Source organism: Bacillus rossius, chromosome 17 (assembly GCF_032445375.1).
Source record: "Bacillus rossius redtenbacheri isolate Brsri chromosome 17, Brsri_v3, whole genome shotgun sequence".
NCBI classification, from domain to species: Eukaryota; Metazoa; Arthropoda; class Insecta; order Phasmatodea; family Bacillidae; genus Bacillus; species Bacillus rossius.
The window spans coordinates 12066480-12643195 of NC_086344.1; the positions used below are offsets into that span (position 1 = coordinate 12066480).

The 576716-nt window shown below is 40.0% G+C and overlaps 6 protein-coding genes across 8 annotated transcripts; 1 reads left to right on the plus strand and 5 right to left on the minus strand.

Annotated features, from left to right (window-relative positions):
• Positions 1–4623: 4623 nt before the first annotated feature.
• Positions 4624–82600, plus strand: LOC134540843 (GRB2-associated-binding protein 2). Its single transcript, XM_063383830.1, has 6 exons — positions 4624–4907; positions 22626–22754; positions 25151–25322; positions 29592–30353; positions 35998–36119; positions 68464–82600. The coding sequence occupies exons 1-6, from the start codon at positions 4830–4832 to the stop codon at positions 68692–68694; spliced, it is 1494 nt and encodes a 497-aa protein (XP_063239900.1). The 5' UTR covers positions 4624–4829; the 3' UTR covers positions 68695–82600.
• Positions 82601–85772: 3172 nt separating this feature from the next.
• On the minus strand, positions 85773–233531 carry LOC134540938 (cell adhesion molecule Dscam2-like). The gene is made up of 37 exons (XM_063384019.1): positions 233438–233531; positions 193004–193188; positions 192464–192912; positions 185377–185519; positions 180022–180190; positions 173890–174029; positions 172142–172259; positions 168634–169040; positions 167556–167654; positions 167402–167500; positions 167248–167346; positions 166899–167192; positions 165984–166238; positions 165090–165105; positions 159415–159512; positions 155900–156036; positions 147094–147238; positions 144820–144939; positions 143258–143431; positions 141771–142058; positions 136412–136702; positions 134056–134126; positions 130163–130385; positions 126743–126892; positions 122752–122910; positions 121260–121393; positions 112316–112472; positions 110258–110623; positions 107943–108128; positions 101643–101945; positions 100581–100725; positions 97711–97883; positions 96794–96979; positions 92166–92309; positions 90801–90932; positions 88722–88832; positions 85773–85951 (listed from the first exon to the last, which is right to left on the minus strand). The coding sequence occupies exons 1-35, from the start codon at positions 233529–233531 to the stop codon at positions 90826–90828; spliced, it is 6324 nt and encodes a 2107-aa protein (XP_063240089.1). The 3' UTR covers positions 85773–85951; positions 88722–88832; positions 90801–90825.
• Positions 233532–233540: 9 nt separating this feature from the next.
• On the minus strand, positions 233541–342756 carry LOC134540939 (histidine-rich glycoprotein-like). The gene is made up of 5 exons (XM_063384020.1): positions 342716–342756; positions 337412–337449; positions 325983–326064; positions 319789–320267; positions 233541–233566 (listed from the first exon to the last, which is right to left on the minus strand). Exons 1-5 carry the CDS (start codon positions 342754–342756, stop codon positions 233541–233543), a joined length of 666 nt encoding a protein of 221 aa, XP_063240090.1.
• Positions 342757–415434: 72678 nt separating this feature from the next.
• On the minus strand, positions 415435–499980 carry LOC134540693 (attractin-like protein 1). 3 transcript variants are annotated; one of them, XM_063383569.1, is made up of 20 exons: positions 499852–499980; positions 477179–477370; positions 475209–475337; positions 472860–473056; positions 460881–461060; positions 456180–456253; positions 454308–454443; positions 452581–452697; positions 448856–449030; positions 447712–448005; positions 443557–443736; positions 442602–442749; positions 440854–441006; positions 437109–437289; positions 434952–435128; positions 430891–431028; positions 427066–427215; positions 425676–425837; positions 423772–423982; positions 415435–415550 (listed from the first exon to the last, which is right to left on the minus strand). In XM_063383569.1, exons 1-20 carry the CDS (start codon positions 499968–499970, stop codon positions 415499–415501), a joined length of 3165 nt encoding a protein of 1054 aa, XP_063239639.1. In that variant the 5' UTR covers positions 499971–499980; the 3' UTR covers positions 415435–415498. The 3 variants fall into 3 exon arrangements, with proteins under 3 accessions (XP_063239639.1, XP_063239640.1, XP_063239641.1); XM_063383570.1 differs by lacking the exon at positions 460881–461060 and having other exon boundaries at positions 499852–499978; XM_063383571.1 differs by lacking the exon at positions 415435–415550 and having other exon boundaries at positions 423847–423999; positions 499852–499978.
• A 3501-nt stretch (positions 499981–503481) lies between these two features.
• Positions 503482–539633, minus strand: LOC134540985 (neuroguidin). The gene is made up of 8 exons (XM_063384095.1): positions 539348–539633; positions 538973–539113; positions 531350–531464; positions 529655–529815; positions 525226–525337; positions 521922–522099; positions 518441–518634; positions 503482–516860 (listed from the first exon to the last, which is right to left on the minus strand). Exons 1-8 carry the CDS (start codon positions 539354–539356, stop codon positions 516835–516837), a joined length of 936 nt encoding a protein of 311 aa, XP_063240165.1. The 5' UTR covers positions 539357–539633; the 3' UTR covers positions 503482–516834.
• Positions 539634–553341: 13708 nt separating this feature from the next.
• On the minus strand, positions 553342–562811 carry LOC134540698 (26S proteasome non-ATPase regulatory subunit 6-like). Its single transcript, XM_063383577.1, has 2 exons — positions 562700–562811; positions 553342–555240 (listed from the first exon to the last, which is right to left on the minus strand). The coding sequence occupies exon 2, from the start codon at positions 555231–555233 to the stop codon at positions 554019–554021; it is 1215 nt and encodes a 404-aa protein (XP_063239647.1). The 5' UTR covers positions 555234–555240; positions 562700–562811; the 3' UTR covers positions 553342–554018.
• Between the last annotated feature and the right edge of the window lie 13905 nt (positions 562812–576716).

Sequence of the window (576716 nt, forward strand, 5' to 3'; positions counted from 1 at the left end):
TGGCAAACAACCATCCCATCATCAACAAAGAGACCAGGCTACATCTGCCACATCTCTACCTCTCTGACGGAGACGGGCCTGCCTCATTTGGTGCCCGACAGTGTGATCGACATCAATCGCTAGCTGGAGAAGTTACTGCGGCAATGGAACAGTGCAGTAATTGTTGGAAAGCATGAGTACGCAGGCCGGGTCAAGTGAGTTAACTAACCTCCTAAGCCGCTTTTGCTTTGACGTCGTCCGACCGACGACCATCCCTAAGCCCGACCTGCAACCGCCAGTATACTCTCCCGCTAACGGAACGCACCCCTGGCCGTGGCCCACCCGAGTCGAGCGAGCCACCGAGCCGAACGGCCAAACCAGACATTATTATTATAAAGCACACTAAATCCGAGTGGACTAGAGACGAACCACACCCATTCCCCCTCAAACAATTAATTACGAATTTTGCGACCTTAAAGTCTCTTCCAGACGCAGTCATTTAGTTGTTAACGTAATGAGGTCAAGCTTGGCGCGGCAGGGGCCGACGCGCCACCGGACGCCATGCCAGTTCCGCAGTTAAACTCGACTCGCGGACCGGGACGGACCTACGTCCCACGGAGAGACCACAACCATTGTCTTCATCGCAAGTAACGTCCGGTAAATATAGTCATTTAGCATAAACCAAACCTTTTTCTATTCACCTCTCCGTGCGTGCCCGGTCCGTTTTTTACGGTTCAGGACCTAATCCGACCGCGTAAACGTAAAGACGCCCCGCACCACACCTGGTGCGCAGGGTCGTTCTTCAGCATACGGCACGGGCCGTCTCCCGCAAACCACAGAACTTTCTTAAGGCCACGTGCCTTCGCGCTGACCACAAACCCGCAAGGGAAACTTCGCCAAGTTTAGTGGCGGTGCGTGTACCACCCCAGTGGGCACGGCACCCGCGTAGAAACAATCGCTTACGGGACTGGCCGACTCCAGTCACCCACAAACTCTGTGTGCCACGTCAATTGTGCGCGCCTAATTTTCATTAAGTGTACTTTGTTAACGTAACTTTGCACCACGTCATTTGTGCGCGCCTAATTTTCATTAAGTGTACTTTGTTAACGTAACTTTGCGCCACGTCATTTGTGCGCGCCTAATTTTCATTAAGTGTACTTTGTTAATGTAACTTTGCACCACGTCATCTGTGCGCGCCTCTCTTGCATCAAGTGTACTTGGCCTGCATACTGTTACCCGAGAAACCAGTGCCACGAAACATTGAACATGTACCGGCCTGCACCCCGCAACGGACAAGTAGCCCTCAGGGGCATGTCTGTGCTCAGTAATTGTATGGTGTGACGTCAATCCCTTGAATAAAGGCACGTCGCTACTACGGCAATCCCACGCATTCTTCTTTAACGTAAATTCCCAAGCAATACCGCCGACGGTTCTAGCGGACCACGCTGGGGCAACGAACCACGAACCCCCATTGGTTAGACACCGAGCTAGCCTGGCGCCCTCCCGGAACATAAAACGTTAACCAGACCAGCCAACCCGCTAGAACTCGCGCCCGGACTCGAACACGAGACCGCAGCCGACGGCAGCTTCTTGTCAAGTGACAACACCAAGCCACCTTCCCTTCCACCTACTAACCCTTCTCCAGGATCCTATCACTGCAAAACCATATTTATTTACTGATAATGTTAGCTGCTGTTGTGTCCAATCACATACATCGAAAATTTCATGCTGTCATGGGCTTCCCCTCCCCCCATCGCTACATCTCATCAGTACTTCCCCCTCATGTCAAGCCTTCCCCTCCTCAAGATGGCAAAGAGCACCACAAGGTCTCACGGCCGAACTTCCCCCTCCAACTTTCTACATCGAAGTGTCGCGTCGGTCACACTTGGCCCTTTGTTGATGAACAATGTGCCACGTGTCTCGATGTTGATGTGCATGTGATGTGACACAAATAAACACGGGTGGCCTTCTTCATCGGCGCACGAGAGATGTGTTGTGTGATAGTCTGTAGATGGTGCGGCTACGTGAGTCCCATAGTTCTGAACCAGCAAGATGTGATCTAGAGATTGACAAGACGGTACACCAGCCACAAGTCATGACATCATCCCGAGGGATCTGGTGGTAGTGTTGCGAGGAGTGGTCTCTATGACCTGGACTGAGCAACGGCATAAAATTTACGTTTCCCTGGAAAGAAAACCAATGACCGACAGATTTTCGACCATATTAATGTGGTCATTGTTACTACAATGATGTTTACGGCATTACAGTGTGTGGCACAGGGTCGCTATGTCCCAGCGAAGTGCGGACAGAGCCCCATGCGAGGGGTGCACCAAGTTCTGGCCTCCCGACTGAATGGACTGGTGCACACAGTAAGAATGAGCAACGAGTATGGCATTAAATGTATGGTGTGGCACAACGGAGGTGTCGTTGACAACCGCAGCCAGTCACTGCTGCCTTGCAAACCTCCGCTCTCCTGGACGCTGCTTCCAATCCATGGACCATCTATTATACTCAGTGCTCCCAGTCAGTTCCTATCCACATCTTCTGCCACTTATAAAGACGTATCACCTACAGTCCCGATACAGCCATCATCCTCTCTTATTGTATAGGATGCCACCATCACCAACACCCGTCCAAATACAGCAGTTGCCCTCCTTACTTTTGTTCTTCGATCGGAAAACAGTGTCACCGATGCACATCCAACAATTCACCCAACTGTACAACATATTGAAGCCAGAGATCCCAGTGTCATCATCTGTACAGAAACCCATATCGCCAGTATGGCACACTACATCACCACGACTCATCTTGGATGCTCGCCGTGAGACACTGATGTCCTTGAAGGTAGTCACACTGCCAGCTGCTGATAAACAAACTTGGGACATCATGCCACCACCTTTGTTGGTGATAATGTATATCTGGTGTCATCACAACGACACAGTCCATAGAAACCACCCAGCAACCTTCGAGTCCTGCGATGTCACCCCAGATCCTTGTGCTTCTGCCTCCACCAAGGTTTGCTTCGCCGCCAGTGTGCAACCTAGAGGTGCTGAAGAGAAATAGCAGTCAGGTGACAGATGATGCAGTACAAGTCCTGTCACCAGGCATCGCGACACCACTTTCGGGCCTCATGATGAAAACTCCACTAGTACTTTTCCTGTAACTGACTGTGCAAAGGAAAACACAGCAGACATGTGTGTGGTGTAAGCATTCTAAAAGCTGGCATCAATACACCCTGTAAGCGATGCTTCAACCCAGCAAACCACAGACTGAATTGCGGAACATTACCAAGACCAGATAATCGATGCAGATTATTGTGATAAAGTGTGCTACAACATCCAAAACATCCCTGACCTGGTTCAACATGTGGCATCGATCAAGAATGGCAATGAAATCAACACGAGCGAAGCAAACCAAAGCCACGAACGAAAGACCATCCAGGAATGCCAAACTACATCAACTACCACTGCGATGAAGGATGCATGTGCCACTGCGATGAAGGATGCTGCCATGCTGGGTATCGTGATGCCCATCGCCACCTTATTGCCCATATTGTTCACTCCTGCAGGCTGAGCTTGACCGAAGTGACCACGGCCAGATGTCACGCTCCAGAGGCCGGCTACCTGGCGAGCTACACGCCCATCGCTCCCGACGACTACCAAAGCGCCAAGATGACAATAGCCAGGACAACCACCCATCAGACAGGTCAGTATTTAGAAGGGTAGATGTGAACAGTGCCAATGGAATGTGTAATTTTTCCTCCAACAAATTAATTGTGGGTAGCAATGCTAGATAGCGCACCACATTCATGGCAATGCCTAAACTGCGCATTTACTGTACTGCATCAAGCATCCTGCAAAGCAAAGATTTGATGTCAGTGCTCATCGCTAGATGCCTTGCCAGGGTGTCAATGTGTGCTTCCTTTACCCCTACCCTGTTGTTTTAGTGGTAAATTTCTAGCGACCCTTGACCTGTCATATAAGTACTTCGATGTGTGGACAGTGTTTGTATTGTACATACATAAGCCTATCCTACTAACTGTCTAGTATTATAATGAATAAGCTGGTTGTCGGAGTGTCATGTCCACGATCCCACAACACTGGGACCAAATAAAAGTCCAGTAAGTTTCTGCCACAGAGTTTACCGATACTAGTGCACACGCGGTCTTCCACTCTGGGCCAAACAGTCAACTCCCACCTCTGAGCGGAGGCTGCTCTTTCACAGTTCTGGTGCCAGCAAACAACCAGCATGTCATTAGCAAAGTGACCGAATGACGCCCGCCATTTCTCTACCACTCTGTCGGAAAGACCCCTGCGTCAATATAAAACATGACTACTTCATAATAATATTTTTTTTTGGAAGAAAAGCATTCCAAAATAAAATAAAAAGTTTGGCTATCATAAAAGCAGATATGTATTAATACATTTGTACCGGAAACTAACAGTGTAGGTAGATATTAAAAAGTAGTACTAATCAAAGTTTAATTAATTAAATTTGTGGAGGGGTTTAGTTTGAGTTTTGATTATTAGACATCTTTCTATATATTAAGATATTATTTATATTTCGATGAAGGCTACCACTGTATAGTTCATAACAATTCGTGGAACCAATGGAAAGCGAGTGTTGTCTACTGCACAGCTGCTGTTCTGTGGTTGTTAGAAGCAGTGAGTTTGGATTTGTTTCTGCTCGCAATGTTGTGATACGAGTTACGTGAAAATGAGAAGTTGTGCACATGATGGCTGTCAGACGTAACAATTAGTTTCGATAATGTGCGACTCTATTTGTTAACACTCGACTGCTATGTAGTGTTAAAAATAGTTGTATTTGTTACTGCGTTAGTAGAAGTGACAATGTCGAACAATAGTCTAGAAATTGTTCACGCTGGTTGGCTGACGAAGTCACCCCCCTCAAAGCCAATCTGGAGAGCTGTGAGTATTTTTCCAAACTGAAATTTTTCACTTTAAATGTATTTGATTTTCAGTGTGTACATACACTTAACCTACCATTCGTTAAATTAATTATTTACATAAATGCTGCAAGTAGATGGGTGTGCTCTGGAAGGCATAGTTGTGTAGATTAAGCCAGAGGCAAAATCAACATAGTACTAACACATGAATGGTTATAGCGATAAGTACTTAAACGACATGAAACTATAGATCACCAGCCTTGCTACAAATGACATAAACTTAACCCCATTCATTTGTTTATTTAGTTTGGTTTTAGCCTCCTAAAAAATTAATAGTGCTGTAATTGTTAGTGTAATTATAAGGAAAATAACTGTTGGTTATAAAAAATTCATAATAGTACAGGAATGCAAAATTAAATGCAGAAATAATGTATTCTGCCTTTTAAAATGGAAACATGGTGCTTATAGCTTAATGCCATCGTACAATTGTAAAAATAAAATAAAAATTAAAGTAAAGTTTTTGTATGACTTATCCAAGAATATCCTGAGAGCCTGAGTCCTGATCCTGTACACAATGTGGTTCTGTAGTACATGACGTGTGATGATTTAGTACGTCGAAAGATCATGGACATGATGAAAACTTGATGTAACAAAGAATTATGATTTTAGGGTTCATACAAATGAAAACAATTTCCACAAGACTTGATATCATTTTGTTGGAGTGTAATATTCCAGTTTCTGTTTGGCCAGGATATTTTGATGTACTGCATTAAAACAGCGAGCATCATGTACCACACAGGATGAATGTTTACAGTGATCATGCCATCAGGATCAAGGGATAAACTTGGATACATGATGGTATCACAATGTTATCTTATGCTTGTATCACACGATGGGTGGTTTCGTATGGGCTGCGCTAGAAGCTTCTAACATAGCTGCCAGCCAGGCTTCCATGGCAGCTAGCATGGATGTTTCTATGGAATAACCTAACACATCATACACATACACACCTAAGTATCACATAGCATTCACAATAAACAAGTAAACTTCGTTTATCGTGCAAATAAGTACTTTTGTTTGTACGAAAACATAAATATTTACAAAAAAATAGTACGATTTACTTTTTTTTACATATTTATTAACAATAAGATCATTTAAAAGACAGTTTTTTTTCTATTTTTTAGCTTATAGTTTCTGCTTGTTAAGTTCAATCTCTATTTACATTTATTATGTTCTAAATGTAGAAATAAATTTTATGTAATGTTTTTTAGTCATAAAGTCTGTTATGAAGTTGAACATTAATTAGAGTAGTGGCTTCTGGTAAATAATGTAGATATTTGTCAATAACATGGCTGTTCTGTTCTGTGTGCTGACTGGAAATGCTCTTTTATCTTCGGTAACAGCCTTTTCTAGAGATTGTGGGCATTTAAATGATCCAATCTCTGGAATATTAGTGTTGCCAGTTGGCCTGGATTCTTTTTCGTTTATCGTTTGTCTGTACTTTTTTTTCCACTCAGTTTCTTTACATCTGTATTCCAAAAGTGATTTTGCAGACAAATTCTTTACCAACTTCATCTTTTCTCGCCTCTTCCTATCTTTGGCCCCCTTCTTTTCTTTGAAGCTTTCACTTTTGTTTTTATCTTTATTTCTTCACACAGGTTTCTCATACGTTCTGCAGATGCAGTCTCCCCCATTAATGAAAAAAAATCTGTTTAATTATAATAAATAAGTAAATGAAAGTTAGGCCTAATACTAGTCTATCTTGATGATATATTGAAATGAACATATGCGTAACCTAGAACTCATAAGAACACTTTAGGTTAGTAACCTAATAAATTAAGTGGAAAACTGTCATGGGTGGGACAGACAAAGAATTATAAAAATTTAATGGTTTTTAATTTAACTAACTGCATGTTTTTTATTGATAGGTGTATTATACTCTGATACATACTCCCACAATAAAACAAACATAACTTATATAATTATATATTTTTTATCACAAAATAAACTTTTCTACCTTTTGCTGTCTCAGGTGGGGCACTTAAACAGCACCCCATTCAATAATAAAAATAAAATTGAAATTACTTACCTATTTAATATTTTACAAGCCCAACGTGTAGACTAAGTTTTTCACTTTAATAATATACCAACAAAAATAACCACAATTTTTGTTTATCTTTAAAAAGTAATGCAAACCTAAATGAACAAAATTAAGGTACATAATCAGGAAATTGATACCCACTGAAACTTCAAGTATAATTTTTCTCATGAATTTTTTTTTTAATATTGAACTTTAATATGTTTTGGTAATGAAATTATATATAAAATAAATATATTTTAAAAATAATTTTTTTCTTATCAGGCTCATTTTTAATGGAATGGTCCAATTCCAGCAACTCAAAAATGCTCTCTTCATAATTTTATTTATTGTTTTACAGCAAATCTGCATAAGTCTCAAATTACAGCAATTCGTTAATACAGAGATATCATTTAATTTCTCATTGCAACTAGACTTTCAAATACTGTTGAAGAAAACTGTAAGTTTTCATTTAAAAATTGTAGGTAGGTAATTTATTTCATTTTTCCAAGCATACAACTATTTAACATGGTTCTATGGCAAAATTACTTGTTCTTTAAGTGGGTGCGAAATATCAGTTATGATCAGGCATATTAACCTGTAGTTACTGCTTAAGGATATATTTTATGTCTTTTCCATTTTGTAAATGAGTCTCTGCTCTATTTTTTTTACATTAAATTCATAATTTTTTTTAAATTTTTTGGGATAAACATTTTAACTACCCCCTGCATGTTAAATATTCCCAGAAAAGCATACACATGAAAATAAAATGGAGTAATTATATAGGAGAGGAGTGCACCAAAAAAAAAAAAAAAAGCAAAAAAAAATAATCAGATTTTTTTAAAAATATTTTGTATACCATGACGTATAAAGAATAATTAAATAACTTATCTTCACAGTGACTTACTACATATAAGTAAACGTGTGTTATGTATTCAACATATCCTTCCATGATCATGCCACAGAAAAATAATTCTGCCTTATATTTCATCAAATGTAATTTTCCAAAAGAAAGTTTTTCTCTGAGAGTCATTTGCCAATAATTTTGAAATAAGTGAGGGATAATCATGCTGAACTAAGGTTATTAGTTTTTTTTTTCTTATTTCAGACTGTGTAAACATAAAATGTTTTCTCACTGGATGAGTTAGTTATTTCTTTTCATCTTTTCATTACTTTTATTTTAAGTGATTTTCCTGTAGGTAATTCAAATGTTTATCTTGCATATTGTAGTTGTAGCACACAAAAGAGGAAGGCAAGTATTCCTGGTGAGGACGGGAAGGGAGTGGAATAGGATTGAAGGAACGATACTGGATGTGAGAAGAGGAAAGGACTAAAGGAAGAGGCTTCAGAAATTGGTTGTGTAAAAAGGGCGAGGGGGGGGGGGGGGGGTTACTCCTTGCCGCAGGGCGAAAGCCCAATCACAAATGTAACAATTAATCAATCGTTTCTTGACTGATATTTACTAAACATTATGTCCAAACTGTGAAAGGTACGCAAGTTCCCGTAACTAGGAATGTTTGCGTGTAGTTTTACAGCTGTTAGATGATATTTAGATCTGTTTAGAAGATTTGAGACTGAACATAGATTGGAAGATAGATAATCTGAATAATTTGAAATGAAAAGTCCTCACACAATAGTAATGACAAAAAATTAAATACTAATCAACACAATCTTTTATATTGGGCCGTATAGCAAGTAAATTATGTGTCATGATCAGAATAAAAATAATTTGGTTATTTGTAGCACAAGACTTAGTTATTTTTTACAACAATTTTGACGAAAACCATTTAGGTGTAAAATCATATCTTTTTATTTCTAGGATAGATAGGATAGGATATTTATTGTCATAAGACAGGGTGCAATAGACATTGTCATTGGAAATACATAATAATAATATATAAATACACATTTTTAAGTTTAAAGGAAAACATCTTAACAATAATATAACTTTACACAAACTTAATTCATTAAAATTTAAATTGTTCCATTCGTCTAGTGAGTATAAAGGATTGGATATGAGCCATTGTTCTAAGATTTGTTTATACTTATCAAAAGATACTGTCCTTGCACACAAGGGTAATCTATTAAAAAAACTTACACTTACATTTTCAAAACTCATATATGATTTACATAGTAGTTTATAACTGACATCAATTAAATATCTATTTCTGGTTTTATAGTTATGTACATTATTTCTTAAAATTAAAGTTTGTAGATTACTTTTAACATACAATAAACAGTATAATATAAAAATTCAAGGTAATGTGAGTATTTTCAGATCTGAGGTGCATTCAATACAGGCTATGAATAATGATTTTAGTGATAAAATAGAGTTTTTATTGCTATGAGTTGTTATTCAGATAACTGACATGGTCACACATTTGATAAAAACTGGCTTATTTCTCACTTGAGTTAAACAAGGAAAAATCTGTTAAGAGAATTATCTGCAGTCTGAATGCATGAAGTGCCACATGAGGAAAAGTTATGTTTCCTTATGCTATCATAGGTAATTTCTGTGAAACTGTATGTCAGAGTTATTCATGAAGTTCCATCACGGTATTTTACACTAGATACTGCAAGCATTGTTGATACAGCTGCCAGCTTTACAGTTCTGCTGTTCAACACGCCTGAATGTCTCCACTTGGAAGGAGACTAAGGGCGCGGTTACACAGGAGTCTGAACTACTTCAGGTGAACATGTTCAGCTGTTGAGTGCGGTTACACACAGTCTGAACATGTTTCGTTCGAGGCCATTTCCCATTTAACTTAAACAGGTTGGCAAAGTAGTTCAGATCGACATATCTTCTACATTAGCCTCTGATTGGCTGTTTAGAATATAAACAGTCCTTTGCAGAAATTCAAGATGGAAAGTGTTCCTGGCACAAGTTTGAGTAATATTTTACCGAATGCAACAAAAAAAATCAACAGGTAATTATATATATAATTTTTTTAATAGATCCTGACCTTAATTTTCTTAAAACTGAGATACGTACTCTCGCTCAAAAAATAATAAAAAATAAGTTTAAGAATTTTTACTGTGCATGTTGTTTGAATTCCCGATTTATAAAAAAAATATTGAGCAATATGAAAACACATTCCATTTCTGCTTATAATACTGTGTAAACAAGTGAGAAAATCCCGCGTTTTCTGGATACAAAATAGAGAAGATCAACAACAGTCATTCGTTGACAGTAGACAATCGGTTTTAGAGCTGAACACACTTTTCAGCAACTACCGTGTAACCGTACACTTTCGCGTTTGTAAACGTGTTTACTTAAACATGTTCACCTGAAGTAGTTCAGGGTCCCGTGTAACCGCGCCCTAAGGCAGTATTACAGTGATGTGATCACTTGTTCGACAACTGAAGGAGGGCAAGTCTCAGCGGTGACGAGGGTTGGAAGATAATGAATAATCCACAGTATTCTACAGAGTTTAGACAGGTCTTCTTAAACCATGATTAAAAAAATAAATCATAAATCTATATTTTCATATTTTTTTTTCTGACTTATAATGGCTTAAGCTCCTAAAATTTTATGGTCTTGGTTGTTTTGTTTGGTGTCTGATGGTAGACGTTAGGTCGTCTTGGATTGGAGGTCGTCTTGGATTGGAGGTCGGTCGTCTTGGATTGGAGGTCGGTCGTCTTGGATTGGAGGTCGTCTAGGATTGGAGGTCGTCTTGGATTGGAGGTCGGTCGTCTTGGATTGGAGGTCGGTCGTCTTGGATTGGAGGTCGGTCGTCTTGGATTGGAGGTCGGTCGTCTTGGATTGGAGGTCGGTTGTCTTGGATTGGAGGTCGGTCGTCTTGGATTGGAGGTCGGTCGTCTTGGATTGGAGGTCGGTCGTCTTGGATTGGAGGTCGGTCGTCTTGGATTGCAGGTCGTCTAGGATTGGAGGTCGCCTAGGATTGGAGGTCGTCTTGGATTGGAGGTCGGTCGTCTTGGATTGGAGGTCGTCTAGGATTGGAGGTCGTCTTGGATTGGAGGGAGGTCGTCTTGGATTGGAGGGAGGTCGTCTTGGATTGGAGGGAGGTCGTCTTGGATTGGAGGGAGGTCGTCTTGGATTGGAGGTCGTCTAGGATTGGAGGTCGTCTTGGATTGGAGGGAGGTCGTCTTGGATTGGAGGGAGGTCGTCTTGGATTGGAGGGAGGTCGTCTTGGATTGGAGGTCGTCTTGGATTGGAGGTCGGTCGTCTTGGATTGGAGGTCGGTCGTCTTGGATTGGAGGTCGGTCGTCTTGGATTGGAGGTCGGTCGTCTTGGATTGGAGGTCGGTCGTCTTGGATTGGAGGTCGGTCGTCTTGGATTGGAGGTCGGTCGTCTTGGATTGGAGGTCGGTCGTCTTGGATTGGAGGTCGGTCGTCTTGGATTGGAGGTCGGTCGTCTTGGATTGGAGGTCGGTCGTCTTGGATTGGAGGTCGGTCGTCTTGGATTGGAGGTCGGTCGTCTTGGATTGGAGGTCGGTCGTCTTGGATTGGAGGTCGGTCGTCTTGGATTGGAGGTCGGTCGTCTTGGATTGGAGGTCGGTCGTCTTGGATTGGAGGTCGGTCGTCTTGGATTGGAGGTCGGTCGTCTTGGATTGCAGGTCGGTCGTCTTGGATTGGAGGTCGGTCGTCTTGGATTGGAGGTCGGTCGTCTTGGATTGCAGGTCGTCTAGGATTGGAGGTCGTCTAGGATTGGAGGTCGTCTAGGATTGGAGGTCGTCTAGGATTGGAGGTCGTCTTGGATTGGAGGTCGTCTTGGATTGGAGGTCGGTCGTCTTGGATTGGAGGTCGGTCGTCTTGGATTGGAGGTCGGTCGTCTTGGATTGGAGGTCGGTCGTCTTGGATTGGAGGTCGGTCGTCTTGGATTGGAGGTCGTCTAGGATTGGAGGTCGTCTAGGATTGGAGGTCGTCTAGGATTGGAGGTCGTCTTGGATTGGAGGGAGGTCGTCTTGGATTGGAGGGAGGTCGTCTTGGATTGGAGGGAGGTCGTCTTGGATTGGAGGGAGGTCGTCTTGGATTGGAGGGAGGTCGTCTTGGATTGGAGGTCGTCTAGGATTGGAGGTCGTCTAGGATTGGAGGTCGTCTTTGATTGGAGGTCGGTCGTCTTGGATTGGAGGTCGGTCGTCTTGGATTGGAGGTCGGTCGTCTTGGATTGGAGGTCGGTCGTCTTGGATTGGAGGTCGGTCGTCTTGGATTGGAGGTCGGTCGTCTTGGATTGGAGGTCGGTCGTCTTGGATTGGAGGTCGGTCGTCTTGGATTGGAGGTCGTCTAGGATTGGAGGTCGTCTTGGATTGGAGGGAGGTCGTCTTGGATTGGAGGGAGGTCGTCTTGGATTGGAGGTCGTCTAGGATTGGAGGTCGTCTTGGATTGGAGGTCGTCTTGGATTGGAGGTCGGTCGTCTTGGATTGGAGGTCGGTCGTCTTGGATTGGAGGTCGGTCGTCTTGGATTGAAGGTCGGTCGTCTTGGATTGGAGGTCGGTCGTCTTGGATTGGAGGTCGGTCGTCTTGGATTGGAGGTCGGTCGTCTTGGATTGGAGGTCGGTCGTCTTGGATTGGAGGTCGGTCGTCTTGGATTGGAGGTCGGTCGTCTTGGATTGGAGGTCGGTCGTCTTGGATTGGAGGTCGGTCGTCTTGGATTGGAGGTCGGTCGTCTTGGATTGGAGGTCGGTCGTCTTGGATTGGAGGTCGTCTAGGATTCGAGGTCGTCACTCGTGGGTGCTAAAGGTCGCCGCGACACGCAGGCTGTAGCTCTCGCAGGACTGAGCTCCGTGTGCTCCACCTCGGGGCAGGAAACAATTAGTCTGGACTCTGTCGGACATTAGTCGATACAATGTCATGTCTCCTGGCTGCCCTTCAAACACCTGTAGCTCTCCTCCTTTGGCATGATCTCATCATTGTTGTTTCTGACACCCCTCAGAAGACCTCGAATCATTTGTTAACATTTATCATATGGGTATAGTCAGGGAGCGGAAATGCTTCGTACACAAGCGGCCAGTCAATAAGCAGTTTGCCATTCTTGAGTGTAGGCATGTGTATGACAATTGAGGTATCCTTGTAGTTAAATGTACTGGGAAATAACGAATCTCTACCAATCTTTCAAGGGGGGAAAAAATACACACAGATGTTTGAAGAGCAGTCGGTTAGTAAAATATGCCTCGAATTGTGTGGTCTCTAGGCATTATTCATGGATTAATTTAAGTGTGTAAGATAGTACAGCAAGTTAACATCTCAACTGTATTATTAAGTGAAATTTTTTTAAAAACATTCCTGAGTTATTTGCTGAATGTGGGTATAAGTAGGCTGTATTATTACCTCAGTTCCTCACACAGAAATTTAATTTGATTCCATTTTCCCCTATTACAATCATTAAAGATAATTAATAATTTCCTTGGTTCTCTTCTTATTGATCCCACGTCTTCCAGTGATAAAACTACTCAAACTCAGCGCTTATTGCGTAGTAGTTATTGATGCCCAACTAGCATACTCTATTAGTCGATGTCATACATATAGGCTACCTTCCTTCCTAGTTCCTACCTTCTTTTCTCAAGTAATTTCTGAGTAGAAAAAATTTTGTTTAATGCCTGAATGACACACAACTATTTCACAGCCACCAGCGTAGAAGCAAGGTTGCTGGTCGGACCAAGAAATACAGAAAAATACGCAAATATAACCACACCAATATTTACACAATTAGTTGGCTTTGCTTGACTTCGATAGCGGAGATATTGACGATGTCGATGCAGTCGTAAACAAGGTACAGTCCAATCGAGGAATGAATCGATCTCTTCCAGGGTCCGAACCAGCGTTCATGTCATATGGCCGTTTTCACCAACTTCTCCTGAACACGCCTTCAGCGAGGGATTGCTCAAGTTTGGGCGATCCTTAACGTCGGTAGTCACAAAATAGGTTCTCATCATCGTAACATCCACTTAACGTAGGGATTGCTTGAGTAGGGAACGTCTTATCGTAGCATTTTCCTTCGTACAGATTTAAAGCACTAATAATTTCCATGGTGTTACGTGTTGTCACTTGATATATATTAGCCAATAAAAATATGTGAATAAAAAAAAATTGGAACGTTGATTTTGTACGCGGTATTTGGGCGTTGTTAAGAGTTTTCACACTATTTATTGTAATTGTTAGGAATGTTCAGTTTTATGTAAGCGCTTTGACTCCAGGTTGTTTTCGATATGTCACTAACCGTAATGTCTCGGACGACTATCAGGGTTGGAAAAAAAAGTCTTTTTTAAATCAAACAACTGTTTTTTTTTAGTTTGAACCAGGTTTTTTTATTATGTTGTTTAAGTTCTCGCCATGTTCAAATGAAAGCCATACAACATCCCGTTTTCTGCCACTCATGTTGAACCAGGAAATTTATATCATAAAAAGAACTGAAGTCCAGCAAATCTACACATCTGACTGGGACTTAACCACAGAAAGGGTATTTCCCCCAAAGGAAAAGGATTCTCAGTGGAATGGGTGTTCCCCGCGGATTTCCTACAGAATATTAACTTTAACTTTTTAGTATTTTTTAAAAAAGATTTTGAGGAGTATTTAGCTGGCATCATATACAATTCATCCAGATAATTTAAATGATGAGATTTGGATTAGTATATAATTTTATTGTTCCTGTGAATCACAGGAAACATTAATGAACAAACTTTTGCTGTTATTACAGTGGAATTAAACCTTTCGTTGAAAAAAAAAATCAAGATATTTTATTTGAAAATACATTATTAAATACACATATGTAAAAAAAAAGCACTTGTTGAAACCGTGTTTGAAGGCACTGTGGTAGACGCGAGCCGAGCCTGGCTAGTGCGGCAGCAGTGGAGGCCTGTGGGGTCGGCTAGATGGTCCCGGCGGGAGTTCCCGGGAGAAGGGCGCAGAAATAACCCGCCTCCCGCGGCACTGCCCCCTGCCGGAGTCCCGAGGCCCGCCAGCCCGCTGTTGCCGGCCGGGTCGTCACCATAACGCCGAATGTCAAAATTGACCACAACGCCGACAGCTAGAAAACTGCTGTGTACCACAACGCCGAAATAACAACTGAACGAATTTGTGTGTGTTTCTTAAATGTACCTTAACGCCGAAATACCACAATCAAACCTCCCTAACCTAATTTAACCTAGCCTATCATTGCCTAACCTAACCTAGTCTAACCTAACCTTTGTGGCAGTCCTGTAATGACATTTTTCGGCGTTAGTGTATTTCAACGTTGTGGCACACAGCAGTTTTCTAGCTGTGGGCGTTGTGGTCAATTTGGCATTTCGGAGTTGTGGTGCGTCCCCTTGGTGGCTCTAGCATCCCCCCCCCCTCCCTTTACCTTCTGGATGTAAGAAGCGACTGTGAAACTGGTTCCATGTCGCAAACATGTCTCACGGAGGACTGCTTACTGCACGCATGCATGCCGAAGTATGGGCAGTGCACAATTTTTTTCCTTTTTTTTTCACCCTAACCCAACTCAAAGCTATGAGTGTGCGGGAGAGATCTGGGTAGGGAGAGACTCTAAGTGCGTCTCAAGCAGAAGGCCATACGCTTTAAACATGCAGGGTGTTAGCCATGCAGGAGAGGTAGCATGCATCATGTGCTAGGAGGGGATTAGCCAGCCATGACTAATTCCCCTCGCTGACTATCCTAGACTAAAAAACTATATACGTTGGGCCCAGGTAAAACCTGCGTAGACACAGGGGAATACCCTGGGCTCATCAAGCGCGGCTCCAGAAGGGGGGAGGTGGGGGGGGGGTGATAGCCCCTCCCGAGACCAATTTCATTGCTTAGTGTATGTTTATGTTTACTTAAATATGTATTTAATTTCACATGTTAAACTTTTATCTCATCGAAAGTTGCATGGAGCTACCAAGGTTCTGTATTTGAAACCTGTAATTTGTAAATAATATTCCAAGGCCAATATCTGACCACTTTCACTTTTTTTTTTTGCAACTACGACCTTTCTTCGTGCGGTAGCCCCCTCCCGAAAAGTCATCCTGAAGCCGCCATTGGGGCTCATTCGTGCGGGGTGCAAAGGTCGTGCATTGCGCTTGCAGGTCGGTTTGCGGGAAACAGAAGGATGGATCTGTAGACAGAGTTGAAAAGAGTCTACCATGCGGGGGTCGAGAAACAAGCACCGTACCAGTAGATGACGTATCGGTGAGCCCCCGAACTCCGGTTGGGAAGCCTTCTTTTCACAGACGAGAGAGCCAAATGTCCCATCTTGCATCTTCGGTTTTTTTTTTGTTCATTGTAAAAGGTTAGGTTAGCTACATTATAAATACTTTAAAAACATCGTGGACGGTTGATTTGAGTTAGGATAGCTACATTAAAGATACTGTGAAATCGTGTAAACGGTTTCCTAGCGCTGGATAGCTACATATTAAAAAGTTATTTGCTAAGCAACCATGAAATGATTTTACAGTATTTTTAATGTAGCTATACTTACCTAACATAACCAACCGTCCACAATGTTTTAAAGTATTTATAATGTAGCTAACCTATCCTAATCGACCGCAAAATTTAATGCCACGCCGGTTTATACAATGAGATAGAACGGGGGGGGGGGGGGGTAAAAAAGCGAGCATGAACTTCGGGCGTGGCTCTCTCGTCTGTGAGATGAAGGCTTCCCCCGCGCAGGTGTATGCGGGAAGCTCATACAGGACCTCGGCTGGGGTGGATCTTCGGGCAACAGCAGGTGCGGTTGGAACCTTGTCTGGAGGGTTCCGACCACGGGGGGAGAAACTCCAATTACCGAGACTGAGACCTAGTTTTTTTTGAAGTAGTTATGGGCCCGTCCGCTAGATGGTAGTTTCCATAATACATTGCTGACATAACTACATTAATTTATTAGGAGAAGTAATGTACAAGCTATTGCCAGGCAAACACAACCGGCGAAAATTCACCCTACTTAGGTAGCCACTAATTTTGCGGTGTGTAATAAAATGAGTTTTTGCACCTCCTACTCCTTTATTTATTACATGACGGTTTATTACAAAACAGCATTAAGTATTTTCGCATCGATTAAATTAGTTTGGCGCCGCCAAGGAGATAACTTAATACAAAAAAAAAAAAAAAAAACGCATGTTTTACATTATGACAATTTTTTCCCCCTCTGTTCCCATGAGGCCATTGTGGTAGTATCCCGCGCCCCCGTAGAGGTACAGACCTCCCGAGTGCCTGGCAGCGGCGCTGACGGTTGGTTTCAGCCGGAGCGAGCAGTTGAGACCTGCCGGTGTCACTGGAGTGTTTCCCCGCCGAGGTACCGTCTGTCGGCCCTGTACTAGGCTGTGGCGCTCCTCTCTCCCGGAGCAAGCCTGGAGGGTTCCCTGTACGCAGGCAGTGGCGGAGCCAGGGGGGGGGGAGGTTTAGGGGTTCAAACTCCCTCCCTCCCCCTTAGCAACAAATATTTAATTAATTTCTTATTCATCAATCAAACAAAATTTAATATTAAAATTAATAAAAAAAAATTACCATTACAATATTTAAATTTAAGTACCGAAAAGTGCTAAAATAGCACTATTTTACACATTAAAATCCAAATTTTCCCCGGGGGAGGACCCCCGGACCCCCCGCTTTAATACGGGGGGGGGTGGCCATGCTTCTTAACACCCCCCCATACACAAATCCTGGCTACGCCACGGTACGCAGGGACTGGGAAAATTCGCGTTTTGTATTACCTCTAGGATAGACTCCGCGACCCTGTGGAAACTCGGACAAACGTCACTCTGGTTCATTGGCTGCTTGACTTGTGAGCAGTCTCAACTGGGTATCTCATGATTGGATGCATCTTTGATCGAGGGGTCTCTTAATTGGCGCACAGACTCTCCAGTTAAATAGTGAACCAATAGCAGAAGCATGACGAAGGTATAATTGTATGAATTTTAGCTTAACACGAAAAGAATGCGCGAATTTATCCGGTCTCTGCCTGTACGCAGTGAGCGGCGATACAGCTCTTGTTCACTAGCCTGGACAGCTGGGAGAGGTTACGGAGGGGACGCACCACAACGCCGAAAACCATAACGCCGAATGCCAAATTGACCACAACGCCGACAGCTAGAAAACTGCTGTGTACCACAACGCCGAAATACAGTAACGCCGTAAAATGTCATTGCAGGACTGCCACAAAGGTTAGGTTAGGCTAGGTTAGGCTAGCCTAGGTTAGGTTAGGTTGTGGTATTTCGGCGTTAAGATACATTTAAGAAACACGCACAAATTCATTCAGTTGTTTTTCATTTTGCTCCTGTGGCCCCCTCACCGCACCTAAATTTTTCGGCGTTGTGGTACACAGCAGTTTTCTAGCTGTCGGCGTTGTGGTCAATTTGGCATTTCGGCGTTGTGGTGCGTCCCCCATGTGCACTTCTTAACTATGAATTTACATACCACTGACTCAGTCATCGTTATCACATTGTTTGCTGCAAATTGTATCCGAAGGTATTTTATCGTGTCCCTCCAGTTGTATCTTATCTCATCTCATCCTTCCGACTTTTGCCTTTTGCCCTGTTTGGCCGAACCAGTCAGAACGTGTTTGTTGTTGTGATTGGCGTGCCGGCAGCTAATACACGAAACACGGACGAGGCTACAAGAGTTATGACACGCGTCTGGACCTTAAATGCATGAACCTACTCCGTTCGTCGTTACTTCATGATACGGTTTGCATTTCCATCACAAGAACTCGTTTCATGTTTCTTGGCTGTCAAAATCGTAACAAATTTGAGAATTTTGAAATGCCAGGTGAAATTAATTAATATTTTCTGAAAGAAATCCAAACGATTTCTTGAAGTAGCCAGTGGCACTGCAATTAAACCTAAAAAAGTTTCAGTTTTGCAATAAATTAAATTCTCCTTATTTGTACAACCCAAAAACGTTATAAATGTAACTTTGACTGTTAATTGTGCAAAAAGTATGCGCTGTATATATTTTTCCTCTCGTGAAAGTTAACAATTGAAAAAGTCTACAAGTTTATCTGTAATTACATACTTAAAATATCAAATCTTGACCTGAAGTGGGAGGCACCCCCTTAATGATCTCGATGCCAGCAGGACTCTGAACCCTGATTCAGTCACTATCTCTCGGGTGTTCTGTTGTCAGTTTGCCTCACATGCATAGTTGCCAAACTATTAGTGAGTTGGCTCCATTGTCGACCGGCAGTTTGCTCGGTCGGAAGTCAACTATAAATTATTTTGTTACATGTCAGTTGGTTTAAATAGACGTGTTGGAAATATAGGCCACGTTAAAACTGCTCGATAATCAATTTGTGCGCCTCAGTACTCGAAGACGGTTTTTTTTTTGCGGCCGGGGGGGGGGGGGGAGCAGTATAAACCTAATTTTTATTAACTTCATTTTATAAAAAAAAGTACTTTATTATTTTACCTATTAATAAACTTTATTTAATTATTGAAAACATTTCGTCACTTATCTTCAGTTTTTGTAGCCTTACAGTTTTGTTGGTTCAAAGTCACGAGGGCGTCCGTAAGTTACATGAGGCGTTTAGAGTGGGGAGGGGTTCGAGACTAATCTCACCCAGTCTAATGGTGGGGGGGGGGGAGGGGTCCCTTGGCAAATATCACTTTATTTCCCCCCCCTCCCCCCGCAAGAAACAAGTGTAAAATTGCGAGAGAAAAAATGGATTTAATTAAGTGAAGCATGTTTCTCCATTGAAGTATGGCTGAATCCTACACAATATTACTTATCGCGGTTATGCGAACGCCACAAAGTCGCTCTTGAGCCCACACGGGAGTCCCCGTGGACTGAACCAGAATGAATGTTCTTTTACAGTGATTCCAGACTACGTTCTTTTTTTTTTTTTTTTTTAGAAAATTGGTTGTCTGTAAAGTCGGTTTACGGAAGATAGTTTAACGTGACGACGTCATAACAAAACATTGGTGAAATGATTGCATACTTTTATGAATAAAATTGAATCATTTTTATTGAATTATCACTATTTTGTATGGATACAAAGAAGGAGTGAAATGAAATCTACAATTTAATTGATAAATTTACTTTTATTTGCACTCATTAATTCAAATATGTTTATTACTTTAACGAACAGATTATTTTAACTATAACTTTTATACATGTTTGCTATTTAACTTGTTCCAATCTGTGTTATTCTGTTAAGGATAGGACGATGATAGGAAAAGTAGGAAACGAATGGGAGTGTTTCAAGTTTAATGTGCCTCGAAAAAGTCAAATCGATGGTTGGTCCAATCGAGTGGAAGAGAGATAGATGCGGCGCAAGCGTACAATGAGCGTAACGCGACAATGAGTCATCCTTTTTCGTGCGTGCAGCCGGCGTTCATCGATTTATTAGACGTTATCACGTCAAAAAAAAAAGTTCCCGATATCACGTTGCGTCCGTGATTCATAGCTCTTGTTCAGAAGATTGTTACGAATGCTGCCCGCTAGATAACAGGAAATAAAACCGGAGACAAACCCTGATCGGACATTGTCCCCCGCCTTTCCCGCAACGTACAATCGGTGTGCAAAGCTTTGGGGGGGGGGGGGTGCGTTTAAATCACTGAAGATTATCCGGGTCGGGTCTGTTTGCGGAAAGATTTTAAGACTAGGCTGAGGGTGGATGAGTGGATATGTTTCCGTATTCCGATTTTCAAACTGTACTCTTAAGAAGAGTGGAAAAAATGACCATAAAACGTGTGTTTTCAGGATAATCTGTAGGCATGAAAACATCTGGTAGAGATTGTTGAAAGCACTCGAGAGACTTATCGCAGTTTCATCTTCGTTCCCCCCGCAGTGCAGTGATACGGTCACCACTCGGGAAGCCATCATTTCACAGACGAGAGAGCCACACCCGACGTTCCCCGAAGTTCATGCTCGCTTGTTCTATCTCATTGTATAAACCGGTGTGGGATTAAATTTTGCGGTCGATTAGGATAGGTTAGCTACATTATAAATACTTTAAAACATTGTGTATGGTTGGTTATATTAGGTAAGTATAGCTACATTAAAAATACTGTAAAATCATTTTATGGTTCCTTAGCAAATAACTTTTTATTATTTAGCTATCCAGGGCTAGGGAACCTTTTACGTGATTTCACAGTATCTTTAATGTAGCTATCCTAACCAAATCAACCGTCCACAATGTTTTAAAGTATTTATAATGTAGCTAACCTAACCTAATTGACCATTAGTTATCAGGAGTTACAATGAACAAAAAAAAATAACCCCGAAGATGCACGATCGGGCGTTTGGCCGTCTCGTCTGTGAAAATAAGTCTTTCCGTCACCACTCTAGCCTCATGGTTGTCCAGAAACGACACCAGAGCATCCCGCCTCACTGTCGCAGATACGCCCCATGTGCGAACCGTCGGTATCCGCCCTGAAGCAAGCAACCATCAGCGGGTTTCTGATTTTTGCCGGATTTCAGGATGACGCACCATGGAACGCTTGGTTGAAAACCTTTTACTGTAGTTTCAGCAGTGGCGGACCTGGACTCTTGTGGGCCTGCGCTGTTGGCAATGCTTCTGAGAAGGGTCTTATCAGCCGGGAGAGGGGAGACAGATATGAAAGTAACCCCTGAGATAAACGGGGTGTGTGTTCGGGGGCCCTCACTAGGACAAGTTTTTTAAGCCAATTTTAAACTTAAAATTTCGACGACGATATTCTAGTATATCAAAAAAAATATTCAATATCCTCATCCTGTTTAATTAATCACACACTGGTTTAGTTTATGGATTCTGACGATCGAATTCCGGTGAAATTACGTCATCAGGGCCATAACTAGACTCATCTTGACGCCCCCATATTTTTATTTTTTTTCAAACCAACCGAACGTAAACCTTTCCCGACAATACCTCGTATTGCCACCACATATTAATGCCTCTATTCCAAATTTTTTTTTTGATTCAGCTTAGATAGTAAATAAATAGATTTATTTGCATTTAATTTTTTAATACATCGCAAGTACGTGAAAAATACCAATTTTTAAATATTTCACGATATGTATGTTTGTATATTTAAATATCAGTATTATATGTCCCAACATTTTTTTGTGCTTTTACACTATGTTATTCAAGTATATTTATGGTAGTAAAAATTACTCTGTCAATTTAGCGACCCCCCCCCCCCCTCCAATGGCGGCTTCAGGATGACTTTTCGGGAGGGGCTATCGCACAAAGAAAGGTCGTAGTTGCAAAAAATTAAAGTGGTCAGACATTGGCCTTGGAATATTATTTACAAATTACAGGTTTCAAATATAGAACCTTAGTAGCTCCATGCCAGTTTCGATGAGATAAAAGTTTAACATATGAAATTAAATATTTAAGTAAACATAAATGTACACTAATCAATAAAATTGGTTTGGGGAGGGGCTATCGCCCCCACCGCCCCCCTTCTGGAGCCAAGCTTGCCTCCGCTTGGCACAAGCCTGGTCTGTCCCCACTCTAGTTACGTCCCTGTACGTCATTATATAAGGAAATATAACTTTTTATAGTGTGAAATCATTGAAACTCAATTAAAATGGAAGGGTATGTATTGGTTGGCACCTTAATTAATTTGCTATTAACAATTTAATTCTTCCTTCTACCATGTCCATAATTTTTTTTACATTAAAAAAAGAGGGAAAAGAATGAAACCCTGCTGTGGGTTGCCCGGGTTGCCCCGGCCTGGAGCCCCCTGGAGAGGAGTGGACGTGAGGGCAGTCGGGACTGCCCGGTGACAGGGCTCCGGCGTGTGGTTTCAGCGCTGGCGCAAGCGGTGGTTCGTGCTGCGCCACTCGGGCGAGCTGCCGGGGCAGTACTGCCTGGAGTACTACACCGACCACAACTGCCGCAAGCTCAAGGGCAAGATAGACCTGGACCAGTGCGAGCAGGTGGGCATTCACTCTTCACTCTTCACTCGTTGCCTCCCGCTTCACGTCAACATCTCATATTATAAACTTGTAGACTTTTTCAATTGTTTAACTTCCACCAGGGGCGTAGCCATGAGGGGGGGGGGTTAGGGGTTCAACCCCCCCCCCCTCCCTCAGCACCAAATCTTTAATTAAATTTATTATTCATCACTCAAACAAATTTCATATTAAAAATTAATAAAATTTTTACCATTACAATATTTAAATTTAAGTACCGAAAACTGCTAAAATAGCACCATTTTACACCTCAAAATCCAAATTTTCCCGGGGGAGGACCCCCGGACACCCCGCTTTAATACGGGGGGGGGGGCATGCTTCCTAACACCTCCCCATACACAAATACTGGCTACGCCACTGGTCAACATGTCATATTTACAGTAATCTAAATCTAATATATATAAAAAATGCTTTGTTAGTATGTAAATACACAGTTTTCTCAATCACCACCAACCCCCAATCAACTTCCCGTTGGTCTCCATGTGGGTAGTAAGGGAGTTTGGTCGCGGTGGGTGGCGAAAATGTTAAAACGTATATTTCTGTCATTTTCTAACGCATGAGGACTTCTGAAAAAATCTCAAAAATTTCTTGAATGGTCTAGAAAGTTCCAAAATGTGTAAAACGGTTATAATTGATCTGGAATGTTCTAGAAAGTTCTAGAAATATCTGGAACGATCTAGAAAATTCTAGAATGAGTGCAAACTATTATAATCGATATAGAATGTTTGAGTAAGTTCTACAAATTTCTGGCTTCATCTAGAAAGTTCCAAAATGTCCAAAACTCTTATTATCTAGTTAGAATGTTCGAGAACGTTCTAGAAACTTTTCTTTAAGGGGTGCCTCCCATTTCACATTTACAAATAAACTTGTAGACTTTTCCAATTGTTTAACTTCCATGAAATGAAAAATATATAAAACCCCATCCTTTATGCATGATTAGCTGCCAAAGTTACATTTCTAACGTTTTTGGGTTAGTACAAATAAAAGAGAATTTAATTTTGTTGCAGAACTGAAATTTTTTTCAGGTTTAACTGCAATGCCACTGGCAACTTCAAGAAATGGTTTTGAATTTCGTTCAGAAAATATTAATTCATTTTTACCTGGCATTTCGAAATTCTCAAATTTGTTTCGATTTTGACGGCCAAGAAACATGAAATGAGTTTTTGTGATAGAAGTGCAAACCGTATCATGAAGTAGCCAGTGGCATTGCAGCTAAACCTAAAAAGTTAAAATTCTGCAATAAATTAAATTATCCTTATTTTTACAACCCAAAAATGTTAAAAATGTAACTTTGGCAGCTAATTATGCAAAAAGTATGTGCGGTTTATATTTTTCATTTTGTGAAAGTTAAACAATTGGAAAAGTCTAAAAGTTGATCAGTGGTTAATATAAATATAAAATCATGACCTGAAATGGGAGGCACCCCCTTAAACTAACTGAAAATGCTTGGCTGCGAGAGGAATTAAAGTCATCACACACTTCAGAATAGAGAGAAATGATTATAAACTAGTGTGAAGGTTTTACAGTTTCTGATTGCTAAGTCAGTTCTTAAAGGACTGTTATCTGCTCTCTCAGAAGTCATCTGCATGTTGAGTGGTGGTTCTTATCATCCCCTGTCATCAAAAGATTAAATAACTACAATGGTTACACTTTCAGTACAGTGATTTTTTTTTACGTAGCTTACACTGGCTTTTTAAGTGCTTCTGAAAGATAAGCACATAACACAATATTGTTAAATTTTTTATACATTTTTTTATGTTGTTTACTGTTCGTAGGTTTGCATCTGGAATTTCTTTTTTATGACAATATTTCGGTACCGTACAGTCATAAACCAATAATTATCCTACATCTACTTTTTCTAAAGAAGTAATTTCTTGTAAAATCAAATGCATGTGTTTTAATGCAAATTCTGTAGCCATTTACATACAAGTATGTGTGTTTATGTGTGCTGTACTTCAATTGCTATATTAGTAGTTAACATGGATGGTTTCATGGTCACTTTGTGAGAGCTGGTGTTCTGTGTTCTCGGAGCTGGGTAAGGCATACAGTGTGTGCTATGTTAGTCACGTCTGCAGACAACTTGAAACTCCGGTTGTGTGGTCACGTCTGCAGACAACTTGAAACTCCGGTTGTGCGGTCACGTCTGCAGACAACTTGGAACTCCGGTTGTGCGGTCACGTCTGCAGACAACTTGAAACTCCGGTTGTGCGGTCACGTCTGCAGACAACTTGGAACTCCGGTTGTGCGGTCACGTCTGCAGACAACTTGGAACTCCGGTTGTGTGGTCACGTCTGCAGACAACTCGACAGGGCAGATCGCTGGTGGCTCACGGCCGACGGCTCGGTGCTGGCTGGTTGCAGGTGGACGCCGGCCTCAGGTTCGAGAACAACAAGCAGAAGTACCAGCACATGTTCGACGTGAAGACGCCCAAGAGGATATACTACCTGGCGGCGGAGTCCGAGGACGACATGAACAAGTGGGTGGAGTACGTGTGCCATGTGTGCGGTCTGAAGGCCTACAAGGAGGATGAAGGTACGTTCCTGCAGTGACTTCTCAGGTGATGTTGGGTTGGGGCCGAGATGGTCGGACACAGCCGGTGGGTTTTATAGGAGTGTTCCCGGTACCACCACCCATGGGCGTCGCATGGATATATTTTTTTGGGGGGGGGGGGGGACTGCAATTGATTTAGTTGTTGAGGAATATCCATCCCCTGGGAAAAAAGCGGGGAGTCCGGGGGTGCTCCCCCGCGAAAATTTAAGGTTTGAAGGTTCCAAAAGGTGGTTTTTAGGCATTTTTCTTTCCTAAATATTCTAATTATAGTTGGTTGCAATATATAATATATTTTTTTATAATAAATATTTACAGAGAACAAATTTGTAAAAACACAGTGCTCACATTACCACGATTGGACTAAATGCACCATGCGCAACATATGGGTTGTATCACAGAAATCATATTAATAATATAACCACGAAACTAAATATATTGTTGGAGGGGATGAAATTGAAGACTTTTATTATTGGGGGACGGACGGACGTGTGTCCCCCCCCCCCTCCCGGTTGCGACGCCCATGCCACCACCCATTCATTACATCTCATTAACCCTCATCGTATCCACCCCGGTGTCTTTAAGTCGTTAAGATGTAAATTTATTTATTCATTAATTCACATTTTAATATTGCATGTATTGAGATTACTCCTCATGTTTAGCTATATTCATATTTCTTAAAAATATATTTTCATTACAATGTATATCTTCCAATGTTTAGCTGCCATTTGTTTAAAATGAAGGTGTTATTCATAACTAGGATTCTAATTGAGGTTTTTATTCTGTGTAACTTATATGTATTCATCAAAGTCGTAATGTTGCTAATATTTCGGTGAAGTAATGTTGCCAGTTGTGTAGTATTTTAAGATGTCCTTCAAGTGAACAGTAGGCCTGTATGAAGCTTTGACTAAGTGATTTTATTGAAGCTCTTTTTAATATTATATTTGATTTCGCCAGGAAATTTGCTATTCGTTTAAATTAAAGTTTTGGTTGATACAGAGCTTCACATTTGTTGCAAGGCTTTAAAACATTCGCTTATGAAAATATTTAGGTTTTTATTCTCTTTTTTTTTGTATATGTTTTGCTTGAATAATGTTGGTTATTCAAAACTTTGAAAAATGGGCACTTCAGTAACTTTTATGAATGCTTAATGTTAATATCATGCAAATTTATTTTGTAATTTTTATTGAATGGTGTTATACATAAAGCCCACTTAGTTAATCACTTAATCAGTTCAGACATTCCAAACATTAATTTTTTTTACTTGAATCATATATTTTACAAAATAAGTGTAATACAGCTTTGTCGATTTGATATTGGCTTCGCATAATAAAACTAGTAATTGAACAATCTAGTGAAAAGTCTTACAGTTGTGTCTGTCACCAAAGTGAGGTCATTAGGGGTCAATAAATAATTTATATACACACATACATTTTACAAAAAGTACAACTGTTGTACTTGAGGTTACTTCACCTAATGCGAGAAAACTCCATTTCACGAGATCAAAATACTTGTTAAAGTCTTCCTAATCTAATCCTGTGAGACACAGTAGATTGCTTGCAAATCTATCTGGCACTCACATCTGATAAGAACATTGTCATGTTATTTATATTCACCTCCAAGGTCAGATGTCTCTATCTCATCTTAGTTACTAAGAATTACTCATTGAAGCATGCCTTTCCTTTATATTTTCACATGGTTTTTTTTTCCTCAAAATATTTTACTTAAACACCATTAAAATTTATGCAGAATTTTCCTCTTTAATAACTTTGCTTATTCTCTTGAATAGTGTAATAATTTAAATGAAGATATACTTCCTTTTACCATCAGAGATCACAAAACCAGCTCGTTTGTCATTGAAAAGAAAATGTTCAACAGTCGAATGATTTATTACATCAAAGTTTTGATGAATTCCATAGCTGTTATTGTGTCGCCAGTTCTCACTCATTCTTATATTACATAAAACAAAAATACGCTCTGAAACATGACTTTCTTAAATCGCCATTTCTATAACTTTGAATTTTCTCTCTGCCAAGTTCGAGGCAGTCGTTGATTGCCGTTCCATGTTTTTGGAAAGTTATTCTCAGTTTATTCTTTTCAACTGCTTAATCTTAGAACTGCTGAGTCACAGAGTCACAGAATTTAACTGTAATGAGCATTGTAGCTGTCTGTCCAGTGCAACTCTGGATTTGCTGTAACTTGAACAAATTGGTGTAGTGCCCCTTGCGTAGGTCCACTTCCCATGCAAGACTGGAACCAGTTTTGCCAACAAAAATGCAAGTTTTGCACCAATGATAGGAAACTAACGCGAAGGAGGAACTTCTTTTTCTAACCCACTGCTGGCTACTGGGTGCCTATCATTATTGCATACTACAAGTCCATGCTCTTAGCTTCTCACCAGAAAAACAGTTTGGCTCTGAGTGGCTCTCTGACATAACTGCCTCATGTTGTGTGTGCCGTAAGACATAGAACTTTCCGGCACATACTAGCTAATAATCTAATAACTACTGTACCATTGTTCTCTTAGTAAACTTTTCAAGTCACCTTTTTTTTTTTGACAGAATAACAATATCTGCATATTATAAGCAACATGGGGTTTTAAAAAAAATAAATATATGTAGTGAAAAAGTATTAACTCCTTATTTGGTTTGTAGGGGAGGGGGTAGAGGTTCTAATTGGGTTCTGGTAGAGCAACTCAGTGCAGCAAGAGGAAATTCTATTACTCACTGGGTCGTGTGATTTCATTCCCATACAGCAATTTTGTGGGTATGACTTCATACTTGAATACTTATCCTAAGGATTTAAAAATTAATTAAAAAATAACTTAAGACTAAGTTCTATAAAAATATTTACACTGACAATTTAGGAACTCACTTTACATAAGAGAAAGTAATCGTTCAGTCAACAAGGTACGAAGAAACGTAAGACAGTCGCTTCGCACAGACCTTGAGCGTCGGGGGGAGTGTCGGAAATTTCAATTTGATTTAAAGAGACTCCTCTAAACGACAGAAATAATTTGCCCTATCTGCACGTCAGGAGCGCACCCGTGTGGCGAATAAAAGAGAAGCCTGCACGGAGTCCCCACTGTGAAGTCATAGAATTAGATTTCGAAAACCCTGGACAATTTTAATACATTACAATATAAAGGAATCACTTGAGTTGCCCTAAATGAATTGCACAGCTGAAATTTCGGAAGTAATAAGTCAATATTAATGACTACGTCATTACGTAATTCTGATTTCTTTAATACAAATTTATTTACGTGAGTGTTTTTAACTTTTTTGACTTGTAATTAAATTTAAATAAATTTATTCCATATAAATATTAGTTAACTTATGAAGTAGGATTAGCATTAACCTTTAACCTAAATATTTTCAGTTGTTTTAGTAATTTATAAGTGTTCTCCTCTAAAATGTAATCAGCGGTACCCAAACAGCTAACCATGAAAGTAAAAATATGCAACATAAGTTTGGTTTTAATGATTTTTAATGTCATGAAATTCAAATCACTTGAAATGTCGAGAATTTGAACATGTCGCGTTAATATTAAATAATAATCTAGATTATGCACAGCAGACTTACTAAGAACAAGATACTGAGACTCAAACAATCACGCTTTGTCTATTACTATTGCAAATCAGTCATTTCTGATCTGACAGTAAAAGAATTTAAAAATGGAGTAAATGTCCCCAATGATTAAAAAAAATTACTGCTTTTAAACAACAATAAATGTGGAATTTTTTACGTAAGTCTATGAAAACAATAACTATATGTCAAAAGGGACATAGTGTTGCTATTACAAGAAACTTGGTCACTTTTTTTCTCATGGTCACAACAAGGAGTTTGGAGTAGTGGTTTTAACACCAATACACTTGCATGTATTTCTGGCACGTGATACAAGGGAGACAGTTGTATCGAAAGGAAAGGGTACATTGATTAAACTTGAATGCCTGTGTGGGAATAAGGCGAGCGAACCGACGGCCGCTGTGGAGCAAACACCTTAAATGAACTGTTCCCGGGACCTCTGCCTGGCCCTCACCCGGGAAACTGCCCTTTCGCGATACGATTGCCAGCTTTCTTGCCATCCACCACCTCCTCAAGTCAAGTACAGAGGTTTGTTTATAGAGTCAAGTTCTGTATATTTAGCTACTGAACAGATGTAAAGATGAACTAATGTTGTGTGCATAAAGTGTCGAACGTGTACGCAGTGAAGCGATGTAGCAGTGAGCGGCGGGCTTGTGCTTGTTGCGAGCAGACAACGGGGCGGAGAACGGGGAGGCGGAGGCCCCGGCGCCCCGGGAGGACTCCCCGCCCACGTCGCCCGCCAGCTCCGTGTCGGGGCCCTACATCCCCATCAGCGAGTGCATCTCGGGCATGCCGCTGTCCAGCCCCGGCGGCCTCAGCGACTTCAACAAGCACGTGGCCAACGGCACGGGGCCGCCCGCGGCGCGCCCCGAGTTCTACGACGCCCCGCGCAAACTGCTGCCGCCCGCGGCGCCCTCGCCCTCGCCCGTGCCGGCCGTCAACTGGGACACCTTCCCCGCGGGCTGCGAGGACCTGGGCTCGTGGAGCGTGATGCGTCGCTTCGGCCGGCTCACCATCGTGGACTCGGCGGCGCCCCCCCGGCCCCCCAAGCCCCAGCGCCCGGGCAGCGAGCCCCCCTCCCCCTCGCCCGGCGCCGCGGACGGGACCTACGACTGCCCGCGAAGCCACCCGGCGCCCCACTGCTACAGCAACGCCGCCCCCGGCGCCGGCCGCGTCTTCTGCTACGAGTTCGCCGACGGGGAGCCGCCCCCCTCGCCCCTGTCGGAGACGTCGAGCGCGGGCGGCGCGGTGTACTCGAACCTGCCCAGCCCGCACGCCCCCGCGGTGGACCGCGGCCTGAAGCCGGGCCGCCGCACCTCGGACTCTGCCTCCGTCACCTCGGAGCCGTCGCCCTCGCCGGTGCCCGGACCGCCCAGCGTCGACCGCAAGCTCAAGCCGCTCCGCAGGCTGGGCCACGCCTCCGTCGCCCCAGGTACAGCACGCTCCCGGTCACCGCGGATGATCCGCAAAAGAGCCGTAAATGGGGGCATGTGTCGTTTTGCCTAAAGGCGTTTTGCCTAATTTTAGGCAAATTGCCGTCAGGCAAATCACTGTTAGGCAAATCACCGTTAGGCAAAACGCTATTAGGCAAATCAGAGTTAGGCAAAACACCGTTAGGCAAAACACCTTTAGGCGAAATGACTTTAGGCAAATCGCCGTAACGAATTCATGTTTAGGCAAACCGCCATTAGGAAAATCGCCTGTTACTCGAAAATGGGAAACATTAATTTCAACTTAAAAACCTAAAAATTTATGTGCAGTAAAAGATACAACTAACACTAAAAAATTTTTTAAATGATGCTAAATTTTTTTGTATTTTAATGAATATTTAACATAAAATACATTTCAGTAAAGTAAACATAAAAGTGGTCAACCATACGATTAGAAACAAAGCGGAACAGAGACAAAAATAGCAACGCATGCCAGCCTACTGCATGAGTTCCTAGAAGGCCTGTGGCGTTTTGCTGTACACTGCACACAATACACTCGTCAGTAGAGTTCAAATTTGCTCGCTTGTGATAAAATACAGTTTTACATATGTGCTGTATTTTTTCGTAGCATGCGCGGGATAATAGGGAGTTTACTGTATACCTAAATCAAATTTTTGTCAAAAACTAAAGAATAATTTATTGTCTTTATGTTCACTTCTTATATCATCTGTGTTTGTAGCTCTTTTGCTGAGGGAGGGGTTCATCCTGTTGCCCAAGAAATTTTACAGATTCACCTTCTACTGATTGGGGAAAGAGCCGTTGTCTCAACATATCCCGACAAGCCACCCCTGTTTCGGTAGCTTCAGAAAAACAAAATGGTCCGTTCACTTGACTTCGGGACAGTGTGCAGGAAACGTTTAATTATGGTCTACAAGTTCATGAGGCTGTTCTGGCCCCCAGGTACGAGCATCATGGGTATTTACCTTCCCACTTAGATGAAAATTTGACTCATCGCTTAACGCCACATGATCAAGAAAGACATCTTCCCGCTCAAACACTTGAAGTGCAAAAGTTACCACGTGCACCATAGCTTTGAAGCATGTAGCAAATGTAACCAGTATGGACACATGTGTAAACGTGTTCTTAAAACCTTCCACGCTGTCGACTTTGGCAACTGAAGTTCAAGACTTGCTTTCCAAACAGATTTCTCGGCACTACGCACGTGAGTTATTTTGACACTGTCAACATTCTGTACAGACACTTTTAGTGGTCCCTGCTTTACCCTTTACAAAATAATTGTCAATTCGAATCGCCTATACATTTGGCGTGTGTTTTTGCCACTTAGGGACTAGAATTAAACTTCCAACGAAATGCACATTGAACTGAAATTACAGATTCACTCTTAGTAAATTGCAGTACTCGTAAATGTGCTTATCTAAAACTATTTGAGTTACTGTTTAATTGTGACCTTCAACCAGAACTCTAACGCTTACAGTTAATACTATTAAAATTTATTACTGGGACATTCTTTATAGACATACTACGTATATTGTTCTGATTAACCTTTTTTCTGTGGAAAATGGTAGTTTGCAAAAAAAACAGTCACAGCTCTATAGTCAGATAATTTTTGACTTATTTTCCCGTAATGTATGCATTCTTTGATGTGCTTTAACTCTTTTATGTGTGGTATATATTTATAAGGCATGTGATTACAAAATATAAATAGTATCTGTTTAATATTGGTGTTCCTCTGATTTTATTTGTAATGTTTTTATGACACTGGTACAAATTTTTTTATAAATAATAAGTTATCCAAAAAACTAGTTAGCCGATAAGCCTATTTGCAGGTTCGACTAAGTGAATCAAACAGATGCTCTTTTTAATATTCAATTTTACTTTGCCAGGAAATTTGCTATTTGTTTTATTTGAAGCTGCTTTCAGAAGTGCAGATAATCATAACTAAATTAAAGAGTTGTTTAAGTTGGTGATATTAGTCATGTTAATACAAGGAAACCTCTTTCCTCCCCCCCCCCCCTCCCCACAGCAATTTTCGCAAGGTGCTTTTGACATTCCAATCACTGTTAAACATTTCCTAATGTATACTTCACACAAAACACTTCCTACATTTGTTAACATTCGAAGTAACAACACCAATTTAGAATACATGTCGCACAATAAGTAATAGAGTTGTAAAACAGCTAGGAAATTTCAAAAAGAAATTATTTGGATGTCAATTTCTTTCTTTTAGAGTGCTAGTAGATAATATCCATATATGTCTGAGGCCTACGTACTAATGTGCTGTCTGTAGCAACAAGAAAGTGTTTGTAGATTATTTTTTTTATATTTTATTGCTTTTTTTTTTTTTTTTTCAATAATGGAGTAGCCCATTTTTATCACAAATTTTAATGTGAATTTTACAAAAATTATTGTAATAATTTTTTTAGTACATACTTTGTGACATATTAAGATGCCTTAGCATTCTTGTTTTTGAAATGTGGAAAATCTTCGTTTCACATATTATGCATTTTGTGTGTGTGTTTTTTTGTGTGAATAAAGTTGGTTATTTAAAGAAATGTAAAGGTGGTACTCAGGTCGTCTTTTAGAATGCTTAAAATTAATTCTATGCATGTTTATTTTATCATTTCCATTGAATAGTGTTTAACATAGTGCCCAAATGATTTTGTGATCATTACAAAAGTTAAAATATAAATTTTTTTACATCATTCTAGTATTTTATAAAAATAGGTGTAATACAGCCTTACTGAGAAAAATATATGCAATCTGATTTGGATTTGCGAATATTTTAAAAATTTGATTTGATGTTTGCTTTGCATAATATAAACTGATATTCGCGCAGGTGTGTTATTTGAACACTCCTAGTAGTCCCAAATCGTTTTGGATAATCGATAGTCCACTGTACATCCAGGCTTACAATTATTATTAAAGAATATGCTTAGTTTGGATTTGTGATTCTTTTTACATACAGTGGACTCTCCCTATAACGATATCCAAGGGACCAGCGATTTTCATCGTTATAGAGAAAGATTGTTATACAGAGAGAAACCTATTTTTAAATCTTGGATGGAGTAGTGTGCTGAAATAAAACACCATATTAAACAGTATAAATACAATATACAGTACTATATTTACATTGTCCACAAACACACATATGTACATATGTAGTAGTAAATTACATATGTATATGAAATGATACAATGATACAGTGTATACAATCATTAGTACATATGTAGTACTCTGTATTTAGAATGTCAAAATACGTACATAGTACATAACACAACAAGACATACAGTTCATACAGTTTATTGGAAGAAGTCTTTTAGCGTCGTTTGCCTTTTTTTAGTTTTCCACAGCAATGACCTCACTTTATCTTCTAAACGACCGACATCTTCCGTAGCCACAGGATCATCTTGGTGAGTAAAGAATCTTCTCAGTACTTTAGCAGCCTCCAATGCCTCTTTTGGAGTTGGGACCGGTTCTGGTTCAGGCTCCTCCTCTGGATCAATGTTTTCCTGATCACTATCTTCATCAACACGAACAGAATTCAGGATGTCTTCGTCTGTAACACCCGCTGCTGTAGCCACTTGCCCATCGATGTTTTCAAAATCCAGAAGCTCCTCTTCTGAAAATGTTGTAGGAAGCTCCAGCTGCTGAACCCAAACGGCCAAAGGCAAGTCATCTTCATCATCTGCTGGCTCGGGATCTTTCAGCCATCCTGCATGCTTGAAGGAATGTCTTATGGTCTTATCCGTTACCTCTGCCCATGCCCTACTGACCATTTGTATGGCGTCTAGGATCATAGGTTTGAAATTCCCATTAGACTCGACGAGTTCCATTAAAAGCCTGCGCCTATAATGACTTTTCAAACTTTTGATAACACTTTGGTCCATGGGCTGAAGGACACTTGTGGTGTTGGCAGGTAAGAAGCAGAGTTCTATGTTTTCGAGGTTTTCAATCATTGGATGTGCAGGGCAGTTGTCCACCAAAAGCAAGATTTTGTTCCCCTTCAACTCAGAATCCCATTTTCTCAACTCCTCTTCAAAAATTTGAGACGTCATCCAAGCACTTTTGTTTGACTTGTAGGTGACAGGCAGACGCTTGATGTTTTTTAAACAACGCGGGTTTCTAGATTTGCCAATCACCAAAAGTTTTCTCTTTACCGATCCTGTCATATTGGCCGCTACCAAAACTGTAATTCTTTCTTTTGACAACTTTCCTCCAATACACTTTTCTGATTTGAATTTTAAAGTTTTGTTTGGTGTCAACTTGTAAAATAGACCCGTCTCATCAGCATTAAAAATGTTTTCGGCTGAATAACGAGCCTTAAGATCAGGCCATACCTTTTCTAGCCAGCCATCTGTAGTGTTCCTATCGACGTCACGAGCCTCCCCGTTGATCTGTCCATAATTAATGTTGTGGCGCTGCTTCCACTTGCTCAGCCAACCTTCAGAAGCCTTAAAATCAGGAATGCCAAGCTCTGTTGCATAAAACTCAGCTTTCATTTTTATCAAAGGTCCAGAGAGCGGTATGTTATTTATGCGTTGCTGTTGAAACCACTGCAGAATAGCACGATCTAAGTCTTCATACTGAGGTTTTCGCATTTTCTTTTTATCCCCATGCACATCTGCGTCAAGCCACTTGCGCCTATCCTTCCAAATGGTAGCCACAGTCGATTGGGAAAGCCCCGTTCGCCGCACAACATCAGTTTGTTTTTCACCATTTTCAATTGCTTTAACTAATGACACTTTTTCATCCACGGTGAGCACTTTCCGCTTTCTTGGTAGCATAATGGTTAGAATAAAACTGATAAAACACTCATTAACTTACACGGTGCAGTAAGGTGTACAAAAACAGCTCCGATATGAACAGCCAGGCGTGACGTGGCTAACTGAGTAAACTGACTGAGCTGCTTGGCGCGCGCTCAACTTCCCCACCACTGAACTGCCACCCCCGTGCCGATTAGTGGACTCGACCACCCCCTCGCCCGCCACTGACCTCCCACCCCCGCGCCGACTAATGGACTCGACCACCCCCTCGCCTAAACACTGGAAATAACCGGTTACGGGCATTGACCTTGAGTCCAACTGGCGATCGCTCGTCAAGTGGTACGACTGGAAATTTGGTTTTATCGTAATGTTTTACTGTATTTTGATTAGTGTTCTAAGTAAATACATCGTTATAGAGAGTGAACGATATCGTTATTTAGAGAGAAAAAATATGTTGTTCTTATGGTAGACCAAACGTTAATGTCAATATAAATCGTTATAGAGAAAGTATCGTTATAGGGAGAATCGCTAAATGGAGAGTTCACTGTATTTAGTTTTCTTAATTTTTAGACATGAAACATATCCTGTAGAGGTTCTTGAAAGCACTCGAGATTACTTGCGTTTGCCTTTATCTGCATTTTCCCCCCATCATGTGAAGTTATGGGTTTCTGCTCGGATCTCGTGCACATGTGAAGACTGCGAATCAGTGAGCGCTTAGAGGCGATACCGCGCTAGAAGCACCAGACTGACACGAATGCAGGCCCCTGACGATGCAGGCCCCTGAAGTAGCTTGCAGTGCTAGCTAGTCCCCGTGGCCGGGAGGGCGGCGAGGCGAGGGGCGTGACGGGGTGCCGTGTTGCAGACCCCATCCAGCTGTGCCGGCCGCCCGAGGGCCCGCGCAGCCTGCGTCGCCACCGGGCCGCGCCCAGCCCCACGCCGCTCGGCCGCCACTCCAGCTCCGACGACTGCAGCAACGACGATAACGTGAGTTCTCCCTGAGCTCGCACGCCATCTCCATCATCATCATCCATCAATCATCATCATCCATCATCATTCAATCATCATCCATCATCCATCATCATCCATCAATCATCCATCATTCATCATCATCCATCAGTCATCATTTATCATCCATCATCATTCATCATACATCATCATACATCATTCATCATCCATCAGTCATCATCATTCATCATCCATCATCATCCATCATCCATCATCCGTCATCATCCATCATCATCATCCATCAATCATCCATCATCATTCATCATCAATCATCATCCATCATTCATCATCCATCATCATCCATCATCATTCATCATCCATCATCATCCATCATCATCCATCATCCATCATCATCCATAATAATCCATCATCATTCATCATCCATCATCATCCATAATAATCCATCATCATCCAAAATCATTCATCATCCATCAATCATCATTCATCAACCATCATCCATCAATCATCATCATCCATCATCATCCATCATCATCCATCATCCATCAATCATCATCAATCATCATCATCAATCATCATCATAATATTTTGAATTGAAACATCTTTGCTAAGGGGGCTACAATTTTCCAGCGTTATGAAAATCCGGATCGCATGAAGGGAATAGTTAGGTACGTGGTGGAGAAACCGGTGGAGGAGGAGACAGCAGGGAAGAGGAAGAAATGATGCAGCAGACTTGCATACTTGCATACTTTTATATATATATATATAAATATATTTTTTGTGGTCTGCAACCTCAGCCAAAGATAATTGTGTTTCCTATATAATATAAAAGCAAGAAGTTTCACTTCTGTCATGCATGGACTCCAATCATTTTTTAAATGTTATTTTGGTCAATTTTATCTCTATATTTCCTGTGTTTTTCTTGTTGTATAAATATTTTCAACTGAAGTTTAATAAGTATAATGAAATGGGTGTTAATTAGTGATGGGTCGATTCCGATTCCGGAATTGGTCGGTTCCATTGATTTCACTATAATCGTAGGATTCAGAATACAATGGTTTTAGATCAACCGTGACCGATTCTAACATTGCTTTTGTAAGTTTACAAAATACATTTCCTTCCTAATGTAAGAAAATATTGAAATTCGATGTACCTATTAGGGGTGAGCCAATGCCGATTGTCGATTATTAAGATCTGCCAATTTTGGTCATTTTTGTCATTTGCATGATCGGCTTCATGCATGCTGATCCTTTTTGCCGATTACCGCTTTCTGAAGACAATAATAATCTCTACGTAACACAAAAGCGCCGACATATTTTTTGCTTCAGAACTGTTGCTTGACGTTTTTAAGTAACAATTACGTTACCTACGTGTTTTAATCTTTTCTGCAGAAAAAAAAATTAAGTAAAGTTATTGTTAAAAAATTAACATATTCATGAAAAGTACGTTTGTTAAAAAAGAGTAAACAAAAGCACACCAAACCATTTAATAAGTCATGCATAGGGGCCTGTTCTTTTCGCGATCGCGATTAAACGACGATAAACGCGAAATCACCGTAAAATACAGTTTTTTCAAGAAATCGCCATAACACAGCATTTTTACACGAAATTTAGTATTAAAACGCGAAATTGCAGTGTTTTTAAGTGAAATTTAAATACTGGGTAAAATACTTGTCTCGTCACTGGTAAACAAACACCGCAACATGGCCGCCACAGAACATTAGTCATAAATGCACTAAAGCAAACAAAAGCTTACACATGCTCACGTTATAATGTTAAACTCAAAAATATACTGTAAAAATACGTAAAACTACGGCGTTTATTTTCCTTTCCGGCATAATGTTTGGATAGATAAGACAAACAGGCGAAGTTTTAAAGCCTACGCACACCGCTCAGGGCACTGACGTCAGCTTAGAACAGCGACACCTGATAAATACAAAAGCAAGCAGATGATTGGGCGAACGGTGGCGAACGTGTTTGGAACAGCCTTACGTGAGTGGCCATACCACGTCAGCCGGGGGCGCTGGCATATAGTTGGAACAGCGTCTTAATATCAAGCAGAAGGCATTTTAAATCGCGCCAAAAAGCGGAAAAATGTAAACAAACATTCATTTTCGAATGGTGTGACGATGATGATTAGTTGGTCAACAGTGTGTTATAGATTTTGTTAAAGGGATTAATAGATTTCCAGATTAGTTAATGGGAACAACTAATAATCAGTGTATAAATCAAAAGTTTGTGACATAAATATATGTAACCTATTTGTTTAGGGTATTCAGTAATGAGTAGGTTCAAGTAAAATTATTTAACTTAAGTAATTTGGAGCATATTTTACAACCAACTTAAAAAAAGCACTAATCGGTCAAACAATCGGCATGATCGGTACCACATTTCTGGCATCGGCATGATCGGCAAATGTGGTGATCGGCTCACCCCTAGTACCTATATATAATTCTTATGCTGGAATCACAATGCCCCGACACGACAGGCCCGACAAGTTCAATAGCCAATGAAATACAAGCTCGCCGTGACATCAGCCCGACAAAATACGCACCCCGACGGCCCGCAAGGAATAGATTATATTTCTCATTTCGTCGTGTCGGGCTGCCCGACAGAAAAAAAATGGCAACGGAAAGGAAACAGTACAGAACTAAATTTAAAAAATATTTACCTACTTGGTAAATTGTTTTGCTGAAAAGTGAAATTTCATCTTCAAAAATATGTCTTTCAGCAAAAATTGGCCTTGCCCACCATCTTTTAACATTTCGTTTCTTTTTAATTCTTCGCACAGCTAACATCAGGAGTATTTTTCTGTCCCCCACTGACATATCTTTATCTTGTTTCCTTGTATCTATAATAAACTACTCTTTGTTTTACGAATCAACTTAACCTTACTTCATAGCGCAGACGACTAAATGTTTTTTTGCACTTCAACTGTCAATAATAAATAAAAGAGCCTACTTTGTTTTAAGCGCATTCTATAATGCATTTTAATTGAAGTATTTAGCTTGGCACGATTTGCCGAAGGCCAAATTGTAAATCGTTGTGTTATTTTTGTCGTGGTATTGTGACCCTACGCTTTTAAATCTGTCGTGCTGAGATGCTGCACGACAGTTTGTCGGGCCTGTCGTATCGAAACCGTTGGGGCATTGTGATTCCAGCTTTAAGGCGATTGGTGCATGGAAAATATTACGACAAAACTAATTCAACTGTACATATTTATTTTTGATGCTTCTTTTTAAGACATAATATACCTAGAATCTTTTTTAATAAACTTTTTTTACTGAGTTATGTCATTTTAAATGCATTTATTTTTATTCCAAGCCAGAATTATTTAGAAAACACATAATTATGTTAAACTTAAGTATAGTTCAAGAAACGAGTGTACGAATAAGTTTCTGCACCTATAAAAGTAAGAAGAAAAAATTTTCATCGTCAAAATTACAGTTTAGAGTTTAATATTGACAATTTCCATTGATCACTGCTGGACTACTTCAGGAGCGATTTAAAGAATAAATTTAAATGAAAATAAAAACATATTTGGCAGAACACTATTGAGTTATGTATATATTGTCATATCCTTTTTTTTTTTTTGATACTCCGACTGAAAACACGCCCTCTGGAGTGACAGTTCTAGTGCTGCGTGTAAAACTCTCGCCGCCGGGAAGAATGTCCCCGCGACGTGGCGCTGAGGGGCGGTGCTTGTCGGAACCAGGTAGTCCGGCGGAGCTCCGGCCGGCTGGCCCTGCCTGCGGGAGGGGAGGGGGAAGAATGGGGTGTAGAGGGAGGACGAGAGAGGAGGCTCTGTCAAGGTCGCGCTTCATAGTGGAGTATCTTCGCTCAAGCAAGGAAATTGTCTCCGTAGAGAAAAATTCGTACAGCGAAATTCTTTTTAGCGGTTATGTTTTGATTTGAAGTTGAATACTGACAGGGTGATTATTCTTTTTGGTGGTTGTTTACACATATGAATAAATTTTTACCCTCCAGATTAATATGTTTTGACAGCATAGAATATCAGTTGTGTATTCCGGTTAGTTAGGGTATGCTATATGCACACTAGAATGACAGATCTAAATTTAATTAAAAAAATAGATTTTATATTTATTAAAATTCATTTAGAACATCAAATCAACACTAGGCTATTCTCGTTATATGAAATAAATAAAAATTGAAAATGTTAGCTAGCGATGCCAGAATGCCGGGCACACTAATTACAAATGTCCTTTTGTAATATTACATTGCACAGAACACTGAAACCTTAATATTATTATTATTCTGTGCTACGTTATTTAAATTTATATGTTTAATTTATTTTGGGTTTTGAACTATATTTCTGACATTGTTACAGACGTTTGGGCTTTTCTGTATGTAATTATTAAGTGATTGCGGCTTTTTGAATTACGTTTTTCACGACCTGAAATTGCCCGAGGTTTCGGCGGAACTTTCAAAAAGTGCCTCGAGCCTATTGTTGTAAAAGTTGCTACTAAAAAGAAGCTTGGTTTTGGCCGTTTTGGTGCGTGCAGCTCCGCGCCAGGACGTTCCTGACGCGGGCCTACCATAAGTTATGTTACGTGTGCGGTAATAATAGTATGTATAAAAAGGTTATCATGAGACTGCTGATGGTATGTTAAGTTGCGAACGGGAATACGCGATTTTAAAGTTATTAACATCAGAAGATATCATTAGTCTAGGTATGGCCATTTTGTTATTACTCTATCACTAACGTTGTACTGACGCCCTGCAACTTTTTAACATTGCTGATTGATATTATGACCTTGTTGATGTTGTTGGGATAAACTAAAACCAGCCGCTATTAAATATTATATTTAGTAAATTATTTAGCCTCTTAGTATTATTAATGGCACAATCATATGAACATACAATTCACAACTATCTTAGTGGTCTTGAGTCTATAGGTCTTATGTTTTATCGGACAATTGATTTAATTTATGAGTTAGTGAATTTTTCGAACCGTAAATCCATTTTAGAACTCTACGTGAAACATTGACATTTGCGAAGTCGTGCCCATGTACCTGGCAACGATAGTTAAAAAAAATCGGAGTGATATTTTGGTCAAAAGGAATTACTGTATTGAGGGATACGTGGTATTTGTTTATTCGTGTGCAAGTAATAAATCAGTCTTAAAATCAGTTAATTATTTTGTCTTCCTCTTTCGTATTCTAATTTAGATAAATATCGGATAAGCATGTGTTACTTGTATCACGACATCTAGGTATTGTTTATCAGTAATTAATATTTTATTTTATTTTTTTGTTAATTAATGTGCATAGGGCAGTGCACTAGACATCACTACCTGTGTGTAGTGTTGCTTTACACTTTTTAACGCATTAGAGTTCACATAAAATGATAAATCCAAAATTTTCTTTAAAAGTATACATATCAGCGATCAATTTAATTAATATCCAGTATAACTCAGTCAGAAAAACACTCGAAAATATGTATAAGACCTGTTAACCTAAATATTTGTTAACAGTTAAACTGAACCAAGATGTGTTAGTGTTTTTTTTTCTTCCGTATATTAGAGGTATGGGACATCAAAATACGCATCTGTCGCCCATTGACTTTAAATACAGAATTATAAACTACATATTGTGAAAACATTCTGCAACAGTTTTTGCTGAACGGAAAAACACGGATGAGAAGACAGACGAAATGTGTTTGGTAAGTGATTTTTCGTCAAATGAAATGGAACAGGGTAGTGCTTATCAGAATGAAAGTACAGAACTACTTTTGTGCAAGGAAATGCATTTTACAAAGACATTTCAAGAGAAATCACCTTTAAATGAAATAGATCTTGCTGACATGGAAGAAATAGACTTAGATTTAGAGGCCAGGCCCCTTTCAAGTGATGAAATTTATCTTGAAGGGCTGAAATATGTTTCTGGCTATATAGCTCACCGTTTCAGAAATAAATATCCTGACCTTGGCTCTACGGATTTCAATTCGGAGGACGATAGCTGGATACATGTACAATCAAAGGGTAACTTAAAATGTCCCACTAATAAATTTTTTGAATTAATAAAGATCGCTGAAATGTGTTTTGATAATGTTCATGGCAACAATTTGTGCAAAAAAGATCGGATTTTTGAATCACTGACTAAAATTATGTGCGGAACTACTGAAAATAAATATCCAGAAGAAGTTATATACTGTTTTGTCAGGACAAGAACGTATATGCGTATCAAGTATTTGAACATGAAATATTTTAACGAACAAGACCAAAAATGCAAAGAAAGAAATAAGATGAGGAAAACTACCCTCTAAGATTTTTCAGTGTGATAGTGTCCACTTTCCTTCACCATAATATGTATGTTCATAATTTATTTACGATGTTTTTTAATTACTATATTTAAGAAAAGCATTTATTGTGAATATCGCAGCAATTATTTATTTATTTATTTATTTATTTATTGGATTTGTGACATGCACACCAACAGCCAAAGCTATGGAGGTGTGCTCAGAACAAGTAATAGAAACACGACACATACAAGCGAATAAATACAACATAAACAGGATAATAAAAGACGACACATACAAGTGAATAAATACAACATACACAGGATAATAAAAGACGACACAATAACAAACAAAACAAAACAGCAACTGAGATAATCTTAACTAAATGATCTAGAATAGGAAGAATAAACAGGATTATAAAATTACTCAAGATATTAGGGTAATCAAAAAAAATTAAAATTTAAAGTTTTTAATAAAATTTTCATATTTATTGAAATTTGAGATAAGTCTGTAAATTAAATCATTATTATTGTGTAAGGAACATAATAGGGATCAAAGGCGGCTTTTGAACTGCGGGACTCGAATACCAGAGTTATCAAGTAAGTATAAGCAATTAATTTTTGAACTATAGCACTTAAACACAAACAGGGCATCCAGATGGATGCGACGATTTGAAAGAGATTCTAATTTGGGTAATTGATGGTGTCTAGAACTAATTATTTTGAAAAATTTATTTTGTATGGATTCAATTTTGTCACTATCGGTGGTGTTAATACTGTTCCAGATAACTGAGCAATATTCGAGTTTACTTCTAACTAAGGACAAATAAAGAGTAAGAATGGATTCAATATTAGATGCATAGTAAGTTATATAATTTATTAAATATAAGGTTCTACGGGAAAAGGATACTAAAGAATTAACATGTTGATGAAAGAATAGTTTGGAGTCAAGAATAACACCAAGATCTTTTATACTAAGAGATTTGGAAATTTTTGAGTTGTCAAGAAAATAATCATATTTAACTGGATGAATTTTCCTTGTGAAAGAAATAATTTTTGTTTTATCTTTGTTAAGTGAAACTAAATTCATTTTACACCAATTATCAATTTCAGTAATATCAGATTGAAGAAGCAGACAGTCATTTAAGGAGGAAATTTCTCTGGATATTTTAAGATCATCAGCAAACAGAAAACCAGTAGTATGATGAAGAGCTTTAAAAATATCATTGATATAAATATTGAATAATAAGGGAGATAAAGTACCCCCTTGAGGCACACCAGAAGTAGCATGATATAAAGTAGAAGTGTTTTTATTAAGTGAAACAAAGAAACATCTATCTTTAAGGTAACTAGTAAACCAGGTTATATAATTATTACAGAGACCGAAGTTAGAAAGTTTAGCTAGTAAAATGGAGTGATTGACAGTATCAAAGGCTTTAGCCAGATCAAAATAACATGCATCAACCTGCCCCCTTGTTGTAACTTTATTGTATATAGGATTAATAAATGAGAGGAGATTAGTAGAAGTTGTCATACTATTTCTAAAGCCATGCTGATTAGGAGCTAATCTGTTGTTTATTGGGAAGTTAATATGTTTAAATATTATTTTTTCAAAGATTTTAGTAAAGCCATTTAATAATGATATAGGCCTATAATTAAATACACTGAGTTTACTACCCTTTTTATATATGGGAATAACCTTAGCTATTTTCCATTTAGTGGGAAATACTTGTGATTTTAGACTTGTATTAAATAGATGCAACAATAGAGGCATTAGAATAAAAGAGCAGCCTTTAATAATGAAATTTGGTATACCGTCAGGACCAGTAGACATAGTTGGTTTTAATGATTTAATTCCCCATAAGACCTGGCTTTCTGATAAGAATGATACAGGAATTGAATCGTGAATAATATCGGGATCAATGATACGAGGGTGGTTGGTGGATGGTACATATACACTAGCAAAGTACTTAGCAAAGACATTAGATAGAATACCTGGATCATTACAGATATCACCATTGACATTAAGAGAATGAGATTCACTATAACCATTTTTCATAACATTGACATATCTCCAGAATTTTTTAGGGTTATTCTTAACCTTATTATTGATACTACGATTCCAATTAGTTTTATCACGCTTAATAAGATTTTTAACTAGTGCTCTATATTTAGAGAAAAGAAGGTAATACTGAGTATTATTGTTTCTTTTATAGAGTTTATGAAAGTGTTTTTTAGATTTTAAGGCATGAATTAAATCACCAGAGAACCAATAAGGATGTTTAGAGGCCTTACGTGTGGATAATGGAATGTGAGTATTGATTTTATCACTGATACAAGATGTAAGTTGGTCTACAAGAGCATCTACATCAGTGGTGTTATAATATTCATCCCAATTGTGGGTTTTTAGAGAGTTATATAGGCTTAAGTAATCACCAGCTTTGTAGTTTCTGAAAATAGAATCTGGAGTAAAATTGTGTGAGGTCGCCTCAATAAGTAGTTTAATAAGTAGGGTAGGATGATAGATATCCTCTTTGACCAGAGATTCAACAGCTTTTTCAACCACACAATGGGATAGATTAGAAAGACAAAGATCTAGAAGGTTATTGGAAGATTGTATTAGGTTGTGCTGAATTAAATCCAAATTAGATATGAAATCAAGTAGGCACTGAGCCTTGGATCTGACATGTGCACGAGCAATATTGAAATAGTGATTACCTTTCCAATCTATCCCAGGTACATTGAAGTCACCTAAGATAATCACATTATCGTGAGAATTAACGAGTTTTTGTTCAAGAGCTTCAAAATACAATGTGAATAGATTAGGTGATGTAGTTGGAGGAAGATAAATATTACCCAATGTTAAGTACTTATTAAAAGCAATTTTAATATTAATCCATACGGCTTCTACTCCACGATAGTCATATAATTGAATTAGCTGAACAGAAGGGAATTTATGTTTATTCACTGCGATCAACACTCCGCCACCACGTTCCATTGATGAGAGTAGCGGATCCCTATCAGTTCTAAAAATGGAATAATTATCGGTGAAATAATGAGCGTTGATACATCTTTCGTTGAACCAAGTTTCTGTTAGACAGATTATGTCATACTGAGTATTAATAAGATTATCAAAGAATTCAACGGATTTTGTTCTAAGTCCTCTAACATTCTGATATGCAATTTCCCATTCATTAAGATTGGGCATTCACTGGAAAGTGAGTAGGAAGCACTCCTCCAGGCCCTGGCATAGAAGTTGCTGGCATAAAAGGTGACGATGTACTGCAAGAACTTGGAGGTAATTGGGTAGAATTACCGAGAGCTTCAGGAGATGAATTAGTACTAACAATTTGGTCTTGATGCAGTTTTCCAAAGAAAGGACTGATTAAACAGCCACTGGGCCAAAAAACAATATTATTAATTCTACTAAAATCTTCTTCCAGAACAGATACATGGAAGGAGGCGTAAGAATTATGCTTTGTCCGGAGCTTGGCCACTTTGACTTGCTTGAGATTTAGTTCGTTGGAAATATAATCTACGACTTCTTGTTCCGTGACAGACGGCTCAAAACGCGTGACAAAGAGAGCTTTTGTTTTTTTGTAAATAGGTTTAGCAATTGTTTTTAATGTTGAAACATTCCTGATGCCAATTTGCAAGGGATTTTTCTTACGATCCGTGTTAGATGATTTTCTATCGGAGTTTTCATTATTCGTGGACTTGCGTGAATGTTGTACTACGGTGAAGCCGTCTTCGTCGACGAGATGTTTACTGTTTTTTCTGATGACGTCATTGGAGACACGCTGAGTTGTAAGTGGGTCACTGGTGGGCGCACTGTTGCCAGATACACCGGATGATTCGACACAAGCAGGTTTCTTGTTTGAGGAGACTTTTTTTACTACTTGACTGTATGAATTAACAGAATCAGTCTTAGAAGATAAGATCTGTTTTGATCTGTTGCAGTTCATTTTTTATCTCTGCAGTTTCACTACGAGAGTCGATAAGAAGGGTTTTTAACACCATATTCTCACTTTTTAACTCGTCAAATTTCATACTGAGAGATTTCACGGCCGAGATTAAGTCTTCCATGGTGGGATCAAGAAGTTTTACCGTCCAAGCTTCACTAGATGATTTTTGCTTCGATGAACTTTCACTTGCTTTTTCAGATATTCCCGGCGAATTAGAAATCACTTTTTTAGTAGGCGATCTGAACATTTTAGAAACCGTGTCAGGAACTAATTCAATGATCGTATCATTATTATCGGGTAATGAAAACCCATGAAAGTCGGAAAGATTAAGCAGCGATGAATCAATTATGAGTGGAACTCGAACTTAACGATAGTGAAGAAATAATAACACATTAAAGCCGGGGAGCGCGCGCGCGCACATCCGTCGGCTATGAACGCTCAGCCGTCACTGTAGGGCTTAAGGTATTTATTGTATTCCAAATATTGAGTATGTCATTTTTATTGCCTTTATTAAAAATAATATATATGTTAACAATGTAACAAAATTGCTATATTTTTGTATTGCTATTGCAATTTCGTTTCTTGTAAACATTATTGTAGACTTTTTCATATTGAAATTAAATTTGCTATAGGGTTGTTTGTATTTTAATTTTACAGTTATAAGATTTTTTATATGTTGTTTACTGTTTACAAACATTTGAAAAATATTTCCTTAACCATATTTCCATTTCCATGGCAATAGTCTTGTTAGCTTTTCGGGTAACTCTTCTACATGGATGATAAGATGGTGCGACATCTAAAACATATCACACCACCTTTACATAACTATAAAACTAAGAGGTGTTTTCTTTACATAATATTAAAGCATAATGTTTCCTTGTGGCGTAGGTGATTTAGAATTTCCATTTATCTAGAAAAATGGGCTTTCAGAATGTTTTTTAACACACAGTATTTCGGAAGGTTTTTGAAGAAAAAAAATTGACTACCCGTTTTATTTTTTTGCAGCTGAATTCGGGCACGTGCATGCAATATAATTAATCCGTAGGAAGCGCAATGGTTTAAAGTATTGATGTTGAAGATTTGAAAGATTTATTGAAATAGTGTGAGAGAACGAGCGAGTTGAGTGAGAAGATGTGCGCTTTCAGCCACATGACGTGCCCAGTTGCGAACAAATAAATAATCCATTCTGCCTCCCCATGGCGAAGGATGAGTGAAAGAGAAACCTGCTAAACCTTCCCCTCCTCCGGGCACGATAGAACCGTATCGGCTGTGTGTTAGAGGGAGAGGGAGATAAAACCTTCGAGGTTCTGTTAGTTACCGCTAGATGGCAGGTCGCAGAGCGACCGCCAGCGACACCCTTCCCGTATGAAGGCCATCTCGCCACTGACGAGCTGGAACTAAGCTCCTGACCTCCCTACATAGTAACGGTCACCCACATAGGTATCTAGACTCTTTAATGATCATATGATACAAAATTAATTGTTTTCGGGCCTGTGACCGTTTTTTACCGTGCACCAATCGTCTTAAGCTACAGGAGAACCTCAATTTTATTTAACCGGGATTTGCGAATTTCTGTAATAACATATTTATTTATTTGCACCACCATTTTCCCATCAGTATAAATGCTTGGCCTACTTTCCTGCTCTAAGAGAAAGCATTCCCCGCAACTTATGTTACAACAGCAATGCATTTGAAACCATTGAGATGAAGTTAGCTATATCCGCCGGCTCTATCCTGCCGAACGGAACATAGAGCTTAGGACAACAACAGCCTTAAATTCATTCCACGCAACTACTGCAATTTACACCAGAGTTTTAATTTTTTTTTTTAAATCCACTTTGCGAACTTTCTCCAATATAGCAGTTGTATAGCATCCTTCATACATTTGTGTACTATCAATAAAAAATTAATTTAGAGTGAGAACAATCGTGCAGTTCAAACCAGAGGCTCTAAGGGCCGGTATATGACTTCTGGCTAAATCTTCAGGTTAGCTAGCCCTCAGGTTAGGCTAGCCTCCGGTTAACGAACAAGGGGTGTATTATGACCCATACTCAGCCTGCGGTTGGCTAAACGGAACCTGACGAAGCGTGTGGTGTAATAATGGGTGTGTTGGTAATGAAATAAACCAGAATTTGGTAACTTTTGTTGCAAGACAGTTTGTTTTTCTGGTAGAATGTTAGTCAGCTGTTTGTTTGTGTTGTGATTCGGAATGTTTACAGCTGCAGTAAAGAAATATGCCGCGAACTTTATCTTGCAAAAAATATAATTAAATTAACCAAAAACTACTTCGACGTCAAACCTGCCTTGTATTAAACCATAAAATTACAATTTACTATTCAAAACCGTGTGTTTTCAACTTTACTCTTGTATTGAAACTCATGATTTTGTTAGGTTACATATTAAGCCAAAACTAACGAAGTAATTCTATACAAACAAATAAATAAGGATGACATTTTTGCTAGAGAACACTTATTTCTTTCATAAATTTATTTCATAATCAAATAATATAGACCCTGTTTCGGGAAAATACTTGTCGATTTTCATTTCACTGGTGTAGGTTTCATTTTTGTACTAATAGTTTCGTATCACGTATCCAAATTAATCCGATCCTCATGGAATTAGTTTGTGGTATAGGATGCTTGCTGTTTTAATTTAGTAGGTCGAGAGATATTAGACATATTCACTGGGGAAATAATTATGATTTTAAAATGTATACGAAAGAAATACATTTTTACAAGACCTGACATAATTTGTTTGTATCATGATATGTTAGGTATTTTGAGTTATGTACAGGATTTTTCAACATTCTAAATAAAACAGAAAGTCTAATGTAAAACAAGACCAACATATACATAAATGGTCATGCCGATAGGATCAAGGGATAAACTTGGATACGGGAAACAGAATAATTCCAGTGCTGTTTTTGTTTTGCACTTGCGTGGCAGGAAGATAATAAGTACCTAAATGTTTGTAAGATAAGGAAGGGTTAATTGGGTAACATTTATTTTCACATTCAATTGTATTCATTGAATTAGAACCACGTCTGAAGTCGTATGAAGTGCATTTCATTCCCGGCATATGTCCACTGTATTACGAATAAAAATTCACAGATACAACTTCCAGGAAAACACACATTTTATAGGTAATAATAACACTCGTTTTGCAATTTTAAAATTCACTTATTTACAAATATTCTCAAGCAGGAACATTTAAGTTTATATACATTGCATACGTTTATTTACTTTGTGATCAATTAAAGTCAAATAATAATACACGACTCGACGAGAATAGAAAAGCGTGACTACACTTTCATGCCATGTAATTTTTAATAAAACTTTTTTATTTTTATTTATTTTCATATCCTTTGACCCCATTTCTGGGGTATGATACAAGTCAAATACATATAGGAAAAAAAATTATGTATATATATACATATAAACAGGGTGTCTACTGACCCTGGAAAACCTGGAAAACCTGGAAAAATCAGGGAATATTGTAATCAGGGAATAATCAGGGAAAAATCAGGGAATTTTTTCAAAAATCAGGGAATTTTTGTTTGGTAGGTTGTAGTTAGCAATACTTTTTTGTTTATTGATCAGCTTGCATTGACGTAGTATCAAGTGTATCCCCTCCCATTTTTATTTTTGAATGGCAAATAACTAACAGTTCCCACGTCCATTTTCTTTTATTTACCATTGGATTCGGAAGTGGCATTAAATCACGTGATACAAACTGGTTCAAGCTGGTCTGTTATCCTGCTGACGTACGTGCTGCGGCATGTGCTTGTCGCGTTCGGATTATACCGACCGGTGCATTTAATTTTAAGCAATTATGGATGCCCCCAACGTAAACTGGGCATTTTTGTTAGCTTTGAAAATACATATCACAGACACTTTTGGTGAAGATTCGCCATCGTTGCTAGAAATTGATAGTTGTGGGCTTCATACGGTCCATGATGCTTAAAAACTGGAATTTCTGCTACTCAATGGGACGTTGTTAGTTTTTTGAGGCACAGTTACTTTTTGTTTAAGCATGTACCTGCAAGGAGGGCAGATTACATTAGAATAACTAGATCAGAGCTTTTTCCCAAGAAATTTTGTGCAATCAGATGGTTAGAAAATACTGCAGTTGCTGAGCGTGCCATGAAAACGTTACCCCACCTAAAGAAATTTGTTAGTGAAGTTTCTATTTCATCTATCTTTCAAAGTAGTGAAAAGTGCTCTTGAAGATAATATTCTGGAAGTAAAATTTACATTCTTCCACTCTTTGGCATCAGAGCTGGAATTGTTTCTTACAATGTTCCAAAGTGAAGCACCCATGGCACCTTTTCTGTATGTTATCTTTAAAAGATTTGTGCAATGGGAGTGCATGACTTGATGTAAGTTTTTGGACATACGCCATTGCTAAGAACTTTTTCTGTTGAAGAAAAACTAATAAATAAAATAAATAAATAAAAATAAAAATACTCAAAAAAATATACAAAAAACACACAAAATTAAGCAAACAATTGCTGTTGTCAACAAGGATATGAACACCACAAAATATTCCGAAACAGGAATATGGTCAGCAAACAAAGAAAAAACAAAGAAAAATGTACTAAGAGAACGAAAAAATCCCCACAAATGATGACAACACAAAAATATTGAAACCCAAAATAATTCAGCACAACAGTTGAAGCGAGACAAAAAACATGACAAAACGAAAAAACAAACAAATACAATAGTTTTACCTAAACAGAAACAAGCGACGTTTCGGGAACTGCTATCTGCTCCCGTCCTCAGGCAGAGACGCACATGGCACGGAAACACAGTACATTTTTCTTTGTTTTTTCTTTGTTTGCTGACCATATTCCTGTTTCGGAATATTTTGTGGTGTTCATATCCTTGTTGACAACAGCAATTGTTTGCTTAATTTTGTGTGTTTTTTGTATATTTTTTTGAGTATTTTTATTTTTATTTATTTATTTTATTTATTAGTTTTTCTTCAACAGAAAAAGTTCTTAGCAATGGCGTATGTCCAAAAACTTACATCAAGTCACCTTTTCTGTATGATTCACTGGTAGACATTTTATTAGCTTTGGCAGGAAAGTTTGTGAAACCAGAGGTACTGAAGAGCTTTAGGGAAAAACACAATGTATCTCGATTGGATGTAGATAACCAGGAAAATCTATTTACTGCTAACAATATCAAGTTGGGTTATGCAGTACGCCATGCCATCAAGAAAGAAAAAGTACCAAAAAAGTCTGTCCTGTTACTGAAAAATGATGTTAGGACTTGTCCAAAGGTTATGGTAAAAAAACTTCAAGACAAAAGTCCCGTGAAGTACAAACTTACCAAAGGAATTTCGTGCTTATGTCCGTCTATGGCTTTAAATTCGGGTGTGAGGAAACAGCGTGTAAAGTACAGCTTAGAATGTTGTCTTCGAAACAGGTGGCTATCAGGACAAGAAGCTGATAACATTGAGTGATCATATCAGTTGGTATGTTCCTCGCAAGATTCTGAAGCACTGTTCTCGTCTTTTTCTCGAGAAGATTGGCGCCTTGATCACTTGTGGATGCTCATTCTTAAGGCACATACAGTAGTTGTCAAAACAGGCCTTCTAAAGTTTGTGAGGATGATGATGGAAATGCATCATTAGAAAGAGGATTTTCAGTGAATTCTAATCTGCTGACTGAAAACTTGCAGGAAGGAACACTGATTGCACAAAGACAAGTGTATGACTTTGTTCAACGTTCTGGAGGTGTAGAGCATGTTGATATCATCAAGTCCATGTTACAGTATGTAAGAAATGCTAGTTGTAGGCGTAAGGAAGCCCTGCAAACAAAACAAAAAGAAAAGGAAGCTACAGACAAGAAGAAGGCAGAAAAAAGAAGAGTTGAAAAGGAGATCAAGGCATTGCAGTTTAAGAAGGCTCGAGTGTTGGATTTGGCTTGTTCTGAAGCAAGTGCTATAGACGCAAAAGTTGAGTCACTGCAAAATTGACGGGAGCTTACTTTTACTAATGTTTTTTATGTGTGAAATATTTGTAGCAGCATGTTTTATTTGCCATCAATTGAGTCACTTTGGCCACGTCTAGAAGAAGGTAATATTTTTACTAATTTAAGTAAGTTGAAATACTTTGAAACCCATAAATGTATTGTTATGCAGTTTTTTCAGTTTCGTGGAATGTCGTAATTGTGTTAAAGAAAACCTGGAAAAATTCAGTTTTATACCTGGTAAACCTGGAAAAATCAGGGAATTTCATTTACTAGATCTGGTAGACACCCTGTATAAAGTTTCACAAAAAACAAAATATACAATTTCACAAAAACAAAAACACAAAATATACAATATCACAAAAAAAAATACAAAATATACAATTACATTGTACTTATAAGTTATTAATTAAAGCATATAAAACTACTTTGACGAATACGGCGAAGCATTTTATATTTAGTAATAAATTATTCCATCGCATCCTGCAAATATTCAATAGAATTCCTCAAATAGTCATCATCACTATCAACAACTAACCTCGCCTGATACATCGCCATTTAATTTGCTGTTGCTTAGCCTCCGGTTAAGCAGCTAGCGGCCGGTTCATCCACCCGCTAGGTTAGCCGGGACTTTAACTGGAAGGTAGACGTTAACAGGTAGTCATAAAACCGAAATAAGAGCTAGCCTGCGGTTAAATTTTAGCCAGAACTTTAGCCGGGGGTCATAAAACCGGCCCTAATAGCCTCGAATGTGTAATTTTCATTGTCTGTCACAAAACTTATTTTTTTAAACCCACTTTGAGGCTATTAGAGACCCTGGTTAAACCTGTACGATGGTTCGGAATCTAAATCAAATTTTTATTGATAGTACACACATGTATGAAGGACCCTATTTAACTGCTATATAGGAAAAAATTGTGCAAAGTGGGTTTAAAAATAAAATCTCGGGTGGAAATTACAGTAGTTTCGTGGAATGACTTAGGCTGTTGTTGTCCTAAGCTCTGTTCCGGGCGGCCGGATAGAGCCGGCTGATAGAGCTAACTTCAGCTCCAGTTGGAAACCTTAAGAAATTTTTAGACAGAACAATAAAAGTGAAAAGAAATTATTGTAAAGTTTATTTATTAAATGTTATTTATGTGGTCACGGCAGCTGTGTTTGCTATTTTAAACAAACTACTTTTTGTGCCACCTGCCACGGTAAACCATACGGCCATGAACCAAAACTGAGTGACGTGAACGTTAAAATTATGTTGTTTCTCAACTCATTCCTTAAAATTTTAAAGAATTATTAATGAAAAAGTTTTATGATTTTAACGAAAATAAACAACGGATTACTGAGCTTATATTAAAATAAGTTTAAAAGCAACATAACCAAATTGCTGTAAATACGGCGTCCTTGTGCATGTTCAGCGATGCTCATTTAAATTAGAAATATTTTGGAAAAGGCAGTTGGCAGCACTGAATTTTCAAACGTTGCTGCTGTTACATTTGGAACTTTTTCAATTACTAAACTTAAACAATCGTTTTGAAGGTAGTTGTGTTTAATTGAATTGTTTTCCGATAAAAATTTAAAATTACGTAATTAAATGTTAGCACACCTTTTTTTTTTGAAAAGTCTAATTAAAATTGTGTAAGAAAATCTCATCATAAATAGTGGACATTTTGAGATGCTTCAACATGCACATAATCCTTACTCAGAACCGAAAATTTCTTTTAACGATTGTGAAGAACTGCAAGACTGGATTAGAGGTGGGTCGCAAAGTATCAACCTGATACCTTGTTACTGATACACGCCTGTATCAGGGACGGCAAACGATTACACTATTCAAGTATCAAGTACTTTAGTATCAGTTCATAATTCGCCTGGAACAACACCACGGCCTTTGTGCGCAGAACCCGATCGCAGATGACGGTCACTTGGGCGGAGCTTGTGAAAGGGGAGGGAGCAGGAACGACGAATAAGGGATACAGAAGGGAAAGAATGTAGGGGAGGAAGCGCAGGGGAAGGCGTTGAAGGAGAGGCGCAGAGCGAAATTGTTACGAGTCGTTTTGTTTATTGTCCCACATCAAAGTACGCTCAGTGCGCAGTGCGTGCACCGTCTCGTTCAATAATAAAACTAATGAAATTTTAATATTAAAAAGTACATTAATACAAGATATAATATTTATATTTGTGCACCTAACAGCTATGAAAATGCAAATAAATTCTCAGTTGACACTAATAACAGATGTAATCAACATATGGACTTTCTTTTTTCGAAAACAATTAGTAACTAGTGTTTTCATACATTAAAAGATTACGATTTTATCAAAAATTAAAAATAAAAAAAACATATAGGTACATTAGTGAGCATACTATATCAATGTTTACGTTTCAAATGTTTCTTCAGATAAGTCGATGATGATTTATAACTCAGTTTTTGTTTACACAAATTACAGTTAGCAAACTCATTTTCCGTGAAAAAATTCCACACAAATGAAGTCTTTTTCCTGCACTTATCCATTCCTTATTTCACTATAAAGATACTAACTACAGAGCATGACAGCCCGCAACAATGTACATGGTGGTAATTCATACACGGCCAGGACGAACTGCAGTGAATGTTGAACTGATTGATACTGGCTGTATCAGGCGGGCATGAGAGTAACAGAGGTAGAGAATTACCGGGCGTGATAAATAATGTATCAGAAACACCGATACCTTTTTACGCTGGTGATGACGGCACGGAGGATGTGTAACCTTTAACGAGAATGCTGATACCTTTTTGACTCCTGGGACCGCTATTTCTCTAACTGATACAGAAGTATCAGATACTTGTAACTAGTACATTACTGTATCAGTTTCAGGTTGCAACAGATACCAAAAATTGCTGTAACAACCCACCTCTAGACTGGATAGATTTATTGTTTTCACCATGTGAAATAATTACGTTCTGGTTACATGGTTCGTACATCTCCCTAAAATCCTTAAAAGCCGTTAATTTTTTGTTTATGGAATAAGGGCCCTTAAAATTCCTTAAATTTCATCAAGAGTCCTTAAGAACTTCTTAAAAAACATCGTGTGAACGTAATGGCTATTAGTATTTTATTTTCGTTTCTTTTCCGTTGGCGCATGAGTCGTTCATGTTTACGGGAAGGCTTTTTTCACAGACGAGAGAGCCAAAACCAGAAGTTCCCCTAAGTGCGTTTTTTCCCGTATCTTTAATGTAGCTATCCTAACCAAATCAACCGTCTACAATGTTCTAAGTATTTATAATGTTGCTAACCTAACCTAACCTAATTGACCATTAGTATCCTTTCATCAGCACTGCCATATTTATTTACAATGAATATAAAAAACCAAAGATGCACGATTGGGCGTTTGGCTCTCTCGTCTGTGAAAATAAGGCTTCCCCATGTTTTACAGCGCTGGGTGTGTGACGTATGAACTAATACTATCCAGAATTCAGTGTGGCTTGTCTGCAGTGTTGCCAGACGTACGAGAATTCTCGTATTTGTACGAGCATTTAGAACCTGTGTACGTTGTACGAGGTAAAGTTGGATCTCGTACGCTTTTGTACGAGAATTTTGAAGATCACTATCACTGTTGGTTTTTTTACCCGGGTTCTAGTAAGATATATTAGTTTTATTGTATCGTTTTGTCAAAACAAGTGTATAACATTTCTTTTGTAACAATACCATTAAGTGAAGTTCCTGCCCGACAGCGTTGACTTTTTTTTTGGCTGGAAACACAGGCGATGCTGACTAAAAAATAGTGTGTGTTTTTTATTAGCAGGTGCCAACCGCTATTTGTCTAGCACAGGAAATGATGACCCAGAGTCAGAATAATGTTAAATGCACAACCCCTAACTCACAATTTAGAGTATTTTTGTATTTTAAATTAACGAAAATAAAAAAAAACGATATTTTTTACGAAAAAAATAATGCAAAAAGAGTGAATGGCAGGAATAATTGTATTGTTGTGAAAATTGTTGTTAATAATGTTTTGCTTATGTAATCATAGGATTGTGAAAATTGTTTAGTTTAGATTTGTTAGGCTTGTAGCTCAAATGTCAAGTATATAAAAATATTGTAGAAACACATTTAACTTTTGCTTTTACAGTACCATTGTGTACGAGATGTTTTGTGTCTCATACGAGAATTTTCGTTCCTTGGTACGAGACATTGACATTTACAATCTGGCAACACTGCTTGTCTGTGTTAGTTTTGATAATGGCGGACCATTCGAAGTTCAGCATGGCATGGCGTAGTTTGTGATCCGATTTCTTTAAAATGCCTGGAGGAAAGTGTTTTATTTAAAGCCACATGGCATTTAGAAAAAAAGAGTACAAGGAGTGGTTACGTGAATATAAAAAGTGTAAACACAAAGCCATGTGTGTACGGTGTAATAAATTGTTGAATGTTGGTGTAATGGTTGAATGCGCCTTGAAAGTACATGTGCAAGGTATGTAATTTTTTTTGTAGTTAGCTTGTAATTGACTTTATATTTGCTTTATGACTGAGAAATGCTATATTTAAATTTGCGTTGTGATCTTTTTAGTTTAGTCAACTAGTGCATTTAAATGATTCTATGTTTTCCATTATTTTATTGTGTTCACACGAACACACGTGGTTTTTAAAATTTCTGTGGACTGCCTACATGTGTATTTTCCACCAAGGTATACGACTTTGATAAGCTTGCTAGGCCCGTTTATGTATTTATATATTGGCCACGAAACACTTCATTTTTACTGTACCATGTACGAACTGACTAATTTCGAGCCACGTGACCAAATTTGGTTTGAAAAAGCGTATTTAATATTTTTCATACTTTGCATATCACATTTAAACTTAAAATGTTTGTTTCACCGTTTTAGCTCAATCCGCCGGCTCTATTACATCTCAAGCTCTTACACTAACCGTATTAGTGTGTTGTATATTTTATTCTTATAATTTCCATCATATTTAATAAAGTTTATTTAATTACATTTCCCTCTTTTAATATTTTTTTGTCCTAGTCCCTTGAAATAAATATTAATGAGGTTGGTTCTACTGTGATTATATTTGGAACATTATTTAGCTACGTTTGATGATAAAATTCTGAATCTAACCATACAAACACCCCCCTCCCCTTTTTTTTTAAAAAAAAAATAATACATTGATGTGATAATGTAAGGTTTATAAAGTTTGTAAGTCATAACATTAATTTACAATTTATGTCTTAGCTTAAGACATCTATGAAATGTTGACAAGAGTTTGAGTACATGTTGCAAGGTTAAAAGGCCAGATTTGTAGTATAAGTTCAAGGTTGTAGTAACTGAGGGTAATGAGCATGCTTTTTAAAATTAATGTAAGCTGTATATAATGTTAATTTGTGTACATAAAATGAAACACAATGCAACTTTTTTTTAGTATTATCGGTAAATATGTAGAGTAGCGGTTGTGGCCAACTCCCCTTATACCGGGGTAGCTGCACACGCCCGCACTCGCCACGCCAGTCCCGTGTACGCGTCACCACTGACATACTGATACTGAGAGTGTAAAGAAATTAAGTTTAAGAGACGCGCATCGACTGGTCTAACATTTGGCAAGTGCGCAAAAAAAAAATATTAGCATACTAAATTTACCAACAGTCCAGGAAACTCTATCGTGATAGGTATAATAATGAATTACCAAATCAAAGATGCTCAAACTTAAATACTGTAAAAAGGCAAAGGGACTTAAAAGGTAAATTCTAGGTATCATTTAAATTGGTATAATTACATTCACGACATTGGTTTATGACACTCTTGCACTATAATTAATTCTAATCCAAAGTCCCAAAAAAGTCTTATTACGGAGGAGGGGGGGAGGAACCGAAATTATGACGTTCTTCAACCTAGATAATCCAACCACTAAATCCCGTCGCCGCACTCTGTTTTCAATACACATCTTCTGTAAATCGTACCAGCCCGGGAAAAAAGTACAAAAATCCAGTTCTCACACTTACTTGTTACTGAAGCATACCTCTGAAGCCGGTGACTCCCGGGGTCGGGTGTAAACCCCATTCACTTTTTGAGCCTCTTGCATCGCAATGCTTCTGTGGCCCGTGCACTAGGCCCCCACCATCGCGCGCTCGTGTACCACCACTTTTTTTTCCCCTTCGCCAAATGTGCCATGGCATTACCGTCATATTGCCGTTAATTCTTGTTCACGTAACGTAACACAACTTCCCCATTGCTGGGATGCGATTTCTACTGTGCACGAGCAGTTCCGCGGCCGGCGGTCTCAAACACACTCCTCCAAACAGCTGGCAGCCGCCTCCCACTCGTCACGTCAGCTGACATCACCCCCTCCTCTGCTACCACCCCTCACTCCGCTAGATCGTTCTCGTTACTTCTCGTATGTCCCACTACATAGTAAGAGTATTTAAGGGGGCGGTTCAGAGACTAAAAATCGCTACTCTTCTAAATCGTGATAATTTTGGTAAAATCTGAATAAAACCTTCGAAATCAACTACCAGAGTACTCCGCCCGGTCAGTATAAGGGTCATTCCATGGTTGCGTGTGTGACATTTTGACAGTGGATTTAATAATATAAAAATTATATAATGAATACGTCATAATAAATATCACTTTTTTTCTTATAATATATTAACCTACAACTAGATAAGTATGTCATAAATTTTTCAATTGGTTAAGGAGAATAACACTTGCAAAAAAAAATTGTTAATCTTTGTTGCGTGCGTGACAAAAGCATACACCCCTCTTTGATGGAAATGAAATCAATGTTAAAATTCTGTTTTATTAAAAGATAAAAATGATCAATACTTGCTGGTAGCACAAATAAAATGTGCACCTTTAAGATGATCTAGTCAATGTTCCTCAAAACCAATATTTTCACATGCAAACTTAACTTTGCAAATGTTGCGTGTGTGACTGTTGCGTGTGTGACACTTTGAGACATGTATTTAAGCTGGTATAATAATCAGCTGCAAATTGACAAAGATATGTTCGGTTGCAAAATAAAATAAATATTTACCAAGATAGCAATAAAAGTAATATTATATTACACATAGAAAAAATATATACTGATTACATAAATGAAAATTGAACCCTATCATTTTTCTTTGCATCCTTAAAATGTTTAGACTGTTTTCTTTTTATATATGATGTAGCTTGATTGCTATCATCTGCATCTGTATTTTCTTCACACAGTCAGATACTGTTCCAGTTTCTGAAACAATTTGGGGATGTCCTTCCACATTTTTCCACTGTTTCCATTTCATTTCATTAGTCAAAGTTTCTTCATCATATTGACTTATAATATCTCTGACAGAATTGCATGCCAACGTACATTTCTCACATATATCTAACATGCAATCAAATCTTTCAACATCACAGACAAGAATTGCTAGTAAATCATTTGTACTATGTGGGAAAACATTTACTTCCTTTGCCAAACTTTCCACCAAAAAATGCATGTTCGCGTGGTAATGACATACACATGTGTTATGACTCATAGTAGAAACGGGATATACAAATTGCGGTCGAAGCTCAATCAGGATATTCCTTCACAAACTCTTCTTAGGCCTCCGCAATGGTCATCGTCATATTACATTTCTGTACAACATCTTTCTTGCCAGACTGAACATTCTTAACAGTGCATTTGTCCTTTCTTCCTGGTTCAGTTCTGCTTATATCATCACGGAGATAATACTGCGTCACTTTAGCTTTGGTTTCTTCATTTAGTCTCTGGCCATGTTCTTTTTTCATTTTATTTAGCAGGTTCAATCTTTTCCCATATTCTGGTAATTCATCAACTAACAATTTCGCTACTACTGCTTTACGCTTTCCTGGGCTATGTGGTAAAATTCGCATCAATTAACAAACTGCTTTCCCTAGGGATCTGTTACTTCTATACAAACTCTTTTCAGGCAACACATTACTATTACTCTTAACAGTTTGTGACTTTTTATTTTCTCTGTGCTTCCTCTGCCTTATTCTGTCTTGCTTTCGCTTGAACTTTAACTCCTTATCAGTTTGAATACGTTTTTGTTGGTCCCTTCGTAATTTAAATCTTTCACGTTCTTTTCTTAAGTATGCTTCATACTTCGCTGGGTATTGTTTAAGCCTTTCTCTAAAAGCCTGTGACCTATTCGTAGATGTCATAGTTCTTCTGCAACAATACCAGTTATAGATTTAACATTAACCTCAAATAAATTTTAACCAATAACAGCATGTAACACACAAAGGCATTTGCAAAAATGGTCATTTAAATTTAATGTTGGTGTTCAAATAGAAACTGTGTTACATGCAATCCTCTTGGTTACAAGTTTTTTTTTTAGGTTAGTTCATAGTTGAAATCAAACCAGAATGCATCTCTTTTGTGTTGTTGGAGTTGCAAGCTTATAAAGCTTGTATTTGACGGTGTCACACACGCAACACTACTTCCAGTTAAAAATATAAAAGTTGCCAGAAAACTTTGTTATAGTAAAATGTAGGCCATGTGGCACACCTCACTTCTAGAATTTCACATTGATATGTCAATTAGTTGTTTGTAAAAACTAATTTAACCATGTTTTGTGTTGCGTGTGTGACACAAAATCATTACATATTTTCATTTTATGCTGTGCAATATATGCTCACCTGATTTGGTCCAAAATGGTATTAAAAATACTTCCACATCTGTACAGTATGGTCTACATAAAACAATGGACATAACTCAAACAGGAAGATAATCAGGGTAGTCAATATGGAGATGTACTTTTCCCTTTTTGGCAACAGTACTGTTAGCACTAAAGTCTAACATTGGAAAATAAAGTTTTAACTGTGCAAATAATTTTTTAATTTTGCATATATAGTAAAAGGATTATTAAGTAATACAAAAATGCACTGTACAATTAATTTTAAATATTTTAATTTTTTTTATACTTGGGTCATCTTTCATGGAATGACCCATAAGTACCTGCGTAGCTGGGAGCAACGGTCATTCGAGTCAGGCTCTTCAAACGGGGAGGTTGTATTTCTCCTCTCTCCTGGCCGGCTCTAGACACGCGAAGACGGTTGGTCACCCCCCTCCCTGAAGAATGTGTGGGTTTCACCCGCGCATGCGCAGACCGTGCTGATAGTTGCAGTGTTGCCAGTTGTACTCCACCCGACCAGGGCCACAACCCTCCGCGACTGATCGAGGTTGACAATCCGCCGCGCTGGTGAGGGAAGTTTGACGGCCCGTCGGAAAATACCTTCACGCGCACTTTAGACATCAACACATTTACGTGCTGTACATATTATTCCATGTTAACATTTGGTTCAAGATGAAATAATAATACACATTTCAAATATATTTTTATTATCATTTTCACTAACATTTCAAACATATACCTATGTATCTAGAATTGAGACGTTAAAAACATGCTCTACCAACATATCATAATTTAAAATTTTCTTACGGTTAACTCAATTTGGGAAGGCCTGAAGTTATGAGACGTAATTTATACTTGATATTTAAAAAGTAAAATAAGTAGGAATCATAATGACAGAACAAATTTATAAATAATGATTAGCACAAGTGTAAAATAAAATCTTTACTGATTAATTTAGATCAATTATTGCAACAGTAAATTGTCTAATTAGTGGTGTTACTATTAAAAATCCCCGCACACTTTATAGATAAAGTACGGAACAATTCGCAGTTTGATTCCGCGATAAGCTTGAATTTTTATATTATTTTAATTAAAAAAAAAAATCTGTATCAAAGGGATTAAAATAACAGTATATTATATTTACATTGCATTAGCAATCAAACGACTTTGATTACAATGATACCTAGTTTCATTTATTTGTAACATTTATTTCCAAGTTATCATAACTACAGTTACATCATTATACGTTGCATTATGTTTAACGAATATCATATATGAGTTTCTATTATTCTCTATCGTATTTATAACGTACTAGATAATATTTTTGTTGTAAATTACAAACGAAAAAACAGCAAATTTACTAAGCATACATTTCTAAGCATCAACATATTTAAAAATATTAAGTTTTCACGATGAACAGAATAAAACTGTATTCATATTAACTTCATATGTTTTGAAAGATTCGTAGAGAAGATTTCTGGACTTTCTTGCATCCATTTCCTCTTTTGCCTTTGAAATATACCTACTCTGGCTCTCTCGCTTGTTCTCCTCTAATTATTCGTAATTCAACAATTTCGGGAAGTAAACACTCTTTATAGAATCGCGTGAGTTTGTGCAGCATTTCAGTTTTCCAAAAATCTTCATTTCGCTTAACTTTTTCAACAAACAAATCTTGTTTAGTATCAGTCATGACAATTAAATAACAGAAATATTTTTTGTTATATTTAAAATTCCCTGGATCTGATAGATATGTTGCTCTTTTTTAAATTTATTTCTAGATTTTATATTTAAACTACAAAACTTTATACTTTCTGGTATTTGGTTTATTTTTCCTCTAAATGTAAAAGTTATTGCCATATGCCTAGAAAATTAGTAATAATGCACCAAACATAGTACACTTTAAAAATATCAAAAACATATTAAATATGTAATCTGTGAAACATGTACCAACCATAAAAAATATTTACAATTTACAAAAAAAAAAAAAATTCAAAATGTGCAAAGTTACAAAACTGAAAAACTGTATCTTTCACTGCCTAGTTAATTATGACAACTCATAGAATAACATAAATGAACAAATAAATCACAAATGTTTAAAATCATACAACATTTCAGATAAGATAGGCTACTTGCAATAATGATAATACATTTAATTTACTTCAATCATAGTATGATTGTGTACAATAAGTTGTAAAAACAAAGAAGAGAATATACTGTGCAGATGTAATGAACTGAAATTATTTAATTGTGCATGCCATATGTGCAATAAAGCTGCCAACATTATTTACCTTATTAAATTGAATAGGATTTTTTTTTGACGTGACGTCTAATAAATCGATGAACGCCGACTGCACGCACGAAAGTGTCCCGTTACGCATATTGTCCCGTTACGCTCATTGTACACTTGCGCCGCATCTATCTCTCTTCCACTCGATTAGAACAACCATCGATTTGACTTTTTCGAGACACATTAAACTTGAAACACTCCCATTCGTTTCCTACTTTTCCTATCATCGTCCTGTCAACAGAATAACACAGATTGGAAGAAGTTAAATAGCAAACATGTATTAAAGTTATAGTTAAAATAACTCTTCGTTAAAGTAATAAACATATTTTTGGAATTAATGAGTGCAAATAAAAGTAAATTTATCAATGAAATTGTATATTTCATTTCACTCCTTTTTATCCCTACAAAATAGTGATAATTCAATAAAAATTATTCAATTTTATTCATAAAAGTATGCAATCATTTCATTAATGTTTTGTTATGACGTTGTCACGTTAAACTATCGTCCGTAAACCGACTGTACAGACAACCAATTTATTAATACAATTGATTTATGTTTCGAGGCTAGGTAGGTAGTTAAATATCATAAACATTCCAAAAATAATATTTTGTAGCTGTTTTTGAAAAAACCGTAAAAATTGCACACTAAGAATGGTCTTAAAAGTAACAGTTAGTACATACACGTTTAGAACATGGTTTGCCTGTCTGATTTGCTTATCTAGTTCGACGACGTTAAAATTAACAAGCAATATACAAATAAGTAAAATCTTAATTTCCAGTTTATTGTTGTACCGGCACTTTAATACCAAACTAAAATTATCTTCCTGTTGGAAGCTATCTTGTGGTGCGAGATTTGCGTGCGAGTTCCGCGCTGTCGACAAGACCTTATGAACAATTTAAAAATTATGTATTTTCGTCTGAAAGAATTGTCATTAATATACAACTATAAACATATTAATTTTTTTCTTGAAAACTGCAACAAAAGTCATGCAAAACTTCTAGCTATTTTCACTCCAATTTCCTATTATTTCCTGGTTTTCTTCTTAACTTTTCATTTACATTTGTAATATGTAGGCCATTTAATTTTTTATTTGTTATTATAAGGGTTTAATACATAAAGGACTCTATTATATGTATAATTTAAACTTTCATTAAATATTTAGTAATCAAAACTATGTGCTACAGCTTGACCGCACGGCACTCTTCTTCAAAAGAAACAGTGGCAGGATAGGCATCCACTGTGAAGGGACATCCTACTGGGCTGCATTTCGAGGCCAGACGTGTATTAAATTTAAAACTACTCTCCAAGAAAACAAACAAATAATAATTCTTATTTAAGAAATTCGTATATTAACTAGTGTATCAATGTAAAAAATACAAAAATTAGAGGAGATCCCAATAAAACTCTGCCCACAAACATGAAATTTGACTGCGTGTCCGGGGCGTAGGTGTTTCCGATGATGCTACAGTGGTTTGCCATTGCCTTCCATGGTGTTATGGTGAATGGGAGATTACAAAAACTTAGTCCTGATCCCAGGGAGAAGATTTTAAAGATCCACTCGCCGGCCTAAAATATAACTTGAGCCTCTTGGTGCTAGCCTTTTTATACATTTGTAGCTCAACATTTTCCTGTTTGAAAATTAATTTTCTCAAAAATGTTTCAAAATCTTGAGGTACACCAGTAAACACACTTTCTGACTAATATCATTCAATATTTTTTTATTTGGCCATACTTTGAATGTCATAGAAATTGGTAGACTATAGGTATACTTAGGTAATATCCACTCACAAAGAGGATAATGCCTAATATTTTTAACTCGGTCAGTCAGGAATTTTTGTCTTTGATAAAATAAAGTCTAAGCATCAAGCATTTTCCTGAAACTTATTTTTTATCTTTAATATACCTACTAAATACAAATTGTCAAGACGATGAGAGGCATGAAAAATGCACAGGTCCCAGGACCGATGGAATTTAATGTATACTAATCACTGATGTGTATTATCTTAATCAAACAATTTTTGTTATCTATTCATTGGTTACTTGTTAACACATTTGAAGTATACGATTGTTTCTACATTCTCTTGCTAGTTTTATTATTAACTCCGATTTCTCCAGGCCTTCTCAGGTAAAGTCAATATTAGTTATATTGTAGTTACATAAAGAAAGACATTAAATATATTTTTCGTATTTTTAGTGAAAACGTTAAGTTTATTTATTTATTTGTCAATCACTGATCCTTCTGGGTAAACCTTCTGACGGTATTGTTTTGATATAAACGACGCTACGTGCGCTTGTGTTACTCTTGTTACTGAGGTTTACGACACTAGAAAAAAATTATGTGTCACTGATTTACTTCAAGAAGAATTGCATACTGTTATATAATTGTGCGTCTGCGTTGCATCAATGGATTATATGCATACTCAAGACTTAAGTAAATAATAATATAACTAAAAAATGTGGGTTCAATCACATGTTCACTGGATTAGGACAAAGATAATGTAGCACTACTGAAGTGACATCACCATCTGTCACTGCCCTCGCGAATTTTTTATACTCTAATTATCACTATAGTTTAAACGGTATAAAACCGAGCCCAAATATAAAGAATTTCTCAATAACAGCTAAGAAACAATGAGGTTTATAGAGTTTATACTGCAGCAAGATAAAAAAAAATACGCAGTTCGCGAATGTCTAGTAAAGCAACAAGAACATATCCCGGCAGAACATTGTGATATTTAAGGATTACATATTTAAAATTAATAAAAAAAAAAATTAAATTGACTTACTGTAGGGCATCCTGGAATTGGTTTACTTCAGTAACTTGCTTATTATCTTTGAAAGATTTGTGCAACGGGAGTGCATGACTTGATGTAAGTTTTTGGACATACGCCACGACGGGAGCAGATATCAGTTCCCGAAACGTCGCTTGTTTCTGTTTTGGTAAAACTATTGTGTTTGTTTCGTCTTTTCGTTTTGTCGTGTTTTTGTCTCGTTTCAACTGTTGTGCTGATTTTTTTTAGGGGGGTTCAATATTTTTGTGTCATCATCATTTGTGTTTTTTTTTTTCGTTCTCTTAGAACATTATTCTTGTTTTTCTTTGCTTGTTGACCATATTCCTATTACGGAATATTTTGTGGTGTTTATATCCTGTTAACAGCAATTGTTTTGCTTAATTTGTGTTTTTTTTTTGTCTTTTGGGTATTTTTATTTATTTATTTTTTAGTTTTCTTCTACAGAAAAAGTGCTTAGCAATGGCGTATGTCCAAAACTTACATCAAGTCAGTAACTTGCTTGGATTCATCTTTCTTTTGTGTCAGGTCATTTTCTTTTCTTTTTTGCCAGGTCGAACAAACTGCTAAAGCTTTTTTACCCTTTTTTTTTTAACACGATAGGGTATTTTTCTTTTACCCATTATTTATTTTTCACAAGAAAACGTTTTTGCTAGTAACACCGGAACATGAATTCACATGAATATCTATGGCAACACTGTCCACGCACCGTCAGTGCTGCTTCGCGGCGGAAGGACGAGAAGGCTGGAAATGGTCACTGACAGCGCAGTAGCTGCTCTCTGTTGGCAGTTTATCAACTAGTCAAACCGCTTTCTCATGCATACAAGGAATATTTCGCGCATGTTGTCTAAGTTGATGTTCGAACAACAATTATCGAGCTATAGAATTGAAGAAGAAACTTCTTAACAAGTATATCATGTATTTATAGGGAAATAAATTTATTAATTACTATGTACGGCTTTCTTCAACATGGTGCAATGCACTTGGAAAAATTAAAAACTGATTTAAAAACAGTCTCGTTTAGTAAAATACCCACTATTTATGCATAATGAAATATTATAAGAATAAAATATTTGTAAAAAAAATATTTTCTAAACATTGCATCATAATTACGCATAATATGCAAGAAACAAGACGTGTTTGTGTCTCATAAAGATCCATATTTAAAATTTTTTTATTAACTTTTTGGACTGTTCCAGTGTTTGCCATAAAGTAAATATTAAAGTAATACCTTTCTTTTATGTAAATATCTAGTTACAATCGCATTAGCATAACACAAAAGATTTATATCACCAATGAAGTATACTACGAATTCTGTGTTCAACGTGAACCGCCCCCTTAACGTAAAATAAACCAAGTATACTATTAAAAAGTTACAATAAATAAATATTAAAATACACCATTAAATAATATAAGGACATAAATAGTGTTATAAAAAATTAAATCATCTTAGAATAAACTTTACGCAAAATAAAAATAATAATATCCAATACGACTGAGGCCGCCACAAGTGGCCTCACGGTATATGCGGAAAAAAAATGTTAAAATTCCAAAAATTCTTTTATTTTATGCTCTTTCACTTCCTCTTTTCATTAAACCCGGCGGAGATAAGAAATTCCAAATACTTTAGTAGATATCACCGTTTTTATTTTGCAATACAAGACATGTGCTATCATTCGGCTGTCACGATTTTTTTATTTTGCCGTGTGTTCGTGAATGCCTAATTAATTAAAATGATTGATTAGGTCAGGTCAGTTACATTATAAATACTTTCAAACTAAGCGGACATTAAAATTAATATGAATTAATTTTAATGGTTGTTTAGTTTTAAAGTATTTATAATGTAACTGACCTGACCTAACAAACCGGGACAAAGGATGAACAGTAGGAACTCATGTTATTTTTTTTTTTACTTATTACTTGCACAACAATATCCAAATAACAAATAAAACATTAACATTTGAAACGTTAAAAACTCACCTCAGTTAGAGGCGGGTAAACAATGGTGAACGCCACAAGAAAAAAAATTCCATATTCGTAAGCAAGAAACAATTGTCTATGCCGCATGCATGCACAGGTATTGTGATGAAAATTAAAAAATTCGATATCTCCTAAAGTATTTGGAATTTCTTATCTCCGCCGGTTTTAATGAAAATAGGAAGTGAAATAGCATATGATAAAAGTATTTCTGGATTTTTAACACTTTTTTTTCCCGCAAATACCGCCACTCTACATATTTACCGTATTATCTTCTGTTGATCGTCGTCCGTTAAAAAATGAAGGAATCTGAATCAGATTCGAAGAATCGGCCCTTTTATCTTAAGAATGTGAAATGTGATCGGAATGGTCGTGTGTTGGGAACTGGCCCAGCACTAGTGTTACAAGTGAAGCGAGTGTTAGTAGGTGATGTTCGAACGCTGCTTGCTTGTTCCAGATGTACTTGAACCCGGTGTACGGCAACACGGGTAATGTTCGAACGCTGTTTGTTCCAGATGTACTTGAACCCGGTGTACGGCAACACCTTCCAGGGGGGAGTCCAGTACCTGGACCTGGACCTGGGCGGGGCGGAGCGGAGCCCCACGGCGTCCGCCCACAGCCCCCGCACGCCCACGCCCGCCGCCACCGTCTACAAGACCGTGGACTTCGTCAAGACGGAGGCCTTCAAGCGCACCAAGCGGGAGGTGGAGGAGGGACGCAAGCAGTGCGCGGCCGCCGAGCTGTGACGCCCCTAGGTCGCTCCCTCCGTGAGCTCTCTGCCGGCCCCCTTCGAGTGCGGGCGGGCGTCAGAGGTAACACGTGGACAGCGTGGATATTTGCCAGAACGAGTAGGTGCGTACGAAAGGGACACGTACAAGTCGTTTTAGTTACTCTCATTTGCAACTAGCGTCGACGAACGTTGTTTCTTTGCTGGCGTGGGCTCAACTCCTGCACCCTGGAGTGTTGGCGGGCGTCGCGGTAACGTGTAGACGTCGCGTATGTACAAAGAAACGTAGGTATTTGCCAGAAACGAGTAGGTGCGTACGTAAGGGATTATTATTATTATGTTAATACACGAGTCATTTTTAATTACTCTCATTTGTAATTTTTAAACTCAATTGTGCGTGAAGAGAACAAGTTAAATTACAAATTATTTATTTATCTGTAAATTATATTCACAGAACAGGAAGTTTCTTTGAAATAATGAAGTACATATACAGTGAAACCTCTATCCATCGTTTTTCAAAGGACCAGCAGAAAAAAACAATGCATGCAGGAAAACAATAGATGTGGGATTTGTTTACAGACCTCGGTAAATGTATGCAAACTGCAAAGCAATGGTTTCCAAGCTTATTATACATAAAATCATTATAATAAATTTAAATAATAGTAATCATTTGTTAAAACAGTTTTACTTTAAATTACTTTTTTTACTTGAGGGCCGTATTTGCTGATCTGCACACGTATTTCTTCACGTTTGTTGAAGACCGAATTTAGTGTAGGTGGAATTCCGAGACGTTTAGCAACATCCACTCTCTTCTCGCCAGGATTCTTCTCCACTTCTTCGACGATCTTTAACCTCTCGTCTAGTGTTTTTACTTTTTTCGGTCGGGCCATCACCAGGGTCACAATAAAAACGTTAAAATATATTTAATGTAGCTGCTGAATACTTTCAAATGCACCGTATTTTCACGTGACTGCGTGCCAAAAAATGTTTACATGTAGATGCACAAAACAAAACAGAAATGAATTAGACCAAAGATGACGAGATACATAAAAAAGACGTGCGTAGTGTTGCCAACAAGACAAAAAGACCGTCTGAGCGATGAGATAAAAGCGCAACTATCGATTATAGAAGTACATTAGCCGCCATCTTGCGTTGTTCAACGATCGATACAAGAAAAACAAAGGGCGCATTCCAACATTTTGAGCGATCAATACGGGAAAAACGAACATTCAAAAACGACACAAACGGGATTATTTAACGTTGTTTATATGGGCTTATTGAAGGGACCAGAATAAACAAACGATTGATACGGAAAAATGTTAGATGCGGGATCCATGCATCGAGGTTCCACTGTATTCAGGTTGTTATTCTTTAAAAATTTCAGCTTCTGCTAATTATTTTTTTGGCTATGGCTTGTGACAAGCATACTAACCTCATTAAAAATTTTAATTTAAAATTTCTAATTCTTCCTTCTCCGTGTATTTGTTTTTTAATATTGCATGTTGCATCCTTTCTAAAATTGACTTTTAGCTATGCTCTATACTTCACTCATGTGGATGGATGAATGACTAAAAATGTTTTTTAAATTTTGTTTTGAACTGCTTTTAAAGGACCATGGGTGTAGCCTAGCTGCCTTTCCAGCATGTCAATGTTTATGTCAAAGCCAATTATTTATTATATACATATAGCCTATATGGCATTTATTACTGTAAAAAATTTGTTAACACTAAAAGTTGTCTTTGTTTCTATATTTGCTGGACAAATTGTTTATACAATATAATCTCATTTTTACACATATCAAGGGACCAGGACAAAAATTGTGTAAAAAGCAGGAAAACATAAAAAAGAGGGGAAAGTTTGTATTTTTTTTATTATATTTCTCTACGATAAAAAATAAGTAAGTACAGTAAACTCCCTATTATCCGCGCCTGCTACGAAAAAGTACACATATTTTATTACAAGTGAGCAAATTTGAACTCTACCGACGAGTGTATTGTGTGCAGTATACAGTAAAACGCTACAGGCCTTCTCGGAACTCACACAGTAGGCTGGCATGCGTTGCTATTTTTGTCTCTGTCACATTTTGTTTATAGTCTTATGGTTGCTTTTTTAGTGTCTAATGAAGTCTCAGCGTACGTACAGTACTGTATCCTTGTTACGAAGCAAGTACAGAGCACTTTTATGTTTACATTACTGAAATGTATTGTATGTAAATTATTCAGTAAAATAATAACATTTTAGCATCATTAAAAATATTTTTACTATTAATTGTAACTTACTGAACATAAATTTTTAGATATTTAAGTAGATATTAATGTTCTTTTTTTTGTTTCCCATTTTCGGCTCTTTTGCGGATTATCCGCAATTTTCACTATCCGCGGTGGCCCTGCCACTTAATTTCGCGGATAATCGGGAGTGTACTGTATACATAATGGCAGAGATGCATACGTTTCTATACAATAACTAGACCTTCATTATTTAACATGTGTGAACAATAAATCCATCCATTCTTGAGGCTCTTCACAATTGTGTTCAGAGTTGAATATGACATATTCAGTTGGTGGGCAAGAGATGTGCATGTTTATGCATCTCAAAATGTCCTTTTTTTTATGGTGAGATTTCCTTACACAATTCTTATTTTGGACTTGGGAGAGCATAATTGTGTGTTAACGTTGAATTAATTTAAGATATTTGTGGGAAAAAATTCTATTAAACGATCACAACTACTTTCCAACGTTTGTTTACGTCCAGGAACAGAAAAAGTTACAAACGTGACTGTTGCAGTGTTTGGAAATTCAGTGCTGCCAACTGCCTTTCCAAAAAATTTCTATTGTAGTAATTGTGCATCGGCGAACATGCACTTAAACTACATGTTTACAGGAATTTGGTTTTGTGGGTTTATAAACTTTTTTTAAAACAAGGGCCCAGCAGTCTACTGTTTCTTTATGTAACAGCTGCATTTACAATGAATTTCATGGATAATACAATAGAGTTTAAACGGGAAAGATATAAAATCAAAAGGTACCATCGTCTTTCAACTTAATTTTCGTGCTCTAATCACTAAAGGTTTGGTGTATGAACGAATGGTTTACTTTGGCTCATGGCACAAAAAAGAAATGGAAATGAAGGTTGCTTACAATTGCAAACAAGCTGCAGTGGCCACATTCAATAACGTAGGATGAATAGACTTAACAACATTCACTTTCAAATTTTAGTGATCCGTCTAAACTTTTTTTTGAACGTTTGATATGAAAAGCAGCTCTGCTAAATCGTAAATGGGGGAGAAATGCAGTAGTATAAAGCGGGAAAGTAATGCATTAATATTATAGGGAAAATGGTGCAGCAAGTAAAAAAAATAATTAAATGCAGGAATTTGTAAATTACTTAAAAGTGAGGTTAGAAATAAGTTTTATTGCGTTCATCCAAATTTACATCTCAAGCTCTTACACTATCCGTATTACAAGTAAAATTACAGTAAAGTATTGTTCATCAGACCTTTGCTTATCCGACATTCTGTATTATCCAACATATGACCACAAAAAAAAAAACTAACACAGCAATTGGCTACAAGAACTGTAAGTTGCGTGAGCTTAGGCAGAGAAGAAATGGCACTCTTCAGGAAAGCAGATTGTTATGAAATAAAAATTTTGAATCATTTTAATTAATTTTTTAGTTATATATTTAACTTCAGACAATTTTGAATCTGGTAGTTGGTTTTTCTGGTGTGTTATAAAACATGATTATGTTCGTACTTTGATTTTAAATGGGCCTTTTCTGAACACCACCTTATTATTCAACAATTTTGTTAGTCCAATGTTTTACTGGCGTGTTTGTGTTGGATAAGTAAGAGACTTGTGTATTTCATAATGCATTTTAAATTAATAATGATGTAAGTTTTCAAGTTCATCAAGGAGGTGAGCACGTGAACTGTGATCTAAGTCGTCTGTGTCCATTTGTTCTCTCACCACCGCGATAGTTTAGCTCTGACATTCCTGCTTTATCCCCATTTTTGCTGTCAGTCGGCTCTTAAACAATTCTTAGTGGTTCTTGTGATTTGTTGCCTAGTTTTCTACGGCTAAGCAAACTGCAATTAAAAGTGCTGAAATATATTTGAAAACACCCTAATTTTTTTCTTCTTAGTAATGAAAAAAAACTTTATACCGAATTTTTACCAAACGTAAAAACATCTTGTAGAAAGTTTAAATATATTCTTTAAAATGATAAATCCTTTAATGTGAGTTTTTTTTAAAATTGCATTGTATGTATTTTAATTTTTTTATTCTGTAAGAAGCATAATGAATTGTTGGTACGTACATCCAAAATAATGTATATTTCTGACTTCTGTTAGCTCACGCACCTCAGTTTGTTCCAGAGATAATGAACTGCATATGTTAAGCGGTGTCCCAATTCAAGAGGGTGCTCTTTATGTTTCTTTCTCTTTCTCTTGCTCACACTGGCTCGTTTCTGAGCTTACCTTTGATTGTGCTCTCTCGAAACTACGTGTGTGAAAACTACCTATCTTTTACTATTATCTGTGACTATCTATTACAAGCTGACCAGTTTCAAATTGTTTCTCAAGTTCATAAAGTATACTTGCACTATGTGTTTTCTTGCTTAATCAGTTTTTAAAATTTTACTGTATGGTACTTACATTTTTTTTAAATTTTTTAATTGAGAAAAATACTAGAGGCTCGTCATCTATGCATTTCACCTTTAAATGGTGATTTTTTTTTTGTTTTGTTTTAAAATGTTTGTTATTTTATACTTTTTATCTACATCTTAAGATATTTTTATATCCTGAAAGTTGGTTTATGCTTGGAAACTAATATGATTGAGCATGGTAACGAGAGAAATCTCATGTCCTTTCTTGCTTTTGGCTTCTGTTCTTTGAGTTGGAACAGTGAGATAGCTCACTCTTGCGACGTGGCAAGTGTGTGCTCTCTCGCAGAGTTGGGGCACTGAGTAGGTTAGGTACCTAAGATTCTCTGTCGTTTTAGCCAGTTACTAACACAACGTTTATTTAGTATTAATGTGACTCTGTATTTTTTTTTTTTTTAGTTCTTGCTGTGTTCATGTTATAATTGCCGTAAATCTGACACATTTCCAAACACTCCACCTGTGAGAAGGTGGGGGGTTTTCTTTCATTCTTCCTTCGTTTGTTAGTGTTGACCGAGCAAAGAACTTCTGACAAGTGGTTGAGCGTGAAGTAATGCGGGAACGAGACAAAGCGTCGGGGACTTTTGTGGGAAGTCGGGGGAATATCTTTCGTGATTTTGGATCAGATTTATGAAGTCGTGCTTCATCCAGTTGGATTTAAGAATCGTGCTTACTCTTGTCACTGAAGCAATAATGCATCTATAGAATTCAGCTGTTCTAAGGGCAGGCTGAGTTGTAGCGTGAAAAAAAGTTTTTAATGAGCTTTGTATTTGTAACTTTTTTTTTTTTTTTTGTGGATTGGTTTTGAAACCTCTTGCAAGTATCCAGTACACACAGCATCTTCCGTGCATGAGGTGGGATTTATCTTTCAGTGGTAACATGAGTTGACTCTGGCAATAAACCAATTGTAGATGGATCTGTAGTAGGACATCTCTTTAGAGATCCATCAGTACCTATTTGCCTTCACAAATGTACATTCATGTCTTGTGCTTTGCCTTTTATGTAACATTACTAACATTGTAACTAACTTCTTTCCTTAGCACTTTACGTAACTGCATATTCTAACTGATATAATAATAATTTATTGATCGAAAATTAAATTTCACCAAGTTTTTGTCACCGTTTCAACAATTGCTGGTTTGAATTGCAAAAATAAAAATTGTAATGTGTTTCACTTTCAGTACTTGAAAGTTTTATGTCATATGAAGGTTACTACTGCTAGCATCTTGTGTTTCTGATTTCTCAAACTCAAATCACGTGATGCAAAATGCACAGAGTCCACGTTGTGCTATTCAAGTGAATGTCAGTTTCTTCCCATGCAAGACAAGTTCACGCGCAGATATTCGGCAATAGCGATTTGCGATTTGTAGGGGTGGACTCTGCAAAACATAACACCTATAAGTGTGGTTTTAAAACTTTTTTCCAAAGTTTTTTTATAAATGTTTATTTATTATCATAATTATCTAATGAAAAATGAAAGTGGTTAGGAAATTTTTGATACATTTAAAAAATTTTCATAATGCTGCAGAAACTTAATTTTATTTTGTAACTCGTGAGTGGATCACTAGGCCAGATTTTTCTTTATGCAGCTAATAGGCTTCTGCGAATACTGTTTTTTTTTCTGAATAGAATATAAATTTATTAATGAGTAACGAATACTTTTAGAATCAAATCCAATTCAGTAAAAAAATTCATATACTTCACTGGAGTCCAAGGAAAATTCAAATAAAATTTTTAATTTTGTAAAAATATGTAGCAATAATGGAATTAACATTAAGTCATAGTTTGAGGTTAAGTTAAGTCTACTAACCTGTAGGTGTTTATAGTTTCTGTGGACAATAGAAGCATTCTACCAAAAAACTAAAATTTCGTACTGTTAAGTCGTTAAGACAGATGGTAGGAACTAAAAGAAGTGATACACAAATCCCAAAATTTGGCATTAGCTACACAATGTGTACATTTATAGATGTTGTATAGACAAATTAAGTAAATGCAAGCAAAGGAAAAAGGGCCAAATGTACGTCAAACACATTATAACATATTTTATCATTCTGTTAATATTATTTTTTGGCCTAAAATATAAAATTACGAAAATGTAAAACGTAAAGAAACGTGAGGATATGTTACTTCCATATAATTATTCGCATTTCTTCTGAATTTTTAATGTAACAAAGGTTTTCTCCACTTGAAAAAAACAATTTTTGTGCTGCATAAAGTAAATAAAGAAAAGTAACATAAAACCCAGTACAATATAAAATGTGTAGTAGCTTATCTTGTAAAAAAATATATCACTACAACTTTTACACCAAATAACCAAATATCTAATAAACAAGATGTATGAGACTGACTGCGTTGTACGTACAACACAAAGAATATGGATGAAGTATCGTGTTTAGGCATTCATAAATAATATGGACATACTCTGTTGTAATTTGTTTCATGTGCGACATATCTATGACCACGGCCTGACGTTTTCAGAAACGGCGTTGAGCATGTCGTGAAAATAACAGTATTTTGCACCAAACTTCGTGTTTCATCAAAAATGTTTCAATTTCGGACAAAACTTTGATGAATTGGTTAAATTTTGGTTTTTTGAGAATTTTGCGGTTCACAAAATTTTTAGGCTTCCTTGTGATGCGATTGTAATTGACAGTTGTGACAGCTAATGCAACTAAACTTTTATAGGTTATTGTAAGTATCTATTGGTGACGAATAAATACAAAAATTATTCGAAACGTTGAATCGAATATACAATATACAAATTCAAAATTTTTGAGTACTCGCAGACCCCTAGCAGCTAAACACTTAGTACTTCCTGCCTCTACGATTTATGTACTTCATCTTTAGAGGCAGTCGCGTGGCATTGATGAAAATATCGATAGAATAACTTGTTCACTGTAAGATTTATGATCCTACATGACAATGGATAGCTTATGTTCTGTGACCATTACTTCATGAGATCTAGCAGACCAGTATGGAAATTCTGAAAAATACTTTTGAGATATGGCGTGAGACTTCTTTATTTTTCATTGTTGTGGCATGAGTATTGCCTAATGTGATTCCTGCTCCAGGGTCACTCTTATATGAATAATTTGTAATTTATACTTTAATAAATAAGTCTGTGTAAATAAGTTTGTCGTAATTGTGTTGCGATACTTTAATTGTAATTTTTTTTAAGAAGGGTTATTGTTTTTTGTGCCAAAAAAAGGATATTCACTATATCAGTCTTTCATTTTTATAATTTTTGTACATAACCATTAAAGTGTGTGTTTTTTTTTTGTTTAGTGACTATTATGTTCAGTTAATAGGCCATTTAAAAATGCCATTGTTTTGAAATGTGTACAGCTGCTATGGATTTGATTATTGCAGAGGAGTGTGTTTGCAACAGTTAGCTAAGAGTTATTACTACAGTTTTTGTTTTCCATACAGTTACTAAGTACTGTTGGTATTTGCCAAACTGTATTAGTTATGATTCTGAATATTTTCTTATTGTTTGAAATCTGAAAATATGGTCACACTTAACTCCATGATCCCCAAAATCAAGCACTGGTAGGTGTCATTTTTTTTATTTGGTACTATTCAGCCCCAATTTTAAGTTTTTAATTTTTCTTTAATTCTGTAGTAAAATTTTTTGAAGGTTTTGGTGCTACCTGGTTTTGTTTTCACATAAAGATAAGTAATACAACCACATTATAGTGACAGTAATGAACAAGCATTTTTTTTATTGTATGTAGCCTTACTATCTGTAGTCAAAAGGCAAATAAAACTGCATTTTAACAGTTTTACTTTTTTTTCATCAGTGTGATTTATCGCATAATAGTCAACACTTTTTTTTTTTATTAAAAATTATGTTTCAATAGTAAGGGGTGCGATTTTTATGCGAAAAAAGCATGTTGTGGTAAAGTTATTCATAAAAACAAAACCTTTTCATGGAAAGTATTTTTAATTAAAAAGTAGAGTTTACAAAAGCATGTCAAACAATTAAAATTAATAAGTCATTTAGCAAGAACATATTTTTTTCAGCTTTAAATAGAAAAAGAAAGAAAACTGGCCCAATCGTGAGCCAGAACTAACATATAACTGTCATACCATTAAGCCTTAAAGTTGACCAAAATTATTTTATTCTTAAAGAAAAGGTTTCTTGGGATTTGTAGTGTATGTATGTATTTTTGTATAGCTCACAGACTCCTTTTTCATTGTATAAGTTTGTATGTTAAAATGTTAAGTGTGCCATTGTGATACCGAATTGGAACATCATTAATGTTATATACCTCCATTTGGGGAATACCTATATTATAAGATATTATAACAATTACATGATAATATTTTTGGAATCATTTGCATGCCTGGAGGGATAGTGGTTGTACGTAACCTAATTACTAAATAATCTGTGTTCATGTTGGGACCACAGTTGCTAACTTCAAACATACTCATCTGTTTTCTATTGCTGTAGTTATTTTTGTTTTATTTTCATAATTTTCATCTTCATTTTTATTTTACATTATACCAAGCATAAACATAGCTTTGTTTCAAACTTTTCGTTCAGCACAGTTATTTTCCAGTATATGATAACTGTGTGATTAATCTTGTAAGTTAATCCTTTTTAGTGTGTACTACTGTAGCAGTGAAAGTTTTGGTAGATCTCATCAATTATTCATAGGAAATGTTTTTTGCAACTGTTGGTTGTCTTTGTCGCTGGAGTCAACTGTAAGACCGAACTTACTATTTTGTAGTGACATCTTGGTGTCACAAAAGATAAAAACGTAGGTTGTATTTTTAAGAGCCATGCTAATAAAGGCTTGAGGCAGTGTGCCCTGTTATTTGTGCATTCAGTGCATGAACTCCACAAAGAAGTTTATCTTTCCTTGCTTTGATTGAGAGTTACAGAGTATTAGAGTATTGGTATGTATCATCACAGAAGATTGTTTGGTTTGCTTTGCTTGTTTTTACTAGGGTTGATGCGAACATGTCTTTAAGGATAACTGCATGTGCAAATTATTTTTCTGGCCGAAAGACTGAAAATGAAAAGTACTTGAAAGTGGCATTTGTAATTATATCTTTTGGACATGCAATTAATTAATGTTCATTTAACTCTGCTATGTTATTAGAGGCAAGAATCAAGATTGTTATTCAATTTGTTTGTGCTATACATATAATATATTGTATTTACCAGCGTATGGGTCGCAGATTTTATGCAGAATTTTTGTTTGATAAAATGTACTGTGATCCGTGTGCAAAAATTTCCATTTTGGGTTAAAAAAAAATTAACATTGCACTGTTGTGGTTGACTATGTACGTAAATAACTAGCCTGTGTTGGTTTTTATCTAATATGTCACTAGTAAATATAAATTTTTTAGTTAAAATATCTCCGCAGTGAGTGTAAAGCATCATGAACTGCGTCGTTAAGGGCCCCGCCTCGTCAGGAGCGTATCTGTGTCGGCGAGGTGGTGTGATAAGAGCGACGCTCGCTGGTGCTTCTAGCGCGGTGTCTCCTCTGGACTGGCGCGCAGTCTTCTCCCAGTGCATATGAGCGGTGACCGTAACATTATATGGCGGGGAAATGAAGATAAGGTGTATTGAAAGTCCCTTAAGTGCTTTAAAGAATGTATACCGGTTTTTTACTCTTAAAATTTACTCTGAAAACATGCGTTTTAGCCATTTTAACTCCTCTAAAAATACAGTATAAAAACTTGATACGAAATCAAAAGTACTTTTCGGCCCTTGACGAACTCTTAAATGTTTTTTGTAAGCAGACCCCACTCAGATATCTTGAGTAGTTTTGAAATTGTGTTGTTTTCCCTGAAGCTCTGCGCACCGCGTGTGTGCCCGGGTGGGCGGGGCCCTTAAGCTGTTCTGCCGCCGGGCTGTGTCACTTAGCAAGAGGAATCTAAAAATAAACCAGCCAGAGAGTGAAAAGGGGAGGAAATGCGTGCGTGTATGTTTGAGTGCGTGCGGCCACGCAGCAGTGTTTACAGTTCTCCCTCCCTCTTCGACGTCGTGAATTGGCATCATACACAATTATCACGTCTTATCTCGACAGGTTTTTTTGTGACGGCAACTGTGTCCAAACATTGTTTTTGCGTGAGATTGCCTACGCTTTCTACTGCAACATTTCATTCATGACCAAACTGCTGTAAAGGGCGTGATTGTTTTTATTGAAGAAACTGACAAAAAAATCGACAAGGGAAATAGCGTGTGGTATTTTCTCTCTTTGGGAAGACGGGGAAAGGGAATATGGGTACAAAAATAGCATTCTTTTCCTTTGTATTTTTTGTTAGATAGTGGTAGGGTGAAGGTGGAGGGGTGAGGACGGGCCATAAAGGATGAGAAGGGAAATATGAAGGACATCAGTGCCTAAGTGGCAATATACTAGACACTAGAGACAGTTATATGGTGCGACCCATACTTTACTGTGAAAATGTTAGATTTTTTTGGGCCCAAAATTAAGTGTGCGATTCACTGCTGGTAAATGTGGTATATAAATACCTTATAAAAAATTTTACTTTTTCCTAAGTAGTAGCCATAATTTTTTCATTGCTAAATATGTCTTTATATTTTTACATGGATACTTGGAAAACTTATTTGAATTGTGTAAATTTTAAGGTGGTTTTGTATTTTTGATAACTTGTATTTTTTAGAAAAAAACATAAGCTTTTACCCTGACAGCCAAAATAGTTTCAACAGACACATTATTCTGCAGCTTTATTTTTATATATAAATTGCTCTGGCTCCTTTCTTTCATTTGACCTCATATTGAAAAATACTTATTTTTGCTAGCAATTATTATTAATTTTTTGTAAAAATTGCTAAAATAAAATTTAGTGGGCTAAGAAATTTTTGAGTAAAGAATCATCTAATTGGAGATTTAAGTAAATTTCACTGTGTTATTTGTTTACATGAATTTCAATATTTGTTATCTTTCCATTGTATTTTATCTTTGTAATATGATTGCTGTTCACTACATAATCTTGCCTCTAGTTTTTATTTTACTGAAAGAATTATTTTTGATGTGTTCCTGTATGGTAGAGGTCAGTGTCCTGTAATTGTCGAATGGGAAATAAGCCAGTTTTACGGACTTGCGTCAGGTTTTAGCTTGTGGCGATCACACAAGTTGCATATTTGAGTACTTAATTTTGTATTTGAAATTAAAAGCTGCAGGGAAAAGTTATTGCAAGTTTGGTTTAGATTTGTTGTAAAAAATGTAGTTATTACTCAACTGCGAGATCTATGTGGCCGTAAAATAATGTGAACTTCAAGGTCATGCCCACTTTGTTTTTGCACTCTCTTCCTCTTGCCCTTCCTTCTCCGTTCTTCCACCCTTATCTTGGTCCTTCCTTCTCCATTCTTCCACCCTTATCTTGGTCCTTCCTTCTCCGGTCTTCCACTCTCTTTCCTTTGGTCCTTCCTTCTCTGTTCTTCCACCCTCTTCATCTCGATCCTTCCTTCTCTGTTTATCCACCCTCATGCTTGGTTCTCTCATTTGAGCTCCGCAGGGAGATAGTGCTGAGTGGAAGGCAGATATAGCTTGTTGCAGTGTTGCCTGAACCTTGTAGGTTCGAAGTGGTGTCGCTTGAGTAAGTGCCTGTATGTATTGACACATGAGGCATTAATGAACGTTTTTTATAGTGTGCACGCTTCAGTGAGTTTCATCACTTTTTATGGGTAAAAAAAAAGGTTAAATGTATACTTCTAACTTTCCTGCACCCAAAATGACAACATTTACTTCAAAAAAACTTCTAAACATAAAAATCCAACAGTGGCACATATAAATGCCAGTAGACGGAAGCACATTACACCACCGTCTATCACACTAATCAGTTCAACCTATTTGCCAAATACACTCCCTCTGTGGCCTTCAGCAACCTGGGAACAGTAAATTAGGCTCATCCTTGATCTCAGCTGCTGACATTAGAAAAAAGGAGTGCGACCCTCTCGCATTGAGTGCGAAAACAAGACTCAACGTCTTGCCTACGCCATAATCTCCTTGGTTGTTGCTTACTTTGATTCTTTTCATCTTCAGAACGGGAAATGTTGTGTTGGTGTATCCAAAGCTTGTGACAGGGCTGAGTTAAAGTGATTTTTTTTATTGCTGTGTTTGGGTCGGACTTCAGTGTTCGGAAGGCTGGCCCAAGAGATCTGGGCATCACCAAAGTACATTCGCTCCTCTCTCGAAACGTTTGTCTCAAAACCGGATGATAAAAATAAAGGGTATCCATAAAAGAATGTCCCAGTGTTAGTTGTGTCTCGACTCTGGTAAATAATTGGGTAGCTGCAGAATGTAGACGCGACCTTTTATGAAGTCCCTAAGGGGGAAAAAAATGCATGTCGTTATGTCAGGTGAATGTGGAGGCCAGTGGAAAAAATCTCTGTCGACCCGACCATTACGATCAATCCAACGGTCAGGGACTTCGACTTTCAACCACTCTCGTACAAAGATATTCCTGTTGCCAAATAAAGTTTACAGGTTCGCCCTCTTATTAATTGGAGAAAGAGCCATTCTTTTGCCCTGCAAGCAAGAAAACAACAAAGCAGTATTTTGCGCATATGCCTATCTATAACAGTTTGAGTTACTCTTTAATTGTGGCCCTGGACCAACACACTACAATACTTATAGTTGATGCTATTAAATTTTATTACTGGGAGATTATTTTATGGTTATATGAGCAGAGCTAATGTGGGGAAACTTATTGATAAATTATTTGTCCATAAAACGGAGCAACAGTTTCACCAAACGCTTACCACAAGTGGTTTATTATATGTAGAAAATAGATTTTACTGTGAGTTAACAGATAACAATTTTTTTTTTTTAGAATTTTAATGCCACTTTCTATCAGTTATTGTTGGCATCCCTGCTTTAAGTTGTTTCCTTACTCACACTGTTTCACTTTCTATCATGTCGCTATGGTAGCATTCAAGTCTTCCCCACCCTGAATGCATAGATGTCGTGGTCGAGTGATAGCGTGATAGGTGAGTTGTACTAAGCTAGACATTTTCATAGTTGTTATTGCATATGTATAACTAGGAATGCAAATAGAATGTTTTATTAGTTATTAAGAGTGCAAAATATTGTGTCATGCAAGCAAACATGTTAACATCTTAGAGTACCTACCGTTAAGTGCTACCATGTTGTTATGTCTTTGTTTGTTTTTTTTAAAAGCACAAAGTTTGTAGGCATTTAACGTGCATTGTGTAAAAATCATCTATAATAAATTTGTTACAAATTTTGTGATATTTATATAATAAAGTTATGTTTTATTGGTGTGTTGAATTCTCCTGTCATTTCATTGTATGCCAAATATGTGTTTGTATGATTCCAGGCATATTTTAATTATGCCATTCTTAATTGTACTTGGCCATTTCAGGTTATCTTTTACCTGTCTGTTGGTGAGATTGAATAAGATGGGAAGTCATCTAAAAATCCTCCATAATGGTTAGTATGGTTCAAAATTGTAAGTTGAATTTTCAAGTGTCTGTTTCAAGTTAAGCTTTGATTATAAAATACTCCAGCTGAAACATTCAGTGAGTCTAGATAATGTGGTTTTCTTTTTATTGATTTAAATGTTGCTTGGCACGATTATTATTTTTTTAAGCTCCCTTTTTGTGGAAAAACATTGAATGGAGATAAAATTCGCTAAGACTCTTACTTGTGAAAGTGTGCTGTCTTTGGTCCAGTTAGGCGGCTTCTGAAAAAAAATTACATAAAATTTGCTGACCTAAACTGTTTCTACGCAACAAGAGAAACACATCTTGTTTGTTGACAAAAACATGTTTTTTTTTAAATGGTCAGAAAAAAAAATACTATACAAATACAAAAAAATTGTTGGGAAAATACGTATAGTTTACCGATTGTCAGCAAAACGAATCACATCCTTGGATTGCAGTGTGCATCTACTCGCTCGTTCATGGGAACTATTTCTGCCTCAAGTGCTGGGCTTGTTTCAGGGTATCCTGGTGCCGGGCCAGGCGTACCTTCTGCAGACCTTGGTTCCGCAACTCGCTCACCATACCATCGCCCTGGCCCAGGTACTTTTTTTTTATTTTAATAATTAATTAATCTTGTTTTATCAGTAGAGCTCTACTATTGACTGCCATATTTTATTTTTACAATTACGTGTTTTTTTCCCCCCCCCCCCCCCCTCAGTAGCCTTTGTTTTTGAGACTATATGTTGCATTTGTGAAGAATTTTTTTTTATACATATGTATATTTTTTTAATTGTCTTAAAATTGCATGTAGGTACCGATAAAATACATGTTGTGGCTCTCTAAAAACTTGGAGAATCTGTTTACTTAATGTGTTTACATCTCACTTGTAAGAATGCCGACCCCTGCCCTAGTATCTGTTACGTGACATTTAGGTCATTCAATTTTAGCCCTTACATCTATCTATAAGTAAAGAGAAAGTTTGTGTATGTCGTGGGCGTAACGCAGGGACGGAAAGACCTAGAGACATAAAATATAATCTCCAATGGGGTCCGTTTGTTAATCAAAATTTAATTATTTTATTTAATTTTTTAAATATCTTAATCACTTAATTTTCTTCCAAAAATCTCTGCTTTTGAACATGTTCAAATGATGATATTTGTGTACTCATCTATACCGCGAGGGAATGAGTAAAATGAAGTCTCTTCCATATCTCCAACTTGATATTGAGTATTTTTGATGAACACACTCACCGTTTTTTTCTCTCCTGAATGAAAGCGCATCAGCAAATCTTGTAATCAAAAGTCTTGAAACTTTTGCAGAAAATATAATCAACATCTGGCGTTAGTTTGAAACTATAATTGTTGAATTAAAAACTGGCATTTGAAATACGGTTAAAGTACATTCAGTTCTATGGATAAAGCTTTTTTTTTCCTCCACAGGAATTATATTAATAAAACCTTTTTTCTCTTATTTGTGGTTTCAAAGGGACTTAAAAAACCTAAAATTAGGTGAATAGGTTTATCTTCTTAGGATCTAGTGTTCCAATAAGAATCATTTTTAAAATCTTATCTCTGAAATTGTTTAAATCAGGTAGGCCTAATTTTTTTGGTAAACTGATGAATGGAACATGTCATAAGTATGGTTTGAAATAATTTGACACATTCCTATTGAGAAAATGATCTCAATTATAATAATATAGGCTATTTGTGAAAACTAAAATCCACCCATTCACTGATTGAGCACTGTATATCTATATACAAAAATTTCTTAATATGAGTACATAGGTTTATAGTGGGTCATAGATCAACACTAAGAAAAGGAAATTTTGGTCACCCTTTATCTATATAAACCATCACTATTCTTTGTTAATAATGTGGTGTGTGTACTCTGATGAAAGAATAAAGTAGAGAATCTGTAAAATCAGAAATATTCTTTGCAAAAATTTTGTCGCAGAGTTTGTTAAAATTGTGAGAATTTATTTTCAGCATATTTCACTTTTAAAATTTTATTCCTTTCTTTAAAGCAGTCATGTAAGACAGTTAATATTTCAGTTTCAATTAAAGTTCATAATATATTAATTGGAATTTTAATAATTCCTTGCGGCTGTAAACGGGTAAATCTGTAATAAAGAAGAGTTGGTCTCTGTCAGCCTGCCCGTCTCTACGATGAACTCTCTCTTTCTCTGTGGTTTTTTTTTTGCCTGTAGACTTCCGTCACGAAGCAAGGGTATGTCAGCTAATTCATTATGTAACGTGAATGTTATTTGAGTGTTGTTATGGACATTGACTTTTTTTAAAATAAATTAGCAAAATTATCTAAATTAAATATCAGGCTGTCTGAATAAGTTTTAGAGTTAATTTATCAAATTAATTTTTTCTCTGGAAGACATTCTAAAATCATCAAGCTCCCCCGGCAATTTTACATGTTTCCAAAAATTACGATCCCGCAAAAGTAAATAGCCCAAGGGCCTGGCCACTGCATTTTGGGCACAAATTTATAATGAAACTTTAATTATCTAAAATGTATCTGAAAATTTTGGAATGAGAATTCGGGAAATACATTTTCTTTTATTTCCTCCTAAAGAGATGCGGTTGAAAGATGCCATCTTGGATTCCAACTTTTATATAATTTTATATAATTTTATATTTATAAATTTTGGCTCTTATTAGCATAATTTTGTAGTACACCTTGTTAAACCTGACCGACTGCTACAAATCATTTCTCTTGTGAAGTAATAATTGGTGTTTAGCTTTAAATTATTTTTCTTTCAGAGTGAGTACAACAGACTAATTTATGGTCTCGGAAAAATCAACATAAAGTAATACTAAAAACATTAAAACTGTTTACAGAATGAGATGTTTACGTTGACAAGTCGGGTGATGTTCACCATGGTCTACTCTGTACTGCGATCTGAACATGAGATAGTAACAATGGTATTGCAGTTACAAAAAAAATTTACCAAGCTATAAGATTCACATAGGGGTATTAAGGATAAAACTATAAATAATACACCATAATTATACAGCAAAATAACAATTTATTAAGTTTTATGAGATGACAACATTTAAGAGATGCCACATATTTCCTTTCTTGTTTAGTTAAACGATGCTTCTATAACAGTGAAGTTTACACTTACTGTTTAAGGATGCCATACAGAGCAATTAAAAGTTTGTTGAAGTTCGCTGTTTGTGGGCACCTGAAAAATCAATCATAAATGATATAGTCATTATACCATAGAACTTCAAACATTGCCTGATATAAAAGCAATTAAAGCCAGTTCATCTGTGTGGTTATTACAGGTACTTAGGTTATTGCTGTATAAAGTATAAAAAAAAAAAAACTAGATTATGGATTTATTAGACCTTATACTATGTCCTAGATTAAGGGATGTGACAAATCCAATATTTCCCTGATGAGAACCCATATTACAAAAAAAAAAAACCACTAGGCAAGCTTTTTCTTACATAAGATGGTTGCTAAATTTAAAAATTAAAACATTTATAACACAAATTAATAAATCAAAATTCCTACACCTTAAATTACATTTATGATGCCAAAAGTTGTTTAGATATGCATTAATTCACTGCAGAATCAAAGGCTGGATTTTTTCAGCCGGGATACCTTATCACTATCACCTAGTTCATTAAGCATTTTGTTTTACTACTAGCTGAGCCTCCAGCTTTGTATGTTTGGTATTTACTTTTGACTGGCAAAACTTCTTTGTACACAATGTTTGAAGTATTATTGGGGAAATGAACCAAGAACTAACACTGTTTATGTAGCTATCACCTGTGTTAGTAAAGCTGGCAACAAACACACTCCCCCCACCCACCACCACCCCACCCTAACACCATCACCACCGTGCATTGTAGAGCCAATATTTTTGCAATTGTGCTTTGTAGAGTCAATCTATTTTAAAAACATTTCATTGTAAAGTCATTTTATAACTTGATTGCATTGTAGAGACAATATTTTTTTAAATTATACATTTTAGAGACATTTTATAATTTTTTTGCATGGTAGAGCCAATATATTATTAAATTATGCATTGTAGAGGCATTTTATAAAATTTTGCATTGTAGAGCCAATGCATTATATAAAATTTTGCATTGTAGAGGCATTTTATAATTTTTTGCATTGTAGAGGCATTTTAATAAAAATTTTGCATTGTAGAGCCGATACATTTATAAAATTTTGCAATGTAGAGGCATTTTATAAAATTTTGCATTGTAGAGCCAATGCATTATATAAAATTTTGCATTGTAGAGGCATTTTATAATTTTTTGCATTGTAGAGGCATTTTAATAAAATTTTTGCATTGTAGAACCAATGCATTTATAAACTTTTGCATTGTAGAGGCATTTTATAATTTTTTGCATTGTAGAGGCATTTTAATAAAATTTTTGCATTGTAGAGCCAATGCATTTATAAAATTTTGCATTGTAGAGGCATTTTAATAAAATTTTGCATTGCAGAGGCAATAATATTATTAAATTATGCATTGTAGAGGGATTTTTTTTACAAACTTTCCATTGTAGATCCAATATTTTTTTTAAATTTTTGCATTGTAGAGGCATTTTTATAAAATTTTCCTCTCCATTAAAAAAAATTGGTTCTAATATGCATAATTTTTATAAATAATGTTGCATTGCTGGCATTTTTAAAATTTTGCATTGTAGAAACCTCTTGATCTCACTGTGTTAAAAGAAAAACTTTCATTACTCATAATTTTTAAATATTTTGTGTTACAGAAAGGAAGAGAATGAATGGTAATGTGTTACTAAGGTTAAGTACCCATAAACATGTATAGGCATTCTTGTAAACACATTGGTTAACCAAAATAGTTACAGTAATAAGTTGTGCTACGGTGCACAGAGGCTGGAACAAGTGTAGAAGGCCAAATTTTCTACACAGTTCAAACCTCTTCATTGGGAATATTTTTCATACTCAATTCAATAAATAATTATAAAACTAGTTGTATATGACAATGTTGAATCAGCTTCATACAATTAAGATTGGTATTTAGGAAACGTTTAAATACTGTTTTGACCATTTCCACTATATTCTCTAGTATTATAGTATGCATTTTAAAAAGGTTTATGTTAATATTTTAAATTATTGCAAATATTAATAGTATTCACTGCTAAATGAATTTTTGAAAGATGTGTAATATTTTAATAAAATTCATCAAAAAAACAGGCCCAAAGCCAGGTTTTTGGATTTTTTTTTTCTATTTTTCTCTTTTATTTATTTTATTTTATTGTTTGTGCTGCTTGCAAGCAACATTTACTATTTATGCAGCAAATCCTAATGGCAACCACAGAAAGTACAAGTGCGTACTTTGCATCCAGCAATTTTATTTCTTGAAAAGCAAATATAATAAAAGTTTATTTGCAACATGAAAATACACAAGTTTACTTGTTACCAAGGTTAGATGTTTACACATCATTAACTAGTACTAAAAGACTGGCCCCAATTTTTTTTTGTTATTTAATCAAGTATTGTATTATGTCTGTCTATATATCTTGTAAAGCTTATCTTTTATCGTAACATTAAATTTGTCATGTTATATTACCTTTTTTTTTAAACGAGAAATAAATTGTCTGGACTTTAACTTTTTTTTCTTGCCAATATTAAGAATTAAAATACTTTCGCCTTGCATTTCGATCATTCTGTCTTAGCAAAGATCAGAAGCTGTTCAAAACACTGTACGTTCCCAAGAATTTTCATAAAACTTATTTCCTTGTAATAAAAAAAAGTGTTAGGAAATTGCTGAGCATAAATTTAATGTGTCACACAAAACCTAAATCCAGAAGAAAAAAAAAATCCTAAAAAGTTAACAAGTGTGCAATATTTGAATGCAAAGTGCACTTGGGCAGTCCCGCCAGTGAATGAGAATAATCACAATCATTTAATTCAAACTGAAGGGTTAAGTGTGCTACACGAGCTACAGCTGCTGTCCAGACCTGTTGCAAGCGCAGACAGCCGACGGCTGTTCCAGCGAGGGCAGCCGACAGATCGCCAGGACCTGCCGGACTGTCGTCCTGTCGCGCTGCGGTGTCAGCAAGGCACTGTTACTGCAAGCACGACACGCCAGTCGCAACATCACACATGATATGTTATACCTGACCGACACACACATACATCATCATTGTATTTTGTGGAATGAATAAAGGATTATTAATAAATACATAACTCAGGTCATTTTGTACATACATACAATTGGTGTAAAAGCAGTTTTCAAATACCTGCATGATAAATTAGTAAGTAGATATTTATGTTTTGTACACAACTTGATGGATCTCAGCTGACCTTGAGCATGAATACGTTGCAGGTCAGAGAATTTATCTTTATTAATAAAGATATTTTCCTCTGGTAAAAGAATGTGAAAAAACTTTTAGTGTAACCTGGCTGGTGCATCTTAAAATATTATGGAACTTATTCTAACAGAGGCATTTATTAACACTAGAAGAAAGAGAATAGTTTTTAATTTTTAATAAAATGTAACATAAATCATTTTGAAGCATGAATATAGTTTCAAACAATGTAGCAATTATAATGTTCATAATTAATTAGATTGCAATGAGTGACAAATTGTGCACATACGTACACAAATTATAGTCTATCGTAACTGCACCGAAACACTCGTACAGATAGTTATGACCCAATTTATTTGTTTTACAGTGTTTAGTAATTTTGGTAGTTTGCCTCTAGTAAGCTACTGATGTAGTGTTTTGCTTTAAGGTGAACTTGTGTACATTTTAATAACGCCTATTGCCTGAGAAGCACCTAGGTCCCTCCCCTAACCCGGAACCCTCCCAGCCCCTGAATTCCTCTGACTTAACGACCCCTCGGGGAACACCCCAACTTCCTCTCCTAGTGACCCCCACCCAAATAGGGACAAGGAAAATGTTATTATGGAATTAAGGCCAGTGCTCAAAGACACAAAAATAAGTGTTTAGGTGATGAATGTAACACACCTGTACCCTAACTACATTCCAACATTCCTAGTGCAAGACAGGACATTTATTTAGGCAACCGATTTTACATGCATGCGCAGAGCTAACTTTTTCGTTAATTTCGTCCAGATGGCTGAATCTCATCTGGTGCCAGTAACTTGTACATAATCATTTTTATGATAGCGAAACTATTCTGGAATACATTAAAAATACACTTTAATGGTCATAAAAACAAATCATTGCAACTTTAAAAGTTCTTGAAAAAATTAAAACTACACAATTTAATTCACGTGAAAGTGTTGCTATCTGTAGGATATTTGGTTTAGCAAATATATCAATGGTTGCCAAACATCTGCTAGAATACATTGAAATCAGTTTGCAAGTTAGATTACAGTTGTATCACAAGGTAGTGCTTAATTGCCACCTTACCGGAATGTCTTGAAATGCCGCCCGTAGACTTATTATTTTGTGTCCAACATAGACGCATAACTAGAGTAGTCAGTTAAAGTATAAGTTCTTCTTTGCATTAAAAAAGGAACAGTTTGCACATAATGCCTAATGAATACTGAATTTATAGTTTTGTATTATAATTACAAAGTTACTTTCTCTATTATTGAATTAGGATTGCATCGGATTTATATGTTTAGTGGTGTTTAATTATTTACTTTTAAACTGCATGGTTTTTAGTGTTAAAATAATTTTGATAATATAAAGGAAAATTGCATTTAAAGTTCTTTTTGCAGTACCTGCACAAACAGTGTGTCGTACAAAAATTAAAGTGTGATCTTTCAGCAAAGTACCTAATATATACCATGAATTTTGCACTCAAGAGTGGAGAATTTTTATTGTACTAATACATTTTGAGAAGAAAAAAAAACACAATTTTAAAATATTTTTCTTTAAAAAGATTTAGTATGAAACACTCAAATAGCAGTGACTAAAATAAAAGGTTCAAGAAAAATCAACTACCCAACCCAAAAAAATAAAAAATTACTATGTCCCCATGGAAAAGCAATTTGCCAGGTTTTCGACCCGGGCCGTGACAGCAGCTGGTCACAACTGGTCACAACTGGTGAGCGAACGTACCAAAGGCTTCCCACGAGGCAAGAAGTCACATGTCGGACAGCCTCTCCAGAGTGTGGTCCAGACGAGACAAGTGACGGCCGTGGTGCTGCCTGGGGGGAGCGTCCCGCAGCGTACTGTCGCGATCACAGTGCCCTGAAACACACACCGGGCACCGTTGGCAACACTGCGCTGCTCTGCTTGCCGTTCGGTTACTGCCGATAGTTGACAGAGCCGGCAAAAACTGGACCTCAGCACCACACAGTACTTCAGGTACTTATTATCTTTGAAAGATTTGTGTAAGTTTTTGGACATACGCCATTGCTAAGAACTTTTTCTGTTGAAAAAAACTAAAAAATAAAGAAATAAATAAATAAAAATACCCCAAAAAAAAAACAACACAAAATTAAGCAAAAAATTGCTGTTGTCAACAAGGATATAAACACCACAAAATATCAGGTACTTGCGTTTGAAAGGTCATTCTGTCACTCAGAAGTGCTGGCCATCAGAAGCGTGGGTGTTTTTACAAATATTAGGGACGCTCTTTTACAGCGAAACTGAGCTGGAGGTGCTATGGGCAATTGGCACTGATGGGACGATATTTGACCCTCCTTCAACCCAGGTGGTTCATGCTATCAGCACAATATGAGGTGTTTCAAAATACAACTCAATCTACAGTGATTGGCTGTGTAATTATGGTACTGAATGGAGCCAGATGTAGCTAAATCATAAATATTTTCATTATTTTTTTTTTCCTACCACTATTAAATATATAAGGACCTATTTACTTATTTAAAAAAATTGGTTGTCTGTAAAGTTGGTTTACGGACGATAGTTTAGCGTGACAATGTCATAACAAAACATTGATTAAATTATTTTATACTTTTATTAATAAAATTGAATCATTTTTATTTTAATAATAAAAGAATAAATACTTGAAATTATACTAGTAATCATATTTTTAAAACGCAAGAAAAATTAAACTTTATTGCCGAAATTGTTGTAATAAGCAATGAAAACCACATTAACTTTTCACTTCACTTTATAAACAGTCGACGAAACAGTTCACGTGTTGATGACTTGTAATTAATTATAAAAAACTGGTGTTTAGCTTTAAAGTTTAAATATAATTATGAACAAGTTTTCATATAAATAAATTGTAATCAATTTATCTATCATCAATTATATGAATCACCATAATTTTTTAGTCAATTGTAACATAACATCATATTACTGCACTCGCCGACGGCATAACAGAACAATGTGCGTAACGGGACACAGCGAAACAGGACAATGTGCATAACGGGACACAAGCAGCCTGCATTCATCTATTTATTAGACATTGTCACGTCAAGAATGCGACGTGTGTTCCGAGATGTTGGTGCTCACCCTCGCGGCGCGGGGTCCTGCGAGCGCTGACGGGCGGGAGGCTGCGCTGGTCTGGACCGCTGCTGTCAGAGTCGCTGGCGTCGGGCCGGCCGGCCGAGCGCGCTCCCAGCTGCAGCGTCTGCTGGCTGGAGATGCACGAGATCTCTGCGAACAATCCCGCGCGCCGCACGCCCGTCAGCTGTGCAGTTCCTCACGTCATCAATAGAGCCACGGAATTTTCGCGCATTCATTTAGTCGCAAGCCAGAATGCAAACCTCCACACTGCCGGCACTGTGTTCGTGATAGGACCGCAGTTAATCTGGACACGCCCCTCCTACGACCGTGAGCCAACGATGTCCAGCTAGGAAAGAAGTAAACGAATCAGGTAGTGCCAAATAACAAGGATAAAAATGTTCTCGCTGAGAAATCAACCAATGGGAAAGTAAACACGGGTCGAGCACACCTATAACTTTGTATTCTATCCTGAGGCCTGAGGAATCCGCTAAATTTCCGGGACTCTAGTCATTAGTTTATTCAACACTTGCTATACAAATACGTATTAAGTTTCGAAACCTTCTGCTGCAGAGATCTCGTCTCCCCCCCCCCCCCCCCCCCCCCAATAATAAGTCTTCAATTTCATCCCCTCTAACAATGTATTTAGTTTCGTAGTTATATTAAAAATATGATTTCTGTGATATAACCCATATGTTGCGCATGGTGCATTTATTCCAATCGTGGTAATGTGAGCACTTGTGTTTTTACAAATTTGTTCTCTGAAAATATTTTTTTATAAAAAATAATTTATATATTGCAACCAACTAGTATAATTAGAATATCTAGGAAAGAAAAATGCCTAAAAACCACACGCCCGTTATGTTCCTTACGTCATTAGTTAATACAAAACTTGCTATATGAATAAGTATTAAGTTTCGAAACCTCCTGCTGCAAATGTGCATCGCTCTGTTTATACTGAGGACTACCATGTGTCGCAACCAGCATACCAGCTCTGGACTCTACCGCCTCATACTGCACGTGCCATACTGTGGTCATTTAATATTTGATCAGAACTGACCTGGTTCTATAAAGACTTACACCAAAACATTCACAGGGTCTAACACCAGAGGATCATGTTTCACTGTGATGAGGTGGGCCTTTCTTACAAGCATTCATTCCACCCAATCCTTAAATTTCATTACCGGATCAGAATATGCTCTCAATGTAACAAATAAGAAGTGGGAGTTACCATCACCCTACAAGTCACCTTCTCTAATGAGTAAAATCTACACAACTCGCGAACTTTGCGAATAGTATCACATTCAAATTATAAATAAAATATGTATTATAAAATTATCTGAATTTTATTTATTAATGCAAAAACAGTGAAATTCCGTTACTACGTACTTCAGAATAACGTATCTTTCAGTTCAACGTATGATTTTAAATTCCCGCTCAAAACACCAATGTAAATAGGTATTGTAAAAATATTTCATTTTAACATTAAAAACGTATCCTACCTTTCAATACAATGACCATTCTTTTCCAGTTATCAGGAAAATTTTAAATAGTAGTTACTGTGTTTGCGCAGGGGTTCTTTAATATAAATGTACATTATGATTAATTTTTATCACTTTCAAGAATCGTTGATTACTCTCTCGCCCCTCTTTAAGAGAATTGTTTTTAGCTGCACCATCTTTTGGTTATTTATAGAGCACGTTTTAAAAGTTTCAATTACCGCAAATACAAACGTTAAATAAAAATTATATTTTAACTTATATACAAAATAGAAAATCCAATGTTAATTTATGCAGGTTAATTTTTGAACTGTTTGGTGTCACAACATGGCCGACATGCTTTAATTGTTTTGCCATGAAGGTCGGAATGTTGCCTGGCACAGCCATGCTCGCGACGCGCGCTACTAGTGCGGAGCTATGGTTATCTATGGATGAGAGGTTTGTTTACGTTTGATGTGGCACGAGGCAAACAATATTGTTGATTGAATATTTTAATCAGGATGGATGGCCAAAAAGATAAAAAGAAACGCAAGCAGTTTACTTCGAAGGAAAAAGTGGAAATTTTAGAAGAAGTTGACAAAGGCAGGAAAAATGCAGATGTGGCACGATCGTTTGGTTTGGTGCCCACTACACTGTCAACAATAATAAACAGTCATCTTTATCTGGTGGTCGCAAGAGACTTCGCGGTAAATATGTATTGTACGGATTAGCGCCAAAAAAAATCGTACAAATATGAAATAACTTTCATTATATGCTATCTTACCTCCTCTTTTCAAAACTGCCTGCGGAGATTAAAAATTCCAATTACTTTTGAAGATATAGAATTTTTTAATATTCATTTTTTGCCGAATTTTTTAAAAAAAATTTTAAAAATACGAAAATACCTTCATTCTGTGCTCTATAACTTCCTCTTTTCAATAAACCCGGCGGAGATAAGAAATTCCAAATACTTTAGGAGATATGAATTTTTTAATTTCAATAACTATATCTGTACATCCACACGGCGTCGACCATTGTTTTATTTATTTACGAGTGTAAATTGTGTTTTATTGGATAAGGTTGTCACGTGATAGGTCGTGATAGGCCAATATTCAAATGAACCAATAGGTGATGATTAATTTCTTATTGTTCAAAACGATGTGTAATTACAACGGTCACTTCGCTATTTGGATTAGATGTTGTAGGCATTCTTGGAATTCGTCTATCATTATCGTGTTACATTCTGTCTTTGAAATGGCCTGTGTTTCTGGGAATAGTCAGCTATGCGGCGGGTGTACCCTGCATGTATTCGATTTTGTGCATTTGTGTGATGATTGGAAATTTTTGTTTGAATTTTTAGTTGATCATGGAGTTTTGAGTAGTGAGGTAAAGTGCGACCAATGTGGGACGGTAATTGAGTTGGCCGAGGACAGCGAATATTTTCAATGTCACCGGACAACGGTAACTCGTGCCAGTAAAAGAATTAAAAGGGTAACTTGTTGTTTCAAAAAATCTTTCAGGACCGGCACGTGGTTTTCCAAAAGTAGACTTTCGATTGAAACGATTATGAAGATGACTTATTTTTTTTTAACGATTCATCACCCAAATACTGTTTTCATTCAGAAGAATTGTAATGTCAGTTTGAAAACCGTCGTAGATTGGTCGTCATTTTGCAGGGAAGTATTAATTAAGTGGAGTTTGGACTTAAATGTAGGGAAGTTGGGTGGGCCGGGGAAAGTTGTCGAAATTGATGAGGCAAAAATTGGTAAGCGTAAAAATAATAAGGGGCGAGTCATCCAGGGTCAGTGGGTTTTTGGCGGAATCGAGAGAAATGGTGATAACATTTTTCTCGTTCCTGTCAAAGATCGTACTAGCAGAACGCTCCTGCGCGTGATCAAGAAGTACATTTCGCCTGGAACAACAATTATAAGCGACTGTTGGCGTGCTTATAATTGTCTTTCTAAGCATGATTATCTTCACCTGAAGGTTAATCATAATATGAACTTTGTTGATCCCGACACAGGGGCGAACACCCAAAGAATAGAGAGACTTTGGCGGGAAGTGAGGCAGAATGTACCTCGATATGGTCGACGAGTTGACCACTACGTCGGGTACCTTGCGGAATTCATGTTCCGTCGGAGGTATCGCGACGTAGGTGAACGTCTACATCATTTCTTATTAAGTGCGAAGGAAATGTACCCGCCTCCAACTTAGGTGAGTTTTTAACGTTTCAAATTTTGTTGTGTTATTTTTTATTATATTGTTGCGCGAAAAAAAAAAATTACGTTCGTTCCTACTGTTAATCATTTGTTCCGGGTTTGTTAGGTTAGGTCAGCTACATTAAAAATGCTCTAAAACTAAACAACAATTGAAATAAATTTATATAATTTTCATGTCCGCTCAGTTTTCAATTATTTATAATGTAGCTGACCTGACCTAATCTACCTTTGTCCCGTTTTGCACACACGGCAAAATATAAAATGGCGCGGCTCGAATGATTACATAGGGCTTGTATTGCAAAATATGAACGGCGATATCTCCAAAAGTAATTGGAATTTTTAATCTCCGCAGGCAGTTTTGAAAAGAGGAGGTAAGATAGCATATAATGAAAGTTATTTCATATTTGTACGATTTTTTTTGGCGCTAATCCGTACAATACATATTTACCGACTTCGCCTAGAAGATGACTAGGGAATTCTATCCCAATAAAGGTACATATCTGCAAAATAGTTTAAAGTTTAAACCATTTGTAATTTTGTGTTCAACAGATATAAATTTTGTATATGTATGCCTAGGCTATTGACTTAAGTTCAGTATTTTTTTTTTTTTTTAAATTCTTGTTTTACAAATATTTGCTTCCAAGCTACTACTACTTTATTTTTAAAAATTCAAAGATACTACGTTTTAAAGGTAACTATCAGAATAAAGTACTTTCATTACTAAGTATAAAAGTTGAGGCTTTATTGATGTACTTTATAACGAGATTCTACTGTATAAGTAAGGAAGTGCTTAGCGATTATATTAGTCTCCAAACCTACTTAGAAGTTATAAAGTAACCTTACAACCCTTGTCATGTGACCGTGATGCCTCAGCACACATGCACACGTAGTTACTGAAACTGTCGGAAGAGCCGACGGCAGAGGTGGGCGGGGAGGTTACCCAGGCTGTCGGAGGAGCGCGCGGCGCGGCCGGCGCGGGAGCGAGAGCCGTGGCAGCCGGCGGCGCACTCCTGCTGGCTGAAGGTCTGGAACTGCACGCAGTAGTCCATGGTCTGTGCGCCCGGGGAGCTGGGCAGCTTGCCCGGCATGCTGAACATCTCGTAGGGGCCTATCTCGTAGTCCTGGCCTGCAGCCAGCACAAGACACCAACACCCTGCCTGCTTTCAAACACTCTCTCATATCACGACCTACGGTTCTTTAACCTTCGTTGGCGTTATTATCACTGCTAGTGTATTTACTAATGTCATCTATCCCAAGTCAAAATAAAATTGCTGTATGGTTAAAAAAAAAAATATTCATTATTTATTGAAGATAAATTTTTTTCAAAACAATATCCTATACGGTAAAAGAAAATAAGGCGTGCAGCTATTGGTGTTTTGGGAGCATTCAAAGTTTAGTGAAAGAGGCCTTGTCATAAGAGCTATCGCTAGAGACCTGAAAAAAGTAGGGTTATTTTTTCCTCAAAAGTGGTGTTATTTTCCCCAAAATTCGTTTGCTGGCCACCTGTAGATGTTTTCCTCTTATAGCACCGACGGAGGTGGGAGTCCATGCACTGTTAGTGATAACTATGTTCCTGTTATCGCAGGGTGTGATTTTACAACCAATCTCTAGTTCAGGCTTCTGTTTATAAATGAAAGTCACCTGTATCAACATTTTTAGAAAGTCAACAAAAATGAGGATGGTAAATCCCATCAGGTGCACATTTAGTTATTTAATATTAAAAATTATAAAAAATGAAATAGATCTTTTTTCTTGAAATACAATTTGGTGCAGAATATTAAACTGCTAAGATATAAAACCTTTTGCTTTTAATGCAAAATATTCTTTGGGCAGACATTTCTCAACCCCAGAGCTGACCTGTGTTGCTGCCGTCTTTGTGAAAGTTCTTCCGTAGCGGCGACGGTAGGTACATCTGCTCAGGAGTGCAGCCGCCTTCCCCTAGCTGTTTGGAATTCCTTTGGTTCTGCAACTCTGCCAGAGACTTGGTTTCACTGGCTGGTTGACTTTGAGTGTAGCAGGTTTCTGTTCTGCTGGCAGATATCCACACACATCATCCACATGTTTTACGTTATAAGTGATAATTTTTGTTTTATAAATACACCACAGATCCCTGAAATAGTTTTTACTTGAAAATGCAATGATTCAAAAAAAAATTTGACAAATTTTTTTATTACTACTATTAATGTTCTGGAAGGTACTGTCTTCCTTGAAACAATATACTTTGAATTTTAATTTTTTTTCCAAACATTTATATTTACAATAGTTTTAGCTTAACTAAAGTAACTTTGTATAGGGGAATGCATGTACAGAATTGCAGGACTGTCTTTAAGAAAAATGGCCGGTAAGTATTTTCTGTGGAAAAAAAGTACCATACACTTAAAACACATTATTTATTCTAGTTTTATTTTTGGTATGGGAAACTGTGTATTTTTATATAGGATAAATTACTTTAATGAAAAAAAAAGTTACACATTAATTTTTTTGTTCTTACCAATTGATCGGAACTTTATAACATTTGTTGGAGAACAGTAATTTAAGTTTTATCAATTGTTTTAGAGTTTTTTACACCTACAATTAAAGATTGATTTGTATTTTAGCGTGGCAGCGTTTTCATAAGTTTGCATATTTATAACTTTAGCTGGAGCTACAAAAAGTTTGGAGAGAACCAAAAAATGAAAATGCAGTCAAGGGGACTGTCGACAGAAGTGAAAACTTGAAACTTTGTTTTTAAATGTGTAATATGACATCATTTCTGCATCAAATGTACGTAAGAAAATGATTTTGGTATTATATCAGTATAATGTCAACATGATATCATCTATTCTCACATAATTTTTTTATTCACAACAGATGACAGTGGTATGTCAAAATTACATAAAAATTCATTACCTAGCTATGACTTACCAGTGATGTCAGACCTAGGTAATGTATTCACGTGGTCAAATTAACTTCACTCACTGTTACTACAGCATGTCGGTGACGCGAACTCACAAGATTTTACCCATCCAAAAAAGAGTCCAACACGCACATGATACAGTCGAGTGTACACAATGTACCGTATTTACTCGCACAATGTCCCCAGTAATTTGGCTACATTTTTGACCAAAAAAATGGGGTGCGGACATTATGAGGTGAAGTCCGTAAAAAAATTTTTTCCTCAAAATTTTACGTTTTGTGTAGAGTAAAAAAAAATTGTTCTCTCATAATTAGTTTACTAGCAGAGCGCTGGTGACTGGCGACCCTCCGCAGCGGACGTGAGAAATGTGACCGGTGTCGAGATAATTGGGTGCCGGTGATTAGTGGATGACGCCACTCATTTTTTTTTCTTCTCTCACTCGCGTGTGCGCTCCTACGTTCAGAAGCCGCAGCCAGCCTACACAAAATAAACACTTTGCGTGAAAAGATATTTTTTAATCTTTCATTGAGATGACCACTGACGGCACGGGGCAGATGTCTAATGTCTGCATTAGCCGGCGCCGGCGAGCCTCCCTCCCTGTCCCTTGCACACTGTGTGTGTACAAAAACAGTGCGCATGTACCCCCACCACTTCTCCGCTACCTCCCCTACTTTGTGACGCAGTGTGAGTTGACGTGTACTGGCTTGTGCTATATATTGCCCATCCCCTTGCAACTCGCGTGACGTCGAAGGCAGCTGCGCAGTGGAGTGCGAATTTCTGAGTCCGGACGGTTTCACCACGCTACAAAACCCTCTCAGCGACCGCTTCGGAGAAATGAACAACTCAAGGTCAAAGCATTGTTGACAGCGTCTGTAATTTTCCATCCCGTTACTGTGCCTTTCAGGGGTGGCCAAGGTTGCTTTGTCTGGTGCGGACTTTATGCAGTTTTTAAAAAATTCAATTTCAAGTATTTAAAAAGAAATGTACGGACATTATGCGATTAAATATGGTATTAGTGTACATATGCGTGTACATGTACACAGGCAGCTGCGATTCGCCAGTCTGACGCAACACGTCACTAGCATGTCGGTGACGTGAACCCTTAAGTTTTGCTCCTACCAAAAATCGCTCAATGCGGCCAAGATGTTTTCACTTCAAAAAAAAATGTTTTGGTACCCATCTCAATGGTCTATGTATCTTCTTGATGTAAGCTTTTGGACATACGCCATTGCTAAGCACAAGTATGTCTGTAGAACAAAAATACAAAAAAAAAAAAAACACAAATGACAAAAACACAAATTAAGCAAAATATTTCTGTTGTCAGGATATAAACACCACACAATACTCCGCAACAGGAATATGGTCAACAAACAAAGAAAAACAAAGAAAAATAGACTAACAGAATGAAAAAACCCCCTACAAATGATGACAGCACAAAAATACCGAACCCAAAATAATTCAGCACAACAGTCGAAACGAGACAAAAACATGACAAAATGAAAGACGAAACAAACACAACAGTTTTCAAAAAAAAAAAAAAAAAAAAAAAAAAAAACAGAAGAGAATCGGAAAAAATAAAACCCCACAAATGATGACAGCACAAAAATATTGAATACAAAAAAAAAAAAAAATTCAGCAAAACTGTCGAAACGAGACAAAAAACACGACAAAACGAAAAAGACGAAACAAACAAACAAAAGTTTTCCTTAAACAGAAACGAGCGGGACGTTTCGTGAACTGCTACCTGCTCCCGTCCCCAGGCAGAGACGCACATGGTAGGGAAACACAGGTGCGACTCTATGGTCCGTGTGTCTGTACCAGCGGAACTGACCTCCTGTGGACGAGCAGGCAGGCGCACACGCACAGCGCGACGGCGCAGACGGCCCCAGCCACTGCCGGCACGACGAGGCCCAGGGGCGTGTCGGCGGCGCTCTCCGGCTCCGTCACGGCGGGGATGGTGTGAGACGCCAGCACCTCTGGCAAACAGTCGCCCCACACAACGTTCACATCGCCGCCAGGTCAGCGAGAACACTGGTTACCACACCGGCGAGCTGGGCACAGGGAAAATTTCTGCCTCTAGGTTCGCTGGCACAGCAACGCAGGAACTTACTACCTTGTTGAAGGGGATGCCTCCCATTTCAGGTCATGATTTTATATTTTTATTAATCACTGATACTCGTTTAGACTTTTTCAATTGTTTAACTTTCACATTGCAGTTAAAACTAAAAAGTTTCAGTTCTGAAATAAATTAAGTTCTCCTTATTTGTACAACCCAAAAACGTTAAAAATGTAACTTTGGCAGCTAATTATGCAAAAAAGTATGAGCTGTATATATATATTTCATTTCGTAAAAGTTAAACAAATGAAAAAGTCTAAGCCAGTATCAGTGATCAATATAAATATAAAATCATGACATGAAATGAGAGGCACCCCCTTAAGGGCTCCGCCTACCCGGACACACACACGGTGTGCAGAGTTTCAGGAAAAACAATGAGATTTCAAAACTATTCAAGATATCCGAGTGTGGTCTGCTTACGAAAAGCATTTACGAATACGCTGAGGGCCAAAAAGTGCTTTCGATTTCGGATAAAGTTTTTAAACTGTATTTTTAAAAAGTGTTAAAATGGCTAAAAAGTGTGTTTTCAGATTAATTGAAAGCACTTACGGGCCTTGCATTACACGTTTTATCTTCATTTCACAGCCATATACATAATGTTACTGTCACCGCTCAAATATCACAGTTTTCCTGTGACGACGAGAAGACTGTGCCCCAGTCCAGAGGCGACAACGCGTTAGAAGCCAGGGCTTGTACGTGTCACATGAGTTGCTGGCGACCAGAACCAGACGGACCGCGGATCGGGAGGGAGGAGGGAGGAGCGAGGGCCTAACTCACCGCCGGCACGGGTGCGCGTGGTGAACACGAACTGGTGGCGGCAGGAGCCCGCGTCGTTGTGCACGGCGACGCGCAGCGCGTACCAGGTGCCGGGGGCGAGGCCCGCCAGCACCACGGCCCGCCCGGGGTCCCCTCGGGGGGCGGGCGGAGGCGGGAGACTCGCCCAGCCGCCCCCGGCCCAGGCGCGGTGCTCCGCCTCCCAGCGCAGCAGCGGGCAGCCGCCGTCCGGCCACGCCTCCAGGTCCAGCACGGCCGCCGTGGCGTTCACCTCCAGCACGTCCTCCTGGGCGGGCGTCGCCGGCGCTGCGAGCACACCGGGACCGTGCCTCACGCACTGCCTGGTCCGTGCCATCGTTCAACAAGTGCTTCCTATCTCGCAAAGACACGCTTGGTTCCAGCTCCGAACGACTTCCTGGACAGTACCACTGTTCAAATAGTGCTACCTATCTTCCTACCGGACCAAGCTTCGAAGCCCCGCAAAGACACGCTTGGTTCCAGCTCCGAACGACTTCCTGGACAGTACCACTGTTCAAATAGTGCTACCTATCTTCCTACCGGACCAAGCTTCGAAGCCCCGCAAAGACACGCGTGGTTCCAGCTCTGAACGACTTTCCTGGCCAGTGCCATTGTTGGATTTGTAAATGGTGCTTACCCTAGATTTATTATTAGGAACCCCAGAAAATGGTAAATAAAACTGGCTCATTTCGGTGTAAAAAAATTACAAAAGCAGTGCAAAAAATAGGTGTAAAAATAAGCAAGCGGTGCTAAAAATCGGTGTAAAAATTTGGTGAGATACATTAAATTGAAATTGGCAAACGAGGATTGTTTTGCTTCAAATTTTTTTAAATTTTAATACTAAACATAAAATGCACTCAGTTGGCAAACACTAAAAAGTTTTTAATGTTTCTAGTTTTCTTCTTGGTCTTGTCTCCTTTACAGCAACCCTGTGTTCCCCTAGCCTGTTCTATTCCATCTGTTTCTAACAAAATAATAAAAAAAAAATTAAAAAATGCAATAAAAATACTGAACCACAGTACCTTGAACATATTTATTTAACCAGGTCCTCATGTTTGGGTCATCTGCTTTTTCCAAAGGTATGTTTGCCGCCACCATCATTTCAACAAAATCAATTATAAATTGTTGTTTGTTTACAACTATGTTTTTAGAAGTTTGAAAAGCAGCTCCTATATACGTCTGTTTTGCAGTACCGGTAGTCGACGTTGATGCCGCACATAATTTTTTTTTTATGAGTTGCGTTAGAAACGTGTTTTAGGCATGTGTCTCGACGCATCCAGTCCACACGAACGTTGCAAAACTTACACATTATTATCTTATCCTTAACATCAAATATATAAAATCCTTCCTGCTTCATCTCTCGTTCTCGATCGAAAACCGTAACTATTTTCGGCATCTTAACACAAAAATAAGCACTACTAACTAGATGCTTGGAAATTAATACCGAGTAACCGAGACGTCATAAAAAAACACTACTGCAAGCTGCACCGTAAAAACATATATGCCGTAGTGTCACGCACACGAAAAAATATTGTGTTCGGCCAGAATGAAACTATTATGTAAGCGTAAATATTGTGTTTGCTTCTGTGCGCTAGAATTTTTGAGAACTGATACCAACTACACGAAAATTGTGTTCGTAACGCTGCTACATAGCGGCAACGTAAATATACACGTTTGCCGCCATGTTGGAACTACAATCGATTTCGTTACGCGATATCAATACAATCGATAGTAAGATTATTTACTGTATCCGACCAATGTAAACATTCTTGGTAACGGAAATTACGTGGATTTTGCGCAAAGTTTCGTGTTTTGTGAAAAAAATAGCAGATTTCGTGAAAACGGTGAAATAGTGCCCAATTTCGCGGTATTTCGTGTATTTCGCGGTTCACCATTTTCTGGGGTCCCTATTTATTATATTAACTAATCCAAGTGTTGGACGCATCAAAATTCAAATATGTCGCCATTTTGCTGCCATGGTATTTATTTACTTGGGCGGTATTTCCGAAAAAAAATGTTAAAAATCCGAAAATACCTTTATTTTATGCTCTTCAACTTCCTCTTTTCATTAAAAGTGGCGGAGGTAAGAAATTCCAAATACTTTAGGAGATATCGAATTTTTAAATTTCATCATATGTAGTTGAGCGGTATTTGCAAAAAAAAATGTTAAAAATCCGAAAATACCTTTATCATATGCTCTTCAACTTCCTCTTTTCATTAAAAGCGGCGGAGATAAGAAATTCCAAATACTTTAGGAGATATCGAATTTTTTATTTTTGCAATACAAGACCTGTGGAACCATTCGAGCGGCGCCATTTTTGTTATTTTTCCGTGTTCGTGAATACGTGAATCGTGAATGCGTAATTAATAAAATGGTTGATTAGGTCAGGTCAGTTACATTATTAATACTTTCAAACTAAGCCGACATTAAAAATTATTTTGTGAATTAATTTTAATGGCTGTTTAGTTTTAAAATATTTATAATGTAAACTGACCTGACCAAACAAACCCGGACAGAGGGTGAACAGTAAACTAAAATGGTCGATTAGGTCAGGTCAGTTACATTATAAATACTTTCAAACTAAGGTGATATTAAAAATAATGTGAATTAATTTTAATTATTCTTTAGTTTTAAATTATTTATAATGTAACTGACCTTACATAACAAACCCGTAACAAAGGATGTACAGTAACAACTCACGTAATTTTTTTCTTATTACTTGCGCAACAATATCAAAATAACAAATAAGACTTTAAAATTAGAAACGTTAAAAACTCACCTAAGTTGGAGGCGGTAATTAAACACCGTTTTAAACAATAATTGAACTAAATAATCACGTATTAGTTCATTTGAATTCTGGCCTATCACGAACAATCACGTGACATCATTATCCAATAAAAAAAAATAAAAAAAACAGATACTCGTACGTAAACAAGAAACAATTGTGCACGCACGCCACAGGAATGCGCTGGTTTTGTGCTGAAATTTAAAAATTCGATATCTCCTAAAGTATTTGGAATTTCTAATCTCCGCCGCTTTTAATGAAAAGAGGAAGTTGAAGAGCATATAATAAAGGTATTTTCGGATTTTTAACATTTTTTTTCGCAAATACCGCTCAACTACATATGAAGAAATTTAAAAATTCGATATCTCCTAAAGTATTTGGAATTTCTAATCTCCGCCGCTTTTAATGAAAAGAGGAAGTTGAAGAGCATAAAATAAAGGTATTTTCGGATTTTTAACATTTTTTTTCGGAAATACCGCCCAAGTAAATAAATACCGCTGCCATTAACTCAAGTGATCCTGGTGGCCAACAGGAAAGACTCAGTGGTTGTTCTGGTACCGGCGTCATCGGACGTCCGGCTATCATTTTTGACTTTCTGTTATCTGGTAACAGTTTCAGTACGAAACATTTGGCCAGTACCATTCTTCAAATAGTGCTTCCTATCGGACAAAGCTTCCTAAAAGCCCGCAGAGAGATTGTGTGTATGGGCTCCTGGGCAGTTAGGGTTGTTGAGATCTAGTGGTGCACCGATGCGGATACCGATGAATCGTAATCGGCGATTATGGGTACTTACCGATTAATCGTAATCGGCGATTATCTTAACGATTACTTTGCCGATTATCTACGTCCCTGTGTAAGACTCTACACCATTGAGCACTGGCTCATTCATGGTCGACGGAACGTAACTATAAATAAAATAAAAATAAAATAAATAAATTAAGTAGGTTTTTACCGTGTAATATTTTGTCACACATTTTAGGACGAAATACGGTAAAATTTGTATATATTACAAAATTCATCTAACTCCGTCATATCAAGATTAGAGATATTTCGTTAAGTTTAATAAATCTCTTTGCCTCGAACAATAAAAAATGAATTTTTCCTACACGTTTATTTACGTTTCGTCTTTTGTTCTGTCTTTTGTTTAGTGGCCTTGTACATTACCTATAGCCAGAGACGTAAAATAGATGGCACGCAATCAAAATACAAGCAGTTGCAGTGTATTCTATGAGAATCGATCTTTTCGAGTCGATAGTAGCGGTTCAAAATCGTGGTCCCGATACCTTTCACAGTTTATCACTGCGTTTTACAAACTCGTTATGGTCGTCTTCTTTGTCTTCGTCGTCTTTGGTAACATTATCCGTTGTTGTGTTATTTGTATGTGACGTGAAAAATGAAAAAGTATTTATAATTTTATACATTCAGTCAACATTAATAAAATCACATGTGCTACAATTGGTTTTGAGTCATTTTTATATAATTATAGTGAGATGGCGACTAGGGAGAAAAAAAAGGGAAGTGTGGAAACATTTTTCTATAAACTCAAGTGAACAAAATATAGCAACATGTTTACATTGTTAAACGGTAATTTCTCGATGCAACCTTATGTGATAGTCGATAATAATGCTAGTTTTCCGCAACAAAAACTTACCCACTGTAAATTACAATTATTAGACTGTAGTTCAAGTTGTTTACAATAACAAATATAAATAGAAGTTAATTTAATTTACACTTTGCAATGACTTAATAGTGTATTTTATATATTTTTATACTGCTATTATAACTGTATTCTCGATTTTACCTAACTTTGTTATTAAATTCACATGGGAATAAAAAAATTTGTGTGCATTATTACACTTAAAAAAATTTGTTCATTATAATCGGTAACTGAATCGGTATCTACCGATTATTGCTCTCATAATCGGTAATCGAATCGGTAATCGGTAAAGTCATATCGGTGCACCACTATTGAGATCCCTCTTTCAGATACATAAACATCTTAGCACTTGGTATACGGCATTCAGTAGGAGTAATTCCGTGAAAATGAAACAGATGTCGATGAATGGAAATGTGACGCAAAGATGGCGAACCCACGTGCAGTAAAATAAACCCATGTATAGTCACCATCGTAAACATTAAGGTCCATGTGAAACGCATTGGTGTGCCAAATGAAACTTTATGATAGTGACATTAACCTGGAACATATTTATAACTAGCTAATACCCAACATGTGTTGCAATTCGTTTGTAATTTAAAAAAACATCTCTCTCTTTATCTCCAAATCTCTTATATTCATCACTCCATATTTCTCAATTTCCCCATCTCTAACTATATACCTGTCTATCTCTAAATTAATACTATAGCTACATAACTCTCTATATCCATAATCCTTTATTTATATCTTTTTATAAATCTATCTTATTTTATTTTATTTTCTTAATCTATAAAACTATATACATATATATCTCTCTCTATACATCTCTTGAGCCCAATGGTCACTTTAGCGTGTTTTATCGTCATTCATTTATATGTCACTCTGATGTTATGAAATTTGTACACAGTAGTAAAGAAGGAAATAAAATTTTTTTTAAATATTTATTTACTATTATATAGTAGCACAGTACCTGTATTATTTTTTATTAAGCTATGTCAAATCAACACAGTTAGATCTCTAGGGAGAGGAAAAACAAAAAAGACCACGAATATTGTCGAAGGAATCGCCCAGTGTTTAGCAAGAGATACAGTAAACTCCCTATTATCCGCGCCAGCTACAAAAAAATACAGCACATATGTAAATCTGTATTTTATTACAAGTGAGCAAATTTGAACTCTACTGACGAGAGTATTGTGTGCAGTATACAGGCGAGCCCAGTGCGAAGGCGCAAATGACTCACGAAGCGGCTTTGCAACACATCGTCAGACTGCTTCACTATTTAGAGGAACAAGACGACGATGCGCACGCAGTTGGCTGAAAAACTTATGTTGCGGAAATTCAATCAAGAATTAAGAAAAGATGTTTCCAAAGCAAGAAACAAAAACAAGAGACTGAGTTCTTCTTCATAAGGTTGTAAATTTAAAGAGTTGTGCTTTTTTAGTGTCTAATGAAGTCCCTACAGTACTGTATCCTTGCTAGGAAGTAATTACCGAGCGTTTTTATGTTTGCATCACTGAAATGTATTGTATGTTAAATATTCGGTAAAATAATAAAATTTTAGCATCATTTAATAATCTTTACTGTTAATCGTAACTTTTATTGTACATAAATCTTTGGATTATTAAGTTTAAATTAATGTTTCCTTTTTTTGTTTCGCATTTTCGGCTCTTTTGCGGATTATTCGCGATTTTTACTATCCGTGGTGGCCCTGCCACTTAATTTCGCGGATAATCTGGAGTGTACTGTAAATGATCCCAGCATTTCACAGCAGCAGTCGTAGGAGAGCGTGGAACACGGGATCACGACAGCGATTCAAGCCAGACAGAATGAGGAGCGGGTTCTCACGGCTGCCCTTGGTGGACGCCATCACGACGGCGCTGGGCCTCCCCAGGCCCACCGCGTTGGCGGCCGTCAGCGACAGCTGGTAGCTGCAGCCGCACTTGAGCCCCCGCACCGGGAACAAGGAGTAGTCGGGGTCCACGACCTGCGTCTGCCAGTCCTCCGACTCCCGTCGGTACCTCAGCGTGTATCCTGGAACAACGTCACCCTTCCAGCACGGCGTCCTGTTCACCCGTCATACGAGTTGCGTAGCGTTTCAAATACCTATATATTTTACAGCAAAACCTGTCAAGAATATTCAAGAAGTAGAGACCCGTGAATTTCGCGGATTCAATGACCTCCAGGATAGACTCCAATATCCTCTACACACTCTGGCAAATGCCAATTGTTCATTGGCTGCTGACTTGTGAGTCGTCTCGACTGGGTGGCCTGTGATTCGACACTTCTATGAGTGAGGGTCTCTAATTGGCCCTCAGTCCTCCGGACTAACAGAGAACCAATGACAGAAGCAGCACTAAGGTATAATTATTTGAATTTTAGCATAACACGAAATGAATCCGCGAAATTCACGGGTCTCTATCAATAAGTTTAACCACCTCAAAATTTAAAAAAAAAGTTCAAAAATCGCATGCCACCTTTTGAAACATTTCGTACAGTGTAAAAACCACACTAAATCATATGAAGTATGAACCTTACAGAAATGAAACAGATTTTTACACCATAGGCTGTCTTGGCAGCGAATGCAGATGTTGTTTATTATCCTTTAGCTCTCATAGAGTTGCGTAGTGTTTCAAACACATATTTTACAGCAAAACCTGTCAAGAATATTCAATAAGTTTAACCACCTCAAAAACAAAAAGTTTCAGCCATATCCAAATGGTAAAGAGTACGTAAGTTCCGCTCTGCACTGGAACAGATGTCAACAGCTGGATTCTGCTTTTTGGTGGACTTCTGGATGGCAATGGACTCTACTTTCGAGATCCTTTGCTACTGAATTATACTGAATTATATACTAACCCCGTTGAGTAAAATCACATTAAAAGCAGACGAGATATCAAATCCATACCTATCGGGTTTGACATGTAAAATCAGAAATAAATTGTGTGCATGGTTGTTGATCACAGAGAGTTCTCTTTAAGAGGTAACAATATTATGTATACAATATCAAACAAACAAGTTGGATATTGCATGTTGTTAAGTAGACCACTTATCATGTCAAAATTTACTATCCCAAAAAGTTTATGAAATGAAGGGCCATTTTTTTAATAGTACTAATTATATATAGGTAGTCCAGTGAGTTAAGAACTTAGCGAAACATAAGACAGCTGCATTGTGATGTAGGTGGTTGCCACATATTAGTGTAAAAAAATTTTTCTTTTCCTGCTGTTAATGATTTGTAAACAATGAAGTAATTATAAATGGTAACACAAAACTTAATGACACAATGAAGAAATATCAGCAAATGAATTAGCCAGTGTCTCCTTACTTTATCAGAATTGAGTCAAGGAAACCATAGAAAACAAAAATTGTGATAGCCCACACAAGATATAAATCTGACACTGTATCATCTCTCTCCATAAGTGTAAACTTTCTATGCTTATTTGCCAGAGCAGTGGTCAATGGCAGAGTCTCAGCCCATGTCACGAATCAATTCACGAACAATTAATCAGTACCCTAGTTGTTCAGAGTGGACTGCACTCCTAAAGGTCGTATCTTTTTGCGCCTTTTGCGAGACACCACGTGGATAGTAAAATCACAGCTCATTCAGGCTAACCAGCTCACTTTTTATAATCAACACTTAAAAAGAAAGAAAAAAAAAGTGTCAATGAACAGGAATAATTAAAACTTCCAACTCTGGCTAACACCATATCAGAAAAAATTCACTTCCTGAAACCAAATTCTATTTTTAAAAATTTTTTTTGCTCAAATTTAATGATAAAAGTCGGTAGTTTAAATATTATGTTACTTTCATCTGAGTATTTTAATAAATACAGTAGAATCCCCCGCTGACGCGACCCCTCGCTGTTTCCGGGAAAAAACGGACTTGTAAACGGAATGGGTCGCAACAGAGAATTCCGGCCAATTTTTAACGGCACAGCTCTCGCCAAGATAAACGTGAACACACAGCGCCCAACAAAGTGTAGCAGACATGTTTTTCAGCCGATTTTACCCAAATTTTCGACTTTCACCGCTCAAATTTTTCACAGTTTCTCAAAAAACGGTCATATAAACGGAATGGACGGCGGGATCCTACTGTACATATAGAAGTATACAGGAAACGGTGACCACTACTACAGCGCTACAGTGGCGTGTGGACTGACCCGTGATGGGTCCCCCGCCGCTGCCCGAGTCCCGCCACGTGACGGACAGGCCGTCGTGCGAGCCGGCGACCACGCTGAGCGCGGGGGGCCCGGGGGGAACCACCACCGCCACCGCGTGAGACACCTCGTCCCGCCCGAACACGTTCTCCACGGAGCAGCTGTAGTTGCCGGCGTCCGCCGGGCGGAGCGGGCCCAGCGCGAGGTCGCCCCCCGGCACGGCCTGGTGGGGCGCCGGGACTCCCGCGCCGCCCGGCCCGCGCCAGGCCCGGCCCGGCGTCGGCAGCCCCACCGCGCGGCAGGGCAGCGTCGCCCCGCGCCCCGCCCCCACCCACAGCCGCCGCGGGAACGAGGCTATCCTCGCCGGCACTGCACACAGCGACGACACGCCCTTGCTTACTGGCTTCACACTCGTCTACAGTACCACTGCACCATTCTCAAACCACCGATGAGAGACAGTGAGTGGACAGTTTCACTTGTCGGCATTGTTTGGACTTGTAAAGACGACACGCCCTTGCCTACGGCAGCAGGAGAGGGAACATGCTTACTGGCTTCACACTCATCTACAGTACCACTGCACCAGGGGCGTAACCGGGGGGAGGGGAGTTTAGGGGTTCAAACACCCCCCCCCCCCCCTTTAGCACCAAATCTTTAATTAATTTCTTATTCATCACTCAAACAAATTTCATATTAAAAATTATAATAAAATTTTTACCACAACGATATTTAAATTTAAGTACCGAAAACTGCTATAAAATAGCAACTATTTTCACACCTTAAAGTCCAAAATTTTCCCAATACAGGGGGGGGGGGGGGAAGGGCATGCTTTTCTTAACACACCCTCCCCCATACACAAATTCCTGGCTACGCCACTGCACTGCACCGTTCTCGAACCACTGATGAGAGACGGTGAGTGGGCAGTTTCACTTATCCGCATTGCTTGGACTTGCAAATATTGTGTTAATTTAGTGTATAGTGTTAGAAACGTTTGAATTTTGAACTTGCTAGCAGCGCCAAGTTTTTCAAGTCGGCTGCCTGCCGAGGTGGGCGGCCCTGCAGAGTCCGGCAACGAACCAACAGTTGTTGTTCCAACCATCATGGCAGTAAGTTGTACGCTACCATGCACGCTTGCCGCCAATCGAGTTGTTTGCGAGCGAATCAGTATTAATTGTGTCGTTTTATCTGGATTGTACAGTCTTTTACGTCTCTGGAAAAAAACAGGCATATCAGCAACACACACTGCAGTGCAGTGGGAAAGGAGGCTATCTTCACTGGCACTGTGTACACAACAACATTCATTTGCAGCACTATTATACCACTTCTAAGTCCGTTCATGAAAATAGCGAGTTGCAATTTCAACAAACTTGCAGATTGGCAACGTGTTATGGCAGAACTACACCCATATGCGCCTTAATGTTTTGGGTATATATTTTTAAATTGCCATTTTTTTTACCATAGCTAATGCGCTGTTTTTGTATCTCGAGAAGAAAATGTATTCTATTCATTATCATTACCACGTATTCAAGCATTTATTGACGAAATAAAGTTCAGTAATTTCCGGACGCAGCGATTTAAACAGCTTGATGACACCCGTCGGTGCTTCCTTCGCTCGCACATGCCTCTGTGCTGCATCGACGCCTCACTAGGGCACGTCTTCGCGTGGGGCAGTGCGCACGGGGAGGGAACGCAACCAGTGCTAAGGAACGGAAAGTGCGGCTCAGCAAACAGACGCCACCGCCGGTGGATCGACTGTGGCACGCGCGACGAATCGACCAGTGTTCGCCAATTTAAATAATGCTCGATTAAGGGAAACAGTAATAAAACTAATTGTGCCGTTCCTCAGAGTTTTACGTGAGTACGTTTATAAATTTGCGCACCTCTCTGCAAGCATGGCTCTGTCCGGGCGAACACCTATCACACGTTCCGAGTGGAAATGAACCGGCTAGAAGCTGAATAGCATGTTACTTCTTTGACATAATTATATTTTTAACTGCAGACGCATCATGGTGGTGGCTTGTGTTTGACAGTAAATAAGGATGATGATAACTGCGCCGTGCTGACCTCGGGAGGTGGGCGTCTGCGACACTCTGGCGCTGCTGGGGCCCTCGCCCACCGCGGTGACCGCAGTCACCCAGAACTCGTAGCGGTGCAGCTCCTTCAGCTGGCGAGCCTCGTACAGCAGCTCCCCGCTGCCGGGCACCGTCTCCTGCTGCACGCTCTGGCGACAAGCACCCCGCTCGATATCACTCGCGATCACCCGCTCGCCAGACTACCAGCTCTACGCTCTTACACCACACCACTGAACGTACACTCTGACAAATACTCTCTCGCTCGCCAGACTGCCAGCTCTACGCTCTTGCACCACACCACTAAAAGTACACTCTGACAATTACTCTCTCTCGCTCGCCAGACTAACAGCTCTACGCTCTTGCACCACACCACTGAACGTACACTCTGACAATTACTCTCTCGCTCACCAGACTACCAGCACTACGCTCTTGCACCACACTAATTAACGTACACTCTGACAATTACTCTCTCGCTCACCAGACTACCAGCTCTACGCTTTTACACCACACCACTGAACGTACACTCTGACAATTACTCTCTCTCTCGCCAGACTACCAGCTCTACGCTCTTACACCACACCACTGAACGTACACTCTGACAATTACTCTCTCGCTCACCAGACTACCAGCTCTACGCTCTTGCACCAAACCAGTGAACGTACACTCTGACAATTACTTTCTCGCTCACCAGACTACCAGCTCTACGCTTTTACACCACACCACTGAACGTACACTCTGACAATTACTCTCTCGCTCACCAGACTACCAGCTCTACGCTCTTACACCACACCACTGAACGTACACTCTGACAATTACTCTCTCGCTCACCAGACTACCAGCTCTACGCTCTTGCACCAAACCAGTGAACGTACACTCTGACAATTACTCTCTCGCTCACCAGCACTACCATCGTTACGCTCTTACACCACACTACTGAACGTACACTCTGACAATTACTCTCTCGCTCACCAGCACTACCATCGTTACGCTCTTACACCACACTACTGAACGTACACTCTGACAATTACTCGCTCTCTCACCAGACTACCAGCTCTACGCACTTACACCACACCACTGAACGTACACTCTGCAAATTACTCTCTCTCTCGCCAGACTACCAGCTCTACGCTCTTACACCACACCACTGAACGTACACTCAGACAATTACTTTCTCGCTCACCAGACTACCAGCTCTATGCTCCTATACCACACCACTGAACGTACACTCTGACAATTACTCTCTCGCTCACCAGACTACCTGCACTACGCTCCTGAACCACACCACTGATCGTACACTCTGACAATTACTCTCTCTCTCGCCAGACTACCAGCTCTACGCTCTTACACCACACCACTGAACGTACACTCTGACAATTACTCTCTCGCTCACCAGACTACCAGCTCTACGCTCTTACACCACACCACTGAACGTACACTCTGACAATTACTCTCTCGCTCACCAGACTACCAGCTCTACGCTCCTACACCACACCACTGTACGTACACTCTGACAATTACTAATTCGCTCACCAGACTACCAGCCCTATGCTCTTACATCACTACAGTAAATATGCACTCTGACAAGAACCCACTCTCTCACCATTACTCTCTCACCAGACTATCAGCACTACGCTCTTACACCACACCACTGAATGTACACTCTGACAATTTCTCTCTCTCTGTCTCTCACCATTACTCGCTCACCAAGACTACCAGCACTACGCTCTTACACCACACCACTGAACGTACTCACTGACAATTACTCTGTCGCTTACCAGACTACCAGCACTACGCTCTTACACCACACCACTAAACGTACACTCTGAAATTTACTCTCTCGCTCACCAGACTACCAGCTCTACGCACCTACACCACACCACTGTACGTACACTCTGACAATTATTCTCTCGCTCACCAGACTACCAGTTCTACGCTCCTACACCACACCACTATAAGTACACTCTGAAAATTACTTTCTCGCTCACCAGACTACCAGCACTACGCTCTTACACCACACTACTGAACGTACACTCTGACAATTACTCTCTCTCGCTCACCAGACTACCAGCACTACGCTCTTGCACCACACTACTGAACGAACACTCTGAAATATACTCTCTCGCTCACCAGACTACCAGCTCTACGCACCTACACCACACCACTGTACGTACACTCTGACAATTACTTTCTTGCTCACCAGACTACCAGCTCTACGCTCTTACATCACTCCAGTAAATGTACACACTGACAATTACTCTCTCGCTCACCAGACTACCAGCTCTACGCTCTTACACCACACCACTGAACATACGCTCTGACAATTACTCTCTCGCTCACCAGACTACCAGCACTACGCTCTTACACCACACCACTGAACGTACACTCTGACAATTACTCTCTCGTTCACCAGACTACCAGCTTTACGCTCTTGCACCACACCAGTGAACGTACACTCTGACAATTACTCTCTCGCTCACCAGACTACCAACTCTACGCTCCTACACCACACCACTGTAGGTACACTCTGACAATTACTTTCTCGCTCACCAGACTACCAGCTCTACGCTCTTACATCACTCCAGTGAACGTACACTCTGACAATTACTAATTCGCTCACCAGACTACCAGCTCTACGCTCTTACATCACTCCAGTGAAGGTACACACTGACAATTACTCTCTCGCTCACCAGACTACCAGCTCTGCGCTCTTACACCACACCACTGGACATACGATCTGACAATTACTCTCTCACTCACCAGACTACCAGCACTACGCTCTTACACCACACCACTGAACGTACACTGACAATTACTCCCTCGCTCACCAGCACTACCATCGTTACGCTCTTACACCACACCACTGAACGTACACTCTGACAATTACTCTCTCGCTCACCAGACTACCAGCTCTACGCTCTTATACCACACCAGTGAACGTACACTCTGACAATTACTCTCTTGCTCAGCAGACTACCAGCACTACGCTCTTACACCACACCACTGAACACACACTCTGACAATTACTCTCTCGCTCACCAGCACTACCATCGTTACGCTCTTACACCACACCACTGAACGTACACTCTGACAATTACTCTCTCGCTCACCAGCACTACCATCGTTACGCTCTTACACCACACCACTGAACGTACACTCTGACAATTACTCTCTCGCTTACCAGCACTACCATCGTTACGCTCTTACACCACACCACTGAACGTACACTCTGACAATTACTCTCTCGCTCACCAGCACTACCATCGTTACGCTCTTACACCACACCACTGAACGTACACTCTGACAATTACTCTCTCGCTCACCAGCACTACCATCGTTACGCTCTTACACCACACCACTGAACGTACACTCTGACAATTACTCTCTCGCTCACCAGAATACTAGCTCTACGCTCTTATACCACACCAGTGAACGTACACTCTGACAATTACTCTCTTGCTCAGCAGACTTCCAGCACTACGCTCTTACACCACACCACTGAACACACACTCTGACAATTACTCTCTCGCTCACCAGCACTACCATCGTTACGCTCTTACACCACACCACTGAACACACACTCTGACAATTACTCTCTCGCTCACCAGCACTACCATCGTTACGCTCTTACACCACACCACTGAACGTACACTCTGACAATTACTCTCTCCCTCACCAGACAACCAGCTCTATGCTCCTACACAACACCACTGTACGTACACTCTGACAATTACTAATTCGCTCACCAGACTACCAGCCCTATGCCCTTACATCACTACAGTAAATATGCACTCTGACAAGAACCCACTCTCTCACTATTACTCTCTCACCAGACTATCAGCACTACGCTCTTACACCACACCACTGAACGTACACTCTGACAATTACTCTCTCGCTCACCAGCACTACCATCGTTACGCTCTTACACCACACCACTGAACGTACACTCTGACAATTACTCTCTCGCTCACCAGCACTACCATCGTTACGCTCTTACACCACACCACTGTACGTACGCTCTGACAATTACTCTCTCGCTCACCAGACTACCAGCTGTATGCTCTTACACCACACCACAGAACATACACTCTGACAATTACTCTCTCGCTCACCAGACTACCAGCACTACGCTCTTGCACCACACCAGTGAACGTACACTCTGACAATTACTAATTCGCTCACCAGACTACCAGCTCTACGCTCTTACACCACACCACTGAACGTACACTCTGACAATTACTCTCTCGCACACCAGACTACCAGCTCTACGCTCTTACACCACACCACTGAACGTACACTCTGACAATTACTCTCTCGCTCATTAGACTACCAGCTCTACGCTCTTGCACCACACCACTGAACGTACACTCTGACAATTACTTTCTCGCTCACCAGACTATCAGCACTACGCTCTTACACCACACCACTGAACGTACACTCTGACAATTGAGGCGGTCTATGTAAAACGGGCGTATGGGTCCATACGCCCTTTTTACGCAGATCGCTTTATTTGATCCGCCATTTCGTGTAGAATTCAGTGGTGCAAGTTTCATCGCAATATCTTGAAAATTGAAGTTGGTACACCTGTTTTTGTGAGGTGATGTCAGCTGGTTTTCACAGTCAGTTTTCTTGTTTTGTGGTTATGTTATGTTTTGATAGTCCTGTGTGATGCTGCTTATTTATATTATTAATAGTTAAAACTCATTGACTGTGTTTTCATATAGATCTAGTATCTATATTAAATTTAAATTACAGGAATAATGATTACTATGACAACAGGAGAAAGCAATGAAATATTCTTTTTGTGTTTTCTCAAAACATCATTTTTCTTATACGCCCGTTTTACGTAGACTGCCTTTATTACTCTCTCGCTTACCAGACTACCAGCTCTACGCTCTTACACCACTCCACTGAACGTACACTCTGACAATTACTCTCTCGCTCACCAGGCTACCAGCAATACACTCTTTACACCACACCACTGAACGTACACACTGACAATTACTCACTCGCTCACCAGACTACCAGCACTACGCTCTTTACACCACACCACTGAACGTACACTCTGACAATTACTCTCTCGCTCTCCAGACTACCAGCTCTACGCTCTTACACCACACCACTGAACACACACTCTGACAATTACTCTCTCGCTCACCAGCACTACCATCGTTACGCTCTTACACCACACCACTGTACGTACACTCTGACAATTACTAATTCGCTCACCAGACTACCAGCCCTATGCTCTTACATCACTACAGTAAATATGCACTCTGACAAGAACCCACTCTCTCACCATTACTCTCTCACCAGACTACCAGCACTACGCTCTTACACCACACCACTGAACGTACACTCTGACAATTACTCTCTCGCTCACCAGACTACCAGCTCTACGCTCTTTACACCACACCACTGAACGTACACTCTGACAATTACTCTCTCGCTCACCAGACTACCAGCACTACGCTCTTTACACCACACCACTGAACGTACACTCTGACAATTACTCTCTCGCTCACCAGACTACCAGCACTACGCTCTAACACCACTCCACTGAATATACACTCAGACAATTATTACTCTCAAACCAACCACCACTAATTTACACTCTGAAAACAGGCTACTGCTTAGTTATTATTCATATAGTTTATTTATTTAGTAACACATCCTTTTGGTATTTGGGTGAAATCAGATTTTTATACACATGAATTTTAACATGTGGTCTATTTATCTCCTGGATATTATAGTGAAAGTAGGCACCTGTATGTTTAAATAACGTATGGTCCGTGTCCTTAAATATTTTTTAGTTTTAAAGTTCAAATCACCTCTATGTACAATAATTGATAATAGATTTTTTGGATGGAGATTTGTAAATGGTGTTTCTTGTGAGTGTTGACCAACAAGGTTGGTAGTAATGGAAGCATAAAGGTGAGTCATGTGGGCGAGATAGGTTGATGGTATGTCGAGAGACAGGGTGGTGTAAACAAAGAAGGAATTGCCCAAAATCACGACATGTTGCAATGCGGAGGACTAATTTAAGAAATGACATGGCATCACTAAATAACGGACATATAAGTTAATTGGGGGTTAGTGAAATAGTGTACAGACGCGAATATATGTGATGAAGATGGAGTCTTTATCAGCTCTGGATGGCAATCTATGTGAAAATTTTCGGAAAATTAAAAAAAGTTTTGAAATTTTCCTGCTAGCTACATCTAAAGTTAAATAATCAATGTAGTTAAATGTTATAGGCAACCAAGAAGTAGAATTTCCAATTACAAAACACTTTTGGCTAATTGCAAAAGGGCAAAAAGGACTTTGATAAAGTTTAGCAGGCATTCTCACCAGGTTGGGACCTATTAAGAATATTGTTGTCAGTGGTATCTATGTGCAAAATACTGTGTTTTCTCGCAAAATCGTCGCAATTTTATTCTAAAAACAAGTTTGAAAAGTAGGGGTGCGACAATTATGCGTAAAAATTTTTTTTGTTAGATAAAGTTATTCATAAAAACAAAACTCATTCATGGAAAGTATGTTTATTTAAAAAGGGAAGTATAAAAGAGCACGCCAAACAATTTAAATTAATAAGTCATACAACAAAAACCTTTCTTCAACTTTAAATGGAAAAAACATCTGTGATCCAAATGCAAGCCGAACGAACACGTAACTACTGTAGTACACAACATGAAAGAATGCGGGCAATCAAATGTAGTTAACTCAGCACCTGGTACAGAGAGCGCGTTGTATGCAATCGGCAAGATATCAATATTCAGCTACGTGTGCGCGCTCTATACAGGAAGCGCACAACCAAAAAATTATTGCAATGAGCGCTGGCTATAGTTTTGTACGCGGTACACCAAGGCAACGTTGACGAACAGATGAAGGTTATATAGTTTAAAAAGTCTTTAAAAGATAATTTACACGTCAGACAACTTCGTATTTCCATTAATTAAATAAGTAAGTGGTAACGTCTGAATAAATATTGGATTTCTATTTTAAAAAACATTGTTTTATATGGAAAAAATACATACACAAAGCGCTCCGAGTCTAATAGCGGGACCAAAAACATTATGCAACATTTATGCGAGAGTTTTTTTTATCCTAATTTTGACGCCCTAAAATATGGGTGCAACGATTACGCGAGTGCGACCATTATGTGATAAAAGAGGGTAAGACAAACCATTATATTTTATGACATACAATATTTCTATGTACAATAGAGCTTCCTTGAAAACAAAATTGATAAAATTTAAGTTACTTTTGGAAGATGTTAGAGTAAGTACCGTATTTACTCGTGTATAGCGCGCACCACAATTTTTGCAACAAGAAAAAAAAAATTAAATTTTTTTTCCCATAAATAAATTTTACTAACATTTTGTGGTACCTGTTAAGTAATTACTTATGAAACAAATGATAATTTAAATTGATGTGTGGTGATGCGTCAGGAAAATACTTAAACTCTGCTGTGTAGATGGAAGATAATGAAGCGCTGTATCGTCACAGCTGGTTCGAGGGCAGGAGGGAGGGAGGCAGGCAGGAAAGGGACTATGACCATCAAGTAACCTTGACAGTTGACAGGACTAAACACCACCACTCCCGTCACGTAGCTTCTACATAGATATTTCAACTGATAGTTAACACATTTTTAGGGACACGCGAAATGAAGCGTGCCACGCTACGTTGCTAAGCTGGCGCGGAGGACTGGATGACTCACCGGTAGCTGCTAGGACGAGGAAGCGAAGGAAGTGGGAGGGGGACTGGTGACAACATTCTCTCTCTCTCTCTCTCTTTTTTTTTTTTACTTTACTAGCTGCCCTGGCTATCTGTAGAGGGGAGGTCTAAAAATAAACAAGAGACGTGGGAGCTTGCGCGCGCACGTGTGTGTGTGTGTGCTGTGAGCGTGTGTGTGCAAGAGACCAGGTCGTGTGTGTGTGTGTGTGTGTGTGTGAAAGAGAGGCCTTGTTGCTTGTGCGTATGTGTGGGGGCTGGCCAGAAACGTCACCCGTCACCCGGCAGTTAACAACTTCCACTCCTCCTCCCCACCTCACTTTTTTTCCCGTGTATAGCGCGCTACCTTATTTTTTTCCTTTACTTGAGGGGAAAAAAGGGCGCGCTATACACGAGTATATATGGTAATATACAAACTGATGACACAGTGCTCACTCACAGAAAAAAAAAACTCACTAATACTGATTAACTAACTGCACAAATCCCAGTCTGGCATCTATTGACGTGTAATAAAAATCTATGCAAACACTTTGGAGTTTAATCATATAATCTAGTGGGTTATTAGTTAATGTTTCGGCCTAAGTCCATGACTGTAATCCGGCTTCAATCTACTATGCTCCTCACAAAACACAAAAATTACCACTGAACAACCAAGCCAGCCTGTATGCCAAATATTGTGAACAAATAGGTGAAATGAGTTTTTTTGCAAAGAAATAAAGCCTTTTATGAACTCAACTGCACATAATACATTAATACATACGTCTATACACTTAGACGTAAAACAAGATTCTGTGTGTTTCAGTATTCTAAATAAGAACACATTTATTTCCAGCCTTCAACATGAACTTTCTGAAACTTTGTTACATTTCTGCTGCATTTCAGAAAATTGACAGAAAATTTTGTGATATGGTTATCACTATTAATACCATTATTATTTTATGAATTTTTTGCCAGCTGAAAATTTAAACTAAGAGATAAATTTTTTATTTATGAGATGCCATAGAGCACATGGCAAAATATTGAAAAATGTATGGATTAAAAAGTGATTGAATTTTTTTTTTTTACATAATGAAGAACAATATGTATAGTTAAATAAAAGAGAAAGTACGTAGTGTGAAAAGCAAACATGATAACCACTGACGAATGAAAAAATATATATATATAATATATAACTACAATAAAAAGAATGTTGTTGTGCAACACACCTGGCTGCCGCTCTCCACGGAATAGACGTAGTACTTGACTATGTTCCCGTTGGGCTCCGCCGGGGCGTTCCACGACACCAGGACGCTGTCCGACGTCATCGCCAGTGCCTTGATCAGCTCGGGGGGCCCGGGAACTGCACCAGGGACACCGCGTGAGTGCCAGCACCGCTTCCCGCCCTCACTCGCGCACTCTAGCACTCTAGCGCCCACTACGAGTGCCTCCGTGCCTTTCTGGGAACACTGCCCGCTCGTTTGGCAAAATTACTTTCACTGAATTATGCCACAGTTCACCCATTTTTCTATGCCTGGTTTATATATATTTATATATATATATACACACACACACATATATATATATACACATACTTATATACATATACACATATACACACACACACATATATATATATATATATATATAATATCAACACCTTTAATCCTTACTTCGTTTAATGTTTCACTAACTGCGTACACAAGGGGAAAAAAATGACTGTTCTGTAGTATATTTGGAACACTGCTTAAACTGTTTCCATTTTCTGCATTTTTGAAACAGCCACATATTTCACTCCAGTCTGACCACTCTCGAACTTTTATTACGCAATTACTAATTTTCTTCTTTAATGTACTCATTATTTTATTTTCCTGACAAAAATAAAGACTAAATACTAAAAGTAAATCGGTTCCTGCACATTTACAGAAATTATTATTATTTTTTAAGCATATAAAACAATGACATTTAAACTATTTCAAACTCTAGCAACATAACTGCAGATAAGGTTTCAAGGCTACAATAAGCTGTCTCCGTGATAAAAATGTGTATCTCAGTAAACATGAAGGGTAGAACAGTCCAGATTTTACTTACACAGATCCTGATTTGAGTTTCAGCATGCAAGATTTTAAGTAAAGTTGCAGCACTGCAAATTTTACTTACCGTCGTTTTATGTGGATTGCTATAAAGTACCAGACCTTCTGAACAAAGTACATTTAAAGAATAAATGCAAGTGTCTCAGAATGAAACCACAGAAACCGATTGAAACTATGTGTGCATTGCGAACAGCAAGTCTACATGAGTACGATTCTATGATCTTACTTACCATCTCCAAAGGTTTGATATGGAACATTTTGGCCACACTAGTGATCATTTTAATAATCACGAGACTATTAAGGTGTAGGCAGGGGCGTAGCCAGAGGGGGGTTTTAGGGGTTCAAACCTCCCCCTTAGCACCAAATCTTTAGTTAATTTCTTATTAATCACTGAAACAAATTTCATATTAAAAATTAATATTAATACGGGAGGGGGGGGGGGCATGCTTCTTAACACCCCCCATACACAAATCCTGGCTACGCCACTGGGTGTAGGTATTGTCATTTGTCGAGGATTTACGTTAAAACTACCCTTGCAACCCTGCCGTGGTACGTGAAAACGTTGCTCGACTCTCACGACACTGTCCGCCCGTCAGCGCGTGGAAGGAATCCGCGCGACTGCACCCACCGTCGTCGTCCGTGAGGCAGGCGATGGCGGGGGAACGCACGCCCTCCCCTGCGCCCGTGACGGCCGCCACGCGGAGGCTGTAGCTCGTGAACTTGGCCAGCCCGTGGAGCGTCGTCTCCAGGTTCGTCGTCCGCTTCACCTCCACGTTCACCGTGCGCTCTGGAACACCAGTTACCATACATCTCTAACAGTCATCCTAATGGCAAGGGAGCATCCAACTTGCTGGTGAGCTGAGTGGGGTAGGGGGCCGGAGGTGGTGCATAAGCTGGGATGGGTAGCCTCAGCCCCTTTGCATAGCCAAAAGCTCTAACGCTCTTCCCGGTTGCGTATGCGGCGTGATCCACATCCAAGCCCATGGGGGCCCCAGGGCGGTAGGGCCTAACGTCTAAGAGCGCTGGGTCAACAAAGAAAAGGGGGGGAAACCCCTGTGACTGTCTAATTTGTCATCCTAATGGCGTAGCCAGTATATTTGTGTATGGGGGGGGTATTAAGAAGCATGCCCCCCACCCCCTGCCCCATATTAAAGTGGGGGGGGTGGGAGTGTCCTCCACCAGGAAAATTTGGATTTTAAGGTGTAAAATAGTGCTATTTTAGCAGTTTTCGGTACTTAAATTTAAATATTGTAATGGTAAAAAAATTTATTAATTTTAATATGAAATTTGTTTGAGTGATGAATAAGAAATTAATTAAATATTTGGTGCTAAAGGGGGGGGGGTGTTTGAACCCCTAAACCTCCCCCCCCTGGCTACGCCCCTGATGGCGTTATAAGTTTGATGGTAATTTGTATCCGAATGTGAAAATCCACCTGGTGCTGCTGCACCCGATGGCAAAGAGACGGTGAAGACTGCACGCGTTGCGCATACAGAGCTTGCCTATGAAGTTTTATATTGTTAATTTTACCAGTCAACCCGGTTGGGGATCATTTTAAGTTTTATCAGTAATTCCAGCCGGTTTCTCTTTGGACTGATGTGCAAAGCTACATTCGTAGTCGGTAATATGTTGAATTTAAAATGTCCAACCTTGGCCAAAATTTTGGTTTGCCGTCGACCAGGGCTAGGCCCTCCCTGAGCTCGACGTGCCTCACGCCGCTGTCACACCCCTCTCGAACCTCCCGCCAACGAGAGAGAGGAAGAGAAAAAGAGAAAAGAGAAAAAGAGAAAAGAGAAAAAGAGAAAAGGCAAAAGAGAAAAGAGTGAAATAGAGAGAGAGAAAGAGGAAAAGAGAGAAATAGAGAAAGAGAGAGAAAGAAAAAAGAGAGAAAGAGAAAAGAGGGAAAGAGAAAAGAGGGAAAGAGAAAAGAGAGAAAGAGAAAAAGAGAGAGAAAGAGAGAGAAAGAGAAAAAGAGAGAGAAAGAGAAAAAGAGAGAGAAAGAGAGAGAGAAAGAGAAAAAGAGAGAGAAAGAGAGAGAGAAAGAGAAAAAGAGAGAGAGGAGAGAGAGAAAGAGAAAAAGAGAAAGAGAAAAAGAGAGAGAATGCGTGTGTGCGTTTTTTCGACCACCCGGCAAGATGCGCTGTGTTAGAGCATGCGTTACGGCCTCATACCAGTTGTAACTTAGTCAAATTAACTAAGTATTGTTTATTTTACTATTCCTATTTTTTTCCCCCCAGGGTAGTTGTTTTCAGCTTATTATGAGGATGGAGTTTTGTGACTTTTAACGAGTTCTGGAACGTGGCTCGTAATAGTTGTAAACTAATTTTCTTTTAATACTTTGATGAGACATTATAGTAAGGTCTAAGACAAGTGCCTGATAGTTCACACATACCTATCTTGTATCTTCATAAACAATATTGTGAGCTTAAGCGTTACTAGGATAAATTATTTATAGACTTTGCATAATTAGGTAGTGTAATATTCTTAGTTGTATTTGGTAACGATAAACTTGTAAATAATTATTGTTGTTTGTTTTGATAACTTCATGTGTGGTCAGTTATAAATTTTTTAGGTGTATTCTACTTATAAATATATATTTGGAGGGAAAAAAAAGGAGGGGGGGGGGGGGCTGTATAGTAATGTAATTGCTGGGCAGATATCTTTGAAAATTATAAGTTGTTACTGCATAGTATCGAAACTAAGTTTGCAAATGATTTTGGTGCATACCAAGAAGGTAAAGTTTCGGGATATAATGTTTCATTATACTGTATGTATTGTTACAGTATAACATATATGTTGATGGTGTAATCTATGTTGCAGTATCGCTTTGGACATATGCTGGTGCCCAAGCAAATGGAAACCGTCAGAAACTATAAGAAATTTGTGAAGCAGGAGTTTACTGATAAATAAATTTGTGCCTGTACATAGGGCCTGCTCTATTAATTTGAGATTTTGGAAACTCTGTCAGTTACTGAGCTCGGCAACAGTAATTAATGTTCCTGGAGAAATCGGTACAGTAGAACCTCGACGATAAGTACCCGTTTCATACATTTTCCAGTGTCATGCAACGATTAATTTTTGTCCCGACGAAAGTACTATATATTTACAATGGTTTACTTTCCAGGAACATACACTAATAAAAACATTAATTTCCCGTTTCATACGTTTTTACGAAGCGGAAAAGTCCCAAAATTAACATTTTTTTTATATTATTCCTTATAAAACTACGCTTTAATGCTTTCATTTTGAAAAACCTCCATCGTTTACCTTTGCAAACGTAAGAAAATAACTATCGCACCTTAGATATGAATAGTATCAGGAAGACTGTGCACTTCGCTAGCAGCATCTATGGCCAGCACCAAGCGAGACTAGTGGCGCAAACTAGCAATGATTATGAAAATGGTGCACGCGCTTTACCAAGGCATGGATCTAAAATTTTGTGCATTCATTAATCTTTGAAATAAATTTACCCGTTTGTAATTGTTTTCTTACGATCGGATTGTTTTGTTTTCTATGTTTCTAAAGTTAAAATTTTATCAAAAATTGTTCTGGAGCATAAATTTGTTTCTAAAAACAAACAAACAAACATAAATTTTTGATTTTTTTTTCTCTCTCCAAGAAATAACCTAATTTTTTTTTTATTTCTAGTTTAGGCTTGGTGACACTTCCCCCCACCCTCCATACAAGAAATGACTTCATAAATTTTGTAGGCCACTGTTTCTCATGTCAGCTTTCTTGATTATGTACTGTATTTTACATTTCTGGTTGTTTTATTTTATGTATATATAATGATTGATTCATACCTTTCATTAATATAATGCAATTATTTACACATATGTATTAATGTTTAATCTGACATTGCGCTGGTATGCTAGATTGGAAAAAAAAATTTATTATTGCCCTTCGCTTTTTGTACGCTTTCCCACATCATACACCATTTTTTGTCCCCTTCGTTGAAAAGTGTATGACAAGGGTTCTACTGTATTTGGAAATGTACCTACTCCTGTGGGCTGTGCCCAAATGAATTTTTGACGTGACGTCTAATAAATCGATGAACGCCGGCTGCACACACAAAAAAGTGTCACGTTACGCACTTTGTCTCATTACGCTCATTGTACGCTTGTGCCGCATCTATCTCTCTTCCACTCGATTGGAACAACCATCGATTTGACTTTTTCGAGGCACATTAAACTTGAAACACTCCCATTCGTTTCCTACTTTTCCTATCCTCGTCCCATCCTTAACAAAATAATACGGATTGGAAGAAGTTAAATAGCAAAACATGTATAAAAGCTATAGTTAAAATAATCTCTTCGTTAAAGTATAATAAACAAATTTGAATTAATGAGTGCAAATGAAAGTAAATTTATCAATTAAATTGTAGATTTCATTTCACTCCTTCTTTGTATCCAATCAAAATAGTGATAATTCAATAAAAATGATTCAATTTTATGCATAAAAGTATGCAATCATTTCATCAATGTTTTGTTATGTAGTCACGTTAAACTATTGTCCGTAAACCGACTTTACAGGCAACCAATTTTTCATTTTAATTTCGGTTGTGCGGCGTGCACGGAAACGCTCCCCCGACGAGCAGTGCTCGGGGAAGCGTGGCAGGTACCTGAGGGAGCGGGGTCGGCGCGCCGGTAGAACACCTTGTAGGCCTCGACCACGCCGTGGCGGAGCTCGGCCGGAGGGGGCTCCCAGCGGGCCCGCAGGCTGGTGGAGGAGAGGGCCGCGCACTGCAGCTCCCGGGGCGGTGCGTCTGGAACTGCGAGGCCCTCCCTCGCTCACTGCCCCACGACCCTGCTCTCCGGGACGACCGCCGCGTCCCAGCCCGCACACAGTCCCCGTACAGGGGCGCAACAACAGTGCCGCCCCCTGCCCCTTCTGAAACCTTCAAGTGGGGGCAAAGAAAGTGCCGTGTAATCAATTTTTAGATAATAAAACTGCCAAATTATAGTTATAGCATTTTTTTTTTCTATAGGCAACAGCCCAGCCCCTCCACGCTGAAGTCAGTCTCGCACAACCGAAGTGATTGCGAGCCCTCCTACAAAAATGGGAGTGATTTTAAGGGAGGTTCTTAATGCGTGCCAGGCGGAAGGCCTATATGCTTTTCGTAGTACCGTAGAAATTTTGTCAGTGGCCTCCCCCACTGACCAAATTTCTACGGTACTAATAAAACTGCTTAAATAGCACCATTTTCCACCTTCCTTTAAATACAAATTTTCCCCGGGGGACGACCCCCCAGACCCCCCCCCACCCCCCGCTTCAATAGGAGGGGATTGATGATTCTTTATAAAAAAGGTATATTGCCCCCTCCCCCCCCCCCTTTTGGAAATTTAGTTGTTGCACCCCTGGTCCCCCGAATCTGCAAGCGAAGCCACGTCATCGACAAGCAGCGGACATCCCGACACGCACCCGAGTACCGTTCCAAATAGATGCTTCGCTCCTGGGTTGTAGCGGCGTCCTTGGCGAATAATACTACACGCAGTAAACTGCTCTCGAATGATGGCGACTGCAATGTAGACCCGAAAACGTCGGTGAATCGTTCGCCAAGGACAGCGGGCTACAACCCGGAAGCCGAGCTACTTCGGACAATGGGCCGTGGAAGCCTGCGAACATTATCAACTGTTTAAAATAAGACTCCATAGATAGTGCTACACTATAGTTAACTAGTTCTTCTGTAAATTCATAGAGCACGTTAATTCTTATAATATAAATAACTAACATTTTATCAAAGCTCCCCCACTGTACTGCCGGCCACACGAGCCCACAAGTGAAGAAACTTCGACAGCAACTCAAGATATCCCAATACGTACCCAAGTACTGTTTGAAATGGACCGTGTTTTATCTCATAAATTGTTTGGTGTGCTTTTGTAATAACCTCATTTTTAAATAAATGTACTTTCCATGAATAACTTTGTTTTTATGAATAACTTTACCTAACAAAAAATGCTTTTTTCGCATAAAAATCGCACCCTTACCTTTCAAACATGATTTTAGTATAAAATGTGCAACTATTATGCGATAAAACGTGGTAGTTCTTTTGTAAATTCATAGAGCTTTAATTGTTATAGTTAAATAATAATGAAAATTTTATCACTGTTTCAATACATTAATTAAATAATAAATAGTAGTAATAATTAAATAATTATGATTTAATATTATTGTTTTTTAAATTTTTTTTTTTTTTTTTACCAAAATTTGTTACCACTTGATCACTTTTATAATAACTGTACAAAATAAAATTAGCAGGTATAATATAGAGCATAATGTAAAGAAGAACTGTTTTTATAATAATAAAAACCCTTGCGGCATTCTGAAATTGTAATGAGGTGTTCATTATGATGCATTTAATACAGTCTATCATAACACACTTTCGATCAACGACCATACACCTGAAAAGACTGGAAACTCTACGTTTTTTTCTGTGGTTGCATGCAATCACCGAATACACTGCCACCTACATATATAAAAATTCAGTAACGTGATCAAAAATGTGTGACTCCCATAAATAATTACCAGTTTACGTGTAAATTCCTTGTTGCTGGAAATGTAGGCCATTTAGACAAAAGTATAATTGGCAAACTTAAGTTTATAATATTCATTTTCCAAATTAAAGTACAAGTTTCAAAAGTAAATTAATTGTCTTAACAAGTGAATGAGGAAGCTTGTTTACAATATTTATGAATTGATAAAATTAATATAATATGTGATATCCTGCCAATTTACCCAACCGTTTATTTTGTGTTGAGATTTAATGAAAAATTGTCCAGTCTTTGGTCTGGTAACACCAAAATTAAATTGACCATTTTTTATAAAATAATTTCTTTCTACAGTTATATTTGTTAGATAAACTTAAAAAAACATCACAACAGTGTTCTTACAAACTAAATTTTTTTCGCATTCATATTTTATTAAAATTTGTGAACATTTTGATATTGTATGAATAAATTTTATTTAATAAAATAAAAATAACATTTTTATGTTAAGAAACCTAAAAGTAAACTAAAATTGATATTTACTCTTGTTTATGACTCTTGTAACGAACACTTGTAAAGAAAAACTCCTAGAATAAAACATATTGGTAATGATGATTTAACTATTTTTTTATTCCAAATTTTCGCAAAACAAATTTTCGTGATGTAATGCATTTTTTTATATTTTCTTACAGGACTGAACACTGTGTAATAAAAATTCGAAGTGTTAATAAAAATTCAAGGGGAGACTGAAACTTGTATAAATTTGGAGCCGAAGATAACCCCAGAGGAGCCACTTTTACCTACGACTCTTGAAAATAGTCAGGAGCAGTTGTGCCTATGGGGAAGAGAGAACGGTACAGCAAAGAACACGTGCATACCTACTGTCCCCGAAATTGGTGACGACGGGCAGTGGCGCTACAGTGAAAGAGAGAAAGGTACAATGGAGGAGCTGAAATTTACCTACCACCTTAGAAGTGGTGCCATTGTGGAAGTAAGTAGAAATACATTCGGAGAAGCTGTATTTGCCTTCCGCCCACAAGCATGGTGACCCGAAGTGGTGTCTTAGTGAAGAAAAAGAAAGGCACAATTAAGGAGCTGTATTTGCCTCCCACCCACAAGAATGGTTACCAGAAGTGGTGTCGTGGCAGAGGGCAAAGAAAGGCACGATGGAGGAGCCGTATTAACCTACTACCCTCAAGAGCAGGCCATCGTGGAAGTAGAAATATATTCGGAGAAGCTGTATTTGCCTTCCGACTACAAGAATGATGACCAGAAGTGGTAGAGGAAAAAGAAAAATGCACGATGGAGGAGCCGTGTTTACCTACCACCCTCGATTGTGGTGACCAGAAGTGGTGTTATGGCGGAGGGAATAGAAAAAGACACGATGGAGGAGCTGTACTTACCTAACACCTATAGAATGGTGACGGGCAGTGGTGCTACTGTTAAAGAGAGGCACAATGGTGGGGAGGTGTATTTGCCTTCCACCCATACAAATGGAGACCAGAAGTGGTGTCGCGGCGGAGGGACACGGAGAGGCGGGAGCCGTATTTACCTACCACCCTCGAGAGTGGTGACGAGCAGCGGCGGCGACGGGGGGCCGGCGCCCACCTGGTTGAAGGCCCGCACGGCGACCTCGTAGCGCGCGAACTGGCGCAGGTGGCCCAGCGCCGCCTCCAGCCGCCCCGCTCCCCGCAGCGTGCGGGTCCTGGTCTGGTCCGTGGCCACGTCGCGACACGACACCACGTAGCCCAGCACCTGGGGGCGGGCCGCTGGCGGGGGCTGCGGGCACGGCAACACGGCAACCCTCACTAGCGCTCGCACCGCGGGATCCCTGCTCTCAAGCGCACCGCGCACGGCACAATATTTCCTACTAGTTTTCTTACTGGTTTCCGTACTGTGTACAGGGCCGGCGCGTCCGTACAGGCGAACTAGGCAACCGCCCAGGGCGCCAAGTAGCTGGGGGCGGCGCATCACGATACACAACAGCTGATACAATATGTTTAACTATTACTGAAACTAGATGAAAGTGGAATTTTGTAACAGTTTGGAATGTTTATACTGATATAAGTAATTAAGTCCATGGTGACCTGTTTACGATTTGTAATAAGAAAGAAAAAAAAAAGAAAAAAACACAAGCCTGCTTACATTTAATTGTTGACAAAATATTAGGCTTAAGTGATGTATTTTGAGGCAAGGACAATTTTTTTTTGGTGGTGTCCGGCCTTTTATTGGGGGGGGGGGGGGGGGGGGGGGCATTAAGGTTTTTCGCCTAGGGCGCCAATTTACCTTGCACCGGCCCTGACTGTGTAGGCTACAAGCTGAAACACTAGGCGCGCCACAAGTTTCTGCTGCACACGATTCCAGCCGCCTTACTAGTTTTGTTAAAGAGAATATTCTCCACAACAAATTTTTATTATGATAATTCACATTTCTCTACTGCATACAAACAAGGCTCTTCTTTGTATGCGTTTATTAAAACGAGGATTTCGTCACCAGTCCACTTATTTCTGTCCATGTTTATCACGACATGCGCTCTTAAAAGTGTAAACAACCCCCCGTGCTGTTTTCGTGAGTTCCGATTGGCCACTCCTTAAATATTGTAACACAGCAAGCAACGGAAATAGGACGCAGTCTATTACGCAAAACCAGTAGCCCAGCTAGTACAGCTACTAGTATCCAGTTTGAATTCGAGTGAAGAAACAAGTAGTAGAGCCAGTACGACTCCTAGCATACAATATTGTAAGGAATATTGTACCGTGTGCGGAGGGCTTAACAGTAGCATCTAGGCTCTGTCGTCTGGAACTCAACTGCAACTGACTCAAACGGACTTTAAAACATACTGACGACAGCTGTCGTGTCTCTCCTGGTCCCTAGGCCCGCTGTTGCCCATAGCCGTCTGGTCCGGGCATGAGTGTAAAAAAATTGCATTTGAGTGGTGCTTCGAGCGGTGAGCGCACCCGAGCGCGGCGGCTGGTGTGACGAACAACAGTGCAATCTGACCCGGACGGCGTACTGTCTACCACGCATCTCGTGCGTCCCCCTCCCCTGCTTCCCGCTCGCCGTGCGCCGGTGCGTGGGAGGCAGTCCTAGCTCGCCTCTCATCCGCGACAGACACGTCTGAGCACTGCTCCGCGCTTCGCCACTAGCGACTCGTGAGTGGTTCCCCATTTAGCAGCCAGTGCCTGAACGACACAGATCGAACTACGGACATACATAGACCCAACTAAATAAGCGGCCGACAGCTCGAGGGGTCGTTATTGTCCTGGCCCCCTGTTGTAAGCCACAAGGTGAGAACCCATTCACTCCCTGAGTTCTAGGCTGGCCGGCGCTCTCGTCACAACAGGGGTCAGAGAGCCAGGTGTCGTCAGTACAAAAGACAACATTGAAACATATATTGTAACAAATATTTAGTTAATCCAGAGCAATTTACCAATGGCCTAACCCTAGAAATCTTAAAACACGCACACACACTGCAGATCAGGAGAAAAGTGGCAGATACGAATTGCTTCACAAATCTTTCTCACAGCAGTAAAATACTAAATAAAAATGTACTTGGATTTCCTTATTAAAAAAAAAAAAAAAAAAAGAACATCACACATTTTTCTAAAATTTTCATAGCAAAATGAGCTGTCCAAACTTTGCACTAAAAATTGCAATCGTTGTTTAAAATGAGATCTCTCGTAGTCATGAAGTTGACGTCAGCCGGGGCTTCGCCCCACAAGCCTGATCATCCTTCGTTCCCTTTCCCACCACCTTTCCTACCCGGCATTTGTGTCGTGACGTTCGTAGCCGTGTGAGATTCAAACTGCGCGCCACGAACTACAGCAAGAGGGCGCTTAGCTGCAGTGCGCCGCACCCCTAATATATATTAATTAATATTGTAATCCTTTTTCTTTCCGCCCCAAAACAGTGTAACGATGGCTATGCATGTGAGTGTCTTTTAATTAATAACTTCATGATCTTTTGTTATTTAATAAGTCCAAGCACGAACAAGGACGCTCCCTAGCGGGCGACGGAGGAACTAGCATGCAACTCATTTGAACCCTGTTTTATGTTTATAAGTAATTATTACAGACGGTCTGGACATGGAAGTAATTTAATAATTATTGTAAAAGGATTTATGTATTTTCTAATAGTAACCAGGGGCACGCTACAGCAAAGTTGTAACGGTAATTGTGTTCGGCACGAAGGGCGCCATGTTGCCACCCGCAAGCCATGAGCTCAGCCCAGTCTCCTTCTACAGCCGGCCGAGAGCGGACGTCTCTGCAGACACCCCGAGGACATCACCGTTGGTTCACCGAGTAGTCATTCTGTAAATTAATTTATTCAAATCGCTTTCTTTTTTCATCCTCGGGGCCTCTCTCGGTCGAAGAGACTGCTTAAGTAATAATTATTCACTCTTCGGAGTTTTTATCTGATCGGTGTATTAAGTAACGGCTTGAGGCGGCCACGTGCGTGGTTCTCCTCCTCACCTAATCTAATTCGTGCCTCGGGCGTTTAAAGCTGTATCAACGGAGGATCGTGTAAGGACGTGTACCGTGAGTAAAATAAAAACCAATTAACTGAGTTGTATGTTTTGTGTTCGGGGGGCCACGTGGGTCCTTAACCTGGTCAGCGGCGTGTGGGACGCCCTAAGAGCCCACTGCGATAATTAGGAGCGTGCCCGACGCTGAGAGCGGGCCTAGTTAGGGACAGGTGATACGTAAAAAGTCAGGAGGGCTAATATCTCGCCGCACACGGGCCACGTAACGCCCTGAGTTAAGAGTTTTCCAGCCGGGTCCACGTGCCCACTCACGTGGTGGCGCCCATTAATCTCGACCGATATTCCCATCACAACACCGGTACACCCTCAAAGTAATATTCCTAAAAAGGCAGATATTTCTATAAATAAAATTGTGGAATCCAAGATGGCGGCTGTTATGTCATAATCCAAAATGGCAGAAAGTTCAAGAATCCAAGATGGTGGCTGTGGCATCATAACCTAAGATGGCAGAAAGTTCTAGAAAACCAGATGGTTGCTCACATCATAATCCAAGATGGTGGAAAGTACTAGATAACAAATAAGTAGAAAATTGAGATGGTGGCCAAAGTGAACGTCATCCAAGATGGCGACCAGGGTAAAGTTCAAGGCTATCCAAAATGGCCACCATGTCAAAATCCAATATGGCGAGCATGACCCTATCCATAATCCATGCCCAAGTACATGTGCCAGACTTCCAATATATTTACTACTGCTATCAAAAGACTAATCATACATTAGTGATAGTAAGAATATGTACCCTAAATAAATTCTTATGAATTTCAAACGATTTTAATTTAGCTTCTGATTTTAATTTAGCTTCTCTTCATAGTTTAATAAATTCAAATTTTTGATATTAAAATGATTACTTTGCTAGGCTATGCCATGTTAATTTACTACATGTGTAAAACATTATCTATTTATAATCACCTTCCATTGGATGATTATCGATTTCGAACTTGTAGCTTTAGCGTAGACCTCTATCGGGGATCCACTTGGTGCTGCAAAACAGTAATAAACAGTTTTCTAACAAATGCACAATACATTTAGTATTTTATTGAACATAAAATAATAAATAAATTTAATTTTCCCAAGGCAATACACAATGGGATGCATTGTAAATACCATTATTACGTTATTTCAGCAATCATTTTTAGAGTGAATTAATACATCAGTTCCCCAAAAATTCAATGTGATTGATGTGTCATATATGGTTAAAATAAACACATTTCCATTAATTTGGATCGCTTTTATAGCAGCACACATGGGCTTATATCCGGGGGGGAGAGCGGGGGGGGGGGGGGGCTCGGCCCCTCTCGAATCAAAAATCCCCTCTCTGATGGGGCCCACATATGCTTGTAAAATCATAACTGTGAAACAGGAATAATAAACTTCTTCATACATGAAGTTCTATGGGAATCCTGCATATTTTCATCCATGGCAGCACATTTCATGCAACAGTGCTAAAGTGTCATGTGACTACACATAGAAAATGTTTTGATTAACAAACTGCACTACACATGAATGAGTTGGTATAATGAGTTGGTATAGGTATCAACACCAGATTACATTCTTGTAAGTTGATGGTCGTACTGAAAGTATGCCAAACGTTTTGCCGGGGGCAACACGACTACAATCAAGACCGTTCGGAACAGTGAGGCAACGCAGGTTCTTCGTGTTTCCTGTTTATTCCGGAAGAGTGTGGGCGCACAACAATGAAGTGTGAAAAAGTGAGATTTCAAGACTATGAACTCGTTTCCAGACGACAGGAAGTGTTTGCAGAAGCCACGCTCAAGGTCATCCAAAAGCAACATCAGTGAGGGAGGACCGCTATCTTTAAAGCCTAGTTGACACGATGATAGTCGCTGTCACGACAGCAGCTGTCACGACAGTGTGCGATAGTTGCTGTCACGACAGTGTCTGTTTACACTGGCATTAAGATATTATGAGATAGTTGGGAAAATATCAGACCTGGTGCGTTGTGTGGCCCAGGTTTTAGTGGTTGCGATAGCTATTTCCGTTAAAAAAAAGACGAAAAAACAGTGGATAAGACATTGGTTGGCACGAAGAAACGAGTTGAGCGTTTCAAACACGCTTATAAAAGAATTAGCATTTGAAGACCCCAAAAGTTATGGATGTTTTTTATCCCACAAACAAGGGTGTTGATGGTATTTCTCGAGGAAACTAGCAATCTCAAATCGAGACATTGTCCAAATCAAAATAACCTATAATAAATTTGACTATTGCTTGAAGTACTAGGAACACATGCACTCACACTATCACGATATTGATTTCAGTCCGTTTACACTACGAAAGTGCTGCGACAGTTGCAAGTACTGTCATGACAGTTACTACCAACTATCTAGCTCGACTTGATATCGCGATAGTGCTATGGCGACAGCGCGAGAGTAACTATCGTGCAGTTTACACGGTGAAAGTAGTGTGAAATTACGGCGATAGTAGCTGTCGCGGTAGTAACTATCGGGATTTACTATCATCGTGTCAACTAGGCTTTACTGACAGCAAATCAACATGCCTTGCAAACAGCAAACAGGACACAAGGTGTCGTTTCAAACTGTCTGTAATCGTCTTCACGCAGGTGCTCTCTATACACCTAGGGTTAGCATGTCCCAATAAGGAGAGAAAACTGTACAGCCCTTAAAACGTCGTGGACAGGACATGCCAAATGGAGTTCCTTTCTGTTCTTCGATGACGATGAGTAATGATTAACTGTGTAACCTGTATGCCATCATGGCTTCCACAAGGGTCTGAATGTCATGCTGGAAGGACGATGTACATTCACACTCCTACAAGGTTTGTGGTGGCCAGTCACCTATAGTTGCATCCTACCATCGCTTCCAACGAAGCTGAAATCACACTCCTGCAAGGTTGCCACGACCAGTAGCTGTATCCTAACACAGCTTCCAGAGGGGCTGAATGTCATGCCAGAAGGACAAAGTCCAGCCACGCTCCTGCAAGGTGATGCCATCAGTCACCATGGTTTTCAAACAGCTGAAGATCATGAAAGAAGTACGAGGTCCACTCACGCTTCTGCAAGGTGATGTGACCAGTTTCATGGTTTCCAAAGGGACTGAAGGACATGAAAGAAGTACGAGGTGCACTCACGCTCCTGCAAGGTGATGTGACCAGTTTCCATGGTTTCCAAAGGGACTGAAGGACATGAAAGAAGTACGAGGTGCACTCACGTTCCTGCAAGGTGATGCGACCAGTTGCCATGGTTTCCAAAAGGGCTGAAGGTCATGAAAGAACTACGAGGTGCACTCACGCTCCTGCAAGGTGGCGGCGGCCACGGTGTCGCTGGGGGCGCTCTCGCCCACCTCGTTGACGGCCAGCAGGCGGACGGAGTAGGTGGTGGCGGGCTGCAGGCCGGCGACACGCGCGGCGGTCGCCGTGCCGTCCACGGTCAGGTTGGCCCAGGGGCCGCCCTCGCCGGGCCGGTGCTGGGCCACGTAGCGCAGCACGGGCGGGAGCGCAGGGTCCCGCGGCGCCCAGGCCAGGCTCAGCCAGCGGCTGCCCACCTCAGCCAGGTGCAGCCGGCGGGGCGCCTCGGGCGGCTCTGTGGGCACGCCGTACCAGCTCCGACTTCATCCATCCATTGTCACTGCGACCTATACCCCAATTTTCGGGAACCTTAGGGACTATATCCTGTGGGATCCGTTGCAGAGGATATATAATCATAGGAGGGCATACTTTTCCTGAAGCCGAGAATGTACACTTGATAGTGTTGCTTTTGCCTGAATGTGTTCCACTTCATAAACATTTTTGCTACCTTTCGGAGCAAGAACTATGTTTTGTTAGGACACAACATAAAGTTGGTTTCATCACCATTAAACACCCTTTCAGAATCTGATAGAATCTCAAATACTATTCCATCCTTGAGGACTTCGTCCACAGCCTGAAACCACCCTCGTAGATCTTCCTTGCTAACAGAAGCACTAGCTGCAGTGTCACCTTCGGGAATTCTGTTTGTTACGTCAGGATGTCGGCGTAGGAAACTACTGTACCATTTATTTCCTGGCATGTTGTTTTTAAATGGGTCACCAAGCATTGACCTCGCGAACTTACCTCGCGAACAATGTTCATTTAATGTGTAAACATCTCTGCTCTCGGAATACAGCATTCGGTAGCAGTCATTTTGCGAACGTGAAATCGAAATTGTGCTGCGTCTGCTTGAAAGTCTCAGCAAATTTGATAAAATGACAGACTTGAATGATTTTAGGTAGTAGTTAATAAATCTTTATACGTAGTTCTATAATGAACATGGTCACCCATCAACCCAGCTCGATGGTGCTTTAGTCATAACTAAAGCATATGCCTTTAGAACACACTCACCATGACACCATGAAGTACATTAAGTCTTATAAATGTATAGATATGAAATAAAAATATATTTAAAAAAAAAAAAATTAAATTTTCACGTGTTATTTAACTTTATTTTTGTTTTTTTAAGATACCCTGCCTACACCAGCAATCACACTGCATTATAACTGTTCCAAAACTATCCAAAGTGTATCAAATGCACTGACTGAGAAAAATTGAAGGGAAAAAAAATTAAGTTAACCTAACCTAGAGTGGGTTGGGTTCGGTTAGTTTATTAACATCTTGCCAAACAAAAATATAATTATTGTTATGAGTGGGTTAACAGGTTCATAAAAACAGCCCAAATAATTTTTTTAAAGTTTTATTTACTAATATATTCATTACTAATTAAATCACCCCACTTAACGTCTGTTCACAAGTCACGTAGTGTCTGTCCAGTTCCGCAGTCCGCACTCCTCACTGGAGCTAGGCTCAACAGTGGTTCGTCCCTTACCTCGTGCCTGTCCACACACAGTCTCGCGCCACTCAGTCGCACTCTCGCGGTTCTGTCACTCCGCGTCGCGCCACTCACGAAGGGGGGGGGACTCTCGCCCTTGCAAATTTGCACTTCAATCCGCTTGCCTGTTGGAAATCCCTGAACTCCCGCGAAGGCCGGTGCCAACGCATTCATACCCTCTGCAGCCCATTTGCAACAGACTAGAGTGGTTTATGACGTGTCACGTCATCCTGGGCCGACCGGATGCTCGAAGCAGCCAAGAAAACTGTGCTTATTTACGACACTTGATGCGGAGTTCAATGGCCACTAAGGGATAGATAATATTAATAGCGCAGAGGAAGACTGGTGCAGGGGAAGGGGGGAAGGTGAGGCCAGGCTGCTATATGCATGCGTGACGACAGTAGCAGTGTGAGGCTGTCAGGCCCTTGGCGTGCGTCGCGCCCTTGTCTCCCACGTTCATAGTATTACGTTTTAGAAAGAGAAAATTGTTTACCCTTTTCCCTTAACAGGATAGTTTTCATAAATTTACTATGCTCAGCATTATTTTTAAGAATTTTATGTTCAATTTTGCATCCAAATTTTATATTATAAGTTTATTTGCAAAATAAGAACATTAATCTTCTTGTTACAGATTTTAGAATGTAAATCACATTTTTTTAAAAATATAATTTACAAATGTTCCTAATATTTTAATCATGACTCATAATTAAGTATTAGAATAAATGCAATAATATCATTTATTATTAATTTCACAATATTAATGTTAAATTTTACCGTCACCTGAATTTATGTGGCATTCAATGTTAATGTAAAATTTGCGTATTGGAATTGAACTGTTAGAAGGGTTTTGAATTTTCATGGTTAAGTTATTCATCCTTTGTTTTTTTATTACTTCGGTTACACTTATTTACAATACAGCTATGCAGCTTATGCTAGGTGCAGCTTTGTTCAAATTACAATGATATATAATATTCACTTTGGGCCATTCATTAACTTTGAACATATGAAATTAAGTTATAATCCGAATAATATATTCTGAAGATTTTTTCCTGCTACAATGATTACGCCATAAAAATAATTTGGCAGTGCTATTCACAAAATCTATAAATATGTATTACTTAATGAAATTTAAAGTTATGTTGAAATACCAAGTAATTTTTTTTTGAAGTAAACAAAAATTAGCTTCTGGTTTTTTATCCTCTTGAAGGATGAAGTGAACCACAGCAAAAAACATCAAAGATCCCTCTGCTACAACAATATTGAAAAAATATGCTCTATCTGATGCTAAATCTTCGAAATTGCTTTAAAGGAAATAAACATTTGAACATCATACACTGTACAGCTACATGCACCAAGTACCAAAACACTTACAAATAAATATTAAGTTTGAATATACTATACATATAATTAAATAATCTTTCTTAAAGCTATAAATTTAAAAACCTGGCAGCTAAACTTGGCAACAATTAAATAGTGACCGTTTGGAAAATGCTGAAATTATAACTTGGAGACAGTAAAACAAACCACAAAAATAAGGTGAATGACAGAAATGTTGTAGTATAAAGCTTCAATAAATTGTGAAGACCAATTTACAGCAAGAAGAATGACCACCAGAGCAAAGCTTGAAATCACTTACAGCAGCATTTTATTTCCAATGCAATATTGACGACCCCATTTCTAAAAAAGCCTACAATTTCGCAAACACTGATAGCAGCAACAGTTTTAACGGTTGTGTGGTTGAGTATATACCCTCTTTTATTGCATAATCGTTGCACCCATATTTTAGGGCGTCAAAATTTGGATAAATAGACTTCTCACATAAACGTCGCATAATGTTTTTGGTCTCGCTATTAGATTCCGAGCACTTTGTGTAGGTATCTTTTCTGTATAAAACGGTGTATTTTAAAGTAGAAATCTAATATTTATTCGGAAATGAACTATTTTACTTAATTAATTAACAGAAATACGCAGCTATCTGATGTGTAAATATTCTTTAAAAGACTTTTAAAAGTTATAAAATTTATCTGTTCGTCTGCGTCGCTGCGGTGTCCCGATTATAAAAATGAAGCCAGCGCTAGTTGGCATCATTCATGTTTGGTTGTTGCTTACCGTACAGAGCACAAACACGTAATCGAATATCGATATCTCGCCAGTTGGATGCAACGCGCGCTGTCGAATGCCGAGTTAACTACAGTTGATGGCCAGCACTCTTTCGTGGTGAATGTGTACTACGACGATAGTTACGCGTTAGTTCACGTCACATATTCAAGTGGCTTGCGTTCGGGTCACAGATTTTTTACATTTAAAGTCAAAGAAAGGTTTTTGTTGCAGGAATTATTAATATAAATTGTTTGGCGTGCTCTTGTACACTCCACCTTTTATTAAATAAACGTAATTTTCCATGAAAGGGTTTTGCTTTTATGAATAACTTTACTAGAGCTGTGCGAATCCTCCATTTTCAGTTCGATTCGATTCCGAGTCGAATCCCTAACAACTATTTGAAATTCAATTCCAATTTTGAATCTTTTCCCTAATTTTTAAGTTTTACTATCATAATAATTTGCATTTAGTTTATATACTCATATTACTGAAGGATAAATAGTTTCACAAACAAAAGAGTTGACAATATTATTTTATTAAATACAATTACCAGTTGGAAGTTGTAGAAATAATAATTAACTTGAATGTACGAGCTTCTTTAACTGCTATTTGTTACTTTTATATACAACATTCACAGATTTATATAGGCTACACTGCTACAGTTTACATACGAAATAAAACACTTTGAGATAAAATTATGGTAGGCTGTATATACATACATTGAAACAAATGATTTTGCAAAAAATAAGAATTACGTAGACCTACATGTTAAAGCTACTTATTTCTTTTGCAAAAAGCTAAAAATATAGGCCTTTTTTTTTTTTTTTTTTTTGGACTACGAAGCATTTCGAATGCATTAAAATTAATCGGGGGCGAGTTCGGAAATTCATGGAACCGAAACCGAAAATTTCGGGTTCCCGCACACCCCTAAACTTCACCTGACAAAATTTTTTTATTCCGCATAATTGTGCTCCAATTTTCGCAAGAAATACTCAGTACTATCTCGAAAAAAAAAAGTATTTAATGTAGGTGTGCAAAAATAAGCACAGCTATAAATTTTAGTACAAAGTTACAAAATCCTTTCTTGTACTATTTCAAAACTGTTTCTCGGCTACTGGTTTTCCAAGAGGAATCTTTTGCATGAGTACAGAACATTATTCTTCTGTGCAGTATATATATGTAATCAGGGCCGGTGCAAAGTAAATTGGCGCCCTAGGCGAAAAACCTTAATGACCCCCCCCCCACCCCCCCGGACAACCCTAAAAAAATTTTCATTGCCCCAAAATACATCACGTAAGCCTAAGATTTTGTCAACAATCAAATGTAAGCAGGCGTGATTTTTTTTTACTTTTTTACATATTACAAATCATAAACAGGTCACCGTGGACTTCTAATAATTATTTATATCAATATAAACATTCCAAACTGTTACAAAAATCCATTTTCATCTAGTTTCAATAATCGTTAAACATATTGTATCAGCTGTTATGTGTCGTGCTGCGCTGCCCCCAGCTACTTGGCGCCCTGGGCGGTTGCCTAGTTCGCCTGTATGGACGCGCCGGCCCTGTATGTAATGGTTCTTTCGATGGGAAAACTCCGACTCTCGTTCCGGCGACAAGGCGCCCGCGACGCGACAAACTTGATTTCGGTATGAAACGTGCGACGATCAATCGAGTACTTCGAGACAAAGCTCGACAGCCGCACGCACCTCTGACGGAGAGGTGCACGACCATCTGGTCGCTGCCGAAGTTGTTGGCGGCGCTGCAGCGGTAGTCGCCGGCGTGGTGGCGCGCCAGGCGCGGCAGGCGCAGCTCTGCGGAGACCCCGCGCGGGGAGTGGCGCTCGGAGGGCATGCCGGCGGCGGCGGGGGGGGAGCCGCGCGGCTGGGACCACGACACCCGCAGGGGCAGGTCTCCCTCCGCCTCGCACGCCAGCACGGCCGGCTGGCCCAGCACGCCGCTCTGGCTCAGCTCGCGCGTCCGGAAGTGGGCCGGCACTGCGCAGTCGTGACGCGTCAGCCTCTCCTCCTCCTCGGTCAACAAACACTCGCGTGCTCCTCCCCGAAAACCAACCACCGTTTCCCTCACGGATTACCTTTGAATACATATACCGTATAGAAGTCGCAAGTGGGTATGATTTACTCCACGTTTTTCAGGAGCGTATGATGAGCAGCTCGGGAAGTTCACCGCTGCAGGGCGCTGCCGTTAACGCCCTGTATCGTCTTAAAGTTGTTATTTACCATGTTAGAGCGCAGCACTGTGGCCCGCTGTCATTCCCCGCACCCCCCACCAATCATTCACTGCAGCTCAAGGTCATTAAATGGGAGGGTGGGGAAGTGGTGTTTTGAAGAGTTCGACACTTGTCCGCTAGGGACCACCACAAGTCGATGCCCTAGAGATGGTGGCGATTGCGGCGGTGAATTAACCAACTACCTCAAACCGTATTAGAAATTTTAACCTGGGCTGGCAACTTCTATACAGTATATATATATATATATTCAAAGGAATTACGTTCACACTATCACTCATCATTTTTGCTTCCCCTAGCAACTCTCTACCTACTACCTGCACACCAAAGCATTTGTTGGTGCATTGTCATCTTCACCAGCACTGGACACTTGTCGAGTCTCTTCCCTCCACCGGTCGGGGGGGGGGGGAGTGATGTCACTGGCAGTCTTCAAATGCTAACAGAGAAAGCGTATAGAACCTCGGTATTGCACATAAAAGTCCTCCTTAATTCATCTCCCTTTTGAACCAATACGAGTGTCCGCAACCACTCCGGTTATGTGGGACTGACTTCCATGCGGAGAGGCAGTAGTCTAAAAGAAAAAAAAAATAGAACCTCAGTAAAATAAAAATGCTAACCTGACATTAGCGACAGCCAGGTCAACCAAGACAACAGAGAAATCTTCGCGTTCGATGGGGGCATGGAGTTTGGAAGTCAAAACCGCTTTATTTAAAACTTCAATGCACCGTGTATTAGTTTTACTTTGCTATTCACGTTAAAACAGTATCGGCAAACCATGGTGTGGCCAAATGCTAATCCGGCACGGGTGTCGTTCGGAACATACTTGATTAAAAGGACCATTGGCGTGGTTCTTCGAAGACGACTTGTGCTGTCGCAGGACCGGGCGACGACGGATATGAAGGCCGGCGGCGGCGGCGGCAGTAGACCGCGAGAGAGGGGGAGACTCACCGTTGACGCGCAGGAAGACGGTCTTGGCCAGGCCCGCGCCGATGCCGTTGTCGGCGCGGCAGGTGTAGTGGCCCTCGTGGGCCGAGTCGACGGCGCGCAGCAGCGCCGTGCCGTTGCCGAGAAGCACCGTGCCGTGGTCGGGCTGCAGGCGGGTCTGCTCCCCGGGCCGGTCCCCTGGGACCACACGGGGGGGGGGCACACTGGCGAGACCACGGAGCTACTGGGGCGTGCGTTACCGCACAAGACACCGAGCGCTGCAGCTGACGGACAGCGCTGTGTTCGCAGGACACCGCTCGAGGAACCAGCCAGGGTGTCCACAAAGGGAAAAAAATATTTCGTACCAACTTAGGCGAGAAAAAAAGTACTGAATTATAGTTTGTCACGAGTTTAAACAATTTAGGAAGTTATAATGAAATCGCAATGCATAACTTAAACATCACACGACACACACACATACATTCCCTAGTTTTCAAAAATAATTACGCTTTATAATAAAAAACTTATCGGAGTTACTGTAACATTATTATATTAAAGAAAAAAGTACTAGATCCGAGCATAAATGTACTAGACACACTAAAAAAACCTTATAGAAGTACTAGATCTAGTACGAAAGTACTAACTGTGGACACCCTGGGAACCAGGTTCAAAAGACTCGTGTTCTGTGGCAGTCTTCTGTGTTCAACGGACAAAATTAAAAACGGAGCTACGTCATATTTGTTCCAATAGTGTTTAGGTTATAGCAATTATCTGTTTTTTGATATTCCATATTTGGTCTTCTTAAAGAAAAGTTTAATTTTTTTTAAATTGTCTGAAGATGTGACATTTTTTTTAAAGATAATGGCTTGCACCATTTTGTTTGTATTCCCAAACCATTTGCTAAAGTTTTTTTTTTTTTTTTTTTTGCGGGGAGGAAGCAGAAAAAATTTTGATAGCGAGACAGAAGTTAACTTCTTGAACTACTATACAAACATGCTATCGCCAGACAATTCCTTACTCCACGTTTTCAGCTACGCAAAACTATTTTTTTTTATTTGCTTTCCGGTTCAGAAATGTTTCAGTCATAACATTATTTCAGCCTATTAGCTTTCGTTTTCTTCAAAGGGCTGAAAACATTGTTTTTTAAAAAAAAAATACTCCGGTACATATACTATTACTAGAGACAGGAACAATTCGCGGGTTCAATGACCTCCAGGATAGACTCCAAAATCCTCTACACACTCGGGAAAATGCCAACTGTGCATTGGCTGCAGACTTGCGAGTCGTCTCGACTGGGTGGCCTTGTGATTCGACACTTCTACGAGTGAGGGGGGTCTCTAATTGGCCCTCAGTCCTCCAGATTTAACAGTGAACCAATGGCAGAAGCCGCACCGAGGTACAATTATTTGCATTTTAGCACAGCACGAAATGAACCCCGCGAATTTTTCAGGTCTCTTAACTATTACAGATATCAGGTACATCTTCTATGTTCTTACTTTAATCACTGTTGTTTGCCATGACTTGTGAGGTTATTTCTTTAAAGAATCGTCTCTAATGAGAGCTGGTGCGAGTGTGCTGGGACGTACCTGGGCCGCGCAGCCACGTGACTGTGGGAGGGGGGAAGCCGCCCGCGCGGCAGTGCAGGCTGGCCGACTGCTGGTAGAGCGCGGACACGTCCTGTGGCTCCTCCAGCCACGACGGCGGCACTGCAACACGGCGTCCATTCCTCGCGACAACCCTCCAAGCACTTTACTCATCAGTCGAGATCCTGTAATGTCAACATTGGTTGGATTGCTGCAGGGTGCCGAAATATCTGTACTAAAGTCAAATTCTGTTAGGACATCTTTCAGTGTGAGTGAGTTTTTTTTTTTTGACGTGACAATGTCCAATAAATCGATGTACGCCGGCTGCACGCACGAAAAAGTGTACCCGTTATGCACACTGTTCCGTTACGCTGCGTCCCGTTACGCTCATTGTACGCTTGCGCCGCATCTATCTCTCTTCCACTCGACTGTTTATAAAGTGAATTGCAAAGTTAATGTGGTTTTCATTTTTCATTGCTTATTACAACAGTTTCGGCAATAAAGGTTAATTATTCTTGCATTTTAAAAATCTGATTTCTAGTATAATTACAAGTATTTATTATTTTATTGTTAAAATAATAATGATTCAATTTTATTCATAAAGTATGCAATCATTTCATCAATGTTTTGTTATGAAGTTGTCACGTTAAACTATCGTCCGTAAACCGACTTTTCCAGACAACCAATTTTTTTAAATATGTGTAACATCTTAGCTCTCAGTACTCTGGTGGGAGTAATTCCACGAATGAAGTAACCAATGGTGCTGTCATCTGTGGGGGATGGTGTGAACCAAAGTTCACAGAGGCAAAGGAAAATTTTTACAGTATTTACTGTTCAGTGAATTTAAACAACATGTACAGTTTTTTAAAATAAAATTACTTGTTGAAATTCTGGTACTAATCTGGGGTGTAAAATCTTTTCAAAATTTTTCGCTATCAGAGCTGTTTCATTGTATAGATTAAATTTTTGGCCTGCAAATGGAATGATTCAATAGTCGAAGTAGCTGCTCCAGCAGAGAATTCTAGCTGCAGTAACGGAAACTAAGTGTGTTTCGCATTCTGAAATGTAATTGAAAAAAAAAAACTTGCGTGTACATTTATCACGCTCAGCATTATTTTAAAGAATTCTACGTTAAGTTTAGTGTCCCGAGTTTTACATTATAAGCGTGATTGAAACACGAGAACACACGAATTTGCTAGTCACCGAGGTTAGATGTTTCACAACTCTGGCTAGTACCGAAAGTCTCACTCACTTTTTTTTACGAAACGTAGGTTCCCGTCATTCTACGTGGGATGCTTACTGTCGATACAGTTAGCGTTTGGTAAAAATGCTATTCGAAGCCCTTTAACGCGACTATAATGAGAATTTAAAACTGCTGTATTAAAAAACACCAAAGGATGTTTGCAAACTTTGTTACTGGGATTTGGTAAATATGTAGTTTTGACGTTATTTGCGAAAAAAAATGTTAAAAATCCGAAAATACTTTTATTCTATGCTCTTTAACTTCCTCTTTTCACTAAACCCGGCGGAGATAAGAAATTCCAAATACTTTAGGATATATTGCCGTTCTTATTTTGCAATACAAGACCTGTGTAATCATTTGACCGTAGCCATTTTTGTATTTTGCTGTGTGTTCGTGAATGCCTAATTAATTAAAATGTTCGATTAGGTCAGGTTAGTTACATTATAAATACTTTCAAACTAAGCGGACATTAAAAATAATGTGAATTAATTTTAATGGTTTTTTTAGTTTTAAAGTATTTATAATGTAACTGACATGACCTAACAAACCGGGACAAAGGATGAACAGTAGGAACTCACGTAATTTTTTTTTTACTTATTACTTGCGCAACAATATCTAAATAACAAATAAAACATTAAAATTTGAAACGTTAAAAACTCACCTAAGTTAGAGGCGGGTACAATTCCTTTGCCATTAGTTGAAAATAATGTGGTCGTTCACCTACGTCGTGAAAAAAATAAATAAATAAGAATTCATACTCGTAAACAAGAAACAATTCGATGAAAGCCGCATGAATGCACAAGTATTGTGATGAAAATTAATTTTTTTTTTGATATCTCCTAAAGTATTTGGAATTTCTTATCTCCGCCAGGTTTAATGAAAAGAGGACGTTAAAGAGCATAGAATAAAAGTATTTTCGTATTTTTAACATTTTTTTTTTTTCGCAAATACCGAACTACATATTTACCCGGGATTCGACTACTGTGTCACCGCTGCGAGGAGACCGCCCGCACGCACGCGCGGGGGGCACCCACCTCGGATGGAAAGCGACGCGGTGTAGTTGGCGCTGGCGGCCGCGTTGCTGGCGGTGCAGGTGTAGTGGCCCGAGTGGCGCGCGTCAAGGTCGCGGAACACCAGGGTGCTGGCGAACTCCTCCCGCTTCTCCTGCAGCCCGTGGTCCTGCAACCCGCACGGCAGCTCTCTCCCAGTCGCTCGTCAGGCGAACCACGTTCGGAAACCAGCAACTACGCTGGCTCTCGGATTGGTAAATTTGTAGTGTACAGATTATCGTCAAAAAATTTTTTAAAAATCTGAAATAACTTTCATTATATGCTCTTTTACGTCCTCTTTTCATTACAGCCTGCGGAGATAATAATTCCAATTACTTTTGGAGATATTGAATTTTTAAATTTTAATCACTATACCTGTACATTCACCATTGTTTTTTGTTTACGCGTATCAATTGTTTTTTATTAGATAATGTTGTCACATGATAGTTTGTGATAGGCCAATATTCAAATGAACCAATAGGTGGTGATTTATTTATGTTTCAAATTTTTATGCTTGATTTGTTATTTCGATATTGTTGCGTGTAAAAAAAAATTACGTTCGTTCCTAGTGTTAATCCTTTGTTCCGGTTTGTTAGGTTAGGTCAGCTACATTATAAATACTTTAAAACTAAACAACCATTAAAATTAATTTTATTATTTTTAATGTCCGTTCAGTTTCAAAGTATTTATAATGTAGCTGATCTGACCTAATCTACCTTTGTACCGTTTTGTTAGGTCAGGTCAGTTACATTATAAATACTTAAAACTATACAAGTAAAATTAATTGATATTATTTTTAATTTCCGTTTATTTTGAAGTATTTATAATGTAACTAACCTTACCTAATGGAAAATTTCTGTTATTTAGGCATTCACGCACACACAGCAAAATATAAAATGCAACGGTTGAATGATTACATAGGTCTTGTATTGCAAGATAAGAACGGTGATATCTCCAAAAGTAATTGGAATTTCTTATCTCCGCAGGCTGTAATGAAAAGAGGACGTAAAAGAGCATATAATAAAAGTTATTTCAGATTTTTAAAAAAATTTTTGACGATAATCCGTATACTACATATTTACCCTCGGATTTTGTTTGTTTGTTGTGTATTAGGTATCCAATTCATTTCGGTACATGTGGATGTATTTCATTTCCATTCGTATTGTTTCAGATTATTTAGGTTATTTCACATTAATATGTACAGTTACTTAACATTTCCACACATTTCAGTTTTTCCCTTCGATGTATTTCGTTACAACTCAAGCATTTAATCATTGAAATTCGATTTTATTAAAGAACTTTTATTTCATAACAAATGGGATCTTTTGATGCTTTTTCAAGTAATTTTACTTCAATTTATTTAATTACATATGAGTACTTGTGAATTGTCTGGGAATTTTACCTTTAATAGAATTATCGGGATGCTATTGATTCAATAATTCTATCTCCACAATTACTGACACCCTCAGAGCTTGACTGCAAGTAGAGAACAAAAAAATTGTAACACTGACACAAAAAAGAAATTATTATTAGTGTCCAATTGATAAAGTAACATTAATTAATACTATATTAAAATTAAATGTAAAGGGAAACAGATATTTAAGATATGTGAGATGAACAAATAAAAAATACATTGCATATTTAAACACAATTTTGTTTTTCCTTATCATAGCAAATACAGGAGCTTACATTGCTGTGTTTCAATATTTGTTTCTTAAAAATGCACAAACCCTAAGACAAGCACGTATTTAGGCCTTGCAAAAATGTCTCCACAAATAAATCGCAAGAATTGTATTTATATACCCATAGCTGTACGCAGCATTACATAGGTAATCATGCGCCAAGTGAATACATTTTTCAGGGAAGCGATACACTGCCGGTAGGCAGAATCAATTAAAAAATATATTTAAGGGGTAAATGTGTTTAAATGTGGGTGCGCCATCTTTGTGTCGGATTTACGTTTTTACGTTCAGTGACTTCTGTTCCATTTTCACAAAATCACTCCTACCAAATGCGGTATACCGAGAGTTAAAGAGGTTTACGCTGACGTCGTCCGGGCCTGCGGCCCCTTTGAGCCCGATATGACACCGCCCAACCACCGTCTCTATTCAAACCTCCCGCTCGTGCGTGCGTGTGTGCGTGTGTTTCCAGCCCAGCAAGAGGGCGCTTAGATGCAGTGCGCCACACCCCTAAATGTGTAATTAATATTGTAACCCTTTTTCTTTCATTCTTTTGCCCCAGTGTTTTGTAATCATGTGTTTCTTCAATTTAAATATTATGTTAATGATAAAACTATAGACGTTGCCCGGGCGGACCCGAATAGGCACGGACTTGGACGAGGGTAGAAATGTTTTATAATAATTCTCAATAACTACGTAAACATTAATGTATTTTAAATTGCCAGTAATTTTTATATATTTATTAATGTAATCTATTATTTACTTAACTTTCGCCGGGGCACGGAATCGCAGGATGTTGTAACGGTAATTGTGTTCGGCGCGAAGGGCGCCATGTTGCCACCTGCAAACCATGATCTCACCCCAGTCGTTCTCTCCCGCCAGCCGAGGGCGGTCGTGTCGCTGCCTTGAGGCGACCACGTGCGTGGTCAGCCTCCTCTAATCTGATTCGTGCCTCGGGCGTTTTCTCAGTTGTACCAGTCAAGGAACGTGTACGGAAATAAAACCGTGAGTAAAATAAATCAATTAACTGTGTTACGTGTCTTTGTGTTCGGGGGACCACGTGGGACCCCAACCTGGTTGGCGGCGTGTGGGACGCCCTGAGAACCCACTGCGTGTTAGAAGCGTGCCCGACGCTGAGAGTGGGCTTAGGTAGGGTCGAGAGCAGCACGTTTCATATCTAGAGGGCCAAATATCTCGCCACACACGGGCCACGTAACGCCCTGGGTTAGAGTCTCCAGCCGGGTCCACGTGCCCACTCACGTGGTGGCGCTCACTATTTAGTACCGATAATTTCTCCATAACACCGCATGCCCTCAAATGGCGCCCAAGAGCGTGTGGCGAGATATTCGTGTCGTGAATACCAGGTCCACACGAGTTAGCGCGAGTTAGGCGGTTGTGCACCGGAGCGCGAGAGATAACGGGACCGAGCGGCCACGTGACCAGCCGAGCGCGCGCGCTACCGAGAATTCGCAGCGAGCAGCCAGGTGGCTGCATTCCTGGCAACAACAACACTCCGAGCGCAGTGAGTTACCGCAGTACTGATGTGGATTCGTGAGTAGTTCGTGAGAACGTGGACGTGAGGACTGTTCGTGTGAAGAGTACCACGTGCGTAGATATGTATCCGGACGAGTGTATCGGTTGTTACTTCCCCTGCCCGAGTTGGGACTTGCATGGCAGGACCGCCGCCGGATACGAGTGTGGCTACTGTACGGAGTACCGCATACACGGCGTGACGAAATGTGGTGCTAGGTCGTGTCCCGGAGGTAGTAGCGAGGGATACCGCTGCCAGGAATGTGCCGGCCTGTGGCATCGTGGCTGTATCGGCGAACGTGAATGGACAATACTGCGCAAGTTTTTTACCTTCACGTGCGCACGATGCATTGCCTACCTAGCCACCCAGGCGCGGTACGAGGCAGAGACGCCGAAAAAGACGCCGCTCACGCCGACGCCAACCATGCCGAAAAAGACGCCGCTCATGCCGACGCCTACAACGCCGAAAAAGACGCCGCTCACGCCGACGCCAACGATGCCGATCACGCCGACGCCGCTCACGCCGAAGCCAACCACGCCGAAAACGCCGACGCAGCACGTGTCAAGGACGCCGCCCGTTGCCGGAACGTCACCGCCGCACCAAGCCGACTCCTCACGCACGACGCCGACACCAGCACCACGAAGGTACATCCTGACGTCACCCGCACCGCCACGTGTTAAGCTACCGACACCTACCGCCCTGACAAAGACGCCCGTTGTCCTGACGCCCACGCCCGACGTCCCGACGCCGACGCCTGTCATCCCGACGCCGACGCCCGCCGTGCCGATGCCGACGCTCATTGACTTGACGTCTCCCGACACAAGTCCGATCCCGCCGCCGCCTGCCACACTGCGTTTCGTCGACCCGACGCCACTTATCCCGACTCCGACGCTCGCCGTCCCGACGCCGACAATTCCGCTCCCGCCACCTCCTGTCCTGGAGCCGCCAACCCCGGCACTTCTCGTCGACCTGACGTCTCCCGACGCTGGTCCAAACGCAACATCGCCAGCAAGACCTCGTTTCGCCGACCTGACGCCACTCATCCCGACTATGATGATGCTCGACTCGCCGAAGCCAACTGAGCGACGCCCGACGACGACCGTCCCGCCGAGTCTGCCACGCCGTCCAGCACCCGCCTCATGTCGGAGACACCTCCCGACGCCGGAATGACCTCACCACCGCACCGAACCGCCGTCCCGACGCCACCAAGGTCATTTCCGGCGAAACCCGCATCGTCTCCGCCACACGACTCGCCACGGACGCCACCAGACTGGACGCCGACGCTTCGTGTCACCATGTCGCCACCACCTGGATTCGACGTCATCCTGCCGTCGTCACCGCCACCCGAGTGCGCAGTCGCAAACAGGACACTTTGCGACACGATGTCCAGGGCCATGACGCCGAGACGCCTGAGCGCCGCCCCGCTGCCTGGGTTCGCTTCTCTGTGCCCGCCCGGATTTACCCCTCTGTGCCCGCCTGGCTTCGAAGCACAGCCGGTTGTACCTGCCCGAGTGAGACAGACGCGCGCGACGCCGACGCTGACGCCGCCTACATGCCCACCTGACGCGACGCCAGGAACGACCGAGACGCCACGACGCCCGATTCCGACGCCGATCGTCGCAGTACCGGAACACCGGTCAAGTGCCCTGCCGCCCCAGACGCCACCCAAATGTCGCAAGTTGGCAACATTGGGACGCTGCACCGTGAAGAGTCGCCCGAGCTCCCTGCATCCGCCTGTCGCGATGCAGGTCGACGCCACGACGCCTGGACGCCCGACTGCCCACCACCGAACGTGACCACCACCTGGACTTTGACACCTGTCACCCGTCCGTCACGACGGGCCGCGAAGCGCCCACATGTCGGCGAGGCTGAGCCGGGCCGTGCCGAGCGCCGCCCGCGTTTGCTAACCCGCCTGCCACGAGCCGCCTGACCTTGGACGCCGCCGCCCCTGCCGGCCGGCGCCCTGGCCACCGCCGCGCCGTCACACGCAGCAGCCGCAGCTGACGCAGATTTGGGGCTCGGGACAACTGGTGGGTCACCACCCACAAGGTTAGTCAGCCAGCACCCATTCTGCCCGTGTGTATTGTCCTTCATCGTGTAAATATTGCTCACCGCCATCATGTAAACATTGCTCGCCCTTCCATCGTGTAAACATTGCTTGTCCGTCCGTCATGTCAACATTGCCACCTACCCGCACAAACGTAAACATCAACATTGCCACGTGGGAGTGTGCGACCTAAACAGCACAGGCAACGCCCCCCAACCATGTGTCAAACGGCGCTGTCATATCGGCCTACTTTCGGAGGGGGCAATTGACGTCGTCCGGGCCTGCGGCCCCTTTGAGCCCGATATGACACCGCCCAACCACCGTCTCTATTCAAACCTCCCGCTCGTGCGTGCGTGTGTGCGTGTGTTTCCAGCCCAGCAAGAGGGCGCTTAGATGCAGTGCGCCACACCCCTAAATGTGTAATTAATATTGTAACCCTTTTTCTTTCATTCTTTTGCCCCAGTGTTTTGTAATCATGTGTTTCTTCAATTTAAATATTATGTTAATGATAAAACTATAGACGTTGCCCGGGCGGACCCGAATAGGCACGGACTTGGACGAGGGTAGAAATGTTTTATAATAATTCTCAATAACTACGTAAACATTAATGTATTTTAAATTGCCAGTAATTTTTATATATTTATTAATGTAATCTATTATTTACTTAACTTTCGCCGGGGCACGGAATCGCAGGATGTTGTAACGGTAATTGTGTTCGGCGCGAAGGGCGCCATGTTGCCACCTGCAAACCATGATCTCACCCCAGTCGTTCTCTCCCGCCAGCCGAGGGCGGTCGTGTCGCTGCCTTGAGGCGACCACGTGCGTGGTCAGCCTCCTCTAATCTGATTCGTGCCTCGTGCGTTTTTTCAGTTGTACCAGTGAAGGAACGTGTACGGAAATAAATCGTGAGTAAAATAAATCAATTAACTGTGTTACGTGTCTTTGTGTTCGGGGGACCACGTGGGACCCCAACCTGGTCGGCGGCGTGTGGGACGCCCTGAGAACCCACTGCGTGTTAGAAGCGTGCCCGACGCTGAGAGAGGGCTTAGGTAGGGTCGAGAGCAGCGCGTTTCATATCTAGAGGGCCAAATATCTCGCCACACACGGGCCACGTAACGCCCTGGGTTAGAGTCTCCAGCCGGGTCCACGTGCCCACTATTTAGTACCGATAATTTCTCCATAACACCGTACGCCCTCAACGCATTAAAAAAAAAAATGTTTGTACAGACATGCCTTAAAGAAATTTGGATGGTGATAGTGGGTTTTCGAGTGCACCATACAATTTCTCTGCAGTGAGAAACGAATTTCAATGATTAAATGCATGAATTGTAACAAAATAAATCAAAGGAAAGAACTGAAATGTGTGGTAATGTTATCTACTTGAACATATTAATGTGAAATAACAGAAATAATCCGAAACGATGCAAATGGAAATGAAAAAAATCCACATGTACGGAAATGAGTCGTAAACCTAATACATCAAACAAAATCACTCGATACAAAATAAATAAAATGATATGTACCCAAATGTAATGAAATAAATAAAATGAATTAAAGAACATCAAAAAGCATCAAAAGAACATTTATAACGAAATAAGTGTACTTTAATAGAAATGAATTTCAATGATTAAATGCATGAATTGTAACAAAAAAAGGTAAATATGTAGTGTAGCGCTATTTGCGAGAAAAAAAAATGTTAAAAATCCGAAAATACTTTTATTATATGCTCTTTCACTTTCTCTATTCATTAAACCCGGCGGAGATAAGAAATTCCAAATACTTTAGGAGATATCGCCGTTCTTATTTCGCAATACAAGACCTGTGCATTCATGCGGCGTTAAACTTTGTTTCTTGTTTGCGAGTATGAATTTTTTTTTTTGCGACGTAGGTGAACGACTACATCATTTGGTAAATCTGTATTGTACGGATTAGCGCCAAAAAAAATCGTATAAATATGAAATAACTTTCATTATATGCTATCTTACGTCCTCTTTTCAGAACCGCCTGCGGAGATAAAAAATTCCAATTACTTTTGGAGATATCGAATTTTTTAATATTAATTTTTTGGTGATATTTAAAAAAAAAAATTAAAAATCCGAAAATACCTTTATTCTGTGCTCTTTAACTTCCTCATTTCATTAAACCCGACGGAGATCAGAAATTCCAAATACTTTAGGAGATATGTAATTTTTTAATTTTCATGTTGTGCACTGATGCGGCATTTCAGCGGGAAGCCTACGATTCACACATCTTTCTGGACATACCCGAATACTCACGTTGGCAAGCCTTCTTTTCTTAAAATTAGCAAGAAGTAATTAAAAATACTTTAAAACATTGTGGATGGTTGGTTATATTAGGTTAGTATAGCTACATTAAAAAAAACTGTAAAATCATTTTATGGTTGCTTAGCAAATAACTTTTTAATATGTAGCTATCCAGCGCTAGGAAACCGTTTTCATGATTTCACAGTATTTTTAATGTAGCTATCCTAACCAAATCAACCATCCACAATGTTTTCAAGTATTTATAATGTAGCTAACATAACCTAATTGACCATTAGTTTTCATTAGTTGCATATTTATTTACAATAAACAAAAAAAAACCGAAGATGCACGATCGGGCGTTTGCCTCTCGTCTGTTGAAAGAAGGCTTGCCAACGTGAGTATTCGGGTATGTCCAGAAGGATGAGTGAATCGTAGGCTTCCCGCGTTCACCATTGTTGCTTGTTTAAAAGTATGATTTTTTTTTTTCGCGACGTAGTTGAACGACTACATCACGTAAAAAGAAAATTACGTGAGTTCCTACTGTTCATCCTTTTTCCCGGTTTGTTAGGTCAGGTCAGCTACATTATAAATACTTTAAAACTAAACAACCATTAAAATTAATTTTTATTATTTTTAATGTCCGTTCAGTTTCAAAGTATTTATACTGTAGCTGACCTGACCTAATCTACCTTTGTCCCGTTTTGTTAGGTCAGGTCAGTTACATTATAAATACTTAGAACTATACAAGTAAAATTAATTGATATTATTTTTAATTTCCATTTATTTTGAAGTATTTATCATGTAACTAACCTTACCTAATGGAAAATTTCTGTTATTTAGGCATTCACGCACACACGGCAAAATATAAAATGGCGTCTGTTAAATGATTACATAGGGCTTGTATTGCAAAATAAGAACGGCGATATCTCCAAAAGTAATTGGAATTTTTAATCTCCGCGGGCGGTTCTGAAAAGAGGACGTAAAAGAGCATATTATGAAAGTTATTTCATATTTGTACGATTTCTTTGGCGCTAATCCGTACAATACAGATTTACCCATCATTTTCTACTAACGGCAAAGGAATTGTACCGGCCTCTAACTTAGGTGAGGTAGCGAGGAAGTGAAAGAGCATATAACGAAAGTATTTTCGAAATTTCTAACATTTTTTTTTTTTTCGCAAATACCGCTAGCTTACAGTACATAATTTACCCAAAACGAATCAAAGGAGAGAGCTGAGACGTGCTCTGGGAAGAGCGCGGAGATGACGCACCTGGGGCAAGGGCGCACCGTCCTTCCTCCAGGCGATGGAGATGGGCAGGTCGCCCGACATGATGCTGCAGGACAGCAGCGCCCGCATGCCCTTCTCCAGGTTGGGGGCGAACTGGAAAGGCGCTATCCGGGGCGGGTCTGCACACACATGTTCCCTCTCTCTCGCGATCTCTCCCGCACCTACCCTCTCTCTTCCTGTGCTAGGGGAACCAAGATGACCAGGGGCGTAGCCAGGAGGGGGGGGGGGGGGGTTTAGGGGTTCAAACCCCCCCCCCCCCACCACGTAGCACCAAATCTTTAATTAAATTTCTTATTCATCACTCAAACTAATTTCATATTAAAAATTAATAAAATTTTTTACCATTACAATATTTAAATTTAAGTACCGAAAACTGATAAAATAGCACTATTTTACACCTTAAAATCCAAATTTTCCCGGGGGGGGGCAGGACCCCTGGAGCCCCTCCCCCTCCGCTTTAATACGGGAAGGAGGGGGGCGGCATGCGTCTTAACAACACCCCCGCATACACAAATCCTGGCTACGCCACTGAAGACGACAGGAGTAGGGGGAGCTTTGTATTTTCCGGGGTACAAAAGGGTAAGTAAATATGTAGTTGGGTGATATTTGTTAAAAAAAATTTTAAAATTCCAAAAATACTTTTATTCTATGCTTTTTAGGTTCCTCTTTTCATAAAACCTGGCGGAGATAAGAAATTAGGCCTACAAATACTTTAGGAGATATCGCCGTTCTTTTTTTGCTATACAAGACCTGTCGCCATTTTTAATTTGCTGTGTGTTCGTGAATGCCTAATTAAATAAAATGGTTGATTAGGTCAGGTCAGTTACATTATAAATACTTTCAAACTAAGCGGACATTAAAAATAATAATAGTTAATTTTAATGGTTGTTTAGTTTTAAAGTATTTATAATGTAACTGACCTGACCTAATAAACTGGGACAAAGGATGAACAGTAGGAACTCACGTAATTTTTTTTTACGTATTACTTGCGCAACAACAATATTCAAATATCAAATAAAACATTAAAATTTGTAATGTTAAAAACTCAAATACTTGATACTTGTAAACAAGAAACAATGGTGAACGCTGCAAGAAAAAAAAAAATTTCATACTCTTAAAAAAGAAACTATGTTGAACGCCGCATGAATGAACAGGTATTGTAATGAAAATTAAAAAATCTATATCTCCTAAAGTATTAGGAATGTATTATCTCCACCGGGTTTAATGAAAAGAGAAAGTTAAAGAGCATAGAATAAAAGTAGTTTCTGATAAAAAAAAAATTTTTTAACACATGTGGTCCAACTACAGATTTACTTACAAAAGCATATGCAAATTTGGCAATAAATCACTGTTGCACCCAACCCTTCATCCGCCCCTTCCCAAACCACCTTCTCAGTCAAATATCATTTGTTTTATAGAACAAGAGATGGGAGGAGGGGTGACAGTGAAAAATTACCTAATTTGCATATTCTGTGTGCTCCAGAACATACATGCTCCCCCTACTGACAAACAAACCTTTCATTGACAAAATTTTGGATTTTTTTTATAAACCTCCATCATTAATCATTAGTAAAGACTTGAGTTTTTAGCTACTGCCATCCAGTACGCTACTACCCATGATAAAACACATAACAAATAAACTATAGGTACAGAATGTTTGATAACAGTATGACATCTGAGGGATGACGTTTTAACCGAACAATAGTAAATATCTGCAAGTGCTTGTCAGATAGTATTTTAATTTCTGTTATTACACATTAACGTTTCAAAATTTTTTAATGAGCTCCATTTAGTGATAACTAACGTCACTTCAAAAAATTGGATACTTAATATTTTTGCTTAAAAAAAAATTTTTATGCCACAAATTAAGTTATAGGATATATAAAAGAAAATTCAAAGTTCCCTTTTGTATATGTTTATATAGTGAATATTTATTTTGCTATACTCTGACTTACTAATTTTAAGAGCTGTAAAATTATGAGACAAGTTTGGTTATAAGCCAAATTAATTCAAAACACACATAATATTTTTGGACTTTATACAACTTAGAAACCACAATAAGCATGTTTAATATTTTTGTTAAGGCAATAAGAAATGAATAAATATTTTAAAAATGTTGAGTAAGCAAAATGAAATAAAAAATATATATAAATATAAATTAAATAATTTAAAAATTTAGTTATTAAAAACAAACTGTTTTTATATAATGATTTTTTAATAAAAATGATTGATTTTTTTAGTTTTGCAATTAATGCGGATACTATTTTATAAGTGCATTTTTAAATAATGTTACAGAAGTGGTATTTTTCTGTAAAAGTTAGTGTCACTACCCCTCCTGTGGTTATAAAGGGCAGTTACAGTACCCACAACTTGCTAGGAGCAATCAGGTTTAATCGCGGCAACGAAAGTTACGCAATATTATTGATTTAAAAAACTAACCTTAGCGTTGCGGCATTTATCATAGCTGTTAATAATAATCAAGCTCGTGAGCCAAAAACAAACAATAGCAAAGAAACGTCAACAAAATTAAGGAGAACCAAGTAGTAAGTGTTAGCTGGAATTAATAAAATGAAATTATTGTTAAATTGATGGCACTTTTAATGTGAACCAAATTAGAAATAAAATATATATAAAGTCGGTCATGGCAGCATAACTCTTAGTTTGGATCAGTTTTCATTGTTACAACTTGAATAAACTAAATTATACACTACACTTAAATGCCTAAAAAGATTTTTTTTATGTTTAACAAAAAAAACATAGAATTTCAAATGACCGTGCACAACCGTTCAAGAAATAGGGGAGCATGCTATATATTATCAAACAAACCTGTTAAACTAAACACTGAAGAAATTAACATGAAATGGCAAACTTATTTAAAAATATAAAATAGATTTAAAAAAGTTACATCATTCAAATTTGAATAGTTAAAAAAGAATCCTAATTTCACAATTATTGGTGTAGGCTTCGTTACAATTTCGTTGTTAGCTGGCTCAATATAAAAAGAAAAGATAAAAAAAATGGTTGTTCGTTCTTCACAGTTAAATGGGGCCGATAACAGAGTTACTTACTTGCGAAACAAATTGCTGCAAGGCAAAAATACGTCGTCTTCCAATTCACACTAACTTTAGGCAGTGGCGTAGCCAGGATTTGTGTATGGGGGGTGCTAAGAAGCATGCCCCCCCCCCCCCCCGTATTAGAGGGGGGGGGGGGGGGTCCGGGGGTCCTCCCCCGGGAAAATTTGGATTTTAAGGTGTAAAATAGTGCTATTTTAGCAGTTTTCGGTACTTAAATTTAAATATTGTAATGGTAAAAATTTTATTAATTTTAATATGAAATTTGTTTGAGTGATGAATAAGAAATTAATTAAAGATTTGGTGCTAAGGGGGGGGTTTGAACCCCTAAAACCCCCCCCTGGCTACGCCCCTGACTTTAGGACGTATATGCAATATTGCAAGGGTTCTTGCCAAATAATTTTTAGGAAGTGGACCGAGGCTTACTTGCGTGTCTGAAGCGCAGGGCTGAGATGATCCATCCAGCAGGGCCATAAAATAGCTCCACGTAACTTAAACTGCAAATGCGCCCGGCAATGCCTTGCCTGGCACACAAGGACGTATCTCAAGAGCATGGCTTAGCACCAGGTCACGTGCGACGAAAACAGCAGCCGTTACAAAGCAATCTTGCAATTAATTATTATCTCGCCGATTCGTTTCGTACCATTACCGTTCAAATAATGATTCATGCGCGCGGAAATTTGTCGTTTCATTTTATGTCATAAGCACTTAAAGGCACTGCCGAAATTGATAGTTGCATTACACTCCCAGTACGTTGCTTGTACATTGTTCTTATTGTCTTATTAACGTCATTTTAGTCATTTTCGTCACACGAGCTGCTAAACGCGAGAATTTACGTCACCTGAGTTTCCGTCGGCAACTGTCTCCTGCAGCTTCGTGGCACGACCACCCGGCGCGCTGATCGCGCACAAAAGACGTTACTCGATTTTTTTGTTTCTCAACCACACATCAATAATTATTATGCACAAGAAGTCTGTTTTAAGAACCTGAAATAAACGACAAAAATACCTTTAACTTATACAGTAAATAATACTTGAAATTAAAATAAAATTATAAATTAAAGTCTTCAAGTTTTTGGTTCTGAAAATATCCACAAGTGAAGCCAACCTAACAGGTTCCAACGCAAAATATACCATATTCGTATACTACGTATCCAACTTAATAAATTAAAAAAATACTATTAAATGAAATTACAACCTGCATTAAATAATCAGTAAAAAAACTTATCTATTCTACAGAAGATTAAAAAATAGGAAATAAAAAGTTAACCTATCAGTGACATGCGCCACAATAGCCTTAAAAAAATTTCCGTACTTAATATTATTTTTTCCTTTGAATAAATACATAAACCATAGGAAGTCAACAAAATAAACAATCATAACTGCATTGATGTACATAATATACAAACTAAAACTTAATTTCTTAGAAACAAAATTGTTTGGAAATTGAATAAAATGTTTAAATAAAATGCAAAAATTATTTTAAACAAATACATTATAAATGATCCGAATAAAAATTGTTTATTTATAACAGTAAATAATACATATGAAAGATTGACCATAATAAACATAATTTGTAAAATAATTGCTCTATATCATTACCATTTATACTATAAAGCACTGGAAATTTGAAATGAATTAAAGTTGGAGAACTTCCTACCTGATGATGAATCTTTTACAGTGTAGTCTTGTTTCATTCTCCCCATTGTGTTATTCGCGACCACATCTCAGGATATCAATAAATATTATTATATTCCAGGTTTAGAATGAACAATAGGTACCACCTGCTCATTATTTTTGTATGAATAAGTTACATTTAAATAACTATTTATTTATAAAAAAAATACTGGTCTAATGCATCACCAAAATTGCAAAGATAAAAAAAATTCGTTTTTCTTGCAAAAAAAGTCACTCATTATTGTGGTTTCAATATTGCACTGTACATATTATTCGAGAGAAAATACGGAAATGCTCTTCAAATAACACTTTTAACTTGTTGACATGTAAAAGCTTTTTGCATTACGATTTTGAACTAAATGGGCTCCTCTAGCTAGTTGATAATCATCAGCATTTTTAAAGTAGCCAATATATATTTTTTGGATTAGGGAAGATCTGGCTCCTCAGAAAAAATTTTACTATCAGCATGTTTCAAACACTATCACTACGAGTCATTTCTTAGTTTAGATAGAGCTTTCTAAGGGTAACTTTGTCGAACACTACATATATACTGGAGTCAGAGAAATCCAGGGCTTAGAGGGTGTTTGTCAAAGTCTAATGACCTTCTGAAGGCACTTCCCAAGACTTTAATGGCTATACGAGCTTTTGCCAGCCCGGCAGGGGAGTATAAGAGCTTTAAGCACTGGTCCAAACTAGTCAACCATTGACACAAAATATAAGGCCAATCGATGTCTCTCTTTACATTCGAGCCTGGGTGCTCCTAATTGTGTCTGGATTTACCTAGAATTATTCTCGGTTGTGAGTACATTAAAGTTGTAGCCATCTTTAATTGATTCACACGAGTCTGCAGGAATATACAATTGCACCTGTTGAGTAGGATGATCAGAAGCATTATTTTCTAAGGATTTTAAACTTTCCAGACTACACCCCGCCCAAGCAGTCATATCCCATTTACATTTGGGATTTTTCATCGGTCCAACCCCATTTAATAGCAATTGTATTTGTTTGTTTTATTTATATTAAATGATGCTTCTTAATGTCATTACTATTCAGTGGTTTTAGCCAGTGCCCCTCAGTGTCATGGAGTACATCACCAATGCCCTATTTTCTCTCTAAATTGACTTGTAGTGGTACACATACTATGGCTCATTACTTTAGGTATATTTGAGTATACTAGCAATGGCATCAGTTCCGACATCGCAAAAAGGCTATTTTCATGTTAATTCTGATACAGCTACTGTACCAAGATCATAATTGGATACAATATATAAATATAGTCAGGGGCGCAACAACTAAATTTCCAAAGGGGGGGCAATATACCTTTTTATAAAGAATCATCGAGCCCCCCTATTGAAGCGGGGTCCGGGGGTCCTCCCCCGGGAAAATTTGTATTTCAAGGTGGAAAATGGTGGTATTTAAGCAGTTTTATTATCTAAAAATTGATTTCACAGCACTTTCTTTGCCCCCATTTGCCCCCACTTCAAGGTTTCAGAGGGGGGGGGGGGCAAAATACCCTTGCCCCCCTGTTATTGAGCCCCTGAATATAGTCATTGTACCAGTGCCCCACTCCATCTTGTTTGGTCTTTTTAATACATCTGCTTTCAGAAGTTCTCAACCAGAGCTTACCCCAAGGAAACAACAAATAAATTTTGTGGGTGCAATTCAAAGACTTTCAGGATTCCAAGGCCCAGAATTCACCTAAAAAAAAAATATCAAGTTACGAAATTACTTCTGTTTAAATTAGCTTTCAGCCATTTCATATCAGCAACACCCTTCCCCAGAGATACCACCAGCACCGCGCTCTGAAGATGACTATATAAATACAGAGAAATGGACATATGCTTTTTCTCATTTTTATGGTTTTTCGTAGAAACTGACGTGACCCTGGTTGCGGGACAAGGCAGTGGGGAGTTTCAGGTGGGGGGTGAAACACCCCCTGGGTGCTGCGCTCACACATCTCGCCGCACAGCTGCTTGTCTCTCCTGGGGTGCCTCTTGCTGGGCATAAAAGGGGGGGGGGGGGGATAGGAGGGGTCGGGTAAAGTGTGTGGAAGAAGGGGGGGGGGGGGTCAGCCGGAACCCTAGAGCGAGCTCCCGAAGGCCACTCCAGAGGAAGGAAGAAGAGGGAGAGAGAAAGGATGAGAGCGAAATAATTTTTCCCCTGCAGTTTTGGTTTTGCAATGATTACTGATACAAGAGGGACACATTACAAAAACAGACCATCATCTGTCATCCAACAACCAGCAATCAAGGTCATTATTTAACAATTTGGACCACATAGTACTGTTGAGGCGTTTGCCACGCCTCCATTAACTTCACTTTTATTATTTGTTTGTTTTAACGTCCTTTTGTAACAGTAACGTCGTTTTAATTTGATTTGGTATTAATTATGATAGATTGTTTGGCACTTGGTTCATTCTTGCCCTGAAGCTTGATTAAAACAAAAGCATTACGGACATTCGCGGCGCTGCGCGTGTGTGTGTTTCCGCGAGCCAACACCGCGCGGCGCGCTGAGCCTTATGACGTCATGGTGAGGCGTTAACCTGCGACGGTCTGCGGCTGGCGAGCGGGGAGACGGTGGTGGCGGCTGGTGGAGTCGACTTCGCCTCACGGGTGCAGGCGTGTTGCGTCGCTGCTAAAATGGAAAGGCTGTTCCATTCACCTACGCATCGACCAGTGGCCAGCCCGGGTTATCGTCCAACATGCTGCGCGACTACAAGTAAGCCTCGACGCAACCGTTATTAACAACCAGAGACCGGGTTGGTTTTTCAAGGAAACAATAAGCAGAGAGACTTGAGTGATCATAAACTCAAATTCATATCTTGCTAGCATCTTGAATCGTAAGGTGGCGAATTAAACTCTACTCCTTTTTTCTTTTACGCTACGTGAGAAATTACGTAAACTGCAAGCCAGACCTAACAAGTTACTGTGGTGCGGGATGTTGGACTCGCATAATAACGTCATAACTAGAGACCGGTTTGACCAAAATATTGGGAATGTGCCTAAACAAACTTTATAGACAATAAGTTACGTCATCCAAGATTGTAATCAACGGACCTGTTAGGGAAAACTAATGCTTTCTTAATGATGGTAAAATTAACCGTAATATGGTGGTTGTAATGAGTAATTACATTAGATGTATTTTTTTTTAATGCGAGATCTAGATCTGCAGATGTGTGTAAATGGTTCTGTATTCAATGTACCAAGCCAATCCCAAGCGGGAAAATTAAATAGTAAACAGGCAGTGATGCTTTCAATTATTATTCAGTTCATTTTTTTTTTTGCCTAGGGACCGTACATCTCACTGCATTTAGTTGGTACTGCCTTCTGCGATCTCCGACTTCAAACTCGAGCGCCTTAAGTAAGGCCTCACTGTCAAGCATTTAACATCGTACATCAACTATACAATACATACACACTGTAACAAATGTCAATAGCCTGTGGGATACTGCTTGCTTTAGAGAGGTGGCCATGTTGGTATCAAAATTGTTTCTCTGCCTTGAATATCGGCCGAGGCCATAATGGTGGACATGACAAAACAGTTCAAGAATAGATAACAGTAATGAATACAATAAACACATGGACAGCAAGGCAATATCAGCTGATGTCAAATGATACATGCCTAGAGGCACTGATGTTTCTGTCAGCCTACACTTGTTTGTTTCCCATATGTTGCACTCATCTTTGTTGTCCATTCTTTAGATATTTATATGGCATGGAATTATTGTACGAAAATCTTCCCCACTGCAAGTATCATTCAAAGAACATTACCCCACATTACCATAATAGTGCTTGACGTCGTCCGACCGAAGGCCACCCTAAAGCCCGACCTGCAACTGCCAGTATCCGACCCCACTAATGGAACGCACCCCTAGCCATAGCCCACCCAAGTCAGGCGAACACCGGAACAAAAGGTATAATTAAAGACCATGCCCCAATCAAACATACACCGTGGTTCCTGGATGTTATAAATTAAACATAAATTAATGATAACCTTACTTTTCATTGAAAACCCCATACAAGGGAAGTGCGATGTAGGAGTGGCCGGTTCGCTCACGTGTGGATTTTTATTAATACATTTGTGAGTGCTCCCCCTGCAGCCTTCAGCCTAAATTAATTAAAGTAGTGAGTGACTAAATTTATAACCTCTCAAATTTTTGTGTATCATTCGCCACTGGAGCAGTCAACAAGTGACGAACAGTCTCCAGTGTGACTCACATTATTTAAACGTAATTAATGTAAACTTGTTGAATCCAATTCCTAAAACATATCTGTGTATTAGATTATTTCTTATTATTTAATGTGTGAATTTAGAGCCACTTTCAATATCTTGTTAATTTAATAATTTACGAATAACGGAACTTTAGAAACCTTGGCGCGAGAGCACGCGGAGCCCTCCCCTCTCGCCAGGGCCAGACGCCAGTACCGAGCGACTCGCGGACCTGGACGGACGTGGGTCCCACAGGGAGCCTTCAACCATTGTCTTCACCGATTTCTTTCCTGGTAATTATAGTCACTCTCCAAAACCTTTTGTAATTAACTCCCCGTGTGCGCCCGGTCCTTTTACGGTGTAAGGCCTATCCCAGCCACTTAAATGTAAACTCCCCGCACAATGCATTACGTGGGGCAGTACAGCATACGGCGCGGGCCGACTCCCGCCATCACAGACGTTTGGTTAATCGCCGAAGTGCACAGGCACCAGCCACAGCGTCTAAAGGACTCTTAACTAATTTCATAGCGAGCCGCGGTCCAAACAGGTGGACCCGGCCATCGCTGTTCGCAATTTACAGGATTGGTCGACTCCAATTGATATCTCCCCTCTCAACCTCGACTGGCGTGAGGACTTAATATTAGTGACGGCGCGTCAGAGCGCCCAGTGTCAACATAGTGTAATTGGTGTAGGGAAAAATAGTGTAACCATAACTGCAAGTGTAACTACCAATTCCAATTAAACGTCCACTGCGCACACTCCGTGCGCGACGTGTTATGACAGTGTAAACCAGACTCATGTACATTAATTTGTGAACTTCCCCAATCTAGTTAGAGATCAGCGTGCTATGCTGTGTGGGGCCAGTAGTGTAACAATAACAAGGGACCCCTCACACCACAATCACGGCCGCCATTCCTAGTGGGCCATGCAGGGGAATTCGCATCCAACGACCCACCTCGTGGATAGCCATAGAGCTAGCCTGGCGCCCTCCCAGTCACATTTTCAGCAGAAAACCAGCCTTCTCGCTAGGAACTATGCCGGATCTCGAACACGAGAACCCGGACGACGGCATGCTTGTCTAGTGAAGTGATGCACAAGGGAGGGACTCACTCATGATGCTGAGGCGAACGAGCCCCTGGGCTCTGTGACCCTGGGGGCCGGTCACGCTGCAGTGGTACTCTCCGCCGTCCCGCCCCGCCTCCGCTCGCCGCAGCACCAGGGCACCGCCGCCCGCCGCCCCCGGCTGGTCCCGGCCCCGCCCCCACCTCACGCGGCTCACCGGGAACCCCGCCACCGGGCAGCGGAGCAGCGCATCCGCCCCCGCCGCCACCGTCATGTTGAGCGGGGCGCGCGCCGTCGGCGGTCCTGCACATCCACCTGTTCACTGACAAGGTCATCTCCACAGATAAGCGATAGCTAGAGACCGGAAAAATTCACGGGTTCAATGGCCTCCAGGATAGTCTCCAATATCCTCTACACACTCGGGCAAATGCCACCTGTTCATTGGCTGCTGACTTGTCAGGCGTCTCGACTGAGTGGCCTGTGATTCGACACTTCTATGAGTGATGGGTCTCTAATTGGCCCTCAGTCCTCCAGATTAACAGTGAAACAATGACAGAAGCAGCACTAAGGTATAATTATTAGAATTTTAGCATAACACGAAATGAATCTGCGAATTTTTCAGGTCTCCCGTGATAGCAATCGTATGTTACCTGACATTATTCATGGTACTTGATTATCAGGCCTGCAATAATGATGAAACATAAACATTTATTGTTATAGTTTGATTATATATTTGATTACATCAATGGTTATGGGTTCGGACCAAATCTGTACAAATGATGGTATTCACCTGAAATAAAGAATTAGTTAGTTGTCGCTGGCAATGAGTTATTTAGTATTAAAAACATTAAGCAGGAAATGTCTGAATTATTCTATACCGTATCTTCATGAAACTGCCACAAGCTAGACCCTGAAGCAGAGGTAAAGAACGACAGCAGAAGCGTGAGAAAATGCTGGAGTTACCGTAGATGTTGAGCGCGGCAGAGTGGCTGGCGGCGCCCACGTGGTTGCGTGCCAGGCACGTGTACGTCCCGCCGTGCAGCACGCGCGCCGACGACACGTTGAGGTGCGCCACCACGTCGCCGGAGGCGTGCACGAAGCTGCCGACGACGTAGCCCAGAGGCGGCAAGGGCGCGCCGTCCAGCAGCCAGGACACCTGGGGGGGCGGGTCGCCCGAGACCAGACAGCTCAGCGACACGGAGGGTCCTGGCCGCATGGTCTGCTCGCTGAACGTGGACAGCAGCTTGGGGGCCATCGCTGCAACAACCTCCTCTGGCTTGCAACCTCGCCTCGTCACTGCAGCTGAAGTCACGACACTTGGGGGCGGCAGAGGCCAGACAGCTCAGCGACACGGGAGGTCCAGGCCGCATGGTCTGCTCGCTGAACGTGGACAGCAAATTGGGGGCCATCGCTGTAACAACCCCCTCTATCTTGCAACCTCGCCTCGTCACTGCAGCTGAAGTCACGACACTTGGGGGCGGCAGAGGCCAGACAGCTCAGCGACAAGGAGGGTCCAGGCCGCATGGTCTGCTCGCTGAACGTGGACAGCAGCTTGGGGGCCATCGCTGCAACAACCCCCTCTATCTTGCAACCTCGTCTCGTCACTGCAGCTGAAGTCACGACACTTGGGGGCGGCAGAGGCCAGACAGCTCAGCGACAAGGAGGGTCCAGGCCGCATGGTCTGCTCGCTGAACGTGGACAGCAGCTTGGGGGCCATCGCTGTAACAACCCCCTCTATCTTGCAACCTCGCCTCGTCACTGCAGCTGAAGTCACGACACTTGGGGGCGGCAGAGGCCAGACAGCTCAGCGACAAGGAGGGTCCCGGCCGCATGGTCTGCTCGCTGAACATGGACAGCAGCTTGGGGGCCATCGCTGCAACAACCCCCTCTATCTTGCAACCTCGCCTCGTCACTGCAGCTGAAGTCACGACACCTGGGGCGGCAGAGGCCAGACAGCTCAGCGACACCGAGGGACCAGGCTGCATGGTCTGCTAGCTGAACGTGCATTAGGTAATTTACTTTTGTATAAAATGTTTGTCAATTCATATTGCTAACACTTTGTAAATTTTTGTAGCTAGAGATTTCAATATTATATTCTGTTGTACCTAACTATTAAATATGAATATGGTAAAACCTGTAACATTTCTGGATACTGTTTTTTTGGTTTTGGTAATGATTATGAGCATACTAAAATATATTTATGGAGATTAGAATAATGGACGTTTTGTTAAAAATCTATGTTCCCATCATGGATGAGATGATTCAATTTGTGACATTAATTAATTAGAAGTGAAGTCCTAATTATGGTTATGGCACTTTCAGAAGCAAACAATAAGAGATTATGTCACTTTGGATATTTCATTTTTTATTACAAATGTGCAGCAAAAATGTGAAAATAGGTAATCATAGCTCACTAAGAAGAATGATTATGTAGTTAATTATGTTTGTTTGATAATATACAACAAGCAACAACACAAATTATCCAATTAAGAATACAAGAATAAAACTAAAATAAGTTCCGGCCGAGAATCTAACTCAGGACTTCCATGCAGACTCAGCACCATCATTGCAATACTGAAGTTACTCCTACCAGATGCCGTATACCGAGAGCTGAGATGTTTACTCATCACAAAGTGTTGACTTATTAGAGCCCTGAGATGTGGAGGAGCCGACGGCTGATGGCCGGAAGAGCACGCACCTCCGAGCACGAGCTGGGCGCTGGCCTGCGCGCTCTCCTCCCCGTCCCGGGCCACGCACTGGTACATGCCCTGGTCCTCGCGGCCCACGGCGGGCAGCGTGAGCGCCAGGTCCACCTCGGCCAGGCGGCGGCCGTCGTGCAGCCACGCCACACGCGGCGCGGCGCCCGTCACGGTGCAGCGGAACGTGGCCGGGGACCCCCAGTCGGCCACCAGGCGCTGTGGCCTCACCTGGGCCGACAGCGGCGAGGTCACCCGCAGCAGGGACTCCCGCCGGTCCTCGCCCAGGGCGCTGGACGCCGAGCACAGGTAGCGGCCCGCGTCCCCCGCCTGGGCGCGCGCCAGGTGCAGTACCGTGGGGGCGGCGGGCTGCACGTCCCGCAGCGTGCCGGACACCTCCCGGTACCACCTGCGCCACAGCCACCACTGCCTCATCTACTACAGCCGGTGGTCTGTCTACACCCTCCACAGCATGCCAAACACCTCCCGGTACCACCTGTACCACTGCCTCAATGTTTGTACCACAGCCAAGTCAATCACAGACATTAGTATCTTCATATGTATGACAGCAGTACAGATACCTCATGGTACCACTTGCAGCACAGATACATATGTACCAGAGCCACATCAATCACAGACAGTATGTACCACATACTTACTTACACCTCCTGGTACCACTTAGTACAACTACCACTTATGTACCACAGTCACATACATCAAAGCCAGTAAATCCTCCAATCCTTCACATCATGACCGGTATCTCTCGGTAATACCTGCAGAACAGCTACCACTTATGTACTACAGCCACATCCACCATGGCCAGAAGTATCTCTATGTGTATCCAAGCAGTCGGACACGACTTGGTATCACAAGCAACACAGATACTGCTTCTGTACCACATGTACGTCAATCACAGCCCGTAATTCACAACATGCAACACGGTGCACCAGACCGACCCTTGCCTGTACCAACCGTAGCACAAATACCACTAATGACTTAGCCAGGATAGAGGACACACTTTGATGCACTGACATGTCGCTTACATATACAGCCCTTAACAGTTGTTCATCAACTTCGGGGGTCAGACACAGCCAGGGCAGCGCAGAGATTATTTACAACAGCAAGCCCTATCCAGTAACGTTCCTACAGATTACGAAAAATTACCTCAGAGACAGTCAAGGAAGTGGACATAGATGTCCTATTTTATTGATGATGGTTAAAGAGAAGTTATGAGTCAAAAAAACTCTGTGATATTTTGGGGCTGAATAACCTGCAATTTTAATTGAAATATGTTAACAAGATAGAATTTTAAGTATGATGTTTGCAGCTTTTCGGATGTGATTTGGGACTTAAAAAGGCCCACGATAAGAAAGTTTAGGTAAACTTCTGGGATTTTCACTGATTGCATAAGACTTATGCAACGTTCGTTGAGATAATTATCTCACCATGCCTTGTTCCATTAACAGTATGTTATTAAAGAGGTGCTAGCGAAATACTTAGTGAAGTCTAGGATTCAAGTAATAAATTATGTTGACATCCAGTAACTCTTCAGGTAAGCATAGTTGTCGGCCATAATCTTAGTAATCTGCAGAAAGACCAGGATGATCTTAATGCCAAGCTCAACTGATGCCAAGAAGAACAAATGATAATTAGTTATATCATAAAGCAATGTATGGGAAACTTAAGTTGCCTGCACATTTACTTCATTGGCAAGGTGAAATGAAGTGTTTTTTTTAAACAAGTCATTATAATAAGGTGGCTGAGGTCCCTGCAAAATGAGAAATACTTGAACTCTCTTACTTTTCCGGCAATGATCTGTTGAGAATGGCCAAAACTTGCTACCAAATTGGTGTAGAATACTTTGGCTATAGTTGAAGCTATAATATTCTCTTTTGGATCTACTTTAGACAACCATGTGAATCAGTCGAAGATTGCTATAAAGTACTGATAGCCTTGGGAGATAAGCAAATGTCCCAACATGTTTATATGAACATGTTTAAACAGGATATAGTTGACACAGAAGAAACTTTAGGTGCAGAAATGGCAATAATTTTTATGCTGTCGTAATATGAAGGCACAAAACTTTTTCGGCAGTCAGACTTGATAGATATCTACACAAATATTTGAGTTACTATCCTAGTAGATGCAATTATGTATGTTTGAGCCCGTAGACATATTCGTTTGAAGGTTTTTGGTGATGAAGAGTCTGCCTTTGGATGAAAACCGTTGTAGGAAGACTATAATAATGGCGTTATTTCTAAATAATCCCAAAATAATCATGCATGCACCAAATTGATGAATTATCCTCAGGCTATGAAGCAGCTAGGGGCATGGCAATCTTGGGTCTAGGTCTAAGTCATGACATACACTCTAAACGAGGTCGTGTGTCCAATTACGTGACGAACATCTTTTGTGCACAAAGTCCACGAAACGGAATCGATAATGCGAGAAAATACATTGGTTTTACAAAAAAAAAAAAAAAAGGAAATAAAAAGGTCCTGTGATCTGTGATGACAGCAAAGCCTCGTTCTCCTGGCACAATTGTTGGATGTCCAAATAAATGGCCAACAGCTTTCGATCGTGGGCGCCAGACTTTATCTTGAGCTGTGGTTTGTTTTCTTAGAACAAAAATAATATTTAGCCAGAATTTTATATTTACTTTTATATTTACATCATTTTTTTCACATAGTTGCCATTCGATTCCAAGCACATTTCGCAAATCTCTACCAGTTTATTTAACTCCTCAGCGTAGAAGCTCGCCGTCTGGGAATGGAATGAACTCCTCAGCCATAGGCATCACGGACTACGAATACGCAATGCGTGTAGCTGTAGCCTAATTACAAGCGCTAAGTAAGCATCTCCGGAAAATCATAAAAGCAATCTCAGTACTCAAGTCGAAAAATGATGTCTACAATTTTTTTTTTCATTTTGGTTGATTTAATAAAATGTGAGTCAACAATTACAAAAAAATGTACCAAATTAAAATCGTCAACTGGTTTAATTTCCAGGCGGCCTAACTTCTATGCAATTGAGGTTAAATAAACTGGTAGAGCATTGCAAAATGTGGTGTAGATATATAGTAAACTAAAACTTTCAAAAAACCTTTTTTTCACGATTTTATTTATTTTATTTTTACTGACCAAACGGTACTTTATTTCCGGAAACGCCTCGTACTAATGATTAGGTTTTTATTCTTGTATGTTGCTGGACTACACTAAAATTGCTTAAGTAGTTTTGAAAAATTATTATACAAGGATTGATTGTAATGCAAAAGCTAGTAAGCCAACTCGGAATAAGGTCATGCACTGGAAACAAATATAACTTTTAAAATGTTTCCACAAAATTATAGTATAACGACCAGGTACAAAAAATTTTGTGCTCAAAAATATTATACCTCCATGACAAAAACAATCTAAACCATTTGTACGTCTATTTCAAAACCATTGTTCTAGCAAACAAGTCGTTGCTGATCTGACTGCTTCGCTAACGGATGTAGCTGAGGAAGCGTACCTGTATGAAGGAGGGGGGTTGCCTTTCCCGACACAGACCAGTTCTGCAGTGTTGCCAACCTTCACGTGCAAGCTGGACGTTATGTGCTCAATGACTGGGGCCATGTCCTCTTCAGATTCTGCACAGGGAGATCAACAACAGCTCTTCAGCAGTACATCATTTGCTCTTGTGCTTGCATTTACACCTTTTTTGACGTGACAACGTCTAATAAATCGATGAACGCCGGCTGCACGCACGAAAAAGTGTCCGGTAACGCACATTGTCCCGTTACGCTCATTGTACGCTTGCGCCGCATTTATCTCTCTTCCACTTGATTGGAACAACCATCGATTTGACTTTTTCCAGGCACATTAAACTTGAAACACTCCCATTCGTTTCCTACTTTTCCTATCATCGTCCTATCCTTAACAGAATAACACAGATTGGAAGAAGTTAAATAGCAAACATGTATAAAAGTTATAGTTAAAATAATCTCTTCGTTAGAGTAATAAACATATTTGAATTAATGAGTGCAAATAAAAGTAAATTTATCAATTAAATTGTAGATTTCATTTCACTCCTTCATACAAAATAGTGATAATTCAATAGAAATTATTCAATTTTATTCATAAAAGTATGCAATCATTTCATCAATGTTTTGTTATGATGTCACGTTAAACTATCGTCCGTAAACCGACTTTATAAACAACCAATTTTTTTCTCTAATCCCACTATCCTTATAGCTGCTTGCTCTGACTATTCATTATAATTTAATTAGAAAAACTTAAAATACATATTTTTATGTGTACACTTACTGTAACTTTCAATGGCTTCTTATTGGAAAGGCCAACTAACGCGTGAGATATTAATTGCATTAGGCAATAGCAAACATTTGCTCGGAAAATAAATTTTCTTTGAGAATGGTTTAATTGACGTGATAACGTCTTATAAATCGACGAACGCCGGCTGCACGCACGGAAAAAAGCACGACTCATTGTCACGTTCCACCTGAGCCCGAGCGTGCGAAAAATCCGGCCAACCACCACGCGAGAAAAATCTTCTATAATAATTACAAACAGGTTAAGGCCGGGCTTTTTAAAATCCAGCCAATTTAAATCTCATGACGTTATCAAGTAAAATTTATCGTCCGTAAAAACCGACTTTAACAAGACAAAAAAAACCTGCTTTTTTTTTTTTTAATTCTAAAACGTGCACATTACAAATATTATCTTTGGAAAATTTGTGCAATGGGAGTGCATGACTTGGTGTAAGCTTTTGGACATACTCCATTGCCAAGCACATCGCACCCTGAGCACAAGACTATGGTAACTCAAAAAATTGAGTTTTTTTTAGATATTTTTACCATAAGCAGGAAAATAACATTATCTGGGCACTGCTAGACTATCGCAATATTATATTTACTTTTACGGGAATTATGGCAAATAATGTAGTGTTGCACTCTGGAAAACATCATAAAAGAATATGTGCAAGACTATGGTATCTGAGTTGTGATAGTATTGCACTGAATTTTTTGAGTTACGATAGTCTTGTACTCAGGGTGCGACATGTATGTCTGTAGAAGAAAAAAAAACAACCCAAAAGACAAAAACACAAAATTAATTTTTTTTTAAATTTGTGTTTTTGTCTTTTGGGTATTTTTTTTGTTTTGTTTTCTTCTACAGACATACATGTGCTTAGCAATGGCGTATGTCCGAAAGCTTACATCAAGTCACATCACAAATGTGACGCATGTTCCGCGAGACACGCACCTGAGACGATGATCTGCCCCGGAGCGCTGAGGCGTCTAGTCCCGGTCAGCCTGTCGACTGCCCAGCAGTAGTACCTGCCGTAGCTGTCCCCTGGGGCGGTGTCCCTCACGTGCAGGTCCCCTTGCTGCGTCACCCAGTACCTGCACACGGCGCGGGTACCCTTGGTACCCTCGTACCGCGCTGCGCCATCCCACCTTTGAATATATATACTGTATAGAAGTCGCCAGCCCAGGTTACAATTTCCAATACGGTTTTGAGCTAGTTGGTTAATTCACCGCCGCAATCGCCACCATCTCTAGGGCATCGACTCGTGGTGGTCCCTAGCGGACAAGTGTCGAACTCTTCAAACACCCCTTCCCCCTCCCGTTGAACGACCTTGAGCTGAAGTGAATGATGGGTGGGTGCTGCGGGGGGGGGGGGGGGGAATGACAGCGGGCGACAGTGCTGCGCTCTAACGTGTAAATAACAACTAAGACGATACAGGGCGTAACGGCAGCGCACTGCAGCGGTGAAGTTCCCAAGCTGCTCATCATTCGCTTCTGAAAAACGTAGAGTAAATCCTATCCACTCGCGACTTCTATACAGTATATATATTCAAAGATCCCACCCTGGGCTGGCTGGCAGCCCGGCGGGGAACGACTAAAGTCGCCCCCCAAACAACCAGTGCCACCCACAGCAATGTCCAAGCCCCCAACCCCCGCGCATGGTAGACTCTTTTCAACTCTGTCCAACTCTTCTTCCGGAACCATCCTTCTGTTTTCCCGTATTCAACCTGCTTGCCAATAATGCATGAATTTTCGCATCCCGCATGTAAGTGCCCACGGGTTTTCCCCTGTGTCTATGCAGGTTTTTACCTGGGCCCAACTTATCTAGTTTTATAGTCTAGAACAGTCAGTGAGGGGAGTTAGTCATTGCGCCAATCGCTGCCATGGGTGGCCAATCCCCCTCCTATAGAGCACCCCCCCTCTTAGATTGCAGTGTGGAAGTAAATGGGCGCATTCTCTCTCTCTCTCTCTCCCTAACACACGCCGATTGCCGTTAGCACTGTCCTTGTTTCTTCGTGCGTTGTTGCCAAATATTAAACGAAATTAAAATTTTAATTTTTGGACCAAGCTTTTTTTATATTGTAAAGCATCGAAATACGCATCAGGCAATTCTTATTTTGAATACTTAACAATATTTTAAGTGTCCGAAAAAATTAAAAAAACATAACTTATTCGCTGCGAACTGTTTTGAAGTATTCCGATATGTTTCACATAACAAAAACCTACATGTGTATTTCATTCAGATTTTTTTATTAATAAATTAATGCCTTAGGACGCCACCGAACAAATGTTAAGACAAAAACTGTACAGATTTCACTTAAATATTTTTTTTAATATATTGAAATGCATTTTCTCACAAACTGACACATCAAAAAGTTGACCAGCGGGAAAAAATTTTTCTATTAAAGATAGATGGGGGACGAAAGCGTGAAAAATGTTCAGAATGAATTGAGTTAGTTTTAAAAAGCATCTCAATCTTAATTTCTTCTACAGTTTCCGTGGAAATAGCTGTTAAAGATGTGTCTAATCAGTACAAGAGCGCGCGCTGCCGTCGTAAGAGGAAACAGGGTCGTGTGTTTAGATAAGTGGGGTTCTGTCCTAAAAGCAATTTCAATTACATGGCTTCCTTAGTCAACAAAAATATTTTAATCGATTCTTGAACATAATATGTAAAATGTATGAAATAAATACGAAGGAATTTAATAGCGATCATGGTACAAAATTTTGAATTATTTTTCTATCCTGCTCAACACCAAGCATCTAATCAAACATTGTTTTAGACAAAGTTTTGGAAAATAATTATGATATTTACAAACAATTTAAACAGATTTGATAAGGTGTCTACTAAGGCAGTTACGTTTTTTTTTGTCCGGTGAATTTTTTTTTCGAACCCATGCAGTTATAACTGGTCGTATCAAAAATTTATTTAGAAAACATTTTTCGGCATTAGGTACTCCGAGTTATCATACGTTAAAACAAATTCGATATTATTCATATTATGGGAGTTGTTGCGATTTTTCTGTTTTTAAAAAAATCTTCCCCATTTCGAACCAATTGTTCGGATATTTCCCATAACTTACTCCACCGAGAATTTCCATTACCGTATTTTATTTATCATTTTGGACATGACTTATCCAAAAATACGGCATTTATCGGGCCCATGAAAATGTGATATATATATATGGGATTTTTAGAACATAAAAGAAAACTATAAGAAATTTTCGTCTACAATAGGTAATTTTTATTTGAAATTTGCATAAAAGTGGCATTATTACAATTTTATATGTGTAATAGTATAAAATATTATAAATTACGATATGATTTCTTAAAATGCTTCTTGTTCGATCCGAATTACAAAGACACGCATCTCCTGAAATTCGTAATGTGTTAGAGATTTAGCAACAGCGCGCGACATAAGCCGTGTACTGCAATCTAAGAGTGGGGCTATAGCACATGATGCATGCTCCCTCTCCCGCATGGCTTAAACTCTGCATGATTAGAGCGTATAGGCTTCGGCCTGAGACGCACTTAGAGTCTATCCCTAACCCAGACCCCTCCCAAACACACTTAGTTTTAATTTAGGTTAGAAAAAAAAATGTCATCAAACCACCACTCCCTCCCTGCCTCATTACCATCACGTTGTCTCCACCCTTCCGTGTCATCCTGTACCCGTGCAAACCAAACATCATTATCCTCACCCGCTGATCTCTTTGAAGTCATCGATCTGTAGCCTGGTGGACAGGACCATCCATGCATTTATTTGCATCTGTTGTCTGTCGAATTATTCCACGGCAAGAACATCCCTTCAAACGCTTCCACTTGCTGTTTTTGCATTAATGTTTGTAACTCCTTTATTAGAACGAGCAAATCCTTCACTTCATTCTGCAACTGCATATAATCTATTTTATGAGCGCTGGCATATTTGTTTACTTCCACACTGGATCACCCTGTGTTTACCAGAAATGGTTTGCCCCCTTCTCCATTGTCTTGGCTCTATTAAGTGTCGCCATCACAATGCTATCGATAAAAAAATACTACTTATAACTATCAGGAGTTTCACATTCGATATAAATTGATTGCTTGTGCTGAGAGTTAGATTTAGTAATTAAATTTAAAAAAAACTCTACAAAACAAGTTTATATGTGCCCTCATTATAAATGAGAATTCAGATCAGTCATATTGCTTCAGGGAAGTCTTAAATCACATTTAAATTTTACTTATGCCAATGATAGAACCACAGATATTTTGAAACATGCTCTGCGTTCATGATTTAGTAACAAACAGAGGGATGAACAAATACGAAATTAGTGTAAACTAAATCGAAGAATCAAAATATGTAATCTGGCTGCAGCCAATTGTCACAATACAATAACCTGATAATTTATAGAACTTCGTATTTCAAACTGAACCGAAAGTGGGACATAGGCTGCAGTAATGTTGATCCTGAAGCTACAAATAATGACTCCATTTAAATCAAAATATTAAAAATAAGAAAAATAATCGATAATGAAACAATATTTGTATAGTTAATAACCACTGAAATAAATAGTTCAGTCATGGATACAGATTAATTAATGAAACATGGAAAACTTAGATAATGTAGCTCCAACTAAACATTTTCTCACTATTAGTGACAAATGTCCAACATGCTATGTGTGACACGAAATAAGAAGACTATGAGGCAAGGGGTGAAAGGGTAAAATTTGTAACAATAAATAATGTACTGACTCATGGAACAAAATACAATTTACAATATGTATGTAAAATTTTAGAGTTCAGGTTTAGTTAAAACGCCACAGATCATCATATATGATAAGGCTGGAAGAGAAGGAAAGAAGTAAAGTGAAACATATTCTCTACCATTTTAAGATAGTGGCCCAGTGGTATGTTTCTTTCATCTGGGCACTTGGCCATTCATTACTTAAGAGGGATAGAATAAGTGCTACTGGTCTCTAGCATAAAATGGATCCTGATATTGCAATTTTATTTCCTACTAAGAAAATCTCTCAAAGCTAGTCATGGTGTGCGAGAGAAAATTCATCATTACCCCATGTGTAGGTCAGTGCTCCTTATTGCAACTTGCAAGATATTTGAAAACATACATAGGTTGAGAGAAACCAAAACATAACTCCTTCAACGTGAAAGGCAATCAAGAAATTTTGCTCTTTGTGCAGTGCCCAGTTTAAACGTGCAACGGGGCGTGTGTCTATTACATCTAAGCCCATGTCAGAAGCGAATTAACAGACTGTAGGTCAGTGAAATATCCCGCGAGCTCGTGTGACACGGGAAGCCTATGATGTACATTCCATATTGCACAGATCCGAACAAGCCCGAATATCTACCTTCGGCCAACGTCGGCATTAAAATGATTTGACAGTATTTTTAACGTAGCTATACTAAACCTAACACGACCAACCATCCACAATTTTGTAAAGTAATAAACAAAAAAACTGACGAAGTTGGCCGAAGGTAGATATTCGGGCTTGTTCGGGTCTGTGCAATACAGAATGTACATCATAGGCTCTTCCGTGTGACACAACGAAAATGGACTCGGGATCAGTGCATAATGTAGTTTTATGGACTGTACTAGAAGGTTCTCGGTCTTCGCTACCGTTGGTTCCAGCAAGTACACAAGGTTCTTAAGCGAGAGCTCAGACACGTAGTTCAACGGAAGTCACTGGGAGATGCTCATCGAGTACCAACGATGCCAGAACTCAGCCAAGACCGGCCAGACACCAGTACAGAAGAGGGAATAAAGACGCTGGTTGATATGACTGTGATATGTGGGAACGACAGGAGTATGGAATATCGAGAGAAAAGACCGTGGGTCACATGTTATTGTCCTTCACCAACATGTATCAACTTGCTGGGTGAGTTGATGGCCGGAATTGAGTGGAATGACGGCAACAGTCTTTGCCACGGCGAGAGTAACGGGTTAGAGTCCGCCAGCGACGAGCAGACACTCGCTGAGCGAGTTGGAGACCGCGAGGCGAGTGACCTGAAACGTTCCCCTGGGAGGGGGCAAGCAACGCGACGATGGGGGAGTACAGGAACCCGGGAACTTTCCATCGATGTGATCCCAAAGGGGATCAACACGAGGACTGGGGGTTGCTGGTTGGAGTCCAGTAACAAAGTCCGCCCTTCCACTGGGCGAGTACCACCCGGCCGCAAATCAGGAAGCAGATGTACCCAATCCACCACTTCAAGCCAACCACATGTTGTATAGTGAAAATGGAAGATCCGAAGTACCTCCCTGCCGACAGCATGAAGCGTGGTACCGCCGTGTGTTTATTCTTCTCGCACCCAACCCATCTCTTGTGGCCAGTAATGTGTTTAGTAGTAAAAAGTAAAGAGCCAGAGCTCTGCCTGCAACAGCATGAAGTGTGGTCCAGCCATGTGGCTATTTTCCCCAGACCCAACCAACGTCTTGAAGCCAAAAATCTGTTCATATTGTTACGAACGCAGACAGGACCGCGACACGCGCCAGGTTCGGAGCTAGCTGGCGGCCCAGCACGGCCACTGACGTCACGCGCCGTGCCAACGGCCGTCCACTGACGGAAGGCATGCCGTGCGTGTCTGGATGGAATACAAGGGTCGTCGCTACCCCCTCCCCCCTCCGTTCCCCGCGCATCGTCACGCCTCGGGCTATTATCGCTGAGCGGCCTTGGGGATTCCGCGGTCCCACCGCGCGCGGAGTGGCGCGAACGAACACCGCCTTTCTCGATGTTTCGGGCGTCGGGTCGCGGCCCAGGATGTCGCGACTCTTCACAAGCTGCTCTCGTCGGTTTCGAGAAGGGGCGCCTCAGGTACTCGAGCAGCCACGCTGACCTCCGTGGCAGTTCCGAGTGACGGGATCGAGAGAGTGCGACTGAGTGGCGCGAGACTGTGTGAGTGTGGACAGGCGCGAGGTAAGGGGCGAACCACTGTCGAGCCCAGCTCCAGTGAGGAGTGCGAACTGCGGAACTTGCACAGACACGGAGTGACTTGCGAATAAAACATTTTTTGGTGTCAGTGATTGGTGGTCGGACGTTTCTAAGTACAATTATTTATTATGAATGTAAGTATCAGGTGGTGACGTGAAGCCCACCTGCCCCCGGCGTGCAGCGTGGTGCGGCCGTGCGGCTCTTCCTCCCTCAGCCAGCCCGCCACCTGCAGCCAGTCGCGCGCCAGGCCGGCGGCGCGGCAGTGCAGCACCGCCACGTTGCCCTTCACCACGAACACGCTGTCCACCTGCGCCTCGAAGGCCTGCCACACCACTGCGGCAGCCAACACCAGTCCCACGTCCCAAAGTGCCGCAGTACCACAGTACCACAGTACCACAAGGCCACAGTGCCCTAGTGCCCGAGTACCCCAGTACTACAGTGCCCCAGTACCCCAGTACCACAGTGCCCCAGTACCCCAGTGCCCCAGTGCCCCAGTACCTTAGTGCCCCAGTGCCCCAGTGCCCCAGTACCCCAGTGCCCCAGGTCCCCAGTGCCCCAGTACCTTAGTGCCCCAGTGCCCCAGTGCCCCAGTGCCCAAGTACCCCAGTGCCCCAGTACCCCAGTACCCCAGTACCCCAGTACCCTAGTACCCCAGTGCCCCAGTACCCCAGTACCCCAGTAACACAGTGCCCCAGTAACACAGTGCCCCAGTAACACAGTGCCCCAGTACCACAGTACCCCAGTACCCCAGTACCCCAGTGCCCCAGTACCCCAGTGCCCCAGGTCCCCAGTGCCCCAGTGCCCCAGTGCCCCAGTACCTTAGTGCCCCAGTGCCCAAGTACCCCAGTGCCCCAGTACCCCAGTACCCCAGTACCCTAGTACCCCAGTGCCACAGTGCCACAGTGCCACAGTGCCACAGTACCAGAGTACCATAGTACCCCAGTGCCCCAGTGCCCCAGTCCCCCAGTACAACAGTACCACAGTACCACAGTACCACAGTACCACAGTACAACAGTGCCACAGTACAACAGTACCACAGTACCCCAGTGCCCCAGTACCCCAGTGCCCCAGTGCCCCAGTGCCCCAGTACCCCAGTGCCCCAGTACCACAGTGCCACAGTGCCACAGTACCAGAGTACCATAGTACCCCAGTGCCCCAGTGCCCCAGTCCCCCAGTACAACAGTACCACAGTACCACAGTACCACAGTACCACAGTACAACAGTGCCACAGTACAACAGTACCACAGTACCACAGTGCCACAGTACTATAGTATCCCAGTACTATAGTACCACAGTAACAAAGTACCACAGTACCACAGTACAACAGTACCACAGTACCACAGTGCCACAGTACTATAGTACCCCAGTACTATAGTACCACAGTACCAAAGTGCCACAGTGCCACAGTACCACAGTGACACAGTACCATAGTGCCACGTCCCATAGTACCGCAGTACTGCAGTACCACCACAACTGTCTCAATTGATAAAATTGTATCATGTGGTGCCGTAACGATACACAATTTCTGAAACCAAGCACATGAGAGTTTTCCGAATGTTGTCGAATAGGTAACTAAAATAAAATAAAAACATTTTTATTTTTTATTTTTTGCTGAATGTTCTTTCACCGCATGTCAAGCTTGAAATCAGCATCAGCGTATAAACTTGTGTCAAAAAGAGTGAGCCTTTAGAAACCTCAGGCAATGTACCTAGGCATTCTAACACTATTTCACACTATTGCTGAATATGTTGATTGCAAAAATATGTAATTTAATTTCTAATAAGTTATTCCAAATAAATATAAAATTTCTGTGCACATTTATAATCAATCCATGCTATTTATGATAAGTATATATTATTGAACACTTTGGGGTAAAATAGTAAAATCCCGAAAAATTTTGATCACGGGAAATGTAGAATTTTTTAAAATTCTCTTTTAGGCTAACAGTATTTTTTGGAAATATAAAGAGGCATTTGTTTTATGAATAAAATTTCCTCTCTCCGATTTCTTGAACACAATTAAAGATTTTTTTTACTTAAGGAACTAAAGTTATGTATTAATAAATATATGCTAGGTTAAGTGCTTTAATTAAAATGGTAGTTAGTGATCCATATTATGTTATGACACATAATGTAAATATACCACTGTTTAATACAAGATTTAAGTTTCCATATATTTTATTTTTAAATAACAAAATAATAATGTGTGTATGATTAGACAGTCGCTAATGACGAAGCAGTGTTAGCTCTATAACGTGTCTCGTCCTTTGTTTGCAGTATGCATTTAAATGGGCATATAGGGCGCGGTTACATGGGAGTCTGAACTACTTCAGGTGAACATGTTCAGCTGTTGAGTGCGGTTACACACAGTCTGAACATGTTTCGTTCGAGGCCCTTTCCCATTTAACTTAAACAGGTTGGCAAAGTAGTTCAGATCGGCATATCTTCTACATTAGCCTCTGATTGGCTGTTTAGAATATAAACAGTCCTTTGCAGAAATTCAAGATGGAAAGTGTTCCTGGCACAAGTTTGAGTAATATTTTACCGAATGCAACAAAAAAATCAACAGGTAATTATATATATAATTTTTTTAATTGATCCTGACCTTAATTTTCTTAAAACTGAGATAGATACTCTCGCTCAAAAAATAATAAAACATAAGCTTAAGAAATTTTACTGTGCATGTTGTTTGAATTCCCGATTTGTAAAAAAAATATTGAGCAATATGAAAACACATTCCATTTCTGCTAATAATTCTGTATAAACAAGTGAGAAAATACCGCGTTTTCTGGATACAAAATAGAGAAGATCAACAACAGTCATTCGTTGACAGTAGACAATCGGTTTTAGAGCTGAACACACTTTTCAGCAACTACCGTCTAACCGTACACTTTCGCGTTTGTAAACGTGTTTACTTAAACATGTTCACCTGAAGTAGTTCAGGGTCCCGTGTAACCGCGCCCTTACTCTCTCTTTCTAACTCAATATAGCTGCTATTAGCGATGTCCTTTTTCAGTGAGCTCTGTTGCCAGATATACCCAAAGAGCACATATAAGGTTTATAACTTAATCAAAAATTTTAAAAATGTACAACTAAAAAAAATAAAGAGAAAATTTCGGATGTGAATTTAGGAAATAAAATTTTGTGTTCAAATTTCATTCAGAGCATAATCTGATTAAATTAAATAAAAAAAATGACGAAAGACACCATTTTGATTTCAAACTTTTTTGCCATCAATTTTTTTCTTCATATATATATATTTTTAATTTTTAAAATGTGGGCCGTTTGAACAAAGTACGTAATGTCGTTATGAACTCTAACCAACTACTACAAATCGTTTCTCCTGGGATATAATTATTTGTGTTTATTATTTTATTTTATTTTAAGAATGTATATGTTACAAATAATGCTAGAAAAATTAAAAGTAGGTTTACCCGGATTAACTTTGTATTATCAAAGTTTGTTGGGCAAAGTTCAAATAGTAACGGTAATAAGTTTAAATTCGGCATTTACACATGTACACCTAGGTGTACCCATCTCTGACTAGGTAATGTTAGTAAAATCAAATGATTGATAAATTTGCTTTATTGATACATTAACTAACTTAACGAGCTCAAAAATGACGCAACACCTATTATTACCCAGCCAGAACTGGGTAGACCTAGGTGTACACGGGTAATCTCTCAAATTGAAATTTATTTGAGTGATTATTTGGACTTAACCGTACAACATTGGATCTTGTTAGGTTAACCCAGGTAAACCTACGTTTACTTCTTCTTTTAGCATTACCCTTGATATATACTGTAAATATACTCTCAAAAGACACTATATTTTTGGTCTTACAGAAATCAGGAAATAGTTTAATGGGTAAATATTAAAATTTATTATAACTTTCAATAATATACGAAATAACAGTTTCAGCGCTGAAAAGTGTTGAGCAAAGAACGCTACAACAATGGGTGGCGTACCGGAGATTAGGTGAGGATTCAGATGGGGCATTAGCCGTCAGTCGTGAGGCCATATAAAACCCTCCCCACCTCATCCCCCCCCCTGATTATCAAGTACCACTATGGTGGGTGTTGGTTTATATTTGCATAAGCTTTTCTAGCCTGCTCTTATTAACGACTGTAATTAAGCTGTTCAGAAGAAAATTGGACACAAATATTACTGGTTGGTATGTTCATATACCTATGTGAAAACTCCAAAACTAATCTTTATATAATTCAAATGTAATTATATGAGTTGACATTTTTCTCCGTTTTAACCTCCAACACAGGCACAGCTGGTAGATTTGTAAACAAACACCGCCATATTGGTACGTCTAGTACACTGTAACCTTTTTGGCTTCACCTCCTCTAACCTCCTAACACAGGCACAGCCGATGCGCTTGTAAACAAAATGCCGCCATATTGGTACGTGCAGTACACTAACATTTTTGGCTTCACCTCCTCTAACCTCCAAACACAGGTACAGTTGATGCGTTTGTATACAAACGGCCGCCATATTGCTACGTGCGGTACATTGTTAACCCTTCCTTTAACCTCCAAACACAGGCACAGCTGATGCATTTATAAACAAACGGCCACCATGTTGCTACGTGCAGTACATTGTTAACCCTTCTTTTAACCTCCAACAAGGACACAGCTGATGCATTTGTAAACAAACGGCCGCCATATTGCTACGTGCAGTACATTGTTAACCCTTCCTTTTAACCTCCAAACACAGGCACAGCTGATGCATTTATAAACAAACGGCCACCATGTTGCTACGTGCAGTACATTGTTAACCCTTCTTTTAACCTCCAACAAGGACACAGCTGATGCGTTTGTATACAAACGGCCGCCATGTTGCTACGTGTAGTACATTGTTAACCTTTCCTTTAACCTCCAACACGGACACAGCTGATGCATTTGTAAACAAACGGCCGCCATTTTGCTACGTGCACTACATTGTTAACCCTTCCTTTAACCTCCAAACACAGGCACAGCTGCTAGATTTGTAAATAAACGGCCGCCATGTTGCTACGTGCAGTACATTGTTAACCCTTCCTTTTAACCACCAAACACAGGCACAGCTGGTAGCAATATTTGTAAACAACATGGCCGCCATGTTGGCACATATGGTACACCGTGTCCCAGCTGTACGTGTGGTGTGCAGAGATTAGAGAAAGTTACAGATGGAGCATAAACACAGTTTGTAGGTATCTATGCTGAAGCCAGGGGACGTAAGGGGGAAGCAGGTCGCCGCCATATTGTGACAAGAAGAAAATCGCATTTTCTCATAAGTGATGTATGTATGGTGGTGGAAAAGTGCATGAATATTAAAAACAAATAAAGACTGTTGACACGAGAAAAATGATTGTGTACAAGAGTTATGTAGTAAACTACATTTCTATATACTATGTAAACAAATGGCCGCCATCTTCTTGCGTGAACAAACTGGCCACAGTGCTCAGAGCTTATGCTCCATCTGTAACTTTCTCTGATCTCTGGTGGTGTGTGGCGTGTGTGGTTGGCGCACCTGCCTGCACCCGGGCCTCGGTGCTGAGCACTGCGCCCGCGGCGTTCGAGGCGCGGCAGACGTAGCTAGCGGCGTGCACGCGCGGGTCGAACAGCTCCGCCGCGAACGGCGGGAAGTGCAGGCTGCCGTTGGCCAGCTGCTCCCTGCGGACACCAATCAGAGCGTGCCACGTCACGTCTGGCGCTCCGCGCCACCACATTTTAAACTATCGCCAAACAGTCGCTCTTCAACTCTCTCTATACGCTCTCGAGTCCATACGCGCGCCGCTAGAGTGCGCAGCCTGGATCGTAAACGTCTCTCGCCACCATCAAACTGAATTTTTAAATACAGTATCTTAATTTTTTTAAATGAAAGGTCTAATTCCACTCTAATAACAACAATTAGTTCATTAATGTTTCTTGTGGTTTACAGAAACAAAAAAAAATACTAATCAAGATTTTATCATTTAAATTATCTGAAGAATTTGTAATTTATACCCAGCTAAATACTCATCTAAAATTAAATTAATTATTTTATTTTAGTCAAAGTGTAACCAAAAGAGGAAATAAATAAATTTATTATCATCAAAAATTCCCTATTCTGTGGGAAACACCCATTATACGGAGAATTCTCCTCCTGTGGGGAAATACCCTTTCTGTGTTTAAGTCCCAGTCAGATGAGCAGATTTGCTGGGCTTCAGTTCTTTCATGTTAGAACTATTCTGGTTCAACATGAGTGGCAGAAAGCGGGATGTTTGAAGGCTTTCATTTCAGCATGCTGAGAAACAAAATAACTAACGTAATAAAAGAAGGCTGATTAAAAACTAACCACCCCCCTGGTATAAACAAAACAAAATGGGGTGTGGCTGTGTCATGGACACGGCCGTGTGTTGTACGTGAATACGTGTACGTAACAGGTAATATTTTCTATACAAAATATGAAATACGCTATTTTATTTATGTTATAATTTTTTTTTTTTTTTAACACCATATATATTCACTGTAACAATTTTACACTAATGTTTCATATGTGCAATCGATAGATTTTGACGAGAGCTGACAATCGAAACTTAAAACAAACGTCGTAGCTTCTCCGAGTCAAAAGTTACACTATATGGAAATCTCGAAAACGTCAGCAAAATGACCTCAAAATGGTGGCGCTATCCCCCTCCACCGCGCGCGAATGCGTCACAGTCCTCACTTAGCGTGACGAATTCTTTGATCCTTTAGCTCTCCGGTGGTGTAATTAAATTTTGGATGGAGACGATACATATGTAGCTGCAACACCAAACTGTATCCCCCGATTTTGTTATCATTGGTTTTTTTTATTGCCTCCCACTATGGAAGCCATTTTAAAGACGTGTTTACGTCAAAAAAAATTGGTTGTCTGTAAAGTCCGTTTAAGGACGATAGTTTAACGTGACAACGTCATAACAAAACATTGATGAAATGATTGCATAATTTTATGAATAAAATTGAATCATTTTTATTGAATTATCACTATTTTGTATGGATACAAAGAAGGAGTGAAATGAAATCTACAATTTAATTGATAAATTTACTTTTATTTCCACTCATTAATTCAAATATGTTTATTACTTTAACGAAGAGATTATTTTAACTAAAATTTTTATACATATTTGCTATTTAACTTCTTCCAATCTGTGTTATTCTGTTAAGGATAGGGCGATGATAGGAAAAGTAGAAAACGAACGGGAGTGTTTCAAGTTTAATGTGCCTCGAAAAAGTCAAATCGATGGTTGTTCCAATCGAGTGGAAGAGAGATAGATGCGGCGCAAGCTTACAATGAGCGTAACGGGACACAACGTAACGGAACCATGAGCGTAACGGGACATTTTTTCGTGCGTGCAGCCGGCGTTCATCGATTTATTAGACGTTGTCACGTCAAAAAAAAAGTTGTTTGGTTTGAAAAAAAAATTGTTCCCCCCCCCCGCCCCTCAGCCCAGGCTCCGATGTAAAGCTCAAGTCAAGGTCATAATCTCCAATGAAGTCCACTCGCAAGAGAACAATGATGGTTCCACAGGCGTAGGCGGATGACTCGCTAAGCGGTGCCGTGTTCATCTGGCGCAGAGCTGCCGAGGTCGTGGTCCGAGAGGGAGAGAGAGAGAGAGAAAGAGAGAGAAAGAGAGAGAAAGAGAGAGAAAGAGAGAGAAAGACAGAGAAAAACAGAGAAAGAGAGAGAAAGAGAGAGAAAGAGAAAGAGAGAGAAAGACAGAGAAAAACAGAGAAAGAGAGAGAAAGAGAGAAAAAGACAGAGAAAGACAGAGAAAGAGAGAGAGAAAAAGAGAGAAAAAGAGAGAGAAAGAGAAAGACAAAAAGAGAAAGAGAGAGAGAGAAAGAGAATGACTTAAAGAAAGAGTGAAAGAGAGAGAAATAGAGAGAAATACAGAGAAAGACAGAGAAAGAGAGAGAGAGAAAGACAGAGAAAGAGAGAGAAAGAGAGAGAAAGAGAGAGAAGGACAGAGAAAAGAGAGAGAGAGAAAGAGAGAGAGAAAGAGAAAGACAGAAAGAGAAAGAGAGAGAGAAATACAGTGAAAGATAGAGAGAAAGAGAAAGAGAGAGAAAAAGAGAGAAAGAGAGAGAGAAAGGATAAGACAAAGAGAGAGAAAGAGTAAAACAGAAAGAGAGAAAGAGAGAGAATGACTCCGCGCGTGAACAGACGGCCGTAGCTTCATCCGTCAGGGCAGCGAGTGGCCTCGCCGAGAGACAACCCCCTCCCCCCCCCCCCACTCCATATACCCAGGTCCTAACCTCTCACGGGTCACAAGCAAACAGCGGCCGTAATGACGTGTAATTCCCCCTCCCCTCCACCAGTCTAAATATTTGAAGAGCATTAGAGCGGCGTGTGAGGCGGTCCGGTGGAATTGTCATGCAAATGAACGCCAAGCCGCCGACTCGACGCCTTGGACACCCCTGTATGCTAAGCCTTCCCCCCTCTCCTACCCCCCCCCCTTACCAACCTTTCCACTCGTCTCCCAGCTAGTAATGGGTATTTAATGCCCCGGATGAGAGCGAAACACTACAGCCGACGGAAAAAAAAGAAATGAGTTCACCATTTGCTGAAACCGAATTTTTTTTTTTTTTGGTGGTTCAAAATCCCATTTATCCCTCTACTTACAGTAAGAAAATAAACATTCGTTTCTACGTCCTAGAAAAAATTTTCATCCATCAAGGACATAATTTATTTTTACAGGAAAAAAACAACTAAAACCCCGGAAGGAAAAAAAAAAACAACGCGGCAGTGATTTCGTTAAAAATTAATTATATTATGTTCTGTAAAAAAAAAAAAACTAGTACACGAGTCTTCCAGAGCTGGCTCGCCGGTTATGTGTGACTACCAGCCTCGGCAGCGAACACAGACTCGGTTACGTCGAGTCGAGATACGAGCAAATATATATATTTTTTTGACGTGACAACGTCTAATAAATCGACGAACGCCGGCTGCACGCACGAAAAAGTGTCCCGTTACGCACATTGTTCCATTACGCTGTGTTCCTTTACGCTGTCGGCGAATGCAGTAATAATAGGTTATGTTACAATTGACTAAAAAATTATGGTGATTCATATAATTGATGATAGATATTTGATTACATTTTATTTATATGAAAACTTGTTCATAATTATATTTAAACTTTATAGATAAACGCCAGTTTTTAAAATTAATTACAAGTCATATGGACGTGAACTGTTTCGTCGACTGTTTACAAAGTGAAGTGAAAAGTTAATGTGGTTTTCATTGCTTATTACAACAATTTCGGCAATAAAGGTTAATTATTCTTGCATTTTAAAAATCTGATTACTTGTATAATTTGAAGTATGTATTCTTTTATTATTAAAATAAAAATGATTCAATTTTATTCATAAAAGTAAGCAATCATTTAATCAATGTTTTGTTATGACGTTGTCACGTTTAACTATCGTCCGTAAACCGACTTTACTGACAACCATTATTTTTTTTGTTCAAACTCCTCAACTTTTCTTCCTAACGACTACGATGTCTTTAACCTCGCGTGTGCCTGGCTCTTGAATGGCATATTAATGTGCATTTTAAAAAAATCGAATAAAATCTTATCGATTCAGGAAAATATTGTTACTAAGGAAAATTTTTGTTTTATAATTAATTCGTTAGTTACTAACCTGCTAGTTTTAAAAAAATATATTAACACTGCATTTAAAAAAGTACTAAAACTTTAAAACTACGTTGTTATATTAATTACAGAACATATTTACTAATACTCAATTAAATTACTTCAAGGAATCAATTAGCACAACACGTGTGTATTGAAACGACACGTAAGTAGTATGTTTTGGTTCCTCCGGGGACAGGCGCTCGTAGGAGGAGCCAGAGGAGCCGACCGCCATCTTGGATTGTGACGTCACGGCGGCCATCTTGGATGACCGTGACCTTGACGACCTTTTACCTTTGACCTTGAACTTTGACCTTTGACTTTGAGCTTGATTTTTACCTTTAAAAATTTGGCAAAATTAGCCACAATTTACCCAAAAATCCTCAAAATTCGCCAAAATTTCCAGTTTTTTGGGGAAAAAAAATTACGTCGATGATTCTCAAAAAATTTGAAAAATTAAATATTCTTTTTTCGAGGAAAACTGTCTCGTTTTCTTTCTCAAAAATTCAAAAATTTGGATTTCGATAAACCTCTAAATACTTTTGCCTTAGAAAGAACACAAATTCCTAAAAGCGGCTTAAAAGTCCTAAGAGCTAGCCGCTCTAAGCCGCATACGTCATATAGGAGTATGACGTCACCGTTGCAAATTCTGTTACGCCCATTATCTTGAAAATCTTTATTTATTATCCAATTTTAATGAAAAAAATTGTTAAATTCATAAAAAATTCAATTAATACAATTTTAATATAAATATTAAAAAAATACATACATTTACGACATGGAACTCGGAGTCCTCGGTTCGAAACTGGTGAGGGCAAAAAAATAATAAAAGTTGTGACTAATGCTTCCCTCATGGTGGCTGCTGGCACATTGACCACCACCACTTTTCTCATAGCATATATCATCAGTTAGTATGACATCATGTCCGCGAATTTAGAGGATTTTTGGGTAAATTTTGGCTAATTTTGGCTAATTTTACCAAATTTTGAAGGTAAAATTCAAGCTCAAGTTCAAAGATCAAGGTCACGGTCATCCAAGATGGCCGCCGTGAGGTCACAATCCAAGATGGCGGTCGGCTCCTCTGGCTCCTCCTATGAGTGCCTGTCCCCGGAGGAACCAAAACATACTACTACACACATATTTAAATACAACACTTAAACAATTATTTATGTTTTATATTCGACATTATTATTCCACAAGGTATTTACAACGTGTTAGAAAAGCAACATGGAAATGCGTTGTTCTGTCCAGGACTGATGTTAGCGGAACGAACGGTGAACAGCCCTGTTCTATCTGTTTTTCCAAGTGCCGTGTTAGTGTCTGCGCTCACCACCAGGTCTCAGCACTAGTGCCAACTGTACCCGCACCGCGCGCTTATCTCTACTTCCTGTCACACCTTTCCGTTCCACGACTTCCGTTGCATTGAAAGAAAAAAAACTGCCACCAGATGCCTTATTCCGAGAGCCAAGACGTTACACATCAAACACTTGTCTCTGTTTGTTTCCTCGTTAAGTTACTTTAAAACGAGAACAGAAAAAATCAGAATACAATCCCATTACTGTTACACACAATTACCACTTACGGCAAAAAAGTGTTTTACGAGATTTTTAAATTTATCTTATTGAAAAAAAATATTTATTTACATTACTAAAATTAAAGAAGCTATTCCTATTTGCTTGTGAATGTGATACAAATAGCTGGATACATAATCAAAACATATTTTTATGTAAACAATATTTTTAAATTTATAAAAATTTAGTTATCAAGTTAAGAAATTGTAATTAGTGTTTATAAAGTTATTTTATAAAATAAAGAAACTTTTATCAAATGATATTTAATTTTATTATTAAAACACGTAAACTAATAGGGCTATAGCCATGTCATTGCTTGGAACACAAGATAATTATTTACAATCTCACGTAACGGTTTGTAATGTTTTACGCAGAAAAATTGTGTTCGTGGAACTCACGTGTGACTGAAGTGCTTATTAGGAATAGATAGAGATAAATGATTATTTTTTTTAAATAGCCAGAAATAATAATTGGGAATAGTAAGGATGCGGGTATGACATCAAATGAAATATCTCTTTTACACACGAATAAAAAATGATTCTATATTCTTCAAATTAAAAATGTACTAAAAAATTGTCTCGTATATTTACAACAAACAGAACAAAGTAAAAAGAGTAACTTGGATTTTAAATAATTCTTAAACTTGAAACTTGCCGATTATTTGGATATATTAGCTGAGGTGGGGCACTTGGCCAAAGATAAGGAAATTGGCTGAGGTGGGGAGCTTGGCTAAGGTGGGGAGCTTGGCTGAGGTGGGGAACTTGGCTAATGTGGGGAGCTTAGCTAAGGTGGGGGACTTGGCTAAGGTGGGGATCTTGGCTAAGGTGGGGAACTTGGCTAAGGTGGGGATCTTGGCTAAGGTGGGGAACTTGGCTAATGTGGGGAGCTTGGCTGAGATGGGGAGCTTGGCTGAGGTGGGGAGCTTGGCTAAGGTGGGGAGCTTGGCTGAGGTGGGGAACTTGGCTAAGGTGGGGAGCTTGGCTGAGATGGGGAGCTTGGCTGAGGTGGGGAGCTTGGCTAAGGTGGGGAGCTTGGCTGAGATGGGGAGCTTGGCTGAGGTGGGGAGCTTGGCTGAGGTGGGGAGCTTGGCTGAGGTGGGGAACTTGGCTAAGGTGGGGAGCTTGGCTGAGGTGGGGAACTTGGCTAAGGTGGGGAACTTGGCTAAGGTGGGGATCTTGGCTAAGGTGGGGATCTTGGCTAAGGTGGGGAACTTGGCTAATGTGGGGAGCTTAGCTAAGGTGTGGGACTTGGCTAAGGTGGGGATCTTGGCTAAGGTGGGGAACTTGGCTAATGTGGGGAGCTTAGCTAAGGTGGGGGACTTTGCTGAGGTGGGGAACTTGGCTAAGGTGGGGAACTTAGCTAAGGTGGGGAACTTGGCTAAGGTGGGGACTTGGCTAAGGTGAGGAACTTGGCTAAGGTGGGGAACTTGGCTAAGGTGAGGAACTTGGCTAAGTTGGGGAACTTGGCTAAGTTGGGGAACTTGGCTAAGTTGAGGAACTTGGCTAAGTTGGGGAACTTGGCTAAGTTGGGGAACTCGGCTAAGTTGGGGAACTCGGCTAAGTTGGGGAACTCGGCTAAGGTGGGGAACTCGGCTAAGGTGGGGAACTTGGCTAATGTGGGGAGCTTAGCTAAGGTGGGGGACTTTGCTGAGGTGGGGGAATTGGCTAAGGTGGGGAGCTTGGCTAAGGTGGGGAGCTTGGCTAAGGTGGGGAACTTGACGAAGGTGGGGAACTCGGCTAAGGTGGGGAGCTTGGCTAAGTTGGGGAACTTGGCTAAGTTGGGGAACTCGGCTAAGGTGGGGAACTTGGCTAATGTGGGGAGCTTAGCTAAGGTGGGGGACTTTGCTGAGGTGGGGGACTTTGCTGAGGTGGGGGACTTGGCTAAGGTGGGGAGCTTGGCTAAGGTGGGGAGCTTGGCTAAGGTGGGGAACTTGCCTGATGTGCGGTATGTGCGACACCTCGTTGAAGGCGGCGTCGAGCCAGGAGATGCGAGGCGGCGGACTGCCCTGGGCGACGCAGCTCAGCGCTGCGCCGGTGGAGTTGGAGAAGTGCAGCAGCGGCGGCGGCTGCTGCAGCAGCAGAGGCCCCTGCGCGTGCTGCCGCAGGCTGGCCACCACTGCAACACGCCGCGCCCCACTGCCGCCAACCGCGCCATCGCTTCGGGCCGCACAGCCGCCGAGTTGGCAGTCAAACATTTTATTGTAGGAATTACAATATTGTTAACTCGAGTCGTAAACAACAAAAACTATTTATTTTCCGTTTTTTTTTTCATGTAGTTTATTGTATAGAATCTATACGACCACTAAAATTATTACACATTAATAAAAAATTTAAACAATTACGTATTTTCGCACTTATTATATTATTAAGCTATGGTGGTGGAAATAAATATAGAGGAACTTTGGGTATTGTGGAATATGGGGGTTATATGGAATACCCCTTTGTTTCGTAGTACAAGTGTCTTCATCTAGCGGTAACCGCCTGAACTACTTCCCCATACAGCCAGTAAGCGCCGGCAGACGCGCCAACAGTCAGTGGTAATGTATAGTTGTTCTATTGCAGTTTGTCTGTTTTTCATGTTTCGAAAACTTTATTAGGTATGTATTTTGAGTAATTTTTACACTACATACACTACATGCATGTATTTTATTATGCTTTTATATAGGGTTAAATAGTTAAAAGATCAATGTAGAATATGATATAATAACAAATATGTAGGAGTGTGCTGTAATTTGTAAATAATGCTGCAAATGGCAAAATGACGAGAAGGGCAATATGGAATACTATTCCATATTACCCGCAGGTATTCCATAATAGCCACTACTTTAAACAGGTATTTCGAATTACCCGAATATATGAAAACATTACATTCAATCAAACACTTAGTACTCATGAAATACAAAATTGAATGAATTAGGCGGAATGCAATATTACTTTAGTTTAGCTGAGAGATTTTAGTTGGTTTGATTAACATCATTCAGAGTGGCTTCCGAGCTACAGGTATCTGCCCTATTGACAGGAATGTTATTAAAGAAGCAGATTTCTTTCCTTCTAGTCTCATCGAGGACACAAATGAAGGTGCATCTACTGTGAATGATAAGTCTACAGTTCCAGTCTAACCTTCAAGCATTAGCACCATAGCATCAACACCATCCACCAGCTCCTTTGAACAAAGGTTAGAAACTCCAAAAAGTGCGTGTCTTGTCCTTCCACATGACATCACGCCTGCACCTAGGAAAAAGAAGGGATCAAACAGAGGTAGAAGACCCGGAACATCAGCAGTCATCACTGGTTCTCCATTTAAAACAAGACTTGTAGAGTCCCTGGCGAAGGTATCACAGAAGAAGCACCCTAGACAAGAAGCAAGCAGAACATCTAAGGAAGACGATAAAAAGAAGAAATGCCTGAAAGCACGCCCAATGAGCAGCAGTCACAACGATTCCATCCTTTCAGATGCCTCCTCAGTGCCTGACAGTGACAACCCCAACAGGAATGAAGACGACGACGATGCACAATGCATGTTTTGTTGTGGACATTTTTCTGAAGACACAAGAGGGGAAACATGGGTCCAGTGCATTATGTGCAGTCAGTGGGCTCATTTGGACTGTACATCCGAAGAGGAAAGCAACAAAGCATACCTTTGCGATTTTTGCAATGACAAATATGATAAGTAATTGAAGACTGTTTTTCCAGACATGCACTTTGTATAATTGAATAAATATAGTGATAAAAACCATTTTTTTGCTAATAGAAATGTTAGTATTCCATATTACCCGCAGTATTCCATGTTAGCCTCCATTTAACTTTTTCGGTATAAATAGTTTTTTCTTTAAAGTAAAGACTGTTGAAATCATTGTATGGTCATTAACAGCTTCACACTTTCTTATTTGTTACTGCTCTGCAACGAAACTGAGTTAAAGTAAATATAAACCAACAATATTTTGAAAAAGGTAATTGGTATTTCATAATACCCCAAGTTCCTCTAAAACATTTAAAAGAACATTATTAAAAAAACTGTAATATAATTACTTAAAAACGTTATCTATAAACAACTTAATCAAATACGCAAATAAAATCATTAATTAATATTACTTACAAATAACTTATATTCTTAAAAATATATATTAAGATAGTGAACACCACATGAATCTTACATAAATATTATCGGATGGTTAAATATACGCGTAAATGTTAAGGAAGAACAAACATTTTTATTTTAATTTTCGTATAGCTACACCCGCAAGAAACACAGCTTCCAAAATTAATATTATCATATTGGTAAAAAAAAAAAACTTTATGGTGGGTGCAAGTGATGGAGATTGAAATAAATCAGGACACTGTAATGGAGCAGTGACGAGGCAAGGAGACACTGCTTGTTACTCGCAAAAATGACCTGACAACTGGGGTTTGAACCCTGACCCTTCTGTTGAGACACAGGAGTGGTGTGTCAATAGTTTGTGGTGAACAAAAGAAAAAAAATCATTTTCTACACAACCTCCGGTAAACTATCATGAAGTTAAAATAAATGAAATATTTTCTAGAATTTGTATACCCGTTCCGAGGAATATCGGCTAGAAATCCTCTTACTCAATAAATACGATTGTAATCTGTATTTGTTTTAACTTGTTATAGAAAATTAAGGGTTTCAGTTACGGTAATACTAGATGGATCACATTCTTGTTCTAGGAGTCGAATGCGTGATCCTAACAGCCGGTATTGCCCTAGTGGTTCAGAGACACTACAATCGCAAAGGCCCCATCGCAACGAGTTTCTGTGTAGAATCATCTGGCATAAAGATTTCTCTCACTAAAAGACAAATGCCAGTTCAGTGACATAAATGATTGCATAGTTAGTAGTAAAGAGACATTAGTTTGTGGGTCTCTGTCCAAATTTACTTTATATATACAAACACTAATAACAATACCAAATTTTAAAACGCAGAGGAATGTAACTGAACGACACTTATGATTTCAGAACACAAATATTGAAAGCTTATTAAAATACTTGATCCAAAACAATTGAAAGTAATGTTTATGTGAACAGCAAAATAACCGTACTTCAATAAATAATTTAAACGAAAGAAAAACATCTAAAATTATACCTTCTTAAATATCAGATTAAAGTTAAGTCCAGACTCTACGAATAATATCACTATTTATAAACTAACATACGTAAAGTTAGTTATTGGAGCAAATAAAAAAATTAATATGATGCTATCACTGGCACAGTGCTTTATCTTAAAAGCAAACGATCCTCTTATAACTGAAAGGTTTTGTGCGATGTACTAAACTTTGAAAAAAAAAAAATAGCCTTTGGGGAAAATTTTCTATACTTTCAGTACAAACATAAGAAAGTATTACACAAAAAATTATTCACTAAAAAAAACTGCACCTCTGCAAGTCTACAAATTTTAAAGTAATGCCATTTAAATTTTAATATAATTATATTGTTTTACCTTGAGTATTTTTAATGAATTAACGGTTTTTTCGGTAATAATTTATCTAGTTGCAGCTGAATAAATTACTTCCCTAAAAAAAATATACCAGGTAAAATAAAGTAAGGTAACAGTCGGGCCACACTAAGCCAAACACGGCTCTGCCCCTTTCAAAGATCGATATTCACCCACCGTGAACGGCGCCGCTCAAAGCGGGACTGCGCGCGTACAGGTTCGCCTGCGAGGCACGCTCACCTGTGGTGCTCCAGCGCCGTGCGGTTTGCATACGCGCGCCGCGCGCAGGGGCAAACAGCTCGCGACTACTCCGCGCGACGTCACCGGGGAAGGGAGCTTAAAGAATGATGAGGGGTGGAAAAAGGGGGTGGGGGGGGGGGGGGGTGCGTCAGTGACGCCGCGCCATGTATTAAACATCTCCAGGGGGGAAACTTGCCGTCGCTTGATTAAGAGATCAAAGCGAGTGCGCCGCGGGAGAGGAGACTCCTGCGAGCTTTCCTTAACAAATTACTGGCTGGCGGAAACGGAAGCTGTTCGCCGAAGTGAGCACGTGACTAGCGTCCCTGGAGGCCGCGCTCGCTCCACGACGCTTAGGCGCGGAAGGCAGCGGCGAACCACAGTCCTTCAGAACACAGTTGCTTAACAAACTGACCCGGAAACAAGATACCGTTACCTAACTTGGGCTCTATTTTCGTGGAATACATTCTTTTTTTTTGAAAAAAAAAATTTGTTGTCTGTAAAGTCGGTTTACGGACGATTAGTTTAACGTGACAAAGTCATAACAAAAACATTGATGAAATGATTGCATAATTTTATGAATAAAATTGAATAATTTTTATTGAATTATCACTATTTTGTATGGATATAAAGGAGTGAAATGAAATCTACAATTTAATTGATAAATTTACTTTTATTTCCACTCATTAATTCAAATATGTTTGTCACTTTAACGAAGAGATTATTTTAACTATAACTTTTATACATGTTTGCTATTTAACTTCTTCCAATATGTGTTATTCTGTTAAGGATAGGACGATGATAGGAAAAGTAGGAAACGAATGGGAGTGTTTCAAGTTTAATGTGCCTCGAAAAAGTCAAATCGATGGTTGTTCCAATAGAGTGGAAGAGATATAGATGTGGCGCAAGCGTACAATGAGCGTAACGGGACACAGAGTAACGGGAAAATGTGCGTAACGGGACACTTTTTCGTGCGTGCAGCCGGCGTTCATCGATTTATTAGGCGTTGTCACGTCAACAAGATACCGTTACCTAACTTGGGCTCTATTTTCGTGCAATATATATTTTTTTGTCTAAAAAAGTATTATTTTGAACTGAATTATTATTTATATCTATGCGTGCTTGTGTTGAAATAAATCATTCGATTTATGATGTACTAAACTTTTATTTTTTATTACAATAAAAAAATAGTTTATATAATTAATCTCATAATGTAAAAAGGGAAAAATGTTTTTAGATGTGTCGATTTAGCATTGCTCGTGTATCCGCAGATACAAGTTCATGACAGCTGTATTGAGACATTAGCAGCTTGGCTGCCATTTCGAGAAAGAAACATAGTCAACACTTTTGTCAATTCCTAATACAAACAATTATGTAATTTTTTTATTGTAACTGAATTTTTTTTTTAAATTTTCGTGTGGCAATCATCTTTCGTTATAATTATAATAACAATGTGTAATTATTTTATAATAATTAATAGAAGTAAAATAAAACGTATTTATTTCATAGCTATAAAGTATTATTTCCACTAGAATGTAGGCACCCAAACATTCAAGGTCTCATAAACTCAATGCATAATTAAGAGATAAATTGACCACTTCAGTGGACGAATAGACTGAAAGGAGTGATATTGTTTTCACTACGAAAGAGACAAAGCTTGTTTAATGATAAGTTATGATGTTTTATGACATAATATTCTCAATTATTATCTCTTGTTATATTAAAAAATACTAATAATATATCCATATATTCCCAAAAAGCAAGAAGATTCTCTTCAGTCACGTGCTGACTCCGCGACAATTTTTTTTGTCAGTTGGTACTTCCGAAAGAATAAGGTGACCACTAGTAGTATAGACGAGGCACGTATGGTTGAAATAATTTGGTGTTAGATGACAGCAAGAACTAAAGAAAGCAGTAGATCAGTGGTTACAGGGTGTGCGGTAAGGAGTACTGGGTGTCCCAGAGAAATATTGGTCCATAATTAAAAATAAATACTGTTACTCTAGTAGATAAAACCGAGAAGATTTGGTGATATTTCACAATTATTGATAAATGGCTGTTATATATGTTGAAAAATAAATTGTTTATCAACAGGATGTCTTAATATACACTTTCGTTCGTATGTTAAACCTTATAGAAAATTGATACTCTGAACAATGAATTTGAAAATCAGTTTTTTATATTTACACTTTTTTTTATGTAATTTTGTGATACATATTTAATTTATTTTAGTGATATAGTCGAGGTAATTTGGTGACAAACATATTTTAGAAATATAATTCTCTTAAGTAGCCAAATCATATTTATGTTACATAATATACACACAGTAGCACATAAACTTCCAACTAAATGTTGTTATGACATCAAAAAAAAATAATATACACATTTTTATAAGCACACTTATAAATTTACATTTATAAAGCATACTTGTTCATACACAATCCAGGATTTAAATAATTAACATTCATAATTGGACATAATTACTAAAAACATTCTTATATTAATTAAAAAATTTAATCCCTCCCCCCGCCTCATAAAACGTCATAATTATCATCATTGTATCAAAATGTTTATATAGAAAGCAATTGTAAAGAAACTTTTTTCTACAGAAAAGTTTTAGACAGTTTCTACATTATTTACTGGGCACAGTTGTCACGCTTATAACAGGTTGTGTCATCAACAGAAGTTTGACACATCTCGTGGTATGGTACTAAACAAAAACAACACTGGACCCATTTAGCACCATTTATTTGTTTGCAATCGAAGGAATAACTTTTCTCACAAACCCCACACAACCAATCACTTTCTGGCTGAATGTTCGTAGGTTTAGGTGTTGCTGCATTTAGTTTCGTGTTCCTTCTTACTGTTTCATTCCCAACTTTCTTTTTTTCTCTTTAAATCCCTCATCTTCACCTGGGGGTGTTGAACATTTAGCTGAGGAATCCCTTTCCTTTGTTTTTTCGGGTTGTCTGCTGATCCTTGTGGTTAAAGACAGGCTTTTTCAAAATGCCAGTGACAGCTTCTTCCAACGATGCCTGGCTCGCATTCATCTAGGGAACCAGCACTTTCTCCCCTGAACATAAAGCTTCTTGTCCGCTCGAAGTTGTATCAGTTGCCCAGTGGCGAGGCGAGAGGTTTACATGAGGGGAAGCAACAACTCCGTTCACCCCAAAACATGACGGGGAGGGTGTCCAGGGGCCCTCCTCCGGGAAAATATGGATTTCAAGGTACAAAAGGGTGCTATTTAAGTAGTTTTCTTAACTGAACATTGACTATTCCACAGGTAGAAGAATTGACATTTTTTAAATTATAAATTATTTTTGAAAAATAATAATGTTTGACTTACATTATTCTGATAATAAAATACCTACTCTACATTATTTACATAGTAAGTGGAAGTGTAGTAGCATCGATATCTGGTACAAAATATATAAACAGACAAAACATGGCAAAGTAAGTACGTACTTAAAATAAAGAGAAGAACCTCATAAAATGTACTATAATAGTAAAAAATAAATGTTGGTATTTTTCGTACCAACACAAAAGAAATAATCTTCATACGTGATCAGCAACTCTGTTAACTGGTACGAGTACCAAGAAACTGGCACGTCAATCATTCCTGCCTCAGAATGGGAAACTTCATCATTTTGAGCACGTTCGGTGTGATTGGCTGGAGCGAGTGCTGCATGTGTTATGGCATCGGGATTCAGTGGCACAATTTCCCGATTTTCTGAAACCAGCTCTGATGTTCTTACATGAGAAGGCATTTTACAAAAGCAGGGGTCATCATTCGATGAAACAAAGTACGGTTTGGTTTCGTTGATGATTCCCTCATAAATTCGTCGACACTTTCAGCCCAAGCTACCTTTAAGTGCTTTGTAAACTCCCGCGTCTAGTGGCTGAAGGAGGTGGCTGGTATGTGCTGGGAATGTAAACAAACAAATGTCATTTTGTCTGGCCAAAGATATTACTTCTGGTGAGATATGGAAGGTGTGAGAGTCCATAAGTAGTAACACTGGTCTTTGAGGCGGGATACAGTTGATGAAGTGCTTCATCCAGTCATAAAATAGTTCTGAAGTTATCCAACGTTTAGGTCATAGCCACACTAGTGTGTTGGGAAGAGCATCTTGTTTTAAGTCATCATTCCATCGAACACCCTTAAAAATAACCATGAGAAGGAATCCAAGAACCATCGGCACACGTACATCCCAAAACAGTATGAGTTTCACCTTTATCAGCAAATGTCCTTTTATAAATGTATCTTTTTCCAACAGCAGTGACAATTTTTTTTAGGTTTAACAATGAATGTTAGTCCCGTTTCATCACAATTCCAGATGCATTTTTCATGTTCTTGATTCCTAATTTTGTCAGCACCAAATCAAGTTTCGAAAAAAAGTCATCGATCATTTTATGGTTTCCCATGGATGCTCTGTATGCAGCTTAATTTTCAGGTACACGTAAAGTAAGTCCATAATATCTTGTTTTAAAGTTTACCCCCCACCCCCACAAACTTGCACTCTTTTTCTGTGGGTTGAAAAAATGTTCACGACCACACACTTCTGCCATTCGGTAAGAAACATTGTTTCACAGTTAGTCCGAACCCTAATCCTTGCATTTCAATGATGTAGCGATACATTTTTGGCTCTAATTCAACGGAAAGCGCATGAGGTCTTACCATTTTAGGCAAACAAACAACCGACTTTGGGTTGGGATTTGCTTTGAAAAACCTCTTGAGCGTGGACCAGGAGACATTTTTTTCTTTTGCTGCTTTGTAAATTGTAAAATTGTTTTCAGTCACAAATTCAGCTGCTTCAAAAAGGTCTCTGTGGTATGATCGATACACTTGAATTCCAGAAACAGGCTTTTCCTTTGTTTTATGTTTGTTCACTGATTTGCTTGGTACTGGAGGCATTTTTTAGCTAAGTTAATTTGACGATATAGGTAATTTGGTTATAACAGGTAATTTGGTGATAAGACTGATAGCAAAAAGCATTAACATTTAAAAAATATAAGCAAGAATACACATGATATTTAAATAAAATACTTAGTATTAGTCTGACCTGCTTATGTAGCTACATTTCAAAACTATTATTTTTAGCATGGGTATAAAATGGAGCTTCAAATGCTAATAAAATGTTCTTAAAACTTAAGGTTTTGTGAAAATGTAAACATCAATCATCAAAAGTTTTGCACTGAAAAACAAGATCCACTTGTACCTAAACGTTTCCACGTTGCTGCATCGAAAAAATACCTTTATTTCTGCTGAAAAAACTTAAAATAAAAAATCACTTTGCTTGCGCGTCACAACAAGCCAATATTTGCACGGTCCTAACATTTTATTCTTGTGTCTTCGAAAGCGTTCAACAGAGCGTTCTGCCTGCAGTGACCTGCGAAGCTAGACTTGTGTCCTATCTACCCACAAAATTTGGAAGCTTTTCTTCTACATGTTTGTTAGCGAGCAGCGATGGCAGAAATATCACCGAATTACCTCGGTTTACCCTATAACATTTCTTCCCGGATAACCAGCTCTTTTTGTCTCGCATCATTTTTGTGTTTCATGTTAACGACTCTACAGGCTTTGCTCAAAAAGTTATTCCGTTCAGTATGACGCTGCATTCACTCTTTACAGTTTGTAATCAAACCATGATTTGGCCTGTGAATTTGTGAGGCTGTAAGAAAATTAACATATCCATCAAAAATTTGTATATGTTGAGCCCAAAAATATTATAAGATTTTAAAAGCACACCGACTTGATAAAGTTTGTAAAACACTGCAGTAGACATCAGATATATTTCACTTCGAAATTACATTAAACTAATTTACTTCTCTTAATTCGTTACACATAAAATATTATTTTAATCTGTTTTTTTAATAAAAACTTTTTTTAGCCAACACCAGTCGGTGAACGAGCAGTAAACCTCAAGTGTCAGCAAAAGTAATCCAAAACTATTTCCGACAGCGTTCACAAATGGCCCAGGTGCTGAGTCTTGTAAACATTATTTATGCTACGGCAGTTTTGACACCGAAAGCAAAACTTAATTTTTTTTAAGGAATAGGTATACATCATTTGAAATTTTTAAATAATGTAAGTCAATACTTTAAAATTGTTAAGAATGGGAAACGCCTTGTATCACAGCCAAAAAACAGTGCTATTTCAACAAATGTGGTTTTCAGTAGCGGTGGTATAACTTAATCGCTTGTCGACAACTCTTTACTAATCTGCTAAATACTTGGGTATTTAGTGAATGTTATCATCTAATTAATTATTTTCTCTTCTGTTTGGAATTTTCTCCAAGCATAAAAAAAATTTACATTTTTAAAATAGATTTTGTTACGTTTTTGTGTGAATTATGGGTCATTTGATGGAAACTTGCCAATGTCTTCCTTACCATGAAATAATTTCATCACCTTTTATATATATAAAAACCCCATTCGACTCAGTTATTATCTCATTTACGTATTGGAGGATTTATCCATCAGATCACTTCCAAGCCTCTAAATTTATTTCTCCATTACAAAGTTTTACTAATCTGAAAATTTGTCTAGCTGTTGAATTTATTCATAAACATTGCCTCAAACTTACTACCGCCTCATCGTTTCATTTTACATCCAAATTAATTTTTAAAAACTTTTATTCAAAACTTTTGTTTTTAAATTCTTAAATACCATGTGTTCACGCATTATAACATAAACAGACAAATTCGTCATAGACAAAACACAAAATAACCGTTTTGACGTGACAACGTCTAATAAATCGATGAACTCCGGCTGCACGCACGAAAAAGTGTCCCATTACGCACATTTTTCCGTTACGCGGTGTCCCGTTACGCTCATTGTTCCGTTACGCTTTCGGTGAGTGCAGTAATAATAGGTTATGTTACAATTGACTAAAAAAATATGGTGATTCATACAATTGATGATAGATATTTGATTACCCTTTATTTATATGAAAACTTGTCTAAGTTATTTTTAAACTTTATAGCTAAACGCCAGTTTTTAAAATTAATTACAAGTCATCTACACGTGAACTGTTTCGTCGACTGTTTATAAAGTGAAGTGAAAAGTTAATGTGGTTTTCATTGCATATTACAACAATTTCGGCAATAAAGGTTAATTATTCTTGCATTTTAAAAATCTGATTACTAGTATAATTTAAAGTATTTATTCTTTTATTATTAAAATAAAAAAAATGATTCAATTTCATTCATAAAAGTACGCAATCATTTCATCAATGTTTGGTTATGACGTTGTCACGATAAACTATCGTCCGTAAACCGACTTTACAGACAACCAATTTTTTTATGTTTTCATTAACTTTACTTTAATTAGTATTTTATTTGATTTAAAATGATTCTCACGAGTGAAACAAGCAGGTGTGTTCGCGCCCATAAACTGCCACGCGGTGTTCCCGTGTTTGCATCCACCGACTTCCCCGCCCCCATTCTCGTTGCCCGTCAACATTATTTTCTTATTCGCCCGCTACCCGCGCTATGAAACCCGCCAGGGGGAGGGGAGCCATAAAGAAGTGTGGAGGGGAGGGGTGGTAAGGGACGGTGTTAATACTATAACGACGCAGATAATGCGCTAAATTTATCGCCTGAATTTTTTTTGCACAGCGTCACACCACGTTTAAGCTCTCCCAGTTAAGACTGAAGGTACAGTCTTTGCTAGAGCGAGGCGTGGCTTAGTTCCAAAGAGGCCAATGAGAAACGATGATGGCTTATCGAAAAAAAAAAAAATTGGTTGTCTGTAAAGTCAGTTTACGGACGATAGTTTAACGTGACAACGTCATAATAAAACATTGATGAAATGATTGCATGCTTTTATGAATAAAATTGAATCATTTTTATTTTAATAATAAAACAATAAATACTTGAAACTATACTAGTATTCAGATTTTTAAAATGCAAGAATAATTAACCTTTGTTGCCGAAATTGTTGTTGCAATAAGCAATGAAAACCACATTAACTTTTCACTTCACTATATAAACAGTCGACGAAACAGTTCACGTGTAGATGACTTGTAGTTAATTTTCAAAACTGGCGTTTAGCTATAAATTTTAAATATAATTATGAACAGGTTTTCATATAAATAAACTGAAATCAAATATCTATCATCAATTATATGAATTACCATAGTTTTTTAGTCAATTGTAACATAACCTATTATTACTGCACTCGCCGACAGCGTAACGGAACACAGCGTAACGGAACAATGAGCGTAACGGGTCACAGCGTAACGGAACAATGTGCGTAACGGGACACTTTTTCGGGCGTGCAGCCGGCGTTCAGCGATTTATTAAACGTTGTCACGTCAAAAATGGACCCTTGACACTATATTTTATGTAACAAAAATGCCAGGGTTTAAATCAAAAATACATAACCACATAAAACTATTTGTTTTTAAGTTTGGTGCTGGTGATGATATTACATATGTACCCAGCAAATAGTATTTCGTTTGGTTTTGTTGGTTAACCCAGTGTTCGTCTTTACGTTTATAAGCCCTTCTTGAACCTCGAAGTATAAATAGAAACCTCTATAAAATACTGATTAACCTGAACTTAAAATTCCAAACATGAATAAGGATTTATATAGCACTGGTGTCTTTTTTTCTTTATTTAAGAAAATATACATTATGCCTCTTTAGTTCTATATACTGTTCCACAACTAATTATAATAAACTAGCTGTAGTACCCGGCGTTGCCCGGGTTAAACACATGGAGCTTTATTGTCTGCGAATTAAAGCAAACTGGATAGCGCTATATGACAGTGTGTTGGACATAGAGAAATGTCACACAATTACGGTTTGTATGTTTAATATCTATGATTTTTTGTTTACACATGGCATTCGGTTATTATTTATTATTAATTATAAATTGTTAAGACCATTAATAAAAATAAAAACTATCCTATCTCTCAAGTTGGAAAAAATTACACATAAATGCCAATTTTCATCGAAATCTGTTGACTTGGTGAAGAGTTCACTGGAAACAAACATCAGGACACTGGATTTATATATTATAATAAATTAAACAATTAGTATATTTCTTAAAATTATGTATGCTTGGAACCATTTCACTTATTTCTTTATCAAAGTGTGCCAGATAATGACTGCAAGCCACTGTCACAAACGAAAGCTTTCCCCACACACTCACATCCATTTGGCAGATTCTGAGAACAACCATGAGTCATCTCACAAGCAAAACCATCAAAATGAGCAGTACAAAAGTCTCAGATGACTTCATCTCTCCCTACCACGCCTCCATCATCCACCCCATCAGACACACACGTAGAGGATATTTCACTTATATTAAACATGTGGATTATTGCCAAAACTATACCTGTCTACGGTTTAAATAAACATTTGATCATGCCTGATTAACGTTGGTAATTTTTTCCTTGCTAGGGATGCACTTTCGCATATTTGCATATTGCCTTTGTAACAAATGCCACAGTTATCTCGTCCAGCCATTCACAGGAATGTGAGGAGACACTGAAGTCATTGACCTAAATTTCCTGTCCTTTTTTTAGATCTTGGAAGTTCATCCGAAAGATTAATTTTTATTTTGTCCATCACATGGTTTGTGCACCCACGTTACCATCATTTTTTTTTCTTATTGGTAATAACTAGCGATCATTCACACACAGGCCACCGCTTCAGGGTCCAGTATCGCACTTAAATACGGAGTGTGTGTACCGAGATTCCCGAGAAGGTTGATGACGTGTGACATCGGAGGAAGGCCCCAAGTGTCAGCGACAAGTGTCGGGTTCCCCTCAACAGTTCTCCAGTCCGTGGCTCGCTCGCTCGCTCACGTGAGAGAATGTAACTATAGTTATTCTTGTACGTGACATAAAATACATCTAAATTATATGTCTCTTGCTTCAATCAATCTCATAAGTCATAATAATATGAATTAATTTGTGAGACAATCAAACTGCAATGGTGTGATCCTCCATTGAAATGTCTCCTTGACCAAAAGTAAAATTCTGACTACATACACTGACCCCCGTGAGAGGTCGAGCCGGGTCAAGGTCAGTGATTCTGTCCTCTAAAAAAATACTTAAGAATGAATATTCTAGCTACATCGACCAGGAACCGTACAGTCTGCAGGCAGAGTGTGACTAGTGGACCAGGAGGGCTGTCCAGGTACTCTGAGGACACCAGCGAGACAACGTATTCGTGTGTTCCAAGTGCGACAGCGTGTCACCACTGCAGCGATCAACGGTCGAAGCTTCATCCAACATCCAACTGCACACGTGTTAGTTGGTTCGAGGTGTGTGGGCGCCACCGCATGTTCGAAAACACACGGACCAAGCGGGGCATCCGTACAGGGAAGCATCAGTCATCAGTCATCAGTCATCAGTCATCAGTCATCAGTCATCAGTCATCAGTCATCAGTCATCAGTCATCAGTCATCAGTCATCAGTCATCAGTCATCAGTCATCAGTCATCAGTCATCAGTCATCAGTCATCAGTCATCAGTCATCATTCATCAGTCATCAGTCATCAGTCATCAGTCATCAGTCATCAGTCATCAGTCATCAGTCATCAGTCATCAGTCATCAGTCATCAGTCATCAGTCATCAGTCATCAGTCATCAGTCATCAGTCATCAGTCATCAGTCATCAGTCATCAGGCATCAGGCATCAGTCATCAGGCCTCAGTCATCAGTCATCAGTCATCAGGCCTCAGTCATCAGTCATCAGTCATCAGGCCTCAGGCCTCAGGCCTCAGGCCTCAGGCCTCAGGCATCAGGCCTCAGGCATCAGTCATCAGTCATCAGTCATCAGTCATCAGTCATCAGTCATCAGTCATCAGTCATCAGTCATCAGTCATCAGTCATCAGTCATCAGTCATCAGTCATCAGTCATCAGTCATCAGTCATAAGTCATCAGGCATCAGGCATCAGGCATCAGGCACCAGTCATCAGGCATCAGGCATCAGTCATCAGTCATCAGTCATCAGGCACCAGTCACCAGTCATCAGTCATCAGTCATCAGTCATCAGTCATCAGTCATCAGTCATCAGTCATCAGTCATCAGTCATCATTCATCAGTCATCATTCATCAGTCATCATTCATCAGTCATCATTCATCAGTCATCATTCATCAGTCATCATTCATCAGTCATCATTCATCAGACATCAGGCACCAGGGATCAGGCACCAGGCATCAGTCATAAGTCATAAGTCATAAGTCATAAGTCATAAGTCATAAGTCATAAGTCATAAGTCATAAGTCATCAGGCATCAGTCATCAGGCATCAGTCATCAGTCATAAGTCACCAGGCATCAGTCATCAGGCATCTGTCATCAGTCATCAGGCATCAGGGATCAGTCATCAGGCATCTGTCATCAGTCATCAGGCATCAGGGATCAGGCACCAGGCATCAGGCATCAGGGATCAGGCATCAGTCATCAATCATCAGTCATCAGTCACCAGTCATCAGGCATCAGGCATCAGGCATCAGTCATCAGGCATCAGTCATCAGTCTTCAGTCATCAGTCATCAGGCAACAGGCATCAGGCATCACGCACCAGGCATCAGTCATAAGTCATCAGGCATCAGTCATCAGGCATCAGGCATCAGGCATCAGTCACCAGTCTTAAGGCATCAGTCACCAGTCTTAAGGCATTAGTCATCAATCATCAGGCATCAGTCATCAGTCATCAGGCATCAGGCATCAGTCATCAGTCATTAGGCATCAGGCATCAGGCAATAGGCATCAGGTACCAGTCATTAGTCATCAGTCATTAGTCATCAGTCATTAGTCATCAGGCATCAGACATCAGTCATCAGGCATCAGTCATCAGGCATCAGGTACCAGGCATCAGTCATCAGTCATAAGTCACCAGGCATCAGTCATCAGTCATCTGTCATCAGTCATCAGGCATCTGTCATCAGTCATCAGACATCAGGGATCAGGCACCAGGCATCAGTCATAAGTCATCAGGCATCAGTCATCAGGCATCAGGCATCAGTCATAAGTCATAAGTCATCAGGCATCAGTCATCAGGCATCAGTAATCAGTCACCAGTCATCAGGCATCAGGCATCAGTCATCAATCATCAGGCACCAGTCATCAGGCATCAGGCATCAGTCATCAGTCTTCAGTCATCAGTCATCAGGCAACAGGCATCAGTCATCAGGCAACAGGCATCGGGCATCAGTCATCAGTCATCAGGCATCAGTCATCAGGCAACAGTCATCAATCATCAATCATCAGGCATCAGACATCAGTCATCAGGCATCAGTCATCAGGCAACAGTCATCAATCATCAGGCATCAGTCATCAGTCATTAGTCATCAGGCATCAGTCATCAGTCATCAGGCATCAGTCATCAGGCAACAGTCATCAATCATCAGGCATCAGGCATCAGTCATTAGTCATCAGTCATCAGGCATCATTCATCAGGCAACAGGCATCAGGCATCAGTTATCAGGCAACAGGCATCGGGCATTGGGCATCAGTCATCAGTCATCAGGCATCAGTCATCAGGCAACAGGCATCGGGCATCGGGCATCAGTCATCAGTCATCAGGCATCAGTCATCAGTCAGCAGACATCAGGCATCAGGCATCAGGCAGTCTCGCGCTGTGCTCTACGGGATGTTTGGAAAACAGCTTCTCGTACAAGCCACCTACCAATTTCCAAGTTTGGCACTGCTATTCACCTGCAGTTCGTTGAGGGGGGGTATCTCCCCCACCCCCTCCGAGCGATCACCGGGCGACCATCGATTGCAGTTCGCCCCCCCCCCCCCCCGAGGCCGTCACAAGAAGACTGCAGAACTTCTATGTCTGCTCGCGAGACGAAGTTCTGAGATGCGTCCAACTCGATCACCATCAGTTGTCATAAATGGGAAGGGGGGGGGGTTTCCTTTCTATGGGACTCTTTTACTCTACACTCGTCGTTTTCCTTACTCCTTCGTTCTAGTGTTACGACTATTTTCGACCCTGCTGAACGCTCGTTCCACCATTTTTTTTTTTGCCGAGTTGATTTTATTCCAAATCCGCTTTCGGCCATCATGAAAGTTTTTAATAGATTTTTCCTGCCATTTTCCTCTTGAAAGTTTCTATCTCTTTTTTTCACTGAGCTGTCGGTTTTCATGATTGGAGTTGAACATGTATGCTTTCGCTTGTAGCAATATTTATTTCCAAAATAGCTGAAACTCCTAACCAGACGACGTATACTGATCAAGAAACATCTTACAAGTCTAGATTTTTCCACTGATATGCCTCCCACAAGGTTGGGGGGAAAAATGGTGGCAACGCCTTCGACCTCCAGTATAGTGATTGTTTCGTGCTCTTCACCAGCTGTTACCCAACAGGTCGCTACCGTGACTCTCCCTATTATCTCTTCGGGTACACTCGCCAGGCATTCCACAACAAGGTCATCCTCAATGATAAGAGCGCTCATAGCCAGTATCAAGGATGAAGACACCACCACCTCGAGAGAAAACCGGGCATAGCCGTCGTGATTCTGAGCGCAAACACTCTTCCCCCCTCGCTCACATTCGTCAGGGCATTACAGCCACTCTCACGGCAACCGTACTCCATCGCATTCCTCTGACGACTTCGATTCGACCAAGGATTACACTCGAGAGCTGAATTCATAACCATACTTACAGGGAACTGCAAATTTCCTGCGTCTCAAAAATTTTCCCCATAACTACAGAAACAGTCAGCACCATCAAATGCTCTCGATTACTTGCGGCATCCTACATTTTCATCTTACCACCCCTTTTGCAGCCCATCACACCTCTCTTCTATGACAGCACATACTGACTCCCAGGGCGACCAAGTACCCTTTTCGGTCATGCCATCTGATTTCTATCTAATGCTGAGCTCTTGTAATACCGCTTCTAACTTATATATATATAAAACATTGACTGACAAAATGGAGAGAAACAATATAGTAATATCAGCAATCAGGCCAACTTCGATCAAAAAAATGCAATTGAAATCAGTTGGAGCAGTTGGAGCAGTTGGAGCAGTTGGAGCAGTTGGAGCAGTTGGAGCAGTTGGAGCAGTTGGAGCAGTTGGAGCAGTTGGAGCAGTTGGAGCAGTTGGAGCAGTTGGAGCAGTTGGAGCAGTTGGAGCAGTTGGAGCAGTTGGAGCAGTTGGAGCAGTTGGAGCAGTTGGAGCAGTTGGAGCAGTTGGAGCAGTTGGAGCAGTTGGAGCAGTTGGAGCAGTTGGAGCAGTTGGAGCAGTTGGAGCAGTTGGAGCAGTTGGAGCAGTTGGAGCAGTTGGAGCAGTTGGAGCAGTTGGAGCAGTTGGAGCAGTTGGAGCAGTTGGAGCAGTTGGAGCAGTTGGAGCAGTTGGAGCAGTTGGAGCAGTTGGAGCAGTTGGAGCAGTTGGAGCAGTTGGAGCAGTTGGAGCAGTTGGAGCAGTTGGAGCAGTTGGAGCAGTTGGAGCAGTTGGAGCAGTTGGAGCAGTTGGAGCAGTTGGAGCAGTTGGAGCAGTTGGAGCAGTTGGAGCAGTTGGAGCAGTTGGAGCAGTTGGAGCAGTTGGAGCAGTTGGAGCAGTTGGAGCAGTTGGAGCAGTTGGAGCAGTTGGAGCAGTTGGAGCAGTTGGAGCAGTTGGAGCAGTTGGAGCAGTTGGAGCAGTTGGAGCAGTTGGAGCAGTTGGAGCAGTTGGAGCAGTTGGAGCAGTTGGAGCAGTTGGAGCAGTTGGAGCAGTTGGAGCAGTTGGAGCAGTTGGAGCAGTTGGAGCAGTTGGAGCAGTTGGAGCAGTTGGAGCAGTTGGAGCAGTTGGAGCAGTTGGAGCAGTTGGAGCAGTTGGAGCAGTTGGAGCAGTTGGAGCAGTTGGAGCAGTTGGAGCAGTTGGAGCAGTTGGAGCAGTTGGAGCAGTTGGAGCAGTTGGAGCAGTTGGAGCAGTTGGAGCAGTTGGAGCAGTTGGAGCAGTTGGAGCAGTTGGAGCAGTTGGAGCAGTTGGAGCAGTTGGAGCAGTTGGAGCAGTTGGAGCAGTTGGAGCAGTTGGAGCAGTTGGAGCAGTTGGAGCAGTTGGAGCAGTTGGAGCAGTTGGAGCAGTTGGAGCAGTTGGAGCAGTTGGAGCAGTTGGAGCAGTTGGAGCAGTTGGAGCAGTTGGAGCAGTTGGAGCAGTTGGAGCAGTTGGAGCAGTTGGAGCAGTTGGAGCAGTTGGAGCAGTTGGAGCAGTTGGAGCAGTTGGAGCAGTTGGAGCAGTTGGAGCAGTTGGAGCAGTTGGAGCAGTTGGAGCAGTTGGAGCAGTTGGAGCAGTTGGAGCAGTTGGAGCAGTTGGAGCAGTTGGAGCAGTTGGAGCAGTTGGAGCAGTTGGAGCAGTTGGAGCAGTTGGAGCAGTTGGAGCAGTTGGAGCAGTTGGAGCAGTTGGAGCAGTTGGAGCAGTTGGAGCAGTTGGAGCAGTTGGAGCAGTTGGAGCAGTTGGAGCAGTTGGAGCAGTTGGAGCAGTTGGAGCAGTTGGAGCAGTTGGAGCAGTTGGAGCAGTTGGAGCAGTTGGAGCAGTTGGAGCAGTTGGAGCAGTTGGAGCAGTTGGAGCAGTTGGAGCAGTTGGAGCAGTTGGAGCAGTTGGAGCAGTTGGAGCAGTTGGAGCAGTTGGAGCAGTTGGAGCAGTTGGAGCAGTTGGAGCAGTTGGAGCAGTTGGAGCAGTTGGAGCAGTTGGAGCAGTTGGAGCAGTTGGAGCAGTTGGAGCAGTTGGAGCAGTTGGAGCAGTTGGAGCAGTTGGAGCAGTTGGAGCAGTTGGAGCAGTTGGAGCAGTTGGAGCAGTTGGAGCAGTTGGAGCAGTTGGAGCAGTTGGAGCAGTTGGAGCAGTTGGAGCAGTTGGAGCAGTTGGAGCAGTTGGAGCAGTTGGAGCAGTTGGAGCAGTTGGAGCAGTTGGAGCAGTTGGAGCAGTTGGAGCAGTTGGAGCAGTTGGAGCAGTTGGAGCAGTTGGAGCAGTTGGAGCAGTTGGAGCAGTTGGAGCAGTTGGAGCAGTTGGAGCAGTTGGAGCAGTTGGAGCAGTTGGAGCAGTTGGAGCAGTTGGAGCAGTTGGAGCAGTTGGAGCAGTTGGAGCAGTTGGAGCAGTTGGAGCAGTTGGAGCAGTTGGAGCAGTTGGAGCAGTTGGAGCAGTTGGAGCAGTTGGAGCAGTTGGAGCAGTTGGAGCAGTTGGAGCAGTTGGAGCAGTTGGAGCAGTTGGAGCAGTTGGAGCAGTTGGAGCAGTTGGAGCAGTTGGAGCAGTTGGAGCAGTTGGAGCAGTTGGAGCAGTTGGAGCAGTTGGAGCAGTTGGAGCAGTTGGAGCAGTTGGAGCAGTTGGAGCAGTTGGAGCAGTTGGAGCAGTTGGAGCAGTTGGAGCAGTTGGAGCAGTTGGAGCAGTTGGAGCAGTTGGAGCAGTTGGAGCAGTTGGAGCAGTTGGAGCAGTTGGAGCAGTTGGAGCAGTTGGAGCAGTTGGAGCAGTTGGAGCAGTTGGAGCAGTTGGAGCAGTTGGAGCAGTTGGAGCAGTTGGAGCAGTTGGAGCAGTTGGAGCAGTTGGAGCAGTTGGAGCAGTTGGAGCAGTTGGAGCAGTTGGAGCAGTTGGAGCAGTTGGAGCAGTTGGAGCAGTTGGAGCAGTTGGAGCAGTTGGAGCAGTTGGAGCAGTTGGAGCAGTTGGAGCAGTTGGAGCAGTTGGAGCAGTTGGAGCAGTTGGAGCAGTTGGAGCAGTTGGAGCAGTTGGAGCAGTTGGAGCAGTTGGAGCAGTTGGAGCAGTTGGAGCAGTTGGAGCAGTTGGAGCAGTTGGAGCAGTTGGAGCAGTTGGAGCAGTTGGAGCAGTTGGAGCAGTTGGAGCAGTTGGAGCAGTTGGAGCAGTTGGAGCAGTTGGAGCAGTTGGAGCAGTTGGAGCAGTTGGAGCAGTTGGAGCAGTTGGAGCAGTTGGAGCAGTTGGAGCAGTTGGAGCAGTTGGAGCAGTTGGAGCAGTTGGAGCAGTTGGAGCAGTTGGAGCAGTTGGAGCAGTTGGAGCAGTTGGAGCAGTTGGAGCAGTTGGAGCAGTTGGAGCAGTTGGAGCAGTTGGAGCAGTTGGAGCAGTTGGAGCAGTTGGAGCAGTTGGAGCAGTTGGAGCAGTTGGAGCAGTTGGAGCAGTTGGAGCAGTTGGAGCAGTTGGAGCAGTTGGAGCAGTTGGAGCAGTTGGAGCAGTTGGAGCAGTTGGAGCAGTTGGAGCAGTTGGAGCAGTTGGAGCAGTTGGAGCAGTTGGAGCAGTTGGAGCAGTTGGAGCAGTTGGAGCAGTTGGAGCAGTTGGAGCAGTTGGAGCAGTTGGAGCAGTTGGAGCAGTTGGAGCAGTTGGAGCAGTTGGAGCAGTTGGAGCAGTTGGAGCAGTTGGAGCAGTTGGAGCAGTTGGAGCAGTTGGAGCAGTTGGAGCAGTTGGAGCAGTTGGAGCAGTTGGAGCAGTTGGAGCAGTTGGAGCAGTTGGAGCAGTTGGAGCAGTTGGAGCAGTTGGAGCAGTTGGAGCAGTTGGAGCAGTTGGAGCAGTTGGAGCAGTTGGAGCAGTTGGAGCAGTTGGAGCAGTTGGAGCAGTTGGAGCAGTTGGAGCAGTTGGAGCAGTTGGAGCAGTTGGAGCAGTTGGAGCAGTTGGAGCAGTTGGAGCAGTTGGAGCAGTTGGAGCAGTTGGAGCAGTTGGAGCAGTTGGAGCAGTTGGAGCAGTTGGAGCAGTTGGAGCAGTTGGAGCAGTTGGAGCAGTTGGAGCAGTTGGAGCAGTTGGAGCAGTTGGAGCAGTTGGAGCAGTTGGAGCAGTTGGAGCAGTTGGAGCAGTTGGAGCAGTTGGAGCAGTTGGAGCAGTTGGAGCAGTTGGAGCAGTTGGAGCAGTTGGAGCAGTTGGAGCAGTTGGAGCAGTTGGAGCAGTTGGAGCAGTTGGAGCAGTTGGAGCAGTTGGAGCAGTTGGAGCAGTTGGAGCAGTTGGAGCAGTTGGAGCAGTTGGAGCAGTTGGAGCAGTTGGAGCAGTTGGAGCAGTTGGAGCAGTTGGAGCAGTTGGAGCAGTTGGAGCAGTTGGAGCAGTTGGAGCAGTTGGAGCAGTTGGAGCAGTTGGAGCAGTTGGAGCAGTTGGAGCAGTTGGAGCAGTTGGAGCAGTTGGAGCAGTTGGAGCAGTTGGAGCAGTTGGAGCAGTTGGAGCAGTTGGAGCAGTTGGAGCAGTTGGAGCAGTTGGAGCAGTTGGAGCAGTTGGAGCAGTTGGAGCAGTTGGAGCAGTTGGAGCAGTTGGAGCAGTTGGAGCAGTTGGAGCAGTTGGAGCAGTTGGAGCAGTTGGAGCAGTTGGAGCAGTTGGAGCAGTTGGAGCAGTTGGAGCAGTTGGAGCAGTTGGAGCAGTTGGAGCAGTTGGAGCAGTTGGAGCAGTTGGAGCAGTTGGAGCAGTTGGAGCAGTTGGAGCAGTTGGAGCAGTTGGAGCAGTTGGAGCAGTTGGAGCAGTTGGAGCAGTTGGAGCAGTTGGAGCAGTTGGAGCAGTTGGAGCAGTTGGAGCAGTTGGAGCAGTTGGAGCAGTTGGAGCAGTTGGAGCAGTTGGAGCAGTTGGAGCAGTTGGAGCAGTTGGAGCAGTTGGAGCAGTTGGAGCAGTTGGAGCAGTTGGAGCAGTTGGAGCAGTTGGAGCAGTTGGAGCAGTTGGAGCAGTTGGAGCAGTTGGAGCAGTTGGAGCAGTTGGAGCAGTTGGAGCAGTTGGAGCAGTTGGAGCAGTTGGAGCAGTTGGAGCAGTTGGAGCAGTTGGAGCAGTTGGAGCAGTTGGAGCAGTTGGAGCAGTTGGAGCAGTTGGAGCAATTGGAGCACTTGGAGCTGTTTGAGAAATTTGAGCATTGAAGCATTGACTTTGGGAGCCGAAGACAGTTGAAGCACTTGGAGCATTTGTAGTTGTTGGATCCAAAGACGCATCCAAGACTGTTGGAAGCAGTAACTTTAGGAGGCAAAATACTTTTTTATTCACAGTATTCTACCGCATCCTGCGACCGGTCGTATCCTATTGTTGATCCTGGATAGGAAAATCTGTAGTCAGGTCTATTGGCCTTGTGGTTCGGTAACGTGTGGCGTATAGGTCTGACATTGGTCATAGCGTGCTTAAAATATTTTTCGAGTATCATCTAAAAATACAATACCTCTTGGTTGGGAGACGTATAGTCTACACGCCTAACATTGTACAAGACCTTGTTGGAACTAATTTCAAGTATCAAAAAATTATACTCCAATGGTAGGCAGCGCGACAACATAATTAATTCTTCGGACAAGTATGTTGTATCGAGTTTTTATTTGCGTAGAGAGAGAATAATTAATTGATTCCACGAAGTGTAATAGGAAACAGAATTTAATTTTATTTTAAGCTTTAGCTACTCTTAACACTCGTTCGATTGAATTCATCATTATCTGAATAAGTGATTTCTTTTATATATTTTGGAATTTTTCCCGAATTTCTAGGTTAATTATTATGAATATTCAAGATGGTGGTCAATATGTTATCGTCGGCTTACTGGAGGCTGGTAGATTAGGAACCTTAGCTGCTATTATTAAATAAAAAATCATGTAAAGTTAATCAAGGACAGGAACTGATCGAATCAATCAGTATATTGATTGCGGATATTTTTGAATGAATTTTGGAATTTTTCCCGATTTTCTAGCATAATAAATACGGCTCTTCAAGAGGGCGGCCGTAACGATAATTGCAACGGTAACGTCATAATTCAAGATGGTGTGCGTAATGTAAGCATTTTTAATAAATTTTTTAAGATTGTAATTAAGAATTTTTTAAAGTTTTTATTAATAAATTACATGTTTACTCTTGCCGGGAATATAACCAAGGACTGCAATCGATTAAGTAACTAAACAATTTATGTAAGCCAATTTTTTTCTGAATTTTTTGGTCTAAAATTAAAGAATAAGAATTTTACGGTCAAGGTCAAGGTTATCCCAGATGGCTGCCAGATGACGATTGGAGGCTTGTATATGCGGACTTTAAGCCTCTTTCAGGAATTTTGGCTCTTTCTAAGGCAAAAGTCTTTTGAGGTTTATCGAATTCCGAATTTTCTCTCAAAGTGAGAATTTTCCGCTCAAAATAGGGTTCGTAATGGAAGGCCCAATTAAGTTTTCCAAGTACAGTTTTATTTTTTAGGAATATTTACATTACTAAAAAATAATTGCACTTAAAAAATATTTGTTCTCAAGTCACTCAATGTCTGTCAAGTGCCGCAGTTCGCACTCCTTACTGGAGCTAGGCTCAACAGTGGTTCGCCCCTTACCTCGCGCCTGTCCACACACACGCAGTCTCTCACCCTCTTCGCCGATGTCGCACTTCCCTTCACTCGTGGAACTCTCCGAACTCTCCCAACTCTCGGAACTCTCGCCACACTCGTCGCGGGACACACTGAACTCCCGCGGAGGCCGGCGTCGCTGCTCAAGTACTAGCGGGTCTCCTTTCCAGAACCGACGAGAGCGGCAGTGAAGAGTCGCGTCATCCCGAGGGCCGACCCCGACTCCCGAACAGTCCAGAAGGGCGGCGTACATTCGCGCCACTCCGCGCGGCGGGCCCCGCGGAATTCCCAAGGCCGCTCAGCGACAGATAACAGCACCGAGGCAGGACGATGCGCGGGGAAAGCAGGGGTGAGGGGGGGTAGCGAGGACCCATGTAATCCGCGCAGGCACGCGTGGCATGTCTTACGTCATTGGCCTGTGCGGAGCCTTCAGCCAGCTCCGGTCCTGGCACCGCGGTCTGGTCTCTCGCCTACGTAACAATATATAATATTATACCTTTGTCTTAAAATTCATAGAACGTTCTTAATTCAGAAAGAAATCGTTTTTAAATGTGTCAAACTTAATTCGTAACGTTAAAATTTATTTTTATTATTCTAGTAAATAAATGCTGCACTTAAGACCAAAAAATTTCAATAAAAATACATTATCGTTGTGTGTTTATTTTCATGGTTTGATTTAGAAAGAAACAATTCTTCTTTTGTATCAAATCAATACATTTCTTATTTTCACTTAGTATTTTAAAAATATAAATTTTACTTGAATAAATACTCGTTTATTATGTATTTGTGTATAGTATTTCTCGTCCCAAGATTTCTCTCTGATCGCAGCTCTGAACTTCTTGCTTCTCTGACCCGTGTTGGGGAAAACCTCTCATTACCCAGTCTTCCCTGCGCTGAATTTCCAAAGGCATCCGGATGTAATGAAGTTGTTTGTTCACTTCTGAAGCAACTAGTTCCATTGAATTATCCCGAAAACTTTTCAGGCAAGTTCTTGACGAGATCCTTAATTAGTGTGGAAAAAGCGCGGGGTTCTAACAAAAGTGGGAAGCGTAGTGATGAATGGCTAATTATTATATATCTGAAACACTCGTCCCAGACTAAATACTTTTTTTCTGAAAAGAAAATTTTTAATTAGGTTTTAAAAAACTAGTTATATATATACTTAATTAGAGACCTCGATGGAATTTTTTCTGCGCAACTACAAGTGTTATCGCATTCTAAATTCAAAGAGAAAGTTCTCTGTTCATTTTAATATGCAATTATTTCAAATTACTTGAGGAATTTTAAAATATTTTTAACCAGTTTAATAAATACATTTAGTCTAAGCCTAAGATTAGCTTCTTAAATTAAATAATTTTTTTTTCAAAAATGAAATTTTATAATTTCCTAGGGTAGCCATATATGAAATTTGACTATTTGTGTGAATTGTTAACCTCAGCGAACTTATGTAAAATTGTGTTTTGCTGAATTATTTTTGAAAAGTTATACGTAACTTACTTGTAACTAGATGTATACCTTACCGTGGATAGTGAGGATTGATGCGACGTAAAGGCTGATACTATTTCTGGACATCTGTACGAGCTTGTAGATAAACCTGCAACATAAATATACTCGGTTTGTAGATAACAGTACTGGGATATCTTATCAACATCACCGTATTAATTTTGTAGTTATTTTCTTTCAAAGATTATTTTTTGATTAATTTTGTTATCTTCCAATTATTAGAATTCATTATGCCGCCAATAAGGTTATCCTTTAAAAAAATCAATACTTATCAATCAAAACACAAGGAACTGTTTATTACAAAAATCAATAATTAAAAAGTTATTGAAACTTTATGACAAATTTTTAGTTTTTAGACTTCAGTAATTATGCTAGTTTCAATTTGAGACAAATGTAACCATCAACTTAATAAAGAAATACTACAGTCAAGACAGAACACAAAATAATCAATAATATTGCTTTGAAACTTATCATTTATTATGTGTTGATTTTATAAGAACTTAATTTAATCTATTTTTAGAAATATTTATATAATATTAGACTTATTACCAATTATATATGTAGATTTCTTGTGTACCTAAATGATTTAATGAATTATTCTTCTATTTAAAAAATAATAATTTTGATTCATTAAAACTATTCTGAATATTTTTAAACTAATATTTATAAACAAAATTACATATAAATTTCCATAATGTACATTAAAATTGACAGGATGTGAAGTGAGTCTTTGCTTTGTACTGAAATCTGCATATTATTCTACAAAATATTTTCGAAAAATGCAAAAAATTTCTATTTTTTATTTTTGTGATATTTTCAAATCAAAATTAACTTAACCATAGTAGAGTACGTAAGTTATAAAAAGATCTCCCAGAAAGTCATATTCATGATCACTTTGAATTATAATCGGTTATTATTATAAATGGTTGTCCAAGTGATGGAAAAAAAAAAAAAATTTTCCAGGCGTCACACAACAGCTATCTTGGAACTGTCCTGGGAATCACGAAAAAAATCCACGGTGCTAAGACTTCAACGCTCCTAGATCAGATCTGAGAGCGGTCTCTGATGAAGCAGATCTCAAGTACCAATAGCGTGGCAGGAGTTGGTGGGGTTATGCCAGAGCTTCTGTGGATTCTCCACTGCCCCGTGCGGTGACATTCATTAGCAAACTGTCACACAGTTACAACTATTAATATATTATAAATATCTTATTGTATATTTTACATCATAAATTATATAAAAAATACAACCTATTGACCATTAAGTGGCCCATATTCGTGTAAATAATCTTCAAAATGCATATTAATGATAATTATTCGAACAGGCATAAAAATTGAAACGTAATAAATAGTATATAAAAGTATTTTCTGGCACAATGTTATTCTTACGGGACTACGGCTTTCTGGTGGCATCTTGTGGCGGCTTGCCAGTCGTGAGGAATCGAACCTGTTCGGGCGTTTCCTCCGCTCGTTGCTTATGATCGGGACCTCGTTGACCAAAATCTGGCACTTTCTGCACAGTGGTTTGGCTAGTTGACTCGTGCGAACCCGGGCAACCAATCAGGAGCCGATGGCCTGTTGCTTCCACCGAGGCGAAGCCCCGTGTCTGCGCGAGAATCTTTAAAACTGTCAGCTTCGGGGCTAACATCCACAATCGCAAACACACGCACCTTTTTTGCCATTGTTGGCATGAACTTAACGAATAACAAATGCCTGCTTTCGAGACCACCCACTCTGATGCAAGAATAACAACTGACGCCATTAAACAGACAGGACTTCCAAAATCTAGCGAAACTTCTCTCAGAAACGCCTGGAAGAAGAGCTGAAATGTTCGTAACTGAAAAAAAAAAACTAAAAAAAACATGCTTTTAAAGAATATCAAACTAAAAAGTTAAAAATAAATATAGTTTAAAAAACTAAAGAAACATGCTTTTAAAGATTATCAAACTAAAAAGTAAAAAATAATTTTAAAATTTAATTTATGACAATAGTATATAAGCAATACTAGTATAAATGAGAAAAAAGCTTGAGGCGCTTTGTGCCATATTTTTTGTATATTAAGCGCCCCATGCTTTTTTCTCATTTATACTAGTATTGCTCTATACTATTGTCATAAATTAAATTTTAAAATTATTTTATACTTTTTAGTTTGATAATCTTTAAAAGCATGTTTCTTTAGTTTTTTAAACTATATTTATTTTTAACATTTTAGTTTGATATTCTTTAAAAGCATGTATTTTTTAGTTTTTTAAACTATATTTATGTATAATTATCATAGGGAAATGAGTTACCGACACTACCTATTACCATCTGAGATAACTATTTGGAGTTGCAACGTCACAAAGAAATGGTAAAGTCTCTCCGAATCATTTACAGTTAGATGTATGGATATAATCTTAGAATTTACAGGAAAAAAAAAATTTTTTTTTCGGCGTGGCCGGGAGTAGAACCCACGATCGCTGTATCCGAAAGCTGACGTTACAGAAGTCGCGCGCCTTAGACCGCTCGGCTAACGAACGTAATGAAATGGGTGGGACATTTTACAGTGATGAGTCACTCACTCTTAGTCGAAAGAGTTACAGACGGACAGACAAACATACAGGTGAAGCTAATATAAAGCATGTAAAAAATCAGGAATCACATTTTACGAAAAGGTATCGCATTTATGGGCTAGAGTTCGACGTACAATGTCGAGGTAACCGGAATTTAAGGTATCTACCCGGGGTCCCTGTGGTGGCCCATTGAATCTCTCCTCCTGGCGAAGCCTGTCCCGGAATCGACATTAGCATACTACTGGCTTTTTAAATTGAAGTTTCAACTAAGGGGATTACATTGAATATTATATACCTTATTTAAAATAGTTTATGTTTTAATTCAAAATTTATAGGTACATTAAGACTACATTGTATTTTATGGTTGTACCAGTAAAAAATAATCAAGTAGGAAAAAGAAAATCACGAGGGAAAGAAGAAAAAAAATTATCTCGCTTCGTCAAATATTTTAAAATTTTTTATTAAATAACCTTTTCATGATTTTTAGGAAAACCTATAAAACATGTTTTATAACAATGTTAATTTTAATTTACTTTTTTTTATTACAATATCCACTAACGAGAAACTCATGTGGCAACTGTTAAATAATGAATTATAATATTGAGCGTGCTTGTATTTTGTATGTTTTTTTTATTTAAATAATATTTATTATTTTTAACAGTTATTCAATGTTTACATAAAATCAATTTTTTGACGTGACAACGCCTAATAAATCGATGAACGCCGGCTGCACGCACGAAAAAGTGTCCCGTTACGCACATTGTCACGTTACGCGGTGTCTCGTTACGTTCATTGTACGCTTGCACCGCATCTATCTCTCTTCCACTCGATTGGAACAACCATCGATTTGACTTTTCCGAGGCAAATTAAACTTGAAACACTCCCATTCGTTGCCTACTTTTCCTATCATCGTCCTATCCTTAACAGAATAACACAGATTGGAAGATGTTAAATAGCAAACATGTATAAAAGTTAGAGTTAAAATAAACTCTTCGTCAAAGTAATAAACATATTTGAATTAATGAGTGCAAATAAAAGTAAATTTATAAATTAAATTGTAGATTTCATTTCACTCCTTCTTTGTATCCATAAAAAATAGCAATAATTCAATAAAAATGATTAAATTTTATTCATAAAAGTATGTAATCATTTCATCAATGTTTTGTTATGACGTTGTCACGCTAAACAATCGTCCGTAAACCGACTTTACAGCCAACCATTTTTTTTTTTAAGGGTTGCTCCTGACATAATCCCTCCAAGATTACGGACGTCCGTCTGGTTGCTTCTCGTGCAAGACTGTTCTCTAGCCGTCGAAACTGATCGAAACTTAGCTGCTGTCCAGGACGTAACATTCTCAGCAGTTGAGATAAGATAAGAAGTTGGCGCGGAGCCGCAGGCAGTTTGTTGCTGAAACAGAGCAGCCCATGCGTCTTGCTCGGCTGCGCGCGAGATAATGTGTCGGCGGACGACAGCGCCAGGGAGTAATGTGGAAAGTTGCGGCAGATACAAAAGAGCCGAGAACGAGTTAACATGCAAATTTGAAAAATGAGCGATGCGTAGGAAACCCCCCCGCCCTTTTCCCCCCCACCACCACGGACAAAACTGTGGAATTAAGGTGTTGTGCAGTTAAGGAGTGGCAGGGTAGCATTAGCGTGCTCATGTGTATTATTTTAAGTAAATTTTCCCTCTGTAGCTATCAGTGGTAGTTACATCCAGTTCAGCTGTTTCTTTTATGTAATTAATTATCCGAATATATGAAATATGTCATAATTGTATCGAAAAAAAAACTTCTCCTTATTAAAACACCACAGTTGTCATTGTTAAACCTAAAAATTAAAAAAAATATATTTTCTGTAAACCGCAAGCACTAAAATAAAATGTTAATGGGCGTTAAAATATTTTTGACGTGACAACGTATAATAAATCGATGAACGCTAGCTGCACGCACGAAAAATTGTCCCACTACGGATGTCCCACTACGGATGTGTCCTGTTTACGCATGCGTGGCATCTCTCTGGTATGTTGCGGACGGTACAGAGAACTCGGCCAGGGTTCGAGGTTATTGTTGTGCACCGCGCCACGGGAGTGTATTCGCAAGGAAATGGCGTTCTTACAAGTACGTATTATTTTAATTACTAGTGTAAATCAGTATATTTAAACAGTGTTGCAAGAGTATTGTTTTAGCTGTGTAACTAAATATTTATTGCTGGTATGATACTTTTCACGCTTTAGTATGACATTGGTAATTATTTGTCATGAGTTATTATTTGATCAACTAAATAACACACCGTATTATAGTTATGAGCCCACGAGCGTGTAAATATTTCGAGTCCAACAGAGAATATGCTAGTCAAAATAAATTCAAACAAATATCGTGCGTGGAATATTATTAATTTATAACATCTGAAACAATTGTTTCCAATATGGCCTCGTGGCTGTGCGGTTAGCAACGCTGACTACCAAAGTGATAATTCAATTAAAACGATTCAATTTTATTAATAAAAGTATGCCGAGGTAGATATTATTATACAATAGATAGAAAAATTAAAAAAAAAATTTCTTCCTCAAAGAATATAATACTTTAAATGCCTAAATGGTTTGGTTGCAAAAACCTATTACGGCTCAGTCTCATGCCGAATATGATATTTTATTTTCTTCTGGATCAATCATTTCATCAATGTTTTGTTATGACGTCACGTTAAACTATCGTCTGTAAACCGACTTTACAGACAACCAATTTTTTTTAAAAAAATGTCTATACATTTCTAGTGACTATCTTCTAACTGGCCAGGAACTTGTATGGATACGATAACTGAAGCATATTGAAAAAAAAATAGTTTTGAAATATTTACACGATACAGCAAAAAACAAAGGCAGGCATATGTTATTCTATGTGACTGAATTTTTTTTTTAATCAAGCGTACTTCGAAAATAAACACACCTTATCCCTTATATTATTGAAATGTCCTTATAATATACATACATCAATATATTTAAATTTGCGAAATATATTATTGACAAAAAAATCTATGATTGTTCGGATGTTGACAAAAAAACAGAAAAACTATAATTATTGAAAATTTAAATTTTTTTTTTTAAAAATTTTAAGGAACTATTTCTATGAATTAAAAATACATATGTAATGGTATGCTATGTTACTCTTAAGTGTTTTATTAATATATATAATAAATGAGGCAGTATATAAAGCTTTGCCAGTAGGTACAGCCATTTCTCACGTGGAACATTCATCCTCTGAGCTTGCAGCCTAGTCAAGTGGCGACCGAACCCATGACCCTTAGGCCGTTTTTGCCTCGCCAACGCCCAGGCAGTGACACGCCACTATGACACGGAATAACTTTTAGAATGTTTCATGTCATCAAATATAAAATATCTTATTCTGATGAAATTTCTGATTGTGAATAATAATGTTAAATTTTTACACATGTTGTTGCGATTTTTGTTACCAAATGCTCAGTTTCATTAGTTTTTCATAAAAAAAAGTAACGAAGAAATCTTGGAAACAGTGAGATGGTTTGTGTGTGTGTATATATATATATCTTAAAAATAAAAAAAAATGACAAATAATTTTTTTTTTAAATTTCTGTATTTTTTCCCCGTTCTATTTGAGTTCCCTAGCTCAATATATATATATATATATATATATATATATATATATATATATGTGTATATATATATATATGTATATATATATATATATACATATATACATATATACATATACATATATATACATATATATACATATATATATTCTAAGATTCCTGGTAAGTGGTGCATGAAACTAAAAGATGGCATATACTAAGAGACGGTTTCATGCACAGACCAGCAGGAATCTTAGAAAAGTAATCGGGAGTGACCTTCAGCAATGAGGCATCACAGTGTTTGCCTGATATGATTTCGGTAAACATGGTAACCGAAAACAGATGCCCGGGGCGGGTTTTGAACCCTGGTCCCCTGGAAGGCAAGTCCAGAGAATTAATCTTGCGCTCTTTTTCTTCGTTTGAAAATTAGTAAGGGGGTCAGAAGTGACACACCAGAACAAGTAAGTGTTCCGAATGCGTGCGCCGCCTGGAGGTATCAGGGTATGCAACGCGACGAACACCCCGGATGTGCTCGTAGCCTGCCCTTCCTGACGCAGGCGGAGGAGAAGCCTACCCCCACTCTCAGAGTTGCGGCGGACTTTCCCGACGAATGACGTCACCTGCGGGCGCAGTGATTGGCTGTGGCGGCCGAAGCCCTGCAGTGTTGCCGCACCTCTCGAGGGATGGCCAGCGAGGGAGGAGGCTTGCTCCGCAACGAAGGGAAAGAGTGGAAGGATATGACCAAAGTCAACGGCTGAAACACTCCCTTTTATTGTTGGCCTCTTGGCATCACGTAGCGCGCTGTTACCAAAGTTGTCGAAAGCATTGCGGGGTTATTTTTCCTTGGGGAAGAGAAATATATCTATATTATTAAACTAGAAAGATTGTCTGTCTGCAGCTCGCGTAGCGTGGAAGACAGCAAGGCCTACAGCCGTGATATCTGGAACTAGATTCTACAGGATTGTTACGTTTACACCTCCAAGCAATTTTTTTAAAATTCGATTAAGTTTTGACGTGACAACGTCTAATAAATCGATGAGCGCCGGGTGTACGCACGAAAAAGTGTCCCGTAATGCTCATTGTCCCACTACGATATGTCCTGTTACGCTCATTGTACGCTTGCGCCGCATCTCTCTTCCACTCGATTGGAACAACCATCTATTTGTTGACTTTTTAATCATGTTTTCGTCGTTTGAATTATTAATATTATGTAATTTAACGATCGTCCACCGATTTTCAGCACAATCGGTACGGTTATTTAAAGTAATGTTGAATTTTCAAATACGTTTTTGTACGAACAATAGTGTTTTACAGTTACACATAATAATTCAAATTACACCCGGAATCTTTTGCACAATGTTTTAAAAAATTTTGTAATACATTATAAATACGTTTGATGTATTTGGGATGCGTATTTGTTATAAAATCGTATTATAAAAACGAAATAATATTATTCACCTACAGTGCTGCCATCTACGGTGACGGACGCGAACCGAACGAATCGCCCTATATAGCCGCTTCCGCGGCAACCAGGTACTCGTTAATACATATTTTCCTTTGTTTATCGCGAGGGACGTTATTATTAATGAATTACAAATAAAATTTCGTGCCCGGGGCCATAATTGCATTTCATTTTGAGCACTGGAAGACATAAAAACGTAACATATTCTCGACGAATTTTAATCTCTGGTTTTCATTGCTTATTACAACTACAAATTCGGCAATAAAGGTTAATTATTCTTGCATTTTAAAAATATGATTACTAGTATAATTTCAAGTATTAATTCTTTTATTATTAAAATAAAAATGATTCAATTTTATTCATAAAAGTATGCAATAATTTCATCAATGTTTTGTTATGACGTTGTCACGTTAAACTATCGTCCGTAAACTGACTTTACAGACAACCAATTTTTTTATCATAATTTTTTCAGCTGTTTTTTGTTACATTTTTCCCATGGCAACGGCTATTGAATTTTGAAACCTTTCTTCGCTCCTGGAAACAACTATTACATTCGTTAATGCTTGACTCACTTTAAGATCTTATTCCAGTCTTTGTTTTATCTTTTCCATCATATCGACACAGTATTGGATAAATAAATGAGAATATGAAGGAGGAAACTGATTAGCCCATGATCGGCATGTTTATTCCCGCTTATCTTAGTTGTAAAGATTTTTTTTTGTTTTCTTTTAATATCTGGTTTTGAAAAGTTACACTTTTTTTTTTTGTTCGAGGCGCGGCAGTGTCGTACACACAAGGAGGTACATGCACAGAGAGCAGTGTGAGAGTGCTCTGCCCGTAGCGAACAACAGGTTGTTGTGGTGCACACAGGGGCACTCAAGGGCACTCAGGGGCACTCAAGGGCACTCAAGGAGACCCTCGCGTCACTCAACGTCACTCACCAGCCGACACTCAGCTGTGGTTGCTCATAGTTTCTGTTCAGGGACTGTTGTAATGTCATCGGGATACAGGCTAACAGAAGATAATTATTATGTGACTCTTGTTATACCATTGCCAACCTACAAAATTAGGCTACTATTCTGTTTTAAGGGTGTATGTCCCGTTTAAGATAATATTTTTTTATATTTACGTTTTACATGGTTAAACTTGCCATCTTTTTAGTGCCTGAACTTTCACATAGTGAAATAAGTATATATAATACACTTTTCGCATAATTACCAGGCGAAGTTACATTTTTTTTAACGTTTTTGTGCAGTATGGATAAGAAGAATGAAACGTTATACAAAACTAGAACTCATTTAGTTCTAAAGTCAAATTTATTGATTACTATGTGATTGGGTTTAATTTATTTCAGAAAAAAAAGTTATTCAAATATTATTACCTAATCTTTTAAAACCTCATGATTGTTATGATTTAAAAAGGCTAAAAAAAATTTAAATAAACATTTTTTTAAGAAATTCAAATAATGCAACGCAGTAGCCACCAGATTTCCCTTTAAACACAAAAAAAAAATCAGTTATTTATTCCATTTGATTCTCCATGTCCATACTGCACAAAAAATTCTGATAATTCAATTTTTTCTGGCTAGTTATGTAAAAAGAAAGCTACATAAATTAATTTTTTTTTGAAGTTCGGCCATTGACAAAGTTTTCAAGTTCAACCGTGTTTAACGTGGAACGGGACCAACAATCTACCCCCTCCCCCTTAAACTACGTATTGCACTCAAGTTTTCGCCAGCCTGACAGAGTGGCGTAATTCAAACTAGAAAAAAATTCCTCAGTTGACAGTAGTTCAGTGATAAGCTCGCTCTGTTTGGACTGCCACGTGGCTGTGGCACGTGGTTCTTGGTGGTGTCTCACCTCCCCCCAACCCCCCAACCCCCCCCCCCCCCCGGGCTGTGAGCTGGTGGACGACACGTCAGTGCTCATATATGAGCCATGTCGAGGCTTGGCCGTCGAACCCGGGGGAAGCCTTCATTTCACGGACGAGAGACACACACCCGAAGTTCCCCTAAGTTCATGCTAGCTTTTTTTATTTCCGTATCACAACAGGTGTATTAATTTGGGATGTAGCTTACTCATACGTCATACGCCGTTCTATCTGATTGTATAAACCGGTGTGGCATTAAAATTTTGCGGTCGATTAGGATAGTTTAGCTACATTCCAAATACTTAAAAAAATTGTGGATGGTTGGTTTATATTAGGTAAGTATAGCTACATTAAAAATACTGTAAAATCATTTTATGGTTGCTTAGAAAATAACATTTTTAATATGTAACTATCCAGGGCTAGGAAACCCGTTTACATGATTTCACGGTATCTTTAACGTAGCTATCCTAACCAAATCAACCGTCCACAATGTTTTAAATTATTTATAATGTAGCTAACCTAACCTAATTGACCATTAGTTATCATGAGTTGTCCAAAATAAAACATTCACGTACACACGGCAAACGAAAAATATGGCGGCGTACAGATAAATACCGTTGCCTTGTTTATGGTCTTTTCTTTCATCAACAAGGCCATATTTATTTACAATGAACCAAAAAAAAAAAACCGGAGAAGCACGATCGAGCGTTTGGCTCTCTCGTCTGTGGAAAGAAGGCTTCCCTTCGAACCCACGTCCCTCGCCTCCAGAGACACGACCCAGGTGTCCGTCCAACGAGCGAAGACGCCGACGGACACCTCTGTTGCGCTCAGAGGTTGGCATCACCGACTCGGACTCGAGACGTCTTCTCGACTCGCAAGTCGGGACAGGTCGGGCGCGCGCGGAAACAATACCCGAACGAGCGCGATCGATTCAGACACGTCAAAAAACAAAATTGTGTTCGAGCTGAATTCTTGCCCCTTGGATGGGCATCCCTTCAGGATTTTTCTTGCATTGGTTTGTTTGTACAGCGACTGGAAGGGCACAGCCCATCCAATTTCTGAAAACATGTTTCTTAAAGTGTTCAAATAATCCTGAAAACGTGTCCCTTGGAAGGGCAGCCCATCAGGATTTTTCTGACAGTAGTGTTTTTGAAAGGTTGTCTGAATTGTTGCCCCTTGGATGGGCAGCCCTTCAGAATTTTTCTGACAGTGGTTAGTTTAGTTGTAAAGTGACCTAACCTAACCTAACCCAACCCAACCTAACCTAACCTAACCTAACCTAACCTAACCTAAACTAACCACTGTCAGAAAAATCCTGAAGGGTTGCCCATCTAAGGGGCAGCATTTCAGTCGCCCCCGATCGTCAACATTTTTTTACCAAGTGTTTGGTACCAAAAGATACTTCGTCATCGAGATATTCGATACAGTAAATAACGATTTAGCGATTCTAAAAGTGTTTGTTAGTCTTCAAGGCTCTTCGGAAAGAAAATTTTACCGTTGAGCCAAACATGTGATATTAAAGAAAGAAACCCATCTGCCGCTTGATTTACTGAACAACTTTAGATACAAAAACCAATTTATTTTCTGCTGATTTGTTCATAAAAAGTCTTAGATCATAATGTTTGCTCTCGCGGAGCAGTTTGTGTGTAGCGATTATAGATAATCAGGAGCAACAAAAGAACTATTTTATTGTTATAAATAACCGCAAGTTTACAGACTTTTTATTGAAGAAAGGATCTCAAATAAACGACTCTTTCTTTTAAGTCGCAGTTAACCATATCACTTGTGAAATACAGCAGTTTCTGACTTTATGGTTTTGTGCTATCTTGTAAAAAAATATAATATGTACTTGGAAGGAACGACAAAAGGTTTGATGTGGATTTAAGTTATTTTATTTGTTATTGATTTGACTCAAGCTTTATTGCTGTGTGTTTGTGCTCAAAGGAACGAAATCAACCATCCGTGAATATCCAGAGATATCAGGGAATCCGAGAAGATTCCTGGATGTATTGTAACCAGTGTTACTGGGGCTCTGTTGGAAATTACAGTGAATTCGCGGTGTTTTTTTTTTTAACGAAGAATATAACTTCGCGATTTCAAATAACAGAGTCTTCGTTGAAACCTCGACGTGGTAAGAATTTCGAGTTGCATGTTTCAATTTAATAAAAAAAAAAGGCGGACAAATTAAGAGTGTTCTTATTTGTAGACATAACCAATTTTTTTCCCTTTGAATTTCTGAAGTGAAACTTTTTTGGGCGCGACGAGAGTAAAAATTTCCATTACAATTTCAAGGCCGAATTTCAATGCAAAGTTTTCCGTTGAACATGGTTTTGGAACGTTTCTGCCGCCACAGAGATATACAGATTTTCACTTCTATCGTGTGAAATGTGTTACCCGTGCTCTTTTTTTGTTGTTGTTGATATACCAAGAATAATCCGTACAAAGCAAATACATTCAGAGTCCGTAAATTTAGGAAGATCCCTGGGTAATTCTTTTCCATCTTTCTTCGTAAATTGAAGATAAAAAAATTGGTGTGTGTCATGGACACAGCTGTGTGTTGTACGTGAATACGTGTACGTAACAGGTAATATTTTCTGTACAAAATATAAAATATGCTATTTTATGTATGTTATTATAATGTTTTAACACTAAGAAGTCGCGTATAGGCCAACATAATAATTTTTTGTTTTTATATATTTTTATTATAACACCATATACATTCACTGTTACTATTGAACACTAATTTTTACATATACAATCGATAGATTTTGACGAGAGCTGACGATCGAAACTCAAACAAACGTCGTAGCTTCTCCGAGTCAAAAGTTACACTAAATGGAAATCTCGAAACGCAGCAAAATGACCTCAAAATGGCGGCGCTTCCCCCTCCACCGCGCGCGATGCGTCACAGTCCTCACTTAGCGTAACGAATTCTTTGATCCTTCAGCTATCCAGTGGTGTAATTAAATTTTTGGATGGAGATGATAGACATGTGGCTGCAACACCGAACTGTATCCCCCGATTTTATCATTCGTTTTTTTAATTGCCTCCCACTATGGAAGCAATTTTAAAGACGTATTCAAGTAAAAAAAAATTCAAAGCAATAATGAGGACTGCCGACAGAAGTGAAAACTTTAAACTATAAACAAACAGTTGTTATTTTTGGATATCCAAATTAAATTTTTCATACAAATCAGGGCCTTTTTCACAATTTTAACGAAAAAAATATCACACAGCAAATCTGTTTTATCACGTAAGTAAAATAACTCTTAAATTACTATAAAATACGCATTTTATAGTAATTGTAGGTATTAAAAAAATAATTCTGTTCTTAATTTTTAGGTTATATTGCTACAAAGACTCCCGTTTTCTTTGTTATTCGAACTATATATCTATATGAGAATATTAATATATATTTTATACTCACTTTGTACTGCATACACACATTCGATTCACATATGCACAGCACTGAGCACAGGGACTGAAGACGCGTATTAACAAGATATGTATTGGTATATGTCGTGTGCATTACTTGTCGACTTGTGTCATGTCTACTGGCTGTGCGCGCACCACTGAGTATGTATATGGGAAGCCTTCTTTTCACAGATGAGAGAGCCAAATGCCCGATCGTGCATCTTCGTTTTTTTTTGTTCATTGTAAAAGGTTAGGTTAGCGATATTATAAATACTTTAAAACATTGTGAAAGGTTGATTTGGTTAGGATAACTACATCAAAGATACTGTGAAATCATGTAAACGGTTTCCTAGCCCTGGATAGCTACATATTAAAAAAGTTACAGTAAGTCCTCTATTTACGTCGTACCGATTTACGTTGTTTCGGATTAACGTCGCTAATGTTTGAGTACTCATGTTTCAATTTAAGTTGTCCCTGATTCACAATAACGTCGTTTGCAATGACCGTAAATCTTTATTTTAACGAAAACACCGTGTATAATTCGTTTATAATTATTTGTTTCCTTCGGTAGTTAATTTATGCTATGTAGCGTAAGCTACACGTTCACCGCCTTATCTTATCATACATCATGAGGTACGCTTCCTGCTCTCCGCGCGGTGATGCAATACTACCAGCCACACCGCTCGGCCACCCACGTATCTCGCACGTAGAAGTGTTATCTACTTCCCGCAACGACACAGCATTTTCTCCTACCCCTTTTCGTCCAACTCCTTGGCACTTCAGTCGCTATGATATCATTGAGTTGGCCGGAGTTTTAAACGTGCCGTTGTTAACTTTATCGTGATTAAATGTGTTTGTAGTAGGCCTACAGTATCAGCTCACTGCAATTTATGATTTTTTCTTCATAAGATGTCTTCCAAACGACTAAATTTATCTTCAAACGTAATTTCAAAAATTAAGAACAGAACACATGTTTCATTAGCCACGAAAATGGAAGTTTTGAGACGTTTCGATTCGGGCGAGAGGGCTGTTGAGATTAGTTATATTACGTACAGTATGTACTATATATCTGTTTTTATATTTCAATCAATAACGGTAATAAAGCAGCTGGTTAAATAACCATTCTATAAAGCTGAGAAGTACTAGTTGGACTTGTTTCCCACGCTGTCGGTTGTCATTTGCTGATAAAATTGCCCGTTGTCACGTCTGTATGCCAGCCGTGGCCGGCCGGTGGCATGAAACATGGCTCATTTTGCGTCGTTTCTATTTACGTCGCGGTTTTCAGGAACGTAACCCCGACGTAAACCGAGGACTTACTGTATTTGCTAAGCAACCATAAAATGATTTTACAGTATTTTTAATTTAGCTATACTTACCTAACATGAACCAACCATCCACAACGTTTTAAAGTATTTATAATGTAGCTAACCTATCCTAATCGACTGCAAAATTTAATGCCACACCGGTTTATACAATGAGATAGAACGGGGGGGGGGGGGGGGGGGGAAAGCGAGCATGAACTTCGGGGAACTTCGGGTGTGGCTCTCTCGCCCTGTGAAAAGAAGGCTTCCCGTATGTAGGGGCGCTTAAACAGGGGGTGGGTGGGGCAAGGGTATTTTGGCCCCCCCCCCCTTCTGAAACTTTGAAGTGGGGGCAAACGGGGGCAAAGAAAGTGCTGTGTAATCAATTTTTAGATCATAAAACTGCTTAAATAGCACCATTTTCCACCTTGAAATACAAATATTCCCGGGAGACCCCCCGCTTCAATAGGGGGGATCGATGATTCTTTATAAAATGGTATATTTCCCACCCCCCCCCCCTTTGGAAATTTGGTTGTTGCGCCCCTGCCCGTATGTATATACATATACACAAATATATATACATTCACGTCACGTGACCATGTCGATGACGACTTACATGAATTTGCTCCCTATCCGAACCTCCCTACAGAAGGTTGTCACGTCAACACAACAGTGTCGAGCAGTGTCGGTGGTGGGCGTGGTCGCTCGGCGCGCGAAGTTCCAGCGGCTCCAGACAGCTCGGTCGCGACAATGGAGCCGCCCCCCCCCCCCCGCCGCCAACCTGCCGCCTCCACGGGGGGCGGGGCGCCGCCCCATTGTGCGGCGGAGCCGGGGGAACTTTGTCTGCCGCCGCGAGCTGCGACGCTCATTAGCATTCCCGCAGCTCAGCCGGGGCCGTGTCTCTTGCACACTGCACCACGACTATACCTCCTCTGTCCCTCACTGGTGGAGTTACTTCGCTCGCGGAACGATTCCCGAACAAATGCTTATTTGCTGAACATTCCGAAAATGCAAAAAAATAAAAAAATAAAAAAAAAAATTTGTTTGTCTGTAAATTCTGTTTACGGACGATAGTTTAAACGTGACGTCATAACAAAAAAAATTGATGAAATGATTGCATACTTTTTATGAATAAAATTGAATCATTTTTATTGAATTATCTCCTATTTTGTACGGATGCAAAGAAGGAGTGAAATGAAATCTACAATTTAATTGATAACTTTGTAGCCAACACCGGACTCGATCCCAGCACATCACTCCCCTCCGTCCCACTTCCCCCACTCCAATGGGCAGCCTTTCCTCACCTACCAGTGCCCCCTCCACCATTCCTCCTCCCTTCCCCTTTTTTTAGGTCGACAGTAGCGCCTCTTGTGGCATAGATTTAGTGGGGTATAAATAGGGCCGCCCGACCGGTCTTCCTCGCAGTCCTCGCTCACTAGGAGTAAGGCTGTCCATCTGCGTAGGCACGCTCTTTGGGATCATTTAGCTAGGTATATCTAGGTCGTCTGTTTGCTCGTGGAAACCGCACATGATTAACATGGGTCCCAGTTATGAATTATTCTTCGGTGTGAAGCTTGCTTACTCTGATGCACTCAGGCAGTGGCGTGAGCTCCGCCTCTGACTGCGTGTTGCGGGATTGTCGGCGTTTGAACTTTCTATCAGGCCGTGGGTGGTTGTAGGTCTTCCCTTCATTTGTTTAGATGCGTTTTCAGTCGCTTTACACTGACTTAGTGTTGTTTCTAATTCACTTAATCGGGTCCGTTTCATCCGTCATTGTGTGCCTACGTTCGATGTTAGATATTGATGGTTAATGATAGATAGAATCCTTAGTAATGATGTAATGGTGTATGCGTACACTCAGTTGGAGTAAAATTTACGTATTTAAATGTTGCTATTATAACATTTATATCGCAAGGTTTAACGTATATTCTTTTGAGAGGTGTTTTATGGGGTTCTGCTATACACGTCCTAGGGTTGATAATACTAATGTACCTGAGATTACGTAAGGGTGGATACGTAACATAGTTTTCTTATCCTGTGTTGTAATGAAGTTTTTGGTCGAGTTAATAAGACGTCCATTAATTTTGGATATGCACCTAAAGGCGAAACAATTCAAGTAAGACGATTCATTGTTACGTTTGTTGTTCAAAAAAATATCGTCATAACTATTCTTCATGTACCTAAGACTATATCTCTAAAAAACTTAATAGATGTGGTCACTATAAGCGTGTAAGATGATATAAAAAATACATGATTAAAGTTACATATATATGTCACGTTTTTAATCTTTCATTTCATAAAAAGATTACCTTAAATTCTTCAAAACAAACAGAGTACTGTATGCTAAACTAGCCTTCGCTAGTATTTTGCTCTGGTCACGTGTTATTTGTTCGCCCAGCTAATGTAATCAATCCGGGTGGTCCGGGGATTGGATTGGATTGGATTGGATTAATTCAAATATGTTTTTACTACTTTAACGAAAGAGATTATTTTTAACTATAACTTTTGTACATGTTTGCTATTTAACTTCTTTCAATCTGTGTTATTCTGTTAAGGATAGGGCGACGATAGGAAAAGTGGGAAACGAATGGGAGTGTTTCAAGTTTAATGTGCCTCGAAAAAGTCAAATCGATGGTTGTTCCAATCGAGTGGAAGAGAGATAGATGCGGCGCAAGCGTACAATGAGCGTAACGGGACAAATCGTAATGGGACAATGTGCGTAACGGGACAATGAGTCATACTTTTTCGTGCCTGGAGCCGGCGATCATCGATTTATTAGACGTTGTCACGTCAAAAAAAATTATAATTTTAACTATACTCTAAAATATATTGAACTGTGTTGATGATTACTACTTAAAGGTTGTCGCGCTTTCATTGTTAACGATAACTAACCACTACAAAAAAAATTATGAGCTCTGAGTAGATTTTTTTAGAATTTAAGATATATATTTAACATTGAATCAGCCCATTTTCGAAACATGTAATTACGAAGAGCGAAAAATTGCACTATATTAATACCAAGTGTAAAATTGTTTTTTTTTAAACTGAAGTTTTAAAATTAATCTTATTCGTTATTGTCATTTTGTGACACTGCTCCGTGTGAAGTAGCACTACAGACGTAAATCCTTGCCAGCTTTCTCTTCGTTGCTAAGTTAAAATTATTTCTTGTGAGAAATATCATGTACATGCTAGGTGGCTCTGGCTATAACTATAAGATAGTTTGTTAAGAATATACTGGTATTGACTCACAATGAATTTTACAAAGTTAACTTTTTTAACTGTAATGTCTTCTCTTGGTTACATAATGCCCTCAAGTGCACAACCACAGTGTCTCTAGCGCTTAAGAAACATTTCGTAAGTGAAAGAAAATGCTTCAATATTAAAATTAGCCAAATTATAAAAATATTATTACAAATTTTTGGTGCACTATAAATATATTATTACGCTGGTTCACAAGTGCACAAACCCAATGCAAAAAAAAAATTAATACCGCATTGAAAAACCGGGGAATATTCTCGTTTATTTTTAAAAATATTGGAAGCTTAGGGTTACTTTCAGGCAATAAATTAAAATGACGATTTTTCTTCAGCAGGGTAAAAACACTTAATATAGTAGGAAGACTTTTTTTAATGTTTTATTTATGGAAATTTTTTGAGAAGAACGGGTGGTTGTTAAATGAGAAACATAGGAAATTTTATTATTTTTTTTACGGGTAACATTGGTTTTTGTGTTTAAAAAAAAATTGTACGCGAAAGCGTTTGTGAGCACTTTCGTATGTAAATGTTTTTTTGCGGGGGGGGGGGGGGGGGGAAGGTATTTTAGAACCTGGAAAGTTTCTTAAAACCAAGACCATTTTCTGCCACTACTATCTTAATCGTATTTAATTAAAACAGACATAACACCGATAATTCGTTCATAACTCTTTCGTGTTATATTGCCTTTTTTGTTTTTTAAATTTTATTTAACCACCGTTATTCTGAAACGGCTTGTTTTTTTTTTGTCTGGCCCCGGCCGAGGACGATATCTTCTTTTTTTAACGTAATAAACCCGTGATGGCGCTCGCAACGCTTAGCGCGCGGAAAGTTTTCCGTGGCTTATCTGCGCTGGGCTGGACGCGTTACCCAGTGAGGCGTCCCTACACACGCGCAGACACGCGCAGACACGCACAGACAGCCTCTCCCCCAGGGCCGGCACAGACACTGCGCCTAGCACTCCTTCAGCACACGGCTCCAGACAACACCCCGCGAACACTGTTCTCGTCGATGGTTATTTTCTTTCCCTACCAGGGCATTAATGAACGCGCGTTTAACAGGTATTATCCCCTTCCATCTTGCAATTTTAAAAAATAGGTTGTCTGTAAAGTCGGTTTACGGACGATATTTTAACGTGCCAACGTCATAACAAAACATTGATGAAATGATTGCATAGTACTTTTATGAATAAAATTGAATCATTTTTTAATTGAATTATCGCCTATTTTTTACGGATACAAAGAAGGAGTGAATTGAAATCTACAATTTAATCGATAAATTTACTTTTATTTGCAATCATTAATTCAAATATGTTTATTACTTTAACGAAGAGATTATTTTAACTATTACTTTTATACATGTTTGCTATCTAACTTCTTCCAATCTGTGTTATTCTGTTAAGGATAGGACGATGATAGGAAAAGTAGGAAAATAATGGGAGTGTTTCAAGTTTAATGTGCCTGGAAAAAGTCAAATAGATGGTTGTTCCAATCGAGTGGAAGAGAGATAGATGGGGCGCAAGCGTACAATGAGCGTAACGGGACACAGCGAAACGAAACAATGTGCGTAACGGGACAATTTTTCGTGCGTGCAGCCGGCGTTCATCGATTTATTAGACGTCACGTCAAAAAAAATGAAGTAGCTTGGCTTGTGTGTTGTAGCCGCGTCGTTGGCAAATAATTATTCACCCGACGTTTCGGCCGACACTGCAATCGCCATCATCAGGGAGCAGTTGCCTACTGTGTACCTATGACTAGGTTAACTGCTCCCTGGTGATGGCGACTGCAATGTCGACCGACACGTCGGCGAATTATTCGCCAAGGACGCCCGGCTACAATACAGAAGCCAAGCTACTTAATTTTTTTTGATGTGACGTCTAATACTGACTCCTAATTCATTGACGTCTCCGAATTTGCACTGCCAATACTAACATGGCTAAACCTGCGCAACTTCAGATAAAAACCAACTTACAGAAAAAATATTTTGGCCCAGTTCAAAGAAACTTGCATAAAATTGCGGCTGATTTTTAAACACAGTGTTACGCTAATTTGCTAGTCAGGCTTTTTACATGCTTCTGAAAACAACTGAAAACATTTTAGACTTTTACAAAAATAAATATTAATCCAAAGATACTAAAGCCGGACTGCTTAAGATAGCAAGATCAGTTATAAGACTTTATTATTAAAAATAAGTTAATTATAATCAGATAAAGAATAAATATCTATAGGGGCTTGATACTATAGAAATACACTTGTATTCGTAAGTATACTAAGTGTATGGTAGCTAGATAAACCACACGTATTCTTAAGAAATCCAGATATTTTCTTAAATTATCACCCTCAAAAAATTTTTTTGGGTTAAATTTTCCAATCCGTGTTTTGAGCGCCTAGCCACACGAATACCAACATACACGCGCTAACACTCATCAGTTTGCGCAGTGCTGCCACACTCAAGTAGAAAACCACCTTTCCCTGACTAAACACTTCCTCGTTGTCCCATTTAATGCACCGAAAAAAGGAAATTTAAGTTTCTGCTGTTTTTGTTAAAACTCACTCTGAAACCGCAATTAAAAAATATATATATATTTACATTGCAACCTAAACTACATATTTACGGGTTACAACTTCACGTGTCTTCACATTTAAACGGTTAACATAAGGGCCAGTGAAACAACTTATTTGCAACATAGAACAGAATAGTCGCGTTGTTAAAACTATTTAGGATTTTTTTTTCTTTCAATTTTCAGCCCGACGTTTATAAAACTGTAGGAAATTTAATACTGACGATATTTTTTTTGATAAATACCCGAGTGTTAATCATGCTCGTACACAGAGTGTTGCCAACTTAATAAACACGTGTGTTCTTTACTTACAAACTATTTTCAATGGAAATAATCTTAGTATCTGTTTTTGAAACATTGACAATAGTCAATAATTAACATTAATTTATGTTACCAAAACTCTCTGTTTTTCAGTTACAGCTATTTAACTGTCTAAAATCATCCACTACGAGTAATTTTCAAGTCGTTATAAGCCATATAAAATAATATAAACACAGTTATGGAATAATTAACAAGATAATTACAGCCATTAAAAAATCCTACTGGCTTTTGTTTTGCATGCATCAAATAATCTTAAAAAAAACATATTAAAAACTTTTTTTCTCTCAGTTCGGGGAATAACAATATAAAATATTTGGACTTGTCAATATCCCGTTTAAAAGCCAATAGTCTGCGGTATTTGGTCAGAGAGACAGACATTATTTTGTAAAACAACAATAGTAACCCGTTTTGTTGATTATGGAACAATGAGATGATTTAAAAAATTTTTTTTTGCAAAAATAACTCAAATCACAACGAACATAGCGTTATGTGGTTACTTCAAAAAAGAGGGGACGAAATGGCTCGGTTTACCAAAGATTAGTACAGAAAATGTCATCAATATGCGTTGAAGGTCACATAGTTCGTATCTAGTGAGTCCGTAAACGTGGGAAGAACCAGAATACAATGCCCTCGACAGAAATATGGCAGTTTTGCTTGTCCGAACAGCCTTGTGGTGGACTTTGTCGTCACAGACATTGTGTTCTCAATGTACTGAAAGAAAACTGAAAGAGGACTTACAAATTGTAAGAAGTGTCTTCATTGTTCCTTTTTTTTTATTTTAATTAATATTTTTTTTCGTAGTATTTGTTGCAATTTTTTTGTTGTTTGTATTCTTTATGGAAATATTCCAGTACTGAAACTACAAATACGTTCTTAATTTTTTTTGGTTTTCTGTAAAACCATTCTTGGATTATTGCTTAATTTAATTAATCTAAAAATTAAACTATATTTTAAACTTGTATTGACATTCTAATACAAAAATATTTTCAGTTCAGCTATACCTGCTTTCTTTTTTGAAAACTTAAAACTGATTTTACTATAATTTAAAAAAAAAAAGAAATGGCAAAATTTGTGTGCAGTAGGTCACTTGCTACTATAAAAACTAACAATTTACAACCGGGAAAAAATATAACCATTTTTTTATATGTCATTCCATTTATTTTGGCGCATGTTTAGTTATAGTATAGTATTACTTTCTAAATTTGGTATAAGTTTTTACCAACTACCTTATAAAGATTTGTAAAATTATTTGCGTGTTTGTTATTTCACCATGCATAGGTATAGATGAGTCACTTATTGTTTAGAAAGTGAGAAGAAGAGTTTTAAAGCACTGTCAGCAGTATCTATGCCAAATATCCCGATTTTGCGCGGTATACGGAAAACCTAGGTATTTTATAACCCTCTAAAAGCCCAAGTATACATTACAATTATACCATAACAATGTTACGGTGATTAAAATTATCTTAATCGTACCATGATCTCAGCGCATATTTAATGAGATCATGGTACGCGTTTTTTTTTTGTAATTTTTATAGTGCTTGAATAACATATTTTTTAAAAAATCTTACGCTTTTCTTTTGTCCGAGTGATAATTTTTTCCTTTTTTATTTTTGACGTGACAACGTCTAATAAATCGATGAACGCCGGCTGCACGCACCAAAAAGTGTCCCTTTACGCACATTGTCCCGTTATGCTGTGTCCCGTTACGCTCATTGCACGCATGCGCCGCATCTATCTTTCTTCCACCCGATTGGAACAACCATCGATTTGACTTTTTTTCCAGGCACATTAAACTTGAAACACTCCCATTCGTTTCCTACTTTTCCTATCATCGTCCTATCCTTAACAGAATAACACAGATTGGAAGAAGTTAAATAGCAAACATGTATAAAAGTTATAATTAAAATAATCTCTTCGTTAAAGTAATAAACATATTTGAATTAATGAGAGCAAATAAAAGTAAATTTATCAATTAAAATGTAGATTTCATGTCACTCCTTTGTATCCATACAAAATAGTGATAATTCAATAAAAATGATTCAATTTTATTCATAAAAGTATGCAATCATTTCATCAATATTTTGTTATGACGTTGTCACGTTAAACTATTGTCCGTAAACCGACTTTACAGACAACCAATTTTTTTCTTTTGAAAGGGTGTTTGAGGCAGTACTATTTTGATCCACACGTTCCTTGGCGACTTCTTGGATCGCTATCTACTAGGAATGGGGGGGGGGGGGGGAGTGCTATCACTCACATTGTGTGGTGCCAGGGGGGACTTCGTATCGAATCACTCACTGTAAAACAATCAAACACGGACATGGTATTTTTTAATATATATGCAGCATTGTTTGTATGAAATTCGTGTGAAGTTGTAGTACACGATTATTTAATAATTTTTGAAATTTTATTATCTCTCTTAACAGACACATCATCATATATGTTAAAAGGTAAGATAAACTTGATAAATATCATCCAAACGATATTTTATATGACCAATATTTACTGCAAGGGGTGACTAAATTTATCTCCCACATCAGTCAAATTCGTTATTACCTTAATAACCACAACAGCTAGCCCGTTAAAAATTCTTGAATATGTTCTAAATATCACTAAGTTATTTTTTAAACCATAAAATTCCTTTTTACTATAAGACAATTTTTAAAAATTATCTACAACTTTTTCTTTGAAGTGTTTACACGAACAACCGCTACTACAAGGGGTTGAAACATCAGAATTTGAAGAAAATATCTATTTATTTGAAACCCATTCCTAATTATTTTGCAGCATTATAATATTATCTAATATTTCTGTCAAAATAATTTTTGGTACGTGCAAACTATTTGTAAACATGAGTTGGAACACAGAACATTATATAACAACCTTAATATATATATATAGATATAAATATAACAACCTTAATATATAACAACCCTAATATATATAACAACCCTAATATATATATATATATATATCAAATTCGTATGTAAATATTGCAAACCTTAAATTTATGTGAAACTTTGATATGAAACAATTCAGGTTAATACGAACCATTACTGCAAGGGGTTGAATAAACAGGCGTTGAAGGACAAAAAAAAAAATTCATAATTTCCTTACTACTCGTGCTATCAAAACCCACCACGCGTCTACCCCCTCCATTTCCCACAAAAAGTATTTCTGGTGTACGTTTTCCAAGTACCGCAGAGTCGAGCATGCTAGAGAATATTATTATTTTTTCAACCCATTTATTTGTTCGTGGTGGTTTTGTGTCGTAGAGCCATTTGTTTCCTAGGAGCTGTGATGAGGAACCAGAATCCCTTCCACGCGGCGTGCTTTATTCCAAAACACACCATTCATACAAAGTTGGCTACGAGAAAAACCACTTCTCCTAATTGGACTTACAAAAAAAAAAGCACTCCCGCTTTATTTTTTTTTTCCCACGGAGTATCGGGATCTATACTACTTGCCATTAGTTATTCAAGTTATTCGAACTAACATAAGGTTAGCGTCGACGATAAAATTGATCACATGTGGGAAAACAAACTAAAGCGTAATTTATATGTTGAAAAAGTAAAAAAAAAAAAAAAAAAAACGAAAAAAAAATTATTTACGTCTTTAGGAGAAAATTCTAAAAACCTTCGTGACCAGTCTTCTAAAGTTCAAGTTAGGCTCAAGTTTATTTAAAGTTCAGTTCAGTGAGAGTGCTACTTCAAGGGAAAGTTATTTTCCGTCCGCTGCACGTGACTCTCGACTTACAAATTTTGAAGCTCAAGTTTTACTTCAGTTTAGTTTTCAGAATAAAGGAAAGCCAGCCATTGATCTCTAAAACTTGCCATCGCTATTCGGTGACAAAAAAAAAAAAAAAAAAGAAATGCGACGGTAATGCTCGCAGGCTTTCACGGCCATTGTCTGGGCTTCTGGGTTGTAGCCGTGTCCTTGGCGAATAATTCACTGACGTTTCGGTCAAAATTGCAGTAGCCATCATCAGAGAGCAGTTTTTTTACTTCATTTTATTTATTTAAGTACATTTGGCTACAAATCATTTTATTTCTATTGTATCGAGTGATTTTGTTTGATGTATTAGGTTACCTACTAACTGCTCCCTGATGATGGCGACTGCAATGTCGACCGAAACGTCGGTGAATTATTCGTAAAGGACAAGGCTACAACACAGAAGCCAAGCTACTTCAGACAATGTGTCGTTCCAACGTTCATCTACTAATCATAAAAATATTTCTTTGGTTGAATACACACAGAACTAAGCCTATGGTTAATAAACATTTCTTATTTTATTTTGTAATCATATTTTGACGTGACAACGTCTAATAAATAAATGAACGCCGGCTGCACGCACGAAAAAGTGTCCCTTTACTCACATTGTCCCGTTACGCTGTGTACCGTTACGCTCATTGTACGCTTGCGCCGCATCCATCTCTCTTCCACTCGATTGGAACAACCATCGATTTGACTTTTTTGAGGCACATTAAACTTGAAACACTCACATTCGTTTCCTACTTTTACTATCATCGTCCTATCCTTATCAGAATAACACAGATTGGAAGAAGTTAAATAGCAAACATGTATAAAAGATATAGTTAAAATAATCTCTTCGTTAAAGTAATAAACATATTTGAATTAATGAGTGCAAATAAAAGTAAATTTATCAATTAAATTGTAGATTTCACTTCACTCGTTCTTTGTATCCATACAAAATAGTGATAATTCAATAAAAATTATTCAATTTTACTCATAAAAGTATGCAATCATTTCATTAATGTTTTGTTATGACGTCGTCACGTTAAACTATCGTCCGTAAAGCGACTTTACGGACAACCAAATTTTTTTTAATACATTCTATTACACTTTATTACGGACTCGCATTTTTAATTGACATCGGCGCGCGAAAGAAAGAACAGATGTACTGTTGAATGCGGATGGAACAAAATGGAAACTTTTGTTTGTTTGAAGAAAAAAAAACATTCCCCCCACACTCCGTAATGACTTCAGTTTCTGACCGTAGCTGGAAACTTCCCCTCACCCAGGCAGAAGCGCTCGGAGCTATGCAAGTTCTCCGAGATTCTCCGGGACTAAGGGCCGTGCTAGCAGAGGAAGGCAGACAGACAACAAGCAACTCCGGCATTCGAGACAGATAAAAAGTTCTGCCAACTTCTAGAAACCTCAGTCCCAGTCGGGCCACTGCAGCGGAATTAATGACTCTGGCTGAGGGGGCCTGGATAAAAAAAAAAGAGGGTTGGGGGGGAAGGGAATTTAACTTCGGTAATATTTTCTGGTCGTTAAAGTTCTCATCTTCGTTTTTATCCCCACCGAATAAGTTTGCCTGAGCAGATAAAGGTACTCACATTTTCCGCATTTACGATCTCTTGGCACACTCCCATTATTGACTCGTGTATAATGTAGCAAATAATATTTCCTCACGGACAGTTTTTCCTTCCACGATGGCAAATAAAGAGATTCGAACTCTTTTGTGTATCAGCAGAGTCTCGGGTGGAAATGGAAATTATTATGTACTCCAACTTTTTTTGTCATTTTATTATTCAAGATTTTTGACTCGACAACGTCTAATAAATCAATGAACGCCGGCTGCACGCACGAAAAGGGATGACTCATTGTCCCGTTACGCACATTGTCCCGTTACGCTCATTGTACGCTTGCGCCGCATCTATCTCTCTTCCACTCCATTGGAACAACCATCGATTTGACTTTTTCGAGGCACATTAAACATGAAACACTCCCATTCGTTTCCTACTTTTCCTTCCATCGTACTATCCTTAACAGAATAACACAGATTGGAAGAAGTTAAATAGCAAACATGTATAAAAGTTATAGTTAAAAATAATCTGTTCGTTAAAGTAATAAACATATCTGAATTAATGAGAGCAAATAAAAGTAAATTTATCAATTAAATTGTAGATTTCATTTCACTCCTTTGTATCCAAACAAAATAGTAATAATTCAATAAAAAGTATTCAATTTTATTCATAAAACTATGCAATCATTTGATCAACGTTTTGTTATGACGTAGTCACGTTAAAAAATCGTCCGTAAACCGACTTTACAGACAACCAATTTTCCATTATAATTTCTCTAAACATGTTCTCGACGGATACAGAGCACGCAAGGCATGGGTAAGCACGCACCATACTCAAATGAGGGTCACTTAAGGGGCCCGCCTCGTCAGGGGCGTATCTGTGTCGGCGAGGCGGGATGATGGTGCTTCTAGCGCGGTGTCTCCTCTGGACTGGCGCGCAGTCTTCTCCCAGTGCATATGAGCGGCGACTGTAACATTATATGGCGGAGAAATGAAGATAAGGCTGAATTTAGGTCCCTTGAGTGCTTTCAAGTATCAACGGATACACTGTAACACGCATTTCACATATTTAAAACAAAAATAAGGAAACAGATCCATACTTCAGCGTATTCTTCAATTATTTTCGTATACAGACGCCACTCAGATATCTTGAGCATTTTTCAAATTGCATGTTTTTATTTTTAAGCTCTGCATGCCGTATGTGTGCCCGGGTACGCGAGGCCTTTAAGTACTTATCTCTAAATCTATACTTATGTAGAATTTAATAAAAATATCTCTTTATGATAATTCAGCTGCAAATGTAGGTCTATCCTTATGTATTTTTTAAAGTACGATAAAATAAAGTTATTTATCAGGACTAAAATGTTAACACTGTTTGCATTAGTTGAAAAAATCATTTATTTTGTAAATAGAATCAAAATGCAGTGCATTATAATTATGAAAACAGCACTAAATAAAGGTACGTGACAAGTTCAAAATTAAATAACGCACACATGCGAGGAAATATTTAATGTTTGTCTTACACGATCTTTGGTTACTCGGAGTTATTTATATGAGTACATTGGAGAGAAAACTATAATTATCTCTTCTATTTCGTCACAAGGAATAAAACTGCCTCTAATCGCGTGTGAATTGAGCAAGTGCTGGCACAGTTATCAATGCAGTTCACCGCGCGTAATATAACATTAAAATTTTTCTAAACGTTAACTTAAGATCATGATCGATATTAAAGTATAATTGAAAGATAATTACTTGAAACTGTTCCCTTACAGGAGAGACAAGTCCAACTCACTACCAGCTGAGAGCGATCCAATATTTAAAAAAATTTAAAGAACTTGTATCTTAAAATATTATATATAATTTAACTACTTAAGGGAAGTAATAATGATAGTACAGTAAAACTACAGGTTGTAAGTAAGTTGTGTATTTTCAAGGCAATATAAAATATAAGGTTCCTTTTTGTATAATTAATAGGTTTCAGAATAATGTGTGTTTTGTCGTATCTACGTATTCGCAAGCACAAGGTCTTGCCACACCCATTTATCGGTGTTTCCATGGAAGTACAAGCGGGAAAGACATGGCGCAAAATATCAGTGCACTTACTAACTTAGTAACTTGCCCAAAATTGCCAACATAGCTTGTCCCGGCGTATAGTCAATGGGTTTGTGGATTGATTTCAAATTAACAGCAGAATTAACTACTGAGATGGTTTTAAAATAACCGCAGGCTAAATAAATTATATCTCTGGATTAAGCTAAATCATGCACTTTCATAAGCTTTAATTTGTGGACGAAAAAAACATTCGCCAGAGGAAGACCAAAGAAACAGAAAGTGCATCGCAGCTGCAATTGATTCATGCCACAGGAAACAATCGTTCAAGGGTTGGTTATTGGATTGCCTTTCCTGCAGGACAACTACAAACTGGTGTATTTGAATTATTTACAGCGGGGAGGGTATACAGGCATTAGGCATCATGACGGCCTAACGACGGTAAGCGTCACTAAAAAATGGGTGCGTGTACTTCGGTACGCGCGTGAGAAGTTATACTTCTTTGGCATCATTAAAAAATAGTTTTTAATTGCATGCAAATAATTAACCATGGTAGCGTTGTTCTCCATGGTAGCGTTAAACGTTTAACGCAACCTTGTTGGAAGTCGCATTAGAAGTATAACTTCAATAAAAGGTATAACGCTCAAGAGTGTTGCGGAAAGTGTAAGGATCAGGAAAACAAGGGGTAAGTGCACTGATATTTGGTGCCATGTCTTTCCCGCTTGTACTTCCATGGAAACACCAATAAATGGGTGTGGCAAGATCTTGTGCTTGCGAATACGTTGATACGACAAAACACACATTATTCTGAAAACTATTAATTATACAAAAATGAATCTTATATTTTATATAGTCTTGAAAATACACAACTTACTTACAACCTGTAGTTTTACTGTACTATCATTATTATTGTCCTTAAGTAGTTGAATTATATACAATATTTTAAGTTACAAGGATACCTGACGAAATAGCATCGGCGTTGATAGAACTACGACCAGACGGTGAAGTTTCGATTCTAGCTGGGACATGGTGGACAAAATACATGAACAATCTAAAACTGAGCCCTTTCTCTACGTTAGTCTAAAAATATATTTTTTTTCTCGCCTTCTTTATTACAGATGTAGGAAGCTTACTTTACATGCTGGCTGCAGAATCATTTTTTTTAATATATTTTTAGAATGCAGGATTTGTATATTTTATCTAGCTGTATGTATGAGATTCATATTGTGCTTCTAGTTTTGACCTTAAAAACATATACACAAATGTATCCTATTTATTCATTTAAAACAAAATAATGAAAATTACTGTTAATGATTGAATTAAATGAATACTACAATTAAGGAAACATGTTTAATATATGTTGATTTTGTAGGATGAAAACATAAATAATATCAATGCTGCAAGTTAAATAAAGAATCCATGCTTTACACCAGTTACGAATGTTTTAACATGCAGTGAATTTAGTGAGATATTACTGATTACTTCAGTTTAATCACTATTAACAACTCATACAAAGACCACATTGAAACACTCTTACATACAACAAAAAATTCTCAGCCGTGTCCGTCACAAATTGGAAATTTATTTATTTTGTTTCTAGTAGCTTTGCGTTCGTACGACACAAAATTTAAATCTTTCTATAAAAATTAAAAGTATGTGCAAATTCGCTTCCCGACAGTAAGTAATGATTTTGCGTTCACATGGTATTATCAGTGTAATGTTACTGTCTTATTGAATGTGCATGTTTCAACTGTGTTTTAGTTTATTAATAACGAACTAACCGATGCTAAATGCATTTCTGCAGAGTGTAATTCAACCACCAAATTATCGTGCCTTATATCCTGTGGATCGAGACTTCTTAATGAGCGGAAATCATGGAAAACATTTACTTATTGGTGCAGTGTGTGCCATTTTTAAAAAAATTATGCCGGTTGGATACCAACACCGGGGAGAGAGTATTATTATTGTTATTTTTAAATGAATAAATCAAATATTGTCCTCCATTAGCACCGAATCAATTATGCAGCAGCTTGTTTTCGCAGAAGGCGTAATTCGAATCTGCCGCGGCGTAATTTAGCGAGCGCCGCGGGCGGGTGCATAATTGATGCGCGGGCCGCGGTAATTATTTCATAACCCCGCTCATAATTAACCAGCCGTGCGCGGTGGCCAATATTCCGGCCGTTCATGCGCCGTGCCATGAGCACCAGCACGGGTCTGTGCTCATGTGGCGCCTGTGTGCCGCCAGCAAGGAGCGTGTCTGTGTCATGCACTCCCCTCTCCAGATCCTCCTGTTATCCAATCGTAGCGCCCTCTCCTGGGTCTTCTTTGTAGTTACCTCTATTCCTCTACACCTCCTTTACGACATTCTTTCATCACCTAGGGACGGGGGTGACTAATTATGCTAGGTTTTTGACCATCCTTACAGCAGTTGTATTGGAACTTCCACTCAGGACTCTCAAATCCTGGGTGTCTTCACGTCAAGCCCTGTATAAGAACCCTAACCATGTAATTTTAGGAACTGTGATCCCAAAGTCTCTTTTTACACTTCGTGTGACAGTGGTTGTCTTCGATTATGGCATTTTTGGATCTTACTCCCGTCATTTCTGCGAGGCTGCAGCTACGAGATATCCCTCCCTCCCCACCACTGAGTGGTAAGCGGGACTCGACATCTTGAGTTTGCACCGCCCATAAGTTTTCAGACCCCGCTTTTGAGCGCTTCAATGTTCTATCAAAGTTTCTATTTTATTTTTTTATCACTGCTCAATTTTGCTGCAGTGAGTCTCAGTTTGCGCGCCCAGACGGCTACTTCCGGCCCATGTCTTTCCTGGTGAAGTTCCTGCTCCCAGGAGCCCGCAGTGCTTCAGTGACGGCCTGTGGAGCACGTTGTTTCGGCATCCCCGAACGACTCCATCTTCACGGCGGGCGCACTGCTGTTAGGTCAAAAAAAAAGGAACGTAAACCTGCTCCATGTGGCCTACTTACCAATTTGGTTCCAGAATTGTAACAACCAATTTCTGGGCTACGAGCCCTCAAACATGTGACAGCTAAATATTTGCTGTGGGAACGAATATTCGAAGTTAACTTCATCTTTATAACTTGAACGAAATCAAAAATGTAATAAATTCATGCTTCATTTTATGTAAGTTGGCCATCGTTTTACCAACTGCCTTGTTAAAACAATTAATCTGGAAATGTTTTCTGTGTGTCTCTTATCCAAAACAAAACGACAAAAAAAAAAAAAGGAAATGCTATCAGTGATAAAGGCGAAATAAAAACGCCAACGTTTTTCTCTTTTAGTTTGTTACGTTGCAGTGACACCGATCCACTCCATACAGGCATTACTTTTGAGCCTTTATAGATTTTAAATTTAGGTGTGTCTCGGTGGTTCCAACTCTGGTGATTTGTGACCCACGGGTTTATTACAAACGAGCAGTCCTTCCTCAGTTATTTAATTTAAAAGAGGTTATTATAATTACTTTTCAGGAACCACCGATGGTACAGCATTTGATGACAAGTTTGTATTTCGTAATAATTTTAACAAAGTAATATATGAGTTGAGATTCTGTGAAGATTAACTCTGGCAGAAGCTCATGGTTTATGAAGGTTAAAGAGGAGGAAGTTTCACCCCCACACACACACTGCTCATGAGCTCAGCGGTGCGTGGAAGAAAAAGGACATAGTACGCGGCTGATTGAAGGAAGAGAGATTGTGTATGGAGTCCTCTTTGAAATTGTTACGTTCAAAGGCATTCTCATTAGGACTCGTCCGTAGATCAAACACCTGGAGAGACTCTGTAACTTTGAACTTAACGAGCATTAAGTCTCGCTGTGAGCGGGGTCGTTAGAGGAGGTTTCACACGGCGCAGTTCAGGGAAAATCAGTGAAGAAGACGAAAGTGTTTAAAAAAAAAAAAAAAAAAAAAAAAGATTCCAATATTGGTCTGAACTCATTTTGGAAACCATTCTACACAACAGTTGGAAGCACCTGGGTTCGACTCTTTTAAACAATACAGATTAAGTATTTTTAATGTTTTCATAAAAAACATTTACGCAAATACTGGATGATTCCTTAACAAATCCCGAAACCGTTTTTTCTCTCTCGTAAAAGCACAGTAAGGTCACGATAGATAACGTATTGTGCTCATGTAACGGGTGTTGGTAAACTGACGTGTTCAAATTTACGAGCAACTAGATGGGACATGATTGGTTCCGAGGCCACTTGAGTCTAAGAAGTCACTTCACCTTAAGTCTCGACTTCATTAGCCATAATGGGTTATCAAAGGCTCATGTCATTATTTTTGTTTGAAAGTTATTCATCTTAAATGTTAACTGTATTGGAGACCCATATTATGTTTTGTCGCAAGACGTGTTGTTATATATTCGCTACAATTTATTTTACATGTGTTAAAAACAATCAGGAGATAGTTGACATTTTTTTTTCAGGACTATTTATTACAGACTTGTCAGAACCCTTTTGTTCTATAAGAACCATAGCACCCTGTTATTTTGCTATTTCAAACAATTTTGAACATTATTTAGATAGTACAAACCACCTATCAAATAAGTGACACTACGTTAACATACTTAAAGTGTTGTAGGATATTGAAATTTTGAGTTACTGAAACCATAATTGTTTCCAAAGTAGGTCTTGGACAGTGAGAATTCTCATGTTCTAGGTTTTAATGTTTTCTTGATCTTACAAGAAAACACAACCTTCACGATCTTGGCTTTCGTCCGCTTTTGGTTCAAGTGCAACCCGTTGACTTGTGTACGAGTTAATTGTATGTTCGGGTGGCTTATGTGTGCGTGTCGTGGAGTGTATTTGGGGGAGTTTCACGATATATCCAACATGTCAACGACGGCTTAGCGCATTTATTTCTGAACCGTTTTGATTGTTCGCCTCTCACGGGTGTCTGATGGAGTTCTAGAGGAGACCACAATGCGAAAATAAATCTTTTGGACTGGACCGTGGGTTGGAGAGACTAAGATTTGCTCTGCAGATAACAGAACAAACCCTTACACTCCGAACTGAGAAAAAGAGCATCACTGGACACTGACGTATAACTCTCCTCCACCGGACCACGGGTTCACCGGGTGACTGAGGGCTCCCAGCGAGATGTAGGCGCCAGCAGTGCTGATAGTCTCAGGGCACAGTGACACAGCCAACTGTCTGGTAGAGGGGCTGAGGCGGCGACTATGCTGGGTTGGTGGCCCCAGCCGCTGGTCAGTGCCGAAGCCCTAGCACCCTCCCGATCAACAACAGGGAGTGATCCCTAACAGTTCTGTTTTGAATAAGCTCTGGAATTTATATAAAACGAACTGGAATGTTGCTCCCACCCTACCCTATTAGGGCGCATATGTGGGAGGGAAACGTGAGAACGCCGGCCATAGGTCGGAATGATCTGACGCAGAACTCTCAGGTGCGTAGAGTTGCAAAACGCATCTCAGCAATTGACTATGTCTTTTGTGCGGTCCAACTTGTCCAGTTCGGTGCTGGAAAGGCAGTCTCCTGTCTGCGTGCCTCTCTGGAGTCAGGCGTGGTGACACCTGTACTGGGTGAGAGGCACCGGTGGATAAAAAGTATCCGCAGCCTGGAACTCACATGTTTGATGTCCATCTCAAACCATTTACAAACAAAGGAGATCGTAAACTGACTGATCGCAAACGAGCAAACGGAAGAAGCGAGATGGCGTATGTGTCGACGTTACTGAGTATCGCGCTCTCTCTTCACCCCCTCGTCCAAACCTGCTGCTAGCAGAAACTGACTCAGTCCACCAGTCCCTAGGCATCAGCTAGAAAATCCTTGTAGCTCACTTCTTGTAGTAAGAAAAACCTTAAAATTAAACTTTAAAATAACCCCGACTTTGCAATTCTCACTTTAAGTTACCATTAGTAATTAAAAGACATTAAACACTATCATCATGTTTTACCATTGTTTTGTTTTGGTAATCTGTACCGTACTACACCAACCTTACCATACTGCATCAGGTCAAGGTTACCATGTTCTTGCAATATCATTGAAGTTAACAGGATACCAAATTGAAAGTTTCTCACATCCCTTCATCAACTATAAAATAGCTGATGATCTTAAAATGGCTGAATAGATTTTCTTGAATCATAGCTTAGAATGCTCTCGATCAAGTCACCTTTCAAATAATAAAAAAAACTAAATAAAAATCGGTTTGTTCGTTTGGGAGCTACGATGCCACAGACAGATACACAGATACACACGTTTAACCTATAATATCCATCTGTTTGTTTCGGGTGTTATAAAAGGGAGGCTGCACGTCAACATCCCAACATCTCTGAGTCCCCCTGCCACTAGGAACTAGCAGAAAGAACTTGAGGAACCCAAATATTGTAGTAAAAAGGGAGGTGACACATCGACACTACATCTCGGTTTCCTGTGGTGACTGGTCATCAGGTACCTTAAAATTAGATATTATTAATACACTTATGATATTCTGTTTATTCGCAGGACTATTTCTCCTAAACCATGGGAAATCCTTTGTGAGAATTCTTGTTGGAAATTCTTCTAACAATAGCGCCTTTTTGAAAAGTTTCTTTAACGAAATAAAAGCAAAGGCAAGCCCAGACCGTACATCAGTTAACAAATCGTAATGACGGAATACCAGTCACTGAAAAAGGAGGACAGAAGTATAACTCGGATCAGTTTCCCACCCCGTTTTGATTTTTCTCCTCCTACGTTTAACATGTTTCCCGAAATCAATTCCTGCCATGGGCATTCATTTTCAGATTTTCCCTGGCTTTTGTAATGTGTAGCTGATTGTAACCGATTTGCTGTCAACAACAAATACAATCTGTTCATTAACGATCTATATGTAGGATGATATTCTTTCTTAATGCTATTATTGACGTGACAACGTCTCATAAATCGATGAACTCCGGCTGCAAGCACGAAAAAGTGTCCCGTTACGATGTGTCCCGTTACTCTCATTGTAATTATAGTTAAAATAATCTCTTAGTTAAAGTAATAAACATATTTGAATTAATGAGTGCAAATACAAGTAAATTTATCAATTGAATTGTAGGTTTCATTTCACTCCTATTTTGTATTCAATAAAAATGATTCTAGTTTATTCATAAAAGTATGCAATCATTCCATCAATGGTTTGTTATGACGTCACGTAAAACTATCGTCCGTAAACCGACTTTACAGACAACCAATTTTTTTATTTATCTTCATAACCAGATATCTGCTGCTGCTTGATTACAAACTTGTCTTTAGATTTCCAACGCAGCCGGCGACACTGCAGAGTCGGTGATGCATTTGGGAATACGGCGTTTATCCTCGCGCTGTTCCGGAGCCAAGCTCTGTTAGACGGCTGGGCGGAAGCTGCCCAATTACCGAGATCCCAGGGAAATAAACCGAGATTGGATAGGTTAATGCGAGACGAGATATCGCTCGCCTTATTGCGGGATAAGGCCGCTGGCAGCGCGCTGAGTTGCCGGGAAGCAAGGGGAGAGAGAGAGAGAGAGAGAGAGAGGGAGTAGGAAGGGGAATAAGGGAGTGAAGGAGGGATTGGGGAAGGAGCGAGGAAGTAGAGAACGTAGAACGAATACAAGGCTGCGCAAAGGCTAACTTTAGTGGGCAACATCCATACGGTGGGTACCAATCTGTGACACGTTAACTAGACCAATCAGCATTAACGATCACTAAAAAAAAATATTTTGTTTATGCAAACATAACATCAGCAACACAACTCAGCACTATAAAAAAAACTCGTTTTAAAATTAATATGTTAACACAAATTCTCATTATCACAAACCTAAAAATTACTTCAATTTATTGTACTAAGTCTTGGATCATAGAGTTTTTCAATGTTCGAGGCAAATAAACCAAAGTCTATATTAGCATTTATCCTTGTAGGTACATATATATGATAAGTGTTTCACGTTCTCGTTGACAGTGAGGTCATTTTGAGTCCGAAACGCACAACCCACAAACAAGGGTATCGAAGAATGAATCGTCCACGGCTAATAGTAAGAAATCCACCCAACCTTTTACCTGGAGTGATTTCGGAAACAATCAAGAACAGAGATGGGAATGATCGTGAGCCGGCATCCCGAAGTAATGACTTGGATTTTGAATTGCCCGCCGCGGGACTGCTGATTTCCCCTCCTCCAGGTCCAGATTTGTCCTTCCTCACCCCTCCTGAGTTGGACCTGTCCACGCTGCGCATGCGCCGACGTCATGTCGAGGCTATATATAGACGTCAATTTGGTTAACTCGGTCTTCTTCGGCGTACTTATGAATTGATATGTCGTAGACCAACCCTGGTCGCTAGTGCAGGCGGGTGCGTGGGCAGCGCTCAGCGTAAGTAACGATCGTTAGGAATACTTCTACTTTTTCGACCTAGTCACTTTATTTCGGCTCGCCATCGGAAATTGACTTAATGATGCGTTCAGTAGAGTTAACATGATATAATGAATTTACGATAGATTGTAGGGCACTGGTTTCAATCGGACCAGTGTTTTAGCTCAGGGTCCTCTGAAGTGTGTGTCTGGCGCCTGCGACTGGGCGGTGCGCGCTGAAACCTCAACTCGCTGGGAGTGAGGGAGGAGGTGGAGCATGAGCTAGAGAGAGAGAGAGAGAGAGAGAGAGAGAGAGAGAGAGAGGGGGGCTATATCCGCCACAACGAGGCGAGCGGGAGGGCGCGCCGCTACGAGGATAATGAGTTTCGGTGGCGCGCCGACAGAGGCAGCACGCAGCGAGGTCTCTGATCGGGGGCGAATGAAATGCTGCCCCTTGGAAGGGCAGCCCTTCAGGATTTTTCTGACATTAGTGTTTTTGAAAGGTTGTCTGAATTGTTGCCCTTTGGAAGGGCAGCCCTTCAGGATTTTTCTGACATTAGTGTTTTTGAAAGGTTGTCTGAATTGTTTCCCCTTGGATGGGCAGCCCTTCAGGATTTTTCTGACAGTGGTTAGTTTGTAAAGTGAACTAGCCTAACCTAACCTAAACTAACCTAACCTAAACTAACCACTGTCAGAGAAATCCTGAAGGGCTGCCCATCCAAGGGGCAACAATTCAGACCTTTCAAAAACACTACTGTCAAAAAATCCTGAAAGGCTGCCCTTCCAAGGGGCAACAATTCAGCCCCCCCTCTCTTGGGGAATGTTGGGAAACTGCAGCCCTCAGCCCTATGATGTGCCCCCTCCACTGCCGGGAGGTGCTGCCTCCAGCCAGCTCTGTCACATCGCGGTCACTCATTTCAAACAGCTTCTGGGTTCCAACCCCATACAAAAAAAAATTGTGAAGGGCTGTATCAGATTTTCTTAACTTGTAATAAAAACGCATTCCTAACCTTGACTAGCCCAGAGAGATCATTTTATCGCAATTAAAATTGAAATTGATTCAGATTGGATTTACAGTACTTAAGGTTCTCGCCCGTAAAGCAGGAAAACAAATCTCCTCGGAGTGGAATGGTTCTGTTGCGTCTCGTCGCAGATTTGATCGAAGAGGGTGACGCTCAAAAGACCCCGATCAAGAATACCGGGACCTAAACAGGCAGTGCCCTTCAGGCTGAAGTCATCAAGTGTTGACCACGTAAAAACCTCAAGTGTGGGACAATGGCGGCTTCAGGATGACTTTTCGGGAGGGGCTATCGCACAAAGAAAGGTCGTAGCTGCAAAAAATGATAGTGGCCTTGGAATATTATTTACAAATTACAGGTTTCAAATACAGAACCTTAGTAGCTCCATGCAACTTTCGATGAGATAAAAGTTTAACATATGAAATTAAATATATTAAGTAAACATAAACATACACTAACCAATGAAATTGGTCTCGGGAGGGGCTATCGCCCCCACCGCCCCCCTTCTGGAGCCGCGCTTGGTGTGGGCTAGAACCAGTGCACTCCTCATATGCGTGGCCACAGTGTCTGGACATCGCCGTACCTCGCCCTGCGCTTCCAATCATACATGTGAGTGTCAAGAGATTTACAAGGGCATGGTTTGACAGGTAGCATTCGCAAAGGAGGTCCGTGGAATTTCGTAAACAAGGGGGTAAGGGGAGATTTTTTTGACGTGACAACGTCTAATAAATCGTTGAACGCCGGCTGCACGCACGAAAAAGGATGACTCATTGTCCCGTTATGCACATTGTCCCATTACGCTTTGTCCCGTTACGCTCATTTTACGCTTGCGCCGCATCTAACTCTCTTCCACTCGATTGGAACAACCATCGATTTGACTTTTTCGAGGCACATTAAACTTGAAACACTCCCATTCGTTTCCTACTGTTCCTATCATCGTCCTATCCTTAACAGAATAACACAGATTGGAAGAAGTTAAATAGCAAACATGTGTAAACGTTATAGTTAAAATAATCTCTTCGTTAAAGTAATAAACATATTTTAATTAATGAGTGCACATATAAGTAAATTTATCAATTAAATTGTAGATTTAATTTCACTCCTTCTTTGTATTCATACAAAATAGTGACAATTCAATAAAGATTATTCAATTTTATTCATAAAACTATGCAATAATTTCATCAATGTTTTGTTATGACGTTGTCACGTTAAACTATCGTCCGTATACCGACTTTACGGACAACCAATTTTTTTTATTTTAAACTCCGTTTTTATGGTAATAGTTCTTTTCCTCAAAAATATTTCGAGCCAAAGGTTTTAAATACAGTTTTAGGCGTTTTGAAATAAATTATAATGGATTTGATAGTATATCTATTAAAGAAGTAATGACATGTTGTGTTTCCACGCGTGTTATTTCCACCCCTAACACACTTTCCGTGGGAGGCGCCGATGTAGCTCGCTCGTTGCCCGCGATGCTGACCGGTGTTACTTCTGACAGGGTCGCAACTAGAGGGGGGGAAGCGGGGCATACGCCCCGGGCGCAAAGCTGTGGGGGCGCTGAAATCGCCTTTTGCATTGCAATTCCTACTACAACTGGTAACTGGTAAAAACGTTTTTTAACTTGCATGCCAGTAATGTCTAATCTGATTTACAATATAACGTCTCAACATATTTAATGAACAAGTCTAGTGATTATACGGACTACTTTATGGACATGGTGGGTTCATGCATGGAAGTTACAGTAGCACAGAAACTGTGGAAACAGGTATGGAAAATGCTTAAATAGCACCATTTTTCCGTGGGAGGGCCCCCGGACCCCTCTGCTTTAATGGTGTGGTATGTTCAAAAAAAGAGGGGGGGGGGGGGGGCCGCATGAATGCATTCATTCCCCGGGTGCCAGAGACTCTAGTTGCGGCCCTGAGTCTTCTGAAGCAGCAGGAGGAATGAGGGGGTGAGTTTCTAGCGGGACATCTCGGCACGATGGACCGAGAGTCCATGGACGTCCCCCTGAGGTGTCAGCCTCGGAGTGCGGGATCTGGGTCTTCGTGCCTCGCAAGAGTTCACAATAGGCGTGCCACACAGACAGCTTCGCTGCGTTAGCTGCGCCAGGCGGCCAGAACAGGACAGTCCAGTTCGCGATGTCGGAGAGACGCATGCCGTGGCATTCCAGTGGTGATTCCGACGATTGTGATATTCTGCTGGCTCTCATTGTATGCAAACGTAAAAAAAAATAAATGGGTGCATGTATTTAACCTAAAAAAAAAAAAAATTGGTCGTCTGTAAAGTCGGTTTACGGGCGATAGTTTAACGTGACGTCATAACAAAACATTGATGAAATTATTGCATAGTTTTATGAATAAAATTGAATAATTTTTTATTTTAATAATAAAAGAATAAATACTTGAAATTATACTAGTAATCAGATTTTTAAAATGCAAGAATAATTAACCTTTATTGCCGAAATTGTTGTTGTAATAAGCAACGAACACCACATTAACTTTTCACTTCACTTTATAAACAGTCGAGTGGAAGAGAGAGAGATGCGGCGCAAGCGTACAATGAGTGTAACGGGACACATAGTAACGGAACAATGTTCGTAACGGGACACAGCATAACGGAACAATGTGCGTAACGGGACACTTTTTCGTGCGTGCAGCCGGCGTTCATCTATTTATTAGACGTTGTCACGTCAAAAAAAAAAAAAGGATCTGATGAATTTAATCAATTGATGAAGCAGTTGTCTGTGAAGACACAAAATTCATGGATATTTTCAGGATAAATTCAAGTAAGTTTGATAGCATTCCGTTTGGAATCAAATCCCAGGCATTGTCCTGCACATCCTGTCTTCTATATTCTTCCACAGATTTATTTCCATAAACATGGATAGTTTCGTAACCTTTCAATTAAATTTTCCGTCGACTTGAAAATTTAAAGCACAATTCTGAGATAAATTAAAAATTCATAAAAAGCAAACACAGAAGTACAGCAAAATTCCGCGCGAAGAGAGATATTTTTTGTTTATCTGCGCATGCGCGAAGCCAACGAGGTTTTTAAAAAAAAACTAGCCGAGAGCCAAACACCTGGCGACGTCGCCAACATAGTAAACATGGCGAACACAGTGTTGCCAGTGACATCTGAGATGCAGCTGGCTATGTTTTACTCGCGTAGCGAAAATCGCTAACATAGCGAGCATAGCGCCCTGCATGGCTTAGATGTTGCATCACAAGCGATTCTTGCTTCTGGATGCTGAGCACGGGATTCGTTATTGGTAGAGACCTGCAAAATTCGCGGTTTCGATGGCCTTCAGGATAGACTGCACATACCCCTGTACACTCGGGCAAATAACGCAAGTTCATTGGCTGCCGACTTGTGAGTCGTCTCAGCTGGTTTGTCTGTGATTCGATCCTTCTTTGGTTGAGGGTTTATAACTGGTTGAGATTCGTCCAGATGAACAGTAAGCCAATAGCAAAATTATCTAAGAGGTATATGTGTTTGAATTCTAGCCTATCACCGAATGAATCCGCGAATTTTGTAGGTCTCTAATTATTGGTGCTGGCCAGAGCTAGTTGGTCCTGAATGGGTCTTTTCCAATTACTTGCTCAATCTGAGAAAAAATCGATCTTCACAAGATGCCATTCCCAAGTCACCTCGTTTCGGCGAGAGGTCGATAGAAACTGAACATGGTTTTAAGTTAAATATATTTTTGATAGATGTGCAAAATAAAAATTGGGTTCTTCTAGAATGTTGGACCACTAACATTGCAAGTTCAGCGGGTACTTCACATTGAATATTGAGGATTTGACAAACAATAACTGCATGGTTTAAAATTACAAATGTTTGACACTGTTATAATGGTGGATACTTGTTGAGATACGTGTTAAACTGTCTTCGTCAGGCTCTTACATTCGTGAGTTATCAACGTTGACGAGATACAATGTACACAACAATATTAAAAAAAGACTTGAAATGGGAGAGTACAAAAAATTAAGAAACCTAAGAGGACGATTATATTTAACGTTTGAAGCCGAATACGTTAGTGCTGTAGTCGTAATGTTACCTTAGCTCCGCAGATGAATATCAATGCAAAGGTTTCAATAAATTCTCTAAGACAGTGTCGACCTGGTCAGCATGGGTCCCGCGTGATGCTGGGTCCCAAGGGGGGAAGGGGGGGGGCTGTCTGCCACGCTGAAGTAGAAAGTGCTGGCGGTCCGCCACGCTGAAGGAGAAAGTGCTGGCGGTCCGCCACGCTGAAGGAGAAAGTGCGGGCTGTCCACCACGCTGAAAGAGAAAGTGCGGGCTGTCCACCACGCTGAAGGAGAAAGTGCGGGCTGTCCGCCACGCTGATGGAGAAAGTGCGGGCTGTCCACCACGCTGAAAGAGAAAGTGCGGGCTGTCCACCACGCTGAAGGAGAAAGTGCGGGCTGTCCGCCACGCTGATGGAGAAAGTGCGGGCGGTCCGCCACGCTGAAGAAGAAAGTGCGGGCTGTCCGCCACACTGAAGGAGAAAGTGCGGGCGGTCCGCCACGCTGAAGGAGAAAGTGCGGGCGGTCCGCCACGCTGAAGGAGAAAGTGCGGGCGGTCCGCCACGCTGAAGGAGAAAGTGCGGGCGGTCAGCCACGCTGAAGGAGAAAGTGCGGGCGGTCCGCCACGCTGAAGGAGAAAGTGCAGGCGGTCCGCCACGCTGAAGAAGAAAGTGCGGGCGGTCCGCCACGCTGAAGAAGAAAGTGCGGGCGGTCCGCCACGCTGAAGGAGAAAGTGCGGGCGGTCCGCCACGCTGAAGGAGAAAGTGCGGGCGGTCAGCCACGCTGAAGGAGAAAGTGCGGGCGGTCCGCCACGCTGAAGGAGAAAGTGCAGGCGGTCCGCCACGCTGAAGAAGAAAGTGCGGGCGGTCCGCCACGCTGAAGAAGAAAGTGCGGGCGGTCCGCCACGCTGAAGGAGAATGTTAGGGCTGTCCGCCACGCTGAAAGAGAAAGTGCGGGCGGTCCGCCACGCTGAAGGAGAAAGTGAGGGCACGGACGTGCAGATGTCATCAGGAGCTGACGGGCGGTCAGAGACGTCGACTGCCGGATCGTGGTAGCACTTCGAGTGGTCGCTCGCGGGTATCGGGGGTCTGGCGAGGGTCCAATTAGACCGGGAGGGGTCCCTGGGGGGGAGGAGGTGAGGTAGTTGTGGTTGCCCCTCCAGGGACTCGAGGCACGTGCCTCTCCGCGAGGCATCTCCCTGGCAACCAGGGTTGGCGAGCTAACGACCGCCGCCGGACCAGAGGGCTCTGGGCGCCGCTCTTACACTACACTCAAACAACGAGATTAATTAGGCCACTTTTGCGCAAAACTATACACGCCTCTAAATACATACATCACGACACTTTCAAGCATCAGTTAGACAACTGACTGAGGGGGAGAGGGCGACCTCCCCCCTACCCTGCCTGACATCTACACTAATTAAAAAATGGAGCCAAGCAACATGCGACAGCTATTTTACAACCTATCCGGCCAAGTGAGCCACCTTCAATCCTTAAAATCGCACACTTCAACGCCCCGCCGTCGTTTCCGATGATTCGAACAAAGTGACGGGGGTCGCAACATTTATATTGGCTTCCCACATAGCGAACTACGGGAACACGATAGTTCCCAGTGTCGCTGTCACACGCTGCTCCCGGCCGAGCATGTGAGGAAACGGCGGCGGAGTGCCACTCGCCAGGCGAGTTCCAAGCGAGCGTCAGGCCAGACCCTGGATTCCACCCACCCACCCAGTAACTCGAGGTGCAACTCATCCACATAAAACTAAAATATCAGTTGGTGCTTTACGATCGCCACCAGAACAGTTGTAATTATATGATGCAATTACATTTTTAGTTATTTATTTATCGACTATTTACTATACTTAAAAAAAAGGGAATTGTCTGTAAAGTAGGTTTACGGACGATAATTTTACGTGATAACGTCATAACAAAACATTGATGAAAAATTTGCATACTTTTTTTTAATTTTCAAATATTATTTAACAGTTTTTTGCAAATTTAATTTAAATAATTTGTTTAAAATATAATCACGAACAATTAGTTTTAAAAAGCCCGCCCTTAACCTGTTTGATATTATGGAAGATTTTTCTCGCAACGGTGGTTGCAAGGTTATTGCACGCTCGGCTCAGGTGGAACGTGACACATTTTTTCGTGCGTGCAGCCTTGCGTTCGTCGATTTATAAGACGTTATCACGTCAAAACTAAATTTGTGTAAAAGAAAAATTCTTCTTGGCTTCTTTTGGATTGACACCACGTCCAATGAAATAATTAAGTTAACATAGTTTTCAGCTTGCCATCGCTCGTGAGAATGGCTGCAAAATGGCGGGGAGAAATGTCTGGCACCTCGAGTGCCGCAGTGGAATACATCGGTCTCCTCACGGCAGAAGGTTTTGCTTGAGAATGAAGAAGGCGCGGAATGGAATAAGCAACATGGAACAATTACAAAGCGTATTTAACCTTTCAGTTACCGTGCTTCACAAACTAAACAACAAATATTAGTTCTATTCAGTCATACGGAGGCGAAATATCGTTATCAAGGAAACTGACAATGGAATGGTTGGTAGATTTGTTATATTATGGGTGTTTTAAGTGATAGTGATGCCACTGTATTGGTAAGCAACAAGTAATAAAAGATATAAAAAAATTACCCAAGGTTTGTTAAAACACCATGCCAAACATTTATCACCCAAATATAAACTTCCTACATATCGTCATCCTTCCCTCCTAATGCACCTCAAATTCCCCAGAATTCACAATGGCCATCTTGCAACTAAAAACTTCTAGAACAATTTTTACTTGTCTGAAATCGATAGGTGGCAATCGATCAAAGCGAGACTTCCTGGTTAATTCTTCATTTTCCTCATTCTCCCCCTGTCATGTTGGCACCGCAGATAATTTCCTATTTTTGATATCCAGCTAGCTCAGGAAGCACCCATATACCCATTTTATGGTCGCTCTGAAACAGTAACAGTTTCTACAACACAGACCAGTTTGACAACCTATGAGTATATGAAAATGGCTCCTGAAACTGGTGCCGGTGCGTGGATGTGGATGGGGTCGACCATCTTGGATTGTGACGTCACAGCGGCCATATTGGATTACCTCGACCCCTGCGGCCATTTGTAGTCCGCCATATTGTTATTCCACCATTTTGTTTTTATATTATTTTGAATTCCGGCACTTTGTTATCCACCATTTTGAATTCAAGAAATTTCCACCATCTTGGAATCGAACACCCCACTATATAACGTTGCACTTTTGGTTAGGGCCGCTATCTTGAAAAATTGTAATTATTATCTGATTAATAAAAAATTTAATAAATATTTTTTTTTATTTAAAAACACACTTGCATTATGGAGTCCTCAGTTCGAATCCAGTGAGGGCAAAATAAAAATGGCAACAGATCCTTCCTCCACGGAAGCTAACCGGCTGACTGACCTCCCACCGCTAATGCCAAGGCAGATATTATGTCAGTCGGTATGACGTCATGGCGGCCATCTTGTTTTCGTGGGCTCTGTGCCGCCATCTTGGATCCGACATGTTGTTTTCGTCTGCGAGAGGGCGCTGCCACTATATTAGATTAATTTTTAACTTTTTCAGTGCAGTATTCATTTATTGCCCAGAGCACGCACCGTCTTGAAAATCTGTAATTATTTAGCTAGAAATTCTGAAATAAAAAACCATCATAAAAAAAGCTTTTTAAAATTATTAATTCGATCACCTTTGTTTGTTCCTCGGCTGAGAAACATATAATTTATTTTAAATTAAAATACTGACAGTTTCGAGAAATAAAACAATAAAAGTACTTACAAATAAAAATTCATACCATCATTTCTTCAATCACAAAAAAAATTACTAGCGTCTCTTGATTTATGCATATGCTGCCCACGAATGAAAGCGAGGTGGAAAGCCCCACCACTTGATGTAGGATCGTCCATGTCTTCATTTGAGAATCTTCTCCTCCAACTGTGTGTCAGGATACATCATAGGCTGAATCTCTTCCACATAGAAGCCACCGTGAATCGTCTAGTGATCCAAATCTTCGAGGTAGTAGGTTCGCGAATGTGGATCACACAGGAATGTTCGGGAAATCTAATTCGCAGTGAGACCTTTCTCAAAGATGTCTTTCTGGTTGGAGATACAATGTCACTGACATTAGCTTTAGAATTTAGTGGAATTTTTTCTTCGTGTTAGAAAATACTGTTCAAAGCAAGTGATCCTCCATTATGTCTTTGGTAACTTTAAATAACGTAAAAAGGCGTGGGTAGATTAATTAAAAGTGAATGGGAAAATACACACTTATACAGATGAGGATGATACTGAACACGCTCTTACCATATTAAACATATTTGGTAGAATAAGCACATTCGGTAAGATGAAACATGTTACAGTAAGATTAAATAGGATGTTCGGTAAAACGAAAATGTTCGGCAAGATGCAACATGCTCGATAAAACTGAACACGTTCGGTTAAGACGAAACACATTCGGTAAGAAATATGTTCGGTGAAACGGAACATGTTCGGTAATATGAACCTTTTCGGTGCGAAGAAATATGTTGGGTAAGACGAAACATGTTCTATAATACGAAATGTTCGGTAAGACGGATAATTTTCGGGAAGGAAAAATATGTAAGACGAAACATGTTGGGTAAGATTAAACACGGTGGATAAGATGAAATATGTTTGTTAATACGAACACGTTTGGTAAGACGAAACATGTTCGATAATACGATCATATTCTGTACGACGAAACATGTTGGGTAATATTAAACGTGTTAGGTAAGACGAAAAATGTTCGGTCAGACGAAACATTTTCGATAGGACTAAAAATTGTAGGTAAGCCGAAAAATGCTTGGTATGACAAAACTTGTGCTGTAAGCTTGTTAGATAGATTATGAAAGCCATCGTCTGTCAAGTTTACTTGCATAAATTGCATCTCTGATAGAGAGTCCGCTTAGTGGATAATTTTTTTTGTGTCACTATGTACTTATGTATACATTCCTTGAAATATTATTTTTTGTTGCCAGTTTTTAAAATAAATTATAATTTATAAAAATTAATTGAGTTCGCCATTACTGCCCCATAGTAGAATGTCGGTCTTTGTTTATTGGCAATCGCTCGATGTCTGAAAGCTTACCAATGGTTCAACTTCCTTTCTGGGATTGTATAAACTTTAACCTTGTTCTTATTTTCCTCATGGTGGACGGATCTTTTTTCTCTTCGATATCAATCTCGTTGTCTTTTTCACGAAACAAAATTTTGACAAAACTAAAAGTGAATTAAATTACTCTCTTTTTTCAGCGGTCCGAGCAAGAAAGAAAATTGTGTGAGATACGACCCTTTTTGTCCGAGTAGGTAACTAAATTGTGTCAAGACTTATATGTCATCATATGAAATCTTTTCTTTAAAACTATTTTAAATCCACTGCTTTTAAATAAGCCAGTTAGTTCTATTTTTATTTTTAAGCAATAAGATTAGAGGAAATTTCACTGCAGGGAGAGATTAACCTATTAGTCAACAACGTATAACTAAAAGTTAAAAGTTTATAGTTTGAACATATACATGTGAATTTTTAATTTTTCAGATAGGTAAGACATATTTTGCTGTCTTAGAAGCACATACCTTATATTAATCAATGCGTTAGCTCCAATTATTGTGAACATTGATATTGAAATTATGTTTGAAAGATTTGGGCAATGGGAGTGCATGACTTGATGTAAGTTTTTGGACATACGCCATTGCTAAGAACTTTTTTGGTTGAAGAAAAACTAAAAAATAAAGAAATAAAGTCGCACCTGTGTTTCCGTACCATGTGCGTCTCTGCCTGAGGACGGGAGCTGATAGCAGTTTCCGAAACGTCGCTTGTTTCTGTTTTGGAAAAACTATTGTGTTCGTTTCGGCTTTTCATTTTGTCGTGTTTTTGTCTCGTTTCAACCGTTGTGCTGAATTTTTTGGGTTCAATATTTCTGTGTCGTCATCATTTGTGGGTTTTTTTCGTTCTCTTAGTACATTTTGTTTTTCTTTGTTTTGTTGATCATATTCCTGTTACGGAATATTTTGTGGTGTTTCTATCCTTGTTGACAACAGCAATTTTTTGCTTAATTTTGTGTTTTTTGTCTTTTTTGGGTTTTATTTATTTATTTCTTTATTTTTTAGTTTTTCTTCAACAAAAAAAAGGTATTATCAATGGCGTATGTCCAAAAACTTACATCAAGTCATTGATATTGAAACCTTATCCTCTTGTCCTTGTTTTAATTGAGTGGATTAAAATATTCATCCATGATCTAACATATATTCGCTGTTTATTTACTCAAATAAAAAAAATATTTTTTAGACAAACATAACACTGAATTAAAATACTTTTTTTACGGAAGTTGTTTCGAACCCTTCATAACCATGTAATTGATGTGTTTGATTTTTAATGTTTATCAAGGAAATATATTTTATATTTATACATATTAATTTTGCATATTTATTTTGACAAACTTACAAGACACTTTATTTGCTAACTTGTCATATTTTCGTTTTTCGTTTTACTTAACTTAATGATTCGAACTGAAACTTTTATATTTATTATATTTAATTGATAACGATTATCACTTGTGGAATGTTACAAATTTCTGTGATTATTAATTTAATACGTGGCTTACCATAATACAAATTATTAGAAGTTGTGTCCCGGAGGAGAGCATACATGACATGACATCGTGACACTTTAATGACGAAATATTCATAATGATGCTAACTCATACAGAAGCACGTTTTATTATTGCAATGTTAAATTTTATCAAACCGATTATTGTTTTAAAGAAAATATCTCGATTTATTTGATTGGTTGTAATTTAGCCAAAACTAATTTGTTTCTAAGTTCATGTAAAGATTTTAAATATAACACGAGAACTCTAAATGTGTTTCAGCTACACATTTGATTCAAATTATTTCCTCCAAATTGTATTGTTTTCTTAGCAGACTCAAACTAGAAAACGCATTGCGGGAAAGAAAAAAAAAATACCAAGTTTGAAATAATTTTTTTATGATTTTAATTTAGTGTTAAGTAACCGTTCTTAATTGTTTTTAACTCCTTAAACAAAGTTTAAAATGTTTTTCATAATCCTAATGGAATGAATGCTTTTACGTTAAATTTAGACACTAATTAATTATTTGGAATGAGTTTTAAACAGCAAAAATTTTATGTCGATATAATGTTCATTGTTTTAGTTTCGAACTGACGAGAGATTGAAAGATTGGTTTGACTGTTATAAGATAGGCATGAGTTGGCGCCGAAGGAGGTGAGTGAGACATTGCAGGAGTTTGTCGCCGAGGCAAGCCGTGTATGACGTCACCCCAGGCCGTGTGCCGGGGACACACCTCAACGCCGAAATGCCAAATTGACCACAACGCCGACAGCTAGAAAACTGCTGTGTACCACAACGTCAGATTACCACAACGCCGAAATACAATAACCCCGAAAAATGTCATTGCAGGACTGCCACAAAGGTTAGGTTAGGTTAGACTAGGTTAGGTTAGACTAGGTTAGGTTAGACTAGGTTAGGTTAGACTAGGTTAGGTTAGACTAGGTTAGGTTAGACTAGGTTATGTTAGACTAGGTTAGGTTAGACTAGGTTAGGTTAGGATGGCTAGGCTAGGATAGGCTAGGTTAAGTTAGGTTAGGTTATATTACGCTTGGTTAGGTTAGGTTAGGTAATGTTAGGTTTGATTGTGGTCTTTCGGCGTTAAGGTACATTTAAGAAACACACACAAATTCATTCAGTTGTCATTTCGGCGTTGTTAGTACACAGCAGTTTTCTAGCTGTCGGCGTTGTGGTCAATTTTGACATTCGGCGTTATGGTATTTCGGCGTTGTGGTCAATTTTTACATTCGGCGTTATGGTATTTCGGCGTAGTGGTCAATTTTGACATTCGGCGTTGTGGTATTTCTGCGTTGTGGTCAATTTTGACATTCGGCGTTGTGGTATTTCGGCGTTGTGGTAGCGACCCGGCCGTGTCGCAGGCCTGGTCCAGACCGCGCGAGGGACATGAGTATCGGCCCTGAGATCGTTGGGGAATGCCTTGTTCACTCCGCCTGGCGGCAGAAGACGGAATCTCCCCCCCCCCCCCCCCACCCCACGGGAGCCGTGGAGGATCAAAAGAAATCAACTCATCTGCGGCGCATCCGCTCAGAAGATTCTTCTCCTTCTCTCTCTCTCTCTCTCTCTCTTTCTCTCTCTCGCACCGTCCTTTGTCTCCGCGGCTGCGAGGAGCCAGGCCGGGGCCAAGTTCTGCCAACTTCACCGGCGAAAAGAACCAGCGATGCGCGAGTAATGGGTGGAAGTGAGGCCGCCGGTTGGCCGACACTTCCAGAAGGCGACGGTTAAAGCCCTTATCGGCTCTCCCCCTCCCCCTACCATGGCTGTCAGAGAAAGAGAGGGTTGGAGAAGGCTGGGGGGGAAATAACAGGAGGGACCCCTCACCCCTCGACGCTCCAGCAACTATTGAAAAACGCGCCGCTGGGAAACTTTTCGCGGGCCACGACTTTATCAGCGCCGGCGGGAGTCTGGGACCGCTCTTGGAAACTCGTTTGCAGCCGCCTTTCACTCGCGTACGGGTGGTGGTGGGTGGATTGGGGGGTTTGGGAGGAACTTTTCGGCGATTAATTAAGACCACCTGGAATTATAATTTATTTTTATCGGACGCGGGTGCTTCGTCGACGACGACTGTGTCTCCGTGCGTCTCTCTCTCTCTCTCTCTCTCTCTCTCTCTCTCTCTCTCTCTCTCTCTCTCTCTATCTCTCTCTCTCTCTCTCTCTCTCTCTCTCTCTCTCCTCTCTTGCTCGCCCGGATCTCGCGAACGAATTTCGCGAACTTCGCGACTCTCCGTGACGAACGAGCGTAAAGTCATTTAAAAATAAGATAATAAAAAATTCCTCAGGGAGAAGTCAACAGAGTTCAGATGTTTCAACATCACGCAGTCTTGCGCGTAAAAAACACACAGGAGAATACCGTGTGCAACTCTTTATCTATCATTATAACTGCTTCCTTTTTTCCCCCACGTGATATTGAAGCATAAAAGCGAGTGTCCTTCGAACATAATTTTCGTATTAAAGCGTAGAAAAATTCGTAAGTAATAAATTAATATAATTTAAGAGCTATACAACATTGTTATAATACTTTAGTTTAAAAAAAATTAAAGAAAACTGTTGCTTGATTATATTTTTAAAAATAAATTGATTACTTAAAGTAAATTTAAATCCAAGTGCCAACTAAATATTATTAATAGGATATGTAATACCGTCATCATGAGATGAAATAAGTTTTATTTGTTGAATATTTAAACCCAGCGTAAAATTATATTTTAATATACATCTGATAAGTCAAAATTTCATAACAAGTTACACTCATATATTAAATTTTTGTAAGGTAGAATTCATAAAATTTTATCTCTGATATTTTCCATGATCTTTAAATTTAAAATGGCAAAAGCGCCACAACTACTAACATGCAAAATTATTAGGGAAAATAAAAATATATATAAACATATTTCTCTTGAATAAACGCATTGTTTTTCAACAAACAAAGTCAGAAAGGCATGAAATGTTAATAAAAAAATATTTTAGAGAAAAAAAATAACACGTCAATTTTCCAACATATCAATTAAATGTTAACATTATAAGACAATATAATTTTTCAGTATCTACTATAATACCTAACCGTTAGGAAGGAAAACATACCCTGCAGATTTTATTTTTCTTTTCCTCTGGCAGTTTTCTACACAGAAGTGGTCTTTGGAGTAGCGTATTAGGAATGTTCGCCTGTGTTACGCCTTTGCGGAAACGTACCGTTAAAGCCATGGTAAAAAAACTTTGAACATTTTTATTTGTATTTGAGTTGCTCAGAAGTCACTGGAACCCACTACATTTCTCCCTTTGTTGTGAAAGGGGAATGGTTGGCAGCCTGTTTGGAGTCGAAGAAGTTGACTTCGCCAGAAATATATTATTTTCAAGCATCGTTTCCGAATCTCATTCGGCACACAGCATTTCGAGAGATGTTTCCTCTTTTCTATTAGAGAAAAATTCCCTGTTACAGTCCAAAAAAAATGTCCACTTACTATAAATGTGTTGTCCACTTCCACAATAAAATCACCACACAGTAAAAAAAAAACGTAATATTACAAATCAAAGGTTTATTAATTTAACATTATTGTTTTGTTTGGAAAAACTAATACATTTGGCGTAAGTGCTGACGTCACACGCACGTGCGCTACGCGCGGACACGGAGGGAACTACTCTACGGCTCACACTTGGGGGAAGCCTTCATTTCACAGACGAGAGAGCCACACCCGAAGTTCCCCCAAGTTCATGCTCGTTTTTTTTTTCCCCCGTTCTATCTCATTGTATAAACCGGCGTGGCATTAAAATTTTTGCGGTCGATTAGGATAGGTTAGCTACATTATAAATACTTTAAAAACATTGTGGACGGTTGGTTATATCAGGTAAGTATAGCTACATTAAAAATACTGTAAAATCATTTTATGGTTGCTTAGCAAATAACTTTTTTTAATATGTAGCTATCCAGGGCTAGGAAACCGTTTACATGATTTCACGGTATCTTTAACGTAGCTGTCCTAACCAAATCAACCGTCATCGATGTTTTAAAGTATTTATAATGTAGCTAACCTAACCTTTTACAATGAACATTCGGGCGTTTGGCTCTCTCGTTTGTGAAATGAAGGCTTCCCCCACACTTGGCGACAGATGGTGGGTGGCGAGAAGGGGGGCGTGTGGCGTGGGGCCCGGTGCGGGAGCGCAGCGCGTTACCACCGGTCGTCGCGCACGAGTCAGGGTCTGGCAGGGACACAGAAGGCTCGCTCACTTATGCAGGAGCAGTGATTTCCCTGACGTCTCGCCCCGCCGCGAGGAGACTCCGTCATGGCGGTAACCTTACATCCCTGCAGCGACGGCTCCTGCGGGTGTAGGTACATCGAAAAATTTGGAAAATAACGCTTTATGACGTGACAAAGTCCGATAAATCGATGAACGCCGGCTGCACGCACGAAAAAAGTGCCCCGTTACGAACATTGTCCCGTTACGCTCATTGTACGCTTGCGTCGCATCTCTATCTCTCCTCCGCTCGATTGGAAACAACCATCGATTTTACTTTTTTCGAGGCACATTAAACTTGAAACACTCCCATTTCGTTTCCCACTTTTCCTATCATTGTCCTACTTTGACAGAATAACACAGATTGGAAGAAGTTAAATAGCAAACATGTATAAACGTTATAGTTAAAATAATATCTTCGTTAAAGTAATAAACATATTTGAATTAATGAGTGCAAATAAAAGTAAATTTATCAATAAAATTGTAGATTTCATTTCACTCCTTCTTTGTATCCATACGAAATATTGATAAATCAATAAAAATGATTCAATTTTATTCATAAAAGTATGGAATCATTTCATCAATGTTTCGTTATGACGTCACGTTAAACTATCGTCCGGAAACCGACTTTATAGACAACACTTTTTTTTTTTACAAAAATAAAATTACGCAATTCATATTTATACTTAAAGTTTTAATTTTGAAAACCTTAAATAAAAATCTTATTTTCATTACAAAACGGTAATCGTCTGCCCTTCTGAGAATGGCATAACTGCAATGAACGAAACTATACATTCACCTGGAGATTTTGTAACATTTTTGCATTAACGTACGATTTGTGTTTATTGTTAAGGTATTCACCTTATATTAACCCAAGTTTAATACTAATAATTAAATTTTGCGACCTTTATAGGCATTAAAGTGTATTTTGTGGACACACAATTATACATTTATAAGAATTCGTACGATATATATTATAATTTTGGACTTCAAAGAGAAATTAATTACTCTCAGAAAGCCACAAAACTTACCATTTTGCAACCTAATTAAAAAATATCCCCGGACCAATCTCTGATGTGGACAGACTCCCCAGTACAGTCCGGTACAGTCCGGTACGGTCCGGTATAGTCCGGTACAGTCGGATACAATCCGGTACAATCCGGTACAGTCCAATATAGTCCGGTACAGTCCGGTACAGTCCGGTACAGTCCCGTACAGTCCCGTACAGTCAGGTACAGTACGGTACGGTCCGGTACAGTCCGGTACGGTCCGGTATGGTCAGGTATGGTCCGGTAAGGTACAGTCCGGTACAGTCTGGTTCAGTCCGGTACATTCCGGTACGGTCCGATACGGTACGGTACGGTACGGTCCGGTACAGTCTGGTACAATCCGGTACAGAACTTTTAATTTCAATTTATTACTCTCTTATCTGATCGAGATTCCCTTAAGTCTGTACGTACTTCAGCGGCTGCAGTTAGCAGCTCAGTGCCGAGTCGCTAGCTCTCCAGGTTCTCCTCATGTCAGCTGGACGGAGCGTGGAGGGAATGTGGGCGTGGAGGGAATGTAGGCGTGGAGGGAATGTAGGCGCGGAGTGCTGAGCGAGACTGCGCAGTGGCGAGTCGCCAAGCCCCGCGAGCACATGACATATCCGCTCGGCCAACCAGAATCAAGGATTTGCACCGAAAAAAATGTGATCAGTGGGATAAACGGTAACAGCATCCATAGCCGAAATTTCTCAACCTGTACGACAAAACATGCTTTAAAACAGTTTTATGAACATCTTATTTTTCGCATTTATTCACCAGAGATGGTAAATGGGAATGGGAATGAGGCAGAGAGATGGAAGGCGTTGTGGAAGAAAAAGGATGGGAGCACCCCGACAGTAGACTATAGCGCACTTCGACGACACTCGCGTGGAAAGTCAGGGTCGATTTTTTTTTCCCTAACCTAACTAAAACTAAGTGTATTTTGGAGCGGTCCGGGTTAGGGAGGGACCTAGGTGCGTCTCAGGCCGAAGCCTATACGCCTAGTCATGCTGGGATTATCCATGCAGGGAGGGGGTCGCATGCATCATGTGCTAGGAGGGGATTGGCCAGCCATTGGAAACGATTGGCGCCATGACTAACTCCCCTCACTCTTAAATCTAGACTATAACTAGAGATAGGTTGGGCCCAGGTAAAACCTGCGTAGACACAGGGAAAACCCTGCGGGATGCAATTTGGCATGCATTACGTGTAGGAATTTACAGGGGACAGAGGATGGATGGTCTGGATGAAGTGTTGGACAGAGTAGAAAAGAGTCTACCATGCGGGGAGTTGGGCACTTTGAAAAGTCCGGGTCTCGACGTCTGGAATCGAACCCGGGTCCGCCTGGCGGGAGGCGAGTGAAGCGAAATCACACCCGAAACCCCCCACCACCGCTAACCCCCTGCTGTTTCCCGGAATCACCGTCTCCTCAGCAAGAGCATCCTCCGGAACCTCGTTGTGCCCTGAGACTTGTGCACGCCAGAGACCCGGCGGGTACAGTCAGCTTCGCTGCTGAGGGCAGGGGAAGGGGAAGCCTTCATTTCACAGACGAGAGAGCCACGCCCGAAGTTCCCCCAAGTTCATGCTCGCTTTTTTTCCGTACCACAACAAGTGTATTTATTTGGGTGGAAAAAAAAAAATTCGCGGGCATTTATTTTCCAAATGCGCGGGCTTAACTTATGAGATGTCATTCTTATAATTAGCAAGAAGTAATTTTTAAGAATTATTCAGTAGTTTAGCTACTTTATAAATACTTTAAAACATTGTGGATGGTTGGTTATATTAGGTAAGTATTGCTACATTAAAAAATACTGTTGAAAACATTTTATGGTTGCTTAGCAAATAACTTTTTTAATATGTAGCTATCCAGGGCTAGGAAAACGTTTGCATGATTTCACAGTATCTTTAACGTAGCTATCCTAACAAAAATCAACCGTCCACAATGTTTTAAAGTATTTATAATGTAGCTAACCTAACCTAATTGACCATTTGTAGGGACACCTGTATTTCGCGATTTCATTTCGTGTCACGGTATTTCACGAAACACTGTAGCTTTTTCTAAGAGTCGTGGCAAATTGTTGAGGGTGCAGCAGTACGGTGACCACATTCTCATCGGCCCCGTCAGGAGCGGGACGATACCTCTCACCGACCTCAAACCAATAACCAACAGGAGAACAGCTACAGTATTTTGTGAAATACCTTGACACGAAATGTATTCGCGATATGCAGGTGTCCCTAACCGTCAGTTATTACGAGTTGTCCAAAATAAACATTCGCGGACACTTTTTTTTTTTTAAATTTTATTTACAATGAACAAAAAAAAAACCCCCGAAGATGCAAGATAGGGAGTTTGGCTCTCTCGTCTGCGGAAAGAAGGCTTCCAGCAGGGGACCGCCCTTCTTCAGCCACGCCCACCGCGCGGTGCCTCGTGGGAGATGGACGGTGACGGACGGAGTTGGGAAAATAAAAAGCCCCAACGCGAACCGGGTGGTACGAGGAGGGGGTTACAGCTCCCGAGTTAAGGGGCCCGCCTCGTCAGGGGTGTATGTGTGTTAGTGAGGCGGGATGATAAGCGCGACGCTCGCTGGTATTTCCAGCGCGGTGTAGCCTCTAAGCGCAAGTCTCTGAACTGGCGCGCATTCGTCTCGTCGTCACACGATAACTGTGAAATTTGAGCGGTGACCGTAACATTATATGGTGGAGAAATGAAGATAAAGGTGTTATGCAAGCCCCTTAAGTGCTTTCAAGAATCTGTACTCATTGTTTTATGCCTAAAAATTACTCTGAAAACACGCGTTTTAGGCATTTTAACGCTTCTAAAAATACAGTTTAAAAACTTAATCCGAAATTAAAAGTACTTTTCGGTCCTCAGCGAACTCTTAAATGCTATTCGTAAATAGGCCCCACTCGGATATCTTGAGTAGTTTTGAAATCGCGTTGTTTTTCCTGAAGCTCTGCACACCGTATGTGTGCCCAGGTAGGCGGGCCCCTTAACGGCCCGACAAAAGGAGGATGTGAAGTGGACGTGGACGGTAGGGGTTATTGTCGATTCATTGGGAGCGCTGGGGGGGGGGGGGGGGGGGGAAAGAGCAGGAGGGTCGTTCGTGCGTGTTTTCATTCTGCCTACCTTCCCCCTCCACCCCTTTCGCCGCTAAACAACCCCAACAAACCGTGTCATTCTCCGGTGGAGTGACCGGCGCCCAAATTTGTTGTGAATTTATCGCCAGCTCGCGCGGTGTGAGGACTTGGTGCGGAAGGGAGCGGGGGGGGGGGGGGGTACTTGATTGAAAGAGAACACTCACTCGTAGAGCCACGGAATTTTCGCGGATTCATTTAGTCGCCAGCTAGACTGCAAACATCCACACTTGTCGGCACTGTGTTCGTGATTGGACCGCAGTTATCTGGACACGCCCCTCTACGACCGTGAGCCAACGATGTGTAGTTGGGAGAGAAGTAAGCGAATCAGGTAGGTAGTGCCAAATAACAAAGGATAAAAATGTTCTCGCTAAGAAATAAACCAATGATGGGAAAGTGAACACGGGTCGAGCACACCTATAACTTTGAATTCCATCCTGAGGCCAGAGGAATCAGCGAAATTTCCGGGACTCTACTCACTCTTGTTGCTGGGCCCATAACGCAGGCGCAGATGAGTGTCCAGTGCAATGGCGGCTTCAGGATGACTTTCCGGGAGGGGCTTTCGCACAAAAGAAAGGTCGTAGTTGCAAAAAAAAAATGAAAGTGGTCAGATATTGGCCTTGGAATAGATATTATTTACAAATTACAGGTTTCAAAATACAGAACCTTAGTCTAGCTCCGTGCAACTTTCGATAAGATGAAAGTTTAACATGTGAAATTAAATATATTAAGTAAACATAAATATGCACTAATCAATGAAATTGGTCTCGGGAGGGGCTATCGCCCCCCCCCTTCTGGAGCCGCGCTTGGTGTCCAGGCGCTGCGAGTGTCCTGGGTCAAGGGTCAGGGGTCAGGGGTCAGGGGTCAGGGGTCAGGGGTCAGCACTCGTGGCGGTGCCGAACAGGAGTCCTGGTTGCTTGTGCGGAACTGCAGGTCCCCTCTAGGTCTGGGGACCGGCGAAAAGGGCCTAACTGCGGTCGACAAGTTTCGAGGATCTCTCCTCCTATTTGATAACCCAGCCTTCATGCCTAACAGGATTTTAAGGCTGAGGGCCCCCATGGGCATGGATGCGGATCACGCCGCGTACGCGACCAGGAGGGGCGTTAGAGCCGTTAGCTATACATAGTGGCTGAGGCTACCCAGCCCCCTACCCCACTCAGCTTTCCAGAAAGTTGGATGCTCCCTTAGCCCTCTGAAGTCATCATTTCTGGCGCCTGCCCCGGTCTCCCGCCTCACACTGGGACCCCTCAATCACCCAGCGAACCCGCGGTCCGGTGGAGGCCTACCCAACCTCTCCCAGCTGACCAGGCTGGTAACCGGAGCAGTTCTCGTCGCTCAACACGCCGGCACATCAGCGGGTTGGGGAACCCTGATACCTGCCCCTAAAGCACTCGGGGCACCACTCCCAAGTACGAGTCCTACCTCACCAAGAATCCTGGGCCTTAGAGGAAACCTCAGTGGGGCGCCATTCAAACATGGTGGATTCTCCCCGTACTACGACCAACTTTTGGTCTCGTCGGCAGACTGTTCGCCGGTAGTTTGACCAGACCACCGCGCTTCAGAGTGCAGCCACGAGGTGTCCTCGTCGCCTCGGAGAACCCTCCGACCCGCCGTACCTCGGCCCGGCGGGTTTACAGCCGGTTAAGGCCCGGATGCGACTGCACTCGTCGGGCGACGACCGCCGTCAGCCCCAGCTGGAAAATGGCAACCACAGTGTCCAGGCAGGAGGCACCTGGGGGTTGCCTCAGTACCTCCACCGACTACAAGGCTAAAGGGGAAACCTCGCCGTGCAGTTTACAGCCCGTTTTTAGGCCCGGTCGCCCGACACCGCAACCACCATACCCAGTCGAACTCCTTTACCATGGGGCCTGATCCATTCACTATGGGGCCCTTTGGGGACCGATGCACCGAGGCTCGGCCGTCGAACCCCCCGGAAAGGTTTCTATCGCATCTGCTGTTGCCCGCAGATTCAGCCCTTTCACCATTTCCGGTCTCATACATGCAATTGAGGATGCAATGAGGCAGAGTTAGACCCGGCAGCGCCCTCTTTAGTTAGAGAGGTGCTATGACCAGCGGTTGGGGAACCCTCCCAACATAGTCACCACGATCCTCCCCCAACAGTGGTGCCAGGCCGGTAAGTGCGGTCGACATGTTTTCGGAGGCCCGAAGGCCAACGCACCCGCCTTCCGCCCCTCCCAAATGTACGCCCTTTAAGGGTAGATTGGGAGTCTGCTTGCAGATCTGTATAGTCCAGGACCCCTTCCTACTGAAACTACCAGATCCAGAAAACATGTCCCCTCCACCACTATGGTACCCATAGTGGCTTCTTAGGAACCTGTAGACTGAAATCCCCACATGGGGCTATATGCAGGTAAGGGTTCAAGTCAGGCGCATTCACAGTCCAGCAAAACCAACACCATAATATATATATAAGTCCATTACATATCCATTATATGCCATTATATATTGATTATATATCCATTATATACCCATATACAGATTACCAGACATGCTTCAGCACCTGCTACCCATCAGTCATCCAGGTATTGCCATAATTTGAGGACCATCTACTGGGGCCAGGTCCCCCATTAGGGCCCTGACTAACCAGCAGGTAGTCAATGATCCTGTGCGTGCCTTATCCAGGAGAACATAATCCAAGTATCTCAGTAGTAGTTGAATACTACTCCTACTACTGCGGTCGACAGGAACACGACCGCCGAGACAAGACCTCGGCCTCGCGCGCTGCTGAGACGCAGAGACGCAACTCGGCGAGTGAGATTCCGCCGCCCGCCGACGCGATCTTAAAAGTTGCGAGATCCACTCGTCACGAAAACCCGACCCCTCTCGACTTCAAAACAACACCGTCGGTCGGAGACGTCAAGACAGCAGGCGTGACCTCGGAGGACCAGGAACTAGGTTGTCCCGAGGTGGTAGGGTTCAAGCACAGTCTTTTGAAACACTGTATTTACACATTCACACCAAGCTACTGATCTGTCGCCCAGTCTACTCTCCAGCAGAGACCAATTATTTGATAAATTATAAATATATAATCATGATCTTCAAGCAAACTGACGATTGTTTATAAGTAAAATAAAACAAATTAAAAAGTATATATATTTATAATGCTGAAGAATAAATTGAGTTAAGTATAAATAATAAAAAACTAAACGATTAGAACGAAATTTAATATATTTTTTAATAGTGATTTCATTTTAATTTACGTAATTTAATAATGTAACTCGAACTAAAAATATTTAAAATTGAATTTTATTGAATAAAATATAATCTCGTAATTATTTAAAAAAATCCTTTAATTAACTATTTTAAGCCAACCATTAATATATACTTATAGTAATATACATAAAACACAATACGTTTCACATAGTTTAATGAACGAGTTTTGACATAATATTAATATTTATTTAACTGAAAAAATTAAGAAAAAATTCATATACATACAATTGTAACATCTACCATTCTTTTATTATTGTTATGTCTTTTTAAATAAGTATAAAATTTCTTGCTCTTATTTTGTAGCGTAAACAAATTGCAAAAAGAACAAGTTGAGACTTTCAATTCAACCGGTTACTTTATAACCATTAATTGCATTCATTTACTACGAAACACATAATGGCTTACAGTTCAGCGAAAAACAAAAGAAAAACTTGACATATAAAAATGTATAGAAAATAAATAGGGTTTCTGAGCATCTTACTTTGAAAATTACTACTAAAAAAATGTATTATACACTACTATATATTAACAGATGAATAAACATTACAAAAATAAAGGAATGATATCGGTTAAAAACTGGGTTTACAAGGTAAAATCGACTCCTCCTATTGTTGAATTCGGTTATAAATGTAGCCTATGTTACCCGGCCATAATAACGAATCGATTGACACATTATTCATCAAAATCGGACGAATAGTTTAGGCGCTACGGAGGAACATACGTAAATACATATATATACACATACATACATACATACATACATACATACATACATACATACATACATACATACATACATACATACATAGACTGCAAAAAACATAACCCTTCCTTTTGGCTTCACTGTAGTCTGGTAAAAAAAAAAAGGAGGAACATAGAAACGCCTGAAAATTATATCACAGGCAGCACGCTGTACAGCATTGCATTTAGGTTGCCTGCCTTACAAGGGGACGGCCACCACTACATGCCACCAGGGTGGTTATTCTAAGTAATTGTTTCGATACTATTTGTCGTTGCCTATCGATTATCGTTCGTTCTCGACAGTTTCATAGTCTTAAGTTTTTCTGTGACGTCATCCTCGATGTTTAAAATCGTTACAAACTGTAGTTTCGTCACGAGAGGACACAGGCTATCGAAAGCCCCACACGATGCCCATTTCCTTTGGCAGTTCTCAAGCTCGTCTTCTGTTTGCGCTCCTCTGCTGCCGTGTAGATCACAGTTCAGCTTCCAGGAGGGTCTGGCTCTGGGTTTAACAAGTAGGCCTATTCATGCCCGAAGTCTCGCCTGAAACCACACCGGGACGTGTTCTGTTTTCCTGTCATTCTCACGAGCCGGACCCACGTGTGATGTCACACAACCGTACATGTTACCTTTCGTTAACATCAGAGGACTAACCAATCGTGTTTCTGTGCCAAATGAAACTTTGTGATAGTGAAACTATACTGTAATGCATTTTGTTAACTTTAATAGTCTTGGCTGGAAATAATCACACTGTAATAATACACAAGAAAACTGGAATTATTTAACTATTTATCTGTAGGACATCGCGTTCCTGCGCGGTCCCGTGATTCAAGGAAAGTTTTTGAATAATGTTCGCAGGCTTTCACGGTCATTGTCTGAAGTAGCTTGGTTTCTGGGTTGTAGCCGTGTCCTTGGTAAATAATTCACCAACTTTTCGGTCGACATTACCTCAGTAGGTTAACTGCTCCCTGATGATGGTGACTGCAATGTCGACCGAAACGTTGGTGAATTATTTGCCAAGGTCACGGCTACAACCCAGAAGCCAAGCTACTTCAAATTTTTTGAAGTGGTTCAAAACCCAAAAATATATATATATTTAAACTGCTTGTGGCATTAAACAAGTTGTACCTCACGTAAAATTAAAAAAATAATTCTTAATATAAATGCATTAATAATTTTATTTTATAGCTCAATCCATCGGTTTCCTTAATTCAAGCTGCGTAGACCTATAGCCTTAACTTTTTAATGATACAAATTAATACCTAATTAAAACACATTAAAAAATATCATAAAAAATCAATCTCTAAATTAAAAACAAGTTTTGATTAAGAATATAATGAACATAATTTAAATTAGGAATAAATAAAGCATTTATATGAACCACACACTTGGAAAATGAAAATACGAGATGATTTTCTTTCTCTTTGAATTATAATTTATCTTACATTTTGTGTGTTTGTCTAGCTTGTTATTCACAGTTTCTCCAAGAACATATACAAATAATGGCTCGATGGCATTTTGAACTCTTTAGATTAAATGAGCACCGTTATTACTGCAAATTATCTCCATCAGCTAACTAAATATAATTATAGGATTATTTCAAAAATAACGTACGTATATCAAAGGAGACACCAATTACACTATAACCTATTTATATTATTATATGACTACATTTCCAAACTTGCATTACAAAGAAAACTCGAAAATTGCACAGGATTTTTTAACACCTGCCATGTCAACTTAATTGCATTTTCTTGCAAGTGAATATATATTATAAACTATCGAAAATCCATTGTGCGATTTGAATGATTTTATAAGATTGGCTGAATTTTTCGTGGATTTTCTTCTCTTTTTTTTTTTTTAGTTCAGGTTGTTTGAATGCCACATGTTTATGTTTACATACATAAGCATTTTATTTGGTCAGCAACTGTGTAGGCTGTTTTTCTGTTAGTACCCTAGGTATCGTATCTAAGAATAAACCCAATATTTGCTATTCTTCTGCTACACAAACTGTCTCAGGTTCACCACAGTTGGAAACTAAAATGCTTAATCAAGGGGAGTGTTTTACCTAGATGATTTAAAAAATACAATTTTTCTTTGTTCTACCAACCAATAAAATTGTGATTAAAAAATCATTACATACTTTTAATACAACACATTTGCGTTTCAGAAAAATGCGTTTTATTTATTTATAATACTTAAAATATATATAAATTGTTTTTTGCCGCTGTGACATCAAGCCCACTATCCAGTCTCAGAGTAAAGGAAATCGACAAACCCGAACTTAACCGAGCGTCTCAACGATTACCTACTTAGAAAACACTTGACTTGATCTCGATATTTCCTGTCGCCGGAAACCCTATCGAGGGAACTCGACGTCGAGATTAATCGATAGATGTAACGATATACTTAGAAAAAGCGCTTCCCCCCCCCCCCCAGGTCGAATTGCAAGCAGCCAACATAGCTTGGGAAATTACTTTTCCTTTCCCCTAAAAAGCTGAAAAGTCTCAACTGAGCTGTTTACAGTGGCTATCTTGGGTGTCTGGGACTAAGGAGCAAATAGACAACGCAACCAAATTTGGCTTCGCATAAAGTCTCTATAGCAGTTTTATAGACATTTCTTATATCATAAATTTATGAAACTTTCATTACATAAAAAAATTATTTCATTTTTATTTTCATTTGCGTGAAATAAAATTAGAGAGAATTTAAACATTTTAAGTTTGAAAAAAGAATATAAATATTACGGGATTCTAAGAAAAAAAAATTAAGTGGTATTTATTTTGTGTCCCGAAGAGATAAGTTGGTAAACACCAAAAAAAATAAATAAATAAATAGTAAAAAATTGTTTCATGTTTACACGGGTCGAAAACGAAAACAGCGACCGCACTGAATCAACCGCCACCACAATGCAGTGGGAGAAGTATGCAGAAACAAAATGACGCAAGTGTTTATCGTCCCGCGTGACAAAAGCTACCGCCGCTCGCGCGCAACGTCACCACGATTGTTTATCCGGCGGGAGCCAGTGTTTACCGAGCGAGGCAGTCCTGACTCGACCCCCGCGCAGGGGGGAGGTAATAATCAGGAGTTATTTTCACATTACCGCAGCCCCGTTTCATTTTTTTTTATTTCTAAAAAAAAAAACCCTCCCCACGAGAGGCGTTGTTTTATTTTCCGCGCCGGGTATAAGGGGGGGCTGGTTTGTGGCCATTATCGCTAGAGAGAGGTGGAACTCCTGCTGCCATATTCAAAATGTTAATGAACTCGACTATCGCTGGAGGGTTGGTGGGTGGTAGGGGGGTAGGAGGGGTGTGGCGGTTCTGTGCTGCTGCCCGTGACGTCATCCGCGTTGCTTTTGTTTCCCGCGCGCGCTGTTGTTGCTGCCTCCGGGGGTGGTGTTGGTGTGGTGGTGGTGTGGTGGTGTGGTGGTGTGGTTGGAGGAGACAGAGAGAGGAGAAGGGGTGAGGGAAGGGGGTTGCGATACGGCCTTCCCTCCTACCCACCCCCGCGGCAACAATGCATTAGCATACATCACACGGGCCAGGGGGCGTAGCGGTGCGCTAATTAATCCACTGCAGCCTCCCCTACGCTGTAACCCACCCCCCACCCCCCGGGTCTGATTAATGTCCCGCAACCCCGCCGCCCCATTGTGCCTATCGATTGGTCGAGGGATGCTGCGCGTGCGGGCACAATTGGGGTCGCCCGGGGGTGGGGGATGGGGGGCAGGCCCTGTGGAGGGGGGAGGCGAGGCCACTCAATTACGGAGAACTCCCCGCCAGGACTCCATTATCAGGAGGAAAGTTCCTGTCGGGGAGGAGTAGGGGCCGGATACTTCCACTGCCCGCCCGGTCCAGGGTCAACAGAAGAATTAAAAAAAAAAAAATAAAGAGTCGGGAATGCGTAAACGGGGGAGAAAAAATTTTTAAAATTTTTTCCAGCCTCGATTCGAACACGAGAAACGTCTGTCGGACGATAAGTGCGACTCTCGCTCGCGCGCGCAGTGTGGTGTCGCCTCTAAGCCCGTCGCTTGACTTTCTGGTGGTGACGTAACAGTATACGAGGTCTTTACATTGTGGATTAATATTCCATGTTGGAACATCAACATGAAAGTTCTCAGTTTCAGTCGGTTTTCCGCTGTCCGATGCACATTTAAAGATTCAATGCAAAAAAAAAAAAAAATAATAATAAGTTAGTCATGGGGATTGTCGACCGAAGTGACAACTTAAAATTTTGTTTTTTAAATGTGTAATATGAAATCATTTCTACGTAAAATGTACGCAAGAAAATGATTTTGGTATGATATCACTAGCATGCAGGTGACGCGAACCCATAAGTTTTTCCCCTACCAATAATTATTTTAAATCTAGAAGAAATTGAAGTTTTTTCATTGAAAGAAAAAAAAAATATTAACTTAAATCTGCAAATAACCAACACTATCAATACTAATATTATAAATGCGAAAGTAACTCTGTCTGTCTGTCTGTATGTCTGTTTGTTTGTTACCTTTTCCCGGCTGAACGGCTGAACGGATCGTAATGAAATTTGGCAAGGAGATAGACTATATCATGGGGATGGACATAGGCTATCTTTTGTCTAAAAAAATAATCTTTAAACGGGTTAAAAAATATATATCTTAATTTTATGTAATGTGTGTCATAGATATATAAACTGTTAGTGTCATTCCTCTATGCCTGCCGAGCAATAGCTTTCAAGCCATTACGTTACGTTTTTCTATTGTAAGGAACTAAGTAGAGAGTAAGAAAAAAATAAAGATCTTGACAGTTTGTAGTGTCACCATATTTGTTTCAATTTTCAATACCGTTTTTGTATATTACAATTTAAATTGCAGAAAAAAATCATTATTCATAGGTAGGTAATAAGTTTTTCTATTTATCAATATTGTTTTTATGGTAGATAGGAGAACAGTAAATGCCTATATTCTTATATTCCTTTATATCTCTTTTGACTTGGAGTGTTTCCGTGCCATTCGGGGTCACCCCCCCCCCCCCAGGTGGTTAAAGCCCCAAAATTCCGAAAGTTTAAAATTTTTTAAAAATCTTTCTCTTTCGATTTTAAGTGTTTTCGAGCCATTCAGGGTCCTAGAACCCCCGCCCCCCTCTGGGAAAAAGCCCCAAAATCTCGATAATTTTAGGAATTTCAAATATCATTTCTTTCGAGATGGAGTGTTCCGAAACATTCCAGGTCCTGAACCTCCACCCCCTCCCCGTTCACAAAAGTGAAAGCCACAAAATTTCGAAAAATTGGAGGAAATTGTATTAAAATTAAGTCATTACGAACTAAAGAGTCTGGAGCATGGTGGAACTTTTACCCAAAGTCGACTTTCCACCCAATTTTGAGGAAGGGGGGAGTGCAAAACCCCAAAGTTAAGAAAAATTTCAAAAATTTCTTAAATTTAAGTATACTATTTTACTATTTGGAGTGTTTCCGAGCCATTCGGGGTCCTCAAACTACACTCCCCCCACAAGGAGTAAAAGACCCAATAATAAAAAAATTTCCCAAAATTTCGAAAACCTATTCTCTTTCAATTTGGAGTGTTTTGTTTACGAGCCATTCGGGGTCCTCAACATCTCACCCCCCCCCCCCTTCTCAGGGGTCAAAGCCCCAAAACTTAGAAAATTTCAAAAATCATTCTCTTTCGATTTTTAGTGTTTCCCTGCCATTCAGGATCCTCAAAATCACCCCTCCCCCTCTGGGGACAAAGCCCCAAAATCTCGAAAATTTCAGGAATTTCAAATATCATTTCTTTCGAGATGGAGTGTTCCAAACCATTCGAAGTCCTGAACATCCACTTTCCGCAAAAGTGAAAGCCCCAAAATTTCTAAATATAAGAATATATATAATTGGATGTTGGCATGTATGACGTCGATAACTCTTACACCGTTTGACCGATCGCCATGAAAGTTGGCACATCGAAGTGTTTTTATCATGAAGAAGGTTTTTATGCTATCCATTTTTATTTGTAACTCGCCGCTAGATGGCGGTGTAGCGCATCAACTTCTAAACCTTTCAACCGATCGCCATGGATAAACAGAAAATCATAGGTCACAGATACACAAACAGTAATTATGTGTCATTTCTTGATTTCCAACACACTGGACATATCGCTATCCATTTTGCTGTAACTCGCGGACAATATATCACCCGGTGTTCAGCCCAAGCAAAGCCGGGTACTGCAGCTAGTTTCTAATAAATCAATAACCTAACATTTGAAGAAATTCACATCGTAAATATATAAACATAAGAAAAAAAAACATACCTTCAACTTAACTACCTACTAAAAAATATCCAATACTCGCAATATGTATCACACAATAAAGTTTAAATTTCCTTGGAAAATAAAGAGAAAATTAAAAACTTGTATCTATAAAAACAGAATAAATTAAGTTTTATCCTTGATATATATAAAAAAAATTAACACGTCACGTGACGATGTCGATGACGACTTACATGAATTTACTCCCTATCCAAACCTTCCTATAGAAGTTTTCACATTAAAAAACAGAACCACCACGCGTATTTTTGTCTCATTTTAAGCAATAACGTGTTGCTAACTGTCTGAGTGGGCTCAGAAAGTCGTAGATGGTATTCACGAAACATGAAACGCGTGACAATATGTCAGGAAATAAAGGAGGTAAATGATTTTTTTTTAAATTAGAAAAAAAAATTATCCCTCGCTCAATTACATTCAAATTTCAAAATGTCATTACTGAAGCAGTTTTCTCATTCTTGTGCTCAGTTAACACACGTAAGCCTTCCTCCAAGCCGAGCTGTGTATTTCAAGTTCGAGATATCTGGATGTGGTGGTTAAGAATGAAGGGTTACTCACCAAGCCATCCCTCAGTTTAAAAGAATGACGGTGAAAGCAGGATGTGTTCTTTAAAGTCTTAAATATTTAATTAAAACTTTTAAAAATATGTACGATAACATAATCTGAGTTTTCATCACTGAATATTTTTTCACGAAATCTTTAACTAGGTCGTTTTATTTATTAGTTTAAACTGTGGTGAAAAAAATAACTCAAAACAAATTAAAATTAATGTTAAGTATTATTTTGGTTTAAATACAGTAGTAAAGCACAATAAATCTTGAACTCATGTGTTAAAAGCTGTAATACATTGTTGTTTTTTTTATTAGAATTTTGTTTGGCATGCAATCTTCAACGATTCCTTCATACTAGCATTTGTGGATATTCATTTGAAAATACAATTATATTTTTTATTTCTTTTCATTATTGGTTTTTCAAAGAATTTTTAATAAACTAAAACAGTGGATATTTAAATTAAATTTTACTTTGTTTTTATTCTTGCTATGAATTTCTGTGCAAGGATTTATTTGGTGGTTACTCTACTGTTCTTAGGCAAAATGGTACTTAACACTATCTTATTTGCATCACAAATAATATTTCAATAAAATTTTAAATAATATTTCATTAATTAAAATTAATTGTTACTATATGTTAGGTAGTTGAAAATATTTATATTTAGACAGTTAAGGTGTTTTGAGATTTTTTCTTAATTGTGAATTTTATATTAACGACATTGTCTAAACTTTTGAGTGAAATGTTCTCTCTGTGATATTACTGAGCAAAACGACAGGAAAAATTATTTCTGTATGAAACATTTTAAGCCAAGATGTATTACACGTTGCAAACAGTGTATCAATATGCCGGCTTCCAATTTCGTGATTGTATCGTGTCGACTTTCTGAAACATTGGGCACAGGGTATTTAATATTGCAAAAAAAATATTATAAAACTCGAAAGAAAAAACTTTACAATATCTACACTATGTATGTAAATAAGAGTTATAGTTTACGTCTAAACTACTGCTTCTCTTTAGATGAATATAACGCAATTGTAAACACCGAAAAAGCATTTGAAGAAAATAATATAGTTAGTATCTTTCCCTAAGTAATTTTTATTCTTAATATATGAAGCTCTCTCTGTCCAAGACGGCGACTTTGCTCGAACGATAAGGTCAAAGTAATGGTCAAGATCAAAGTTCAAGGTAAAGGTCAAATGTATTGGTCAAGCTCAAAGTTAAAGGTAGTGGTAAAAACTCATTGTCAAATAACAAGGTAAAAGTCATGGTCAAATTTCAATGTCAAGGTCAAATATAAAGGTCAAAGTCAAAGTTTAAGGTTAAAGTCAAAGTTCAAGGCTAAAGGTCACAATCAATGTCAATATCACACGGTCGATGTCAAACCTCAAGGTCAAATGTCAAGGTAAAAATAAAAGGTCAAAGTTAAAGGTCATCCAAGATGGCCACCGTAAAGTCGTCATTCAAGATGGCTATTGTGACATCAGAAACCAAGATGGCTGCAACACACCTCCACGCACCGGCACCAGTGCCAGAAAACACCAAACTATACTACAGACATCCATATTACACACCGACACAATTTTATTCTAGAAACCATTGTGCGAGTTCCTCATTTTTTTGTGTTTGATTACACTGTATTGACGCATACTAATCTTATCTCAATATTTTTTTTATTAGATTACCTTAGTGCCAATATAACGGACACATATTTACACCGTTAATTTTTTTTTATAAATTGTAATCTGAGGTTTTAACTTTATATATATATATATATATATATATATATATATATATATACACTAGCTGCAGTACCCGGCGTTTCCCGGGCTAAAGACATGGAGCTTTATTGTCTGCGAGTTAAAGCAAACTGGATAGCGCTATATGACAGTGTGTTGGACATAAAGAAATGTCACACAATTACTGTTTGTATGTTTATGACCTATGATTTTTTGTTTACTAATGGCGATCGGTTATTTATTATTTATTATTAATTATAAATTATTACGAATATTAATCGAAATAAAAACTATCCTATCTCTCAAGTTGGAAAAAAAAATTACACATAAATGCCAATTTTCATCGAAATCGGTTTACTTGGTGAAGAGTTCATTGGAAACAAACATCAGGACACTCGTATTAAGATATTTTAATAATTCTCTATTTTGTCTATTTATTTACTCGACTCTTCTTTCTCTCTCGCGTATTTAGAAGGTTGCTTGAAGCAACAAAAGAGCATCGACCACTTTCCCTCAAACTTCCCGGCGGGGGGAAAGAGAGTCTTCGCCGTGTATTGACCGAGGAAGCCACTCGAAGCGTCCACCTGTTATTTCCTCCGCTGTTTGTAAACGAGCTCTCCGTCCCCCCCCCCCCTGCATCACTACTCGGCGGGCCAATGGGAACTCCGTAGCGCAGGCGAACAGCAACAGGCCCGCGACTCTGCCCGCCGCGATTAATTTCCCCGGGGATGTTTATCGCCACGGCTAGCTTCCTCCCCGCAGGAGCAGGTGGTAGCTCGCCGGGCTATTACCGGAGCGTGCAGCCCGACAGCCAACGTAACAAAACAAAAAACAAAACGTTTACAAATACCGAGCACACACACAGTCCACCCTGCACTCCCATCCTGGAAGCCATTAGATTAATACGTTCGAGTGAATTACGTCAACGACGAGAGGTTATGGACACTCAGATCTTTAAATGTTCGATTCGATAAATATTTTTTTTTTGACGTGACAACGTCTAATAAATTGACGAACGCCGGCTGCACGCACGAAAAAGTGTTCCCGTTACGCACATTGTCCCGTTACGCTGTGTCCCGTTACGCTCATTGTACGCTTGCGCCGCATCTATCTCTCTTCCACTCGATTGGAACAACCATCGATTTGACTTTTTCCAGGCACATTAAACTTGAAACACTCCCATTCGTTTCCTACTTTTCCTATCATCGTCCTATCCTTAACAGAATAACACAGGTTGGAAGAAGTTAAATAGCAAACATGTATAAAAGTTATAGTTAAAATAATCTCTTCGTTAAAGTAATAAACATATTTTAATTAATGAGTGCAAATAAAAGTAAATTTATCAATTAAGTTGTAGATTTCATTTCACTCCTTCTTTGTATCCATACAAAAAAGTGATAATTCAATAAAAATTACTCAATTTTATTCATAAAAGTATGCAATCATTTAATCAATGTTTTGTTATGACGTTGTCACGTTAAACTATCGTCCGTAAACCGACTTTACAGACAACCAATTTTTTTCAATACTTTGTATTTAAAAAAAGAAAGAACGCAAGGCTTTTCCGGCCATTGCTGGGTTTGTGGCCATGTCCAAGGCGAATACATCCTCGACGTTTCGGTCAACTTTTCAGTCGCCATCGTCAGTGTGGAGTATACTTTTTTTTAGATTACAAGCCCCTCCACGCTGGAGTCAGTCACACACAGCCGAAGTATTTGTGAGCCCTGCTAACCAATGGGGATGATTTTACTGAGGGAAGTGATGCGTGCCAGGTGCGACCTATACACTTAATTTAATGAAATGAATAACTGCAATTGCTCTCTTCACCGTCCTGAGGTTATTAATTACAAGTACTCCTCTCGCCTTAGAGGGGAGTGTTTCCCGATTGGTTGCAGATGTGGGCCAATCACAGCCTTCCTTTCGTTTGGTTGGCCTGTTGGTTCGGCCACTCGGGGCTGGGCTCATGTGATTGGCTAGGGGTGCTGGCAAATCAGTGGCCTCTTCTATTCTGATTGGCTGGGCTGCTTGGCCAACCAGAGGCAACCTGTTTTTTTTTTTGTTTTTTTTTTTTTAGATGCAGAGCTATGTTTTGAGGTTTTCTGAGGAGTGGATTCCATTTTCTGCTTAATTTGTAGCCATCTTCTGTATTTATGTTTGCTGGTTGTTTTAATATTTATACTGATTCTCGAATGTATTTTTTTTTCTTGTATTGTTGGATGTTGGCTCAAAAACTAGCTCTGCAACTAACAAAAGACAGGTCACCTCTGGATTGCCAACATCTCAGTCAATCAGAAGGGAAGAGGCCACTGATTTGCCAGCACCTCCAGCCAATCACATGAGCCAATCTCCGACTGGCCGAACCAACAGGCCAACCAGATTGGCCCACAGCTTCAGCCAATCAGGAAACACTCCCTTTTTAGGCGAGAGGATTAAAATGCAGGAGTACTTGTAATAACCTCAGTGGGTACCTCTACACTGACGATGGCGACTGCAACGTCGACCGAAACGTCGGTGATATATTTGCCCTGGCTACAACCCAGAAGCCAAGCTACTTCACTTGTAACTAAATTAAAGTTAACATTTGTTAAAAAAAACTTGGACTTGTGAGTGTGTTGGTAAAATCATTTAGCCAATCTACAATTAATATGCTTAATTTAAATCAAAAGTAAACAATATTTATTTTTTAAACTCATACACTGCCGGAGATAATTCGTGTTGTAGGTAACGTATATCAAGTTTAAAAAAAAATCTTTATTTCAAGTTGGGATTTTTAATACAGTGTTTAACCCAAAAAATTGTGAAATATTAGTTGCAACCGAAATTGCGGGTAGGCGTCGACCTCACTTCAGTGACCAATGAGCACAGTTGATGGAAGGAAGGTTGCAACTTGTGTCCCTGGCTGCGTGCTCCTGTGGAGGGTTACCTTACAATTATTGTTTTAACAGAGAGCTGGTGACTGTATTGGCAATATATACATATATATATGTATGTATGTATTGGCAATATATACATATATATGTATATATAATACTATAATAAAAGTTTCAAATTATGTTCAATGCCTATTTTAATTATATTTTGCAAAATTTTATACCATTTGAACATACCTAAATTACGCATTTCACACTGCTGTATCTTAAAACTTTCTAAATAATTCCTACCAAATTGCTCACAGAAACTGCATTGAACATAGTCACGCGTTTTCTTAATATAAGATGGCAGAACCAACATTAAATTACCTTGTAACAAGTTTGTATCTGATTTATGTGACCTTTTATCGGTAATATTGACTTGCACGTGAACATATAGACTTCCGCTTGGCTGGTATTTTAAAAATCAATTTTTCATTGCTACAAAGCACAGAAAAGTTAAGTAATTTCAGATTACTCGGTCAATATGTTAAGTTGTTCTTTGAAATCTACAAAAGTTTTAAGAAATTCTATTTTAAGGATATTTCTTTAAAACATTATGTACAAAACAGTTTAAATAACATACACCACTATTCTGACACAATTTTACTTTCTTCCTGAGAAGACTTTAAGAGGATTAGAGATGAACATTTCTGCCTTCAGTTGTAAAGTTTCTAAAGCCTCGAAGAGATTAATTCGTAAACTTTCTCAGACTCTAAAAAGTAAAAAATATTTCCTTCCAAGTGCACACAATTCCTTCTCTTACCTTCATAATGAGGGAAGGAACGGGAAAATCCTCTTCAAAACCCAGGGGCTTCGAAAACTTAAATTTCCCATCACTGCGGTTTTACCTGGGGTTGGAATTTCCCAGCCACGTGTCGTGTTAACAGTCGTGACCATCACTCACGATAGTGACAGCTATGTCAAGACTGGCCTTGTCTACACAGTCAGAGGCGACATGGGACGACATCCCGACTTTTGAGTAACACTTGCAATGGCCAGTGATATGGATAAGCTTTTGTTCCAAGAGTTGCGTACCTTATTGACGTTACAACGTCTAATAAATCGATGAACGCCGGCTGCACGCACGAAAAAATTGTCCCGTTACGCACATTGTCTCGTTACGCACATTGTCCCGTTACGCGGTGTACCGTTACGCACATTTTTCCGTTACGATGTGTCCCGTTACGCTCATTGTACGCTTGCACCGCATCTATCTCTCTTCCACTCGACTGTTTATAAAGTGAAGTGAAAAGTTAATGTGGTTTTCATTGCTTATTACAACAACAATTTCGGCAATAAAGGTTAATTATTCTTGCATTTTAAAAATCTGATTACTAGCATAATTTCAAGTATTTATTCTTTTATTATTAAAATAAAAATGATTAAATTTTATTCATAATAGTATGCAATCATTTCATCAATGTTTTGTTATGACGTTGTCAAGTTAAACTATCGTCCATAAACCGACTTTACAGACAACCATTTTTTTTGTATATAAGTTTAACACTTTCTAATCCGTGAACATTTAATGACTCTAATTAGAAATACAGATGCGAGGGAGTCTTTCACTCCTCGCCTGTGATATGTAAACATGTAACCTCGGTACCGTGCAAATTCGTGTGTTCTCATGTTTTCAATATTGGAAATAACCTTATAAACAAATCTAGGTCCCGGAGTAAACGTAGAATTCTTTAAAATAATCCCGAGAAAATTAAACAAACTGATAAATATAATAGTCACTTTTCAACTGCCAAAGTTTCTTAATGCGAATAACACACTTACTACATACACCCACCGTTAGAATTATCTACTTGAATAGTAAACGTTGCTTGCCAACATCAAAAGCAGATGGCAAATTAGCAGCACGAAACCACTGGAAAATTTTTAACTATTAAAAAAAGGCTCCGATAAAACCCTGACTTTGGACCTGATATTCAACATGAAATTTTATTAAAATACTACTCTTCTCTAAATTTTTCACTTAAAGGTTAATACTATAAAGTGTTCACACATATTATAATTTATACTTTTATTAAATTACAAATTTAAAATGAAACATTTTAAATTACATATTAAAAACTAAGTGTATTTTTATGTACTATATTTTTGCCCAAACGACGAAACTATGTCTGTAAATACTTCTTACAAACAAACCTGAATATTATTGAGCTGATTCAAGATTATTATATAATATTTTATGTTATAAAAAAAATTTCAACTTCCAGTGACGAGATTTTCACCTCGCCCCTTCAGGTTAACAAGCGCATTGGTGATATAGAAGGAGAATATGTATTTTTAATGAATTTAATGCCAGTATTCTGAGGTATTTTAAATACTTTGATTACTGTCACAATTACTATTTTAGTTTACCAAGTAGTATTCCCGGGTGGTCATAAAGTTTCATTTGGCACATCCAATACGTTTGGAATGTCCCTTTGATGTTCACGAAAGTGACTATGTAAGGGTTTACGTTGCCACACGTGGATCAGCCGTTTTCGCGACACATTTTTGTTCGTCGATTTCCGTACCATTTCCCACGAAATCACTCTAACCAAATGGCGTAAAACGGGAGCTAAGATGTTTACACATAAAAAAATGTATATATATATTCAACTTTTTTTTAAATTTTTAATGAATATATAAATTATTCTATATATATTAATTAAATACGAAAACATTCAACCACACAATTGTTTTTTATCTTGCTGTATTCAACCCCTAAGGCGTTCAAAAAAAGATAAAAAATAGTTTTAAGATTTAATATAATACCTCCGAATAAAATAAAACATACTAAATATTTACAAGTACTAATAGTAAACACAAGAATACTACCAACCACAATTTTACCTTTTTGTGTAATTTACCCCCTTAGGGGTGAAAAAGAGGTAAATATAATTTAAAGATAATTAATTATATCGCCTAATTTAAACAAGCATAACAAAAGTTACAATAGACAAAAAGAAACACAAAAATCTACCAAAAACTGTTTTACCATTTTGTAAATTCCAGCCCTAAGGGGTGAAAAAAGGGAGAATATGATTTTAGAATAAATTTATTTTACTTCGAATATAATTAAGCTTATAGAAAACCTGGGTCCCGATAATACACGTAAGAAAAAGTACCAACCACAAATTTTACATTTTGCGATCTGCAACCTCCAAGGTGTGAAAATGGGTATGTATGGTTTTAAGATTATTATTTATATCTATGTTATAAATTAAGCATTATATATTTATTTGGGTAGTATTAATAAACATACGATAATTACCAAAAACAAATTTCAAGTTAGCAAAATTCAAACGGGCTAAGGCGGGTTTTTAAAATCAAATCTAACACTTTATAATTAATTCGAATAAGAAGCTAGAAACTAAAAAAAAACTTGAATTTAGAGTAACGTTTATTTTTTGCATTTATTTTTAAAATTCGTCATTTAATAAGGGTGAAAATGCTGTAAGTCTTCATTTGATTAAAACAATCATATTTCCAAACTTATTAATTAAGACGTAAATTAATGCTAAAAATAATAAACTATAAATTATGTTATCTTAATTTCAAGATTCCACCCCTAAGGGTGGTAAAGGGGTTAAGTTTGGTTTAAAGGGAAAAAATGCATATTTCCGAAAATACATACTAGGTCTTAGGGTTAGAAATTAAGAATGAACACCGAGTTTATAGAGTTGTAAATTGTATTTTTTTAAATTTTCCGGATTTCGTCATTTAAAGATGTGAAAAGAGAGTAAGTTTGTATTATTTAAAATAAAATAATATCTTAATATAAAACCAAGATATAAGAGTCTTGACATAAATAAAGTCAATAATTAATTACGTAGAGTACTTTTACAGTTTTTCGATATTCGACACCAAAAGCAGTGAAAAGTGTGCACGTTAGTTTTTTTATAGAAATAAATCATATATCTTAGCAGATGAAGATGAATGTAAGAAACTGACCATGAATAGAGTGCAAAATTATGGTTTAATATCACGTTTTAGTCTTTACAATATTTTATATATTCAAACGCAAAGTGATAAAAAGGAGGTATTTTTTATTGTATGAATCGTATCTCTGAAACTATTCAAGCAGGATGTTAGTTATGTGGTATGATTTATAATCATACAAAATCTACAAAATTTATATCACAATTTTCTGAAGTTGTACTTTTTAAAAGTTTAATATTGTGAACACGGTTTAAATATTAAAATAAATACCTCCTGATCAAATTAAAATTAATTTAATATATTGGAAAATAAACATATTTTCAGCTCCCTTATATTATTTAACTTACTCCGTAATATCAACCAAGTTGTAACAGGGATTGCTATTATTTTAAAATAAAAAATGGAAAATACGGGATGAGTTTGGTTTTTGTTTGGTAAAGCGATATTACCATATTTACTTAGTTCTGAAGTTTTACATTTGGCGTTCGTGTGGGAAAACGGGCGAGGAGTAACAAATTTTTTTTTATTTAAGTAATATGTACTAAGCAAACTAACAATCAACTAATACGTTGGATAAGAAATTTGATATCCATACAATTTATTTTAAACAAAGATGTGAATTCATCAATATGATTAATAATGGGAGGTATTTGTAGTAAGTTGAAATTACTTAATTATTTTAAGCAGAGATTTAACCAAGGTAAATGAAAGTTTAGCGTAAATGACGGCATAATGAAATAGGTGTGTTCAACCGTTTTTAAAATTGTCTACCTCATTAAATGAAATGTAGGTAAGTGTGATTACATCAAGGTAAAATATATGCCTTAACATTATAAAACAGAAGTTTTAAAATCTGATACTTGATATATACTAATAATTAAAAAAGCATACGCATTTACAACTCAAAAACACCATTATAAACTGTTTCACTAAGGAATAAATCTTTTTTTACACCTGAAAAATTTATTATATCTATTTATTTAGTAAAAATGTTTTGAATTAATCACAAACTTTTATTTCAATGATAAGAATTTTAGCAATACCCTAAAACTGCGCCAGCTAAGCCACGGGATTGAAGTTAGTTGCTTATGAAACTTTTGTCCAAATATTTCAATGAAAATCAAGGGGGGGGGGGATGTAATCATAGCCTGAAATCAAAGTTAAAGGCTAGTTTCTTATTAACGAACATGGAAATAGCGGCCTTAGAACTCGAATAATTGAACACATGCAGTTTAAGCTGCGTATTCGCCTGAAAGGCTAATCCTGCAATAACGTGGCAATTAATAATTGGGAATTTTAATTTCGAGTAAAACACGAATGTAAAACCTCTATGGAAACAAGTTCGGTTTACGGCTTAAGCCACCCACTGGAAAGCAAAATGCTGAATTTTGAATACAAATTTGCATGTTTCTTTTTCTCTTATAACTCCGAACGTAAACGTGATAAGTAAAAGTTACAGTCGAATTGAGGGGATGTTTTTCGAAAAATTCCTCTGCGAAAACCTCTTCAAAGTGGATTAGCTACAACACAGAGCTGTTATGTGGTGCCAATTAAAAAAGGATTAACAGAGAATTCAGATTACAATTCTTAAGTTAGTATCTTTCCCCCCCCCCCCCCAATGTATTGCAACTCTTCCTGACAGTATTGGTACAATAAATAATATTTATGTACATAAATAAATAAGACTGTCTGTAGATTTCATTTTTTTCGGTGGGTTGACATCTTAGCTCTCAGTATACGGCATGTGGTAGGAGGAATTTAGTGAAAATGAAACTGTATTCAATAAACGGAAATGTGCGACAAAGATGGCGAATTTACGTGTAGCAAAATAAAACCCGTACATATTCAATTTCGTAAATATTAGGACCTATGGTTCATACCAAACGTATAAGTGTGCCAAATGAAAGTTTATGATAGTGAAACTACCCAAGAATATAAATGGTAAAGTAACAAAGTCATAGTACAGAGTATTTCCAAGTTTTCAAATATGTTAGAGAAATGGCTTTACAGTTTTGATAATGCATAATATCTTCCCAGAACTTAAATTGTTATGCTAGCTTAATATTTGAACACGCGCTTGTTAACTTGAAGGGGCTGGGTTCACACCTCACCACTGGAACAAATTTTTTTTTTTACTTTCTATTAACAATATATTGTAACAATATTATATTTTTACATTGTAGAATCAGTTCACTAAGGTAAAGGTTTGTTTCTTGGAAGTATATACAGACTGATTTCAGTCGTTTAGGTAAAACTACATCTACAAACTCAGATATATAATATGTGTTACAAAAATTTTTCAAGTTGTTATTTTACTGATGTCATAGAAGTTTAAATTCTAACGTGTCCGGAAATTTTATATTGTTAACTATTTTAGCTGAAAACCAATTTGTAATACTTTTTTACAGTTTTTAATTGTACGTAGTTTGAATCTGAAATAATAAAATCTGTAAATGTTTAAAAAATGTATGTAATCATGAAATATTTTCAAACAAACTTTTCTAAATATTTTGCCCTACCCCGGGCTGGTCGCTCGAAACTACGCGAATACCAGCAGTTTGGTCATAAATTGAATTATTTCTTGTTGCTTACACGGTGCCTTAGTGGTCAGAGCCACCGAATACCCTTATTCAAGCTAGGAATTATGTTTAAAAGTGCACGCATATTGTATGGGTTTTTTATGCTGTCATATGCAAAAAAAAATACTGAGTGAAAAATGTCAGCAAGCAAGGATTTGCAAAGCACATGACTATGTAATAATTAAGACCATGCATATGAAAAAAGCGAGACTGTCTACCTCCATCGTTGCTACTTACCACTTGTTCCTCCTACCGGCGCGAGTTTCCCTGTCCAACACGATATGTTGCTAGAGCGCAATATGTTGCTAGAGCGCAATATGTTGCTAGAGCGCAATATGTTTCTAGAGCGCAATATGTTGCTAGAGCGCAATATGTTGCTAGAGTGCAATATGTTGCTAGAGCACAATAAGTTGCTAGAGCGCAATATGTTGCTAGAGCGCAATATGTTGCTAGAGCGCAATATGTTGCTAGAGCGCAATATGTTGCTAGAGCGTAATATGTTGCTAGATCACAATATGTTGCTATAACACAATATGTTGCTAGAGCACAATATGTTGCTAGAGCACAATATGTTGCTAGAGCACAATATGTTGCTAGAGCACAATATGTTTCTAGAACACAATATGTTGCTAGAGCACAATATATTGCTAGAGCGCATTATGTTGCATGATTAGATAACACGGTCACACAGGATCATATATTCTGGTGCCTGAAGTATTTCTCACACTATAAAAGTTAAAACTATTCACGATCAGATGTATAAAATAGAGTGTGATAGCAGGTGACGCCATCGTAAATGTATCAATTTTTTTTCAAACGATCCACTATAGCAATATCCATAAAATATTTTCGTTAAAACCCGCGTAAAGTTTTCCAGGATGCCGATGGTCCTGGCCAGGAACACGAACAGCAACTGCTGAAATAAGGTTCATTGAGGGTCCAGAGAAAACAAATTATGTTTTGCTGAAATTTATATATTAAATATTTTTTTTTTAGTTTACTATGCAATTAAATTAATATGTTTGGCATTTCCTTGGTTTAGTTACTACATTTATTTTCAAACGATAGTGGGTATGTAAATTATTTAAAATTTGACCAGTTGTTGATTTATGAATAAGAAAATTTTTTGTGACATAAAACTGGGTTTTTTTATTCATTAAATTTTTTATAACTTTTAAAGATGCTCTGCATAGTAGTTTTCAAACTTAACATCCAAGATTTTCTAATGGTAGAAACTTTGGGGTCGACTGTCCACTTAAAATTTTTTCAAGAAACAATTTAAAATAAGCATAGTTCGAGAAGGCTGAAGCTCAACCAACGCGGGAAGAATAGGACGAATGACATGGAAAATTGGCAACGTCGCTGTGCACTTCGTCTCACAAATCAAGGGGCACCTGAACTTCATTAGCCTAATTTAGGTTCGTATTCAAAATTGTCATATATTTTGAGACAGCTGTGTTCTTTGGTTACAGGGTCGAGAACATTACAATTGCGTTCTGTGTAACAAAACCTGTTTTTTTACGTTTGATATTATAGAAGATTTTCTCTCACGGTGGTTGGCCGGGTTCTTGCACGCTCCAGCTCAGGTGGAAAGTGACAATGAGTCATGCTTTTTCGTGCGTGCAGCCTGCGTTCATCGATTTATAAAGACGTTATCACGTCAAAAATGGTCGGTGTAGACGCAAGTAATGCGCGGTGGGCGACCAATGAGCACCCACAACCCCGCGGCACTGCGCAATGCGAGGTCAGTGCAGTAGCGGCGACACGGCCCTAACCCGGCGCCGGAGTAAAAAAAAGACACGTCACGACAAATATGGAAATTAATTTTCCGGTCGTGGAGTCGGCGCGACAGTCTGGGCAACAGCGCAATAATTAATCGCGGTCGGGTCGCGAGCCAACCTAGTAGTAGGGGGAGCGGAGGGTTACCAAGGAAGGAGGCGGACGAGTAGGGGGAGAGTGCGTGTTCCGGTGCAGCGGGGGACAACGGGGCAAGAGCGGATTCAATTATCGACTGTATCGGAATTGAATTCATTTGTTGCAATTTCGAGGCCCGTTCCGGCCGTCGGGTTTTCGGAGAGGGGGGGGGGGGGAAACGAGGGGAGATATGCTTTGATAACCTGCGGTCGGATGCTGCGCCGAGCAGACCGCTGGGGTGAGTGTTGTGTGTCGGTCCTGGTCCTATTCTCTGTCCCTCTCCGCTGGTGTTGTTGTTCCCCCTTTCTCTCTCTCACCACCCCCACCACCCTACCAACCCACACTTGTCCGCTCCGCTAGGCCGAGTCCTGCCGGCTGTTGCCAGCGCTGCGAGCCCCACCCACCTCACCCCTCCCTCGCTCAACCGTGGCGCTCGCTCGGATACATGCATGTCGTCACAATCATACACTTTAAAGCTAAAATTGGCAGATATGTGTAAACAATACTAAAAATTAAAAAAATAGGGGTGTCTGTAAAGTCAGTTTATGGACGATAATTTTACGTGATAACGTCCTTATAAACAGTTGACAAAACAGTTCACGTGTAAGTTGTGTGCTGCCGCTGTCTCTCTTCCACTCGGACGCATCGGCCGATGGGGTGGAAGAGAGAGAGATGCGTCACAAGCCGATTGTGCCTATCTATAGCTTGTTACGCGCTCTCGCTTGCACGCTCGGCTCAGGCGGAACGTGACAATGAGTCATACTTCTTCGTGCATGCAGCTGGCATTCATCGATTTATATGTAAGACGTTATTACATCAAAAAATCCTACATTCACAGTGAAGAGTTTATAGGATTAAATGTAATGAGTACATTAATTGTTAAAGTCTGGAAACATAAAATATTTTTTTCGCTAAATGTTAATAGAAAAAACAACTTATTCTGAGTGCTTGTTTACCATTTCTTTCTTTTATCATTTTTTCTAGTCACCAAGGTCATTTGAAACATATTTGTGAAACGAACATAGTTCAGGTAGATGGGTAACACGAAACAACCACAGCTTATAAAAACTTATCATCCATGCAATTTCCTGAAGGGGTTTTGGTAAAGCATGGACTGGAGATGACTTCTGAGTCCTCTCAAGAGCGATTCTAAAAAAAATTAACTAGAGTTTATCCGCCAACATCGTCAAATGCGATGAGAGTTGGGGAGATTAAAATAGAGTTTTGTCTAAATTTATCAGTGGGAGAAACAATAGTACACTAATAATAAACCTGTCTCATTGCAACATCCTTCATGTTTCCCACTTCCCACATCCTAAATATTGCGCCAAAGGGTGAGAATAGAAGGTTAAGTTTGGTTGTAAAAATCCTTCTCAAAATCCGTTTTAGCTGACATAAAATATCTGGTATTAATAATGAACAAACTGTAGGTATAAACTTTGCATTACCATGTTCGAAATTATGCCTCAAAGGAGCAATAATGGTGTAGGTTTTTTTATAAATATATATCTATGCTACTAAATTTCCTAAATTTAAAGATAAGAAACAGCATAAATTATATAGTACCATTATAAGTAGTATATGATAGCCGGTCCGACGGCAGGATGCAGGATGTGGATGGTGCGGATTGTGATTGTCGGTCCGCCATCTTGGATTGTGACGTCACGGCGGCCATCTTGGATGAGCGTAACGGGACACAGCGTAACGTGACACTTTTTCGTGCGTGCAGCCGATGTAACGGGACAGCGTAACGGGACAAGTAGATCACGGCGGCCATCTTGGATCCGCCATCTTGGATCCGTCATTTTGGATGACGTCATTTTGTTTTCTAGAAAATTCCGGCATTGTGTTGTCCGCCATATTGGATGATGACGTCACCGTTGCAATTTCCGTTACGGCCGCCATCTTTAACTTTTTTTATTTATTATCCGATTTTAATGAAATTTTTTTTAAAAATTATAAAAAAATTTAAATAATATAAATTTAATAAAATATTTATAAAAAAACAAACATTATCGATACGGAGCTCGGAGTCCTCGGTTCGAACCCGACGAGGTCAAAAAATTAAAAATGGCGACCGATCCTTCCCCCTGTGGTGGCTGCTGACAGACTGCCCCCCACCACTTTTTTCAAAGCATATATATCGACAGTGAGCATGACGTCATGTCCGCCATCTTGTATTCGATGTTGGAAACCATCATCATTGTATCGGTGGCGAGAGTGCGCTGACGCCTAGTTAGTTTGATTCTTACCCGCTAGAGTGCAGTAATCATTTATTACTGTGACACCCGCCATCTTGAAATTTGGCTGCCATCTTGAACATCCGTAATTTTAATGCTAGAGATTCGGGGAAAAGTTCAAAATCCATTAAATAAATTTGTAATCTATATACTGATTGATTAGATCGACTAAGGTCCTTGGTTTGATCCCTGGCCGATACAAAACAACTTTAATTAAAAAAATACCACAAAAGTGACAGGATTGAGAAAATAAAAAACACCGCAAGTACTTTTAAAAAAATTTTATTACATAAATTCAATACACTACTACAAGTACAAAAAATAATACACAGACATAGAACTAAAGTCTTGTGGATTTCTCGATGTCTGCATCTGCCACCCACGAATTAAAGCGAGGTGGAAAGCCCCACCACTTGACGTAGGACAGTCCGTTTCTTCGTTTTATAATCTTCTCCACCAAGTACATATCAGGATACATCGTAGGCTGAATCTCTTCGGCATAGAAGCCGCCACGGATAGGTTTGTGGTCCAAATCTTCGAGGTAGTAGGTCCTAGGCTCTGATTCACGAACATGTGTCACACGGAAAAGTTCGGGACTCCAGTTCGCAGTGAAACCTTTCTCGAAGATACCTTTCTGCTTGGAGATTCGCACAATGTCACCGACGTTAGCTTTACGCTTTCGTGGATCTTTCTTCTTCATGTTGGAAAACACTGTTCGAAGCAGGCGATTGTCCCTTACGTCCTTTGGCTTCATTTTCGTGGTAGAATGCACCGCGGAATTATACTCGTTTATTAGTTTCGGCAAGATGTCAAGCCACTTGTAATTTCCGTTAGCCATGAACTGCCGCCACATCTTGGAACGCAAAGTTCTGTTAAACCTTTCGACAACGGAGGCTTTGACGTTACTAAATGTAGAGTAGTGTTTGATGCCATACTTCTTCATCAAAGCCTTGAAGGTTGCATTGTAGAATTCTTTCCCGAGGTCCGTTTGCAGGTGCGACGGTACACGCCCATCACGCAAAATATTGTTCATGGCCTTGGCTACTTCAGTTGCAGTCTTTGATTTGACAGGTCTAGCCCAAGCGAACTTGCTATAAACATCGATGACTGTCAACATGTACTTGAAACCTTTATTCAATCGGGAATACGGTATCATCTCAACAAGGTCCGCCTGGAATAAATCATCAATTCCACGAACTATGACTTTGCGACGAAGGTATTTTCGTCTAGCAGGAGCATGAAGTTCGTGAGCGATTCCGGTTCGACTCATTGTATGTAGCCGGCTTCCCTCAGTTCTTCAAGTATGGAGACTATTTCGTTGATGTGCGAATAGTTTCCTACGCTAAGCGAAGCATGTAGAATTCTAAGGCGATCAACTAATTCATTAGGATCGTCCCAATGTACATAGTCAAATATCTGACCACTTTCTAGCTTTTTTAAACCTTCGCCATGTATTGTTAGTTCACTGAAGAGATTAGCGAGAATGTCGATTTTTTCATGATCTACGTCTTTATATACTCCACTATTTGGATCGTTATCGCGAAAATGTGCATTGGTTAGCTCTAGCAGTTTTTTGTACTCTTGTAAGTCTTTGTGAGAATATCCTTTAGGCTCCCTGCGAAACAGCAATTCGTACAGACCAGGAGTCCCGCGCGTTTTGAACTCTTCTACGCGAACGATATTTCCTGGTAGAAAGTCTATTTCTTTAGCACCGAGGAACCACTTGTTATGTTTTCTGTACACTCCGTAGGTCGTGTCATTATTCCGACTCGTAAACGATATCAGGTATGGTCGGACCATTGCATTCACTTGATGTCCCTTTTTCGGTATTTTTTTCTTGTGCATGGTCTCTGTACTTGTTAAGTCTTCTTCTTCTCGATCTGGTTCATACTTTCTCTTCTTTACAGTTGGCATTTCATCTTCAACTTCTGTCTTTACAATGATAGCTGGTTCTTCCATGTTTTTAAGTTCGTCGAGACGACTAGTGATTGGTTTAAATATCTCCTCATTTTCCATCTCACGTGCAAGTCTGGTTCGTCTAGCAAGTAAATATTTTTCACGAACAGACTGTATAGCTCGATGAAGGTCACTGGCCAGGTCTGACATTGTACTGGCTGAAAACTTATTGCAAGTCCTCTTTATATACTTTTTTATTCATTCGCAGAAACTTCTTTCTTGTGTGTGGCAAAATCTTAATTAGTTGTCAAGTGAGATAGTGATGCTTTCAGACTACTTTGAAAAGTCCCCAAATCGTCACGTCTTTGTGCATTCGATACTTCGATCATGTCGCGAATGCGAGAATCCGAGGCTTCCACACGCAGGTCGATGGCAACGAGATACTCTATTATTTCGTTTTTCACACTTTCTACTTTTTGAGACAGTAGTATAATGTATTTGCGGATATCAGAGTCGGGGCATACAGTATGTCTGCTGCTACGACCGAATTTCGAAATGCTATGACTCATGTTTGACGATAAACTGATCGAAACCTCGTCTGTACCTGCCCTTATATAGAGGCCAGTCCTTTACGATGACTATGAATCCGTGCTCGTCTTTCCAACACAAGGAACACATGTCTTTAAATTCCTGAAACGACATGTCGGTGTTTACGTGGTCGTCGTAGGCGTGACGTAAATTAAGTTCGTCCATGCGAAAAAGCACTATAACATTCGCATTATCTCGTAGGAGATGTTTGGGTATTCTACTGTACGTCTGACACAGGTATACGCAGTCTACCTTGACGTGCCTGCCCATGGAAAAGTACTCTTGTATAATACCCTGCTTCTCGCACATTACATCGTCGAACACAAACACGGAATTAGGCTTTGCTTCGTCGGTAGACACCACATCGGTATTATCGCTAAACGGAAAATACTCCAGTCCTTCCACCGAGCGTAGAACAGTTGCTAGGCGCTGGTACTTTGGCTGTTGCAACGACTTGGAATACAAGTAAACGTTCTCGAACCGAAGACCGTTTGGCTCCTCCAGTAAACTCAGTAGAACGCACGTCTTGCCACAGTGTGACGGTCCCGCCATTATGCATCGTACAGCAGAAGGCAACAGTAAGCCATGTCGCGATTCGCGACCGCTAGTTTCATCGTTTTGCGTAATGCGCACGGGCAAACAAACATCTTGCTTGACGACCTGCATTGTACTAAATAAATTGTATAAAATCAAACACATTTATACTTTCTGGTCAGTTGCACGTAATGACTCGAAGAGGTAAGAACAAAAAACACAGTGGTGCAGGACTCGTGAACTCGCTGATAAACAATCTGCCATTCGAGCTACACATTCCCGGATACAGATTTTGCGGCCCCGGCACTAAACTAGCGAAAAGGTTAGCTCGCGGTGACGTGGGCATTAATTCTCTCGACGATCAGTGCAAGCAGCACGATATCGCATATTCATTAAGCAAGGATCTGGAATCCAGGCACCGGGCCGACGAGATATTGGCACAGGAAGCTGAAGAAATAAGTAAATCGACGCACGCGGGTCTAGGAGAAAAAATCGCGGCCTGGGGCGTATCTAAAATCATGAAGGCAAAGACGAAATTTGGACTGGGTGCTCGTCAAGCCAGCTCTATCAAGTCAAAGACTAACTCACGCAAGACCAAACGCAAGACTGGAGCAGGCATACAAAAAGCCAAGCAAAAATTACAGACTCTCGACAAGAAGATTATAGGAGGATTTCTTCCTTTGCTTTTGCCTGCATTGGGTGCTCTCGGCGGCCTCATCGGTGCAACGAGCGGTATAGTGCGGGCAGTCAACACTTCGAAGAATGAGCGAAAGCAGTTAAAAGAAGCACAGCGACATAATGCAAGCATGGAAGCCATTGCCATGGGTAAAAAAAACGGCGCAGGACTGTACTTACGTCCTCACAAATCAGGTCGAGGCATGAAAAAGAAACGAAAATCCTAAGTTCTATGCCGAAACGACCGCTCACCAACGTAGATTTAATAAAGTACGCACGCAAATTGAAAATACCAAATTTCTGCGGCGTGTTTATGCGAGACACTTTACCCAGCAAACCAAAAACCAACGAACGCGCCATAATTAATTTAGACACGACTGCAGGTCGCGGCACGCACTGGGTAGCGTATATAAAGTCTGGAAAAAAAGCTACTTACTACGACAGTTTCAGTAATTTGAGACCTCCGCCTGAACTTAGGCGGTACCTGGGCCGGACCACTACACTGTTCTACAATTACGAAACGGAACAGAGGCCTAATCAAACAAACTGCGGACACTTGTGTCTTCGCTTTTTAACTAAAAAAATAATTTAGCTGTCAAATAAAAATTGCTACTTAAAGGTTGTGCAGTGATGATAATTTATTAGTCATGTCGATAACACTTACCTTGACAGGTAACGCATCTGAGCTGCGGGCGGTTCATTTCCCGCCTCTGGATTTAGACGGAGAATGGTGTATCGGACTCGTAGATTTTCAAACGTATAATGCCATACCGAATATCGACGAAGAAAACTGCAAGATCTGCTTCCTGAAAATCGATGGGACCGCTCATGAAATACAGTTACCTGTTGGATCTTACGAAATTGACGACATTGCAAATTACATCAGGGATATGTTACCACAGGATGTAGACTTTCAACTGCGTGGAAATCCAAACACTCAAAAAAGCATTCTAACATGCAGTGAAATTGTCGACTTTACGAAACCTGAGACCATAGGTTCGATGTTAGGATTCGAATCAAAGGTGTATGATGCAGGAAGAACGTACGAATCTACGCGTTCAGTAAACATTTTGCCTGTGAATGTCATAAGAATAAACTGTAATTTGGCAAGTGGAACGTATCTCAACGGAAGACTAAGCAACATGCTGCACGAATTTTCGCCGATGGTCCCGCCAGGATATAAACTGGTCGAAGTACCGCAAAGTATCATTTACGTTCCAGTCGTCGTGAAGTGCGCACACGAAGTCGTCGTCAGAATCGTTGACCAGCGAGGACGATTGGTGAATTTTCAAGACGAAGAAATTACATTACGGCTGCACTTGAAGCGATGGGCATAAAGTTCGTAACACCGAACAGTTATAAAAGAAGTCGTATTGACGTGAATAAGAACAGTTCTCTACCAGACATCGGTGCATTAACACCTGACAACATAAAGTATCTTCTTAGTATTGGACAAGTGCCGAATAAATATGGAAGACAAAATCCTCAACGTGGAAGATCCGGTCATTTTTGATGACAGCATTACGAAAATGGAATTGCACGAGTACCAGCCTTTCCTGCTCGGACCGTACGCACTTCCATCGGAAGTACGCATTGCTGTACAGCACCAAGATATTTGTACTTTACCTTCACAGTCATTTCTACGCATAAGAGGCATGCTTACAAAAGCGGATGGTACGCATCCGACAACGACGACAATATCCTGCAATGGTATTCTTCACCTCATCGAGCGCATTACTTATGTACTCAATGGCGTCGAGGTAGACCAGACAAGAGATGTAGGCATAACATCTTCTATGAAAAATTACCTTTCACTCACGCCAAATGAACTGACTGCTGCAAAGATGGCCGGTTGGGCTCTCGAGGATGAATATAAGCTTCCGGTTTATGCCGAAGGAAAGTTCGAAGTTTGTGTTCCTCTGTCCATGCTTCTTGGATTCGCTGAGGACTACAGACATATAATCATTAATTCGAAACAAGAGCTCGTACTGCTTCTAGCCAACACGCACATTAATGCAATTGTCGTCGCTGCAGAAAACCCTCAAGATGTTTCGCTAACACTACAGTCTATCGAGTGGATGCTGCCCCACATCCAAGTGAGCACCATTGAACGAGTCAAGATGTTGAAGAACATAGAAAATGGCAAGAACTTCGATGTGCCATTCCGATCCTGGAGCCTGGAAACTTATCCTGGCTTGCCTCATAGTCAGCGTATCAATTGGATAGTAAAGTCCAGCTTCGCTACGGAAAAACCAAGATACATCATCGTCGGGCTTCAGACCGGAAGACAGCTCAATGCAGGAGTAAGTCGTTCCTTATTCGATAACTGTCAATTACGTAATGTAAAAATATTTTTAAACAGCGAAAGTTATCCGTACGTTGATATGAACATGGACTTTGAAAGTGGAAGATTTCTTCTCGCATATCAAATGTATGCCAAGTTTCAGCAAGCTTACTATGGGCGGAGACAGTCACCGATACTGAGTCCCGACAGTTTCAAGAACAAGGCTCCGTTAATGGTGTTTGACGTTTCCAAACAGGATGATCGATTAAATTCAAACATCATCGACTGTAGGATCGAGATATCGACTAGCGGAAATATTCCACCAAACGCCTATGCTTTTTGTCTGATACTTCACGATCGGCTTGCATCATACAATTGTCGAGACAAACTTGTGAAAATTCTGACTTAAATACTGTTTCGTTTGCGATAATAATTCAGTTACGATCGAGCATTGCTAGCGACAAGATGTACTGCAACCTGCAAGGTTTCCAGAGTCAAAACGGCTTTGTTCTCAAAGAAATTGCCGTCACCTCCGGAGACAAGACTCGAACCCGCAGCTTCCGACCTCCGTATCCTTGGAAACTACTAGACGAAAAAAGTAAACGTTCGAACGAATGGCTATGCAAATATTATCACGGACTAGAGTGGGACGAAGGAAAAATCCCATACCACCAAGTGAAAAACACACTTCAAGATTTACTAGTTCAAAACGAAACAATATACGTTGCCGGACCTGAACAGAAAAAATGGCTGAGCATGTTGTGTGACGACGGAGCAGTTGAAATTGTAGACTTACAGACCGACTACGGCTGTCCTTCCCTGCGCAAGCTTAGTGCAATATACGACGTGCAGCCATGTGACAAGTTTGAACGTGTCTGTGCCTGTACAAACTCACAGTTAATGCAGAAATGGCACACACAGTGTTAGTAGGAGTCTGCATATATAAATGTCGTACCTACGTACATGCCTTCAGTTGACGTTCGACCTGCAAGAAGATGTTTACGTTTCATCCTGCTAACGTGTACGTGAGCGCAAGACCTAGCTTCAGCAGTGTCGAGTACAGCTACTGGGATTCCGGGTATCTACGTACATATACTGAAACCTGTGATGGAGGTGCTCAGCATTGGCGGTTTGCTCACTTTCCTGTGTCCTACGAACCAACCCAGCAGCTATTAGACTGTTTCGAACCTGGAAACTGTGCCGTCTATCACATGAGACCGCACACAATCCTTCCTGCTAGCATCGATGAGGTAGTCGCCTCGTCTGCACGTGCAACACCAAACATGAGCGTGTTGCAACCTGTTGCTACCTGTGATGCTTCTACGCAGACGTCCAAACGACGTTCGTCTCGTCGTCGAAGTTCAGGCAGTGAATCTGTCCCAACTAGCACTGCAGTAGAGCCAAGGCGCAGACGTGGTCACAGACACCATAGACCATGTCTTGCTCGAGATGACGACATCGCAGAAGATGACCGGCTGGAAACCTGTGTTCCTGATCCCGTGACCTGCGAACCAGTTGGATCCGTGGAAACCTGTGTTCCTGATCCCGTGACCTGCGAACCTGTTGGATCCGGAGTCGAAGAGGCAGTTCGTGCAGCATTAAAGACTTTGCTTGCGAAAATGCTTGATTCCTTAACCTAACATGCATTTGTGTAATTTTTATAAATAAATGTGTAAAACCTGAACTTGTGTTTGTTTTTTATTTCTACAATTTTTAGGTACCCAATAAAAATTAATTTTAAATACAGACAATATTTTGACTAATGTAGTATTCCAGTAGACCGCGGGTATATAAGCGAGGTTCAGACGAGTGGACCCTCAGTATACCTCTGGACGCGGTGCAGTACGGACTTGCTCTCTTCAGTAAATTACGTGAGGTTTAGTTATGTCGACCGGAATAGACTGTTTACCGTCAGCAGCGGGGACCTCGATGACAGCAATGATGATGGAGTCGGAGATTCCGATACCAGATGCAGAGGAGACCACGGCAGCGGAGAACTCAATGACTGTGTTGTCGACAGCTGCGGAGATCTCGATACCGACTGCAGAGGAGACTTCAATTAATGAAGAGCGTACTTCGAATCAGTGCAAATACTGTGTCGCATCATTTACTAGAACTTCAAGCGCTCGCAGACATGAAAGAAGCAGTTGTCGGAATAATTTACTGAAACGAATACAATTTCAGTGCAATAAGTGTAAAAAACTAATTTCACGTCTCGACAGCTTACATCGTCATTATATAAAATGCTCCGAGACAGTTAAGTGCAAGTATAATGAACATGGTTATTGTTTTGACTCATGTGTTGTACCAGCTGATGAGAATATATAAGTGAGACCCTGCTGATATGAACTTTAATCCGTCTCTGGCTGCGGTGATGAACGCATCGGGTAGTCAGACTTGAATAATAGACCAGTATCTAGCTGTTCTTGAGACCTCGATGGCGTCTTTACCAGTATCAACACCGACCTGGATCGAAGGTCTACCATCATCAGTGCAGACCACGATGACTACGTCGTCTACAGCTACACCTGCTCTCTCAGCACAGCAGGAGATTTCGACGCATGCAACATCTTCTGCAGAGCAGACCTCAACGGCTTCAGAAGTTAACATGTCAGCAGTGTTACAATGGTTGTCAACAGTTCCAGTGTCATTGATAAAGGAAGGATCATCCAACGGTGTTCCATCGCCCAACTGTACGTACTGTGAGAAGATCAAAAACTTGAAATTACGCGATTATGTAATACACAATTGTAATAATAACTCTGAACGCATTAAATATCAGTGCAACAGGTGTTTAAGCAAGTTTAAACGTTATGGAAGATTAAAACGTCACCTCAGGAATTGTGATAGACTGTCTGTACATTCATCAGAATCAAGCTGTATATTTTGTAACAAATCATTAGCAACTATTCAAATTGCAAAACGACATGAAATATATCACTGTCCTTTTAATGAAGTCGATAATTCGGTTTTGTGTGAAAATTGTGGTGCACCATTATGTCGACCTGATAGACTGAATAGACATTTACGAACATGTAAAGGACTTAGTCCATACAATAAGAAGACTGTTTAAATCGAGAAATCCACAAGACTTTAGTTCTATGTCTGTGTATTATTTTTTGTACTTGTAGTAGTGTGTTGAATTTATGTAATAAAATTTTTTTAAAAGTACTTGCGGTGTTTTTTATTTTCTCAATCCTGTCACTTTTGTGGTATTTTTTTAATTAAAGTTGTTTTGTATCGGCCAGGGATCAAACCAAGGACCTTAGTCGATCTAATCAATCAGTATATAGATTACAAATTTATTTAATGGATTTTGAACTTTTCCCCGAATCTCTAGCATTAAAATTACGGATGTTCAAGATGGCGGCCAAATTTCAAGATGGCGGGTGTCACAGTAATAAATGATTACTGCACTCTAGCGGGTAAGAATCAAACTAACTAGGCGTCAGCGCACTCTCGCCGCCGATACAATGATGATGGTTTCCAACATCGAAGACAAGATGGCGGACATGACGTCATGCTCACTGTCGATATATATGCTTTGAAAAAAGTGGTGGGGGGCAGTCTGTCAGCAGCCACCACAGGGGGAAGGATCGGTCGCCATTTTTAATTTTTTGACCTCGTCGGGTTCGAACCGAGGACTCCGAGCTCCGTATCGATAATGTTTGTTTTTTTATAAATATTTTATTAAATTTATATTATTTAAATTTTTTTATAATTTTTAAAAAAAATTTCATTAAAATCGGATAATAAATAAAAAAGTTAAAGATGGCGGCCGTAACGGAAATTGCAACGGTGACGTCATCATCCAATATGGCGGACAACACAATGCCGGAATTTTCTAGAAAACAAAATGACGTCATCCAAAATGACGGATCCAAGATGGCGGATCCAAGATGGCCGCCGTGATCTACTTGTCCCGTTACGCTGTCCCGTTACGTCGGCTGCACGCACGAAAAAGTGTCACGTTATGCTGTGTCCCGTTACGCTCATCCAAGATGGCCGCCGTGACGTCACAATCCAAGATGGCGGACCGACGATCACAATCCGCACCATCCACATCCTGCATCCTGCCGTCGGACCGGCTATCATATACTACTATTATAATTTTTCTAACTTTGAATCCTTAAGTGGTAAAATTGTTGTAGTTGTGCAATTTTTAACAAAAATTAATTCTCTGAAGCAAATTAAACAGTTACTTAAGTATTCTGTATTCTGAATAAACACATTTTACTGAAGATGATTTAAAAGCTTTCATGTATTAATGTTTGTTACTCAATTATATATTTGCTAGTAAACAATTATGTCATACACACATTGAATTTCTTTTTTTTTTGTTAGCTGAGCTTAAGTTTCAACATAAACAACAAACAAGAAAGTTAAAAAGAACGGATACTTGAGGTAGCTATACAATTAAGACAAAACATACATTCTATATGAATTTAAAATAATGTTTCCCTTGCAGTTCAATAGCAGCTCAGATGACTAAAATATTTTAAAAAAATACCCATTTATGAATTATTCGCTATTATTTTTGTTTGCTTTGTATATGTATCAGGAAGAGATTTATTTAAATATTTTATTTTAATCTACCTTAAATATATTTACAAATGCTAATATCAATTACTATAAGCAAATTCTTTTATTTTCTACTGCTTTCGAAAGGAAAAAATCAGAAAGACCGATTTCTGTATTCATCAGAATTTTAAATTTTATTTAACTAATGAAATTAATTATTTGAAACTCGCAAACGTGAATAGCCATATGTCGAAAGCCACAACTTGGATTAAATTAACACCTGTTCAATATTTTATTATAACCTGAAACCAGTTATTTAAGATATTTTTAAAAATTAATATTTCAGAAATATCATCAAGAAAAAATAATTAACTGAACTTCAACTGCAATTGTGCCCCTCTATGTGAATCTCAGCTGCATACTTCATAAATCTACCTTTTTTAAGTTTAAATCTTTTGGCTTGTATTTAGTTATAATACTTTTAATTTGGAATGTTGTAATACAAAAGTTTTTTTTTTTTTTAGATTTTAGGAAATTATTTAAAAGTGATTGAATGTTGGTATTTGTAATTTACTTAATAATGGCAATAAAACAAAAGGTTTTAGGGTGGAAACGTGAAAAGACTCCTCAATTTTTTGAGAAAATTCAGCGGAAATTAATCAATTGTATTTAGTTTTCAGTAAATAGTTTTAAATACTTGTAGATATTTTTAAATTGTTAGTCTTAGAATTATATTTTTATATTGGCTACATATTATGTAGGTATTGATTTGTTGATGTTTTAACTTTATTTCTATGTGTGGCTTTGGCAGTGTGGTAATGTGAGAAGTTTCACATGTCAAATTAAGGTACCGTTCACACCATGATATGACAAAGAAGTAAGGCCCTGACATTCTTTAAGGAGCATGTTTGTTGGAAAATGTGCGAACTGAATAACTAGTCCCTACAGTTGTTTATGTTGAAGAAACATATGTTCCGCAGGAGAAAACAATATTAATGCAAGTATCATTTTTAGTGAAATCGCAGGACTTGTTTTCGTGTTTGGTTACAATTTTAGAACTTATGGAACTGCAGAATTCTGCATCACACCTGAAATGTGTATAATAAGAGTATACGATTGTGAAAATGGCGCTAGCCAAATTACATTATGAACTGGCATTTCATTAATTTAGAGCCCGGTCAAGTAATTTGGTGGAATTTTAGTGGCCATTTCCTACGTTCCAATTATTTTATTTCTTTATTTGTTTCGTGAATTTTGTTAGTATTTTAATATTCATTCATGGTGCCACAGTATTGTACATTAATAATATAAGAAATATAGTATTGACATCTTTATTTAGCATATTGAAAATAATTCACCTCTCAAGCCTGTACTTGTGGTAATATATAAAAAACCTTTTCTTATAATAATTGTTTTGACAGTAAAATTGTATCAAAGGATTTAGAGTGTTGTCACTTCTACCCCTACCTGTACTCAAAAATTTCGTGGTAAATCTGCTACAAACAATGCTCGTAGATGATACTAGAATTACAAAAAGTGAAACGTAATAAAATGTGTTTTGTTAAACCCTTCTATAGGCTATGATTTCTGTAAGGCCAATATGTTATGATGATGTTAATTTTAAATTCTGTACTCATTTTTTATCAATAAATAACTGAATTCTTTTCCGAACTGACAAAGTAGTTGTTGTTGATCAAGTAAAGCAAATTTACAGCGAGGCTATGACACTGCAGAACAATGCCCGCGCGTCCTTTGTAGATGATTGATAGAACGCGATTGTTACAACTTCATTAGCATTTGAAATGCTTGGAAAAGCCTCCGAATTTGAAATTTGCCGTTGTGCGGAACCGAACGGGTCACATAACTCAGCAGACGGGCTGGATCTGAAACAAGGGTCTGCCGTCGGCGCGGACACAACGCGAAACAGCGCTACAAATCACGCGATACCAGGGAACTGGCTGCCCGAGCATGAATCGATGAATACGTGAGGAACAATCCCGCATGCTAACAGCGGCGCCCTGCAGACCACGTGACAAATCACTCGCGTGCGCTGCAAACACTCGCGTACCAACTCCCACAGGTTCAATTACACCAACTATTAGTCATAGGTAGAGACCTGCAAATTTCGCGGATTCATTGACCTCTAGGATAGACTCCACAGTCCTTAAAATACTCGCGGAAATGACACCTGTTCATTGGCTACTGACGCGTGAGAAGGCTCAACTAGGCTGTCCGTAATTCGGCACTTTCTTGGTTTAGTGTTTCCCATTGGCTCACAGTTCCCTGGATAAAATGTGGGCCAATCGCAGAAGCGGTACTAAGGTATAGTTGTTTTCATGCTAGCCTATCGCGAAATGAATCTGCGAATTTTTTCATGTCTCTAGTCATAGGTAGAGACCGGAAAAATTCGCGGATTCATTTCGTGATAGGCTGAAATTCAAACATGTGTATAATTCTGCTGGTTCTGCTATTGGATCGCGGTTAAACCGGAGCTCTCTGGGCCAATGAGAGACTTATCGACCAAAAATAAGCGTCGAATCACAAGCTACCCAGTGGAGACGACTCACAATTTAGTAACCAATGAACACGCGAGTTTACTTGAGAAGTGCAGAGTGATAATGGAGGCTATCCTAGAGGTCATTGAATCCGCGAATTTTTCCGGTCCCTAGTCATAGGTTCACTGCGTGGCAAGGCAGCAAAACAACTCGGGACTCAGGTCTCACTCGCCCAGCAGGTGGTTTGTTTCGTTGTAATTACTTTTGACGTGATAACGTCTTATAAATCGATGAACGCCGGCTGCGCGCACGAAAAAATTGTCACGTTCCGCCTGAGCCGAGCGCGCAAGAACCGGCCAACCACCGTTGCGAGAAAATCTTCTGTAATATCAAACAGGTTACGACGGGCTTTTTTAACTAATTGTTCGTGATTATATTTAAACAAATTATTTAAATTAAATTTTGCAAAAACTGTAAATATTATTTGAAAATTAAAAAAGTATGCAATTTTTCATCAATGTTTTCTTATGACGTCATCACGTAAAATTATCGTCCGTAAACCGACATTCCAGACAACCTTCCTTTTTTTATCAAGGGCCTTTCCTCTCAACTTATTCCTATAATTGGTTTTTCCAATTTTCTTCACTTATAAATATTTTAATTTACAATTTACGAAGAACGGTGGTTACAAATTATCCAGGAATCTGCGCAAATTTATCACTATCTTCATAAATATAAGGACAACTGAGTTCACTTACCTATTTTGAAAATGAATGTAAAAGAATATTCTCGTTGTATTAACAAACCATTCTAAAAAAACTGTTTGAGTTTACAGCAAGAACAATCTTTCCTTTGTCCACGTGTGTGTTTACCTTTTGTTTGGAACGAAACTCACAACTCGCAAGTCCAAATACGGCATAAGTTCTACGAAGATTCTGTTATTTGAAATTTCGAAGAACAATGCGTTTTTTATTCGTCGTTGAAAAGTCCGCAAACTAGTAATTTCTAACAGTGTTTATTCACAAATTTTCTTAAAATTCATTTACTAAAAGCTATTTCTGATCTGGAAAAGGTCACGCAAATTGTTAATATAAACTTTTTGTGACTTTTAACTGATATAAGGTAATACTAAGAAAGAACCTGTTGAAAAAAAATTAAGACGAAATATAAAAAAAGAGCGCTTACACGATAAACTTGGAGGTAAAGCAATCAAAATTAAATTGTTTTTAAGTTAACTTTTATTAGAAACTAATAATATAGATTTTAAATGTGGATTTAAATTCTACCTTTTAATATCTCACAATATGCTTATACTTGTTTATATTGTTTACAAATAACCTTATATTTGCTTAAACTTCTATGGTGTCTAATAATAGTTGTATGCTAGTTGTTGACACATTTCTTTGATGAACCTGCAATCTGAACTTTGTTCGCCAAATTTAGACCAATCATTGATCATGATATTTGGGACTCTCTTAAAGTAGATAGCTGACTACATTTTTTCAGCGCTATTTTCTTCTTACTATCAAGTTACTGGACTAGGTGAGTCACTAATATCGTATGTCAGCCATTAGAGAAAAATAAAGCCACACGTTTATATTAAGTCAGCCATTTTTATCTTTAAAGTGATATCACTTGACATAGGATGGCTAATAGGCCATAAAAGTAAACATTTCAGTTTACCTAGCATTCGAGAGGCCGTACATATTCAACAGTTCCAGAAACACTTATTTTATGTGTATAATTTTCGAGAGGGAAGTATTGCCTGTAAACCGCAATATTAATTTTCCCCGTAATAGAATATGTCAATTCACCTGCGGTCGTGAAACCTATTAAAAAGGAATACAAACTGTGTGGCATCGGTTGTTTATTTATCATTAGTTAGTTTCGTGTTCATGTTGTTGTATCCCGGCAAGAGTGGACCACGGTATCGGCGCTCAGAACGTACCAGTGGTACACATTTCCGCTCTTCACAGTCTTCTCTGAGCGAGAAGAGTTCCTTATTTCCTACAGATAGTGGACAAACAGTGGGCGTCTTGCGTCTCGGGTGGTAGCAAGCTCTCGGTTCGAAAGCTCTCGGTTCGTAAGATCTCGGTTAGTAAGCTCTCGGTTCATCAGTTCTCGGTTGATAAGCTAGCCGTTCGTAAGTCTTCAATTCGTAAGCTTTAGTTTCGTAAGCTCTTGGTTCGATAGGTCTTGGTTCGATAGGTTTTGGTTCAATAGGTCTCGGTTCGTAAGGTCTCGGTTCGTAAGGTCTCGGTTCGTAAGGTCTCGGTCCGTAATGTCTCGGTTCGTAAGGTCTCGGTTCGTAAGGTCTCGGTTCGTAAGGTCTCGGTTCGTAAGGTCTCGGTTCGTAATGTCTCGATTCGTAATGTCTCGTTTCGTAATGTCTCGTTTCGTAATGTCTCGTTTCGTAATGTCTCGTTTCGTAATGTCTCGTTTCGTAATGTCTCGGTTAGTAATGTCTCGGTTCGTAATGTCTGGGTTCGTAAGGTCTCGGTTCGTAAGGTCTCGGTTCGTAAGGTCTTGGTTCGTAAGTTCTCGCTTGACAAGTTATTCTTACCTTTGAAGCAGATGTTTAGGAACTAGACGAATATGTGCAAAATTCCATTAAACCAAAAAAAAATGTATTATTTCTTTTATTTAGAGGAACCAATACATTTTAGTGCAGAATGTTATGTATATAACGATAAATGCCTAAAGGCAAATGTTGACTGACAAAAAATTCCCATACTTAATTTTTTTTAATAATTGTAGCTGTATGTCTTTGCAGTGTATTTGTTTACTTCAGTTTGTCACACAACTTTGTGTAGTTATTCTTTGGTTTCTTAAACTTTATATTTTCTAAACAGGTATTTTCATAATTATTTTTTGCTGAAAAACCTACCTGCAATATAAAAGTATTTTGCGCAAAAATATTATCTCGCGGCTAGGACCAGGAAATAGTTCTTTCTGAACAAGGAAAACGCCATGCCATAACTAGAGACCGGAAAAATTCGCGGATTCATTTCACGATATGCTAGAATGGAAAAAATTGTATTTTTATGCAACTTCTGCCATTGGTTCGCTGTTAACCTGGAGGACTGTAGGCCAATAATAGACCCTCAGTCAAAGCAGTATCGAATTACGAGTCTCCCAATTGAGACGCCTCACAAGTCAGCAGCCAATGAACAGGCGACGTTTGCACGAGTGTGCACAGGATCGTGGAGTCTAGCCTGGAGGTCATTGAACCCGCGAATTTTTCCAGTCCCTAGCCATAACATTTATATGCCTATGTTCTCAGTAAAATAACTTCCAAACTCACTCCTTTCAGTCATCATACAATCCAAAAACTTGCCATGTAGGTGACGTGAAATGTTGCACAAATTCTGAGAGTTAGAGATATCCGAACTATGAGCATTATTGAATGGTACTAGTCGAAGAAATCATACTGCAGTTCAAGTCTTTGAACGTTTACAATGTTAATACTCGAGGCATAAAGCTCAAAAACAAATCGCAAGCCAAGAACTTTCAGGCAAACAGATAAGAATTTTGACTACTGTAACGCCCCTCGTGCCTCAAAATTGAATTATTTTAAATTAATTAAAAAGAGCCTTGGAAACTTGCTGGGTAAGAAATATAACAAAAATAAGTTTATTGACCAGAGGTGGCACGAGGTGGAGAACAAGACAATTTGGAACTCCCTGACACAAGCAACTGGGGAGCTGGTGGATCATTTACGGGAAGAAGGTATATCATAAATAAATTAACACTACACAAGTAGCTTGGTCTATAGGTTCCCTGTTTTATTTATAAAAAGGTAAATAATGAATTCCCTTTTCATTTGATTTGGCATTTATAAGTTTCCCAATTAATGATATTAACAATATGCTTTAGTTTTTCGAAAAAGGGCCGGCCCTAATTTAGTATAACAACACATACTCAACTTTACCAACAAACAATTATATAAACAAAAGTTTATAAGTATCACACCAAAATTTGATTTGTCCAATCATTACATCGATGATTAGTTTTATTGATTCTACATATTCTTGAGGAAAGCACTGTTCGCTGGTAGGCTATTCATTCGATTGATGTAGTTCGTAGCTAGAAAGTGGGGGGGGGGGATGTTGATTTCACATTACCACCCGGGTCTTCAAAAAAATAACGTCGGGTCGCGGAAACCTCTCTTCTAACGTGACCCGCAGTGGAGGTGCAGGATCACGAGCTGGGAGGAATTTGTCTCTCCAGCACTTCGACCCTGTCAACCAGGGTGTAGAGTTCGGAGCTCACTAGGTGTCTCGCGCCGACATCAGGATGCCGCGGACCGAGAAGTCAGGATGCGCGGACGAAACCAGAATTTTTAGAATTAAATAAGAATAAATAAAAATTTAACTACGCATGACTTTTCTAAAAACTACCTCTGCCTGGCTACTGTACAAACGGGATCACATCCCTTAAGCAAGCTGACTACATTCTCGTGCACACGAAAATCACCGTTCCCGCAAAAAGCCTCTTAGCGCAGAGGATGTAGAGGAGATGTGGTCAGTAGCCGAGGTCAGAGGGCTGAGTGCCCCGCAATCGGACAAAGCACCTAATTAAATCGGGCGGTAAGGCCCCGGGTCAAAGGAGGGGGTAGGTTCGGTTCTAACCCGAAAATTTCCGAAGGAGTCCGAGGCGGGCGTGACAACAACACGACATGCGCGCTCTCTACCGGACCGAAACGAAAGCAACGAACAATCGACTTCTCCGGGCCGCGAGAGGAAAGCATAGTGTCTTATGGCACCGCGACGCTGCTTTCTAGCGGCGTAAGGGGGAACTACTTGAGGTGGTGAGCAGACTTGCCACCAGGTGTCATGAGGGTAAGCTCTGCACGCTGGCGACCAGGCCCGCGGTTACTTTTTCCTCCGCTAGATGTCGGGGATGTGTCTGTCGGACCCGGGAGAAGGTTTTTGCATCAGGTCATCGTCCCGTCCGGTCACTGCTCCTAGCCTAATTTCTCAGAACTAAAGTGAGGAGGAGAGAGAGGAAGGGGGGGGGGCAGAAATAGCCACTAAGGTGGGAACGCAGCTCCACTGGAGACTGCTTCGTGACGAGACATGCTTTTCTCAGCAGGCCTCTACAAGGTAGCAGCTTGCAGCCCAGGAGCTGCTCAAAGCAGTTTTGGTCATGCAGGGAATTAAAATTACAAACTCGGGACGTGACTGCAGGCGAGAGAAATTTCAACCGGGCTGACCATGTCCACATTAGACAGCAAAATATCAGATTGGCCCCCTGGGAAGGGACTTCGGTCCACTGGCACAAAGTTTAAATCCGTGGCGTACACCGGCCTAACAAAAAGTAAATCACCCCCATTAACAACCAGATAAATTTTAAAAAATAGAAACCCCAAAAAATTTTAAAATTATAGAAAAAATTAAAAAAAGTGACGAAATGCCTAATTTCCGGCACACTACAGCATCAATGCATGTCATTCGGACGTGTGTGGCTGAACAATTAGACACACGCTTCCTGCCAAGTTCAATATTATGGCCATCTTCGGTATGGCTTAAAGACTTGGTATGAAAGCACTGTTGCGTTAAACGTTCAACGCTCCTGGGGAGGGGGAATAGAAAGAGAAAGAGCGAGAGTGAATGCGTGGCACTCGAACGCATGCGCGTAGTATACCTGTTACAGGCCAGCGCAAGAGGGAGAGAGAAAGAAAGATACACGAAGGTAGAAAGTAGGAGAGAGAAAGAGAGTGAATCGGTATATCCCAAGCACCTGCGCGTGGTATTCTTGCTATGCAGCGAAGTGAACAGTGAAGTTTCACTTCTTCCGCGCGGACTGACTCCACACACTATTTTTTTAATGGGTTAGTTTTGATGATTATGTTTATGTTTTGCATAATAAATTTAAAGTAATTTTTAGTTAAATAATTTTGTGTTGCAATTAAGTTCCTATAAAAAAAATAACCGACTAATTTTTTGTTTAAGTTGGCAGCATGTTTTTTTTAATTTGTCGGTTTTTAATGTATTTTTCAATTTAATTGTTTTTATACACGGTTGTTACTTTCAGTTGCAGTGTATATTTTACGAGAGACTTAAAAGAGGCGGACTTTTAAGAGCTGCAAAGTACGTTAACGAACTTGTGCGCCAAACTGTTTTGCCTTCTCCGCCGCCTGGGTGGTAGGAGTGGTAGGAGTGGTAGGAGTGGTAGGAGTGGTATGAGTGGTAGGAGTGGTAGGAGTGGTAGGAGTGGTGGGAGTGGTAGGAGTGGTAGGAGTGGTAGGAGTGGTAGGAGTGGTAGGAGTGGTAGGAGTGGTAGGAGTGGTGGGAGTGGTGGGAGTGGTAGGAGTGGTAGGAGTGGTAGGAGTGGTAGGAGTGGTAGGAGTGGTAGGAGTGGTGGGAGTGGTAGGAGTGGTAGGAGTGGTAGGAGTGGTAGGAGTGGTAGGAGTGGTAGGAGTGGTAGGAGTGGTAGGAGTGGTAGGAGTGGTAGGAGTGGTAGGAGTGGTAGGAGTGGTAGGAGCGGTAGGAGTGGTAGGAGTGGTAGGAGTGGTAGGAGTGGTAGGAGTGGTAGGAGTGGTAGGAGTGGTAGGGGAGAGGGCGGAGTGTCACGTGGTGGCCACTGCAAATGGCGGCCGCGGAAGACGTCGCGTCGGAAAGAAACGGGAAGCCTACGATTCACGCCGAGTATTCGACATGCCCGAACATTACCGAATACTTGCCTTCGGGTGTTTTCGGAATTCTTTGGTTTAGGTGAAAAAAAAACGTCTGTTTCAAATGCTGGACATAAACAAATAAAGGTAGGAAGTTTCATAACAATAATACAAATTAAGCCATTAAAACCAAGACTAATATTTGAGTAAATATACGAAAATTCTTATCTTTTACATTCGTGTTGCGTGAACCAGTACGTGATTATTTATATCGCAACGTAGGTGAAAGACTACATCATTTCCTACTAATGGCAAAGGAATTGTACCCGTCTCTAACTTAGGTGAGTTTTTAACGTTTCAAAATTTAATGTTTTATTTGTTATTTGGATATTGTTGCGCAAGTTACGTGAGTTCCTACTGTTCATCCTTTGTCCCGGTTTGTTAGGTCAGGTCAGTTACATTATAAATACTTTAAAACTAAACAACCATTGAAATTAATTCATATTATTTTTTAATGTCCGCTTGGTTTGAAAGTATTTATAGTGTAACTGACCTGACCTAATCGACCATTTTAATTAATTAGGCATTCACGCATCGTCATACTCACCCGCGCTTTTTTTTTCTTCGCATAAACAAGAGAATTCCGAAGCCACCCGAAGGCAGGTATTCGGTAATGTTCGGGCATGTCGACTACTCGGCGTGAATCGTTGGCTTCCCGTCGGAAACCGCCCCGCGGTCCGGGCAGCGCGGGGGCGGACGACGTCACGTGGAACGTGTTACGGAAACATTTATTTGAATATCAGACGCACGAGTAGAGTGTGTCTGGTCGTGGGCCGGCGAGAAGAAGAACACAGCGCAACAGAGAGCTCGCAGCCACGTCTCCGACACACAAGTACGTCATCTGCTCCAACCTTGCAACCCCGCGGCCGGAAAACCAGCTGCATTTTTTTGACGTGACAACGTCTAATAAATCGATGAACGCCGGCTGCACGCCCGAAAAAAAGGGTTTCCCGTAACGCACATTGTCCCGTCACGCGGTGTCCCGTTACGCTCACTGTACGCTTGCGCCGCATCTATCTCTCTTCCACTCGATTGGAACAACCATCGCTTTGACTTTTTTCGAGGCACATTAAACTTGAAACACTCCCATTCGTTTCCTACTTTTCCTATCATCGTCCTATCCTGAACTGAATAACACAGATTGGAAGAAGTTAAATAGCAAACATGTGTAAAAGTTATAGTTAAAATAATCTGTTCGTTAAAATAATAAACATATTTGAATTAATGAGTGCAAATAAAAGTAAATTTATCAATTAAATTGTAGATTTCATTTCACTCCTTCTTTGTATCCATACAAAATAGTAATAATTCAATAATTTGTATTCATAAAAGTATGCAATCATTTCAACAATGTTTTGTTATGACGTTGTCACGTTAAACTATCGTCCGTAAACCGACTTTACAGACAACCAAATTTTGACGTGAATACGTCTTTAAAATTGCTTCCACGGTGGGAGGCAATTAAAAAAACAACTAATTATGACCAAATTCAGGGAATTAGTTTGGTGTTGCAGCCACATATCTATCATCTCCATCCAAAAATTTTAATTATCACCACTGGATAGCTAACGGATCAAAGAATTCGTCACGCTAGTTGAGGAGGTGGAGGGGGAAGCGCCGCCATTTTGAGGTCATTTCGCTGCGTTTCGAGATTTCCATTTAGTACAACTTTTGACTCGAAGCTACGGCGTTCTTTTGGGATTCAATCATCAGCTCTCGTCAAAATATATCGACTGCTCTGATTGTTCTGTGTGGCCAACTGTACAAGCCCCACGATAATGGGTGCCACTCTAATTTAAAATATGTATTATATATGGTCAACTGTAAATAATTATTGTTCTTGCGGGGTTTTGGCGCCTATTCTCTCCGCAGTAGATCTCAGGAACGCTGCTGCTGTATCGATTACCCAGACTGCTAATCCAGCTAGCACGTCACTGCATTGTATTACTGGCAGGAGAGTAATTATTAAAAGGAAATTTGGTAGTGTTGTGTTAATAGTGTAAATTTGCATTACCTGTGACCAAGTCTGTCTTGTACGTAACTGACATTTACTGTATATGAAAGAGTAATAGTTTGAAAACATACGATTTTAATGGGTTCTTAAATATTGACGTGAAGTTACTATTACCATGCAATTCAGCGAGAGAAACAACCAAAATAATTTACTGTGTATGTTATCATTTTGTTCAGACCTATGTGTCAGTAAGTAGATGTAAATGACGTCACAGGAACACATCGACTACCATGCCGGGTCTAGCTATAATCTGTCGGAGGCTTGAGGCTCTCTTCACAGGACCTCCAGGTGGTCTGCTGCTACGCTGGAACACTGGACGCTGGAAGCTGTAATTGGCGAACTACAGAAGATCTGATGTAGCCGGGGGTCTGGTTGAAGAATCGACTTCCCTCTCGTCCTAAAAAGTCTGTTTTAATTGAGATTGGTCTCACCAAAAGTCGTGGCCGATCGTAGCTGGCGCTGACATCAGTCGTCCGGAACCACTACGGGACGAACGGGACCGACGCGGAAGTTGGCACTAGATGTCGCCGATACTCCCTATCTAAGACTTATTCAGTCCAGAACTATTCTCACAAATAATAGTGTGGAGAATTCTAGATAGCACACGACCGCGGATGACGCGAATCTTCAATTCCTCGGGCGGCAACCAAGGCTTTGGTTCGCCCCAGCCCGAGAAACGTCTTCCCGCTGCAAGATGGCGATGGCGTCTCTCCTTTCTTCTTCCTTCTAACTATTTATTTTCCGTCCCTTGCAACCAAGGAGCTATTAGACCATCAGCAAACCAAATTAACTGCATAGTGAAATAAAACTTGGATATTAGCGTGTAAGAGTGCTGAACTAAGGCAAATGAATAAAGTTTCCAAAGAATAATGCTTAGATGACCCTGTAGTTAAAAAGTGTGTTGTCTCTGGCAATTAGATGTGTTATATACGTTAACTTTGGTTGTCCTCTTTACAATAAAATAATTAAATACATAAGATCGGCTTATGGAATATACAATTAATGTTACAATAATAATCAAAATAATAATAATATAACTGTAAACAGTCGTACTGGTTACACTGCATACATAAAACATCAATGTAAAATAGTTAGAGTGAATATATATATGGTGTTAAAATAAAAAATAGCGTATTTTATATTTTGTATAGAAAATATTACCTGTTACGTACATGTATTCACGTACAACACACGGCCGTGTCCATGATACAGCCACACCCCATTTTTTTTTTTTTTTCGTTTCCCAGTTTGACTGAAAAAGCGGTGTGGTTTCGCATCCACGGCAACCGCTTTATAACTAAACATAAGACCATGTCTGCGGACTTCTCACATCGACCACGACGTGTGTGGCTGCAGAACAGTTTCAAGTTGGAAATTAAACTTTGCCCTTGTAATGAAACTGTGCGGTTCCGCGCCGCGCAAAACTGGAAAATCCCGGGTCGAATAAACTTTAATTGAAAATTATTTCATGGGAGAGTTTAACAAGAATGTTTGTAAATAGTAGGTAGGTACTGGAAAAATTCGCGGTTTCAATGACCACTAGGATAGACTCCACGATTCTCTATGTACTCGGGCAACTATCACCTGGTCATTGGCTACCGACTCGGGACACCTGTTTACTGCGATTCTTATGATTCGATCTTTCTTTTGTTGAGTGTTTGCCATTGGATCAGAGTCCTTCAGGTAAATTGCGGTCCAATCACTGACGCAGCATTAAGCTAAACGAGTTTGGATTCCAGCCTGTCTCGAAAGGAATCCGCGAATTTTTCCGGTCTCTAGTAAATAGTACTTCAGGGTATTTTCAGTTTATTGTTTAACCATGATAACCGTGCTAAATATAATAACGGAATTTGAGGTTATTGAAAGTACAGTAGTTGTATAAAAATTAGTGTACACTTTAAGATAATGTCTTATTACGTTATTAGCCCATTTTGGACGTGGGCAGATCCAGTGCATGATAGATACAAAAGCCTTCTTTAAACTCAGATTCATTGCTGAATAAATTTTTTTATAGATTTTTTTAAAGTTGCGTACTTTCTTTTAATAAAGTGTTTGCATTTGGTTCTTATCATAAATTTCCAGTTTACAATTAATTGTTATGGTCTGCTTTCCGGGACACCTGCTCTAAGTAACCGCGAGAATCACCCGAAGCTATGATTACGTAAAATTAAACAATTACATTGTAATTATTTTTGACGTGACAACGTCTAATAAATCGATGAACGACGGCTGCACGCACTAAAAAGGATGACTCATTGTCCCGTTGCGCACATTGTCCCGTTACGCTTTGTCCCGTTACGCTCATTGTACGCTTGCGCCGCATCTATCTCTCATCCACTCGATTGGATCAACCATCGATTTGACTTTTTAGAGGCACATTCAACTTGAAACACTCCCATTCGTTTCCTACTTTTCCTATCATCGTCCTATCCTTAACAGAATAACACAGATTGGAAGAAGTTAAATAGCAAACATGTATACAAGTTATAGTAAAAATAATCTCTTCGTTAAAGTAATAAACATATTTGAATTAATGAGTGCAATTAAAAGTAAATATATCAATTAAATTGTAGATTTAATTTCACTCGTTCTTTGTATCCATACAAAATAATGATAATTCAATAAAAATGATTCAATTTTATTCATAAAAGTATGCAATCATTTCATCAATGTTTTCTTATGACATTGTCACGTTAAACTATCGTCCGTAAACCGACTTTACAGACAACCAATTTTTTAATTTTGTCGAAGGCCTTTCCCAGGCGGGAGTCAGACTTGAGGTGGTTTGCCCCTGAGCGGGTAACCCATAACAAACTAACCTGAAACTGTTTCTGCAGTCCAGGAACACATCCACTACTTTGGTAACAGGCCTTTTTTTCCCGTTAAATAAGAGTACAATTTTCTTCAAAGAACACATTTAAGTTTGTCGTAAGATTTATACCCAGCAGCACATAGGTATATAGAAAAACACACATTAAAAACCTTTATATAATATTTTTATATTATTTTTCACTAGACATTTGCTTCAGATGTGCTAAATTTTCACATGCCCATTACTGATAAAAAAACTCACATAAATATTTAATGATTTAATTAATTAATCTTCATCAAGAAATCTAAATAAACAGATTTTGTAAAAAGTTTAAATATAATTTAGTATTCAATTTTATATTAAAATAATATTGTTAAATTTCATTTCTGTTTTCATATCAGGCCCATACGCTTTTCAAATTATAATGCACATACAAATTATTTATACTTAAAACAAATTTTGGATTTAAGAAGTACTTTTAAACTTTGTTTTCGTGTTGTTTTTTTTTTTGACATTTTTTTTTTTTTTAATTTTCAAACTTATCGGAAGCGAGTCCTACTCATTAATGACAAGCAAACACTGCCAAACCGTTTGAGCAGACTGTACAAACGCTGATAATGTTCGCAGGCTTTCACGGCCACTGTCCGAAGTAGCTTGGCTTCAGGATTGTAGCCGCGTGTCCTGGGCGAATAATTCACCCGACGTTTCGGTCGACACTGCAGTCGGCCATCATCAGGGAGCAAATAACCTGCGGCTACAACCCAGAATCCAAGCTACTTCGCAGAATCGCTTACTGACCTCTTGAGCGCGGTACAGCTGAGCTCGCTGCAGCTGGCGAGATCCCTGCTGTGGTTCACACGTACAGCATCGCAGAAAGTCCCTGCAACAGCAGACGTCACGACAAACGTGACGTTAACATGTCGCTCGTCGCAAACACATTTGCCCATCAACACACGTCAATATTTACAGCGAAACACACAAATAATTTCTCCTGGGGGAATCACAATTATAATGTTTCTTTGACTGAATTTCCTTTACAACACTAAACGTTGACCACATTGAAACATTTTACGTAAAAAAAAAAATTGGTTGTCTGTAAAGTCGGTTTACGGACGATAGATTAACGTGACGTCATAACAAAACATTGATGAAATGATTGCATACTTTTATGAATAAAATTGAATCATTTTTATTGAATTATCACTATTTTGTATGGATACAAAGGAGTGTAAATAAATCTGCAATTTAATTCATAAATTTACTTTTATTTGCACTCATTAATTCAAATATGTTTATTACTTTAACGAAGAGATTATTTTAACTATAACTTTTATACATGTTTGCTATTTAACTTCTTCCAATCTGTGTTATTCTGTTAAGGATAGGACGATGATAGGAAAAGTAGGAAACGAATGGGAGTGTTTCAAGGATGATGTGAAGGGAAATGGCTTACCCAACACCAAGATGCAGTCAAAAATAATATATTTGTGCCACGGACTATGCAGCAATGCTAGGAGGAACGGGTTAGCAAAGAGCAATGAAAATGTTACATTGAAATGCATGAAAACAGAATTACGCCACGGACTCGGTCGCAATGATAGGAGGTTCAGGTTAGCAAATAGCAATATAAAATGAGTGTAACGGGACACAGCGCAACGGGACAATGTGCGTAACGGGACACTTTTTAGTGCGTGCAGCCGGCGTTCATCGATTTATTAGACGTTGTCACGTCAAAAATCCGGCTGTTGAAAGTTTAAGCATGATGGATAGTTTCCTTGATGGTATATTTATCTGGCTGTTGGACCTGTTAAACCATATGCGACTTAAAACTTAACAATATTTCGAAAGGTCTATACTAAAATTTGCGAAATTATTTTGAAAACAAAACCCGTTTTCAAATGTTTTATTTTGCCTTATATCAAAAACGAATATGTGTTTGTGACATATATAGAGTTGGTTCAAAGATACTGTATCTCTGACGAAAGCAAGCTACCTTCTCCCACCGTGTGGGTACTGAATATGTGAAATATTTCTCTATGTTGGGAAACTTGTTCAATATTGAAACCATGAAACAGGACGAAGATTATATATATATATATATATCGTACTGTTACAAATCTAAAAATATTTTCGAATGTAAATGTAGGTTTAAAAAGGGAAAAGAAAATTAGTGAACAACTACACAAAGGAATTACGTACACAGATATCCTTAAATCATAAAGGGGAATACAAAATTAAAACAAACTCAAAAGGAGGCACTACTGCAACAACACTGGCTGTAAGAAGCGAGAAAGCGATAGGCTTACAACTAACATTTGTATGTCACGATTCGTGGATGAATATTCTCTTTTATGCTTAACCACTAACTGTGGCACACGTCGTTAGCATATTAGACTGTTTCCCGCAGAGAGTACTGATGCACGTAGCTCTTATGTACAGAATCGCGATGAACATAACTGATACCTGCAATATAACAATGATATATATAAAATATATTATTTATAATAACAAATTATTTCCCTTTTTTACACTCTGTTAACAATATTCACTTAATTAACCAGGAAATTTAGCACTCACGAAATCAAGCTTGTATGTTGAGTGCATCTAGACACTTCAAATTACATGCGGTATTTTGAAAAATGTAAACATTTATAAATGTATAATAACAGAGAATTAAATATATAAAATATAACCTAAGAAATCTTACATTAGTTTTATAAAGATGAAAGTTAACAAGAGCAATTTATTAAAATTCAATATAACGTATAAACAAAAAAAGGATAAATTATAACTTTGTTACCTGAATAAATAAAAATATAATTAAATAAAAATTGGTATTTAAAGAAAAGTACAAGTGCAAAGTTATAACAATATATAAAACTTACTTAAATACTAAAGCCATATCTTCATCAGTTAAATTATCTAACCAAATAGTAACATATTATTTATGTGAAAATAATATTTAGTTTTTAGTTTTCCAGGAAGAATAACAACAATTTTTGGAAGCCAAAATTCTAAAGATCTCTGAGATATTGTTTTATAAAATAGAGGGATTGGTAAATATAAGTTCTGTCTATGCCGTGTAGGATTTTAATGATTAATTATTGCAACTAGAATAAACAATCGTTTTATATAAAATACATTTAATAGTTTAAAATGTTCCTTGGATTGGTACATGTGTTTTTTTAAATAACTCGTAAAGTAAGTTTTTGAATTGTTATAAGTGGCTTAATTGACGTTTTTCTCATCCCTCCCCAAGCCAGAATGCCATACTGCATAAAAGACTGAAATATAGCAAAGTAAACCATTATAATACCTTCAATAGATAATATTGATCTTAGTTAAACGAATTTAAACACCATTTTTCGAATTTTGTTTGTAAGATAAGAAACATGCTTATCCCATTTTAGAAAAGAGTCGAGCACTATACCTAAGTATTTTATATCCTGTACCTACTCTTTCTATGACACTACATTTTTCACAGTTAACGTTTATTTCGTTACATACATGAATGTTTAGTTCATGTTCGATAGGTTGACCCAAAATTTTGGCAGAGAAAATAATAGATTTGGTGTTATTTATGTTTAGAGAAGGAAAACTTTCATCTAATATTTCTTTAATTTTTTTAAGTACGTTATTTACCATTTCAAAAACCGAAGGCCAATTGTCGGATGAATATAAAATTGCAGTATCATCTGCAAAATAAACTATCTGCCACGTTATGTCTAAGTTAAATAAATCATTCATATATATATATATCAGAAACAAAATTGGCCCAAGAACACTGCCTTGTGGGACGCCGATATGTATGTATAGGATGTCTCCTAATTTATTATTTACTTTGACTCTCTGAGATCTACCCTCCAAATAACTTTTAAACCAAGTATTTGCCAAACCTCTTATCTCTACTTTATCCAGTTTATCTAAAAGTATTTTATGTGAGACTGTATCAAAAGCCTTAGCAAGATCCAACATTACACCAATATATTTTTTATCTTGTTCTATGGCTTTGTGCACAAAGTTCGTTACTTTAATTAGAGCATAATTTGTACTTAATCCTTTTATAAATCCAATTTGGTTTGCAGACAGTATTTTGTTGTTATCCAAAAATGACATTGTTTTTTAAACACATTTTTCTATAATTTTTGAAATTTTCCTTAATATATAGATTGGTCTAAAATTTGAGGTTGCAAAGCTACCCTTTTTATGCAATGTATAATAATCACTTCCTTGTGCCGTCGAGGAAATTTCCCTAAACTTATCTAAGCTTAAATTTGCTTTATGAGCTAAAGGTTTGCACAGTTTATATTTGTATTATTTTAATATGTTTACACTTATCTTATCAAAACCCAACGCATTGGAGTTTTTTAATTTCAGGAATTATTGATTGTATATCATATTCTGACAAAGCAGCTAAGAATAAAGACCCTTGAACAATTTTTGTAACAACTGAATAATTTCTGGACTTATTAATAGAATTATTATTATTGATTTCTGAAGCCATAGCATTTCAAACATTTGTAAAATATCTATTTAGTGTATTTGCAGCTTGCTCAGGATTTGACATGGCATTTTTTATGTTATTATCATTTAATACAGTTTTAATATCTACTTTTTTTTCTTTTTTGAGCCAGTTACCGCTTTAATAATATTCCAATTTTTTTTAGAATCATTTTGTGCTTCAGCAAATTTTTTGATAATAATTGTCTTTAGTTACCTATACTTTCTCTTGATCTTTCTTATTGCTGTTTATCTCTTCAACAGGTTGAAACATCCTCTAACAAAGATAAGGTCACAATACTGTATTCTTCTCATTTCACAGCCTGAGAAAATTTTTTTTTTTTACATTTCTCTGTGTTAAGACTTTCAAATTGCAAAAAAAAAAAAAAAAAAAAAAAAAAAATATCTGAATTTATTAATCTATTATTTAATTAATTCTTGATACGATATTTAAAAAAATTAAAACAAATATTGGGAAAAATATAGAGCTCTTTTTAAATAATTTACTTTTAAAGATAAATCAGCCTTTAATTCGCCTAAACACTACTATATGTACCTATGTGTATATGTATGTATATGTATGTATATATATATATATATATATATATATATATATATATATACTGTAAAATCGAGACACGGTTTGACGCACTCTCTTCAGCCAGACAGAAACTCTCAAACAGATATGAAAAAAATTAAATAAATGAAATAAACAATGTATTTTTAAACGGTCTTTAAAGTATAAAATAATTTCTCCTAGCCCCATACAGATTTACAACCCCATAATAATTCGTTATCCCATTACAGATTTTCCTGACAATTTGTTTATAGTGACTTTTATAAAATCTATGAAAATACTCCTAAGATTTAAAACAAAAACAAAAAGTGGGTTTATGCAATGGAATATCAATAGTTCACATAGGTCACTAATAATTTTATAGTACTGCAAACGATATGAACTGTTATTTGAGTTTTCTCAGCGACAAATACTCCCAACACTTCTTACTATTTTATGCACCTAAAGGTTTTTTTTTTCGTGTTAAATCTTACAAGTATTTTCATAGCTATGTATTTAAAAATAACGTCACAAATATTTAGGACAATCTGTAATGGGGCTAGATATCTTTACGGGGTAGTAAATTTTTATAAGGCTGGGAGAAAATATTTTATTTTTTTAGACCATTTTAAGAAAGTGGTTTTTAAAAAAAATATTATTATTATTATTTTAATTACGCTTCAGAATAAATAATATAACTTGAGAAATATAACTATTCCTCAAAGCTAAACTACACCTAATCCCATTTTCGTGATTTTTGTTCTAGAAAAATATTATGTTTTATGAGTTCATTTCATATAAAAAAAACTCTCTCAAAATTATTTTAAACCATTTAGTAATTTAGAAGTATTAAGTCCAAGCACATATTAAATGAAGATAATAAAACAGTATCGTTAATATTAGCAGTTTAATTTATGCTAGCTTATAATTGCTCAACTGTTACTTAGTCCTGTTTTGTTGTGAGGTACGAACTATGTATCATGCAGAATTCTTGTGACAAATGATTAATGGATTCATGCTGATAAGAAATCTGTTCAGTATTTAATCTGTTCTTGCATGCCAAGATTTCCCTTTCATAATTTGCAAGGCCTCATTTTTTTTTATCATCTCTCCCTCCCTCTCAGTTTAAAGTCGTCTTCTTCAATCGCAGCGGTGAAGAGCAGGAGGAAATTGTAATTAGAGGCTGGCTTGGTAACACCCCAACTTATATCTTCCTCTTTTTTTTTTTTTCCCCAGTTTATTCAGGGAAGTTCCTGTGAACCGTGACGAGTTGAGAACCTCGCAAATGACGATAGAAAGTTTCTCTGGAAACATTTTTTAAACCGAAATAACTGAGGTGTGAAGAAAAAAAAAAAAGCAATTAAACATTTCCTGTTAAATATGACCACCGATTTTGTTCAACGTATGTAACCTTTCCATACGATCGTATTTTATTGGAAATGTTATTATGTGAACCTACTCGTTCCAACTGCTCACATTAATAAACCACCAACGGCAACCTCTCAGGTGTTACAGATCTATAATCTTCTCCTGCGCTCACTTCACACGCTTGTAGTAGTTTACAATAGCGCCTCCGACACCGAAGCCAGGACGATGTCCGCCATCTTTGATTGTGACGTCACGGTGGCCATCTCGGATGGCCTTTATTTTTTACTTTGACTATCAAAATTTTCCAAAAATGGCCAAAAATGACTAAATTTTGGTCAAAATTTGCTACAAATTCACCGAAATTGTCAGTTTTTTTGGGGGAGGGGGGAAACTCCGCCAAAAAATCTTTACAAAATAAAAAAAAATCCCTTTTACAGGTAAAAATTCCCACTTTTGTGGGGAAATTTACAACTTTAGTACTCAAAATATGTCGATGGCTTGACAATTTCTAAAAGGGGCTTGAGACACCAAAACACAAGATGCCCTAAACCGCTGAGGTCATAATTATGATGTCATCGCCACCTTTGTGAGCTATAACATTACCGTTGCAATTTACGTTACGGCCGCTATCTTGAAGTCCGTAAATATTGTCAGAAAATTATCGGAAAAAATTTGAAATTTTTTAAATAAAATTTTAATAATTAAATACACACCAACAACATGGAGCACATTCAACACAAAAGGACCAACATTTGAAAGCACACTCAAAAAAGGAAGCACATTTGTAAGAACATTTGACAAAAAGGAAGCACACTTGAAAGCATACTCAATAAAGGTGCCCATTTGAGCAAAGCCATAATGCCAGGCACCACGAACATTATCAGTGACCGTTCAATCCCGGCCGCATGACATATTCATGCACAAAATGCCAGGGAGGGTGTACATTGAATTTGTTTCTGACTTCTGGCATTACAGCTTTGCTCAAATTTCTGCCTTTTAAGAATGTGCTTTCAACTGTCCTTTTTTTTCTCCATGTGCTTCCGAATGAGCTTTCTTTTTTGAGTGTGTTTCCAAATGTGCTTCCTTTTTTTGTCGAATGTGCTTCCTTTTTAAGGTGGTTTTGACGTTTTTAATAATGTTCTTGTTCTTGTTTTGATTCACATATTATTCCAGGAATGTCATTTATTTTCCGACTTCTTAATTTCACTGGCATCAACCCTTACTTCCGAAAGAAAGAAAGAAATTGTCAATGTTCTTACGTTATGCAGGATTTTTTTTTTGCGACGGCCACGTCACAGACAAAAAAAAAGGGGGGGGGAAGCGAATATTTCAGGACTCGTCAGAGATGTTTAAACATCTAACCTTGGTGACAAGCCCACTCATGTGTTGTCATGTTGTTCATGTTGCAAATAAACATATAATACGAAACTCTGTAACGAAATAAAAATTAGAATTCTTTAAAACAATGCCGATTGCGATGAATATACTGATAAATAAAATATTCGCTTTTCAAGTTCCAAAAATTTATAGACGCGGATCACACACTTACTTTCCACGCCCGCCCCTAGAATCCGCTGCCTGAATCGTAGATGTTGCTTGCCATCATCATTCACAGATGGCAGCATGAAACAACTATTAGAAACGGCTAGTGAATATGGCTTTTAAAAAAAAAACTCATAAACCCCAGCTTTGGACCTGGTTTTTGACAAAGAATTTTATTAAAATCCTGTACATCTGGTTAAAATTCACTGAACGGTTAATGCTGTAAAGTTTTCTATCACGCGAGAAGTTATACTTCTATGGCATGACTAAAATATTACTCTGAAATATTTAAAAGCATATAGGCCCTAGTGTTAAGTATAAATTTGAATATTTTTTTTTGCTCAAACAACTGAAATTTGTATGTAAATACTTTCTAAAAACAAACCTTAACCTTAATGAGCTGATTTTACAATAACGAGGTTTTAAACACGTCACAAAGTCCCACGTGATCTTTACAAACTCACATTCTACCACTAAGCTACCGAGCCTTTTCAGAACTAGGGAGGAGGATATGGATTATCCTCGATGTAATGCCAGCTTTCTTACGTACTTTTAAACTTGAGATTAGGCCTGCGTTTTGCTATGATTACTTTATTTTACCAAATATATTCCGGAGTAGTTTCACTATCATAAAGCTTAATTTTGCACACCAATACGTTTGGTAGGGCCCTTCATGTCTACGAAATTGATTCGATACCGGTCCGCCATCTTGACGGCTTCGGCATCGTGGTTACACATTTCCGTTCGTCAGACGCCCGTTCCATTTATGTAACTACTCCTGCCAAGTGGCGCATACCGACAGGTGATATGTTTACACATCAAAAGCTTTGGCTGCTACCAAATATTTGGTCTATTGGAATTTTCCAGTTCGCAATGATGAGAGCCACAACTCGAACAGTTCCTAAGTACTCCGAAGTTGGTCGATTGCTCGTGGAGAAACATCATATCGCAAGCATTCATATATTTTACGGTCGTGGCGTATTTTAAATAAAGCTAGCTTAACCTAAACAACCTTTCATTTAAGCACCGAGTACTTAGCCTTACTCAACCTAACCTCCCGGTAAAAAAAAATAAATATTTATTACACTGACCGGACATAACCAACAATTTACTTCAGGAAACTTAAGCACAGTCAATGTTGTGGTCCTAGCTTTCATCCCTGTGAACTGTAGACTGTGCTCTATTAACATGAAATTAAAAAAAAATTATATCGTGACAATAAAATAATTTGGTTTTCTAAAATATATAATTAATAGGTAACGAAAATATTTATATCACTAAAAAAACAATTTTGTCCATTCTGCTAAATTATTTTGTTGTTGCCATCTAATGCTTGTTTGGAGGTTACTAAAAAAAAAAAAGGGGGTGGCTGTGTCATGGACACGGCCGTGTTGTACGTGAATACGTGTTACGTAACAGGTAATATTTTCTATACAAAATATAAAATACGCTATTTTTAATTTTATCATATATATTCACTGTAATTATTGTAGAATATTTTTTTATACACGCAACCGATATATTTTGACGAGAGCTGACGATTGAAACTCAAGCAAACGTCGTAGCTTCTCCGAACTCAAAAGTTACACTAAATGGAAATCTCGAAACGCAGCAAAATGACCTCAAAATGGCAGCGCTTCCCCCTCCACCGCGCGCGATGCGTCACAGTCCTCACTTAGCGTAACGAATTTTTTGATCCTTTAGCTATCGAGTGGTGTGATTACATTTTGGATGGAGATAATAGATATGTAGGTGCAACACCAAACTGTATCCCACGAATGTTGTTATCATTAGATTTTTTTTTTTTTAATTGTCTCCCACTGTGGAAGCAATTTTATCGACGTGTTCACGTCCGAAGTTTACCGAAGTAAAATTTTTGTTATGTTCGGTCAGAGTAATAAATAATAGTTTATTTTTATTTTTACTGGGAGGTTACGTTGAGTAAGGTTAGGTACTCGGTGCTTAAATGAAAGGTTGGTTAGGTTAAGCTAGCGTTATTTAAAATACTGCATGACCGTAAAATATATGAATTCTTGGCAGAATATTGTTTCCGGGCACGGGGTGCGAGTGTCGAAGTAGCCTCGCTGCAGGGTGCTGGAAACAGCAGCGGAGGAGACGGCTGATAGCAGTCCCCCAGCGAGGGGCGGGCTAATCACCCTGCGGCAATCCACCTCCTTGATTGAAAACCGATGAGTCTGTCTCCCCGGAGCCGCGAGCAGTACCAACCCCCCTGGCACTCTGGCCTGGGGGAGTGTGTGTGTGTGTGTGTGTGTGTGTTGGCACTCCTGCTCCGCCCACCGACCAACCACTGGACAGCCCGAGCGTAGCCGCTGCCCCCCCCCTCCCCAATCTGTCAGGCCCGCTTCACGGTGATTACTGGGAAGACCGGAGGGTTTACGTTGGTAGCCCTGCGTCGAATGTTAAGAGTGTTCGGGTCTCCCCTCGTCTCGAAGGGAAGCCTACAACTCACATAGTTTCGGTTCCCTACAACACGTTCGTGCAACTTCGGATTTCTCTCAAAATTTGAAATTAAAAAAAAAATCGAAGGGTTAGGTTAGGTTAGGTCAGTCACAAACATGCTTGTTTTCATTGGAAACTTCTGATTTAGCGGCTGAAGTGGCTTTAATACCAAAACGCAAACCTTCGGAAATCTTCGGAAATTCTTGCAGGGAACCGAAACTACGTGAGTTGTAGGCTTCTCCCGTCTCGAAAGGCAAGAACACCGCAGCATTTTCCTTTCCACTTCTTCAGTAGCATTATTTCTGCTACTGAGCAGTTTTCTTTTTAAATAAAACAATCTTTATTTTTAATGACGAAGACTTTCAAACTGGCTTATGAATTTCTATTAACTTGAGAAAGTAATATTTTATTTTTAAAATGCCATTTTGTTTTAACAAACACACGTCAAAAAACCGGGTATGATCACAGCAGAGTATGTTGGTCAGTTCGAAATCGGTTTTGGGGAAGGAACTGTTTTAAACATTTTGCGCTCAAACAACCTTAAAAATACTTTGGTTTAAGCGAAGTTATACTTCGCTATCTTTGATTTAATAATAACTAGCCACAACTTACGGTACGGATTCATTATTATATGTCGTAGCTCCACAGGCCGCAGTACCGTACCCTGAATTTTGTTGAAGACTTACACTGTCTCCTTCGGTGACAAAGGCAAGTGACAGTACCCACAACTTGCCAGGAGCAATCAGGTTTAATTTACGGCATCGAAAGTAACGCAATATTAAATTGATTTAAAAAAAATTAACCTTAGCTCGTGGCATTTAACATAGCTGCTCATAATAATCAAGCTCTTGAGACCAAAACAAATAATATCAGTGAAAAGTCCACCAAAATTAATGAGGACCGTGTGTTAAGTTTTAGCTGGCATTATTAAAAGGAAATTATTGTTGAATTGTTGAGAATTTTAATGCGAACCTAATTCCAAATCAAAACAAATACAAACAGCCGGTCGTGGTTGCGTAGCTGTAGTTTGGCTCAGTTTTAATTATGTTACAACTTGAATATACCAAGCTATACACTAAAATTAAATGCCTAAAAATATAATGTTTAAACACAAAATACTTTGAATTTTAAACAACCGTGCACTGCCTTTCAAGAAATAGGGGAAATTCTACACATTATCAAACAAATCTTTTAAATATTAAATATCAACTTTATTTAAGAACAATAAAAAAGGTCTAAAAGTTTGAACGACGTAATTTTTTAGAGTTAAAAAAAAACATTTACAAGTATCTGTGTAGGCTGCGTTTAAAATTTCGTGTTAGCTAGCTTAATATAAAAAGAAAAGTTTAAAAAATATATAGTTTTTTGTACTTCGCAGTTTAATGGGATCGATAACACAGTTACTAATTTGCCGGAACAAATTTCAGCGGGACAGAAAAAAAAAATCATCGTCCAATTCAAACAAACTTCACGGGCGTAAATGGAAACCCTTAAACAAGGAACTTACTTACGTGTCTGAAGCGTAGGGCCATAGAATTGCTCCATGCAAACGGCAATGCTTTGCCCGGCACACAAGGACTTATCTCGGAGCATGACAACACCGGGTCGCTTGCCACGAAGAAAAAAAAACAGCCGTTAAAAAAAAGCACTCTTGCGATTCGTTAAAATTTGCCGATTCGTCTCGTACCGATGCCCGTTCAAATAATGCTTCGTGCACGCGTAAATTAATCGTTTTTGTTTTATACGTGATGAACTCTTGAAGGTACCGCCGAACCCGATAGTTGCATTACACTCCCGGTACCTTGCTCGTACATTTGCCGGCCCGTGTTGTTCACGCGACTGTCACACGGGCTGCGTACGTGACATCCGGTCTCGTGAGTGACAGTCGCAGGGATGCCAACTTGAGGGTTTTACCCCCAAATTTAGGGGGAACCAAGATATGTTTTTGACGTGACAACGTCTAATAAATCGATGAACGCCGGCTGCACGCACGAAAAAGTGTCCCGTTACGCACATTGTCCCATTGCGCTGTGTCCCGTTACGCTCATTTTACGCTTGCGCCGCATCTATCTCTCTTCCACTCGATTGGAACAAACATCGATTTTACTTTTTCGAGACACATTAAACTTGAAACACTCCCATTCGTTTCCTACTTTTCCTATCATCGTCCTATCCTTAACAGAATAACACAGATTGGAAGAAGTTAAATAGCAAACATGTATAAAAGTTATAGCCTAGTTAAAATATTCTCTTCGTTAAAGTAATAAACATATTTGAATTAATGAGTGCAAATAAAAGTAAATTTATCAATTAAATTGTAGATTTAATTTCACTACTTTGTATCCATACAAATTCAAATCCATACATAATGCAATAAAATGATTCAATTTTATTCATAAAAGTATGCAATCATTTCATCAATGTTTTGTTATGACGTTGTCACGTTAAACTATCGTCCGTAAACCGACTTTACAGACAACCAATTTGATTTTTTAAGTACATTTATTCAACGGGATTCTTTAGGGGGATTTTTTTAGCGGGTACATTATTTAAGAAATTTTTTGAGGGCGTGATATTAAAGTGTATATCTTGAAAACAAAGTGAAAAAAAAAAGGAACAGCAACTCTAGTGGCGCTGGTGGCTTAATTTCGCACTACGACCAACAATTTCTTGCTGGTCAAGAGAATTCAGTTTTTACTTTTACCGTTAAACGTTTTCACGTTGTAAAGTTGTCTGGTAGAGGTAGTGTCCGTTAGCTTGTCGTGTACTCGCGAGTTTTTATTGGATTGCAAAGTAAGTCGTTTATGTTTTGTTTTTTCTGTGGTGCCAAGGTGTATATAAAAAACAAGAATAATAATTAATTATTCGTGTTCAAATGTTTTCCAGGATGTCAAAAAAAATTATCAGCAAAAATATACGAAATATACCGATCCAGAACTTCAAGGTTAGTAAACATGTATTCTTTAAAACGAAATTAAATTCGAACTTATGTAAATTGTATGTACTGAATGTTGTTATTTTTCAAAATTATTATGCTCTGTTTGGGCAGAAAAATAAGAAAATGTAAGGTTCAATAATTTTTTTTTTTTTTTTAAGCTCTTCAACAGGATGTACAAAGAAAACTTTATGGGTTTTTAATCGAAATCTAGGGGGGTTTGAAGTTGGCATCACTGGCCAGTCGGCGACTGTCACCTGCAGCTGCCAGGCACCACCACCTGGCGCGCTGTCCGCGCGCGGAGATGTTGGGAAGCCTACAACTCACATAGTTTCGGTTCCCTACCACGTTCGTGCAACTTCGGATTTCTCTCAAGAAATTGAAATTAAAAAAAAATCGAAGGGTTAGGTTAGGTTAGGTCAGTCACAACATGCTTGTTTTCATTGGAATCTTCTGATTTAGCGGCTGAAGTGGCGTTCAAACCAAAACGCAAAACTTCGGAAATCTTCGGAAATTCTTGCAGGGAACCGAAACTACGTGAGTTGTAGGCTTACCCAGAGATGTTACTCAATGTTATAGTTCCTCACACCAACACACCAACACTCTGCCAACTGATGTTATGAAAGGCCCTTGGGTGGTTTCAAGAATCTCTAAAATTTACTTTTCACTTTCATTAAAAAAAAATACAGTTTTAAAACGAAATACGGAAACAGCAGAACATTCCATTTTCCCTCGGCTGATACTGAAATGTTCTTCGTGAACAGATTTCAGTCGGACTTTTTGAACAGTTTTCAAATCGCGTGGTTTTTTTTTCTGTAGACCCGGGGGGTGGGAGGGGGGCTCTTAAGCCTAAGTAGGCTTAGTAAAAAAAATACACGTGTGCGTAGCCGTTACGCGCGTTAGGATGGATCTCAACAGATAAGAAGGATATTAGGGTACTCTGATATTCGAAACACGCGTAATCATGTTTTGAAAATAAGACATTTATTTACCAGATTCTGTCAAGAACCTTCAATGTAAACTTAAAAATTAATTAGTGGTTTTAGTAGAGCTAAAATATGATACATAAACCCAAATGTAAATGACAATAGGTACAATTTTTTTTGTACAATTCTTAACACTAACACAGGATCCAACCACAGGGTTGAGAGTTTAGAGTTGCGAATTACGAGTTAAGAAAGTACACTAAAGTATGCCAACGTATGCAAAATTAGGCTAAAAATTAGTACAACTTTGCAAACGTACGCAAAAATTTCAAATGTATGCCGAAGTATGCGTAAAACATGCGAAAGTATGCGAGAATATAAGAAAGTATGTAAACCTTTTAAGAAGTGTCGGAAAGTATACGAAATCATGCGTTGCTGTTGCCGTTTGTAACTAGCTGTACGATGTTTCAATTAAAAATTTTTTTTTTAAATCTCGTGCCGCAGTGCAGTATTTGTTACGTTATTCATATTAACTCCGTTAGCTACCAACTTCTGTTACTCTGTGATTCTGATATTACTCTATCGGCTGCAATAAAGTTTCTCTTAAAAAAAGGACTAGCAAATTGCTAGTTGACTGGAACAGCAAGTTCCTACATTTTGTGTTGAATGCCGAGATGATGGAAGAAAATCGTTTAAATGCAATATATATTTAAGTGCAACGTGTCCATTAAAAATGTCCCAGTTTAAATGGTATATAATTAAGAGTTAAATTTAGACTAATGACAATAAATCATACACAAAATTGAAGTTAACATAGCCTAAATTTTTTTTACGAATGTTAAATATGTGCACTTTTAGTTATACGGCACACACCCAACCTGAAGTCAAATTCTTCCCACACTTTGATTAACACGCCCAGAGTAATGGAAGCAATAGCCTCTTCAATTCTGTGCCTGAACTCTGGTAAATCATTAGTAGAGACCGGAAAAATTCGCGTATTCCTTTCGAGACAGGCTGGAATCCAAACTCGTTTAGCTTAATGCTGCGTCAGTGATTGGACCGCAATTAACCTGAAGGACTCTGAGCCAATGGCAAACACTCAACAAAAGAAGTATCGAATCATAAGAATCGCAGTAAACAGGTGTCCCGAGTCGGTAGCCAATGACCAGGTGATAGTTTCCCGAGTACATAGAGAATCGTGGAGTCTATCATAGTGGTCATTGAAACCGCGAATTTTTCCAGTTCCTAATCATTAGGTAGCGGCGGAACGTAGACACGATCTTGTATAAAGCCCCAAAGGAAAAAAAAATCGCATGGCGTCATGTCAGGTGAACGTGGAGGCCAACGAAAAAGAGCTCTGTCGTCTCGACCATTACAACCAATACAACGGTCAGGGACTTGTACGTTCAACCACTCTCGTGCAAGGAGATTCCAATGGGGAGGGGCTCCATCCTGTTGCCAAGAGCAATTCATTCGCCCTGCAAGCGCGCATGCTCTTATCCGAAACTGTTTTGACCTTGAAACAACATTATATCTAGAGACCGGAAAAATTCGCGGATTCATTCGGCTATAAGCTAGAATTCAAATACATATAACTTACCTCTTAGATGATTTTGCTATTGGCTTACTCTTCATCTGGACGAAACTCAACCAATTATAAATCCTCAACCAAAGAAGGATCGAATCACAGACAAACCAGATGAGACGACTTACAAGTCGGCAGCCAATGAACTTGCGTTGTTTGCCCAAGTGTACAAGGGAATGTGCAGTCTATCCTGAAGGCCAAAGAAACCACGAATTTTTTCGGTCCCTAATTAAGATATCACGCTTAGAGTTGACACTGGGACGTTCTTGTATGGACATGCTGTACTTTAAAAGACCGCGCATTCTCCGAGTGGCCGGCAAGAGTTTCGGTGCTGCTTCTGAATCAAAGTGCACGAAGAAAACGAAACGACGTCCGGGTTTTTTTTTTTTTTTTTTTTAAATAGCCAGTCACGAGGACTGTCAACAGAAGTGAAAACTTAAAACTTTATTTTTAAATGTGTAACATGACATCATTTCTACGTCAAATGTACGTAAGAAAATGATTTTGGTTTTATATCAGTACGATGTCAGCATGATATAATTTATAATTACATCTTTTTTTTGTCACAACAGATGTCAGTGGTATGTAAAGATTCTTTACCTAGCTATGACTTACCAGTGATGTCAGACCTAGGTCATGTATTCACGTGGTCAAATTAACTTCACTTACTGCATGTCGGTGACGCGAACTCACAAGATTTGACCCATCCAAAAAAGAGTCCAACAGGCACATGATACAGTCGAGTATATGCAATGTACTAGTGTATATATGCGTATACACGTACGTCGCCAGTCTGGCGCAACACGTCACTAGCATGTCGGTGACGCGAACCCATAAAGTTTTGCCCCTACCAAAAATCGCTCAACGCGGCTGAAGAAGTTTTCACTTAAAAAACTTGGTGTCTTTCGTGCAAGTTGAACGGATCTCTTGCCGGGCGTTCGTTACGACCGGAACCCGGCCGGCCTGCTTCTCGCTGTCCTCTTCTCACGGGTCGTTACCACAACGCCGAAATACCCAACGCCGAAATACCCAACGCCGAACGTACAATAACGCCGAATACCAAAACGCCGAATGCCAAATTGACAGCAATGCCGACAGCTAGAAAACTACTGTGTACCACAACGCCAAAATACAGTAACGCCAAAAAATATGTCTGCGTAAAAAGGGGGGGGGGGGGGGCACAGGAGCAAAATGAAAAAAAAAACTGAATGATTATGTGTGTTTCTTAAATGTATCTTAACGCCGAAATACCACAACCTTACCTAACCTAGGCTAGCCTAACCTAGCCTTACCTAACCTAACATAACTTAACCTTACCTTATCTAACCTTACCTTACCTAACCTAACATTTGTGGCAGTCCTGCATTGACATTTTTCGGCGTTAATATATTTCGGCGTTGTGGTAATTTGGCGTCGTGGTACACAGCAGTTTTCTAGCTGTCGGCGTTGTAGTCAATTTGGCATTCGGCGTTTTGGTTTTTCGGCGTTATTGTACGTTCGGCGTTGTGGTGCGTCCCCCTTCGTTCGCACCGCGGTCCGCGCGGGATTACCGCGTCTTGCTGCGCCGAGGAAGAGGAGAAGCGACGTAAAGAAAAGGGAAACAATGCTTATCGGATTTCCGGCGGAGCCACATTGCAGCGAAGACGACACGCGGCTCACGAGTCCGGCTCGCCGGCAGAGCTCGAGCTGGGCTCGCACATGTTCACGACCCGCTCGCGAGGAAGGCCACCTCTTTTTTCAACACCACACCTTATTTTTTTTTAAGGTTGGGGAACAGCAGACATCTCGCGTCTGGATGAAAATCCCTTTTCGGCGCAGCCCACAGGCGTAAAGTAGCTTTCCAAAGTATAGCTGTTTCTTCCGGGAAATACTTCGGAAACTTACGTAAAAATTTCTGAGAACATTTGAAGAACTTAATATTATACACAACGTATTTAAGTTATCTAACAGTACTCAATACATCCACCATTGAATAGCTCAGAATGAATGACACATTATGCCAACTGAGGTAATTATTTAATTTTTTTTTACCTTCAAAAAATAACGTGGTCGTGTAAAAATTTGCTTTGCCTCAAGTTTTCAGAAAATAAAAGATGGTTTTAAATAAATTCTAAAGGATTTTAAAATATCAAGTTTTTATTTTTTAATATTTCAACCCTTGTTTTTACGGAAATAGTTATTTACATTGAAAAATTTTTCAGCCAAAGTTTTAGATAAAGTTTGTGTTGCATCATCATCACCGTCATTTCCTACACACAAAACGAGAAGAAAATCTATTTACTTTAAGTATATTTGCCTGGCATTGTGTTAAAAAAATACGTGCACCTGTTCTTAAATGTTTGTTGTTATATAAAATAGTATACAAGTATAAACACAAAAATTATGTACATATATATTTTGCTGAACAAACGAAATAAATATTTGACTTGTTAAACACTAATATGTGGTGTTAAAATTTGTTTGATATTAAAGAAATATTTATTATCTTAAAACTAAAATACCTCTTTGGTAATACAAAACAATTTGTTCTTTTGATTTAACATTTTTTTTGTTTTTTTATGGTAAGCTGAAAAAATTAATTAAATTAATATTGCTGTGCAGGATTTCCATGTCAAGCTTGATTAAGAATTTATTCTAGCTCAGCTTTGATGATTGAAATCGCAATCTGCAATAGGCTTGAATTTGGCTTAAGAAGTTAAATAACCATCAAAAACTTAATTCAAGTTCTATGAAACTTACAGGTATGTCGTGAAATTCTCCCTTTCTCTCTCCCTTTCTCTCTCCCTTTCTCTCTCCCTTTATCTCTCCCTTTATCTCTCCCTTTATCTCTCCCTTTATCTCTCCCTTTATCTCTCTCTTTCTCTCTTTGTATCTCTACCTTTCTCTCTTTGTATCTCTCCCTTTCTATCTCTCTTTCTCTCTCTCTCTCTCCTATCAGGAAAAGACGTTGAATGAGAAGTCAATCGGGTTTTATTATTTGAACGCCTTTGCCTGCACTTTCAGTCTATTGATTCCCTTGGGGAAGACTATAGCTACAGCGAGAAAAGGAACTAAAGTTGCTTATTTATTTAGAATTTTTATTTTGTTTTAATAGCGCTCCAATTTTTTTCGTAACGGGGTAAACAAATTAAATTTCCCTAGTCTTGCAATCAAAAGACGAAACACACGCCATGTCTCACCTGGATGTCATACCCAGAAAATTTCGACCAAATTTAGCTTCTTAACTATTGCTCCGCACCGGTTGGCTGTAAACTCTAGGTAGGAGTGGTTAGCCGTTTTGAGCGCATAATAACTCGTAAATGTAAGCATAGCGCATCAGTGACAATAAAACTTTATGAAATTTACATTAAGTAATGAGTATGCACATATGAATTTTGTACAAGGATTATTTTTGTTTAGATATGTTAGTTGTGATTGCCAAGTAAAATTTAAATTTTCTGTTGTTTACACGGCTTCTTCAAGCCACAGTGGAAGAAATATGGTAATTGGTTTCAAAGAATTTATAAAAGCAAGCAAATAATTTTAAAAAATTTTAATTTGCAAAAGAAGGTCAAAGGGTTAACAATTACTAATCAGTGCTTTTTACATGTAAATGTTTAGGATATAAAGTGTGAAATAATATATCGAATGTAGTACGAACGTGGACTAATTTCAAAACCATGCAAGGGTAGGAAACGATATATAAAACGGAAATATGCACTTAAAATTTAAATAGTTAAAAGTGTGTCCTAAATAAGTTTTTGTCCCAGCACTGACATGTCAAACTAAAACACATTTTAAAAACGGTATTATGTGTTCATGGTGTGAATACTACCAAACGCACTCTGCCTTTACAATAATTAACAAGAACCAATAGAATCTTGGAAACATGATTTTCGTGAACAGTAAATGCAGAAACGTAGCATTCATCACAACATTAGGCATGTTTGTATAACCTTATCAATACATGCAGTTTAAGTGTAGAATACCTTTTCATGGCATAAAAACTTCCTGCGGAACGCTATACACATATTATACCATTCTTACAAAAATACCCAATAACCTACTTTGTAAAGGAAAAAAAATGTTTTCATTGAGAAATGAACTATTTAATATGTAGAAAATTATTATTTATTAAACTGGGAATCAAACGAAATATTACTTTATAAGGAAGAAATATTTCCATTTTTCGCTACGAGACTGTTACTATAAAATATTATTTTATTTTCCCAATGATTTAAAGAAAGTTAAAATCCCCAAATACATTTACGTGTTATATGATTGAAAAAAAAAATTGGAACAGCTTCTTGCAAACAGTAAACATTTTGACATAAAAAGGAAACATGTTTTACAGCAATCTAGGGTACCGCTATAAATATCAGAGGGATTAGTAATTCCCTAAGCTTCTGCCGTGATTTAAATTGCTACCCACTCGTAACATAGCTCAACCGTCTGAGTCGGTTGCTAACACATCACTAGCTAAAGTCCCTCTCATAGTAAACCTGTGTGCAAGAAAACATAAAAGCGTACGAAAAAGTATCACAGAGCTCAAAGTAATGTAATAATACGTTTGCTCGCTTTTAATGGAGTTTTTTTATAATCAGAACTGTCTCGTTTAAAAAAGAAAAATACATTTAATAAATTTTGTTTTCCCTTTGATAATTACGATCTTAAAGCTTCAATGATGTTATAAGACTTCTCCGATATAAATGAATCAGGAATTTGCAAAAGGTACCAAGTCCACTTTTTGAGCAAATTCATGTTATACGAGATTCCGAATCTCCAAAGTGTTCTCTTTGCTGTCAGCAAGAAAAGGAACCAAGTCCTATATAAGAAATACGATAAACGGACTAGTAAAGATATGTGGAACTTGCAAAAGGTACCAAGTCCTGGATTTGGTACCTTTTTTTGAAGATATCAATCTCTGGACTTGGTAAGTAAGTACCACCAGCTTGTGTACAAATCTGATGTGAAAGGTGTTGTTAAAGTATATGAACAGCTACACGGGTTGGTTAACCTTTCATCTCCAGCTCCCAGGAAAGTTGAGACACATTGTAATGCCTACAAACAAAGCTTACAGAAATGTAACTGTACCAATTAAAAAAAATTGAAGACATTCACAAGTGTTTGCGGTACATTGCAGTTCATGATGAAGCTCTCACATTATACGACAATATACTACATTGGCCTGCCACAGACTAACAGACATGCCCATGTATACCACAAGTGCATTATTTTGTTTATGACATACATTATTGTTTTTCAAGGATCTGTTTTCATGTTGTTTGTAGTTATTTTAGTAGCATGTAAAAAGGTTCCACTAAATTATACCAATGACACTATGAATTCTCATATGTGTAAATTTAATACTTAACATTTATTTATGGGTAAATGGTATCAGGTGGTGTTGTAAAATATGTTTTTGTGTATCATGTTATTAAGTTTTGCATTATAATACCAACACTGTATCTAACCAAAACATTATGTTTTATGTGCCATTTTTTGAATGAATGATACTTCATTTGCAAAAAGTACTAAGTCCACTAACTTTATTGATTTTTAAAATATTTCAGACATAAGTGTATATATGTGAATTACGTTTAAAATCATCACACACCCACTATACTTTCAATTGATCCATTACTGATAACCTGTTTCATTACCAGGTCAACAATAATATGTTTTCTGTTGTTTCCCAACAATCTACTTACTTGGACTTGGTACCCTTTGCAAATTCCTGATTCAAATATAGTTTTTTTCCCAACCAAACGTATTTGAGTAAAGCCAATCAAATAATTAGTTTCAAAAGAGAAAACTAATTGGGCTGATTTAAAGCTTCCATCAGCTTTTAAAAAAAATTGTGCGTGGAGTACACACGGCACAAAGTGAAACTACTTGCTTATTATGTAATTATAGAGATACATTACTAATACTGTTTAATAGAACAAGAGATTAGTAATTGAGAATAATAAGGATGCTGGTTTGATCTAAAAAAAAAAAAACGTTTCCACACGAATAAATAAAATGTAGAATCTTTGAATTAAAAAAAATGTACTATGTTGTTTACATACATTTAAAACAAACTTTGATTTTAAAAAATTCTTAAACTTAAAGCTTGCCGATAATTAACCACTTTATGCAGCTCAGCTAATTGTCCAAATGGTTCATAGTTTGGGGTAGGTATCTGGCATGTGGAAGTGACAGCATGTCATACGAATAGGACCTAGCTCAATAGGACCACAGTCACCCACAGCTTCACTCCGATCGATAAATATTCACAACTCTTAGTTGGACTTAACATATTTATACACTCGTGGGCTCCTAACTATAATACGGTGTGTTATTTAGTTAGTCAAATAATAATTCCGGACAGATAATTGCCTACGACAAACTAAAGTGTGAAAAGCATTATACCAGCAAAACTATTTAGTTGCACAGGTAAAACAATACTCACATAACACTGTTTAAAAATACTGATTTACACAAGTAATTAAATTAGTAACACATGCATACATGAACAATATTTTATTTCGAATATGGCCCGTGGCACGGTGCACAACAATAAGCTCAAACCCCGTTGTGTTGCTCTCTGCCCAAACACTGCCTTACTAGATGCCAGCAAGTCAGACACAGGTGGGTCCCTACCGCGACCCGCCTATCCCTGCAGCATGGCGGGGTTCAACCTGAGCCGCACGCCACCACGTGGAGCTAGTTAAAAAAATTGGTTGTCTGTAAAGTCGGTTTACGGACGATAGTTTAACGTGACAACGTCATAACAAAACATTGATGAAATGATTGCATACTTATATGAATAAATTTGAATCATTTTTATTGAATTATCACTATTTTGTATGGATACAAAGAAGGAGTGAAATTAAATCTACAATTTAATTGATAAATTTACTTTTATTTGCACTCATTAATTCAAATATGTTTATTACTTTAACGAAGAGATTATTTTAACTATAACTTTTATACATGTTTGCTATTTAACTTCTTCCAATATGTGTTATTCTGTTAAGGATAGGACGATGATAGGAAAAGTAGGAAACGAATGGGAGTGTTTCAAGTTTAATGTGCCTCGAAAAAGTCAAATCGATGGTTGTTCCAATCGAGTGGAAGAGAGATAGATGCGGCGCAAGCGTAAAATGAGCGTAACGGGACAATGAGTCATCCTTTTTCGTGCGTACAGCCGGCGTTCATCGATTTATTAGACGTTGTCACGTCAAAAAGAAACCAATGCATTAACTACTGAACATTCTGGCTGTGAGTTCTCTTGTACGAAATAAATAGCTAATAACTTCAGATGTAGGAAAATAATTCAGATGTCTCTTAATCCAGAAAACCTTTTTTTTTTTCGACGTCTTCAAAAGTGTTCATTCGACAGCATTTTAATACTTCGGTATTTATTTATCTTGAAACGAAGAAACTTAATGTCTGTGTTGACAGCTACGGACATGGCAGTACCACAGCCCACTGTCACCACGCAAGTCTCCTAGTGGCATGTATACCTAGCTCGTAGAGGTCACTGCGCGCGTAATGTGCGAGCCAAAGTCACCCTTAGCGCCTCTTGGTATTTACAACTAATTGGCAGTTCACTTCAGCGTAACCGCCCTACTGGGTGCAAGATACCCTGAGTGCATTAGCACATGAGAGGTTTTTGTCAAGTATTATTTTGCTTCTTTACTTTCGTTTATTAATTATTATTCTTAATAAATCCGTAATTTAACTTTAGTTAAATACTTTTGGATATTTTTATTAATTTACTTAAATTTTTATTCAATAGCTTTCTCAAAATTGTAAAACAAATAAGCCAATGAAATCGTATTGTAAACAGGTTCAACTGTTTTAGAGTAAAATTGGTCGTAAAACACTTTTATTTATTCATAAAAAAAATAAAAAGTCTTCATAAAATAATTGAAACCTAACTTGTTTCAGTTTTTAGAAAGGCAGATTTTTTTATTTATTAATTATATCTTAAAACTTAAGAGTTTTACAGAAAATGCTTACAAGAAAACTGGTCATTTAAAATTAAGTACCACACAATATCCTCAACAAAGTTTATTCCTGGATTAAAGTTTAAATTTATAATAAGGGTTCTACAAATTATTAAATAAACACGTGTGTAACTAAAAAAAAGGTTTTTATGAATTTCCACGTAAAGTTATATTATTGATTAAATTAATTTTTTTTTTTAAATTGAGGAAATTGAGGCCAACATTGGCAAATCCATAACAAGCCTAATTGCTTGAAGGAACAGCGCGATAACTGCCTGTCCTGTTGTCTGTGACTCGGCTATGCACTTCCTGGATAGAAAGTTAAAAATAAAAAATTATATAAAAAATTAAATTTTTTAACTATTTCAGTTTTTCTATCAACACCTCAATTAGTATCACTGAAAAAGAACATTTATATTTAGAACATCAGGCCTCTTAAATTGTTTTACTACTACATAATAAATACATTTTGGTATTATATAAGTTTTAAATAATTTTTAGCTTTGTACAATTTTTTAACTAATAACTTGTATGTCATAAATTTTTAAAAAAATATGCAAGTCTTTTAAATATCTGTATGAGTATCTTTCTGCAATAGAGCTTGGGTTATTTCCAGGCTACAAAACCTTTTATTTATTCAACAAAAAAAATTTACCTCTTAGTTGCCTCTAAGCCTGAGAAAATTTTCTTGGATCTTCTAATGGAGTAATATTTCCTCGTTCCACAAGACTAACTTTTCGGTGGGTATTACGCGATCCAAATTACTCCCGCGAGTTTCTTCCAAAAGAGTGTACACAGTCCCCCACCCCTCAAACCTTCTCGTACCTTCTTCCGCGATATTAAAAACGGTTACATCTCGTGCGCAGGAGCTGGGAGAAAGAGCGGCTCATTGTAGTGGAAACCGTAGCTTTTTCGCCCCGTTGTCAATGATAATATCTTTACATTATCTCACGTGTTCCCTGTTTAAGTTTCCCGCCTCTGCTTTTAAGTTACTGCGTCAAATACCAGGTAATAACGTGAATGTTTTTCCTCTTACTAAGTAATACCTAGTAATTTTTTTTTTTTTAAGGGGGGTTGTCGTTAAAGTCGGTTTACGGACGATAACTTTACGTGATAACGTTATAAGATAAAATTGATGAAAAATTGCTTTTTTTTTAATTTTCAAATATTATTTACAGTTTTATTGCAAATTTAATTTAAATAATTTGTTTTAAATATAATCACGAACAATTAGTTAAAAAGCCCGCCTTAACCTGTTTGATTTTATAGAAGATTTTCTCGCAACGGTGGTTGGTCGGTTCTTGCACGCTCGGCTCAGGCGGAACGTGACAATTTTTCGTGCGTGCAGCCGGCGTTCGTCGATTTATAAGACGTTATCAAGTCAATTTTTTTTTGCATGAGTCAACGTTTTGCAGTTAAATGTCGCCTGCGTCGTTTTAACACATCCACTCCTCACATATAAGGACAAGTAGACTTGCAATCAAGTTCGGTGCATTAAACACAGTTAAATAACAAAGCTAGGGGCAGGAATTTTTTGCGAAAAGATCTGAACACATATTAGACTGCAACAAGGTATACCCGCACCTGTGGTGTCTTCCTTGTGATTGGCGGCCGTCTGCGAGAGAAGTCGTTGCCTTATTTGACCGAGCCACTCAGGACGCGTTTACTTCCGCACTGAATCACTGTGATCGGCGTTGTTACAATCGATATGTACCTGAGAGAAACTCTCCCAATCACGAAACACAGACGATGCTACAGTGTTTTAACTTCCGTCTAGTCCTGAAATCTTTCCGCGAAATCTGCATGCCCCTAAACATAGCGTTCGTAATGCACTCCCAGATTGTAAGATGAGACGTGATGTCATTAATGTCACACATCATTATCAAGCAGACTTAATTCTTGAGTCTATTGAAATGAGGATCGTTTGCACACACCAGGTATTTGATGTTTATACATACAGGATGTCCGAAAAGTCTTTCCCTGATTACAAAAATTAATAACATCGGATAGATGTAAGATAAAAATATGAAACCGGTGACAAAATGTTGAGAATAATTCCAAGTTTTTTTTTCAAACATCAGTACACTTCCTCATGAGCACTTTTGGTAGCACGTAGCACATCTAGTCGATATTCAATTTTCGTCCACACATTAGCCAACATCATTGGAGGGATCGATGCAATGACTCTGGTTATCCGTTGTTGAAGGGTTGCAATATCTGGTACATGTGTTCGGTAGACCTCGTCCTTGGCATAACCCCATAAAAAGAAGTTAAACGGGGTTTTGTCAGGAGAGAGTGGAGGCCAAACCGTTGGTCCATCACGACCATCGTCCATGACAGGTCATATCAAGATAGGCACGGCCCTTCAAACCCCAATGAGGTGGTACACCGTCCTGTTGAGACATGACAGCGGGGTGATACTCAAGCAGCTGAGGAACAGCATAAATTTAACATGTCCAAATGCAATGGAGATGTGATGGTTGCCTCAGCGAAGAAGAACTTTTTTCTAATTTGTGAGGGGTGATGTATCCTTCTGAAGGCAAGGGCGAGATGTCAGTATGCGACGTGAATGCAGCGAAATGTGCGCGCTCCACGCTTCGGAATGTTGACAGGTTGAAGTCCAGTGCGCAAGCGCGTCCCTGCTGAGGTCTTCAAGATGGCGGACACGCGTGTATATTCGCTTTCGTGAACATGGTTATGTATTAAGGAAGGGTGGTGGTGTTCTAAATGAAACTTCACGATTGTTCGTAACTATCTTGGAACACAATTGTAAGTGTTTATATTTTATTGTTTATATGTGATTAATAAAAAAACAATGTGTTGCATCATAAATACTCTCCTTTATTCTCAAAACCTTTAAGCAGCGAGGAGCGGGTCAATGATCGATTGCTCTGACGTCACAGCGGCCATTTTGGACAATAATGACCCAAATTGACTCAAAATTTTAAAAATCCCATTTTTGAGGTAAAAAGTTTCCCGTTTTGAGGGAAAAATTCCCGTTTTGAGGAAAAATTCCCGTTGAGGGAAATATTTCCTGGTTTAATCCTCAAAAATATCAATGGCGTCGAAATTCTTAAAAACGGCTTAAAAGTCCTTAACGACTAGCCGCTCTATGCCGCACCTTGACAATTAGGATGACACGACCACTATTTTTGAAAAATGACAAAACTGTTGCAAATTTTCGTTACGACCGCCATCTTGAATTTTCGTAATTATAAGATTTTTAAAGGGAACTAATTTTAAAATTCATAAAAAAATTTTGTTAGTAAAATTTTAATAACATATATTTAAAAACCTGTTGCACATTTCGTTACGCCTGTCATCTTGGACGTGTATGACATAATCGTTGCACGTTTCGTTACGTCCACCATCTTGAAAATCGCTCTGCCAAACAGAATTAAACAGGCATGTGTCATTTTGCCTAAAGGCGTTTTGCCTAATTTTAAGCAAAACTCCGTTTAAGCAAAACGCCGTTAGGCAAAACGCCGTTAGGAAAAAACTCCGTTAGGCAAAACGCTGTTAGGCATAACGCCGGTAGGGAAAACGCCGTTAGGCTAATCGACATCAGGCAATTCGCCGTTAGGCAAAACGCCTTTTCCTCTTTTAGGCAATTCGGCGTTAGGCAAAACGCCGTTAGGCAAACCGCCATTAGGAAAAACGCCGATAGGCAAAACGCCGACAGACAAAACGCCGTTAGGTTAGGTTGGGTTAGGTAAGGTTAGGCAAAACGCCGTTAGGCAAATTGCCATTAGGCAAAACGCCTTTAGGAAATTCGCCATTAGACAAAATGCCGTTAGGCAATTCGCTGATAGGCAATTCGCCGTTAGGCAAAGCGCCGTTAGGCAAAACGAGGTTTTGTCATTATAGTAACATTTTAGGCAAAACGCCATTAGGCAAATCGCCGTCAGGCAGAACTCCGTTAGGGAAAACGCTGTTAGGCAAATCGCATTTAGGCAAATCGCCTTTAGGCGAAATGACTTTAGGCAAATCGCCTTAACGAATTCATGTTTAGACAAACAGCCTTTAGGAAAATTGCCTGTTACTCAATAAAACAACAACAAAGCTGGCTGGTAGCCTAACTTAAGGGACTTTGGAGGTAACTTGTTGCGCTATGAAAGGCAGCGCGCTCCGTCGGGGCGCCGGTGAACTAGACTCGGGGTTAGTTCACAAAACTCCCGCGAGAGGGACTAGCCTGAGCCCGGCCTTTGTGGGGACCAACTGGTTCACGCTCTGTCGGGCTGGAAGGGAACTGAAGAGAGGTGTGGTGGCTGACACTAGGGTTGGCGGAACTGAAGTTAAGTGGTTGTAATTTTCGCCGCGAGATGGTGAAGGCAGACCATTCTCCGGCCAGTGAGAATACCTTGATTTAGGCCCGCCGGGAGCGGAGGTCAAAGACCCGGTCAGTGCTCTTGCTGAAGTTCATGGAAGAGATGGAGGGGGGAGGGATCTGCTGGCCCGTGAGAAAAAAACATTACGGTGAGCACCTATACGGGGACGCACCACAACGCCGTAATGCCAAATTGACCACAACGCCGACAGCTGGAAAACTGCTGTGTACCACAACGCCGAATTACCACAACTCCGAAATACACTAATTCCGAAAAATGTCATTGCAGGACTGCCACAAAGGTTAGGTTAGACTAGGTTAGGTTAGACTAGGTTAGGCTAGGTTAGGCTAGGTTAGGCTAGGTTAGGTAATATTAGGTTTGATTGTGGTATTTCGGCGTTAAGGTACATTTAAGAAACACACACAAATTCATTCAGTTGTTATTTCGGCGTTGTGGTACACAGCAGTTTTCTAGCTGTCGGCGTTGTGGTTAATTTGACATTCGGCGTTATGGTTTTTCGGCGTTGTGGTAACAACCCCACCTATGCGTGTCCGACAGCCCTGGATCATTAGAACGGGGCATGACTGGAGCTGCCAACCTAAGCTGGGCTCCAGGAAGTGGGCTGCCCTGGGAGCATGCTGTTACTTGTCGCGTTCACGGCCCGAGACAGGAAGGAAAGATTATGTCTATCTAATACCAGACTGGCAAAATCAAACCAGGCTATCGGAAAAGCATAGCGGGACTCCAGTAGGAAAGATATTTGATCAGGATGAACAATGGGTAGAGACCCGTGAATTTCGCGGATTCATTTCGTGCTATGCTATAAAATTTAAATAATTATACCTTAGTGCTGCTTCTGCCTTTGGTTCACTGTTAATCTGGAGGACTGAGGGCCAATTAGAGACCCTCACTAATAGAAATGTCGAATCACAGGCCACCCAGTCGAGACGACTCACAAGTCAACAGCCAATGAACAGTTGGCATTTGCCCGAGTGTGTAGAGGATATTGGAGTCTATCCTGGAGGTTATTGAATCAGCGAAATTCACGGGTCTCTAACAATGGGTATAACAAAGTTTATATTACGGAATTTAGGTTGAAGCTGTTGCTTCGTTCGTAGCTCCCGCGCGGCCTTAGCATTCCTCACCCCCGTTCCCCTCCGCCACTTCTACCGGTAGATTTCCCTCTCCATTTCCACCTCCCAACCCTCTTCAGTTCGCCTCCGCCGCACTAGCGCTACCTGTCAGCTGCTGCTATATAAGCTGCTGTATGAGCTTGTCTCGGGTATTTCGGTTGCGGTCGGAGATTGAGGACGGGTCAGTATCGGCGGTGCCCTCGAGCGAAAACTGTAGATCGCAAGTGCATGCACGATATGGCCATGCCTTTATTTGGCCAATACAATTGTGCCAAATATTTCAAAATTTTGCGGCGCATGCAGATGGCACCAGCTAGCGACCGCGTGGAGGTGTGGAGGGGCTGTGACAAGTCCAGGCCTGGCAGACGGGCATGCTACAGCCGAGCTGCTGGAGAGAGAGGCTCTGGAAGGTCTCTAGGCCTGGAAGCGGCTGTACAGTACCTAGTAGCACACGGATGACACCAGGCGTGGAGGTGCTGGAACAAGTCCAGGCCTGGCAGACGGGGCATGCTACAGCCGAGCTGCTGGAGAGAGAGGCTCTGGAAGGTCTCCAGGCCTGGAAGCGGCTGCACAGTACCTAGTAGCACATGGATGACACCAGGTAGAGACTGCGTGGAGGTGCTGTGACAAGTCCAGGCCTGGCAGACGGGCATGCTACAGCCGAGCTGCTGGAGAGAGAGGCTCTGGAAGGTCTCCAGGCCTGGAAGCGGCTGTACAGTACCTAGTAGCACACGGATGACACCAGGTAGAGACTGCGTGGAGGTGCTGTGACACGTCCAGGCCTGGCAGACGGGCATGCTACAGCCGAGCTGCTGGAGAGAGAGGCTCTAGAAGGTCTCCAGGCCTGGAAGCGGCTGTACAGTACCTAGTAGCACACGGATGACACCAGGTAGAGACTGCGTGGAGATGCTGTGACAAGTCCAGGCCTGGCAGACGGGCATGCTACAGCCGAGCTGCTGGAGAGAGAGGCTCTGGAAGGTCTCCAGGCCTGGAAGCGGCTGCACAGTACCTAGTAGCACACGGATGACACCAGGTAGAGACTACGTGGAGGTGCTGTGACAAGTCCAGGCCTGGCAGACGGGCATGCTACAGCCGAGCTGCTGGAGAGAGAGGCTCTGGAAGGTCTCCAGGCCTGGAAGCGGCTGCACAGTACCTAGTAGCACACGGATGACACCAGGTAGAGACTGCGTGGAGGTGCTGTGACAACTCCAGGCCTGGCAGACGGGCATGCTACAGCCGAGCTGCTGGAGAGAGAGGCTCTGGAAGGTCTCCAGGCCTGGAAGCGGCTGTACAGTACCTAGTAGCACACGGATGACACCAGGTAGAGACTGCGTGGAGGTGCTGTGACAAGTCCAGGCCTGGCAGACGGGCATGCTACAGCCGAGCTGCTGGAGAGAGAGGCTCTGGAAGGTCTCCAGGCCTGGAAGCGGCTGTACAGTACCTAGTAGCACACGGATGACACCAGGTAGAGACTGCGTGAAGGTGCTGTGACAAGTCCAGGCCTGGCAGACGGGCATGCTACAGCCGAGCTGCTGGAGAGAGAGGCTCTGGAAGGTCTCCAGGCCTGGAAGCGGCTGCACAGTACCTAGTAGCACACGGATGACACCAGGTAGAGACTGCGTGGAGGTGCTGTGACAAGTCCAGGCCTGGCAGACGGGCATGCTACAGCCGAGCTGCTGGAGAGAGAGGCTCTGGAAGGTCTCCAGGCCTGGAAGCGGCTGCACAGTACCTAGTAGCACACGGATGACACCAGGTAGAGACTGCGTGGAGGTGCTGTGACAAGTCCAGGCCTGGCAGACGGGCATGCTACAGCCGAGCTGCTGGAGAGAGAGGCTCTGGAAGGTCTCCAGGCCTGGAAGCGGCTGCACAGTACCTAGTAGCACACGGATGACACCAGGTAGAGACTGCGTGGAGGTGCTGTGACAAGTCCAGGCCTGGCAGACGGGAATGCTACAGCCGAGCTGCTGGAGAGAGAGGCTCTGGAAGGTCTCCAGGCCTGGAAGCGGCTGCACAGTACCTAGTAGCACACGGATGACACCAGGTAGAGACTGCGTGGAGGTGCTGTGACAAGTCCAGGCCTGGCAGACGGGAATGCTACAGCCGAGCTGCTGGAGAGAGAGGCTCTGGAAGGTCTCCAGGCCTGGAAGCGGCTGCACAGTACCTAGTAGCACACGGATGACACCAGGTAGAGACTGCGTGGAGGTGCTGTGACAAGTCCAGGCCTGGCAGACGGGCATGCTACAGCCGAGCTGCTGGAGAGGAAGGCTCTGGAAGGTCTCCAGGCCTGGAAGCGGCTGCACAGTACCTAGTAGCACACGGATGACACCAGGTAGAGACTGCGTGGAGGTGCTGTGACAAGTCCAGGCCTGGCAGACGGGCATGCTACAGCATAGCTGCTGGAGAGAGAGGCTCTGGAAGGTCTCCAGGCCTGGAAGCGGCTGTACAGTACCTAGTAGCACACGGATGACACCAGGTAGAGACTGCGTGGAGGTGCTGTGACAAGTCCAGGCCTGGCAGACGGGCATGCTACAGCCGAGCTGCTGGAGAGCAAGGCTCTGGAAGGTCTCCAGGCCTGGAAGCGGCTGCACAGTACCTAGTAGCACACGGATGACACCAGGTAGAGACTGCGTGGAGGTGCTGTGACAAGTCCAGGCCTGGCAGACGGGCATGCTACAGCCGAGCTGCTGGAGAGAGTGGCTCTGGAAGGTCTCCAGGCCTGGAAGCGGCTGTACAGTACCTAGTAGCACACGGATGACACCAGGTAGAGACTGCGTGGAGGTGCTGTGACAAGTCCAGGCCTGGCAGACGGGCATGCTACAGCCGAGCTGCTGGAGAGGAAGGCTCTGGAAGGTCTCCAGGCCTGGAAGCGGCTGCACAGTACCTAGTAGCACACGGATGACACCAGGTAGAGACTGCGTGGAGGTGCTGTGACAAGTCCAGGCCTGGCAGACGGGCATGCTACAGCCGAGCTGCTGGAGAGAGAGGCTCTGGAAGGTCTCCAGGCCTGGAAGCGGCTGCACAGTACCTAGTAGCACACGGATGACACCAGGTAGAGACTGCGTGGAGGTGCTGTGACAAGTCCAGGCCTGGCAGACGGGCATGCTACAGCCGAGCTGCTGGAGAGAGAGGCTCTGGAAGGTCTCCAGGCCTGGAAGCGGCTGTACAGTACCTAGTAGCACACGGATGACACCAGGTAGAGACTGCGTGGAGGTGCTGTGACAAGTCCAGGCCTGGCAGACGGGGCATGCTACAGCCGAGCTGCTGGAGAGAGAGGCTCTGGAAGGTCTCCAGGCCTGGAAGCGGCTGTACAGTACCTAGTAGCACACGGATGACACCAGGTAGAGACTGCGTGGAGATGCTGTGACAAGTCCAGGCCTGGCAGACGGGCATGCTACAGCCGAGCTGCTGGAGAGAGAGGCTCTGGAAGGTCTCCAGGCCTGGAAGCGGCTGCACAGTACCTAGTAGCACACGGATGACACCAGGTAGAGACTACGTGGAGGTGCTGTGACAAGTCCAGGCCTGGCAGACGGGCATGCTACAGCCGAGCTGCTGGAGAGAGAGGCTCTGGAAGGTCTCCAGGCCTGGAAGCGGCTGCACAGTACCTAGTAGCACACGGATGACACCAGGTAGAGACTGCGTGGAGGTGCTGTGACAAGTCCAGGCCTGGCAGACGGGCATGCTACAGCCGAGCTGCTGGAGAGAGAGGCTCTGTAAGGTCTCCAGGCCTGGAAGCGGCTGCACAGTACCTAGTAGCACACGGATGACACCAGGTAGAGACTGCGTGGAGGTGCTGTGACAAGTCCAGGCCTGGCAGACGGGCATGCTACAGCCGAGCTGCTGGAGAGAGAGGCTCTGGAAGGTCTCCAGGCCTGGAAGCGGCTGCACAGTACCTAGTAGCACACGGATGACACCAGGTAGAGACTGCGTGGAGGTGCTGTGACAAGTCCAGGCCTGGCAGACGGGCATGCTACAGCATAGCTGCTGGAGAGAGAGGCTCTGGAAGGTCTCCAGGCCTGGAAGCGGCTGTACAGTACCTAGTAGCACACGGATGACACCAGGTAGAGACTGCGTGGAGGTGCTGTGACAAGTCCAGGCCTGGCAGACGGGCATGCTACAGCCGAGCTGCTGGAGAGGAAGGCTCTGGAAGGTCTCCAGGCCTGGAAGCGGCTGCACAGTACCTAGTAGCACACGGATGACACCAGGTAGAGACTGCGTGGAGGTGCTGTGACAAGTCCAGGCCTGGCAGACGGGCATGCTACAGCCGAGCTGCTGGAGAGAGTGGCTCTGGAAGGTCTCCAGGCCTGGAAGCGGCTGTACAGTACCTAGTAGCACACGGATGACACCAGGCGTGGAGGTGCTGGAACAAGTCCAGGCCTGGCAGACGGGGCATGCTCGCAGCCTAGCTGCTGGAGAGAGAGGCTCTGGAAGGTCTCTAGGCCTGGAAGCGGCTGTACAGTACCTAGTAGCACACGGATGACACCAGGCGTGGAGGTGCTGGAACAAGTCCAGGCCTGGCAGACGGGGCATGCTCGCAGCCTAGCTGCTGGAGAGAGAGGCTCTGGAAGGTCTCTAGGCCTGGAAGCGGCTGTACAGTACCTAGTAGCACACGGATGACACCAGGCGTGGAGGTGCTGGAACAAGTCCAGGCCTGGCAGACGGGGCATGCTCGCAGCCTAGCTGCTGGAGAGAGAGGCTCTGGAAGGTCTCCAGGCCTGGAAGCGGCTGTACAGTACCTAGTAGCACACGGATGACACCAGGCGTGGAGGTGCTGGAACAAGTCCAGGCCTGGCAGACGGGGCATGCTCGCAGCCTAGCTGCTGGAGAGAGAGGCTCTGGAAGGTCTCCAGGCCTGGAAGCGGCTGTACAGTACCTAGTAGCACACGGATGACACCAGGCGTGGAGGTGCTGGAACAAGTCCAGGCCTGGCAGACGGGGCATGCTCGCAGCCTAGCTGCTGGAGAGAGAGGCTCTGGAAGGTCTCTAGGCCTGGAAGCGGCTGTACAGTACCTAGTAGCACACGGATGACACCAGGCGTGGAGGTGCTGGAACAAGTCCAGGCCTGGCAGACGGGGCATGCTCGCAGCCTAGCTGCTGGAGAGAGAGGCTCTGGAAGGTCTCCAGGCCTGGAAGCGGCTGTACAGTACCTAGTAGCACACGGATGACACCAGGCGTGGAGGTGCTGGAACAAGTCCAGGCCTGGCAGACGGGGCATGCTCGCAGCCTAGCTGCTGGAGAGAGAGGCTCTGGAAGGTCTCCAGGCCTGGAAGCGGCTGCACAGTACCTAGTAGCACACGGATGACACCAGGTAGAGACTGCGTGGAGGTGCTGTGACAAGTCCAGGCCTGGCAGACGGGCATGCTACAGCCGAGCTGCTGGAGAGAGAGGCTCTGGAAGGTCTCCAGGCCTGGAAGCGGCTGTACAGTACCTAGTAGCACACGGATGACACCAGGTAGAGACTGCGTGGAGGTGCTGTGACAAGTCCAGGCCTGGCAGACGGGCATGCTACAGCCGAGCTGCTGGAGAGAGAGGCTCTGGAAGGTCTCCAGGCCTGGAAGCGGCTGCACAGTACCTAGTAGCACACGGATGACACCAGGTAGAGACTGCGTGGAGGTGCTGTGACAAGTCCAGGCCTGGCAGACGGGCATGCTACAGCCGAGCTGCTGGAGAGAGAGGCTCTGGAAGGTCTCCAGGCCTGGAAGCGGCTGCACAGTACCTAGTAGCACACGGATGACACCAGGTAGAGACTGCGTGGAGGTGCTGTGACAAGTCCAGGCCTGGCAGACGGGCATGCTACAGCATAGCTGCTGGAGAGAGAGGCTCTGGAAGGTCTCCAGGCCTGGAAGCGGCTGTACAGTACCTAGTAGCACACGGATGACACCAGGTAGAGACTGCGTGGAGGTGCTGTGACAAGTCCAGGCCTGGCAGACGGGCATGCTACAGCCGAGCTGCTGGAGAGGAAGGCTCTGGAAGGTCTCCAGGCCTGGAAGCGGCTGCACAGTACCTAGTAGCACACGGATGACACCAGGTAGAGACTGCGTGGAGGTGCTGTGACAAGTCCAGGCCTGGCAGACGGGCATGCTACAGCCGAGCTGCTGGAGAGAGTGGCTCTGGAAGGTCTCCAGGCCTGGAAGCGGCTGTACAGTACCTAGTAGCACACGGATGACACCAGGCGTGGAGGTGCTGGAACAAGTCCAGGCCTGGCAGACGGGGCATGCTCGCAGCCTAGCTGCTGGAGAGAGAGGCTCTGGAAGGTCTCTAGGCCTGGAAGCGGCTGTACAGTACCTAGTAGCACACGGATGACACCAGGCGTGGAGGTGCTGGAACAAGTCCAGGCCTGGCAGACGGGGCATGCTCGCAGCCTAGCTGCTGGAGAGAGAGGCTCTGGAAGGTCTCTAGGCCTGGAAGCGGCTGTACAGTACCTAGTAGCACACGGATGACACCAGGCGTGGAGGTGCTGGAACAAGTCCAGGCCTGGCAGACGGGGCATGCTCGCAGCCTAGCTGCTGGAGAGAGAGGCTCTGGAAGGTCTCCAGGCCTGGAAGCGGCTGTACAGTACCTAGTAGCACACGGATGACACCAGGCGTGGAGGTGCTGGAAAAGTCCAGGCCTGGCAGACGGGGCATGCTCGCAGCCTAGCTGCTGGAGAGAGAGGCTCTGGAAGGTCTCTAGGCCTGGAAGCGGCTGTACAGTACCTAGTAGCACACGGATTACACCAGGCGTGGAGGTGCTGGAACAAGTCCAGGCCTGGCAGACGGGGCATGATCGCAGCCTAGCTGCTGGAGAGAGAGGCTCTGGAAGGTCTCTAGGCCTGGAAGCGTTTGTACAGTACCTAGTAGCACACGGATGACACCAGGCGTGGAGGTGCTGGAACAAGTCCAGGCCTGGCAGACGGGGCATGCTCGCAGCCTATCTGCTGGAGAGAGAGGCTCTGGAAGGTCTCTAGGCCTGGAAGCGGCTGTACAGTACCTAGTAGCACACGGATGACACCAGGCGTGGAGGTGCTGGAACAAGTCCAGGCCTGGCAGACGGGCATGCTACAGCCGAGCTGCTGGAGAGAGAGGCTCTGGAAGGTCTCCAGGCCTGGAAGCGGCTGTACAGTACCTAGTAGCACACGGATGACACCAGGCGTGGAGGTGCTGGAACAAGTCCAGGCCTGGCAGACGGGGCATGCTCGCAGCCTAGCTGCTGGAGAGAGAGGCTCTGGAAGGTCTCTAGGCCTGGAAGCGGCTGTACAGTACCTAGTAGCACACGGATGACACCAGGCGTGGAGGTGCTGGAACAAGTCCAGGCCTGGCAGACGGGGCATGCTCGCAGCCTAGCTGCTGGAGAGAGAGGCTCTGGAAGGTCTCCAGGCCTGGAAGCGGCTGCACAGTACCTAGTAGCACACGGATGACACCAGGTAGAGACTACGTGGAGGTGCTGTGACAAGTCCAGGCCTGGCAGACGGGCATGCTACAGCCGAGCTGCTGGAGAGAGAGGCTCTGGAAGGTCTCCAGGCCTGGAAGCGGCTGCACAGTACCTAGTAGCACACGGATGACACCAGGTAGAGACTGCGTGGAGGTGCTGTGACAAGTCCAGGCCTGGCAGACGGGCATGCTACAGCCGAGCTGCTGGAGAGAGTGGCTCTGGAAGGTCTCCAGGCCTGGAAGCGGCTGTACAGTACCTAGTAGCACACGGATGACACCAGGCGTGGAGGTGCTGGAACAAGTCCAGGCCTGGCAGACGGGGCATGCTCGCAGCCTAGCTGCTGGAGAGAGAGGCTCTGGAAGGTCTCTAGGCCTGGAAGCGGCTGTACAGTACCTAGTAGCACACGGATGACACCAGGCGTGGAGGTGCTGGAACAAGTCCAGGCCTGGCAGACGGGCATGCTACAGCCGAGCTGCTGGAGAGAGAGGCTCTGGAAGGTCTCCAGGCCTGGAAGCGGCTGTACAGTACCTAGTAGCACACGGATGACACTAGGCGTGGAGGTGCTGGAACAAGTCCAGGCCTGGCAGACGGGGCATGCTCGCAGCCTAGCTGCTGGAGAGAGAGGCTCTGGAAGGTCTCCAGGCCTGGAAGCGGCTGTACAGTACCTAGTAGCACACGGATGACACCAGGCGTGGAGGTGCTGGAACAAGTCCAGACCTGGCAGACGGGCATGCTACAGCCGAGCTGCTGGAGAGAGAGGCTCTGGAAGGTCTCCAGGCCTGGAAGCGGCTGTACAGTACCTAGTAGCACACGGATGACACTAGGCGTGGAGGTGCTGGAACAAGTCCAGGCCTGGCAGACGGGGCATGCTCGCAGCCTAGCTGCTGGAGAGAGAGGCTCTGGAAGGTCTCTAGGCCTGGAAGCGGCTGTACAGTACCTAGTAGCACACGGATGACACCAGGCGTGGAGGTGCTGGAACAAGTCCAGGCCTGGCAGACGGGCATGCTACAGCCGAGCTGCTGGAGAGAGAGGCTCTGGAAGGTCTCCAGGCCTGGAAGCGGCTGTACAGTACCTAGTAGCACACGGATGACACTAGGCGTGGAGGTGCTGGAACAAGTCCAGGCCTGGCAGACGGGGCATGCTCGCAGCCTAGCTGCTGGAGAGAGAGGCTCTGGAAGGTCTCCAGGCCTGGAAGCGGCTGTACAGTACCTAGTAGCACACGGATGACACCAGGCGTGGAGGTGCTGGAACAAGTCCAGGCCTGGCAGACGGGCATGCTACAGCCGAGCTGCTGGAGAGAGAGGCTCTGGAAGGTCTCCAGGCCTGGAAGCGGCTGTACAGTACCTAGTAGCACACGGATGACACTAGGCGTGGAGGTGCTGGAACAAGTCCAGGCCTGGCAGACGGGGCATGCTCGCAGCCTAGCTGCTGGAGAGAGAGGCTCTGGAAGGTCTCTAGGCCTGGAAGCGGCTGTACAGTACCTAGTAGCACACGGATGACACCAGGCGTGGAGGTGCTGGAACAAGTCCAGGCCTGGCAGACGGGGCATGCTCGCAGCCTAGCTGCTGGAGAGAGAGGCTCTGGAAGGTCTCCAGGCCTGGAAGCGGCTGTACAGTACCTAGTAGCACACGGATGACACCAGGCGTGGAGGTGCTGGAACAAGTCCAGGCCTGGCAGACGGGGCATGCTCGCAGCCTAGCTGCTGGAGAGAGAGGCTCTGGAAGGTCTCTAGGCCTGGAAGCGGCTGTACAGTACCTAGTAGCACACGGATGACACCAGGCGTGGAGGTGCTGGAACAAGTCCAGGCCTGGCAGACGGGGCATGCTCGCAGCCTAGCTGCTGGAGAGAGTGGCTCTGGAAGGTCTCCAGGCCTGGAAGCGGCTGTACAGTACCTAGTAGCACACGGATGACACCAGGCGTGGAGGTGCTGGAACAAGTCCAGGCCTGGCAGACGGGGCATGCTCGCAGCCGTGCTGCTGGAGAGAGAGCGGCCCTGGAAGGTCTCCAGGCCTGGAAGCGGCTGTACAGTACCTAGTAGCACACGGATGACACCAGGCGTGGAGGTGCTGGAACAAGTCCAGGCCTGGCAGACCGGCATGCTACAGCCTAGCTGCTGGAGAGAGAGGCTCTGGAAGGTCTCCAGGCCTGGAAGCGGCTGTACAGTACCTAGTAGCATACGGATGACACCAGGCGTGGAGGTGCTGGAACAAGTCCAGGCCTGGCAGACGGGGCATGCTCGCAGCCGTGCTGCTGGAGAGAGAGCGGCCCTGGAAGGTCTCCAGGCCTGGAAGCGGCTGTACAGTACCTAGTAGCACACGGATGACACCAGGCGTGGAGGTGCTGGAACAAGTCCAGGCCTGGCAGACGGGGCATGCTCGCAGCCGTGCTGCTGGAGAGAGAGCGGCCCTGGAAGGTCTCCAGGCCTGGAAGCGGCTGTACAGTACCTAGTAGCACACGGATGACACCAGGCGTGGAGGTGCTGGAACAAGTCCAGGCCTGGCAGACCGGCATGCTACAGCCTAGCTGCTGGAGAGAGAGGCTCTGGAAGGTCTCCAGGCCTGGAAGCGGCTGTACAGTACCTAGTAGCATACGGATGACACCAGGCGTGGAGGTGCTGGAACAAGTCCAGGCCTGGCAGACGGGGCATGCTCGCAGCCGTGCTGCTGGAGAGAGAGCGGCCCTGGAAGGTCTCCAGGCCTGGAAGCGGCTGTACAGTACCTAGTAGCACACGGATGACACCAGGCGTGGAGGTGCTGTGACAAGTCCAGGCCTGGCAGACGGGGCATGCTCGCAGCCTAGCTGCTGGAGAGAGAGGCTCTGGAAGGTCTCCAGGCCTGGAAGCGGCTGTACAGTACCTAGTAGCACACGGATGACACCAGGCGTGGAGGTGCTGGAACAAGTCCAGGCCTGGCAGACGGGGCATGCTCGCAGCCGTGCTGCTGGAGAGAGAGAGGCTCTGGAAGGTCTCCAGGCCTGGAAGCGGCTGTACAGTACCTAGTAGCACACGGATGACACCAGGCGTGGAGGTGCTGGAACAAGTCCAGGCCTGGCAGACGGGGCATGCTCGCAGCCGTGCTGCTGGAGAGAGAGAGGCTCTGGAAGGTCTCCAGGCCTGGAAGCGGCTGTACAGTACCTAGTAGCACACGGATGACACCAGGCGTGGAGGTGCTGGAACAAGTCCAGGCCTGGCAGACGGGGCATGCTCGCAGCCTAGCTGCTGGAGAGAGAGGCTCTGGAAGGTCTCTAGGCCTGGAAGCGGCTGTACAGTACCTAGTAGCACACGGATGACACCAGGCGTGGAGGTGCTGGAACAAGTCCAGGCCTGGCAGACCGGCATGCTACAGCCTAGCTGCTGGAGAGAGAGGCTCTGGAAGGTCTCCAGGCCTGGAAGCGGCTGTACAGTACCTAGTAGCATACGGATGACACCAGGCGTGGAGGTGCTGGAACAAGTCCAGGCCTGGCAGACGGGGCATGCTCGCAGCCGTGCTGCTGGAGAGAGAGCGGCCCTGGAAGGTCTCCAGGCCTGGAAGCGGCTGTACAGTACCTAGTAGCACACGGATGACACCAGGCGTGGAGGTGCTGTGACAAGTCCAGGCCTGGCAGACGGGGCATGCTCGCAGCCTAGCTGCTGGAGAGAGAGGCTCTGGAAGGTCTCCAGGCCTGGAAGCGGCTGTACAGTACCTAGTAGCACACGGATGACACCAGGCGTGGAGGTGCTGGAACAAGTCCAGGCCTGGCAGACGGGGCATGCTCGCAGCCGTGCTGCTGGAGAGAGAGAGGCTCTGGAAGGTCTCCAGGCCTGGAAGCGGCTGTACAGTACCTAGTAGCACACGGATGACACCAGGCGTGGAGGTGCTGGAACAAGTCCAGGCCTGGCAGACGGGGCATGCTCGCAGCCGTGCTGCTGGAGAGAGAGAGGCTCTGGAAGGTCTCCAGGCCTGGAAGCGGCTGTACAGTACCTAGTAGCACACGGATGACACCAGGCGTGGAGGTGCTGGAACAAGTCCAGGCCTGGCAGACGGGGCATGCTCGCAGCCTAGCTGCTGGAGAGAGAGGCTCTGGAAGGTCTCTAGGCCTGGAAGCGGCTGTACAGTACCTAGTAGCACACGGATGACACCAGGCGTGGAGGTGCTGGAACAAGTCCAGGCCTGGCAGACCGGCATGCTACAGCCTAGCTGCTGGAGAGAGAGGCTCTGGAAGGTCTCCAGGCCTGGAAGCGGCTGTACAGTACCTAGTAGCACACGGATGACACCAGGCGTGGAGGTGCTGGAACAAGTCCAGGCCTGGCAGACGGGCATGCTACAGCCGAGCTGCTGGAGAGAGAGGCTCTGGAAGGTCTCCAGGCCTGGAAGCGGCTGTACAGTACCTAGTAGCACACGGATGACACTAGGCGTGGAGGTGCTGGAACAAGTCCAGGCCTGGCAGACGGGGCATGCTCGCAGCCTATCTGCTGGAGAGAGAGGCTCTGGAAGGTCTCCAGGCCTGGAAGCGGCTGTACAGTACCTAGTAGCACACGGATGACACTAGGCGTGGAGGTGCTGGAACAAGTCCAGGCCTGGCAGACGGGCATGCTCGCAGCCTAGCTGCTGGAGAGAGAGGCTCTGGAAGGTCTCCAGGCCTGGAAGCGGTTGTACAGTACCTAGTAGCACACGGATGACACTAGGCGTGGAGGTGCTGGAACAAGTCCAGGCCTGGCAGACGGGCATGCTCGCAGCCTAGCTGCTGGAGAGAGAGGCTCTGGAAGGTCTCCAGGCCTGGAAGCGGCTGTACAGTACCTAGTAGCACACGGATGACACTAGGCGTGGAGGTGCTGGAACAAGTCCAGGCCTGGCAGACGGGGCATGCTCGCAGCCTATCTGCTGGAGAGAGAGGCTCTGGAAGGTCTCCAGGCCTGGAAGCGGCTGTACAGTACCTAGTAGCACACGGATGACACCAGGCGTGGAGGTGCTGGAACAAGTCCAGGCCTGGCAGACGGGGCATGCTCGCAGCCTAGCTGCTGGAGAGAGTGGCTCTGGAAGGTCTCCAGGCCTGGAAGCGGCTGCACAGTACCTAGTAGCACACGGATGACACCAGGCGTGGAGGTGCTGGAACAAGTCCAGGCCTGGCAGACGGGGCATGCTCGCAGCCGTGCTGCTGGAGAGAGAGCGGCCCTGGAAGGTCTCCAGGCCTGGAAGCGGCTGGCTGCCAGACTCCAGCCGAGCGGCTAATGTCTCCGGCAGACGGGCGGACCCGCCGGTAACGAGGGATTCTTCCCAGCCGCGTAATTACGGAGCCGGGCCCAACTAATCGATTCTCATTTGGAGCCGTCACTCAGCGCTGGTCCGGAGCAAACACGGGGTGTCCTCTCTCGCGGCTCCGAGAAGAACTGAGGTCTGCGCTCGCAGGAACAAACCCTCCGTCACTCTGGACCGAGCTCCGTCCCAGCGAACATGAACTGATCGGTGCGTCAATTGTATGTTTACATTAAAATGTTGACATTTGTAGCAAGTGAAGAGGAGTTTCTTTTTTTTTTTTTGACGTGACAACGTCAAATAAATCGTTAAACGCCGGCTGCACGCACGAAAAAGTGTCCCGTTACTTACATTGTTCCGTTACGCTGTGTCCCATTACGCTCATTGTTCCGTTACGCTGTGACCCGTTACGCTCATTGTTCCGTTACGCAGTCGGCGATTGCAGTAATAATAGGTTGTGTAACAATTGACTAAAAAATTATGGTGATTCATATAACTGATTATAGTTTATTTATATGAAAACTTGTTCATAATTTTATTTAAACTATACAGCTAAACGCCAGTTTTTAAAATTCATTACAAGTCATCTACACGTGAACTGTTTCGTCGACTGTTTATAAAGTGAAGTGAAAAGTTAATGTGGTTTTCGTTGCTTATTACAACAACAATTTCGGCAATAAAGGTTAATTATTCTTGCATTTTAAAAATCTGATTACTAGTATAGTTTCAAGTATTTTTTCTTTTAATATTAAATTAAAAATGATTCAATTTTATTCATAAAATTATGCTGTAATTTCATCAATGTTTTGTTATGACGTTGTCGCGTTAAACTATCGTCCGTAAACCGATTTTACAGACAACTAATTTTTTTGTAAATGTTGAAAAAGTGTGTTATCCTGGAATAAACGGAGTGCGTAAAATATATTACAAAATCAGCCCTGAAGAACAACGCCTTTAAAAAAGTGAGACTGTATTAAATATTTTGGAAATTGCGGAGGGTGTTACAAGCTTTCAGGGAAGCAGGGCTTGCCGTGAACCCGAAGAAAATTTTTTGGGGGGTTAAAGCAGCTAAAGTGTTGGGTTTTATTGTAGGAAACGGTACCCTTCGCATGGATCCTGAAAAGTTAGTTCGAATTATGTATTTTGGGTGGCCGAAGAATATCAAAGGGATACGTCGGTTTCTGGGAATGGTAGGGTAGGTACTATGCCCGTTTTGTTCCGCGTGTGTCAGATATTGTAGAGCCTTTAAATAAGTTAAAAAGAAAACGGACGAAATTCATTTGGGAAACAGAACAAGAGACCGCGTTCTTGACAGTAAAAGAAGCCCTTTCGTCAACGCCAATATTGCGCTTACCAGATTTCTCGCGACGTTCTATCTTGAATGTCGATGCGAGCGAATTAGCCCTTGGAGGTGCCTTGAGTCAAAAGTTGGAAGATGGGGAACTGGCGGTCGGTTCAAGGAGCGAAAGCCTTCGACTCGCTGCTCGGGAGTTGTGACTGCCAAGGTCACATTACAAAAAAAAATAGGGTAGACTAACTTTCGTACTCAGCGCAAGATCCATAAATGGGGCTCGATATTTACTTAACTCATTCGTTAAGTTCCTCAGATGTAAAACAACAAATTAAATATGGGTTTACTATGGCCTGGTCTCCGAAATTACCAAAATTGCGAGCAGAAATTTACTACTTCACGCCACTGCACGCTTCAGTGTACAGAACGATTGCAAAGCCTCCATAAATACCACGCATCGACGCTTGACTTTTTTTTTTTTTTTTTTTAGGTAAATAGACACACTGTCTTTGACGACTGGGGCCTTAGTCAGGATTTTGTGGACGGAGTCCTGTGCGGCCACGCGGCCATTTTGTTTAAAGATTACTTTTAGCAGACACAATTTTGTAAGCGCTTATTTCCCCCTTTAATTTTTTTCTTTATTTTTTTTATTATAGCTATAATATTTATAATATTATATATTATATCATATAATTATATATAATATTTATTTATTGCCTTATTTTAAGTGGCGAAGTTAAGGCGTAACGCTTTGTCTTACACTTAACCACATAAATCTTTACTAACTAGGTACACATACCAAAAATTGTCACAAATAAATTTAAATAAAAACTGAATAAATATATAAATACAAATATGAAAATAATAAAAAATTAGCATATAAGATACACATGAGCTACCTGAACTATAATGTATTATAGGCATACTATAAAAATGCCTTTTTTTAAATCTATATAATGCTAAAGTTATAAAGTTTTAAAGATATTTAATCATCTAAATATTTATGTAAAAAAAAACTAACGAAGACACGAACAATTTGAATATGTACTTACCAATACATTTTCTTACAGTAAATCATACATATACACGTACATTCACACGTATTCAATCACACATAAATGACACCACAGCTAGACCTGATTATTGGAGCAAAGCAAGTACCTGAATAATGTTTTATTGAACATGGAAAGGGGATTTATTATAATTACATATAGCTAGAGACCGGAAAAATTCGTGGTTTCATTTCGTGATATGCTAGAATCCAAACGTGTTTAACCTTTTGCTGCTTCAGTGATTGGACCACAGGTTGTCTGAAGGACTCTTGAGCCAAAGAATAGTCCTCATCGAAAGAAGTATCGAATCAAAAAAAAAAAGCATTCTAGTTATCGGTGTCACGAGTCAGTGGCCAAATGAGCAGATGTAGTTTGTCCGAGTGCATAGAGGATCTTGGATTCTATCCTGTAGGTCATTGAATTCGCGAATTTTTTCCGGTCCCTACATATAGCGTAGCTCAGCCTCAGGCGAGAGGTAGGCCATCTCGCAGACATAACAGCGGCCCAGGGTGTTCGACCAGCGTCAACAACAACCCCCCCCCCTCCCCAATGATGCACAGAGCAGCGGCTGCACAAACAACCAGGGCATCGCGGGGGCGTCTTGCCGCTCTTCTGGGGACACTGCCCCAGACCTCCCGGCCGCTGATTGGCCCCCAACTACGACACACGTGGAAGGGGGCGCACTACAACGCCGAACGCACAATGACGCCGAAAACCACAACGCCGAAATGCGAAATTGACCACAACGCCGACAGCTAGAAAACTGCTGTGTACCACAACGCCGAAATACATTAACCCCGAAAAATGTCATTGCAAGGGGACTGCCACACAAAGGTCAGGTTAGGTAAGGTTAGCACACAAATTCATTCAGTTGTTTTTCATTTTGCTCCTGTTCCCCCCCCCCCCCCCCTCGCGGCAGCAAAAATTTTTCGGCGTTGTGGTACACAGCAGTTTTCTAGCTGTCGGCGTTGCGGTCAATTTCGCATTTCGGCGTTATGGTTTTCGGCGTCATTGTACGTTCGGCGTTGTGGTAACGACCCCACGTAGAACATTCGTGTCATTGTTAACAACAATTGTATTATTGTGCATTCAAGCTTGCCGTTATTATATTAAGTCAAAAATTATGCATTTGTTCGTTTTCATTCTAGACCGGAACTGATGAAATTTTGAGTTCACAATTTGAGATTTAAACTTTTAGTCAGGTGAGGCCTAGACAGCCGGGAGCTGAAACTTTGTCTCGGGGTATAAATCTTCAAGAGCCACAGACTCCTAGCAGAGGCCTCGATCGTGGGGACATGATACAGGTGTCCCGGGGTATAAAAGTATTCAAAACTACTCGAACCCCACGGAGATGCCTAACTCCCGCCAGGGTTTTATAGCAGGACAAACATTCTTGTAACTTATAACATGTATTTTTTTAACGTGACAATGTCTAATAAATCGATGAAAGCCGGCTGCACGCACGAAAAAGTGTCCCGTTACGCTCATTGTTCCGTTACGCTGTGTCCCGTTACGCTCATTGTTCCGTTACGCTGTGTCCCGTTACGCTCATTGTTCCGTTACGCTGTGTCCCGTTACGATCATTGTTCCGTTACGCTGTGTCCCGTTACGCTCATTCTTACGTTACGCTGTGTTCCGTTACGCTGTCGGCGAGTTCAGTAATAATAGGTTATGTTACAATTGACTAAAAAATTATGGTGATTCATATAATTGATGATATATATTTGATTGCTTGTTCATAATAATATTTAAACTTTATAGCTAAACGCCAGTTTTTAAAATTAATTTACAAATCATCTACACGTGAACTGTTTCGTCGACTATTTATAATGTGAAGTGAAAAGTTAATGTGGTTTTCATTGCTTATTACAACACCAATTTCGGCAACATAGGTTAATTATTCTTGCATTTTAAAAATCTGATTACTAGTATAATTTCAAGTATTTATTTTTTTAATATTAAAATAAAAATGATTCAATTTTATTCATAAAAGTATACAATTATTTCATCAACGTTTTATGACGTTGTCACGTTAAACTATCGTCCGTAAACCGACTTTACAGACAACCATTTTTTTTAATGCAGCAGCTATCATAAGCAGGATGAGCTGGGCAACTTATCTGATGCACATACATCCTTGAGACATGACGTTAACACCAAGACAGAAATACATACATGTCAAATGCATCGACCATGACGCAACTTGATGTCTCATCAAGGTTGTCTCTTTTCCCTGATCTTAGACTTAGACTTAGCCACTTAGCTAAGCCTTGGTCATTCAGTTTTATTCACACTCCTACAAGGGAACATTTAGAATCTAATGTTATATTTTTATTTTACTCCGATGTCAAAACCTACAAAAAATTACTTACGAACTTTCACTGCGCGGCCATCAGTGATAATAAAATTTTAATGGAACGTATTAAAAATTGGTTGAGAAATTTACATATTTTTTTAACACTTTAGGCAATATAGCTTCAGTTTAACTGAAAACGAAATATGATTTAAAATAATTTTGAAATAACTTAGTTTATGCGTAACGAACCTTTTTTTAAATTTATTTTAAAAAATGAAATACAATTTCGTATTTTGAAAAATGCGCTACTTTCCTTCTTGGCTGGAAATTGGCTTTTAAAACCTTAATAACCTCAAATTATTCATTTATTAATACGCGTAATAAAATAAAAATAATAATTTACTTAATATAAATTCATGTGTTTCCAATGATTGATTCTAAAACAAAATAAAAATAAACATGAATCACAAACATTTATAGGAGCAGATATATTCCTACCACCAACTGTACGCATCCCACTATTAGAAACAATGTAGAGAAATATTATTTTATTTTCAATATGGTTAATTTATCCTATTGATTAGCAATGGTATTTCAGTAAAGCATAACCAAAACACTAGAAAAAAATATGATTTGATCAATAGTTTAAAATATATACGCTTGTATTAATATAATACAAAGCAAATTTAAACATCTTTAGCGAAAGTTTCTAAAATGAATCGCACAATATTTTCCATTAGACACATGCCAATTTAAACACACAATATTACATTCTTACGTAAAATATTAATTTTATTGAATTTAATTCAAATAATCAAATTAAATTGAAGTTAACATAAATATATTGTATTAATAATGCTTTTTTTATTTGGAAGAAAATCAGTACCTAATGTTCGACTGGCTAAAACAACTTGATGATGGGAAATTCCTATCACAAATGTCTTTTGCTAGATGAGTCACGCAATAGTTATAAACAATAATTACAAAACAGTAATATCTGTTTACTGCCACTGACGGGGTAGATATCAATTTCGTAACCATGGTTCAGTTCTAGAAAACTTTGTGAAGTGTTTTTCATCATGTATGTTCTGTTACTTCCGATATTAAAATTTATTTTAAAAAGTCATACATATGATATAAAAAAATAATGTAATTTAATTATTTAAAAATTCCAATATTAACTCGGTTGTCAAATAAAAAACTTGTAATCAACACTGAAAATTAATCATTTGTAAAAAAAAAACACATGTACATTTTTGCGTAGCTAGCTCGGGTCATGGTACCTGATGATATATAACTGAGTAAACGATTTAAAAGATTTTGTGTTTCAAAACCATTACATGTATGTTGCCTCAGTATTAATTTGATAAAATTTAAGGCGAATAATTTATTTAATATATCAGAACTAATCTAGGATTTTCAAATCAGTCAATGTTTCATTTATTATAATATATATGTATACTTGGCCAACAAAGGATTGTTTTAATGGGAATAAGTACATTAATAAATATTCGAGCACGAGACCAACTCCACTGGAAAGAACGAATTACATCTGGTATGCAAAACTGCTTGTAGAACAAGCAAATTCTGAAGCCACGCTGCTTTATATTCCAATTCCGTTCTCTGCTTGGGTTTCCGTTGGCAAATAAACTTATTAAAATAATTGGAACACTCATTAAAACCCATCTCATCCTGTTGAGTGGCGAAACAGGGGGGGGGGGGGGATGGGGAGACAGAGGGACAGCAAGAAGGACAGAGGGACAGGAAAAAAAGGACAGGACAACAAGAAAGACGAGCGGGTACAAATAACAGTCCACCGAGTCTGGCCTCTGGCTGTTTTTTTTTTTTTTTTTACATGCTTCATGTGAATTACGTAACTTTACGTTACGTTTGGTTAAAGCTGTGCTTGTAATTATGTTATTTTATTCGTGCTATGATTAGCACGCGCTCTGTTTTAAAATAATATGTAATCTTTATGGGCAAAAGATTGGTAAAGTTTAATAAAATGTTACAAGTTTTTTTAAAAGTTATATTAGTATTTAAGTATTTGGCAGCAATTAAATAAAAAATTAATTAAATTTCCACCTTAATTATTTCTCAACTTCCGGGCAGATAACTGACCGGGAAATTCTAAAATGTTTTGCCAGCTTTATGCGATTATTAGTATGTGTAAATATTTGAGAATTCTATAGACACTCGAAAAATACTGTTTGAGATGTAGCTGTTACCAGTAGTGTGTGTATATATATGTATATATATTTCCGTAAACAGGAGTAGGAGTGTGGTGTGTGTGTGTCTGTGCCCGCCATCTTGGATTGTGTCGTCACGGCGGCCATCTTGGATGACTGGACCTTGATCTTTGACCTTTACCTTGACTTTCAAAATTAGCCAAAAATTGCCAAAAATTACTCCAAATTTGCCCAAATTTGTCCCAAAATTCGCTTAAACCCACCAAAATTTCCAGTTTTTTTTTAAATATATCTATAGTTACTCTATCACTGACTGAGAATCTAATCGTAGATTGGAATCGATTGAGTCAATTATTATTTTAATGATTAATTTTTTTATGATTTTTGAATTTTTACTGAATTTCTAGGTTAATTATGACGAATTTTCAAGAAAGTGGTCAATATGTCATCATCGGCTTACTGAAGACTGGTAGTAGATGAATTTAAGCCTCTTTTAAGTCTAATACCATATTTATTGAATTTGGTATTTTTTTTACCTAGAATAAACAATTTTTTTTTGGATCGAGCAAGGATCGAACCAAGCACTGTAATCGATTGAAACTTTCAATTAATTACAACAAATTTTATTGTTTATTTTTGAAATATTTTCCTAATTTATAGGTTAAATATTACGAATTTCCAAGTTGGCATGCCATATGGCGGGCATCCTGGCAATTTATGATTACTGCACTCCAGCGGGTAAAAATTAAACTAACATTGTGGTAGCGTACTGTAGCAAACGAAAACAATTTGGTGGCCTCCAGCAGACGAAAACAAGATGGCATAAATGACGTCATACTAGCTGGCGATATATATACTTTGGTATTAGTGGTGGGATGTAAGTCTGCTGGTGGCTTCCATAGAGGAAGGATCCAATGCCATTTTTATTCTTGCTCTCACCGGTTTCGAACCGAAAACTGCATGACTTAAGTGTTTTTTTAATAAAATTGTATTATAATTTAATTTATTAATTTTTTCTAAATTTTAATTTTTTTTCATGTTATTCTGATAATAATTACGGATTTTAAATATGGCGGCCACGACTACATAATCCAAGATAGCGGATTGTTTTATATTTTATTTTTTTATAAATTTTAAAATGTTCCCCGATTTCCGAACACAAAAAACATGAATTTTCAAGATGTCGGTCTCGATGTCATGATCAAAGATGGCAGAATGTTTTTTTTATTAAAATGTTTATTAATTACTTTTTATTAATTGTAAAATTTTTCCCGGAATTCCTTGATCAATGTTTACGGATTTCCAAGATGGCAGCCGTACGATAAGTGCAATGTTCTAGAAGCCAAGATGGCGGGTGTGACGCAAACAAAATATTTTCTAATTAAAATGGAATTGCAATTAATAAATTGTAAATTTTTAGGTAAATTACATGTTTACTGTCGAACCGAGGACCGAAATCGATTGAGTAACTAAAATTTTTAAGTAAGATATATTTTTTTTTTCCGGAATTTTTTGGTAAATAATTATATAATTTCAAGTTTACAGTCAATTTCAAGGTCAATGTGAAAGCTATAATCAACAGAGGTTAATTGGATGCTTGTTAATAGAGAATTTAATCTTAAATGTGGGAATTTTGGTTCTTTCTAAGGCAATAGTTTTTTTTTAGGTTATTTGAATTCCGAATTTTTGAATTTTTGAGTAATTAAACGGGAAATTGTCGCTCAAAACGTATTTTTTTCCTCGAAATAGAGAAAAAAAAATTTCTGATTTGATGATATTTTTTGGCCTAATTTGTTTTCCTAAAACTGGAAAAATTGGCGAATTTTGGCAAATTTTTAGTAATAATGTTCGCAGGCTTTCACGGCCATTGCCTGAAGTAGCTTGGCTTCTGGGTTGTAGCCGTGTCCTTGGCAAAAAATTCACCGACGTTTCGGTCGACATTTAAGTCGCCATCATCAGGGAGCAGTTACCTACTGAATTTCCAATTTTTAGTAACTTTTGGCAAATGTTGAAGGTCAAGGTAATTTAAGAGGACGTCACAATCCAAGATGGCGTCATCAGGTCCAGCTCCACGCACCAGCATCAGGCGCAGAACCGACTGTTGTAAACTACTGATGGCGAAAAGATACCTTCTGGGCACCCACGCCGAAACTGATAATGCTTCAGTATCGATGATGGTTGTAACAGATACACCATACTGATAAATAAAGCCACGGGAGATAACATGAATATCACAGAAGAATAAACTTCGGATTTAAAGCTTATCATGCGACTGATAAATCTTTTCAATACATATAGCCGCAAGTTTTGGTAAAATTGATAAGTTATTATACTTATCAAGATTAATGAATTAAAAATTTTTTTTGGGGTCTAATTTATTATTGTATAACATTTAAAACAGCAACCAATAGAATACCATGTATTTTTATACATTTGTCTGATATTAGCTTTCGAGCTCACATTGTAAAAAAAAACAGAAGTTTTTTTAAAAGAATGAAAGATTTTATGAAAAAGCTTACAGGAGAACAATTAAATCTATGAGCTCATTTATATTGCAACCGAGTACAGAATGATTCTGGCATTTGAGATTTTCTTAGTTAAAGATTTTTTCCCAAAAACATCTAAAAAAAAAAAAAAAAAAAAAAAGGAACTCGCATGTGAAATTTTGAAAAAAAAAAAAAGGATAGTTATATCTTTGTTAAAATTACTAAAGTTTTAAAATTGTTAAAACGGCCTCAGCTGGTGTATCGACGTCACGGCACTGTCTCGAATGTTCCCAACACTCCGCAGCCCGGATGCAACTGTTCTGATCGGCATTCAAACCACGCCCAGCTCGCGTGTGGCAGCCAATCAGCTAACGAGTTTAGGTACGTGCCGGCGGCGCGCACGTGTGCACGTGCACGCGGGGGGTGCGCGTAAGGGTCACAGTCGCACGGTGGGTCGGCCTAGCCCCAGGCACAGACGGCGATACGCGCGTTTGTACGTTCACAGCACTCGTTGTACATGCCAGGTGCTTGCTCGAATATGTTCCTTAGTAACATTTAGTTACAGTCTCGTAGCACCTTTACAAAACAGAAGAGGAACACACATTCATTTATATATATAAATATATATGTATATTCATTTATATGTATATTCATATATATCCATTCATTTATATTTATATATTCATTCATCTATATTATTACGTAATCTATATTTGTATCTGTCTTTTTACCTGTCACAGTTGTGACTTAGGTATATAAAAACAAGCGCGTATACGAAAGCAAAGTTGTATACAAATTTCATAGTAATCAGTGAATAAACAAACAAGATATTTGGTACAAACAGTTTTGTTCAGATTAATTGTTTGTCAATATTACTTAACATTTAATGGGAGTTATAATCCCTTAAAATTGTATGGGCAATTTACATTTTAACTAAGTTACACTGACCTATTAATTTACAATGGTTGGATAAATGTACCAACACATTTTATTTTGATTTATGAATTAGTATAAATTATGCTGTAAATAACAATAAGCTTGAGGTGACAGGATCTTCGAGATAAAAGTGGAATCCACGTCACTTAGTTGCCGTTCCGGTGCTCATAAATAAGTCATACCGGGGTGTTGGATAGGTTCACATGAGCACCGCTACATGAGCCTCTGTGCATGAGCACAATGCGTTAACATCCAGGCAAACGAGGACACTGGGAAAATCTTAGTAAAAATATTTAATAAAAATTTATTTGACTATATGAAACAAACGTTTATTCAAAACATTAATACAAAAAAACACTATTTTAACACTTAAGACAATTATTGCAAAGAGAGTTTTTCGTTTATTTAAATATAAATTATCTTTGAAACCGAAAAGTAAATTATATAAATTATCTCACAAAATTTTTGTGGCATTTTGTTGCTTTCCATGTCAGACGTTAGAATAAATAAACTAACAGTGACTTTTTATCAGTGTACTAGCTGAGTACCATCCGCTTCGCTGGTTTTATTTTTGTGAATTTGTGTTGTTCATTCCGGTCCAGCTCATTCTAGCTATGCCCGTCATGCTTTGCTATGTGTCTTTCAATATTATAGTCATTTGTTTTAAGTATGTGCACATATACCAAGCATTTCACTCTATATCTCTATATAAGTCCCTCTATAAATCTCACTTTATATATATATATCGCTCTCTATCTCTATAAAAATATATCAATATATTTCCATATATATATATATATATATATATATATATATATATATATATATTTCTATCCATATCTCAATATCTCTTCCTATCTATATATCTCTACATATTTATATAGCTACACACAACCCTTGCTCTATATCTCAATCTTTATACATATTTATATGAATATTTCCCTCTCTTTATCTCTCTATACCTTTCTTCTGCAGACGGCAGCATCGTGTTTACTCATTTCCGTTCCAATCAACTTTCCGCTCCATTAGAGAAACTGCCCCAACAAATGCCGTATAGCAATACAAATCAATAAACAACATGGTTTGTGAGACCGCGCTTTAAGAGCCTGAATTGTCACGTGGTCTCAGCTATAACATATCTTAGGCACAGCACTCAAAAGCCAGTACGGCCTAGAGCACTTCAAGTGGGTTTCTAGAGCGAATAGCTTCCGGGACTGTTCGATTCATAGCAGATGAACGCTTGATGCATGTGGATGATAGAACTGCGAGCCTAGATAAAGTCTCATAATTTAATAAAAATAATTGGTTGTCTGTAAAGTCGGTTTACGGACGATAGTTTAACGTGACAACGTCATAACAAAACATTGATGAAATAATTGCATACTTTTATGAATAAAATTGAATCATTTTTATTGAATTATCACTATTTTGTATGGATACAAAGAAGGAGTGAAATAAAATCTACAATTTAATTGATAAATTTACTTTTATTTGCACTTATTAATTCAAATATGTTTATTACTTTAACGAAGAGATTATTTTAACTATAACTTTTATACATATTTGCTATTTAACTTCTTCCAATCTGTGTTATTCTGTTAAGGATAGGACGATGATAGGAAAAGTAGGAAACGAATGGGAGTGTTTCAAGTTTAATGTGCCTCGAAAAAGTCAAATCGATGTTTGTTCCAATCGAGTGGAAGAGATAGATGCGGCGCAAGCGTACAATGAGCGTAACGGGACACAGCTAAACGGGACAATGTGCGTAACGGGACACAGTCTAACGGGACAATGTGCGTAACGGGACACTTTTTCGTGCATGTAGCATGCGTTCATCGATTTATTAGACGTTGTCACGTTAAAACCGGTTATTTTAGTTCTGCCTTTACTTTCTAGATAAATATTGTAAAAGATATACGCCGGTCTTTCCCTGTAACTCACTTGTTCTCAGTCGTTATGAACGTTTTTTTAGTAGACTTATGTCAGTCATTGCTGTCAACAAGAGCACAAAATACAATTTTAAACATAACCCGTCCCTCATCTGCACCAACTGACACCATATACAGACCAACGGTTTCAGATTTTAAACACAATCTACGTGTAAAAAAAAATACCTATTGAAAAGATGAAACAAAACTACACGTATGCACACAGCTGCCGATAGGCCACATAACAGTGATCCAGTTTTTCCCCTCGTAAATGAGGACTTACTTGAAAAAAACTGAATAATTGACGGACCCGGGTTTATTTTTTTTTATCCCAGCCTCTTTTTTTTAAAAAATGTGTTTCACGTACTTTCTGTGTGAACTTTCTTAAAGATTTTATAAAGCCCATTTATACCAAACAACAAACAAAAAAAAATTGGTTGTCAGTAAAGTCGGTTTACGGACGATAGTTTAACGTGACGTCATAAAAAACATTGATCAAATGATTGCATACTTTTATGAATAAAATTTAATCATTTTTATTGAATTATCACTATTTTGTATGGATACAAAGAAGGAGTGAAATTAAATCTACAATTTAATTTATAAATTTACTTTTATTTGCACTCATTAATTCAAATATGTTTATTACTTTAATGAAGAGATTATTTTAACTATAACTTTTATACATGTTTGCTATTTAACTTCTTCCAATCTGTGTTATTCTGTTAAGGATAGGACGATGATAGGAAAAGTAGGAAACGAATGGGAGTGTTTCAAGTTTAATGTGCCTCGAAAAAGTCAAATCGACGGTTGTTCCAATCGAGTGGAAGAGAGACAGACGCGGCGCAAGCGTACAACGAGCGTAACGGGACACTTTTTTGTGCGTGCAGCCGGCGTTCATCGATTTATTAGACGTTGTCACTTCAAAATGTGTTTTAATACGTTGTGTCCTGCGAAGTATGTACTTCAAGCGGCATCTTCAAACTTCAGCGTCGTTTGCAACCGTCTCGGGTCGCCACGTGACGTCACACAGACTGAGACTGCGTGTACATCTGGCGAGCTGGATGCCAGGATTCCAGGCGCGGCGCCATCCCGCACTGTCGCTGAAATGCTCGTTGTTGCCTTCTTCCTTCCCGCCGAGTTAATGAATAAAGTTTCACCGGCGATAGGGGTGGGGGGGGGTGGGGGAGGGGATGAAGCCGTGTGGAGGACGAGAAGCCATCCCATTGGCCCGAACCTCTCCTAGCGGCGCGGGTGTCTTGATTAGGAGCCGCCACGGCTGCCCCTGCGGGCTGCGCGGCCCTCCACCCGCCGAGCACCGCTGTACTGCGGGGTGCTGCGGTTGCGGGGGATCACAGGGGTCGGCGGCCCCTCGCGTTGTCGCGGTCTGATGACGTAGTTAGTCAGCATCCCGGGGAGGTGGAGAGGAGGGGGGGAGGTTAGATGGCTCTGTGAAGCAAGAGGGCTTTATTTCGCGCAACGGCTCACGAGCCTCGGCTGCGCTCGAAGGCCTGAGCGGAGTGACGACAACGTTTAGTGAACTTTGGCTGAGCTCATCTCTTCTCGCAAACGGCCCCGACTTAAAAACAAAAAGTTTCTTAGGCGAGGTTTAAAATGAAGTGGTTACACAGAGAGAGAGAGAGAGAGAGAGGCAGGGGATCTCTGAAGTTAAAGTACGCTCGAAACCTTTTGTTTTTAAGAATAGCAGCAAATAGGCTTGAGCCACACAACTGCCGAGTTCCTACTGGAAACTGCTCTGCGTATTCGCAAATTGTGAATTCTCCAATGAACGTATTGAATGTAATTTTTAGTGTCGTGCGCATGTAGTATATACACTAGAATTCAGATCTCTGGAAGTTCCAAATTATTGGTTTTTTTCATACTATCGTCTATTAAAATTTATTCACCAGATACAACAAACATTGCGCGAACTAATGAAGTGAAATTTCATTAACTGTATTTCCACTTGTGAATATGAAAACTTTAGACACTGTTTTTTGCTCTTATATTCGCTTAATTTGAGGCTATTATTACCGTTAATCAATATATATGAGCAGTTCGCTGGTAATATAAGCAAATGGAGAGCTAACTGTGTGAGACATGTGAGACATGTTGTGATGCTGAATGACGGGTTCAAAAGACAAGTCAAAAATAAACAATGTCGGAGAATAAGACGGATGTGTCCAACTGAGGGTATAAAAATCTAAAAGAAAAATTGAAGACGTGGGTTTTAAAGAAGTAATGGACAATTGAATATTCTAACAAGATATTATTCGATAAATAATTAGCCTTTGTCATAGATCTTATTGATGGTGTGTGAGTTTTTAATGATGCAATTAAAAATTCGGCTTGTTTGTTTGGTGGATTTAAGTCATTGGACAGTAGTAGGCCTAATTAAAAACCGAGTGAATACTTCAGTCACTAACATGAAGGTGATTTATGCTGATCTCCAAATTGTGTCGATGGGAAACAATCCCTTAATGAGTGAAGTTCCTTGTTCATAAAGTGAAAGCCTGCGAACATTATTCCTTGTTCATAATTCTAAGGCAGGCACTGACGACATTGTGTTTCGAAATTAAAGGTAAGTATTAATTAAATTGGTCAATCACCATTGACATATTTTATAATAAAAACGACATAAAAATGTTAATTTATTGAATTACATTTATATCTACGAGCAACTCCAGCCTAATTTCCAGTTCTAAAAAAGTCTTTTAAGAATATTATTTTTGTTAAATCATTGTACCTTAATAATTTGTGTTTTTGATCATTACGTATCCTGCCTCAAAGTGTAGAAATTAACATTGTAATAAATCGTATAACTTGAACCTAAGCTATATCTTGTTGAACAGAGTGATTGCTAGTACAAAGATGTCACTTTTCTTACTAATTTTCGCCATTATGTAAAAACAATCAAGCCGATTTCAGCTATCACCAAAATCATTTAATTAAAAATAAAGTTTTACTTTCAACTCCTAATAACTATAAGCTATCACTAGGGCCATGCATATTTCGCGGAAAGATTCAGAGATTAGTTATAAGTTCAAACACTGTAGCATCGTCTGTGTTTCGTTATTGGGTTAATTTATTTAAGGTACATGTCAATTGTTACAACACCAATCATAGTAATTCAGTGCGGAAGCAAACACGTCCTGAGTGGCTCGGTCAAACAAGTCAACGACTTCTCTCGCAGACGGCCGCCAATCACAAGGAAGAAACCGCTGGTGCGGGTATACCTTGTTGCAGTCTAACAGGCGTTCAGATTTATTCGCGAAAAATGCCTGCCTCTAGCTATCACCAAACTTGAATTGACCCAGCCATTTCTAAATTGTAATTTCACCATTTTTATCCTGTAAATCAAATGTTTTGGACTATTTTAATTGACTGTAATATATGATGCTTTATTTCGTAAGAACATATTAAATTAAAGGAAAAAGAAATATTAATTTTATTTGGCACGCCTATTTAAAAATTTGCGTTTATTGACGTTTTGATCGAACTATAAGACGCACCGAAAAAATATCTAAACCTATAACGCCACCATAACACTATTTTTAACACACATTTATTAGCTTCACCTGTAACTAAGTATGTAATCAAATTTTGTAAGTCGATTTTAAACTACTACTAATTGTGGTATCGATTTTGAAACGTGGCTAGTATATGTAATCCCGATGACAATACAATAATTTCATGACTTTGTCCCAAATAACGAAGGGGGGGGGGAAGGGGCATAGAGGCAAAAAAACATTACTTTCGAGCTACGGGCAATAACCATAATTTTTGTATACCCAAAAGTCCGCGGCATGGTGGGAAATATGACCCGAAGTGGACTGCCCCCCTTCAAGGATTGGAGGGGGTGAGTTAAAACCACAAAATTGCGACAATTTCAAAAATTGATTCTCTTTCGATTTGGAGTGTGTCCGAGCCATTCGGGTCCTAACCCCCCCCCCCCCCCCTCAACCCACCCTTTTAAAGGTGAGAGGTCATTTTTTGCACACGATATTTTGAAAGTCGGGACAATTAAATTACGTTAATTTTGACGGGCTTCCGGGGCCTTCAGGCATCATCGGACCACCTTGGAGGGGGGGGGGGGGGTCAATTACCCCTGAAATTTTCGGGACTTTGAAAATTGATTTTGTAGAGCATTTCGGGGAATTTATAAAAATAATATATTCACTTGTAATTACGTAATAAAATCTTAAATTTATATTTAAACTACTTCTAACTGACGTATCGATTTAAAACTTTGCAAGTATTTATGTGATCCGGATGACAATACAATAATTTAATTACTAAGAACCTATAGAGATAAGGAGGGATGGCCACAAGGAAAAAAAAAACACTACTTTTGAGATATGGGCAATAACCATGTGTTTGTGTATCCATAAGGCCGGGGAAAATTTCCCCAGGGGTGGGCTGTCATCTTCCCCCCACCCCCTTCTTCCACAAAAATTTCGAAAATTTCAAAAATCGATTCCTTTTAGATTGGAATTATTTCAGATGCAAGAGGTCGAAGCATGGTGTAAAATGTGCCTGGGGGTAAGACTGCCCCCCCCCCCCCCCCAACTCAAGAAGTGGTCACTTGCCCCCGAGTTTTCAAAATTCAAGAAAATGGAAGTCCGTTGATTCTGACATGCTCCCGAGGTTTTCAGGCACCACAGTGGGGAGGGGGGAATCATTTCCTCCGAAATTTTCGGGACTCTGAAAATTGATTTCCGAGGAGTATTACGAAGTGGGACGTAGGTGGGTAACCCCCCCCCCCCTTCCCACTTTCCAGAGTGATGGGTCCTGGCCCTCTTCCACGAAATGTTCTTTTTTAAAAAAAAAATATTGTTAACTGGGTCACTCTTTTCGAGAAACATATCACAAAATTTATATTATAATAGTGACTTTCAGTGTTATCATAGACTAATATCGTTATCCATAGATGAATTATTAGTCTTAATTTTAAAGATTTTTTTTTACATTTTAGTTCATACAACAAAGAAAGCGAGTTTTTTTTTAGTTTTTAAAAAATATAAATTTATTTAGAATATTTTTATTTTGTTTTTATAAGTTTAGTATTGTAAAAACCAATTTTTTTTAAACATTTCCCAAAGCCTCTATAATGGACGTGAAACCATGTATAAGAAGATAATTTCAAGGGGGAAAAACCACGTGGCAATTTTCCAAGCAAGATGGAAAGGTATTTAGAAGAGCAAATTTGTAATTCAAATGTTGCTGTTAACGTATTCCACCGAACGTCTGATGAGAGATATAAAATGCAACCACTTTTATCTGGTTTCACTCTGCTTCAACGGAAATCCCCGCTTTGTTCGCACTTCAATGAAAGGAGCGTGCCTGGCGCCACTTGAAAGTTTATTATTCTCAGTTAATGACACAAAATTAATAAGGAATGAATAAGTATTAAATATAATAAATGAAATTAAATCTTTCCTCTTCTAAATCGTCCACAAGAAAATGTATTTATAAAAGGAGAGAAACGTTTTCAAAGAAAAAAAAGCGGAAATAACAACTTAAAACGACATCTGAGTACGATTGAAGAAGACAAGGAATAAAATATAGGAGCAAACACCTTGGACGAAGTCATATCTCATTAACATCCGAAAAATTAAAAAAAAAAAATTAAAAAAATAATTTAAAGAAGAAATTCTTCACTTCGTCTCGAATAAGAACCCGTAGGAAAATTTAATGTTTTTTTTTTTTTTGTTTTGTAAGAAATACTACAAAAGAATTTTATTGATATTTTTTTCATTAAAAAAGATTTTATAATTTTTGTTTTATTTTATCTGAACATACATATGTTTAGTTTCCAATTTTTTTTTTAATTGAACAGAAAAATAAGTATTTTTTTGAAGCAGAAGCGGGTGATGTTCATTATAGCCTACGTGTATTTGAATGACGATTCGTCACAATTTTTTTTTTTTTAATTTTGAATGTTTCCTTTGAATGTAGAGACCGGAAAAATTCGCGGATTCATTTCACGACAGCTTAAAATTCATATAGTTACACCTCAGTGCTGCCTCTGCTATTGGCTCACAACTCACCCTGGATGACTCCGGGCCATTGAACCCGCGAATTTTTCCTGTCCCTATGAATAAGCTGCTTCGCGTTTTGCCATTGCTAGGGACCGGAGAAATTCGCGTATTCAATGACCTCTAGGATAGCCTCCATTATCCTCTGCATTTCTCAAGTAAACACGCGTGTTCATTGGGTACTACACTGCGTGTAGCTTGTGATTCGACGCTTCTTTGGTCGATAGCCTCTCATTGGCCCAGAGAGCTCCAGTTAAACCGCGAGCCAATAGCAGAACCAGCAGAATTGTACACATGTTTGAATTTTAGCCTATCACTAGAGACCGGAAAAATTCGCGAATTCATTTCGCGATAGGCTAAAATACAAATAGTTATACCTCAGTGCTACCTCTGCTATTGGCTCACAACTCACCTGGATGGTTCTGGGCCAATGAGAAACACGCAACCAACGCTTTATCGAATCACAGGCTGCTACGTTGGGGCGTCTCACAAGACAGCAGCCAATGGGTGGGTGACATTTTACCGCGAGTACGTATAACTATGGAGTTCATCCTGCAGGTCATTGAACCCGCGAATTTTTCCGGTCCCTACCTATCACAGAAATGAATCCGCGAATTTTTCCGGTCTCTAGCCACTGCGTTCACTTAAAGTAAAGCACTTGGGGGAGGGGGGGAAGGTAAGGGAAGGGAAACGTGAGCCTGGTGATGGTGGGGAGGGGGGGGGGTGTTTACTGGCGCTGTGACGTCACGGACTCCTAGCGGGGCTACGCACCGATCCGGAAGACGAGACACGCAGTGGAGGAGGAGTTAGTTCCCCAGGACTCGGAGCTCTGTCGACGGCGCCCGCAGATCCGCTCAAAGGAAGACTGGCGCGAGACACACATCCCCCCCCTCCCCCCGGCTGTACTTGCAGAACTCCCGCCGCTGTTCCGTTATGCTCCCGATGCGCGCGCGCGACACTAACCATGCGACGCTCGTGGCACCGAGACGAACGGAGCTAGCAAAATTAATCTGCACGAGCATTCAAGTTTTTTTACGCGATAACTATAGCCACAGAAATTTCGCGGATTCATTCAGTCGCAAGCTAGAATGCAAACCTCCACACTGTCGCACTGTGTTCGTGATTGGACACCGTAGTTATCTGGACACGCCCCTCTACGACCGTGAGGCAACGATGTCCAGCTAGGAGAGAAGTAAGCGAATCAGGTTGGTGGTGCCAAATAACAAGGATAAAAATGTTCTCGCTAAGAAATGAACCATTGGGAAAGTTTACATGGGTCGAGCACACCTACAACTTTGAATTACATCCTGAGGCCAGAGGAATACGCGAGATTTCCGGGACTCTAGCGATAACGTCTTATAAATCGATAAACGCCGGCTGCACGCACGAAACATTTGTCCACGTTCCGCCTGAGCCGAGCGTGCAAGAACCGGCCAACCATCGTGCGAGAAAATCATCTATAATACCAAACAGGTCGAGGCGGGCTTTTTTTTAACTAATTTTTCGTGATTATATTTAAACAAATTATTTAAATTAAATTTGCAAAAAAAAAATGTTCATAATATTTGAAAATTAAAAAGTATGGAATTTTTCATCGATGTTTTCTTATGACGTTATCACGTAAAATTATCGTCCGTAAACCGACTTTACAGACGACCCCCCCCCCCCCCCCTTTTTTTTCTTCCTGATGTGCTGCGGAAATTTCTCTTGTGAACCAAACAGGCAACCTGGCATTGCCACGATGTTGGTTCACTGCTTGATTTGGAGACAAAATATGTCTATTTCCACTTCTTGAGGTCAACCCAAGTCGCGTAAACGTTTCATTGCAATTCTTCAATACATGTCAATATATCAGCATTGCGTAATACTTGCCGTAAGTAACACTTGCGCTTAGTATTTTATTCACTTGTGTGTTCTTTTTTTTTTCAAAGGTCATTCAAAATTTAATAACTACTTTTCTGGCGTATAAATGCGTAATGGTCACTCACGGAAAATCAGAGTTTTTTTGATTAAATGCAGTGTTTGGGACATACGCCATTGCAATTTCGCACTGTTTGTCATGGGAAAATCCGAAGAAAAAAATATGAAGATAAAAAATTCACAGATAACAAGACTGAATCAGCTGATGTCGTAAGCATGGATATGCGCAGGCTGCATTACAATGCTGGAAATCAAAACTTCCCAAACAAATTAATAAACCACAAAAATAAATGTCAAAAAAATAATAATCAAAATACTAAAAAAAAGACAGCAGCAAAGAGTAAGAGAGGAAGGAAGAAGAAAAGAAAGAAGGAAAAGAGTAAGTTCAATACCACCTCCAGTGGTTACAGTATGCTATATCTGCTACTAACTTCATTACCTATAATTATTCTGGTCATAATAAATAATAAGAGACCTGACAAATTCGCGGATTCATTTGGTGTTATGCTAAATTTCAAATAATTATACCTTAGTGCTGCTTCTACCACTGGTTCACTGTTAATCTGGAGGACTGAGGGCCAATTAGAGACCCTCACTCATAGAAGTGTCGAATCACAGGCCACCCAGTCCAGACGACTCACAAGTCAGCAGCCAATGAACAGTTGGCATTTGCCCAAGTGTGTAGTGTATATTGGAGTCTATCCTGGAGGTCATTGAATCCGCGAATTTTTCCGGTCTCTATAAATAATAATGGATCACGTAAGTAACTTATGGCACAAGAGGAACATTATATATCCTGCGCAAAACAAATATATGTAGTGTTTTGTCTCATAACCATTACCATTTCCAGCATTGTCCTCATAATCATTGCCAGTGTACTCATCATAATCAGTGCTAGTATCATCATCACCTACTATGCCCAAGCGGGAGCGAATGACGCCATCATTCGTGATCATTCTTTGATCGTTTTTTCCAGGAAAGTGTCAGATTGTTGGTTGATTAAGTATAAACATCGTGGTGGTGAGACCAAGTATTATTTACATGTGCTCTCATGATCTTCTGTTTCATTAGTACATATTTGTAATCAACTAAATGTTATTTTATTTACAACGATTCATTTCTGGATGTCTTTCGCTCTTTTCCTGCGGACTTGCAAGCATGCATTTTTGGCTCTCAAACCTACGAACTCACTCATTATATTGCCCCCGCACTCGTCTTTAAATTTCCCCACCACTTTTTTTGTTGATGGAGTAGCAAATATGAGTATGGGGTAAGCACTTTTATCGAATTATTCTGCCAGTATTTCAGGATCTGAGGCCATAGTGGGGAGGCAGATGGCCAAAATGACAAATTTGGCTCACCCTGAAACCTAACTAGCAACCACTATGCTAGATTTTATAATACAGTAGTACAGATGATATTTTGACCGGTGGTCACTGTGTACGAGTGGGACCCTCTTTTCTGGACGTCATTTTAAAAAAAAGACGAATGCAAATATTTGATTGTTCGTACTTTGGCAACCACTCAACCTAAAAACTTGATGTTGGTGTCAAATTATATGTTTTTGGGGTCAAGGAATTCAAAAAAAAAGTCTTTATTTATTAATACAAAAAAATAATTTCCAATTGTACAAAATGTGGACCAATATAGGTCATTAAATCAAATTTTATTTAATAATTTTCAACTATTAAAATCTTTCTTTATTAAACATAGACAATGGTATTTCTTCTTTTTAAAACATGAAAAACACAACTAAACATGATTTATAATCTTTTTCTCAAACATAAACACAATACAAACTAAAAATTATTTTTATGCGGGGCCTAACTTCCCTGTGTGATAGAATATAAATTCAAGTGCTACACAGTTTCATCATCATCATCCTGGTTTGAATATAAGTTTTTACACTGCTTAAGAGAACACCCACACACTTTGAGACATGGTAGCCTGTTTACTGTACACACACTATTAGATCGAGTAGTACATCCGCACTGCACGAGCTGTTTGTATGTGGGTGGAAAGGGATCTTTTCCCATCAATTTAGGTTTTAATTCACCATTATCATCGTACCATCCGCTATAATTAAATCAGGCAACAATGGTTTAGCCTCCAGTGCATTTTTCCACACAAAGGCTTGGTAATGTGCACGTTGGATGTGTAGCTTCAATGAATCATATGTAGGAGGAAGCATTGGTGATTTTTTCCCAAACTGTAATTCCCGAAGTTCATTGATTGATTTCGAAGTTTCTGCATTGTGTAAAAAGCGCGAGTAAATCCTGATAAAAAAATCTTCAGCCGATTTTATTGCACTCTCCGATAATGTTCCAACACCAATTTCTGCAAGAAATTTAGGATTTTTGAGATTAACTTCCCATGCAGTCTTCTTGCCAATGCCATTTGGCTGACTGGTTGTGTCACAGCCAGTTATGGAATGAAAACCAACAATGGATTCTCGCACATAATTTGGTATGCCTGAGCATACTGTATGCACAGGGACGAATATTTTTGTGATGAGATTCCTTTGACCATCCATACTTTGTCTGCGTGAATTTCTTGAAACATGTTCACTTACATAACTAGCACATCTGTATCTTTACATTGCACAACAATCCGATTGTATCCATTATTAGTTGCATCTTTTGCATGAAGCAAAATCCTCGTATCTGCTTCTTCGTGGTTTGCAAATAAGGAATCTGAAAGAAATACAGATGTGGAAGTAGCCTCATCACACTGTTCATAACCACCTGCTGTCACTACAACCTGGTTTGGTTTTAATTTCTCAGAGGAGATATCCATCAACTGATTCGAGAGAAAGTTAGTTAGAGTTTTTTTTTCCAAGAAGATTAATAAATCCATTCCATTTGTGTGGCAAGGGAACATTTCTATCTTGTATGTCACATCTTACAAGGGGGGGGGGGGGGGGGGTTCTCTTGATTTTGTGTTTGACTCTAGTTGCTGATTTAATAGAATTATTTTTGTAGCTATCAAATACAACATCAATTATCGTAGTATGTTCAGAAAAATTCTGCAATACTAACTTCACAAATGAGTCAGCTAGATCACCAAAAGTTTTTTCTTTACTTGGTTTTCCGAGTGCTTGCACTGCGCCCATAGTATCAATGATGTAGCATGTACACATACCGGGTTCTTCTACAGGAAGGATATCTACACCATTGTCCCCTATAAAAAATTTACCGAGCATGGCTTTATTTTTTGGAAGACGAAGACATCCATCATATGATGATAGTGACAGTGGGAAATCATGCAATTCATACTGAAGTAACTGTTTCAAGTCAACATTTCGGCCACTATCGGCAGCAACAACAAGTCTTCGTAATTGTAAAGCATCAGACACAATGCTTTTACATTTTATTTCTTTTGCAGGAACAACTTTACCTAAACGTTTGAAGGTTTTTGAATTGTGTCTCGACATTGTGTCAAATACTGTTGTATTGGAATCTGGCTGCATTCGATCATTAATAAAGGCTTTGGTAGCAACCTTCCCTCTCTCAAGTGCTGTGAGTTAATCTTTCTGGATGTCTTCTGAAGCAACTTCCTTGGTTGAAATATTTAGTAAATAAGGAGTCTCAGAAAATAAATCACAGAATTGAAATTGATTCTTAAGAGCCATCACATCACATTCATCACGAGTAATCCTTTTCTTCCCTCTTTCAATGTGTGATTGCTCATCCAAGTCTTCGAGATCTGCCAAACCTACCATACTTCTTGTGTCTTCAGAAAGTTTACCACGGCCATTGTAAGTCAAACACCATTCATCACGTGCTGACTCAATTCTTGTTATTCCGACTAGTCCTCCAGATATTTTGCCCTTTTTATTAACATGTTCTAAAGCTTAGTCTACAGGTATCTGGTTGAAGAGTGCTGTGGTAGATTTAACAACAAAATCACTAGATTCGAACTCTTTGTACACATCAGGTGCAGTTGTGGAAAGCTGTTTGTTTCATTTCTGATATATAAATGGGTCCATATCTAGCATAATTGGTGTGGTCATACATTACCATCCAAGGAATCATTTTGCTAAACGAACTCAAGTGTAGTTGCCATATACCTTCTCTTTCTTCTCTTACAAAGTCTAAGAGTGTTTGCACAATATTTTTGTATTCCAAATAGTATTTGGAAGTGGGAATAATTAATGTTTCTTCGAATTCAATGAACATTTTTTGTAGTATCTTTGTTTTAGGAAGTAATTTATTTTTCACAGTTTCTTGGATACTGCTGAAATTATTAATTTACAAATTCCTCTCCATTAAATCACACAATTGTTCAATGTCGCTATCAACAGTCCTATCAGTTTCCTGGACCCACTGTAAAAATTTTGTCCAATAGATTCTCCACAAAGCTTCATAAGTGAGAGAGTGTCTACGAAATGATCTGTTCCAGTTCTTTCCATCCAGAATGTTGTGAGATGTAGTTTCAGTAAATACACCAGATTCTGTCCAAATATCTGTGAGTCCAATATCTGAAAAATGTTGTCCTACAGCAATTAGAAAGATCATTGCAACGTGAAAAGACCCAAGACGCAGTATCAAACCTTGACATTCTTCAGGCCGGCACCACATCAGTTCTTACACTTTGCTGTACAGAGATTCATCTAATGTAAGAACTGTATGTTTTAAGCCAATTCTTCTTGCAATTTTTTGACAATGGTTTATTACTGTCCATAAAGTGTCATAATCAGTAGCTGGTGCTAGTATGATAGGAAGGTATCCAACAGTATTTACTTGAGTATTCGTTTCAGATAAGAATTGTAATCGCAATTACAAAATAACTAGTTTCTTGGCTGGATGCATTTGTATGAGCAGTTTTATTCTGAAATCGATTGGCGTAGCATGATTTGTGATATTTTGCTTCATATGCTATAAGATCTAATCCTGCAGTTCGGCAACGTAGCTCTTCATCGCTTGTGGCAATTTCGTGAATACTGTTTTCTCCATTCTTAGTTAATACTTGTGACATTTTGATAGAACCTTTGTTCTTCCTCAGTTGGCAAAATATACACAAAGATCAGTTGACAGTTGGTATTCGCCCCCTTGTTGCAGGGGCAAATGTGCAGGGTTGTGTGTTATCGATATCACTGCTGGAACAAATATTTTTGATTGGAATTTCCACAGCCTTTTCAAACCGTATTTTAAGTCTTTCAATGTTGCTCTTACTGCAAAAACTGGCATAACAACTTGCTTTATGCCATTTTGGATCTTTTAGCTCTAGTGTTTCTATCTCTAGCTCGAGACGCTTCAGTACCTCCCAGTTATTTACATCACTATAAGATATACGTTTATAGTAGCATTCCTTAACACGATTTACTCCTTCTTTGCCACCATTTGTCAGATTTCCACTGGATACAACTTGACAAAATATGCATAAATGCAACTTCGTTATCTCCAAGTCTTTATGCTTCACTGGCAATCTGGCAACAGGTATCAAGGCTTGATTAATTTCAGAGGTTTCACGGTTATAAAAAATTCAAAGTTCTGCCATTATTACTTCATAATCTGTAAAAAAGAAAAACAAATTGTAATTATTATGATAATGGTTACAAATGCTAAATAGTGGTAAGGCGCATTGAGTAAAGTGTGTAAAAATAAATGTAGCATAAAGCCATTTTGTAAAATTGGAAATTGGTTTTTAGTATTGATAAATAAAGACTTTTTTGAATTCCTTGACCCCAAAAACATATAATTTGACACCAACATCAAGTTTTTAGGTTGAGTGGTTGCCAAAGTACGAACAATCAAATATTTGCATTCGTCTTTTTTTCAAAATGGCGTCCAGAAAAGAGAGTCCCACTTGTACACAGTGACCACCGGTCAAAATATCATCTGTACTACTGTATTATAAAATCTAGCATAGTGGTTGCTAGTTAGGTTTCAGGGTGAGCCAACTTTGTAAATTTACATATTTTTATTAATGTGCCTCCTCACTACCAGGTCCAAGTCGAAATAATCAGTTTATCTCATAAATGAACAAATCTGTATCCATGTATGCCAAAGAAATATTGTCTTCATATATTGTCTTCATTATATCATAGTGTAATCTGTACATGGTTCTTGCATAAGTCGAGCACTGCAAAATCCGCATATATTGACTTGTTAAATCATATATATATATATATATATATATATATATATATATATATATATTCGTTTTCCAACTTCACAAGAGTTGAATTTTTCAGTGTAAACAGTTCGGACCTTGAATACAGGTTTTGATACCAGTTTTATAACATGGCTTTCCTTTGTCCTTCAGTTCACAGAATGTGGCACTTTTCATTAATTTATAGAAATCTTTCTTTCTTAAAATCTTTGGCAGAGTCAGTTATCGTCTCAGTATTCATGTTTATGTACGGATTTAACCAGGCTTACTGTTTGAACTGAATTACTAAGCGAATATTTGTCACTCTGAGACAATGATTCACAGCTTGTTTAAGGTTCTGTCGAGCAAGGAGTTCACTCATTTATCGGTAAAAATGGCAAGTCTTTTTGGGCATCATGTAGTTCTGTTGGATAATCAACACCACACTCCAGAATGTAGCCTGTTGAGTCTTTATCGGGTACTGCCATGTCAATGTCTGTATCAGTCTACTTGAAGTTGTTGTGTGGGGTAAGCGTCCCCCACATCTACAGTAGTAGAACACACCATAATCCTCTTTGTACCGCACATTGCGGGAGTAGAACACACCATAATCCTCTTAGTATCGCACATTGCACCAGTAGAACACACCATAATCCTCTTTGTACCGCACATTGCACGAGTAGAACACACCATAATCTTCTTTGTACCGCACATTGCAAGAGTAGAACACACCATAATCCTCTTTATACCGCACATTGCACGAGTAGAACACATCATACTCTTCTACATATAATTTTACAGAGAATTTAGCATGTCTGTAAGAACTTTCTTTAGAACAATTTGTCACACTAATAACAATTTTATATTTAGAACAAATACATTTTCAAAGGCTTAGTTATTTCAGAGTTATAAATCCACCCAATTATGCACGAAAACTTTTAAGCTCTTTTGTTGTTAAAGTAATAATGTATTTTAATATGATGCTTACTTCATAACCAAAGTTCGTAGATTCACGTAGACATATTATCGTTAAAATTCAACCTATGTTTTAATATAACGCTTGAGAATAATTTCAAACAAGAAGTTAACGAGCACACACTTAATTTTATTTTATTCTAACCGGTTTTATACTTCCACGTAGTTAGCTTCTGCTCACCTCGTGTTTGCTGACGTAAACGAGGAATCAAATGTCACTGAGCAACGACCGCTCTGCGCCACTCACGTATAACAGTTTAACAGTTAAGTAAACACTTGGAGGAAAATACACAACAGCTAATGTTGTATAGTGTTTTGTCTGTGTTCTGACACACTCGTTGTGTGAACGTTATTTTGATAGTCGCTAATTGAAAGGCCCAATGTTAGCGCATATGCGGCTCGAAAACTACAAAAGCCTAACCATATTATAGCCTTGGGAATAAACACAGTCTTCACCTACGTGTATGTAAATAGCCCTATTTTACTAAACATAACAATTTTACTTCGTTCGAATCAGCGTGATGTAGCATAAATAAAATGCAGTAAACATGCTTATTTTTACTGCTGCCTCAATAACGTGTATTTTGTAATAAGTGCGAAGAGGAACATTATCATTTCATTCGCTGCGTCGGCTCCATGTTTTCGGATAGCCACTCCTTCACAACTGACTAACTAAAAAGTTGATTCTTGAATTAAAACTTTTTTTTACAAATGCTGAACTCGCTATTCATATTTCTAAACATTATTCATAATTTAAAAATTGTTTTTATCAAGAGTAACATTTCGAAATGCGAATACATTTCACCAGGGACTTTCTCATTGTGGATTTACCGATCAGAGTTATTTAAAATATTTAAAAAATATCATGCAAAATATTTTTTTTTTGCCAACGTGAACACGTATGTGTTCTCTTAATGTTTTTGACGTTTATTAATTACAACGGTTGTCAACTTTACTCGTGATGCTTAACATTTGAATAAAAGTTGCGCACAAACTTTCGAAAGCAATATACATTTAATTGTTTATAAACTAACTGCGAAGGATTTAAAATTTTTATATCGTAAAATACATTTTTTAAAATAAATAATACATTTTTCTTTATAAAATCCAGAAAAATTTCTATAAATAACAACAATATCCTCAACTCAAACATCATCACCAGTTCTGAAAATGAAATTTTTTAATTGTGTGAAAACTCGATTTCACCTTAATATCAGAAATTAAAATAAATCCAAACGAATATATTTCATTTCGAAACTGTTTTTCAGTCGATGATATGATGCAGCCCATTTGGGATATAAGGTGTACGAAGACTAGTACTATAATGAAGTTGCACAGGTCTCCAGACAGCTAGGCAGTGTTCAAGGTCACGAAGCGAGACAGCGCTAAGGGTGAAAATAACACGCTAGTCAGACGCCTCTGTCGCCTTTAAGTGCAAGTCAGTTGACTGGCCTGCAGTCAAATTCGTGTACAGTTCTTCTGCTGTAGGGACACAATTATATTACTTTCTTCGAATCACTCTTGCAAAGAGGCCGATCGATTCAACTCATTTTCAAAGACATACGCCATTGTTTTTTTTTTACACTGTACGTTATAGAGGAACCTCAATAACGAACAAAGATACGTCCGTTCTTTAGCAATGCTGTGTGTCCAAAAATAATGTTTGAAATCCCCATCATCATAATCCTCAACCATTCAGGTGGCACCAAATACTATAGAACTCAATACGGGAAACTCTCTGTAAATCATGGTAAACACTATGTTCAGAGCTCAATTCGAGAAATGTTTCCTAACGAGCTTTGAATATGTTTTGTAACAGTGGCGAGATTTGGTGCACATCAAGAAAAATACAGTGTACTCGTTTAAATATATGTCTATAACTCCTTGTAGTCCAGTTAATATAGTTTTAAGTGCACAGTTAAGAATAATGTGTTATTTTTGGCATTTTTCTGACCTGCGTCTGTTTGTGTCACAACTATACGAAATCTGCATTACAGTTATTTGGGATCTCTTAGAACGAATCTGATGGACGGTAAAAGCCGACAAAATACGTGTACTGTGTGGCTGTTACAGTTATCGAGTGCAAAACATTGTAAATCGTTCTATTTTTTCCCTAAAAAAAATACACACTGATTTAGTTGAAATTGTTGTTTCATTCTTTAACGTTTGACCAGTAAAATCATCAAAAATTATGAATTCTGCGTGGTGAATGTAATACAAAATTGACATAATTAAGTTGTGATAAACAAGGTTTTGAAGGATAAAATTTATTGGTTATTTATTCATCTTTTCTTACGATACATAGCATTTATTAAAGGTGATGAACATTCAATATGGTCTGATTATTCATTTCAGTAATACTTATAAAAATACTTTCTGTTATATAAAAAAAAAATTATTTTCTTGAAGTTAAATTGATTTTTATCGAAAATTTTGAAGACATTACAGTATATTAAGGTGAATCAGTTTGTTAATCTTCGATAATAATAAAAATAAATTAAATATATACGTTACATTATTCTACTAAGAATAACATACAATGATATATCATATTCATACTGTTCAAAATATTTTTGATATCATTATTTAGCCTTAACCTTGTTTCAAAAATTGATGTAATAATTTAATAATGTTACAAGTAGTTTAGTCAATATATTTTGTTCCAGTTACTATTGCTGATTATGAGGCTACATAAGCTTTTCTTTAAGTTGGCAACACCACATGAGAATTATATAAATGTACGTCTGGATACAAGGTACAAGCTGTGGTGTCAGTGTTGAAGTTCGACATCTTGTATTGTGACGTCATGACGGCCATTTTGTATGACATTGACCTTGATCACAGCCGCCATATTGTATTCCGACATTTGTTAATTATTAAATCACGTATGGTTTTCTTCTGCTAGAGTCCACCATCTTAGATGACGCCACAGTCACAATCTGTTTTTTTCTGCTGGAGGTTGCCATCTTGAATTATGTAATGTTCACCATCTTTGATTCTGTTGTTTTTTCCAAAAGTGTGCCAGCGTAGCTCTATTTCATGCATGTAAAGTCGATGTTCCATTACCTACAGTTCTTTATGACCGTTATAGACGTAATAAATTTAATTTGTATACAAAATACATTTAAAAGGAGTGATTCTAACCACGAAAGTTCCAATCTCTGGAATGTAAAACTTACGCTTTCTACCACACTGCCATCGAGACATTTAACAGACTGAAAATTCAATAAGGTATAAATAAAAATAAAACATATTCAGACTTGTAAGTTCTTAATATAAGTTAGTAACAGAAGCAACTGTTCCTGTTAAGATGCCGAGCCGCCATCTTTGTTTTCAGTACTTGCTACTAGGAGCGCTAGTTCCACGGAGTGCACACATCTTCTGCTAGACGGCGCTGCTGTCATCTTGGTTATCAAAACTTGCTACTAGAAGTACTTGTGTCACATAGTGGAAGAAAAAACGTCTGCTAGAGTTCACTGTCACCGCATCCGTTTATTTTTTTAACCGCTAGAATACAACAGTGCCAATCACCTGATTGTCTGTTTGAGAATCCCCCATCTTATGGATCATCCTAGCAGCCATATTGAAATTTTGTAATTATTAACCTAGAGCATCTGAAAAATTAAAAAATCTATATTAAAAAATAACTTATTAATAAATTGATTGATTCGAATCGATTCGTGTCCTCGGTTTGATCTTATATCGGGACAAAAAAGTTATTTTGATCAAATTATTTATTTAATAAAATAGGTGAAAAGTGCCCAAAGTGGTTTAAATTCCCCGTTTTAAAGCTGCCAGTAAGCTGCTGATGTCATATTGGCTGTCATCTTGCAAATCTGTAATTGCTAACGTATAAATTTGAAGGGGGGGGGGGGGAGAAAAACAATTTTCAAAAAATCACCTATAAATATATTTGTTAATTCAATCATACTTCCAACCATGCCAACCATTGTTCTATTTCTTTTTCAATCCTAAATTAAATAAAAAGCTTAAAATTTAATTTTTTACGTTTTAATGTCTTATAAATCGATGAACGCCGACTGCACGCACGAAAAATTTTCACGTTTCGCCTGAGCCGAGCTTGCAAGAACCAGCCAACCATCGTGCGAGAAAATCTTCTATAATATCAAACAGGTTTAGGCGGGCTTTTTAACTAATTGTTCGTGGTTATATTTTTAACAAATTATTTAAATTGAATTTGCAAAAACTGTAAATAATATTTCAAATTTAAAAAGTATGCAATTTTTCATCAATGTTTTCTTATGACGTTATAAGTTTTATCACGTAAAATTATCGTCCGTAAACAGACTTTACAGACAACCGCCCTTTTTTTTTAAATTCATTTCACTCTTATTTTTCCTTTACCTTTTGTCGAGTTTATGAATCATCCTCACTACGAGAAATGAGTGTACGAGACAACTGTCCAACTTAATAAATATGTTAATTCTTGTATGGGCCCATTCTTCACCTCCACAGCAATATGTATAGACTAGAAAAATTCGCGGATTCATTTCGTGACAGGCTAGAATCCAAAAACGTTTACCTTTTTCCCTGCATCATTGATTGGGCCACAGTTTATCTGAATGATACTCGGCCAATGAAGAACCTTTAACAAAAGAAGTATCGAATCACACTAGCGTCCCAGTTAACAGGTAACACGAGTCAGTAGCCAATGAGCAGGTGTAATTTTCCCGCATGCATAGAGGATCATGGAGTATATCCCACAGGTCATTGAGATCGCGAATTCTTCCGGTCTCTAGCAATATGTATTTTTTTTTTTTTTTTTTTTTTGTGATGCGTCGCCAGGCGCCTGGTGCCAGCCAATCAGGGCGGGGCTGCGTAGCGACACAATGCCTCGCGAAGGGCCTAATTGCCGGGCACAAAGCGAAGCAATACCCCTGGGACGCGCGATCACCCCCCCCCCCCCTCCAACACCCAACGCAACGAGTCCCAACACTGTCATACCGCAACCTCTTGTTCTGAAGGTCCGGTGGAGATTGCTTCTCAACTGCAAACATGGCGGGGGCGAATTTTCATGATGAGCGCGCACCATGCAACGAGACCTTAACAGGATTAAAAAAAAAAAAATTGGTTGTCTGTAAAGTCGGTTTACGGACGATGGTTTAACGTGACAACGTCATAACAAAACATTGATGAAATGATTGCATACTTTTATGAAAAAAAATTGAATCATTTTTATTGAATTATCACTGTTTTGTATGGATACAAAGAAGGAGTGAAATGACATCTACAATTTAATTGATAAATTTAATTTTATTTTCACTCATTAATTCAAACATGTTTGTTACTTTAACGAAGAGATTATTTTAACTATAACTTTTATACATGTTTGCTATTTAATTTCTTCCGATCTGTGTTATTCTGTTAAGGATAGGGCGATGATAGGAAAAGTAGGAAACGAATGGGAGTGTTTCAAGTTTAATGTGCCTCGAAAAAGTCAAATCGATGGTTGTTCCGATCGAGTGGAAGAGAGATAGATGCGGCGCAAGCGTACAAAGAGCGTAACGGGTCACTTTTTCGTGCGTGCAGCCGGCGTTCATCGATTTATTAGACGTCACGTCAAAAAGCTACACACGAATATAATTATATTTATATTTTTAAATATCATATATTTGTGATTAATGATCCATTTTCTTTAAAGACATTAGTTTATTGTGAATATTGTATTTCTAAACATTTTCAAGTGTATTCATATAAGTAAAGTTAAGTTCACATATGTATAATTTATTTGCATGATAAATTATTACAATTATATTTTAAATAAATAGTTAAAATTCATAAATTAGAATAAATATTCAGATTTTTCATTTATTTTTTAATCATTCAGAATTATCTCCATCATTTTATTAAATTAAGTGATTAATTTTAACACGTGGTTATATTAATATTGAATACAGGTAATTTTTTTATTTTTTGTTACTTGATTGAACTTATACTTTACTAACAGTAATTATAATATCATTCCAGTCATTTATTATGTATGCAAAATTAAAATGAGTTTTTATTACGCCGAGTAGGTACCAGAGTATAACTTATAACGAGCGTGCATAAATACAAGTACCCTGGTTAGCATCCTTAATGATATTATAAATGCGAAGTGTGTTTGTCGGTTTTTCCTTATTTCACGCAGCAGCGGCTGAAAGGATCGACGTGATCTTTTGGTATATATTTTTGGTATAGTTTATGGGCTGGATAGTGACATAGGCTACTACAATTCATCCCGGAAAAAAAACACAGCTAAAATGGCTGAACAGACTGTTATCGCGTTTTTGAAGCTTTATTCATGGTAACGGGCTTTTGCATTGTTGATACATTCCGCGTCTCCATGGCAACGGCCATTGTATCGCCTGCTTGCAGTTCGGGTTGGATTTGTTGCTTTAGTTAATATTTCTACTCAATTTCGACTTTGTTTTGATTTTTTTACTGTCTTTGTTTAGCGTGGAGCTCATGCGAAATTTAGACGCACGGCGATTATTTTTTATACAGTGATTACATTCGTTTATTTTTTGTTCAAACTAAAAATGAGACTACCAATTACTCATCCTACATAGTAGACTAGCGATCCGCCCCGGCTTAACACGGGTGCAATGCTGATACTAAACATCACTTACTAATTTACTAATTATAAATATAAATATAGATTAAAAACAAAAGATAATCAACAAATATCAACAACAAAAGCGCAAAAAAAAAATTATGTTTATTCACGACATCACATTAGAAACCTCTAAAATTAACAGTGTTTCTCTACTATATTATGCATGTATTATACATATAAACCTTCCTCTTGAATCACTCTATCTATTTAAAAAAACGTATCAAAATCCGTTGCGTAGTTTTAAAGATATAAGCATACATATAGGGACAGACAGCGGGAAGCGACTTTGTTTTATGCTATGTAGTGATGAAAACAAATGGCTAGAGACATGCAAAATTCGCGGATTCATTTCGCGATAGGATAGCATCAAAACAACTATACCTTCGTACCGCTTCTGCGATTGGCCCACATTTTATCCGGGGAACTGTGAGCCAATGAGAAACACTAACCAAGAAAGTGCCGAATTACGGACAGCCTAGTTGAGACGTCTCACGCGTCAGTAGCCAATGGACAGGTGTCATTTCCGCGAGTATTTAAAGGACTGTGGAGTCTATCCTAGAGGTCAATGAATCCGCGAATTTTGTAGGTCTCTACAAATGGCATATGCTGATTCTATATTTTTAGTATTTGAGTAGTATCGAGTCTGTGTATCCGTGGCAACGGCTTTTGTAACTCCAGTGGCGTACCACGAGGAGGGGCAGTGAGAGTGATTTCCGCCTGCAGACTGCCGGAGCGAAGCGCGGGTGCCTCATCTAGTCTTTCATATAGACAAAAATAAAGGCGAAAAGAAAATTTTATCTGAACTGCTATTCTTTGACGTAATTGTTTTTTTTTTTACTAATAACCATTTTTAAAACAAATTGCAGTATTCTTGAGTAAAGTATTATTTGCTATATACATGTAAAAGTAAAAATATATATATATTAAAAATCCATAATCTCAAAAATCATTAAAAAAAATTATTGCAGTTCAGTTGAACCAGAACTCGGAAGTAGCTCGGCTTCTGGGTTGTAGCCGCGTCCTTGGCGAATAATTCACCGAATTTTCGGTCGACAGCAGGTATATATATATATATATATATATATATATATATATATATATATATATATATACTCAAAGAAATGTTACTTTTGTTTTTGGCATATTTAGAAAACTTTAATGAATTTAAGTTACGTATTACATGTAAAGTTCACCTATTTAAAGTAACATGTTAGATTATTTGTACGCAGCCTGCTGCTTTGATTTCTTATGTTATTTTTCACGGGCCGACAGAGTTTGGAAGCCATCTCTGAACACTAGTCGCATGCGGCTCGTATAACTATTGTGACGCCATTTTACCGTGATGAAGTCAACTATTTCACCCACCTGGTCACAAGCAGTTGACAAGGCTTCTCAAGTGTTGTCATTGGAAAACTTATATGTTCGTCAATGCTATCGTCGTTGTTTTGTCCATAGTAGGCTACTTGTTTATCTTCATTGTTGGTTCCATTTTTCCGACATCAGCTGATTCAAGTCTTGTTTTCTGTGAATTTTTTATCTTCATATTGACGTGACAACGTCTAATAAATCGATGAACGCCGGCTGTAAGCACGAAAAAGTGTCCCGTTACGCACATTGTTCCTTTACGCTGTGTCCAGTTACGATCATTGTACGCTTGCGCCGCATCTATCTCTCTTCCACTCGATTGCCCTATGCGTCCGAGGAGAAGAAAGACAGCGGCAGCACACAACTTACATCTACACGTGAACTGTTTCGTCGACTGGTTATAAAGTGAAGTGAAAAGTTAATGTGGTTTTAATTGCTTATTAGTTATTACAACAACAATTTCGGCAATAAAGGTTAATTATTCTTGCATTTTAAAAATCTGATTACTAGTATTAACATTATTAAAATAAAAATCATTCAATTTTATTCATAAAAGTATGCAATCATTTCATCAATGTTTTGTTATGACGTTGTCACGTTAAACTATCGTCCGCAAACCGACTTAACAGACAACAATTTTTTTTTTAATTTTTCCATGACAAACAGTGCAAAACTGCAATGACGTATGTCCAAAAAAAAACAGCATTAAATCAAAATTCCCCATTGCATGAATAATTTAAATAACGTATGTTTTTAAGGTTTACAAACACTGAGAAATGGGTTTAAACAGTTGCCAACTAAAAGAGTTATGTGTTTTTTTTTAAATATACCCCTGTATTATACCCCCTCACAGCAATGGTTAGTTTTATGAAAAATTGTTTCAGACAAAAGTTTTAGATAAGATTCATACGATCTACAAACAATGTGAATGAATTTGATAGTGTCTACTGAAAGAGTTATGAATTTTTTTGTCCTTCAACCCTTGTTTCTTTCTACCACTTGATTTTAAGTTGGTCATATAATTATTATTTTAATCGAAAGTTGTACATAATATTTTTAATTTTTACAATAAATATGAACGGATTTGATGCTGTAATTTTTCTTATTCTACATCCATTTGTTCAGCCCCTTTCTGCAATGGTTCGTTTTATCAAAAATTGTTTTTAGACAAAAGTTTTATATTAAAATTGTACCATTTACGAATAATTTGAACACATTCCATAGTGTCTCTGTTAAGGAGTTTTGAATTATTTTTTCCTATAGCCCTTGTTTTTTTTCCACACCTTGCAGTTATGGTTCGTCGTATCTAAAATGTATTTAGACAAATGTTTTTTGGTATCGCTCTTACGAGTTATAATACGTTAAAATTGATGCAATATTTGTAAAATTATGAGAGTTAAGTGATTTTTTTTTAAAAACCCCGTCCCCATTTCTACCTCTTCCGTAGAATTTTGCCCAATAACGAACTCGTTCGAGATTTTCCATTACTCTGTTTTACGTATCAGTTTGGAAGTGATAAAGTGATTTTTGCAAAATTGCGGGAGTTATCGTGTCCATAAAATTGTGATATACGATGTATATATTTATATATATATAAATATATTAACTTTAGAGATTTGAGTTTTGGGGTTTATGTACCATGAAACGAAAAACTATATAAATTTTTTCCCGGACGTCTCCCCACTGAATGGCTACAATAGGTAGTTTTTCTTCAAAATATACCTAAAAAGTAGCGAAAGAACAATTCGCGGGTTCAATGACCTCTAGGATGAACTTTATAGTTCTGCGTACACTCGGTCAAATGTCACCCTCTCATTGGCTGCTGTCTTGTGAAGGTGTCCCAATGTAGCGGCCTGTGATTCGATACAGCTTCGGTTGAGTGTTTCTCACTGGCCCAGAGTCATCCAGGTGAGTTGTGAGCCAATAGCAGAGGCAGCACTGAGGTTTAACTATATGAATTTTAAGCTGTCGTGAAATTAATCCGCGAATTTTTCCGGTCTCTACTAAAAAGGCTTGGAAATATATAAATCATGCTCTGATGTGCTGAAAAACCTTTGATAAATGTAAGATTTGTTCACCCAATTCATAAACTCATAACTTCAATTACGTGTAGACTATGAGGGTTGGGAACCGACTATTCAAAATATCCACTATCTGCAGGGGTTACTTGCGTATAACAAATCAGGGCTGAATTGGGAAAAGTGGTGGGGAAGTAATCTTGCAGATAAGACTTCGTTCAGTCTGAAAACCAATAAGAATTTTCGTGCCTTGAATGTCGTAACACAGACCAATTCTTGTATTATGCGCAATTGACCAACACTGGATGCAAATTCGCTAAATTTACTGTCCAACTCAACTGATGTAAGTTTGTTTACAAATGGAACTAAAACGAAATTTCCCTTTTTACTTAAAAAAATGTAAGTAGTTTTTTATGCATAGCATACTGTAATGCACAACAAATGAAATATAAAACCACCAATGCATACATTGTTACATGAATACTGTACGAAGGCGGTTATCATCCAGATAATGACCTGCGCCATTTTACGGGACACCAAAAACACTGGGCGAACGGTAGTAATTGTCAGGTTGTCCATAAAAGAATAATCCCAGTTTCAATGGTATATTATAAAAGTTTAATTTTAACTGTTTACAACAAATCATACGTCAAATTGAAGGTAAACTAATTTATTTTTATTTACGTGACAACGTCTAATAATTCGATGAACGCCGGCTGCGCGCACGAAAAAGTGTCCCGTTACGCTCATTGTTCCGTTACGCTGTGTTCCGTTGCGCTCATTGTTCCGTCACACTGTGTTCCGTTACACTGTCGGCTAGTGCAGTAATAATAGGTTATGGTACAATTGACTAAAAAAGTATGGTGATTCATATAATTGATGATAGTATTTGATTACAGTTTATTTATATGAAATTTGTTCATAATTATATTTCAACTTTATAGCTGCACGCCAGTTTTTAAAATTAATTACAAGTCATCTACACGTGAACTGTTTCGTCGACTGTTTATAAAGGGAAGTGAAAAGGTAATGTGGTTTTCATTGCTTATTACAACAAAAATTTCGGCAATAAAGGTTAATTATTCTTGAATTTTAAAAATCTGATTACTAGTATAATTTCAAGTATTTATTATTTTATTATTAAAATAAAAATTATTCAATTTTATTCATAAAGTATGCATCCTTTCATTGATGTTTTGTTATGACGTTGTCACGTTAAACTATTGTCCGTAAACCGACTTTACAGTAACCAATTTTTTTTTAATGTTCAAAATGTGCACTTTTAGCTATACGTCACACACCATCAATTCTTCCCACACTTCGGTTAACACGTCCGGAGTAATGCAAGCAATAGACTCTTCTATTCTGTGTCTAAACTCTGACAAATCATTTAGTAGTTGTGTAACGTAGACACGATCTTTATAAAGCCACCCAAAAAAAAATCGCATGGCGTTATGTCAGGTGAACGTGGAGGCCAGCGAAAAAGAGCTCTTTCGTCTCGACCATTACGACCAATCCAACGGTCAGGGACTTGTACGTTCAACCACTCTCGTGCAAGGAGATTCCAATGGGGAGGGGTTCCATCCTGTTGCCAAGTAAAGTTTACATGTTCACCCTCTACTAATTGGGGGAAGAACAAGTCTTTCGCGCTGCAAGCGAGAAAAAAACAAAGCAGTATTCGCGCATGCACTTATCTAAAACGGTTTGATTTAACACTCTAACTTACGAGGTGAAGTACCATTTCCGCAATGTTTGGAGTGCTCCAATGTTGCGATGGTGAGGCATAAAACGGCGTTAACCAAGCCACAGTATGCCAAGGAGGAGTTTGCTTTGAGTGATCTCACTCAATGAGATACCAATCATTACTATTTTTCCACGTGCTTAGAAACAGTTTTTCGTAATAATTATTAGCTCACAGCAGCATTTATTATAGTCTGGCTCTAAGCTAAACTGTTCCGAAGAAAAACCACTTGAGCGATTTCTAAAAATTGAATTGAAAGTGCTAAGCGATTTAGATCAGTATAAGAATTGTATGTTTATGATTTAAGATGGCATCATTTTTCTTTTACTGGTTAATATGAGATGTTAATATAAGAAACTGACATATTTAACAAATGATTGATTTATATATAACTAATGGCTAGATAAACCATGTACCAACAATTTATTGGTTTTAACGCCGGGTGTGTGACATTTTTTTGCAATCACGGAACAACATGAATTAATTACATTGGTATATATACAAGAATATTACCTAAGCAACTAAATACACGGTAAAAAAAATTGGTTGGGTTTAATGCTGCAAGAAATGTATTGTTGTTTTTTTTAACGTTTCTGTGTGATCTTCAAAATTTTGCTATTACTACTTGTGCTCGAAGATTTCGGACATTACAATATTTTATTTTTTGTACAAACCATTCATCTAAATACATAAAATAGGATGTTGGTATGTATGTATGAAATTGATAAACTCCGGCACTGTTTGACCGATCACCATGGAAGTTGGCATATCGAAGTGTTTTTAAATGGAAAAGGATTTTATGCTATCCATTTTTTTGTAATTCGCTGCTAGATGACGCTGCAGCGCATCAACTTCTTGACGGTTAAACCGATAGCCATGAGTAAACAGAGAAGCCTAAGATGTCCATCAAGTTCTGTCCCTGCCCGAACACGCCCGAATATTCACCTTCGGCCAACCTCGGGATTTGTTTTATTTTTGCGCAGGAAAATGAATTCAAATATTAAAAGTGGGCGGTTATGTTAGCTACAGTAAAACACAATTTAAAACACTATGGACGGTTAGTTAGGTTAGTATAGCTACATTAAAATAAACAGAGAAATATAAATATATATATAAATAAACCCGAGGTTGGCCGAAGGTGAATATTCGGGCGTGTTCGGGCAGGGACAGAACTTGATGTACATCTTAGGCTTCCCGAGTAAACATAAAATCATTGGTCATAGACATACGAACAGTAATTGTGTGTCATTTCTCTCTGTCCACCGCTCTGACATGTAGCGCTATCCATTCTGCTTTAACTCGCGGACAATGTATCTCCCTGTGTTCAGCCCGGGCAACGCCGGATGCTGCAGCTAGTATTTTATATTCCAAAGCAATGAATCTTACAATATTACCTGTTACCTTGTTTTTTATATTCGAAAACATATTTTAGTAACTTTTTCTTTACCATTTCATTTGTAAAATTTAAAGAAAAAAAGACTTACATTGTACGATTCCACTACGTTTGCTAAATAATATACGATAGTAATTTTTTTTACCAATATTATAAATGTTCTCAGAAACTTATGATCTTTCATTCAAAGTTTAAGAAATTAACATTTCATCATTTAAGAACCTGAAATTCATTTTTTGTATTTTTTTTATTACTATTCTTAAAAAAATATATATTTCGTGTGACATTCAAACACAAAGTATGAAATCGCAAGTAAAAAAAAACAGAACAAATTTATTCACTATAAACTGGATTTTTGGAAGAAAAGAAAAACCAATGTTTATATCGCTTCATGGTCAAGTTATTTCAAAACACGATCCAAAAATTGACGAACTTGTAACTAATTGGTTACGAAATCGCTCCTAAAAGTTAAGTCATTTAAAAAAAACGTTCTATCGAAGTTCAAATTAATCTGTGATGAAATTGGGATAAAAAAATTTAAACAAACGCATGGTTTTAAACTATTTTCACCACAAACTCACATTTACATTTGAAGACATATATATATATATATATATACACACACACAAAACATCCCCCGTATTAATTGATTTCAACATTGTGTCTGTGGATTAACAGGTGCAGCAGTAAGGTAATATTGAGTAATTTTTTATATAATTACAAAATGTTGGGTAGATACCAATTTACCGAGCTAACGCATTAATACACTCATTCGTTTTGCGAAGCACTGCTAGAACGATACAAAGGACGGTGTCATGTAAAAGTGCGTCAAACGAACAGTTAAAACTCAGTAAAATTCAGCTCAAATATTTATGCCAGTATTGGGGCAGTGGGTTTGCCTAATAGATGGCATAAAGGCGTTGAATCTAGGTTAAATTAATTTTTGCTCAGTATAGAGTTAAGTTTTACCTACACACGTACGGCAATAAACATTTTTTTTTACGTGACGTCTAATAAATCGATGAACGCCGGCTGCACGCACGAAAAAGTGTCCCGTTACGCACAGTGTTCCATTACGCTATGTCCCGTTACGCACATTGTTCCGTTACGCTGTGTCCCGTTACGCTTATTGTACGCTTGCGCCGCATCTATCTCTCACTCGACTGTTTATAAAGTGAAGTGAAAAGTTAATGTGGTTTTCATTGCATATTACAACAATTTTTGTAATAAAGGTTAATTATTCTTGCATTTTAAAAATCTGATTACTAGTATAATTTCAAGTATTTATTCTTTTATTATTAAAATAAAAATGATTCAATTTTATTCATAAAATATGCAATCATTTCATCAATGTTTTGTTATGACGTTGTCACGTTAAACTATCGTCCGTAAACCGACTTTACAGACAACCAATTTTTTTTTAGTAAATACGTTTTTTGGTCATATTAAGTTATGTCCTTGGCGGCGCAAAACTAATTTAATCGATGCGAAAATACTTAGTGCTGTTTTGTAATGAGCCGTCATGTAATAAATAAAGGAGTGGGAGGTGCAAAAGACTCATTGTATTACACGCCACAAAATTAGAGGCTACCTAAATAGAGTGAATTTCCACTGGTTTGTTTGCCTGATAATAGCTTATGCATTACTTCTCCTAATAAATTAATGTAGTTGTGTCAGCAATGTATTATGAAAACTGCTACCTAGCGGACGGGCCCATAACTACTTCAAAAAACTAGGTCTCAGTCTCGGTAATTGGAGTTCCTCTCCCGTGATGACGTACTCACCTGCGCGCGGAGCGACGCCTCCGGACGCGACGATACGGCGCTACGACGCTACGACGCTACGGCGCACGGAGCGACGACTGGCGTCCCGCGCTCTGGCGACCGACGTCCTTAGGCACGGCGCATGCGCTACGTCACCCCCCTCCCTCATCCCCTCCCCTGCTCCACGCGGCGCAAGAACAATCCATGTCCTCGCGGAACACCTTACCAAGTTTTTCAAATTTTTTTGGTACGTTAAGGGCCCCGCCTCGTCAGGGGCGTATCTGTGTCGGCGAGGCGGGATGATGGTGCTTCTAGCGCGGTGTCTCCTCTGGACTGGCGCGCAGTCTTCTCGTCGTCACAGGATAACTGTGAAATTTGAGCGGTGACCGAAACATTATATGACCGAGAAATGAAGATAGAGGTGTAATGCAAGTCCCTTAAATGCTTTCAAGAAACTGTACCAGTTTTTTTACGCCCGAAAATTAGCCTGTAAACACGCGTTTTAGCCATTTTAACTCTTCTAAAAAATACAGTTTATAAACTTAACCCGAAATAAAAAGTACTTTTCGGCCTTCAGCGAACTCTTATTAAATGCTTTTCGTAAGCAGACCCCACTCGGATGTGTTGAGTAGTTTTGTAATCGCGTGGTTGTTTTCCCTGAAGCTCTGCGTACCGTGTGTGTGCCCGGGTGGGCAGGGGCCTTAATATTTGCGGTCATGCGGCCTAAAATTGCCGCTATTTATTTTTGGCTGTTAACTTCACTCAAGTTTATTCACCGTCAACCCTTACTTTAATTTGGTTTTTTGTAATACATTTAATTAAAGAAATTTTATTTGAATCCATTATATAATGTTTTGGTTTATTGTTAGTTTACTTTTAAGTCATATATTTTCTATTTTATAGTTGGTTATTTCACGCAACTGCCGCTTGGGAGTGCGAGCGTCGAGGCTAATGACGTCACGTGTGACAGTGCTGCTTGTGGTCTGCCGGCGCGGACTGAGAGTGAGAGTGTGAGAGTGAGTGAGAGTGTGAGAGAGAGTGTGAGAGAGTGTGAGAGAGTGTGAGAGAGAGTGTGAGTATGAGAGAGAGTAAGAGTATGAGAGAGAGTAAGAGTGATAGTATGAGAGAGAGTGTGTGAGATAGTGTGAAAGAGTGAGAGCATGAGAGAGAGAAAGAGTGATGAGAGAGAGTGAAAGTATGAGAGAGTGTGAGAGAGTGAAACAGTGTGTGAGAGTGAGAGAGAGTTTGAGTTTGAGCGAGTGAGAGTGTGAGTGAGAGAAAGTGTGAGTGAGAGAGTGTAAGATAGAGAGTGTGAGAGAGAGAGTGAGAGAGTATAAGAGAGAGTGTGTGAAAGTGAGAGAGTGTGTGAGTGAGAGAGAGTGTGAGTGAGTGTTTGTGAGTGAGTGTGTGAGAGAGTGTGTAAGAGAGTGTGAGTGAGTGAGAGAGAGTGAGAGTGTGAGAGAGAGTGTGAGTGAGTGTGTGAGAGAGTGAGAGTGATAGAGAGAGTGAGAGTATGAGGAAGAATGTGAGTGAGTGAGAGAGTGTGAGAGTATGAGAGAGTGTGAGTGAGTGTGTGAGTGAGTGTGTGAGAGAGTGAGAGTGATAGAGAGAGTGAGAGTATGAGGAAGAGTGTGAGTGAGTGAGAGAGTGAGAAAGTGTGAGAGTATGAGAGAGAGTGTGAGTTAATGAGAGTGCGAGTGAATGAGAGTGTGAGAGAATGTGTGAGTGAGAGTGATAAATAGTGAGTGTGAGTATGATAGTGTGTGAGAGGAGTGAGACGGGCTGCGGACGCACGGTGTGTGCCGGCGGCTAGCTATGACGGCCACAGCACCGCCAGACCCTGGCTATGTGAAGCAAGGCGAAGAGAACATCTGAAAAGCTTTACCCAGTAAGATCGGGACATTTCCCGGCCAGTACTTTGCTATCGCTATGTGTGTTTTTGACAGAGAAGTATTTTTTTTTGTCCTCGCCTGCTGTAGAGATTACACTTATTTTGTAGCTGGCTGCCTTGAAATAACTGGCAATTGATTTTGAAATATTTCAGCGATAGACTTAAATGAATACAAACAGCAGGCCTTTTTTCTATTCGTCATGTCGGCGATTTCTTCTATTCACGTATTATGTGTAGACGCAATCCATCGAAGGTATGCTGCGTAATTGAGCCGGAGGAAGTGATTTATTTGTTTGACAAGTTTCTGCTTAAAGACGCGGCAAAAGGCGTTACGCCGAGGTGTAAAACAAACCACTCCCATTTAACTGTGTCATAGTCTACGTCACTGTTTGTGCTGCAGACACTCGCCCGGGCAAATATCTGCGTAGCTGCTTTCTACGAATCAAAGTGCAACTTTTTTTTTTAGGAACTGTAGTAACGTTGAATATAACAAGCTTGCCTCCCAATACAAACTTTATAGACTGGAGTAGTAAACTTTAGCAAGGCCAATAATTTTTATGGTGGTATGTTAAGATACATTTTTTTATAAAATATTTATATTTTAACATATATAGTATTTTTTAATGCATGGCAGAATTTTGCATACAAAAAAAATATTTTTCTATCCAAGAAACTGTTCATGTTTAATTTTTTTTCTTCGATTTTTCGTAAAAATTGTAAACAGATAAAAAGTATGTTACGTACGTTTATTTTTGTAAAAAAAATTAGTATGTGGCCAGCCCCTAATTAAGGTCTTGTTTGGTGAACACATTGCGTTCACATTTCTGTGCTTATTGCGTAAAGGGGGTTAAGTCACAAATTGTTAAAAATACACAGTGATATTGAATTATTTACTTTTAAAATTGACAAGGGAGATTAGAGACATTATGTTAGTTTCCAAAATTCTAAAGCAGTTAATAAAGCTATAAAAAAACCACTGACTTCAAGAAACCTGATAATTTTCAATCGCGATTTTCTCAACTATGATTTTTTTTACTTAACTCCTTTTACGCAACAAGCACAGATTTAATTCAGCTTTTAAGATCTCTGCTGATGATGTTAATTGGCCAGGCACTTATTTGCGGGCGGTGTTTTTGATCTAGTTGTTGTTTCTCTTCGCGAGTAACAACAAGTAATTTTTTTTTGTAGCTGCTCGGCTTCTGGGTTGTAGCCGCCTCCTTGGCGGATAATTCACCAACGTTTCGGTTTGACGTTTCAGTCGCCATCATCAGGGAGCAGGTATCGGTAGGTAACTAACTGCTCCCTGATGATGGCGACTGCAATGTTGAACCGAAACGTCGGCGAATTATTCGCCAAGGACACGCGACTACAACCAAGAAGGAAGCCAAGGTACCTCAGGTAATGGGCGTGAAAGCCTGCAAACTTTATTAAGTAATTTTTTTTTGACGTGATAACGTCTTATAAATCGATGAACGCCGGCTGCACGCACGAAAAAGCATGACTCATTGTCACGTTCCGCCTGAGCCGAGCGTGCAAGAACCGGCCAACCACCGTGCGAGAAAATCTTATATAATATCAAATAGGTTAAGGCGGGCTTTTTAACTAATTGTTCGTGATTATATTTAAACAAATTATTTAAATTAAATTTTCAAAAACTGTAAATATTTGAAAATTTAAAAAAAAGTATGCAAATTTATATCAATGTTTTCTTATGACGTGATCACGTAAAATTATCGTCCGTAAACCGACTTTACAGACAAACTCCAACATAATACCACAAGTACGCGCATAAACCCAGCCACAGTGTTAAGAAAAATAATGTAAAAAGCACATCCTTAAAAGGCAGAGAAAATACGTTACGGTGTCGAAGTAGGCATTTTATGAAATCAAAAAAAAATTATTAATCATAATAGCACTGTTTTAGATTACGCAATTTTTTACAAAAGGCTTGCTTTTCATACTAACATAAATTAAAATATAGAGTCTAAAATCATTCATTATAACCCGCAAACATTGGTTACTAGAATACGCGAAAAAATGTACCTATAACACTAAAATATTTTTTTAAAAAAATTGTTCATCTAAAAATTGATTTTTATCAAAAATATTAAATTACGTAACAATATTTACATAAACATCATATGAAATGATTATTCCAAAATGCTGGCACTAAAAAGATGTCGAAATATATGGCTGCATTTATATTCAAAGATATAATTAACAAAAATAACTACTAAAAATACATCAATTTAAATTTACTAAAAAAAAAATAATCATCTACCAAAGTCCAATACAAAGTTCGGGGGAAATGCGCTAATATTTTCATGTGTACGTCAATAGTTTATGATCGCCCACTGAGGTGCACGCAAAAAGGGAATGGAGATTCTGGCCCACCACCAAGTCACGTAGCAAAACATTCTAGTTTATCCAAACCAGCACCATCTATAATAAGATCAACTGTACTCACGATTTTCTCTCGTCGCTGCAGCACAAACACCCGTAGCTAATCTAAAAACAAAGGCATTTAAAATTTCTTCGTGCCTTGTAATAAACATGCCCTGGCCTGTCCCCGAAAGCCGAACAAACGTGCTCGAGGCTCAACGTGTGAAGAGTTCTGCAGCGCGCCCGGACATGGCCTGTACACTCCAGCAGTCGCGGGCCCATTTGACTCCCGCGCGAGGCGCTACCACGAGGTCTCGCCTCGACTGCAGCGGCCAGCGTCTTTACTACAGGGCAGCCAACTGAGTAACTGTCACTTGCTACTGCCAACTGTCGCGTGAACTCTCTACACGGGAAGCCTTCATTTCACAGACGAGAGAGCCACACCCGAAGTTCCCCGAAGTTCATGCTCGCTTTTTTTCCGTTTCTTTAATGTAGCTATCCTAACCAAATCAACCGTCCACAATGTTTTAAAGTATTTATAATGTAGCTAACCAAACCTAATTGACCATTAGTTATCATGAGTTGTATATTTATTTACAATGAACAAAAAAAACTGAAGATGCACAATCGGTCGTTTGGCTCTCTCGTCTGTTGAAAGAAGGCTTGCCAACGTGAGTATTCTGGTATGTCCAGAAGGACGAGTGAATCGTAGGCTTCCCGAAGCAGAGATTGGAGACGTGTTCTGTGTACTGCACAGACATGCTGTGTCGAAGAGAGTCTGTGCGCTTGTAACAAAGCAACAAAAACTAGGCCTCTTTAAGCGTAAGCCCGTTATTGCTATTAAAAAAATACATAGTTAAAATATATTTCGAAAATATCAAAGATTATGTGGACACTCAAAAGTGTCGTATAAACTAGTAGAAACAATAAATCCCGAGAAAATTTTAAATGGAGAGTTTTTTTTTTTGCAAGGTTTCTTATCACAGTATAACTGCTCGGCTACATAATCCTCTAAATAAAACAATGTGAGATTCATTCAAATGCTTAGTCGAACTTACTATTGAAATCGCAAAATGTTATTTTACACCACACTAAAAAAAAAAAAAGAAGGAAGAAGTTTAGAAAATGTACAAAATATACAATAACAAAATATATTATCACTGACAATCAAAGAAAAGAAATTGTGTAAACAACTAAACACAAATGGCTGCTGGTTAGCGAGTTTCAATAATTTATAGGGGGGAGCAGGGGGGGGGGGGGGGGGGGTTCCTCCCATTTCAGGTGAAGATTTGATATTTACAGTAATTACAGATAAACTTGAAGACTTTTTCAATTGTTTAACTTTCAAGAAATTAAAAATATATACAGCGCATACTTTTTGCATAATTAGATGCCAAAGTTACATTTTAAACATTTTTCAGTATACAAATAAGGATAATTTAATCTATTGCAGAACTGAAACTTTTTAGGTTTAACTGCAATGCCACTGGCTACTTTAAGAAATGGTTTGAATCTATTTCAGAAAATATTAATTAATTTTACCTGGCATTTAAAAATTCTCAAATTTGTGTTATAATTTTGACAGCCAAGAAACATGAAATGAGTTTTTGTGATAGAAATGCAAATCACATCATGAAGTAGCCAGTGGAATTGCAGTTAAACCTAAAAAGTTTCAGTTCTGCAATAAATTAAATTCTCATTATTTGTACAACCCAAAAACGTTAAAAATGTAACTTTGGCAGCTAATTATGCAGAAATTATGATATATATATATATATATATATATATATATATATATATATATATTTCATTTCGTGAAAGTTAAACAAATGAAAAAGTCTAAAACTTGATCAGTGATTAATATAAATATAAAATCATGACCTGAAATGGGAGGCACCCCCTTAAATGATGGAACTTGAATAACTGCTTAACAGAAAATGTAATTTTATACACATTTTAACATTGTGTAATACTCGTTACAATATTTCCTTCTAGAAATACTTAGACGACAGGGCAGACACCACCACGAACATGGAGAACGACCTGAAACACACGAACCAAACATAACAATATAAATTATAAATATCCACATGTTTTTTGCTGCTTGTATCTATCGTATTAAACATGAGGTTAACATTCAAAAGGTCTTACGAATTTGAATGTTGCTCTATTATTTGCAATACCAATAGAAACAAACAGTTTGATTTACAAAAAACGGGAATTGGTAAGGTTTTCCTGTTATTCTTAAGTTTTTTATCAAACTATTTTCCGCTTAGAATTTTAATGATTAATTGCAAAGCAATCAACCAAAGGGGAAAATTTTTACGTTACGGTTTTCCAGAAAATAAATAATATTCCTAAAATATTTTTATAACACTAGAGACCTATATTTACCCTAAAATAAAGTGTTTATAAATCCCTGCTGGTTTATGAGAAATCACAGTTTATAGAATAATCTGTCCAATGAAGCGACCACCGCTGCATGTTTGCTTTCCCGTTTGGGTCTGTGTGTTTTGTATTTTGGTGAACATTTGTCAAATCGTGAGAATAGTCGATTAGGTTAACTTTGCAATATTAAAAATTATTAAAAATTTTGTGGACGGTTGGTTAGATTAGTATATATTTACATTATAAAATAATGTAAAATATTTTTAATGGTTGCTTAGAGTAGTATAGTTTGGTTCCTTCTGGCACAGGCGCCAGGCAATGGTGGTGTTTTTTTGCCATCTTGGATTGTGACGTCACGGCGGCCATTTTGTATTACCGTGACCTTGACCCTGGTGGACATATTGGATCCGCCATCTTGGATCCGCCATCTTGGATGACGTCATTTTGTTTTCTCGAATATTCAGGCATTTTGTTTTCTGCCATTTTGAATTATTACGTCACCGTTACAATTTCCGTTACGGCCACCATCTTTAAAATCTTTATTTATTATCCAATTTTATTAAAAAAAATTTTAATTAATTAAATTTTAATGACCAGTGAGGGCAAAAATATGGCGACCGATCCTTCCCTCATGGTGGCTGCTGGCATACTGACCCCCACTACTTTTTTTCATAGCTTATATATCATCAGGTAGTATGACGTCATGACCGCCATCTTGAAAATTCGTAATTTTAATGCTAGATATTCGGGAAAAATTCCAAAATTCAATAAAAAATTACTTATTAATATACTGATCGATTCGATTTATTCCTGTCCTTGGTTCGATTCCTGGATGATGCAAAATGATTAATTTTATGTAAAAAATAATAATTTCAATAAATCATGTTCAAAATTCTTAAAGAGTCTTAAAATCCTTTACTTTCAGCCTCCATTAAGCCGTTAGGTCCACCATCTTGGAAATGTGTATTTATTGACCCATAAATTGTTAAAAAAAATATTAAATTCATAAAAAAATCAATCATTAATCTGCCTATAGAATCGATACATGGACACTAAACAAAATGAAGTAATTACAGGTAAATGTTACAGGTTTGAGAAAGTAAAAACACCACAAGCTCTTTTTAAAAAATATATATTACATACATACTACACTACTACAAGTACAAAAAAACACAGACAAATTACTAAAGTCTTGAGCATTTCTCGATTTCCGTATCAGCCACCCACGAATTAAAGCGAGGTGGAAAGCCCCACCACTTGACGTAGGATCGTCCATTTTTCGTTTTATAATCTTCTCCATCAAGCACGTATCGGGATACAACGTAGGCTGAATCTCTTCGGCATAGAAGCCGCCACAAATAGGTTTGTGGTCCAAATACTCGAGGTGGTAGGTCCTAGGCTCTGATTCACGAACATGTGTCACACGGAAAAGTTCGGGACTCCAGTTCGCAGTGAAACCTTTCTCGAAGATACCTTTCTGCTTGGAGATTCGCACAATGTCACCGACGTTAGCTTTACGCTTTCGTGGATCTTTCTTCTTCGTGTTGGAAAACACTGTTCGAAGTAGGTGATTGTCCTTTACGTCCTTTGGCTTCATTTTCGTGGTAGAATGCACCGTGGAATTATACTCGCCTATTAGTTTCGGCAAGATGTCAAGCCACTTGTAATTTCTGTTAGCCATGAACTGTCGCCACATCTTGGAACACAAAGTTCTTTTAAACCTTTCGACAACGGAGGCCTTGACATTACTAAATGTAGAGTAGTGTTTGATGCCATACTTCTTCATCAAAGCCTTGAAAGTTGCATTGTAGAATTCTTTCCCGAGGTCCGTTTGCAGGTGCGACGGTACACGTCCATCACGCAAAATATTGTTCATGGCCTTGGCTACTTCAGTTGCAGTCTTTGATTTGACAGGTCTAGCCCAAGCGAACTTGCTATAAACATCGATGACTGTCAACATCTACTTGAAACCTTTATTCAATCGGGAATATGGTATCATCTCAACAAGGTCCACCTAGGATAAATCACCAATTCCCCGAACTATGACTTTGCGACGAAGGTATTTTCGTATATAGCAGGAGCATGAAGTTCGCGAGCGATTCCGATTCGACTCATTGTATGTAGCCGGCTTCCCTCAATTCTTCAAGTATGGAGACTATTTCATTGATGTGCGAATAGTTTCCTACACTAAGCGAAGCATGTAGAATTCTAAGGCGATCAACTAATTCACTGGGGGTCGTCTCAATATACATAGTCAAATTTCTGACCACCTTCTAGCTTTTTTAAACCTTCACCATGTATTGTTAGTTCACTGAAGAGATTAGCGAGAATGTCGATTTTTTCATGATATTCGTCTTTATATACGCCACTATCTGGATCGTTATGTGCATTGGTTAGCTCTAGCAGTTTTTTGTACTCTTGTAAGTCTTTGTGAGAATATCCTTTAGGCTCCCTGCGAAACAGCAATTCGAACAGAATTCGTTTTGAACTCTTCTACGCGCACAATATTTCCTGGTAGAGAGTCTATTTCTTTAGCACCGAGGAACCACTTATTATGTTTTCTGTACACTCCATAGGTCGTGGCATTATTCCGACTCGTAAACGATATCAGGTATGGTCGGACCATTGCTTTAAATTAGTGTCCCTTTTTCGGTATATTTTTCTTGCGCATGGACTCTGTACTCGTTAAGTCCTCTTCTTCTCGATCTGGTTCATACTTTCTATTCTTTACAGTTGAAATTTCATCTTAAACTTCTGTCTTCACATTGATGGCTGGTTCTTCCTTATTTTTAAGTTCGTCGAGGCGACTAGTCATTGGTTTAAATATCTCTTCATTTTTCATCTCACGTGTAAGTCTTGTTCGTCTATCAAGTAGATATTTTTAACGAACAGACTGTATAGCTCGATGAAGATACACTGGCCAGGTCCGACATTGCACTGGCTGAAAAAAATATTGCCAGACCTCTTTTAATACTTTTTTACTCGTTCGCATAAACTTCTTTCTTGTGTTTGGTAAAATCTGAATTTGTTGACAAGTGAGTTATTGATGCTTTCAGACTACTTTGTAAAGTCCTCAATTCGTCACGTCTTTGTGCATTCGATACTTCGATCATGTCGCGAATGCGAGAATCCGAGGCTTCCACACGCTGGTCAATGGCAACGAGATACTCTAGTAATTAGTTTTTCACGCTTTCTACTTTTTGAGCCAGTAGCGAAATGTATTTGCGGATAACGTCATCATGTGACTTGAGAGCAGTACGTAAGTCTCGACTGCTACGGCCGAATATCGAAATGCTATGACTCATGTTTGACGATAAACTAATCGAAACCTTGTCTGTCCCTGCCCTTATATAGAGGCCAGTCTTTGACTATATCTAGGAATACGTGTTCTTTCTTCCAACACAAGGAGCACATGTCTTTAAATCCCTGGAATGTCATGTCGGTGTTTACGTGATCGTCATAAGCGTGACGTAAATGCGAAAAAGTACTATAACATTTGCGTTGTCTCGTAGGAGATGTTTTGGAATACGACTGTACGTCTGACACAGGTAAACGGAGTCTACTTTATCGTGTCTGCCCATGGAAAAGTAGGCCTACTCTTGTATTATGCCTTGCTTCTTAAAAATTAGAGGCAATTGATGTAAAAAAACTCATGAAAAAACTAACTGTAATTAAAAATTATTCCTAAAACTTAAATTTTAAATAATTTTGGAGATATTAACGCAAAAAATAAATAAGAACCTGATAATGTGCAATATTATGAAACACAGGGAAATTCTAATCATAAATTTTTAAATTTACATTATGATTTTTTTTTCTTCAAAAAGTTGTTATTTCAGTTTTAATGCCATCTCTTAGGGGCACGTAATATTCTCGTAGTTAAGAAACATTAAGAGAGAAGAATGGGGCTTATAAAGAGCTTGAAAAGAGTGTCGTAAGAAAGGTTTAGCGCCGCTAATGTCTGCGGCTAAGAAGAATAAATTGTTTATGAGTATTTTTAAAACGTTACCAAGAATAAACAAGCTGCCCAGGATGCTGCTGAAGAAAATTGAAAAGAGTTTATAAACGTTCGTTAACACCTTACAAAGAGCAGCGCATTTTTCGTACCCGAAACTCATCTATCTTTGGAACAAATAAAATGTCTTCTAGTCCGTGGCAATGGGGCTGAAATGTTCGTGTGTGAAACATACCGTTAAGATGTTACTGTACGGTAAATTTGAGGGTACAAATAGATAAAAAATAAGTGACACTATTTCAATGACATTTTTGACGTGACAACGTCTAATAAAAAGATGAACGCCAGCTGCACGCACGAAAAAGTGTCCCGTTATGCACATTCTACCGTTATGCTGTGTCCCGTTACGCTCATTGTACGCTTGCGCCGCATCTATCTCTCTTCCACTCGATTGGAACAACCATCGATTTGACTTTTTCGAGGCACATTAAACCTGAAACACTCCCATTCGTTTCCTACTTTTCCTGTCATCGTCCTATCTTTAACAGAATTACACAGATTGGAAGAAGTAAAATAGCAAACATGTATAATAGTTATAGTTAAAATAATCTGTTCGTTAGAGTAATAAACATATTTGGATTAATGAGTGCAAATAAAAGAAAATTTATTAATTAAATTGTAGATTTCATTTCACTCCTTCTTCGTATCCATACAAAATGGTGATAATTCAATAAAAATGATTCCATTTTATTCATTAAAGTATGCAATCATTTCATCAATGTTTTGATATAATGTCACGTTAAACTATCGTCCGTAAACCGACTTTACAGACAAACCATTTTTTTACACAGACTCCACGTCTATCCTGACGTCATGTGAGCTTCTTATCGATGTTTGAAATTCTCAACTTAAAACCATTGGATGTATACATGCTGTTCGGAAACACAGCTAATATAAGTTAGGTATGTATATGCATAAATAAATAATTAACAGCCTATCTCAATATCTGGCAGTTATATATATCATATTTTCGAATCCATTTAATTGTTATTTGATTCAAATATGTTTGACCATTAACTAATGTAAATAGCGATTTTTGTGTTGTGTCAATTTCTGAAGCAGCTTATGTATTTAGAAGTATTATATGACATAAGGATCCCCTCAATTTCAAAACTGCAATATTTTGTTACTTTTAGTATTTATTGATGAAATGATTCTAAGTTTAGAAACAAGTCTACAAACTATCGTAAATAACAAAGGTAGCCATTGGTAATCGATCCAAAGAATTCTCTTATGCAATAAGTATTTAAAAACTACGTCACAGAACACATTAAAACATTTATTTTTTTGGCAGTTTGTCAGTTAAATTACACGTTTCTTAGGAAATTATTTCATGAACGTAAATATTTTAAGTAATCTAGCTAAACAAGAATTTGAACTGACATTCAAGTCTGCTTGCAGTCTGGTATAAAAAAACATGAAACTTATTTAAAGTACTTGCGGTTTTGTTTGTGAAATTTTAAATGATTAACATATTCAGAGTGATATTGCTCGTTAAACGTCAGTTAAAATAAAGTGCTAGTAGAAGAGAATATTTTTAACTAAAGTTCATTTATATTTAAAAAAAAAATGTCCTACATTAATTTACTGACAAATATACATGAAAATGACTAGATATAAACGCTTAGTTCCGTAAATCATAAATTTAAGTTAAATAGTTCGAATCTTGACAAGTTATATGTTCTGGATAAAGAAGCAAAAATCAAAACTTTTAGAAAACAAATATTTTTTCGATGCGAATGGATATTTTTGGATATATTGCTAATTGGGTGATTTGTGGATAAGCAAAGAACGAGACACCAATGAGAAATTCAATATGTCGTTTATAAGAACACGTTAAAACAGTTGAATAACCAAATTAATATAGTTGTCAACAAAAATAGTTATAAAGGTAAAATATATATTTTACAAACATTAAAATATTTGAATTTTAAATTCTAATTTCGTAATTTACCTTATTTTTAGAAAAACCGAATATTAAAAAAAAATCTATGATATTTCTTAGGTTAATATATAGTGTTTTAAAAGACTCAAATTTAAAATATGTTTTAAGTAAAAGTTACGAACTCTAAAAAAAAAATTTCAAACACGTTTAAAATTGTTTATTACATTTTTTAATCATTTGAATTTAAATATTTAATTTTTTAAGTATTCCAGCTTCTCAAAATATATTGAAGGTATTTTGATACAAAAACAATTTTCAAAAATTGTTTGCTATAAATTTTTTATACAATGCTCACTTGGTCCGTTATTGAGGAATTCAAAATATGCTGGTAAATGAAAGCCAATTTTAAACAAATACTAAAATTTTCAATACAGCAGGAAAACAATACACATGAATTTAAATAATATTCATCTGAGCAAAACAAAGTGGAACAGATACATGCCAACACACACAAGCACAGAGACTGAAAGAATGTATCATAATTAAGAAATGCCAATATTTGGCCCTCACAACCTGGCAGATCACAGGAGCCTAGAATGAATTTATAAGTATAAAAATAAATATGTATAAATATAATATAAGTATAAAAATAAATATACATTTGCTCGCCCAGTCTCATGGCATTGCTGATATTTCACCATTATAAGAGTTCGAGGGGTAGAGGGGGAAATTCCCCCCCCCCCAACCCTCTTGTCTTTTATTTGTCCTATGGCATGCACAAGGCATCCCCAGCAGTTGTTGATTAGGAGCAAGTGCCCTTTTGTTTTGCCTCCCCCCTTCCCAGAGTGAGGGCAGGAATACCCAGTCAATAAGATATGAAGAGGGTATGGCAATTAATAAACTGGGCAGCCAATAGGAAATGAGTATACAGTGGGTGGTAACCAATATAATTACAGATGTAAATGGGGAAAAATAGTAATTAATAAAGAGGAGAGCCAATCAGGAATCAGTATAGTTGGGGTGATAGCCAAGAGAATTGCAATTAATAAGAGGGTGGGGGTGTCAGTCAATAAGGCAGGAGCATAGTGGAGGGGTAGAGCCAAAAATTATTAAAGTTGAAGGGCAACAGAAACGAGTAGTGTCTGAGAAGAGTTGGGGTTTAACGAGAAACTAGTAATTTCTGAGAAAAGATGGGGATGTCAGTTCATTGTACGCATTTGGAAAAGTGGTGAGGACAGTATGCTTCTGCCACCACAGGGGAAAGATTAAATGTATTTTTTTCCTTCACCAGGTTTGAACCAAGGACTCCAGACATAAGTATGTATTTTATTAAAATTTTATTAATAATTTTTTATTTATAAATTCTAAATTTATTTCCGATTTTCTAGCTTAAATAATACGGATTTTCAAGATGGCGGACAGTTTTAAATGGCGGGAATGTATTTTTTCAAATAAAATTGTATTTTTAAATTTTTTTATGGATTTTACAATTTTCCTCGCTTTTCTAGCTTAATATTTACGTATTTTAAAGATGGCGGCCATTATGAAACCTGAAACGATGGTGTTTGAGGTCAAGAGCCGCTTAATCCGGCTTCCCTTATGGTGAATTTAAGTCGCTTTGGGTACATTTCAAGCCTCTGGCATTTTTGAGGAATAAAACTGGAAAATATTTCCCGCAAAATGGGAATCTTCCATTAAAATAGGGGAATGTTTTAGGAATTAGGAGTCATTTTTGAGGAACCTTGAGGAAATGCGACACCAAAGATGGCCGCCGTGATGCCAGAGTTAAAGATGGCCGCCATGATGCCAGAGTTCAAGATGGCCACCGTGATGCCAGAGTTCAAGATGGCCGCCATGATGCCAGAGTTCAAGATGGCCACCGCTCGCCAGGATTCAAGATGGCGGTCGGCTCCACGCTCCTCGAGCCGGAACCAGCATGTACACACTACTAGCACAGGGAGAGAGGCGGCACTCACAGAGCGACGGGCGCGTACTGCATGCTGCGCGGCCACGCGGCGGCCTGTGAGAAGCTCAGGCTCAGCTGGGCGGGCCACGCCAGCTCGCGCAGGTGCACGCGGAATGCCACCACCTTGGAGGCCTCCTCCAGCACCCGGAACCTCCGCTCGAACAAGGGCCGCTCCTCCGAGAACTGGTGGTTCGTCACCAGGAACTTCTCCGTGCCGCTGGCTGGAACACGCCACTCACTGTCGGACACACAGGCGCGGACTATAACCACAGATATTGGAGTTGCAAAGAGAAGGCCACCAATTTGGCTGTCTTCTCCTGCGTATCTAACATGCGCTTGATCTTTGACCACAATTTCGAAAACGGGAGGTTCTTTATAAGGAACTCCTCAGTGCCGCTGGCTGAAACACACCACTCACTGTTGGACACTGGCGTGGACTATAACCACAGACATTGGAGTTGCAAAGAGAAGGCAACAAATTTGGCTGTCTTTTCCTGCTTATCTAACATGCGCTTGATCTTTGACCACAATTTCGAGAACGGGAGGTTCGTTAGAAGGAACTTCTAAGTACCGCTGGCTGAAACACACCACTCACTATCAGACGCACTGAGATGGACTATAACCCACACATATTGGATTTACAAATAGAAGGAAACAAATTTGGCTGTCTTTTCCTGTGTATGGAACATAAGCTTGATCATTGGCCACAATTTCGAGAACGGGAGGTTCGTTAAAAGAAACTTCTCCGTGCCGCTGGCTGAAACACACCACTCACTGTCGGACACACTGGCATGGACTATAAACACAGATATTGGATTTGCAAATAGAAGGCCACCAATTTGGCTGTCTTCTCCTGCTTATTTAACATGCGCTTGATCTTTCGCAACAATGTCGAGAAAGGGAGGTTCGTTAGAAGGAACTTCTCCATGCCACTGGCTGAAACACACCACTCACTGTCAGACACACTGGCATGGTCTGTAACCACACATATTGGATTTTCAAAGAAAAGACCGCCACCTTGGATGCCTCATCCTTAACGTTTAATGTACCTACGCTCTATCAGTGACCACTATACCGATAACTGGTGACGCAGCGCAGACGAGACATGATTACGGGTGCTGTCTACCTGGACACCTGGTCATGCTCTAAAATGCTGCTTAGACATGTTAAATACTTCTAGGCCACAATAAAAAAAGTTATAGAAATAAAATTTTTGATTCACATTTTACTGTTAAAAAATTAATTTTCTCAATGAAAACCCTCATCAAATGTATGTTATAATTTCGTCTTTGTTAGTTAAGTACAAACAATAATTAATTCGATGAGAAATGACAACACAGGAGCTCCGCAATTGGTTTACTTGAAAGTAGTGAACAGACTTCAGAACAAGCAATAATTTTGTCTGTATAAAAAACAATTGAAATTTTTTTTCATGATTTGTGCTTTATCTTTTTACACGGTTTCAGAGTCTGACACCGCAAAATGATTACTGAAGCATACTCAAGGTAAGGGAGGTGCGGTCTGGACTTCACCTGTTCTGACAGTGATGTTCATGAGTACGTGGTTCAGACCCCCTACCTTGAAGGTTTTCAGAGTCTGAAGCCGCAACATGATCACTGGAGCATACTGAAGGTAAGGGTGATTGCCGTCTGGTCTTCACCTGTTCTGACAGTGATGTTCATGAGTGTATGTTTCAGACCCTCTATCCTGAAGGTTTCAGAGTCTGATAACGCAAAATTATCACTGGAGCATACTGAAGGTAAGGGATATTGTGGTCTGGACTTCACCTGTTCTGACAGTGGTGTTCATGAGTGCGTGGTTCAGGCATTCTATCCTGAAGGTTTCAGAGTCTGATAATGCAAAATGATCACTGGAGCATACTGAAGGTAAGGGATATTGTGGTCTGGACTTCACCTGTTCTGACAGTGATGTTCATGAGTGCGTGGTTCAGGCACTCTATCCTGAAGGTCATGTTGATCTTCTCGGTCAGGGGCACGCTGATGAAGTTTATGTTCTGAAATGGCTCGTCGTCCTCGCTGGCGTTGAACACGAACTGGTAGTTCACCGGCAAGTCGTCTGGAACATTTCGGAAAAATCTATACATTTTCGCGAATATCTCGTGTCATTTTGCATTAGTTAAGTTCGAATAAAACAACACAGGAGAAACCTTTGCTCTTTACAATTTGTCCTTAGTAGTTGTAAAAAAAACTTCTAATATAATCAATTTTATTTTCTTAAAATAGCTTGGTTTTGGTTTTTATGGGGGGGGGGGGGGGAAGCCACCATTGATATGTTATTAGTGCTTTAAGTTTTTTTTAAATTTTCGTAATACAATTTTGTTATTGGCTCGTGAGGTTCGTAGTGGGTGATTTTGATGAAAGGATGAAAGTAGGAAGCGCTTTCCATGCATCCTGATGTGGGTCTCCAACTATTTTCCGAAGGCACTTTAGGTCATAGCTAAGGTGGGTGACTAGTGACAACCAAAGGCCTCATAAAGTCTTTCTTGATTGCTGTAACTATTATGGTCTGTGCCCTCTTCCTATGAAATCGTTTTCCACGTAACAAAAACAAAAGTTAGGAAATTTGGTAAATAAATTATTAAATTTATTATTAAAATGATACAGACAGTCTGCAAAGTCTATGTAAACGTTTTTTCAGTTTTTTACTGAAGAAACAATTTTGTGCATCGATTTCCATTCTTATTAGGATATATATTTTCAGATTTTATTTTTCATAAGGTATTTATTAAGTTTAAATAATTGTATAGGGCTCTGTCTCATACTCTATTTTTTATTTTTTTTGGAAGCGGGCGGGGTCGGGCGGGAATGGGCGGAGACGGGCAGGGTCGAGCGGGAACAGGTGGGAACGGGCGGGGTCGGGCGGTAACGGGCGAGAACAGGCGGAGATGGGCGGGAACGGGCGTGGTCGGGCGGGTACGGGTGGGTTCGGGCGGGGACGGGCGGGGTCGGGCGGGAACGGGCGGGGTCGGGTGGAGGCTGGCGGTAACGGGCGGGGGTCGGGCGGAGACGGGTGGGTTCGGGCGGAGACGGGCGGGGTCGGGTGGTAGACGGGCGGAGGCTGGCGGGAACGGGCAGGGTCGGGCAGGGTCGGGAGGGGTCGGGCGGGAACGGGCGGGGTCGGGTGGTAGACGGGCGGAGGCTGGCGGGAACGGGCAGGGTCGGGCAGGGTCGGGAGGGGTCGGGCGGGAACGGGCGGGGTCGGGCGGGAACGGGCGGGGACGGGCGGGGACGGGCGGGAACGGGCGGGGACGGGCGGGGACGGGCGGGACGGCGCGCGCACTCACAGAAGCAGGTGCCGGGCAGCTCGGGGTCCTCCAGGAAGCCGTGCTCGGGGTCGCATGCCTCGCAGCGGGCACCGGTCACGCCCCGCGTGGAGCAGACGCAGCGGCCCGAGGCCGCCTCGCAGTCCACGGCGTCCCCGGAGCAGCTGCAGGCTGCACGCACACACACACACACACACGCGCGTGGTCACACACCCAGCAACATACCTGCTAGAGTCGCAGTCAAGTGTAGCATCCAGTTTTAAAACCTCAAGAGACGTGGTTCCAATCTCAGTCGCTCGATAATTATATTTTACTCTTTTTAATAATATAACTATAATATTGTTTAATCATTTCGATAAATTCATTAACAGCCTGATTTTAGTCATTTAGGCCCTATATATATAAACATATACTTAGTGTTATAATAAGTTTTTTTTTCAAAAAAAAAATAGTTAATATTTTAGTAATGCAATAGAAGTCAATAATTCTACCGTGTGCGGAAACTTTATGGTGTTTTATTTTATACAATTTCTTTGGGAAAAAAACAGGTTCCAAAGCGGGGGGTTTTACCGGAGCAGTTTCTAACAGTTGAATATTTCACTTGTTACGTGGTGCTGATTCTATCTGCGTTTGATGGTGGCAAGCTACAATTACGTTTCAGGCAACGAATTCTAACGGCGGGCGCAGAAGGTAGGTGTGTGATTCGCATCCACAAATTTTGATATTTAAAAAAGCGACTTATTTTATATAGCATTTAATTTATATTGCTTGGCATTTTGTTAAAGAGTTATACTTTTTCATGTATTACTTTCGTAGCATAAGTTTATTTACAGCTTGATAACACATGAGTTTGCCCGTTACTGGGCTTGGTTGTTTACAAATCACCAGCGAGTACTCTAGGACTCGCTCGCATTTTTTTTTTAAGTGAAAACTTCTAAAGGAAGGTTTGGATAAGGAGTAAATTCATGCAAGTCGTCATCGACATGGTCACGTGACGTGTTAATTTTTTTTTTTCGAGGATAAAACTTAATTTATTCTATTTTGAAAGATACAAGTTTTTAATTTTATCTTTATTTTCCAAGGAAATTTTAACGTTTTTGTGCGGTACACATTGCGAGTATTGGATTTATTTTTTAGTAGGTAGTTAAGTTGAGGTTATGTTTTTTTTCTTTTGTTTATTTATTTACGATGTGAATTTCTTCAAATGTCAGGTTATTGATTTATTAGAAATAATATTGATTATTTGTAGATTTAAGTTAATAATTTTTTTATTCGTTCAATGAAAAAAAAACTTAATTTCTTTTAGTTTTAGAATTATCATTGGTAGGGGCAAAACTTATGGGTTCGCGTCACCGATATGCTAGTGGTATAATACCAAAATCATTTTTTTTCATATATTTGACATAGAAATGATTTCATATTACACATTTAAAAACAAAATTTTGAAGTTTTCACTTCTGTCGAAAGTCCCCATGACTGACTTCATTTTTATTTTCTTTGCGTTTCTGTGAGATAATATTAGCTTCTGGACACTGCCTTCTGACAACATCCTACGGTTATGCTAACGAAGACGGCTAATGCACGACAGAAAGGCAGATGCATGACATTATAGCTAAATATTTAAGAACTTATGTAATTGTTTCTTTTTAAAAATCGCGTAGAACGAAATGTCACTGGGTGACAACTGGCATCAATGATAGGCCTACAGACAGAGTTTCTTGTCTTCTGCGCAATGGTATGACTTTGGCTTACCATTGGTTCACGCAACTGTAATGTTTAGCTGTTGGAAGCAAAGTCTGTGGGAAGATTGATAATAAATGGTCGGTAACAATTTTATCGTTTTAACCTATGGTTGGCAATGATTTTGACGAAACTGTAAGAAGATCTGCTTGAAATTAATACATCAGCGTTAAAAATTTTCAGTTCTTTTATATCGACAGTTTACCAGAGAAAAATTGGTAAGTCCAGTTGTTTTAAGATCTGGTGTTTTAAATTATCTAATCACAAGGAAAAGTTTATTATTTTTGGAAGGAGAAAGGGATAGTAGTTAATATACCTCAGGAAACTTTTAATATTAGAAAATTTGGCAAGTCAATTATTGTTTCACTGATGACAGGAAAATTCTATATTTCTATAATTTTCTCATTTTTTCAAGAATCATAACATCCATGTGACATTGAAACGTTTACAGTGATATTCATGATGCCACGGTGAATGAATTATCATGTAACTCACTTTCTACCAAGGCGATACGAGTTCCATTCCATGTTTTTGCAATTTTTTTTTGTTTGTTTTCTCCGCTTAACCTACCAATCACTTTTATTCGCTTGTCCGAGTGTACTATCTGGAAAGTTCACGCAATATTATTTTTTAAAAAAACATACATAATATGCAGAATCTAAAATGAAATGTTTTCCGTCATTATAAAATATTTGCAGATTTTTCCATCATTACATAAACACCCCTGTCAGTCTTAAAAATAAAATTAAAAAAAATAATTATCAGTTTTTAGAGAATATAAATTTTCCGTTCTTAAAATTAAAAATGCTTTTTTTAAAATTATATTGCAAAGGTTCAGTAAATGTTATAAAAACTTTAAAAATCAGATACTAACTAGTAATGCCGTTGAAATTGATGTTTGGAATACTTAACAGATTTTAAGAATTTATAGTAAAAAATAAAATATATATATATATATTTACTTTGGTAAATGAGTTAATGTTCGTGCGTGTGAAATTAGTAGAAAACTACTATGGTAATGGATATCTCAGGACGGATTCTAGTCATCATTACGTAGGGTTGTAAATTCATTTAAACTAATTTCACGGACGTGCACAATTGCTTATCAATTCAAGAATCATTGAAAGAACGTATGTTTAGTTAAACATATTACAAATTTTATTTATGATTCTTGTAGCGTATTATTGAAAAAAAGGGGTGTTGTCTGTAAAGTCGGTTTACGGACGATAATTTAACGTGACAACGTCATAAGAAAACATTGATGAAAAATTGCATACTTTTTTTTAATTTTCAAATATTATTTACAGTTTTTGCAAATTTAATTTAAATAATTTGTTTAAATATCATCACGAACGATTAGTTAAAAAAAATCCCGCCCTAACCTGTTTGATATTACGGAAGATTTTCTCGCACGGTGGTTCGCCGGTTCTTGCACGCTCGGCTCAGGCGGAACGTGACCATTTTTTCGCGCGTGCAGCCGGCGTTCGTCGATTCATAAAACGTTATCACGTCAAAAGAGTTGTATCGGCAGTGACGTCGGAACGGGGGGGAGGGGGGGGGCAGCAGGGACGAGTCGCCCCCGTGCTGTTATGCATGGGGGGGGGGAGGCGAGATTAGCATTTCGCCCCCCTCCTTTTCCCAGAATAAATGTTTGGTCCTAGCAGTATTTTTCTCAACCAGTAGTTACAAACGTTGCATTGGTGATCACATTTATTAGAAGATAAAAAAATTTATGATTGTCAATATACTGTAAAATGATTGCAAATTCCTAGATGGTATTTTATTTAAATTGTACTGCATCTACTGTGAGAGTAGTATTTAATACATAATACGTCATCAAATTCTTGGAATGGTATATTTAATATTTTGGTTCGGAAACTCATTAAATAGCACAATTTTTGCATCTAAAATTCCAAATTTTTCCGGGGGCGGACCCCCGGATCCCCCGCTCTAGGACTGAGGTAAGTGTGATACATCTTTTCGCCCCCCCCCCCCGTCCCCCCTCACTCATGAAAACGTTCCGACGTCCCTGTGGATCGGTGATCCCTGCAGGGTGAAGCTGCCGGGGCGAGACAGGAGTGTTGCCCCTGGCGGGCAGGCACCCACCCGAGCACCGGCCGCCGTTGAGCGGGTTGCCGTGGAACCAGGCGTCGCAGGTTTCGCAGTGAAGGCCGTGGGTCCTGTCTGCGCACGGCTGGTTGCACACCCCGTAGGAGCAGTTGCTGTGCCCGTTGCACTGGCAGTCTGCGCACACAGCCGGACACAGCCGGACGTCAGCACAGCTCCACGCTGTGAAAACTCTCTCCCACCTTAAACACGACAAGTTACCGCACTAATCCTGAAAAAAAATCATCAACTCAAGACTTGATGTAAGCTTTTGGACATACGTAGAGACCCGAAAAATTCGCGGGATCACTTCATGTTATGCTAAAATTCAAATTATTATACCCTAGTTTTGCTTCTGTCATTGGTTCACTGTTAATCTGGAGGACTGAGGGCCAATTAGAGACCCTCACTCATAGAAGTGTCGAATCACAGGCCACCCAGTCGAGACGAATCACAAGTCAGCAGCCAATGAACAGTTGACATTTGCCCGAGTGTGTAGAGGATATTGGAGTCTATCCTGGAGGTCATTGAACCCGCGAATTTTACGGGTCTCTAGACATACGCCATTGCTAATCACATATATGTCTGTAGAAGAAAACTAAAAAATACCCAAAAGACAAAAACACAAATTAAGCAAAAATTGCCGTTGTCAACAGGATTTAAACACCAAATAATATTCCATAACCGGAATGTGGTAAACAAACAAAGAAAAACAAAGAATAATGGACTAAGAGAACGAAAAAACCACCACCACGTTCTCTTTGTCCAATTTTCTTTGTTTTTCTTTGTTTGTTGACCATATTCCTGTTATGGAATATTATTTGGTGTTTATATCCTGTTGACAACAGCAATTTGTTCCTTAATTTGTGTTTTTGTCTTTTGGGTATATTTTAGTTTTCTTCTACAGACATATATGTGAATAGCAATGGCGTATGTCCAAAAGCTTACATCAAGTCATGCACTCCCATTGCACACATTTTTCAAAGATAATATGAACTCAAGTGTCACGATCTGTAACGGATTACAGGACGTGCCGAACTGTAACTTACACTGGGCTGCAGGTCAAGAACAAAAAGTTATTGTTTCTTTCTTTTGAGCCTGCGAGCTCACGTAAAACCAGGGTCAAGTTTAAGAGATATGCTCGTTTTTCCTTTTATATGTATTTTGTTGCCCCGGGGCTCCCTTCTGTTTGTAATTAATTATATTTTAATACAAGTGTACTTAAAGATAAAGATAAAAGAAAAAGCTAAGTAAATTATTTTAGTAAAAGGGCAGTTATATAAATCAAACCACCAGTCTTGTTATTTCATTGTTATTCACCTCGATCCACATAGACTCCTAGAGTTCCTAGTAGATTATATGTAATTTCCTTTGTACGACGTCTGGGCACCTCTGTGGTAATTATTGTTGTTGTTTTGTTATCTGGGCTGACGCTTCCAAGGCCTTATTTTTTACTTATTCATGTTTTGAGTGTTTACCTGCAGCCCAGCGTACGTTCCAAAAAATTATGATAAACGGCACAGAACCCTACATTCTAAGATCTGAGACAATTTACCGTACATTTTAACTGTAGGGGGAAAAAAGCACCATTATAAGACTCTTTCCTGGACTAAACTGCATGATATTGTTGATACTTTCTTGTTTCTGCTGTTATAATGTGGGCATGTAAGTAAAATAAAGGATAATAAAGATGAACTACGCAAGTTCTGCAGTACGTGTAGGTATTTATATTGAGAACGCATATGCGTGTAGCTTGTTTAAATGAACACGAGCAGAAGTACAGTGTATACTTAAGGAAGTCCTAGCCTGTAATTTTTTTTCCGTGGGGCAATTTTAAAAGTTTCTGGAGTATGCCGAGTTCGGATTTTGTACGGAAAAACCAGGCCTTAACATGGATGTTCTGTCGTCCACGCCAATGAGGAAAGATTGGGCATTGGGTAATGCGCTTAACGCAATTTCAATTTAAAATCCCATTAATTAAAGACAAAGAAAACGTGATTGCCTTGTCGCGTATGTACAACCCTGTGGATGGCAGCTATGAAGAGGAAAAGAACATAGAGAGTGAGAGGGAAAGGATTAAAGAAAAGAGCATACATGAAGAAAAGGAAGAAGTGAAGGAGGAAGAAGATCATGATCGCGAACTATTACAAGAAACTGAAGGGCGCCATGTATTAGGTGAATTTCCTGAAGCCTTCATTGATCTGCGAAAGTGGCAAAAGGATCCTTATATTCAATATGTGTATGCTCGTGGCCAGACATCGGGGAGTGAAGAATTTGAGGTTCAGCAAGAAAAACTTTTTTTTTGGGTTAAGGATCGTAAGAAAAGGATTTTATCTTTGAAAGATTTGTGCAATGGGAGTGCATGACTTGATGTAAGCTTTTGGACATACGCCATTTCTAAACACTTTTTCTGTAGAAGAAAACTAAAAAATACCCAAAAGACAAAAAAAAAAATTAAGCAAACAATTGCCGTTGTCAACAGGATATAAACACCATAATATTCCATATTGTTGACCATATTCCTGTTATGGAATATTATGTGGTTTTTATATCCTGTTGACAACAGAAATGTTTTGCTTCATTTTTTTTTGTCTTTTGGGTATTTTTTAGTTTTCTTCTACAGAAAAAGTGCTTAGCAATGGTGTATGTCCAAAAGCTTACATCAAGTCAAGAAAAGGATTATTGTGCCAGAGGGGGTTAAACATATGTTAATTCGTTATTTTCACGACACTGTTATTGGAGGTCATGGAGCACCTGAAAACATCTTAGAGATGATCTCTGAGAAGTTTTATTGGCCAAAAATTAGAAAGGAAATAGAAGAATATGTAAAAAAAAATGCTTGCCAGTTGGCTTAACAGCTGTATAAAAGCAAAGTACGGCACATTGCGGTGGAAAAAATACAGACACCTTGGGAATGAGTGTTTATAGAGGTGTTTGGGCCTACTCCACAATCCTTACTGCGACATAATTGTGTGCTAATCTTACTTTAAGAAGATTTGTTGCGCACCTGTCAAGCTTTGCAATTCTACGTCTTAATTTTGATACCATGATACCAGGTTTTCTAAATAAAATTTTAAAAAAGGCAGTATTTCATTAGTTTTGGCATGCCGATTAGAAACCAAAATTTAAAAATCCACATTAATCTGCTGCATTACAAAAAAAATTATAAGGAATAAAGAAGTCCCGAATTTTTTCAATAAAATCATTTAATTGTAGCATCATTTCATTAAATGATTGTATAATTTTTTATTTAAGATTATATAGTTGTTTAATATACTATTTAGAATACCTTCAAATTTTTTTTTAAATGACACATTATTCATTTCAAATTTAAAAGGCTAGTAGCAGTTTTGGAAGCAATTTGTACCATGCATTGTTTGTAAATATTATTAACTATTGTTGTGTAGAAACTGCAACCGACATTAGTCTGGCTGAAACTAAATAAAAAAAATTGGTTGTCTGTAAAGTCTGTTAACAGACGATAGTTTAACGTGCCAACGTTATAACAAAACATTGATGAAATTATGCATACTTAATGAATAAAATTGAATCATTTTTTTGAACTATCACAATTTTGGATGAATACAAAGAAAGAGTGAGATGAAATATATATTTTAATTGATAAATTTACTTTTATTTGCACTCATTAATTCAAATATGTTTTATTACTTTAACGAAGAGATTATTTTAACTATAACTTTTATACATGTTTGCTATTTAACTTCTACCAATCTGTGTTATTCTGTTAAGGACAGGACTACGATAAGAAAAGTAGGAAACGAATGGGAGTGTTTCAAGTTTAACGTGCCTCGAAAAAAGTCAAATCGATGGTTGTTCCAATTGAGTGGAAGAGAGATAGATGCGGCGCAAGCGTACAATGAGCGTAACGGGACAAAGCGCAACGGGACAATGTGCGTGCAGCCGGCGTTCATCGATTTATTAGACGTTGTCACGTCAAAATAAATTTTGGTTTACGACTGTCGTTATTCCGCGATCATGAACAATGACCGACGTGTACATATTGAGAGCAGGGGTGAGATGGCGGAGTGATATGCGCTCACCGGGGCAGTCGACGAAGTGCCAGAAGCGGGCGCGGCAGAAGTCTGCCTCTGTGTTCTTGAAGCCGCCGGGCATACACGAGCCCGTGCCTCCAGACAGTGGCCCGTCGTCACACCAGCCGCACGCGGGCTCCTGTATGCAGTCGGCGCAGGTCAGGTGCCCCTGGCACCACGACTCCCCTGCAACACTCCCGTGCATCAGTGCTGCCGTGTCTGCCTACCACACAGGGGCTTGTATCAGGGTCTGTTTTTAGGTTCTGAAGGATTGGTAACCTCGGAACCTTGATGATGTTCCGTTACTTGCGAGATGCGTCTACACAGAGAAAAAGGTTTGTTTGAATCAAAAAAATATTTGTTTATATATGGCGAAATTGGTGGAACAAAATATTTTGTTAGTTTAACCAAACTCGGTAAGTAGCAAAAAATAATTTGTTACACCGAACCAAATATATATTTGAGTTGACATAATCATTTTGTCGGGGCAACAGAATCTTTCCTACCACAAAATATTTGTCTGAATTAACAAAATATATTTATTTCGCCATATATAAACAAATATTTTGTTGAGGCAAACAAACCTTTCTCTCAGTGTAAGTAAGCATGTTTCAAGTGGTCCCATCACTCCCGTGCTGCGGTGATACTCTTGTCAGATCCATAGCCTCCTACTATAACCGCAAGTTAATTCACCATTTTCCCATTTTCCCCACCGTATACTTCTTAATCTTTCTCCGCCTTAATCCAGTTCATCCATCTCTAATTAACCTTATATCTACTAGACATTGAATCTCAATTCCATTTGTAGGTAGGGTCCAAAGTAACAAAGCCCACTACAATGTTTTCATAAGGCTATGGTCGTGTGCTAAAACTCAACACTATGGCATGATTAAAATTTTTGAGTACTTACTTGGTACCTAGGTCGTTAGAGCTTTACAATATTTTTGGAGGTCCCATCCCCTAAAGCCTCTGTGCATACACATGCGACATAGACAATACCTTACAAAGTCAAATCCAGTATTGGTGCATCGGCCAGCTCTGGACATTTGAGGCTTTATCCGTGCAATGTACCAGAAACATTTCATAAACCTTCATCAACCTATCTTTACACTCCAATGTAATGTGTACATGTCACTTCTGAGCTAGGAGGGTCCGTATAGCCATTCATATGTGGCTGTATCCAGCCCTAGTCCCTATGTCACACACAATGTGTCATAAAATTTACAGAGACTTTAAATTTATTTTTAAAATGTCACAGGAACGTCTCAGGAACCTCTATGATTTGTGCTTTAAAGTCATGTATCTGGAGTTTTAGCAAACCTAAGCCCCAATGAGCACAATACGTATAAAAAATGGGGTGTGGCTGTGTCATGGACACGCCGTGTGTTGTACGTATACGTAACAGGTAAAATTTGCTATACAAAATATAAAATAACGCTATTTTTATGTATGTTATAATCATGTTTGAACACTAAGAAGTCGCGTATAGGCCGACATTATACATTTTTATTATATTTATTTTAACACCATATAAATATTCACTGTAACTGTTTTACACTAATGCTTTATATGTGCAATCGATAGGTTTTGACGAGAGCTGACTATTTAAACCCAAACTAACGTAGTAGCTTCTCCGAGTCAAAAGTTACACTAAATGGAAATCTCGAAACGCAGTGAAATGGCCTAAAAATGGCGGCGCTCCCCCCTCCACCACGCACGATGTGTCAGAGTCCTCAGCTTAACCAATTATTTGATCCTTCAGCTATCCAGTGGTGTAATTAATTTTTGGATGCAGATGATATATATGCAGCTGCAACACCAAACTGTATCCCCAGATTTTGTTATTATTCGTTTTTTTAATTGCCTCCCACTGTGGAAGCAATTTTAAAGACGTATTCACGTGTTTTATCTGGCCTCTTGTCAAGTCTTCTAACTGGACTCTTGTCAAGTATTTGAACGGACATCTTGTCAAGTGTTTTAACTGACCTGTTGTCAAGTCTTCTAACTACTAGACTGTTGTCAAGTATATTTGAACTGGCCCCTTGTAACACACCCTCACTACGGAAGCAGAGACGTGATCGCGTCAGAAGAGCGTGTTTCAAGGAACACGTCGGCACTCTGGACGAGTGTCGAGACTGACAGTGACAGGGTAGGGGGGGCACCCACCTGTAGCCGGACAGCGGGTCGCCTCGCGCGCCCACAGCAGGCACTGGCCGTACGGGTACGAGATCACCTCCGCCTCCGGGTCCACGCAGCGGCCGTCGCTCTCGCACCAGAGGCAGCCGTCCTGCGTGCAGTCGGCGCAGTTGTCGCGGCTGTCGCACGGCGCCGGACACGACTCCGCGCTCTGCGTCACCACGTCACCACGTCACCACGTCACCACGTCACCACGACACCACGTCACCACGTCACCACGTCACCACGTCACCACGACACCTCGTCACCACATCACCACGTCACCATGTCACCACGTCACCACTCTAGGATTTCAGAGCAGCCGGAGAAAAACATGTCTTAAAATTTCTAAATTTGTGTTTAATCTACTCACACTACACATAACATCCAACCACCAGATTTTATGATTCTACAAGAAATTTATTAATTATTTTAAAATGTTTCATTGGTTTCAGAAACAATCAATTTTGTTGGCAATATGAATGTGGCAGACAACTGTTTATTCGGCGGGGGGCACTTGTCCGCGGTGCCCCCCCCCCCTCCCCCCTTGGATCCGCCACAGACTCACACGACCAGCATGCTCTTGTTTCCTGGTTCACGGTTTGACGGTAGTTATTCTCTCACCTTATCACAATCAGGGACTGTCCCAGCACTTAAACAAAAAATCAATAGGTCAAAGCATGGCACCCCACATTCGATTACTGGCCCTGGACCAAGGATCGGAGACGTTTCCACAAACACCCCCCTCCCCCAAATTTTACAGTCACATGCTACATTAGAATCACATGGTTATTTCTTGCCTACACTCTTTTTTGGAATGTTATTTAACCTGAAAATACAGGGTATAATTATGGTTGCTATTTTATAAGTCCAAACTAAGCTTTATTTATAAAATTGTTTTACTTTAAAATGACCACAGCGAGCATGTATATGTATTTCACACACTGAGATAAGCCCAGGACCTGGATCCAAGGGTCCACCCAGTCCCACCCTTGTGGGGGCCATGGGTCGAAGTCTCATAAAGGAGCTTTATTGATGAAAGAAAATCTGCCAGTCATGCATAGTGCGTAGACCAGTGTTGCTCAAACTAATTTTGAGTAGGGTGCCTTTGATATCCTACGAATAATAAGAGGCAAACTAAGTACAAATTTCTGAGAAATATGTAAAAAAAAATTAATCAAACCAGAACCCAAAGATAAAATAATACGTTAAAAAATGAAAAATACCATAAATTTATTGATTCTTTTATTCATAGGAAACATGGGACTAATGATAACTTCAGATGTCACATCATAATAATAATATCTTATCAGAAACAGTGGTATCAATAAAACTGTACTATCAAAGTTAGGTATTATATTTATTATTATATCTATAAACACTTCATCCAGAATACCACAGACCACATCCGGGAAGCGTGAATATGGCCACCTGGTTGCCCTGGCTAACGATTTGACTAATGATTATCTTAGTTGCTGTCATGCGTGTGATACGCTGTAAACCGTGTCGCTTTTATCACACAGCACGAAATCACCTTAGAGAGAACGGTACACAGAGATTTCAGCAAAAAGTGCCAAGTAATGTAGCCAATATAAGGTGAGTTGTATGTACAGGTATTACCTACCTATCACTGTCAAACCAAGATACTAACATAACGAGAGTGGTATGAACAGGTTTTCGCCGTTAGTGCCCAGCCATGCAGCTACTTAAGGAAAGCAGTATGTACAGAATTTATATCTTAATAGCCAGCCATGTCACTTATCTAAGGAGAACAATATGTTCATAATTTAGCTATTACTTCCCAGCTATGCCACTTACCTAAGGAGAGAAGTCTTTACATAATTTAGCTATTACTGCCCAGCAATCAAGTTATTTAAACAGAGAGGTATGTACATGATGTAGCTATCACTGCCCAGCCATTCAGCCAACACTAGGGGAGAGGTGTGTACAGGATGTAGCCATTATTGCCCAGTCATGCAGCCGACACACGGAGAGCGGTATGTACAGGTCGTAGCCATCACTGCCCAGCCATGCAGCCGACACAAGGAGAGCGGTGTGTACAGGTCGTAGCCATCATTGCCCAGCCATGCAGGTGACACAAGGAGAGCGGCGTGTACAGGTCGTAGCCATCACTACCCAGCCATGCAGGCGACACAAGGAGAGCGGTGTGTACAGGTCGTAGCCATCACTACCCAGCCATGCAGGCGACACAAGGAGAGCGGTGTGTACAGGTCGTAGCCATCACTGCCCAGCCATGCAGGCGACACAAGGAGAGCGGTGTGTACAGGTCGTAGCCATCACTGCCCAGCCATGCAGGCGACACAAGAAGAGAAGTGTGTACAGGTCGTAGCCATCACTGCCCAGCCATGCAGGCGACACGAGGAGAGAGGTGTGTACAGGTCGTAGCCATCACTGCCCAGCCATGCAGGCGAAACGAGGAGAGAGGTGTGTACAGGATGCAGCTACACTGCCCAGCCATGCAGCCGACACAAGGAGAGCGGTGTGTACAGGTCGTAGCCATCACTGCCCAGCCATGCAGGCGACACAAGGAGAGCGGTGTGTACAGGTCGTAGCCATCACTGCCCAGCCATGCAGGCGACACGAGGAGAGAGGTGTGTACAGGATGCAGCTACACTGCCCAGCCATGCAGCCGACACAAGGAGAGCGGTGTGTACAGGTCGTAGCCATCACTGCCCAGCCATGCAGGCGACACGAGGAGAGAGGTGTGTACAGGATGCAGCTACACTGCCCAGCCATGCAGCCGACACAAGGAGAGCGGTGTGTACAGGTCGTAGCCATCACTGCCCAGCCATGCAGGCGACACAAGGAGAGCGGTGTGTACAGGTCGTAGCCATCACTGCCCAGCCATGCAGGTGACACGAGGAGAGAGGTGTGTACAGGATGCAGCTACACTGCCCAGCCATGCAGCCGACACAAGGAGAGCGGTGTGTACAGGTCGTAGCCATCACTGCCCAGCCATGCAGGCGACACGAGGAGAGAGGTGTGTACAGGATGCAGCTACACTGCCCAGTCATGCAGCCGACACAAGGAGAGCGGTATGTACAGGATGAAGCCATCACTGCCCAGCCATGCAGGCGACACGAGGAGAGCGGTGTGTACAGGTCGTAGCCATCACTACCCAGCCATGCAGGCGACACAAGGAGAGTGGTGTGTACAGGTCGTAGCCATCACTGCCCAGCCATGCAGGCGACACGAGGAGAGAGGTGTGTACAGGATGCAGCTACACTGCCCAGCCATGCAGCCGACACAAGGAGAGCGGTGTGTACAGGTCGTAGCCATCACTGCCCAGCCATGCAGGCGACACGAGGAGAGCGGTGAGTACAGGTCGTAGCCATCACTGCCCAGTCATGCAGCCGACACAAGGAGAGCGGTGTGTACAGGATGTAGCTATCACTGCCCAGCCATGCAGGCGACACAAGAAAAGCGGTGTGTACAGGATGTGGCCATCACTGCCCAGCCATGCAGGCGACACGAGGAGAGCGGTGTGTACAGGTCGTAGCCATCACTACCCAGCCATGCAGGCGACACAAGGAGAGCGGTATGTATAGGATGAAGTCATCACTACCCAGCCATGCAGGCAACACAAGGAGAGCGGTATGTACATGATGTAGCCATCACTGCACAGCCATGCAGCCGACACAAGGAGAGCGGTATGTACAGGATGAAGCCATCACTGCCCAGACATGCAGGCGTCACAAGGAGAGCGGTCACTCACAGGCACGGCATCGTCCACGGAGCGGTTGAAGTCGCGGCAGATTGTCTCGTCCCACACGCAGCCCACGGCCGCCACGCAGGAGCGGCAGGTGTCGTGGCGCGCGCACAGCGCCTTCTCGCGGTCCACGCACTTGTCGCTCGCTGTCCTCGCCATCTGCACACACGTGCTGCTGTCGGTCACTGGACCTCATTCCAACAAGTGTCTCGGTTGATGGGACTTTCTTACTGAGAAATGAACCAAAAAAGTTACTGTGTGTTCCATCCGGCAACTTCAAAATTGTCTTAACTTGCCACCCCTACTAAGGCACCATTTTGGTATTCCAACCCAGGTACTACAACGTTGGATGAGTACACCGGTCAAGTCAGTCTGTGAGTGCATGTCTGGTGACTATCTTGTAATTCTCATTCTAACAAGTGTTCTCGGTGTATGGGACATTCGTACTGAAGTTACTGAGTGTTTCATCCAGCAACTTCAACACTATCATCACTGGCTACCCCTACCAAAGGCACTATTTTGGGATTGCAAACCAGGACCTACATCATTAGAGCCTGTGAATGCATGTCTGGTGACTATCTTGTAATTCTCATTCTAACAAGTGTTCTCGGTGTATGGGACATTCGTACTGAAGTTACTGAGTTTTTCATCCAGCAACTTCAACACTATCTTCACTGGCCACCACTACCAAAGGCACCAATTTGGGATTCCAATCCAGTACCTACAATGCTGGATGAGTACACCAGTCAAGTCAGCCTGTGATTGCACGTTTGGTGACTATCTTGTTATTCACCACACGCATAGTAAAATTTTTCTATTTGTATGTGAATCCAAAGAGCATGTTATAAGAATTTTCACCCTCCCTCGAAATGTTGAAAATTCAAATATATGATTAATATAATGAGTCCTTGTACTCGATTACAAAAATATAGAATCTATTAAGTGGTGCGGTTATGCAAAATGTACAACACTCCAAATTCTTTTGCGACAAGGTGATTCCATAATGTCCACAGCATGAAGGTCCAGAGACCATAAAATACTTTGTCTAAACCCTGGAGTGACTTTTTCACACGTGATAAATTCACGACCCGGTCAGGGATCGAACCCGGAACTTCTGGCCTACCAATTAGGATCCAGACATGTTGGCCAAACGACCAATCTTTACATCCATCCTTATCGATCAGTACAGTGCTATTACTGTGTAACGGCCCAAATGTTTTTGCTTAATAGTTCTATCCTTTAGCTGGTGAAAACAAAGGGTCCCAGTTTGGTTTCCTAGCGAGGTGGCAAATTTTTTTTCCAGGGTTCAGGACTGGGTGTTGGGTTGTCCCTTTGTCAAAATACTGCAGAAAGCATAAGCATGCCACTGCAGTATCGTCTCGACTTTTGTGCCCTATGGAGATGGCTAGAAATAAAAAAAAAGAGCAGCCTTCAGCCAGTGGTTAGTTTCTTTTGATCATTTCTACTGGACCGGAAACCGGCGAGCGTGAAATAACGCCTTGGAAGTCATATATACCACGCTAGCCCGTGATTTCAGTAAAATTTTTATATCGAGGAATATAGTTCACAGATGAAGTGGTGTTCTGCTAGTTGAGCAGTTTTCTGCACATGCGCTTAAAGAGTATATTGTTGTAGTATTGTTGCTTTCCTGGTGGTATGAACATTCGGATCGGCTTTCAACAGTCATTTCTATGAATAACTACGAGAGCCTATTCCATATGAAAACTTGTTGGGACAAGATGTTTCAAACTTACTTTGCCGGAGACATTTATGAGGGTGCACTTGCCCGAGTCGAGCCAGGCGCAGTGGAAGGACGTGGACGTGCAGGAGAGACAGTCGGGTTGCCTGGAACACACTTCCTCGCCCACGGCAGACACCGCCGACTCGTTGTACCTGCAGTACCTGCCGACCACAGCCAGCCACTCACGATCCTTGCCGACAGACACGAATCAAGTTTTTTTTAATCTCAGCCCAGCTTATCTATGTTCGCCATTGTTTCCTCAAAACCACTTCGGTCAAATACAGGAATATTTCGGTTTTCGGAGTCGCGACACGGGTGCTTATGCTGAGGCCCGGTCAGAGGTGATGGAATGAGAAAGGAGCATGGAGTATGTATGGGATAAATGTGTAGTTGTAACTAGGGTACCCCCACGCAAACCATGTTTCCAACTCGGGAAACATTGGTTTGTTAACACGATGGGAATAGAACCCAGATCACAACTCGACGACTGTGACCCCGATGTCTGTATACTCCTCGTGGTTGTCGGGAGACATTGGTTTTTTACCATGATGGTAATAGAACTCAGATCACAACTTGATGAACATGACATACTCCTCGTGGTTGTCGGGAGACATTGGTTTGTTACCATGATGGTAATATAACCCATATCACAACTCGATGACCGTGGCATACTCCTCGTGGTTGTCGGGAGACATTGGTTTGTTACCATGATGGTAATATAACCCAGATCACAACTCGATGACCGTGGCATACTCCTCGTGGTTGTCGGGAGACATTGGTTTGTTACCATGATGGTAATAGAACCCAGATCACAACTCAATGACCGTGGCATACTCCTCGTGGTTGTCGAGAGACATTGGTTTGTTACCACGATGGGAATATAACCCAGATCACAACTCGACGACCATAGCCCCGACGTCTGCATACTCCTCGTGGTTGTCGGAAGACGAGGCCTCGACGGGACTCACCGGTGCTCCTGGTCCTCGGAGGAGTCTCGCACCGGGTCGGGTCTGGCCCGAGGTCGCTCGGGCAGGCTGTCCACAGACTGGCAGGCCAGTCGCTCGTGGTTCCACACGCACTTGACGCCGAGTTGCGAGTCCACGCAGTCGCCTATCGTGTCCATCGTCTCGCAGGAGCCGGGGATGAACCTGCCGACGTGCAACCACTAGGAGCTCACTTTACCAACTAGCAGTACTGTTAGTGGTACTTATAGACCTGTTATATTGGCATCCTACTATGGCAATTACGAAGTTACAAGAAACTATGTAGTCGATTATTGAAAATATACATTTATATAAGTAAGCTGAAGAAATGTGCAATTTTCCTCGCAATTGACAAAGTGCAAATGATTTTAATCTATTATTATACATTAGAAACATATTGACAAAAGCAAGAAGTTTTTTAAGTAGGAAATACAAGGTAAGCTAAAAATAAATAACTTATTTTAAGGGAATGTAAGATAGTAGGTATCATTGATTCAGAACATTGGTAAAAGTTGCCAGTATTGTGGATTAGGTCCTTCAGCAGCTCAGTTCGTTGCTCGCGTTAGAGAGCTGCTGTCCCACGCATTCTTCGTTTTTTTTCTTTTGTGAAGTGTTCACTCTGTTGTGCTGACGGGTTCGCCACAGTTCAGGGGAATATGTTTTCAGCCGGGAAGAGAGATGGTTGGATCATGCCGGTGAGATTTAGTTGATAGTATTTGTTGTAACCACGATGAGTATAGGAAATGTGTTAAGCAAACTGGGCATAGATTCCGTGTAAGGCCTCTACCCCTACCGCGATGTGCCGAGCCGCGAGCGGACATAGGTTCTACCCTCGGGTAGAATAGACCTTACAGTGACATAGACCTTTTCAGGGTTGATTATGCAGAATTTATGGGAATTTAATCGGAATGTCTTTGGAAATATAATTATTTGCACCATATGAAGGACCCCGTGAATATCAACAAGAAGTTTGTCAGACGGTAGCAAGTGCATAAATTACAACCCCCTCCCTCCACTTCCATTAAAACCTCCCCCCTCCCTTCCGGCTCATCTTTATTTACCAGTAGCTACAGAGCATTCCTTATACTACAACCTGTGGTCCATTTTAACACTGGTGGTGCAGAACATCCATCGACCACTCTATCAGAGAAAATTGCTCAAGTAAAATCGGACCATTACATAACTATGCTCATTAGTGTAGAGTAACAATAAAGAGCTTTTGTTTAATATACCAACATAACTTTAAAATTCAGCTGGTGCACATAATGACATGTGTAGTATGAAATAGTAATTTGATTTATTACCTTTTGTCATGCTCCAGGAATAAAATACCAAAAATTTTACTAGATTGAAAACTGAGATATTTTAAGTATTTCAAGGATTAAAAACTCCAAAGTATGCCAAGTGTGTACATAAAAACCAACGATATCACAGTTATACTGAAGAACAATGATTGGTCTACAATACTGGAGCCATGCATATTTTTACTGCACTCTAAATGTGAGGTCTATTGTCTTATCAGTGGAAATTATTGGACTTTTGATAAATATTGACTGTGTGAGCAAGCCAGATAAAAAAAATGTTGAGGCCAACACTGAAAATGGCCGCTGTGATATCAGAGCGGTCGGTCATTCACCCCCATCCCCATTCGACACTCCAACTTCAGGCCCAGCACCGCCATTTACATACTACTCCACTGATTTGGGTCTCAACAACTGAGTCTTGTTTTTGAGTTCGGACTTAGCACCAGTAGTGATGAGGAAGGAAGGGACTGCCTTCGGATGAGCGGTGTACGAAGGTAACTCGCTCGATAACTGACATACATAACTCGCCCTGCGAGTTGGCACTCTGCCACGGGGTAATCTGCACACAAAAAAAACGCTCATGGATTTGGGTACAGTTAGGGTGTCAGAATAGCACCTCGTACTTTAAAAGACTCGCCGACACTGTGATACATTTTACTCGTCAAGCGAGTAGTGTGAGAAAGCGAGTAAACCAAGAGAGTTGGTGCAGAAAGGGGCTAAGTACATCAAGGCGACATGGCAGGCTGGTCAAGGCCAGGCCGGGCACAGCATCGACAATAACCGACAATCAACGAGTTTTGTGTTGATGCATGCAGTAGACTGCTGTGTCCCTTCGGCCATGTTGACACGGTGCTGATAGTGTTGGTTGCTACATTTACAAAGTAAGACAGTTGTGAAAGAGTTTGCAGAGAGGTGGAGACTAAACGCACTCGTTCGGGGGTCACGAGAGGAGAATCATGGCCAGTCATTCGTCCAAGTGTTCGAGTCCACCAGAGGGACTTCTGGAGGGGGAGACTGAAATGCTGCCCCTTGGAAGGGCAGCCCTTCAGGATTTTTCTGGCAATGGTTTGTTTGTACAGCGACTGGAAGGGCAGCCCATCCAATTTCTGAAAACATGTTTCTTTAAGTGTTTAAATAATCCTGAAAACTTGCCCCTTGGAAGGGCAGTCCATCAGGATTTTTCTGACAGTGGTGTTTTTGAAAGATTGTCTGAATTGTTGCACCTTGGATGGGCAGCCCTTCAGGATTTTTCTGACAGTGATTAGTTTGTAAAGTGACCTAACCTAACCTAACCTAACCTAACCTAAACTAACCACTGTCAGAAAAATCCTGAAGGGCTACCCATCCAAGGGGCAACAATTCAGCTCCCCCTTCTCGAGTAGCTCCTGATGGCTGTTCGCACCAACAAAGCACGAGTGGAGCGCTGTGGGACGAGGAGTGTGCTACTCGGCGGGCGAGTGGACGCACGTAAACGACTCGCCCGAAGAACCGGGATTAGACGTCTCCCACAGGACTTTGAGGCGAGCGACCACTTTTGAAAATTTCATAATTTTGGAAGGGTGCTTAGGATCGAAGCAATTTGTAAAAGACAAATATGCAAATAAATTTTTTTTATTTTTTTTAAGTGGCTCTTGGACAACGTTGATTTCAGTAGCTGTCTTGTATCTAAAAAAAATTTGATCTGGTGTATTTATTTCGGAGACAATTATAAACTGAGTTATTGGTCTTAAACCAAGGTTAATGTGGAAATATGTTTTCATTGATGTGCCTCCCAAGAACAAGTCATATGAGTTGTACTGAACATTGACACTCATCCAGCAAAATAGCCAGTTTTCTTTTAGACAGCCCTTGGCTGCGGCTCAAGCTAAATATTTACCAGTAATTTTTGTTTGTGCGACTATTTTTTTAATTTTTATAAATTTTTTATTTTATTTTATTCTAATTATTAATTTCACTGTTTGTCAACAGTATTTGTGATTGCACATATGAACAAGAGAACATGTGTAGTTTCAAATACCTAATGTGAATTTTGTGTGATTTAATAGTTAATAAATATGACTACATCAGCATAGTATTTTGTGTTTTTTTTCCAGTTATAATCCATTGTTGTTCACATAAGGAGGCAACAAAATAATTCCAAAGCATTACATTTTTTTTTCAAAAAAAGTGTGTTTCTGGAAGTAATGTTGTGAATAAATGCACTCATGAAGGTTTTTTGACACTGGACTGTGAGGTCATCGATTGTGTACGATCGTCGATTATGAAGACACATTGGGCAGCAGCTAGTGCAAGTTTCGTGCGCGAAGGACTTCTTAGTGTTCAAACACGATTATAACACACATGAAATAGCATATAGGTAGAGACTGGAAAACATTCGCGGGTTCAATTTCCTCCAGGATGGACTCCACTATCCTCTGCACACTCGGGCAAATGCCAACTGTTCATTGGCTGTTGACTTGCGAGTCGTCTCGACTGGGCGGCCTGTGATTCGACACTTCTGTGAGTGAGGGTCTCATAATTGGCCTTCATTACTCCAGATTAACAGTGACACAATGGCAGAAGCAGCACTAAGGTACAGTAGCGGATCCAGTGGGGGGGCTAAGGAGCTCAAGCCCCCTCCAAAAGCATCTGGGTCCACTATTGTTTTAGTGATTGCCTTGATAAAGCCTAGCCTCAGCTGGGTCAACTCCCCTCCCAAACCAAAATCTTGGATCCGCCACTGCTAAGGTATGATTATTTTAATTGTAGCATGTCACGAATGAATACGCGAAATTTTCAGGTCTCTACGTATAGGAAATGTTCCCCGTTGCGTACGCGTGAAAACGACACAGCGTACCTGAGCAGGTCAGACATGATGCGACCGTTGTAGCCGGCGAACACGACCAGCGAGCGCGCGAAGGCGACGGCGGAGTGACCGAAGCGCGCCAGGTCGGAGCGAGCAGGCTTGGATCGCACGGGCAGACGACCCCAGCTGTCGCACAGCACGTCGTAGCTCAGCACGGCCGGACTGAGGCAGCTGCTGGCCGGCGCGGCGGTGCGGCCGTTCCCGCCGTGAGCCAGCAGCATGCCGCCCGACGTGAAGGTGGCCGCGTGCAGGTACAGGGCCAGTGGTGCCGGGTGCAGCAGTCTCCTGGGGACACGCCACCAGATGCTCGGAGCAGAGTCCAGGTGCAGCCCCAGTGGTCACTTGAGGGATGGCATGGGTGATAGCAAACTCTTTCACAGAGTCAAACATTATCCGGGAATTACCTCAATTAAAGAAAAAGTTAAGAGCCGAACATGAATTAGAATATATATATTTTTTTGTTGTTGTGTAGAAATTGCACAGGGTATTTAACACATGTAGCTCTACTTAAAAATAGATCATGTTCTTACATTTAGAATTTTTTTGTGTTATGCCTATCTGATTGGAAATTTAATATTCGGTTTGGGACTTTTGATGGAGACTCAAGCCACTATCGATTGCAAAGTGGTGCTAAGTGCAAGAAAGTACGTACAAGAATTTTTAAAGTAAAACCCATAATAACTCCTGTAAGAGAAAACATATGTGAAACAAAAAATTAATATTTTTTAGATTTAACTACCCAGAAAGTAGGTAAATGCAATTCAATGTATTAAAAAAATTTTAACTTCTGGATGAACAACCAATCAAATGTGTACCCCCAAAGCTAAGATGCAGTGGCGTAGCAGGCGGGTGGCAGGGATGGCCCCCGCCAGGGGCGCCGGAGCAGGAGGGGGAGGGGTGTGCTGTGGCGATGGTTTCGCGGTTACTGAACGCTCCCCCTCTCTGTTTTAATCCTAGTGGGGTCGCCATTTTAAAGTCTGGCCAGGGGCGCAAGTCACCTTAGCTACGCCACTGCTAAGATGTATCGAGAGATAATTACAGAGCTTGGGGTGGCACATTCCCGTTCACCGACCTTGCGTTCCACTTCCACGGCATGGCTCCCCCAGATGCCGGTGAGGCGACGGGGGGGACTCACCAGGTGCGCTCCCTGGGCTCGTAGGAGAAGAGCTCGTTGGAAGGCTGCAGCCCGGCGCGCCGGTACCCGCCCAGCACGTACACCAGGCCCGACAGCTCGTCCCAGCTGCTGGTGTGGCCGTAGCTGCCGCTCACCGGGTAGTCGTAGGTGTCCACCGCCTTCCACGTGCGGTTCCCTGCGGACAGCCGTGCGGTGCCATCTGTCGGCTGGGCCCGTGACTACTGGCGTAGAGAAACTTATCCGCCGCACTCCGTGTGACATGCGGTGCCATCTGTCGGCTGGGCCCGTGACTACTAGCAAAGAGAAACTTGGACGCCACGCTCCGTGCGATGTGTGGTGTCATCTGTCGGCTGGGCCCGTGACTACCGGCAAAGAGAAACTTGTACGCCGCGCTCCGTGCGACATGCGGTGCCATCTGTCGGCTGGGCCCGTGACTACTAGCAAAGAGAAACTTGGACGCCGCGCTCCGTTCGACGTGTGGTGTCATCTGTCGGCTGGGCCCGTGACTACTGGCAAAGAGAAGCTTGGACGCCACGCTCCGTGCGATGTGTGGTGTCATCTGTCGGCTGGGCCCGTGACTACCGGCAAAGAGAAACTTGTACGCCGCGCTCCGTGCGACATGCGGTGCCATCTGTCGGCTGGGCCCGTGACTACTAGCAAAGAGAAACTTGGACGCCGCGCTCCGTTCGACGTGTGGTGTCATCTGTCGGCTGGGCCCGTGACTACTGGCAAAGAGAAGCTTGGACGCCACGCTCCGTGCGATGTGTGGTGTCATCTGTCGGCTGGGCCCGTGACTACCGGCAAAGAGAAACTTGTACGCCGCGCTCCGTGCGACATGCGGTGCCATCTGTCGGCTGGGCCCGTGACTACTAGCAAAGAGAAACTTGGACGCCGCGCTCCGTTCGACGTGTGGTGTCATCTGTCGGCTGGGCCCGTGACTACTGGCAAAGAGAAGCTTGGACGCCACGCTCCGTGCGACATGCGGTGCCATCTGTCGGCTGGGCCCGTGACTACCGGCAAAGAGAAACTTGTACGCCGCGCTCCGTGCGACGTGTGGTGTCATCTGTCGGCTGGGCCCGTGACTACTGGCAAAGAGAAGCTTGGACGCCACGCTCCGTGCGATGTGTGGTGTCATCTGTCGGCTGGGCCCGTGACTACCGGCAAAGAGAAACTTGTACGCCGCGCTCCGTGCGACATGCGGTGCCATCTGTCGGCTGGGCCCGTGACTACCGGCAAAGAGAAACTTGTACACCGCGCTCCGTGCGACATGCGGTACCATCTGTCGGCTGGGCCCGTGACTACCGGCAGAGAAACTTTGAAGTGAGCTTCAAGCCCAAAGTGTTTTATTATTTGTTTTCAGTAAGTAGTTTACTGTCACAGGAAATATACATAAAATAGCGCCCAGTATGTGAGGCTACACTTTAATACAACGTGAACCATTGGCTCTTTCATTTTACACATAAATAATCAGGAAAAATGAAAAAAATACTGGTTTTCTAAAACCTCGTTTTTATCTTATCTATGGGATGGGGTGGATGGTTTCTGTTCAGTTTATACATTTTTGTACATTACATGTGACAACTAAGTACATATAAACAATAAACGAATGATTACATCTCAAAAATAAACATGGTATATAAACATGCGGATAAAAATTAAGAATTAATTATGTTTCTTACGTTTATAATGTTAACGACTAAATGCTTAGAAATAGTAATTTAAACTGCGTGAGGAACACTTTAAGCTGTTTTGTAATTTTAAATATTACTATTTATATAAAATTAGTAATAGATGCCCATTTACTCGTTTGCAACACCACAATAACATGTGGCTACCAAAATAAAGTTAGTTAATTTTCACTAGTTTGTTTGCCTGATAATAGCATGTGCAATATTTCTCACAATCAATATAGATACGTTTGTAATATATAATGAAAGCTGCTATCTAGCGGATGGTCCCAGAACTATTTTAAAAAATTGGTTTACAGTCTCAGCAATTAGATTAGTATTTAAAAAAACATACATAAATATAATCGGAGACAAGAATTATATGAAAATAAATTTTAGTGTTAGTAAATATTTCTGTTAATATTTGACGCCGCCGTCAGTGCTCCCTCTGAGAGCACAGGCCGTTATGTGTCCTCAACACCTGATAAGTGCCGCGCCCCGAACGTGCCCGCGCGCGCAACGTAGTGCAGTGCCCCGAACGGCATGACGTCATTCACGGCCTCCTACGTGTGCAAAGCGCCCGGCCGGGTGTGGCACTGCGCAAGGGTATTGTTTCTCAGGCATTTTATAATATAAACAAAAACTAAGAAATCTAAACCATTCAATAATTAATGTTAATTAAATGATCATATGTTAAAAGGGTATAATTCACAAAACTGGCCGAAGTCACCTTCCCGCGCTCCGCAGTTTTCCCGCGGAATTTCCCCCCTCCCTGGCCCCGGCGGCCAGGGAGGTTAGGCAGTCGCCATCCAGCACTCGCCCGGGCCGGCAGCCCACGCACGGGGAGCCTTCAATTTTCGCGCCAACACCATATAACTTCAATAGGTAAATATAGTCCAAACGTTTTATATCAGCTCCCCGGTCGGCCCAAATCGGCCGTTAGCAACCACGCGCGGTCTTTTAATAATATGTGTATCCCATCAGGGATTTTTATAGTTTACGTAAGCAATTAGGTGACCTGTCGTGGCACCTGCGCCTCACGCGTTAACGTCCCACCACGGGACATAGTTCTTTGCCCACGCAGGGCGGCACTGCGCCGAACGCGACCAGAACTTTCGGACGAGTATTCACCTGGGACGTGCCACGGCCACATGTGTGATATCGCTCCAGATTCCACCGTGTCCGTGCCCAGCTTAACGTGGCCCAGCCACCCCGCGGACTATCCGCGCATGCATATTCTCCTGTGCGGGACTAATCGCAGTAATTCAGTGTAACGTGTTTTAATAAGTAAATCATTCTCCTGTGCGGACTAACCACAGTAATCTAGTGTCATGTATTGCCTTAATTAATTTGCGGGACCGATCGTCCACACACGTCACGCCACGTCCGTGTACTCTCGCAGAGACCCTAGCAGGTTCAGGTGCGCGGAGCTTAGGTCGACGGTGAAGCGGCCAGTCACGTGAACGTGTGATCTGTAGAGTGTGCTACGTAATAAATCACCAAAAGAACTCGTGTGTTTCATTAGCAAGGCGTCCTGGGAGGCCATAACAGCCCGGGGAGTCCTTTGTCGCCGCATCCCTGCCTACTGCCACGAGGCCAGGAACCCCCCCTTGAGATTCAAAATTAACCTACCAGCTTAAATTTACGTAAATTCAGTTTAGGCAACGGGGACGGCGTCATATTTAACAATAATATAATCATGTATGTACAAAGTACTGTAGGTAAAAGTAAAACAGCGAAAAAAGAATATCAAAGGAAAAGATGTTTACTAGTGTCTACTTGTCGGAATTTGAAAGATTTTTTTCCGAAGTCTCTATTGTGGGGGCCCTCCGTTTGTGGAGGCCCCGGGGCTTTCGCCCCGGTTGCCCTCCCCTAAATCCGGCCCTGAAAGAGGGAGATGTGGGAATATGTGGTGGTTGGGGTTGTGGTTGTGGTTCACTATAGCATGCACTGAACTTCTGACCTACGATTCATTCAGGTCTTCACCACTGGAACCCATATCTGGTTTGCACCAGATAAGTAACACAATTACTAGAACACTTCTCGAAGAGATCTTACCAAAGTGGAATTCCTGCACGGTGTTGATGATGCCGTATTGTGGAGAGTAGCCGAAAAACACCACCATGTACTCTTTGAACACGACGTTGGCCGAATGTCCCACCAGAGCTATTGGACCTGCGAATTTTGACAGAGATGCAACTAATTTCAAACTTTTGAACAATATAAAACACATCTCCAAAATATTTTACCGTGTTCAACATGGAACTTCACTTATGCATCTTAGTGTAGGTTTATATCGATTTCCCTAACAATTTAAAAAAATGTTTTAAACAATGTACGCAGATTATAGTAATTTCCATGTGGTATGACTTTTCTTTAGTAGGCATTGGATCAGCTATATCCGTTCATCGGTTGCCTATTTCGTAGTAGATATTAATGAGTCGCAATAAAGTTGTAGGCTAACTTCTATGCTAAGATATTTGTCTAACTTCTCTGTTGTATAAAGAGTCCTTTAATATTGTAAGTCGCATTATAGTTTACAATTTTTAATGAAAAAAATAGAAAAAAAAAATCTCGGGACAACACTATCACTTGTCCATAATTCTTTTCATATCTATATCTCCTGTTTGGTCTCTAGTTGTTACCAGCCACTTTAAGTGCTGAATTTCCTGTCCTTCAAAACATTAGCTATGCAGCCTGGGGCCTTTTCACTCAATACGTACTTTCTGAATTTGAACATCATTTTCAAATCATCAGAAATAACTGCAATATCAAAATTAATTGTTGTGTGTATTAAGCTAAAGTGTTTGTTGTGCTCATGATAATTTTTTTAATGTGTTTATATATTGTAAGTTGATAATTGTATTTAAAAAATGGTATTTTTGAATTTTATGTATACATTATTAATGTTTGTATGGCCAAAAAAATATTGGCAGATTTTTTTTAGTTACGCCATTTTGAATTTTTATATTACATTCTTCTTTTGTGGTCACTTCATTTTTTGCTGCTAAAATTATCGTTAAATATCTCAGATGTACTCTATATAAATATATAATTTTTATCAAAATATTTTTTATCGTTTCATACTCAGAATGATTCGTGTAGGGTTAAACAAAATCAAAGGGCGTGTTGGTGGACCAATCTAGAAGTTACACATTGAGCACAAAGACTCGAGGGATCCAAATATTTTTTTTGACGTGGCAACGTCTAATAAATCGATGAACGCCGGCTGCACGCACGAACAAGATGGATGACTCATCGTCCCGTTACGCTCATTGTACGCTTGCGCCGCATCTATCTCTCTTACACTCGATTGGAACAACCATCGATTTGACTTTTTCTAGACACATCAAACTTGAAACACTCCCATTCGTTTCCTACTTTTCCTATCATCGTCCTATCCTTAACAGAATAGCACAGATTGGAAGAAGTTAAATATCAAACATGTATAAAAGTTATAGTTAAAATAATCTGTTCGTTAAAGTAATAAACATATTTTGAATTAATGAGTGCAATTAAGAGTAAATTTATCAATTAAATTGTAGATTTCATTTCACTCCTTCTTTGTATCCATACAAAATAGTGATGATTCAATAAAAATGATTCAATTTTGATTCATAAAAGTTTGCAATCATTTCATCAATGTTTCGTTACGACGTTGTCACGTTGAAATATCGTCCGTGAACCGACTTCACGGACAACAGATATTGTTGTTGTTCGGTGTGTGAGGGGTGGGTACTCTGACCTGGGGGGTGACGCGAGGATGGCGTGGAGCGGCGACTCACCGCACGCGGCGGCCGGCGCGCAGTCGGGCGGAGTCACCGTGACGTTCTCCCAGGCCCTGGAGGTGAGGTCGAGCGCCCACAGCTCCGAGGTCACGCCGCCCTTCTCCAGCGTGCCGCCGTACACGTAGATCACGTTCTGCGAGCACACGCGCGCGCGCGACCACGCCTCGCCTCCGGACACCTCGCTGGACTGCCGTCCGTTCTGTCTTGTCGCGTCTCGTGTCGGAAAAGGGGACGCACCACAACGCCGGAATACCACAACGCCGAACGTACAGTGACGCCGAAAAAAAAAAAATGGCATTGCAGGACCGCCACAAAGGTTACGTTAGGTGATGTTGGGTTAGGTTTGGCTAGTCTAGGTTACGTTAACACACACACACACAAATACATTCAGTTGTTTTTTTTCATTTTGCTCCTGTGCGCCCCCCCCCCCCCTCCCCGCAGCAACATTTTCCGGCGTTACTGTATTTCGGCGTTGTGGTACACAGCAGTTTTCTAGCTGTCGGCGTTGCGGTCAATTTGGCATTCGGCGCTATGGTATTCGGCGTTATTTTACGTTCGGCATTGTGGTAACGACCCGTCAAAACCCACGTCGACAATAACGCACGGCACTGGTCGCTACTACGTTTTAAAATCAAATAAAAATCATCGCTTTAACACGACCGAAGTTGAACAAACTGTTTACAAAAATTTTGAAAAAAAAAAAAAAATGGGGTGTGGCTGTGTCACGGACACGGCCGTGTGTTGTACGTGAATACGTGTACGTTAACAGGTAATATTTTTATTTTATTTTAACAGTACATAAATATTCACTGAATCTATTTTACACTAATGTGTTATACATGCTATCGATAGATTTTGACGAGAGCTGACGATTGACTTTCAAACGAACGTCGTAGCTTCTCCGAGTCAAAAGTTGTACTAAATGGAAATCTCGAAACGCTGCAAAATGACGTTAAAATGGCGGCGCTTCCCCCTCCACCGCGCGCGATGCGTCACAGTCCTCACTTAACGTAACGGATTCTTTGATCCTTTAACTATCCAGTGATGTAATTAAATTTTTGGATGGAGATGATAGATATGTAGCTGCATAGCCGAACTCTATCCCACGAATTTTGTTGTCATTCGTTTTTTTTTTTTAATTGCCTCCCACTGTGGAAGCAATTTTAAAGACGTATTCACGTCAAAAATAATATGGTACTACGTACATAAACATAACAGCGTGATTTTTATCCATTCTGTTGTTTCTTGTAAAAACCACATCAACAGATACATCGTAGTGCTCGTCATTATGTTTTAAATTAAGTTAAAAAAATATCACTTTAACACGTCCGAACTAAAACAAATAGTTACAAAAGTTTGGAAAAAAACATTATCACTTAATTTGTGTACATATAAAAGCAGCCTTATTTTATATATTCAATACGTGAGTTTGTATATCATAGGTTTATGAATGGGATTATTGTAGTTTTGTGAAAATGTGTCGGTGCAAGTTTAGAATGTGATAACTGTTTGTTCATCTGTCACAATCATACATGATCAAGGTAGATTCATTAAAACTGGCCCATTCAAACGAATATGTCATTTGTAGACGGCACCTAGCAATAAGCGTTAACTAACGCCAGTTTCATTTCAGTTACACATTAAAAAGTCAGTCAGGGAGAAATAACAGGGAAAAAAATTCTACATAATATACGTTAGTTCAGCTGCAAGGAGGCTTATTTGCTTATAAAAATAAAAAAATTTATAAGTAACCAAACAGAAGTTAATAATTATTCATACAAACTTGAAATTTAATTTAAACACGCTGATGTATTTGATGGACTGATTTCATTCGTAAGTTCTCAGTAAAGTTTAGTGTGGTGTTCTCACATCGTGTATGACAGCAGTGTGGCCGTATCTGGGTGCTGGGGTCTGATTAGTCTTCAGCCTTCTCCATATGTTCCCTGAAACACACAGCACATATTATTTTTATAACATTTTTATCTTAGAGGATTTTCAAAACACTTCCCTGTACTAGAAAACTAAACAGATGATGATTGTTTAGTTAACTATCCTAAATATACCAAATTGTACACCAAATGTAATACCTGTGACAGGTGTACTCAGAAGTCAGAATATAGAGGAGGGGTGTCTAAAGTATCACAAAATCTGATCACACCGCTTATTTAAGTGGCAGGTGTGAAAGTGTCTTATTTTTTTTATTAAATACTTAGTTGGTACTCGCTACTAAATTTACATACGCCAAAGTGACAAATGGAACTTTACAGCAAGCCAAATTGGAAATTGCTATTTATAATTCACATTTAATGAACACTTCATATCAAAATTTATTTTTAAATGTCAATAGAAATATTTAAAAGGCTGATTACAGCGCCCATAATTCAGAACACTGTTTTTTTGTGATTCTTTTTTTTATACTACCTATGTTACGTAACGAGGCCTACACTCGCTATGCGTACTTGAAAGATTTAATTGGAATTCCCCAAGTAATGTAAGTGAACCAAAATGTAAAACACCCTATTGCGGCATGTCGCAGCCAATGTGCACGAAAAGTGCGCAGTTGCCTTGCGCAGGTTTGACGTCAAGCCGGCAGCTGGTATAAGTAGAAGTACTGGGTTCACCAGTACTTTTTCAGTTTCAGGTGCTGACTGGCAGCGGAGTAAGTTGTCAGTGCGTGCAGCCACTCACCACCAGGGGAGCTCTAGTCCCTGGACACTAGAACCAGCCCTGGGTAAGCTACAAAGCATACCACGAGTCCAAGTGCCCCACCCCCCGCATGGTGGACTCTTATATACTCTGTCCAACTCTTCATCCAGACCATCATCTGTCTCCTGTATTCTTCTACACTTGATGCATGCAAATTTGCACCCTGCATGACAGTGCCCAGGGTTTTCCTCTGTGTCTACGCAGGCTCTACCTGGGCCCAACCTATCTCTAGTTATAGTCTAAATTTATGAGTGAGGGGAGTTGGCCATGGCTGGCCAATCACCTCCTAGCACACGATTCATGCGACCCTCTTCCTGCATGGTTGATTCCAGCATGACTAGGCGTATAGGCTTCGGCCTGAGACGCACTTAGGTCCCTCCCCTAACCCGGACCCCTCCCTATTAACACTTAGTTTTTAGTTAGGTTAAAAAAGAATTTTCTGTTGGCAGGAACAGCAGAGCTCCCAGGTCTGGTGGTCGTGGGTCGGTGCGTTGGGACGAGCGACTCAGTCGAGTCCAGCTCAGAAGTGCTGGAGCGCGTCTAGCTGAGTGACGACCTCGGAAGTGCTGGAGCGCGTCTAGCTGAGTGACGACCTCGGAAGTGCTGGAGCGCGTCTAGCTGAGTGACGACCTCGGAAGTGCTGGAGCGCGTCTAGCTGAGTGACGACCTCGGAAGTGCTGGAGCGCGTCTAGCTGAGTGACGACCTCGGAAGTGCTGGAGCGCGTCTAGCTGAGTGACGACCTCGGAAGTGCTGGAGCGCGTCTAGCTGAGTGACGACCTCGGAAGTGCTGGAGCGCGTCTAGCTGAGTGACGACCTCGGAAGTGCTGGAGCGCGTCTAGCTGAGTGACGACCTCGGAAGTGCTGGAGCGCGTCTAGCTGAGTGACGACCTCGGAAGTGCTGGAGCGCGTCTAGCTGAGTGACGACCTCGGAAGTGCTGGAGCGCGTCTAGCTGAGTGACGACCTCGGAAGTGCTGGAGCGCGTCTAGCTGAGTGACGACCTCGGAAGTGCTGGAGCGCGTCTAGCTGAGTGACGACCTCGGAAGTGCTGGAGCGCGTCTAGCTGAGTGACGACCTCGGAAGTGCTGGAGCGCGTCTAGCTGAGTGACGACCTCGGAAGTGCTGGAGCGCGTCTAGCTGAGTGACGACCTCGGAAGTGCTGGAGCGCGTCTAGCTGAGTGACGACCTCGGAAGTGCTGGAGCGCGTCTAGCTGAGTGACGACCTCGGAAGTGCTGGAGCGCGTCTAGCTGAGTGACGACCTCGGAAGTGCTGGAGCGCGTCTAGCTGAGTGACGACCTCGGAAGTGCTGGAGCGCGTCTAGCTGAGTGACGACCTCGGAAGTGCTGGAGCGCGTCTAGCTGAGTGACGACCTCGGAAGTGCTGGAGCGCGTCTAGCTGAGTGACGACCTCGGAAGTGCTGGAGCGCGTCTAGCTGAGTGACGACCTCGGAAGTGCTGGAGCGCGTCTAGCTGAGTGACGACCTCGGAAGTGCTGGAGCGCGTCTAGCTGAGTGACGACCTCGGAAGTGCTGGAGCGCGTCTAGCTGAGTGACGACCTCGGAAGTGCTGGAGCGCGTCTAGCTGAGTGACGACCTCGGAAGTGCTGGAGCGCGTCTAGCTGAGTGACGACCTCGGAAGTGCTGGAGCGCGTCTAGCTGAGTGACGACCTCGGAAGTGCTGGAGCGCGTCTAGCTGAGTGACGACCTCGGAAGTGCTGGAGCGCGTCTAGCTGAGTGACGACCTCGGAAGTGCTGGAGCGCGTCTAGCTGAGTGACGACCTCGGAAGTGCTGGAGCGCGTCTAGCTGAGTGACGACCTCGGAAGTGCTGGAGCGCGTCTAGCTGAGTGACGACCTCGGAAGTGCTGGAGCGCGTCTAGCTGAGTGACGACCTCGGAAGTGCTGGAGCGCGTCTAGCTGAGTGACGACCTCGGAAGAACTGGCAGAGTGTCTCTGACGGCGACCCCGAGCAGAGGTGATGAGCCACGTGCTTTCGAAGCAGCGGAACAAGTCCCGCACGAGTCGAGTAAGGCTCGCAGCTAGAAGACTCGCCAATCTTGCTAGCAAAGATAGTCACATGAGGACAATGGACATGTAGCAAAGATAACACCGTGTGTACAATGGACATGTAGCAAAGATAACACCGTGAGGACAATGGACGTGTAGCAAAGATAACACCGTGAGGACAATGGACATGCAGCAAAGATAACACCATGAGAACAATGGACGTGTAGCAAAGATAATACCGTGAGGACAATGGACGTGCAGCAATGATAACACCGTGAGGACAATGGACGTGTAGCAAAGATAACACCGTGAGGACAATGGACGTGTAGCAAAGATAACACCGTGAGTACAATTGACGTGTAGCAAAGATAACACCGTGAGGACAATGGACGTGTAGCAAAGATAACACCGTGAGTACAATGGACGTGCAGCAAAGATAACACCGTGAGGACAATGGACGTGTAGCAAAGATAACACCGTGAGTACAATGGATGTGTAGCAAAGATAACACCGTGAGGACAATGGACGTGTAGCAAAGATAACACCGTGAGGACAATGGACGTGTAGCAAAGATAACACCGTGAGGACAATGGACGTGCAGCAAAGATAACACCGTGAGGACAATGGACGTGTAGCAAAGATAACACCGTGAGTACAATGGATGTGTAGCAAAGATAACACCGTGAGGACAATGGACGTGCAGCAAAGACAACTCCGTGAAGACATTGGACGTGTAGCAAAGATAACACCGTGAGGACAATGGACGTGTAGCAAAGATAACACCGTGAGTACAATGGACGTGCAGCAAAGATAACACCGTGAGGACAATGGACGTGTAGCAAAGATAACACCGTGAGTACAATGGACGTGTAGCAAAGATAACACCGTGAGGACAATGGACGTGCAGCAAAGATAACACCGTGAGGACAATGGACGTGTAGCAAAGATAACACCGTGAGTACAATGGACGTGTAGCAAAGATAACACCGTGAGGACAATGGACGTGTAGCAAAGATAACACCGTGAGGACAATGGACGTGCAGCAAAGATAACACCGTGAGTACAATGGACGTGCAGCAAAGATAACACCGTGAGGACAATGGACGTGTAGCAAAGATAACACCGTGAGTACAATGGATGTGTAGCAAAGATAACACCGTGAGGACAATGGACGTGTAGCAAAGATAACACCGTGAGGACAATGGACGTGTAGCAAAGATAACACCGTGAGGACAATGGACGTGCAGCAAAGATAACACCGTGAGGACAATGGACGTGTAGCAAAGATAACACCGTGAGTACAATGGATGTGTAGCAAAGATAACACCGTGAGGACAATGGACGTGCAGCAAAGACAACTCCGTGAAGACATTGGACGTGTAGCAAAGATAACACCGTGAGGACAATGGACGTGTAGCAAAGATAACACCGTGAGTACAATGGACGTGCAGCAAAGATAACACCGTGAGGACAATGGACGTGTAGCAAAGATAACACCATGAGTACAATGGACGTGTAGCAAAGATAACACCGTGAGGACAATGGACGTGTAGCAAAGATAACACCGTGAGGACAATGGACGTGCAGCAAAGATAACACCGTGAGGACAATGGACGTGTAGCAAAGATAACACCGTGAGTACAATGGATGTGTATCAAAGATAACACCGTGAGGACAATGGACGTGTAGCAAAGATAACACCGTGAGGACAATGGACGTGTAGCAAAGATAACACCGTGAGGACAATGGACGTGCAGCAAAGATAACACCGTGAGGACAATGGACGTGCAGCAAAGATAACACCGTGATGACAATGGACGTGCAGCATAGACAGAGGGCCGCTGTGAGGGCAGGTACTCACGCTGCAGCTGGTAGGTATAGACGAACTCGGCCGAGCCGAACGACTCCCCGCCCAGCACGTAGAGCATGCTGGAGGCCAGCACCACTGCGTGGGAGGCGGAGCCCTGCGGCGCCACGCCCCTGTTGCTGGGCTGGGGCGCCTGCCATTGGCCGAGAGATGTCCGCTGGCTGCAGTCCTCGCCTGCAAGCCACTGAGCCCGCTCCTTCACTCGCCATGCGCCTCCCAACCACACACCGCACTCGTCCGCTCTACTGCAGTTCCCACGCAGCGCTCAGAGCCAGGGCCGGATTTAGGGGAGGGCTACCGGGGCGAAAGCCCCCACAAACGGAGGGCCCCCACAGTAGAGTCTTAGGAAAAAAAATCTTTCAAATTCCGACAAGTAAACACTAGTAAACATATTTTCCTTTGATATTCTTTTTTCGCTGTTTTACCTTTACCTACAGTACTTTGTACATACATGATTATATTATTGTTAAATACTAAGAGAAATATTCATTAGCACTAAAATTTAATTTCATATAATTCTTGTCTTCGATTATGTTTATGTATGTTTTTTTTTAAAATACTAAGAGAATCTACTTGATTTCACAATAAATTATTTATTGGAAAACTCGACTGAAAAAAAAATTGTTCAATTTATTTGGAAAATAATTTTTGGCCAGGGGGCCTCCGCTCCTCTGTTGTTCCAAGGCCTCCAGACCTCTAAATCCGGCCCTGCTCAGAGTTTACGATACCACCTAGCAAACTCTATTGTTGTAGTGTTTCTGCAGCATTACAGGAATAGATCTTAAAATTTTTGCTGCATAACATTTTACATATTAATCCAAACTGAATCCCTGAAGATTTCACAAGAGAGAATATTTATTCCATTTTTTAACTATTAACTTCTGGTGTCCTATTTTATCCTGCCATTACCCTTTAACAAAATCTAAATTTAATAATCTATACTAATAATAAAACGGTTTCTAGTTTAAAGTATGTAAATTAGAGTATATTTTGAAAAAAAAAATTTTTTTAATGGTTCCTTACATTATTTAGAAAATAAAAAATAGTTTTTTTTTTTTAAATATTTGTCGGCTTGTCTGTTTGTTTATTTTTGGTTTGTTCATGTATCAATCGAAAGCTACATGACTAATTTCGATGAAAAATATTTTTATTAGTAAAGTCTTTGGCTAGATTTTACAATGGGCTATATATGATTAAATAATACCACTACCTATACTGTGTGCAAATAATAAACATGCCAAAACAACTAACCATAATTTTACCATTTTACGAAAATTTACTTCTAAGAAGTGTAGAAAGGGGGAAAAAATATGGTTTAAGATGAAATATTATATCTCTGAATTTATTAAGCATGATTAAATATATTAATACCAATAACAAATATACAAATCTACCAATAAAATTTTAACTTTTTGCGGAGTTCAATCCCGAAGCTTTAAAATCATGACAAAATTGATTTAAATTAAATAATTACATCTCAAAAACTGATAAAGCATATAAAATATTTGAAGTACCTTTAATAAATATATAAAATCCATCAAACGCAATTTTACAATTTTGCAAAAATCAACCCCTAAGGGATGAAAAAGGGGTAAATATGGTTCTAAGGATTAGTTATACCTCTGAATATAATCAACTATAATATTGGTAACAATAAAAAAAAGTACTGTTATTAACTACTGCAATTTTACCATTTTGCGAAATTTAACCTCTAAGAGGTGAAAAAAAGATACAGATTGTTTTTTATGAATAATAATTACATCTCCATATCTAATCAAGCATATGAAAAGATATAAAGTACCATTATTAGATATACAAAATTAACCAACAACAAATTTACAATTTTGCGAAATCAACCGCTAAAAGGGAAAAAAGGAGGATAATTGTTTTTAAAATAATTCATCACATCTCAGAATCTAATAAAGAATAAGAAAATATTTTTGGTACCCATCATAAAAAATACAAAAACTACTAACTTCAATTTTACCATTTTGCGAAATTCTACCTCTAAGGGATGAAAAGGAGAAAATTTGGCTTTAAGTAAACTATTATTGTGTCTCTAAATCTAAGCATAAGAATAAATATTGGGAAGCAATAATACACATATGAAAAATATTAACAACTTTTTTACAATTTGGCGAAATGCAACACCTAAAGGGTGTAGAAGGGTTAAGTATGGTTTCACAACGTAAAATATAAACTCCCGAATAAATTTTATCTAGATGGAAGAAACTAAGAAATAACAACTTGCATGTATAGTTAGGTATTGTATATTTTTATTTATAGAAAATTTGTTTTTCAAGAGGTTAAAAAGGGGATCATTTTTTTAAATATTATTTTTAGAAATAATATCTCTGAAAAAATAAAAAAAACTACAAGTAAATAATTTGGTAAAAATATAAAAATAGTACACCACACATTATTAATTTACAACATTGTAATATTCAGCCCCTAAGGAATGTAAAAGGCGTAACTTTACTATATCTGAGGATAAAAAATTAACATCGAACATCAAGCTTATAGAGATACAATTTGCATTTTTTTTTTTTTTCATTTTTCCAGAAATCGAACTTCTAGGAGGTAAAAAAGAGAGTAATTTTTTTTTCATAAAACAATGAATCTCCATATTAAATATAACCGGATTAAAGAAACATATCCTGAATTAATTAAATAATACATTACGTGAGGTGAATTTTTCCCAATTCTACCCCGCAATCAGTGAAACAGGAGTGAGTATATTAGTTGTAATAGTCATGAATCATGTATATAAGTAAATTAAGCTGAAAGTAAATAAACTGGTCAAGAATAATGTACATAATATTTTTTTTCATAGCATGTTTTTTTATCTTCAAAATTTTTATTTTTATTTTTAATCTCAAAATGGGTGAAAAGTAGATTTTTTTGTTTTATTATGAATGCGATCTTTCTCAAGCGGGATTTAAATTATGCGGTATGATTAATAAACATGCAAACTCCAACAACTCGTTTTACTACTTGCTGGAGTTCTACTTCTTAAGGGCTGAAATATTATAAATAATGTTTTAACATTAAACAATATCTTCTGTATAAATCAAACTTAATTTAAGATGTTGGCAATGATTAACAAACATGACTTAAACTACCTTTTCTTTATTCAACATTCTTGGAAATATCACCTCTTAAGTTGTAACAGGGGTGAAAATTATATTTTAAAAAAATTAAAGAAAAAGTTATGAATCCATCACATCAGTATTTGCAAAGCATAATTTAATAAAATATAAATGTAAGTTATAATCATTCTGGATATCAAAAGTGCAGCTAAACAAACTGGGTGAGTTAGATTTCTTTTGGTTAGAGTGATATCGCCATATTTACTAAATCTGTAGTTCTGGATCTTCGCATTGGCATAACGGCAGGGAAAGAGGAGAGAAGTGAAGTAATACTAAGTTTAGCTGAGAATGGACTAATGTGAGGTGTATGTGACCCGCAGTGCGGATGAGTGAAGCGGGAAGCTCACTCACAGGGGCAGTGTATCGCAGCAACCCAGCACACGTGGCGACAGAGCCGATGGCATATTGCTAGTCACCCGACCCTACAGGGGTTGAATTTCGCAAAATATAAAAAATTTGGATGAGGGTTTTCGAATGATCATTACTGGTACCCGAAATCATTCATTACGCCTAATTAAATTCTGAGATATAATTAACTTTTATAAAAAAAACTTACCCCTGTTTCACCGCTAAGGGGTTGAATCTCGTAAAATATAATTTTTTTTAAAAGTATTTGTATGTTTATTACTGGTACACAAATTCATTCATTATGTCTAATAAAATTTGAAGTTATAATTATTAACTTTTGAAACATATTTACCATTTTTTTCACCCCTTAGGGGTTAAAAACGCAAAATATAAAAATTGTGGTTGGTGGTTTTTGAATTTTTATTATTGGTACCCATTATCTTTTCTTGCGCTTTATTAGTTTTTAGAGATATAATTATCATTAAACCATAGTTACCCCTTTTTCACCCCCTTAGGGGTAAATTCTGTATTTTGACATAGCCTAGTTTATAAGTTAGCCAAAGAGCTTACCATTAAAAAAATCATCGAAATTCGTCTAGTAGATTTCGATTTATGCTCAAACAAACAGACAATAATTTTAAAACTATTTTTTTGAGTTATTAATAATGTGAATAGCCATTTGCAACAGTTGTTTTCGCATCATTTCATCCAATGCACAGACATTTTGTCTCGAACAGTTTTATTATTAGTACAGATTATAGCCAATCGAAATAAAAGCAACAGAGGGCTTTTAATCTAAGACAATGGTAAATTCGATAAATCTCGTAGTATCGAGGTCTCGTGACACATATGCAACAATGTGGTTGTATTGTTACATCTCCAGCTCCTGTTATCAAAGCGAGATAAAATACACACCAGTTTTCAAATCCAATAATAAGATTTTAAAAACAAAAAGGTTTCATTAAAATAGGTTCAGTAGTTTTAGCGTGGTGCTGAAACAAACGAACAAACAAACAAATATTCCTTCTGTTTTAACAGTTCTATAATGGTATAAACATCTCTTATTGTTTTATGTATTGTCAGTAACCATTAAAGAATACATGCCGGTTCTGAGCCAGCGGTATTTATTATGCAACTTCATCAGTGAGAAAAAAAGATAATACCACTATAAATATCATTTTCTAAGAGATTATTTTCATCATAATTAAAAAAAGAAATTTTTTTCTATATTTATGAGCTACTGATGATAAAATAAATATATAGAGAGAGAAAATTAAGACTTGTGGCGTTTCAAGTTATTTATCGATCATTACAATTTTCAAAAGTTTATTTTGTTCAATACTTTATGTAAGCTTTTGGACATACGCCATTGCTAAGCACATTCATGTCTGTAGAAGAAAACTACAAAAGAACACAAAAGACAAAAACACAAATTAAGCACAAAATTGCTGTTGTCAACAGGATATAAACACCACATAATATTCCATGGTCAACATACAATAATTGCTTAATTTGTGTATTTGTGTATTGTGTTTTTTTTTTTTTTTTTAGTTTTCGTCAACAGACATACATGTGCTTAGCAATGGCGTATGTCCAAAAGCTTGCATCAAGTCATGCACTCCCAATGCACAAATCTTTCAAGGATAATTATTTTGTTCAATCTACTCTCCGTAGTATAGGCCTATAAATAAACTAAAACAGGACAACGCGTATCTGCTAGGAATCAGGTCTTGACGTCTTGTTGACATGGAGGGCATGAAAGACAAGGAGAGGTGATGAGAATGCAACACTTATTGAATTGAATGTGTGAGGGAGGTGAGGGTGGGGAAAACAGCACATAGTTCTTCAACGAGGTGCTGCAACAGTTCACGTGCTGTATTTACTGAAGGGCAGAGTCCACCGACACGAGCTCCCTGGAGACATACCTTTGAATATATATACTGTATAGAAGTCGCCAGCCCAGGTTAAAATTTCTAATACGGTTTTTGAGGTAGTTAGTTAATTCACCGCCGCAATCGCCACCATCTCTAGGGCATCGACTCGTGGTGGTCCCTAGCGGACAAGTGTCGAACTCTTCAAACACCCCTTCCCCCTCCCTACCGTTGAACGACCTTGAGCTGCAGAGAATGATGGGTGGGGGGTTGCGGGGGAATGACAGCGGGCGACAGTGCTGCGCTCTAACGTGTAAATAACAACTAAGACGATACAGGGCGTTACGGCAGCGCACTGCAGCGGTGAAGTTCCCAAGCTGCTAATCATACGCTCCTGAAAAACGTAGAGTAAATCCTATCCAGTCGCGACTTCTATACAGTATATATATTCAAAGGACATACGGAAACGGACACGTCGTTGGAGGTATTTGAGAAGGAGTTACCGATCCCAGCATCACATACACCATCCCCCCCCCCCCTCCACCTTAAAATTTGTTGTCTGTAAAGTCGGTTTACGGACGATAGTTTAACGTGACAACGTCATAACAAAACATTGATGAAATTATTGCATACTTTTATGAATAAAATTGAATCATTTTTATTGAATTATCACTATTTTGTTTGGATACAAAGAAGGAGTGAAATGAAATCTACATATTAATTGATAAATTTACTTTTATTTGCACTCATTAAATTAAATATGTTTAATACTTTCACGAAGAGATTAGTTTAACTATAACTTTCACACATGTTTGCTATTTAACTTCTTCCAATCTATGTTATTTTGTTAAGGATAGTACGATGATACGAAAAGTAGGAAACGAATGGGAGTGTTTCAAGTTTAATGTGCCTCGAGAAAAGTCAAATCGATGGTTGTTCCAATCGAGTGGAAGAGAGATAGTTGCGGCGCAAGCGTACGATGAGCGTAACGGGACAAAGTGTAACGGGACAATTAGCGTAACGGGACACCTTTTTAGTGCGTGCAGCCGGCGTTCATTGATTTATTACACGTTTTCACGTCAAAATTAGGATAACATGTGGTTGACTCAACGGAACCCCCATCCTAAGAGACGTTTGCCCAAGTGTGCCCCATCTCTGGGTCTCAGACAAGCCAGGCTCGAAGCACAGCCAACCTCTCCATCTGTCCAGACTAGGCCAGTGCAATAACAAACCCGGCTGTCTCACTGCAACTTTCAACACGTTTACTACTTCACTTTTTTTTTTTTTGACGTGACGTCTTATAAGTCGATGAACGCCGGCTGCACGCACGAAAAAGTGTCCCGTTACGCTGTGTCCCGTTACGCTCATTGTACGCTTGCGCCGCATCTATCTCTCTTCCACTCGATTGGAACAACCATCTATTTGACTTTTTCCAGGCATATTAAACTTGAAACACTCCTATTCGTTTCCTACTTTTCTTATCATCGTCGTATCCTTAACAGAATAACACAGATTGGAAGAAGTTAAATAGAAAACATGTGTAAAAGTTATAGTTAAAATAATCTGTTCGTTAAAGTAATAAACATATTTGAATAAATGAGTGCAAATAAAAGTACATTTATCTATTAAATTGTAGATTTCATTTCACTCCTTCTTTGTATCCATACAAAATAGTGATAGTTAAATAAAATTTATTCAATTTTATTTATAAAAGTATGCAATCATTTCATCAATGTTTTGTTATGACGTTGTCACGTTAAACTATCGTCCGTAAACCGACTTTACACACAACCAATTTTTTTTTGACGTGAATACGTCTTTAAAATTGCTTCTATGGTGGGAGGCAATTAAAAGAAACGAATGATAAAAAAAATCGGGGGATACAGTTCGGTGTTGCAGCTACATATCTATCATCTCCATCCAAAATTTAGAACACGCCGCTGGATAGCTGAAGGATCAAAGAATTCGGTCCGCTAAGTGAGGACTGTGACGCATCGCGCGCGGTGGAGGGGGAAGCGCCGCCATTTTGAGGTCATTTTGCTGCGTTTCGAGATTTACATTTAGTGTAACTTTTGACTCGAAGAAGCCACGACGTTCGTTTGGATTCCAATCGTCAGCTCTCGTCAAAATCTATCGATTGCATTTATACAACTTTAGTGTACAATAGTTACAGTAAATGCATATGGTATTAAAATAAAAATTATATAATGTCTGCCTATATGCGACTTTTTAGTGTTCAATCATGATTATAAATACATAAAATAGCGTATTTTATATTTTGTATAGAAAATATTACCCGTTACGTACACGTATTCACGTACAACACACGGCCGTGTCCATGACACAGCCACGCCCTTTTTTTTTTTTTTTTTTTTAAAGTGAGTGATCTGACCACCTAACCCCTCTGGCCCCCTTCTTGATAATTTTCAGATCGTGTAAAATGCCTTTTAACCCTTTCAGTCACAATTCATCATTTCTTTAAATATAATTTTCATGTTTGATACATCAACTAAACTTTATTTATTTTTTGTAATTTTGTCATGTAATTAAAATCTTAGTAGGTTTAAACTGACTGGAGATATGAATCGTCCACCATTTTTGGCATCAATGCCAAATTGTAACTAGAGGTGCAGACTTCAAATATTCTCGTGTAGTGCCCATTATTGTGTGTTCTGTGGCTTACCAGTCGTATTAAGAAAAGTGCTATGAACTTTAAAAACTGTTAATATCAAAACTAAAATTATCAAAAAAGTTTATATAGGCAAAAAAAAATCAAAAACTGAAATTGCTAGAGATTTAACATCCATCTCATAGCCACTACAGTGTACACTTTGACCTTTATGTCCACTACAATGGTCAAATAGACTGACAGGGTTAACTAACTAAACTCTCTCTCTCTTTTTCTTAAATAAACCCCTTTAAATTATAAACTATCTATGTAACTCTACAAACTCAAAACGTGCGACTGACGGAAGTGGGGAGAAACTCTTTGACTCGAGGCCTATCAGGTCACCGGGTTCAACCGACGCCGGCGTAAACAATCCGCTTATCAGTTGTTTCTCCGCCGCGACGTCTCGCCTTTCGCCGCGCTCTTTCGCAGTGCAGACGTGTGTCTTGAGGAGGGCTTATCGGGCGCCGGGGTCACTGACCTCTGTCTGTCCGAGCGTCGAGCAGCGCCTTCTGCGGGAGTGCCAGATGTCATCCTCGACAAGGCATTTCTGTAGCTTTGCTGTGACGATTTCACATCGCAAATCCTGGAAAATGCCCGCAGCATGAATGGTTACCATTCCCGTTTTCGCCGCTGTTGCGCATCTCTTAATGATCCTGAAAACTATCCATTCGGAAAAGTATCCGCTGAGGGCGTGCAGTTGACTCATTTACCAATTGCTAGATGGCAGCAGTGTTATCTGTACGCGATATTTGCCAGTAAATCCTGAATGGTTACCATTCCAGGATTGCTCTGGGCACATGAGGATGTATAATTTACGGAATGGTAACCGTTCAGATTGGATACTTTTCAGTCGACCCCCCCCCCCCCCCCCCCTTTACCAGCGCTTGAATTTGCCTCAACTCCAAATTCATCGTCGTGCTGCCAACACTTGGAAGACGATAAATTGTTCTCAATATCACATATCGCGGCGTCTGGCGGTCAAGATTAACGGCATGTGGGTCAATGTTACCAGGTTCGAATTTCGGGAACATTCAGCTTGTGGAAAAATGTCCTTCTCGGGCTCAGGATGAGACGGCGTCCAGTCTTTTTCACCCATGCACCGGAAAATGTCAATGCAAAGCCCATCGCAGAAACGATTCGGACTTCTCAATACCATACCGCTACCTGAGGTAACTGCGTTCTTGGTCGAGCTACCAGGTCTCGTAGCCCTCATCTGCAGCGTGGGGTTGAAACATCCAGAGAATGAAATATTTTCAAAATTAAAAAAAGTTCTCGATCCTGCCGAATAGGGAACTCGGGCAGTCCTGACTGTTTCTTCATGTGGGCCAACAGAGAAAAGATTCCAAAGACTTGCAAAGTTGGTATTTAGAACACAGACATCAAACGCCATCCTTCCAATAGCAAACCAGTCGGCTATCAAATTTACGTAGGCAAGAAAGACTTTGAATAAAATACACTTAACATTCTACTGTAAACTACTGTACACGTTTTTTTATATTGAAATTTTAGAAAGTTGAGAAATATTAGCGAAGAAATAAGTAGGTATTTTTTTAAGTCAATCATTCTGACAGAATATTAATCATTGTTTAATTTTTTTTAATTTTTGTAATGAAATACTTAAAAGTCTACAAATTTTAGTTGCACACCGAAATATGTTGTGGACGATGCCCGTATGCCAGAAGTAAGTGTTACTGTGGGTAGTTAGTTTATACTCTTCCATTGTCCTCAAACCAAACCTACCACCATTAAAAACCTTTTCGTTAAGCAACAATATCATTCACCCTCCATTCACCCTCTGATTTCAACCGGGGTCCACAACTGTTCTATTTTTTTGGGTATGATATCTGGTAACATTAATAATAAACATCAAATTTCCCCAGAGTTCTTGATCACAAAGGCATCGCGCTCATAAGGTTAAGTTTCGAAGGTTTTATACAAACTCATAAGTTTATGCAGACTGAAAAAGTAATAAGTGGTTCGCACACTATGAGGAAGCAACCTACGAATGCAATGTATGAAAACAGAAACCTTGTCAATCAACCCCCATATGTAGCTGCAACAGTGATAAACCATGTAAGTAGTGTAGAAAGGGGGTTCCTGCGCCAGGCTTCTAGGCTGTGGAGCCGAGATCCAGGTCAATGACCGACCTCTCTGACATTACGGCGGTCATCTTGGACCTTTAACCCGGGAGCCATTTTGTGTCCGCCATTTTGTATTCCTAATATTGGATCCACCATTTTGTTGTCTAGAACTTTCTGCCATTTTGTTTTCCCGAACTTTCCGCAATTTTGAATCAAGACATCACCGTTACAATTTTCGTATGGCCACCATCTTGAAAATCCTTAATTTTTATGCTATAAAATCGGGAAAAAAAATAAAATTCATACAACAATTAATTATACAATTTTAATAAAAAGTATTTTAAAATGCTTTTATGTCCTTGATTTTAACCTGGTGAGGGCAAAAATAAAAAATGGCGACCGATCCTTCCCCCATGGTGGCTGCTGGCAGACTGACCCTCACCACTACTACCAAGGTGTATATATTGTCAACTAGTATTATGTCATGTCCACCATATTGTTTTCAGTAATCGATGCAAGGAGTGCTAGTGTCATGTAGTACATATGCCATATGCTAGAGGGCATTTACATCATATTAGTTTAATTTTGGTCCGCTAGAGTGCAGCAATCATTTATTATTACTGTGACACCCACCATTTTGACATTTGGGTGCCATCTTGAAAATTCGTAATTATTTAGCTATAAATTCGGGAAAAATTCCAAAATTCATTAAATAAATTTGCAAATAATATTATGATTGATTCGATTTGTTCATGTCCTTGGTTCGATCCTTGACAGATGCAAAACAATTTTAATTTTATTTAACAAAAATACTTATTTAATAAATCATGATCAAAATCCTAAAAGAAGCCTAGTTTCCTAACCAAGCCGATATGTCCGCTATCTTGAAAAATCGTAATATTAACTCTATAAATTCGGGAAAATTTCCTAAATTCATTAAATAAATTTTCAATTTATTTACTGATCGAATTGATGGATTTCCGCCCTCGATTCGATACCTGGCTGATACAAATATTTTAACTTTATGTAATAAAACACTTATCCATTAAATTGTGTTCAAAATCCTCAAACAAGCTAAGGTTCTTTATATACAAGCCTGCAGTAAGTCTTTATGTCCGCCATCTTTGATATATGTAATTATGTAGCTAAAAATTCGGGAAAAATTCCAAAAATCATCCAAAAATTCACTTATTAAAATAATGATTGGCGCGATAGATTTTCCTCCTTGGTTTAAAATAACAGTGCAAATTATTAAAACAAAGTTGGTTCCTGAGTCTGACAAACAGTCTGATTTGTGTGTGTAAAATATGGGTTCTCTAACCTTTGTCATATAATTTTTTTTTAACTTGACCCAAACTTTAGAAGCCAAAGAAAAAAAACCTTTAAAGTCAGTAACATATTATATGCCAGCCAAAACAAAGGACAAAATCAGCCCACTGCCAGGGGCACAACAACAGGGGGGAGGGGGGGCAAGGGTATTTTGCTCCCCCTCTGAAACCTTGAAGTGGGGGCAAACGGGGGCAAAGAAACTGCTGTGTAATCAATTTTTAGATACTAAAACTGCTTAAATAGCACCATTTTCCACCTTGAAATGCAAATTTTCCTGGGGGAGGACCCCCGGACCCCCCGCTTCAATAGGGGGGGATCGAGAATTCATTATAAAAAGGTATATTGCCCCCCTCTTTGGAAATTTAGTTGTTGCGCCCCTGCTAACGGCCATTGGTTCAATGATCAATGAGTAAATGATGTTAAAAAAAATTGTGAAAAAGATAATAATGTGTGTGAAAATCTAACCGACATACAAATTTTTCAAGAGAAAAAAGGGTAATCAGGTAGGCAGGCAGGTTGCTGACCGGTGAAGCCTTGCTTGCAGTCGCATGTGCCCTTGCTGTTGCACTCTCCGTTCCTCGAACCCGAGCAGCCTCCGGGGCAGGACGGCTCGTCGCAGGCCTCCCCCTGGTGGCCTTCGTTGCAGAAGCACGTGGTCACCACGCAACGACCGTGGCCCGAGCAGTCGCGCCCCTCTGCGTCCCTGGGGCAGGACCCCACCCTGCGACACGCCAGACAACGTGCCACCGTGCGAGCGCCGACAAAACTGCTGGCGTGTCGTGAGCTGTTATAAGCATGGATTCAACTGCAGATGGATAATTTCCTGCTGGGGTAACATGAGCTGGTTCGAGCATGGACCCATCTGCAGATGGACAAATGCCTGCTGGGGTAACGTGAGCTGGTTCGGGAATGGACCCATCTGCAGATAGACAAATGCCTGCTAGGGTAACGTGAGCTGGTTCTAGCATGGACCCATCTGCAGATGTACAGTGCCTGCTGGGGTAACGTGAGCTGGTTCGAGCATGGACCCATCTGCAAATGGACAAATGCCTGCTGGGGTAACGTGAGCTGGTTCGGGAATGGACCCATCTGCAGATGGACAAATGCCTGCTGGGGTAACGTGAGCTGGTTCGGGAATGGACCCATCTGCAGATAGACAAATGCCTGCTAGGGTAACGTGAGCTGGTTCTAGCATGGACCCATCTGCAGATGGACAGTGCCTGCTGGGGTAATGTGAGCTGGTTCGAGCATGGACCCATCTGCAGATGGACAAATGCCTGCTGGGGTAACGTGAGCTGGTTCGAGCATGGACCCATCTGCAGATGGACAGTGCCTGCTGGGATAACGTGAGCTGGTTCGAGCATGGACCCATCTGCAGATGGACAGTGACTGCTGGGGTAACGTGAGCTGGTTCGAGCATGGGCCCATCTGCAGATGGACAGTGCCTGCTGGGGTAATGTGAGCTGGTTCGAGCATGGACCAATCTGCAGATGGATAGTGTCTGCTGGGGTAATGTGAGCTGGTTCGAGCATGGACCCATCTGCAGATGGACAGTGCCTGCTGGGGTAACGTGAGCTGGTTCGAGCATGGACCCATCTGCAGATGGACAGTGCCTGCTGGGATAACGTGAGCTGATTCGGGCATGGACCCATCTGCAGATGGACAGTGCATGCTGGGATAACGTGAGCTGGTTTGAGCATGGACCCATCTGCAGATGGACAATTTCCTGCTGGGGTAACATGAGCTGATTCGGGCATGGACCCATCTGCAGATGGACAGTGCCTGCTGGGGTAATGTGAGCTGTTACAAGCATGGATTAAATTGCACCAACAGATTTTTCCATTTTTACATGGTATAATAAATTCTGGACATTCAACACATACCTTTTCCTATTTTGTAGCATTCCTTAATGGAAAAAACACATCAAAGATGCAGTACACATCTATATTTTTTTTAATTCCTACAAAGAGTCCATTTAGCAAAGTTTTTGTTAGAATGATATTCCCCTCCTAAAAATTAAATTATTCAATTTTCAAGCTGACAACATTTAATCCCTTCTCCACAAGGCTTGTTTGTGTGACCTTCTTGCTGAACTGACATACATTTACACACATAAAAGGAAGTCACAACAATCATGACTTGCTCAGGTTATAAAATGTAACTTCACGAGCGTAAGGTAATGACTTAGGAAACTCAGCTTCTAGAGACCATCTTTCAGAGAATGGCTGATTCGGAGTAGTGCAGTATCACAATCATTGGATTCGTTACAGCTCACCAATATTGAATTCCCTACCATATGTCTAACTTTGGGATACAATAGATGAAGCCAGTTGCATGGTATTATTTCTGTTCTATATGATCTTTGAATGATTCATGCAATGGTGAATTTGGATTTAACAAAAAAAAAATTTACATACGCTATTCTATAGTCGGGTCCATCTGTTTGAAATCAGCTTATGTAGGCTTGTTCTCTGTAGGTTTATGTTTTCATTTTTTTTCTTATTTTTCATTCTTGAATTTTTTCATGACAAACAGTGAAAAACTGCAATGCCGTATGTCCAAAAAATATATAATAAATCATATTGTACTAAGAGTAACTCTAGATGTAATCTTTAACGTTGTACCTTCATAGAGATTTCATTATGCACCTGCTACACTTCGAAATGTAGTAGCAAAGTAATATTATAATTAAATCTAAATGTAGCATTAAAATTAATTTTTTTTAAAATTTAAATTCAGTAGTACCCTTCATTTCCGTGTAGCAATTGTTTCAGACCCATGACTAAAATCTGTATTTTCTAACCCTGCCAGCTACGCATTTGGAATATTCTGCAAAATATCTATCAAGTGACCTCGGGAAGAAGAGGACGTACTTCACAGATATCTTGAAGGCTGAAGTGTTGACGTCAGTGTGAGCCGTGTAGTGCACGAAGGCGTATCCAGAGTGCGTCACGATCTCGTGGGACCTGGCGACGTGGTGGTCGTTGCGATGAAGCACTCCCCTGCACAGGAAGATCCAGCCACAGTGCAGGTTAGGCCCCAATCACAGTGAGGTCGGCCGCAGTCACATCCTCAATACAGGACAGGATACAGTCAAAAGAAGTTACAATTACAATACTAGTACTATCAACACAGGTCGGGACCCAATCAGAGGAAGTAGCAGCTTCATATGTATCGTATTGAAGTGCACAGCATGGAAATAGTCCCTCGAAAATAAAACTGAGGATCTAAGAAGGCCACTTCAACTGCCTAATAATATTGCTTGTAGAATTTAATTATTTTTTTTAGTTAAACATGTGAATGGGCTCACCTAGCACATTCCAAGTGAATAAAATGGTAAATCCTGAATAATATCGTTAATCAGCTAAGAATTTACGGGTTTTGCTCATCATCATCATTGGCCTTTTTTGCTACCTAACAGGTATCATACACTAAAAAAAGTTTCGTTAGTATTCTAGCGTTCTTGAATTTGTCGGCATAGCCATGTTTAACATTTCTGTCCTTCTTGGCACGGGCTCTGCGTGGGTCGCCACAGTTTCAGAGTAGCGCAACTCGGCCTGTGGCGGGCCCGGACGGTGGTTGTGCTGGCCTCGCACATACCGGTGAGTGGCGTGAGTCCGACCACTCGTCCGGCGTGCCTCGTGCTGACGTCTCCGGGTCGCTCTGTGGCGATACTTAGGGCAATGTCCCTGTGGGGTCCACTCGGCTAGTTTGTACCCTGACTGCATAATTTGAGGTCGGCAGGGCCTAAACCTTCTGGAAAGTGGGAGGAGCGACCAAGGGGTTTGAGTTAAGAGTGATCTCGGGGCTCACTAGGCGGGCTCCTGCCCGTCCTGGTGACTAGTCTGCTAGCGCTAACAAGTCAGGGATGTAACTGTTAGGCTCACTCCTGGGGGCGGAAATGAGTTCGCGTTTCATGATGTAAAGTTTTAGACTGACTGGGCGAGCACTGGCCCACCCAGGTATCTATTTCGTTTAAGTTCACGGTGATAAGTGTGAAGATGTGAAATGGCAAATCTAATCTACAATCAGAAGAGAGAGCTGGGAGGCCCCAGAACATACGAGGAGTTCCAGTTCATGTAAGTTAAAAATTTTGTCTATGACTCAGTCGATAGTAACTTCGTAATTAAGTATTTAGTTTTAAGTCTCTCTAAGAGAATAGTTTAGCAATGTCTACTAAAGTTCTGGATTTTCCTTAATCACAACTGATCCTGTTATCAACAATGTAATGAAAGTTGACACCTTATATAAATGTTTAAGAAACTGAAATGTATAGGACTGTTATGTTTTATAAAACATTATCTCTGTTAAAATAATAAGTGTGTGTGTGTGTAAGAAGAGAATTGCAGGAGACAGTGGTTCGAGGCTGCTACAGGTAGCAGAGCGGGATAGAGAGCAAAGCGGCGGAGTGTGTACTCACGTGAGCACGGCTTGCAGTGAGTGTGTACGAAGAGAAGTGCAGGAGACAGTGGTTCGAGGCTGCTACTGGTAGCAGAGCGAGGTAGAGAGCAAAGCGGCACAGTGTGTACTCACGTGAGCACGGCTTGCAGTGAGTGTGTAAGAAGAGGAGGCTGCTACTGGTAGCAGAGCAGGGTAGAGAGCAAAGTGGCACAGTGTGTACTCACGTGAGCACGGATTGCAGTGAGTGTGTAAGAATATAAGTGCAGGAGACAGTGGTTAGAGGCTGCTACTGGTAGCAGAGCGGGGTAAAGAGCAAAGTGGCACAGTGTGTACTCACGTGAGCACGGCTTGCAGTGAGTGTGTACGAAGAGAAGTGCAGGAGACAGTGGTTCGAGTCTGCTACTGGTAGCAGAGCGGGGTAGAGAGCGGAGCGCGTACTCACGTGAGCACGGCGACGAGTGGCGCGTCCATGCCCCTTCCATCATGCACGTACAGGTGGCTGGAGCCACACTCCATCTCGAAGTGCTCCAGTAGCAGGCGCACGGTGGTGTTTTGGCGGCCGACCACCAGCCAGCTGCATGTGGTGCCCGCCGGGTACGGCCCCATGCCATCCGTTATCACGCTGTTGCTGACCCTGGATAGCACAGCAGTATCCAATTACATAATGACTCTAAAATAATTTCGTATTTCATTATTTTAAATGAAAGAAAAATATTGAAAATAGTTATAAATATGATCTTCAGTTTAGTTAATAGCTACAACAATGCTTATATACAGGGCCGCAACTAGAGTCTCTGGCACCCGGGGCATGAATGGATTCATGCGCCCCACCCCCCTCTTTTTTTGCACATACCACACCAATAAAGCGGGGGTCCAGGGGCCTCCCACGGAAAAATGGTGCTATTTAAGCATTTTCCATACATATACATGTAACAGTTTCTGTGCTACTGTAACTTCCATGCATGAACACACTATGTTCATAAAGGAGTCCGTATAATTACTAGACTTGTTCATTAAATTGTCGTCATAAATGTTTTTTAAAGATTCAAATTCAACTTGCGAGACCTTTTGCAGCAAAGATTTTGATAATATCATCATAGCAAATAGAGGATGCTCTCTTGTGTTCTATGGAAATAATGCTCAAATTCGACAGTCTGTCTTGCCTCATACTATTTCTTAAATATTTTTTTAAAAGTTTTCAATTTGCTGAAACTTCTTTCGCCTGAAGAAACTGTTACAGGAAGAGTAAGAAATATCTTAAGGGCTGTGGTCAGGTTTGGATATCCTTCTTCAATTCTGTGTTCGTGAATGAGCTTCAAGAGGGTCGCTGCAGATGCTGTTTTCATAGTGTCATCAACTGCCAAGGCGTGATGTTTAAAACTTTCCATTTCTTGAACTATTTATTCTCCATTGATGTCATCTTTGTATGTTTCAGACAACCATTTGGCTGCAGTCTTCAAATCTTTAACTTCCATTTTGTAGATGTTATTCCCATTTAAAAAGCTAAACTTGTCATTAATTGCTTGAAGAGCCTGAAACCGGGATTTTAAGGCATTCACTATTCCATCGCCACTGCTTCCTCACAGCCAGTGGTACCACCCTCTCTGACAACATTGTACTGTATTCGTATAGAGGACGCATTAAAACTTTCTAACTTCTCCCCTTACAATTTTTTATGTTAATGATGAACTTAACATTTTTCTCAGAGTATTTTAAAATACATATGTTGAGACTTTATATTGTAAATCAGATTAGACATTCCTGGCATGCAAGTTAAAAAACTTTTTACCAGTTACCAGTTGTAGTAGGAATTAAAATGCAAGCGATTTCGGCGCCCCCACAGCTTTGCGCCCGGGGCGTATGCCCCGCTTGCTCCCCCCTAGTTGCGGCCCTGCTTATATAATACTGTCCAACAAAACTTATTTACACAAGTAATTAAATAATGTTTACATAAAGGAACACCATTTTCTTGCGAATGTGGCCCATGTCGCGGTGCACAACAATAAGCTCAAACCCCGTTATGTTGCCCTCTGTCCAAACACTCCCTTACTATACGCCAGCAAGTCGGCTGGCGTCAGGCGCAAGCGCCCAACCCCCGCATGGTAGACTCTTTTTACTCTGACCAACTCTTCTTCCTGAACCATCCTTATGTTTCCTGTAACCAACCTGCTCGTAATTAATGCATGAAATTTTGCATCCCGCATGAAAGTGCCCAGGGTTTTCCCTGTGTCTATGGAGGTTTTACCTGGGCCCAACTTATCTAGTTATAGTCTAGTATTAAGAAGAGGAGTTAGTCATGGCGCCAATTGCAGCCATGGCTGGCCAATCCCCGAACAAGCACACGATGCATGCTCCCTTGTCTGCATGGCTTAAACCCAGCATGAATAGGCGTAAAGGCTTCGGCCTGGGACGCACCTAGAGTCTTCCCTAACCCAGACCCTCCCAAACAAAATACACTTAGTTTTAGTTAGGTTAGGAAAAAAAAATCCTGTGTTTCACGGTCGGTGGTCGTCTCTCGGGAAGTGCGCATCTCTCTCGCGGGCTGTTGGCTGGGAGTTCCCTGCGACCTATTGGGTAACCGAAGGCTGGCAGTGCGTGTTGGTTTTGTGTGCGTGCTGGGGGCGGCCTAGCAGTGCCAACTGCTACCGACCGCGTCCCGCGGGTGGCGGATACGGGATCCTAGCTCGAGAGTTGTAATCTCGCTGGGGTGACTGTGAATAACCAATAGCAGTCCGCGGACCAATGGCCGGCCTGTGGAGTCGTTATCACGGCTGTCGGTGTGAAAGGTAGCCTGAATGCAGCTCGGCGCGTCGCAGGAAGCAGCTTCGTCGGCGAAGGCCCGCAGGGGAGCTCGATGTGCCCTGGATGCGAAGTGTAGACGAACTGCGGGCTGGAACTTGCGGAGCTGTGGACTGCCGCGCGCGCAACGGAACTGAACAGCATCGGAATTCTGAAGGAAGAGATGGCGGCGCCTTCAAGTTGGGGCCCTGTTGGAGCCAGTGGTAGCCTGGGCGGCGCGACCTTCAACCGACCCGGGAATTTGGAGAACAAGAGGGTCCGACTCGCAAGATACTTCATTCACCTGAAGGACTTCCCCCCACCCTGGCTTGAAAGGTCGTTGGCTGTTGACTGTAAGAAGGAAGATGAAGATGGCGCAATGTCAGGCTGCCTTTCGCTCCGTACGTCCGCAGTTCGAGCCGGTTTACTGGCTCGTTTGCCCACTTATGTTTTAACTGTGGCTGCCTGGGCAGCTGGGCTGGGCTGACGAGTGAAGTCGCCCGCCCCTGGGGGCGCATGCGCCCCTGGTTAGTAATAACCCAGGAGTTCCCAACCTTTAAATGCGGGCCGCAAGGCCCAAGCACCCAAATCCAGCATGGTTGATTTTTCAGACCCTCCAACTCTTCTTACCTGGACCCTTCTTCCCTCTTGTCCAGTAGTTACCAGCTTGCTTAATGCATGTTATTTGATCCCCGCATGAACCGGCCCAGGGTTTTCCCTGTGTCTGTGCAGGTTTTACCTGGGTCACATTAGCTAGCTTTTAAGCTAGGCGACCAATGGGGCGTCAGTCATGGCACCAATCGCAGCCATGGCTGGCCAGTAAACCCCAATAAGCACACGATGCACGCGCCCTTGTCCTGCATGGTTAAAAACCCGCATGGTGGAGTGTATAGGCTTCGGTCTGAGACAAACTTAGGTCCTCCCCTAACTTGGACCCTCCCCTTACACACTTAGAATAATTTAGGCTAGGAAAAAAAATCCTGTGTTTCACGAAAAAATTTGCATTAAAATTCGGCCTCGAAATTTTACTCTCATTGCGCCCAAAGAAATTTGACTTCCAAAAAGTAGGAAACACTAAATTTTCACTTAATGCATTAATCTATACAGGTAACATTTTGGTTTTTTATAGTGTCAGCGTACTTAATTTTAGTTGCTCGATGACAGAACAGTAATATTTACAAACTAAGTACTTTATTTTGAGGTCGCACATTAGAGCATAAATTTTAATAATATTGGTGAAAAAATGCGAGTTACACCATTTTACAGAAACAACGAAGATTTAAACATTATAAAAAATACAAATTCAATGTCAGTAACTTTATAAATTCTATTTTAATAAGAGTGCATCATTGCAATTTTAAAAAAATTACGAAATGACCAAGAACTCACCACATCTATTTGGCTGCAGTTTGAGTTCCACCCGCCCCATACCTAACCATCCAACAAATTAGAGCATGATAAATTATGTCAAGATAAAAAAAATGTCGTACATTCAAATATTTAATCAAATTTTACCAATTTTAATCTTGATAGCAAAGCATGGCCGCCATCTTGAATTATGATGTAACCATTTAAATTACCATTACAGCCGCCATCTTGAAAATCCGTATTTTTATGCTAGAGAATCGGGAAAATTTTTAAATTTATAAAAAAATTCATTCATTAAAATATAAATAAAAACATTCAGCCAACTTGGATTATGATTTCATGGCCAACATATTGAAAACCCGTAATTATTATCCAAAAAAAATCGGAAAAAAAATCTCAAATATATAAATATTAATTAATCAAATATTAATATAATTTTTTTTTAAAACCCTACTTACATCATGGAGTTTGGAGTCCTTGGCTCGAACTAAAGCAAGGGCAAAATAAAAAAAAAATGACGACGGAAGCCACCGGCAGACTGACCTACTACTAATGCCAAGGTACATATATTTCGCCAGCTAGTATGATGTTTTCGTCTGCTAGAGGCCGCCATCTTGTTATTTTAATTTTCATCCGATATAGTACAGTTTATTGCCAGGACGCCCGCCATCTTGACACAAGCATGTAAACATGACTTAAACTTTACAATTATATGATTCTGACTGGTTCGGAAATTCTAGTTTACAAACTCTAGCGTGTAGGCTACTTCAAAAGTGCAAACGATACCAAAATACAAATTAAAATATCGCCATTTTGTAACGGCAATATCCTCGCCGGTTTTCATTGGCTGGTACTAAAAGGCCACTAATTCAGTCATAAACTGTAAATTCACAGTGTAAAGTTAATAATTCTTAAGTTCACCCAATTGTAAACCCGCCCAAACTCGTAATGCTCGCGACCAATGGCGGATGCAGGAATTTTTTTTCGGAAGGAAAGAAGGATTTTGAAAAATGAAATTAGAAAACAATTTTTAAATTTTATGTGTATTCACAACAAAACTTATTATTGACACTAAGCCACTGACATACGGACCTACAGTAGTAGCTGTAGGTGAAGTGGCTTCTCACGAAGTAACATAATATCATAACTGATAATTTGTCAATTTTTAAGGGATGAAAGTATATTTACCCCCCCCCCCCCCCCCCCCCGGTTAACAAACCCTGCTAAAAAAAATTGGTTGTCTGTAAAGTCGGTTTACGGACGATAATTTAACGTGACAAAGTCATAACAAAACATTGATGAAATGATTGCATACTTTTATGAATAAAATTGAATCATTTTTATTGAATTATCACTATTTTGTATGGATAGAAAGAAGGAGTGAAATGAAATCTACAATTTAATTGATAAATTTACTTTTATTTGCACTCATTAATTCAAATATGTTTATTACTGTAACAAAGAGATTATTTTAACTTTAACTTTTATACATGTTTACAATTCAACTTCTTCCAATCTGTGTTATTCTGTTAATGATAGGACGATGATAGGAAAAGTAGGAAACGAATGGGAGTGTTTCAAGTTTAATGTGCCTCGAAAAAGTCAAATCGATGGTTGTTCCAATCGAGTGGAAGAGAGATATATGCGGCGCAAGCGTACAATGAGCGTAACGGGACAATGTGCGTAACGGGACAATGAGTCATCCTTTTTCGTGCGTGCAGCCGGCGTTCATCGATTTATTAGACGTTGTCACGTGAAAAAAAAAACACCAAGGTGACAGTCCATGGAAGCGCGCAGACCACAGAGCAAGGAAGACAAAGAGCCTCAACTCAATGCCATAACTAACGCTCTTATTTTCTTTGAAAATCAGCGAACTGTGCTGTATTTGCAATCAACCTAACAACCTTAAAGTCGTTAACTTTTCTAAAGTAAAAATGTTGGCAACCTTGATTTTTTTTTTTGTGATCGTTCGTTGCTGGGAATATTCACCATATATGTTTAAGATTATCTATTTTGCAATACAGAACAACCAAAGCACAATGTTAGAATGCTTTATTAGGCCTATCAAAAAATTAAAAACTGCAGAGCCTCAAAGTATGGGTGTTAAAAATCATGACCTCAGTTTCAACTGAAAAAAAAAAAATACACACGGGCACATGGCTGTCATTCTTATTTCATTGCTACCAAGATAATTCAACATCGTCAACAATTATTTCAAAGTATAATAATTTTCAATTAAACTCAAAATGCCACTCCGTTAAGAGCCCCGCCTCGTCAGGGGTGTATGTGTGTCAGTGAGGCGGGATGATAAGCGCGACGCTCGCTGGTGCTTCTAGCGCGGTGTCTCCTCTGGACTGGCGCGCAGTCTTCTCGTCGTCACAGGATAACTGTGAAATTTGAGCGGTGACCGTAACATTATATGGCGGAGAAATGAAGATAAAAGTGTAATGCAAGTCCCTTAAGTGCTTTCAAGAATCTGTAATGGTTGTTTTACGCCTAAAAATTACTGAGAAAACATGCGTTTTAGCCATTTAACTCTTTTAAAAATACAATTTAAAAACTTCATCCACAATCAAAAGTACTTTTCGGCCCTCGGCGAACTCTTAAATGCTTTTAGTGAGCAGACCCCACTCGGATATCTGGAGTAGTTTTGAAATCGCTGTTGTTTTTCTTGAAGCTCTGCACACCGTGTGTGTGCCCGGGTGGGTGGGGGCCTTAACATAACATTCTATACATTCTGCTGATAATTTTTGATGTTGGTATTTCTCGACTGCACAGCTGTTTCGGCGGCCATATTGCGCATGTTCAGTGGCGCCCCCTGAGCCAGACAAGCAAGTGTGACCCCACGGGGTGAAGGGTCGCGAGAGGGGTAGTGACGTAACCGAGGGGGGAGGGGAACAGACGGGGCTTGTGTCGCTGGCGCTAAACTGGCAGAGTCATTGTTACTACAGATCTTAGTGTTAGAAAAACAAAAGCTGGAGAGAGCAGACGAACTGACTTATTTGTTTTGGTGGATACTTAAATGTAGCTATATCGTCAAATATTAAAATAAAATAAAAATGGTATTGTTTCGAGTACTATCCAACTTGCGATGTATTAGTGAATGAATTTACTGCAAATAAATATAATTATTTACTTTATAAAATTAATTAAAATATTTTAAATTGTGGAAATAATAAACGGGAAAGGTTTTTTTTTTTTTTTATGGTTTGGTTGGTTTGGTGGATAACATGAATGAATAAAAGCGAGCTCCAAGATGAGTTCTCGCCCCGGGTGGAAACAAACAAAGTGTAGTTGCGGTTCCCACGGGGAAAGGGGAAGGGGGAAGGGGGGCGCGGAGGCAATTGGCGCGAAAACAAGCGCGCAGTGTTCTCCGGTTACACGTGGCCTCGCCTCGTCCGGCCGGCCGCGTTCCCACGGCCGCCATCTTGGGCCGCCCAACCACTGGAGCTCGTGGCCTGGCGGGACTGCAGTATTTATCCAGGGCTAGGAAGGGGGGGGGGGGCGCATGCCGCTATGCCCCCCCCCCCCCTTTTTTTAGATTCGCCAATTATAATGTTACGATCACCGCTCAAATTCCACGAGTTGTATGACGACGAGAAGACAGCGCGCCTGATTAAGGCCCCCACCCACCCGGGCACACACGCGGTGCGCAGAGCTTCAGGAAGAACAACAGCGATTTCAAAACCACTCCAGATATCCCAGTGGAGTCTGCTCACGAAAAGCATTTAAGAGTTCGCCGAGGGCGGAAAAGTACTTTTGATTGTGGGTGAAGTTTTTAAATTGTATTTTTAGAAGAGTTAAAATTGCTAAAACGCATGTTTTCACAGTAATTTTTAGGCGTAAAACAACCATTACAGATTCTTGAAAGCACTTAAGGGACTTGCATTACACCTTTATCTTCATTTCTCCGCCATATAATGTTACGGTCACCGCTCAAATTTCACCGTTATCCTGTAACGACGAGAAGACTGCGCGCCAGTCCAGAGGAGACACCGTGCTAGAAGCACCAGCGACCGTCGCGCTTATCATCCCGCCTCACTGACACACATACACCCCTGACGAGGCGGGGCTCTTAACATCAGCCGCCTAGCGAAGTGTTCAGTGAATCCAGGCTGCAGCCTGTTTACTATTACTAGGCGATAACTCTTACAACAAGTTGCATTTGGGCTGAATACCAGAAAAGAAAAAAATATTTCGAAACTATGAATCATAGCAATAAGTGATTAACTCCTAAATGAAATGACATGATACATATTAAAGGCAACTAGTTCCCTCCAACATGTATTTTGTTTTCAATTTCCGTTTTTTTTTATTTACATTATGGTGTTGGCACGACATGGCATTAATATAAAATTACCAAACTTTGATACTACTGGCTCGCTGTAGGAAAGGTTTTGATGGATATTAAAAACTGACGAAAACTAGCTTCTACTGCTACTAGCTTCCCCTTCCCTTCCTTCTTTGCGACAGAGAGGGGAGTGACGGAAATTCTCTGTTGCAAAGAAGGGAGGGGGTAACCTAAGCTGCGCAGTAGAAGCTAGTTTTCGTCAGTTTTTAATCTCCATCAAAACCTTTCCTACAGCGAGATATTAGTAGGCCTACCTTGTTACTCCCTGGGGTGAAGTAATGAATAATAAATATCTTACGTCACGGCTTTTCCGTAAAGTAAAAATAATTTTACGAAAATACAATTTTGTAACACTAGAGACGTTCCTGTATTTACCCTGAAAACAGCTTTAATAAATACCTACTAGTGTCTGAAACATCGCCATTTATATCTCACATTTCAATACCTGTGCATTGTCGCTGCCGGCGCCATTAATGTTTACCCGCGTCGTTTTGTGTGTTTGTTTTGATGAGTTTTATTCAAATATTTGAATGGTCGATTAGGTAAGGTTAGTTACATTAAAAATACTTTCAAACGTTGTCGACGGTTGGTTGGATTAGTATAGCTACATTAAAAAAAAACTAAGTATAAAACATTTCTTATGGTTCCTTAGGAATTACGAATTAAATATCTGGCTATCCTGACCAGACCCCCCACATCATTCTGTGGGTCCTGTTGCTAGATGTCATAATGCCTCCCCCCCCCCCCTTTTTTTTCTAACAGAGATAAAAAAAATGTTTTTTTTTTCCTTTATGTATATTGTTTTAGTTATATTTTTTTTAACCTTTTCACAATTATTTTTAAAACACATTAAAACTAGTTTTAAGTCAGTGTTTCGATTGTCAACGTAAATTGATTTTGAATAATGGAAAATAAATGAGTGTAATTGTTCTGCACTGTCAACATGGTGTCACGTCAATTGGTGGTGGTTTTGTTACTCACAGTTGTAGATTCAGACACGTTCTGTACGCACAGCATATTCCGAATAATATTACTCTGGCGTAATATTTCATCGGTAACTAAATTTAGGCCTAACTGTTTAATTGTTTTCTATGATTTATTTAAAATTGTCTACTTTTTGTTTTAAGTTTTTTTTCTTCTTTCATTCGCAGGGCCCCTAGACCAATGGGCCCCGTTGCCATAGCCAGGGGCGTAGCCAGGGGGGGGATTAAGGGGTTCAACCCCCCCCCCCCCTTAGCACCAAATCTTTAATTAATTTCTTATTCATCACTCAAACAAATTTCATATTAAAATTAATAAAAATTTTACCATTATAATATTTAAATTTAAGTACCGAAATCTGCTAAAATAGCACTATTTTACACCTTAAAATCCAAATTTCCTGGGGGAGGACCCCCGGACCCCCCGCTTTAATACAGGGGGGGGGGCCATGCTTCTTAACACCCCCCATACACAAATCCTGGCTACGCCACTGGCCATAGCAACGGTAGCACCGGCCATGGGGGGGGGGGGGGGGGCCCGCCTGATCCTGACCCAACCAACCGTTCACATGATTTCACAGTACTTGTAATCGCCTCGTCAAATCGAAACTACGTCAGCTTGCTACTAATGTGAATTACGATGTGCAAGCAAGAAAACTGTTGAAGCAGTATATTCCTGGGCTGTCTGCAGCTGCTAGGGGTGCTGTGAGAGAAAATTGTGGACATCTACAACAACTTAGATGTGATCTTGAAAATGGGCCACGACACGTGTTTGGGGCCATTGTAACTGCAGGGAATCATACTGCAGAAGAAAAGACATCGAATGTACCAGAGTTTTACCATTGTTAGTATTTTTGTTAAGATATTAAGAGATTACAAAAGTTTCGTTGTACGAGGTTTTTTTTTATTTCAATTGTGCCCACTTTAATAAGCATTCTATTTGTTTATGTAATAATTATAATGAAACTTTTATATGCATTGAAGTGTTTAGAAATTACAATTATACTGCCAATTTAACAATGCCTTGTGCAAATAAGCGTGTACTTATTTCACATTTAATCCCGTACAATTTATCTTGTAACAATTATTCTGAGTGTTGTTCACGTTAAATTGCAAATTTCCGTTAGGAAAACTGAATTTAACGTTAGGTTGTTGTTTCATTGTTTTGCTAGTGCTTTGCTGCAACATTTTAAAACCAATATTTGGGACTTGTTTCCATGCTATAATATTTTTTTTCCCGCAAAGCCAATTGGTAATATTCCACTAAAAATTAACGACAATGTTTCAGTGGTGTGTGACGTCATGCGCTAGTTATAAACATTCTTACATCTTCGTCCTATTATGTTAGTACCACACATATTTCATATTCGTTCAAATGTCAAGTTATGGTTATTTATTGTATGGACACAATTGTTACATAATTTTGTAAACGTATCTTGTAGTGGACATCAGGGTAGCGAACGCAATGACTAACACTAAACTTTACTCTATGTTAGTTTGGTTTTTTTTGTGTAACCTGCAATTTAATTATATTTATTCTTAATTAGTCTACTGCGACCTCTTTTCGTTACCCGTTGCGAATCACGCCTCACTCAATATTAGTAAAAAACATTGTATTCACACAACAAACTGTGCCCATTCAACTGTCTAGTAGAGCTGTAGCAAACCGTATGTATTCGGTACTGAGTAACGGTTGCGCCATCTAGTACCGAGTAACGAAACGTTTACACACGAATGCATTTCGTTACTCGCATTTTTCGTAGTATGGTTAATTTTTGACACCTATTTGTTGCTATGGATTGCGATGTTATTGTGATTTAATATAAGCTCGCGGTTAAAATTTGTAAAATAGTAAATCCACTGCAATTTTAGTAGATTCCGTCAACAGTTCACTTGTATTTGTACACTTTACCTATTAAATCAAATTAACTTTAGAATGACTTAAACACAAGTCTGGTTCAAAATACGGAATAGTGAAAAAAAAAAATGCAACTTACGCAGTTTATGTAATGTAGAAGGATGTTTTCTACAAATTACGAAATGTTGCAACGCCGCGACGTCATACTGTACGCGTACGCCAATACGACTCGATTCGTCGCTCTAACATAACACAGCATGTCATGAGGTATCAGAAGTAACGAGTAACGTAACGATACGATAGTTACGAGTACTAATTGTTATAGTAATGAATACATGTGGGTACGCTTTTTTTTTTCTCGTTACTTTTACACCTCTACTGCCTAGTCCTCGCAGCGCGCGGCTGAACATTCATGCCACAAGTACATCAGGCAACGCTGCCCTGTACACCCCCTTCCATCAGGGAAGCCTTCATTTCACAGACGAGAGAGCCACACCCGTAGTTCCCCGAAGTTCATGCTCGCTTTTTTTTTCCGTTCTATCTCATTGCATAAACCAGTGTGGCGTTAAATTTTGCGGTCGATTAGGACAGGTTAGCTACATTATAAATACTTAAAAACATTGTGGATGGTTGGTTATATTAGGTAAGTATAGCTACATTAAAAATACTGTAAAATCATTTTATGGTTGCTTAGCAAATAACTTTTTAATATGTAGCTATTCAGGGCTAGGATACCGTTTACACGATTTCACAGTATCTTTAATGTAGCTATCCTAACCAAATCAACCGTCCACAATGTTTTAAAGTATTTATAATGTAGCTGACCTAACCTTTTACAATGAACAAAAAAAAACCGAAGATGCTCGATCGGGAGTTTGGCTCTCTCGTCTGTGAAAAGAAGGCTTCCCCAGTCGAGCAGATCACATGACTTACCAACCGCCGACACCTCAGCAACATTCAAACAACCAAGAAAAAGGTGAAAGGGGGAGAATGCGTGGCGAGTCCAAGTAGTTTGCCTTTCAGCCGCAAGAGCGCTGCACTGTACAGTCTGTGAATCTTGAACGTGTTTGCAAAATGCAAGTTTTTATCTCAGCTTCTTCAGCAATTTAATCCACGCATTAAAATTTCAAAATTGTTGAAGATGTACATAATTAAGATTTTAAAAAATACTGCGTTTTTTAAGCTTTTCTACAATTTTGATACGTAAAAACAAGGTTATTGAAAAAAAATTTGTACTTGTGTCATGCTGGGGTTTCTGCAAATTATGATTCAATTTAAATCAAAAAGTTCATAAAATACAATAATTATAATTCTTTTTTCTTTATTTGTTATGGGAACTCACATTTTTAACGCGAGGAGAAATTTTATGAAACAAGAGCTTAATCTGAGCACTTTTAATTTAGGGCTCATAACCCCTTAAATACGTTTATACATTTTAGTAAAATATCGTCGAATTAGTATTTTCATGTCGTTATGTTCATGACATTAAAATTAAAAATTTTCGTAAGGATTTATTATAGACGGAAGGTGGTGTTCGTTGATGTTATAAAAGAATGTTAGGTTAACCTGGTTGTTTCACAACAATTAACCATATTTGGCTCGTAAAATCGCGATATTATTTTACATAAATGCCCATCTAATGCAACTCACACAAACTTGCTTTATTGAAAGTGGTAGCTATAAATACCGCAAATACGCAAAAAGTAATGTAGTATTACCTAGTGAGTTCAAGAAGGAACTGATAAATTAAAACATGTATGGGCACACAAAAATGTAACATAAATGTTGGTATTTACCGACGTCTCCCGATTCCATTTACACTGTATTAATATATTCAGCCTATTATTATTTAAATACATGCGATAGGCCGATGCAAAACACAACGATCTTTTGACGAGCGCGATTTGAAAACTCAAGGACACCAACCTGACGGTGTAACATTTGTTGATTCACAACTGCATCTAATAAAAAAAATTGTTAAATGATTTTGTCAACATTAAAATGTCGTTCGAGTCAAAATAATCATATTGAGGTTGTCAGTTGTCAATTTGTATACAAGTCACATTATTAAGAATTACTTATAATTAAGCCCTGAATGTGAATGTCATTCTGATGTCGGTGCAGACGAATCGTTAGTGCTATATCGATACTACCAAATATATTGTATTCTCAATATCATTAAACATTAACAATAATACTCGTAATTATATTATTATTTATAAAAAAATATTGTTTATAATATCGATATACAAACAATAATAATAGATAACTCAATATTAACAAAAATATATAACTTTTCCAGTAAATATACCATTAATTATAATAGCATCATACCTTATTTTTACAATAATAACTGTATTTTAAATTACAGATTAAAAAAAGGACCATTACGAATGAATATTTAACTAATGAGTAAAGCTATTCGAAATAAACACCCAAGTACAACCATATCAACCGTACACAATGTTTTAAAGTATTTATAATGTAGCTAACCTAACCTAATTGACCATTAGTTATCATGAGTTGTATATTTATTTACAATGAACAAAAAGAACCGAAGATGCACGATCTGGCGTTTGGCTCTCTCGTCTATTGAAAGAAGGCTTGCCAACGTGAGTATTCGGGTATGTCCAGAAGGACGAGTGAATCGTAGGCTTCCGAAAATGCATCGTGGTCCCCGTGTGGTGACAGGGGGAGCCTTCATTTCACAGCCGAGAGAGCCACACCCGAAGTTCCCCGAAGTTCATGTTCGCTTTTTTTTATTTTTGATTTCACAGAGTATCTTTAATGCAGCTATCCTAACTAAATCAACCGTCCACAATGTTTTAAAGTAGGTATTTGTAATGTAGCTAACCTAACCTAATTGACCATTAGTTATCATGAGTTAAATGAACAAAAATAAAAACCGAAGATGCACGATCGGGCTGTGAAAAGAAGGCTTCCCGTGTCGGCGGCTGACAGCAATTAGCACAAGTGACTCGGCCTGACCTCGCTCCGTGGGCGTCAAACTGGTGTTTAAGCCGTTACAACTCGGTGTATCTCGCCGGCGCTACTCGCACCTCGCCACAGAGCCAGTTTCCCCCACGGAGGGTGGTCATGTCTGCACAGTCACATGCTACCTGCTTTTCCTTCAGCTAGTTGACGCGCCATTTTGATTAGACGCCCAAAAAAAAACATTGGCTGAAGTGTAGTGTTAGCAGTGTTGAAACAATTTTAAATGACTATTTTTTTTTTTGACGTGACAACGTCTAATAAATCGATGAACGCCGGCTGCACGCACGAAAAAAGTGTCCCGTTATGTACATTGTCCCTTTACGCTCATTGTACGCTTGCGCCGCATCTATCTCTCTTCCACTCGATTGGAACAACCATCGATTTGACTTTTTTCGAGGAACATTAAACTTGAAACACTCCCATTAGTTTCCTACTTTTCCTATCATCGTCCTATCCTTAACAGAATAACACAGATTGGAAGAAGTTAAATAGCAAACATGTATAAAAGTTATAGTTAAAATAATCTCTTCGTTAAAGTAATAAACATATTAGAATTAATGAGTACAAATAAAAGTAAATTTATCAATTAAATTGTAGATTTCATTTCACTCCTTTGTATCCATACAAAATAGTGATAATTCAATAAAAATGATTCAATTTTATTCATAAAAGTATGCAATCATTTCATCAATGTTTTGTTATGACGTTGTCACGTTAAACTATCGTCCGTAAACCAACTTTACAGACAACCAATATTTTTGTAAAATAACATTTTTTATGAAAGTTGATTTTTTTCTGCGACGGAGATTCTATTTCATACTTGACTAACCATCATCAGACGTGGTCAAAGCACCATTTCCGGAGTGTTCTGGGCGATGACGAGGTTGAAACACGTCGCAGCCACACCGTCTCCTTGGCAGTTCCCACCCCAGTGGCGTGATCAGGGCAACTCATGCCGGGCAGTTCCTTCCGATCTGCCGTCGCCTGAAGTGCGTTCGGCGACCGAACAAGGCGGATAGAGTATTTGTGCAACGCTGTTCTCTTTTATTGATCCCAACTTTCTTTAAAACTTTTTTTTAAAACATTTTTGAGGTGAAACTTCTTTGGGCGCGATCAGGGGCGCAAAAACTAAATTTTCAAAAGGGGGGGCAATATACCTTTTTATAAAGAATCATCGATCTCCCCCTATTGAAGGGGGGGGGGGTCCGGTGGTCCTCTCCCAGGAAAATTTGTATTTCAAGGTGGAAAATGGTGCTATTTAAGCAGTTTTATTATCTAAAAATTGATTACACAGCTAGTGGAAATAACATATCCGACTTGTACAGCACTTTCTTTGCCCCCGTTTGCCCCCACTTCAAGGTTTCAGAGAGGGGTGGGGGGCAAAATACCCTTGCCCCCCCCCCCCCCCTCTGTTGTTGCGCCCCTGGGCTCGATTGGAGTAAAATTTCAAGGCCGCAACGTTTTCGTGAAACATTGTTGTGAAGCGATTTCTGACGTTCAATGGACTTACAATAGGTTCTTGTTTCTAGTCATAGTCTAAAATTATAGGTAGTTTACTATTAATTAACAGAGTAATTATTTGGTTAGGTTACGTGACATTAAAAATACTATAGATTTGTGTAAACGCTAGGTTAGGTTATGTTAGTTACGTTTAAAATATTTTAAACAACGTGTGAACGGTTGCTTACGAATGTTTCACATTTTAGTTACCATAATGCTATATCAACATTGGTGTAACTATCGAGTAAACAAATTCAAAAATTTAACTTATATTTTGTCTCTAAATTTTTAAATTTTAATACTTTAAATACCTTCCTTAAATCCTATTAATACTATAAGTTTTTTAAGGAAATTGTCTTTTCTCTCTCGCACTCTCTCTCTCGATCGCAATAGAAGGAGGGCTTCGCTGGACCTCGACGAAAAATCAACTTGGTGTGATACGATCTTATCAGTAGGATACGATAATAAAAGCTTTACCTACTAAGTACATTTAACGAAAAGGGCGTACATTTTCACGAACATTCAACTCAGTAGGATGCGACCATCGATTTACTATAGGATATAATGCCTATCTGTCTTTGGCTCCAACATTCTATCGCTCCAAACGACATTAGCTCTAAAAGACAATGGCTCCAAAAAGTATTTTGGCTCCAGCAGTTATTGGCTCCAACAGTCATTGGCTCCAACAGTCTTTGGCTCCAGCTGTCACAGGCCTAGCTACTATTTGTTGGGGGAAATATTTTTTATTTTTTATGTAGGATGTGGGATGCGGGATGCTCTCTCACGGTCGCAAGAGAAAAAGGGCTTTGCTAGACATCAAGAAGAAGGACGTTCGTCTTGCATGATAGTGTTTCTCAGCTTTTTAAAGGCATAGTATTCGACTGAGAAATTATTTTTTTTTTGTTTGGATTCCACCTGATTTAAATGTTGTAAGTGCTGATTTAGTAAAAGGAATTCAGCAATTTATACGAAACTCTGAATAAAATTGAATGCCTCATTACTGAAAAACAATTTAATGCAGAGATTGATTTCTCAAAAATAACCAGAAGCACTCGGAGAACATAACAGAAGTCTCGCCAGGAATAACCAGGAGCACACAGAGAAAAACCAACAAAAGCGTCACCATGAAAGACTCAAAGAATTTGGAGAAACCAACGAAATATTGACAGGAATAATCAGCAACACATGGAGAAAACCAACAAAATAATGGCAGGAATAATCAGGAGCACACGGAGAAAACAAACGCACGTTTTCCTAAATCAAGGTCGGTGAACCACAAAATAATAATAATAAATAAAATTTTAAAAAATAATTTAAAATATTCTGGCTTATGCTAGACATCTACCCTTCCTAAACAAAGGAAAGTTCACAAGCTGGCAGAAGCTGACTTCTACGATGACGGTGACAGTAACTTTGAGGCTAAATATTAAACAGAAGACTTCAGAGATCTTAAAAATATTAATAATAATCATTACAGGAAGATGATGGCAGCAGAAGACATTGATTTCACGTCATGGGAAGATCCTAACATATTGTCGATCATCTGAGACTGCTACTGACATCGATTAGTGGAGAAAACTATTCGCAACTCAACATAGTAGCCACCATACTCAGTGAACTACGAAATGCGGGCTACATACAATAATGGCTCGTTTTATCTTTCATTTGTATAAACTTAAAAAAAAAATTGGATTTAAATTTTTTTTTCTAGAAATATGATTTCAAACTACGACTGAGTTCTCTCAACTTTGTCTCTAAAGTGTGTCCTTTTTGTAAAAATTCGTGTCCATTGCATGTACAGTGTGTGCATTGTGTGTCCAGTGCGTGCATTATGTGTTCAATGTGTTTCTTGCTGTCCAGTTTGGGTATAGTGTGGCCAGTGTGTGCAATATGTGTGCATTGAGTGTCCTTTTGGTCAATTGCGTGTCCAGTGTGTGTTCGGTGTGTGCATTGTATATCCTTTTCTATTGTTGAATGCGTATAGTTTCGTTTAATGCGCATACTCAATACTGTAAAGTGGTTCTGAGACGCCTTGTCTATACGCCTGACATTGGACATGGTCTGTTTAAAATTGTTCACAGAGTATCGTCAAAAAACACCTCTGGTTTCGGATTCACTTGACCTTTATAAAGGTTTGTTGTTTCTTATTATTCGTGGCAATATCTTTTTGACGTGACAACGTCTAATAAATCGATGAACGCCGGCTGCACGCACGAAAAAGTGTCCCGTTACGCACATTGTCCCGTTGCGCGGCGTCCCGTTACGCTCATTTTACGCTTGCGCCGCATCTATCTCTCTTCCACTCGATTGGAACAACCATCGATTTGACTTTTTCGAGGCACATTAAACTTGAAACACTCCCATTTGTTTCCTACTTTTCCTATCATCGTCCTATCCTTAACATAATAACACAGATTGGAAGAAGTTAAATAGCAAACATGAATAAAAGTTATAGTTAAAATAATCTGTTCTTTAAAGTAATGAACATATTTGAATTAATGAGTGCAAGTAAAAGTAAATTAATTGTAGATTTCATTTCACTCCTTCTTTGTATCCATACAAAATGGTGATAATTCAATAAAAAGGATTCAATTTTATTCATAAAAGTATGCAATCATTTCACCAATGTTTTGTTATGACGTTGTCACGTTAAACTATCGTCCGTAAACCGACTTTACAGACAACCAATTCTTTTTTTTTTTTTTTTTATGTGGCGCAGTGATAGGCGTGCCTCGTTCGGCCAGCGCCTGCCTCTAGACTTGAGAATAAAAAATAAAAAAAACTGTGTTTAACGTGCTTGAATTTAGGTACTTTGACTAGCCGCACGTGAATACTTTCGACTTCACATGTATTGGAAGTTATTTTCTACGCGACGCAAAAATTAAATACAAAGTTGGCAGTTGTGTATGTGAGCTGCCACGCTATTGTTTCCTTCGCCAGAATATAACTAGAAATTTCACAAAAGACGACAATGAGCTTTCAGGAAGTGCTACAACTGAACTTTGCGGACTGAAGATAAACTTGGGGGAAAAAAAACCAAGTCAATGATTGTCGATAAGGTTCAGCACTTGCCCCCACAAGCTGAATTTTTTTTTTAATTAATTTCTTTTTTATCTCGGTTCATTTCTCTCCGACCTTGACAGCTGTGCGGGAGAGATTGCCCTCAGAGCAGCGGTTAACGATGTGGAGATATGCTCCGACATGCAGATTACGAAACAAGATTTAAATCACTTGTGAAAACTTTGAATAATGGATAGAGACCTGAAAAATTCGCGAGTTTATTTCGTGTTATGCTAAAATTCAAATAATTATACCTTAGTGCTGCTTATGTCATTGGTTCACTGTTAATCTGGAGGACTGAGGGCCAATTAGAGACCCTCACTCATAGAAGTGTCGAATCACAGGCCACCCAGTCGAGACGACTCACAAGTCAGCAGCCAATGAACAGTTGGCATTTGCCCGAGTGTATAGAGGATATTGGAGTATATCATGGAGGTCATTGAACCCGCAAATTTTTCCGGTCTCTAATAATGGACCATGAAGGCCTTGGGTGTAAAAAAAAAAGGAATGGATTCCTTTGAAAATGCAGTGCTGACGACGAATGCTACGCATGAATTAAGACAGCCAGAAAAACCAACCCCTCAATTTTAAAATAACTACGCACAATCCGTAGACCTCCGCAATTGGCAGCTGCCGCGCCTTAATACTTTAGACACGTGATTCGTCGTTATGCAACTGGTCTAACTGTCCGAGCGCGAGTAGTCGGAAAATATCCAGAAGTAGATCAGCGAGTTAATGGCTGAACCATATTAAATACTTCGCCAAAAAAAAACAGCATGTTTCCGTCGGCGAGCTTAAGGGCATGCCTCCCATTTCAAGTCATGATTTTATATTTATATTAATCACTGATCAAGTTTTAGGCTTTTTCAATTGTTTAACTTTCACGAAATGAAAAATATATAGGTTACAACATAATTAGCCGCCAAAGTTACATTTTTAACTTTTTGGGTTGTACAAATAAGGAGAAATTAATTTATTGCCGAACTGAAACTTTTTAGGTTTAACTGCAATGCCACTGGCTACTTCATGATATGATTTTGCATTTCTATCACAAAAACTTATTTCAAGTTTCTTGGCTGTCAAAATCGTAATAAATTTGAGAATTTTGATATGCCAGGTAAAATTAGTTAATATTTTCTGAAAGAAATTCGAACCATTTCTTGAAGTAACCAGTGGCATTGCAGTTAAACCTAACAAGTTTCATTTTTTCAATACATTAAATTCTCCTTATTTGTACAACACAAAAACGTTAAAAATGTAACTTTGGCAGCTAATTATGCAAAAGGTATACGCTGTATGTATTTTTCATTTCGTGAAAGTTAAACAATTGAAAAAGTCTACATGTTTATCTGTAATTACTGTAAATATAAAATCTTGACCTGAAATAGGAGGCACCCCCTTAAGGATCGCTTCACACAGTCACAGCTTCCACACGGTCGATGATGCAAATAGGTAGATATAAGGAAATTTCACGGATTCTATTTGTCGCGACTCAGAATGCAAACCTTTATGCTCTCGCACTGTGTTCAGGATTGGACCGCAGTCATTTTGACACGCCCCTCTGCCTCTGCGACCGTGAGCCAACCATGGTCAGCTAGGAGAGAAGTAAGCCAATTAGGTGGTGCCGATAAACAAGAACAAATATTTTTTCGCTGAGAGAAATCAGCCAATGGAAAAAATCAAACATTTCTAGAGCAAACATACGGCTTTGAGTTTAAGCTTGAGGCCAAACGAATACGCAAAATAATCGGGTCTCTAAAAAAAAAAAAAAAAAAAAAAAGTAAGGGGCAGGCATTCTTCGCGAGAGAAAAAAAAAAGATCTAAACGCCTAATAGACTGCAAAAAGGTGTACCCACCCACACCAGTAGTTTCTTCCTTGTGATTGGCGGCCGTCTACGAGAGAAGTCGTTGCTTTGTTTTGACCGAGCCATTCAGGACGCGTTTGCTTCCGCACTGAATTACTGTGATAGGTTATGAAACGATTGACATAAATCGGAAAGAAACTTGCCCAATCACGAAACACAAACGATGCTACAGTGTTTTAACTTTCAACTGGCCTCGGAATCTTTTCAATAGGCTATAGGTAGAGACCTGAAAAATTCGCGGATTCATTTCGTGTTATGCTAAAATTCAAATAATTATACCTTAGTGCTGCTTCTGAGTCTTGAATATCGGCTCAAGTCAGGAACGGGAATAAGAATTGGGAGAAGGTTATGACCCAGGGGTCTGCCAAATAATTTAGAGGATCGCACGATGGAAGCTACCAGCAAAACTGTTAGCCAAGCCTCTTCTAAGGAAGAAACTATCACACGCTTGTGCGAATGGTTTTGGCATGATGGTTAATACTTTCTGTGTTGTATAAACATGTATGTTTCTTATAACTAGAGACCGGAAAAATTCGCGGGTTCAATGACCTCCAGGATAGACTCCAATATCCTCTACTCACTCGGGCAAATACCAACTGTTCATTGGCTGCTGACTTGTGAGTCGTCTCGACTGGGTGGCCTGTGATTCGACACTTCTATGAGTGAGGGTCTCTAATTGGCCCTCAGTCCTCCAGATTAACAGTGAACCAATGGCAGAAACAGCTCTAAGGTATAATTATATGAATTTTAGCATAACACGACATGAATCCACGGATTTTTTAGGTCTCTACTTATTACTGTCTCATAATCCTGTAAATGCATCAACAGACCGTATGTTCGCCAAATTTCAAATCAATAATCGAGATAACTTAAATCGCTCCAAAATAAATTACCGTTTTTAACACTACTGGGTACTTCATTTCTACCTTCTACGAAAACTTCCACAGAAATTCAAACACGACCGAATACAAAAAACTTTGTGAAAACCGCCAGCGCTCTGTTAGTTCTTCCACAGAACCATCCACACCTGCTGCCATTGAAGACCTTGCAAGGAAACTTCCATCGTACAGGCGAAGCGTGTACTAAACCCAAGCCTGCGTCTCGGATAATGTGGTGTCGCTACTAATATCATAAATGCGGAAATATGTTTATCGGTTACGCCTTCTTTCAGGTAGCAACGGATCGACATGATTTTTTTTGCATGTAGATAGTTTATGGGCCGGATAGTGACTTAGACTCTAACGGAGTGAAAAAAAAAAAAAACGTAAATTCAGTTTTATAATGGGAAGCTTTCTTTTCACAGACCAAAGAGCCAAAACCCGAAGTTCCCCGAAGTTCATGCTTTTTTTTCCGTATCTTTTATGTAGCTATCCTAACCAAATCAACCGTCCACAATGTTTTAAAGTATTTATAATGTAGCTAAACGAACCTAATTGACCATTAGTATCCTTTTATCAACACCGCCATATTTATTTACAATAAACAAAAAAAACCGAAGATGCACGATCGGGCGTTTGGCTCTCTCGTCTGTGAAAAGAAGGATTCCCTTTTATAATATCAAAATCATAGAGGAGGTAAGTCATAGACACGCAAACAGTGAGGTTGCGTCATTTCTTTGCCCGCCACACGGTCATGCAGTAAGGTCTAGTCTCCTTGGCGAAAGCCCATGCTCTTGGTGAAGCTCGCGGCCGCTAGCGAACTAAAGGCGCTGATAACAGTTTGGTTTGTAACTTCGTCGATAGACGGCGTTGGCTTGTGTTCGCAAGGTGCCATCGTCTGGTGTCTCCGTCACGTCTCGACCAGGGGGTCGCCTGCCTTCCACACGAACTGGAGCTGAAGATTGCCGTTCCGGTTATGCCGACAGGGCCGGTGCAAGGTAAATTGGCGCCCAAGGCGAAAAACCTTAATGCCCCCCCCCCCCCAATCCTCGGCCGAACATCCCCAAAAGAATTTTCCTTGCCTAAAAATACATCACGTAAGCCTAAGATTTTGTCAACAATTAAATGTAAGCAGGATTGTGTTTTTTTTTTTACTTTTTTACTTATTACAAATCATAAACAGGTCACCGTGGACTTTAAATAATTACTTATATCAATATGAACATTCAAAACTGTAACAAAAATCAATTTTCATCTAGTTTCAATAATCGTTAAACATATTATATAAGCTGTTATGTGTCGTGCTGCGCCGCCCCCAGCTACTTGGCGCCCTGGGCGGTTGCCTGGTTCGCCTGTATGGACGCGCCGGCCCTGTATGCCGAGGCGTAGCCTTGACACGCAGCGAGATGGTGCAATAAATGTGACTTTAAAACCAAACTTCCCCGTTTGCCAAGCGAAGGTCCCAGAAGAGCAGGGGTCTGACCTGCGCGCCTTGCCGCCGCAGTGCCGGCAGGCGGGGCCCGCCCAGCCCTGGTCGCAGCGCTGGTAGGCCGCCTCGCCGCTCAGCGCCGCCGCCAGGAGCAGCACCAGCGCGGCCGCCATCACGTCACTGCCCTCTGCTGCGCTCCGCCGCGACAACTGCACCGTGGCCACAATTATGGTACCACGGCCACAATAAAGGTGCCGCCGCCACAAAAATGGTACCGCGGCCATAATAACGGTGCCACGGCCACAATAATTTTACCACAGTCACAGCGGTGGTACTCCGGACTAAATAATGGTACCACAGCCACAATAATGGTACTCCGGACACAAAAACGGTGCCACGGCCACAATAATGGTACCACCGCCACAATGGTACCGCGGCCCCAATAACGGTGCCACGGCCACAATAATTGTACCACCACCACAACAATGGTGCCACGGCCACAATAATGGTACCACCACCACAACAATGGTTCCACGACCACAATAACGGTGCCACTGCCACAATAATGTTACCACAGCCACAATAACGGTACCACGGCCACAATAAATGTGCCGCCGCCACAACAATGATACCGCGGCCATAATAATGGTGCCACGGCCACAATAACGGTGCCACGTCCACAATAATTGTACCACAGCCACAATAATGGTACTCCGGACACAAAAACGGTGCCACAGCCACAATAATGGTACCACCGCCACAATGGTACCGCGGCCCCAATAACGGTACCACCACCACAACAATGGTGCCACGGCCACAATAATGGTACCACCACCGCAACAATGGTTCCACGACCACAATAACGGTGCCACTGCCACAATAATGGTACCACGGCCACAATAATGGTACCACCGCCACAACAATGGTGCCTCGGCCACAATAATGGTACCGCGGCCATAATAATGGTGCCACGGCCACAATAATTGTACCAGTCACAATGGCGGTACTCCGGACAAAATAATGGTACCACAGCCACAATAATGGTACTCCGGACACAATAATGGTACCACGGTACCACTATAGTGTAATATTTATTAACAGACAGTATTATTGGGGATAACCGCCATCTTGTAGGCCTTCTTGGCCACCATCTTGGAAATCTGTAATTTTTTAGCCAGAAACTCAGGAAAATTAAAAAAAAAAATCATCAAAAAAATTACTCACTTAAATATTGATCTACCCAATCTATTACAGTGCTTGGTTCGATCCATGATCAATAAAAAAAAAAGGCCATTAAATTAAAATATACCATATAATGACAAGTTCGAGAAATAAAACATCCAAATTACAAATAAAAATGTATTAAGTATACATAATTTCTACAAGAAGGAAAAAAAAATATTAATTACTTGGATTCCTCGGTTAATTCATTCTGTCTTCGGTTAACCATTTGGAGCTGAAAATCAGTCAGTTCACACCAATGCAGAACTAAATGTTTATAATATTGCTAATTTTCATAAGTGTTCCTGTAGTAGACTAGATTTATGTAATAAATTTTTTGTTTGTAATTTTGTTGTTTTTATTTCTTGAACATGTAATTTTTATGGTAATTTTTATTAAAATAAACTTTTTTATTGCATTGACCAAGGATTGATGCAAGGACAGTAATCCAGCGATTCAATCACTAAATTAATAGTGCTTTCTGGAATATTTTCCGAATTTCTAGTATAATTACGAATTTTCAAGAAGGCGGTCAATATGTCATCATCTGCTTACTAGAGGCTCGTAGTAGAGGAATTTAAGCCTATTTTATGACTTTTCACCATATTGATTGAAATTAATATTTTTTCCATAAAAATAAACTTTTGTATCGGTTAAGTATCGAACAAGGACAGTAATCGATCCTACCAACAGTATATTATCGATTTTGTTTTTAACGAATTTTGCTATTTTTTTTTAATTTCTAGCTAAATAATTACGAATTTCCAAGATGGCGCCCAAATGTCAAGATGGTTCTTGCACCCTCGGCTCAGGCGGAAAGTGACAATTTTTTCGTGCGTGCAGCCGGAGGTTCATCGATTTACAAGACGTTATCACGTCAAAAACATATTGCACCGAACTGACCTGCCCCGGGTGCAACGGACAGGGGCGCGGAGAGGTCCTACAGGTTCACAGTTCCTTGGGTACCTACCGGGGCGTCAGGACGCTCCGACGTGCGTGCGGCCAGAGAAGTCCACTGGTCGCTGCGACTCGCCAGACTCCACCTCGGGTGTCGTCACCACGCCTGGCGGTGACAACGTATGCGCCCGTCCTCGGTCCTCCACTAGAGAAGTGGCGAACCACCGGGTTACAAGGCGCACGACGAAATATTCACCTTAAATAGCAGCAATTTAACATAAAAGAATAATACACGTCTTGCTAGAAGAACTCGATTCCGAAGTCGTAAGTTTCTACACTGTGGGGCTACAGTACAAAATACTACATTAGTAGAGACTGGAAAAATTTGCAGATTCATTTCACGACAGCTTAAAATTCATATAGTTATACCTCAGTGCTGCCTCTGCTATTGGCTCACAACTCACCTGGATGACTCTGGGCCAGTGAGAAACACCCAACTGAAGCTTTATCGAATCACAGGCCGCTACATTGGGACACCTTCACAAGACAGCAGCCAATGAGAGGGTGACATTTGACCTAGTGTACGTAGATATAGAGTTCATCCTAGAGGTCATTGAACCTGAGAATTTTTTCTGTCCCTATCCATTAGGTTGCTTCCATCAAGTTACTTTTAACTGTTATTTGAATGAGTATCAGATCTGTTGCTCCTTACGAAACACCTATCTATATTGATTTCTGACTGCACGATGCAGTAGTTTTCAAATGCCAAAGACTATAAACTAATGGAGGAATTGCAAAGGCCAATCGGAGAGCAGAGTCTTAACACCGAGTCTGTTCTAGTCACAATGTAGTCATTGATCTCTCCCTGCGGCAAAACCATCCTCTGGATCTTAACACCCCCATCGATGTCGCCTTCTAAATAACTCACCTGTTTTCGTTAACCTCTAAAACTGAAAACTTGGCCTATACATTACCTTTCAAGTATATGCACTTTCAGCGTAAAAATAATTTTTAGACATTGGAAGGTTTTCAAACAAGTATGTACATTTAGGGCCACTGTCATGTGGTTCTGACAAATTATTGAATGTCAATAAGGTTTCAGCAGGCATACCAAAGAAAAATGAATAAATAGTACAACTGTATTTAAAACACGTTGTAATAAGCTGATCAAAAAAAAAAAAAGTTTGTCTCCTTTGAGAAATCACTATGAAAAAGTATCCGTAAAATATACAGTACAAAATTTAGCCTCCTATAAAACACGAATCACTTTACTGAAGCAAAAGAATACCAACAGTAACAATAAACTCTTTTCCACCCGGAAAAAATATACATACTAACACAAACAGCTCAATTTAGGGCGATATTACAGAAACCGCTGAACCATAGCATGCAGATCAAAACCTTTTCACTGTATTTAGTAAACCATGAAGAGTTAGAATTAAAACCTTTTTACTGCCTTCAAAAAAATTTTGATTCACTTATCAAGAAATCATCTAATTAGATGATACATGCTACTTGAATGAGGTAATGTAATTTGATAATCAACAAATGAAGACACAAGATACATATCTGCAAAATCATTTATTTGGAACATTGACAATGTAATGTTTCTGATAGAGATGCCGTGTGAAGTGTTGCTAAGTGGATCCGAGAAGGGACGGAATATGTGGGAATGGCAGCATGTTAGGAGACATTACAAAATTCACTTTTATATTATCCAAGTTCACCAGTAATTAATTTGAAAAGCCAATTTATTAAAGAATATTAACTTAATTCAATTATTTTTTCCATCTAAATATGGATGTAATTTAAAAAAAATCTTTTTTTTTTTTACTAATCTACAAAATTACTGAACATAAATACAAAGAATGAATATAAAACAAAATTAATATTAACTAATGCTAAAATTCTTTTATTGGTTTTAAGAATAAAGGAAAATAATTGCAACATTAAAAAATTCCAATGTATAAAACCAAATCAATTGGGAACTGGGAAACGAAAACTGTGAACCACTTCAAATTGCATCAATATGTTCACTTATACACTAATGACAATTCTTTTTTTTTTTTAATACTTAGGATACTCTAATATCTATTAAAATAGTAATGAGTACATTCAGAAATGGGTCCATTTGCATTCATTCTCTCATATATCTGGCTGACAAGCCACATATTGAGGATCTCTCATTACCATATATTTACAACACATACACACACACAAAACAAAACCAAACTTAAACCCAGTTAATCACAATCCAAAATTATTTTGCAATGCTTGAAGCAACAGCAAGCATAACACACATTACAAAAAAACTTTTAAACATCATAATCAACATAAACCTTGTTAAAACGTTTTTTTTTATTAATATTAAGCTCTCGTATTTGCAAAATAATTTTTTTTTTTCACTGTCACATGAAATGAAGTATGATTGCATGAAAACAGTTTCAGTGAGTTTTTTTTTCAGTAATGTACAAAAAAACATAATAAATTATATCTTTGAAGTCAGGACAGAAAATTGTAGTTCACTCATTCAATTTAGCAGCATTTGACTGAAACTTACTAATTAAAATTGCAAAAAAAAAAAAAAAAAAAAAAAAAAAAAAAAGTATTCAAGGAATGTTGTTAATTTCCATACAAAGTTTGTACCAAAGTGCATAGATAAAAAAAAATTAATTAGTTTGCGCGTACATCTCTTATTGCATTACTCTTGAACTATAAATACTTACTGAGTTATTTTCAATGTTTCCAATGTATCTGTTTCAGACAAACTTACAACAAATTATTATACATCATAAAAATGCAGCACGTAATCATTACACTATTTTTGTGAAATGAGTACCTATATAAAACAGAACAAAAACAACAACACCGAAATCTTCCGTTTTAAAAACTAAACTGAACTATAAATAACACCATAAAATCTTGCGTCTTCACACTGGCAAGATAGATACCGTATTTACTCGCATATAGGTCGCCATCGGAGATAAGTCGCACCCATAATTTGAGGTCTTGAATTTGGTATTTAAGATTCCCCCCATATAGGTCGCACCGGTAATTCATTACCGCGCCGTGTGCCATGCGCGGAGAAAGGTCATTGTACTCGATCTCGTGAGTTTACGTTTTTCCCTCGTTCATTTTAGATTGTCTCCTGCTATAATTACTCGGACTTTTACACGCCTAGGCTTAAATTATTACATGTTTAGAAATAAAAGCAACTTTTCATGTTATAAAATATGTATATTTTGCGATTTAAAATGTTCATTGCCGACTATAAATGTTACGTTTTTCACGATGTTTTTAGGCCTACTAGCTAATCTTATCTACTCTTAAAGAACCCACGGTATTTTCTGGTTGTTTATCGTTGTTATGTGACGTAAATAGCGGGATTGATTCGATTTTTGAGTCGTAATTTGCGTGAAAGTATTGTATTGGACTAAATGGGAACTAAACGGGACCTGAAGAATATAGTGCAAATAACTGGAAAACGTAAATAACGGTAACGTAAATAAGGGGTTTCGCTGTATGTGTACATTGTAAATAAATTTGCCTATACCTATATAAACTTCTTTTTCGCATTTTAAAGCAAAATATTGCAAAAAAAAATTCCTCAAAAATTTAAAAAAAATTTTTCTTCACATATAGGTCGCACTTCATTTTTTCCCCATCAAATCTGGTAAAATTGCCACGACCTATATGCGAGTAAATACGGTAATCTATTTTCTCAAATCCCTAAAAAAAGTATTTTTCTTCTTAATTTCTGAACATTTTATAGGTAAGGTAAGCATAATAAATAGTGCGCACGAACAGACAGCCAATCACACTTCCCGTTGAGTGCGGCCTAGGACAGATGAGCATCGCTGCATTGCCCAAGCACACTTTGTCCTGAGTATCTTACGTCACAAACAACACAGACTTACGCATTCATCCCCGAGTGGACTTTTAAATATGCGTCGCATACAAAAACCTGTTACGTGAACATGCTAACACTAAGATGTGACATAAACCGTAACACCTCCACGATAAGATGCCTTGCCTTGCTTCGACAACATTTTCAGAAAAAAAAAATCTATAATATTTTTTTATTCCTCACTCCCTACTCTAGACCAAGGATTATTTTTTTTAGAGTAAACTTTCAATAGCTACACCATACCAACACACACCCATTAATAAGTCACACACGTAACACAACTCACTGAAATTCACGTACGTTTAGTTGCAGGCGTAAAGTAATCTATCAACCATGTTTAATATTCTCTATATGATCATAAAACGGTAGGAAAATGCTAGGAATCTTGGTTGTGTTGATATGCAGCTACCTGCAAATCACAGCTGTATGTGGTATGGTCACAATATGTGCACCGACGTTTGACCTGTTTCAGGAATGCCGTAAGCTATTTTATCACAACTGCTTGCAAACAGTTACACTATCACAATTATTAATGCCCAATAGTTGCGAACTCCCATTTCTCAGCACCAGTCTCAATTACAGAGTTTAACAAAACATTTTTTTTATATACTTGCACCAACAAACATACCACGACTACTAACCTAAAACGAGTACGTCAAATACACAGATAAAAATCCAAAAATGTACACTTTTACAATTTATGCACAGTGCATGAATACGCAGCAATGAGTCCCTTGCTTGGAATAGTTTTCCGTCAGCTACAAAAACTGTCTGAGATTGCTGCGAGGTAGTGCAAACTGCAACTACTGACCCAACAAACAATGAGCTGAGGCTAACAAATCAACACTCGTGAGATTGCAGAATGCGCTCAACACAATCCCACAAAGGAGAAAACAAAACAATTTCCCTCTCAACAACGCAACGACACAAAGAAACTGAATTTTCACAGAAATCCCTAAATAAATTAATCTCATTGAGCTGTCTTTTAACACTTGAGTTTCTTGGCAATAGCACAAACAAAAAATTTAACAATGCATGCTGTAACAATTACTGTACAGTGATGAATTCTAGTGATTATCAAAAATATTTCATATGTATCTGCATCTATTGTTTCCCACAAGGGGACTATATTATTATACATTATAAATCATGATGTCAACAATGCAACAACCGGCATACTCAAATAACCAACTCACATCAAAGTTAATACAAGTGCCAAAACAACATATACACCTACAAGACACGCCAGTACTTTATACAGTAATTGTAATTGTAAGTCACTTTTGTTAGATACAAAGGGTTTTTTTTTACAAAAGTCCAGCAAGACAAGGCAATCTTCAGCTTCCACACTACAAAAATCTGACTGCCAGAAATCTTCGCAGAATCTGATTACACGACTAAAAATATTTTATTTTTATTGTTTTTAAGAATGATTCACTACACTAGACAAAACATCTAAAACAACTTCATCTCTCGAGATACACGTAGGTACTTTTTTTTTTCAACAGACATGACAATACTCATTCCTCGTTCTGAGCATCACGTGAAATCCATTACACAACTCACAATACAAGAGTGTGTTTACAGCATCATACATCGAGGTACACACCTGTATATAAAAGTTATCCGTCTTACATTCAAAAACAATTTCCCAAATGTGGCGTACAACTCTTGAAAGTACACATAACTAATGATTTAATCTGACACTATGACTTCCTCACATAGCAAGAACTGTAGGAAAATAAACCAAGCTTGTTGACACGATAAAATTTAACTTAAAATTTAAAAGTATTTTAAGAAACTTGTGCACTATCTGGTTCTTCTAATATATTATGCCTGAGACCCATATTTGGCAATGAAAACCCTCTATTTAAGTAATTTCAGCAGTTCCATAGTAATTGTTACATGGACTTCAAGCAAATAATCACTACAGATGCCACACTTGCATCAATCCTTTTGTGATTTACAATCAAAACACAAAAATTAGCGAACATTTTCTGCACCAGATGAAGTTAACACATATGATGATAAATAAATGTTTTAAGACTATGACAAAAAAAATTGCTGGGAACAAGCTGTTTTAAATGCAGTTTTAATTCAAAATCCAGAAAACCCACCAATTTAGAGATATGAAGTTTTGAACCTGCATCGACAAAACGCAAATTAATATTTTTGAAAGAAAAAATTCTAAAGAGCAGAAACTAAAAAAGAAAGCACATTTTCTTTTTCCATTGAAAAATCACGGGAAAGATAATTCATAATTACCTAACACTGCATTTTTCTCACCGATTCATAAATTCATGCACATATTTAAATTTTCCATTTTGACCTAGATACGTACATACCGAACAGCCATCAATGAAGAAAAACCACATACAACAAGTTTTACTACAGAGCTTCATTTCTCCTTTAAAAAGTTATTTTATTTTAACCAATCACGGGAGTTATTTTATTGTACGCTGCACACTTTTCTCACAAAAAAAAAAAACGTTTTACAGTCCAGGAATGAGAACATTAAAAAAAAAAAAAAAAAAAAAAACTTTAGTAACTTAAATGTCAGTCATTTGAATCAGCCAAAAAATAGCTACACAGAATATTTTCTCTGAAAGTCAAGTTGAGAGGGACAGAACTCCGCAGGACTTTATCTTTCCAAGAAGCTACTCTAGGATTTCAGAATAGCCAGAGAAAAAAAATGTCAATTACTAAATTTGTATTTAATCTACTCACACTACACATAACATCCAACCACCAGATTTTATGATTCTACAAGAAATTCATTAATTATATTAAAATATATTAATGGTTTCAGAAACAAATCATTTTTGTCGGCAATATTAATATATTAATGTAGCAGATAATTGGTTTTTTTTTTTGGGGGGCGGGGGGCACTTGCCCTTGGTGCCCCCCCCTTGGATCCGCCACTGAGTGCAAGGAAGTTTCTCCGAGCACAACGGCAAATGAAATCCTGAAACAGCTAACAGCAAGCAATGTGTCTACACACGAGATACAAGCCGTACTTGCCTTTGCTTTGGCGGGGGAGGGGTCGAGAAGAATCGAATCAAGTCACCTAACAAATTAAATTTATAAAATTTGTTTTTGCTCCAATTAGACATTTATATAAAGATATTATTTAAAATTGGTGTTTCTATACTTTTTAAAAGTTTCATTGCCAATACCTAAACATGTGCGTTTAGATTACAAAAAAGAAAAAAAAACTATTAAAAATTGTTTAATGCCTTTAAAAACCACATTATTCGTCTGCATCAATAAAATTGATATGGAGATAAGGTGTTGCCCTAAATTATTTCCGTAAATTCTACCCTTGTATCCACGTTATCTCCACATGTTACTGTTCTGTACACAACATGCTTTTGCTTTAAATTATAGTCTCTTTACAGACACTGCAGAATTGAAAAGTAAGGTCATTATTAATCATAAACCCTTACTGTTCATTTAATACAAAGCCATTTTTACAATATTACATCATCATCATTCTATGTTTCAAAATATATCATTAAAATCACTTAATATTTGATCACCAACATCTGTAATCAATATTCATGAGACTTACAGCATAATCAATCAAATTCTTTGCAAGAGTAAAAACTAGAAAGACTTTACTGACTCGTGCTTCAATTTTTCTTAGACTCCTGTTAAATGCAAAAAAAACCTTTCGCTGTATGTTTGAATTAGATTTGAAAAATTTAAGAATTTGTAAGCTAACTGATATTCTATTTTAAAAAACATATTTGCAGAAGCATAATAAATTAACTAAAAAAAGGGGATCTTTCGAAAATTAAAAAATAGCATTTATAGCAAGATGCTAATTTTTTTGGCTCTAAATTAGTACAACGTATGCCAATGTCATTTATATTTATCCTCTTAGATATTCCAAGGTATCATATCAATATGTATGATATTTGATTTCATTCAACACACAATCTGCCACAAACAAGACAAATCATTGAAGCTTAAATTTAGTTCCCAATGTTATCATTTGTAATTTATTTATAAAAATTATATTAATACTAAATGACAGACTGGTCACAGTCAAATAAAATATTGTTACAGTATCACATACATAATGTCCTTAATTTACTAGTAAGAAACAGTGTGGGTTAGTGACAATACAACTATATGTGTATTTTTTCTCTCTCATATGTACTTGTAATTGGAACATTTAGTATTAAAAGTTTTAAATATCAACAAATTGTAGGATAGTTGAGAGTGACAACCCAAAAAAAATATATATTTATGTATCAGTTGCGTAAAGAAAAATAAGTATAAAAACCCCAACACCCAAACTTGAAATCGTCAACAATTAGCCTTGACACAGTCATCACGAGAACAGAACCACCAACCTCTATAGCAAGCTGAGAGAGACCAGCTTATAACTCAAAGAGCTCGTTCGTGGTGGGTCGTTCAGCACAAACCATCTCAGTCTGCTCCCAGTTACAAAGCTAAATGCGACTACCAGTGGCGTAGCTAGGATTTGTGTACAAGGGTGGGGGGGGGGTGGGGGGGGGGGGTGTTTAAGAAGCATGGGCCTCCCGTATTAAAGCAGGGGATCTGGGGGTCTTCCCCCGGGAAAATTTGGATTTTAAGGTGTAAAATAGTGCTATTTTAGCATTTTTCGGTACTCAAATTTAAATATTGTAAAGGTAAAATTTTTATTAATTTTTAATATGAAATTTATTTGAGTGATGAATAAGAAATTTAAATATAGATTTAGTGCTAGGGGGGGGGGAGGGGGGTGTGAACCCCTAAAAACCACCCCTGGCTACGCCCCTGGCAACTACTACATTTCATGATCTAATTTCAGATACTCAAAGTGAAAATAGGAGTGTCCATTGAAGCTCTTAGCAGATGATCACACTGCATCAAAAAAAAAATACGTAGGTACATTTTTATTTTTTATACAGCACATAACTGAAATATCATACGTCTTCCACAGCTCTTAGATGATAGTGTTCGATCATAGTGACAGAGCATTCCTGCCAACCGCATGCTAGTTTCTATAGACGGAACTGACAAGAGTGGCTTGCCGCTTCTCCTCTCTCAGGCAGAAGGAATAGGTAAAAAAATAGGTTGTCTGTAAAGTCGGTTTACGGACGATAGTTTAACGTGACGTCATAACAAAACACTGATGAAATGATTGCATACTTTTATGAATAAAATTGAATCATTTTTATTGAATTATCACTATTTTGTATGGATACAAAGAAAGAGTGAAATGAAATCTACAATTTAATTGATAAATTTACTTTTATTTGCACTCATTAATTCAAATATGTTTATTACTTTAACGAAGAGATTATTTTAACTATAACTTTTATACATGTTTGCTATTTAACTTCTTCCAATCTGTGTTATTCTGTTAAGGATAGGACGATGATAGGAAAAGTAGGAAACGAATGGGAGTGTTTCAAGTTTAATGTGCCTCGAAAAAGTCAAATAGATGGTTGTTCCAATCGAGTGGAAGAGAGATAGATGCGGAGCAAGCGTATGAGTGTAACGGGACACAGTGTAACGGGACAATGTGCACAACCGGACACTTTTTATGTGCTAGCAGCCGGCATTCATCGATTTATTAGACGTTGTCACGCCAAAAAAAAAAAAATACAAAAGGAGGAAAGGGAGACAAGGTTATAAAAATATCAGCCGCCTCTGTCTTGTTAGGAAGTGCAGCAATTGGACGGGTGATGGGTGGTAAATATTGTGGGGGGGGGGGGGGTTTAGCCACCTCACACCCTCCGGCAGTAAACAGACGAAGAAGAACTGGCGGTCAATGTCAATGTCGTACTTATAACGCGCGCCAATAAACTGAGAAACGGAACACTTCGCTTGTATACACGACGCTGCGATCCGTACTCAGGGGGCGAAACCCTTCTGCGGGTAAATACGGTACATTTTCATGCGGCCACCTACTACATACTTCAGGCATCGTGCGTTTTTCAAGTAGAATTGTGTCAGCTCTGGTAGCATTTTTTGTTCAGCCAAAACGGTTCACCTCTTTAAAAAAAACTTTTCCCAACAAAAAAAATTATTTTACTGCTGTAAGTCACGAGATCACAATAACTGCTTGTTTGAAATGTTGAGTTGTCCCTGACTCTGGTAATAGAAACTGTGCTCATTCATAACCTAATGTAAAGTAGAATTTTACTATTCATGTCAATAATTACAGCTTTTAATAATAATGCAAATATAAAAAAGTTATTTTTTATAACACAATACAAAATGTCTTAGTGTAAGAGGATGACTTGGTATAATTTTTGAGAACAAAGGCTGTTTAAAATGTGTAACTTTTCAGAACAGAATTTATTACGTTGATAAAGGTTTTTTTTTTTTTTTTTTTTTTTTGAGAAGTGTTTTAAAAAGTAATATGGTTTGACCTGAAGAATGTATTCACAGCTGGAATATGTAGCTATAGTATTTTTATTCGCATTATATTTGAATGTAAAAATTGATTAAATATTTACTAATTTATATTTACTGCTCAAAAGCTAGTCTATTAAAAAGAAGACTAATGAATGTTTTTTTTTTTTGTGACTAATCTTCAAGGCTAGACTTCAGCCTGCTGCTACGCTGGGGGGGGGGGGGGGGGCGGGGAGGGGGGGGGGGGACATATCCACTTGACCTAACAGCAGTAGGTGCGTGCAACACAGGCTCAACTACTGTACAGTCCAAGAGAAGAGTGTTGAAGGCCATTGAAATATAACAAACTTCAGTGTTGCAAAATTGGATATTTTTTTGGGTGTTGCAAATTAATATAAAAAAAAATCTAAACTGATTTTATTTTACAGATTAAGTTTCAAACTATCAAGTAGTAACAAAATCTGAAAAAAATTTTAATCATGAGATTAATGGTGGTTTTTACCAAACTATCAATGCCCAATTCAAGCGAAACTTAGGACTGCAACACACATTCAGCAAATAATTTATCGCTTTCATAACAAATTATTTTGTTGTGCAGATGGTACAAATCTCATGAAATACAATTTATTAGGGGAAAAAAAAAAGGATAGTTAATCAAAAATATGGTTCACAAAAGCCCTAAAGCTTCTTGAACAAGAAACAACTACAATTTTTAAGTGTCCATGAACAACTCTTTTACATAGAAAAATAAAATAAAAATCTGTGAAACATGACCTGCCTTAAGTCATTACATCAAGCCAGCTATTTCATTCGACAGACATGCTCATGCAAAAACAAAACAAACAAAAAATGTATCAAAAGTTTTTTTTTCTAAGTAGTACATACAAAATAAAAGAGCTGTACAGAAAAAAAATATTTACTGCACAAACTGGACACTGAACACTGAACACAGGAGAATACTTGGAACTACTGTAGTCGAAGCGCAAGACGGCTGCAGAACGTGTATAATGCGTATGCAAAGGCTGGTGCTTGTAGAATTACACATACACAGACACAAAGAAAACACAGTTTTGTTGGCTGCACTGTCATACAATTTCGCTGCTTGGACCAGGTTCCAATGAGGGACGCACCACTATGCCGAAATACCACAACGCCGAACGTACAATAACGCCGAATGCCAAATTGACTACAACGCCGACAGCTAGAAAACTGCTGTGTACAACAACGCCGAATTACCACAATGCCGAAATACATTAACGCCAAAAAATGTCACTGCAGGACTGCCACAAAGGTTAGGTTAGGTTAGGTTAGGTTAGGTTAGGTTAGGTAAGGTAAGGTAAGGTAAAGTAAGGTAAGGTAAAGTAAGGTAAGGATAGGTTAGGCTAGCCTAGGTTAGGTTAGCCTAGGTTAGGTTAGGTTGTGGTACATTTTTCCGCATTACTGTATTTCGGCATTGCGGTACACAGCAGTTTTATAGCTGTCGGCGTTGCGGTCAATTTGGCATTCAGCGTTATTGTACGTTCGATGTTGTGGTATTTCGGCGTTGTGGTAACGACCCGTTCCAATGTCGCACCGTCTACAACCAACCACGAGCCTGGAAATAATTACGTCACTGATGGTGCTTTATCATAAGACATGAAGCAACTGACAGAAGTACGGTAAATCATTAAGTTTTTACACAGTGCCACACGAGACATGTACAGGAGCAACTCCCTTGTTCAACTGCCAAATATATTTTGTACGCTGTACACACGACCGGCGTACATGAATCAGCGATACTTCAACGGCACGTTAACAAGAAAACGTTTTGCTGCCCAAAAATGACGTATCATTGATGTGATTGAAATATGGTTGAATCTGTTGAATTTTGTGTTGCATGAGAATAAAAAATAAAAAAATAAAAATATATATATATATATATATATACACACACACACACATATATGTATATATGTATATATGTATGTCATGTTACCTTAAGGACTATTTCACAAGCTTCAATAATACATAATTACATACATTTCCGAGTAATGTAAACACTGAGAGCTGTCTGACGGACATTTTCATACAACAGTTCACTGTGGTCTTGCACGCTGCTGTAATTCTGTCACAGAAAAATCAGTCACATCACCAGGAAAATGATCCCTTAATTAATACACGTAGAAATGATGAGAAAATTGAAATAAGCTACTCATGTGCAAGAAGAGAATATCTACCTGTCAAGATTCATAAGGTGGTTACTTCCAGATACTTTGCAACAGGTGACTCATACCCTAGTTTAACGCAATAGCCTAAAATATCCAAGCAATGTTTTTTCCTTGAATCGTCACAGAAACCGGTGAAGCTCTCAAAACTGTCAAAAAGAAGCACCACATGACGGTTGGAACAATTTGTGAACGGCATCAAGACCAAACCATCATATTACTACAACTTTATTGTCGATTTTTCGAGCACAAACACAATCCACACGGTTCTGCAACCCACCCACACTGATAACACGCACATAGCCGGTTTCCTTTAGAGCGAGTCCAACTTCACACACAAGTGACGGATAGCGAGGGACAAAATTATATGGTGAATTGTAACAAAACCAAAATAAAACCGAAAAGCACTTCAATACACTACTATATAAGATCGAAATGCAAAAAAAAAATACTGAAATTAATTGGCATACATAACCAAAACTCAACTCACATTACAAGAAAGTAATCTTTTAATACGTGTATTAAATACAATGATGGTAAATTATTTAGCAGGGAATTAGTACCAAAATACATATGCATTAACTTGAGTGGAAAAATTTTTTATACTGCAACTGTTAGTAACTAACTTTTACATAACGACATTGGTTCGTTTTTCAAACACACACAACTTGCCGATTCATTTGTATTGTTCCCAGTAGCTTGACCTGCTTACTAGAAAATTACGATCTTGTCTAAAGTGATTTTATGTATCAGTTAAAATGACACTGTTTTGGGTTAAAGCAAGTTTCATTGAACTAATAAGTGTCGTATTTGTGATGCAAACTTTATGAATAAATAGAGTTCATAAAAATAAAAATAACACCGAAATCTCCTGTATTAAAAACAAAATTTGGCCTAAAAATTAAAAAGCCATAAATTCTAATCTCCACGGATGTCAGCAGAGAAAATACTCAAGCGTGCTTCGACCGTGATGCCAGACTCGGCCTTCGCTACCCAAGCCACTCGACCGGCCGAGCAATCGGTCGAGCGGTCAAAGTCACTCTGCCCTTTCAACCCGGGAGTTCCCTCGCCTCCCACGTGAGAACACAGCAGGCGTGCTTCGACCTTGGCATTTTGATGAAAGTGCCAGTACAACTGCAGCGTCAGCTAACCACAAATTAGAAGTCATGTGTACATCTGACAGGTTTGATAATTATGCATTAATTTTAATTTTTGTAATGAGAACAACCGAACGTTCAGGCATTGGTACCCATTCCTAATTACCAACACGACAGCTGCTAGATTTGCGGTAGCGCATGAAAATATGCAGGTTTTTTTTTTTTTTTTTGCAAAAGTAGGGAAAAACTACAAAAAATTACTCTTAAAACTGTGTTTGCTTATGAAATGTAACAAAATGTTTCACTTACATAAGAGCAACCAATTTTTCAAATCTAACATGTAAATTTCTTTAAAATAGTTTTTCACATGCAAAAAAAACATTATAACATGGTTATTAATTTTCTTTTCTTTAGAAATTATTCCACTTTTTTGCCTATTCTAAAGTATTTGTAGTTATTTTTAGAGGAATTCAAATATTAAAATTTTAGACACCTCCAAAAATGCACACCTTATAAAAAAAACATAAAAATAGGTAAATTTATGAATCAATCTCTCGTCCATAAGAAGTTCATCGCAAACACAAAATTAATGCTTGCTGTCTTGACTCGCCCTCTGTAATATGGTCCCCAAAAACCGATTATGTTCTAAACTCGTAAAATTTTTTTTAAATTAGATACTATCAATACTTTATAAGAACTTTACTAAACAAAAAAAAATGCAAAAAACAAAAGATCATTGAGTTACCCTGACATGCAGTTTTTTTTTCCAATTGCTACATTAAGCTACTAGCTGAAAAATTATGTGAATGTGCAAGGAGTAAACAACCATATTAAACAAGACACAAATAACTGAACAACATAAAGTATTCCCGCACACTACTGCACAGTCAAATGTGCCAAAAGTCAAAACACACGTAATTCTGTCAAAAGAAAAGTAAGAAAAATTTAAATTGAAACCAAAGAAATCATAAAAAAAATTTTTTATTTCCAATCACAAGTTTAAAAATGAACAGGCCAATTTAAGAATGGATAGGCAGGATTAGTCAGAATTTTGATACAGGTTGAGCGACAAACAAAATAGAACACAAAAGTCAGACTCGTACACAACGATGTTAGATGAAATCACGTATGAATATTGATTCGAGATGAACTGCTTAGTTTGCAGGGCTGAGCCCTGGGGAACAGTGTGACCATCTGCCTCGCCTCCGCACCCTACGCTCTACGCTCTACGCTACGTCACAATCAGAACTGAAGTATTCCTGGCAATCCTGTGGTCCCACGGCACGCCTACCAACCGCGCGGTGCGTCCAAACTGTCAGCGGAACACACCGGCCGTTCAGTGGAGCTTCCTCTTCTTCAACCCTGCAACACGTCATTACCAGGTAACACATTTACTGCGCACGCAAAAAAGTTGTCACAATTCGGGTGAGAAAAAAATATGGACAAAGTTTATTTTATGGGGTTAAAAAACTTTGAAATCTTTAACTTAGAAAAAAATTCTACAAAAAAAAATTATTTTAGGATTGTTTAAAAGTTGACTTCACAGATAAATTAACTGTCTGGTGACCAATAGCTGACTTTAAATGTAGTGATGATAAATAAGTGAGGTAAATTAATGTTAATATTACCTAATTAATAAAAAAAAATTGTAAAGGGCAAACATAAGGATGAGTGTTAAAACGTGGGCAAAAAAAAAAAAGAAGGAAATATTTTGAAGATGCCAGACGTACGCACACAACACAGTGAAGCCCGTGAAGACAGTTACTTCAAATCTCTCTTGTAAGTAATGTCTAATGTTCACAGGCTTTCACGGCCATTGCCTGAAGTAGCTCGGCTTCCGGGTTGTAGTTGCGTCCTTGGCGGATAATTCACCGACGTTTCGGTCAACATTGCAGTCGCCATCGTCAGGGAGCAGTTACCTACTGGGCTACAACCCAGAAGCCAAGCTACCTCTTCTGTAAGTAGGGACCGGAAAAATTCGCAAATTCAAAGACCCACAGGATAGACCCCAAGATCCTATATGCACTCGAACATATCATATTACATCTGCTCATTGGCTACTGACTCGTGACAACTATTAACTAGAATGGCCTTTTGATTCGATACTTTTTTCGTTTAGGATTACTCATTGGTAGGGACCGGAAAATTTCGCGGATTCAATGACCTCTAGGATAGCTTCCAAAATCCTCTGCACTTCTCAAGTAAACACGCGTGTTCATTGGTTACTAAATTGTGAGTCGTCTCCACCGGGTAGCTTGTGATTCGACGCTTCTACGATCGATAATCTCTCATTGGCCCCAGAGAGCTCCAGTTAAACCACGAGCCAGTAGCAGAACCAGCAGAATTGTACACATTTGAATTTCAGCTTATCGCGAAATGAATCCGCGAATTTTTTCCGGTCTCTACTCATTGGCTCTGCGTCCTTCAGACAACCTGTGGTCCAATCCATGGGCCTCTCTGGTAAGTAAATTTAGGGGGGGGGGGGGGGGGGGGGGGGGACGACAATGGATGTAAATACATTTGGCGAATAGAAGTAAAAATATCCAAATAGAATCTATTGTATGTAATGTAATGATGATAATAGTAACAATGTAATCATAATAAAGTTAGATAAAAACCATGCCTTGTCGCTTCTGTTAGGTACTTATTTATTCTGTGATGCAGTGTTCAAAGGTTACCTCAAACAGAATAGAAACTTGTAATGAATCGAAACAGCATATAAATTTGTCCCTGTATCCCCTCCACAAGGAATTTTTGGAGGCGACAATTTCCCCCCCCCCCTCCCCCCCCCTCCCCCCGCCGAAGAGGCCCATGGTCCAATCACCGAAGCAGCAAAAGGTAAAACACATTCAAACTCCAGCATATCGCGAAATGAAACAGCGGATTTTTCCCGGTCTCTAATCTGCAGGCGCTGCAGGAAGACTCAAGTCTCGGGGGCCCACCTTTCTTGCCCTTCCTGGCTGCCGCCGACTTGCGCTTCCCGGCGGGGGCAGACGGGCCCGCGACGCCCTCCAGCGCCCGGAGGTCCCCGAACCGGGTCAGCTCCTCTCCCAGCGACCCCACCGTCGTCAGCCGGCGCGACCTGTGGCGCTCCTGCTTCGTGGTCGGCAGGCGGGTGAAGTAGCTCTCCTCGTACCTGCAAGGGAACACACGGGGCGCGTGCGCTCCGATCACTCGACACGTCGGGGGGGCAGGGTCATTAGGTGAATTGAAATAAAACCCGTTAACCACGTCAAAACACTGCATCGCGCCAAAATGGAAGTTAATAGGGGTGTGCGGGTACCTGATATTTTCGATTTCGATTTCGGTTCCACGAATACCCGACTTCACCCCAATTAATTTTAATGGATAAAAAATGCTTCCAATCCGAAAAAAAAAAAAAACCTATATTTTTAGCTTTTCGTGAAAGGAATAAGTAGCTTTGACACGCAGGTCTACGTAATTCTTATTTTTCGTAAAATCATTTGTTTCAATGTATGCATACACAGCCTACCATAAATCTTATGTCAAAGTGTGTGGCCATAGGTGGCATGGCCACTTGATTTTATATTTATTTTAATTAATGTTGAATTATGGCTGTGACGTAATTTTAGTTTTAGTATTTGCCCTTTTTCTTTTTTTTATAAGTATTGGTCTTTTATAAGTTTTGTTAATCTTATTTTTAAATATGTTTTTATATTATGTTTTTTTAAATGGTTTAGTTACTTGATATTTAATTATATCGTTTTGGACTTTGAATCATAATACGGTGTACGACGCTCCCCCCCGTGAAGATTGAAATGGACTGTTCCAAGGCAATAAGGTGGTGGGGGAAAATACGTCAAGAGGGACGGAATGAGCTGTATGGGAGAGTCGTCAGCTGATCGCCGTGGTGGACGTGTATGCGCTTCGGGGGCGACGAGCGCGGGTGATGGCTCGTGGTATTGGGCCGGCGGGACTCGTGAATATTTTTTAACATAAATCAGCTGACGTATATTGAACTTCGGCAAATACTTAGATTGTGGCGGGTGCTGCCAAGAGGATGAAAAGTCTACGCTACTTTTTTCGTTAATGAAGCATTTAGCATGTGTGCTAAAGTACAGCCGGCTAAACTCCGGGCCAGGAGGTCCGGGGTGGGATGCGACGTACAACGTTTAATCCAAGTAAGTGATTCCGGCTCCGAACTTTTGCCCCTGTAACCCCGGGGCGTTGATATAAACTTTGCCCACCATAACAGTGAACAATTTAAAAATATTTTTTTGCCAAAAGACCCTAATTCCCACGTCGAGTGTATGTTGCGTCCTCGTACTCATTTTTACCGAACCTTCCATCAAGCATGCCATGAAGCGCCGTAAAATAAATTCACCCGGGTGTAATCAAGATGTTTAGAGAGACATTAATTTTTACTAACTTTTACTTGAATAGTATTGTAATTTATTATTTATACATATATATATATATTTTTAGAACGGTTTTTGTATCAATGTTTGAATTTATTTATGCGTTTATTGCAGTATTTATTATTTATTGGTATATATTAAAACGTGGCTATATTAAAAGCCTCTATAACTTTATAGGGCAAATGGTTTTAGATATAATTGTAATTTTTTTGATATTTGGTCGTCACTTAAATTCCTTACCATGCTCATGCGCAAATGGTCTTATTAAAGTTTTTCACATTTAGAGTAATTACGTTCTTTTCATTTTAAATACTATTAATCTGATCTCTTCCTTTTCTAAAAACCTTTTGAATAATTTATTTATGAATTTTGGGGCACTCGTTTTTTGGAGCAGAGTGCAAAATAATAAGATAAACAAGATTGGAGTGTTGAAGGCTGTTCCCAGACGGGTGTCTAACTTGTGGTGGTGTGACACCGGGAGTGTCAACCGCGACAAGTGTTTTATTTCGTATGTACACTGTAGCAGTGTAGCCTATGTAAATCTGTGAATGTTGTGTATGAAAGTAACAAATAGCATTTAAAGAAGTTCTTACATTCAAGTTGAATTATTATTTCTACAACTGCCAACTGGAAATTGTATGTAATAAAATAATATTGTCAACTCTTTTGTTTATGAAACTATTTAACCTTCAGTAGTATGAGTATATTAACTCAATATAATTATTATGATAATAAAACTTAAAAATGAAAGAAAAGATTCGAAATTGGAATCGAATTTCAAATAGTTGGTAGGGATTCAACTCGGAATCAAATCAAACTGAAAATGGAGGATTCGCACAGCCTTAAGTTAATAAACCTCATAACACTGAAATGCAAAGTTATATGTTGGAACCAAAACCTTATTCAAATCGTAAAAAAAAAAAGTAATCTCTGTACGTTTTAAATTCAATATAATGTCATTTCCGGAAAAAAAAAGGGTTGTACCAAAAAGCACGGAAAATAAAAATTATTTTAATTCGTTTTAGCTGTGAATGTCTTACTGAATAACTTTCAAACCACACATGGTCACTTATTATAAATAATTTTATTGCCAAAAAAAGCAAAAAATATTTATTTCATTACTATTTTGGTATGGTAAGTATCGCAAAACAGCTTTTATAAAAAATGAAAACCTTCTGTTTTAAAAACAACGCCTATTTCAAACGACGCATAGAACTACAACACACATTCAGCAAATGATTCATCACTCTCATAAAAAGTTTTTTTTTTTGTTCAGATAGTACCGATCTCATCAAATACAATTTATCACGGAAACAAATAGAGTTAATAAAAAAAAAGGAGGTTGTCTGTAAAGTCGGTTTACAGACGACAATTTTACGTGATAACGTCATAAGAAAAACATTGATGAAAAATTGCGTACTTTTTTAATTTTCAAATATTATTTACAGTTTTTTTGCAAATTTTAATTTAAAAATATTGTGTTTAAATATAATCACGAACAATTAGTTACAAAAGCCCGCCTCAACCTGTTCGATATATAGAAGATCTCCCTCGCACTGTGGTTGGCCGGTTCTCGCACGCTCGGCTCAGGCCGGAACATGGACAATTTTTTCAGTGCGCGCAGCCGGCGTTCATCGATTTACAAGACGTTATTACTAGTGGTGCACCGATGCGGATACCGACGAATCGTAATCGGCGATCACGGGTACTTTCCGATTAATCGTAATCGGTGATCATCTCAACGATTACTTTGCCGATTATCTACGTCCCGGCGTAAACAAGTAGGTTTTTACCGTGTAATATTTTGTTACGCATTTTAGGACGAAATACGGTAATATTTGTACATATTACAAAAGTTCATCTACCTCCGTCACATCATGATTACAGATATTTTGTTAAGTTTAATAAATCTCACCGCCTCGAACGATAAAAAAAATACATTGTTCCTGCACGTTTATTTACATTTCGTCTTTTGTTCTGTCTTTTGTTTAGAGAAAAAAGAAGACGGTGCACGGGAGCCCTGAAGCGAGAGCCGACTACTCACTCCTCCCTCTGGCGGTGCCGGCGCGACGGCACGGCCCTGCCGGAGCCCTCGTGGGCCACCTCGACGGGGGTGTCCAGGTACTCCTCGCGCAGCTCCCGGACCACGGAGCTGTTGAGGGCCGCCCGCCTGGCCCGCTCCGCCAGCCGCTGCTGCTTCTCCAGCCGGCTCTCGTCCCCGTCTGCCGCGACAACACCCGTTACCTCCGCTCCCTCCGGCGTCACAGCTTCCATTCATCTATTTGTATTCCACTGAGCCTTCTTTCGGCAGAAACCGTAAGGCTATGGAACATGTCATTTACATATTTACAGTTATAATCAGGGGCGCAACAACTAAATTTCCAAAGGGGGGGCAATATACCTTTTCATAAAGAATCATCGATCCCCCCTATTGAAGCGGGGGGGGGTCCCCCCGGGAAAATTTGAATTTCAAAGTGGAAAATGGTGCTATTTAAGCAGTTTTACTATCTAAAAATTGATTACACAGCACTTTCTTTGTCCCCGTTTGCCCCCACTTCAAGGTTTCAGAGGGGGGCAAAATACCCTTGCCCCCCCCCCCCCCCCCTGTTGTTGCGTCCCTGGTTATAATGTCATTTACATATTTACAGTTATACATGTACAGTAAAACCTCGTATTTACGTTCTCGTTATTTACGTTTTCCCGCAAATAACGTCATTTTATGTAGGTTCGTTTTATTGTACATTAACTTTCGTGTTGCATTTTCCCTGAAATTACACCGCTACGTAACCAAAAAACCCGGAATGTACGTTTCAAAACACGGTAAAAATGTAAATACTCGTCACGTTAGTCATAGATGTGAAAAGTTTGAAGTAGTTCGCCTATTGTCTGTAACCTTTCGTTTTGATGTATCGACAAGTTCTATGGTGCCTCTCCTCTACTAACGTTTTAATCTTTGCTGCCATAGAGAACTTTCGTAGCAGAACCACAAACGGTTTTATTTATGGTGTCATAGAGCACTCTCGTAGCAGAGCATAGTCCGAAGCGCTGAGCTATCGATACTACCGGAAAGCGCTCATACACAGTACGTATATTTAGTAGTGCTGCATTATGTACAGTACATATCTATGATGGCTTTCATTGTTTACATTAGTCAACGTCCGTTTTGGTTAGCACGTGTTTTTTTATCGTTCACAATATTATTTATGGCAAGATTTTGATTGAAGATGGATAGGTATAAAGTTCCACGAAATACTTTATCTATTGAAGATAAAATTAAAATTATTGAGAAGTTTGACAAGCATGTGGGTACCCGAGTGGTTTTGGCCAAGGAACTGAATATTCCTGTTAGTACTTTAATGTGTTGTAAACAACTATTGTTTGTCTTGTAGCACCAGTAAATGCTGATACATTTTTTTAAGCTAAAATTTAGCATTAACTGTCAATAAAAGTGCTTTCCCACAATTTACACTTTCCCGCAATTTACACTTTTTCCTTGGGGTTCCTTGAAAAGTGCAAATAAGGGGTTTTACTGTACATACAGTTTTCAAGGTTGCCCATATGATAGTTTGTAAAGGGGGGCAGAATTTGTAGGGGGAGGGGGTAAAGAATCACAAATGACAAAAAATGGCCAAAAATGGCCTTAAAGGACTCAAAATTTGCCCAAAATGCTCAAGAACATCTAATTTTTTTCTTTGCCACAGACCCACCCTGCCCACAGGTGTGGGCGCCCTTGACAGTTTTACATGTACAAAGTTTTACATACACATACACACATAGTTTTACATACACATAACTTTGATACATGCAACATACACATAAGCTTCACTTCGTAGGATTAATATGATTCCCAATATACAGTGGAACCTCATTATTACGAGTACGGGATACTACGAGACCTTACGTTGTTACGACAGTTTTGTGTTGCACTAAAATTAAACCGTAAGTACGAGTGATTTGAATGCCTTCTTAAAAATAAGGAAAAAAACACAGTCAGTTGAAAAAATAACGTGCACGCAATAAACACAGACAGCTGCGGACTGGGTCCTTAGCAGGTATAAGCCATGTGATCAGGGGGAGGAAGGACTGGTGACAAACAACATACACTCTCTCTCTTTCTCTCCCTCTCTCTTTCTCTTGATGGCACCAGTTGCTTCCCATCCTAAGTCGGCGGAGGGGTAAATTTAAAAATAGACCAGCTAACACCCTTCCTTCCTACCTTCGCTCTTTTTTTTCCCCCCCGCCGCTTCACATTCCTTCCCTCCACGACCATGAACGGCGCTGGTCTTTGTATCAGGCCATCTCATTCGCGATTAAATCAAAAACCGTTGTAGATACAAAAAATTCCATAGAGACACTTTCTATTCATAATTTAATTTGCTACAACTTTTAATCGACACGTTTTTTTCACTATAGTTAACCGTTTTCAAGTTACAGTGTTGGACGGTCCAGAATCTAACTTGACTTTAATTTTTTATATTCGGTTATTACGAGTACTCATTGTTACGAGAATTTTTGCCGCCGTTGTCAGCTCTCGTAGTAACGAGGTTCCACTGTATATGAACCGAAATTTACACTCAAAAAATTTTAATTTTAACTTTTTTTTTTTTTAAAAATGATTTATGTTTTGAAGTGTTGAATCCCCAAGTATAAAGCTTGTAAGGGGATCTAGAGGTGGATAATAAATTAAATAACTAAACAAATATAATGTACCTACTCCAGTTCTGTAGTAAAATATGCCTTGTAGTAACGAATATTTAAGTTTTCTGAAAGAAGAAAACAAAGTGGAACCCTGCAGCAGGATTTGAATGGATCTAGTTTCACAGTCAGATCTATTTGAGAAGAACCAGCTGTCCTCGGTAACTTAGGTTTTTGACGTGTACCGATTTTCAGTTTGACCCAGAAGTTGACCATGGTGGCCACTCACAGTCACCAAAAATATTCCCTGATTTTTTCCCTGATTTCCCTGATAAAAAATTCAAATTTTCCCTGATATTTACAATTACAAAAAAAAAAATACTTTTGACGAAGAAATATTATTTTATACGGAATTTTTTTTTCCGTTACCGTGCGGCACAAAGCCTCGTTTCCGTAATAAACTAGCGATGTTCCGTAATTCCGTGTTAAATCCGTAATAATTACGGAAAATCCGTAATGGTTGGCAGCTCTGCGGAAATATGCTAGACACAAAAAATTTCCGGTTATTAAAAAAAAATTCCCTGACATTTCCCTGATAATTCCCGATCAACGTGATTTCCCTGATAAGTCCCGGTTTCCCCGGTGAGTGGCCACCCTGTTGACCGAGCCGCGCACCCGACTCGGCTGCCGTCGCGACGCCGGGCGGGACGTACCGTAGTGGACCGCCGCTATCTTCGGCGGGACGTAGGCCCCGGTCCTCTCCTGCCTGGCCCCGTCCGGCTCGTCCTGCTCGCTGCTGCTCCCGCCGAGGTCCTCCCCGCCCAGCTGCGACACAACCGGCCAATCAGGACACGCAACACCACTATCATAACTTACAGTCACAGTACACTCCCGATCGTCCGCGAAGTTAACCCATTTGCATCCACTCACTTTAATGTAAGACATACCATGGAATCCATAAACTTTTTTATATATTACTATTATTAAAGTTATTTTCTATTTTCATTATATTTTTATTCTTTAAATAAAATTTTAAAAATAGTTTAATTTTCACGATAATATACCTTTGTTATAACTAGAGGCACTGGAAAATAGCGTTTATAATGGCTGTTCGTAGCATTTATATTTTGCCATATAGCATTTATATCGCTTTAATTTTAATTCTTCTCCCGGTTTAAGCGGATGTTGCAAGCTTTGCACATAAGTATGTTAGTGTCACTAACATAGAAATGGTGCGACTTGTATTCTCTGCACGTGAATGCACGGTAACACATTTTGTTTGTCTCACAATGGTAAAAAAAAAAAATTTAAGTATAGTTCTAACAGCATTGCACGCAAACGCGATACAGAAAACCGACTTTAATAACATTAATTTTATTGTGAATAGCAGGACAATATTATTACCGTTTGTTTTCGGGTTAGGAAATTAGGAAAACGCTAGGTACGTTCAACAAATGAGCGACAAAAGCTTAGAGCTACATTGCTGCCATATTTTTTTTCCCGTTAAAGTGCTAACGATTTTGACTGAAGTAGATTTTCGTAAAAATATTTTTGTAGTTGCCAAATATAAGCTGCGTGTGTTGTAAACATAAATAATGCATTTTTATATTTTAGTTGTTGTTATTTAACAGTAAATAATTTTATTGCTTGAGTTAATATCACGCACGCACGCACACGTTGGCAAACATGGCCGCTTCAATGTTTTCATTTTCTTTCCCGTGAAAATATTCATGCACGTAAATAAAGGTCTTTTTTTTTTAATCGTTTACATTTGTTTGGGTTGTACGTTACGTTTGCCGTTAACCAAGTTTCCGCGCAAGACTATGCGTATTTAAATTGGGTTTCGTGTTATTTACAAGATTCATAGATCGTGTTGATTGTTTACACAGGGTGGCTACCAAACTGTACAGAATAAATTCCCTGACTTTTCCAGGACAATCATTTTTATTCCCTGACCATGCCTAACAATCTCATCCATTTTTTTAAGAGTAAAACCTTCTTATTTTTACATATTATAACTAACTTATCAGATAATATACACAAATATATGTCAAAACAAAATCAGACAAACAATAATAGCTTTTAGAAATTAAAATTTTTCGATTATAGTGTATGTTAAGTGATGATGAACTTGCTAATATTTAGTGTTTTATATATAAGTACTAATGAACATACACATTCTTAAGCAATATAAGCAAACAATCTTACTTAAGAGTTTTTATTAGTTTTTCTATGTCTAATTGTAAGGTAACAAATTAAAAGAGTAATGGGTCTTTTTTCTTAATAATGTACGTAATTTTGTTGCCTGTAAATAATAACACATTTTTTGTTGATTATTTCTAAAACTTAAAAAAAATTAAAATTTGTATATTTATAAAACTGAATTTTATACACTTAAATAAACACATTTCATAAATAATATTTCTTTAACTAGCTATAAAATAAATCCTTTTATAAATTAAAATTTTTCGATTATATTATATGTTAAGTGAAGATTAAAAACAACTGTTACCTATATACGCCATTTTACCCAATTATGTAAATTATTGTTTTATTTACTCATTTGATGTATAATAACCCAAAAAAGAATAATAGTCTAGGCGTTCACAACACTGATCATTATAAAAAATAACTACTATAACATACAGAGATCGCCTGCAGTAGCGGTAGCAAAGCGAACGAACTATCTGTGACCTCGACCTGTCTTCTTTGAATTCGAGATGGGAGCGGACGAACTAAAAGAGCGACCTAGTTCGCACGTGTGTGCTTTTTTTTTTGTTCCTAGTTGTGTAGTGCTTCTTTACGTTTTACTTTTCAGATGTACTATTTATTTTATTTTGCTGTCCTCTTTGTGTAAACGTTTTTAATAGGAGCGCTTCCGGTCGCGAACTATTATGCGTAAGTCTAATGATTAGCTACTCTTAATATTTACCTTTCATTTTTCTTATCCTGTATTGGAATTCATTAAAAAAATGTTTTACTCCATAAAAAAATGGGCTAAAAATTTGAATATAACCGAATAAACACTTTAACTCATTAATCACCTTTACTCTTAGCTTTCGGCAACGGCAATATTCTTCCCAAGCCCACACGTTCATATCTGATCCCGCGCACATTTTTTCCCCCATCTTTGTCTACTACTTCTATTCTCTCCTTTGTATCTTCAGAACAAAGCCCGACTAGCTTACTAAATAATACTGAAAACATGTACACGCCACTATTCAAAACGTTTACACAAAGAGGACAGCAAAATAAAATAAATAGTACATCTGAAAAGTAAAACGTAGAGAAGCACTACACAACACGACTGGCAACAAACAAAAGCACTCACGTTTTCATCCCAAAACGTTCGTGTACTTGTACCACAGTTGCCAATAATATGAGAAACAAAAATAAAACTATCTCGGTCATCTCGGTGTACTATGAGCTATAAAACTAGTAAGCATAGAATAATTTGGTACACGTACCATGACTATGGTGGCAATACAATGCATGCGCGCGCACGCCAGCCAGCTGTTATCAGCAACGCAGACACAGCAGCGTTTTTCATGGACCCGCGACATCAAAAATGGCTTCATTAAAATGTCAAACTTCGCATAAAATATAGTATTCAGAATTTCAGTTAATAATTCGCTACATACAATTAACAAATTAACAAAGACTATAAATAATCTTAAGCTGTAAAATGCTGCAGCAGGAACTTTAGACAAGATTTAATTTTTTCCCTGACTATTTGAAAAATTTCCTGACTTTTCCATGACTTTTCCCTGCTGGAAAAATTCCCTGACTTTTCCCGGTTTTCCCGGTTGGTCGCCACCCTGTTACATGGCTCGCCATCGTCACCGTTTATTAGGTAATCTTCAAACACGGTAAGAAGATGCATAAAATAAAGAATGTTCTTTATTGTATGAGGTTAGGCCGTTAATAATAAGAAATGGTTTGTTTAAAAATATTAGGCAAACCTAAAATTTACTGGAAATTTTAATATTACTTGAAATTTTAATAATTACTTCTAAAAACGGGATTGTAGCGTTTATTTGTCGGTAAACCATTTTGTCGCTTTTATTTGCGCCTATATCGTTTTTACGATTTTCCAGTGCCACTAGTTATAACAATACTAGCTACTCTGGGGGGTTATTTTCATTCTAAAGGGATTTTTTCAAGTTTTTCAGGCAGATTAGCCATTTTGCGTACCAGTACGCCTATGGTGTTATCGGCTAGAAAAACAGCTGCGTACTAGTACGCTTGTAGATGCAAATGGGTTAAGTGGCAGGGCCACCGCGGATAGTGAAAATCGCGGATGATCAGAAAGAGAGTCGAAAATGGGAAACAAAAAAAGGAAACATTAATTTCAACTTAAAAAATCTAAAAAATTTATGATCAGTTAAAGTTACAATCAACAAAAAAAAATTTTTTTAATGATGCTAAAATTTTAGTATTTTACTAAATAATTAACATACAATACATTTCAGTAATGTTAAACACAAAAGTGCTCAACCGTACGACTAGAAACAAAAGTGCGACAGAGACAAAAATAGCAACGCGTGCCAGCCTACTGCGTGAGTTCCGAGAAGGCCTGTGGTGTTTTACTGTATACTGAACACAATACACTCGTCGGTAGAGTTCGAATTTGCTCACTTGTAATAAAATACAGATTTATATATGTGTGCTGTATTTTTTCGTAGCATGCGCGGATAATAGGGAGTTTACTGTATATTTTTACTTACTTTTTCCAATATTTCTATCTGAAAAAAAAATGCAGTTACATTAAAAAAAAAATATTCAACAATATATTCTGATAAATAAATATTAGAATTAATACAATTTAATATAATTAGTTCACAAATTTTTTAAGTTATTTAAAAAAAAATTCATAACTCGTGTTCCAAATAACACTGATATCAAAAAAAAATATATTATTCAGATTTCATACATTCTACATATATCTAATTTTTTTGTTTAATTAGGCTGGTTAACTCACTATTTCATAAGTTACCAAATTACTAACAAAAATGTATGTAGTTGACAAGGAGTCAATTTTATTCTCTTCGTCGCGCGTGAAGATACACTTCGGAACGTTGGTAACATGAATGTCACGGTTTGTCTCCGGGAATGACGCTCGAGGGGGCCCGGGGCACACACCTTGCTCGCCAGGTTCCCCGGGTCGGCGCGGAAGCTGCCCGGGTCGGTGGCGTCGGTGGCGCCCGTCACCGCCGTCTTCACCAGCTTGCCTATCTGGTACTTGAGCTTCTGGTCGATCGGCCGGATCTTCTCCAGAACCGTTCGGATCTCAACCAGACGGTCTGGAAGAAAAATATCTACAGCTCAGCGTTTACGAAACTAACACACAAATAACGAACAAGGACAAAATTTCACGGTGAAATGCGATCAAACCTGAAACGACATCCCAAAAGAATGTTGATACACCAAAAACCAGTTTATACACTCTAAAGCACCTAAATGTAACTAATATGATCGGATCACAACCAGACGGTCTGGAAAAACAATAGAGAGAATTTAAATATTTACAGCACAGCTTTGACAAAACTAATACGTACACAAATAGTGAATAAGGTCAAAATTTTATGGTGAAATGCGATCAAACCGAAACAACATCCAAAAAGCATGTTGATACACCAAAAACACCAAAATACCAGTTAATACACTTTACAGCCCCTAAATGTAAATATTATGATGGAATTTATCAGCATTTTTTAATCAAAACCTGCTATTAACACAAAAACATGTTTTTTTAAGATAGTAAATTTGATTAATATCATTTATAAAGCAGGAAGTTTCAAACATAATGTATGTATTAATAGATTGAAAAATTTTTTTTTAAATGTTTTGATCTTGCAACTGTCATTAAAAACTATATTTTTACATTACGGCATTGGTAAATTTTCCAAACACACGAAGACTCACCAATTTTTTAGTTCTGCCCAAATTCAGAAAAAAAAAACACAGAAATCTCCTGTTTTAAAAACAAAATAAGCCTAAATATAAAACCATAAAATAGTGTCCCTAATTAATTAAGTACAAACAATAGACTGGCTTGTATTAATGAAATGTCAGGCTACTGCTTTAAAATGCTTCCAATACAACAAAAAATTGCCCTTCAGACATTAAATACCACAATGGTCGTTTGTTGCAATAATTTTTGGTCATAAAATAATTTTAAGATGTTAATGAAAATGGCCAATGAACAGATACATCTGACTACCTGGTGTGTGATACATAATTAAAAATATTTACCTATGAATTTTTCTACAAATAAGAAAACCAGCTTAAAGTAAAAGAAAGTACCATAAAGGTAATTTATATTTAGTACATACGTTTTGTTAGAAACTTCCTGCTTTATAAATTACATTAATCAAATTTACTATCTTAAAAAACATGTTTTTGTGATTTACACACACACCTATGTGTGTGTGTGTGTGTATGTGTGTATGTATGTATGTATGTGTGATTTATATATATATATAAGAACGACATTGATCAACTCTGACACCATTTGACCGATCGCCATGAAAGATGGCACATCAAAGTTTTTTTTCACGGAAATGGTTATCCATTTTTTTGTAACTCGCCACTAGACGGCGCTAACGCACATCAACTTCTAAACCGTTCAACCGATCGCCAGAGGTAAACAGAAACTCGTAGGTCACAGACATGCAAACATCAATTGTGTGTCATTCCTCTATGTCCACCGCACTGACACGTAGCGCTATCCATCGTGCTTTAACTCGCGGACAATGTATCACCCTGTGTTCAGCCCGGGCAACGCCGGGTACTGCAGCTAGTATCATCCTTGAACTGAGCAGCCAGGAGTGTTACCTATGGCGGGGTCTCCTTCAATCTTCTCCCCCGAGCACTTCCTCAGCACCACGTACGTCAAGTTGATGAGGTAGCTCAGCAGCATGTGGTACTTCATTTCCAGGAAACTAAGACCCTGGAACAAAGGCGAAGCAAGAGCATTTTTACTGCAAACTAATACATTGTTTTCGTGAAAATTGCCGTGAAACATTACTGATACGTAGAGACCTGCAAAATTCGCGGATTCATTGACCTCTAGGATAGACTCCACAGTCCTTTAAATACTCGCGGAAATGACACCTATTCATTGGCTACTGACGCGTGAGACGTCTCAACTAGGCTGTCCGTAACTCGGCACTTTCTTGGTTTAGTGTTTCCCATTGGCTCACAGTTCCCTGGATAAAATGTGGGCCAATCACAGATGCGGTACGAAGGTATAGTTGTTTTGATGCTAGCTTATCGCGAAATGAATCCGTGAATTTTGCATGTCTCTACTGATACGTTAAAATCGTTATTGAAATTCTGATCGTTCATAATTTTGATAATTTTTATGTTTATCAATTTATTGTAATTTTAATCAAATTACTAATAAATATAAAAGAAAAGGCTGGGATTGTTGCTGATTTCTAGCAGCATTCCAGTCCTCTGTCGCTGAGGTGCTAGCGACTTGTGCTGATGTGGTCAACGTTGCGTCCCAGACGGGACTCATCTGTGGGAATAGCAGGTCAGGACCAATCGTAGTGCAAAACTGACAGCAACTCAGTACAAGTGATAAAAGTGAAACTTCTTCGGCAGTTCAAACCTCGACTCGTGAGTATATCTTAAGGGGTAAAATGGCAGAGAGGAAGAGAGAGAGACAGAACATCATTTTCTAAAAAAAAACTTAACAGTACTAACAGAAATTAGGGAAAGTATTTAAAGGATCAAAATGAAAACATTGTGGCCACAATTTCAGTTAGATTTCTTTTTATTTATTTCCCCAAAATTAACACTAATGTAAGGTAACTAAAATATGAAATGTACGTAAGCAACTGTTCATACGTTGTTTACAATATTTTATAAATAGCTAACCTAATTGAACATTTACACAAATCTAGAGTATTTTAAATGTCATTAACATAACCTACAAAATCATAAAACTGTGAATTATTGGTAAACTACTTAAAATATTGACGTGCCATTTTACACAATGATTAGAAACAAGATAACAGCACAGAAATTTTCAGCATCTCCTTTTCCAAGTATTTAAGAATTCTAAGTTTTATTTTTTTTTATTAGAAACTTGATTAAAATTAAAATAAATTAATAAACATAAAATTAACCAAATTATTAATAACTTCAAAATAAATGTACAGGATATATCAATAATTATTGATTATCAATAACGATTTTTCCGCATCAGAAACCTTTCACAACAATTTTCATGAAAATTCATGAAATAAAATTTTAAAAAACATGCCTTTTTACCCCAAGGAGAATATTGCACGAGGGATGGGAGGTGACACCTAACATTGAGCCTACAGAATGATTTAAAACAGTACAAACTAAACGCGTGCATAAAAGCTGGTTGACAGAAGGGTGTGGTGAAGTGAAAGTTGTGGATACAGATGCCATACGCGGGAATGTGTGTACAATGGCCCGCACGTGCTTTAGAATTTAAGTTCCGCACGCCCGTGCACACTAGAAAAAAAGTTAAATACAGATCTTTACGATATAATACAGTTGAAGACTGAATTTTGTCGGATGGACCTTAAGACAACAGTTTAAAAATACTTTTTTGGATACGTGTAACACTCATTAGGTGCTTGTTCTGCAGTGAGCAGCTAAATTACCGCTAAATATAGCACCTTCTTTCGCTCTGTCTCTCTCTCTCTATCCAAGTGCTAGCAAGCCGAAATAAAAAAATATATATAAATAGAATGCATTTATATGGCAAGGTGTACACTTACTCTTGTTTTAAACTTTCTTGCTCTTTGATACACAGAAAGAGATGTTCGGATGTACCTACCATTTCTGTTAGTTTTAAGTCAGCAGCCGATTTGCACATTACCCATCCAAACTCCTACATGACAATCATAAACTATTACACCAGTATACACAGTCATATATTTAGTACATGACTGATTATCGTTAATTCTAAATGTCCCAATCATAAACTGCACGCTGCATTGGTATTTTTGGTGGTTGTGTCCGACTTGTAAATGAGAGATGCACAAATAAGATGCACCAAATATTACACGTGCAGTCGAAAATAAAGAGCTGTTACGTAATGATATCATGACAACAGTCAATATCAGTAAACATCTACTAAAAATTGACAAGTGCAAGTCACACTTTTGAACATAAGTTTAAGTACCAGACATATGAGAATTATCATTTTTTTTCCTAATTATGAGTTAGTTGGCCTAATGTGTTTCAGCCATAACATCAAAAAATATTTTAATGAAACATGTTTGAACAATTTAACATACGAGCAAGAGACGGTCAATTTTAAGCAGGCCCGCCAGGAATAAACTGTTTTTTTTTTTTAACTTGAAAACGTTTATTTCGGTAGCCATATGTTAATTTAAAATAAAGATTTTTTTTTCACTTTTAACAGATTCAAACAAAAAATAATTCCCTTTTTAATTAGTTTTGTTTAAAACACTTTGCTATATTTAGGTAACAGCCTAGTAAAATACAGTATGTAAAATAGGTATTTGTGTTGTGACATTTTTTTCTCAGTGAACAATATCGACAGTTAAGTGAAATTTTCATTTTCAATAAAAATTTATTTGCTTTTCATTGTTTTTTGCCCGTTCAAAATGAGAAGATCCATAGCTAGTATCCATAGCTCGTAACTTTAGCTCCCATCTTTATTATAATATCCCATTATCTCGAATACCTTGTGACATAAAACCAAGCACTAGTCATGTAGGGTCTTCGTAACTGCAAGTCCTGTACAGGAAAATGTGAAACATTGTGCGACTTTTTTTTTAATAGGAAGTCCCATTTACAAGAAATCATTTACTAGTTGACACATTGTTATAAATTGCAGTAGTCTAAATGTAACAAAATCTAAGGCATCTTTTTGTATACGGAACATCCTTACGTAAGAAAGAAAACGTAAATCTTTCAATGACGGTGTGCAGGGATGAAATGTGTAGTAATGCAAAGATTTTAATTATTTTTACAGCCGGAAGGGTAAACTAAGGCGATGACTCATCAGTGTGATGAAATGTGCAACGTTCAGGAGTAGGGGGCACTCAAATCACGAAGTGGCTCAGGATTGGGGCGATCGATGGCTGGAGAAGGTGTGGGAGCTCAAATGTTGGTAACTTCACAACGGTGACTGTGAAAGAAATGGGGAAATATGAGCCTTGAGCATTTAGCGTTGGTGAAGTGACGCTACGGGTCTGCATTTATCTTCATGCTGAAAACCCAAAAAAAATGTTTTCTCTCTTTAAAATTTTGAATTCAATTATAAATGTGACAATTTCTAGACATGAACCCATGGAGAGCAGGGGGTGGGGGATAAGTGGATTCAAACTTAACCCACTAGAGCTTCTTACAAGATTCACACGAGCAAGCCTTCTAGAAGGCCCGAGCCGCTTCAAGTTAGAGGAGCAAACCATTTTAACGCAACTCATCAAAGTCCGCGAAGATTATCTTTTATCATCTTCAATCAAGTCCAGCAAAAAAAAATCTGATTCCGATCAATGGCAGTGACTGCCCCCCCCCCCAGGGCATGCAACAACATACATGCATAAAGTCAAATCTACAAGAGTTAGGGTGGCCACTCTTCTGGGATAGTAAAATTCCTGGTTTTTTCCAGGTTTTTTCAAGGGTGGTTTTAATCAATATTTGCATACAATTTGCATTTTTGTTACACAAAGCACATACAAAACTAGTGCTACCAACATGCCGTGCGAGAAATTATTACAACCGTACGACAATATTTTCAGCCAAAATGCTGTTGCTTTTGAATACAGAAACATAATAAGTATGGAAGTCTGAATTGTTAACGGTTTCTTACATACTACAAAAGTTTTTAAATGCAATATGAACAAATTAACTTTCACAAAATATAGCTCACGAGCATACTGTCGTGCTTTGACGGGTGGTGAACATGCTCACGTTCAAGTTTCTCCATCATAGGCTTTTAACAGCCGTATGTTATTGCGATAGTTACATCATAAAAAAAAATTCCCGGTTCTAATAAAAATTCCTGGTTGATTCCAGGTATTCCTGGTTTTTTTTAAGAAATCCTGGCTATTTCCCGCATTTCCCGATTTCCGGGTTGGCTGGCCACCCTGAGAGTCGTAGCAGACCCCAATTACTGCACTTGACGTATTACTAATCCACAAACACCAAAATTTACATTACATTCCCTGCGCGTGAGCCCGCTTACAACAAATATCCCACATGTGTACCTAACAGGCATCACGCAACACACGGGAAAGTGCGAATGCCACCTTCAAAAAAATTATGGCAATCAACAGAAACGTTTTGTGGCGAGCATACAGGGACAAAGTCTTTATTCGCACGCCCTGACCAAAAACACTACGCACGAATATGAATTCCTTGTGTATTTTACTCTAATCAGCCCAGAAAATGTGCATACGACATGTGCTGATGAACAAAAGAACCTCGTGCAAACGAACTAGGCTCGTCTGTTAAGCAAGGGCACTGCTCTTAAGCGGCTGCAACCCAAACATTGACAGGAATTACAACGACAACTCGTTACATGCTGGCACCAAAGTAACAAGACAAGTTCCATAACACACTTGGTGCTGAATAGCCGTTGTACATCTGAAATATAAAACCATACACGTACAAGGGCAAGGTGTTACATTTCACTTTACAAATAATTTAGTATATCAAAAATGCTTTAAGTTTCAATAATGATATACAGAAAATTCTGACCTGGACTAGTAACTGTTTTTCTTTGTTCTCGAACAAAATTCAACTGTGACCAGTGTTTCAAATATCCTGCTCCAAGTGTGCGCAAAGCTGTACCAGTAAGGCCGGGTTTATAGAAAACGCAAGAACGCAGAAACGCAAGAACGCAGGACGCGACAACCGCAAGAAATTCACAGTCGTTTATAAAAAACGCAAGGACGCCGGCCATCGCTAACGTCAAAAAATAAAATTTCAGTAATAAGTCATGATTATTTTTAAAAATTTTGTTGTACCTATCGTACAGGCAGGAAAATTTTTGGATAAGCTGAACAAGAAATTCATCAGCTTCCTCCATTGCGCTGTATTCACTAGAAGAATGCCAGCCCAAAACATAAATAAACACAAGCGTAACGATTACAATCGCAGAGCCTTCTATATGTATTACATGACAGTTTCAGTTTTTCACATACTAAAGCAACCCGTATAGAAGGCCGAAACGCAAGGAGAAAACGCAAGAAGTAGAAAGTTGAACAACTTCTGCGTTGCGTTCTTGCGTTATTGCGTGTCTTGCGTTTTTTATAAACGTGCTGGTAGAAGAGTTAAGGTTGGACTTTTACCGTAGTTGCGTTTCTTGCGTTTCTGCGTTCTTGCGTTTTCTATAAACCCGGCCTAAAGGGAAGTGCAGAGCTTCTGCAAACTAGCCAACTGAACAGAACAAACCCCAATGATGTCTCTCTTTTTTTTTTTTTTTAAAGAAAGCATAAAACGGACTCCTTCATTTGCATTCCACATAAAACCACAACGCTACGTATGAATAATAGAAATTTATCAACATAATTTTCAATTTGTCCAAATTTTTCTAAAATAATTTATAGATTCTAGATTACATAAAAACCATTCATTTTAGATAAATCGAGGTAAATAAATAAACGCTGGGAGGACATCTGCCGTGTTCTGCTAGTACTTTATAAATTTACATATTCTATTGTCAATTACTTAAATATCAGCTGAAATTTGCAGAAAAATAACACAATAGTGTTTGTTTACATAAAAAAAATTAAAACTCATCTCAACCTAAAGTCTACATGGAAGTCATGGGGATCACCAATTGGTTTATCATTAATTGTATCAGGCACCCCTGCATGGTGGTTGGTTGTTGGTTCAGATGTTACGAAGAGCCCCAGATCCAATCAAAGTAAGCTTTCCACAAGCACAACACTGTATTAATAACATAAATCCGTAGGGGCAAGCACATTTCGGGAAAAGATTCTAAGAGTAGCTGAAAGTTAAAACACTGTAGCACCGCCTGTGTTTCGTGATTGGGTGAGTTTCTTTCAGGCGCATGTCAATTGTAACAGCACCTATCACAGTAATTCAGTGCGGAAGAAAACGTGTCCTGAGTGGCTCGGTCAGACAAGGCAACGACTTCTCTCGCAGACGGCCGCCAATCACAAGGAAGAAACCGTTGCTACGGGTATACTTTGTTGCAGTCTAATAGGCGTTCACATTTTTTCGCGAAAAATGCCTGCCCCTATAAATCCGCTCATCACCGACCGACTCTGCTAACACTGCAAGAATTCTGTTTTCAAGCGCTTACAGTGCAACACTTTCATCGCTCTTTGCTAACCTGTTCCTCCTAGCATTGCTGATGAGTCCGTGGTGCAATTGTAACAAGCACGGGGGCATAGTCTCATGTTTTGACGAGGCCGATAGTTTCCACATTCTTCAGTGATAAAGTAAGAGAGTCGTAACTTAAGTTTGCCACCTTTTGGCCGCATTTCCTGTTTGATATGCAAATGTGAATCTACCAACCACTGTTGTGTCAATTTCCCATGATCATGAATAGTTGTTAAGGCACATTTTAGTCATAGTATGCTAATGCTGTTGTGCACTCTATTCAAATCATTCAAATTACAATGCCAATATCGTTGCCATCCTAGCGTATACTGAAACGAATCCACAGCAAGGAAGATTATTGATTGACCAGAGACATTTAACACACAATTTGGTTTTTTTTCAAGAGATTTTTAATTAATTTTTTTTTTATCTTTTATATATCAGAAATAATTATAATTTGCACAACATTTAAAAAACTAGAAATTTAATAAATATTTTGTGTATATTAAATTTAAGTATTTGTTATTTTAATCAGTTTTCAACGGCCACCTTAGGCACCTTACAACTGACTGGTTATACATAAAAGTTGAACATTATGTAATTTAATCTAACTATCTGTAATAATAATTTACACAAGCACTGCATTAGTATTAACTTATGCTTAGTACTACCTTACTGCTAAATCCGTGATGTGTTTTCGCTCAATCAGCATCTCTAACATCTGTCATCATTTGAGAACTTCATTTAATATGTAAGAAAATTTGTGTATTCACGAGATTGTGCCCGAAAATTATTTTCTTTTGTGTACCTTGTTCACACTATTAAGTTAAGCTATTAACCTGCATTTAATTTTTCAATTACTGTTTTATGGATTTTATTCTGTAAATACTATAGTTTTTCCCCCCTCATAATTACACACTACCTAACTACTACAGATGGATTAACATTTTAAAAGTTAAAACAACATAAATAAACAAAGGCATGGGGTTAAGTTAATGACTGTTGTAGCCATGCCGCTGTGCTAGTAATATGTTGTGTTGCTATAACTATCTATGAGTTGACACTATTTTGAGCTTGACCGGGCCTTAATTAAGTTCTAGTTTCCTCGACTGTATTGCTTGGATGCTAGCAAGTCGGGACATTTACTTTCTCTGTTGATATTTCTCCTCTCTTGACTCGCTCCAACATGCTGTCAACAAGATCGGTGACTTGATGAACACTGTCGTTCATTTCCTTGAGGAGTTCAAATGCACGAGGCAAATCTTGCGGGATTATCTCTTCCAAAGCCTAAAACACCAAAAAGAATATTTTAAAAATATACAACGCAAAAAAAAAAAAAAAAAACACGTAATTCATGCGCAACATGTGGAATAGTTACATGTTTTTCTGATTATATCCAACTTATTTACAAACAAAAAAAGCACTGCCATTCGAGCCATTTTATCGTTCAAGAAAACATTCACCACTTTTATTACTACAAACTCTACTTTCATGAAAGTAAATCCTATCATTACAGCATACCTGAACCATGATTAAATGAATAACAACTACATCACAAAAATAACGGTAACATAGTTATAAATTGAATGTTTCAAAGGTTTTATTTTCCACGTGGGAACTGGTAAGCAGAAAAAGAAGCCATTTTTTTTTTTACTTCCCACATTCGTATACGAAATTACGAATAGACTAAATGAAAGGAGTTAAAAACATCAGCCCAACAAAACCTTAAATTAAATATACAGCATAATAATGATGCTAAAAACTCATACTACATCTTATATAGTCAATATTAGAAGAGTTATTTGATTTTGAGGTAAAAAAATTAAAGTTAAAAAAGGTTTTTTATTGCAAGGTTTCCATTCTGTAAACCATAGAGTAAATAAAGTACTCTGTAAACTACAATAAAAAAATAACAAACCTAAAAAAAGTAAACTTCATAGACTAACTATGAATATAGACTGCACATAACAATTTAGTCATTTTTTAAAATTAGGTAACATTTGCTTTATTTTAAAAGTAAACAAATTATTTGTTTAAAATAAAAGGAAAATAGTTGACATCTATGTAAACAGAAAAAGGTAATCTCACGCATAATATAATTATGTAATTTTTCTACCAACACCTCTACAAACGACAGTATTTTTACAGGCATCAAGTTAAACTCTACTTCATTACTGGAATTGTTTTATTTTTACGAGCATAGGACTAACTTCAGTTATCTTAAGAGTCTACATGGATCTCAGTAAACCGTAGGCTACCCTGTCCCTTGCAGGATAACTAAGTGAAGTTGATGTGGTTCCTGTATTAAGCAATGTAGTTTAGAGATAAGGAGAATGTTGTTGAACGCCAGCCGACGTACTTAATAAATTAATTGCGCACCAGCTCACAGTTGATAAAGTAAAAGGCTTCTCGGGGTGAAAACAGGTTCCACCTTCTAGGCTTCGATTACCACGTTGTGCTATGGTCTTAACCCCACCTGTAAGCCTTCAGGATGCCATTCTCTGAATAAGATAACCGATATTGAGATTTAGTACACTATTTATTGATTAAACCAATGCCTGACTCACATCTCAATGCTGCCATCATAATCTTCAGCACAGCAAAAGTAAAGATTAAACACACAGGAAAAAAACACTCTTAAGATTACACTGAAAATTAACGCATATTTCCAAAGTTACTGAAAGACAATTAATGATTTTCTTAGTCATTGAGATACCATTTACAGGCTGAATACGCACTCCTAGGAAGCTAACACTGTGGATTATTCCTGCAGTGTGACCGTTTCCAGTGCGGACCAAGGCTAGACTGTCGCACCAGAATGTCAACCTCTTCACTACTGCTTGCTAGCCTTGCGTGTCAAAACGTGGTTTTTACGCTGCAGGGACTAACATGCGAGCCATCTGACCACTCGGCCACCATGTTCCTGCCATATGCGAGCCATCTGACCACTCAGTCACCATGTTCCTGCCATAGGCGAGCCATCTGACCTCTCGGTCACAATGTTCCTGCCGTAGGCGAGCCATCTGACATCTCGATCACCATGTTCCTGCCGTAGGCAAGCCATCTGACCTCTCGGTCACCATGTTCCTGCCATAGGCGAGCCATCTGACCTCTCGACCACCATGTTCCTGCCATAGGCGAGCCATTTGACCACTTCGCCACCATGTTCCTGCCATAGGAGAGCCATCTGACCACTCGGCCATGTTCCTGCCATAGGCGAGCCATCTGACCACTCGGTCACTATGTTCCAGCCATAGGCGAGCCATCTGACCACTCGGTCACTATGTTCCAGCCATAGGCAAGCCATCTGACCACTTGGTCACCATGTTCCTGCCATAGGCGAGCCATCTGACTACTCGGTCACCATGTTCCTGCCATAGGCGAGCCATCTGACCTCTCGACCACCATGTTCCTGCCATAGGCGAGCCATCTGACCACTCTGTCACCATGTTCCTGCCATAGGCGAGCCATCTGACCACTCGGTCACTATGTTCCTGCCATAGGCGAGCCATCTGACCCATAGGCGTGCGCACGGTAGGTGCCACAGGTGCCTTGGCACCACCATTAGGGTTAACGTTGTTTTGTTTTTTAGAATCAGAAATAATACATATGCCGCCGCCCGTCTCTCTGTGGGAGCTGAGGGGGAATATCTAGCGGGTTGCAGTGACGTGTATGTGGATTGAATGTCCGGTGGGCGCCAGGCTAGCCTGAACTAGACCATGAGATGAATCGTGGGTTCTTTCTGCCCCAGCGTGGTCCGCTAGATAAGTCGGCTTACGATGACGACGAACTTACTGTGTTGGTGCTGGATACGCCCTAAGCAATATAGGGGGTTGCATGCCTGGCTGATGGGATTACAAGAACACTGAAATTACACACGGGGACGTTTCTGAGTAACTTTATTAGTCGTTACTCACGAATGACAAGTTACGTTGGTACACGGTACAAGTTCCGGGTTACCCAATGAAAACACTAATTAATTATTACGCTACGATCTAACTCCGCGGCAGTCTTGCGGGTTAAAAGTTCACTGGAGGCGGCCAGTGCCGTATGTTACCATGGGGGGTCGCGTGATGGCGTTACGAAGCTTGGCGTTACAAATTATTCGCTCGTGATACCGGCAGGCATTTGCACGACATGTTAATTAAAAAGTTCACTGGAGACGGCCAGTACCGCAAGTGGAGCCAGTGGCGCAGTTGCACTCGATGCTCTTTAAGCCGGTCGGGATAGTCCCGGATCCGCGGAAAAAGGGCTCGGGGACACGTGGGCAGCTAATAAAAGGAAGTTTTGGGGTAATTACTCACATGGCAGAATGAGTGATCGTTGAATTCAAAGATGATGGCCGCTCACGGAACGTTAGTTGCGCCCCGGGCCTGAGCTTGGAGAAGACTGCCGGAAGATGGCCGCCGCGCGGGGTAGCTTCCGGGCTACCCCCACCACCCCGCGCCGCGCGCCAAGACACTTATATCACCTTACAACTATAAGTTTAAGTAAAAAAATCGTTCCAGGTACTTAATTACAAATTAGTATCTGGAAACTAATTGCTGAGGGCTTGATATATGACAAACTAGCAAGTAACTGTTTGAAAATATAAGTCAGTGGACGACTGTTGTTTACACGTAATTACACTGATGCGCATTGATTAACTAAGTAATTAAAGTGTTGGTGGTGATTGAAATTAACGGGACTGATCATTGTACTTATATTATGTTTATAAGTTATGCATCGAATTAGGTCCCGTGGCGGAGCTCTCACTTGACTCGTCCGGGGTTTGGAGAGGATGCGCTCCGAAAGGGCAACCTGCCACTGATCGGGTGAAACCGGCTTAAGGGTAGCGTCGGTACGACGTCAAACGCCCCCCCCTAGAGAAGCCCGGTTTTGCCGATTAGTCTCCGACGTCACTTGGTATCTTCAGCCAAATACAGCACTTGAACGTGTGCTGCATAGATATGGCGGCGCATGGGGACGCCGCCCCAATCCCTGCGATGTCAGCTGGGCCGGGAGGCGGCGTCGCGATGAACGAAGCGTTGGCGCACGGGGACGCTGCCTCAGTCCCTGCGAAGGCAGCGGGGCCGGGAGGCAACATCGCGGCGCATGGGGACGCCGCCCCAATCCCTGCGATGTCAGCTGGGCCGGGAGGCGGCGTCGCGATGAACGAAGCGGTGGCGCACGGGGACGCTGCCTCAGTCCCTGCGAAGGCAGCGGGGCCGGGAGGCAGCATCGCGGCGCATGGGGACGCCGCCCCAATCCCTGCGATGTCAGCTGGGCCGGGAGGCGGCGTCGCGATGAACGAAGCGTTGGCGCACGGGGACGCTGCCTCAGTCCCTGCGAAGGCAGCGGGGCCGGGAGGCAGCATCGCGGCGCATGGGGACGCCGCCCCAATCCCTGCGATGTCAGCTGGGCCGGGAGGCGGCGTCGCGATGAACGAAGCGGTGGCGCACGGGGACGCTGCCTCAGTCCCTGCGAAGGCAGCGGGGCCGGGAGGCAGCATCGCGGCGCATGGGGACGCCGCCCCAATCCCTGCGATGTCAGCTGGGCCGGGAGGCGGCGTCGCGATGAACGAAGCGTTGGCGCACGGGGACGCTGCCTCAGTCCCTGCGAAGGCAGCGGGGCCGGGAGGCAGCATCGCGGCGCATGGGGACGCCGCCCCAATCCCTGCGATGTCAGCTGGGCCGGGAGGCGGCGTCGCGATGAACGAAGCGGTGGCGCACGGGGACGCTGCCTCAGTCCCTGCGAAGGCAGCGGGGCCGGGAGGCAGCATCGCGGCGCATGGGGACGCCGCCCCAATCCCTGCGATGTCAGCTGGGCCGGGAGGCGGCGTCGCGATGAACGAAGCGGTGGCGCACGGGGACGCTGCCTCAGTCCCTGCGAAGGCAGCGGGGCCGGGAGGCAGCATCGCGGCGCATGGGGACGCCGCCCCAATCCCTGCGATGTCAGCTGGGCCGGGAGGCGGCGTCGCGACGCACGGCTCGCTGTCGTCTAGCACATAGTCCTGGAGCCACGTCGGCGGGTGGCGCTCCCGTCGTGGCCTTCCCGTAGCAATGCTTAGTGGCTCGTCTGGTTCCGTGATGACGGGGTTCGCGTCGGACATGTTCCCGTCAAGGTCCCTGAGCTCCGACGGCGTCGCCTCCGTAATTCGACACTGGCCTGACCAATCCCGGTCCGTTCCCCCTTGTAGGGCCACGTCGTGGGCGATGGAGCTCTCCCGGTTTGGGGAGTGTTCACGTCCGGCGGGTTCGCTGCGGGGCGACGCGACAGTGGCTGCCGGGTCGGGCGGCGGCGTTGCGGCGCCTGGCTCGCCGTCGTCGAGCACATAGTCCTGGAGCCACGTCGGAGGGTGGCGCTCCCGTCGTGGCCTATTCGTGCTCCGGCTGGAATCCCCGTCGGGGCCCATGAAGACCGTGGCCGGGTCGGATGGGGGGGTCCCGGGCGTTGGCGTCCCGGGGCCGGACGTGCCGAGCCGATTGTCCGTGCTGGTTCCCGGGCCGTCGCTTGGGCGTGTCACGCGGACTTCGCCTGTGGGACTCGTCATATTCCCGTCGGGGGCGCGGTCGGGGACACAGCCCCGACGCCGAGCAGGGCGGCGTCGTCTTCGGCGGGGGCGGTCTACTCTCTCGCCAGGCGACCCCTCGCCCCTCTGAGACGCGGGCCCAGCTCCGTGGCCTTCTTCGCCTGCCGTCGTGGGGGCGAAGCAGAGCCTCTTGGGGCGCGTGGTGCCCCGTTGAGCCCCTTGAGGGGTAACGGCCTGGTCCGGGGTTCCATTTGGGTTGGGGTGGGGCTCGTCCGCGGGGCCCATCCCATGCGGCGTCGGGCTCATGGTGGCCGGAGTTGTTTCATCGTCGTCTCGGGGTTCCACTGGGCCGTCGTCATCCGCTCCATCGGGCGGCGGGGCACCCGGTACGGCCGCTAGCCGGAGGTCGTCTCGATGAATTTTCCGGACATGGCGACCACCCAGGTTGATCCGGTACGAGGTCGCTCCCACGCGGCGTTGGACAACGTAGGGCCCCCGCCAACGGGGTGCGAGTCCGGCGCAGTAATTCCGCGGGGCGGTGGACAGCGGGTGGACCCGCACGAACACCAGGTCTCCCGTCCGTAGAGGGGGTGGTGCCCTGGTGGTCTGGGGGGTGATATGTTGGGTATACTGTTCCTGCTGTTGCCGGGCGGCATCATGTTCAGCTGTGCGCCGTTGGTCGCGTTCTCCCCCTCGCTCCTCGGGGTGGGGGACGCCGTGGGTGGCCCACTCGCCGGGCAGAGGGAGGTTGTGGCCCTGTACCATCTCCGCAGGTGTCATGCCGGTGGCGGCGTTCACGCGCCTCCGGACGCAGAAGAGCGCGTCGGCGACGTGGCTGTCCCACTGAGCATGATCGTCCCCGAGGCGGAGTCGTAGCTGGATCTTGAGCTCTTGGTTCCGGCGCTCAGTGGGGTTCGCCCTTGGATGGTAGGAGGGCGTCGTGTGGTGGTCGATGTGGGCCTCACGACACCAGTCCCTCCAACGTGCACCCAGGAACTGGCTGCCGTTGTCCGTCAGTGCGGATTGGGGGTAGCCCCAACGAGGAAGGAACTCGCGGGTCAGTAGGCCGATGATGGTTGCCGCCCGGGAGTTGCCGCAGGGGTAGGCCTCGGTCCACCTGGTGAACATGTCCGTGATGACGATCAGGAACCGTTTGCCACGTGGTGAGCGCGGGTAGGGCCCCATCACGTCGAGGGCGATGGTCTGGAATGGCGTCGACGGTAGGCGGGGTTGTTGTTGTTGCACCCCGTCCCCACGCCGAGCCTTGCGCTGCTGGCAGACCTCGCACCCCTTGATGTATTCACGGACGTCCCGAGCTACCCCGGGCCAGTGGTAGTACTGCCCGATGGCCCGGTGGGTCTGATCTGCCCCCGGATGTCCCGCGAGGTCGTGGTCATGGTGAAACAGCAACACGGCCTCGCGGGCCTCCGGTGGCACGTAGGTCCTCCATGTTCCCGTCGGGTCGGGAGACCTATTCATTATCCTGTCCCCTTGGAGGAGCCAGGTCGTCTGCCCCACTCTCTCGGCCGATTGCCGACGGCGGTGGGCATCAGGAGATCGCTGTTGGGCCTCTAAGACGCGGCGGTCTACGTCGGCGGCCGTGTTCGGAGGCGCGTCGTCCGTGGCCTCGCCTACGATGTTCTGAGCGTAGGCGGGTTGTTGGGCGCCTCGTGCCGTGGCGTAGTCTGGGGGCAGGACGTCTTCCCAGTCGTGGTCATCCACCACCCCTTCGCTGGTGTCGGGTTCACGGGAGAGCAGGTCGGGGAGCTGGTTCTCGACGCCGGGCACGTGCTCAACGACGAAGTCGAAGGACTGTAGGAGCAGTGCCCAGCGGATCAGTTTCCCCTTCCGCCCCTGCATGGTATGCAGCCAGGTGAGGCAGCGGTTGTCCGTGCGGAGCGTAAACGGACGGCCCTCCAGGTGTGGGCGGTACTTCTTAATCGCCCACACGACGGCGAGACATTCCTGTTCGTTGCTGTGGTAGCGTGTTTCGGCTGCCCCAAACTTAGCGCTAGCATAGTCCACTATTTGCCGCTCCCCTTGGTCGTCGACCTGGAACAGTACAGCGCCGGTTCCGAGGGCGCTGGCGTCGGTCTGTAGGACCAAGGGCCGGTCAGGGTCTATGCGCGCTAGTGTGTGGCATCGGGTGAACTCCTGTTTTATCTCGTCGAAGGCCAGTTGGGCGGGCGGGGTCCATCGATAACGAGTCTGGGGCGACAACAAGTCTGTAAGCGGCGCGATCCGTTGCGAAAAATTAGGTATATAGTTTCGCAGCCAGTTGATAAGACCGACGAATTGCTGTAGCCGTTTGCGCGTGCGTGGCACTTCCGCTTCAGCTATCTGCCGGAGATGACCCGGTTGTGGCCTGTTGCCGTCCTCGCTAACTATGTGTCCCAGAAAATCGACTTCGGTCGCCCCAATGTGGCACTTTGCGGGATTAGCGGTCAAGTGATTGGTGGCCAGTCTCTCCATCACCAGCGCCAGATGTCGACAGTGGTCCTCCCACGACTCCGAGAACACGATGACGTCATCTAAGTATGCCAGGGCGAACTCCCCGATGTAGCCCTCCAGGACCCTGGTCATCATGGTCTGGAAGGTGGCTGGGGCGCACTTCAGTCCGAAGGGCATGGCTCGGAACTGGAATCGGCGTCCGTCGGGTACCGTGAACGCCGTTTTTTCCCGGTCCTCGCGCCGTATCGGCACCTGCCAGTAACCGGACTTTAAGTCTAGCGTGCTGAATACACACGCTTTCCCCAGTCCGGCCACGGCGGCCTCGACGCTGATTTGAGGGGGCGGGGCACTAACAGTGACGGCGTTCAGGGGGCGGAAGTCGACGCAGAACCGGTTCGTACCGTCCTTCTTGGAGGCCAGAACGACACAGGAGTTGTAGGCACTGTGTGATGGCTCGATAACGCCGCTCAGTAGCATCTCAGTGACTTGTTCTCGGATGGCTCGCTGTTCGTGGAAACCATAACCTCGTGGTGGGTCGTACACTGGTTGATCAGAGGTGGTCGGGATACGGTGTTCTGCCACCGTGGTGCGTCTCAACGGGCCTGTTGTCATGAAGACGCCCGGTCGTCCCGACAGCACTCGGTTTATGTCGGCCTGGTGTTGTGGAGGGACATTATGACGGATGTCGGCTAACGTCGTGATGGTGCCTTCCGGCACGGGCGTCTGTCCCATAGCGTAAGCCACGTAGCGTTCCGTCCGGCCCAGGTTGAGTCGGGCATGACGTAGCTCAAGCACGGCGTCCTGGTCAATTAACCACGGCATGCCCAGCACGACCTCCTCGTTCAGATCCTGCACTACAATGGCCTTTACCCTGGTGTCGAGCTCCCGTAGGCTTACCTTGATATCCGCGCGGCCGATCATCCGTCCGGTGTGGGCGGTGGTGGCCAGGCGTAGTTCGCCCTGCTCCGGGTGCATTGTGCCAGGCGGCACCAGGTTGGGGCGCACGAAGACCGCACTTGCTCCGGTGTCGATCAGTGCGGTGGCTGGGTGTCCGTTGACCTCCACGAGCACACGCATAAGACCGGCGGGCAGGCTGTGCAGTTGCCCCAGGGTCGGTAGGGGTTGATGGGCGCTCGGCGGGACAGCTGGTGCCACGGCCGGGGGACTCAGTAATGGTCCCCCCGGGGCCCGTTTCCCGACATGGTGGGGGCGAACGGGGGTGTCTGTCGCTGCGGGGGCGGGTCCGGTCGTGCTGTGGGTGGCGGTGGGCCGGGTGAGTCGTTCCTCCGGGGGCAGTCGTTGTGCCAATGGAACGTGCCGCGCGGGCAACCTAACCTGCACTGGGGGGCCCGGGCTTCGGTTACCCTAACGTCTGGCGCTCGTCCGGCTGTCCCGCGTGACTGCTCCTCGTGCCCGCGAACATCTTGCGTCGCCTGAGGCGGTGGGGGTAGTATCGAAGGTCGTCGCGGGGTCGTGGACGCCTGATGACGCTGGTTCCCGGCGCCGAGGTTGTTTTCCGTGGCCTGTGCTTGTCGAGCATAGTCCACGACGGACGTGGTTTGGTATAGCCGCATGAATGGCTGTAGGTCGTCCCTAAGCAGTTTGGTCACGACTGGCAGTGCTTGGGCGGGATCCTGGTTAGGCGAAATTCGCCGAAACAGCCTGATCTTATTGGCTACGAATGCCTCCGCATCTTCACCCTCTCGCTGTCTAACCCCATAAAACTGCGCCGAGCAGTCTATGAGTGGGCATCCGGTATCGAACCGGTGCGTAAAGCTGTCGGCGAATTCGGACCACGGCATTCCGAAGCGCCCCCACCTGGTCCACCAAGTCCGCGCCGCGCCGCGTAGCTGCCCGCTGGCCCTCTCCGCCCATTCGGCAGGGTGTGTGCCATTATGCGTTAGCCGCGATGTGCATTGTTCGAGAAACATGCTTGGGTCCTCGTGTGGGGCCCCTCCGAATTCGGGTAGCGACATCGCCTGGCCAGTGCTCGGTCGTGCGAGTGTGGTCACCGTGGCCCAGTCAGGTATGTACCGCGTGGTGTCTTGTAACTGGGGCACGTGTTCGGCGTGATTTGCCGCTGGGCAAACAGCCGTCGCTCCGGGCGCGGTGAGTCCGTTGTTAACTTGTGTCGTGGGTTCCGTTTTCCCCTTTCCACTTAGGAATTGTACCCAGGCGGGTTCCGGTCCGGTTAATAAATCCATATTAGCCGGTAATCCGCCGCCCTGGTATGACATGATGTCTAGTGTTAACACGTAACTTTCGTCTCGTATGCGTGGCCGTGTGATGACACGCACTGTACGTGCCTGTTTTGTTGCGTGTCCGCGTGCGCGCTACGCCGGGTCGCGAGCTAGGTGCCCGGACTGTCGCATATAACAGAGGCCGATAATGGTGGCAGCTGGAGCTGCGCGCGCCGATCCAAATCGTCGGTGGAAGGGGCTGCCGCGCCGGCTGTGTGAAGCGAAGAGCGAGAACGAACGGTGGGCAGGAGGAATGCCCGGAACACCGCACAAAGCAGAGAGCGAAACGGTCGCCGCGGAGTGGGGGTAGTGTGACGTCGCCCGCCCGCGTCGCACGTCCTGCTGGAATGTTGAATCTTGAGGGGGTGGGGGGTGGAAAAACCTTTGTCTGCCTTCCACGTCACGCCCGCGACTATTCGCCCTTCGCTTTCTAAAAATGGTCGTTCTCCGTCGTAATTTCCTACTTTTCCTGCGAATTTTTCGAATTTTTCTGATTTCGTTTTTCTTGTCACGCACCACGCAGGGGCGCCATTTGCCGCCGCCCGTCTCTCTGTGGGAGCTGAGGGGGAATATCTAGCGGGTTGCAGTGACGTGTATGTGGATTGAATGTCCGGTGGGCGCCAGGCTAGCCTGAACTAGACCATGAGATGAATCGTGGGTTCTTTCTGCCCCAGCGTGGTCCGCTAGATAAGTCGGCTTACGATGACGACGAACTTACTGTGTTGGTGCTGGATACGCCCTAAGCAATATAGGGGGTTGCATGCCTGGCTGATGGGATTACAAGAACACTGAAATTACACACGGGGACGTTTCTGAGTAACTTTATTAGTCGTTACTCACGAATGACAAGTTACGTTGGTACACGGTACAAGTTCCGGGTTACCCAATGAAAACACTAATTAATTATTACGCTACGATCTAACTCCGCGGCAGTCTTGCGGGTTAAAAGTTCACTGGAGGCGGCCAGTGCCGTATGTTACCATGGGGGGTCGCGTGATGGCGTTACGAAGCTTGGCGTTACAAATTATTCGCTCGTGATACCGGCAGGCATTTGCACGACATGTTAATTAAAAAGTTCACTGGAGACGGCCAGTACCGCAAGTGGAGCCAGTGGCGCAGTTGCACTCGATGCTCTTTAAGCCGGTCGGGATAGTCCCGGATCCGCGGAAAAAGGGCTCGGGGACACGTGGGCAGCTAATAAAAGGAAGTTTTGGGGTAATTACTCACATGGCAGAATGAGTGATCGTTGAATTCAAAGATGATGGCCGCTCACGGAACGTTAGTTGCGCCCCGGGCCTGAGCTTGGAGAAGACTGCCGGAAGATGGCCGCCGCGCGGGGTAGCTTCCGGGCTACCCCCACCACCCCGCGCCGCGCGCCAAGACACTTATATCACCTTACAACTATAAGTTTAAGTAAAAAAATCGTTCCAGGTACTTAATTACAAATTAGTATCTGGAAACTAATTGCTGAGGGCTTGATATATGACAAACTAGCAAGTAACTGTTTGAAAATATAAGTCAGTGGACGACTGTTGTTTACACGTAATTACACTGATGCGCATTGATTAACTAAGTAATTAAAGTGTTGGTGGTGATTGAAATTAACGGGACTGATCATTGTACTTATATTATGTTTATAAGTTATGCATCGAATTAGGTCCCGTGGCGGAGCTCTCACTTGACTCGTCCGGGGTTTGGAGAGGATGCGCTCCGAAAGGGCAACCTGCCACTGATCGGGTGAAACCGGCTTAAGGGTAGCGTCGGTACGACGTCACATACTTACAAAAATCTATAATATTTCAAAAAAAATATGTTTTCCAATTGTGTCGAGTTACAGATATGTGCTCATAACACTATCAGTATATCAATTATCAATCAAACCAACTATACACACGGAAAACAAGCCAGTTGCAATAACTTGTGTTGTAAACGCGGGCCGCGGCTACGAAACTTCTGAAATTTAAATACTTCTCATAAGTTCTCCTCGAATTACATAGAATGCGCGCTCGGTGTCCACTGTTCACTCCACTCGGCAGGCGCACGTATTAATAGTCGCCGTCCGCCAGGGTTTATTTAAAAAAAAAAAGAGAGAGAGTTTAGTTAGTTAAAAGAATAGGCTTACTCGATGACTTATATGCAGTTGCCGACAAAACATTTTTGTTGTATTCGAAAAGTTAAAACTTTTGCCCACTTTTATTTGTGTATTTTTATTATTTTAATATTTTACATATTTTAGGTATGTTACAAAAACTCCCTTCATTTGTTGATTTTAAAACTTAACATTTGAGAATGTTTTTTTCTAGCATTTATTTGGCGTCTTCAGAAAACATATAAGTACGGTTTTTCAAAGCCACCAGCATGAATTCCGTGCAAACAATTTGTGCAATTTACTTTATGACTCAACAAAGCTTAAAACTGTAAATAGTTTAGTAGTTTTCCTGGTGATTATAACGTTCAAGGCCATAATTTGTCATAAAAAATGTTAAAATTTTTACATCTGTGTATTTAATGTTTTTGCTCGGAAACACCTTAAATAACACCATTTTGCGCTTTCAAATCCAAATTTTTCCGGGGCCCCCGCTTTAGACTCGGGGTCTGTGAATGACAGGGCTGTTGTGTAATCTGGCACCACCAATACTGAAGTCCTGCGCACGCCTATGATCTGACCACTTGATCACCATGTTCCTGCCATAGGCGAGCCATCTGACCACTCGGTCACTATGTTCCTGCCATAGGCGAGCCATCTGACCACTTGGTCACCATGTTCCTGCCATAGGTGAGCCATCTGACCACTCTGTCACTATGTTCCTGCCATAGGCGAGCCACCTGACCACTCTGTCACCATGTTCCTGCCATAGGCGAGCCATCTGACCACTTGGTCACCATGTTCCAGCCATAGGCGAGCCATCTGACCACTGTCACCATGTTCCTGCCATAGGCGAGCCATCTGACCTCTCGGTCACCATGTTCCAGCCATAGGCGAGCCATCTGACCACTTGGTCACCATGTTCCAGCCATAGGCGAGCCATCTGACCACTTGGTCACCATGTTCCTGCCATAGGCGAGCCATCTGACCTCTCGGTCACCATGTTCCAGCCATAGGCGAGCCATCTGACCTCTCGGTCACCATGTTCCTGCCATAGGCGAGCCACCTGACCACTCTGTCACCATGTTCCTGCCATAAGCGAGCCATCTGACCTCTCGGCCACCATGATCCTGCCAAAGGCGAGTGACACATATCTATTAGCTCCCGAGGGTTTCCCATTAAGGTTTTTTTTTTATTGAGGGAAGATTTTTTTTAGCTGTTTGTATGATTTTTTTTTTAAATTTTAAGAAAACAGACAATATTTTAAATTTTTAATTTCAAATATTTGATACGTAAACAACCAATAAAATAAACAGCAATGGCAACTCTATCACACTACTGGCTGGAGCAAAGCTAACAACAAGTAAATGGGTGGGAATGTTTACACCGAGACTGTTCATTTGCAGCAAGGGGATTCGCAGATAAGTAGCTAGTAACTTCTCTCACTGTAATGTATGCTTCAAGGAAGGAAGGGCAACATCGCGAGACTAGTCCACTGCAATTGATCACTTTCTAACCACAACATTCATCCAAGTCAAAGAAAACTGGTGCTTAAATAAATAAGTTACCGCCCTACCAGCACTTAAGAATTTAGTGCCGCAACAGACACGTATTGTTCCTTGCAAACTATTTATTTTGAAAGAATGAAAAATTTTTATTAAAAAAAAATTAAATTTGATTTTCAAGGGGACCACAGCTTAATCGTTTTATGTATCATTTAACAACCTTTATACGAGAACATACACCAAGTGGTATTTCATGTCCAATTGCTATTATTTTGCGTCGTTGACATGGCATGCATTTAGCAGTTGTTCAATGTAAAAGAATGAGTACATGACTTACGGGGCCCGTATTTTCGGGGTGTCTTTTTGTCAATGAGGCTGAATGATAAGTGAGACGTTCGCTGGTGCTTCTAGCGCGGTATCTCCTATGGACTGGCGCACAGTCTACTCGTCGTGCATAGTACAACTGTGAGAGTTGTGTGGTAACCATTACATTATTCTGAGAACAAATGTTTTAGCCACTTTCACTCTCCTAAAAATACAGTCCAAAAAATGGAATATGGAAACAGAACTACCCATCTGCCCTCTGCGTATTCTTAAAGGCTTTTTGTAAACAGACAACGCTCTAATATTCAGCAGTTTTGAAATCAGGTTGTTTTCTTTTAAAGTTCTGCACACTGTACATGTACAGCTAAGTACACTTTACTGTACATAAAGAAAACAAAAATACATAAATAAAAAATTTATATTTCAAATTATGGCATCAACAATGTTTTAATGTGGCACCCTTCAATTATACCTACATTTTATTCAATTTTTTTTCTTTTCCATTTTATATGGTGGTATACTATTTGTTTTAATATTTAATATATTTAACTTTATCATGATTAATGCATTTGTTCATCCATCAAATTCCTTAGTATTTCGAGCAAATTGGGAGCACCATACATGCTTGGAAAAGAATTCACAAGTTGTATAATAAATTGAATTTATAAAAATTGATAATGTAACATATTTTATTAAGCTTATCACAGTTTACTGAAATGTACACTTTAGTAGCAAGAATTGTTAAGAAAGTAATAAAAATTAGGTAACTATTAATTTACTTAAAATATTTCCATTGTTAACAACACAAAGAACTTCAGTTAAAACATATCACAAAGAAAATAACTTAAAAGTAGTTGCAACATATAATGTTAACATATTTGTTAAAGTATACAACAATTTGACAATAATTCTTAAATTTGTATTTTGAATAATTTTGAACAACCAGGCAAAGACATTTTTGTGCAAACATGCACAAATGACTTAAAAACCTGTATTACAATGAAAGGACATACTGTTCATGAACTTTCTACAATTTTTTTCTTTTCTTTTTGTAACATTTATAAATTTGGGCAGCTTAAAAATCAATAACCCTCGCCAGCTTCTTAGTGCGGTTCAGGACATTGTCACCATGTTTGATAATTTTCTGGTACATGACCTCGCGGTCGTGGACGGCCCCGGAGAAGTAGGCGGCCACCTCGTCGCCGTGCTCGCTGCACTCCGCCCCGCAGAACTGCGTCACCACCGCCCGCGCCACCTTGTCGATCCGGCACCGCAGCCGCCCATCCGCCACGAAGCGCGCCACCTCCCGCTCCACGAAGTCCTCGCTCACGCCGAACGTCTCGCCCATCCTGCGCAGGCCGAGCGAGCTGTACGCGCGGAGAGACTGGTCGTACGCGCGCAGCCGCATGCCGCGCACGTACTGGCGGTAGTGGGGGTGCAGCAGCGGGTCGAGGCGCATCTCCGCCCCCACGCCCGCCAGGCTGGCGAAGAAGTCGGCGTAGCGGCACTCGTGCAGCGACCGGAAGTACTCGCCGAGCGCCGGGCAGCGGTCGGCGAGTGCCTGCGCCATCTCGCCGCTCCGCGCCAGGGCCCGCGCCAGCTCGCCGCGCGGCAGCACCAGCATGCACGCCAGCGTCGCGTACCGCGCCACGTCCTCGAAGCACGCCAGCTCGTGCGACTCGAAGGTCGGCACGCAGTCGAGCAGGAGTCGGGCCGCCGCGTCGTAGTCCCGCACCGCGAGGGCGTACAGGCCCCGGTACGCCTTCAGCTTGTTCCTGGCGCCCCAGTCGCCGGCCCCGCCCGCCACCAGGGCCTCCGCCCCCTCCACGGCCTGCCGCATGCCGTCCCGGTCGCAGCCGTGCAGGAGGGCGGAGCGGAACAGCGCGAACCACGCGTGCAGCCGCGACCGCGTCGACAGGGCCCGGTCCCCCAGCTTGCTCCCGGCCAGCCGCTCCGCGCCCTCCCGGTCCCCCATGGAGCACAGGTAGTCCAGCTTGTCCCGCCAGCCCGACGAGTGGTCGTCCTCGTCATCGATCCCGTCCCTCGCGTCGAACCTGGCGAGCTCCTCCTCGTAGGCGGCGCTCATTTTCTTCAGGAGGTCCTCGTCGACCGGCCAGCCGAGGTCGGCACAGACCGTCTTATAGTAGGGGGCCATGTTCTCCTTGACGATGCCTTCCAGCAGCTGCGCTCGCAGGGCGTTGTCCAGCCGGTGCTCGGGAAGGGTCAAAACGAACTTCATTTTCGCCAGCTTCAAGATAGCTGGAGGTGGCTTCTCCAACTCTTCAGTCATATCGGCCCTTAAAACAATTAAAATTACATCTAAGACGGAGCACGAAAACAGCTGGCATCAAATATTGTAATGTTTTAATGTCAGCAAAAATCTGTAAAAAAAAAAACCAATTTGAAATTTTAAAAAACACAGCACATAAAATACAAACATAGGAGTACAATTAGCATCAGTAACTTCCTTGGTGTTTCTAAAAAAGGTACACTATCAGTTAAAAATGCCAATAATTACCTATACATTTTTCTGGGAATCAAGAGATGAAAACTGGGTTGTAACTTTATATTTATTATTTTACTTTTGTAGCTTTTCATAAGCACGCATTTAATAAATTTAGATTAATATACATAACATATTTTACAACCTGAAATGAGATTAAAATATTAATGTTATCTGATTCCAATTATAAAGTTTTCTCAGAATATTCCCAGTTAAGTATTTTTAGTTGTTTTTTTTATTACTGTAAACCTACACATTTTAAGCTCTTGATTAATATATTTAAACACTACCACACCATCATTCCTAATCCAGTAGGCAAGCTATTCAATAAAATTACTGCAGAATCTTAAATTTTTTTTAAATATTTAATCTTTTAAATGGGTGTTTTTAACTTAAAAAAATGTTGTACCCCAAAGCAAACTATCTCAATACATCCTAAACTTCCCACCACCTTGTTAGTTATTACTTTTTTTTTTTTTTTTTTTTTTTCCCTTTTCAATACTAATCATATGTCTCTTATAATATATCTACTATATCTATAATACTGTTTTATCTTTATCTGTGAATATATGCACCTTTTTTGTTTGTGAAAGCTATATTTGTATCTATATTACTATTCCACCTTTTTCTATATAATCTTGTAGCTCTTTATGTCTGTCTAGATTATATTTGAATTTGTATTACTGTTTTACCTTTATGTCTATACATTTGTATCTGTAACAAACAACTGATATTTGATGTGTCTAGTACCATTGTGTGATGAAACTTGTACATCTAGTCAAATGAACAGTATAAATAAAAAATAAACCTTTTAAAACAACCACATTCAAAATTATGCTTTAAATACATCTTTAAATGAGATTATATAAAATTAAAAAATAAATATATTTATTAATGTTGCATTTCAAAGCTAAAATCTCATAAAATAAGAAATTTGCTCTTCCTTGGTGTTTTTAAATATCTCAATAAATAGCTAACAGCTAAACCAAAACTGTGCATCAATCCTTGATGGTAATTATATATTTTAATAAATTATTTTTTCAATACTTATTCCCTTCTAACATTCAAGGCTTCCTTATGCAACAAAAGACAAAAGGCATCAACATTTTTTTAACCGACTTCAAAAAAGGAGGAGGTTCTCAATTCGACTGTATTTTTTTTGTTTGTTACCTCAGAACTTTAGACTGGGTGAACCGATTTTGGTGATTCTTTTTTTTATTTGAAAGGATGTACTTCAGGGGTAGTTTGATGAGAGTTTGGTTAGGTTCTGATTATGGGATCCATGACAAAGTAATGTACCTAACTCTTCAATTCTTAGGAGCAAATTAATGATACTCGGCCGAATCTTTTATAGGCAATCAGTAACGTCGTTATGGTCAAGTAATTGTCGTAGTTGAATATGATGATCAATGGAACTCCTTAACTGCTTACAGTAAGGGTGCGATCTGGGGCAGAATTTCTGTCTGTAATCAAATTGCAATGCGCTTATGTTCGTTGCTGCATTGCAACATGACGCAAGTATTATAATTACATTACTTAAGGTGTATTATGTGTGACCTTCAGTGTCGGAAGACAGATTTCGTAGTCTCGTCTCGTATGAGCAGCACGTTTAGTAGGTCTGCCCAAATTCAGATATATTAGTTAGTGTACTTCTGATTCACTAAAAATCAAACAATAAACAAAAATTTTAACAAAAAAATAAAACCGACTTAAAAATTATTTTTTTTAGAGTTCTCCTAAGTAAAATGAAATGAAAAATATTAGACTACTTAAAAGTCAGTCAAATTATTACGATAATATAATGTAGTTACAATTACTGTTATTTTTTATAGCATTTAATTTAGTTATAGGGAGCCCATATAGCTCCTGGTTCATTAGGGTTGTTATTGCTTCTCTGCCTTTTGGCTAAGATCAAAGTGTAGTGGAGTCTGTGTCAGCCAAGGTAGGTACATAGTTATAGGTGAGATGTGCTTGCGTCGCACGCGCGACTTGACGAGGCGAGAGGCGTGAGGGAAGCTGTCAAGTGGACACGCCTGGCACACGCCGCGCCAGATACGAGTCACTTGACTACGAACCGTTTCAGATTATTTTCTCGTTCTATATCCACACCGTCCTTCTTACGGCAAGTCCTTGTGCTTAATACTGGCCGTATTTTCGTATCACCGTTTTGCTACATCAGGTCTCAGCATAGTGTCGCATTAAAGTTCGTTTGTTTGGTTTAATTAGGCATTGGTATTTATGTTGTTTCAAGGCCGCAGATATTGTCACAGTACATTGTAGTATAAAAGTTAATTTGTAAATGGGTTTAATTAGGTATCAGTATTCTGTCACAGTACTCACCGTATATTGTCGTTCATATAAAAGTTAATTTGCAAAAAAAAATATTTCTTAAAGTATTCTCGTATTATTACTGCTAGGTATATTGTAGTGTTTCCTTGGCTGGCACAGACTCCAAAAATAACAATAATTAATTGTAACTACATTATATTATCGTAATAATTTGATTGACTGTTAAGTAGTCTAATATTTTTCATTTCATTTTACTTAGGAGAACTCTAAAAAATATTTTGATCATTGTTTGTTATTCATAGGTATGTGTTGAGTTAGATTTGAAGTGGGTAGGTACCTACCTACCTTCTTGCATAGTAAACACATAGATCGTACCTACATATTGATGAGTAGAATAAGTACGTTGATTATAAAGTTGTAGAAGAATACGCATTTATTTTTTTTACTTTTTAGTGCATATTAATTTGTTTTGGAATACCTAGTTTTTTTAAGTCAGTTTTTTTTTGTTAAAATTTTTGTTTATATAATGTGCACTTCTTAAGAATAAAATTGTTTTATAATTTTTTTTTATTTTTTTTTTTTTTTTACAATTTGACCTGTAACAAATTTGAAATCATATGCAAATGGAGTAATTTCAAGTTTTGTCAAGGAGATCTGGTAAGCCACAAATTTCAGACCAGAAACATATTCAACTGTCCATTAGCTGGTGTCAAAAGATGCATTATTGCTTCATTGATTCATTATTGCAACACGCTTATATTATTCAATCATGATACCTATAGTGATGCTAACTAGTAATTTTTAGCCAAAATACCACTCAAGATCACAATGTTTTTACCCATTCGCAACAACAACAACAATAACAATAAAAACAATAATAGCAACAACATACACAAATCCTCTAACAACTCAGATACTTCTCCTAGAAAATGTTTTGTTTCCTGGTAGTCTCGTGAAACTCCACCTTTGCATTCCCTTGTTTTTCCTATTGGTGGGTGGACATTGTGACTTTGTTCATCTGCTTTTTCAAATTTAAAAAAAAAAAAAAAATTACGGAGGGCATACAATCTTTTCCTGCAAGATTACTTAAGAAGATTAACAGACAAATAAGTTACCCAATTTCATACAATTATGCAATTTAAGTTCCATATGACGTATCTAAGTTCATCCCTTGATCCTGATGGCATCATCCTGTATGTATTAATCCTGTGATACAGATGCTTGCTGTTTTAATTCAGTAGATACTTTGAAAGATCCTGTGGACACAGTATAAATTCGCGATATAGCTATTAATGGACTTGAGAAATCGGAGTGAAATCATTGCTGTACTATGTTTCAATTCCTAAGCAACCATTAAAAATATTTTACAGTATTTTTAATGTAGCTATACTAACCTAACCAACCATCCACAATATTGTGAAGTATTGCGAACCTAATCTCAACGAACATTCTCACTATGTAACAAATTTGTAATATTTATACCGAAATACACAAACTCCGCCTTGGAATGGAATGCTGTAGATGTTAGCTCTGCCGATCCTCTCTATATATTAGAAGGTTACAACAAATGGCGACGTCTTTGTCAATGCATAGGTGTTGTAATGTAGTCTATAAACTGTGGTTTCTCAGAAACCAGCAGGAATATACAGACACTGTCTTCAGGGTAAGCATCTAGTTTTTTAAAAACAGTATTTTTAGAATTTTATTAATTTCCAGTAAAGCCGTGACGTAAGAATATTACCAACATATCTTTGGTACCGTGTTCTATAAAAGAAGAGGTAGAGCTATAGTATAGAATACAATACCCGAAAGTTAAATTAAAAAATGAAAGTCATTTGTGTGGTAATTATCGGATGTCGCGCCTTTTTAGAACGGAAAGGAATTAGTCTGAAAAAATGGTTTACACACACTACACATGTCCCTACACATGTCTCTAAATTTACTCCCAAGGGATAGTTTCGTAATTCCTACTAGTTTGTGAAAAAACTAAATTTTTATAACTTACATTACAATACCTGTGTTTTTATGCTGTCACGCCATTCATTATTTACCAGCCATAAATAGGAATATATGTTTTCCATATACTAGAGACGTTCCTGAATTAACCCTGCACGGAAGGTTTCTTAATTCCTACTGATTTGTGAAAAAATTACAGTTTACATTACAACACCAATGTATTCATGCAACCGCAGAAATTCATTGTTTGTTTACCCTTGTGGGTTTAAAATTTTTTTTTTGAGAACTTATGTCAATGTAGGATTTGTAACAATTAAATTTGTTTAAAAAACAGTTGTAAGGAGTTTTTAACACCTGTATTTCATGATTGTTGTTTTATTAATATAAGTATGTAATTGTATTACAAAATGTTTATTTTGTTACACTGCACTATTTTGAATGATGTAATGAACGAGTCTAATGGGAGACTGTAATTTGAATTGAATTGTTAATGCTGTTCATTTTCTGTGAGGAATACGTGCTGTGCACTGAAGTAGCAGACACGTTGAATTTTGGTCTTTGCAGGGAATTCTTTGATTACAACCATTGTATATTATGTATTTGATATGGCTGGTGTTTCATGTATCCAAGTTTATCCCTGGATCCTGAAGGCTTGATCCTGATGGCATGATACTGTGGCACATGATGCTTGCTGTTTTAGTTCAGTACATCAGAAGGTCCTGCATATAAAAGATATTAAGAAGTAAGAAAAATTTATGATTGTAGGTTGAAAAAAATTTAGTTTTATTCATTATTATATGACAATATGTTTTATTTATGTACAGGGTCTTTCGACATACTGAATTAAAACAGCAAGTATCATATAGGTATCACAGGATCAAGCCAACAGGATCATGCCATCACGATCAAGCCTTCAGGATCCAGGGATAAACTTCAATATATGAGATGGAAGAATTAGCGTATTTTTAATCCTCCATAGTTGGCTACAGTTGTGCTAAACAAAGAGATACACGATTGCGGGTAAATAATGAATGAAGGCGGCAGTGTGAAAACACAGGTGTTGTAATGTAAGCTTTAAACTGTTATTCTCTGCGAACCCGTACAAATTAAGAAACCATTTTTTCAGGGTATATTTGTAGATGCCGCTCGTACTTGAAAAATATATTTTCCGTTTTTATTTACTTTTCGTTCCCCAAAGCCGTGACATTCGATGCTGATTTAGTAATGTATGCTATAAACAATTATTTTACGCAAACTAGTAGGAATTAAGAAACCGTCCCTTCAGGGTAAGTTTAGGTACGTGTGTAGGGTGTGAAAATTTTGCTTTCAGATTTTTTTTTCTTTCCGTTCTAAAAAGCCATGAAGTCCTATAATCACCTTTTGTGCAGAAAAAGCACGTGAAATCTTCCTGCCCAAAACCCCCATATTCCCACGCTTGCCCTGTAAGAATGTAGGGGTGGTGATGTCACCAATATTGGGTAAATATGTAGTTGGGCGGTATTTCCGAAAAAAAATGTTAAAAATCCGAAAATACTTTTATTCTATGCTCTTCAACTTCCTCTTTTCATTAAAAGCGGCGGAGGTAAGAAATTCCAAATACTTTAGGAGATATAGAATTTTTAAATTTCATCATATGTAGTTGAGCTGTATTTGCGAAAAATAATGTTAAAAATCCGAAATACCTTTATTAGATACTCTTCAACTTCCTCTTTTCATTGAAAGCAGCGGAGATAAGAAATTCCAAATACTTTAGGAGATATCAAATTTTTAAATTTCATCACAATGATACCATTGCATTCATGTGGAATTCACCATTGTTTCTTGTTTACGAGTATCTATTTTTTTATTGGATAATGATGTCACTTGATTGTTCGTGATAGGCCAGAATTCAAATGAACCAATATGTGATTATTTAGTTAATTTATTGTTTAAAACAGTGTTTAATTACCGCCTCCAACTTAGGCGAGTTTTTAACGTTTCTAATTTTAAAGTCTTATTTGTTATTGTTGCGCAAGTAATAAGTAACAAAAAATTCTTATGTGATTTGCTACTGTTCATCCTTTGTCCCGGTTTGTTATGTCAGGTCAGTTACATTATAAATACTTTAAAACTAAAGAACCATTGAAATTAATTCATATTATTTTTAATGTACGCTTAGTTTCAAAGTATTTATAATGTAACTGACCTGACCTAATCGACCATTTTCATTAATTAAGCATTCACAAACACACGGCAATAAAAAAATGGCGTCGTTCAATTGATTACACAGGTCTTGTATAGCAAAATAAGAATGGCGATATCTTTTAAAGTATTTGGAATTTCTTATCTCCGCCGCTTCTAATGAAAAGAGGAAGTTGAAGAGCATCTAATAAAGGTATTTTCGGATTTTTAACATTTTTTTTCGCAAATACCGCTCAACTACATATTTAACCAATATTGTTATGGTATCAGGATCTACAACTCTCCCCGATCTTTCGACGCTCTAAATTAAAACAGCAACCATTATGTACCACAGGATCAACATATACACAATCATGCCATCAGGATCAAGGTATAAACTTGGATACGTGATACAGAATTACAGAAAATTTTTAAATAGTTAAGAGTGGACAAAGTCTTGCACAATTTATCTTTTCATTCCCACTTGATTCCCGAAACTCGGTTGTATTGAAAGAATTTGAATTACAGGAAAACAGTACGGTTCAGTAAAGAAAATAAATAATATTCTGATGTACAATTATTGAAATTGCTGCCAAATGTTTACAGCGTTTTGATTAACTTTTTTATACATTTCATTTCACTTTAAAATATTTTTATTCCTCCATTTTCCTAGACATCATCGCTTTTGCAAATGATGTTTTTCAAAATCCAGTCGGAATTGTATAAGCGCCACTATTGCAGTATAGTAAGTACTCAAAATTATTAATTAAGAATATTTTTTATCGGTAAAACAACTGTTTTCAACAAATGAATTTCTTTTCGTTATAATGAAACTGAAGTTAACTTACGAAAGTGATTTTCTGCACTGCACAAAATATATTTATTTCATACGCCAACAATGAAATTCGGCGCTATAAGCGTCTTTCCTTCAAACACAAACAATACAACCAGTCAGACACCATCACACCATAGACACAATAAATATTAAAAGTTTCAAAACGCTGAGTAAGCCATAGAACAAATACAAAGAGGCGAATGACTCATATATACTGAATAAGGAAGCTACATAGGACAAAGGAGGTGGGTTTACGATTGAAAATTAAGAATTAAGAATTAAGACTTAGTCGTGTAATTACCGTATGAAGGTGGGTTTACGATTGAAAATTAAGAATTAAGACTTAAGACTTAGTCGTGTACTTACCATATGACTCTATGTAAACTAGTGGAATGGTTTATGATTGTCGTGAGTGAATTTTGACGAGTCGTGTGCGAACCATATGATGACTTAAGACTTAACAGAAATGGTTATATTTTATATTTTTCGTTAAGACTTAAGGGAAGCGACCAATCACAACAAACCGAAACCTTGCAACCAGAAGTTTATGTATTATGATTGGACCGAGCGAGGCAGTATTTTGGGTTAGAATTCGTATATTTGTCATTTGTAATCATCATCCATTTCGAAAAATAGATATCCCATTTGTCAATAACCTATTTCAAACCTGCTTCTCCGTTTCGAACAATGGCCGACCATGTGTTTTGTGCTGTGATTGGTTAGAATTAACGACTTCTATGTCAATCATAAACTGGAAAATGTAGTTTTGACTTAATCGTGTGCTCGATGTTAAGTTATAATTGAACGGCTTATTTGCCAAATATAACGATTAAAATTATGTGTTTATGGTGAACACTGCTCGTGCGATGTTGCCGTTAAAATATATAATAAATATTTATTTGTCAACGTTTTAACGCAGTTTGTATTATTATTATTATTAATTATTATTATTATTATGCTAATAACGAGGACTTTAAAATGTCTGCCTAACTAAATAATTTAAACAAAACATTAAAGTATTATTCCTAAAGGCACTGTCAGACTTCCAAACTTTTATCTCCAACTACATTTGACAACAATATTTGAGGAGTGAAAGTGGGAGATATATTATTTACAATTTTTTGATCAACTTATGTTGGACAGATAACCTCTAATATTTTTAACATCATGCCACACAATTTAAGTTAATTTTTGTATGAAGTTTGCTCAAATACTTCAATTTTAAAGTTATTTAAATTTGTAAATTATTAAACACATTGCAGGAAGAGAAATATAAATTATTATTTACATATTGAATCGATACTTGGTTCGATCCCTGGGCGATACAAAACAACTTTAATTTAAAAAATACCACAAAAGTGTGACGCCAAACATTAGTGCTCCTCGAATCCGCACAGACCGCTATGGCGCATCGCCGCCTCGCCCCGAGCGTGTGCGACGTGAACGCACCTGGGTGCAGGATGGTGCAACGCCTCGAACGTAAGCTGCCCTGCCTAATCGACTGTCGCCTGCGCGAAAGTCGACCACGGGGGTACTGTTAGGTGACCTGATTACCTGGACTTTGAAATTAACATTCAGCACTCTAAAAAACAATATTAATTAAGTAATTACTATGCTTAAATATTAATTGTAATTCTGGACTTTAGCGCGATCAGGAGGCGTGCATGGCCCGGGATTACTTTTGCACACGACACATTTTCGCGGGAGCGAGGCTGGGGAGTCGTGCGGACGTCACAGCCATCGCCAGTTAATCACCGCCCTCCAAGGAGACGAGACGCGAGTCGCCCGCGGAGCCTCTCGACCTCCGCCCTTGCTATCTCTACCGTAATTGCGTGAGTTTTCAGCACATCAGAAACGTGTCCTGTAGAGCGCGGCTCCCAGTAAGCGGGTCATGCACGACGCAGCGCATGTATAGAGTGCCTGACAATAAATCACTTTGAATTGAGCCCCCGCGTATTTGTTACAATACCCGTAGTATAGCGTCCCTGGTGGCTAAAACAGCCGGGGGTAACTCTGACGGAACGACCCTTACTGCCTGCCGGCCACGTGGCGACGTCACGCCCTGAGTCAAGAGTCTCGGCTACGCACTAGCACGTAGCTATTATTGCTAGTTGGCGCCCAGAAGCAACTCCACACCCTCAACATCACCTTGGCAGAAGGCAGAAGGCATCAAGTGACAGGTTTGAGAAAATAAAAACACCACAAGTTCTTTTAAAAACCAAAAATTTTTATTACATATATTTTACACTACTACAAGTACAAAAAAAACACAGACAAATTACTAAAGTCTTGAGCATTTCTCGATTTCTGCATCTGCCACCCACGAATTAAAGCGAGGTGGAAAGCCCCACCACTTGATGTAGGATCGTCCATTTCTTCGTTTTGTAATCTTCTCCACCAAGTGCGTATTGGGATACAACGTAGGCTGAATCTCTTCGGCATAGAAGCTGCCATGAATAGGTTTGTGGTCAAAATCCTCGAGGTAGTAGGTCCTAGGCTCTGATTCACGAACATGTGTCACACGGAAAAGTTCGGAACTCCAGTTCGCAGTGAAACCTTTCTCGAAAATACCTTTCTGCTTGGAGATTCGCATAATGTCACCGAAGTTAGCTTTAAGCTTTCGTGGATCTTTCTTATTTGTGTTGGAAAACACTGTTTGAAGCAGGCGATTGTCCTTTACGTCCTTTGGTTTCATTTTCGTGGTAGGTAGAATTCACCGTGGAATTATACTCGCTTATTAGTTTTGGCAAGATGTCAAGCCACTTGTAATTTCCGTTAGCCGTGAACTGTCGCCACATCTTGGAACGCAAAGTTCTGTTTAACCTTTCGACAACAGAGGCTTTGACGTTACTAAATGTAGAGTAGTGTTTGATGCCATACTTATTCATCAAAGCCTTGAAGGTTGCATTGTAGAATTCTTTCCCGAGGTCCGTTTGCAGGTGCGACGGTACACGACCATCACGCAAAATATTGTCCATGACCTGGGCTACTTCAGTTGCAGCTTTGATTTTACAGGTCTAGCCCAAGCGAACTTTCTATAAACATCGATGACTGTATCATGTACTTGAAACCTTTATTGAATCGGGAATTTGGAATCATCTCAACAAGGCCCGCCTGGAATAAATCTTAAATTCCCTGAACTATGACTTTGCGACGAAGATATTTTCGTCTAACAGGAGAATGAAGTTCTTGAACGATTCCGGTTCGACTCAGTGTATGTAGCCAGCTTCCCTCAGTTCTTTGAGTATGGAGACTATTTAATTGATGTGCGAATAGTTTCCTACACTATGCGAAGCATGTAGAATCCTAAGACGATCGACTAATTCATTGGGGTCGTCCCAACATACATAGTCAAATTTCTGACCACTTTCTAGCTTTTTTAAACCGTCACCACGTATTGTTAGTTCACTGAAGAGATTAGCGAGAATGTCGATTTTCTCATGATCTTCGTCTTTATATACACCACTATCTGGATCGTTATCGCTAAAATGAGCATTTGTTAGATCTAGCATTTTTTTGTACTCTTGTAAATCTTTGTAAGAATATCCTTTAGGCTCCCTGTGAAACAACAATTTGTACAGACCCGGAGTCCGTGCGTTTTGAACTCTTCTAAGCAGGGGCACAACAACTAAATTTTCAAAGGGGGGGCAATATACCTTTTTATAAAGAATCATCGATCCCCCTATTGAAGCGGGGGGTCCGGGGGTCCTCCCCCGGGAAAATTTGTAATTTAAGGTGGAAAATGGTGCTATTTAAGCAGTTTTATTATCTAAAAATTGATTACACAGCTAGTGGAAATAACATATCCGACTTGTACAGCACTTTCTTTGCCCCCACTTCAAGGTTTCAGAGGGGGGGGGGGGGTTAAAATACCCTTGCCCCCCCTATTTTTGCGCCCCTGCTTCTAAGCGTACAATATTTCCTGGTAGAAAGTCTATTTCTTTAGCACCAAGGAACCACTTATTATGTTTTCTGTACAATCCATAGGTCGTGTCATTATTCCTACTGGTAAACGATATTAGGTATGGTCGGCCCAATGCATTAATTTGGTGTCCCTTTTTCGGTATTTTTTTTCTTGTGCATGGACTGTGAGAAGATGAAAAACTTGAAATTACGGGATTATGGAATACACAATTGTAATAATAACTCTGAACGCATTAAATATCAGTGCAACAGGTGTTAAGGCTGTTTATACACTATGGAAGATTAAAACGACACCTCAGGAATTGTGATAGACTGGCTGTACATTCATCAGAATCAAGCTGTATATTTTGTAACAAAACATTAGCAAATATTCAAAGTGCAAAACAAAATGAAATATATCACTGTCCTTTTAATGAAATCGATAATTCGTCTTTGTGTGAAAATTTTGGTGTACCAATATGTCGACCTGATAAACTGAACAGACATTTACAGTCATGTAAAGGACTTACTTGGTAGATTAAGAAGACAGTTTGAATCGAAAAATGCTCAAGACTTTAGTAATTAGATTGTTTTTTTCTTTGTACTTGTACTAGTGTTGAATTGATGTAATATTGTTTTTTTTTTTTTTAAAGAACTTGACGTCGTACCGACAATGGCCTTTAAGCCCGTGCTCCGCACCGCCAGTACCGTATCCCGTTTTCGGAGCGCGCCCCTTGCCCAGCCGGATTGAGTCAGGCGAGCGCCTCGGGCGTGACCCCAATAGACAACAAACCAAATTAACAGTCACCGCGGCCACTGGCCTTAATTAAAATGCCCGTGAATGTCGGAATAGGAGAAGTCCCTCTAAAACAATTCACAGTGGGACAACATGGTAGTAAATTTACAGTCGCCAACTTGATGTCACATTTTAAATAATTAAATACATTAAAACTATTGTTAAGCCTTAAGCACCCAATTACCAGGTGCTACATTTTAATTGGGCACCTGGAACATGTTTTAACTGGTAATATAGTAAATTAAATTAATATAAGTTTTTTGACGCCGATTCACAAAGAAGAGAAAGTTTCTCTTCCTTGCGAGGCGGCCATGTCCGGCAGTCTCGAACCACTCCGCGCCGGGAACAGACGTGTGTCCGTGGGCAGCATCCAAGTTTCTTTCATTTTATTACTTTTTATTCTATACTAAATCTTTAAATTTAAACCTCATTAATTCATAGCTGCCCACGTCGACTCGGCGCGTAGGTTACGGAACCGGGCCTATCCCGACCATCTTCACCGTGATACCGTGCTGCAGATCGTATCACTCACGTAAGTGTTTCGCCTAATTTAGGAGCCCGCTCATAGAGCCCCCCCTGCACCTGTTAAAGTTCGGCGCTGGCCGTCTCCAGCGAGCATCGACCCGCGTCCCGCGAGTGTCGTGGTAGGCACCCCCTGTGTCACACCACCACAAGTCAGACACCCGTCTGGGAACAGCCTTAAACACTCCACGTTTCAAATTATTATTTTGCGCGCTGCTCCAATAAACGAGTGCCCCAAAATTCTTAAGTAAATTATTCAAAGACCTTTTGGAAAAGGATGAGAACAGAGTAATAGTATTTAAAACGAAAAACACGTAATTACTTGCAATGCCAACAACTTTAATGGGACTACTTGCGCATGAACATGGCAGGCAATTTAATTGAAAACAATATCTCAAAAAGATTACAATAATTTCTATAACCTTTTGCCCTATAGTGCTACAGAGGCTTTTAATAGAGCCACGTTTTAGTATATACCAATAAATTATTACTGCAATAAAATCTAACATTGATGACAAGCAGCTCCAAAAATATATATATGTATATAAATAATGAATTACAATTCTTTTTAAATAAAAGTTAATAAAAATAAATGTCACTCTAAAATGTCTTAATTACACCCGGGTGATTTTTAATTTACGACGCTTCGCGGCAAGCACGATACAAAGTTCGTTACAAATGGGTACCACGATGGAACATACACTCGAAGTTGTGATCAGGGTCTTTTGGCAGAAGTTATTTTTCGGATTATTCACACTTATCCTGGCGAAGTCTAAATCAACGCCCCGGGGTTACAGGGGCAAGGGTTCGGAGCCGGAATCACTTACTTGGATGAACGATGTACGTCGAATCACACCCCGGACCTCCTGGCCCGGAGTTTAGCGGGCTGTAATTTAGCAGAGGTGCTAAATGCTTCATATTAACTCGGCATTCAACGGAACATGTAGCGTGAACTCTTCTTCTTCTTGGCAGCACCCGTGACAACGTAAGTATTTCCCAATGCTCAATACACGTCAGCTGATTTTATTTAAAAAGTATTCGCGAGCTTGTCCCGGCCCAATACCACGAGCCATCATCGCGCCCGAAGCGCATACGCGTCACCCGGCGATCAGCTGACGACTCACGCACAGCTCATTCTGTCCTCCCTTGACGTATTTCCCCCACCACCTTATAGTCTTGGAACAGTCCATTTTCATGCTCACAGCAGGGAAGCGTCGCACACAGTATTTTAATTAAAAGTCCAAAACGTTATTATTAAATATTAAGAAACTAAACCATTAACGTAAAAAATAACATAATATAAAAACATATTTAAAAATAAGATTTACAAAACTTATAACAAACCAATACTTTCTTTTAAAAAGGAAAGGGGCAAATATTAAAACTAAAATTACGTAACAGCCATAATTCAAAATTACTTAAAATAAATATAAAATCAAGTGGCCATGCCGCCTATGGCCACACGAGACTGCCACGGTAACCATTAGTGTCGCGTAGTGTTATGTTTTTTCTGTGTTAATTGTGTAACGGCTAGACGTCGCCAAGTGTTGGTGAGAGTGTTCTGTAGCGAGACTAGATTAAAGGTAATTCTCACCAACCCGTGTATACTAATTTTCCGGAGTCTCCCGTCCTCCACACGGCCGAGCGACCTTCACAGTCAAGGGAGAACCATTCAGGGTAGATTCAAGCCGTGTACCTGGCGGGGCACGCGGGGGCAGAGTACCCACGACCCAACACCAACGGCCTAGCAGTCCGCTAGCCTGGCGCCCCTCCGGACAACAAGAGCACCGCGACGCCCGTAGCGCCCGTCAGGTACCCCCCGGGCCTTTCACATAGGTCGGGTGACGGCAACTTGTGATGATTTATTTTCCTCGAACCTGTCACTTTTGTGGTATTATTTTTTAATTAAAAATGTTTTGTATCACCCAGGGATAGAACCAAGTATCGATTCAGTATGTAAATTAATGAGTGATTTTTTCAGTGTATTATGGAATTTTCCCCGAATTACTAGCTAATTAATTACGAATTTCCAAGATGGCGGACATAAAGACTTACTGAAGGCTGGTTTATGTGAAACATAGGCTACTTTTGGTACTTATTCTGAGCATGATTTATTAAATAAGTATTTTTTTACATAAAATTAAAATAATTAAATCAGTAAAGGATCAAACCAAAAACAGGAATCAATCGAATCAATCAGTAAATTAACAAGTAATTTATTTGATGAAATTGAACTTTTTTTCATTAAAATTGAAAAATAAATAAAGATTTTCAAGACGGCGTCCGTAACGATAGTTGATACAGTGGTGACATAATTAAAAATGTCAGGTGTGGTGTAAGATGTTTTTATTACCTTTTATTGGGAATTTTTTAAATATATTAATAAATTACTGGTTTACTCTCGCCGGAAATCGAACCGAGGACCAAAATCGTTTAAATAACTAAACATTTGAAGTAGGCAATTTTTAAAATAATTTTTGGAATCTTTTCGGAATTTCTAGCATAAAAATTACAGATTTTCAAGATGGCGACCGTAACGATAATTGCAACAGTTAAGTGTTAATACAAGATGGTGGTTCTGTCTGGAACAGTTAATGATATTATTACTTCAAATTAAAAAAAAAATTACAAGTCCGAATATGCATGTTATTTTTATATATACCTTACTTAATTATCAGTCTGGTAAATGTCTTGATGGCCGTGCGGTTAAAGGCGGATGTTTTCCGACCTAGAGATCAGAGCTACAATGGTTCGAATCACAGCGCTTCCAATGTAAGTATTTTGCATAAAAAATTAAATTTAATATAATAGCTATGGTAGGCAATGGAACATCGACCTTATGTGATGAGACAGAGCGATGCTGGATCTCTCTAGGAACAAACAGCAGAAACAATGTCGACGGTATACAAGATGGCGGCCTCCAGCAGAACAAAAAAATCAAGAGCGATGCTGGCGCTCTCTAGGAACAAACAATAGAAACAAAGTAGACGGTATCCAAGATGGCTGCCTCCAGCGGAACAGGAAAATAATCGATATGGTGGCCATGACGAAAATTTCATCATGAGTGAGTGGGGCACTCGATTTAAAGATGGCGGATCCAATACAGCAGATCCAAAATGGCTGATCCAATATGGCCGCCGGGGTCATGGTCAATCTCAAAGGTCAAGGTCTTGCTCATCCAAGATGGCCGCCGTGACGGTAGAGCAATCGGCCGGCTCCACGGCACTGTACCACACCCTGAACCCTGGCGCCGGAGGAACCAAAACATACTACTAATGCACGGTAACCAGAAAATATATTCAAATAAATATTTTATAGTTTGTTTTGCCATTTATAAGTGCTTTGCGTATATGATCATCAAAGTGGTAAACATTTACAAGATAAATCTACTCAAAAATATAAGCCTTTATGGTTGTTGGCAAAGTACCATGTAGAAAAATATTGTTACGATTTATAATGTGGGGAGGATTGGGTTAGTAAGGGATAGCTCAATTAATTTTATTACATTTTTTGTAATAACTAATATTAACATTAATTATAAATTATCGTACTAAAAATGTCCGATCACAAATCACTGGCATTTTAAAATGTTTATCCTCAAGTCACTCAATGTCTGTCCAGTTCCGCAGTTCGCACTCCTCACTGGAGCTGGGCTCGACAGTGGTTCGCCCCTCACCTCGCGCCTGTCCACACACACAGTCTCGCGCCACTCAGTCGCCGCACTTTTTTACGATCCAGTTGAACTCCGCATCGCGCCACTACCGTCGAGGGGGGGGGGGGGGGTCTCTCTCTCTCACCTTCTTCGCCGATGTCGGAACTCCCGCGGAGGCCGGCGTCGCTGCTCGAGCACTAGCGGGGTCTCCTTTCCAGAACCGACGAGAGCGGCAGTGAAGAGTCGCGTCATCCCGGGGCCGACCCGGCTCCCGAACAGTCGAGAAGCGTCTGGTGCTCGCGCGGCGGGCCCGCGGAATTCCCAAGGCCGCTCAGCGGTAGATTACGGCGCCGAGGCAGGACGATGCGCGGGGGAAGCGGCCAGGGGGTAATAAAGGGGGGGGGGGGGGGAACGGCGACCCTTGTAATCCCGCCAGGCACGTGTGTCATGTCTCACGTCAGTGGACGGCGCGTGACGCCAGAGGCCGTGCAGGGCCGCCAGCTGGCTCCGAACCTGGCGTGTGTCGCGGTCCTGCCTGCGTTCGTAACAACGTCACGACGCACGTGCGGACGAGATGGGACCATCGTGAATCCAGCTTCACGATCAGATACATATTTTTTCCCCCTTCTACGGTTAGCTCACGAAATGCAGCTCGGCTTGGAAAATGAAACCCAGTGGGGCGCTCGGGGGCAGGAGGGTGTAATACGAAGGAAATGAGGTGCAGAGAGCTACGAGACGCGGCCATGTCGGGTCCAGGCAGCGAGCAGACAGGATATTGCGAGGGGATCGACCCGGCCTGACGACTGTCTCGGTCTCATTCCAGCAGCTCGGAGCGCGTCGCCCGCTTCAAGTGCTACCAACCCAAACATAGGGAAATAAATATCTTTTAGGGCAAACGCGTCCACGGAAATGAAACAGAAATATTCACATAATATTACAAATATATATTTTTAATTTTGTACATTTACGTGAAAACAACTGTATTGACTACAAAATAATGTTCGCAGTAAAGCTGGTTTCGGATTCTTACCCGAATACCATTCCAGTATTAACTGCGCACACAATAAGAACGCTACAGAAAAATAACGCCAAAATGTTGAATATCCGATTTTTTTTTTAAATTTAATTTTTATGGTTAAAGAATTTTTTTTTTGCTTGAAAGCAAATTTTTAGGATTCTCAATGGGTGGGCCTACGGTAATTTTTATGATGGAGGGGGGGGGGGGGAAGTAGGGGAAAAGAGTGGTCCGAGAGTTTTAACCGACACAATTCATCTCTGGATAGGGTGCTTGTATGTTGTATACTGCTCGTAGTTTTGGCCTATGTGCATGTAATAAAGCAGAAAACTTAGAAATATACAGAAAGTTTCATACAAAAAAAATTGTTTTGACGTTCACGTTTGTCAACCCCGTTTCACAGTCACGACGTTGAAAGCGCAAAGCATCCTCCCCCCCCCCCCCCCAGATAGGGGCTTTCTAATTCAGAAGGGGAAGGAATGCCTCCTCCCCCGAGATATATACGTCAACTAAAATATAAAATTACGCCCCGATTTTCGTAAGAAGTACTCATAATTGTCTCATCAAAAAAAGATACGATCCTGTCAGTAGAATCGGAAACTATCTTCTACCCATGCAGACTTTTAAATCTTGATCGTGGACTTTCGTAGCCAGAATTCATAGCTTCTTATTGGCTTTAGGTTCGAAAGGGATCATCATAATTTCCTTGGACGTGATATTAACCCAAATTCAAGAAGTAGCTATAAACACAGGCCTCAGAATCTCACTACTTGTTCGATATATAGAAGCTCTAAGAGTAACAATGCTTCGCTCGTTATATGACTATGCACGACGTACTGAACTATCACACGGTTTTTTCGCCGACAACGCACGTCAGTGGTTTGGCAACATAAAGTATGAAGGTGTTTTTCATGCCTTTGTTACTGCTTCACCAAGTTTTAACAAGAATAAAAATACACATTGTAGACGTTTGAACGGGCCAAAGTCAAACAACAAAATAAGTAAAAATCTTAAAGGTAGGAAATATTCTAACATTATATTTGTAACAAAAAAAAACGTAATTATTTTAAAGGATTTTTTCATTAAACAATTTCTACTGGTGCTCTTATTTTAAATTAAGATTTTTCTTCCACAGGAAAATTTACAATTTGTCAGTTTTCAGGTGAAAGAAAATAAATATCATAGTAGAGTTCTCGGGTTATAATCAGCCTTTCTTTAAATTTGCTTGAATTTTTAATTTTATTTAAGTAGAAGTCACAGAATCCATTTAAGATTAATTTGAGATTACAAAGGCCATTTTCAAGTAAGTGGCTACCTGCTATAATAGAAGGTGACTACCAACTTGCTACAGCAAAACGACCGAAACGTCAGTGCATTTTTGACTTCAACACGATTTAAACCCACGTATCTAAAAGAAATATTCTCCGAAATGTTTACGGCATAATTATGAAGTTTTAAATTTTATATTTCACGAAAAGGAACTTCTCAGATTTATTTAATAAAAAAAATAAAAAACGTTTCGTCTCAGCTTGAATGTTTTTTGAAGTCATAGAAACGCCCGAAGAAAATAATTTCTTTGAAACTCAACTCCTTCGTCGTCGCCGAAAAGTTCCAACTTCAGGAAGTTTTGTTTTTGGATATCAGGGAATAGGTATTTCATGAAAGGGAAATGCAAGTTATGAAATAAATTTTTAAGAATATTTTTGGAAACTTTTCTGTAAAAACCAGACTAGTTGAAGCCATAACCAAACTCAGTTTCTTTACGAATCAATCTTACAAATGTTTGCCACGTGGTCTTTATTTACGCAGAAAGTTGATAGGTATTTAGTTTGTTGTCATTAAGTTTAACGTTCGTCCAAAGCGATTGTCAGTAGGGACTGAAACACACGACACAATCAAAAGATATAGGGAAATACAATTTGTAGCCCATAGTCATAAACAACCCCAGATTTTTCCTGAAGTGATTTAATAAATGCTAGAGAAGTATTTATCTTTTTTTTAACACGCTTTCATTAACTCATTGTAACTAATTACGATATCAAATCTTGAAAGTCGATTTCAACTTACTTATAGTTTTTGTATAGATATGAAACTTTGCAGATATACGTAATACAATACAATAATTTCATGACTATAACCTGAACAGAGAAGGGGGGGGGGGGAGGGTCATAGGAGCAAAAAAACTACTACCTTCGAGCTATATGCAAAAGACAACTACTTTCAAGCTATGGACAATAACCATGATTTTTGTGTATACATGAGGCCGGGGCATGGTGGGACATCAGACCGGAAAGTGACTGCCCCCATAAACCCCCCTCTTTTCAGGAGGTCAACCCCTAAAATTTTAAAAATTTCCAAAATCGTTTCTTTTTTCGATTTGGAGTGTTGACGATCCAAGAGGCCGGGACATGGTGTAAAATTTACTCGGGATTCGATGTCCCCTCTCCCCTCAAAGTGTTTTTTTTAAGTCAGGAAAATTGCAGTTGGTACGTCGATTTTGGTCTTCGGGCACCATCGAACCCCCTCGGTTGGGGCCTAGTGTGTGTAAGGAGTGGTGTCATTTGCCCCGAAATTTTCGGGACTCTGAAAATTGACTTTGTGGTGCACTTGGAGGAGTATTACAAAATCGGACGTCGGTGTGTCAACACTCAATGGGTCGTGGTCCTTTTCAAAGAAATGTTACCGGTTTCTCGAACAATTGCACAGGCCAACAGTAGTTTTGGTACCGGGGTATTCGGAGCTGATTTCATATGAATTTGGTGCCCCGGATTCAAATATGGCAATGCAGCACTTGAAGCTGTAGGGACAATTGGAGCTGTTGGAGCACTTGGAGCTAATGGAACACTTTGAGCTATTGGAACTGTTGGGACTGTTGGATCCAAGGACTATTGGAGCCAATGACGTTTGGAGCTAAAGACTGTTGGGGCCAAAGACATTTAGAGTCAAAGACTGTTGTAGCCAAAGACATTTAGAGCCAAAGACTGTTGGAGCCAAAGACTTTTGGAGCAAAAAAAAATTGGAGCCAAAGACTGTTGGAGGCATTGCATCCTACTTTATCATGCAGCCGATTGTATCCTACTGTTGGAATCCAGTCCTACTTGGTAGAATATATGTGCGAATGTGTGTTTGTTTTTCCGGCACTGTTGCTGGAGTTGCTGGTGGTCGGACTGATGGGTAAGGGGGGGGGGGGGGGGCTACGTGCTGGGGTCCACACCTCGAGGGCAGTCGAGCGGTGGTCCGGCAGCGCGCGGAGTGATACACCCGGGCCGGCTATCGGCGTCGCTACCGAGACACCTGCAGTCGCGCGGTCCGGGCAGTCAGACCTGGAAACAAACCTCAAAAAAACTTATATCCCCTGAAATAACATTACACCCCCCGAATTCACAACTTGTAAAACCAAAAATTTCAATTGCTGCTTTTAAAAAGCCCGCCTTAACCTGTTTGATACTATAGAAGATTTTCTCGCACGGTGGTTGGACCGGTTCTTGCACGCTCGGCTCAAGCGGAACGTGACAATGAGTCATGCTTTTTCGTGCGTGCAGCCGGCGTTCATCGATTTATAAGACGTTATCACGTCAAAAACAAAGCAGTACTAAAATAGTTTGAGCTAGGTACTCTTAAACTGTGACCTCGAAACAACACTCTTCAACGCTTACAGTTGATGCTATCGATAGGGACTGGAAAAATTCGCGGTTTCAATGACCACTAGGTTAGACTCCACGATTCTCTATGTACTCGGGCAACTATATCACCTGGTGTTTGGCTACTGACTCGGGACACCTGTTTACTGCGATTCTTATGATTTCGATACTTCTTTTGTTGAGTGTTTGCCATTGGCTCAGAGTCCTTCAGGTAAATTGCGGTCCAATCACTGACGCAGCATTAAGCTAAACGAGTTTGGATTCCAGCCTGTCTCGAAAGGAATTCGCGAATTTTTCCGGTCTCTAGCTATCGAATGTTATGACTGGGGAATGCTTTCGCGGACAACCTGTGTTATCCCGGCACTGGAACTCAGTGGACGGTAGCTGGGGCGGAGGTCTCTCTTGACCACGGGTTAGGGGTCGTCTCGGCGTCGCCTCTGGCAGGGTGGCTGCACTGGTATTCGACCCCGCGTGCCGTCTGCTGACCAACCAGAACCACGT

Coding starts and splice junctions, on each gene's coding strand:
- LOC134540693 (XM_063383569.1), bottom strand. CDS start 499,970: ATGGCGGCCGCGCTGGTGCTGCTCCTGGCGGCGGCGCTGAGCGGCGAG. Junction 461,061..472,859: donor CTGCAAGCAAGGCTTCACCG/GTCAGCAACCTG, acceptor AGTGGCTTGCAG/GCGAGGACTGCAGCCAGCGG. Junction 442,750..443,556: donor TCCGAGGACCAGGAGCACCG/GTGAGTCCCGTC, acceptor TGTGGTCGGCAG/GTACTGCAGGTACAACGAGT.
- LOC134540843 (XM_063383830.1), top strand. CDS start 4,830: ATGTCGAACAATAGTCTAGAAATTGTTCACGCTGGTTGGCTGACGAAG. Junction 30,354..35,997: donor CCACGCCTCCGTCGCCCCAG/GTACAGCACGCT, acceptor GCCGTGTTGCAG/ACCCCATCCAGCTGTGCCGG. Junction 36,120..68,463: donor ACTGCAGCAACGACGATAAC/GTGAGTTCTCCC, acceptor TGTTTGTTCCAG/ATGTACTTGAACCCGGTGTA.
- LOC134540698 (XM_063383577.1), bottom strand. CDS start 555,233: ATGACTGAAGAGTTGGAGAAGCCACCTCCAGCTATCTTGAAGCTGGCG.
- LOC134540985 (XM_063384095.1), bottom strand. Junction 531,465..538,972: donor GAGAAATATCAACAGAGAAA/GTAAATGTCCCG, acceptor CCTTTGTTCCAG/GGTCTTAGTTTCCTGGAAAT. Junction 516,861..518,440: donor AGCCAGGAAGGGCAAGAAAG/GTGGGCCCCCGA, acceptor GACGTGTTGCAG/GGTTGAAGAAGAGGAAGCTC.
- LOC134540938 (XM_063384019.1), bottom strand. CDS start 233,531: ATGCTAATGAGCGTCGCAGCTCGCGGCGGCAGACAAAGTTCCCCCGGC. Junction 167,655..168,633: donor CGCCCAGCTCGTGCTCGGAG/GTGCGTGCTCTT, acceptor GGGTTGTTACAG/CGATGGCCCCCAAGCTGCTG. Junction 121,394..122,751: donor CTGCCTCACGGACGACGACG/GTGGGTGCAGTC, acceptor TCCCTGGTGCAG/TTCCCGGGCCCCCCGAGCTG.
- LOC134540939 (XM_063384020.1), bottom strand. CDS start 342,756: ATGTGCGAGCCCAGCTCGAGCTCTGCCGGCGAGCCGGACTC. Junction 320,268..325,982: donor AGCTGTACCGCGCTCAAGAG/GTCAGTAAGCGA, acceptor CGCCATTTGCAG/TGGCCACCACGTGACACTCC. Junction 233,567..319,788: donor CAAAACAGTTTGGCGCACAA/GTTCGTTAACGT, acceptor GTCGTGGTGCAG/TGTGCAAGAGACACGGCCCC.